This window comes from Lutra lutra, chromosome 8, assembly GCF_902655055.1.
Source record: "Lutra lutra chromosome 8, mLutLut1.2, whole genome shotgun sequence".
In the NCBI taxonomy this organism is placed as follows: domain Eukaryota; kingdom Metazoa; phylum Chordata; class Mammalia; order Carnivora; family Mustelidae; genus Lutra; species Lutra lutra.
This window is the reverse complement of record NC_062285.1, coordinates 22,574,325-23,151,040: the sequence shown is the minus strand read 5'-3', so window position 1 is coordinate 23,151,040 and position 576,716 is coordinate 22,574,325. Positions and strand designations below refer to the sequence as shown.

The following is a 576,716-nucleotide window of genomic DNA, read 5'->3' as shown; positions in this document are numbered from 1 at the left end:
AGCCACAAAATTAAAAATACATAAATGGAATTACATCCAACTAAAACACTTCTGCACAGCATAGGAGGTGATCAACAAAATTAAAAGACAACCTACATAATAGGAAAAAATATTTGCAAATTCTGTATGTTAATATCCAAAATATATAAATATTCCATTCAACTCAAGAGGAAAAAATAATACAAAATGGGCAAAGAACCTGAATAGACATTTTTCTGAAGAAGTTACACAAATGGCCAACAAATGAAAAATGCTCAACATCACTACCCAGTAGAGAAATACAAATCAAAACCACAATATCATCTCACACCTGTTAGAATAGCTATCCCCAAAAAGGTAAGAGATAACAAACACTGGCAAGGATACAGAGGAAAGGAACCATTGTGCACCGCTGGTGGGAATATAAATGGGTACAGCTACTATGGAAAACAGTATGGAGGTTCCTCAGAAAATTAAAAATAGAACTACCATATATCCATCAATTCTCCTTCCAGGAATATATCCAAAGAAAATGAAAACACTATGTTGAAGAGCTATCTGCATCCCCTTGTTCACAGCAGCATTACTTACAAGAGCCAAGACGTGAAAGTAACCTAAATGTCCGCTGATAGATAAATGGATAGAGAAGACCTGACACACACAGACACACACATATATATATATACACGGCAATACTACTATATTGGAAGTACTCAGCCATAAAAAAGAACCTTGCCATTTGTGACAACATGGGTGGATCTTGCGGGCATTATGCTAGGTGAAATTAGAGAAAACAGAAACACTCTATAATCTCATTTACTTGTGAAATCTAAAAAACAGAACCAAACCAAACTCATAGGAAAGCAGATCAGATCTGAGGTTGCCAGGGGCGGGCATGGGGGTGGGAAATGGATGAGATGGTCAAAAGGTACAAACTTCCAGTGATAAGATCACTAAGTCCTGAGCATGTAAGGTACAACATCACGGCTCTGGTTAACACTGCTCTATGCTATATTTGAAAGTTAAGAGTAAATCCTGAGTTCTCATCACAAAGAGAAAACTTTTTTTTATCGATATGAAATGATGGATGTTGAATTACTGCGGTAATCTTTTCACAATATACGAGTCAAATCACGATGCTGTATACTTGAAAATTACACAGTGCTGTATGTCAATTATATCTCAGTAAAACTTGGTAATAATGAACTGTGGATAAAACATTAGTCAGGGTACCAAGCAACCAAAAAGTGTATGAGAACACGCAAAAAACCCACTTTAATGACAAAGAAAAAAAAAATACCCCAAGATTTTATATTATGCTTGAATTCAAATATACATTATTTTCTGAATTGCAAAGTATACCCATTTCATTTTGAAAACAAGTATTTAATATTTTCTGATTACAAAAGTACACATGATCAGTACAGAAAATTTAGAGAAAAAGTATTTAAAATTAAAAACAATTGGTGAAGGGGATTAAGAGTACATCCAGATGAGCACTGAGTAATGTACAGAATTGTTGAATCACTACATTTTAACACTTTAAACTAATACAACACTCTATGTTAACCATACCGGAATTAAAATAAAAAAATTAATAATTAAAAAATAACAAAAATTAGAAAATTAAAAAAAAAAATCTTAACCCAACCTCAGAGAGATAATTTATCAGCCAAAAAATCCTGGTCCATTTAATTTTTCTGCATATACATATTATAAACATCATTTCCTTTTTACGCTGCTAGGACCATATAGTTCTTTAAATTTTACTTTCTTACTTGAGGATAGCATTATCTCCCTTTGCCCTTAGATACTGTTCTGTAAGTTTTAACGTCTTCATAAAAGTTTGTCATGGGAACACACTACTGTTAATCCTTCTTCCATGAGTGGGCATTTACTTTTGCCCGTGTTTCCACTGTGTAAAAAGCAGTAAGGGTAATTTTCATTTTTTTTTTTTAAGATTTTATTTATTTATTTGACAGACAGAGATCACAAGTAGTCAGAGAGGCACGCAGAGAGAGAGGAGGAAGCAGGCTCCCCACTGAGCAGAGAGCCCTATGCGGGGCTTGATCCCAGGACCCTGGGATCATGACCTGAGCCGAAGGCAGAGGCTTTAACCCACTGAGCCACCCAGGCGCCCCAGTAAGGGTAATTTTCAAATATACCTCTTTGTGTGCATCTCTGATAATGTCCTCAGGATAAATTCCTAGAAATAAAACTTCTGGGTCGGAGTAAACAATTTTAAGGTTTTGCTACGTATGTCAAATTGCTACCACCTTCCTGGAGAGAAATGTATATTCCCAATAGCAGCATATAAGAACGTTTATCTCATGTTCCTTCCCACCACTAACTATGCCTTAAAAAAATATTTGCACATATCTCATTATTACACATTTATTTTTAGTCTGATTTGTATTTTTTTTTTTTATTACTGGTGAGTTTGGATGTTTTTCCATGTTTCTTAGAGATTGCACGAATCTCATTGTTACACATTACTTATTTTTGGTCTGATTTATATATTTTTTGATTACTGGTGAGTTTGGATGTTTTTTCATGTTCCTTAGAGATATTTCCTCTGCAAATTTAAGTGTATTGCCCATATTTCTATCAAGAGGGTTCATGTTTTAAAGAAATGATTCCTAGGAGTTATCATGATATTTTTACTAATGCTTTGTTGCTCGCTCAGTTTTAGACAAGATCTTTCCAATCAACAATAGCAGAGGCATTGATCTTCCTCCTGCAATTTTATGAGCTAAAAAAAACAATTGAAAAAATTCAGGCTGAGGGAAAGACTGCCCCTAGAAAACTTAAGTCGACCCTAACCCCAAACAGGAGATGTCACCGGGGAATCCCTTAGCCCACAGGAATGGTGTACCAGGAAGTTTTCCAGAAACAGTCAGCATAGATCCTGATCTTGATCAGTGGTCTCTCTGATTCAAATGCAAAATCCGTCTACCACGTAAATCCAGATTTTTTTTTTCTGGTTGTGTTTTGATTCTGTTTTTTTCCATGTCTCAGGGGATCCTGGTTCTTGGGGGTTACACTGTGAAACGGAAGGGAGGGGAGACGGGGTAGACATGCCACAATCTGAGAGGGTTACATCTTCACACTCCTTTTGTTTCGAGACGCTGGGTGTTGGCAGCCCTCTTAGCGCAAGGATGCTGCTTGGGTTTATTTTCACTCACATCCATATTACTGTTGGTAAGAACAAAGCTGCCTATCACAGATGCTACACAATTGCTTGTTTAATGACTCTGCAGCTGCAGTTTCTTCCCTGGGAGTGGGGCTGGGTGTGCACGTTCACACAACCCCGTTGGCATCACCAGAGTCACGCGGGAGGGTGCTCTGCTCTGAGCAGATCTGCTGCAGTGACAAGAAACATCCTTGAGTTTTTCTCTCTCCGTTTCACAACTTTTGTCTACCAGCCGCTGGCAGAAGTCACCATTTCTTCAGCTAAGAAGCTGCTTTCCAAAATCCTTTGGCAGAGTCTCCTAGAGATTTGTTTTTCTGCTCCTTCCTAATTTAGAAACAGTCTTCAAAGGGGGGGGGGGGAATCCAACCTGACAAATCAATGCGAGAAGAAACCAACTCTGATGTAATTTTGCATTTCTTTCCCAGAACGTTCTAGAGTTTACCATCTACAGCCAATACAGTTCAGATGGGATCGTTTAGGGGGGAAGAAAATAAACGAGGATGTGCACACCCTAAGATCAGGCCGATCTTTATTCAAGAGGCAACATGTAATACAAATTTAAGATTTTATTAAAAATTATTTGTTATTTAACATAATATCTCGATGGTTACGGAAAGCTTTTAACAGAGCAAAATAATGACTTCTGTGAATAAACAGAAGAGTGAATGGTGTTAACTGTGACATTTAAGCGATCACATGGTTTTAATTATTCTTTTGATAATACACAACTTTGTGAACGTCTATTCAAGGGACTGAACTCTGTGCCTACTATGGAATTTGCAGTTGAATTAGAGCTTTGTTTCCTGCCTTTGGCATTTTTAAGCAAACAAATGGAAATGGTTTTAAGAATTTATAAAAAATCTACCACCTACCAAAAGCATTTAAAAGGTAAAGTGAGGAGTGCTAGAAAGAGGGAAAAACAACAACACCACACACACACGGTATTTATTTGTGGAATACAGTAACAGAAAATAGAAGTCATAATGAGAGAAGCAACCAGAAGTTCAGCCCATGCCAACACTTTATTTGTTCTTGGCTGTCAGGGGTTTCCGGCTGATCTTTTTCGATTTGTCATTATTTTTCTTCGGTGGTTCTGGGTTTGCTTGCATGTGTCTGCCGTAGAGGCTGAAAAGAGAGAGGGAGAAATGGTGAGATCCACCTTGCTAACACAGGACCAGCTTTTACTGGGAGGGCTTTAGAGAACAGATTAATCTCCAGGAATGTTCAGGAAGCCAAAGAAAACTAAAAGATCACTTCTGCTTGGTCCAGGTCATTTTATTTCAGAATGTAAAATTGTCTTACGCACAAGTGTGCACACACACAGAGAACACTATGAGGTCAGTTCTGGACAAGTGTCCTGCAATTTCACACTCACTGGGCTGAGGGTGGAAACACCAAAGGAAGAGGGACCCGGGGCTGTGAGAACCGGTGCTGCTGAGCCCAGCTGCTCCGGACTGAAGCTCGAACGGCTGTGAGTGTTGAAGTCGACAGTGACAAAAACTGGGTCGAACTGAGGAGACAGAGTGTCCATTTAGTGAAAAGTGAACATCGTGCCTGGCCGGCAGGGCCCTGGGGCTGGATAATGTGACAGAGAGCAATGGTGTCCGAGCCTGCTTTGGCTGCTCACTCATGATTGATAGCGCTGGGACGGCGGCCACACATCAATGCCACGTTAATAAGGACCGTTGATTAAATGTTGACAAAGTACCCTAGAATTACAGTGGATGGCATTCGTCGCAGAACGTAGCTCGCTTGTGGCTGAGAGGATTGAACCCAACAGCAGATAGTAATTAACTGATAATTTATGAGTAATTCTGATTAAAGAAAATTAAAAGCCACTCTCAAATAAATACAGTTCAACCTTAACTCCCCTTATGGATAGAAATGTGTCCCAGAGAGAGCCCGGGGCGTGCCTCCGCTCCTCCAGAGGACGGGCGGCGCGTGATCTGCTTATGGCCACTGCCTTGTGCTGTGTAAATGGGGGAGGACACCGAGGCTGACCTCCCAGTGCAAGGTGTCCCAGGAGATGCTCTTGAGGACATGGACACGGCGGTTGCCGGGCCCAAGGATGGACCTCACACACATAGCTGGCCAACTGACCGAGTAATGAGGGGGCAGTGATAGGTCATAGTGTGGTCTGTCTTCTGCAGAGGTTTCCAGGTGTCTCCCCAGAAGGGCTACGAGTGGCCATGAAGTTGGGTCTCTGCCCCTCGGAGCTCAGAATGCAGGGTCTGGGGCTGGGAATGTCTCCAGGTAAAGGGGGGGACGGTCTCCCCATTTAAGAGGCTCTTTAAATCCACCTAAAGCCCCTCTCCTCTCCACTTAAAAAAGGGCCACTGAGCCCCCTGCTGTCTATGTCATGGACACCCAGGGGCCCTGGATCCCAGGAAAGGAACCACTGGTTTCGGCACAGGGGTCATTTCAGCCAGCCCAGCTGTCCTCCTCTTGCTTCCCCAACCCCACTAATGTCCCTGTCCCAATCCCAGGAACTTGGGACAATCTCCTTAAACAGCAAAAGGGCCTCTGCAGAGGTGATTAAGGATCTTACGATGGCAAGTCTGTCCTCTATTATCTGGGGGACCCCCCACCCTCCCCCTGCAGCATCTCTCCCAGAGGCATCAAACAGGTTAAAGAAGTAGCAAAAGTAGAATCCTCCGCCACATTCCTCAGCTTTAGCAACACATATCCAGAAACATACTTCTTCCTCTAGGAGCCCCGACCCCTCCCCTCCTCCTAGGACACAGCTTTCTTCACGCTCACAGAGCAGGGTGCTGTCCCCAGAGGCCTCAGCGCTCCAAGCTCCTCTGGCCCCGCACCCAGCAAAGGCCTGACTCTGGGCTGTGCACTCCTGGCTCCCTTCCGGCCTCATGTACCTCTCCTCTCTGCTCCAAACCCTTATCCCCGGAAGGGAAAAAAAAAAAATCCCTGTTCTTACTCAGACAGCATTCAACTTTTTTTTTTTTTTTTAAAGATTTTATTTATTTATTTGACAGAGAGATCACAAGTAGGCAGAGAGGCAGGCAGAGAGAGAGGAGGAAGCAGGCTCCCTGCCGAGCAGAGAGCCCAATGCGGGGCTCGATCCCAGGACTCTGAGATCATGACCTGAGCCGAAGGCAGTGGCTTAACCACTGAGCCACCCAGGTGCCCCAGCATTCAACTTTTAAGGGTCACAGAAACCTGCAGAAGTACAGCTCCGTAGTGCGTGAGCTGGCGAATCGGGCAAGAGTGACAACAAAGAAGGTGTCCAGAGGAGGGAAAAGGAGATCTGACAAGGGCCCACGTGTCATGTCCTGAAGGAGTTAGAACCGAGGTGGGCACGGAGGGCTTCCAGGAAGAGGTGGGGGTTTTGTTGGACCTGACCGTGGTGATCCAGCAAAATCACCTCAGAAGGGGGTACAAAAGCGGTTTGCAACTCAGCAAGGCTCCTTTTGTTAGGCAGAAACTAGAATGTTCCAATGTTCCAAAAATCTGCCTTTTTTATAGTCAGACCCCACTGCGCCTGGACCTCCTGGGGTTATAGAGCAAGTCACTACGTGGGGCCAGATCAGACAGAGCATCCCTGAGCTTGATGTTTAAATCCTCCTTTCACAATTGAATAGCTGTGGACTCTGGGCAAAGGAATGGCATCCCCCACATCTCTTGCTTGCCGTGCCTCAGTTTCTCCCTCTGTAAAAAAAAATGATGCTGTGTTCTGAGTATGGTGGCTTCAGTGGTTAAACAGCCCAGTACCTGGTTCATCTACTGGAAGTGGTTGGCAAATGCTTGCTGAAAAACACGACTGACGTGGGATGTAGCTGGCGGGATTTAATAAAGACAATTACGTGATTCCTTCTTTAGGGCTTTTTCCTTTGAAAAAAAAAAAAATAACACGGTATTTCCTATCAATGCCAAATGTCCAAGCATCTCTGGGAGAAAGGTTTTAATCCTCTTTGAAGAAAGCAACTAAGGCAGAGCTAAATGCATGTCCCCACTTCCTCGGTGAGTCACTGGTGACACAGGGGTGCTGCTGTGTCCTCCGCCTGGCCCCCGACTCCTCCGGCTATGCTGGTGGCCGCGCCCACAGGGAGACTTCACTGGGGCAGAGCAGTAATGACAAGTATCTGAGGGTCCGAAGTCCGGGGTTCCATTCCTGGCTCCACCACGGATTAGGCATGGCCTTTCCATTTGGTAAGTCAGTGTGGTAGGCAGAATAATGGTTCCCCCAAATACTGCCACTCTGACCCCTAAAACCTGTGAACATCTTGTATCATACAGGGACTCTGTGGAGGTGATTAACTAAGGATCTGGGGCTGGGAAGACTAGCCTGCATTTTCTGGGTGGGCTCAATGTAATCACAAGAGTCTTCTGACCTTCACAAGGAAGGTCAGAGTCAGAGAGATCTGAACACGTTACACTGCTGGCCTTGAAGATGGAGGAAAGGGGCTCCCAGCAAGAAATGCAGGCAGCCTCTGGGAACTGGAAGGGCAAGGAAGGGCATTCTCCCCCAGAGCTTCCAGAAGGACACAACCCTGCAGACACCTTGATTTCAGACTTCTGACCTCCAGAACTGTAAGAGGACCTATCTGCTTTGTTTGCAGGCATCAAGCTCATGGTACTTTGTTATAACAACAGGAAACTAATGCAGTTAAATGGACCTTTCTGGGCCTGATAGGGCAGCCTAGAAGTGAAGTGTGTGCTTACTTTCAGTGGAAGAAAAAATGGGAGACTTTCTGGGGGTAGCAGGTCATTGGATAGAAGGAAAAGTTAAAAAACTAAGTTTCAAAAAGGACAAAGTGTGCCCCAAAGGAAAAATGGGTGCTGTTTCTATGAGAAGAAGAGGAAACAGGTGAGCAAAGTGTCTCCTCTCTACTCCAGCTGGACTGGATGGTCCCCGATCCCCCCCATTCTCTGAAGCTCACACCCTGGCCTGTGTTTTGAATGTACCCAGGATTTAACTTCTAGAGGCGACCTAAGTGAGACATGGAGAGGCCAATGCCATTGAAAGAAGTTTTCCAAGAGGACGGGGCATGCCATACCACACATGGTCACTGGGGAAGTGCCAGGGTCAGTGAGGAGGCAGAAGGAACGAAGCAGGGAGCAGGACCCTGGTCCTTTATGGTGGTTTCATGGGAAGAAATGGGTGGGTTTGGGTGAATTTCGAGTTGGACAGTTGGAATAATTTCCAGGTGCTCAAGGTATCAGGGTGATCTCCAGTTGTATGGGACATGGCCCTGGGGTGGTTTAGGGTAGGGGAAATACCGGCTTCTTCTGTGTGAGTTCCATGAAGGAGGTGGTCCAGGGGTTGGCTTTGGATTGTTTGGTTTACGTGTCAAAGACAACCTGGCAGCTAAGTTGGTTGCTCTCTCTAAGAATTGAGCTCGGCCTGGAAAGGGCAGTCTCTCCCCAGCCAGCAAGACCTCCAAGATGTCAATACAGCAAAAAAAGACTGAAAATAAGAAACATGACTAATTAGCACAGGCACAGCCTTTAGGATGGCTTCTGCCCTCCTGACCCCACATCCCTTTCTGCACGACATACCTTCCCATCGGCCTTAGCAAAGGCAGCTTCTCCGGCCCCACCTGCCCCTTCTACCTCCTCCTCCTGGGAAAATCCTAGCCATCCCTCGGACCCTGGCACAAGGCACTGCCCAGACCAGCATGTCTCCTTAGCGCCCTGCCCAGGTGGCACCTGTCCTGCCCTCCCGGAGCCCACAGCACCCTGCCCCGGGGATCCCCGACAACAGTCCTGGGACTTTGCTCCCCTCTGCCTTCCGGCACCCTGCTCGCCCTCAATGACGTGTGACTTCTTCGGGCAAGCGGCTCACTAGCCACAGTTGAAACCCGCATCTGCAACCTGAGGATGAACACTCGGGTTCATACATCACGGGGCCTGGGCGAAGATCAACCCAGACACAGGAAAGGTCTTGTCTGTGCAGGGACAGAGCAGGCATTCCAGAATGGCAGCGGACATCTCTGAGCTCTCACAAAGGTCCAAGACTCAGGCTAAGCTGACCAGCTCCTTCCACCTGATGTGTTGCCTTTGAGCACACAAGAGAGCCAGGAGTATGACCTTGCCTTATGCACCTTCGGAGGGAGGAGGCTTCCCGTGGCACTGAAACTGGGCCACCAGCTTGAGAGTGGCGACAAAGGAAGCCAAGCTCAAGGTCACCAACAGGGCAGCAGCCGCTGGGGGACAAAATGTTCAATCCCTAGAGTCTTAGGAACACTCCTCTCCCCCACCATCGGGGGTGGACAGAGAGTAATTGAAAGATGATTAAGGAGTGGAAAAAACCACCAAAGAATGATCCAAAGTGACAGGAAAGGTTCCATTACACACAGAAGGCTGAAGAGCGAGCTGGCGCCACTCAGCCCCCTCCCGGGGCTCTCTGTTCTCACCTGCATGGGAGCGGGCCCTGCCTGGAGCAGCCGCCCGCTGAATTTCTGCTGACGACCACCCCTGGAGGACTCCCTGTGAACCGGGTCCATGGGCAGCCGGGGTCATCTGACCGAACACTTCAGACGCATCCGGTTAAAGCAGCCTGCACACAGGCCACCTGAAGTAATGGAACAGTCGTGCCCGCCGACAGCTGGGACCGCAGCAACAAAGGCCAGCCCACCGGAATCAGAACGCAGTCTGCAACTCATCTTAAGGAGTGTGCTCTGCACGCTCTTCTATTACTGACATCTAAACTGTACTGAATACCGGCATTTTCATTGTGGGGGAAAAGAGCCCATTGGAGTCTTCTTGTTTCTTTTGGATCCCAGGCTCTCCTACGGACCCTCAAACCCTTCGGGGCTGCAGCAGATGAACACAGTGGGTGCCCCCATGACAATTCCCTCTCATGGCTACAGTGCACCATTTTGGTTCTTGGACACTTCTTCAGCCCTTATGTTTGTTTTTATCCTTGTTTTCTCTTCCCTAGAGAAGATGTCAACTGCAGCTTCAGTGACTACCCCCAGAAGCACCTCCCCAAGCCACCGCCATTGTCAGCCCCTACTGGTGCCTTATTCCTACCTGGCCACTGAGCTATTAAACCCAATCAAAGCACAGAACAGTTTCCTACCCTGACTTCTGCAGGTCTGTCCCTCCAGGTCTCCAGACCTCGAGGATCGAAACACAGAAGTCATTTGGACATCTGCCACTTTTTTGGGTGATCACGTAAATCAGCCTTGGTGTTTTCTCTGAAATTTCTTAGCTTGGGACCAAGTATCTGGAACCCCAAGCAGAGCTCTAGGTGTTTTTTTTTTTTTTTTTTTTTTTTTTTTGGCAGGAGGAGAACACAGCTTTCAATAGCTTCTCAAAAGGGTCATAACTCAATGGACTCATTCATTTTATGGTGATTATTCTGATTTTCATCAACCTATGATTTAACTACTCTTTTTCTCCACCCTAACACAGACCCTATCGCATGATCATTAGATTATTGTAACGGGTCCCTTCCCTCCTCCAATACATCCCACAACTGGCAGAATCATCTCTCCCTGGTCTATGCAGGGAAAGCAGCATCTACTGCTCACCTGGTCAGGAACCTAGCCTGGTAGATGACATGAAGTGGCCACAGAACATGCCATATGATGCTGAACTCAGCCACATCCTCTCTCTGATCTCTAGCAGACCTGAGCGCAGGAAGGTTGGTCTGGAGGAAGGCAGTGCGATGGACAGTCAAGATCACCTGAGGGTGAGCTCTGCCACCTAGCACCTGACGAACCTCAGAGTCCTCTCTCTTTCCAGAAGATCTGTTACTGTCACTGGAACATGGGAATATGTATGGGCACACTGTCTACCTCGCTCTGGCAGTCAGACTGGCTTGGGCTCCTCCATGCGTCTGGAAAATGATATGGTGCTAAATCGATCTGAGCCCTGGAATTAGCCCTTCCTGCCAGACAGCACTCCTTTCGGTCTGTTTCTTGCTGATCTGTGTTAACTACTGTCTGGGATGCCCGCCTGGGTCCGGTTCCGCAATTCGGATCCCATGCGTATTTTTAGGCTTTTCAGGGCTTTCGGCCCCCTGCCCCAATTTCTGTCTTCACAAAACACTGTGGGATTTATCAGGATTTCACCAGTAAGTCCTTGAAGATACACGGGTTCCTGCTCTCAGTTTGGTATTCTGAAGGCCCGGCAGAGGGCCGTGATAATGACACATCACGGTGACGGCCACCAGACATTCGGCCTTCATGCACAACAATCCAGGGAAGACGGGCTCTTCTCAAAGTTTAGACCCAGATCAAACCCAGGCAATTACCCCCAAGTTCAAACTCTTTTTATTTTATTTATTTATTTGACACAGAGAGGCAGAGCACAGGCTTGGGAGGGGCAGAGAGAGAGGAAGCAGCAGGCTCCCTGCCAAGCAGGGTGTCAGATGCAGGACTTGATCTCAGGACCCCGGGATCACAACCTGAGCCAAAGGCAGACACTTAACCGACTGAGCCACCCAGGTGCCCCCCAAGTTTGAACTCTTAATGCACTAAATTATCTTGTCTCCCATCTAATTTAGATCTCTCAGATTTATCTTCTCAATAAGCCTACCATTTTCTTGAGGGTGGGACTGCAGAGTTCACATATTTTGTAGCCTATATACTCAAAGCACAGCAAGAAGCATGTGGTGTGCTGTATAAATATTGTGTTTCAGAACGCCAGGTATGTGAGAGGAACAATATGCTGTTCTTAAGTCATTTGCTCATGTCATATGCCTCCCTCCTGTTGTTTTGGGTGTTTCCATGGAAAGTTCTTATAAAGACCAAGAAAAGCACCAATCTGAAAATCCAAGTTATATGGCCGGTGACATTAATGGAGGGAAATAATTCTGTTTATAATCTGTAATCTTATGGTGGGACGCTAAATTTAAAATCTCCACAAATAAATCTGTAGACAAAGTGTGAAGCCTAGATTATTAATAAGCATTTTGCAGTATCTTTATTTATCCTATCTAGCAGCTATGAGGGGCTGGTGACAGAACCTTAGGCACAGAAACTGCTGACTCTTAAAGAAGAAAAAAAAAATTAATAGTTACCATATTCCCGGGAGAAATCTCATTAATTCAATAGGCAATGATTTTTTGAGACCAAACCTCCAAGAGATGGTTCTGTGCGGCTCACTAACAGCGGTCTGTGTCCTTCCCGTTTTTTCTCCATTACAACCCTGGTCCCTCTGCAACCCCAACACACAGCATAGCGCAAAGTATAAGCACCCATTTTGAAATCCATGGAGATAGCCAAAAGGAATTTGCAGATGGCCTAAGACAGATATTAAGCTCTAAAAAAATGTGAAATATAAAGCAGATTTTAAGATACCCCATACATTCTAGGCTCACTATCCCATTGGAGGGGAAAAAAATGAGGATTCTGGCAGAGCAAAACTAACCATCTCATGCACAAAAGATGCTCATTAAACTTCATCATCCTGTCTACTCTAATGACGCTTTCACTTAATAAAAATTCCCCGAGTAGTTGCAAGGATATTAGGCAAGGTCTTTGGTTATGTATCAGAGGTCTGAGCTGTCACCGGCAAGCATGCAGTTCAGGGGGTAGGTTCCCTGGGGAAGGAGCAAATCCAGCTTTCACCGAATACATGCAGAGAAAAATCAATAACTGCAACTTGCTTCCCTGCTTAAGCATTTAAGAAAATGGGTAATCCTTTTAAATTAAACTGTGAAGTGCTAAATGTTGCAATTTCCAGAATAAAGTAGAAGGCAAGAGGAAACAAGTCGAAGGGCCTTTGTAAGTTTCCCAAACAAGTTTCCTTAATAGACTTCATACCTGGCCTGAATATTTTTTATGAAAAGAATTATTTTTTGATCTAGTACTTAACATTCGCAGAGATTAAAAAAAGAGACATCCGGCCATACACACGTGTGTTGCTAAAATATACTCGGACAAACTTCAACATAAATACAAGGGAGTGAGGGATTCTTTTTATCTGTGCAACGTGCCCCCTTCAAAAATTATTCTTACAAAACATTACTATTAAAATTCACTAAATTGAATCTGGCTCTCGAAAGTTACATAATAAAGTAATTCTCTAACAGATCCCTTAACACGGACAGCTGGATATTAATACCATGTAACCATAAATTACTTGTTGAGATTATATAACCTACTTTAAATTTCACATCCTGCCAAACAGCCTTGACTGGAGAGATTATTAGTTCAGTTGAGGCAAGAGTGAGGCACCACCCAAAACCGTGACTTGAAAGGCAGTGAGACCTTCCTGCTTACAACACCACCAACACAAAATGGATCAAAGCACCAACATGAAATGTCACCCCGAGTAATACCAGCTCAACCCCGAGACCAGTGGGTCTGGGCAGTAAGCTGACTGAAGGAATTAACAAAGCCGGAGAGAGATTCTATCCCTCACAAGTGTGGTCCTGGTCAATGGTACAAACAATGGGGTAAATGCTGGCAGCGGGCATCGAAACACCACTCCCCCAACCACCCTGAAGGTGGTGAGGACCCAGGCTGGGAGTCCTGCGTGTCTGTGCATGCCCAGCCAGTGTCACGTCTCTAAGAGGAAGCAGAGAACACAAACATGGTTGGCTGCCCCAACCCTTCCAACTCTGGGCTGCACCTGCCAGCTCTCTCCCCTTTCCACCTTTCCCCTCCGTATTCCAGGCCCCCACCGCAGGGGCAAACACGTCAGGCCCCTGCCCACTTCTGAGGTTTATGCTTGCCATCTGCTTTGCCTGGAGTGCTCTTCTCGTGGTGTCCCAGAGACAAGCACGATCACCATCTCCATCTTACAGATGAGGGTATGGACGCCCATAGAGATTCCAAAGAGATTCCATGCCTCAGAGTGAATGGCTACACTGCCTTGGCTTTAGTGTCTAAACCCGGCTCAGTCTGAAACCGTTCCCTTTGCCCAGGGGGGCCCAGTGACCAGTTCATACATGTCTGTGGTCAATTTGAGCCAACTAAAGAAAGACCTATGATCTCTGCTCAAACCACTGGGAAGAGAAATTCTTTGTTTTCCATTTTTTTCGGTGAGGAGCCTAGGTGTGCGGTCAGCCATGTTGACATCTTGTGAAGAGAGCCTGCCTGGGAGAGAAACCAGCCCAGAAAGAGGAAAACTGAACGATGAAGAGGGATGGGGTCCAATGACACTGAGCCCTTACCTTACACCATGCCTGAAGTCTATTGTATTGCTGGATTATTTTTAGCATAAAATAACCAAATAATCCCCGGTCAGTGTTTCGTTTCTTGCAACCCAATGGATACTGTGTCCTGAGTGACACATCACTCTTATCTACTTCTGTGAAAGCCTGAGAGAAGTCCTTTTGCTGACATTACCCATCTTTAACCACATTCATTTCCTTCACACCAACAGTCACAATATCATTATTTTATTTACTTGAATCCTTGTTCTTTCCTGCCTCCCTTAACAGCAGGCTAACTCCAAGAGGGCAGGAACCTTGTCTGTCTTGCTGGGTATCCTGTGTGACTGGTTCGCCATGGGCATGGTATGAATATCTGTTGACTGAATAAAAGCGAACACCCCTGCACTTACTGGGATACACTGAACGTATCTAGCTCTGTGGACAGCTTCCCAACTGGACCATTAGTGCCTCTAAAACAGGGACTGTCTTAATCATTGTGTTTCTCCAGTGTCTGCCACCCCCTGGTCACCCAATAAATATTTACTGGTAGACTGCAAGACTATCTTGGCCAAAGCATCTATTTCCTACTGTCCTCAGTTCCCTGCTCTTCCGAATGATGATCAAACAGCTTCCCATTTTGAGCTGTGGGAAGACCGTGTGTCATGCAGGCCAAAGCAAATGTTCTAGTCTTTGGGGGCAATTATCCTCTCACAAAATCTTCATTTGTACATCAGTTTCCTTTGTGTTCTCCTCTGTTTCTGCAGGATTTCTCAGGCTGGAAGGCTGTCAGTGAGGCTAGAAGGGCAGTAAATGCACCATGGCGCCATTTTGTGAGGCATCTTGGGGGCCCAGTCTGTCATCCTCTTGTGGAGACTCTCTTTCACAGCACTGTGACCAGGACTTTCCATAAACTCTTTTAAAGTACAGGGGGTTTTTAGTGAGTATTAATCCTATCCAATATAAGTAAGATCTAGCTGAAGACAGTAATCATTTTTAAAGGGGAATTAAGTTAAAATGAACATTATAAAACCAGTAGAGATTTTTTCCCTTTTCTTTTAGACAAATGAAGAGCAAATGTCACAGAACTAGGAACATTAGTGTCTAAACACAGAAGCTTTGCTTTTTCTTTCTTCTGTTTTTCAGGTAAGGACAAATAGTAAAAGCATAATTAGAGGTTATTATTCCTCCTACCCCTCCTCCTCTTCCTCTTTGTGGCTAACAACTGGGACTCTCTGTTCCTGGGATTGCTCCTTCCTCTTCCCAGTTTCTCTCTGCCCAGGAGGCTTGGTGATTTGACCATGGCAGGAGACTCATGGCCAGGTCAAGGGAAAGCTGGCCATCTCTTTAAGTACAAGCCTCTAGGTTCCAGAGGCAGGGCAAAAAACACTTGAACTGGATTCAGAAGGCTTTGGAATTAATCTGGTATCTGGATAATCTGCTTCCCTAGACAAAGATGGGGTGTTTGGGCCTACCCAGGGGCGATAACCATCCAGCTCGCACGCTTTCACACCCCTCACACGATAATTGGGTACTGCAAGAGATGGCACCCAAACCCTGCCCAGCTGGAACATTCCAGGCAACGGCTTCAACCCTGTCTGAGTCGGACATCTGAATGGAACTGGCCAACTTTACACATGACGCTTGAGTAAGCACTTGGCTTTTATTAACTTGTCTAAGCCTCAAGGAAAGTCACATTAAATGAAACATTACAGGGCTCACATTTCTAAGGTCCCTCTTATATTCGGGTCAGATTAAGATACGATGCTTATGATCTTATATAGCATTGTATCATGTGCCCCTCTTTTCTGTGAGGCTAGTCTTGTTCCAGTTACAACCAGATTTTAAAAACAAACAAAAAAACAACTTAAAAATAAAAACCAGAAAGCAAACCATCTACATACAGGCAGACTTAAGAACACAGTGCTTTCTCTAGGAGGCTCTCTCTCAGCGAGGGGACTTCAGGAAGCAGCAGCTACAGACAGTAAGCTCTATCTGTGACTCCAGGCTGTTTCCCTGGCAAAGCAGAATCTCCCCTCCTATAAACTGAGCTCTCTCTGAAGTGGGGAACCCTACCCCTGCAACACGGCCTACCAAGTTGAACTGTGCTTTTCATCCATTCCTGATACCAATCTTTGAACTACTGACCAAGAGTAAGCAAAGGCCAGCAGGAGGGGAGAAGGCTAACTTTTGGTGGCTAGGAAACAAAGTGGTATTTGGGAACAAGCCACCAACTGTCCAAAGAACACTGGAGAAGGCATGGTTGGGAGCTGAACAGGAGATAAGCCTTTAAATGCCACCCTTCTTTGGTTATACATTCATGTTTCTGAGTTTTGTGGAGAAAACATACTCTACAAAGGAATGGGACATTTAAAAACTACTTTCAGCCTGATATATTCAGCAGATTAAATATATGTCATCCACTTCCTCCTAGATTTTGTAAATCAGATTTTTAAGCGTCTCGGGGAGATTTATGGTCTTTGAGTGCAAAAAGGTTAAAAATGAAGGTGTTTGTGAGTTTGTGCTTGACGTTAAGAAGCATCTCCTGGAGGACTGATGCATTACCAGTAAATCTGAGTGGGGATGCTGGGAACGCATCAAGAAGAGGTTAGGACTCTCCCTCGGGGCTCAAGCTTTTGTTCTTTGATGCCCCCAGTGGGCCTTGTCGACTCACAGGAAAACTGTGGTTGTGCGTGGGGAGGGAAGAGCTCACGCTTGTCACAAGAGACCTCATCCAAGAACCTCGAGTGTTTCATCTAGGAATCTCACCCACAACACACTCCTGGAAGGTGCGAGCGCATTCTAAATACAGACGGTGAAAGTCAAAGCAGGACGTGGAGAAGCCAGAGGACCAGGATATCTGTGGAACACCGCCCCGGGGCTGCTCTTTTCTTCTGGTTTCTAGGGCAGGATATTGTGGTCATGATGTGGCCAACAGGATGGCAGGTGGGTGAAAAACGACACAGAAACGCGCTCCCGATAGTTATTTCAAATACTAACAAACCGTGCCCTGCATCAATTGATTCAAATGGACCTATGTTCTCGGGGAAAAATATTCATCCCCAAACAACTGCTCATCAAGATTCCTGCCCAGTATATTTCCCCCGGAATGGCCAAAGCCTCTCTTGGTCAGCAGTACCTCCTACACGATATAACCACAGGCAGTTAATTTTTCCCCTCATCAATATTTCGGAAAGCTACTTTTAAAATCTTATTTTTAAACAGATGTTAGTACTTCTAATTTGTAGAGGCAAACTCCATACTTCCATAGATCTACAGAATAGCTCTGTCCAAAACACAAAATCCAACTTCCAATTTTCTAGTAGCCACATCAGGAAAGTAAAAGTTAACAAATGAAATCAACCTTCATATATTTTATTTAACCCAATATATCTAAAATATAATCATTTCAATGTGTAATCCATATAAGCATGATTAATGATCTACTTCATCCTTAATTTAAGGACAAATGACTCGGGAAATACATCATGTAAGTTTAATGAGGTATTTTTTTGTTTTGTTTTGTTTTCTTGTATTGTCTTCGAAATCCGGTGAGTGTTTTTCAGCACATCCCAATCAGACACGCTGTAATTCAAGAGCTTGAGGGCCGCATGCGTTTGTGGTTACCCTGATGTATACCACGTGACTATGGGGGACTCAGCCACTTCCCGTACTAGATCAAAGTCATTCTGAAAGTGGAAAGACTCTTTCTTGGCACTTGGTTTTAGCGCTTTAGAAGAGGAAGGATGGACGGACACATGGACACAAACATATGCACAGAATGTTTGTTTTAAAGAGTAATCCTACTTAGCTAGACGTTCTTCCACAGTCTTTAATTATTTATAACAGTTCTCAGGATGAGTCTGTAAAAGTTTTCAGGCCAATACAAGTAACTCCCAAAGCCCACGAACACTAGTTGGTTGGAGAAAAGGGTAGCCAGTCCTTCTCCTTCCCAGAAGCGAGGGGGGGGGGAAATAACCTCACTGTAAGAGCCGAAGGTCCTCAGCTCACAGCCAACCAGGCTGCACACTGCACAAGGCCTCCACTAGGAGGGGCTTGAGAAGAAGCAGCGGCAGGCCACGTGTGCTCACGGGGTTTGGGGTTTGGCCATTTCCCAGCCAGCTGGACTTCCTCACTCGGCTGTGCTCCTTGTGAAGTGGCAAATACCAATTCTAGACACGGGCACATCATCCTGCTCATCTCTGACCTCAGGGCCAGGGAGTCTGGGGGGTGAGCCACAGGGAAGTGTACAGAAGCTCACCGCGGATGGTCACGAGGCAGGGCATCCCACTAGTGCCTGTTATAAAGGAGAAAACTGGATGCTTAGAAGAGATTCGGGACAAATAGTAAATCTGCTGGCTATCCCAAGGCTAACAGTATTTTTACATTCTCCATTCCTCACAAAACTATTTCTTCCATAAAACTCAGCAATAAGAAACTGAAAACTACAGGAAGGGTGGGATCCAAAGATTTTTCTCCTGAGCTCCCAGAGATGCCTTCACTATTCTTTTGACAATTACTGACTTGTTCCCAAATGCCACTTTGCTTCTTTTCTTGCCAATGACACAGCCCCTCAGTCACTAGCCACTTCAGGCTCCCTTGCTCTGCTTCTGCCTCCCGTTAGCCTTTGACTAACACTGCTGGTGACCCTCTCTTATGGGTGACACCTTACAGGGCTGACTTTGAAACTGGCCACGATAAGCCACATAATACTGGCTGAACATGAAGGTTCTGGACAGACTTCACAGCTGTGCAGCTTGGACCACTCCAAGCCTCAGTTCTGCAATCTGTAAAACAGACGTACGCTGACTACAGTTTTGAGGAATGAATGAGGAAATCATGAAAAAAAGCTTATCACTGTGTCTCGCCACACATTCAACGTGAATGCTTTTTGTACTGCAACCACTCTGAGGAGATGGTCAGTTCTGCAGGATTTCTCACAAGTGCAAAAGGAAGGGTCCAAGCCCTGATCTGTCTGCTTTTCAAATCTAGCCAACCTGTCTAGAGATTGAGAGACTGAGAGAGAGAGAGAAAGGGTATCTTTCTCTGCACTCAGCATCAGTGTGGGAGTTAAAATGAATGGCTGACTGTTAGACCTGGCTTTGAAGTTCATCTCCAACAGAAGGCAGCTGGATAACCTTAGCAAACTTACCTAACCTCTCTTTTCTATCTGGAAATGTGGGAATGAGAGGAATAGTACCTCCCTCACAGGGTCACTAGGAGGATGAAATAACAAAATGTTTAGCAGGTACCACACAGGTGCTCAATAAACCAAGGCTGTTACATGCACTGTGCTCTGTCCCTTCTAACCTTGTTTGAAGCCAGAGTTGGAAAATGGCTCTTGGGTTGTGTGCTTAAAGTTTTACACAACACAGTTTCTTTCCAAAGAGATGCTTTTTAAAGTGCTGTAACATGTATGCTTGAGGAAAACAGCCAATGGCAAAGAATATCAGGTGATGATCTTAGATATAAAACTACTGACAAGCTGGGCTCAGGATCAGTCAGTTAAGCGTCCAACTCTTGGTTTCGGCTCAGGTCATGATCTCCGGGTTGTGGGACCAAGCCCCATGTCCAGCTCCACGCTCACCCCAGAAGTCTAGCTGGCATTCTCTCTCTCCCTTTGCCCCTTTCTCCCCCCCACCACTCTCTCTCTCTCACTCTCTCTCTCTCTCAAATAAATAAGTAAATCATTTACACACACACACACACACACAAAAGCTTAGTCACTTTCTAAGCCCAGTCTTCACTGAATATAACATATAACCCTTCTAGTCAAGGAGAATCATGGGAAACCTCCCTTTGAGAAGCTTCACCGGCTTTTGCTCTGTCCAGGGTACTGAATGGGCGGCTCTCCGGAACTAAGGGAAGAAATGAATAAGGGTATGGAGTACAGCAGTGTCCTCCTCTTGCTCCAGCCCTCTCATTCGGGGGCTGAGCTGTTCTCAGATCTATTCAGATGGGAACCACGTTACGTAAGAGTCAATAATCTTTATGGTAACTCTGCAGTGAAAGTGTCATTTGTTGTAATGAACACTGATCATAAGTTAAGCCCCTAGCTACTCTCTCTGTTATTTTTCATTATACTGTTCCTTGCTCTATTTCAGGAGTACTGAGGGAATTCATCCAACTATGTTCGCTAGTCAGCTCTTCGTTACTCAGATTAGATTCTGCTAAGATGCAACGAAGCAATTTGCAAACACTGATTCTTAAGGAAATGCATCAGACACCGGTTATATGTTCTCGCTGATGCCAGTGGGCGCCTGCCCCTCCCTGGTTATTTGTCCCACTTAATTTGCTACTTTCCTCTCTATTTATCTTCCACTCAATTCACAGTATGGTTCTCTGGGCCCAAATCCGAGAGACTATTAAAGTGTTTCTGGGTATTTTTTTTTTTTCCCTCCAGTAATGACTCTTTGTTCAATTCAACACCCAGAATAATGTTTCCAAAATCATCATTGCCTTTCACATAGCTCTCACTTGCAAACACCACTCTGCTTACATTACAGTCATACCCCCTCCGGCTGCTTTAAAGGGCACTAACTCCAAAAGGCACAGCAGCAAGGGAAAGCTGAAAGTTTTCCATTTCTTCAAAACCCAGTATGAAAAATTCATTTCGCATGTTGGTATATTAAGCTCGACAGTGGAATTTCCATATGCCTCTGTGCTTCATGCTCTTGGACTTCCTGGCTTACAAGCAGGGTGGGAGTCCTCAGAGAGCACATGTCACTGCCAGGCTGCAGAGGTCACCAGCACAAAGGCGTGGAGACCACGTGGCCTGGATTTTTGGCCACCGACACTCGTGGGCTTTACCGCACTTCCAGAGTCTGAGGCTTCAGTCCATTCTCCTCTGAGCCTGGGCATTAGGTTCATTAGGTTCATTAGGGCCGTTAGGTTTCCTCGTGTTGGCCATAGTGCCTGAGAATAATTTAAAACATTAAGGATAAAAAAAAAATGGCACCTGCAGGCACCAAAGTTCTGGGTTTGCCACCCTGGATATCTTTTTAGGGCATATTTGGCTGGAAATGTTCCCTTTTCAGAGAAATCTAGCTCAATGAGCTGAAATGTATTCAGACAGGCAGGCTAGAGTAATGCTATGTTCTCTGTTACTGTGCTGTTCTCCTGATACACATCAGACAAAAGCTGAGAAGCAGCTTTGATTAAAATGTCTACAGCTCTTTAAAAATATTAAAACCTTTTTTTTTTTCTTCCCCAGACATGAGCCAGGGCTGCTGGTGAGTGCAGAAGGCTAGCTACTGATGCATGGAAAGATCACGTGTACTGTAAACACGCGTCAAGCAATCCCACGCCAGGTCATACCCTATAGGAATTCTGTAGTTGTGGGGAGGGTGAGCAGAGAATCAAGGCCAAAAAACAAGAGTTCAAGATACGGGCTCAGAGGTTAATTCCTTTAAAGTTGAGATGAGCCACAGGTACTCTAATGTTATCAATAAGAAGGACAAAATCGGCAAAGGAAGCCCCCCATACTTGAGGGAAATAATCATACTGAGTAGTTAATTAACCCAAATCTCAGTTTCACATTAGGTGTAACACATGGAAACAGTAAACAAGCAAAAGCATCAGAAAATTTTAGCAGCTATTAAATTAGGGACCAGCTAGCATTTGACAAGTACAACTATACACACCAGAAGCTAAAAAAAAAGGCTCACTTACGACGGTTCAATAGATTTACTCCCCACCCCCTCGTTCAAGAGGGAACACTAAGGAAATACGGCCATACAGAACCTGTCTGAGCCTCACTTCACTCCCGTTTGGAACAGGCAATCTCCAGGCCACCTAAGAGGGTTAGTTATGAGGACTGAGTGTCAGTCACTTAGCACCTGAACATGGTTCCCCTTGAACATGCAGGGAACAACCACTACCCAAAAAACCCATTCAAAGACCAGCTATCTGTTATCACATACTAAGACATGAAGAATGAAAGGAAGCAGATAGATGGAAGGGTACTTCAAGAAAAATAACATGTGGGACAACACTCATGTCGTTTAAAACATGTTCTACGTGTGCTGCCGGCAAGCCAGTATCAACCCGGCTTATGTAACTGGGCCAGCCACATCTTTCCTTCACGGTCTTGCCGATCTGGTCCCGGTTACAAGTCCTCCCTGATGAAAAAGTTGATGGTGACATGGTCCATAATGAATTACCCTTCCGGGACGGCACTGTGAGGAGCCGCTGAGAGCGAACCCCTCCAGGCCTGCGGCAAGTCCCCTGCCCTTTCATTTTGCAGAGAAGGCTTCAACTCATCCCAGCCTCATTCGTGTTAAGAAATAGTAACGACTGGGGCGCCTCTGCCTTAGGCTCAGGTCATGGTCTCGAGGTCCTGGGATCGAGCCCCACATTAGGCTCTCTGCTCAGCGGTGAGCCTGCTTCCTCCTCTCTCTGCCTGCCTCTCTGCCTACTTGTGATCTCTCTCTCTCTCTGTCAAATAAATAAATAAATAAAATTTAAAAAAAAAAGAAACAGTAACGACAAACACAGGGAGCAGCCCCCCTGCCTGTTTCCGTCAGTACGTACTTTGGCTGGGGACCCCATGGCAGTACCCTGTGTGTTCCCTTCAACTAAAGGTGGCAGGCCAGCCCTCCACCCCAAGGTACAGCAAATCACCTCTGAAAGATCGCTGTCCCCAGACACAGGCACACGAACATTTATTCGTAATGTGCCAAATACAGACCCTCCCTGGCTAGAATTGTAGAGAAAAAGTTAACTCTGACAGTAATCCCAACTACATCTGTCTTCATTTTTAGCTTCCAAATTTCATTTTTTTTTTAAAGAAAAAAAAAATACATTACAACCCATTTAGAAATCAGAACTGGGTTAAAAAGAAAACTGCCAGAAGTCTCCTATTTCAACATAATTCCTACTAGCATTTTTGTAAGTTTAAGTTTTCATCCAAAGTATTTTTTAAATAGTAATCATATTTTAGGTTATAATTAGGTTTATATTTTTATTTTTTTAAAAATATTTTTTACTTTTGAGTAATCTGTACACCCAACGTGGGGCTCGAACTCAAAACCCCGCGATCCAGAGTCACGTGCCCTAGGACTGAGCCAACGGGGCGTCCCTAAGTTTATAGTTTTAAACAGATATTACTGCATCAGGATTTGCCACGTAATCATAAACGCAATCCCTAACAGGCTACCTGTGAAGCCATACTGCATCTCAACATTAAGAAAAATATCTCTTTGTCTTGGGGACAGACTGCTTCCAATCTTGTGGTTTAACAGAAGAGCACCTTTAGCAGTGTGGTTGGGGGCAAGCCACTTGACCTAGCTAAGCCTCAGTCTTTCCCAATGAAAAACAAAAACCAGGGGTAAATGATATTAATTAACCAGCATCATCACAGACTTTTTTTTAAAGTTAAAGAGATCATACATTTAAAACAGCATCTCACAAAAATGTAGGCCTCCACGGATGGGGTAACACATGAAGCCATGTCCCACAACGGAGTATATCTGCACGTAGGTGACAAACACACGAGGAGGGGAGGGAAGATCTAGTCTTCCGTTCACCAAGGAGAGCCCCTGAGGAAGTAACAACCACTGGGTAGAGCCTACCTGCCCTCACAGTGAAGGGATGAGGGGTGTCCCGAGCAGGTGTGAGGAGAGGCCAGGGCCACTTCCACTTTGGGGCTAACAGAGTTATGCACACAGTCACAGAACTGCTAAAACATGGTCTCAAAAATTGCAGTATCTTTTATACAGGCACACCTAACAAAGTGACAATTTAAGACGATGACGACAAGGACAGTAAAAGCAACGTGATGGCTTACATGTAAACACAGTGGTATTCAACCAGGCACGGTTTCCTCCTCCACCAAAGGCCTTTCTGGAAACGTCTAGAAACATCTTTGGTTGTCCCAGCTTGGGGGTGGGGTGGGGTGGGGTGGGGCTGGCATCTAGCAGCTAGAGGCCAGGGTTGCTGCTAACCATCCTACGATGCATAGGACAATCTCTAATAACAAAGAATTATCTAGCCCAAAAGTCAATTATTGAGGTTGAGAATTCCTGGTGTAAACAAAACTTATAAGTAAAATTAAACCAGAAACGCTTACTGAATATGAAAGCCTGGGAGAAGTGGGTCTTTTCCTGATCCCACCTCAGCCCCCCCACCCCGAGACACAACATCCCCCCACCCAAGTTATGTCTCTCAAAGGTCTCCTGAGAGAGAATGGTACACATACAGATGCAAGCTTCAGATTTTATTCACTATGTATGCTTTTTTTTTGTTAATTTTAAGTGATGCCAATGTACCATTAGGAATACTGCCAAACCCTTTCATTTAAAAATAAATTCAAGAATGAATTAAGGAAATGGGGCGCCTGGGTGGCTCAGTGGGTTAAAGCCTCTGCCTTCGGCTCAGGACATGATCTCAGGGTCCTGGGATCAAGCCCCGCATCGGGCTCTCTGCTCAGCGGGGAGCCTGCTTCCCCCTCTCTCTCCACCTGCCTCTCTGCCTACTTGTGATCTCTGTCAAATAAATAAATAAAATCTTTTTTTTTTTTTTTTGAAGAATGAATTAAGAAAACTTTTAAACCTTACAATCTAGGTGCTATCTGGATATGGTGAGAGTCATTCTCCTAGAGAATAGTGTTTCCTTACACATTTTATTTCTTTGTACGGATACCATTCTTACGTAGCTCTTTAACAGATTCCATTTGAGGCTGACGCTGACATGAGGTTAGTAAAATTCCCCAAGTTACGTAATAGAAAGAAAAGCACAGACCTACTATTTCCAAAGTTTCTTTTTCTCTGAAGGGAACTGAGCTTTTAGTAATAATCAGAGATTTCGGAACCACGCCATAAGGGTAGCATTCCAAAGACAAAGTGATTAGGACTTAACAAAAGCAGCAAGCAGAAGTCTGGAAAATGCTCATAGTTTCTTCGTTGGGAAGAGGTTTATTCTGGACACCTGGATGTAGAGGAAAAGGCCGTTTATAAACTAGGGCTAGAGAGGGTTCTCTCTCTTTCTCTCTCTGACACACACACACACACACACACACACACACACACAAACTCAGGTGCGATCTGGATGGAAATTAGCACTCAGAGGAGATGTTAAACCTCCAAATTCAATGGCACAGTGTGAGGAGACAGAAGGTACTGTCCTCAGCCCACTACAGAAGAGGCTACATCAGTAGAGAATAAGCCCTCGCCAGTGACCATGTCTCAGGCTCCGAGTTAAGGCTTCTAGCCCGAGAGCTCTCCGTGATCCTGTGAAGGAAGGGCTCCCCAAGAAAGTCAGTGAAGCGGGGTGGAGACTTGCAGATTTCTGCATCGGAAGGGTCGCACCGCCACCCCACGAGGTCAGGTGCCTTCACGAAGGTGTCAGTTTAACTGCAGATTCAACTCAGCAATCTACATTTCTAGGTATGAAACTAAGAGAGAATTGCAAAGTGGACTACAATTCGAGCTTGGAAGGAAAAAAAAAAAGCAATACCACAAAAATTAACACTCTGTCAGGCAAAGTCAAAAGAAAGCCCATTACAACTTAATCTTCCTAAAATCCTCCCTCAATTGCTAGCGACTGAAGGAACTGGAATCCGATGGATATTAACACATCAGTGTCAAAAGAGACTTAGAACGCAGACACAGGAATGGAGATTTTGAGGTACTTCCCTTTAAGCCCCTTGTTCCAGGCACCATTTTATGAAGGGGCTGAGTGGTCACGTCGGGAATACACAGCATCCCTTGTGCTCTCGCTCAAGGTACCTGGAAGCCACCGGAGGCCACGCTTGAGTGCGCGTGCCGGTGGGAGCAGCGCCAAGGGCATCACTCTCGCAATAGCTGGAGGCCAGGCGAGGCACTGAGGAGCTGACGTGCACGTGCCAGGGCGATGCCTGTGACTCCCCTTTCTGGTCCAGCCGGCCCGCTCCCTTTCCTTCCTCCTCTGGGGTCGCCCCCAGCGTGGTAGCCATTGGAAATCATCTACTCCTCTTCAGAGCCCAGCTGTAGCCATCTGATTTCAACCCAGGACTGCTGCCTGCCCGCTGGTCCTCAACCTTTTGGCCTACGCTACTGTAAGTGGGGACATGATGCTCTCCCAGAGCTTACACGGATGGGCTTGCTGCTGAGACCACAGCAGAGGTGGGGCACCATGTGGTTTGAAAAATCTCCCTCCCACTGCGCTGCAGCCAGGGTGTTCTACCTGGATACCACCCGGAGCATCTGACTTCCCCGTCCTGACACTGGCTCTATCCTGGTGCAGATTCCTCAGGCCAGGAGAGACCTAAAAGGCCAAGACAGTCTCTTATAAATCTTCGTCCACATAGCTTGGCCCTGTACCCACAAAGTATACTTACTACATAATTGCTCGTGTGCTGACTGATTAAAAGAGGCTCAGATTTACTCCCTTCCCAGGTTCCTAAGAAGAAATATACCATGAAACTGAAGGATACAGCTGGCTTCCTAATTAATATTAGTCACTTGGCAGTTCTTAATTAAGAACTCTAAAATGAAGACCCACCTTTCTACCATGCCAACTAGATACCGCCTTCATTAGTATTGAAGAGCCGTAACCACGGCTTCATTTTTATGCTCTTTTCTTTGCCCTGCCAGATGGGAACATTAGCTGCATAGTATTTATTAATATAATAAACAAGGACAAGTGCAAAAGCTTGGGGGGAAATTCAGGCAGAATTCGTCACTGTACTCCTGGAGCACAAGCTCTATGGGTAAGCGGAAAGAAGCCTTCCCTTGTCCTACTTCCGAGAAGGAGACAACGAGGATCCCTGCAAGCAGCTCTCTGCCCCAGTCACCACCTACAAAGACCTTCTGTCCCCTGCAGGTCCAGTGTGGGGTCCCCAGGCCTGCTCCCCACCTATTTTCGTGACGCTCTCAGGGGCAATCTTCAAGGCTCGCCTGTCCAGACCTCCTGTGCTCTTGGAAAGGCTGGGATGTGGACTTTTTAAACTGGAAAAGATCTCAAAAGAGAAAAGGTACTGTCCCTTTCAAGATGGTCACACGGTCCCTGTGGGCAGCCAGGTGGTGTTCCGGAGAGAAAAGAGCCCCCAGGGTGCTCTGACTGGGAAGCGCACAGCACTGTCTGGCTCCGTGTGAGCTCATCAGGGGTGAGCTGGTGAGCGTTCCTTTCTTCAAGCCCCTGCAGGGGGGAACCACTGAGTGACCCACATCCGTGTCCTAGTATAACAATGTCTGCTTCCACTCCCAACAGTGTCCTCTTCTGGCCAATAAACTATTTGGTCATCTTACTTATCAGGTAACGAGAAAGTAAAAGGACGTCAAGAAAAGATGGTGAATGGTTAGCAACAGGTTATATGTGTTCCGTCCTCCTGCTGGTCCAGCTCCAAGGAGGGAGGGCAGGAGCCTGCTCATTGACGTCAAAAAGAATGTGAAACCCAGTTTCTGACAGGCGAAGCAACCTCAGGAGAAGAGGCTCAGACTGAAGCTTCCCAATGGAAAAGACAGAATCACATGGCAGTTGTGTTGTGAACATTCGATCATGCGTCAAAACACCTGGACACAGGAGATGGTTAGCAGGGGTTTTCACTAAACCTCATGTTGTGTTTCAACATGGGCTAAACGCAAGGACTCTGGAGTCAAGGGGGACAGTCTAGATTCCAACTCTACTATTTCCTGGCTATGTGCCTTGGGGAAAAGTGAGTTTCAGTTGCCCCTTGTGAAAGACAGAGATGAAAGCAGGGTATCCTTCACTCCTGCGGTGGCCATGACCCCTTGGAGACGTTCTAGAAATTGGCAGTGCTGTCTGTGGTTGTCCTGATGACTGGAGGGCTATCCTGGCACTTACTGGATGAAGACTCAGGATGCCGTGTCTTTCGATAAAGCCAGACCTGCTCCATTTATAGAACGATCTCCAGCATTACAGGAGTTCTCAGCATCCATGGGACATTTGTGTGGGTGGAAAACCTAGCACCAAAATTTATCTTATGGAGGAAAGTGAAGTATTTTCTGTCCAGTATCAATGTATACTTGACATTCCAGCCATGCAATTTTTGTGCAAATCTAGATGAGGCTGTATTTTGCTATGTTTCTGGAGCTTTGCTAAGAAATGTTCACCATCTTGGAACGTTTCTCAAGCATCTGAGTAGCTAGTTTGTCGTGACTCTTACTAGCCTGCCATCAGAGCTGCCATAGTCACAGAGAGGGCTTCGACACAAAGATGCAAACATCTGACTGCTAGTCCCTGTCCTCCGGTATAGCCAGGAGTGAGCATTTATATACTGAATGTATTCAGTAATAAACCACACTCCTTTTATTTCTCCATTATGTGACGATGGAAAATGAGAATGACGTCTTAAAAAAACTACACGTGTAGGTTATGTTACCTCCGAATCTGTTTCAGGACTGAAGTGGCAGGACCAAAACGAGGGTCACGAGAGGATCTGAGAGGTTTGAGAAACAGTGCTCTTTCTCATAGGCCTGCTGTGAAGTTCAATGCGGTAATGGAAGCAGAGCCTAGCATGGAGTAATTGCTCAAGAAACGTTAGCTACTTTTAATAACCATTAATGCTACCAAAAGCCACCCTTTCCACCTAAGGCTGCTTGACTAACTGCTCCTAGGAAATGACGCTCACTTCCCTCTGCTCCCGCTACTCCATCTAGAGGTGAGACGGGCACTGGTGAAGGGCATCCTTCCCCGCATCACAGGGAGACTATAACATATGGCAAGATGCCCAGGAGGGAGAGAGACTTTCCCCAATAACTCTGACACTCGCAGAGGGTACTTCATTAGCCTGTCTATTACAAACCGCTTAAGACACATATTTATTGACAGCAATCTGCCAATTGATTAAACATCTCAATATATGAAGCTGACTTTACATTAATTAGCAATTTGGAGAACATGATCCTAGAAGTTACGATGGATACTTCTGGAAATCTTTGCCACACTTCATTTACTTTAACCTTCTGTAAAATATCAACACACTATAAAAACAAGGAGTTAGTAATAATCTTCCTCCCCATCAGAACACATTATGTACATACAGGATTAACACACTCACATCTCCCATTTCACAGTGGATTCAATTTATAGTATGATCTGTTCATGTTCTGTACATAATACTTATTTTTTAAATATAAATATTAAAACCCTCACCAAACACATTATATAACTGCCTCTAAATGAGTTAAGCTTCAATTTTCACTTGTTAGGTAGAATCCACTGATTGTAAGAAATTTTACATTTTTCTTGCATGTTCTATAAAATTTACGAAAATTTACGGAACAGCCACATGAGACAGGCAAGGAAAGGCATTCATTGCTGCCTACTGTCTATTTGTTCTTAATGATAAATACGACTAATTATTGTATAGGACACATATGATTTTTCACTTTGGAGCTGTTTTATAAGAAATATGAACTTTTAGGGGAAACACAAAGAGGCAGGGAGTAATGCAATTAGCTCAAAATAATAACCTTGAGAAGTCTGGTTTGTAACTTAAGTTTTAGCCTTCTCTCTTTATTAACTCTCACTTCCGTCGAGCTGGAATTTACTGTTTGAACTTCCAAGAAACTGGGGATTACCCCCCACCGCCCCAGTAAAAACAAAAAAGACAAAACCCTTTCTTCCTCTACCACATAAAAAGCAAGGTCCACAGAAAAAGGTTTTCCTTTTTACAGCTTCTCTTGCCTTCGGGTCAGGTTCATTCCTCCTGAGCGCCATGTTCTTCAGGACCTCACACATATTCCCCAGATGCTTCGCGCCTGGCCACAATACCACTAGCGTGGTCACTGTGATGTGCTACTCAACTGGGTTCCTCTGCTGAGCAGCCCAGGGTTCGCCAGGGGTCCTGCCAGATGTGCAAAGTTTCCAAACTTCAGTGTGCCCAGAAGTCACCCAGGGAACCTGTGCTTGTGCCGATTCTGAGTCAGTGGGTCTGGGGTGGGGCCCAAGATCCTGCCTTTCAGATCAATTACCAATGCCAGTGCCACTGCCCAGGAGACTCCACTTGAGTATCAAGAGGCCAGGGATGAGGTCATTATTCTAATTAGCGAGGTTTCAGGACCCACTGGCAACGCTGATCCAGGAGCTCTGCAGCCTCTGTGCCTAGTGACATTAAAATACTCAACAACGGGAAATAGGGCTGCCTGAGTACAGGTCTTCAAAGTGATCCCATGAAAAGGTTCCATCCTATTCTACCCACCATGCCGCCACCGATTACTGGACCCCTCCTTTGTGACAGATGGGGTGGCCAGAAAGCTGATCAGAACATTATACAAGTCATACAGAAGCTTGATTCAAACCCCATCTTCACACTCACTGATGTGGACCCCAGACAAGCTACCTCGTCTCCCTGGGTCTCTATCTCAGTATCTGCACACAGGGACAGTACATACATCATAAGAGTACAAGGAAACTAACAGAATCTCCCTCTTAAGGTTGTGAAGAATGAATGAGATCATGTCTGGTTAGGCTGGACACATTTAATTACTCACCAGATGACAGGTGTACTTAGAAATACTGCTTCTAACCTCAGGCAGCACATATGATGGTATTTTTGAAATTCAACTTGTCCCAAAGGGGGAAAAAAAAAGACAATTTTGTTTGGTTTCCCTTTCCATTGTAGAAATGCAATTATTAGACTAATTAAACTTTAAAAACTTTTTTTTACCCATTAAGATAATAGAGATAGATTAAAAAATTAGTATGGTTTTTGGTTAAACATGTTGTTTCACAGATGGGAAACTGGGGTGTGGTTGGGGCAAATGAGCTGGCCAACGTGACAGGTGGTCGGTAGCAGAAATGCGCTCGGAGCCTCCCTGAAGCTGGGGGGCTGGGCTCCTGTCAGTCCAACTGCCTCATCATACCCAAAGTCACCCACAAGGTCTCAAACAAGTTGACAGAAGCCAGGGATACCCACCTGATTAAACCTTTGATGTATGTGATTTTCTAGTATTTGAAAACTAGGGTGTGCAAAGTTCTAATTCTTGTGTCCATTTAAAAAAAGAACACGCCCAGCTGGAAATGCAGCTCCCAGGCTGTATGAACTTGGCTTCTGCACTCCCTGGTAACGACCCACAGTTGCCAGAATGCATAGCTGGGAACTGAGCCCCTGGGAGGGGTCCATGCTTTCTGCACAAGGATGGGCGTGGTTCCCAGCATTCGGACACACCCCACAGGTTTCTGTGAACCAGTAAGTGAACGAGCACGTGAAAAAAAGAAGAAACTCCTGACCCAATCCAGGTGTTCATGCTGTTGGCTTGGCCCCTGCTGTCTTCCCCCTCCAGCAGAGCCAAAACGCTGATCTCTACCCTTGTCGGGTGGAGCTCTGCACAGCACGGCTACCCGTGAGCCCAACTGGGACAGAGGGGAGGCCGTGAGTCTCTTTAAACACAGAGAGAGGACTTTCCTCTCTGTCTCCTGAGAAGGAGAACTGAGGTCACTGAATTGTTGCATGGTAAGAATTAAAATCACCAAGAGAAAGGTGAAAAAGGCAAAGAGAAATGAGATTCATTTATTTATTTATTTTTTAAGATTTTTATTTATTTGACAGAGAGAGATCACAAGTAGGCAGAGAGACAGGCAGAGAGAGAGAGAGGAGGAGGAAGCAGGCTCTCTACTGAGCAGAGAGCCCGATGTGGGGCTTGATCCCAGGACCCTGGGATCGTAACCCAAGCCAAAGGCAGAGGCTTTAACCCACTGAACCACCCAGGTGCCCCGAGAAATGAGATTTAATGAGTATAATTCCCTTAGACTTCCCGTTCATCTTAACGTAGCATTTATACCTTGGAAGATAAAGTCTCAGGGACTTCGACGGAGAGTATTATATGTGGAGGAAAATTTCAGGAACTTCAAAACAACCACTTCCGACCCAGTCACATCCTCCAGCACACCCTGTTCTGCCAGGAACAAAGCAGTTTATTTGTATGCACCTGTCTTTGCCTCCGTGTGTATTTTCTGTGCGAAGAGTGGTTCCTGAGTGGGACTCCCTCTACTGTTGCTCCCCCAAGTAAAACCTAAAGGAAAGTTTATGTTTCTGCCAGACAACCTTATCGGCTGATTACCGACCAAGATACAACATTAATTAGACATCTATTTTTTATATTGTCATTAGAGATCAGCTACCGAATTTAGCCAGAAATTATGAGTTACTTAACTGTCCTTGAGGAAAAGACCCCATTATAATTGATGGGACCCCTAAAAGAGCATTCAGGTGTGTTCTTTGTTTACTTATTAGAGAGCATTCAGGAATGCATGCCAAGACACTACCAATGTCATATCAGGAGCCTTGCTAAAGAAAGCCAGCCCATTCACATACCTACATGAAATGATTAAAAAGTTTCCTGTTCTTATTTTCTCTACTTTCCCCACTAATCCTTGATTGCCCTTTTACAGTCTCCCAGTAGGTTATCATCCCCTTCCAGTGATCAAGGGTCTGTTGGCCTTCTCCTTGCTTGTCCCCAATGAGAGCCGGTGACAGCATCCACTATGCGTCACATAGCTCCATGAAGTATGCACCTGCCTTCATGTCTACACCTCATTAACGTTAACTGATGATGAGAGAGAATGAAAGCCCGTTTTGGCACAGGCCGACCCCCAAAACATCCCTTTGTGAGCCGGGCGGCTTTGTTCCCAACATGACCCCACGCCATAGGTGCGTTTCATGATTCTTTCTCCAGTGGTCATGATCCATTTAATTGAAAATAATTCTTCCCAGGTGGAATCTGCTAGAAAAATTTCACAAACCTGGGACACAGCATGAACTCAAATTGGATAATCAAACTTAGACATTCTGAGAACACCTCCCCAAATGTCACCTCAAATTTAATCAATGCCAGTTTTTGGCTCCACGTTGAAATTCCAATCTCCAATCCCCCTTTTGACCAGAAAGTAACAATTAATTAACCACTTCTTCAACTTCTTCCTCACAACCACAGGGTGAGTAGCAGTAGCTCAGATCCCAGTTAGATCAAGCAAAGCTGCTTGGCCTGATCGGCCTTGCTTTGAGTTGTTCCCTGCACCCCGCCCCCCAAAAAGAAGTCCCTTCGTATTTTATGGTTTTTCATTTTTACCACCAACAAGAAACATCAACAGATTTGGGTGGAAGGGTCCAGAGGCTCCAATCATAATTAGCATCCAACTGTCTGCCAACAAAGAATTTCTGATAATTAATTCGGCCATGACAGAGAAAACTGTCATGTTCCATGGGAGAGGATCAGAAGACAAGCTTTTGTATGAGCGCGGCAATGCAATGACGGGCGGGGGACAGTTCAGACCACGTCTCTGGAGGGAAGAAGTCAGGGCCCTGAGATGAGTTAAACCGCAAACAAGCCCAGGGTGCACCAGTGCTGGGTCCTGCCTGCACAGCGGGGAGCAGTCACTCTTCAGAGAGCACGCTGGTCCAGCGGTGTGTGCCACTGGGCCTCAGCCGGCCCCATGTTTTCATGAGCCTCACAATAAAAGGAAACACAGGAGGGTGATTTTTTTTTTGTTTTAACCGTAACTAAATAGCAATACCAAAGGAGGATTTCTAGAACACCTTCCAATTCCAAAGGGCCCACCACTCCTTCAACAACAGCTCACTAATTTTAGTCTTCCTTTAAAAGTGAAAAGTCATTCAAAGATCATGCTCACTGGCCAGAAGACAAAGAGAACTTCACCGGGGTGGGGGTGGGGGCGGGGGTAACTCAGAATCCCACCGTCCTCAGTTTATCCCCCTAGTATGCTACCACCCCATTATTTCCCTGAGTTATGGGCCTGGGGAACCCCTCCTTGACCCTACTTTTATGCCCCTAAAGAATGTATGCTTCCTGCTTCCATCCCGCTACCCCATTCCTCGCACAGATAGTCCAGAGCACACCCCAGAAATGTCCAGCCCATCCAATTTCAAGTTTGGTTTGCATAGCATCAAAGGACTGGGGGACGAGGGAGCCTGAACTGACACTCATGCCAAGTGTGACAGGGCGTGTACTTCTGGAAGTCATCCAGAGAGGCACTGGAGCTCATCTAATTAGCTGCTGCCTTGACTGACACACTCCTCTGCGTCCTCTCTCAGCATGGGTTCTACCCCAAAAAGGGTGGGGGGAATTTATTCAACACTTAAGCCTATTCTACTACTACTACACATTTAAAACCCACAGTGATGTTGGTTTTGCCTTCTCATGACAACGTGAAACACACAATCACATGATTTCCTTCCAAAACACTTTCCCTTCTGTGTCCCCTACCACACAAACAAAACCAACCAAAAAAGAGAAACAAAACAAAAAAACCCACCACTGAATAATAAACGATATACCAAATTGAGAAAACCAGGTAAACTACGGCGAACAAATTGCTTTCTAGAACGTATGAATAAACTCCTGAAAATATAAAGCCTTTTAAACCTGTCTGATCCTGACTGCTCACTTCTCTCTTAATTGGAGGTAACCTAGATCTCCTTGGTTTATTAGTGATAAGCTGGATGTATCTTAAAAACAGACAAACAAACAAATCTGAGCCACCTTTTAAAATAAAGTTACGATTTTTAAAATTATTATTATTATTACGATTTATTTTTTAAATTGTTTACGATCCCAAGGTATCTGCCACTCTCAGATGAAACCCAGCAAAGGCCAACACCACCAGCATCATGTTACAACCACACCCCCAATGACCAGCTCTTAGTGAATTCTTTCTATGCCCCGCTGCTTGATTTTCTCCCCTAACTCTTCTGTAAGAACCGTAAAAAGGCTATAAATAAATGCAGAAGCTCTTCTGCTCATGAAATTAAAACCCTTGAGTCTCCCTAGGCACTAATAGTGCTGGGTGTCCCAGCACAGAATGGTCAACCGTGCTGCCTGCCCTCGGGTGGTTGGAACCGCCGGCTCCTCTAGACCAGTTTCTCAATCCTCCTGCCAAGATGCTCTGGACCAGATAATGCTTTGTTGTGCGGGACTGTCCCCCCCACCCCCGTGGGAGGTTTACGAGCAATTCTGGCCTCTACTCAGGAGACACCGGTAATAACACCCATAATGGATGTGGCAACAGCCATGTCTCTGGTAAGTGTCAAATGTCCCCTGGGGAACAGAAACCGCCCTGGTTGAAAATCCCTGCTTCAGCATTACAAATACGTGGGCTTTTCAATAGCTATGAAGAATGTAAGCCCAGTGTGAAAAAAGAGACATCTCTATAGATCAATGTAAAGAAAAATCAGGGCCACTGAAGGTGTGATGGTCCCTGACTCGGGAAAAGAAAGCTTGCTTGTGCCTCTTCAGACCACCAAGAAAGAACAGAAGATGGCTATCGTGCCCCCGATCCATCCCCACATAGGAAGAGAAATACAACCAGCCAGAGCTGCCGCCCCATGTTAGCTGTGCATGTGCTTTTTTTTGGGTAAGATTTTATTTATCTGAGAGAGAGTGAGAGAGAGAGAAAGCACGAGAGCGGGGAGGGGCAGAGGGAGAAGCAGACTCCCTGCTGAGCAGGGAGCCTGATGTGGGGCTCATATCCTGGGACTCTGGAATCATGACCTGAGCCGAAGGCAGATGCTTAACGACTGGGCCACCCGGGTGCCCTGTTTTTGTTTTTAGATTCTTTCACCATGTCCTGGAAGAAAGGTCCCATGGCATTGGCTCAGTAAGGTGGTACCCTACGGGAATGGCCTGAAAAGCACATATATTCCCCAGTAAATGTGCAGAAGTAGTGAGTTCCAGGTCACTTCAGGTATTCAAGCAGAGGCTAGAATGCCAATCCGGCCAGGGATGCCGTGGAAGGTTCTCCGCATGCAACAAGAGTTTGGCCTGACCTCTAACGTTCAAATCCAAGATCCTGTATGAACGCCTTTTGATACTCAAGACCCTTCAGAATCCCTTCTCAGAAAGCTGAGACAAACAGGGGGCATTCGTCCTGCCCTGAGTGGCTAAGGATCTCACAACCTCAGGACCCCGAGAGGGGATGGGCACCAACTGGTCATTTGTCTCTACAGCCAATCACAGCTTAGTCAAGATTCCCCACTGGCTTGGGGCTGTCTCCAACTGGTTTTCCCTCCCCGCCACTAATTCTCATTAACCTGAAAGACAAATTACAGAAGTATGGGATCTCACACTGATGTCCAATCTGTCTTTTCTAGCATCCTCTATTTATCAGACAGCTTCAACCACGTGAACCGTGACTCCTCAGTCTTTGCCGAGGCGTCCCCTTCACTGTGCAGAGCTGCAGGACAGGGACGGACAGTCAAGATGGCTCAGACACGGGTAGCCGGGGACATGCAGATCCATCTAGGGACAAGACGGCAGTGGGGTTCCCTCTTCTGTTGCTGGCAGGAAACAGAAAAACGTTCTCTGCTCTTGGCTGGAGAGCGCCCAGGTGAGCAGAACCCCTGCCCAGCAGTCCCGCAGGAGGAACAGGGGCCAGTGTTGTGTTGCTCCCATGTCAAGGCAAGCCGCCGTGCTCTACACAGTGACCGTGTAAGTGGTATGTTCTTCAGCCCCCCAACCACATCTCCCAATATATACATCCCAAGAGAAACAAAATGGGAGCTACCCATAGGGACACAACTTTTTAACACAAAATTTTGAGTTGAATTCGCTATCGCCTTACAATGTGTTCTTTTCAAGACTATGTCATTTTCACAGGCTACTTGTGGGCTTCAAAGAAGCCTAATCCTTCTGCCTCTGCCCCTTATGGCCATGGTTTTCTCACCGTATCCAGCACATGAAATGCAGCTCCACTCCCACAGAATAAAAATGTGCAGGTATGTGGCTTTCTGTCTGTTTACAACTAATGTGGTTGAATTCCAGCAAAAACCACAGAATGTGGGCTCTGAAAGGGACCCTGGAGATGACCTACTTTTTATCTTCCACGTATTGGGGGAACGGAGCCTGTGATAGTTCAGTGACTCTGCTAAGATTCAGTAATGACTAAGCCAAGACAATGAATTTCTACCACCTTGCATTTTCCATTTACTCTAAGCTTATCTTCCACCCAACAGGGTGAAGCCTGTGCCTGCTTACCTTTGCAGAACAGCCACTTCAGAAAACTGGCAGTTTCTTACCAAGTTAAATATATGTCTATTCCACGACCCAGTGATTCTGCTTCTAGGAACCTACCCAGGGGAAATGAAAACATATGTCCCTATAAAGACTTGTACAAAAAATGTTCACAGCAGCTGTATTCATAACAGCCCCACACTGGAAACAATAGTAACGTGCAATAATAGGTCAGTGGATAAACAAATTGAGATGTGTTTGTACAATGGAATATTGGTCACTTGTGCAGGTATTCTGGGCAAATCGTCCTCACAGAGCGAGCTGAAAGGAAGGCTCGGTTCTCTTGGATGATGCCCAGTTCCCTCTGCACTCCTGGCCATCACGGCTCATGTCTTCAATACCTTCAATACCTTCTTTCTCCCTCTGCTAGCCCATTTTATATCCTCTTCTCTCAAACCTTACATACTATAATACTTCCTCATCCATCAGCAAGCTGAACACCTTGCTCCCTGTTTCCGGTGAGAACATGGCAACATTCCAAAGAGAAGTTCCACCCAGTCCCAACACCCGTTCCCCAACCTGCTGCTGCGGGTACCACACCTCGTGGTCCCTGCCCTTCCTCTCCGCATGAACTACCCAGACCCTGAGCCAAGGCCAACTCCTCCACTTGCATTCCAGAGCCCTAACCCTTCTACCTACACAATGACACTGCTCTAGCAACTGTCCCCTCTCCTACATCATCAATTCCCCATGCTCTGCCAGCCAGTCACATTAAAACGAAACACACTTTACTCCTGACTTGACCCAACATCCTTTGCCAGAGATGGCCCATCCCTGCCTTCACTAAGAGCAAACTCTGGGAAGATTTATCCGTGTTTAACCCATTCCAACTCCAAATCCTTTGTTACCAAAACAAGCTCCTAGCTTTGATAAGACCTCTGTATCATTACCTCAAAAGGGCAATCTCCATCTTATCTTACTCCAATTACCAATGCCAATGGGCAAAATGATCAAATTCTGCCTCCCTGAGACCATTAGTTCGTGGGGTTTCTGGGACACTATGCTCCGTTAGCTTGCTTTATGACTGAGGGCTTCCTCTCAGTTCCCTGTACTGGTTTCTCCCCTCTCTTGCTGCCTCTTAAACACCGGGGGAGGCGGGGCGTGAGGGGGACTGGGGCTCAGGCTCTGGACCTCTTCTTTTTGTTCTCCCTAGATGATTTCCTCCAGACTCTCAACTATCAGTCAGACCATACACCCTGGACATGCTTGTCCTGGTCATGCTTGGATCTCCGGACAGATCACAGTCCTGTCTCTGGACTATGAGAACCACCTGCCAACTACCCCTTAACCCCTGTCAAGCTGCCCCTCTCTCAAACCCACTCCACTCCCACGATTCCATTTGGCCAACGCCAACTTTATTCTTCCCATCCCACATCTGATTCACCAGCAAAATCTGCCAGCCTCTCCCCTTCAAATAAACATCTAACATGTTCCTCCTCAGTCCCGTCTCAGCCAACCCCCCCCTCCCACCAACCACCTCCAGCTCAGGTTCCCACAACTGTCTCCAAACTGTTTTCTCTGTTCCCCTCTCCCTTCTCAACCAGTGATCCTTCTAAAAGATTAACCAGATCTTGTCACTCTTCTCCTCAAAACACACTCCCCGCTACCTGTCTGATTGAGAACAAAGGCCAAACTCTTACCCCTGTTATCTTCTTGACCTCACAATGGCCTGCCGTTTCTTCCTGGGTGGGGGCACCCATGCCACCCACCCCCCAGGCCTGGACCACTGCTCTCCTCAATGTCCGCACATCCTTCTGGTCTCTGAGGCTTTCTGTGACACTTTCCACCCTTGGCCTCTTGTCCCCATCTAACATTTGGCTCACTGCTTGTCTCTCCCCACTAGAATGCAAACTTCACCAGTACAGGGGATCGTATTTTATTCCCTGTTGGACCCAGGGCCAGTAATAGGCACCATAAATCTTGGTTGAGGGAATAAATGAATAAAAGAATACTAAGCTCTGTATTGAGTGGAACATGTTCCTTCTACTTCCTGCAACTAAAGCATTATAAATAAATTACAATATCAACAAATTAGCTCGCTGAGACCATCAGAGCTCTGTTCTCCAAATCGCCATAAGAGAATCAATAGCATGGGATCAAACCATGAAGAAATTCAATCTTGCCTCCACATGCAATCAAAACAGCATTTATGGTACCCAAAGTTACTTATTAATTCAATAAACAACTGCAAACATGCAACCGTGAGCATAAACTAGTTAAAGAGAAAAAATCGGGCAGCTGGAACCAGAAGCAGGTTTCCTGTAGTACAGGCTGTCTACCTATCTGTGCAGCAAGGAATTTGCTGTGACTTTCACTCCCTTTCTTCCCCTCCCTCACTTCATTTGAAGTTTAGACCAATCTGGAAAAGCTGAGTGTGGAAACATACAGAGAATTACAGGGCTGCATTAATATAAAGAAAAGCCATCTAAGGCATTATTAAAAACTGATAATGAAGACACTACAAACTCAACTAGAAAAAAACACTTAAAATTAACACTCAGATCATCAACCACACAGTAAAGGTCATTTTCTGCAGTAAGTGATGTGGACCCTCAAAGAAGAGATTTTCCCAGCACAGACCAAGAGTTGGACAGGAAGAATAAAAGACACAAAGAAGAGTATCCAGATGACTAGAATCTGAACAGTTAAAGACTTTGGCACATCATTTCTCTGACATTCTATTTCCAAAAAGATCAAAGGAGAAAAATGAGCATGATCGGTTATAACTCTTATGGTACTTCACAGCTTAAAAATCACATGAACGTGTATTATTTCTTTCACCCTGACAAAATGTGTGTCATGGAAACAACAGTGTGACTAATGTTAAAACGAACACAAAAACAAAAACAGGCCTAATAATGGCACCACTTAGGTTAAGGCCCCCAAGTCAGCAAATCAAGACTTAATGCCTAACCTAACTGCAACCTCAACCTTCCAGGTATATAACCTTTCCAAATCAATATGGAATGTCCCGCTCAATATCTGGAAATTGACGGACATATCCCTGCTGCTCCCCTGAGGAGGGTCACTTTGCCTCAACAATGCATTCCTTGCTAAGAAATTCCTTCCTCCTCCTCCTGGCCCTCCTCCAGCTTCTTCTTTATTCTCTCTCTGTGCCTTTAAAAGCCTTCCCCCCCCCCCCCCCCCCCCCGCAAAAGCTCAGAGGAGCTCCTCCCCTCTACTTGCTAGATGGGATGCCTGATTTCACAAATGGTTTAAGAAACCAATTCGATCTTGAAATTTACTTGGTTGAATTTTGTTTAACTCTATACACTTTTATATGTTTCATATACTTTTATTTATACACTTCATAGAGAAAGGAACTGAGGGTAAGACACTCTTCCAAAACCACTTTCTACGGTCAATAAAGTTTGGAGAATGCTGCACTCTCCAAGCCTTCCCTGGACATCAAAGACGAGCACCTGTGCATGGGCCAACGGTTTTCCCCAAAGTTTTCCAAGCTTATGTGAACTTGACACCCTTTTGTGGGCCTATTAACATCCCTGCCACGTACACAGAGCACCCTAGCCTGAAGATTCTCCAATAACCATTTTGTGGCCTCAAAAGACCTTCCATCACTGAGGCCCCCAGTGGGTCTGTGATTTAAAATAAAATCTTGATGAAAATGACAAGCATGAACCAGCCCCTGCCTGCTGTTGTCAATCACGGAAGTGTGAGTTTCCCGGCTTCTGTGCAAGGACAGGGGCCGGAGGTGTTCTCACAGGGGCTCTCTGAGAGGCGGCTTTGGGTGGGAGGAGAGTGTACGTTCCCTGAGATGACAGTGGGTGCCCAGAGGCCAGGATGCAGGGAGGCTCTGCAAAGCCCAAGCTCCAGCGTGACACGCGTGCCGTTAAGATGCACGCAGCTCAACGCAGTCCAGTGAATAGCTTCTGACGTGCACGAAAGCCAGGGGGAACCGGGGTGGGGGGGCAGTGCTGGACAAGAGAATTCGACAACAGAGCACGAACGCAATCCCTTATGGTTCTCCCAACTGCAAGAATGGATACGGACCTCACGGCATCCTCACGCTTACTGAATACGTGTGAAACGGTTGCGATTCATCTTCCCTCTTGTTTCTTCAATCACTTTGTGAAAGCCAGAATGGGCATCCCCAGAAATGACACGATGCCGTACAAAATGATCTCGTTATTAGAAGTACCCCTTTAATGTAAAATGATCTTGGACGGTTACTCGGCTGCAACCCGGCAGGACTCTGCCGCTATTTATGAGTGCTAACGTATGGGGTAAATTATTTCTCTGGTATCACACAAATGGAACTTCTGAACTCATTATGAATAAATTATTAAGTTATAAAACAAGACTGCTAATAAGACTGTGGTTACAAGAAGTGTGATTAAAGTCGCACGTGACTGTGACCTATTAAACAATAATGTATTAATTCATAAAGCTGTACGCAGCTTATCCAGTTCCTATAATTAAAATATGCTTCATCACTAATTGTCTTACCGACCCTTAAATCTCCCCGAAACTATTCGCGAATGATGGCAAAACGGCAGGTCTTGCTATTAGACTTTTTCTGGTATTGGTAACTAAGAAAACCCTTGTAATAAACAACTTACCTCTGTTCTAGTGCAATCCTACTGATTAGTCATAGATTTATGGCTGGAAAACATTTTGATAAAAATAATGCGCCTTTAAAGGTAGGGGAGAGGACAAAAACAAAAAAAACCAGGCACAGAAATTGAGGGGAGTAACAATGTTTCACATATTTCTGCCAACCTATTAACTAATACAGCAAAAAAGATCCTTGATATGTCATTTGCTGACTGATGCGTGCACAGAGCTTAGGCTCAAGCACGGAATTTTATTGCTGAAGACATTTTCATCTGCAGCCAAATCACCAGGGAAACACTTTGTCAAACAACTTCATTCTGCATGGAGACTTTGTGACAATATTGGCATCCTAAGAATTTGCTCGGGTTTTTCCTATTGCATTGACCTGCCTGTGCCTGGAAATATTTACAGCGACACCGCAATTCATGCAGACGTTTGGTTTTAGCACCCAGAAACAACCCAGCTAGCTCATGTTTTATATCGCCAGAGAGTTTAAAGTAAGTGCTCGGAAGTTGTATGTTTCTAACATAAACGAGACGATATATTTTAGCAAAAATTCGTATCAAACCTCCATTTCACATTAACAGGAATGGATCTGGTATTGGGCAGCTGTAAAGTCAGAAACCAAAGCTGCCTTCCAAGCAGCTGATCTTTGTGCCTGAGTTACACGGGAAAGTTAAAAAATCAGGAGAGGGAGGGGAGAAGGAAAGGAAGGGAGGGGGAAGAACACAACATGTTGCTTGTTGGATTCCGGTTATACTGAATTGTACTTTTAATTTTAGATCCTGAATTTATCTGGCCTGCAGTGAGAACACAACTCCTCAAAACAGCCTGGACACTTCACCCTTCCTCTTACCCAGTCATCACATACATGCTCCCAAGTTCTTCCCCTAAGTAACTTTCTCAACTTCTCCTTCACCCCCTGGTCCAAGCTACCATCCATGTCTCATCCCTAGGCCCTGAGATGGCCCAGCAAGTGGTCCACTTCCACTGGCCCCTTCACTTGTAGTCTAAAGTGACCTTTTACAAAGCAAAGTGGATCCCACTCCCACCCATTCACACTAGCCATTCCCCTTCACTCTGGGATAAAACTCCTCAACCAGAACTACCAGCTAACATGGGGTGGTTCCTGCCCAGCACTGACCTCATCTGGAACCACTCTCTTTGCTACAAACATAGTCAATTCCTCAAAGGAACCTTGTCTTCTGCTGCCACAGGGCCTTTGCATGTGCAGCTTTTGCTGCCACGAATGCCCTTCCATGCTCTCTGCTAGCTTCCACATACCCTTCTCATTCCTTCATTTGTTAGCTCCTTCCACTTTTCAATTTTGTTGGGCTATCAAGTTCCCTGGTACAAGGTCTTACAGGGCAGTGTACTCTTCCTCTTTCGTACTTCCCACGTTTCATGAAACATACGTATTTATGAGACTGTTTGCTTAGGGAGTGACTCCCCTACTGCACTGTACAGTTCATATGGGCAGGGGACACATCTATCTTCACACATGAGCCCCTCAGCAGAGGGCCTGTTGTAAATATCAAACAGGTGCTCCATCCATGCCACCGAAGCAAGGGAGCTGAACAACGGGTCCCCCTGCTGCATCCATACCAAGCAAGAAGCCTTCAACTATCCTTCCCACCATTAAAGTCAGGCCTCTGTAGAGCCACACAGGGCCATCACCTGACAGGATGACCTGCTGCCAGCAGATTGTTTATGGTATAACTTTTTTTTTCCTCCAGGTGGAGGGAAGAATTAAACAAGGCTACTTACACACACACACACACACACACACACACACTCCTATATATGGTATGGGCTGTTGCGAACACATTCTTATTAAGACAGTCACAGGGCGAGGCCTTGGGCCTTAACGGAGCTGCCCGTGGGTATCAGTGTGATTTTCTCTAACTTTTGCTTTCTTGAATATCTCACGTATTACATGGTGACAGAGAAGTCGGCTGACACCCACTCTTTAATAAAGGTACAGAAAAGCAGACCGATGTGCAAAGGCAGACATGGAGGGAAAGGGAAAGAAGCAAAGGACATGGTAACAGGCGGTTTGGAAAACCAGCGAATATCCCAGAAGAGCCACAGGACAATCAGATGCTGCTGCTCTGTGGAGATCCAGAGATCAGGAAGAAGGTGGTAGAAAAGGTAGAAACAGCAACAACACCATGAACCATGAACTCTGGCTGAGGTGAGAAATCTAGGACCAGCTACAATATCTGGGTCTGTAACTTTTTTCATCAGTGATTCTCCACAGACTGTCTGTCTGCTGTCTGCAGAGCAGAGGAAGCGCTACTTTCTTTTGTTTCAAATTTTCTGGCCATTACTTACATCCAGGAAGGCATGTTTTCATATAGTAATAAACAAAGAAACCAAGCCTGGCTTTGGAGGGATATCATTGTTATGTAAAATTAGATTATTCTTAAAACCCACTCCGAAACATTCTTTTCCATTCATATAGATAATCTCGCCAGGAACCCAGAAATAGCAATTGATTATGTAAAAGCCCTAACCTTAAGCCTACTACCAAAAGACTAACCACCACATAGCACAAAATCCTGGTAAATGCTCCCTTTGGAATTTACATAGTAAATCTTTGCTAGTCTCAAGATTTCCATTATTTATGCTTTTCTTTCCTTTCTAAAAGTCCAATTTCTGGAATATAATAAATGCACAGAAAAATCTCCTGCTCACTCTTGAAGTAACAAGCCAAAACAAAAAATTCACCAGTGTTCTAAAAGGTGAAAAGGTAGAAAGTTCTTTTTGGTCAACACATGTGTTTACTGCTTAATTTACACAGGAGACAAAACAAAGGGGGGGGGGAAGCCTGAACAATATTTTCATAATGAAGGGTTTTCCAAAAACAGGCTGGTAGGGGCGCCTGAGTGGCTCAGTGGGTTATGCCTCTGCCTTCGGCTTAGGTCATGATCTCAGGGTTCTGGGATCGAGCCCCACATTGGGCTCTCTGCTGAGTGGGGAGCCTGCTTCCTCCTCTCTCTCTCTGCCTGCCTCTCTGCCTACTTGTGATCTCTGTCTGTCAAATAAATAAATAAAATCTTTTAAAAAAATAATAAAAAAAATAAATAAAAACAGGCTAGTTATTCAGAGATACTACCATGAAGGATAGTTAAGGGTCTATGCAGAGCCACAGAGTACCGTACGAGAAGCAAGTCCTGGAATGTCCTGCCATGAGAATCATACAGAGTTGTCTGGACAACATCAAACAGGTTAACGATGATTTGTGGAAAAGGGTAACAGATGGGATCTGTTACCGAGAAGAGAAAAAGCATGATTGCCTTAAAAATGATGGCCACCCTGTACTTCAAAGGGGCTTTAGTGTGGAACCTAAAGATGCAAAAATTACGTTCATCATATGAAAAGTGGTAAATTCTTGTTACCTTCCTTATTCCACCTCCTTCCACGAATTAAAGTGACAACTTCTGCATCGTCATTCACTCCCACCAAATAACACAGACGTGATCAATATGTAACATGATGTGTTTCGCTACCAACCCTGGCGGCCTAGGGTTAACAGTGCAAATGTTGGGCAAGTGGCCTACCATCTCTGTGCCCCGATTTTGAAATCTACATCACGGGAGGTAACTTAGCTGTTTAGCTTGATTAGAAAACACAAGGGCAGCGCATCACCTCCCACCTCCTGCCCCCAAGCTGGGCCTGGCTGAGCCCCGCGGGCCCTCACTAAATAAAAGCAGTGGCAATTACCAACCAGGGACCCGCTAGGCTACACATCCAGGGGGTAAGACAACTTCCAAATTACATCGGATGTTCATGTTTTCAAGGTGAGTTACCGCCACAACAAAAATGTTTCTGGATGGTCTCATGGATCGGAATGTAAACACTGGCCTTTTCCACTAAGGAGATTTTCACCACAGTGACAACAATTGTAGGTTACATAATTGGGGTGCCACAGCTGCCAGCTGCTCTGTACGGGCTTGCCATGCGCGATCTTATTTATTCCCTTTGGCATTCCTAGGATGCAGGTACTATTTCTGGTTTTACATGATGCAACAAAGGCAGGGGATGTAGGAGAAGTTAAAGGACTTGCTCAAACAGTGACGCTGGGTCTGAACCCGACTCTGTGGGGCCTCAGGTCCCCAAGGCCTTGGGGCGAGGCACCCTGTGGGGTGCAGAGTTCCAAACTGTGCATGTTAACTGGGCCTGCAGAAAGAAGAAAAGGAGAAGGAATATTTATGGTGAACTATAGAGTCATAGTCACAGCACAAGGCACCAGGAATATAAGTTTTCTCATCGTTAATAATAGTGATTTTAAGCAAAAATATGTAACATATGCTTAATTATACTAAAGAAAACACTAGTACAAATAACTGAGCTTCAACTGTCTCATGGCATTTTTGTGATAGCTTATTTTTCCCTGAAAGCATTCCAGAAAATTCCCTGTTCCTGATCTCATTTTATCTACAGGAAAATAAAATCAAGGAAATTGTATGTCAATATTTAATAGCGCTGATTTCTCAGCACCCGCTTTCAGGGGAGAATCAAGCAATGTTGGAAAGGTTCCAGAAGTTTCAGGACTCTAATCTATTTCTCCTTAAGCCATCAAATGTCAGAACCAATCGGCTAAAACATGTTATATGGCTTTCTAAAATATTGTGTCAGAGTTGCAAATTTAGTAAACATAAATGAGGATCTGAGCTCGTCAGGGATGCTGAGAGTCACTTCTGTACATCTTTCGGAGACAATTTTGAGAGTATCTGTAAGAGGCAGAAGTGTTTTGGGTTACATTTAGTACAGTAGCTGATCTTGTTCTCCAGAACCATTATAAATGCTATTAGAAAGAGAGTGAAAAACAAAACAAACCCTGAAAATATACATTTCATCAGGGAAAATAGAAAATTATTTTATACATCCAAGAAAGACCTAGGGAGGTCATTTTGCATTTCCTAAATTTAAGATTACAAATCACATTGTTTTCTAAAAGGCCTCCCCCCTGCCTGGCCCCATATAGCAATCAGGCACGAAAAGGGACTCTCATGTGACTTCAAAAACAACAACAATGGCCAAAGCAGCTTCTGGAACGAACGGACACAGCTCTTGTTCAGCTGAATCGTGATATCTTGGCCCGTCTTAAGTGACACGAGGAAACACATTCCCCAGTCACGAGGACCCTAGTTAAGGAGAAGGACCCCAGTTCCGCAGGGCTTTATGAAACTGTGCCCTGCAACATTCTGAAGAATCCAGATCCACAACGGTCACTGCTGGCTCTGAATGTGGTCAGGAGCTGGGTCTTCCATCCTTAGGGGCCCCTCCTTGGTCCAGTGCCTGAGACAGAACTGTTCAGCATGACCAATACCACCTCTGCCATGTTTTTTTCCCTCTTGATCAAACCCCTTCTCCCCAGAAGCAAACTCTTCCACGCCTGAGGTTCCCCCTGTTCTCTGCCCATACCTCCTTCCAGCACAGCTCCCCAAAGACTTCATTTCATCTATTTGTTAAGTTTTGTCCCTCCTTCTAGCCTGCATCCACCGCGGCAGGGTCCAAGGCTCTGCTCAGCTTTGGGGGTTAAGGCAGACATGGCACACGTTCGTAGACACTTAGGGGAGCAGTTTCGTCAGGTACGGTGGTCGTGAGCACCAGTTTGTGAGATCATGTAACTCCCAACATGAAAGCCTATGAATGAGCACAGGAAAACACACTCGACGCCACAGCCATCATGGAAATCCAACTTAAGCCTACGGTCCCATGTCACATCCCCTGGGATGGCTCTCCTCAACAGGACACCTAACAACATGTGATGGCCAGGACATGGAGACCCTGGAGCCCTCGCATGGTGATGGTGGGAACGTAAAATGGTACACACCCTTTGGAGAACAGTCTGGGCGCAAAATGGACAAATACACCAGAAGTCCCTGAATTGAACACTCTGAATGGGTGAGTTGTGTGGTTGGTGAATTATCTCTCAGTAAAGCCAGGAAAGAAACAATAGCGCGTGAGCTCTTTGGCATCTGACTAGTCTGTGACCTGGTCATAAGCAGGAACTGGAATGGCCACTCGCTTCTGACTGAGGTCTTCTCCAAATCGCTCTTTTCTTCAGTCTCTCAAAGGCTGATCATTTGGGGGAGACTAAGGTTAGAGACAGTTAAAACTCTCAAGGTCAGCTCAACTGATTTCTCAGATGCTCGACCAATTTGCTGACTCTCTGGATAGACTGCTTATTGCTTTTCTCCTTCATGCTGCCTCTGAGGAGATGCCAAAGCTTGTTACGAGCCTCTGACCGGAGCTACTTGGAGGAGTAGGAGCTGCAATCTCAATTAGTCAAGAACTTGAGGAAGCGAGGAGGGGACAACGGGGAGGGAGGCAAGTATGCAGATGGCCAAAATAAACAACAAACATTCTTCTTTTTTTTTTTTTTCCCCTGAAATTAAATAGGAAATTCAGTGATTCAATCTTAGAGTTAAAAGCAATGGCTTACAGGGGCGCCTGGGTGGCTCAGTGGGTTAAAGCCTCTGCCTTCAGCTCAGGTCATGATCCCAGGGTTCTGGGATCGAGCCCCATATGGGGCTCTCTGCTCCACGGGGAGCCTGCTTCCTCCTCTCTCTCTGCCTGCCTCTCTGCACACTTGTGATTTCTATCTGTCAAATAAATAAATAAAATCTTAAAGAAAAAAAAAAGCAATGGCTTACAGAGAACTAACTGTACCTGGATTCAATATAGGAGATTTATAACAAGAGTTTCCATAATCACTATTGAAAAGCAAGACACTGTTTTCTAATTACTAGCTTTGTTTAACTTAACTAGTAAAAAAACAAAACAGGGAACAATGGGGTAAAAAGTGTTGAGTCTGTCCAAGTCACAGAGTATAAAAGCATTAATGATGTCAAAGGACTCTTAGATTCCACATTATTTATGAGGAGGTGGTACATTCCTCTTCTTCTTCCCATTAAGTGTCCTATAAAATGAGACTCTGTCCTGAGACTTTTAAATAGTTAAGGGAAATCCATTTAAATATTTCTTAAAAAAAAATAAAAGAACCTTATGAACCTCCTAAATCAAAGACTTAATCTCATTTTTATTTTTAATTTATTTTTTGAACCATCAATGCAGCTTTAACTTAAAAAGCCTTTTCACTCAAATTTATTCATAAGCAAGACAATCACCCTAACAGAACAGAGATTAGAAGGGGTCCTTGTGAATCACGAAGGCACAATATTCAGCATGTGTGAAAATTGAGAATTAAATCACTTTCCTTCTCTGAGATATGCATCTTATGCCTTTGGTATCCAAACAACTGGGATAACTTATTTATCAAAAATCAATTAACAAAATTAAAAAGAAAAAGCACCTTCAAAGGGAAGAATCTTATCAGTATTTAAAAAGAGGTACCGTGTCTGACAGAACCCAAGACAGAGCTTTGTAAATCCTAAGAGGTGCTTAAAATCAGAGCCAATAAAAGGAGACAAAAACAAAAATTCTAACTTTGCTACACGGGAGAGGCACAAGAAGAAAGAAAACTAAATCACAAGGCTTTGTTACCACTATCTGGCAAATCAGGACAGAAAAAATGCCAAGGAGGAGAATTATCCTCTTCTCTCTTCTCTACCAAGTTCTTCATAGGCAAGTGACTTTTGTAGGGGGTTGGAGAGACCACAACCGAATTCTTCGCTGAATTTTCAGTATGAAATTCCTCGGCAGGTGAAAAACACAACTCTCTTCACAAATCATTAATGTTTGACTAGCAGCCCAATTTTACTGGGAATTACTCCTCAATCTTGGTTGAAGTGAAAATCTTTTAAGACATCAGGACATTTATTGGAAACAAACAAATAAACCCATTCACACACAGGGAAAAAATAAATTCCCAACTTGACACCATCCAAAACTTTTATAGTATTTAACACTATTTTAGGACTTCTGTTTAAAAAACAAACCACATTCTGCTCTCTGAAACTCTCTTCCAACTCCACTCCCTAGAACGGATGAAGTAAGAGTAGGCATTTCTCATCACCGAGTAACACACCTATAGAATGCTTTGTCAAATTACATGTAGGCAATTATCTCATTACATGTGACAATAATTAACTTGCTCTTTCCCTCAGGCTCAATCTGTAATAGTGGAATAACACTAATACCAAACTAAAACATGCAGGCATGTCCACTCTGTAAAAGCAGAGACCAGAGTCTTCGCTCATTATGGTTATTTTAAAGATGCTCTGTATTCGCAGGCCCATCACAAGGTTGACAGGATAATAAGCAGGCGCATAGTGTCTCATTAATCACCTTTCTATTCCAATAGAGGTTTAAATAAAGACTGTACAGTAGCACAATGAAGCACGATTTTAACAATGCTTTTCTTCCTACTCAAAATACTGACCTACTGGCCATGCTTTATCAAACATGGCACACAGTAGGTGCTTCATAAATGTTCACTGCTGTTGATAATAATGATAAAGGTCTCCTTCGGTAAGACATTTAAAAATGGACAGGTACAGAAAAGAAAGAGGCACACGGCAAGAACTGAATTTAAATTTAACTGAAAATCAGCAACAAGAAGTCCTGAAAGATTTTATGTTTTTATCTAAAAGGGGGAAAGCAGTGAACTTTTCATAATATATATTTTATTCATGTTTTTAACATTTATAACTGACACACATGATTTACGAACAAAAAATGTGAACTATGGAATTTATTTAGATTTGATTTACTTGAATCATCTTTATTAGATAAATTAATTTTTTATTGTCACATATCCAAGACGATCCTCCACACATGAATTTTTACTACAAAATAGTTTAAAAATTTAAATGCTATATGCATCGAAGTTTTTACTACTGCACTATCCTGTTTCTTTTGATGTACTGACAAAATTTATTTTTCAAGCTTATGTCAAACAAATATATGATTGAATCAGTGATCTGAAATAGCCTCTTTATTCTTCTCTTCCTAGGTTAAAAAGGTGCTCTATTCTTTCTAGGTTAAAAAGGTGCTCTGTGTTTAGTGATGAAACTTATTCATTTATTTTGCTGACTTTTCATCTAAAATTTATTCGAGGAAGAGCCAGTTCAAATTTACATCATTTGAAGGAAAAATGCCAAATGCTCACCCTTCAAGATTATTATTTTTTTTTTTACCTTCCTTTAGCATAAGCAGATAAATTCTCCGTGTCACGGCTGCTGAGTTTCCCTGCTATTTTTATTTTCTACTGACAGAATATTCAAAGCTGACAAATGTGGTAGGAACAGACATAGTTATTAAAAGCTTCAATTTACAGCAAATAGTGACAGTTTGCTTTTGCTACTCATAAAGCAAAATTGAAGAGGTGTAAATACACAGGGAAGGTGGAACAAACATGCTTTAGATCTTTTTAAAATAGTTCCAATAAGCAATGTTCATTTGACATATTATTCCAAAAGTATTAGTCATTGATTCAAAAAATAAAGACAGAATTATGGCCAATAATACTTTAAATACTTTACTTATGGTTATCCTTTGTGTATCTAAGGGAGGCTTTTTAAAAAGTCACAGATAATTGACTTAAAACACAAGATGGAAAGTTCTGTACTAATTAAGGAAACATCATGTATTTGTAGGCGGAAACAAAAATAAGGCCAATAAGCAAAGTATCTGTACTGCACAGAACGGCTGGTTAGCCACTGAGTTGAATTTCCTATAACTGACAATTACCCAGACTTCTAGTACATTTTACTGATTGTTAAGGGGTGGAGGAGACTTACATCCACAAGAACTATGTAAATTCTGAGTAACGGCAGGGGTCAGATAATGTCAGAGGCAACACTGAAACGTTCGACATGGGATACTTCATAACCCTTACGTTTGGAGGCTGAATCACAGCAGTGTTAGACCGTAAAATATATTGCCAGCGGAGTTTAGTAAAGGCAAGAGAGACATCGGGGGGCTGGGGGGAGACCAGGAAAATTCATATAGAAAAAGCAAATAAACTGTCCCCTATTCAAAAACCGTGTCATGGGCAAAGGGGCTCATTTAGAAAGTCTGTTCTAAGGGCGTAAAAGAGGCAGAGACAACATGGGGAGGTGCTGTCCTTGCCCCAAAGCAAGAAAACCAAGTCAGAATCTGGAAAAATAAACCATATCCGGAGACAAGATTTTGCCAAATTTCCCAAGGTGATGGGAATGTTCTTTTTCTTTCTTTCTTTTTTTTTTTAAAGACTTTATTTATTTATTTGACAGAGAGAGATCACAAGTAGACGGAGAGGCAGGCAGAGAGAGAGAGAGGGAAGCAGGCTTCTTGCTGAGCAGAGAGCCCGATGTGGGACTCGATCCCAGGACCCTGAGATCATGACCTGAGCCGAAGGCAGCGGCTTAACCCACTGAGCCACCCAGGCGCCCGGGAATGTTCTTTTTCTTGACTGGGGTGCTGGATACGTGGATATAGTCATTTCTCAAAAGTCAGGAAACTACACGCTTACAGTCTGCATGTTATAAGTTCGCAATTCCAACTAAAAAGAAACATGTCTTCCAGACATGTATTCATTCTACTGCACTAGATGCCAAACGAAGAGTCTTCTGTTTAATTTTCAAAAAACTCTTTCTTAAAAAGTAGAAAAACACCAAAGGGAGAAGTGAGATAATCTAGGGAACAGAGTAGAGCAGAGACACAAACCATGAAACTTTGAGTCACCATTGGGGGGAAAAAAAAAATCTTTCCAAAGACTCAAAGAGTGCTCACTCATGGGGCAAGTGAAAAAAGAGAAGGAAGGGTGCCTCAAAGTGGTATCACTTGACATATTATCTATATTCAATAAATAAGCACTTGTTCAATAAACGAGGTTATGAATGGCATCTCCATTTTAAAGCCAATGAGATATACAGAATAGTTCACTGACGTGCCTAAGGATAAAACAACTAGGACAGAGCCAGGATGCAAATAGATCTCTCAGACTCCTACACATAACTCATCTCACAAAACAATACTCTGTGTGCATATTGTGTGTGTGGTGTGTAAAACATAAAAATAAGAACCTCTGTTAGCTTCATATAGTAGTGATGCGGCTTTCCGCCTCGCCTCCACACACGATGGGCAAGTATAAATGTGCTGGAAACTATGCGCAGGAACTAAAACAATCACAAGTTCTTTTCTTAAATATTCATTCATTCAATGGTTTAAAAATCTGCAACATTATACTCGGGTATGCAAATGTGTATCAGTTAAACGCTTAACAGCCTAGGAGCTCTCTGACTAGATGTGTGGAGTGTGATTTTATTCTCTTAGCACAATTTTTATTATGATCTGATGGAAGTTAGTTGTACTTGATTTCAGGAGAGCAGGCAGAAGATAATGCCAGACAAGACTGCATTTTCTGTGGATTAGTTACTGAGATGTAATTCTGGAAGTCGTGGAGTGGGAAAGAACGGTGCTCTCAAAGGGATGTCACAGAAGTTCACCGAGGCACAAATGTGACAGCGGAGCTGATGGGTGCCTTGGCTGGTCCTAGAAACAGTTTTCTCATGTACACGCCGTCCTGGGTTCCTAAACACATGAGATTCTGCACCAGCAATGAATGCCCTTCCTTCCATACGCCCTCCGGTAACGTCAGCTGTCCAGTCTCAGAGGGTCACAGCACGACCTTGTAGCACAAATGGTTTGCCCTATGTGGCTCACTGTGCTTATCCCAAACTTCAAACACTCACACATACACATACCCCGAAATGAGGGAAATCTGTCAGTGTATATTTCAAAATCACAATCATTGATACGACCCACATACAACTTTTCCTTCCTAAAAAGAAGCATACATTTTGCATCATTCCATAAAATGTGCAAAATACAATCTAATCATTAGTCAATGGATATTCGAGAATATAATATAGGGGTGAACCACCCAATTCAATTGTGACAGTCCTTGAGAGAAATTTTCTCTCAAATGAAATTTGCATTTTCTTCCACCGTGAGACATGGAGGACCAGTCACGGGATGATGAAGGCAAAAGCTTAAGAACATGGACTTGGGTCTCAGACTGTTTCAAAGCTGGACTCTGTCACTCAGCAGCTGCATTACTGAGGGCAAAAAACTAAATTGGTCAAAGCCTCAGTTTGCTGATCTAGAAAGTGGGGATAATTATATTTTCCTTCAATTTCATAAATTATCCTGAGAAATCAGTAAGAAAACTTACATGAAGGGCTTAGCAGATTATGCGGCATACATGCTCAATAATCCTATAATTATATGTACTTTTGTACATATATACATAACGTATATGTAACAACTCTATAATAACCATTTTGAATTGTGCTATAATAACAAAAATACAGGAAGTATGTTTCCTTTTTTCTTCGATCCTTCTTAGGAAATTTTATTAGAACATTTACATGTTGTTACTTAAGACGATAAATTAAGTTGAATGTGGTTAAGAGAAAAATCAGGAAGGAACAGAAAGCACAAAGAATGAGCAATCCTACCACTTGACAAAACTACTGATGTTTAAAGCGTACCCTTCAAAACTTTATTTTATATACACATTTGCATGTAAGTACAGGTCCAGAATCTGCTTTTTAAATTTGTAATATATTACGAAAATTCTCCAAAGCCATTAGTCTTACACAGCATTCAATGGCTGTCTAGCATTCAATCATACCACTGCATCACAGCTTCCCCAATCACAGGCTGTGGGGCACTCTGGTATTCCCAGTCACCCCTCTTGTAAATGAGGCTAAGTTGTCATTTCCTCGGTTATTTAAGAGGATTATAATCACGTACAACATAAAGCAAATAAGGCGAGCTAAAGAATCCCATTTCTTTCAAGGCTCTGGCCGGGAGCTGTCGGAGGGGGTGGTTATGAAATTGGTGTGTTTCAACAAGTGATTTCCAGGTAACTCCAGAAATCGTTTCCATCATGCACCCTTGACCAACCAAGCATGCACAGCATATGCCCAATCATGTTCTTGAATTAGCAGAGCTAAAACTGCAATGGCTTACCTGACCTCACAGAACTGGCTTACGGTGTCCTTCCATAAACACATCATGTAATGCAAAAAGAAAAGTGGCTTTGACAAAGCGACACATCTTACTCAGGGTTTTTACAGAAAAAATTCTTGGAAAGAGGTCATTTAATTAAAAAAGAAAAAGCCTCATTTCTTATACTATTTAATCAACAAAATCAGAATCAGCACAAACAAAATGAGAGCTAGACATGTTCAGAGCAACCAATGATATTCTTCAGGACCATAAAAATGGAAGAAACAAACAGATAAATAATGTTTCAAGGAAAAACACCCTTTGCTTAAAATCCTGGAAATATGCAAATACAACAGAACTTCATACACTCAGGCAACTGGCTCTTTATTCCGCAGAGATTTTTCTGTCAGTGTTACAAGCGAAAAACAAAATATGAATGACAAGTCCACATACTTAGCTGATGGAGAATACAGAGTCCAACACTAACCACATTAATCTCTCATAGAGGTTATGTGACTTCCAGGCAGAAATATTGATTCAGACCTAGTCTCCTGCCACCAAATCTGACAAGTATTCTAATCTGAGCTGAGAAATTTCTCCCCAAAATGTAACTTTCAGTACTTCCCAGGGCTCACCCGGCTAACCTACCTGGTAACTGCCTTGATTATTTAGTTTAATTCATGCACTAAGAACTTTTTAATAAACAGGCTGCTGGATAACAGGAGTATCTACGCACAGACCTCACTGGATACCGAAAGTTCCTCAAAAGCTAACAAATGAAAGAACCAGGCTACATTCTCCATGTAGTTATCCTAGCTTAGATTTTTAGCTTTATGGGGGTTTTGGGGGGGTCATTTTTTAATACTGCCACACTTTAATCATACTCAACAGTAAGAACAAGTCAGTAAATAATTCTAGAACTTACTCTTCTCAATTAGATTTTTGTGTATGCACGCATAACTGAGACTTTGGAAAATTCTTGTTCTTCCTCTCCCACCACTTCCTCCAGCCGCCTCAGGGTCACCCCCATGGACAGCTCCCGGATCCGTGGTCATCAGAGTCGGCAGGCCTCCCTGGCCCGCGCCCAGGCACAGCGTGATCGTCCACTGGATTCCTTGTCCAGCAGATAATCGGGTACGGTGCGATCATTTCTCTTCATCTCGAACACATCTCCTCTTCCTTCCCTCTCCTCACCGTGCATCTTGGGTTTGGATTTTACATTTTGTAGGCCAATTCATCAACTTCAATGGGAACAGAAATAAAACCACAATATACGTGAGAAGACTATTCCTTGAGGTTCTCTTTTAAATTATCTCAACTTGGGGGGTGAGTTTTAAAAACAGAAAGAGAAACAAAACTGGTGTCGTCTGGTATGTTGTGGATCTTTCCCAGCAGATCTTCTTTCCCCTTGAAAATATAAACCAAGTCTGTCCCCATGTTCAAGGTTTGACCAGAGAAAATTCTGGCATCAAAGATACCTTGCTGTTTATTAAGAAAGCAGAGTAACTTTTCAGTTAAGTTACTTTTCTCCTCACATGTGAGACAAGGCAAGGGATGTCAGACTTTATTTGGCTGCCTGGGTCTTTGAAGGGACTGAGATGGTAAGTCTGTGAGAGTCCCTGCTATTCTCATCCTTCCCCACAAACAGCGCTCGTCCAGATTTTAATCTTGCCAAACGTGTAGATACAAAATGGACTCACTGTGGGGTTTTTTTTTTTTTTTAAAGATTTTATTTATTTATTTGACAGAGAGAAATCACAAGTAGGCAGAGAAGCAGGCAGAGAGAGAGAGAGGAGGAAGCAGGCTCCCTGCTGAGCAGAAAGCCCGATGTGGGGCTCGAACCCAGGACCTGGGATCATGACCTGAGCCGAAGGCAGCGGCTTAACCCACTGAGCCACCCAGGCGCCCCATCACTGTGGTTTTAATTTGCAGTTCTTGGATTACTAATGAGGCTGACTGTGTTTCCTCTTTCTCCACCATTAATGTTTCCTTTTCATTGAAATGTTTATTCATACCTCTGACCTAGTGCTCTTTTATTCATATAATTTCTTTATCTGTTTTAGATACTAATCCATCCTCAGCGATATGTCCTGCAGATTACTTCTCCCCACTGTGGCTTCTCTTTTCAATTTGTTCGACATACCCTTTTGATAAAGTGAACATTCATTTTGATATAGTTGAATTTATTAAATTTTTCTTCCTTTGCACAGTTTGTGTTTTTTTTGCGTCTGGTGTTAAGAAATCCGCCCTCCCTTTTATTGCATTCTGTATTTATTTTATGAAAAAGTTAATTTCAAATCTACATGAAATGAAGCTGACTAGAAAGTCTGCACCAGCCTGGTGGTCTCGTTTACAAAAACCTGTGACTGCTGTCCTTAGGTCTTAAAGTTCAGGAAGGATCCTTTGGAGGCTTTGCACCTGTGTGTTTCAATGCCAGAGTGCAGGGACAGACCCTGTGTTCGCTGTAAGGCCTTGGTCAGTCCCCAGAGTACCAAGTCACCTCCACGGTCACCCTTAGTTGAAGAAATTACATCCACAAGTTTCCCATTTCCTGGTTTTGCCTTAGGTCTTCAATTTGCAGCCTCATCTTTATCAAGAGTTTCCATCACGATGTGTGGGATACAGTCTGATACACACACGTCCACACGTATAGCCAGAGAGGTTCAATATCACCTCCGTTGTCAGTTTCTTCCTTCAACTTCCAGAGATGGCATCTCTCTTGCTCATTCGCTTTTTTTTTTTTTTCCAGGTTCACTGAAAATTCCATAATTTTACTTTCCTTTTAAAAGTGGGTTTCATGATTCAAAGATTCAAACATTTAACTGACCTGGAACTGATTTTCTTTATATGTCACAATCTGGTTTCTTTTTCCTTCCTCCACGTGCATAATCCTGTAACTGTATGGTTAATGGGACCGTTCCGTGTCTTCCCACCGATCTGCAGCACGCATGCCTATACTGCGTATGGGCTTTCTATACAGTTCCAGTGGTTTCCCTGTCTACACTACTCCTAATTCCACAGCCTTAACTACTCTAGGTTTATAACAGACCTTGGTCTCCATAAAGCAAGACATCTCACCTCTCTTCTTCTGGTTCTTCCTCAGGAAGGTCTTGGTATTTTGGACCCTTTGCTTTTCTAAGAAATAAGAAACCAGAAATAGCCTGTTGATTTGAACTATCTTTTCTCTCTGGTTGCTTTTAATGTCTCTTTTGTCTTTAATGTCCTGCTATTCCACCATGATATGTCTAAATATGTATTTGTGTTGTCTGGTATACAGTGTATTCCCTCTATACGAGCATGCCAAACTTTCAACATTTCTAGAAAATTCTGTCTTTGCACCTTAAACAAATGACCTCTCCGCTACTGGGAAATAACAGGACTCACACTTGTGTGTGATTTGTAAGCACGCGTGCTGACCGCTTTATTCCTTGGGTAACTTTCCAAGGATGCCGGTACAGCAAACAGCCTTAGAACAGAGTCTCCCCATCTGGCACAGAGAGATTTGTTTACCTTCCTGCAGATAAAATAACATCTCTCCTTGTTGGCCAAAGAACAGATTTGCTTACAGTCCATTTTGAAAGACTGGCGTCTCTGGATAGGACTCAGACTTCCTGCATGACCCACTCTGCAACATCCACATGTAACTTGGGGAGCAGGGGGGAACAGGCTTGAACATGTAGCTCAGGCTGCTTAAAGCACTGTGAGTAATAAAGTCCTTTGTATTTGGCCCAGAAGTCTGCATCTTCAAAGAGCATCTGTGAAACTGTAGCACCCTTATTAAAATAAAAACAAAATTTTCATTATTTATTTATTAAATGTTCTTATGGATGAAGTTTCCAGACCCTTCCAATTCTTCCAAAACCACTCCTCCCATTTTCAATATTTTAGCATTTGGAATTCCAAATTGACCCTGTGTTTCCTCTTTCCCTTCTCTCATCCCTACATCTTACTCTCAAGGACTTCTCACATCCTTTGTCTCTCTGGGCTTCATGTGGTGTGATGTCCTTCCTGATCTTCTAATCCATTCATTCTCTCTTCAGCTGTGTGTAATTCTCTACTTAACCAGCCCACCAAGTTTTTTATTTCTGATGATTTTATTTTTTTTTCTTGTAATTCTATTTGCTTCCTTTTCAAATCTTCCTGAACATTTTTAACGGTCTCTTATTCCCACCCCAATTTTTTTTTTCTTTATGTACTTCCCACACATTTGTTTTCTATTCAAAATCAGTATTCAAGTGTCCTTACTGCATTGGGGACCTAATCTGTTTACTGCTTTTGTTGTCTTTGGTGACCTATGGGTTATGGTAGTCCCCATTTGGTAATTCCTGGATTGCTGTGTTGAGTGTTTGGTATTTTTTATGGTAACCCTGTATACGATAAATCTGGAGGAATTCTGAGGGAACTGGACTGTTAATGCTTCCCTCCGGAAGGACTTAATGCTTATTTCTAACAGGTGCCAGAGGGTTCTGCCAACCTGGACACTTGTTATTTAAGTTTTTTAGGTTAGGGTTCCCATGACCCTGCAAGAATTATAAATTTATACCCCAGATTCACCCCAAAATAAGCTTGTCGCAACAAGCTATCAGGGGATGATGATTACAATAATTATTATTTTTCCTCCACTTAGAGCAATAACAAAAACAGTTTTCCTCATCTGCTCCCTTTCCTGGTGTGCTTTTTTTTTTTCAGCTCTCACTTTCACTGAGGGTATACCTTCTGTGAACGTTCTAGTTCTGTGAGAGTGTTTTACGTTTGGGCTTCCAACATGACCCAGATCTCAGACCTCTTGATCTCTTTTTGCCCAAGGCAGTTAAGCTGTGAATTCCTTATACAGCTATTGCCAGGAGGGCAGTCCTGGCCTTTTTACCACACCCCTTTGGTTCTGATCACCATATAAACTTTTGTCCCTTTGGAGATTTCCCTTACTTTCTTCCAAGTTGAACAAAACGTCTAAAAAGTCAGTTTCTCTGATTTATTCTGCATCTCGCCTTTCATGGTGAAAGGGCTTTCAGCATACTTGATTCCTGTACACCATCATTTCCATGCTCTCTTTTTTTGTCCACACAGCCAAAAAATGGGCATCTTTTCCATTTTGCCAGTGCCTTTTACAGATGCTTAAAATTAGCTGACCAAACAAGGAGGCAAGGGAGATTCTGAAAGAACAGCTTTTCTGTCAAATACAAAATTTAGACCAAAAGCATTCTGCAGCACTCAGACAGCTGGAATAATCTGATATTGCATTTATCAGACTGACATTTGTTTGTTCACACGGTTAAAAGGCAAACCATTTTCACTGACCATTTTACCACACATACCCACAGGTAGCACGTTTCTGATTTTTTGAATGAATTTCTGATGGAACAAAAGACTAGAAATCCTTATTTTCCAATATTTAAGAGATATCATGAACTACTACTACAAACCTGAAAGAGAAGTTACCTTACATTTTTGTTGAATAATATAATATAGCTTAGCTTCTTACTGATTCCACAAAGACTTCTCCATGTTCACTTTCCTATTAAAATTACACTGCCACATTTTAAACCATCCTTCGTGTATGCATTCCAACCTGTCTTTTTTTTTTTTTTTAAAGATTTTATTTATTTATTTGACAGAAAGCAGGAGAGTGAGAGAAAGCACAAGCAGGGGGAACAGTAGGAGAGGGAGAAGCAGGCTTCCTGCTGAGGAGGGAGCCCAATGAGGGGCTAGATCCCAGGACGAGGGGATCATGACCTGAGCCGAAGGCAGACGCTTAACCTACTGAGCAACCCAGGTTCCGCTAACCTGTCTTAACTTTTAAAAGACTCGGGCATTTTAATTTTGGCCATTTTTTTAGTCACAGTATATTTAGAAGTATATTTCTGGTTACTTGACAACATTAAAAAAAATTGGAGAATAGAGAGAAGAATCAATAAATGAAAATCCTGTTGAAATTCTATGTCTGTTTAAAGCAAAGAGGCTTCCAGACTTCAATTAGTTAGACATTCTCTGATAGTTTGTATGCTAATTCCTACTTATTTTAATTAAAGAAAAAACCAGAACCACTTTTTCTTGCCATTTTGAAATTAAAAGACAAAATAATCAAAGAAATCAAGCCGAATACCATTCTGTGGAGTTAAAGATAAGATTAAATTTGACGACAATCCACGACTAAGATGCCAGCTGTAGTGATAATTTGGGGGACATCTCTCATCAATCCTTCAAAAACCCCTCGAAGTTCGAAAGGATGAAAGCATATTTACTCAGTATAAAAAAAGAAAGGAGCCAGAAATCATGATATGATGAAAGGCCCATTCATGTTCCTCAGATTGTGGCTCGCACTTCACGTGGCCTGGGCACCTCGAAGTATCCGCCGGCCACCATGCTCCATGCCACGACATGTTCATTATCCTTCTGACCAACCTAGTCAGGACGGTCCACTCAAAGTCACCCTGTTCTAAACAAGGAGCACTATGTGTTCGCCTCCACTGGGTGGAGAGAACCATTTGTAACAGTCTAGCTAGTTCTGCCCTTTTTCATGCCCTCAGAGAGAAGAGATTTTATCTTGGGAAGATGAAGGAATTGAAGATAAAGATAGATTACTAGTTCAGGTTATAATTTGCTTATTTGGGGATCTGCTTTCTTAAATGGAAAGAGCCGCAAGCTGCATCAAGACTCTTTGAACATTTTCCTCCTAATGCTTTTGATAATGGGTTAAAAATATTCTTCAATTAAGCCTCCACACGGCTCTGCAGGACCAGCACGGACCATTAGCTCTCCCACGGTGCAGCCTGGGAGGCTGGCCGGCCGGGAGCTGAGCTGACAACCAGAAAGATCACAGGAATCACCACTCACAGAGCAGAACAACGACCTGTGTCGTCAGCGTGCAAAGGTCATCCATTGGTCTTTCTTAGTCTTACGCGTGGTCTCTGTGAAAATACAGAAGGAGGAGGATCCCACAGACCGGTGGGCTGATAGTCTTTTTATGTTAAGCACACATAAAAAAGTGCAGCTGAGCCCGAAGGTGTGAAGGAGGCGAAATCAACTCTTTTCATTTTTGCCTGTCATGAAGGGCTGGTCCCAGAGCCAGGGCGGTTAGGACCTCCAAGAAAAAGAACGCCCGGGTGGTCAGTGGGGTCATTCTGGGAGGTGGTGGGCAGTGGGGCACTTTGGAAGAAGAACAAGTCTGAGTACTATACACTCCAGAAATCCCAAAAGGGATGGGGTGGGGCGGGGGTTAAATGTGCCTTCATGAACACTGTTTATGGTACAAACACTGACCTTTCCTTTATTGAGAATTTTATAGAATCCACTAAAATGTAACAGCTCAGAAGCATCTAATACATTTCCTTTAACACACGACTCAGATTTATAAGGAAGAAAGGATTCATTTTCATGTTAGAACTTTATGAGATCTCCAGGGAAATTCTCCACAACTTCACAGCAATTCCCTTTTCCCAGTGCTATAGCGACTGTCCCATGGAGGCATTCAAATAGAGCTACTCACACTCGCTGAACACGGTGTTAGCTCCACGATGGGCAATGGTTTTTCTCCATGGCTCTATGTATGGAAAGCTATTTCTGGAGGATTAGCCACCACTAGGATGCCAAACCAAGAGAAGCAAGGGGATGGTATATACTGGAAAAGAAGTCACATATAGAAATCAATGACATCTAAGACAGGTTCAATGAATGCTCCTCTGGGTAAGCCAGTGTTTTGAAACAGATGGAGCACTCAACTTGGAGCCAGAAGACTTGGGTTAGAGTCTCCTATCCTAGCTGGGTGATCCTGGAGAGGTCACTTAACCTTTTGTAGCTGTGCTTTGCACTCACACAGAGAGAGGGCACTAAACTAGATTGAGGCTTCTCTGAACTCTAGTATAATTAATATTCTAGTTTAAAAAGGTTTTATTTTTCTTTCCTAACATCACCTTCTAAGTTTTTACCAACTTAGAGACGTGTTATTGAAGATTAATATCTCTTTATGCATCTTCTTGCTAAAACCGTAGCCCACACTTTATGGCATTCCATGATACGGTATTATCATTAACACCATTCATTCGTTGATATTTATTGAGTGTTTACTATGTGTCCAACACAGTTCTCAGTACTCTATATGCATTATCTCATAGAATCTTCTTTAATAACCCTATCAGGTAGACACTATTATTTAATTTTACAGATGAGATGATCATTGCTCCGAAAGTTAAATAAAATAAATACTAAGTGGTAGACATAGGATATGAAGCGAAGACAGTCTGACTCCAGAACTCACCATCCCAACTACACTGTCACATTGACTGACCACAGCAACACACTACTGAGCAAGTAATACCTAAATGAAACACAGTTCTCCATGAAATCTACATAATGATTATGAACTACTACTATTTCTCTACTACCTCAAAGAATTCACATCTTGTCCAAATTTTTAGGTAACTGGAATATTTTGATACCTAAAGATTGATGACACAGTACCTTATCAACCTTTCACATTAAATAAAGATTTCTGTCTGAAATATATTCCCTAAAGAAAAAAAAAAAAAACTTGTATTTTTCCTATGGAGATAGATGATTTCTTCTAAAGCTATGTAAAAGATCACATTAGGCAAAACAGGAATGATAAAATATGTATTTGGGAGATGCTGATACTGAAAATATTCCATGGATCATTCTAAAATTTAGACAAATTTCTATTACCGTACCATGATAAAATGGACAAGATAATATATTGAATCAAGGAACAAGAACTCCACAGTTCATCTGGGCAGCTACGCAGTTATGAATAATTTTAATAAATATGCAAAGCTGGTATTCTGCCACATAAAATAGCTAGTCAATTGTGAATCTGAAATATATTTTTAGACTATAATGTGTCTGTCCTTGGAATTAAATAATTGATTGCCACTTTCATGAATACTACTATTTTTGATTTTAGGATATCTGCATTTTGTCTTGTGCTTTCTTAAGATTAATTCTGGTCTCTTCACCATTTTATCTGTGACTATTTTATAGATTAATTTTATAACTCGATTTTTATTCCACAGCTAGGTTCTTGCATACCAAACTACATTGCTGATCACTTGCCAAATGCATCTCTATACCCTAGAGATAACACTGCTGAACTAAGTTCAAGGATATGATTTGAAATAATAAATCCTATCTGCACCACACAAAATATTCACAAGAAGACATGGAATACACGTAGAAACAAATGCATCTTAAAGACCAACTCACCTTCTGCTATAATTGAATGACTACATTAACAATGACACCTTCAAACTACATGTTAATTTGAAAATATTTACCTTAGCCTTTCCTAATGGCCCATGCCCAAGAGACTGGTTCAGACAGTTCTGTTAACTACCACAGCATCAGAAAGACTATGGATCTGTCTTGGTCTCAAGGATGAAAACAACATTTAGCAAGGATGAAGCTTATACTTTAGCTGTTGATCTAATTAAGAAATCAGCTCTGGAAAGCAATAAATTTTCCCAGATTCACTTCTCTAACAAGATTCAGTATAGGTAACAAAAAGGAGTTAGGAATAAAAGTTAAGAGCCTTGAATACAGATGAGACTCTGCCTTGTGTTCTTAAACTAAGTCCTCTCTAAGCTTGTTTATTATAATTCAAGCCACTCTGTCACTGAGTACTTACCAGTGGACATGAGGTAGTGGGCACCAAGTGTGCATTCTCTCACAGTTCATACAGCAGTGCAACTGCACTCTAGTGCAGTGCAATTAGAACAAACAGTATAAAAATCCAGTACCATTAATTCCATTTTACACATGAGAAAATACATGCAATGAGCCTGCTAGATGTTAGGCACTTAGAAGCTAAGCAAAAATGATGAACCAAAAGACGCAGGATCTCAGCCCTCCTGGAGGTTACCAATATGGTGGGAGGAAAATGTACTACATAATCCCACAAATAAACATAATATTAAAGAGCAGTAAGTGCCAAGACGGCACAAGGTATCCTGATAATAAGTAAGTGTGGTCAGGTGAGCTCAGATTTGGAATAAGAATGTGTTCGAATTCTGGCTCTAGCATATACAATTATATCCCTGGGCAAGTTAGCCAGTCCCCCCAATTTCAGTTTCTCTCTCTGTAAAATGCAGATTATAGCACATTCCTTATAGAGTTATAGTGATTAAATAGCAAGCGTCCAATGAACAGTTGTAGTTGCTTTCTGCTATTGTAATTATTTGACCTTATTGAGGGGTGAGGGCAGTGGGGGAGGTAGATTCCTCAGATAAAGGAATCAATGCACGGAATTAACCAGTAAGTGGGGGAGGATGGGTGCTGGGTAGGAGAACTGTTGCAGGCACTTGAAAACATTCAATAACCACACTGATATGAACTAGCTAGGCTATGCTAGATTATTTAATCACCTGGGATTCAATTTCATCATTTGAAAAATAAGGAGGGTAAGTTAGATAATCACTATGACTTCATGATCTTTATGCTTCTATAAAACCTGAAAACAGTAAAACAAAACATTGGATACAGGCATCAACTGAGCACATTTTACTGTTTTTCCTAGTTCTAAATGCAGCCAAAAAGGCCTTGGATATAAATTTTAAGAACAGTCCCACTTTATCTCCTTTCTGCTCCCCTTGCTCTGATCTCCCTCATTATTAACTTCTGTACATCTGTAAATAAAAGGAATCATAGGGCAGTAACCTTGTTTTGCATCTGTGAAGGTGGTTTACATTTCTCTAACCGTAATGTCAATTTTCTCTTTCTGGAAGATCATCCACTGACATGATTCCAGGCAGCTCTCTTATCAAAATGACTGTGGTATATAAATATGGCTGGATGTTTGGGTTTATGTTTACATTTACCAAACTGCTGGTATAACATACATTTATGACCAAATTTACCTCCTTAGTTGGCAGGCTAGTGTCTAATTAAAGGAAGGGTCCTGGGAAGGCTCAGCCAAAAGAAAGATGAACTGTAGCTCCAGCCCATATTGGATTCCTAAATTCTAGGACCATAAAACCCCCTCCCCAATAGAGCTCCCTCCAGCTAGGATTATACAGAAACCTTAAATTCAGGATATATAAGACCAAATTCATCTTTCATTCTCTCCTGCCTTGACTCCTCCCTTTACTCCCATGTCCCCTTTGCCAGCACTGGTCAGCACCATGGATAGCTCCACAGGGACCTCAGCTCCAAATTGTGGACTGAAATGAAAGAATCTTTTACCCCTTGATCAGAAAAACTGGGGGTGGAGGGCATGACATCTGAGCTATTTTTATTTTCTTTTTTAAGGTAAGTAATGTAATATGGAGCTTACCAGGCACTACCTCCACAACAAAACTATGATACAGGCACTCATAATTCTTTATTCTATTTAAAGTATTTTCAACTGTATTTGGAAAAATTTCATCCATACTCACAAGTCGAGAGAATAATGTTTCCCATATACCCACTCATCCAGCTTCAAAAACAATCTACTCAGGGCCTGTTCTATTTCATTCATTTTCACTTCTACTTCCCCTCTTCCAACTCCACCACATTATTCTGAGGCAAATGTGAGAAATTATTTTAGTTCATTCATAAACATTTAAGTATGCATATAACATATTAAGTATACCAAACCTAAGAATTCCTTAATATCATGAAATATCCAGTATTCAAATTTCTTGATTTAAAAAAATCTTCTTACATTTTGTATGAATGAGATTTTCTAAAAACATGCAAATGTCTTAATAAATCTAGTTATTCTTACTGATATCCAAATTGTCCCAGACTTGAGACTCACATCTTCAACCTGGCATCTTGAGTTCTTCTGACACATCTTTGATAGCTTCCTTGCTTTCTAGACTGACAGGATATTACAGCTCAGTTGTATATCCCCTGATAAAGAGCTGGAATTGCCTTTTTATTTTTTTAAAATCCCAGAGTTCTTATAGTGGGAAATGGTGCTTAAAGATAATAATCCAGAGCCAAAAGTGGTATTGTTAACTGTGTTGGCCATTTTTTTTCCCAGGTCTCTCTGGTGGACAGAACAAAGAAACATTTATTTTTAAAGGACTAATTTCTTTTTTTAAAAAAAGATTTTATTTTATTTATTTGTCAGAGAGATAGAGAGAGAGCGAGAGCAGAGGAAGCAGCAGGCAGAGGGAGAAGCAGCCTCCCCAGTGAGCAAGGAACCTGATGTGGGACTGAATCCCAGGATCCTGGGATCATGACCTGAGCCGAAGGCAGACACTTAACCAACTGAGCCACCCAAGCATCCCTGAAGAAACATTTTTTTTTTTAAAGGAAAAAAATACCATGAGATTTTACTGTTAATTTCCAATTCTAAATTATGATTGTGGGATTTAACTTCTCTAATTTTTTAATCTCCTTTCTCTCTTGCTGAAAATCATATTCCCTGATGATATTAACATAATCATTCATTGCTATATACTATAATAAAGAATTATGTCAAAAACAATGAAAATTTTATAACAAAGAATATATCTGAAAAGTATCATTTTTTCCAGTTGTCATTGGTTTTTTGTTTTTGTTTTTTGTTTTGTTATTGGTTTTTAATCCAATAGAATGTAAAACCAAATCACTGTATTTTCAAGTCATTTTAGAACTAGCACCAAAAAGTCCATAAAATATAAGTTCATTTAACTATGTAAGTTCATTTAAGAATAATTTAAAAATGAACAATCATGTACCTATCACCCAGGATGAGAATGAAAACAAGGTAGAGCCACTTTCCCTGAAATCCCCTCCTTTTCTACTAATCAGTATTCTGACTTTGTTAAGATATAAAAAAAGATCCAAATAATCATGAGATGTAAACTATCATGTATGAGATAATTATGGATTTTAATTCAAAATAATAAAAAAAGATCTAAAATGACACTCAGAGAGAAAACAGGATTAAACAAATGAAGAGAGTATAAGTAAGTTGTGGAACAACTCTGAGACTAAAATATGCATAAACAGAGTCCTGAAAAGAGAGGAAAGGCTTGGGGGACAAGGACAAGGAGGGACAATGCTTAATAAAAATATGTGTAAAAATAATGGCTGAAAATGTTTAGGTTTGATAAAAACTATAAACCCACAGATCCAATAAGCTCAGCAAACCCCAAGCATAAAAAAAGGTGAGGAAAGCCACACTAAAGCACATTAAAATCAAACTGCTGAAAACCAGTGATAAAACGACAGTCTTAAAAGTAGCCAAGGTGGTGGTGGGGGCGGGGGAGGGTTATATACACAAGAACATGAGACATACAGCAGATTTCTTGTCAGGAGCAATGCAAGTGAGAGACAGTGGAACAAAAACAAAAACCTGAGACAAAAACTGTCTATTCAAGACTCTACACCAGTGAAACTATCATTCAAAGAATAATGGAGAATAAAGAATTTTCAAGATATATGCAATGTAAAAGAATACATACATGGCAGGTCCACATGGTAAGAAAAGCTAAAGGAAGCCCTTCCAAAAAAAGGAAAATCATACTAGATAGAAATAGGGACCTATACAAAGGAATGGAGGGCACTAAAAGTGGTAAATATGTAACAAAATGTAGAAGATGCTTTATTTCTATTTAGATTGCTGCAAAAGATATTTCACTGATAAAAATAAAAAAAGTGTAATGTGGAGCTCATAACACTAGAAGTAAAATGAATGGCAACAGAAGCATAAAGCCTAAGAAATGAGAAGTCAAAGTCTATTACAGTAAAGTTTTCACACTCTATGTGAAGTGATATAATGTCACTGTGAAATATCAAAGATGTAAATTACAAACACTAAAACACACCCTAAAATTAAACACAAGATTACAGCTAATAAGGCAACAAAAGAGACAAAATGATGTCCTAAAAAATATATACAATGCAAAGGCACAAAAAAATAAAAGTGGGGAAAAAAAACAGATGGAATAAGAAAATGTACGTATATTAAGAAAAGAGATTCAAACCTACCTATATCACTAATCACATTAAGTGTAAATGACTAATGTACCCCAATTAAAAGACAGATTGACAAATGGATGAAAAAATGGATCCAAACTGCATGCTGCCCCTAAGAAACCCATTTTAAAGATAAAGATATAAATAAGTTTAAAAAAATGGAAAATGATATACCATGCTAACATTAATCAAAATAAAGATGGAGTAGCTACATTATTATTCAACAAAGTCAATTTCTGGCCAAAGAATACTAGTATGACTAAAGAATTTCACTCCATAATGAAAAAGGAGTCAATTAATCAAGAGGAACAAACAATCCTAAATATTTATAAATCTAATTACAGAACCTAAAAATACACAAAGCAAAACTGATAGGATTAAAAAGAAAAATAGACAAATTTGTAATTATGTCTGAGACTTATACCCCTCTCTTCATAATTGACAGAACAAGGAGACAAGGATATGGAAAACTTAACAATCAACCAATCTGTACCCAAGTGGTGCAGAAAATATTGGATATCTATATGCAAAACTATACACATTCATCCACACCTCACACCATATATAAAATTAATTCAAAATGCATCATAGACCTAAATGCAAACCCTAAAATTATAAATCTTCTGGACTAAAACAAAGGAGTAAATCTTATTAACTTCGGTTAGGCAAAGAATACTTAGATATGACACCAAAAGCACAATCCATAAAAGAACAAATTGCTAAACCAGACTGCACAAAATTACAAGGTTTTATTCTTCAAAACACACTGCTAAGAGAATAAGAATAAAAAGATCATAGAAAGGTAGAAACACTTTGCAACATACACAACCGATAAAGGATTTGTATCTAGAACATATGAAGAATCTCAAAGCAATAAATGAACTATTCAAAATGGATAGATTTGAACAAAAATTTCACTAAAGAAGATAGAGGGATAACTAAAGCTCAACATCGTTATTCATCACCCACGTGGGAACCTACTAGATGGGATAAAAGTGAAAATGAAACTGGCCACAGCAAGGGTTGACAAGGATATGGAGCCACTGGAACACTCAGACACAGCTGGCTGGTATATAATGTGACATCACCACTTTGTAAACAGTTTGGCAGTTACTTAAGAAGGCAAATCCATGCTTAACATATGATCCACCCATTCCACTCCATATGAAAAAGGACAGCAGGTGTCCAATCAAAGACTTGCACAAAAAGTTCGTGAAAACTATTTGAAATAACTCCAAACCGGAAACCACCCAAATACCCACCAATAGGCAGCTGGATAAGTGAATTGTGGAATGCCCACTTAACGGACTACTAAGCAGTAAAAAGAAATGAACTACTACTCCATGCAACAACTTGACTCTCAAAGTCATGTTGCTGAATGAAAGGAGCCAGCTTAAAACAAAACGGTACGCACTCCATGTCTAAATGTAATACTTTATAAAACATAACCGTACATTTAGGAAGAAGATCATTGGTTGCCTAGAGATGGGGTAAAAGGAATGAGGTCATGAGGGAGAGGTTCAGACAAGGGCACAAGCAAACTTCTGGGTATGACAAGTAGGTTCACTGTCCCGATTCCAGTGCCTAATTTAGAAGTGTATACCCACATCAAAACGCAAACAATGAATCATGGAACGCTCCATCAAAAACTCATGATGTACTACTGTACAGTGACTAAAGCAACATAATAAAAAAACTATTTAAAATTGTATTAAATTATACGCCTTACATATGTCGTTTATTGTATAACAACTGCTCTTCAATAGAGACATTGAATTAAAAAAAAATCCAACTGGCCCAATGTCACACAAGTAGCGGAAGGGGTGACAGTGGGATTTGAACCCAGGGAGCCTGCCTACAGAGCCTGTGTTTGCACGCACTGTCTCCTGCACATGCCTCCTGGAGCTAGCTTACTCTCCAGAGCTACGCCTGCTTCATGTTGTGACTAAACTCTCCTCCTCCTGGGTTCCCTCCTAGGTAGTACCAAGAGACATTTCACCATTTATCGACATTTCCTTTGGTGGGTATTTAGAAGCCCTTGGGGTTCGTGGAAATCCTTCTCCAAGGGTCCCCAAGTTCCACTGGCACAAGTGTGCACTTCCAGACGCTGGCAAGGCTCTGAGCCCAGAGGCTGGGGGAACCTGGCTGCAGTTCCGCCAGCTGCTCTGAAGTTCTCTTCTGTAACGGAGGTGTCAACATTTATTTTCAAAACTGGGAATATGGGCATGATATACAGAGAGTGGTTATGATTCTTTCATTCATTCATGTACTCTTTTTTTTTTTTCTGGTGATGCACATAATTAAAACAAAGTCACACTATTGCCATATCTTAGGGTGAACCCATAAAATGCCATCTTCTTGTCTTCGACACATTGTTTACAATAAAAATTTGATCAGGAGAATTTTGTTTGAAATACGCAAAATTAATGCAACCTATGAGAAAATTTAATATCATACTTGGAAGCAGTGGATTGATGGATCCTTCTGTGTGCAGACAAGCCAAATATTTCTTTAAGCACACCACCACTCCTCATCTTTGCTGGGCAGCCCCCGAGGTCATCGGATCGGTGACACAGGTGAGGGAGATGAGCTACAGCAGGCAACCCCCTGCCTGATACGGTTGCTTCTCGTATAAGTACCGCGCGCTAACCGATTGCGCCACTGGAGCTCCTACGGTTGCTTCTCAATACAGCTCATGAGTCCTCTGGTTGTTCCCCCAAAGCTGAGTGCCCAGTGAGGAATTCCCTAGTCCCTTCCACATCTGGGTTTTTAGATTCAGACACTGAGCTCTAAGTGGTTTTCCTGACTTGTCAACAAACCTTATTTTGAGGGCTGGGGCAGGGGGGATAGGGAGGAAGAACTAACTACCTCCCATCCCTCCCCTCTGCTTTGCTGTTTATTTCTAAGCAACAACTCTAGTTCCAAACCTGCCAGTTCACCTTCTACAGATTCTCTCATGCCATCATGATGGCAGATGAGTCCCACCTGCATCGTGGGCTGCTGCTCAGTGGCCAAAAGCAAGGTTCCCGCCCCAATCCTCACAGAGGTATCTGTTAAGAGGATGGAGGCTGGCTGATTCATAAACAGGAAGAAAAACAGGCTAACAGGCTGAGTCTAGGTCAATTACCCCCTCAAAGGCTCTGGTATTTTTTTTTTTTATATTACCTTCTAAAATTCCATGTGTGGGGGTTTCTTTCAAAGCCTGGCTAAAAAGAGCTACTAGATTTGATGGGGAAGAGTTGGCTAGGGAAGGCTGCAGCCTTGGAAACATCACAGAAACATTTATGGTGATGGAGGCGACACTAATAATACCACGAAATCTTAGCAACTCAGACGCGAGAAGAAAAAGGGAAACACTTAAAAATGTAAAATGGATGTGCGACAGAAGGTTTTTAAAAACGTTCCTCAAGCAAAAACGTTGAACCTGCAGGCTACAGCGTACACTTGGAAGAACAACAACTCTCATTCATCAAGTATTTTGAGAGCTGAGCAGGGCCAGGCACAGTCTGAGGCTCCCGGCGACACGGTCTTGCGCAAAACCAAGTCCCAGCTCTGGGGGGAACCTCCATTTTGGAAGGGGGCGGGGGTGGGTCTGTTTCTGATAGAACGGTGTTAAGTGTTGTGTGGCGATGACATCTGAGCAAAAACTCGAATGGGATGGAGGACAAGCCAAATGTCATCTGGAAATCGAATATAAGAGTAAAACTATTTGTGTTAAAAGAGAAATAAACAAAGAAGGAACACAGAGAACTCCAAAAGGTTGTATCGGTACATTTTCCCTGCTTAGCATTATGGTCTTCTAACAAAAAGGGATTCTATCTAGAAACGAGGTGATCTATACCTTTGTTTTCTTTAGTATAAAACCTAGAAGGAAGTTATAATTTGTTTTTCTTTTTCAGTGCTCTGGGGACAGTGACAAGATTTCCAAAACTTACGCACTTAGCAGTTCATTCCAGAACACGTGAGACCAGGTCCAGGAAGAAATGAAAATGAAGGCATGCCAACTTGGGATCACCAGTCACGTAAACACACGCATGCTTTAGTATGCATAACTTGCCAAGGGGGAAAGTGGATTAATAAATTTTAATTATAGAGTAAAGCCAAAACAAACCTAATGTTTCAGGTAAACCGTAACCATCAACAAGAATGCATGCTCCTTTGAATACAGCTTATTTTTCTGTTTTGTCACTCCAGTGGCTGGAGTGACAAGTCACTCTACTCTTGACCCTTGTTTGGAAAATATTTACTTCTGGACCCTTGGTTTTGCATGCTAATGTTATTTTCCACTTAAAAGAACCAAGACTTCTTGGAGAAAAGTTAGTTCTGGGCTGAGAATTATAACCTGGGACCGGAGATAATAAGGAAACTAAGACACAAAGAAGAGATCATGGGGAAAACTTGGGAGGGGTTGTACTCACCAATCTGATTTCAGCTGAGAAAGGCAGGAGGCCACACTGATGCCCAAAGAGATAAAGGATATGAAGTGTGGTGGAGAGGCGCCTTTGACTAGGTAATAACCGACTGAAGTCCAACTATGACACAATGTTAACGTGCAGCCCACGGCAGATGAACACATACCCACTGAAGCAGAGCGGGAGGCTGGTGAGAAGATGGGTTTGTGTTTGCTGGGCCAGAACCATGCACAGAGGCGGATGTTAGATCAGAATTAGGGTTAGAGGGAGGAAGACAGGCTTTTGGGAATGCCCTCTCGGGACACCAGAATGTGGCTGCCTGTGCCTTCACCACAGGACGGGGATGTGGCCCTAAAGGGGGCTGGGCTTGTTTTAAGAACCAGAGAAGCCAGATAATTATGACCATACCACGAAGCATCAAACATTAACGCCCCTAAGAGAAAGTCAACCATAATCTCAGCGCTGCTTCTTTTTGTTCCTACATAGGACTCAAAAGCAGCAAGGGGAATACAAGGTTAGTGAGTCTCTGAATAAGATGGATGGAGTTTGATTTCTGGCTCTACCAGTCGGGTAAAACCTTGGCCATTTTACTTCATCTGAGACTCTCTGTCTTCTCATCTGAAGGCCAGGTGAATGCCTATGTCTCATGGAGTCATGAAATTTTAGGAGATAAATAAAGCCTATACGGAACCCCCCGCAGGGCTTCAACCGCGGCAGGAAGTCAGTGAATGTCAATTCTTCCTCCTCCGTGTAATGGAGGCAACTTCTCTCATTCACGGATCCACCTGGATGCTAGTCCATGAATAAAAGAAATGGAAGGAAGGGGAAGGGTACTGGACTTAATCATGTTCTGAATTTTTCTAGCAGAAGCTGCTCAAGATTCTTAGTATTTCAACCACAGTAAAATCAAAGTCGTTTTGTGTAATGCATTCATGTGGTGGTTTTGAAGGAGCATTCCCCCATATGCCATTATTTCTTTTTCTAACCATGTTTCAGTATAAATTATAGAGAATATTTTCATTCAATCAACTTAATGACCAGCAGTCTCCCTGCGGAGCTTTCTTAGTATTTCCACTTATTCAAAATAAAGCAAAAGTCTACTTCAGAAAACTCAAAAGAAATACAGTTCTAACGTTTTAAGTATTCCAAAACAAAAATTGTTATTAACAAAATTTACATTCCTTAGGAATTATCTAGAATTTAGTTCCAAAATAAATTCGCTAGTTGCAAGACATAGTCTATTAAAAGATCACCACTCACGCAGTTTCTATTGAGGATGCACAAGAACAGATTAAAAATGCTCATAATCTCACACAAACAGTCTGAAACACACACGTCATCTTAGCTCACAGCCAAAAAAATTAGATGAGAGAGAAGAATTAAGACAAAAAAATCCATGTCTCTTGTGTGGGAACCTGAAGCCCAACCTCATCCTCTCATACACAGTGAACTCCTCCAATGTCCATTCTTTCTCCCTTCGAACCCTCACGACCTTTCAAATACAGAAAACCTTACTTTCAATCACTTCAACTCTTAGGTAGGAAAATATCCTTCTTTAAAGATATTCAACACAAAAGTACATTTGGTTGTTTTTTTCTTCCTTATTCTACTCTGTGACCTCTTTGTGAATGACACCTTTTCCCATCTCACATTAGATTAGAAAGGGAAAATGGACTGCTACAGATTCTTCCAAGGATACAGGAGAAACTGACGCTATCTGAGGAATATTATAAAAAAAAAAAAAGTAAGATTTCACAATACTTAAGCCAAGAATAAGCATGATCACTGCACTGAGTGAGAAACCTTCTTTCAAGGTCTCATCTAGAGTCCCTTTCTAAGACTCAGGACACTTTGAAAAGGTTTTGATTTTTTTTTTAATTTATTTATTTGCTTGACACAGAGAGAGAGCACGCGCGTGCAAGCAAGCACACAAGCAGGGGGAGTGTGTGCGGAAGAAGCAGGCTTCCTGCCAAGCAGAGAGCCCAACGTGGGGCTCAATCCCAGGATCCTGGGATCATGACCTGAGCCGAAGGCAGAGGCTTAACCCACTGAGCCACCCAGGCGCCCCAAAAATGTTTTGGCTATACTTGGTTCAACAGCGTACCTGGTAAGAAGGCTTCCACTCCATCTCGGCAAATGAGCAGAAAAGAGCCAGCACAGGAGAGAAAACTGATTAGAGGTATACATTTCTCAGACAGACTGAAGATGTGGGGTCCAGACCTCCACCATAAAGCAAGTTATTTCCTTATTTCAGTAAAGTGGGTCACATGAAGGTTTTGGTTTCCCAGCACATATAAAAGTTATGTTGACATCATACTGTAGTGTATTAAGTGGGCCACAGTATTCTGTCTAAATAAATACATATTTTGGCTAGAAAAGGCTGACCACCATGTGAGCCTCCGGCGAGTCCTCGTCCTTTGGCTGGGGGAGGGTCTTGCTCCAAAGTTGATGGCTGCTGACTGGTCAATCAGGGTGACTTAAAATAAGACAGCACTGGGGGCGCCTGGAGGGCTCAGTCAGCTAAGCAACTGACTCATGATTTCGGCTCTGGTCACGATCTCGGTCGTGAGATCAAGTCCTGTGTTAGGCTCCGTGCTCAGCAGTGAGTCTGCTTAGGAGTCTTTCTCTCCTTCCCCTTCTGCCCCTCCCCCTCCTCTATGTCAAATAAATAAATAAAATCTTAAAAAAAAAAAAGAGCAATGAAATCTGCCACCTCACCCTACTCCTCCTTTCCCAAACAACTTCTCTGGATCATGGGATGCTGTTTCAGCACTGTACCCAAAGGAGAACTTTTTTCCAAAGTTATGCCAATCCTTTCAAACTCCGCAGCGTACATAATACTCTAAATCCTTTTCTGTCGTTTCAACCATCTTTAGGGCATCTTCACTAGATTCCCACTTTCTTTGCACATCCCTACGAAGCAACTCTTCATCCATTCAAGTTTTCTCATGAGATCGCAGCCATTCAGCACCATCTTTAGGCTCCACTTCTAATTTTAGTTCTCCTGCGATTCCCCCCGCCACTGGGAGCTGTGTCTCAGGGAGGGGAGGCCTGAGCAGCAGGAGAGACAGGGCAGGCACCGGCCAGTCCAGGGAGCAGCCAGAACACACAACGTCCACCCATGAAGTCTGTTGTCTTACCGAAGCACAACCTGTGGGGCCCTAAAGCAATGACACTAGTAACATCAAAGATCACTGATCACAGGTCACCATCAGAAATATACCAAGGGGCGCCTGGGTGGCTCAGTGGGTTAAAGCCGCTGCCTTCGGCTCAGGTCATGATCCCAAGTCCTGGGTTCAAGCCCCGCATCGGGCTTTCTGCTCAGCAGGGAGCCTGCTTCCTCCTCTCTCTCTGCCTGCCTCTCTGCCTGCTTGTGATTTCTCTCTGTCAAATAAATAAATAAAATCTTTAGAAAAAAAAAAAAAAAAAGAAATATACCAACAGGGGGATGGAGAGGATGGCTGGGTTATGGACATGGGGGAGGGTATGCACTGTGGTGAGTGCTGTGAAGTGTGTAAGCCTGACGATTCACAGACCTGTACCCCGGGGCAAATAATACATTGTATGTTAATAAAAATAAAAAAAAAAAAAGAAATATACCAACAATGCAAGAGCTTGAAATATGGGGAGAATTACCAAAACGTGACACAGACACAAGAAATGAGCAAACACTACTTGAAAGATGACACCAACAGACCAGCTTGACACGGGCCTGCCAGAAGCCTTCAATGTTTAAAAACCATGCACCATCTGAGAAGCACAATAAAGCAAAGTGCAATAAAACGAGGTATGCCTATATACCGCTACAATCTTTGTGGTTTCTTAACTTCAAGGGCCCTACAGGTTCTTCTGTGGTTTGTAAACACTCCATTAAGTAGTGAGTACGTGTACAAAACAGAACATTCAACAGGTACCGAAGGGTAAACAGCAAGGACAGTATGGCCTGCCCTCCAAGCCTCTAGCCACCCAGTTTCCTTCCCTAGAGATAACCACCCACACCAGTATCCCAAGTCTCTCTCACAAAGAGAGACAACATCTGTAACACATACACACTCCCTTACAAAGAGAAGGTGACAAGACCAGCACGGAGTCTGTGGATTTCTGAGAGGAAGGGCTCACTTTCAAACACAGATCACTGATTTGCCGTTAAAAAACAATTCATTTCTAATCTGAGAGAAGTACGGTAAAAAAGCGGAGATCTATGCAGTGAAAGACTAATGTGAAGACGTCATCTTCACTTAATACCGTATTTTGAGAATGCATTTTAATGTTCTGGCTGTTGTTTACTGGGCACGGCAACACACACACACACAGAAAATATAACTTGGTCCATTCTAGAGGCCGGAATGGTTTCTGTTTTTTCTTTTGTGATTTCTTTTAGAAATCAGGGCAACCTGTCAGTGGCTCCTCTGCGTGAGACAGGTCATTTATATAAGACATCAGGGGCATGCCACAGGCGAAGCCCAGGCTTGTAGGAATCTTGAGTATTGCTCTCAAAAAGATTACAGCCTCTTAAGGGAGAGAAAACATGTACTCAGCTCCCTTTCCTCCGCCCCACTAAATAAAGGCCAGTATTCACAGAAATAAATACTATGTTATAAAATGATAAACAGCATTTGTAATGAGTTGACCACAATGTCTATCACATGGTCAATGTTCAGTAACTGGTGACTATTATTATTAAAAGGAAAAGTAAAGGTTCTGAAGAAAAAATGATAAAAGGGACTTGGAAAACATAGGCGATAGGGAAATATTCAGAAAAAAGGTCTGAGGAAGCAGTATTTGGTACTTGAAGAACATGTGGGCTTTCAATAGGTAAATAAGGGAAAACGGAACATTCCAGGCAGAGAAAAGAGCACTTAAGGAGATGGGAGGTGGGCAGGCACATTTTGTATGTTTGATGGGAAATAACCCAGCTTTGTCTTTCGGTTCCATTCCCAAAGGATCTGTCTACAAGCTCCACAGTGGAAGCTCAGCCCTTCCTTGGACCTCTGCCACGATCCTTCCATCCTAGAAACTAGTGAGGGTCTGGTACACTCAGGACAGGGCTTGGGTGATGGAAAATCTCCCCTCCAAACAGCTCAGCCCACAGGATGGAGATCCAAGTCTTCTGTGACTCCTTCAGAATGGTGTCAGGAGCAGTGCCAAGAACACAAGAGACCTAAGCCTGAGTCTCAGTTCTCAGAAGGCACACACGGAGCCCATCCACAAGGGAGGCAGTCTGCCGACTGCTGTTCCCCCATGCCACTTCCAAGAGCTCAAATTCAGCAATCTCATCCCAAAGGGAAGGACAGAGCTTGCGAATTCTTAACTCTGGAGCACAACTATAATAGAATTCCAAAGGAAATGCAGATCCTAGGTTAAAACGGATGCTATACACTTCACATTCCAACATGAGGTGTCCTACCTTCTGTCTATATGGCATCCTCTGTCTTCCAGTTAGACCCAACAAAATATTCTACTGGAGAAAAACAAAGGGAAGAGGTTCCACCTAAGAAACTAACGATCACCCTGACCCTTTGCATGAAATTATGAGTAAGTTTTCTGATACGGGTTGTAAATATAACACACGACCGACAAAACGAACAGTCTTAAACGATCCTTTACATGCCACTTTCTCTACCCTATTAAGATGCTCGTTGTTTCTTTGATTTATCTGATAATAAATTTTTGATGACTGGTAAGTCTCATAAAATTGCTCTGGTGCTGGCTACACTGATTAATAAGTCTGAAGAATCGAAAGTGTCAGGAATTCATGTGTACGAATAAGTTACTGCCAAACATATATTAGGTATTCCATAAAATATAGAATAAAAAGGTTGATCTGGTAATTTTATCTTGTATCCATTCTCCTGTAACAATTTATATTCAGGGTCATCATCATCCTTCGTTGCCTTAAAAAAAGAAATCAATGAAGTAAGTCCATATGGGGGCAAATTCAGGAATTAAACTAAATTTTTTAAAAAAGGAATGGACTAATATAAGATAATAAAACATGTTTCCCAGAAGAAAAAAAAAATCGGAATTCGAAATCATTGCTGGGGCAACTTGGAGATGATCTAGTTTGAATCAGTGTCTTTGAGATGGGGAAGCTGAGCGTGGCTATGAAGAGGCTGTTTGCCACGGAGGGAACTGAGACCAGAGGCCCACCTCAAGGACCAGGACATACACTAAGAACAGAGCGTCAGAGCACAGTATGCCTGTGTCTTTATGCCATGGGGCATCACATGAAAATATGCATTCCATATCTGATGCCCCTCTCTCTGCTGGAAAAGCAAACCACCTTAATTACATGAGAATAGAATTCCCTGCCCTGTCATTAGTAGTCTCAGTCTTGCCTGTTAAGACTACAGAGATAAGGTACGAAAAATGCAACAAAGTTGTAAGGGCTCCAGATGTGGTAACTGGAACTCTAACATGAGACAGGAAATCTCTCACCCCTTACTGAGTAACATGCCAGTAGCTACCACTGAGGACCACAAAGTCCCAGGGAGAAGATCCCATACCTGCTAGCGTGGGTCCCATGGCATACGAAGCAGACAGGAGGCACAACGGCCTTCTGTACAACATCTTCCTTCTAGAAGATTCTTGTGGGAGAAACAGCGGGGAGTCCAACAGTTGATGCTCAATGTAACCCTCACTTCTTGAAGTCTCTAGCCAAATACGACAGAACAGAGGGCTTTCTTTGGCGCCCTTCAGTCCCATGGGACCCTTAAATCCTAACCAGTTTCTGTTTTAATATGGTCTACTGCGAAAAGATCAGAAATAAAAACACTGACTCCTCTACCAGGCACAAGAGCCTATCCCGTGTCCAAACAGGAGTGAATCTGCATGCTTTGGAGGAACATCGAACTCCAGAAGCCAAGCATATTAGGAAAGGCATGGGGGAGGGAAGTGGACCAAGTCTCAGAGAGTTATTCAAACATATTTGCTAATAGAGAAAATATGCCTACCGTGAAGTTATGGGGGCTGTGGAGGAAAAGCGTAAAGAGGCGGAACACGTGGATAGAGGACTGAATGCTATTTCTGGGCATCCGAGTAACAGTAGTGTTATGGGTTGAACTGCACCCCTCTCTACTCCCAAACTCACTTGTTGAAGCCTTAGCCCCAGGCACCTTGGAATGTGACCATATTTGTGTCCCTATAAAAATGGGAAATTTGGATGCAGGCAGCAATGCACAAGCAACAAAGATGATGTGAAGAGACACAGGGAAAAAGTGACCATCTACAGGCCAAGCAGAAAGGCCTGAAACAGATGCTTCTGTCAGAAAAAAAAACCAACCCCACCCACTTCTTGATCTTAGATTTCCAGCCTCTAGAACCCTGAGACAATGAATTTCTGCTGGGTGGCTTTGACAGCCAAACTTGGACAAAACTAGCTATCAGCAGGAAGAAAAAGAAAAAGCCATGTGCTTACTCAGAAACCTGACATAAAACAACCAATACCGGAACGATTATTTATTCTCTGAATATATGTTATCAAATTGGATGGAGAATCAAAACTATGTATAATCTAAAGGTAATGGAATAGCATATGTTCCAGATGAAACTACTTAAAAATTAACTATCAGAATGGAATCAGTATTTCTTGACGGGAATCTTTTTATACCATGAGTCTTGAAAATACATATAAGATAATACACGAACACAACAGGGTAAAATATGTAAAGTTGTTTCCTTAATGGTTGGCAAATAAACTGTAACATCAACAGATACCTATGAATGTAACTCACAGCTGAGCTTTTTATCTGATAAAGCTGAGTGAAAGTCCTTTCATAGAATACATTCTAAGTCAGAATATCTGATAGCACAGAAGAACCCTGAACTGCTAAAAATTACCAAAACCACCCCCTCGAAACCCTCTACTAATTCTTGACCATAATGAGAGACCTGATCTCAATAAAAAGCCAGCATGTAATAAAATATTACTGTGTAGAGAATAGAAATCGCAGGGTTTTTTTTTTTATTATAAAAGTGCCACTTATTAATTTATCTCTCAAATAAAAACTGTAAATACATCCAATAACTCATTTTAGCAGGATAGAAAGCATCGAGCACTGAACTTTAAGATGACAGGGAGTTTAAAAAAAAAGTTGTCAATATGCAGGGCTGATCAATTTCATTTCATTGAGGAGGTCAATACTCAATAGCTCAATATAATTATATCAAGTAAGTCTCATCTAAAAATGGAACTCTTAATAGCCCCTGTAGAGGAAGTAATATGACACATTTCCTTTTTAGAGCACAGGCTGAGGCTAGCCTATGCTGATTTTCTTCCATCAAGTGAGCAAATTATATTCTATTTACTTTAAACTGATACCATGGCCAATCACGCTGTACATCACACTCTAGCGATACAAGAGAGGCTCGAGAGGCTCAATGCAAACCTGACAGTCAACATATAAGTCGATACCAGGTGGGGAGGGAGGACAGGATTGTTCTGCTCTTCAAAATCATAGTATGTAAAAGTAGGAGGTTCAGGATAAACATCACTCTTCTCCTTTTCTTGTGGAAGTTGTGTTTTGTGTGTGTGTGTGTTTTTTTTCTCATTTATACTAAATGTATTCTCAACTTTTTAATGGTAAGTACACTAGTCGCTGGATAAAAAGCAGAAGCACTGACAGAGCTTCTGCTCAATGGTCAAACCTGACCGACCCTGTTCCCACAGAGTTGGCAGGCCAGCAGCATGTGGCTGGGCTGTGACCACACTGGAGGACCATGGTGAACGTGGACAGGTGAGGGAAGCTTCTCCAATCTGCATTATGTATCCAAGTCCGAGGGAAAAAAAAAATCTCAGAATATGTGTAAGATGGGGCTTCCTGGATGCCTTCAGAAATACCGGGTAGCCCCCTGAAGCTGGTTTTTAAACCCTGGCAGGGTTTCACCTTAGACTTTTATAGGTTTAGGGGGTGGAGGTTCCCTACCGTGATGGGGGAGGGGGAGGTTCCCTACTGCGACTCTTCTGGAACCCAGGTGCACCGGCCACGTTGAATGGGATGCACCTTCCATTTAAAAAATGGCACTATTTTGCATGAGCTACAAAATTATAGAAAAATAAGGCTTCAAAGGGCATATAAAAACTTGATGTATCAAGAAAATGGTGAACATGCACCAAGACAACAGAAAAATACTAATTACGTCTGAAGCACGCCCGAATGACTGTGTTCAACAACTTAGCAGAAAAGCAAAGATCTTTCAAATGTAAATTACATGAAGCAATCTATCCAGAAAACTTGGGAGAGAGACTAAATTGTTATGTACTCTTCTTCACACAATCTGTTTTCGTCCTCTTCCTTTAAGAGGGAGGTAATAATTTACCAAGGGAACGAACAGCTCAAGGTGAATGTCGAAGATCCACAGCTGATATTCCTTGTCCTGAATGAGGTCTGTTCAGTGGAATAAACATGTCTCAACTCCTTGTGCTGGTAACACACTATCTGGAGAAAAAGGAACGCTGTGCCATTTTACCAATGAAAACAAGCATCAGATAAGGGATATGACACAGTTCCATCCAAAATATACCTTATGGGTTTCCTACTCCTCTTTGCTATTTCTTAGCGATGTTAGGTCAATGCAACATATTTGCATGCAAATGGATCCAGGGCCATCAGAAGTTTGAATCTTAAATTTTGTCTTATGGAGGAAATGTGATAATACATTTATTAACTTAGGAAAGGGTGGAAATATACATATGGAACACCTATAAGGGAAATATAAATTACCAGGAACCCAATACACAGTCAACTTTTAAAAATAAAAACAATATTTTATGTTCAAAGCTTTAGGGGGAAAAAAAAAAAACGCTGGATCTTCATTTTCATGTCTACTCTAAAGAAATATTGTTTTTCTCTGGCATAATTTGAGCTATTTTCAGATATAGTAATGAATGAGAAGTCTACATTTTTCCTGCCTTCCTGTGTCACTAAGTAAAATTCACTAACTGCTAGAAAGGTCCTGGAAGTTTAACCCTCTCCTTCATCCTTCTGTGATATTTATAAAACCATCTGCTAGTTCTGTGCATCCATTTATACTTCAGCAGAAAATAATAAGATTTGGAGAGCTTTGTTAGACAGGATTTCCTTCCAGAAAGAATGGTCTCAAAATGAAGGGATCACCTACTCGGTTTTAAATGCTGCAGCCTTTTGGTAGACCAGATAGATTGGTTATTCGAGGGTCTTCTAGGTCACTGACGCGGCAGCCATTAGAGGATATGCTAGCTGTTTAAGAAAGGCCCATTTACATCCGCCATAGCCTGTACACAGGTTTGCACGCAGCGCAGAAAAAAGAAAACATTTCTTAGTTTGAACTGTGCCAGGGAAATAAGTTCAGAGACAATCACCAGCAAACAAAAGTCGTGCTTCTTACAAATCAAACAGGATGACTTATTTTGCTAGATTTCTAGCAAAAAGAAATTGCCGGCATTTTTCTCATCATGGCCCACCCCTCGCCAAGTGTTGCTTTGTGAAAATGCTTCCACTAACTGGCGTGAATAATCGTAAGGCTGGTCTTCACTCAAGATTAAAGAAGAAAATAAAAATTGAGTGACTGTGGCGCCTATCCCTAGAGACAAAAGCAAGTCACAGGGCGGGAAGAATGACGGGGAAGCATTCTCTGAGTGATATCGCTCTGGAAATAAGGCTTTAGGACCACCATACTTCGCAAATTGCAGCCTTCATGAGGATGCCTGCTTTCCAAATGCCTCTTTCAACCAGCACATTTTCAGCCAAACATTTGTCAAACCTCGCCTTTTGTTAAGAGTTAACATGTCAGCTTTTAAAATGGCTTGTAGTTCCTATCCACCTTCCTTGATGGAAATGTGAAAAGTGTGAGTTACTCCCTTTCACAAAGCATCTTGTCAAGGATCCTGACTCTAATCTGACTTCTCCTTCTGGGGAGGGGGGAAAAAAAAAATCTACCTTCTGGAAACTTAACAAGTGGTGACTATTCAATCCCAATACTGCTTCACAGAGATAAGGGTGGTCACGCAAGGAGAAAACCAGCGCCAAATACAGAGTTAAGGGGTGACCGGATATAGCTCGACCACAGCCGGAAAATGCTAACGCCCTCGTAGGGTTTGCTCTTCAACAACCTGACCGAGCCAATGACCGTACTCGAATAGAGGGAGTAACATAATGAATGGGCAACGCGGTGACACCAGCCAATATGTTCCCTTTGCTGAATGTATGATAAATGGACAAAGAGCAGTCCCCACCTAAGAAATGATGAGGAGGATGTGATGGATGCCCCAAGTGTACTCAACGGAACCAGCTCTTGAAAAATGACACCTCGACACCCTCCCAGCCACACCTAGCCACCGCTCCTCCCAGCTCAAGTGCACAAGTTCCTGTCTTCGCCACATTAGATCATCTCAGAGCGTTTTAATTCTTCCTGCACCCTGATTTCACTGTTTTGGTTCAAATGTCCACATCCCCTCTTGGAAGTCGGACCATCCATCTTCTCTGCCTGTCGCTGCTCTAGACTCAAAGGCCTCCAAGGATGTGCTTGGAACATGAAGGTCGCTGTGAAAGTCAACCACGGACGTGGATGAAAAGGAAGCAAGCCAGTAAGTTCTTTACTGACCTCGCTTAGGTAAGGAGGCAACTGGTTAGAAAAAAATGGCAAAAAAGGAAGGCAATTCATCAGCTACTTAAGGGCCAAAGCAAAATTAAAACATGCTTTCTTGGTATTCTGAAGATCAATATGTAAAAAAAGGATTTGTTATTGGAAGGGGTATACATGGCTTATAGAAAGTTGTAAGGAAGCGAAGAGTAGAAACCGCAGCTTTTAGAACAACATACCTAAGACAAAGGAACTGAATGTGAAGTTGGCTTTTCTGGAAAAATGGGAGTGTAATGAATAAAATGCCTCCTTAAAAGTCATCACGTGCACAGCTTTATGCTACAAGTCCTCTGATTAGGAAGGAGCTACTTAAAAAAAAAATTAAAGAATTAAGTTGGGTTCTAGTTACAGGAGGTTATGGCAATACACAGCTATTCACATAAGAGAGAACTTTACATGTTAAAATTCAGTGAACATAAAGGTGGCATTTTTGTGTAAGTATTTTTTATAAAAAAGCCCAAGATTAAGAGTCTTAGTGTCTTACCTAGTTAATAGTCCAGGTGTTTGGCTAGTTATATTTGGTAACGATGGAGTGAGCACAGCTACCACGGGGGGATGGGTGAAGGGTGGAAAGTTGAAACAGGGAACAGCGAATACCTCTCTTTCCCGAGGAGGAGAGAAGAGGAGAACCCCGAGGGAATTTGCCGAGGGGCCCTGCCCTTGAGGAGGTCAGAGCAAGTGTATCCTCCCCACGGAGGCTCACGAAGACTCCTCTAAATACAGTGAATGGAGTACTAACCTGTCCCCCTAAAAGGGGTCAACAACTCTCCTATGCTTACTTAAGCTTCTGAATGTTCATGTCACTGTTTAGAAGATAATACCAGTCTCCAGGAGGAAATCAAAAAGTAAGCTGGTGGGCAAATTGCTTAAATTACTCTGATCCTCAAAATTAGAGAGAGAGGGCTACAGCCAACAGACACGTTACTGATAAAAATGTCATGCCATATACTCCCTTTCGAATAACCGAACAATTAACCCAGTGAAGTCAAGAACCTCATTCATCCGAAATCCTAACCACATTCAAACAACCAGAAATAGTTTATAATATATAAGAAATAGTGTATAATGGTGATTAGTTGTAATAATGACTAATAATGACTCCGAGGTAATACAATATCCATAAATTCACAACTGAATATTTTAAAATGAAATTAAAATTAGAAGTGCTTTTATATGCCACATATTCTAATATGTTATACATTATAAATTAATGGATGATAAAACAAAAGATCATTAGCCAGAATAAAAAAGAGTGTTTTGCCCAGTTCTCAGTCAAAAACAGCCTGCTTGTAGATTTTTCTGCATGTTAAAATGTATGCAGAGATTTTCTAAAAAGATAACCTACAAACCAAGATCTATGGAGATTGCCATTTACTAACAAAAAATTAGACAGCCATCTAAAATGGATGATAGCAATGATTAACAAGAGGAACAAAATGAACAATAAGCTGCTAATTTGCAATGATATTTTCACACATTTTCATAACGAACTAAATTTCCAAGGCTGAGCTATATTCATGTTTAAAGAAACTATGTATATAATTGCACGTAACTCTGTGGTTCATGAAACAATAAAACACATCTTATACTTCTCTCATTTTACTCTTACAGGTAAGGTTTAAGATATATTGCAAATGTCATGGTATTATCTTAAAAGAAAACTAAACCACGTTTTAAGCCACTTTCATAGATGAGGATACACTATCATGTCAGCAATTCTAGTCTGTTTGGTTTTAACGCCATTGTTCCTCACAGCTCATCTTCTCTGGGATTCTGCCCGATGGAAAGAGGACCATAACAAGCTCCGTATACAAGAGTACACGGAAGGGGGCTCCAGAACCACAGCCCGCCATGTATAGGCAGGGATTCTGCCCTGTTGGTTAATCCTGAGCCACTGACCCAGCACAGATTCAGCAAGGCCGTTGAGTGGGGGGCACTGTTCTGATCCCCCAAGTGCAAGCTCCTGACTGCACGTGACCCTTAAAGTTCCTCTAGCTCTTCTCAAAGGTTGGGGCTGCACACAAAATCAGATTAAAGCAGACTGTGGGTTTTTCTTTTTCAAGTCTCTTCTGTATTTGCTTAGAACTAGCAGAGACCAGATTTGAGCATCAAGGATCATGGAAGCATAGGAAAGAATGATCCCTTCAGTTGAGGGTGGGGTAGGACGAGGGGAAAATAATGCCAGAAGATACAACAACAGAGCAAGGAGATGTGCAACAATTCCTGTCCACCTGGACACAATGAGGAAGAACCAGATGCAGACGGTAAGGTTTGGGGGCCTGGCTCCCAACAAGCTGCCCTTGACCCAGGGCAAGGACTTGAGGGATTCTGATGCTATGGCGTAAGCGAGCGGATTCCTCTTCCTCTTCTTCTGCCCCTTCTTTTTCTCTTAGAGAGATTACCATCTTGCTAGAGTAAGAGCTTCTGAAGAATAGAATGATGCTCCCCTAGTAGTTTCTCCTGATTCTATAAATAAACTGCTTAACAATTTTGTTCATAACATTTGTTATTCTTTGCGTTCAAAGGAGAAAAAAAAACATGCTGATCTTACCGTGTCTGGTGAATTTCGTTAGTGCCTTGAATATTCAACTAATACCTTATACCTGGAATACTCAACTAATACCTTTTTTAACAAATTTGGTATAAATTCCCTTTGAAAATGTCAATTAAAAATCATCCATTAAAAAAAAGAGAAAATTACATGTGGTTATTAATAAAACATTTAAAAATACGGTAAGCTAACTGCTACCAATACGATAACATCATATGTTAATTTTTTAAAATGGTGTAATTAGAAATACTATAAAACGACAACCTATTATTTTCAAGAATCACAGTCTACTTACTACTTGTACGTCTCAGAACGGATATATTCAAAAACATGGGACACGCCAAGCTGGAACTGGTCAGCAATTGGGGTCACCCAGGGATTGTTCTCTGCTTTGAACACTTGCTTCTGACCAGTTAAATCCAAGTTTCCTGCAATGATGGAAGGAAAGAGGAAAAGGTGAAGTTCATTTCATCCAACACAAATCAGATCTAAGAAGTACTGCCTAATAACCAGGGCACAACACCAAATATCTCTTGGATCATTTGATTTTATTTTTAAAAAATGTGTTATTTCAAGTCCTCAGTGGTATGAAAGCAATGTTAGTCCTAGTACGCTGCCCCAAGAAATTAGGAAGGGAGAGAGGGAGGAAGAAAGGGAGTGGGGGGGTCAAGGTAGAAAGGAAGTAAACCTGGAAGTTCTTGTAAATGCAGCACATGCTTTATTTTCTAGGTATTTGTTACAGAGGAAAAGAAAACCAAAAAACAGCCCATACACAACTGAAAGAAACAGTCACATCAGAACTTTCTGAAATCTTGACACTGCGCATCACCATTTGTCCAACGTGATCTAAACCCAATCCAATCAACACCACTATTCATCAAAGTAGAATATGAGGGAAGGAAGAATGCTGTCCAGGTAAAATTATTATTGCATTCTTAGGTACCATAAGCACATCAAAGAATCAGCGCTAAACAAATCTCATTGACATGGTCATGCTAGAAATTCACATCTGTACTGTCCTTATTAGTTGACCTATTACCTTTAAAAAGCATGTGCACCTGAATGTTTATAGCAGCAATGTCCACAACAGCCAAACTATGGAAAGAGCCCAGATGCCCATCAACAGATGAATGGATAAAGAAGATGTGGTGTATATATATATGATGGAATACCATGCAGCCATCAAAAACATGAAATCTTGCCATTTGTGACGACGTGGATGGAACTAGAGGGTATTATACTAAGCGAAATAAGTCAATCAGAGAAAGATAATTATCATATGATCTCCCTAATATGAGGAATCTGAGAAGCAGAGTTGGGGGCTTGGGGGGTAAGGAAAGAAAAAAATGAAACAACATGGGATTGGGAGGGAGACAAACCATAAGAGACTCTTAATCTCACAAAAAAACTGAGGGTTGCTAGCGGATAGGGGAAGAGGGATAGGGTGGCTGGGTTGTGGGCATAGGGGAGGGTATGTGCTATGGTGAGTGCTGTGAAATGTATATGCCTGACGATTCACAGACATGTACCCCTGGGACTAATAATACATTATATGTTAATAAATAAATAAATAAGAAACTTAAAGGCTGACCAATTGTGTGTGGGGGGGAGCATTTCTTCATTTGATTCTCCAGCAATCCCTAAGCTCAGTCACTGACAGCACTTTATAGATGAAGAAATGGAATGGAAACATGACAAAATTAAACAACATGTTTCTAAGATCTGAAAACTTAAGAGTGGGGATTTGAACCCAAGGCTTTGACTCTAAATCTCGTATTCTTTCTAGAATGTCTGGGGAAACTATTAGGTTACATCTCCTAGATCAACCAAGGATGGGTTAAGTAAGGCAGCATAAAAAACCCAGTAAGCGCCACCCAACTGAATATCATCTGTTAGTAATTGGTTGCCTTTTTTGTTTGCTTGGTATACTAAAAAATGGAAAAGGCTACATGTGAAAGAGCGTCTCATCACACACTTGCCTACACAAGAGACAGGAACAGGGCGGTTATGGACCAGAGATGTATGCAGTTTATCCGGCGGGGGGTGGGGGGGCTCACCAAAGGCCTTTCCCTATAAGCCCTACTGAGGAAGTTCATTTTCAGACTCCCAGTCTGCAGGCCAAGGCTATATAAACATAGACATCCAGCAACCATTCTTCCCAAGACACATCCAAAGTATCATGTTTGTCCTGTTTTGAAACTCTACTTGCCAATTTTGTCTTAACTGATAACTCAAGATAAGGAGGACACACTCCGGGAGCAGGTATGCCTTGAAGCACATAATTTCTCAGCTGATCTAGGCTTTAGAAAGGAACGAACATTTTTACTGGGAAGATAATGTAATATTTCTTCCTAAAAGAATGCAGAGTTTCAATCCGTCTTCTTTGTTAGATGAACTTGTACTATTCAGGAAAAAAAAAAGACCAATATAAAAGTGATTACAATTTAATAAAACGCTTTTAAAGAAAATTAATACTATCAAATATTACCAGTGAGTAATTCATCATGATCTTTCCAAAGCTACTTAGAATCTGTCCGTGTTAAGTACAAAAATTAGCAGATAAATTTCTCTCCAAGATTATCAATATTGTCAATTTCCTTATCTTAATGGTTAAACATCATTAGTCAGATACTAAATCATTTGGTAAATTAATGGGTTTTATTCTCTAAACCATGAGTCAGAAAACAGCCTAGGGCAAATGAAAATCCCAGAGCTGCAGAAATTCTCTGCTGAGCTGGGTATCTTACTTCAGTTGTGACCTTATAGGCAATGGGCTATTTGTTTGTTTTTATCTTCATTTGGGGAGGGCTTTCAGCTTTTCAAGAATAAGAATGATCTCTCATTTCAATTCCTCTGTAATTCTTATCTTCTTTTAGGTTCTCTTTTGCTATACTCTATGCCCTCGTCCTTTTCTGTAGCATTCTATTTTTTTTCCCAGCTTCCACTTTTCCTAAAAATGAATACAATGTCTGAAAAAAATTTTCCATGTAAAAATTACTCTAAAAAAAAAAATCTGTATTTCTTAAGTGTCCTGTGTTAAATGCACACAGAATAGGTTTCCTGCGGTTCTTAGCAAGCGCGGTCATTGAGGGAAAGGGTCACAAGCCAGACATCAGTAACCATGGTATAGCAAATCACTAAGTTGGGGGTAAAGGCACTAGAAGATGAACACCTCTCTTAAAACACTGACCTAATAAACAACATGTGCTTACGTATTTTCCCGCCTCTAAGGTGTGCCCACTGACATCAGCATGAAATCGACTATGAAAAAAAAAATAACAGAGACATTTGGAAAAAATATATGTACTCCAAAGTGGCTAAGCAAAGAAGAGAAGTCATGAAAAGCACGAACTGCATAAGGAAGCAAAGCAATTCCTGAGCAAAGGGATGTACTTGTTAGCGTCTACTCTGACCTAAAGATCTTTCCTCCCTGTTCCCCAAAATTGTTAACCCTACTGAGGAACAGAGTCTGAATTTCTCAAGGGTATAATTTGATCCGATGAACATCCAGGACTCCCCATCGTTCATACACTACCACGAATTAACTCAACTGGATTGCTTTCCTCTTAACCTTTGGTTCAGACTGGGATCACAGCGACTCTATAGTTTGTGGAAGAAGAGTTGGGGGAGGAGGGAAGGGAAATAGGAGCACTGAGCACTTCTCACCATGCTGTATTTTCAGGGCCCCGGGTCAGTGTGAGAGCACCATGGACCAGGGAAAGGCTCAAGGAAGGACCCCACCACCCCCTACACCCCTACCAGGCAATGCTGTTATTCTAAATTTGCTCAGGGACGATGTCCATGGGACAGCAAGAGAAAGGGGACTCTCTTCCTTCCTGGGCTGTATCACAAGCTCCCTTCCACCAAGGTCCAAGGGTTGTCCCAAGAATGCAAAAATACAGGTAGAGATAAGCAAAGCAAATGTAATGGATCAGCTTTGAATGTGAGGTCCAAGTGCATATTTCTATGGGAAAGCCGCACCTGCTTTCTACCACCTACAACCTACATACCCACAAGGGAATGTACACGGCCTCTTGTTAACTTATTAACAGCCTCTTGTGAAGCCTGCAGCCTTTTTAGTGGTAATCCTCTGAAAATCACGTACTGAAGTTCCATGCTCCCTGACTGCCACACATGGAAGACAGAGCTCGGGGAATAATGCCAAAAAAGGTCAGCCGTGTTCTCTGGGCCCTTTTGTCTGAAGCCTCTGACCCCCCCGGAGATCCGTCAATCCCTAGCAATGTCTCTATTTAAGTGCTGTCAAAGGAGACAGAAGAGGCAGAGAGGACTGCTAACGACGTCGGCTAAGCAGAGCATGCAGGAGACACTGGATGTGGGCTAGACACATACCCTTTGGGGAAAAGGAGTGTGAGAGCCGGGGTACACAAAGGACCATGGGATGGATCTTCAGGAGCACTTCTGTTTCTCTCCCTTCACACTCGTCTGGCGCTCCAGCTGGAGGGGGTGGGGGCCTGGGTTACCTTCCCCCACCCCCACTGGGTATGGAATGACGCTACTGAATCAGATGCCCGGGTCTTCCCCGGGGTTCCGGGGACTGGGAGGTCACTAGAGAAGAGAGATTCAGGTTCCCTGGGGCAGAAACCCCCCAAAGGACAGCTTTGCAGTCAAAGCTGTGTTTTTGTAACAGAGACCCCTGAAAACCCTGTTTGGCATCCACGGCCAATCTTACGGCAGGTAACTCTTGCAGGTGACAGAGATGCACGTGGCACGCGCCGGGCCGGGCACGGACCGACTCTTCAGAGCAATAACCGGGCTCCGCCTAACAGGACGTGCTTACTTTGCCTTTCAACTTCAGGTCATCTGAGGCGAGTTCGGTACTTGCCTCCGAGCAGCCCTAATCCCCCCGGCCAGCCAGCTCTGTGTCTCCGGACTCCTTACCTGGCGGCGCGCCGGGACAGGATGCAGCCATTTCAGAAGGGGGTTTGTATAATCAGAGTAAAGCCAGGCCTTGATACTGTGTGAAAAGATGACACCCGCCTCATATAAGTCCGGCAACAAGTTAACCCTGGCCGCGGCAGAGCTCATCTGTCAGCTGTCGGAGGTAGGTTCCCTTTTAAGTAATAACATGCGGGAAGCATCCTGGCCCGCTGTCAGTCAGGGTACAGTCCCCCCTCACTGCCGCACGCTTCAGTGCGTCTAGTTAGGCGCCCTCACCCAGCTCCTTGATTAGAAGCCCGAGCGGCGCGCTGGTGGTGTTCTAACAAGGATCAGGCAGCAGGATTAAGCACTGTGACAAAGAGGATCTAATAAGCTAGAAAGTGGTGCATCTACAGACACGCTGGCTGGCTCCCAGACACAGATTCACTCTGCTCCGTCTTCAGTGGGGAGGCCCAGGCCACAGGGGAAGGCAGCTGGCACCGTGATTAGCGGTGACCCCCTGACCGTCGCTGCTATGAAGATCATATATCACTCAGAGCCGTATTCTGCGATTGCAAATTGGATTTTCCATTTTATTACCTGCAAAAGGACCACATATGCTTCCTTCCAGAGCCTCTAGTATTGTAAGCTTTGTGGTGTGACCGTAATTTTGTAAACACTAAATCATGCAAAACAATCGTTCGTTCTCCTTGCTGGTTATAAATGGGATTGAATGCAATAGGCAATGGCGGCCCCATTAATAAACATGGTCATTTTCACTTATGGAAATTGGTTATTTTCATAATCACCCTGTTTAAGAATTCTTCCCGAGTACTCCAAATCCTGAACCATGTGGCCAGTAAACATTAGTTGTCATATACTAAGCAATCCAGAGGATCTGGGCAAATTTCTCACATCATCAGAGCAGCATTCCCTCCCTTCCTAATTCCAAAATAGAGTTCTTTCTAAATTAAGGCACTCTCAAAGCCAGGGGCTCGCTCACAGAAATCTAAGGCCATGGTCTAACAAGGTAAAACTAGCAAACCATGGCTGATTGGGTAGTCTATCATTAGTGTACTGGATTTGCCCAAACGCAGGTAATTGATTTTCTGTGGAAGGGGTCTAGATGGGATACTATGACAGCTGAAAGATCACCTCTGTTCCTCAGCGAGTGCACACACAGAAGCAACCACAAATGACTCCAGCACAGAATAAAGGCTGTGTTTATGGCTGCTCCATACATAAAAAAGAGAGCCTATACATAGATCTCTATAATTCTTTTTACTACATATATGCCGCTAATTATGGAAGTACATGATTACAGCTAAGAAGGGAAGATGGGAGGTTCCTACCTTCTCACTTCACTGGGTGGAAAAGGATCGTAAGGATCATAAAATAATGCTGACATTGTAAGAGTAAATGTTTGTAGTAATAACAAACTGTGAACAAACAGAATGTTCACCCACAGGTAAAAAGGAGAATAATATTCCAGCCCTACAGTTATCAACATGAACAGAACAGATTTTTTTTGCATACATTGACCTAGAGAGAGGTCTACAGTGTAATAAAAAAAAAAAGGCATATTCTAAGTTTGTTATGATTTAATTTTTGAAAAAGAAATAACATATATATGCATGAGTAAATGTTTATGTGAGAAAGAAAACGAAGAAGACACATCAAATCATTAATGTGGGTTTCCTCAAAGAGGGAAGTTAAGGCAGGACAGGGATTTGGACCAGCAGAACAAAGGGTTAAACACTTCATTTTGTCTTTTGAGAATTCCATGTGCTTGCAAGTAGGGATAATTTTTATAATTAAAAAAGAATAAAGTGGGCTGCAAGGAAAGGCCAAAACAAATTCAAAATACATGAGGCCCATTGGGACGCCTGGGTGGCTCAGTGGGTTAAGAGTCTGCCCTTGGCTCAAGTCATGATCCCAGGGTCCTGGGATCGAGCCCTGCATCAGGCTCTCTGCTCGGCAGGAAGCCTGCTTCCCCCCTCTCTCTGCCTGCCTCTCTGCCTACTGTGATCTCTCTCTCTCTCTGTGAAATAAACAAAATCTTTTTAAAAAACTAAACACATGAGGCCCATTAATTAGCACCAAGGAGGGTATCTTATTTTAAAAACAGCATCATCCTACTGCAGTGAACACCAAGCTTTAGAGAGGATGGTCTGGGAAGCCTGAGCCGGACTGAGCATCTAGGTCTGGAGCGGTTTCCCCTTCCGCACATCATCAATGCAATCACAGTAAGCTGGGACGTCTCAGGACAGCTCTCAAGGATTCCGAGGGGAAACTGAGACCACCCTGTCATCCTGGCGATTGTGTGCTTAGCCTTTCCAGCAACACATTCTTAGAATAGGCTTTCTGGTCATTCAATACACCCAAAGCACTGCTGCTTTAGGATACTTACTTAAACTAACAGTTGCCCTTCCGATCTAGTCAGGGGGGAGAGTACAATTTAAATTAAAACAAGAATAAAAATAATACCCTGCCAAGTGGCTCCAAAGAAAGCAGCATCGGATTTATGTGTATGCCTGTGGAAAAGGGTTCAGAAGCCCTTTTTGCAATGAAGAAAAATAGCATTTTACACACGTTTCCCTCTGATGTTCTTCTTGGCCATTTGACGTCTGTGCTCCAGGGTCCCACAGAAACAAGGGGCCCTCAGTCACATGTAAACAGACGTACCCACCAGCAGAGCAGAGGCAACTCCCATGTGCGCCCCCATAGTTGCTCCCATCTTGCGTGTCTCCTTCAATGGATGTTAAATAGATAATTCACGTTTTTTTTTTTTAAAGATTTTATTTATTTATTTGACAGGAAGAGATCACAAGTAGGCAGAGAGGCAGGCAGAGAGAGAGGAAGGGAAGCAGGCTCCCTGCTGAGCAGAGAGCCCGATGCGGGACTCGATCCCAGGACCCTGAGATCATGACCTGAGCCAAAGTCAGCGGCTTAACCCACTGAGCCACCCAGGCGCCCCGATAATTCACATTTTAAACCTGCTGTTCACACAGCATTTCCCAATCATTCTTTCAAATGGGGGAGGTAACATCATTTTTGCTTGCCAGCAAAATTGTATTATATAATGCTATCAAGTGTAGACAAAAGCTCAGGAAATCTGGCCAGAAGACCTGGCCCCTGATCCTAACATTCAAAAACTTTGACCCAGATCCTTTGAGTAAATCTTTGTGTTTTTGATTTTTTTGTTTGTTTGTTTTTCTTTTTTCCTGAGCTTTGGTTTCCTTGGCTGCCCTGTGGGGATAATAGTACCGACTGACAGGACTCTGTACAGCAGTCAAAAAGTTTATAAAATGGTTCTGTAAACTGGAAGTCATTATATAAACATAAAATACTCTTCTCATTACCAGTTTTTTTTTTTTAAGATTTTTATTTATTTATTTATTTGACAGAGAGAGATCACAAGTAGGCAGAGAGGCAGGCATAGAGAGAGGAAGGGAAGCAGGCTCCCCGGGGCTCTATCCCAGAACCCCGGGATTAAGTCCTGAGCCGAAGGCAGAGGCTTTAACCCACTGAGCCACCCAGGCGCCCCTCTCATTATTAGTATTTTAAGTGGAGTCTGCAAAGGACTGAAAATGTACACTTCAAAGCAATTTGCCTAAAACAGGTTTGCTCAAGGAATTGATAACCTCCCAAAACCGAATGCACAGTGAGTATCATGTACACGGTAACCCTCTTATGAAGAAGGGGCCCTGTTCATAAGCTTCTCAAAGGTCTGGGATCAGAAAAAGGGTTAAGTTCAACTTTAGGGACACTGATTTCACTTCCTGGAAGACTGAAAGATCCCTACATGGCTGCAGCCTGGGGCACCCTCCTGGCATCAGTTCCCAGAGTGTCCTGGGACATTCACTGTCCTCCCCACCCTCAGCCTCTCAAGTTCCCTGGTTCAGGACATCCTTCTGACCACCTGGGAAGCTGGAAATGTCAACACCCAAGGGAGCTTAAGTCCCCCTGAAGACTCCAGGAGAAATTACTGATTAATGCAACAAACCAAAATAAACGTATGTTCAAAGATTAAGTTTCAATATCAAAACTTTTCATAGGATTGAGAAAGGTATCACAAAGCAGCCTTCACCAGAGCTGTGTAAAAGACACCTATACAGAATGGCCACTGTTCTGATTTTAAAATATTTTTTTTCAGCCAGTTTAGCATTTACTTAACATTCTATCTCAGGTTCCTTCAACAACAAGCTTTAATAATATCATTATGTAACTGATTTGTGCTGCTACAGATGGAAACAATTTGTTGTTCTCTTCCTGGAAGGCCCTCTAGCCCTTAGCCCCTCCCTAAAGCCCAAGGTACACGGGACTCACCATCACAACCACGGTGCCCATTTCCTTTTGCTGCCCAGCACACCTTCAGAAGAGCTGCAACTCCCTTTCAATGAAACATATGGAGGCTTAAGAAGTAAGGGGTAGGCGTTTAAGCAAAGTAAACTTTCTAAATGAACATCCTCAACATGTAAGAGACAAAATCCAAGACAGTATCTCCCATCCATGCTTTTGAACACAGAAGTGTAAGTGAATGCAAAGACTAGATAGAAGACATCAGATTATATCCTGTTCACTTGCAGTTCGTAAACAACCTCTTATCAAATTGGTACATATTCAAAAGGACTGTAATTCTCAGGATGGCCGAGGTTTGAGGATTAGACACTTCCCGACATGGCTGGTCTGAGAACAAAATGGCACCTCTTTACAGAAAAGTAATTTGGCAATATATATTAAGAGCTATAAAAACGTTCATCCTGTTTGACCCGGTGATTCCGTCCTGGTAATAAATTTATGTTAAGGAAATGATCACAGTTATCCCAATGATTTATGAATACAAATTTTCAATTCAGTGTTGCTTTTGTTCCTCCTCAACATCTGCAAACAACTCAAATGTCTACGGGGTTGGTTAATAAATTATAAGCACTCACATTATGTAGCCGAATGATTAAAAATATTTTCAAATAAAATTTAATGACACAGGGTAACGGTCATGACTTCATATTGAGCTGAACACAACAGGTTATAAAACTCATACTATGGCATGTTTTTTTAAAAAAGCATAAGTATTCACATGTATACATAGGAAAAAGAATAGACAAAAAAAAAAAAAAATACAGCTAAGTAGGTACACACAAGAATGGAGCCAAGACAGGAAGGAAATACACTCAGAATCCTAACCGTGGTCATTTCTGAATGGGGGTGGGATCAAGAAAGTTACCCCTTTTGTGTGTTTCTCAGATTTTCTAAAGCAGTAGTTCTCAAACTTGAGTGTGCATCAAACTTTCCTGGAGGCCTTGTTAAAACTTGCGGAATTTTAGATTTAGTAAGAGTTGGGAGACACAGGGAATGACAGGTTGTTGGCAGGGACGTGCAGAAAAAGGAACCCTAATGCATTGTTGTTGGGGATGCAAACTGGTGTGCCATTGAGGAAAACAGTATGGAGGTTCCTCAAAACGTTAAAAATAGAACTACGCTATGATCCCCTAATCACGGTACTGGGTATTTACCCAAAGAATACTAAAACACTGAGTCAAAAAATGTATGCACCCTTATGTTTATATCAGCATTATTTTTAACAGTCAAGATATAAAAGCAGCCCAAGAGCCCTCCAACAGAGTGGAGTGGATAAAAAAGATGTGGCGTATATGTATGTGTGTGTATGTATAAAAAAATGAATACATATAAACACATAAAAAAGAATGAAATCTTGACATTTAAACTAACATGGATGGAGCCAGACAGTATAATGCTAAGTGAAATAAGAGGACAAATACCATATGATTCACTCACATGTGGAATTTAAGAAACAAAAGAAAAGAAAACAAACAAAAAGAACAAAGAAAAACAGAGGCCAACCAAAAAGCCAACTTTTTTTTTTTTTTTTTAATTTGATAGACAGAGATCACAAGTAGGCAGAGAGGCAGGCAGGGAGAGAGAGGAGGAAGCAGGTTCCCCGCTGAGCAGAGAGCCTGATGCGGGGCACGATCCCAGGACTCTGGGATCATGACCTGAGCCGAAGGCAGAGGCTTTAACTCACTGAGCCACCCAGGCGCCCCCAAAATGCCAACTTTTAACCATAGGGAAGGAATGAATGGTTACTGGAGGGGAGGTGGGTGGGGGATGGGTGAAACAGGTGACGAGGATTAAGATTACACGCATCAAGGAGAGCCCTGAGTAAGGTACAGAAGTAGTGAATGACTATGTTGATAGAAGGTTTTTCAAATTTTAAAGAAAGCAAAAAAAGCTGAACTGAGTATTGAAATCTGTTGAACTTTTAGATATTATTACTAGTTTTACTGAAGATGTCAAAAAAAAAAAGCCCCACAAATCAATGAATGCTTACCACTACCATCCTCTTTGCCATTGTAATTATAATTGCTATTATTTGCCAAGCATGTACCACATACCAGGCGCATCAGATGTCACTCCAGGAGCTTTGAGCTTTGCACACATTACTCTAAGCAGTCACTACAATCCTGCATGGAAAGTATTATCAACTCATTTTAAAAAAGCGACCACTGGGGTGGCTGGGTGGCTCAGTCAGTTAAGCATCTGCCTTCAGCTCAGATCATGAGCCTAGGATCCTGGCATCAAGTCCTGTAGTGGGTTCCCAGCTCAGCGGGGAGTCTGCTTCTCTCCCTACCCTTCCCCCTGCTCATGATCTCTCTCTCTGAAAAATGAAATATTTAAACAAAAAAACAACCACTAACACTCAGGGAGGTTAAGGTCATCCGACTGGTATAAGGCAGAGCTGGGATTCAAAGGCCAATTTATCTGGTTCTTGCAAAGTCCTTGGTCTTTCCACGACAGGACACGCATCTCCTCCTACTGTGAAAAGGTACTGAGTGAGGCAGTGTTGGAACAGTCAGTAACTTGACAAAGTTTAAAGAGCCCTGGGAAGGCACATGCAGAAATACACCCCTTTACCTCCCTCGTGAGTCCAGAATTCTATCATCAGAAACATTATCTTAAGGGCTGAAAGCCTAGTTGCCGCCAGGTATTTTCTTTTCCTATGAAAACACCCTGGCAGAGTAATACAACAGGCTGATAGACTTTCATTAACAGGACAGACTGAGGACTTTTATTTATTATTTTTTAAAAGATTTTATTTATTTATTTGACAGAGACCACAAGTAGGCAGAGAGAGAGGGGGAAGCAGGCTCCCTGCTGAGCAGAGAGCCAGATGCGGGGCTCGGTCCCAGGACCCTGAGATCATGACCTGAGATGAAGGCAAGAGGCTTAACCCACTGAGCCACCCAGGGGCCCCAGAGAGAGTACTTTTAACAGGCAGCATTCACAGAGACACGTATGTCCCTATTCACCGTTGTCAAGCAACATCTGAAATGGTACTTTGATTGCATGTGTTACAAATGTTCTAACATTACTTAGATAGAAGCAGATCAAATCAAGATGTATGTACAACTCCAGAGCCCATTAAGGGAAGTTTGGATGGTGTGAGGGGTTTGTGAAATGGAGTCTTAAGCTTATCTAGACTTCTATCGAATTTTATTTTCCAAGTCATATGAAAAGAGGAAATGACTTCTTAGATAACTTTCTAGGAGATAAAAGGCCAAACAAATACAGACTGATTCAATCAGTGTGAATATGAACCCATCTTCTTAATAATAATCTTAATGACCCTCTCAAAATGGCAACAACTTGTCTTTTGAAGGCTAACCTCAAAAAGTTGCTTTAAAAAAAAAAAAAAGTATGGCGATTTTTCAGCCAAAAGGACTAGTACTGAAGTTTAAATGTCATTGTAATATATTACCAGGTACTTGCTCATATGGAAGTATGAAATGAAATTAATTTTATTTTTTATTTATATATAAATACCCTTGAATCCAACTTTATTAAAGGTTAAGTAAGGGATCAACGTACTACACAGAACCTAAACTTAAGTTATATGTAAAAATGGCTTGTTTCAGCTTTGCTCCTCACTCTAGAGCTTACATTTTTATTACTTCGGTGCCATGCGTTACGCTCTCTGCAGAGGCTGTGGATGGTAAGAGTGCAGATATTATGTCATATAAAATATGTACTAAGATAATTAAGAATTGTGAGTGACACAAATGCTAAATCTACGTGAAAAACTGCAACAACTGTAACTTAATTTCAGAATTTCAGAATTCAAACTTACACTAAAAGAAACGCCAACTGTTTTTTAGGTAGTGTACTAACCACCCATTTTAATGAGTTGTGATGAACTTACTTCTGCTTATTTTCAAGTTTAACAATAATGGCTCAGAACCAAGATGCAATGGAAAGAAAACCACACTATCTTAAAACAGGGTTTCCATGAGTGTAAATACACACATACACGTGGACACCCACCTACACGCTCACCTTACCCCAGGACCTGAGAAATAAAACAAAAGCAAACACCACATCCTACAGCAGGAAAACCAGAGTTGGGGGAAAAAAATACAAAAACAAGTAAATTTCTACTTTTACACGTAACTACATACTTTTTTTCAGTATAAGTGATATAAGGCAAATAATATCCCAAACTAATATAAACAAGAGGACCTTAGTGTCTGGTGCTAATCTAGAGTCAAACAGAGGCCAAAGATACAAGCAAATGAGTATGTTTTAAAAAAAAATTTAACAATATGGCTTAAGAAAGATGAAAGCAAAATAACCACAAGTCAAGTTAAAAAAAAAAAAAAAAGCCTACCCCACTTCCCCAGGGCCTACTTAGACAATTTACCATTCCTAACATACGAAGAAAGTATTGACTATAAATAACCTAGAAAAAACGGAGATCCACCACAACTTGGGATTTGGGTGAGGATGACTGCATCATGAATTTGTTTCCAGTATTTTTGGAAAGCCAACTGTCTTGGGTTAAAAATATGAAATACTGCCACCAGTTAACAAACAATAAAAAAGGAAAGTACTATGATACTCTCTACTCAAGAGAAAAAACAATCAACAAACACAAATATAAAATCGTTTTCAATGTGTGAAGGTGCTTCAGAGATTCAATTTATTTACCAAAAAATAGAGTTCACATTAGCCAAGTCCTGGCTTGTCTCCAGGCACTGGCACTTTTGAGTCTTCTGACTGCTACTGGTTTACACAGCGTGGTCAAACTCAAAACTCCAGCTTGCTACCATCAAATGTCAAGGCTATTCTGATCCTCCTTAACCATTATCATCATAAAAACGGTTACCAGAAAAAAAAGAGAAATAGAATTCATGTGTTCTCAATGACAAGAGTTGTTTAAAACACAAAATGACAACCTTAAGTAGTAAATAATATGTGACCTCTTGTATACTATTTGCAATTATTTTATTTTTATCTTCATAACCTGAAGATCTAAAAGAGAGGTTCACAAGAGAAAAATTTTTGCTTGGTAGTGAATTTGACATCCACAGATATAAACAAAGGGTGTCCTATGGCTTTACCAAGAGCCATATTCAAGAGTGCAAATTTAAAATAGGACAGGACATAAATAGTAAATGCTCAAGTCTAGGATACACAAAGTAGGCTCCACACAGCAGTCAGAATGGTGCCTGCCATTTTTAAACACCTGTTCTTTAAAAACATTATTGTGCAAAATCCTTCAGAGGATGTCCACAATCACCTTGTGTCAACATGTGACTTACTTGGGATGACCCCGGCCAAACGTGGCATGGCCTTTCTTGTTTCTAAACCTACCTGCGTGCCTTGTCCTGTGTCTCCTGACAGAACGCAACCCATTCAACATCACCTCATCACACAAACCTACCTGCACCTCTCCACAGAAATGTGATCCCTGTGATCTCTGTCTACCACAGAGCCTATTTCTTTTATAGTACTTACTACATTTTATGATTTTGTTTGCTTGGTGTTTTCCCTTTGGTCTGTTTCTCCATCTCTACTGTACATTCATGGACTCAGAAGGGGATACGAACAGTCTTGCTCTGTGTGGCGCCAGGATCTGCTCATAGCAATGGCGGCTATGTCTGTTCTCCCACCAGGTAACCACACTGGAATTGTAACCAGAATGTTCCTGTTTCCACGTCCCTCCCTATTAAAGAGGATGGGAATTTTATCTTACGCATTTTTCTCCTCCTGGTGTCTTAAGCTGGATGGTGACGTACTTCTCAAATGGGATGAGAGGTGGCGTCCCTGGAAGGGTGCCTTTCTCATGACTTGGGACAAAGTTTTAAAGGCAACTACACATTTGTTTATCTACACCTCATCCCAGCCCCACCACAGATTCTGACGCGTCCCCTCTGCTGCCCTGTCTGACGGAAGTGACGGACCCTGGCAATGTTAGTGAGCTGGGCATGGGAAGACAGAAGGGAAGCAGAAGAGAAGACTTAGAGCATGGCAGCAAGCTCTTAAAGGTGTGTCTGACTGGTGGGCTATCATCAGTGTCTCCTCGTCAGCATGTAAAATTCCATCTCACCCCAACACAGAGAGAAAACAAACTATACAGCGTGAGTGATAAATAATCTGAAAACGAGGAAAATGCTTTGTTTATTTATGTACCACTGACTAGCCCAGATGCCTTCTGTACATGATCTCAAAGGCCCCTAAAAATGGAGCAGGGCCTCCCAGTTAAGGACAATAAGGTGTGGAGAAGATTCTGTCATTTCCACAGAGTCAGCAAATGTCAGCGATGAGATTCACGCCAAGGTCTGCTCCTTACGTGTCACACTAGGTTGTCAGAAAGGACCAGTTTGTTTGCTTATTCTTACCCATTTTTCCCCCTTCCTCTCTCTTGCCCTTTCAAGAAAAAAATGATAGTGACAATGGTAAACACACTCTGAAGGGTGCTGGGGTTCATGCAAAATGGCCTACTACACCTAAAACAGCACATAACCTTGGCTATGATATAAAACAGATATAAAATATTCCAGACGGCAAATAAATACATATATTTTAGGAATATATCTACAAATATAAATACTAAATAAAAATCAAGTAGAAAACAGGGGTGCCTGGGTGGCTCAGTGGGTTAAAGCCTCTGCCTTCGGCTCGGGTCATGATCCAAGGGTCCTCGGATTGAGCCCCGCATCAGGCTCTCTGCTCATCGTGGAGACTGCCTCCTCCTCTCTCTCTGCCTGCCTCTCTGCCTACTTGTGATCTCTGTCTGTCAAATAAATAAATAAAATTTAAAAAAAAAAATCAGGTAGAAAACAGATACACAGATGCGCCGAGCACAGACAGTAGCGGAACTGCACAGATGATCTTGATTTCACAATACAGAACAGTATGTATGACACCAACAAGGACGTGTAGGGAATTCAAAAGTCCTGTGAATTTTACAGTTAATTCAGGTTCAACAGCAAACCTTCTTTGCTTCTGGCTAAACATTTTGTCCTGTACTGGAGTTTTTCCTATTATTGTCTGCTACTCCAAAAATAAATTACTCCAAAGAGCACAATTCTCTTTCTTGTGCGTACGTGTGCAGACACATGACTTGAGGTATCACGTAGGTCTTTGGAAGTTATTTTACATGGCACCGTGGTGGTGTGCTAGGGCTGCCATCTAAAACACCACAGACTGGCTGCCTTATGCAACAGAAGGTTATTTTCTAACCTTTCTGGAGGCTGGGAGTCTAAGATTAAGGTGCCGGCAGATTTCGTTTTTCCTGAGGCCTTGTTCTGAGGTGTGCCACCTTCTCACTGTGAGCTCATGTGGTCTTTATTCTATGGGGCTGCAACTCTGGTGTCCATGTGTACAAATTTCCTCTTCTTACAGACACCAGTCAAACTGGATTAGAGGTCATCCTCTGGTCCTGGGGGTCAGGGCTTTGCACGTAAATCTTGGTGGGGCAATGGGGAGTGGGGACCAGTTCTGCTATTGGCTATTCTCCTGATAGTCAAGTAACTGGAGTTGCACCAAGTCCACCCTACGGATCTGCTTGTGATGAATCAAGGTACTTATCCACTCACGAACACTCGTTTAGTACAGTTTGTATCACCAAGATAAAGAAGAAACTGTCCCCAAACGGCTTGTGGTCTTGTGGCTCAAATGGATACACCCAACAGAGATCGTGAGAACACAACAGGCACTCGGTCCAGAGTGGAGATGAAGGAGCGACTCTGAGGGGTGGTTCTTCCCTGGATCTTAGTGGAGTTTCCAGAATCGGGGGGAAATCACCAGGCACAAAAAGCAAATACCACGACAAGGACAGGGAAGACAGGGAGCTTTGGAGAGACAGGCAGGAGGTGCCAGATCTCAGGAGCCCTAACGGTCATGCTGAGGAGCTCGGGCTTTATCCACGGGGAGGTGGGAGGGTGTTAAACAATGGAAGGCTTAAAGTGGGAGAGTCACAGCTCCGACCTCCATGGACCGTCCAAGTCAGTCGTTTTGTGCAAAACAATCAACAGTCTCTGCCACAGAGGCACTCTGGTATGTTGCAGTGAGTCCCTAGCAGCCTCCCAAGCCATGTCCCCAGGGAATTTGTCCCCACTACTAAGAGCCGAATGATTTACGGATATTCTTTATTAATTAGGCTACATCCAAGACTAACTCTTTAATGTCAACATGTCCACACATATGGGAGAGAAATAGGAGGAAAACAATCAGTTTACCAATAACGCCGAAAGAAGAACAAGGCTCTGGCAATCCTCATCCCTCCCCATACATTTCCATTCCAACCCCAGATACATTTAGACTCTGGGTAAGTCACATACGTTCGCTGTATCTCAGATGCATCCTCCGCAAGATGAGGAAAATAAGCGTTTCCCTCACAGGGTTACAAAGGGATCAGAACGGTTAATAAATGTAAGGCTCTCGGAACCGTGGCCGGCACACAGCAAATACAACAGGAATGTACTCTGTTACTACCACACTGAATGCTACTACTCTACCACTAAAGGAGAAAGAAGATGAGCACTTATGATCTAGAAAATGGATCTGAGGAAGCATAAGAACGGATACCCAGGCTTTTCCGTGGCAAACACATGAACAGTGGTCGTCACCAACTTCATCACGGTTCAGGAAGAGAAGAGCGCAATTTCAAGTGTGGCCGATGTGATAGACCCATGGGACAGCAAAGTGCAAATGGCCCCTGGGCATAGGGGATATAGTCTGGATTCTCAGGGGAGACAATGAGCCAGGCTGACATCATGAAGGTGGAACTCGTAAGTAAAACAATTCACAATTAAATTTAAGTGTCTTTGGGATGCCTGGGTGGCTCAGTCGTTAAGTGTCTGTCTTCAGCTCAGGTCATGATCCCAGGGCCCTGGGGATCCAGCCCCACATCGGGCTCCCTGCTCAGCAGGAAGCCTGCTTCTCCCTTTGCCCTGCTTGTGCTCTTTCTTGCTCTCTCTGACAAATAAATAAAATCTTAAAAATAAATAAATAAATAAAGTGAAGCATCTTCAAGACACAGGCCCATCTAACATTTACAGAAGGGCCAAACAGATGATATTCCAGAAGACAGAGGTTAGGGGGTTAAAAAAAAAAATCAAGCTTTCTGAAGAGCACACTACTTGCATATAATTCAAACCACTATATATTTATGTAAAATACTATAGAGCTTATTCTATTAATTGACACAACTTGAGCTGGGGAAGTCAAGTGCGTGGCGGCAATCTGATTTCATTACTCTTACTGGCATTTTTAACTCTGGGTTACCGTTCGGTGGTAAAGAGAAGGATACAATCGCACCTGAGGGTTAAATTTTTTTTTAAATTATACAATATCCAGCATTTTTTTCACCCTTTAGAGAAAACACTTCCTCAAAGATATTGCTGCCGTGTTAAATCTTTACACTACGCACATTTTTCAAAGAAGGGCCGCTCCTTTGGGCAAGTTACGGCTCTATCTTCAGGGGGCTGCCATGTTGGTGACAAAGGACACAGAGCAGAAAAAAGAGCACCTCACTACAGCTCAGCAACGCCCAGAAGCAGGAGCTCCAACGGCACGTTCCAGATGCTATTTGATGATGAATGATAACATTAAGCTCTTATTTGAAGGCAGCCTACAGTAAGTCTCCATTCCCTGATATTAAAAACTTGTAAAGGAACATAAAGCTGGCCTCCTACTATAATTTACCTCCACTGGTTAAAGCATCCTTCTGAGATAACCAGCCTCAACTAGAGCAGGACAGGCTAGAGACAGGCTGGTAGGAGGCTGGACACAGAGGGGTGGAGGCCCCGTGCCTGTGAGGACAGAAGAATGCCAGCACGGAGAGAGCCACAGGAGCACCGTTTTCCCGGACTGGTCAAGCTGCACGATCAGCCTTAGATTTGAAACGTGCTAATTCAAATCTGTGGTAAGTTAGGAGCCATCCGGTTAACTGGAATGGTGTGAAAGCATTTCTCTGTATTCAGCTTCCTTAAAATTCATCAGGGAGGGAAAGAGAGAATGAGCTCTTAAGTGCAACCAGTAAAATGTGACCACTTCATATCACGAATTGTGATGAACAGTAGCTGAATTCTGGGAAATTTCAACCAAAAAGAGGGGAACATTGGTAGCGGACATATAGCTCCTCAGAATTCAAGCATGGTAGAGATTTTTGTAACAGTCCTAAAAGCCCCAACAAATGATCCTTTTGTTTGAAGTGCTGATACTTCAGTGGGCAGGTCTTCCAGAAGACACGGGGAGCAGGGAATAACCCCAGAGACACCCTGTTCCACAGACAGCAGCCCAGGAGCTGATGGGTGACATGCAAACAAGCATCTTCACCCCTTGAGGAAGGACGGAGAGGAGCAGCACTGTGAGAGCCTCTGATTCCACTGCTGGCCCCCAAGGAGCAAGGTCTACACAGGGAGAGAGCCTCTGCTTTAAGCAAATACGTAGCTCAAACGAGAAATGGGACTGATGGCTGGATAACGTGCATCCTGGGAGCAGTGAAAACGAATAAAATCCAGCAATCTGCAACAATACAGATGAATCTCAAAACAATGTCAAGTGAATGAAGCCAGAATACATATTGAGTGGTTCCCGTTATATAAAATTCAAAACCAGCAACACTAAGTAACAGTACCGGAAGTTAAGACAGTGGTTACCTTGGGGCAGAAAGGAAGGCCTTGCACTTGATCAGAAGGAGGTCTGAGGGGGACTTCTGAGATGCTGTGGGTTTTCCATTTCTTTTTTTTTTTTTTTTTAATTTATTTGACAGACAGATTACAAGTAGGCAGAGAGAGACAGGAGGAGGAGGCAGACTCCCTGCTGAGCAGAGAGCCCGATGTGGGACTCGATCCCAGGACCCTGAGATCATGACCTGAGCCGAAGGCAGAGGCTTTAACCACTGAGCCACCCAGGCGCCCAGGTTTTCCATTTCTTGACCCCTATAGGTGCTGCTTGAGTTTATACAGGGTGATAATCTACTAAGCTACAAGCTTACCATATAGAGTTTTACCTATGTATGTTATGCTTTAATAAATATAGTGGAGAAAGAAGGAGAGAAAATAAATAAGTAATCTTACAGCTATTCTAAAAGAAAACTCAGTCACTCAGTAAGTGAAAAAAATCAGACTGCCCTCTGATGTCTCCGTAGCACCATTCAATGTCAAAGGACAATGCCTACAAAGTTCTAGGAAAAGAAAAATTTACTCAAAATTTTTATACCCAAATTATTTATCAAATAAGAAAGGGCAGGGCGCCTGGGTGGCTCAGTGGGTTAAGCCGCTGCCTTCGGCTCAGGTCATGATCTCAGGGTCCTGGGATCGAGTCCCGCATCGGGCTCTCTGCTCAGCGAGAAGCCTGCTTCCCTCTCTCTCTCTGCCTGCCTCTCCGTCTACTTGTGATCTCTCTCTGTCAAATAAATAAATAAAATCTTTAAAAAAAAAAAAAAAAAGAAAGGGCAGATATTCTCAAGTATGCAAGAACTCAGACATAAAACAGTCTCTCTGAAAAACAACTACCTTTATGATGTACTACAGGCTGGCTTGCTGAACATACTTAAAAAAGGGAAAGGAAAGGAAAAAGGAAAGGAAAGGAAAAAGGAAAGGAAAGGAAAGGAAAGGAAAGGAAAAAGGAAAGGAAAGGAAAGGAAAGGAAAGGAAAGGAAAGGAAAGGAAAGGAAAGGAAAGGAAAGGAAAGGAAAGAAAGAAAGAAAGAAAGAAAGAAAGAAAGAAAGAAAGAAAGAAAGAAAGAGAAAGAAAGAAAGAAACTACTTAACAATTAAATCTAGCCAATTAAGCAACAAATCAAAAAGCCATCAACCCATTTTGAAAAAGTTTAACAAGGGGCACCTGGGTGGCTCAGTGGGTTAAGCCTCTGCCTTCGGTTCAGGTCATGATCCCAGGGTCCTGGGATCGAGCCCCGAATCGGGCTCTCTGCTCAGCGGGGAGCCTGCTTCCTCCTCTCTCTCTGCCTGCCTCTCTGCCTACTTGTGATCACTGTCTGTCAAATAAATAAATAAAATCTTTAAAAAAAAAATAAATAAAAATAAAATAAAATAATACACATAAATTGCTGATAATAGCAATACTGTGTATTATTTTCCAAACTGAATTAGTTGGTACCAAAAAGTGGTGTCCCTTCATTTTGTCCACTACCATCCCTACCCCCCCCCACACAAATAGCCCCCAATTTAATGAACCTAACAACACAGACCTCATTGTCTATGATCCATATCTAGTGGACCAAGTGAGCCATGAGGTTGAAGGAAGATCCACTTATCTTAATGACAAAATAGGGAAGGAACTGTGCAGGGTTTGACTGTTTTATAAACAGAGGACATATTCTGATGGCTAAACCTGCTTTCTTGTTGTTCAAAACCAATACTCTGAACTCCAGAACATCTTCTCTAATAACTTACCTGGAGTTAACGAGGGGAGAGTTTCGAGCCACTAATTACTGCATATCCCAACGCAGGCTGCCAGTTGGCGGTGTCCTCGGGGACGCCCACCAGTGAAGGAGCACTCGCCACCCTCACCCCTGCAGTGACAGCAGCCGCTGACTTGAGAGCCAACTCATCTGGGAAGCGAGAGCGAGGACGTTGCGCCTGGCTGCATCTTTTGTAATAATTATGTGGAGGAGGTAAGTGGAATGGAGACAAACAGATACCAATCCTCCCCAAGCACCCAATTCAGTTTTTACATGCAACAAAAACAAAGTCTACCTTTTCTGAGATAAGTCAGTGTTTCGGATAAATTCACAATCACTGTGAAGGCCAATTAAAGTTCAAACATAAGCTAGCAAGAATCCTAGAAATCCTTTTCCTTGAACGCAGCGGACGGCTCTTACCTGCAGATTACAGCTTCAGACATCTAAGTATCACTGACAGTGCACAGCAATGAGAGAGCTAGACTCTCAAACTTCTCATCTCAAAAGACTCCGTACATATAACTCGAGCCACTGTTTTTGGCACAAGTTCCAAGACTCTTCGAGACTCTTTGGGAGAACGTTTTTGCAATTTTCACTCCAGAACCATACTGTGAACCAGGCTCTGAAATTTCCAGTGGTGAAATGAGTAAACATTAACAGTCAAGTGATAAAATAAGAAAAAATTAAAAACAGTATCGAAGACACCTCTAGCCAAACGGCATCGTGCTAATGACTTCTACTTTTAGATGACAAGTCGTGCTATTTCAACAACCAAATCTCACTGCAGACATCCTTCAGGAACAGGTACCAAGGCAACCACGCCGATGCCAGGCTGTGGGGAGCCGTGGGGGGCTGTGGGGAACCGGGGGAAGACGAGCGCTTTGATATACAGATAACGATCCAAAACACCACCACAAACGAAAAATTATCTGAGGAAAAACGAAAAACTGGACCTAATTCAACATCCATCTGGCATCTCTGAGAAAGAAATAACTTAGGACTCCCTGTCTTTAAAAACTTTGATATTTCAAAACTGCAAGTAAGGAAGATTCAAGTCTTCTGAATGAGACTGTTTTAAAGACATTTTGTGGCTGACATTTGAGTGATATTTCTGGACACGCCATCTCTGGTTGATTACTCAGGTATGGAATATTAAGCTGGTATCCTGTAACTTGCTCCTCTCAGAGCAGCTAAAAGCAGGACAGACTGCTGTCGAAATACATCATAAAACACTTCGATTTCAAAATAGTTCTGCGTTAAAAAACTATTAGTCATAATACGAACATGCAGAATGAGAGAAGCAAGCAATACAAACTTCATTTCTCCTCAATATGAGTAATGAAAATCAAGTCAGACACACACCTACACCCAGCATCAAACGCAGACTCAAATCCCAGTGGAATTAGGATCCTGAAGTCAACAGATCCCATGCAGACCAGCCAGGTTATATGATTCTGGAGGATGGGAGGTAGGATCACCAAGAAGTGGGGTAAAAAGAAATGATGTGCACAAACGTAGTTGTATCAGGAAGCTCGTGTGTCCATCACTGTGTGTGATACAGAACAAGGGGACCCCAAATATCTTCATGTCCCAATCCCCAGAACTTCACATGTCAGCTTCTGTGGCAAAAAGGACTCTGCAGCTGTGATTAAGTTAAGGACTGTAAAATGGGAAGATTACCTGGGTGGGCCTGATGTCACTGCAGTGGTCCTGCGAGGAGGGATGGCGAGCAGTCAGTGGGAGGACCATAGACCAAAGAATGCAGCAAACACTAGAGGCTGAGAAAGGCAAGGAATCTGGATTCTCCCACTGAGCCTTTTGAAGGAACCAGCTCTGCTGACATGGTGATTTTGGGTCCGTGACATCGATTTCAGATGTCTGACCTCTAGAACCATAAAAGAATACACCGGTATTGTTTCAAGCCACTAAATTTGTGGCCATCTGCTATAGGGCCAACAGGAAACGAATACTCTGTGAAAAAATATCCCGGGTGCTTAACCACATTAGCTCTTACAGCTGTGCCTAACATCACCTTTTTCAAAACGCCTCAACAGACGAGTCATAAGAGGTCTACGAAAATAGTTGCCTCCCTGTCACACAAAGTGAGAGTAACAGAATACATTTTTACCTTGACACAGAAAATTTGCCAATTAAATATGCCTTCATTCTTACAGAGGCTATAAAACAATATGAGCAACAGTATAAAAACAATACGCTCTTCCTATCAAACCCGAGAAACAGGCATTCTTCCCTTAAACCTATCAACCTCCATGGTGCTCCCATTCTATCGGTGGTCTTCTGTGTGTGGTAGGAACCTTCCGTCAAAAAGAAAGAAAAACTATTGGCCAGTCCCAAGTTCCTGGCTACTCCAGCTGGGGAAGGCGTGGAAGGGGGACAGGAAGGCTGAAAAACCAGCAGAAAACTGTCTGTCAGTAAAGCACTCACTGCTCTTTCCTACTCATCATGGCCAGGAAGGAATCAGAAGGAGACGGTGAGGTCATCAATACAAAGATACTACGACTCTCAGAAGCGGTCAAGTCGGGACTTCAGGATAGGTAGGGGTTTCTCAGACTTTTTCTACAATGGCATCTGTTTCCCTGTAGATGTCAAAGACGGCTTGCAAAAACAGCTTCGCAATAATCCCCTCCGTGACCCTGCCCTTACTTCCTTTGTAGGGTGATCCCGGGCTCAGTCTCGCGACCTGCTTTGTGCAGTGGGACATGAGCAAAAGTGAACCAAGCAGACACTTGGCAAGTGCTTGAATGCCAGCCTCGCAGCCCCCACACCTGTGAGTGACACCATCCTCAACCACCAACCCCCGCTGACCCCGGATCCATGAGAAAGCCAAGTAAATACCAGCTGAGCCAGTCTGGACCAAGAGAAGTGGGAGAAGATAAAATGGCTGTTATATCCCACTAGGTTTGGGGACAGTTTGTTGTGCAGTGAAAGCTAACTTGATACAGTTAATAAAGCTAACACAAAAACACTGTAGAAATTTTGAAGAATTAAGAAAAAGAAACGAGTAGAAAAATAGAAATAACCCAGAGTCCCAATACACAAAGACATTAGTCAAAAACTTTTTGATTAACTCATGTTAATGGAGCTATGTAAACATATTCTATAAGCAGAATCACACTGTAAATTCACCTTACAGTGTGCTGTCAGCATTCCCCATGTCATTTTATATTCCATGTTCTACCATAGTTCATTTAACCCTTCTTTTATTGGACTTTATAGTGGTTTCAAAATTTTCACTTTAAACACTGCTGCAAAATATATATATTCTTGTATAAACTTTTGACTGAATTCTGGATTATTTCTTGAGGACAGAACCCCAGAAAGAAACATATGACAACAAAACGTGCAGAGCTTCTACAGGGCCTGATACATACAGCTAAAATGCAAGTCTGGGAGACCCCCCAAATTACCCAACAGCAATGTATGAAAGCAGTCATTTCACCAAACCATCAAACTCTCACCATCACTCTGATGATTCTATTTTAAAGTCTCCGTTAACTGATAAACTAAAAAATGGCAATACAATTTAACTTGCATTTCTCTGACTGCTAATAAGGCTGACTAGTTTTTCATATGGTTTTTTGTGAAATATGCGTTCTTCTGATAATTTTTCTTACTGAGAGATGAAAAGTACGTGCCCTTCAATAGCAGTTAAGTTGATAAGGTGAGTTCAGGGCAGAGATTTTTAAATGATTTATTTATTTGAGAGAGACAGAGAGAGAGAGAGAGAGAGAGGAAGAGCTCATGCAAACAGGGGGAGGGGCAGAGGGAGAGAGCGAGTCTCCAGCAGATTCCCTGCTAAGCGCAGAGCCTAACGGGGGCTCAATCTCAGGACCCTGAGTATGACCTGAGCCAAAATCAAGAGTCAGATGCCTAACTAACTGAGGCACTCAGGTGTGCCCTTTCTCTTTTTTTAAAGATTTACTTACTTTAGAGCAAGAGAGAGCAAACAAGTGCAGGGCAGAGATTTTTTTAACCCCAGGTCCAATGGTCATGTACACACATTTTTTTTCGTAGACAGAAACTACAGCCTTCATCAGCTTCCTTAAGTAGCGCATGATCTCACAAACCCTGAGAACCAGCTGACTTAAATGGTGGGGAACAGCATAGGCAGGTTCCACTATTGGGATGCTCAGAGCTGTCGAACCAGACACAGAATACATAACCGAATGAAAGGCAAGAGAGGAGTTGTGATTAGTGATGAAGGAAGATACAGGAGGAGGTAAGAATGATGGCAACATAATATATTAAATGTGCATTTAAGTCAAGAAATTTAATAATTTAATAGATACCACTGTGTTCTTTTTTTTTTTTTTTTTTTTTTTTTAAGGCTCATCTCCACTTGCTACAGGCTGACCGACTGTCCTGTTATTATTGAAGCCCTAAGCAGCAATGGGATGGTATTTGGAAGTGAGGTCTTTGTCGTAATTAGGTCACCCGGGCAGATCCCTCATGAAGGAGGTTAGTGCCCTTATCAGAAGAGACATGAGAGGGGCGCCTGGGTGGCGCAGTGGGTTGAGGCCTCTGCCTTTGGCTCAGGTCATGATCTCAGGGTCGTGGGATCGAGCCCCGCATCGGACTCTCTGCTCGGCAGGGACCCTGCTTTCCCCTCTCTCTCTGCCTCCCTCTCTGCCTACTTGTGATCTCTGTCAAATAAATAAAATCTTAAAAAAAAAAAAAAAAAAGGAAGAGACACAAGACAGAGATGACCTCTCTCTCTGCCATGTGAAGTCATGACAAAGAGGTGTCTTTCTACAAACCAGAAGAAGGGCCTCACTGGAAACCAAATCTTCCAGCACCTTGACTGTGGACTTCTCAGCCTCCAGAACAGTGAGAAATTTCTCTTGTTTAAGCCCCTTAGTCTATGACATTTTTTTTTTAGACCACGTGAAGCCACAGTGATGTCAGTCTGGGCTGCAGTCCTACTGCAGTTACACTCTGTGTCCCAATCTAACAGGTCCTTAACTGTTTTTCAGGTTTCATTAGGTTACTGGCTCCAATAAAAGGGAAGCCTGGGGGCACTCTGGTGGCTCAGTGGGTTAAGCATCTGCTTTCTGCTCAGGTCATGATTCCAGGGTCCTGGGATTGAGCCCTGTATCCGGCTCCCTCCTCCTGCTCAGTGGGGAGCCTGCTTCTCCCTCTGCCTGCCTCTCCCCCTGTTTGAGCTCGTTGGTTCTGACAAATAAAGAAAAGTTTTTAAAAAAAGGGAACTGTATCTTTCACAAGGTTTGGAAAGATATTAGAGAATATGTACTTGATAATTTTGATTCTTAAAAAAAGTATACCGAGTGAGTAAAAATTCTGTATTATCTATTAAAAGCATCAATGAAAAGAATAAACTTGATCTTCTGGTCCCTGTGCTAGGAACACAGTCAGCTGAAAAATAATCTCCACATTGTTGTAAAGTTGGGCAACTCACTTCTCTGCATTCTTTTCCAGCAAATTATAGCTAGTGAAGTGCTTTGGATAGCAATTGCTTATCCTCTGGTCAACCGAAATGACCAAACAATGAACCTTTAGCACCAACCATTGATCTTGCTAATTGCATCTGCCACTATATTTGCTTCTTTTGTTTCTAGTCAGTCCTCTTTTCCAACACCATTCCAACTGTTAAATGGTCAGAACACACAAAGTGACAGATTTAGTGCTTGACTGGCAATTTATATAACTGACTGCAACGCTGCTGTTGTGGTGAACCATGATTTATTTGTCTCCCATTGCGGCACATAACCTTTAAATGCAAGGGGAAAAAGCCAACACCTCCTTAAAGTTTATATATGACCATCTACCTCTATATCCTATGAACTGCATTTGAAAGAGAGCTGACCGCATGAGTGATGGGTTTCTTTCCTTTCTCTGCAGCTATAACTTTACACACAATCCACTCATGGATCCTGGGCTCAGTCAATGTTCTTCATTTGCATGTGACTCAGAGCAAGATCTGGGATATATGGAAATGATGCCAAGAGTTAGCTAACAGAACCTACAGTTGAAGGGTTAAAACAAGGAACACTTGGTGTGAGAATGCTACATTTAAGGGTCCATGGATGGATGTGGGGCATCTTAAAATTCCCCGAGTTACATGTAAAATTTCCTACATGAAAATACACATTTTGGGGAGAGTAGCTCTATAGGTTTCACTGGTTTCTCAAAGGGGTCAGTGATTCTTGAAAAGATTAAAAATGATGGCTTAAGGGAACTTGACCTAACCTTGCAAAATAAAAGGCATTAAAGGCAGGGTGCCTGGGTGGCTCAGCTGGTTAAGCTCTGGACTCTTGATTGCAGCTCGGGTCATGATCTCAGGGTCATGAGATCAAGCCCGGCACTGGGCTCTGTACTGGGCATGGGGCCTGCTTAGAGTCTCTCTTCCTTTCTCCCGCGGCCCCTCTTCCCCTCCCTGGAAAAAAACAGAAAAACAAACAAACAAAAAAACCTCTGAAGAAATAATATAAAAAAATAAAAATAAAGAGGGATTAAAGGCATGTCAACAATGAAACGTCAAAGGACATCAAGTTTTACACCAAGGTGATAAATAAAGAGATGAGAGAAATGATTGGTGCTATGGGCCAAACGGTTTCTTCTCCCCTAAAATGCATGAAGTCTTAACTCCTTGTCCTCAGAATGATACTGTATTTCAAGACAAGGTCTTTACAGATGTGATCTGGCTAAAATGAGGTCATTAGGGTGGGCCCTACTCCAATGTGGCATCTTTACAGGAAGGGGAAATCTGAACATAGAGAGGAACCACCATGAGGACACAGAGAGAAGGCAGCCATCTATCAGCTGAGGAGAGGGGTGTGGAACAGATCCTTCCCATACAGCCCTCAGAAGGAACCAGTTTGGCTGATAACATGATCCAGAACCTCCAGCCTCCACAAGTGGGAGAAAATAAATTTGTGTTGTTGAAGCTAGTGCCACACCGTGGCACTTTTTATGGCAGCCTTCACAAATTTAACGCTCTTAACTCTAACACTGGGTTAAGAGATGATTCAAAAAGCAGCTAGGACCAGGGCACCTGGCTGGCTCCATAGAGCATATGACTCTTGATCCCAGGGTCATGAGTCTAAGCCCCATGTTGGGCACAGAGTGTACTTAATAATAATAAATAAGTAAATACATAAATAAGCAAGCAGTTAAGACCGAGAGATTATTCTGGGGGTTAAAAACAGGGTGATACCAGAAATGAAAGGGGAAATGGTCTTGACATTTGTACATACTATGGAAGATGATAACTGCAATGGTTCCTTGCCTGCTACAGCACCCAGCCAACGACTGCAACGTTGAGAGGATAAACTGAGTAAAAATAACTTCTTGAGACTGTGTAAACAGGCAAGGAAGAGGCAGAAAAACAATTATATTCCATCTGTTCACACTGAAAATTATCAAAAATTAATCCAGACTTCTGCTGCTAGCCATGATAAAGTAACCGGAAAAAAATGTGTAATGTAACTGCTTCTAGACATTGGGCAAGAAGAAGTACCAGACTCCTCCCTGAGGAAAGGGAAATAAGTGTGCGGAACCATATGATCACCCCTGGAAGCATTTCCAGACTGTCATGCAGGAAGTGGGAGATCAAACAATATGGTGGCACTGCTGACTGAAAGGAGATCAGAGTTTGAGGCTACTAAGGTAGGAGCAATTGGTAGGGCAGAACAGTAGAAACAGAGAAGCCATAAGAAAAAGAGCTCCAGATGACTGCACAGGGGTTCCTGTAAGTCCTTTGGCTGAATACTAAGTGCAATGTCCAGGGCAAAGCTCCTCAAGGCTAAGAAAGAAAAAAGAAAAAAAAAAAAAAAAAAAAAAGGGAAAAACTACAAAGGAGATAAAGCCAAACAATTACTGGAGTGTGCACAGAGCTAGGGAATATTCATTTCCAGATCAGCTAAGGAAGAGGAACCTCACTGAACACCCTGGTCATTCAACAGAGATCCCAAAAGTCTTAGGAAAGGACTAATCAAGCCCACAAATAACATCTAGTCTGGACCAACCCTAACCAAGGTTGAAAGGAGGACTGGGAAAAAAATCAAGTTGGTCACAAAGAAATTAACTGCTTCCCTAAATGAAACTCAACAACCTACAAAAGGAGACAATAATAGCTACACATTCGAAAATATATATTCGTATCTACTATGACATTATAATAGAAAAATACTAGACATGCAGAGATATAGGAAAAGGTGATCTATAAATAAAAGAAGAATCAGTCAACAGAAACAGATTAAGAAATTACATCAGTAGATGAAAAAATGTTAGAACAATTAGTTACAATGTGTTCAAGAATTTAAAGGAAAATGTGAACATAATAAGGAAATAAACAGGAACTGTTTAACAGAGAAGTGGAATGAAAAGAAAAACTATATGAATATACTTGAACTGAAAGTTGTAAGATCTGAAATGAAAATTTCACTGACAGACTTATTGAAGATCAGACAATGCAGAAGGATCAGTTAAGGTGAAGACATAGTAAAAACAAAAACAAGCAAAAAAACCAAGAAACAAAAAACAACTCACAAAAACAAACAAACAAACAAAAAAACCAAAAAAAACCAAACTGAAGCACAAAGAGGTGGACAGGGTTTACACAGAAACAAAGTTTTATGCAGTGGACTTGTGGAAGACATCAGGCAGTCTAATGTAAGTGTAATCTGGCTTCCAGAAGAGGAAAGAGAAATGAGAGCTGCCTACTTAATAGGTAGTAAGTAGATAAGTATATACAGAAATGGATAAAATTGTTCTAATTTGATAATTAAACCCATATATCAAAAAATTTCCAAAAAACCCTCAAAAAGTAGAAACAAAGGAAACCACAGGAAGGTAAATAATTAAACTGCTTAAAACCAATGATGAAGAGAAAATTTTAAGAGCAGTCAGAGAAAAATAAGACACATTACACAGAACAATGGTAAAAATGGCACCAAAAGAATGCAAAATAGAAAACAACAGAACACTACCCTTAGAGTGCTGAATGGAAAAAACAGCACTGTCAATCTTAAATTTTATATTTAGAAAAAGATTCTTTAAAATGAAGGCAAAATAGAGATAATTCAGAAGAAGAAAGCTGAGAAAATTTGTGGCCAAGTGATACAACAAGAAATATAAAAGGAAATTCTTCAGGATGAAAGGAGCACCAGATGGAAGCTCAGATCTATATCAAGGGGCAAAAAGCACTAGAAATGGTTATGTCTGTCAGTAAATATTAAAGACTTTTTTTCTTTTTTGTTAACTTATTTAAAAGATAGCTTACTTACAAAAAATTATAACACTGTCACTTGAGGTTTTAACATATCAACCAATTTGACCAGACATTTACAGAACACTACAAGATACATAACATTTTCATGTGTATATGAAAAATTCATCAATTCAGACAATATGCCAGGCCATAAATCAAGTCTATAAACTTCTAAAGAAGGGAAATCATACAGATTATGATTTGTGATCATAATTAAATTATACATCAATAACAGAATGATTGCAAAATCTTCAAAAACAAATCATCTTTAAATGACCCACATGCCAGGGTACCTGGGTGGCACAGTTGGTTAAGCATCCGACTCTTGGTTTTGGCTCAGGTCATGATCTCAGGGTCCTGAGACAGAGCCCTGCATCAAACTCCATGCTCACTGTGGAGTCTGCTTGAAATTCTGTCCCTCTCCGTGCCCCTCTTTCTGCTCATGCACATGCTCTCTTTCTCTAAAATAAAAATAAATAAACGAACTCCTTTCAATAACCCACATGCCAAAGAAGAAATTACAAGGGAACTGGAAAATATTTTTAAATGAATGACAGTTAAAACATAAAAATGTGTGGGATGTAGCTCAAACAACAATTAGAGAGAAATACATTTCTATAGCCCTAAAAATGCTAACATTAGGAAATGAGAAAGATTGAAAATCAACGATCTAAGCTTTCTCCTAAAGAAATTAGAAAAATCAGAGCAAATTATTCTCAAAGTGAGCAGAAGAAAAGCAAATCAATGAAATACAAAACAAGGAATAAAGGAATTCAATCAGCAACACCACCAGTTTTTTAAAAAGGGAAATAAAATTGATAAAGCCTAGGCAGACCAATTAAAAGCAAAGGGGAGAAACACAAATTACTAGTATCATAAATAAAAATGGGGATATCATCATAGATGCTACAGACCAACTTAAAGGAAACACAAAATTACCAATGCTTAAAGAAACAGAAAAACCTGATGAGCCTTCTATCTATGGGAATGCTGAATTCATAATTCAAAACTTTTTCCACAAAGAAAACTCAAGACCCACAGGGGTTTACTAATGAATTCTTTCAAACATTTAAAAATATCAGTTTTACAAACTGTATCAGAACAGGATATTTCTAATACAAAAACTGTACAAAGATACTATAAGAAAGGTAGAGACCGGGCGCCTGGGTGGCTCAGTGGGTTAAGCCGCTGCCTTCGGCTCAGGTCATGATCTCAGGGTCCTGGGATCGAGTCCCGCATCGGGCTCTCTGCTCAGCAGGGAGCCTGCTCCCTCCTCTCCCTCCGCCTGCCTCTCTCTCTACTTGTGATCTCTCTCTGTCAAATAAATAAATAAAATCTTTAAAAAAAAAAAAAAAAAAAAAAAAAAAAAAGAAAGGTAGAGACCAATATCCCTCATGAGCTAAAGTAGAAAAATTTTCCAAGAAAATATTAGCAAATCAAAACTAGAAATACATAAAAACATAAAAAACAAAAACCATGATTATCTCAATAGATGCAGAGAGAACATTAAACAAAATCCAACACCCTTTCATGATAAAATCATCCTACAAACAAGGAACAGAGGGCACCTCCGACACCTGACAAAGGTCATCTAAAGTAACTCACAGAAAACATACTTAATGGGGAAAGATTGGAAGCTTTCCAAGATCAGAAATATGATAAAGATGTCTGCTCTTGTCACTTCTATTCAACACTGTTCTAGAGGTTGCAGTCAAAGCAATTAGGCAAGAAAATGAAATAAAAGGCATCTACATAGAAGGGAGGAAGTTTAACTGTTTGTAATTGCAGATGACATGACTTTGTATAGAGAAAATTCTGAAGAATCCACTAAAAATTAAACCTAATAAACGAGTTCACCATCATTAGAGGACACAAGGTCAATATAAAAATCAATTGTATTTTATATACTAGCAATGAACAACCTGAAAATAAGTTAAGAAAATAATTTTATTTACAATAGCACCAAAAAGAATAAAATGTTTAGGGAATTTAACAAAGGCAGTGTAAAGCATATACTCTGTAACTGACAAAATACTGTTGAAAGAAATTAAAGAGATCTAAGTAAACGAAAAGACATTTTGTGTTCATGGATCTCAAATTTGGTATAAGACAGCAAGACTCTCCAAAATAATCTACAGATTCAATGCAAGCCCCATCAGAAGACCAATTGGCTTCTTTGTAGTAACTAATAAGCTGCTCATAGAATTCATATGGAAGGTCAAGGGACTCAAAATAGCCAAAATAATCTTGTAAAAGAACAACAAAGTTAGAACTAATATGCCCAATTTCAGAACTTAATAAAAAGCAACAGTATTAAAGACAGTGTAGAACTTAACATTGGATAGATGTATAGATCAATGAGACAGACTTGAGAATCCAGAAATAAAATCATTTATCTATGGCCACATAATTGTTAACAAGGGTGTCAAGACCATTCGATAAGGAAAATACAATCTTTTCAACAAATGGTGCTAGGACAACTGGACAGCCACGTACAAAACAATGAAATTGAACCTTTATTGTACCACATACAAAAATTAAAAAGGGATCAAAATTCTAAACATAAGAGCCAAATATGTGGGAGAGAGGAGTACTGTGGAATGATAGCTAATGAGTACAAAGCTTCTTTTTAAGCTAATAAAAATGTTCGAAAACTATGGTGATGGTTGTACATCCCTGAACATACTAAAAAAGCTGAATTGTGTACTTCAAATGTGTGTATTATATGATATGTAAATTTTATTTCAATAAAGCTTTCACTTAAAAAAAAAGATAATACAGTAATACCAAGTGGGCTTTAGTATAAAAATACGACGCTGATTAAACATGTGAACAATCAACGTAATCTGCCACACTGGCAAATAAAGGATATGTAATAGTTAACTACTGCTGTACAACACAGTACTCCAAACTTGGAACTTAACATAAATAACATTTGTTATCTTAACACTTTCCCAGGGTAGGAATCTGAGAGTGGCTTATCTGGGTAGTTTTGGATCAGGGTCTCTCAGGAAACAGTCAAGCTGCCAGTTTAGGGCTAGTCAATGACTGAGGCTGGATGATCCACTTCCAAGTTCACTCAATAAGGTTGATTGCAATATGACAGCTGGCTTTCCCTAAGAGCAAGTGACTACAGAGAGAGTGAAAGACAGCAAGGGCCCTAAGGGAGCATACCCAAGATGGAAGCTGCAGTGTCTTTCATAATTTAGTCTCACAAGCGACATGTTGTTATTTCTGCTGTATTCTATTGGTCACAGAGACCAACAGGAGCAGACTGCATAAGGGTATGAATACCAGGATACAGAGATCATTAGGAGATACCCTGGAGGATGGCTACCAGAAGAGAAAAATCATGAGTATTTCAAGAGAGGCAAAACAAAAACAAAAACAAAAACAAAAAACCTTTTTGGCAATATTTAACACCCTTTCATAAAAACCTAAAGGAGCTAGGATTAAAAGGAAACTTCCTCAACCTGATAAAAAGGTGTTTTCTAAAGACATATAACTAGTATCCATTTACAAATGAACAATAATACTTTCCTCCTAAAATCAAGATAAGGCAAGGATATTCCTTCTCACTGCTTCTATTCCACATTGTAGTGGAGGGCCTAGCCAGTGTAATAAGATAAGAAAAACAATAAAGAATAGTAATTGGAAAAAAAGAAATAGAATGGTCTTTTGGGGGAGACAAGATGATTATGTATATAAAAAATCTTAGGAAATATGCCACAAAGGGGGGGGGGGAATAAAAGCCAACAAACCCTACCAGACCCAGACTTATAAGAAAATTAAGAAAAATCATAGGGACCAAGATCGATTTACACAAAGCTGTTGTATTTTTAAGTGCTAGCAATAATGAAAAATGAAATTTTAAAAATTTCCACTTACAATAGCATCAAAAACCTAAAATACTTAAGGATAAATTTAACAAAATATATGCAAGTAAAAACTATAACACTGCCAAGAGAAATTTTAAAAACCTAAACAAACGGAAAAATATATCATGTTCACAGATTGGAAGGCTCTATATTGTTAGATGCAAATTCTCTCCAAATTGATCTGTCACTTCAAATTCCAATCAAAACCCCAACAGGCTGATTCTAAAATGTATCTACATGTACAAAGGACACAGACTAGCCAAAACAATTTTGAAAAAAAATAATTTACACTATGTGATTTCAAGACTTCTTCCATAGCTACAGTCATCAAAACAACATGGTACTGCTCTTAGAGGTACAACGAGGGAACACAGTATACCTACATTTATTGAGTAAATCAGCATTTAACTAAGCACCAAAGCAATTCTTTAGGAAAAAATTCTTTTCTACTCATGGTGCTAGAAAGATTACTTGTACAGAAAAAAATTATACACAAAATTTAATTTGAGCTGATCATAGATCCAAGCCTACACAAAAGCAGGGTTTTTCTTTCCTCCCCTCACCACACTGACACCTCCCCTAAGGGACTCAGTACTGCACAGGACACAACGTTGGTGCTCAATAACTATTTGGTGAATCACAGAACTATGCATGAGAAAAACTACCTGCCATTGTAAAAAATATCAGGAAGGGACAAGTGAGTGGGGCAGTGAATGGTCAGGAAAGGGCTGAGAAAAAATGTCACATGAAAGGATGGCTGAAGGAACCATCTCTCCATCTAGTCGGGAAATGACAATTCCAAGCGGAGAGCAAAGATCATGAAGACCTAAGAAGCAGACAATGAGAGTAGACAGCGAGCGAGTGAGGGGCCGGAGCAGCACAAAAACATGGAGGCCAGATCATCTGGGGTCTAAGGGCTCAACAGGGTAGGTTAAAGAATTCTAATCCCAGAAGTGATATAGCTCACTGTGGGATTTCATGAAAGCACCTTGAGTGTTACGTCAACAATGAGACTGGATGGAGCGAGGTAGGAAGCGGAGATACCAGTTAGGACGCTCCTGCAGCAACCCAGGTGAGAGGAGGAGGCGGTACACTCCTCGCAGAACGGAAGTTCAAGTGTAACACTAGAACTGTGGCATTCTAGCAGATTTGGGTATGAGTTGTAATTTCAGTTGGCCATTTTCAACTACCAGTTTCACTGTTTCCTTCAAAGATTCTGTTTAAGAGGGGAGGGATCCTGTCTACTGCATGTAGTACTGTGCCCCAAACTCAAAAGCTTACAGAAATATGCTGTAATGAGCCGGAGGTCAGAATCTGACATGGTCTGGTAGATAGGAGCTGTCCAAGGAAAAGAGCCATTCTTTGGGATGCCTGGGTGGCTCAGTTGGTTAAGCAGCTGCCTTTGGCTCAGGTCATGATCCCAGCGTCCTGGGATCGAGTCCCACATTGGGCTCCTTGCTTGGCGGGGAGCCTGCTTCTCCCTCTGCCTCTGCCTGCCATTCTGTCTGCCTGTGCTCGCTCTCTCTCCCTCTCTCTCTGACAAAATAAATAAAATCTTAAAAAAAAAAAAAAAGAGCCATTCTTCTTAGAACAACAAACACCAAAGGCAACAGGGAGGGTACTGGGCTCTATTCAAATCACAAAACATTTGATAATGAGCACGGGGAAGTTTGCTAATATTAGACACCCTCTCATGCAGCAGGCGGGTAACTCACAGAATTCCTCAGTGGAAAATGCGAACAACTCAGAAAGGTCTAGATAAACATAAATATGCAAAGCTGATCCATGATGAGTTGTGTTAAGGCACAGTTTCGGGGTCCACCACTCAATTTCTGGTGCTGCCAGCATTAAGGACACCATCCTCCACTTCACCCCTATCGAGCCCTGGCCCCTCAAAACGCACTCACGTACGATACCCTTCAGGTCTAAGTTAGTATAACATGGCTTTTTTTTTTTTTTTTTTTAGTATAGGAATAATATAATACCTAGCAGATGGCTTGGAGGGGAAACACTATATAAACATAAGATATTATATATGTATTCAGGTGATAAGAACTATAGTTACAGATATGCCTCGAATAAAAAAAAATGAAATCTGGAATCTCTGTACCACCGCCCCCTCCCCCAGGGCAAGAATACATTTAGTGTCCTATTAAATCAAAGAATGGCCCACTGCAAACAGTGGCCTGCCTCACCAGCTGGAGTTAACACAGATTGATGTACATGTTCAATCACACTGAACCTGACAGTGGGCTTCCTGAAATTTATAATACAGAATGGAAACGTTTTATGTGTTGTAACTCCCCACCCCTTTTAAGGCAATAACTCACCAGGCAGAAATATAATTCGCTGAGGATTTTTAAAATCCACACTTAGAGCATTTTCTGGGGTTAAAAATTCACTGGAATAAAATATATAAAATGGAACTTGTTAAAAAATATCATGTAGGAGACTGACTGGAATCATTTTTGATTATCAACTAAGACCATGGGAATCAAAGAATAGGAAATATTTCTTGCGGAGTATGTCGAAAGAATATTAACACAGAAATAAAATGTAAGAGCATGTAATAGAATTCTAGCCCAAACTGAAAGTTTGGTAATGATTTTTCTAGTCCTGGCATTTTATTTTTCACAGAATAAAAATTAAAGTGTCCGGACTCACTCTAATCTGTCATCTAACAATAAATGATTTAACTGTTTCAGTACTGATATATTTAAGGATAGATATTTAGAGGAATACTTTTTGGGGGGGGTTCTTTAAGTTTCTTTAAAAAAAATTTTTTTTTTATTTGAGTAGAGTTGACACACAATGTGTCATGAAATTTCAGGTGCACAGTATCGCCACTGGTGTGGCGGCCATCTGTCCCCAAAAGACACTACTATAGTACCATCAACTGTATTCCCTCTCATCCCCATGACTAGAGGTCCCCTAACTGGAAGCCTGTATCTCCCACTCCCCTTCCCCCATTTTGCCCATCTCCACCCACCCGTCCCCTCTGGTAAACATCAGTCTATTCTGTGTAAATGATTCTGCGCTTTATTTGTTTTGTTTTTTAGATTCCACACATGAGTGAAATCATATGGTGTGTGTCTTTCTCAGTCTGACTTACTTCCCGTAGCATAATACTCCCAAGCTCTATCCCTCTTGTCACAAATGGCAAGATTTCATCCTTTTTATGGCTACAGGATACTCCCCCCCACCCCGTACATACACGCCACATCTTCTTTAGACAAATGCTTATTTTTTTTTAAAGATTTTATTTATTTATTTGACAGAGAGAAATCACAAGTAGGCAGAGAGGCAGGTAGAGAGAGAGGAGGAAGCAGGCTCCCTGCTGAGCAGAAAGCCCGATGTGGGGCTTGAACCCAGGACCTGGGATCATGACCTGAGCCAAAGGCAGCGGCTTAACCCACTGAGCCACCCAGGCGCCCCTAGACAAATGCTTATTTTTGAAGTCAAAAGATCTGAACTAAAAATCTGATTTTGTCAGGATCAAGCCACGTCAGTAATATAGCTTTAATCAAGTCACAATCTCCCTAGACACCCTGGTTTTGCCACCTTTAAAATGTGGCCCAAGAACCTTCCTTGCCTGCATTACAGAACCGAGATTAAAGTCTATGAAGCTATTTTGTAAGTTACATTTCATGTAAAAGCTGAGGTATTTATGTAATTCTACCTGGCCTAGAAGTCACTTTGAAAACATGTTTATGATCAACTACCCAATTCAATTTTACAAGCAGCATACTTTGTAACTCCATAAAGTAAGGACTCACCAGTCACTGCTCTACTAAACTGCCGTATCAAGACACATGGCAACCATGTCACAGATGAACGATTATGTCTTTAGAGGTATGTGTCTTTGTGAGGATTTCATCCAGAGAGCCTTTCCCCCCTTATAAAATGCTGTATTTTTATATTTTACTTCGTCCTAGAATGGACGTGAAGCAAAGGCAGCCAAGGGTTGAGTGGGTGGCGTGGCCAACTGAGCAACCGGCTCTTGGTTTCACCTCAGGTTGTGATCTCAGGGTCATGAGACCAAACCCTGCATCAGGCTCCACGCGCAGCGTGGAGTCTGCTTGAAATTCTCTCCCTCTCCCTAAAATAAATAAATCTTAACAACAACTACAAAAAGCAGCCAGTGGTCCTACCCTGGGTTAGCCTGGTGTAGTTATCACGGACTGTGGCAGGAGTTCGTCCCACCTTGCAGTGTAATTTGTGTAAGTACAAGTTTATTGTTAAAATGGTGACCCTTCAACTAAATGGACGGCGGAGAAACCCTAACTTCCTGCCAGGCCTCTCACGCACCCGAGTGTCTGCCATGCGGACCTGCTCCCCTGGGCCTTCAGTCTCCGCTCCCCACTCTGCCCCTGCATGTGACCCCCCTCCCCACACAGACCTCCTGTGCTGCTTCTCGCCATCCACACAGGAAGCTGGAGCACAGCCTTTCTTCTACCCACAGGATAAACCAACCCATCAATGTGCCTTGGAGACCTTGGCTTTCTGATCTTCTGTCATTCTTCCTCTCTGGGTGCTTCTCCCTGTCAAAGAGGTGGGGCGTGGGCAACCGCCATGCTTCAGAAAACTGTCCCCTAGGTAGTCAAAGCTTTATATAGGATAAAATTCACCGTGTGTGTGTGTGTGTGTGTGTGTGTGTGTAACACACACACACACCTGTGTACCTATGCTCACTGACCTAGGACTTACTGAGCAGCTGTACTTACTCTTGGCACAGGGCTAAGTTCTAGATGTGGACTGCTCTTATCCTCAGAACACTAGGCCAAGGGACTACTCCGAGCCTCACTCCACATGAGGTGCAGAAGGCAGAATAAGTTGTCCAAAGCCACAAAGCACTGAACCCTTGCCTGGCGATGAAGACCCAAGCCTCTACATTCTACAGGACACGTTAAAACAGGTGCCATTGGGACGCCTGGGTGACTCAGTTGGTTAAGCAGCTGCCTTCAGCTCAGGTCATGATCCCAGGGTCCTGGGATCGAGTCCCACATTGGGCTCCTTGCTCGGCAGGGAGCCTGCTTCTCCCTCTGCCTCTGCCTGACACTCTGTCTGCCTGTGCTCCCATGTGCTCTTTCTAACAAATATATTAAAAAAAAAAAAACTAAAAACAAACAAAAAAAACCACGTTTGTAAACCTCTGGTTGTTTGTAAACCTCTGGTTAAGATAACTGGGAAGCAACTAAATAAAAATAACACAAAACATAATCAACAAAACACTTAAAATCTGGGCCTTGACTGACCCAAAAGAATACTGCATATTTCCTTCTTCCCTGTCTCCCTAAAGAAAACATTTTTCTTTTGCTCCTCAACTCCCATAAATAAAAGGATTAAGAGGTATAACACAAAGGATTTTTAGACTGGTATCGCCCCCTCTTTCTTAATTCTGTTCATTGTACAGAATTACAATTGTAGGAAAATTCTCAGTTCCTGACATCACTTACTCTTTGATCAGAATGAGTATTTGTTTCCACTCTCCACAAATAGGCTAGAAAGAATACATATGCTTCTCATATTTCTGAAATAAAAAATACCATTGATTCCTGGCATACAAAGCAGGATGCTATGCCAGCTAGCCCCAGGTGTATGCAGCCCTGCACACATCCCTCTCACGGGCTGCTTACATCCTGTAGATCGGTTCCAACATCTAAACCACTTTGCTTTGCTGCATGCCTAGCTGACCAAGGTCCTTCCCTTCTCTAAAGGCAATTACCTGGGTGACAAATGCAGGGGGAAAAGTTCCCAGGTCTGTCTAGAAGCCAAGAAACCAGAAATGATTCCAGCAAGAGCAAGTCACTGAACCCTGGACAATTTAGCAGAGACCATGCAAAGACACAGAACTCACATCTTCAGCTCATAAGGCAACAGCTGTCTTGTGCAGGAGAGCGAACGCAAAAGAGGGAGCGAGGACAGCTCAGGGAGCCGCGAGCTCCGACGTCAGCACGAAGCTGTCATCCACTCCAGCACTCCGTCTGTTCAGAGGCCTGGTCCGGCCACGTGCCCTTCCGTCCTCCCTAGCAATGCAGGCCTTTTCTCCACTCCACTCACTAATTCTGCCACTAAATACAACTGGGTGGAACTTCACTTAGTCACATTGATGTTCCTTTGAAGAGAGTGAACTACTCGCTGCAAATATGGGTCCCAAAGAGACCTTGGGATTCAGACAGGCTCAGGAGAGGATTTCAGCTGTATGTGTCTCCCTCTTCCAACTCCACACCCCACTGTCCAGGTGCCTTTCTCAATGAGACATCCGAAAGGCATCTCAAATTCAGGATATCCACAACTCGACTCATGACCAGCCCCTCTCCTCCCCACGTGATTACACTGGGCTCACGGTGGTCATCTAAGATAATCTCTGCACCCTGAGATTCTAAATCGCATCGGTAAAGTCCTTTTGCTATGCGAGATCACAAATGCCCAGGTTCTGGTGGTTGGGACGAGGGCACCTTTGGGGGCCATTATTCAGACTGCCACACCACCTCACTCAGAGCAAAAGCCCAAGTCCTTAACAATGCCCACAAGTTCCCATGTGATCTAGTCCCACTTCCTAACTGAGCTCATCTCTTCCAACGACCCCCCCTCCTCACTGTGTTCCAGCCACGTGATTCATGCTGTTACTCTACACCCCACCATCTCAGGACCTTTGCACTTGCTGTTCCCTCAGCCAGGAAAGCTCTCTCCCTCATTTAAGACTCTACTCAAATGACACCAGCTTATGAGTGAGGCTTTTTCTGGGACTCTGTATAACAAAGTAGTATCACCCGCCCCCACTGGGACACTCCCTTCCATGCTAATGTTTTTCAAAGAGCATTTATCATCTGATATGCTCTCCATCCGTCCACGCATCCATCCTCCCCCATGGCAGGATCACAGGGGTGTCTCCCTTCTCATATCTCCAAGAAATAAGCATGAAACTGGGACCCGATAAACAGTTGACTGAATAAGTGAATTTTACTTTACTGGAAAGTAAGTTCCTTGGAGACAAGACCTGGCCTAACACAGAACTTAACAAATGTCTGAATGAATGAAAAAAAAATGAATGGGAGAATGACAGACCCAGTTTGCATCTAATTTGCTATAGGTATATGGACCAACATCAAATCAAGGGCATTAATGTCTAGGAATCAGACACAACAGATAAAGTAACTTATTCAGAGAGTCACAACAAAAGTAATATAATTACATAGAAAAAATTCCAGCCAAGCCTCTGACTTTATTGTGCTGTGTCCCTGAACATTTTAGACCCGACACATTTAAGCCATCTGGATTCCTGTGCTTGGTTCAAATAGTCTTACCAATAAGGCTTCAAGTTGTTAAATTCCAAATTTATTTTTTTATTTTTTATTTTTTTTTTAAAAGATTTTATTTATCTATTCGACAGACAAGAGATCACAAGTAGGCAGAGAGGCAGGCAGAGAGAGAGAGAGGAGGAAGCAGGCTCCCCACCAAGGAGAGCCCGATGTGGGCCCAGGACCCTGGGATCATGAGCTGAGCCAAAGGCAGAGCTTTAACCCTCTGAGCCACCCAGGTGCCCCTCCAAATTTATTTTTAAAGGAAATTTCGCAGAAATCCCAGAAGCACTGACTTCGCTTACTTCCGCTACATAAAATACGAACATATAGGGGAGAGCTTCATTATCCGCACCTGAAGACGCACCCAGGAGCCAACCTGCAGCCCAGGATGCTGTAGGGACAGAGAGAAGCCACTTCAGGTTCATCAGTCTCTAGTCAGTCATCAGCCAGCCAGGGCAGCTCTGGAGGCTCACCATAGCCGTGGAGGACAAGTCAAAACAAAACATTCCCGCTGTGGCTGGACGGCCACGGGAGGAGGCAGTGCCTGGGCAGCGGGGTAGGGGGGCGGGGTGGGAGGGAGAACTGCAGGGACACCACACCTGGGAACGGCCTAGCTGGAGAGCACCTGTGTCACCCAGAGCATCTCTTCTGCACCTTGCAGTGTGATTACGGCCCCACTGCTGACACACCAGCCCAGCTGGCCACACGACGGCCATGCTGGAGCAGCTCTTCTCCTGCTCGCCTGGGGAGGCCGGCCAGCACGGGCTTTAGTCACACTTGGAAACCGCTTTCTGGGAATCATTCTGTGGGCACGAATGGAGATGAGAATACCACAGTGGCTAGGAATCCTGGCCCGGAGAACAGGCCCACAGGGTTCAAATCAAGCCTCTGTGACTTATTAGCTGTGCCCCGATGGGTGCCCCTCAGCTCGTCTTCTTACCTCTAAAAAGTCAGCTTATGATTACGGGAGATAGAGCAAGAAAAGCACTCATCACAGACGCCTTCATCTGTGCTGGCAATTACAATAGCTATTATTATATTCCGGCGCCATATATATTATTCTTGATTATTAAAAAAAAAAAAAATCACCATTCAAAACTAAAGAATACATCTGCCTTCATCTTTAGTTTAGATTTGTAACAGCAACTCCCGGGGGCTTATCATTTACTTCCAGCGAAGTATTTGCCTGTAATTAGGGAAAGTTGCCACCAGACAGATGTGGAGATTAAGCCCGCCTACATGTGGTTTAAAAAAAAAAAGTCATTTAGTAACTTTCTCCTCAATTCTATTCTTGAATAAAAAAATATATATACATGTATATGTGTGTGTGTGTATATATATATATATATACACACACACTTATTATTGGAGTGCTCAACAGAAATGATAACCATGAGTAGAAGCCATATTTAAATAAGATAAGCAATGTGAGTTAAGATTTCAAAATATGTAAGTACATAGGTAGGTGGTCACCCAGGATTATTTTTCTAACAAACTATCATCTGATAGAAATCCCTGATTAATGCCCTACATTGCCTCTTTGCTTGCAAAATGGAACAGAACAATGACAAAATACACTTAAAAAAAAAAAAGAACAATTTCTCCTAGTCATAATAACCAAGGATGCACACCAGAAGCATGGAGTGAGCTTCTCCAAATTATGTAAGAATTAGTCTTGAGGCATCTGAGTGGCTCAGTCGGTCCAGCTCTTGATTTTGGCTGAGGTTGTGATCTCAGGGTCGTGAGATCAAGCCCCACGTCGGGCCCAGTGCTCGGCACTCAGTCTGTTTGGGATTCTCTCTCCTTCTCCCCCTACCCTTCTTGTACATGTGCTCTCCTTCTCAAATAAATAAAATAAAATAAAATCTTTACGAAAAAAAAAGTCAGTCTCAGCATGGAGATTTTGATTCAGTAGTTCAGGGAAGAAGCAAAAGTCCTCCAGGCATTATTAATGTTATCCCCTCGGGTTAGGAATCACTGTACAAACTCTTTCTTTTGACAAGGAGTTTTTTGCTTTAAAAACTTTCGCAGAGAACTTTTCTTGATCCCTTAGCCTGCTCCTAAAGTAAGATGTGTCCACTTGTAACTCTGTGAAGAGAAGTTGCTGAGCTACTTCTCAGCTCTTGAACTCAGTACAAATTCCTTTAGACAATTCACAACAACAGAGCAGCTGGAGGAGATGGAGGAACAGGGGCTGAAACTTTACGTCGGTCTTAAGAAATCATGTGAATGCTTTTCCTCTAGACCAGCGCTGCCCCACGGAACATGCCAGCTGGCAGAAACGTTGTGTACCTGCATTTTCCCACAGGGCAGCCATGAGCCACACGTGGTACTGAGCACCTAGAAGTGTGGCTTGTGGCTTCCCTCACTGGAAGCACTGCACCAGAGAGATGTCAAACTCTGGCTGTGCATGGCCATCCCAGTGCCTCACTGTCAGAGGCCCTTGTTTCATTAACCTGTCCAGTACTCGTTCCTCAAGCACCCACCTGCAGCATGGCACGGGGCAGGCACGGGGACAGAGCGTGGAGCAGATACTAAACCCCACCCTCCCTTCATGGAGCTTGCATTCCAATTTTTAATAACTGGCTTCTTTCGTACCATCAGACTCATGTAAGGTACTTGCTCCAAGAACTCTGGGTTAAATGTGTTCTTTAAAATTAGGCTCTTTTAGGGGCGCCTGGGGGGGCTCAGTGGGTTAAGCCTCTGCCTTCGGCTCAGGTGATGATCTCAGGGTGCTGGGATCGAGTCCCGCATTAGGCTCTCTGCTCAGCAGGGAGCCTGCTTCCCCCCCTCTCTCTCTGCCTGCCTCTCTGCCTACTTGTGATCTCTGTCAAATAAATAAATAAATAAATAAATCTTAAACAAATAATAAATTAAATTAAGCTCTTTTGAAGCAGAAACACAAATATTCATAGTCTGAGGGACAATATAGTTCAGGGGACTGAAGAAGTCAGAGGACACAGAGTGTCTGCACGAGCACACAAGACCTTTCCAGAAGGGCAGAACAGCCTCAGCCATGGGCTAACCCGTCTGAATGTTTTTTTCCGAGGGAGGTCCTAAGCCCACCCTGGCCCGGGTGACTGGGTAGACAGTGCTAAGAATCACCCACCCCAGGAGTAGGACCAGGGGATTCCCAGCTGGAACATATTTAACAATTTCCACTGGAGACGGAGTCAGTGGAGAACCACGACACGACGAGCAAAGGTATTTCCACGCAGCTGTAACAAATACTTGAACTAGGCGGTACACGTTTTCAAGGGATTGAAATTAAAAATTAAGAGATGAAGAAAAGTAAGAACAGCAGTTTGATTAGAAAATTTTTAAAGATCATCAGCTAGCAAAGGAGGGACCCCAGGCAAGACCATTACTGCTAACCTTGGGCTCTTCCCCCTCCCACCCCCCAACACCACACAGGGGCTGAGTTGGAAGACCGCCCCCCCCAGCAGTTTCTCAGGCCCTGAATGGAGCAGCGGGACACTTCAACCTGTAATGGCTGCACCCTGGTCAAGGACAAGTGCTACTAGAAATGACCAGAAAGGGGCCCCTCGGTGGAAGGTGCCTGCCAGGAGGAGCAAGGGTTGTCCAGAATGGCCGCATTCGGATCACTATAATCAATTAAACCCCGGAACTAAGATCATTCACCAGCAACCTTACCTAGTTCTGGGGGCAGAACGGTCAGGCGATTCCCCTGAATGTGGAGTTCCTTAAGCTGAGTAAGCTCCCCGATTTCTTTAGGCAGCGAGATCAGGTCGTTATCCCTAAGGCTGAGCTAAATACAAGAAAACAAGGAGTTGTCAAAACAGTGTTCACGTACAGACGCGCTCAACACAACTCTTGTCCTTTCCCGTGCCCCCTCTCCTCTGAAGGCTCAGTCCCTTCAATTTATTTACTAGTGCTTGCAGATGGATCAGACACAGCAGCAGGAGGAGTGGTTGATTCCCGCAAAACAAACTGTACTCCTGCTCAAATTGACTTGATTCCACTCCTACAAGGGCTGCAGAAGTGAATTGATTTTCTAAGAATTTAGATAAATTACTTACTATCTGCAACTTTGTGAGCTTCCCAATATCTGGCGGCAGGATTTCAAAATCGTTGTCACTTAGATAGAGTGCACGCAGGGTGGCTGCAAATTAAACAGCAATGTATAAACAGGGTGGCACGGAATCCAACCATTTGAGGTCTGATCAATACGAGGGAGTCAGCTTTGATTAATAACCCTGGCTCGGTGAAAAGCCTGTGACACACCTAGGGCTCACAATAATAAGAAGCAGGTCAAACTTAGATTTACTGGCTTATTGTGGGGCTGGTGTGTTTAGGAAAACATCTATATCCAAGAGGACTGACGCAATTAACAACTCTGGGCACCAGCAGTGTTTGGCACAGGGTTTCAAGACACTTTCAAAAAAGATCGCGGTTTTTCTTATTTCTGATTCATATTTACGCTTTGCATCCGAAGGGTAACCAAAAAAGCCAGTGACACTTGTATCGATGCTGAGGGCAAAGGGGTTCTATCACTGAAATGCACCTCTGTTAAAAATAAATAACTAAAAGGCTTTCGGGTGAGGAAGACCATAACACAGGTCACTGTTTCTGTAATCAGACTAAGTATTATTAACTATTTCTCTAGCCTTAACAACAAAAATAAATGAAGAAAAAAGAGCAAACATGATGACATGGAGTTTAAAACTACAGAAACCCTAACTCAGGCAGAATATTGGCGATCAGAAATTTGCTCACAATATTACACAGCGATAACATGACCCCCAAACTATGGAAGGAGAACATTCTAAGGCATCTTTTTGATCCCTAACCAAAAAGGAGACGATGATCCGATGTCTGTTGTGTTTGCTTACAGGTATTCAATTACATTCTAATGTTTTAAAATTCAACAGAACTCTGTGTCAATATACACAACAACATTTCCTTTATGGCCCAAGAAAATATTTTAGAATTGGCTTCATGTGCTTGAGAAAGTCTGGGAATGAGAATATGCATAAGGTTATAAATGAAATTTTGGAGATGAGCTCAGAAAATTCAGAATTGCTGGATGCCATACGTGTCACTATTTGGAGAAGCAGAACACTCATTTAAGGAAAGCAAATCTTTCCTAAATATTTTGTGAGTTCTCAGAAAAAAATCAGTTTTTCCTCATTTTTTATGAGTATCTGCAGCTAGCAATTTGTTTGCATAGAATACAGGTGAAAAGATAAAGTGTGTTTATCTGTGACAAATGATTTCTCCATGTTTGATTGCCTACTACACACAAAAGAGACCACCTCTTTTTAAAACACAACAAGAATCCTGCTTGGAAATGTCAAAAAAATTCTGTTACTGGTTTATTAAAGGATATTTTTAATAAATAATCGGTTGGAATATCTTTGAGGAAATGGCTTACAAAGAGTTAACAGCAACAAGGGAGGACACAGGCATTATCGTATTTTCTTGGCATGCTCTTTAAAAAGAAAGTCAAGTTCTTTAGCTAAATGTGAGACTTGATCTCATTTAGGTACATAATCTCCATCCGGAAGTTAATATGACATTACTAAGTCCACTTGAGCGCAATGGTGTCAGATAACTATATATCAAATATACATACTGCTGAGCTATGAAGGAATATTCAAAAGAAATGTGTGAAAAAAAAAATATATACGTCCAATAATTTCTCTTGGAGTTGGGGCCCTGGCAAATAAATTTCACTTTCAGAACGCAAAGTACCATTTTAAGGAGATTTATAGAATTAAAAGTTTCTTACTAAGGTAGAAGAAGTTTCCGGGAAGAGAATGTTCATTCAAGTTGTTGTAAGTCAAATCAAGGACCTCAAGAGCTGGGAGAGAGCCAAATCCTCGAGGCAAAGTGTTTAGTCTATTCATGCTGTGATGGGGGGAAAAAAAAATCCAAGACGTCACACACAAAACATGTTCAGACAATACTCACATCATCTCTGTGTCACAGGCCTAAGAACTGAATGTGAGAGACGGAAAGCTCTTAGAAGAGGCCGTGATTCCACCATCACTTAATGTTCTTTTAACCAACACAGGAATTGCAGTCAGATGAAACATCTGAAAATGGTTACGAAACATCTGAAAATGGCTCCTCGTTTTCTGCAATGGTGACGCTCACTGTGTTACAGAGAAACTTCAATCATCTCAAAGTATCTGCCCTTCCAGAGAACTTCCTCAGGTATGTGGCAACAATAATTCCTCAAAAGATGCAGAGTAAGCTTTGTAGTTTTTAGATGGTTGGCTTTATTTCATTTATTCCCCCGCAATGGGAGGGGAGAAAATCACTCTGTTGTTCTGCAACTACTAATGTTCCAAATGATCTCTAGTCAGGAGGGTGGCTGTCAGGAGCTGGGAGGGATGGGGAGGTGAGGGGGTGGAGGGCAGAAACAGGGAGTTGTTGTTTAATGGATATAGAGTCCGTTCTGCATGATAAGAAACTTCTGGAGACTGGCTGCCCAGTGATGTAGGGCAACTTAATGCTATAATACTACAATGTAGCAACTCAATGCTACAGGATCCTAGACTTAACAGCGGCTAAGATGGTAAATTTCACATCATGTGTATTTCACCCTAACTGAAAATCAAAAATATATATATGTACCTTCAGTGAAATCTAAAGAAAATATATTTCCTGTTATTCTCTTATTTTCTTTAAGACCCTTATTTTTTTATTTTATTTACGTATATGAGAGAGACACACAAGCAGGGGGAACAGCAGAGGAAGAGGGAGAAGCAGGCTTTCCACTGAGCAGAAAGTCCAATGTGGGCTCAGTCCCAGGACCCTGAGATCGTGACCTGAGCCAAAGGCAGATGCTTAACCAACTGAGCCACCCAGGTGCCCCAGACCCTTATTTTTCTTAATGTGGTTCCTTTGGGGCATACTTAAGAGGATTAAAAAAAAATTTTTTTTAATCTAATATAAGCTCACAGATACTGAAAGGGCAGAGGGACTGTGATGCTAAACTAACTCTAGGTCTCAAGCCTTCTCATACTAGATACAATCCTGACCATACCTGCTAACCACGCACCAGCCCTGTCACACAAGAAAGAGCTGACGGCACAAGAGGAAACCAAGAGAAAAGTAATTTCTACCTCTCGGGTAGAAAAGTCATTGGTTAAATTTGTACTTAATAAAATGGGATGCCTGGGTGGCTCAGTCGGTTAAGCATCTGCCTTTAACTCAGGTCATGATCCCAGGGTCCTGGGACGGAGCCCCACATCGGGCTCCCTGCTCAATGAGGAGCCTGCTTCCCCCTCTGCCTGCCACTCCCCCAGGCTTGTGCTCTATCTCTTTCTCTATCAAATAAATAAATAAGAATCTTTAAAAAAAGTAAAAAAATAACCTCCATGACCATTTGTGGCCATGACAACAACTGGTATTTTCTACCAATTTACAATCTGCGAAGCATATCTGTATCAAGTATTCATCTGAGTCACCAAAACTTTCATGTAACACAGGCAGGTCAGTGCTTGTAAGTATATTTAATTCTGCCGTGAATATAGTAACAAGGACTTCTGACTCGCCTGGTGGGGGTGACAGGTTATCTGAGAGCACCCAGCCCCTCACGGAGGCAAAGGCACCCTGATCCTGAGATTCCAACGCAAGGAGCTGAGTAAGTTGCAAGAAAAAAATAGTGGAAAAAGGTCAGAAGTATGTTTCTTTCTTTCAATACTGTTCTAAGCTTCCCATTCTCGAAAATCACCAATCAAGGTTTTCCTTCCAAACACAGGAGGAGACGTCTGGAAGGTAACGTGCAGGAAAGCCTGGGTTAGCCTTCCTCAGGGGAAGCAGGCATCTCGGGCGCTTCCAGCCACTCTCCAGCCTACAGCGAGCCTTACACTGGCCACCTCCTGGCGGCAAGAACCTACTGAACTCAAAGTTCTTCTCCTTGAGGGACACACCAATCCCCTCCATGTGTCAGGAACACCCGTGCTGCCAGCAGCAGCGACAGCAGGCAGCTCACTAAACCGGCAGGCAGAAAGGAAGCTTTCCCTTTAACAAACGCAGACGAGGGTCCAGAAGTACCACTGGCTGCGAACAAAGCAAGGAGCTGCGGGGCCAACTGGCGGCTTCCCTGGGCACTAGCACATTCGGGGGCTCCAACCACCTCCATGTGCACGCAGGGGACCACTGCTCCCGGGGTCCCCCGGAGAGGTCAGAGCAGAGGCGGGGGCAGAACAGAGCGAGGTGAGAGGAGCAGTCCGGCTCCAGCATGGCTAGCTGGGTGACCTCGGAGAAGTGAGTCAGCGTCTCTGAGACCCAGTTTCTTCAACTGCAAAATGAGGACAGCCGTACCTTCCCAGCAGGATCGGCAGGAGGAAGAGAGCTGAAAAATCTGAAGCCTGGTAGAAAGATCTGTGGCTTGCAAATGGCTCTTAAGAACCAAGAGCTGGAACTACAATCAGTTTTCAGGAAGTCACTGAGAAACATTGTGCCTCAGCCTCCAACAGGTAAGCTCACCCTAGCAGAAGACCGCTGTGGGCCGCCTGAACTATCCAGCGTGGTTTTCCTGTTTGTGTGCTGCCAGAGGACTCTCACATCATTCCAGTGCTCACAAAGTTGCTGAGGGCACACTCGTACCATAATAGTATAAATTCTCCACTGCCTCTGGATATTTTCCCAGTGTGTTCTAGAATGGGAAAGTGCCTGTCTGTAATGTAGAAATTTGTAAAAATATATAAAACCGGATAGTTGAAGCCTGGTCAGCATCTTTTTTCTTTCTCTTTTACACAAGCCAGAAGGGCCTTACTTAACGCTTCCCTTTCTGGAACGTTCCGACTGCTGGAGGTCCTCTCATGCTCTTCTTGCGTCAATAAAACCTTCTTAGCTAAAGGTAGTAATTTTTCTCACGGCCACAGTGACCTGTTCCTACACTTAGCCAAAAAAGAAAAAAAAAATCCAAATCTGTGAACATTCAGCCCCATACTTGGTGAAAACTTTTAAATTTCACGAGATGAGCTCCAGCATCTCACTGGGTCAAAAATTATTCCAGAAGAGTTGGGCACGGTGCTTCGGCAGTCAGATTATCTCAGAGACATTTCACCAACAAACAGCTGACGAGGCTTTATATTTTGGGGAAATTAACTCTGTAAAATGAGCCACGTTTCAAGAATTAACAACATAAAGCAGCTTGACTTATTCAGAGGGCCTAAAACTCCTCTCGCGTCTGGCCATCATCAGAATAAACACATAATACTAGAGAAAATTTTAAAAACAACTTCTAGTTGAGCACGTTATTCAAAATCTGCATATGTGTGGCCCAAATGCTCTGCTGTAGGGTACCCTGTGTGTATATACGTAATTTTTACTCTGATTCCAGTAGCATTAACATTCAGTGTTACGTCAGTTTCAGGTGTGCAATACGGGGATTCAACACGTCATGCATCACTCATCGCCACAGATACCCTCCTAGTCCCCTTCACCCATTTTACCCAACCCCCACCCCCCATTCCGCTCCCCTCTGGTAACCATCAGTTTGTTCTCTCTAGTTAAGAGTCTGTTTTTTCAGTTGGTTTCTGTCTTTGTTCATTTGTTGTGCTTCTTAAATTCTCCATGAGTGAGATCAGATGGTACTGGTCTTTCTTGGACTTATTTCACTTAGCATCACACTCCCTAGGTCCATCCATGCTGTTGCAAATGGCAAGAGTCCATTCTTCTTTTTTTTTTTTTTAAAGATTTTATTTATTTATTTGACAGAGAGAGATCACAAGCAGGCAGAGAGGCAGGCAGAGAGAGAGGAGGAAGCAGGCTCCCCGCTGAGCAGAGAGCCCGATGCAGGGCTCGATCCCAGGACCCTGAGATCATGACCTGAGCCGAAGGCAGCGGCTTAACCCACTGAGCCACCCAGGCGCCCAAGAGTCCATTCTTCTTTATGGCTGAGCAGTACTCTATCGTGTGTATATACACCTCTTACTCCTCACTCATTTATCAACTGAAGGTCACTTGGGTTACTTTCGTAATTTGGCTATGGTAAATAATGACGCAATAAACATAGGGCTGTATAAAACTTTTCAAATTAGTGTTTTAGTTTTCTTTAGGAAAATACCCAGGAGTGGGATTACTGGATCACAGGGTAGTTCTATTTTTAATTTTTTGAGGCACCTCCATACTGTCTTCCAGGGAGGCTGCATCAGTCTGCATTTCCACCAACAGCGCACGAGGGAGGGTTCCTTTTTCTTCACATCCTCACCAACACCAGTTGTTTCTTGACTTTTTGGATTTGGGCTGCTCTGAAAGGTGTGAGATGGTATCTCACTGTGGTTTTGATTTGTGTTTCCCTGAGATGAGTGACGCTAAACATGTGTCTGTTGGCTATTGTGGACGTTTTCTTTGGAGAAATGTCTGTTCAGGTTTTCTGCCCATTTTTTAATTGGATTATTTACTTTTTTGGTGTTGAGTTTTTTGGTGTGTATATTTTTATTTGGGCCACTTAGTCTAAGGACTCCTCTGTCTATGACTTGCCTTACACAGGGTTATGTAGGTATAATTCTTTATGCCATTTGAGGACAGAAATATCTTTTATTGAAACTCATGTTAACTCCTCTCCCATTCTCCCAGAGAACGAAGAATTTTTGTTCAAACTTTGACAACCCCATCTATACAGCTATGTAATTAAATACAGAAAGCTTTACACAATCAATACAATACTGAGAGCCAAAAATGCAAACAGCTCTGAAGATAAGAGGGAACTAAAATATGTTTGGTTTAAAAAAAAGAAGAAACAGAAAACTTTGTAACTCTGTCCTAAGGTGCCTCCAACCCAACCCAACAACACCTGAGCTCGTGATGTTCTTTCCACAACCATCCCTGTCTTTATTTCCATTTCGGCTGCCCAGGATACACCCCTAGGCATCACCCCATGCCATCAGCTACCATCCTGTCAATTTTACCTCCTAAGCATTTTTCACATAAAACCCCTCCCCCACCTTCACTGTCACTGCCCTCGTTCACCTAGAACACTCATCTCCAGCACATTGATAGGTCGGTCTCCTGACCTTGAGCCCTACCTACCTCAAGCTCCCCTCCACATGACCTTCTGTACAAAAATCCAACCTCTTCTCACAGCTGCTTGTCTGCTGGGAAAACTCCTCCACGGTCAGCAGGACACAATCAAAACCCCTTTCCTCGGCACACAGGGCCCTTCACTAGCCTCTGTGTCCCTGCCGTTCCAGACGTGTGTTTACCGTCTGTCTCCCAGCTGTGATGTACACTCCCTAAAGGCTGGCTGGCTGGTACCCAGGACGGTGACTGACCCACCGCTGGGCGCGCAGGTAGTACTCAGTAACTAAACAGCAGACATTCATGCTTCTTCAGTGGGCCTCCCCCTTCCCTTCCCACTCCCTGCCTCACACTTTACACTCAGGAACACTCAACGGCCCGCAGTTCCTGGAATGTGTGATACTCTCAGCTTTTCATCCGGTCTTTCCTGCAGGCTGAAGATGCCTTCCCTCTGCTTCTGCATCTGACAAATTTGTTTTTCTGAATCAAGTTTCAGCTCAAAGACTGCCCCCTGTAGGAACCCCTCACCTGTGGAGGAACACCCAACCCCTCTCCACAGCCCTGAGACAACCTCGGGCATGTCAGCGGCCCCTCACAGACTCTGGCTCCTCCACAGCCCACTCCGCGCCAGACTTAAGGCCAAGGACTGTGATTTTCGCCACTGAGCCCCAACACGAGCAAGGTCCCTGACACAGGTTGCAGTGAAATAGTAAATAAAATGATGACGATGACGGTGCTGGGGATAACAGCTAGCATTTACATGCTGTTTACTACCCACCAGGTACTACTCCTAACGCCTTACAGATAAATAACTCGTTAAATACATGAATCCACAAATTAACAATGAGAATGTAATGAGTTATTTTTTAAGATTTTATTTATTTATTTGAGAGAGAGAAGAAAGAGAGCCAGCATGAGTGGGGGGAGGGGGGAGGAGCAGAGAAAGAGGGATGAGCAGGGAGCCCAATGCGGGGCTCGATCCCAGGACCCTGGGATCACGACCTGAGCTGAAGGCAGATGCTTAGCCAACTGAGCCATCCCGGCACCCTAGGAATATATCTAATCTATATGTCCAGCAAATACATCTAGTTTTAGCTTCTGGGCTTACACACAAATTAAAACACAGGACTTAATAATTTTCAAAACAAGGTGTAAGCGAAGGATCCTTTCTTCTCTGCTTTGCAAGATGGGTGTACAATCTCCGTACTTGGAGGGGGGAAAGCCATCTGATTTAAGTGACGCCCCCCCCCTCTTTTAAGCTCTACTTCCCCTCAGACATCAGGAAAAAGAATGCTCATGGATTTTTCCAAGATTATCTCTTAACCTGAGTGAACATGATGAGTGTCTCATCAAATTCCCTGTGGAAGGAAGGAGCTGGACTAAAAAATCATTCCATGAATAACAGAATTTTGTTTTGCTTTTGTGACTGCTTCCTATTAAATTGATAGACACGTGGCCGGCTTGTATCGTCACTGCATGTAAATCACTAACCAGACCAGAGCACGTAATGGCTACCGGTTGACAGATATCCTGCTTCACACGGCAGATGAAGCATGCGTGGGCAACTGCATCTACGAGCTACAACAGGGAAGCTGGAATTCGGGAGCCCAAGTTCTGGGGACGTCTGTGGTGTTCGATGGAGGGCCGCGGACCCTGGATAACGGGGTTCTCTACCTAGTTCGGTCACGAAGCGCAGGGGCACCAGGAGGGAGTCACTGAACCTCCCACACAGGGCTTGACTTCCTCTCCTGGAAACGAAAGCAGTATGCCTGCCCTCCCTCCCTCATAATCGTTCGGAGGGTCAAACACTGGCATGAGGACTTTGAAAAGTGTAAAGCGATAGACGGTATTATTATTATTCACTGCTGCCTGGTTCGGCCACCTCGGCTGAGTCAAACCTCCTCTGTTCACCTTCGCATACAGACAGACAGAGGATTATAACCTCTGCGCTATATAAGAGAACTGTAAGAATCAATGAGGCATGTTCGGAAGCGGATCCTCCCTGCCTCCAGAGAAGGAAGGCACTTTTGTAAACGACTTCTACTTAACACAGAGAGAAAGATCAACCACGTTACAACCGCGCTGAACAGTTAATGCTACACAAATGAGTCCCTTCCTGGTCCATGTTAACTGAAATAAAATTTTGTTGGAAACAAACTATGATTAAAAACAAAACAAAACAAAACTCCCTTATGATACCAACAATTTGGTTTTCAATGACTTCTCTGATATGCACTAATGCAGGCCACTGAAAAGAAGTATTAAAATAATAAAACTTTTCTTAAAAACCTGCCACACAGAAAAAAGCTGGAGGTCAGCTCCCACCTCGTGACAGTACACGCGCTCCCACCTGCCCCCACAGCCTGTACCCCACCTTTCCTTCCTCCTTTCCTTCCCTTCCTTCCCCATCCACCCATACTCACCCCAAGTTCAGGTGTTTCAGCTTCTGAAGGCTGCTGATCTGTGTGGGCAGCTCCTCAATCTGGTTATTAAAAAAGTTGAGCACTTCCAAATTCTTCAGCTCTGCTATGTTTGGTGGCACCACTACGGAAACAAAGTTGCTGAGTGTGAATACAGGGCCCCGTGCCTCGCAAGGAGTGCCAGCAACACATTTTGTTTTTCTTTCTCAGGAAAGAGAGATGAAACTTGAATATGACCATCTGATTCACATATACAAGTCTTATTTTTTTGTGGGTTTTTCTTAGGTTAGTAACTCAGTAGAGTAGAAATGGAAATGTTCCCTCAAAGGGCAAAAGAGAATTTGAGAGTGCCATAAACCGCCCGTAAGGGAGTGTTCCCAAGCACAAATGCTTGTATTATTGTCATACAATGTCTCATAAGCACAACTGCTTCCTTTGGTTTTTTTTGTTAAGTTGGTTGTTTTTTTGTTGGTTTTTTTTCTTCTCTTTTTTTTTTTTTTGCACGTCCACCAGAAGAAAGACTGCAAATTCCAGATCCTTCCTGGGTGATGATACATTCGTCAAGCTGTTTCAATAGTCGGATATCTGAAGAGCTGTTCTCTTAACACTGCACTAAATCACAATGTAAGTTCAACATTAAAGGATAAAATATTCAACCTGTCTCGTTTATGATTTTGGCTTCTGGCCTTTACACCTTGATCAATACACACACACACACACACATACACAGTTTACATCAGATTAGCAACAGATCAATGCACTGTTATTACACAGAAATATGAAAAACCAACTCAGAAGCATGATATGAATACTAGCATACAGATCAAAGTTTAAAATAAACCAGTGAGGGACTAAGAGTCTTCTTTCCCTGGAGTATATACATGCAAATACCGAAGTAAAAGCCAAAGGCATCTTTACCTCAAAAGTACAAACTCTCCATTGATAGCAGAAAGACTCCCAACAGATGATACTTTATGTATCCCAGTCTCTGAGTCAGTCTTCTACAAACATGTGTCATGGGCCATCAGCTTGTCCATGATTCATGTAAAGTCTCCCACTGAGACGACCCAGGCTACCCACACCACTGACATGGGCCCTGGGTCCAGCACAAGAAAGTGTCACGTCTTATGTAATTTATTTCCCATGCCAACGGCACCCTCGGGGGCAGGAAAGGGTGCTCCAGAAGACTGGGAAAAACTGGGAGCCCCGTTGCTTCGAGCCACTACACAGGTATGCATCAGATTCCAAAGAGACATCAAAACTATTTCAGGAGGTAGCCACTGCCAGAACTCCAGTGGGTAAGTCCCAGCAGAACAAAAGTAAAGAGGACAGGAGCACTGTTCATTACAGTTCCGAGTCCTCAATTTTAGCTCATAAAATGTCTAAGGCATCGGTGACCTGACTTCTTTTAGAGGAAAGAAGGCTTGGTAAAAAGGCAAGAGAAATGCTTTCGCCGGGGGAAGGGACTGTGAAGAATATGAATCAGTCTGGATGCAGACACTTGGGAGGTGGCAGTGGTCCAGATGGAAAATGAGCAAGGCGTGGATTAGTTACTGAAGAGGCTGGTTGGGGGCTGGAGATAAAAGGACAGGTTTTAATGGGAAAATTGAGGCAGCTGGAAATCACCTCCAGAAACTCTACTCTTAGACACCATCCGGAATGCATATGAGCCCTATCTGTACAATTTGGCCTTAAAAGCACACTCCTAGGTGTGTAGTCAGTAACACGCTCTCCGGCGAATGAACAGTATTCACTATGAGTAAATGAACACCGATTCCTCGTGCCTGCTGAGTCTCTGGATGTTACCTGTTCTCTCCTTAGAACGCGAAGTGTGTGAGACACAGCTTGACGATGACCACCGGCCCGCTCCAGGGGCCTCACCCTCTCCCCCACTTCACCCTCCAGCTGCCAATAAGCTTCTCTCACAGCATTCATCTGATTACTTTGAAGAGCAATAAGGAAAGTTAGTGTAACCAGGAGAAAATGATGATCTCAATCTAGCCACAAACCAAGAATAATGCAGCGAGAATTACTGCCTGCCTTCCCAAAGTTACTTTGCCAATGCAATTAAATGCTGGTCTGAAGGTATCGCCTTTTTGACAGGATGAGAGATTATTTCACTCTCTTTGCTAAATCAGTCCAATTTAAGACCACAAATTATGCTAAATGTGATTTAGGGCTTTGTTTTGTGGAGACAAACAATAACCCTACATTCAATTTACTCAACCTCTCCCGGCCTTTTGTATGCATGTGAATTTTGTGTTTAAGACACCATTCAAGCTACAGGGGGAAAATATTACACAGCTCCTACTCTCTCTCCACTACGAACTCCCCCTACCTGACCACAGTAAATATCAGGGGAAATTAACATTCAGACCTTCGATGGGACAGCGTTTACTCTCTCAACCAGTACTGAGAAAATGCTTGTGACGTCTACACGATCCCACTTTTAACACCTAGCATTTCAAGACTTCTGAGATAAGGTAAGAAAGGCAAGCTATTTAAACAAAGTAAGTTACCAAAGAAGGAGTATCAGAGTCAATAAATGGAAACAGGTCTAGTGTCTGAAAAACAAACTAATTCTAATAAAACTGTCCACCAAAACAAACAAATAAATAAATAACCAGTTAGCAAGATGAGGTGTTCAAGAACGGAATTATGTACACACGTGACTTGAACAAATTCAGCTGTTACGGAAAAAATCGGAAGTAGCATGTCCCCAGTCAGAACACTCCGGTGAAAATTTTTCAAAGATCTCCACGTGACGCATTTGTATGAAGTATTTTAAAACATAAGTGAACAGTCAGCCTCAAGATATTCCTTGTTACGCCTTGGCAACATTCCTTTTCATCAATCTGTCCTGTTTGTAACCGTGACCCCAGCCGTACACACCCACACAGTCTGCACACCACCAGCAGCTGAGCTCCTGAGGAAAACGGAGGTGGCGTCACGTGTGACCCCAGGAGTCCGGGCTGCACGACGCCCCTTTCGAAGTCCTCTCCCACCTGGCTTTAGCAGTCTCTGATTCTCAAAAAGAGCTGGGTGACAAAAATCAATGATATGGATTTAAATAATGCAACAAATGGGGCCCTCAATTAGGAAGCTCAGTCATGTAGAACTTGGCTTATGACAGAGAATTTAGGATCATTTTCTGTCAAAAACGACCGCTTTAATTTTGAGACCCCAGTTGCTGCAGCTGAGAAAAAGGTCCCCAGTCACTCTCAGGTGTCCCCTGGCTCCTAAATGCCTCCTTCTATGTCCATCGCAGGATCACATGACCGCTGGAAGCCCTCTGGGTCAAGAGCAGAGGGACAGAGACGGGGTCCTGCAACCCCAGGAGCTATGGCCACAGACCAGTCTCATGTTATCTTCTGGAGTTACAATGATTCAGATCCTCCTTCCCTTCAAGGCTCCTCAGTGGAGAGCTTAAACGTTATTCCAGTTTCGTGGGAGAAGCATGTACCACCCAGACTCTGGTCAGTCCTTGCGGTCTGGGGACAGCCCCACAACAAGCAGCCCAAGTCCCTGGGGGGGCTCACGAGTCTGGGCCAGAAGGGGACTCGGCTAACCTCCTATACTGACACCTGCTGGAAAGCAGCTCTGTCTGGCGGGAAGCCTCAGCACGTACTCGAGGGACATGCCGGAGAGACCAGAGCCTCCGACCCTGAGAGATAGCAGACCCCGTAACCAGCAACATTGCCTGCCTCCCCCAGAAGGAAAACCTCAATAAATTATTGTTTCAGCAATGGCACCCTCCCTTTAGAAGCATCTGGTTCTGGGATATAAAATTCGCAACTCCACAATCAAGGACTTATTTTTTTTTTTTAAGATTTTATTTATTTATTTGACAGAGAGATCACAAGTAGACAGAGGCAGGCAGAGAGAGAGAGGGAAGCAGGCTCCCTGCTGAGCACAGAGCCCGATGCGGGACTCGATCCCAGGACCCTGAGATCATGACCTGAGCGGAAGGCAGCGGCTTAACCCACTGAGCCACCCAGGCGCCCCCAAGGACTTATTTTTAAAAACCTTAGTTTATGCACACAACGGTAAGTAGCAGTGTATGCTCTGGGGCTGCGCTGTCCGACGTGCAGTCACCATGGAAAACCGCACGGGGGCTCCTCAAAAAATTAAAACTAGAACTACCGTATGTCCCAGCAATTCCGCCTCTGGGTACGTATCCAAAGGAAATGAAATCACTGTCTCCAAGAAGTACCTGCACCCATGTTCACTGCAGCATTAGTCACAACAGGCGAGACACAGAAGCAGTGTTAAGAGTCCCCCAAAAGACGGACAAGGAGAATGTGGTCTATGTACCCACAGTGGACTACTACTCAGCCATAAAAAGGAAACCCTATTTGCAACAACACAGATGGGGCTTGAAGGCAATATGCTAAATGAAGTCAGACAAAAAAAGACAAAACCTGTATAATCTTATTTATGTGGAAGCTTAAAACACACATACACACGCACACACACACAAACTCACAGGAAAAGAGATCAGATTTATGATTACCAGAGGGAGAGGATGAGGGGGTGAAGGAACTAGGTGAAACAGTTAAGACAGGAAAACAAAAGAAAAAGAAAAAGAAAAAGGAAGTAAATTTAAATCTAAATTAGTTGAAATTAAGTAGAATTCGTAATTCAGTTTCTTGGTCACATAAGCCACATTTCAAGTGGTTAGTGGCTACCACACTGGACGGCACAGATATAGATCATTCTCTTCACTGCAGAAAGTTCTAGATAGTGCTGCTTTATCACTAACAGCACAAACTTTCGAGTATATCCGAATTATTGGAAGGCTTATTAAAACACAACTGGCAGGGGAGGGGGCACATACCTCAGAGTTTCTGATTCAGGAGGTTTGGGATGGGGCCTGAGCTTCTGCATTTCCAAGTTCTCAGGGGACACTGACACTGCTGGTCCAGAGAATACTCTGGTGCAGAAAACTTAATTTATTGGTGACATCAAAATCATTAATCCAGTATATATGTCCCATACCCCCACACAATAATGCTGAATAAGACTATCCAAATTAAGACTTCTCTATCACCTCAGTAAGTTGAGGCTTGGGGTTCATGAAAAGTGGCAAAAAAAAAGGAACTCTAAATGGCTGATCCACTCAGCCTGGAGGCTGCAATCCAACCATTTCCAGTCACCTTCTGCTTCCCCACGCAGCTGGCATCCATCTTTTTAGTTCAGATGAATGAACAAACACTATAGGTCACACTGTCCCCGGGCACAGGTGGACTGGCCAGAGACACACAGACCCAGGCCCAAGAGGTGGGAATTCTTGGTTATCGTTCAAACTAACATGGTCAGTTTGAGCTCCTTCAGGCAGCTGATCAGTACATAAGCTCCCTTGACACATAAATCATAAACGCTAATGAAATCTCTAACGTGGAGAAAGAGAGATTTTTCAGATTCCAGTTTCAAGATGGAACAGCCCTCCATGGGACCAGATGAAGCGGCACCAGGAGTAACTAAGCATATCTGCTCACGAGACCTCACAAGAACAGCAAAGAGCCTACTTACCTGTACTGCAAAAGCCCGGTGTCAGCTTTTACTGGTAGGCTGTGCATTGGATGGACAATGGTTCAACATTTGGTTCCGTTATACTCACCCAGATCTTTCCTTTTTTTTTTTTTTTTTAAAAGATTTTATTTATTTATTTGACAGAGAGAAAGACACAGTGAGAGAGGGAACACAAGCAGGGGGAGTGGGAGGGGGGAAAACAGGCTTCCTGCCAAGCAGGGAGCCCAATGTGGGGCTGGATCCCAGGAACCCGATATCATGCCCCGAGAGCGGAAAGCAGCTGCTTAACCGACTGAGCCACCCAGGCACCCCCACCCACCCAGATCTTTACCGTGAAATCACTGCAGAATAGTACGAGAAAGGTTCAAGGAGAAAAAAAATCCTGAATTCCCTAGTTCATCAGAATTGAGTCACTTAGCAACAACCTCATCAGACCAAGTGTGGTTCCACGAAGAGATGCCCCTTGCTAAGTAACCTTCTAGCTGTCACAACACCGAGAAGTGAACGGAGAATGCTGGGGGGCCTTGACAGCACAGAGAGACCAGCTGGGGTGCAGCCAATCCGGGGACTTCTCAAGCACAAGCATCTCATGGCCCTGGAGGCCAAGAAAAAAAATCGCGAAGAGTGACAGGCTCTGGGAGCAGCAGGCACCCTGCAGAACATACGGACTGGCGCTCGGCTGCGCGCGGCCTACGGAAAGGCCGGCGGGTCACCCGTTGGTCTTTGGAGCCATATGGTTAGCACCGACAGCAGGGTCCTCTACAACTACAAAAGGGCAGTAAGAGACCAGGCACCACGTTCCACCCACGGCTGCCGGGAAGCCAGAAGCTGCTCGGAACACATGTAGGTTTTCCTCATAAGCACAGGCATGAAATCCGGAGTTGGGAACCCTACCCACCACCTCCACCAAACTTCTGAGTAGTCAGAACTACGTTGTGCCTGTCTTTGCAGAAGCTCCCAGACTGGTTTTTGGTTTTTTTTTCTTTGCTTTTTTTTCTTTTAATCTGAAGATTACTGCGAAGGAGAGGTGCCAGGCTAGGACAGGAACGCCAAGGGGATGCTGCCTGCAGGCCTCTTTGGAAAACTGAATTCATGGTTCAGCCACTGCCTCCATCATGGGAAACCTGAGAGGGACTGAAAACAGCCCCAAGTGTCCAAAGAAGAAGACTCAGAGAGAGTACCTAACAGGAACCACTGCCCACGAGGGTGAAGAACAGCACGTGGCCCAGCGGTGGGCACGCTCCCCGCCCCACAATGGGTGAAAAGCTCCAATCTCGTGCCCATTGGCAGACACACCTCAGTGCTACTGACCCATGGTACAAGACACACGAAGACACCGCCACATGGGATAAGGTAAAGCAAAAACATCAGATAGCACTGCCTCCCCAAACCTGGCGTACTTGTATTAAGAACAGGAGGCTTGATTGCTGTACCAAATGAAAACGCCCAGTCAGATTTCTGCATGCTTCTGCTGCTTTCTAAGATTTCTTAAACAGGAAAGGATAAGAGTTGGTAGATCGTTCAATGAGGCCAGTTACTAGATCCCTAAGATACAGTGCTACAATAAAGTTACTAGGAAAAGTATGAAAACCACGAGAATACATCAAATAGTGGTGAAAGCAAACATTTCTTTGCCCCAGCACTGGATGAGTACGATACTGGATAACAACTGTCCCCCTGTGCCCTGAATGAGGCAAGGTGGGAAGAAGCCAAAAGAATAGAAATGAAATATGAATTTGGGGCATTCCTGGTCAAAGTAGAAGGGCAGCCCCTTTACTACTCAATTAGACTAGCCGGAGACACTAGTGCATTCCTACCACAGAGGTGATGTCTAGACTCATTATACAGAAGTCAATTCTTTCAGCAAATTAGGAGTCATAGTCTTGAATGCCAGTTTAACGATTACCTGTAAAGGATCCTCTCTTTAGTCTCGCACACAAATAATTATGCGCTTCAGAATTTTATATGCAAAAAAGGTCATTTGTATTTATAGTGATTAATGACTTTTGTTTTCTGGCCCCAAAACGCAAGGTGGGTAATGAACTAATTATATCTTAGCCCAGGAATGTGAAGTTCACAAGTATACTAATAATAACTAGGCTTTACAGATTTTATGGGATTTTCCCCCAAAGCAGCCATTAAAACAGTGAATTACAGTAGTTACGGGTTATTTAAAAACATAAAGTTTATGAAACAGTAAAGCAGATTCTCATTTTAAAAGGATCTGTATGTTCCTCAGGGTAAAAATTAAATACCAAAATATCTAAACATCTACCCAACTCATTATTAGCTTTATAAATGACAACAGTAATGCTACATTCAGTTAAACAACAGTATTTACTAAGCACCCACACCTCAAGGTACATACTTCTTGTATCTCATGTATCTCATCATGGGCCTCCTTAAGAGTCCGCAGCTAAAGTAATTTTACTAACCCAAAATATCCTGACTTAATCACTGAAAAAGTAGCAAAGGGAAGAAAAAAAAAAAAAAAGTAAAGATCCTACTCTTTCAGCAACAATGAGAATAATCAATTCCACAAAAAATCAGGGAAAAAAAGTTTCAAGCAAGCATTAAGGCAGATTTTACAGTATAAAGTCAAACATGCAAAAATATATGTCCCTGGGCTATAAAAAATGGGTATACAAGGCCAAATAAATCTCCTAAAAAGCTGACAAGCATGGATTTCTGCCCCTCTGAGGATGCAGAATTTACCTGATTTCTGCATCTTTTATTAACAGCCCAGAGACAACCAAAGAATGGGCCATGCAATCTTGAACCCTGAATTTTTGCAGGAAAGTACCTGTGAAACCATACTCCAGCGCCAACGCTCAACGTGGGCAGCCCAGCAGTATGTCAGTAACCAGCCTTACCCAGGGAGCTGGGTCAGAGAAGCAGCAATAAGAGGAAAGGCAGTAGCATTTCCTCCCACATCTGGGAGTAAGTGACATTGAGTGAAGGGCAAGCAAAGGGCAGAGGCTTCTCTGGGAAAAATGCCTAAGAAGTTTCGAGACACAGCAAGAAGGAAGAGGAGAACATGAAAAACAAAAACCACTTCACTCATCCCAGAATGCAGACTCAGTGTTCTAGAAAGTCCTATCCGGGCTCTTAAATATCATTATAATGTATTAAACACACATACACTCAATTATGAACATGAAGAGGGAGACAGCAGACAAGTCAAATTCACACACACACACACACAAAACATGCTTTGCCCAGAGTTCACATCTTCTTCTACAATTAAGAATGACTTCAGCAAAAGGCCACAATGGGTTACTTCTCTACCTTCCTCATGTATTTTAATGCTGAGGACGGGAGTAATTATATGAGGAAGAAAGGGAGCAGGGGTAAATGCCCAGGGCCAGAAAAATCCACAGGATCCACACAGGGCTTTGTAAACGCTCCCCTCTCTGATAATCTGCCTTTTAACCTTTGGAATTCTCCCTGCCTTTTTTTTTTTTTTTTTTTTTTGGAGCACATAAAGAGCCACGGCCATGCTTCCCCCACTGAGCTCCTAGATTTATGTGGGTGGGATATGTAAACTGTACACGTACATCCTTGGCAAGGCAGATGGGCGATGGTGAGCACAGACACTTGGGACGCCGTGTAAAGCCCCCAGCTTCCAGCTCTAGTTACTTGACCACTTCAGGCCTGTTGCTTCTACCGGATATAGAGGACGGCATCCATAAATGCCCTTCCTTTCACGGTGAAGTCATCACATATGTGAAGGTGGCCCTTCAGAGGCTAATAAACTCTGAACAACCTTAATACTTTATTTTCCACATAGTGCAGGTGGTAGGACAGGCGGGCTTTGTGGGGGAAAGAGGAGAATCCATCTCAACTTTTTGAAGGATGAGCAAGATCTGAAGAGGGGCAGGGACTGCAGGTAAGAATCAGGTGTACTGGGGCGCCTGGCTGGCTCAGTCCGTTAAGTACCTGCCTTTGGCTCAGGTCATGATCCCAGGGTTGAGCCCCACATTGGGCTCCCCGCTCTGCAGGCAGTCGGCTTCTCTCTCTGCCTCTGCCTGCTGCTCTCTCTACTTGTGCTCTCTCTGTATCTGTCAAGTGAATAAATAAAAACCTTTAAAAAAAAAGGAATCAGGTGATCAGAGAAGGGTATATATGGACAGGAGGAAAAGGTTAAAAGAAGAGCAAAAAATTAGACAAGAGGGTTCTGACTGAAAACATCTGAAAAGGAAGGGGATGAGTTTGTTAACTAGTGGTAGGCCAATCGCAGAGTGTTTTATTCTATTGAGCTGTCTGGCAAACAGAAGAAAAACTGAAATGGGAAAAAGACTCCTCATAGATGTTATGGAAATTGAAATATGTATATACTATTAATTGAGATATGTATATACTGAGAGACCTCACGCAAACGATTTGGGAGGCCAGCAGGGGGAGCTCTTATGCTCGACCCCTGGTGGTCAATTGCTGACCCAACAGGAAGAGATGAACCTTGCACAGGGGTACTTTACTATTCCTGCAGGAGGAAGAAAGGCTTACCTCCTGGCAACAGCACAGCCAATCAGAGACAGTCAAACTTAGCCAATGAAAAGCCACCATACTTCCAGCTCCCAGTTTAATCCAAAGGGCTTTTTGTTTATAACAGCATACTTCCCCCCCCTCCTCCATAGACCAGCTCTCCCTCTCCTTTGTTCCCTGGACTCACCTGTGGTTTGGCCATAGCTTGCTTTGTCCCATACTGCAATTCTCTGCTATTCCCAAATAAACCCATTTTTTGCTGGTAAAATAATGAGCAGTTTTATATTTAAGGCTAGCAATACAAATGCATTCCATTCAAGATCCACATTCTTATTTAATGAAATGTTAATTTCAGCAGCTAAAGTAGGTGGAGCTTTTGAACATTTTTTTAAAAAGCTATCAAGAGTGAATTTCACATTGCATCGACAGTCACCTTTTTGAAGTTTCATACAAATTTCCAGCTGACATCTCTAAGAAATAGCACCAGTTTATTCATACCGCAAATATACTGCTATCTTTCCCCTACTCCGGGGTTTCTGAGTTATATGCACCCCTAAAGAACTCAAAGATAGTTTTCTATAGGATCCACAAAACCTATGTGCATTTTTCTAGGGATAAATGACATAGTTTCATATGTCACCCCATTGACTTAATGGGGTGACATAGTTTCACCCCATTAAGAAAGGTTGGTGAGTTAGGAAATGTTAAGAACTTCTCTAAAAATATGTATGTCCCAAGGAACTGCACCTCTTAGAATACCCTCTCCCACCCTCTTCCACAGTACACCCACGTAGGTACGTATGTACACACACACACACACACACACACACCACATTATTTAGGAGTAAGAGTCAACAAATGATTTACATATCCATTTCTGCTACTAAATCAATTCTGAGACTTGTATAGTAAACAGTAAAAGAAACACTTTTCAAGATCAGCCTTCCTAGAGAGGCTAGTTATGACTTGGAAAGGGACAGGTTCAAACTGGCTACATGTCATTTTCTCCACAGCCTGCCACCATTCTGAAATTCTCATAACTAAAGTCATTCCATTTAAAAATATACTATGGCAGCACCTGTGTGGCTCAGTGGGTTAAGCGCCGGACTCTTGATTTTCAGCTCAGGTCATGATCTCAGAGTCGTGGGATGGAGCCCTGCATCTGACTCCATACTGGGCAAGGCGTCTGCTTAAGATTCTCCCTCTCTCTCTTTCCCTATCTCTCCCTCCCCCACCTCTCCCAGTCTCTAAATAAAAACAGTGATGATAATAATGAATAAAAAAAATACTGTGGAAGAATTAATACACTACAGTTTAGCTTCCACTTAGCACAGACTCCAAGAATAGAGATCCTAGAATAGGTACATTTTGGTTAGTAGCGCTGGACCCGTGGGCTAGAGTCTCAGCTAAGGACACAATACCATCAAGAGAGAGCTTCTGGGGCTCCTGGGTGGCTCAGTGGGTTAAAACCTCTGCCTTCAGCTCAGGTCATGATCCCAGGGTCCTGGGATCAAAACCATAAAATCGGGCTCTCTGCTCAGCAGGGAGCCTGCTTCCCTTCCTCTCTCTGACTGCCTCTCTGCCTACTTGCGATCTCTGTCTGTCAAATAAATAAATAAATAAATAATCTTTAAAAAAAAAAAGAGAGAGAGAGAGAGACACGGCTTCTCCAACTTCACCCATTGACCGTGGACTCAGTTCCGGACTATGGGGTCAACAGATTCTTCCACAAGATGACAACTTTCCCAACTGCGGGTAAATTTTGTTTACGGTAACCTAACCACTGGTATCATCTGATAGATGCTGTGGAATTAACAGCTGCCAGACTCAAAAATACTCTGTATATAGTTTTTCAAATCCAATCTTTCAAATGGTGGCATAGCAACAAACTGATAAATGTGCACTAATTAAAAAAATAAGCTATTGATCAAAGCCTCTGTATTATAAATACATTTACGCTCTTTTAAAATGCAAACAGCAAGTTGTTTTGACATTGTCACAAGATAAATTCATGACACAGAGACGATTTATTTTGCATATTTCCCCTCAGTTTAATTTCATACAAGCCATGCACAGGAACTTTTGCATAAGGCATGACAAATAATCTATGAAAGAAGAACTAGAGACTTTAGAACACAAAGGTGTTGAACACTGGTGAAGGTCATTCTCATGAGTTGGAACAGTTTATTTTTCTCACACATCTCAGCAATCTGTGAGCTCTGCAGAAACGGGTTTAATTTGTCATGCTTTTTAAAAAACTGCTTAATTTTCTTTTTTTTTTTTAAGATTTTATTTATTTATTTGACAGAGAGAGATCACAAGCAGGCAGAGAGGCAGGTAGAGAGAGAGGAGGAAGCAGGCTCCCTGCTGAGCAGAGAGCCCGATGCGGGGCTCGATCCCAGGACCCTGAGATCATGACCTGAGCCGAAGGCAGCGGCTTAACCCACTGAGCCACCCAGGCGCCCCAATTTTCTTCATTATAATTGGATCTGCATATTTGGGGGATATCATATTCCATGTGCAACATGCTCCTTAACTCATTTATAATAACATTTATGGTAAATATCCTATGGATATATATACATCTACATAAAACTTTAAAACCTTGTATTAATTTCTATACATTTAGAACATTATCTTTGATAAATTATTGAAATCACCAATAAAGAAAATCCTAGCATTTCTTGTTCCCTGTAATTTCGAATTCATACATGAGCTATAACTAATGAGAAATAGTCTGTTAAAAAAAAAAACACGTTTTGCCATAAACCTTGGGTTTACTGCCTTACTAGCCATTTCCGATGCATTAAATGACAAGATACGGTCACATTAAGGCCTCAAACTGCAGGCAAAACTCCTAAAACCTCAAGAAAAGGTTTTATGGAACAGTTCAAAGTATAAAACTGAACAATGACACCCAGACACCCACACTTATGAAAGGTTTACACAGAGCAGGCTGTGCAACGTTCACACAGAGCGTGATGATATCCTTCATATTTTTTGCACAAAATGATGAATGCTTAATCCTAAAATGCATGGGTCACAAAATGAAAAACATGACTATCATCTTCAAGGTGCTAGCAATCTCTGTATGTGGGTTTGGCTGTAAAAATAAAATTGTTTTTAAAATTAAGAAAAGCTTCACATTAAAAAATTATGCTCAGAAACTGTTTTGCCCACCAACTCAGAGTGTAATTCATTTCATAAGGCAGAGCATCCTTCCCCCAACATTTAGGTGACATTTAGGAGAAGAATCCATATAAGTCCTCACACAATTTCCCTGAGTTTTACATGGTTATTTTTTAATTAAGATCTGGTTACACGCATACTTATTTTTAGCTTTCTTCCACAGGAATAAAATCTTACATATCCCCGATACAAAATACTACAGAGGGCAATAAAATTCTTCCAGTGTAAAGAAGTAAACTTCCTAATTTGAGAAAGAAGTAGTAATACACTAAAAACTGGCATGTGAGACAGAACAATAATTATAGGGGCAAAAGAGAAAAACAATATATACCCTTATAGAGGGATATACCTTCATCATGGCAAACTACACAACGTAAATAGCAACAGCAACATATCCTACTGGACAGAGCAGAATAGCCTGCAAAAAATTTAATCTGATAACACAAATTTGGTTTTTCATCTCTTAGCCAAAAGACCCAGGGAAAAAAATACGTATCTCAACAGTGACCTCTAGTGGACAAGCCTTAAAATGACAGTCTTAAAATGAAAGTCTCAAAGACTGAAAACAAGTAAGAAAACATTTACAAAGCCTAACACTCCCAAACCACCATAAAAACCAGGTATGAACTTATGGGGCCAACTGAAAAGACTCAGCAAACACTGGCTTAAAAGGCAGAGTAATCAAAGACAAGCACTGGAGCAGGGGGCAGACACACAGGAAAAGAGTCTTTGAAATCGCTGTTACGTTCCCGTCTTTCAAAACACTGAAGGCCCTGGGCAGGTCATCTCTGTCTGGCTCTGACTTATCCCAACTCATCACCCGCCAATCCATTAATCAACCTGTATTAACTGAGGGCCAAGGTGATGTTCAACATGCTCTTTGTACTTTCAGAGGTGTGGGATACAGAAGCGCTTCAGCCAGGGCTCCTGAGCTCCAGGACATTATAATACAATTAATTGCATGAAGTAAACAGTAAATAATTGGGATCTTAAATATATAAATCTGGCTTGAAGTAGAGTAACAGGCGCAGAAGCTGTCACAGCTCTAAGAACAAAAGAAGGGTTTATGGAGAAATGACACTCGGCCGAGCCATCAGGGTCTCTGGGAGGAAGGAGCATCCATGGGTCATCCTGACACGAGCTGTCCCCATCTGTGGATGCTGAGTTGTACCCGAGGGGTGCCGTCCCAGTACATCACCCTCACTATGAAAGGGTCTCTGTGATGAAGAACAAGACATGGACATCCATTCCCAGGACACAGGGTATGAGCACTCGGTCCGGCATGTGTGACATGAGACCCTGAGTAGGAAACAGAAGTGTGTTGTGGCCGCATCTACTCAGGCCGCTATACCAGTTAATCCCAAGAAAGTAAGTCCAGTTTCTACAAAGATGGCTTCATCTCAGGCCAGCTGTTTCCTCCCACGACCTCCCTGCCATCTACTGCTCCCTTCTATCAATCATTACTGCTTTCTGTAGACATTTCCAGGGAAACCACTAGGTGCTCAGTGATAGGTGTTAAGGAAAAAGAATAAAAGGTTCCCACTTTCAAGAAAGCTTAAGATCTGGAGAGAGTGAGTAAACAAAGCAGCAGGAGGACAAGGATGTGCTGCACTGGTCTTAAGGGTCTATGAACAATAGGAGTTTGGGGGAAGAACCATTTCCCATTGGCCAGGGCAGCCAGGGGAGCCTGGAGCACAGGAGAAGGGGGCGAGGTGGTGTGGGTGGAAGGGAGGAGGCAAGGGAGCACAGGTGCAGAGGCAGGGCTGGCCATGAGGAGAGGGACTGACCAATCCGTCCGCAGCATCTGGGGAGGGGGTGCTGGAGGAGCGGGGGGCAGATGGGGCAGGTTCTGCTGGTCAGTCAAACCGCAGGGCGAATGGTGTTTCGGAGGGGACAGCCTGGTGGAAGAACCCCATCTTTACTTCGAAAACACTCCTCCTGGGCCAGAGAACACCTCGGCTAGCTTGCCGGCTAGCACCTGCCCGGTTGGAGCAAAAGGGAAAAAGGAAAAGACTGGCCTGCTGCTCTGCCTTCCTTCTAAATACATCCGGGAGAGGCACACGTCCATGCATCCAGGAAAGCTGTTCCAGGCTGAGCGATCCCCCACCAGACTCCCAACCAAGCCCATGCACACAGCCCCCATCCCCACCCCACCCCCGTTTAAATGTAAATAGTGCTGCTGTATTAACGATGAACCCCTAATTTAAGCAACTGGCTTGACGAACTGGAAACATTTTTCATTAACTCAAATATAGAAAGCTTTAAGGATTTCTGTTCACAGAATCTTGGGGGAATTGAAGGATTGCCGGGCCACGTCCGGCTTTGTGTGGCTTCCCTCATACTACGGTGAGAGGACCGGTCCACGTCCAAACCACCCGCAGGGAAAAGAAGCCCACTCGCTGCCCCCAGGACCTGGATGGCTCAGCAGATCCCAACTCCGTTGTCCCCAAATCAAGGTCCCAGTCTGAGCAGGCTAGCCATTCATTTCGTGAGCACACCAGCGGAAATGTCAAATAACAGTGTAATTGACAGACTAAGAGAAAACACAAGTACTTTCTGCAAGAGAAAAGAAGGGCTGAGGGGTTTAACTTCTGAGTGCCACTGGTTTTAATGCAGCATTGTCAGCCAGGCCCTATTAAAAACCACAGAAAGTGAAAGACACTGATTACCATACAAAGTGACAGGAGGGTGTGCTCAGCCACTTGCATTTAATGCATATTTATATTTCCATCAAATGGACATATTTACTATAAATACTTGAAAAACCATAGCGAAGTCATTCATTTAAATGCCAGAAAAATAGAAAAGGATGCTAATTTGACCTTAGTGGAACAGATCGAGTGTCACTGACACGACTCACAATGGCTTGAAACAGAATTTACCAAGACGATTAATTAGAGTTTACTGGATTAGGTCAAGAATGTCTCAAATGGAAAAAGAAAAAAGGAAAAAAAAAAACAAAACAGGGAAGGAAGAAATTTGAAGTTTGAATCCATTCACAGCCAACCTCTTTAATAGCAGACATAATTTAACTCCGTTTTCGTGCCTCTCTAAATTCATCTTGTACTCTTTGCCTGCAGAAAGAATCGGATCCACTGAGCCCTGAGATTTCTATCCTTGTGGTCATGTAAAGAAAAATAAACGACTACTGAAAAATGTGGAAGGTTTTGTTTTTTTAAAAAGAACAGATCAATTAATGATATAATAGAACGGAGCATGTCTTGCTTCTTGTTTAAATGTACACTTTTTTCGCTCTGCTGATGATGCAAATCTAACCACAGGAAGCTTGGCAATTAAATATTTGTATTAACTGTGCAACAGCTTCGGGGACTTCTGCTCCCAAAATCTTGAGGAATTCAGGAATCTTGCTGTCCCCCTTTCAGGACAAACTGCAAACCCCCTGTGAGCTGGGATAAGGTATCAGTGGACAAAAGGATCCTTTGCTGTGAAAACCAGGAAACCGGCAGCATATTACCTGTTACAAAAATGATGTCATGTGACGCGGAGCCCTCACTCTCAGCTTCTGTGACCATCATTACTCAAACACGAGGAGCATGCCACTCTGCCTTGGCTTTACCAATAGGTGCTATTTGCTAAAAATGAACTAAATCTGCCTGTTTTCGGCACACGAGGGGCCCTAACCACCCTCTTAATTCTCAGTAATCAGCAGCTCTGTGACATAGCCTCGAGCTGTATATAATGCACATATACACATAAATTCACACAACAAATCCCTCAACGTGACGTTCAGCTCCGTTTCAATGGACTCAGCCCTAACAAATTCTTGCCACATGATTAGAAAATCATTCAAGTCTGCAGGAAATATGGCAAGCACAAAGAAGTGACAGTCAATTAGGAATGAGAAAGGAGAGTGGCTCCCTGACATTAAAATCTTTAAAGTCACCACTCTAAGGATAAAATGGCCCATTATCACTCAGATGAGATATTTTCACAAAAATAACTATCTGTCTCCTGTAGGTGAACCAAGCCATGACACCACCCAGGCCCCAGAGAATTCTTCTTGGGAACCAGACTCAAAAATGTGAAAAATGCCGATGCCAATTTACATAACTTACACAATTTTGTTGGTGGCGGGGGGAATCCCCCCATCCATCAGAGAAAAGGAGCAACAGTTAAATATTCTCCTTTTAGGGAGGAAGTACGGAGAAAGCCAAGAACTCTAATATTTTTAATAAGTTTGTTTTTTTTTTTTTTCCCCACAAAACACTCATCAATCGCCTGGCAGCTGAGGTCACTTACCAGCCCTGAAAGGAACCATTTCCTGAGAAGTAATGTCATGTTCTTCCTTCAGTTTACACAAGAATCCTCAAAACAGGGCAAAGTTTAAAAAAAAAAGTAACAGAGCAAAAGTACATAATACAGGAGAAGATGCCTGTGTATCGCACTTGTCACCAAAAAAGATTTTAGGTTTTCCCCAAGTAACATCTGTCCTGAGCGTTTTTAAAGGAAACAAAAGAATCAGCAGTATCACAGTTATCACCTAGGAGTCAGAAACCGTGTAACCAACGGTAAAGTTAACTCACTTGTTAGCTTGTTGTGGCTGAGGACCAGCTGTGTGATGTGGGATAAGGAGACTGCAAAAGAAAAAAAAAAGAAATCAGACAGTCAGTACATGTATCCAAATTACCCCCACTCTCCTACAAGGTAAAGCGTTAAATGATTTCCATAAGGTCAAGTGTTAGCACTCACAAAAACAGAAGCAAGGTTTCATGCAACACTGTCTGAGAAATGTTACTCCAAATTAAGAAAAGTTATGCAATTAGCACAGCGAGTTAGGGCCAATGAGATTAATGTCACCGGATCAAACACGACAAGGGCCAGTTTGCTCTGCGCCCGCCTGAGCGAGCCATTTCCACAGCCCCGGGCGTGGAGAAGCAGGGAACCTCGCCTGTTCCAAAGGGAACATCCTGCGTGGACGGAAGGCTCGTGTCCCGGTGAGCAGGGAGCACGTCCCTTCCCCTGCGTGCACGGGCCGCCCAGAAACTCTTCTACACGCTCCCAGGGACGAAGAGGAAAAAACTCTCCCCTCAGATTATTTTGGTTGGTGTTTCTTTCAAAGCACCGGCAGCTTGCTCACCGGTTCCAGACAATCTCGGGGAGCTTTAAACTGAACAAGATCAGACTTGCCGGAAATACAGTTTTTCCCACTATAAAGAAAGAGATAAAAAAGTCCAAGAGAAAAGCGACCTGCCTTCCATTTTGGGCTCTAAAACTGTGCAGGATGATCAGCCTATGCTTTAAACACTATGTTTTAAATATACATTTTATCTAGTAAACAGCTTTAGACATTTTTCCAATATTCTTTCTCTCAGAACGTTCTCTTATTAATGCAGCGGACATTTTTCCCTGAGAAGACGACAAAAAATCTTCACAAGAAGGGCCTTCATGTTGGACCCCAGCACACTGGGAAGAAAATGAGTGTTATCACTCCTGATCACAGCTTCTGAATGTGTTTCTTTCCCTTTTTAGCCCCCAACCACCACAAAGTTAGAGAAAATTCAAAATGCAGTAGAGACCTGTCTTCCTGCCCCGAACCCTTTGAGAGCGCGTGGCCGGCCTGATGCCCACAAAGTCAGGGTATGCGGAGGACAGCCTCCTGCCACCCAAGCCAGGCACTTCCCGTCACAGGTCATCACCACCTAGTCCTCGGCCCTCACCCCAGTGTCACCGGACGCCCCAATCACTTCTCTTGGGAAGTGAACAACCCGGTTCCCAGTCCCGTCGCATGCAGCTGCGGGTTCTCTCAGACCACCTCTTGCCCACGTTTCTCTCTCCCGCTGCCTTCCGTGACCTTGGCCATCGTGAAGCCTGCCTGCAGGCCAAATTACTCCAGATGTGGACCTCCACGCAGATTTGTCAACTCCTTTGTTCCTGGGTAGACTGAGGGGAAGCCTCGTTGGCAGGAAGGTCAAGGAAACACGGGGTTCTCCTCGATGTGTCCTATCGAGCGGCACAACCTTGATGACCATCCTCCCTTGACTGCTGACGTCTGCCAGGCTTCTCCACCGAAGTGCTTTCTTTTCCCCTTTGTAATCAACAAGCATTTGGGGGGCGCCTGGGCGGCTCAGTGGGTTAAGCCTCTGCCTTCAGCTCAGGTCATGATCTCAGGGTCCTGGGATTGAGTCCCACATCGGGCTCTCTGCTCAGCAGGTTGTCTGTTTCCCACTCTCTCTCTGCCTGCCTCTCTGCCTACTTGTGATCTCTCTCTGTCAAATAAATAAATAAATAAATCTTAAAAAAAAAAAAAGCATTTGGAAAGAAGGGGGCTGAGGAAGGGAGGTACTGCAGAACCCTATTAATACCCCATGTCACATGCAGCTCATGACCTCCGACCAGGGCCATCTCCACCCTCATGCTACCATTTGGCAATGTCTGGCAACATTTTTGACTCTAACACCCACGGCCACTAAAACCCCAACTTTCCTCAGGGGCTCCCGCTGTGTCTGTAGGAGACAGCGCGGGTCCAAAGCTGAGGTGTCCTGAGGGGAGGGGGCCTGGGATGCCCCCAAGGCACGAGGCGGCCCCCTCACTCCTCTGCAGGAATCTCCAGAACGAGAAACAGCCCGGTGCTTCTGGAAGGAGAGTCTGGCAGAGCAGAGTTTCGGCTCCGCAGGACCATCCAGTCCAAAATGTCAAGACTGTTGCTGTTGAGAAACTGCAGTTTCTCTCTTTCTGTCTGCATGGCCCGTGGTGTCCTACAGCGGTCAGTGCATTACAGTCTCCTTGTCACTTATGCTGGGGTTCCAACTGCCCGATGGGGCCGGAGGGAGCCCACCCGAGCTGGCTGCGAGCCTTTTGACCGGTCCCCCTGCTCCCTGGGCACTTCGCCGCTTCCTGGCACTGGATATTCAGGCTCATCTTGTCCTTTTTCTGCCACAGCCCTGAAACCACCATTTCTCTAATGAGCTCTGGTTCCTTTTTGTGGAAACTGGTATTTATAAGACAAAATCTGGGCACCAGATGTGCTCACTGCTATTTGGGGCTCGGTATTCTCAGCTCCTCTCAGTGGACAGAGCTTGAGCACACACACTCTATACTGATATTACCAAAAACCCCGAGTTCACAACAGCATCTCCAGCTCCAATACAATATCACCCCGCTCACTCCAGTTTCTTCCCTCTCTGTATTCGTGATTCTCTTCTCCAACAGTGAGAACTCCGGCTTCCGTCACCTCTGCCCCACTTACTGTGTATCAATAATCCTACATATAAACCGCATGAAGGAGTCCTCCTACAGCCAGACCCACACCTCTCTATGCTTGTTCGCAGGGGCCCCTGGAAGGTGGGTACGGATTCTTGGTCAAGATCAGAGGAAGGCTGGCCAGCGACATGTGGATGTCAGCTTAAAGTCGAAGACACCCAGGAAACCCCCAGGAAACTGTTTAGCGATGTGTAGATTGATGGCTGTCACCTGGCTATGGGGCCCGTGATCAGTGCGGCATGCGAGCCACTGCTGGACATGTCTGCCCAGGCTAACCTGAAACTCAGATTCCTCACACATGTCTTGATGGTTCCTCATGTGGAGAGCCAACATGTCCCAAGCAATAAAGAAACGGCTCTGGGGAATAGCCTCACTGAGCTTCTGAGGCCCCCTGAGGCTCACCCAGGCTTCCTTACGCCTGCTAAGCCAGATCCTGTGCCTTTAATAACCCTGCGAGTAGGCTTTGTGGAAGCGGAGTCCTTTCAACTCTCCAACTTCAGAATCAATGCAGTAACCAATCTCCCCCACACTCCTCCCTCCTGCGGACCCCTTCACGCTCTGCTCAGACTCCCCTGCTCACCCGCCCATCCACGGCAACACCCTCCTTGCCCTGCTTGGGCTGGAACCTTGCAGGTCCGGCTCCCCAACCTGCACAGATGCTCAACTCACCCCACTCGGGTCCTCACCCCCCCATTCTAGGCCACCAGTGCTCCTGACCCTGACCACCTCTCTCTTTCTGTCTTACTCACTGGCCTTGGGACTGAACAATTAGGGAAGGGGAAGCACAAGTCAATAGGGAAAGAGAAAAGAATTTTTGTGGTTTTCAAAAATCAAAAATGGCCTCTTCTCATAGGACATTTAAGATTTTAAACACTGCAGAAGATCTTGCATGTTTTTATTTTAAGAGTTAAGATTCCTTGTCCACCGATTAAGCGTTTCTCTCTCTCTGAAGTTCACAGTCTGAGATGGGGGAAAAAAATATCTCAAAGAGCTACCCTCCTACCACAGCAGATAAAAAAGACTCACAGATGCACTGGTTAAGATTACGGTCACCATCATGTAAGTACAAGCCACAAGCTAACCAGGGTGCACACATGGGGATCCGTCTCTCACTTACACACAGGTGATCCAGAGGTTCCTGGTATCTTGCTGCTCAACCATCCCCAACACGTGGCTCCCACCTCATGCCACAGAATGGCTGCCTGAGCTTTGCCATCGTGTCTGCATTCCCCCTCAGAAGACAGAAAAAAGAACACTTCCTCCTTTGGGATACTTCCAAGAAACTACATGTGGTATTTCCACTTGCAATCAATTAATCACCATCTTACAATCCAGTGAGGCCTCGTTGTAAGGGAGGCAAGGAAATGGAGTCTATATTCCAGGTGACCAGGGGCCAGCTAAAAAGGAGGGTTTTACTACCAACACAGATGGGACAAGCTAAAAGTGGCAGACAACTAGCAGCCTCATACACTAGCACACCACTCCCTCTGACTGTCAGAGAAATCAGTTCTGATCACAAAAGAAAATGAAGAAGCCTCCCATCTCTGCCCTAAGTTTTCCTAAAATATCACAACTAACTCATTAGAAGAAAAAATTTTTTGTTCTTTCTCCCAGTTACCATTCACAATGGAAGACTTAATTAGGGAAAAGCTGCTTCTTTTCCACCATTTCCACGTGTCCCTTCTCCAAGCATCTGGCAGGAGAGAAAGTGACCAAGTTTCAAAGTTCTTTTTCTGTGTTAATAAAGGGAAATGCAGTTGTTGCCTCACCCGATAAGACCATGAGAATGCATTTTTCTTCCTCACTATTGTTACGGAGCTACATGTTAAAGTAGATGAGAGGGAGAAAAAAATTGGAGCAGTAAAGAAAAAGTTAATAAAAGAGCTCTGAGAAAATATTTAGGGCAACAAAGGATTCCGGGCTGGGTCTGAGGGGAGGGCAGTTAAGTTGGACAGAATCAAAATCACAGAGTCAATCACAAAGCCTGGTACAGGGGAAGACGGAGTTGGGACAAATGTATTTATACAACACGCCACTCCCCTCCACTTGGCAATGGTGAGTTCATTGTGAGTCTTGTATGGAAACCGTGCTGTTAAAAAAAGAAGGGAGAAAGTGTCTACCAAAATAGAATGGATTATTTGAAAGCACAGAAGCTGCCATGGTCAAACATGTTGGGAAAATGGAAGCAGGCTGTACCCACTGACCTGCCTTGCGGACCTGAATCGCACACTGGGAGATCATCCACCATGTGAATAACATATTTTCAAGAATGAGCAGCACCAGAAACTCTCAGGAATGAGCATCAGAACAGTGAGAACAAACTGTTGTTAAAATTCCTCAAGCAATATTAAACTGTGCTTTGCGTAGGCATTTTCGAAGGAGAATACATTTCAGAAATCGACCAAGTAACTAAGAAGTGTGTTGACATACACAGTTAAAGGTTACAGCGCCTTGGCTATCCTTCTGCCTCCAGCCTTTAGAAACGGTCTTCGGGTGAACACGGTTTCAGGCCAAAATGATCAGTGGGAAACCACATTGCTGGGAAGGAGGTGTTCGTGAAGGAAGGAGGGAGAGGGTGAGATGGTCTGGCACCGTAACACGTAATTTCTGACTGACTGTTCTCTAGCCAAGAAGGGAATCAGCAGGAAAATCCTCAGGAACTGGCCCGTTCAATAATTTCATGGGCACTCACCACACTCAGAATGCCAAGAGGCTCTACCTTGGAAATTCTCTAAGAAGGACATCCTGGGGAGCCTGGGAAAGTCTCAGATTGTGCAGACTGTCCTCAAAACTGTCCTGGTTTGGATGAAAACAACACAGTCATTCAATTTAGGCAACAGAGAACATAGACCCAAAAGCTCAAACACAAGATATGAAAGGAATGTGGACACAGGAGTAGTCTACCAGAACGGACAGTGGGTAGCTCAGGAGATGTTACTTATTATGGGATGACACATCCAAAAATGCCTTAGCACAGAGGGCTCGCCAAGCACGGTTGCTGGACCTACACAGGACGTGGAAACAGGAGGTTATGGAAAAAATCCCAGGCTTCCCTGAGAAACAGATGGAAAACACACAAAGTACAGGACTGGAAGGGGCGGCCAGTATTCTAATGGAATAAATCCAGAAAACTCAAAGGACTAACTAAATATTCCTACAAAAGGAATCATAATTTCTAGATAACACATGGAAGTAGATATTATTTAAAATCAGCTTGGTCTCTTCCTTCTTTTCGGCATAAAATGGGCAGCATAAGAAAAAAAAAAAAAAGGCATGATGAGATCCATGGCACCTAAGATGACATTATAGACTTGTTTTCAAAATAACCTAACATATCACAATGATGGGGCACACTGGAAATTGGCCCTACCATCCCCTGTTTGGCAAATGAGAGAGCAAATGATTCCCGTGGTAGCACTCAGAGGAGGTTAAAAAAAAAAAAAAAAAAAAAAGGTACTAGCTTTGCAGAATGACATTTCCATCCAGAGGGGGAAAAACACAGCCAGAGTGAATGAGGAATGAGGCCTGAAAACATGTCACATGGAGTGGGACTTGAAGGTGTCTTTGATCTTGCCAAGGGTTGGAACTGGCCATCTCTAAGACCAAAGGAAAGATGAGGTAACTGGTCACAGAAACTGGACTGTAACTTCCAGCTCATCTCACAGATGGAGAGTCAAAGGGAAGCAGACAAAAACACTGCTATCAGCCGAAGGCAAATGGTTTGCCCCTTATGGACAGTTCTTATGGTAGCAAAGATTGCCGTGTTAGAAGAACCACCATACTTCTGGATGTTCAAAGAGGGCTGCCTGGTTTGGTAACTCCAGGGGCATGATTCAAATTCTGGGCAATGACAGATTCTATCACAAACAGTACCCTCTACAATTCAGTTCCTCCCAAACTTGTAGGCCAGAAAGAAGAATTGATTTGAATTTGAAATATAGGATGGTTCAAATGGTTCTTCCACTCTGCCTTCCCCAGTAGGCTAGCAACAGCCACCGCCCTAAATAACCCTGATTTGGAGACTCCACAGGGATGTGGAAGCCGGCCAGATGTCAGCATCTGAAGGCAAAGCTGACCAATTTGGGTTCTGCGTCTCCACGATACATGATTAAAATGCCTGCCTGTGTCGCACGGCTGAAATTATTTCACCCGTGGTAGTAAGACACAGATTCAGATCTTCTTAAATATGCAGCTTTTGCCAATATATCAAAGTGAAGACAGAAAATAAAATGTTCGATACCAAGATATAATACAAATATCATATTCATCAACACACCCAGAATCATAAAAACATTTTTCTTTTGAATATTGTTCATAACTTAAAACTTAAAAAAAAAAACATGATATGAAAGCTTTCCTTTACTTCCCAACTAATTATTGCAGTGAGTTGAAAACTCTGTAGCAGTGAGTTTTCTAAATCAGTTAAATGACCGAATTATACTATTTACAGATAAAGGTTCTAACAACAGAAAGTGATTTAATATGTGGGACAGCAAAAAAAACCTGGGATACCTCTTTTGATACCTGCTCTTTTGAGCAGAGAAGTCGTGTGTGCTGAGAAGCCCCAGGAGCTGGTCCCTGACGAGGTGCCTTGTGCTCCCCAGGAGGTTAAGTCCACAGATACCAGACCCAAGCCACTGTGTTATGAAAAACGTGGAGCCTGCATTACTCCTGTTCAAACACGTCACTTCACAGTCTCTCCCTCAGGAAAAAAGACAAAGAAAAATTGTATTTCTGAAGATGCCTGGAGAATCAGAGAGAAAAACGCAGCAAGCCCCGGACGGTACGCAGTCATTAATTGCTCCCGAGGTGTGAGCGGGACGCTATTAACAAATGCTTCATCCCCATTAAGTCTGTTTTGCGAGACAGAACGTGGGCATTGTGACAGGGATGGAATATGAGTGAGACACAGCTCCTGTCCTCAGCGAGATTACTCTGAAATAATAAGGGGATGCAATTCAACACTGTGACACGTTGTGGACTGTAAGTGCCACAAAGGAGAGACAATGACTTCAAACTCCTGTGAAAGGGGAGATGCCTGAAAGGTTTTTCAGGCCCCATCAAATCTTCAAGGTCCAGACTCAATTTTATTCTGTATCCACCTACCTATCCATCTTCCTTCGTTTTGCTTATCTGTACTAGTTTTTCTAGCATAAACTATGTTATTTGTGTAACACAACAAAGGGTATTTTTAGAAGTCAGAGAATCCGAGCAATCAAAACACGTGAGCCCCCTCACGTTATAGACAAGGAAACTATGGCCCAGAGCAGTGAAGTGGTTGCTCTAAAGTTCCAGGGAGGACCAGAATCAGAACTGAGACCACAACAGAGTTTTCCAGATTCCAACCTGAGCTGCTTCTTTCTGAACTAGGAAAATAACACCCACCCCTGGACAGGGCATGCTTTTCACCATCTTGCAAGATGGTGGAAATTCTCATGATAACACAAAGTACAGAAAACTCCATTCTATCTTGAAGAAAATATGACAGTTACATAAAGTGACTCAAAACAAGTAATGCCCAGATTCAAGAAGTGTAAGATCCAGATCCTAATCCCATGAGATCCTGAGAAAATCACCGGAATTTTCTAGCACACACAATTTCTCATCTTGATAATGAAAGGCTGAATTAAATTATTTGATTCTGTGAAACAAAAGAGAAAAGGTAAGAATGAACTAGTATTTATGTAATGCCTACTACATAAATGTGCTATGTGCAGCACTTTATAGCCACTCACTAGAAGCAAACCTGTTAAAATAATGGAACAACAACAAAAACTAATGTTTACCAAGTGCTTAGGACGTGGCTGGCACGATACTAGGAACTTTGCCACTTCATCCATTCCTCACAGTGATCCTACATAGTAGTACTATCATCTACCACCTCCCCCTCAATTCCAGATCAGAAAAAAGGGCACAGATGGGTTAAGTTGGTACAGACAAGCCTTTAAAAGTTGTTTCCAGACTAAAATCTGATTAATTCTCGCTCTGGTTTTTATTGGCCAAATAAAGCAAACACATGTCAACAAACAGCCAAACTGTACAATATTTTCAGACATCCAAAAGATAAAAAAAAGGCTTAGTCCATAGGTTCATTTTTTACCAAAATGAAGAAGGCTAAAATCAACAACACAAGAAACAACAGCTGTTGGCAAGGGTGTGGAAAAACAGGACCCCTCGTACACTGTTGGTAGTGCTTTTAGACTGTGTTCGAACTTAAATTACCATCAACTTAAAACACAGGAGTGTATACACAAGGGTGTTACATAGAGATCTCATGGTAGCCACAAACCAAAACCTCTACAAGGTACACAAATAAACAGAAAAGAATACAAACATAGCACTAAAGAAAGTCAACAACTCACAAAGGAGAAGAGTAAGGAAATAAAGGAACAGACCTACAAAACCAACCAGGAAACAATGAAACAAAATGGCATTAAGTACATACCTATCAGAAAGTACTTTAAATATAAAAAGACTAAATGCTCCAGTCAAAAGACAAAGAGACTGCATGGATTAAAAAAAAAAAGAAAAATGACCCATTGATATGCTGCCTACAAAAGACTCATTTACGACCTAAAGACATGCAGAGATTGAAAGGGATAGAAAAAGATATTCCATTCAAATGGAAATGCAAAGAAAAGCATGGGTAGTAATACTTAAACAAAACAGACTCTAAAACAAAGACTGCAACAAGACACAAAGTAGGGCATTACATAATAAGAAAGGGATGAATCCAACAAGAGAATATAACAACCTTATATAGCTAGGCCCCCAACATGGGAGCTTCTACTACATAAAGCAAATATTGACAGACATAAAGGGGGAAACTGACAGCAATAATAGTAGGGGACTTTAACACCCTACTTACATCAGTGGATAGAACACCCAGACAGAAATCAGCAAGGACACAATGGCCTTCCACAACACATTGGATCAAGATAGACTTACCAGATATGTACGGAATAATCCATCCAAAAACAGAAGAATACATGTTCAAGTGCACATGGCACAGTCTCCAGGACAGATCACATGTCAGGCCACAAAACAAGTCTCAATAAATATAAGAAAAGTGAAATTGTATCAAGCATCCTTTCAAACCACAACAGTGGTTTGAAAACTAGAAATCAATTATAAGAAAAGTGGAAAAAGCCAAACACATGGAGCCAAACACACACACTTTCAAACAAGTTATGAAACAAACAACTGGTCAACAAAGATATCAAAAAGGAAATCCACAAAGTACCTTGACACAAATGAAAATGGAAACATTCCAAAATCTATGGAACATAGCAAAAGCATTTCTAACAGGGAAGCTTGCAGTAACACAGATGTATCTCAAAAAAAAAAACAAGAAAAATATCAAACAATCCAACCTTACACTGAAAAGAAAGAAAAACAAGCAAAGCCCAAAGTTAATGGAAGGAAGAAAATAAGGATCAGAGTGGGAAAAAAGGAAATAGGAACCAAAAAAATAGAAAAGATGAGTAAAACAAAAACCTGGCTTTTTGAAAAGATTAAAAGAACTGATAAGCCTTTAGCCAGAGTCACCAAGAAAAAAGAGAGGGCCCAAATAAAATCTGAAGTGACAGAGAAGTTAGAACCAACACCACAGAAATACAAAGGATTATAAAAGTCTATTAACTAATATACGCCAACAAGTAGTCAACCTAGAAGAAATGGATAAATTCCTAGAAATATACAATCTTCAAAGACCAAATTAAAAAGAAATAGAAAATCTGAACAGACCAATAACTAGTAACAAAATCGTACCAGTAATCAAAAACTCCCAAAAACAAAAGTCCAGGATCAAACAGCTTCACAGGTAAATTCTACCAAACATTTAAAGAGTTAGTACCTATCCTTCTCAAACTATTTCAAAAAACTGAAATAAAGAAATGCTAGCAAATTCATTTTACAAAGCTAGTATTACTGAAACCAAACCAAAGATGCTACGGAAAAAGAAAAACACTAGCCAATAACCTTGATGAACACAGATGTAAAACCTCAATCACGTGTTACCAAACCAAATTCAAAATACAATAAGTGGATCATACACCATGATCAAGTGAGATTTATTCCAGGCATGCAAGGATGGTTCAGTATTTGCAAATTAATTGATACACATTAACAAAACAAAGGATAAAATCCTATCATCTCGATAGACAAAGAAAAACCATTTACCAAACTTCAACATCCATTCATGATAAAGACTCAACAAAATGGAAACAGAGGCAACATATTTCAACATAATAAAGACTATATATGACAAACCCACAGATAACATCATACTCAATGGTGACAATCTGAAAGCTTTTCATCTAAGATCTGGAGCAAGACAAAAATGCCCACTCCTACCACTTCTATTTAACATAGTATGGATCGCTTCTCGGCCTTTTGGCTAAGATCAAGTGTAACATAGTATGGAGGTCCCAGCCACAGAAATCGCGCAACAAAAAAAATAAAAGGCACACAAATTTGGTGAAGAAAAAGTAAAACTGTCGCTACTTGCAGATGACATAACATAAACAGAGAGCTGTAAAGACCACCAAAAAAACTATCAGAATAAATTCAGTAATTTTTCAGGATACAAATTTAATATACACAAATCTGTTGCATTTCTATATACCAATAATGATTAGAAGATTAGAGATTTTAAAAACAATTCCATTTATAAAATTGCATCAAATAGAATACCTAGAAATACATTTAACCAAGAAGCTGAACGATCTGTACTCTGAATGCTGTAAGCAGTGGTGAAATAAATGGAAAGATATACCACGCTCATGCACTGGAAGAATATTGTTAAAACGCCCATTCTAGGGACGCCTGGGTGGCTCAGTTGGTTGGACGACTGTCTTTGGCTCAGGTCATGATCCCGGAGTTCCAGGATTGAGTCCCACATCGGGCTCCCAGCTCTATGGGGAGTCTGCTTCTCCCTCTGACCTTCTCCTTGCTCATGCTCTCTCTCACTGTCTCTCTCTCAAATAAATAAATAAAATCTTAAAAAAAAACAAACAAAAAAAAAACGCCCATTCTACCCACAGTAACCTATGGATTCAATGCACTCCTAATGAAAGCAGAATGGCACTTAAAAAGAACTAAAACAAAGAATCCAAAAATGTGTATGGAGCCACAGAAGACTCCAAAAAGCCAAAGCCATCATGAAGAGGAGGAACAATGCTGGCGCCATCATCCTCCCAGATCTCACACTATACACAAGCCTTAGTGATCAATACAGAATGGTACTGGCACAAAAAGAGACACAAAGGGCAACAGAACAGAATAGGAAAGCTGAGAAATAAACCTATGCTTATATGGTCAAGTAATTTACAATGAAGTAGACAAGAATATACAATATCTCAATAAATGGTGTTGGGAAAAACTGAAAAACTCCAAGTAATAAACAAACAAACAAACTGAACCACTTTCTTACACCACATAAAGAATAGACTCAAAATGGATTAAAGACCTAAATGTAAGACATGAAAGCATAAAACCCTTCAAATAAAATACAGTCAACTTTTGGATCTGTCTCCTCAGGCAAGGGCAACAAAAGCAAAAATAAACTGTTGGGACTACATCAGACTAAAAGGCTTTTGCAAAAAGAAGGAAGCCATCAATAAAACAAAAAGGCAAGCTACTGAATGGGAGAAGATAGCTGCAAATGATAAAGCCAATAAGGAGTTAATATCCAAAATATATAAAGAACTCATAAAACTCAACACTAAAAACAAATTCTCTGTGAGGCACCTGGGTAGCTTAGCGGGTTGAGCTTCTGCCTTCAGCTCAGGTCATGATCCCAGGGTCCTGAGATTGAGCCCCACGGCAGGCTCCATGCCCAGTAGGGAGTCTGCTTCTTCTCTGTCCCTCTCCCCAACTTGTGTTCTCTCACTCAAATAAATAAAATCTTAAAACAAAACAAAACAAAACAAAAAAACCTCCAAGCAAGAAACTGTGAGTCCGTATATCCAATAAAACTGACCTTTAAATAAGAATGGTCCAAACACTTATCTATCAGGAACACGTGAATACCCTGGAAATACTCATTTTTTGGCCCTTCCTACAAAAATCTATCAAGTATGAAGCTCAAGGAATCAAAATAACAAGAGACTGACTTGAGGATCGATGTAAATGTAAACAGGTATAAAATATTCAGATATAACTAAGGGTAGATGACAGAGAGAGACTTTAATAATGGATCTATGCACTAAAAGTTTAGATATGGCCCATGTATTAAAAAATAGGGAACCAGGGGTGCCTGGGTGGCTCAGTGGGTTAAAGCCTCTGCCTTCGGCTCAGGTCATGATCCCAGGGTCCTGGGATCATGCCCTGCATCGGGCTCTCTGCTCAGCAGGGAGCCTGCTTCTCTTCCTCTCTCTCTGCCTGCCTCTGCCTACTTGTGATCTCTGTCAAATAAATAAATAAAATCTTAAAAAAAAAATTAAGATTAAAAAAAAAGAAAAAAATAGGGAACCATATAATGAGAGTTTTGATAGCTGTATTTGCTTTCCAGCTAGCATATAAAGAACTTGGAAGTCATCACTCCCATCCTCACCACAAGAAAAGCGTTGATTAAACACACAAGCAACCCTTCTTGGATCCATTAGAGAACTGAGGGCACAGGGTAAACCACCATACTAGAAAACTGTAGAGACAGGTGGTGGAGAATCACAGCTTCCCAGCAGCAGGAACTAGAGCCAGCAACTGGTAGGAATGCTTACGGGGGAGCTGATTCATTTCTGGGGACTGAGCTATCAAATAGCTTGAGAGAGAAAACTCCTGGGGACCCAGGCTCTAGGAGCCCCACCAGGTTCTCAGGGTGAAAAATCAATGAGAAAAATCCCTGGTTGCTTCTTTCAGAGGAAAGGAATACATAACAACCCTGAAGTGAGACCAAAGCATTTTGTTCTCCTAAAAAAAAGAAGAAATGGTCTACTGGACCCCAACCAACATGGGAGAAGAAAATATCTAACTCTAGTGTCCTCTCACCTTCCTATTTCACCTAAGGAAAGAAAGGTGCTGAAAAGCACTTTGGAAGGTCACGGCCCAGGAGCCCAAGCTTACTAACAGAATTTTAGAAAATTTCTCCCCTCCCCACAGCTCTTTAATAGGGTTCCCACGTGGTAACAAGATTATAACTGCAAATATAAACTGATCAGACACTACTAAGAAGGAGTCTCTAGGAAACCCAAAGACTATAGGAAAGACAAAAAGAAGAAGAATGGAGGAAGGGGTGCCTGGGTGGCTCAGTGGGTTAAGCCTCTGCCTTCAGCTCAGGTCATGATCTCAGGGTCCTAGGATCAAGCCCTCTGCTCAGCAGTGAGCCTGCTTCCCCCTTCCACTCTGCCTGCCTCTCTGCCTACTTGTTATCTCTCTCTCTCTGTCAAATAAATAATAAATAAAATCTTAAAAAAAAAAAAGAATTATGGAGGAAATTCTAGCCTATGAATTCTATACATACAGCAAGCAAACCTCACAGTAATGACCTTTTTACCTCAGTTTCTTTTCCTTAAGGCATCATGTCTGTCTTTCAACAAAATCACAAGGCATGCTAAAAGGCAAAAACATAGTCTAAAGAGACAAGGTGAGCAACAGAGTCAGACTCAGGACAAAGAGTTGGAGTTATCAGAATGGGGATAGAAGAGAACTCTGACTGATATCTGAAGGCTTTAGTGGAAAAGTAGCCAACATGCAAGAACACAACATATAATGTAAGGAGAAAGAAGGCAACTCTAAGAATCAAAAGGAAATGTCAGAAATCAAAACAGATCTGAAAAAGGTCTTTGATGAGCTTGTCACCAGACTGGACAGTCATGTGAGCTTGAAGATAAGTCAACATAAACTTGACAAATTGAAAAACAAAGAGAAAAAAAGAAATAAAATAATGGAATAGAATATCCAAAAACTATGGGACAACTACTAAAGGTGTAATATACACATAATGGGAATACCAGAGGCAAAAAAAAGAGGGAGAGAAAGGAACAGAAGAAATAATCTCAAGCTCTAATGGCTGAGAATTTTCCAAATTTAGATAGACCCAAACCACCAAACCAACAGACCCATCCCGAATATTTACCAGAAATTAAGGACAAGATAACTACCTATGGATAATTACCAAAAAATCTACACCTAGGTGTATCATATTCAAACCGAAGAAAACCAAAGACAAGGAGTAAATATTTAAAGACTCCAGAGAGGAAAAAAAAGACAAAACACTACCCATATATGAACAGAACAAAAACTTCTCTTCAGAAACCATGCATGGAAGAAGAGAATAGAGTGAAACACTTAAGTGTTGAAGAAATGAACCCACCAACCACCAAGTCTATATTCAGCAAAATTATCCCTGATTCTCTCATACTAAGAAAAATTGAGGGAAACTACTGCCAATGGACTTGCCGTGAGAAAAAATATTAAAAGTTCTTCAGGGGACAACTTAGTGACTCAGTCAGTTAAGCGTTCTACTCTCGGTTCTGACTCATGTAATGATCTTGTGGTCATAAGTTCAAGCCCGGCATCATGCTGAGTGTAGAGCCTGCTTAAGATTCTCTCTCTCTCCCTCTGTCCCTTCCTCCCTCCCACTCACACAGGCATGTGGGCATGCTCTAGCTTAAAAAAAAAACCTTCTCAGAGGCAAATGGTAAATATCAGATAAAAGTCTAAAACTCAGAACTTCATAAACAAAGGAAGAGAATTAGAAAAGGAATAAAAGTTATATAAAGTTATTATTAACTAGTCACATAGATAACAGTTTGTTTATAATTATAGCAAACAATGTATTGGTTGATTATTGCTTATGGATATGTAAAATGAATGACAGCAATGTACTAAGTGACAAGGGGTAGGAATGAGGATATTGTTCACTAATTCAGAAAGGTATATGCACTCCTATGTTTACTGCAGCATTATTAAAAATAGTCAAGATTGGGGTGCCTGGGTGGCTCAGTGGGTTAAAGCCTCTGCCTTTGGCTCAGGTCATGATCCCAGGGTCCTGGGATCGAGCCCCACATCGGGCTCTCTGCTCAGCAGGGAGCCTGCTTCCTCCTCTCTCTCTGCCTGCCTCTCTGCCTACTTGTGATCTCTGTCTGCCAAATAAATAAATAAAATCTTAAAAAAAAAAAATAGTCAAGATATGGAAGCAGTCTGTCCATCAATGGATGCATGGACAAGGAAGACACGGTGTACATATATATATAACATATATATATATACATACCCACAGCCACAAATTATTACACAGCCATAAAAAAGGATGATGTTATAGCATTTGAGACAACATGAATGAACCTAAAGTGTATTATGCTAAGTGAAATAAGTCAGACTGGGAAAGACAAGTTTTATATGATTCCACTCATAAGTGGAATCTAAAAAATAATAATAAATCAATGAACAAACAAAAAAAGATAAACAGACCTATCGATACAGAGAACAAACTGATGGTTGCCAGAGGGTAAGCCAGGCGGGGAACAGGGAGGTTGGACAAAATGGGTGAAGTGGCCATACAGGCTTCCAGTTATGGAATGAATGACTCCTGGGAATAAAAGGCACATTGACTATAAGGAATATAGTCAATGACACTCTAACAGTGATGTATCAGGACAGATAGCATCTACCCTGTGGTGAACAAAGCATCATGTATAACTCTATCAAATCACTACACTGTTACTTCAAACACTGTGTGTCAATGACACTCAAATCAATCATTCATTCATTCATTCATTAAATAACATTCACTAAATGGTGCCTGTACAATGAAGCAGTATAGTTGAAACTAGATTTAAATTAGCTGTAAAGTACATTGCAGACTCTTGGGAAACCACTAAAAAATTAAAAAGGAATACTACTGATATGCTAAAGAGAAGTTAAAAAAAAAAAAAGATCTAATTCTCTACAAAAAAAGAAGAAAAAGCAGAAAAAAACAAAACAAAACAAAAGAACCATGGTATTAAATAGAAAAGCTATAAATAAGATCAAAATTAAGCCAAGTATATTCATAATCACTTTAAATGTGAATGGTCTAAATATACCAATTAAAAGATAGAGACTATCAAAGTAAATTTAAAAAAAAGATCTGATTATATGTTGTCTGAAATAAACCCACTTGCAGAAGAGAGAACGATATACCATGCTAACACTTAAAAACAGAAAGGAAAAGACAGACAGGCATATTAATTCCAGATAGACTTTAGAGCAAAGAACATTATTATCAAGGATAAACAGGGGATTACATAAAGATAAAGAGGTCACTTATCCAAGGACACTTAACAAACAGGTGCACTGCTCATGCACCTAACAATGGAGCATCCAAACACATAACGTAAAAGCTAACAGAACTGCAAGGAGGAACAGGCAAATCGACTACAGTCGTCGGACACTTCAACACCCCTCTGTATATAAATAAATAAAATAAATAAAATAAATAAATAAATAAATAAAATCTTTAACAAAAAGAAAAGAAGAAAAATATCCAGAAAAATCTAAATATATGTGAAGATTTTTTTTTTTTTAGATTTTTATTTATTTATTTGACAGAGATCACAAGTAGGCAGAGAGAGAGAGAGGGGGAAGCAGGCTCCCCGCTGAGCAGAGAACCTCATGTGGGGCTCGATCCCAGGACCCTGGGATCATGACCTGAGCCGAAGGCAGAGGCTTTAACCCACTGAGCCACCCAGGCGCCCCTAAATATATGTGAAGATTAACAGCATACTTCTAAATAATACATGGGTCAAAGAAGAAATCTCAAGAGAAATTTAAAATATTTTGAACAAGTGAAAATGAACTACTACTTAGTAAAATGTGTGGAATCCATGAAAAGCAGTGCTTATTAGGAAGCAGACGGCATCCATGCATACCTCAGGAAAGAACAAACATGTAAAATGAGTAATCTAAGCTTCCATTTTAGAAAACCAGAAAAATAAGAACAAATTAAATCCAAAGCAAACAAAAGAAAAGAGATAACAGATACTACAGCAGGAACCAAGAAACTGAAAACAGGGACTCAATAGAGAAAACCAAGTTGGTTCTTTGAACAATCAATAAAATTGATAAACTTGCAGTCAAGTTAGCCGGGAAAAGGGGGAAAAAAAGAAGACCAAAGCACAAATTACTAATATCAGAGACAAAAGGAAGGTCATCACTACCGATCCCGTCAATGTTAAAAAGAATAATTAAGGATTATGAAGAACTCTATATCCACAATCTGCAGATGCACTGTAATCCCAATTAAATCACAGCAAGTTTATTCTGTAGATGTCAACAGATTACAGTTTATATGGAAAGGCAAAAGACTCAGAATAGCCAATAAAATACTGAAGAAGAAAAACAAACTGAGGAAACGGACACTCCCCAAGTTCAAGATTTCCCATTAGTCACTATAATAAAGACGGTGTGGTACTGGTCAAAGAACAGATTGACCAATGGAGCAGAAGAGTGCGCAGAAACGACCCCTGCAAACACAGTCAACTAACTGAACTTTCACAAAGGAGCGAAGGTCATTCAGTAGAAAAAAGGCATTTTTTCAACAAGTGGAGATTGAAGAACCAGAAAGCCACAATCAAAAAAAAACAAACAAAAACAATCTAGACACAGAACTTACACCTTTCACAAAAAATCAACTCAAAATCTATCAGAGATTGCATGTAAAATGCAAAACCTTAAGACTTCTAGAATACAGCACAGGAGAAAATCAAGGTGGCCCCGGCTTTCGAAGTGACTTTTTAGATACAGCACTAAACATACTACCCAAAAACAAAAAGGTAATAAAACTTCACTAAAATTTAGAACTTCTCCTTTGGGAAAGATAATGGTAAAAAAAATGAAAAGAAAAACCACAGACCAGGACAAAACTTTTGCAAAACAAGTACCTAACTGACATAGGACTCCTGTCTAATATATACAAATAACTTTTAAACAATAAGAAAACCCAATTTTAAAAAGGGCCAAAGAACTTAACCTCATCAAAGAAGATATGCAAATGGCAAATAAGCATGTGAAAATATGGTCTACATCATATACCATTAAGGAATCAGAAATGAAAACCATGATACCACTAAACACACACCTATTAGAATGGTTAAAATCCAGAACACCAGGGGTGCCTGGATGGCTCAGTGGGTTAAGCCTCTGCCTTCAGCTCAGGTCATGATCCCAGGGTCCTGGGATCGAGCCCCACATCGGGCTCTCTGCTCTGTGGGGAGCCTGCTTCCTCCTCTCTCTCTGCCTCTGTGCCTACTTGTGATCTCTGTCAAATAAATAAATAAAATATTGTTTAAAAAAAAAAAAAAGTCCAGAACACTGATGCCACCAAATTCTGGCGAAGAGGAACAGAAAGAACTCTCCTACATCACTTGAGGGAAAACAAAATGGTAGAGCCACTTCAGGAGACACTGTGTCCATTTCTTAAATGACGGAACTATATTCTTACCACGTGATCAAACAATTGTGTCCCTTGGTATTTATTCAAGCAAGTTAAAAACTACAACCACACGAAAATCTGCACAGGGATGTTTACAGCAGCTTTGTGCAGAACTGCCCCAATGTGGAAGCCACTCTGAGATGCCCTGCAGCGGGAGAACGGTCTGTTAACTGTGGCGTATCCACACAATGGGGCATTATTCAAGAATACAAAGATCTTTGAAAAACAAGTGAATAAAAAAACAAAAGGCAGACCAGACCTGTAAATACAGAAAACAAACTGATGGTTGCCAGAGGGAAGGAAGAAAGTAGCAGATACCGGCTTTCAGGTATGGAACAAGTCACGGGAATAAAAGGTAGAGCACAGGGGTACCTGGGTGGCTCAGATGGTTAAGCATCTGCCTTCAGCTCTGGTCATGATCTCCAGGCCCTGGTATCAAGCCCCACCATCAAGATCCCTGCTCAGTGGAGAGTCTGCTTCTCCCGCTCCCTCTGCCTCTGCCTCTCCCCTCCACTTGTGCATACATGCGTGCTCTCTCCCCCAAAGGGATAAATAAAATCTTAACAAAAAAAAAAAAAAGGTACAGCACAAGGGGGTCCCTGGGCGGTTCAGTCAGTTAAGTGCACGACTCTCGATTTGGCTCAGGTCATGATCTAGGGTTGGGATATCGAGTCCCACATTGAGGTCTGCGCTGATGGTAGAGCCTGCTTAAGATTCGCTCTCCCTCTGCCCCTCCCCCCATCCACTCCCTCTCTCTCCAAAAAGAGAGAGGAGGGGCATCTGGGTGGCTCAGTCGGTTGGGCATCTGCCTTCAGTTCAGGTCATGGTCCCAGGGTCCTGGGATCAAGCCCTGCATCAGGCTCCCTGTTCAGTGGGGAGTTTCTCCCTCTCCCTCTGCCTGCCGCTGTGCCTACTTGAGCTCTCTGTATCTCTGTCAAATAAATCAATAAAATCTTAAAAAAAAAAAGAAAGGAAGGAAGTAAGGGAGTGAGGTCAAAGAACATTAAAGGGGAGGGGAGGGAGAGAGGAAAAAGCTACAGCATAGGGAATATAGTAGGTGATACCGTAATAGTGGTATAGTCTGGTGACAGATGATGGCCACATTCATGGTGAGCCCAGCGTAAGGAATATAGAAGTTGCATCACGATGTCATACACCTGAAGCTACTATAACACTGTGTGTCAACTATACTCCAAAAAAAAAAAAAAATCTAAAATAAAAAGATATGAGCCGTCAAGCCAAAAAAAGACACAGAAGACCCTTAAATGCACATCTCAAAGTGGAAGACGACTTTCTGTGAAGATTACACACTATAGGATTTCAACTGCATGGCATTCTGGAAAAAACAAAACTAGAAACATAAAATTTCAGTGGTTGCCTGGGGTTTGCAGGGAGGTGATGAGGGGCAGAGAGAAAAGTAAGTGGAGGGCAGGGCCTATTTAGGGCAGTAAAGCCATCCTGTATGACGTTACGCATTGGTTAAAACCTATGGAATGTCAATGTGAAGGAAACCACGGACTACAGTTAATAATAATTTCTGGACACTGGTCCATCCATTTTAATAGATCACCACACTTATGTGAGATGTTAATGACAGGGGAAACTGCTTTAAAAAATAAAGTCCAATAAAAACAAAAATGGGAGGGGAGAGTATAAACATAAAACAACGCTTTTCAGTGAGGGTCTTAGTACAGACAATTGTGTGTAACAGACCAAATCAGAACTCCGAGTCATTCTAGTTCTCTTGTCATTTGTGTCCTTGAGAATCAGGATTCTCAGCACGGGAGACAGGCAACAGACATGTAACGTGGAAGAAGGAAAAGCCCTGCAGTCCTATATCTGACTGGGAACTCTTTAGGTATTTTATCTTTAAAAACAAGGTATTCTTGGGGCGTCTGGGTGGCTCAGTGGGTTAAAGGCTCTGCCTTCGGCTCAGGTCATGATCCCAGGTTCCTGGGATCGAGCCCTGCATTGGGCTCCCCGCTCATTGGGAAGTCTGTTTTTCCCTCTCCCTCTCCCCCTGCTTATGTTCCTTCTCTGTCTCTCTCTCTCTCTCTCTCAAATAAAATCTTTAAAAAAATAAAAATAAAAACAAGGTATTCTTAGCCCTGTCCATTTAAAAAGTCCTAAAAAACACGAACGGCCCAGCAGTGAGGAGTGCCCCTGGAGCCCAGATGGGGGCTAAGATCCTTCCCACTAAGACAGACAAATAGAAACAGGTTTTTAGAGGACTGGCCGACTCTACGTCTGGGGCTGGAACTTAGACCCATCAGGAACAGCATGGTACTACAGACAGCAAGGATGCTGTCAGAGACCGTCTTTCAAATGGAAAGACCACATCAAGTGGACGGGAGAACCAACTAGAAGGGGCTCCCACAGGCCAAAAATGAACAAGAGGAGTCTGAACAGTGACGGCACAGCTATGGTGCACAAGGAGGCAAACTCAGTGGTTTACGCAAAACTGCTGGCACCTGTTTCCACACTCAGAGCTTCTTTACTCAGTCAGGTGTGGCCTAAGTATTAGGAAGTTCAGAAGTTCCGTAGGTGGGTTCGACTTGCTGCCAAGTTGGCAGGCCAGTGGTAGAGAAGGTACTGACCAACCACAAGGTACTTCTCAGAGACGGGCCTGAGGTACAAACAAGCCTTCTGGGAAGAGGCAACATACACAACAAGCACCTGGCCTGCCAGCACGGGCCGTGAGAGCTCATCGTGCATTCACAACATTCACCCTCTGCCTGTAGCAGAAGTTTCCAGAGTCTGGCCCGTTTGGATGATTCTTGTCCTCCATTTTTACACGTCTGTGAGAGCACATTCCAGACCCAACAATTCCATTCCTGGGTCCATAACCTACAGGAATGTGTGTTCACCCAAAGACCTGGGTTTGGAGGTTCAAAGCAGCACCGTTCGTAACCGCCCTCAAGTGGAATGACCCCCAGGTCCAGCAAGAACGGAGGGAAGGAATGATCTGAATGAGAAGCCAACTTAACAGCACGAAGGAACCTCACGTGACGCTAAGCTAGAGAATGGACACTCAAGGGTGTGCGCAAATAACCCGCTTTTATTTAATGATGTACAAAAAAGAGGCAAAACTATACTTTCCAGAGTCAGGACAGTGTTCATCCCTGGGGGGGATAATGAAGGGGAGGGGCAAGGCTTCCTGGGCTGCCGATCATGTTGTTTCTTGGTTTAAAAATTTGTCACGCTGTATCGCATGACACAGGCACTGATCCAAATGAATGCTTCCATAAAGTGTTTCTGAACTGGATTTTTTTTTAAGTATGTGTAAGTGTTTGAGGAAGAAGGTTCCTGTTTCCCTGGCCCAATCAACATGAGCATGGGCAAGTCAGCATTCCCGAAAGCATTCGTATGTCAATACAGAATTATCAGCCTACAGAGAGCAGGTACCATGGCTTCTAGAACAAGACTGGACCGTCAGTAGTCACTCGGTATACACTTGCTAAATTAGCAGTTTCATCTTTGTATGTACACGTGCCTGTCAAAAATGGTGGTGACGTGAGGCTACACAGCATAACCTAAGAACACAGTTTCTAAGGTCTGACTGCCTGGGTTCAAACACTGGGTCCACTTCTTCTTAGCTGTGTGACTGGAAGCAAGTTAACTTTAGTTCCGCTATAAACCAGACGATGAGGATGACAATCATAACAAAACTGTGGTTTTAAAAGAATCCATAAAAGGGGCAGCTGGATGGCTCAATTAAGCATCTGACTCTGGCTCAGGTCACAATCCCAGAGTCCTGGGATCGAGCCTGGTGCTGGGATCCACGCTCAGCGGGAAGTCGGCTTGAGATTCTCTCCCTTTCCTGCCGCCCTTATCCTGTGTGCACATCTTGCTCGCACTCTCTCACAAAAATAAATAAATCTTAAAAAGAAAAAAAAAAAATCCGTAAGGAGAGCTTAGTACAATAACCTGGAACATGATATGCAATGTGTCTGTGTGTATCTGCATATTAATATACTATGTATATACAGCACATTTTAATTATATTATCAATTATTTTTAAAGCGTCTAGGAAAGAATGCACAATTGAAAGGATACCGATATATAATAGGTTAAATAGGTATCTTTCTCATAACCTCAGGGCTTAAATACTTACAGCTCTGAAAAAAAATCACATTACAAGCATTTGCAAAACAATCATCTGTATGCTGTGGCTGCAGAGCATGTTACCAGTCTCTGGTATGAAAGGCCAAGATGCCTTCCCAGTCACCCGGTGTGACGTGTGCCTTTCATTGGCCTCAGTTTAGCTGTAAAACTGTAAACTATTCTCAGTCCAGAGAAATAATTAACAGATATGAAGAGAAATATAGTAAATGAACAGGTTCTTCATGAAGTACAGGTAGATGACTAAAGTTAACACTTCACGCAATTCAGGTTTATTCCAAGAACCAGTATTTTCCCAACAGAATCTCTCCAGCACTGTACTTCACAGTGTTTTTTTAAGCTAAAGTTTTGGCTGAGGACAGAAAAAACAAATTCCTACACAGTATAAAAAGATCTCACATCTTTTATTAAATTCAGTTAAAATTAATGGTTTTTCAGAAAACCATAAGGAAAGGGGGAGGGTCACACTGACAGATAAAAGAGTAAGTTGCTTCTAGTGTTTTCTTCAACCATTAAAGTTCTGCGGCAGCCTGATAAACCTGTTTCCAAGCTGACAGGACTGGCCGCGTGACGCATTTTATCTGCCTAGTACAGTGTTTTTAAAGAATTCTCAAACTGAAGGCCTTGAGGTCAGGCCTGTGGCCCCAGTCAGGCCCCCAACCACCAGTCTTTCACATCCGAGCCAGCCCCTGTCCCACTTCCGGGGTGCAAACAACACGGCACGGTGTATGGAACAGAAGTGTCCGCCACAGTTCAGGGTGAACTCCCGACTCCGCCGCTACCCGTGCGATGCTAGGGCTCTAGAAAGCTTTCTGCTCCCCACCCTGTTAACCAGGGACAACACGCATGCGCCCCGAAGGGTGATGTTATAAATGCCTAAGCAGGACTCACCAAGCCCCCAAGCACTCACACAGAGATCATCCAGAACCCCCCATGTAGATGCTATGAGCTGACCCATGGCCCCCTAAACTCTGTAGGCTGAACCCCAACCCCCAGTGTCTCGTAATGCGACCCAATGTGGAGACAAGACTTGTAATGAGGTGATACGGTTAAAATGACCCCATTGGCTGTAATCCAAGCGATGGGTGTCCTTCTGTGAAGGCAGGCAGAGAAAGGCCACGGCTGTGGGTCCACAGGGGAAAGACCACGTGAGGACACTGGGAGAGCCGAGGGGAGGGGCCTTGGGAGAAGGCAGCCCTGCCAACGCTGTGGTCCTGGGCGTCCCAGCCTCCAGCACTGGGAAGTAAATGCCAGTTCTTTAAGGACCACGGCCCACCACCCTCCCGTCTGCGGTGTTTTGTATGGAAGCCCCCAGCAGACTAACAAAGTAGAGAATGATACACCCCCGTGTCTTCTTGGCTTACCAACACCTCAAATCCAAAATACTGGTTCAGAGATCTCGTTCACAAGCCTCCCACTCTGGAGACATCTGCCCAAGGGGGGCCCTGCAGATTCCATTTCTCCCTCCTGTTTCCCGGGGCAAACCCACTGACGGGTCAGCCCTCTCTATCCAGAAGCCCCTGGGCCTCCAGCAGGCCTCAGGCGGCAAGGCCCTTATGAAACCCGCCTGCACTGAAGATACGCCGGGTCGCATGGAACCTAACAGAGATGAGGTTTCCTTGACTGTGAGCTTCATGAGTTAAGTGCCGTAAAAGGGGGGAGCACCGCCCAAAGGAGGAGGCATGAGAAGGGAAGCAAGTGCCCAGGTCCAGCGGACTAGGGGCAGGAGACCCAAGTGGAGGCTCCCGAGGAAGCTCAGAGCAAAACAGGGGCTCAACACTGACCCCTGCCGGCCAGGTCCTTGCCCTCCCCAGACTGCTCCTTGGCCACACCTTTTAGGCTCTTTTGCTTTGAAAGATAAAAATGAACCTGCGCAAACTTGCTATTCGAGGAAGTGAAGGCGATGGCAAAGAAATCATCTCTAGTTTTTGCTTGGGAATGGGGGATCTCATATATCGAGATCAAATTTCTTTGAAGCGGGTTTATGTAAATTTATGGAAAGAGGAGGCAGGATGTGACTGTTATCCATACCAACTCTAGCATGGATTGTCACAATGAAGGGCTGGCGATAACGGCAAAGCAGGGGGTGTTACAGCTTCTGACGACAGAAATCTAACTACATCGGATTCATTAGACAGCTTACAGTTTTCTTAATGTAGCAAATATTAACTTATCAACGGACAATGTAAAGATTCAGTATGTAGGAAACTCCCAGAAAAGACTTGGCTTGGATAGCACCCATCCTGAAAAAAAAAAGATTTAAATAAATTCAAAAAAACGGCTATTGGAGTATATATGGTATTGCACTTACTAGTTGAAAAAATGGCTAACATTTTTTAAGGCCTGTCGTTCTCAAAAGCCACAAGGGCATCACAACGGAAATCCTGTGAAATGCCCTCTGCTGCCTCTCCAGCCACCACCCACATTGTCCAGGGCTCAGAATTTGCCACGTGAGGCCACCGTTTTCCTGCTGGCCCTGTCACATGAGACATGTGCATCTAACCTCCTGGGAACTCTCAACTAGGTGAGGAGTGAGGCACTGGGTGCCCAGATATAATCAGAGAGAAAAGGCCATTGGAAAAAGCACCATTACTGAGAATTCTAAAGATTTTTAAAATACCCATAATAGTGCATATTAAGACTAATATGTGCCATGCTGCTGAATGAATGTTTGTCATATACTGAAACCTAACTCCTAACTGTGATGGGATTAGGAGGTGGGGCCTTGGGAGGTAACTAGGTCCTAAGGGGAACCCTTAGGAATAGGATTAGTGTCCTTATAAAAGACACCTGAGGGGAGCCTGGGTGGCTCAGTCCTTAAAGGTCTGCCTTCCGCTGAAGTCATGATCCCAGGGTTCTGGGACAGTGAGATGAGCCCACATCAGCTCCCTACCTAGTGGGGTGTCTGCTTTTCCCACTCCTACTGGCCCTGCTTGTATTTCCTCTCTGTGTCTTTGTCAAATAAATAAATAAGATCTTAAAAAAAAAAAAAAAAAAAAAAAAAAACCTGAGAGAGGTCCCTTACCCTTTTCACCCTATGAGCCAGGAAGTAAATCCCCACTGAATACTGAACCTGCCTGTGCCTTGATCTTGGACTTCTAGCCTCCAGAACTGTAAAAAATAAACTTCTGTTGCTTGGACCAGTCTGTGGTCCTGTTACAGGAGCCCCAGTGGACGGAGACAGGCCAGGTGCCATCCCAGGTACCTGACAGAGGACAACGCACAGCAATTCTCTGAGGGAGCTAATTTTATTAGTCCGGTTTTATAGATGAGAAACCTGAGAAGTTACGTGACTTGCCCAAGGTTACACGGCGAGAAAGAAAAAACAGCTGCTTACCAAAAAAAAGGCCATGGCTGAAATGTCAAGTGACTGAAAAATAGCGAAAGCTCGTTATTAGTTCAGTCACACCAAAGGGGTCACAATCGTTCGTAGTTTATTTCCTATCTGGGGGGAGGCCTTTTCAGTGCTTACACTGTCGTGAAGTCAAAACTAGAACTTGGAGCAGTTGGTATCCTGTTCCTGCTGGTTGTAAGGGGCTCTCCCTCTGGAGAGTTGGGAAGAGAGGGATCTGCAAAGGGGAACCTGTGGCTACGTCCCCTCTCCGCTTCACTTTCTAGCCTAGTTCACCCCAACTCTTACCTGAGAACAGTCAGTCCTCCTTCGGAGAACTTTCTCGAGAAGCACAGAGGTAAACAGGTATGCACGGCAGGCCCGGAAGAGCTACTTACACCAGGCTGACCGGACGGTGGGTTAAAATTAGCACCAGGGGAGCTTCTTGGAGGAGGTGACCCAAGACTGGAGCCATGCGGAAGGGCAGGTCGTTCCTTCCTTCAACAAGCGCTAACTGACAAGGGATGGAGGACGCTGTCTGGGGAGAAAAGGGAAAAGGGCCTCCCCTGCCAAGATACCACAGGTTCAAAACCATAAGGGTGGCCATATCCAAGCAACTTAGAAAAATAAAAAAAGAAACGTCTTACTAAAGATTACAGCTAACAGGATGCGGTCCTCCCAGCTCCTTCACCTTTCCTCAGAGACAGCCTGCATGGACAGAAACTCCTAATAGGCGGACCACTTCCAGGTTTAACAGCGCTTTTGAAACAGCCCTTCCAGAACACCCGTGATTATGGCTGTTGATTACTTTACGTGGTCCTTTAGCAAGAACATGCCTGGGCCTCGAAGGCAGGTTATTTTTCTTTTCTATAATTTATCTGAAAGATATTTTAGTCTCACCTGAAAAAAAGACAAAAAAAAAAAAAAAAACATACACAACCAAAACCTGATAAAGGTTTGACCATCCAGAGGGCAATAAACTTGAAGAGATTAAAAAAAAAAACCTCACAAAAGACTTAAATAAAAGAAATAAAAAAAGTCTCCCTGGCTGCTAATGGGATTCTCTGCGGCCCAGAAGCGGATTACAGGAGCCTTGGAAGGCAGCTTCATCATGCGGGTGAGGACAGCCGCAGCCGGCAGAGCTCCTCTGTGAGATCTCGTCAATAAGGAGAACAAAATTGCCACCATTACTCTTGGAAGTGCTAAGGAGAAGGCGAGTGCGGATTTCATGCCGTGTTGTCGGGGAGGGGGGATAGGAAGGAAAACCAAATCAGGGGGTAATTTCAAAGAAAATAGCAATCTAAATCTTTAAGAATCCTAGGCAAAAGCGCCCAGCGCTCCAGGATGGATTAAGCCACCAGAGAAAACATCAACATAGGACACAAAGACCAGACCCGGTCCCATTCGCCATGCTCTCCTAGGTCCTGTCCACCGACGACGTGGGAACCAGTTCCACCCGAGGCTTCCCGGGCTCTGCCTGGTTGTTCCTGTCAGAGCTAACATTCAGCAGTGCCCACTCAGTACCAGGCTCAGTGCTAAGCACTCGACAGCATCAGCTGCCCTTAGCGCTGATCCAGTCCTAACACGTGGGAACTTAACATTTCCATGTGCTGAAGAGGACTCGAGGCTCAGAAAGGTTAAGCAGGTTCTCTGAAGTTACACAGCACTACTCAGAAGATGGAGAGTTTGAGTCCGGCCTATGCAATTCCAAGGCCCCACAGGTAAGCACTGCCTCCTGGGGGAGGGGGTGGGTGGCAGAGTCTGACCACCTCCAGAATCTGGCTCAACGGAAAACTCTAGAATCTGCCTGCTATTTGTCTCCAGCCTATGAAGTTTTCCCCATCAGAAGGCTTATGGTACCTGAGCTCCTGAAAACATTTTTGCAAAGCCATTTACTGTCTCCGAGGAAGTGCTGCACATATATGACACAATGCTCCCAAGCAGAAAGACGGACAGTTCACGTGCTTAGCCTAAGAACAAAACTCCCATTCTTATTTTCAAAACTTAATTCTCGTCTTTTGAGAAACTCAACAAAGTAAGGATATCGAAGGAAGGGCTTAAGACACAATAACCATTCTCTGTCCATGTGAACGAATTGTCCCCTGTGTTTAATCTTCATGCTAAGACACAAAACCTCGCCATTACAGTTAAAACTTTACTAGTAAAGAAACAAGGGAAGTCTAACGCCACAGTTTATGCAACCATGTCAAATACTTTAACATATAAGATATTAAAATAGATCCAGGAAGCATTATGTGCACCACCAATAAACGAGCCCCAGCTTAGGAATCGGCTTCTGAAGGCATCCCGGAACCTTCCAGGCCCCACGAGTCCAGAGGTCAGGGAGGCAAGGGAGAAAGCAGCCACTCTTTGGGTCTACACACACCACAGAGGCTGGAGGAGGTCGAGTCTCCAAATTCACTTCCAGCAAACTCCCCAAGAGTCAGCCTTGTTCTTCCTCACGCTACTTCTCTGGGAGAACAGAAGAAAGATCTTGCTTTTCACCACTTAATACAACACCGGAAACCTCTTTTTCAGGAAGCAAGTGGCTATCTTTTCTTCTTTGGTACAAGGCAAGGCTTCAAACAGATAATGCAAGTGAACCAAAATAGCTGTGTCGCCCTCCCCACTTGCAAATATCACATACAGAATCCTCTTCACGGCCGAAGGCTATGAAGTTCCTCTGCAGGGCAGAGCAGGAGAGAGCCATGGGGCCAAAGGTACAGCGGAGCCGGGCCCCCTGCTTGCACTCCCCAGCCTTGGTAACAGGAGGCCCCCAAGACTCACCATGACCTAGGCAGAGCCAGGAAGGGGCAACACAAGCACAGATGCAGATCGACAATGGCCAGTTCGGTCCCAGACATGGTGGCTCTGTCGCCACTCGCAAGAAGCCATCACCACCAACTCAGCTCAAGAGGCTGAGATGCTCATGAGCACAAAAGCTAAAGCCCAGTGGCAGGAATCGTCCAAAGAGTTACCGAATACAGACTGCCTAGGACTTCTCATCCCCTGTCCTTTAGCAGAGACGTATCAAGAGCACCCACCCCACTCTGTCCTGGGCACAAACCATGGGTTCACAGTAAATGTGACTCCGCTCTCTCCATGCCTAACGAGCAAAGCATCATCTTTTAGGGTCTCCCGGACATCTCCCCTCCTTCTCTAATGTCACGTCCTGGTCTGGATCTCCTTAAACCTCAGGCCTAATCCATCAGGCTCTCCTTCATCCATCCAACATTTCGGAGCACTTACTGTGTTACAGACACTAGAAAGAAGGCAAATATGAGGGATGCACAGTAATATTCCCCCCATTCTCCAATGCGGATGAGCGACATCTAGATTAAGAACACATCACAATCATCGCAATCCCATGTAACAAGAGCCATGCAGCAAGACAAATCCAACTTCACAGCGGAGAGAATGACTATCACTTGACACTGACAGAGAAGGCTTCAAACAGGCCACGGCTTCTGGGCTGACTTCTGACAGGTAAGTAAGAGGATCTGGGGGGGAAGAGGAGAGGAAGCAAACAATACTGCTACGGTACAAGGACCTAAAACAGTATGTCCTGGTTCAAGGAGGGCAGTCCGTTCAGTATGGCGGGGACCACAGAGGCATGGAAGGGATAGGAACTAAGGTAGGTTTTGGTCAGATTCCGAAAGGCTCTGCATGTCACACCAAAGAACTTGGGGTGCTACTGTTGGTAATGAACAACCAGAAGGGCTTAAGGGAGAAGGTCCAAACTAAAGCCACATTCGGCCTGAAGAAGTGTTTTATTTCTCCTATAAAGTATGTTTCAATAATTGGAATTAGTTGCCAATGTCTAAACCTTAGGAAATTTCATATCAAAATCTGGATTCCTGGCTTCTTAACAACAATAACTATGGCAACAAGAGGCCAACCCCAGGTGGTAACAATTGTTTGGATGTGAGAAGCAGGAGTAGCAGCTGTCCCTGTTCTGACAGGATACCTATTGTGAAGTTCATGACCATCCTCACCTGGCCCCAAAAAACATCTAAGCGCAATTTCTGCTTTAAAGGAGAGAGTTACATGGTAAGACATGTTGCAGAAAAGTAACACTAGAAAGCAATGCAGTGAATAAACCACAGGATCAGCAATACCAGAGGTAAGAAGCCAAGTTAGGGAGACATCACAGTAGTACAAGGAGGAGGTAAACGACTCAACTAAGGGGAAAAAGAGATAGAAAAGGGTAAGGAGTCAAGAAAGGTTTAACATACTCCAGGCATTAAGTTATCACAGAACTTTTGTGTGACAATTGTTCAAGGGTCGAAGACTGTATTAGGAGAAAGGAAGCATGATTCAAAAGTGATTTTCAGTTTCAAATAAAGTGGGTATTCAGTAAACTATGTGGGAAAGCCACCCAAATGCCAACAACTTGCACAGACAACAATGAGGTCCAGTAACAACTGTCTGTGTGATTCTTACCCTGGACACTCAGGTTCGTCTTCCAGTCGGGACCGAACATACCCTAAATGCAAACTTTCTGAGCTAAGCGCAGCGCTCTCTCTCTCTCTCTCTCTCTCTCTCTAGACAGGCGATGCTTACAAGCCGGGCGTGGGATGTAAATCATTATAACCTCTCATAGCACAGCCGGCAGCTACTCGGAAAACTTATAAACCCTCCAGGTGCTGCAAGCGGAAGGCCCAGCCCCAGAACTTACACAAGCCGTTGACATCCAGCATGTTGGAGATGCCCCGGTCACTCATGTCCACTTCCGGCTGGTTCTTCTCCCGGCTCTCCTCCACCAACTTTTTCAAAGACTTGGACATGTTCTGTACCAAACGACAACAACAAAGCACGTGGGCGACGGCCAGGGGTTGCAGGGATAGAAAGGGGAGACGCCCCGGGCTAGCAGTGTCCAGTTTTCCCCCAGCCTTGGAGGGTGGGCATCAGCGGGCAGGGTCTGGAGGCAGGGAAAGGGGGAGGGACGGCGGGGCGTGGGTGGCGCCCGACACCACAACGGTGGCGCGCAGAGAGGGGAACCCAAGTGCGATGCCACACACACTCACCGCGGAGGGCAGCACCTAACAGGTTGGGCGAGGGAAGCACGGGCTTCCGCAGGGCACACTTCAGTGGCAGGAGGTGCACTCGGTCAGTGCAAAACGCGGACCGGAACGAGGAACACGCCCTAGCCCGTAGCTCGGCGCAGGCGCACACCCTGCGGCTCTCAGCTCCACGCCCTGCCGGCGCCTGACCCTTCCCAAATTAGGAGAACAGTTCGCTAGACGTGGCTCTACGGTGAAGCTCCGCCCACAAAGTAATGTGTACCCGTAGCCGACCAATCAGGTCCGTCATGTGCCTTCGAGACTCCGCCCCCCCCGAGGTTTGGGCGTCCCCCTGAAATGCGCTCGCGTTTGCCATTGGGAGAGGACTGGGTTTGGCGCAAGCGCACTACTGTTCGCGCAGGCTCAGTTCATGGGCCGTAGCGCGGAGAGTTGTGGGCGGAAGCGGGAAAGTTTGGGACGGGGCAGCGGTGTGAAAGGGTTGGAGCTGAACTTGGGAGCTGGGAAAGGGAGAAGTTTCCTCTGTGCGCTGCTTCTTTAATTGTGGTTCAGTGTTCAGAAGTCGCTATCCTGAGTCCGGTCCCTACAGTCGTGCCTCTCGCTGCATCATAAGCTTCTCGAATACAAGAACTGCATAGTCTGTATTCCCGGCACCCAGCTGGGGAGTCGTGGACCTCTGTGTCCCAAGAAGGGGAATACCCACAGATAAACGACTTCTCTTTTCTCATACTGCACTCAAAATTATGCCACATTTTAGTTTGCTTTCTATTGAGTGATGACTTTTTTGTACAATTCTCATTGTTGTTGTTGTTTTTCACTAGACTTTCTAACTTTCCTTTTTCTTCCTGTACCTTCTTTACCTTATCTCTAAGAACGTACAGCTTTTCATTCCTCTCTGTTGCTTGAAATTCAATGAATTCCTCTTTTTAAAGATTTTATTGATTTATTTGAGAGAGCATGCACAAGCATGGGGGAGAAGCAAAGGAAACCGACTCCCCACTGAGTAGGGAGCCAGCCTGGAGGCTGGATCCCAGGACCCTGAGATCGTGACCGGAGCTGAAGGCATCTGCTTAGCCCACCGAGTTCCCTAGGCGCCCCATCAATGAATTCTTCTTGAAGACTTAAAGAACCTACTAATTTTCTGCTCTTACACTAATTATTTCTGTTCTTCCAGCTGAGAGGTGATGTGTGGTTTCTTTCATTGGTTCCTTAGTTTAAACCAACCTTTCTTGTATACGTCTTGTTGGACTATCGCTCAAGTAAACCTCTCTAAAACGGGGTACAGGAGGCACAAATTTTGAGTAGCTGTATATTTAACAATGTCCTTATTTTGCCCACACCTTTAGAATTTGCCTAGCATGGAATTTTAGGTTCGATATCAGTTTCTTTTCCATCTCAAAGGCATAGTTCCACTGACCTATACTTCCAATGTTGATGCCCAGAAATGTGTCAATCTCCTCAGGTCTTTGCAGAGAATTGTTGTTTTCCCTTGTGAAGCATTTGTGATCTTTTAATTATTTACCATGTTCTGAAATATCACCATAATATCTCCAGTTGGGGGTCTTTTTAAATTTAATCTGTTTAGCACCAATTTGGCCCTTTTTCAGTGGAAGATTCATTTCTCACTTCCTCTCTGGAAATTGTTTCTGGTATTTCTTTGAAGTTTCTTTATTGCCATTTTCTCTGATTTAGCATGTTCAGGAAATCTGTTAGGCAGATGGCAGCCTCCTAGGACAATTTTTTATAGTTATCATTTTCCCCCTCACGTATTTATCTTCTGAATGTTTTGGGAGATATATCGATGTTATCTTCCAAAACTTCTATTAAATTTTAATAGCATTAATAGCATTAATTTTCCTTGGGCTATTGGTTAAATTTCTTTGGAGATGAGATCCCAGTTTTATGCCTGCTTGGAGTTGCTAGGCTACTTTTGCCATTCACCAATTGCAAGCACCAACTAATACAGTTCTTGGACTTTGGGTCTCATCTCCTCACACTGCACCTGCCAGCCCCAGATCCAGATAATGCCTGGAAAGTCCATTTCCAATTCTGTTGCATATCTTTCTTGAAATTGCGTTGGGCTGCAATTTCTCCCCTCCCCCAACCCCCACTCCTGTTTTATTTGTCAGCATGCTTTTATTCACTTCCTGTTTTCCAGAAATTTATTTTCATTTCTTTATCATTCTCCTCTTGATCTCTTCACTGTTGCCAGTACAATTCTTAATAAAACGTGTCCTTAAGTTCCAGACTTTTATAACATAGAAACGGGGCCAGCTTCCTGGGTATGTGACCTGTGCAGTAACACAAATTCCATGCTTAACAGGGCTGAGTGCTTGACTTAATACTCTGCTGTCACCATCTTGAAATGTTTAATAAATTTGGAACAAGGGGCCGTGAATTTTCCTTTTGCTCTGGGCCCTGCAAATTATGCAGCCAGTCCTGCATGCAAAAGTTAATATTTATTAGAGCTTAAATCGCTTCCACAGCTTCACTGCCAAGGGCTCTGTGCTTATGTACAGTCTCTGCTGTAATGCTTCCCATTAGAAGAAATGTACTATTCCCAGCCCCAGCCCACAGAGAGGGCCAAAGAGTGTGGAAGAGGCCTGGTCCACACAAGACATACCAGATTATGAAAAAGTAAGTTAAGTAAGTTTACATAAATTGCATGTATTATTAATTTTAAAAATGCCTTCTTATTCCCCAAGCTGTATATAAATTTACAGTTAGTTACTGAATTGAAATTTGAAAAGCAAATTTTTCATCAAATATACAATAGTTATATCATTTTTCTTCCAATAATTTCCCTCTTTAAATTGATAGTCATGGGATGATCTGTGGTAATACCAATAATAAAAAGTCTTTTCCCATTAACATTATTTTTGATGCTGTTGTTTTATCTCTAAGTTTTTACTAAACTGAAAGCAATTATATTAAAACATTTTTCTAGGTCTTATGGCAGGTGTCAGTCTTTTTAAATAACTTTGATAGGTCTATGAAAATAGTTTACAATAATAAGTTGGCATATTTGAAAAGTCATATTTCATAAGTTCATACCTAGTTCTTCAGGCTGAATGGAAGGCATACTCTTGGGTGGTTGTCAAGGTTAGAATCAGAGCTCTGTCACTCAAGTTTTATATAAGTTTCCATACCTTGTGGGGGTGATGGTTCTTAGTATTCTATTTTAGTGAGTGATATTTGAGAATGACACCTGACATAGGATAAATCTTAAAAAGATATTAGTTCTAACTTTTCTTAATACAATTAATATCATTAGTATTCCCTTGGTAACTAGGTGGCAGATTTTTTAAAAAAAAATTCTGTCCATTAAATGGAGTTGGAATGAAATAGAAAATTATGACAACTAGAACCTATATCCCCAGCATCTCCTAGGCCCAAACTGTCATTGGCCCCAACCAAGGCCTAGGACATTCTTCAGAAGAATGTCTAGAGTACCTAATAATCCATGGGTTCAGAGAGAGCCTGTGGTGGCCTCTGGCTGAGCTATCTGAAGGGTATATCCCAAGGCCATTACTCTGGCCAGTAATGGGTATATTAACCCTTCAAGACTAAAAGGATGAGATTTGTTGTTCCTGCTAAGGTCCAGTTGTTTAGGGAGACAGAATAAGAGGAGAGAGAGGTCAGGTAGATGGATACCTGGATTCATCCCAGTCCTGGATTCCAAGACTATGAGCAGCTGGGGATAGGTACTCCCAAGAGAACTGAACTAGGTAGCAAGCATTAGCTCTTTGGTTGCTAGATCATGCAGAGGCTGGAGGAACAAGATGGTGTTGGAGTTTGTCTCTTGTCCCCACCCTACTCTTCTTGAATCAATGTCTAAAGTTCCCATGTCACCTGGAATGGGATGGGCTTAGAAGGTGACCATGAGACTTTCTCAGCTCAGAATGTGATCAGCGGTGAAAGGGAGTAACTTCCCTTCCTTTACATTTGTGCTTCTTTGTATTCCTTCAGACCCATGTGGAATATCATTTTCCATTACTTCCAAGTAAGACTTCCCCTCACCCACCCCTCAAACACATTCATTTCACATTATAGCTTTCTGGATTCCACTTATGGCCTGAAAGCAGCATTTTGGCGTATGTCAATATTGAATGACCAGGACATCTGTACTGATGTGAACTAGCTGATCATTAGCCCTGCACAGGGGTGATCACTCAGAACAGAGTTCCTGATGATGCTGTTTGGGAGCAAGGACATTATCACTTAGCCATTAGATTGGAGAAGCTAGCTTAATATAAATTTCATCAGATAAGGAAATTGAGAATTTTGCCTTGGAAACCAGACAAGATGGCCCTAGGAAATGGATTTTTTTTTAAAGAGGAAGACATCGGTTGATATATGGCTATCACGTCCACCACTTTATCCTTGGTGCGCTTACCACATGCCACATTGGAAATATTCAATTCACGTATATAAATGAGTGAATTAAACTAAAGCAGAACCAGAGGAAATGAATTGGGTCTTATTAGTGAGAGATGACATGACCTTATATGTAAAAAACTCTAAAGATTCCACTAAGAAAGAAAGAAAAAAAAAACTGTTAGAACTAATAAATGAATTCGGTAAAGTAGCAGGATACAAAATCAACGTATAGAAATCAGTTGCATTTCTATTCACTAACCATGAAGTATCTGAAAGAGAAATTAAAAAGTAATCCCCATTATAATTGTATCAAAAACAATAAAAATACCTAGGAATACATCTAACCAACTGAAAACTGTAAGACACTGATAAAAAAGATTGATGAAGACACAAATAGATGGAAGGACATCACAGGTTCTTGGATTGGAAGAATTCGTATTGTGAAAATGGATATGCTACCTGAAGCAATCTACAGATTCAAAGCAATCCCAATAAAAAGTCCAATGGCATTTTTCTTAAAAATACAAAAACAATCCCCAAATTAGTTTGAAACCAGAAAAGATTCTGCATAGCCAAAGCAATTTTGATAAAAAAGAGCAAAGCTAGGGGCATCACACTTCCGGAGTTGAAGCTATATTACAGAACCACTAGAATCAAAACAGCATGGTATTGGCATAAAAATAGGCACATAGATAGTTGAACAGAACACATAGTCCAGATATAAACCCACATATATGGGCAACTAATTTTTGACAAGCGTACCAAAAACACACAGTAAGGAAAGGACAGTCTTTTCAATGAATGGTACTAAGAAAACTGGATAGCCACATGCAAAATAATGAAATTAACCTCTATCCTATACTACTCAGAAACATTAACTCAAACTGGATCAAAGATTTAAATGTAAGAACTGAAACTGTAAAAACACCAGAAGAAAATACAAGGGAAAAGACCCTTAACATCAGCCTTAACAATGATTTCTTGGATAAGTTGCCAAAAGCACAGGCAACGAAAACTAAAATAAACAAGTAAGACCACATTACACTAAAGAGCTTCTACACAGCAAAGGAAAACACCCACAAATTGAAAAGACAACCTCCAGAGTGGGAAAAATTACTTTTTTTTTTCCTGTTTTAAGTTTTCCAATTCCAAAAATATACTATAATATTGACGGCTTTCTTAAATTGGTATATATACCTGGGTATTCTAATACGCCTTCTAGGAAAGTACATCTCTCTGACTGAAATTGACTCTTGTTGATACCATTATGCTAATAATACAATCTGAGATCAAATCTTCTTTTACTGTTTGACAGCTGCATACGTTAATCTTGCCTTCAGAGAAAATTCCTGTAATTTCATATGTTATTGTCAAATTGTCTCCATTTTCTGTACCTTTGTGATTCATTTTCAGGCAAAAGAGCAAAATATTGTATCTCCGCCTATGAAATTTCATCCTGAGTTTGTGTTCATTGCTCTGGCTTGTCAGGCCCCTGTGGGTTGGATGGGACTTATCATCACATTCACCATTCTTTCCAAGAGGGAGTCAGCTACAAAGTTGATATATCTACCCATAACACAGAATTAAAGAAGGCAGGAATTTTATTCTTTTAAGATTTTATTTATTTATTTGAGAGAGAGAAAGAGAGAGAGCAAGCATGATTGGGGGGAAGGGACAGAAAGAGAGGGAGAAGCAGACTCCCACTGAGTGTGGAGCCTGACAGGGGGCTTGATCCCTGGACCCTGGGATCATGACCTGAGCTTAATGACTGAGCCACCCAAGTGCCCTAAGGAGGCAGGACTTTTAAAGGTGGGAATATTTTATTTATGTGGCTCTGTACTCTGCGCAGAAATAATTTTTCTGGCACTTGAGTATTCAAGTAAGATGAAATAACACATCACACAGTTTCTTTCTTTCACTTTGTCCCATGTTGTTGTTAAGACAACTTTGCATATTTAATATAGGTGCTCTTGCTTTGTTAAAGGCCTCAGAAAACTTTATAAAAGCTTGGCTAAGCTATTGTGACTCTACAAACTGTGTTAGGAAACTAGGAGTGGACAGTGGTGGGACTTGTGGAAACGAAAGCACAGAGAAGTTAAGGCAGCCCTGAATGACAAGCTTGAGAATGCAGATTCAGGCAGCACGGCCCCGGAGTTCGTGGTCTGCAGGATTTGTATTGTTCATCCAAACGTAAAAATTCAACTTGAAAACTTACATAGACCTGCTAGTGAAAGACGAAACTTTGATGAGTTAAAAATTAATGCAGCATCACTGCGTACCATTCAAGAATGTTCATTACCTCTGATTTGACATTCACAGGGAAAAGCATCCTATCTTGTCATTAACTTTTGACAACTGACATCACATATGTCATCACTATTTCCAATTCTTTAAGGGATTTTAAGAAAATCTTCAGCTCAAAGAGTTAGAAGTGAGGATGACATGCACAGCCAAGACTAAAGAAGCTACAGTCTATATTTTTTTCAATAAACAGACATTGATTCCACACATACTTTGGTGAAAAGAAAAAGTTCAGGTTATTTCCAGTGGGCCAGGCAGAATGCTGTATGAAGATTCTGTCGTGACGTCTGTCCAGTGTCATGTCCGATGGGCCCAACAAACCGCATCACCCCATTAGCTGTCCCAAGTTAATCGGAAAGCTGATGGCTGTACCGCATACTCTGCATGAAATTTTATGAAGATCCGATGTGAAGAGGCCATAAAGGGAGCTATGTTGGTGTCCTAAAATTGAAAAAAAAAAAAGTAACAAATTATCTATTTCACAAATTTGAACATTTTGCTGGAAACGTTAGCCTAGTAAGAAAGTACTACACAGAGAAACTTTATAGAATTTACAGTAAACCTGCTTAAACCTGCTTATTTTTCTAGAAGGAACCTGCTAAGAATTAATAGAGATATCTTACAAAAGAATATTGGTGGTGGGGAGGACGACAGAGGGGAAATGGGGATTCACCACTAGTGGTTACAGAGTGTCTTTTGGGGGTAATGAAATGTTCTAGAATTGATTGTGGTGTGAACTACATAACTCTGAATCTACTAGAAACTACTGAATGTACACTTAAAGAAGATGAATCATTTGTGAATATTATATTTCAGTGAAATTATCATTAAAAATTCAATTTCCAGTTCAACTTCTTACTGAAACTTTAATTTTCCTGATGGGAACACATACCTATTTTTGCAACTAAAACAGTCATATCAGTAAAGTATACAACTTCCCGCTGTCAACATCTGTAGTCTCCTTTTAGGATTTATTTTCGTATTCTTTCTGTCTTTAATAAATGACACTATGAAAAATGGATATCCACATACAAAGGAATGAAACTACAGCACACACAAAAATCAATTCAAAATGAGTAAAGACCTGAAACCATGAAACTCCTAGAAGAACACACAGGCAGTAAGCTCCTTGATGTTGGTTTTGGCAATGACTTTTTGGACTTGATACCAAAAGCAAAGGCAACAAAAGCAAATATAAACAAGAGGAACTCAATCACACTAAAAAGCTCCTGTACAGCAAAGGAAATCATAGACAAAATGGAAAGGCAACCTACTGAATGGGAGAAAATATTTGCAATATATTTATCCAATAAGGTGTTAACATCCAAAATATATAAAGAACTCACACAACTCAGTAGCAATAACAAACAGTCCAATTAAGAAATGGGCAAAGGACCTGACTGGGTGTTTTTCCAAGGAAGATGTACAGACGGCCAACAAGTACATGAGAAGATGTTCAACATTACTAACCGTCAGAAAATCCAAATCAAAACCACAATGAAATATCCCTTCATACCTGTCAGAATGGCTATTACAAAAAATACAAGAAAATAACAAGTGTTGGTGAGGATGTGGAGAAAAGGGAACCCTCATGCTTTGTTGGCGGGAATGTAAATTGGTGCAGCCACAAGTGGAAAACATTAGGGAGGTTCCTGAAAAAGTTAAACACGGGACTTCCATATGGCCCAGAAATTCTACTTCTGGGAATTTATCCAAAGAAAACAAAGATGCCAACTTGAAAAGATATCTGCATCACTATGTTCACTACAGCATTATTTATGATAGCCAAGATATAGAAGCTATCTATCCAAATGGATAGATATATGATATATAAAATATTATAATAATAAAGGAGTATTATCCAGCCATCCATAAGGAAATCCTGCTGGTTGTGTCAACATGGAAGGTCCTTGAAGTCATTATGCTAAATGAAATAAGATAGGAAGATAAATACTACATGATCTCAAGCAAAGCCAAACTCTCAGATACAGAAAACAGGCTGGTGGCTGCTAGGGGCCAGAGGAGGGAGTGGCTGAAATGGATAAAGGGTGTCTGCCAAAAGGTACAAACTTCCAGTTATAACTAAGTCCTAGGGATGTGCTGTATAGCAAGGAGAATGTATTTAGTAACACTACAGTGTATATTTGAAAGTTGCTCAGCAAGTAGATTCCTTAAAGTTCTCATCATCACAAATGTAGGGATCCAAAGGGGCACATACACCCCAATGTCTATAGCAGCGATGTCCCCAATAGCCAAACTGTGGAAAGAACCCAGGGGTCCATCGAAAGACGAATGGATAAAGAAGATGTGGTATATATAAACCATGAAATATTATTATGATAATATGAAATATTATCAAAAAATGAAATCTTGCCATTTGCAATGACGTGGATGGAACTATTATGCTAAATGAAATAAGTGAATCAGAGAAAGACAATTATCGTATGACCTCACTGATATGAGGAATTTGAGAAACAAGGCAGAGGATCATAGGGGAAGGAAGGGAAAAATGAAACAAGATGAAACCAGAGAGGGAAACAAACCATAAGAGACCCTTAATCTCAAGAAACAAACTGAGGGTTGCTAGTGGGGGTGGTGGGAGAGATGGAGTGGCGGGTGATGGACATTGGGAGGGGTGTGTGCTATGGTGAGTGTTATAAATCATGTAAGACTGATGAATCACAGACCTATTCCCCTGGGGCAAATAATACATTTTATGTTAATAAAATTTTTTTTTAAGTTCTCCTCACAAAAAATTCCCCAAATTTATGTTATACACCTGAAACTATTATGTTATATGTCAATTTTATCTCAATTAAAACAAACAACTCTTTAGATTTCTGTCCAGTTAATTAGCAAGCCTAAGTAAAGAGCAGAACAGCAGGAAGCAGATACGTATGCTCTCAGCAGTAGTCCCATTTCCCTTCCTGGAAAACCCTGTAGCTGCTTTCATACAAAATGAGCGGACGATGAGGGCAGACACAAGAAATACTGAGTCACTGTCAGAATCCTCACTTGATAATTTAGGGAAGATCCAGGACATCAGCACTTTACAAAAACAAACTAAGTCACTAGACCCACCTTCAACCTCCCTTCTCATTTTTTCCAAAAATTCCTGCAATTTTCAACAAGAAGTAGATGAAATGGAGCCAGGTGCCCAAATTGTCCATAGTTGGCTTCATAGTATAGGCATTCAACACTGGGTATCGCATTGAAATCACATATGGAGCTTTTAAACGACAATGTCCAGCAGCTCCTATGCCAGAAATTCTGAGTCAGCAGGTGTGAGTGGGCACCAGAAGTCTGTGAGGGGAGTAGGGGGGAAACGTGCACAAGCCCTTCTGATGGGGGGGGTCTGAGACCTAGTACTATTAATTTCATGCACTGCCCACTAGGTGGCACTCGTGCTCCCCAAATAGAAAGGAAAATCCGGAAGCTGCTGAAATTTGTAAAAGGTTTGTGCTATGTGCTTCGCATGTGTCTGCCTTTAAAAGTGTACACTGCTATTGTTTAAAAATAATAAATGGAAATTTTAAAATGTTTGTTTTACTCACTGCTCCACAATATGGTCCAGAGGATGGGGAATTAGCATCTGGTCCATCGTAGAGGATGAGGTAGTTCTGGATACAGTCTCCGGGATCATCAATGCTAATAAAGTAAAAGCTGACAGTGACAGGTCTTCCAGCAGGTGCAGTGATGGCCCATTCACAGTGTGTGTTGTTTGGGTAAGTGTCCGGATAGCCAGGGCTGGTGAAGGAGCCGTTGTCCCCATAGAGCGTTCCACCACAGCCTGCAAGGAAACCAAGGCAGGATGTTTGATTGAACAAAAAGTGGATACCATACCCTTGTGAGGCAATAAGATGGTGACTATTTTCCCAAAATGCTGAGACCCTTGGGAAGAATAGAGAAGGCAGAAAAGCCTTTCCTTGTCGTTTTGTGGGCTACATCCCTCCCACGCCCTCACCACCACCTCCTCCCTCCCTTCCCCCTCCCTCCACCATAGGTTCTGTTCCTCGTTTCTCAGGGCATTGGGACCACTCCTTCCAGGACCTTTCTTTGAAAACAGTGGGTTGAGAACACAATGGGAAAACAAGGAACCTGATAAAGTAGCTGAAGGAGAGAGTAATTAATGTCGTTGTGTACTTTTGACTGTGTAGGGCTCTCCCTATACCCTCAGTTGATGATGATGATGGGAGTGAAGTAAAGTTAAAAGTGAAATTCCAGGGCACCTGGGTGGCTCAGTGGGTTAAGCCTCTGCCTTTGGCTCATGTCCTGGGGTCCTGGGATCGAGCCCCACATCGGGCTCTCTGCTTGGTGGGGAGACTGCTTAGCCCCTCTCTCTCTCTGCCTGCCTCTCTCTGCCTACTTGTGATCTCTATCTGTCATATAAATAAATAAAATCTTTTTTTTTTAAGTTAAATTCCAGGGCTGAACCCAAAGAGTGTGGCATTGTAGGTTTTGACAAGAATTATTTTGTAAGTGGCTTTCCCGACCTTGTAGCAGACAGTACCAAGACTGACATGCTCAGAGCCAGAGCTCTGTGAGTATTAGCGTTAACTTGTGCACGAACACTGTCATAGTTTAGACCAGAGACCCTGGGGACCCAGATATACTGCTGTGCAGGAAGAAACTGCACAGAACGGTAGGATTAAAAGGCGCTGAGCTGGGTGTCTGACCCCTGGAGGTGTGGTCCTGCTTCTACCACAATCTAGCCATGCTTTCTGGAAAACCCATTAACCTCGTGTTTTATTTCCTCCTCTGCAAAATGAGGGCATTGGAGATCATCTGCAAGCATCTTTAGCTGCCAAGATTTAAATTATTTCTTGTCCCTTAGTCTACTGAAAGCACGTCATTTTTGTCATTCTTATTTGGAAAGTTTCTACATATTTCTAAACACCTAAGTGGGACATCTCATAAAGATATTCCTCCTCTCTTGAGTTAAATATATGGACATGACTTAAATTTCCTTCAGTTATTTGATAAACTACCAACCAAGCATGCAGGAAGTTACTTACTGCCCTGAAAAAAGCAATTAACCTCCAGGACTGCCAAGAAATGACAGGTGCTGCAAGGGGAGAAGCTGCTTGTTTATACCCAAGTATGCATTAGTAACTTGGCTTTTGGTACACATGTGGGCTTTTCTGAATTCTCAGAGAATTACCTTGATGATCAAATCAAAACTTAAAAATACGACAAAATCAGAAATTACAAAAAATTTTAAAATCTGTATCTAATCTATGTTCTATGTGTATATATACATGCACGCCAATATGTCTACATATTACTAGATATGTTCATCTATATGTGTCCGTAGATACATATAGAAACATGTGTCCTACATATGTATATGTAGAAATGAGGAGTGAGAATAGAATTAAAAAGGATATCTATACTCTCATTGTTAAAAATCTCTATATTTGTTGGAAAAAAATCAAGTATACAGATGGCTTAGAAGGTAAGATCGCTTTTTAAAAAAATTTGTCAGAGAGAGAGAGCACACAAGCAGGGGGAGCATCAGGCAGAGGGAGAAGCAGGCTCCCCGCTGAGGAGGGAGCCTGATGCAGGGCTCAGTGGCAGGACCCTGGGATCATGACCTGAGCTGAAGGCAGACGTTTAACCACCCAGGTGTCCTGGTATGGTCACTTTTAATTATCTTTTCTTATTAGACCCCCTATGTTTTTCTCACCTACATCAATTTCCTTTACAAAGTGCAAGTGTCTTACCAGAGGGTGACGAGGTCCAGAGAATTTCATACCCGCGGCTGGAAGTTGCACTGTCACTCTTAAACCGTAGATAGAGTTCATGGTTCTGAGAGAAGATGGGGTTTGGCAGCAGAGCTCCACAGTACGTGCCAAGTAATGGTGAACTGCTATCACTTCCATTTCTTACCTGGAAAAGTGAGCCATTAATGACTATACCTAAGCATATTATCCTTTCTTCTCTATTTTTTCATTGTTCCCCATTGACATATGAGACAATGTGAATGACAACCACTTTTGGAAAAATCTTTGTCTTCTTAAGAATGAAAACACACCCAGAAGTCATGTTCTCTTGCAAAGGAGAGAAACATCCAGTATGTAGATCAAAAACCATTTGCGTTTGAATTCAGAAATATCTGTGAATTTCAAAAAGATTGGAGAGGGATATCGCCTGCTCCATTTCCAGTCACTTCTGTTATGCTTTATTCATTATACTGTGTGTCTGTCTTTTTCCCTCTGAAAATTGCTTGGCTATGAAGGGGTTATGAAAGAAAAAGAGCAATGTACAAAGTATAATAAAGCTCAAAACCAAAGGAATTTTAGGATGGAAAAAAGACACAATTCAATAAATCTATAAAATCTGACTGTTAGGTAATTTTAAAAACACAGCCTGAAGCTGAATAGATTTTTTTTTTTTAATTCACTGCTTAGAGTAGATGCATGTGAAAACAGGAAATGAGTCAGTGGGTAAGTACAGGTAACCGCAGGGAACTCAACCACCTACTGTCCTCAGAGCTCCTTCTGCGCTTCTCAGCTGTCCGACTCTGAGGAGGACTCCTGAGGAGTACTGAAGAAATGTTATCCAGGCATCACAGACCTAGAACCAGCTCAACATGTATGAATGGTGGTTTCAATGACACATGTATTCAAATTCTTGGAAGTTCCTCCATTCCTCTATAATTTCATCATCTAACATTTTGTTAAGTGCTGTTGTCTTCAGTCATGGAGGTTCTTCAGAAGTGCCATGGCTGGTCTTACTGGATGGTGTTGACAGAGAGTGAGATCTTTTTAGCTGATGGAGCGGCATTGGGAGACGATAGTGTCTTTCTGGTGCATTTTGGATTATTCTTCTAAGTGGCCTTGCGGTGCATGGAGCAGCCAGTGAACCACCCGCAGACAGACATGGCCGCCATATTCAGGAAGGCTAGAGAGCCAGACCCGTTCCCACTCTATCTTAACCTTGGGTCTCTTTCCTCTGCATCCCATTTCAGAAAGCTCTGCTCTGAGAGAAGTGGGGTGTCATTTCCAACTAGCATCCTCTCCATTTTCCTCTGCACAGGAAGAATGGGACAATGAGAGCAATAAACATCTCTGACCCATTAGAGGGCTCTGAAGAGGGAGGTGAAGGCACTAAAAACACATGCAGATTCCAGGTGGGATCCAGAGCTTTGCTTTTGTGTGGTCATAATCCAGTCACAGTCCTCATCAAGAAATTTCTGTTCTGGGCACAATTAATGTGAATGAAATGGTGAGTGTGGCGCATAAGGCTGCCAATAAACCATCCCAACCATCTCTTTCCACCAAAAGAGGCTGTACTTTACCGGCCCGACTTATGGTTTCCTTTCTTTGCTTATAGGGTTTTCAAAACCAACGTCTGTGGAATAGGAAGGACAGCTGGGAGGTGGGGCTCCCACCTCCAGCGCTGGAGTGCTAGCCTACGCGTGCCAGCATCCAGAGGAAAATAACTCCTGTCACCAATGCTCAGCCCAGGCTGGAACCAAGGGTGGCTGTGATGTGATTCCGAACGGGTGGGATTGTTCTGTCCTTTCTCTGTATCTCCTCCTCTGGCTTCTGCTTTCCATTTCACATAAGGGTGAGGCACGAAGGTCTGAGTTCCATGCCCTGACTGACACAAAGAGTCTCATCTTCATCTCCTCCTTTCCTCCCTGCTACATCCCTCCCTCCCCACTCCCTACCATGGCATGGGTCTGCCATGATAAAAGACTCAAGCTTCCTTCAAGCACTCATTACACTATGGATTAAGGATACTCGTTAACAAAGGATTTCTGTAGGGGCGAGCTCCCCAGGATATTAAGACAAGCGAACAGACGTAGAGGAGGAAACTGTGTGGAAACTGTACTGAAGACTCTTGTGTACATGAGACAAAGCCCATTCAGAGCACCTCTGGGAAGGTTTACATTCAAATTCCATCCACAGAGGAATTCAGCGTCTTTGGCTATCCAAGTCTTCGGGGACATCGCAGTTTACTGCCTAAGAATGAATACATCCAAAAGAGTTTGCAAAGGACATGCAAGTGAGCTCCGGGGTTTTCATGGTAAAATGTAGGCACTGCGCTCCACACAGTGACTACCTCAGTTACAGGCTCATTCAGAACAGCCTCCTCCTGCGAACAACAATATAAGGGTTCTCACTTCAACACTGTAGGTTGTGCAGAGTGGGAAGGACGCAGGGGACCCTCTTGTGGTGGCGCTGGGGACTTACAGAGGGGCAAGCGCTCCTGGAGCTTGGTTCTGCTTCCGGACACCGGATGGTTCCCTCTGAACCCACACATCACCTCCTTCAGGAAACTTCTCTGTCCCCAGACTGAATTAGGTGCTCCTAACCATGCTGACTCTGTTGTATGTGACCTATTTCCTGTCTTTCCTAGGGACTGTGAGCCTCCTGGGGGCCCTATGTCTTGCTCCCTATTCCATTTCTGGTGCCTGGACCCAGAAGATGCTTGGTACATATTCATGGCATGAAAGAATAATGATCAAATTATGAACAAATAAGGGATCCATGATTAGAAGTAGCAGAGACAAAGGTGAAAAATCTTCAGCAATCCATATGTTAAATAGTTCATTTACTGGGGCACCTGAGTGACTCAGTCAGTTAAGTGTCTGCCTTCAGCTCAGGTCATGATCCCAGGGTCTTGGGATCGAGTCCCATATCAGGCTCCTTGCTCATCAGGGAGCCTGCTTCTCCCTCTTTCTCTGCCTGCTGCTCCCTGTGCTTGTGCTCTCCCTCTTTCTCGAGTAAATGAATTATTTATTTTTTAAGATTTTATTTATTTATTTGAGAGAAAGAAACAGTTAGCAAGAGAGAGCACAAGCTGGGGGAAGAGGCAGAGGGAGAGGGAGAAACAGACTCCCCACTCAGCAGGGAGCCCAATGCCAGGATCAATCCCAGGATCCTGGGACCATGACCTGAGCCAAAGGCAGGTGCTCAGACTGAACCACCCAGGCACCCCTTAAATAGTTCACTTATATGATAACCAAATGTATGTTACCTCCAAGAAATCATGTGTGCATTCACTGGAGTCCTCAATACCAAACGAATGAAAAAAGAGGGAAATGGTGTGGTTCTGAGGGGCTGTGAGGGTAACCGTGCAATCCAAGTTATTGTCATAATTATCTGGCCATCCAGGGCTCTTCAGATGGCCGAAAGCCTTGTTATAGTCTCTGTTGCAACCTTGGAGAAAAAAAAATTCACAATTAATGTATGCCTCCCAATATTTCGTGCTCTTTCAACCTGACGGGAAGAATTCAGAAAGATGATTAAATTTGAACAAACTTCAGAAAAAAGCTAATCCAGCCCTTTCACTTCCCTTCAAGAAAAGTGAGGTCAGAGGAAGCAAGGTCAGAGAGCAAATGTAATGCAGCGTCTCCCTCCCCTAACATAACATCCCCACAGAAATCTGAAACGTGAGCCTCCTCCTTTGAAGAAGGATGTTCCAGCATTCTCTGTACTGTTCCAGTCACACTGAAGTGAAGTGGGCTGACGTCCAGTCTTTTGCAGGCAAAAGTCTCTGCATCCAAGACAGATTTTTGTCTGAGGATTTCCATTTACATCCTCAGAGGAATTGCTTGTTCTGATAAAATCGGTAAGTTGCTGTTCTTTATCATTTTGGGTAAAAATAGGCAAAAACCACCCAAAATACTTCTATTCATCTGTTTTAATCAACAGCAGCTTTGGTTTCAATCAAGCTGGAAATGAATATCAAATAACGTCCTCTGGAAATAAACTTCTTAGCCATGATCATAATCAAATTACCCTTTCAGGGGCGCCTGGGTGGCTCAGTGGGTTAAGCGTCTGCCTTTGGCTCAGGTCATGGTCTCAGGGTCCTGAGATCTAGCCCCGCACCGAGCTCTCTGCTCAGTGGAGCACCGGCTTCCCCTCTCTCTCTCTGACTGCCTCTCTGCCTACTTGTAATCTGTCTGTCAAATAAATAAATAATCTTAAAAAAATATATATATATATAATTTGAGATATGAGATATATACATATATCTCATATCTCAAATTACCCTTTTGGAACTTCTTGGCTTTTACAAAATAACTTCCTACAGGGAGTTCCATAAGCAGTCAGGTGGATAATTAGTAAAACAACGGGTATAAACTTAAATTAACTCCATGAACTTCGAAGAATATGCCGGCACTCTGATCACTGCAGTTAGCATCATTCGCTTTACCTCAGAAACCAGCTTGAGGAACCGGCTGAAGGGGGCCCCACTTCTAGTTAAAATTCTCGCTGCGGGTGTGGTTCACGTCACTGGACCCCCATGCACGCACGGGAGCGGGTTCTAGCGGGAATGGCGGCCGTGGGGGCTTCCGCGCTCACCTGCAATCTGATAGGTGAAACGCACGCCGGAGTCTGCGCTGAGGACCTCGGCCTTGAAGACGACGACTGCCGTGCTCCCGGAAGAATAGAACGTTGGCGCCGCCGAAGCATTTCCGCCACAGACCGGAAGTCCTGGATTTACGTGCCCCTGAAACGAAATGGAAGCCACGTCACCCTAGATTTGGTTTCAAAAGAGAATAGGTCGTAGTGGAAACTAAACTCCATATAAAATATGGCTTAAATCCGCAGCCATGAGGGGGTGGTGCCAGGGTCGCTCCGTGGGTTAAGTGCCCGCCTTTGGCTCTCAGGTCGTGATCTGGGGGTCCTGGGATGGAGCCCTGTGTTGGGCTCCCTGCTCAGCCAGGAGTCTGCTTCTCCCTCTTCTTCTGCCCCTCCTCTGAGCCTGTGCTCACTCTCTTTCCTTCCTCTCTCAAATAAATAAATAAAATCATTAAAAAAAATTCAGACATGGAAACCAGTTACAGTGTTCAAAGCCCTGGGCAACCAGGCTCATGGTGGCCTTAGAATCCAAATGTCTCACGTTCCCTGAGGGACAGGAGGGCGAGGCCAAGTTTCTGCTGAAACCAGGAGACAGACACTGTGTGGGACAAGACCCTTTCCCCCTCATGCAGCTTCACAGCCAAAGGCCTGTGAGGTTGCTCTAAGCACATCTAGGCTGACCGAGCTCCACACAGCCCCCCTGGGTCCCCATTTTCCTGAACCCCAGAAGCCTAACCCAGCACAGCTCCCAGCCCTCCCCACCCCTGAGCTCATCTAACCGTACTTGGCAACACTGGGACTCCCTACAAGGCAGCCCCTCCCTGCAATGAGGTCCCTGTTTCCCCTTCCTGTAACCTGGGCCTCCCTCCTCACCTCTCAAGAGAGCAGGCTAATGGGCTCCAGTGCCTACCCATCCTTGCATGAAGACCACTGACACCAAAGTTAAGACATTTGCTGCCTCTCACTCTTGCGTGCCCACTGACAGGTCCGCTTCCCACTTGTGTTTGCAAGCTCCCCTTGCTGATGCCTGTTTTTACCCACCATCCCCCTGCCCCCAGTCTCCTGCTGCTGGTCCTTTCCTAACCTTGCCTGTGGCCTCCTCTGAACTTTCATGGCAATGTTAACTGCCACTGTATACATCCACACGTAGCCTTTCCACTTTGTAGCCTTGAGTGAAGCTTGGGTCCTCTGCAGCCCACTGGTGGAAGCCATTCTTTTCCCACAGTCCACAATCCTTGAGGAGGAAGAGCAATGGAGTTCTGGGGGGAGGGTGTCTCCAGGTCCCTCCCTGCAGTCCCTACCCTTGCATCAATGTCAGTTCTCCTCTGAGGGTCTCTACATCTGGCCTAAGATTCTTCTCACCCTTCTCACCATTCTCGCTTTCCCTCTGGTGACTTTCCTTCATTAAAGACTGATGTCTCAGCTCATTGTTGTCCCCTGCACCCCGCTTCCTTTCTCAACCCTCAGAGGTTTCAGTGTCTTTATAGGGGATCCGCCAACACCCTAATCTGCATTCCTCACTTCCAGGGACTTTCACCTCCGCTCCCTATGGTTGCCTATGCCAGCTCTGCGCCATCTGTCACGCCTCTGTCACACGATCCTGCCATGAACTTCCAACTGTATCTTCTCCTCCTACTCTCAGACACCAGGAGCGTTCCAGTTTCTCCCAGTTATCCGTCACTTTCCTATCTTTCCTCCCAACCTACCCAGGCTGAAACCCTTTGTTCTTTCCTTTAGTCATAATGTCAAAGGACATTATTCATTCATGAGAAATGCTGGGTCTTCTTTGGGGCCCATCCAGCTGCTGTTACAATCCAGAGCTGTTTTGTGCCCTGTACATAGCCTTTCCCTACTCAGGGGGGAGTCTGGCCTGATTCCCATCACCTCAGCTTTGGGAAGCAATGGGAAATTGAAATAGCTTTAACCAAAGGACCTTGTTCTGCTTGGCGTGAAGACCTTGTAGGAAGGCTACCGCCAGGGAATCTGAAAACCACTGCCGACCGAATGGTGATCACCTCACACCTTGGCCACAGTGGGAGCCTGGGATATGTCTCAGTGCCTGTATTTCTGGAGATCGAATAAATACATTGTCTGCTCAGCAGCCAGCTCCTCTCAGCCCTCTCCAACTGGAGTCAGCCAAACTGGATTTTTCTACCGCCACCAAGATCCATGTGTAAACTAGGGGAGTCTGGGTTAATAGTAAGGAGGACCCCCAAAACTCAGGAAGGGATAGATCAGACCCTCTGCTATTGCCAGCCTGTGGGGGGTTGACAATGACACTGTGGGAATGACCTGAGGCAGATTAGTTGCTCCTCAAACTGCTCAAAGACAATGCAGGAACTCCTGGGGGGTTCTCCCAGGGGCCCATCCCCGGTCATGACTCCACACTTTACACAGCCTCCGTGGATAAACTCATGACTTGTGTGATTTCAGCTACTGACCCATGCATGGAATGATGACACCCAACTCTTTAGGCCTTCTGTTACTATTATGTCTCTTCATCCAACTGTCTTCTCAACATCCTAGCCCATGGACAATTCTCTCTCTCTTCTTTTTTTTTTTTTTTTTTTAAACAAAAACAATTTTTTCTTTTGTTCTCTCTTACATGACCATGAATATAGTCCCATCGGACTGGTGTCAAACAGCCTTGTAACTGATCTCCCTGTGTTCCACACTGATCCCCTCAGTTCATCCTAGCCACAGCTGCACAGGTGTTTCTCTGAGTATGGTCCTTGGAGCGCCAGCAGCAGAACACTGAAGATGTTCATCAGAAATTTCGATGACTAGGCGCTATGTGGGGAACTCAGTATTGGAGGGCAGGGCCCTGGTGTATGCATTTTATCTAGACACCCAGATGTTTCTTATGCACAAGGAAGTTTGAGAGCTCCTCCCCTACAAGACCAAGTACAAGTTTCTTAATCCCTTTAATATATGGCTGTATATGCATGGTTTGGATTCATTAAGCTGGAGGTAGGTTTGAGAATTTATTCAATTATGCCCTCATTATTTCCAGTGTTTTGCAAATACTGGTGAAAAAAAAAAACAGATGGGACTGTCCTGTGTCTTCTGATCATTACCTCAGGTGAGTCCTGAAACTCTAGATAATTCCGGTCGCAGTCCTCGGAGTGCAGCCGCAGGGCCAACACTGTTATCTTGACCTGCTGATGCGGAGGGGCTTCGAGGACCCAAGTACACATGGAAAGCGGGATTTCTGGGTTTGATGAATTGGGTGATGAAAAACTTTGCGGCACCCAAGTTGCATTATACGTTCCACCACAAGGCACTGAGAGAAGAGAACAGCTTATAAGACAAATTTTACTCATGGGTCCACACACACACACACACAATATTTAAAATTTAGCCTTCCCTACCCTTCTAGCCCAAAGAATTGTAGTTACATCATTCTATAAAGAAGGTAGAGTAATTTTCACTAAGAATCATGACAAATTTAGGGGCATCTGGGTGGTTCAGTCAGTTAAGTGTTTGCTTTTGGCACAGGTCATGATCCTGGGGTCCTGGGATCGAGCCCCCATTGGGAATCCCTGCTCAGCGGGAAGCCTGCTTCTCCTTTTCCTCTGACCCTCCCCCCAACACCTGCTCGTGCCCTCTCTCTCTCTCTCTTAAATACGATCTTTAAAACAACAACAACAAAAAGAGAATCATACCTAATTTGTATCACCGATTAACCAGAGTAATTAACATGGTATTCAGAAACTGACATTGAGTTTAGATAGGAATTAACTCTGGATTTATTAATTAACATTGAGTTTAGTAATTAACATTGCATTTGTAGAAGCATAGCGTTATTTTTAGTGCATAAGTACATGTTTCATAAAACATAAAAATGTCTCCATTTACTCACTGTCCATGATGGTATACGTAGCATTAAATCCTTCCCTTTCTAAAGTTGCGTCACTGACAAACTGAAGCGTCAGGAAGTTACCAGAAGAGATAAAGGGAGCAGGTATAGTGGAACCGCAAAATGTTCCAGCTAAGTTGGCATTTTCACTATCTCCATCGTACAACTGAAAAGAAACATAGTTCATCCGCTTTCCATTACTCACAAAGAAGTTGCATATTTTACACTGAAATGGACATGGAGTCACACCAGGTCATGATGAAGAAACTTAGACTGATGTCGTTAGAGCGAGTTTTAACCTAGGAACAGCTGCTATTGAATTGATGCTATTTAATGATTTTCAGTAAAAACCTGGTATGATGCCTACAAATCCTTTCTCACTAGGAAAGTCCTATCTGACTTAAAACTACTGTGTCATTAGAGTCAGCAGAAGCATCACTGTCCCCGCCCTGTGTGGCCCTCACCGTCATGTAGCTGCAAGCCCCTGAGATCTCGTGCCTGGGTTCTCACTGCTGACTCCCTGGTTCCATTCTTGTCCCCTTTTAGCTTCTCCTCAAGAGGTGAGTCACAGGATACAGTTAAAATGTAACTCAGACCAGGTCACTGCTCAGAACCTTCCTAGCTGCTTACCAGCCACTCAATAGGAAAGCTAAAGCCATTACAGTGGCCATCAAGGCCTGAGAGTCCCTGCTCTCCATGCCACCCCTGACTGTCCCCAACTGATACCTAACTGTCTCCACATCATTCTCTCTGCTCCTTGAGTACACCAGGCTTGCTGCTGCTTTACGGCTGTGGCATTTGCAGAACATTCCTCTGCTAGAACATTCCTCTTCTATACAACTATATCATTCACTTCTCTTTGTTGCTGCAGGACTTTACTCAAACATCACTGACTCACTAAAGCTGCCCTGACCGCCCTCCTTAAAGTGTGAACTTGCTCCCAATTCCTTTTCTCCCTTCCTGCTTTGTTCTTTCTTTAGAGCATGCTTTATCTTCACATAGTACATATATTATTTATGTTATTGTCTTTTCTCTGAAGACGACACTAGTTCCATGGAAACACAGGTTGCTGTCCAATCTGTGCCCTGCAGAGTCCCCAGTTTTTAGAAAGCACACAAAAGGCACCCAGCACATGTCTAATAAATGAAGAGTGCTTTGGTCCCTTTCTCCCACCACCCACCCGTCCTGGACCTATCTCCCCCTACATTAGCTGCTCCTAGCATGGGGAACAATTCCTCTCTCCCCAGCTCTGGAAGGGGCCACTCCGTCTTGTCATGTGGTCTCAGCTCAAATGTCACCTCCTCAGAGAACTGAACCCTATGGTACATGGCTGGAACTCCAACATCTCTTTTCTTATTACAATCAAAACACATCTTATTTGTTGCTTATTTACTTTTTCTCGTCTCTCTCCCAATAAAAATGTGATTCCCCTGGGTGGGAAGACTGATTATTCACTATGGCGTCACCAGCATACAGAAAAACTCCCAGCCATAGGAACCTTCAACAGACACCTGTCAAAACAGTGGACACCTAAATTTCTTTCAAGCCTATGACCCGAAATTCAGTTTCTCCAGGTGAGTCAGCTTCATGGTATTTCTAAAATAAGTATGTGTGTGTAGATCCAAACACTGAATTTATAACAGCACTACGGTGTGTTATAAACTCCAAAATACTCATGATCACTGACATTATTCTAAAATGGTAGGAATGTATAGAGTCATTTAAAAATAAACAGAAAAGTCAATTGACCACTAGGTGGCACTGTCTCTCCTGTTTACATGGGAATTTAGTAAATTTAGAAGAGACTGGAGAGTTGGATAATCTTATCCCCCTCATTTTATAGAAGAGGAGATGTGCCAAATTTTAGGTAATGTCCGTTTTCTGGTAAACACGTTAAAACACTGCGATAATGGCTGCCACCTGTATCATCAAATTCATACTCACAATCATTTTTATTTTTTATTTTTATTTATTTTTATTTATTTTTATTCTCTTCCTCTGTGCTAGGTCCTATGTGTACAAGGATGTATAAGGCACTTTCCATACATTCAATACAGTCGTTGACACTAACTGGTAAGAGAGATCCATACACTGAAAAAAAAAAAATATATATATATATGTATATATGTCAATTCTAAAGGTGAATACTACAATGAAGGATTTAAATGTAATAAGAGAACCCAGATGATGGAGTCAGGAAAGATCTCAGGCATTTGAAGAGGCATCTAAAATTAGGTGGAAACCTCCCATACCTAAAGAGGAAGAAGGGCATCCCAACCTACAGAACGTGGTGTGGACGGCCTCAGAAGCGTGCAAGAGGCCTGTAAGAGACCACAACTCACTCGGGCTGCCTGGCATTTGGGTGAGAGGATGCAGGACTGAGCCAGCACCCTGGGACACAGCCTCGGAGTTCCTTAGGTCTCGCGATAAAGACACTGCGTCTTCTGGGACCTGATTTGGGTTCTGAATAGAAAACTGCTAAATGTGACAGAAATTGCATAGTACCTGGCCTCCCGCTGCTGTGTGCATCAGTTCACTACAGGACGATTTCTTGTAATTGAGCTGAACTGGACAGCCGGTGGCCTCTGGACCACTGACACCAGCTTCCAGACTCCTGTGCAGCCGGAGCCAGTATTCCTCCACCTGCGCTCCCAGCCCCTGATGACGCGTAGACCTCCACGAAGGAAGGTAGCTCCAGGGTGTGTGGCAGGAGGCGCACCGTGCAATGAAGGTGGGGAATCACATGGACTAGGATGTAAACGGTGCCCTGAGGACCAGGCCCTTAAGACCCGCACAATCTCACACGGCTATACCTTTCATTCTGGGGGGACCCGCCACCCGTCATAACTCCATCAGGCTTGGAGCCTGGATTATGTTCTAAGGTGGGTGCATAAGTGCTAAGAAGGATTGTGTGTTTTCTCAGCTGTAAAAACTCAGATAATGGAGCATTTAAGAATCTACTTAAGATCCTGAAGGAATTGCTCACAGAGATAGCCTCTGACTACAACTACTACCAGATCCTGTTATTTATCTGGCTGTTAATTTGAACCGAAGGAGAAAGTGGGGAAAGCCATGCTGGGATTTTACTTTCTCTGAACTTTTAATGCAAAAGGGCAATAATACAATAAGGGCAACATTGGACTTTAATTGATTTCAAATTTAACTTAATCATTTTGGACACTAATTTTCTTAGGACTTTATCTTTTAATATTTCCTTGGGGATGGGACAACAACAGGATTTTTATATTCTTATCTGGAGCGTCCCTATGCTGCATTTTAGAGTATCGCCATGAATTTTTTTTATTTTACTGGGGAGTTTTGGTTAGGGTCTGCCAGACATGCCTGGGGGTAATTTGGGACGGGAAAGAGAACAGAGAGTGGTTTTTCAGATTTGGGGTTGAACTCTGACCCATTTCAGAATCTTATGGGGAAAAATGTCCTGTTGGTCCTGGTGGTCTCAGGAGGGCCACAAGAAGCAGTGATTAGAATCAGTTCTGTAAACACAGGAGGTTTTATATTATTTTTTTAATTTTTATTTATTTATTTTATCTTGATGTTCTTTTCCAGTGCCTAGTGTCTAGAATATAGTAGGTATTCAAAAAGACATTTACTGAATGAATGAATGAATGAATGAAGAAATGAATGAATGGTAGGGACTAGCTCAGGGAACCCAATGCCTTGATAGAATGCAGATGTCCTAACGCTGACTGCCCACAGACTGAATGGTTAAGACTTCACCAGTGGGTGAAGACAGAGGTACTCATGGGAGTAGGGTTGCAAGCATGTCATGTTTTCTGGGTCATCACGATAATTTGGGGCTATGACTGACATTTAGTGTGTAGAAGCCACACTGCAGGTCCCATCCTGCAATTCAGAGGACAGTTCTGCAAACTGAAGATTTACTATGTCCCTTGTAACTTTTCAACGTCCGGCCAGACATTTGTATAATAAAACTGTTCACTGATTTTTTTTTTTTTTTGTGAAATCCCAGAACCTAAATCCATACTCTACAGAATGTAAAAACATTTCACATAGTTTTAATAGGCACCAAATTTCCAAGAATGCAGTTACTGTGTCTGTGGAAGGAAGACTGGACTTTGTTTTGTTTAGAAAAAATTTTTTGAGTTTTTCCACTATTTTGGAAATTCCTATGGCAGACGGTGAGGATACTGGCATTTAAGTTGCAACTACAGCCTGTCACTATTCGTTTAAATGGATACTTTTGCATTTGCCGTGATCCCACCTAGAAGAATTGGACTACTTTATCATGAGGCATAATACAGCTGAAGCAGAGCATTTATGTATTTAGGTCTGCACTATTTTACATACTCTCCTCTTAGTCCTCCTTCTCCCTGCATTTAGTACATTATATTACGCTTTTGAAGCTATGTATATGGGTAGGTTATAGCATAGATGACCTTCCCTTCAGAGAGTCAAGGAAGCACCATGAAATAGCCACCACTTGGCTATTCAAGTGGGCATGGATTAGATTGGGAAGACGCTGGGAAGTGATAGGAAGGAGCTATTTCCTTTGCATTAGCTCCATACTTCCTGGCAGAGGAACATCAGTTAGGGTCACAGCCCTGAGCCCTTCCTGCCATTTCTCTCCCTGCTCACCATAAGAGAAATGACTTCACTGCTGGCAGATTGGTGGGTCATACACTACAGAGCTGCAAGTCCATCCTTCCCTCTTTCTCTCTGGCGGCCCCCCAACAACAAGTGTGCTTCTCTGACATTCCTCCGAAATCCAGCTCAGCCATCGCAGGGAGACAACCTCTCCTGAATCCCCAAATGACTCAATTATACCTACTCTACTTTTGTTCATTGCTTATATTTATTGCTTTTGTCTTGTTGTGTGATAATTTATATGCTTACGTGACAACCTCCTCCACTTTCCTGACAGCAACTTGGGGAATCCTATCTTTAACCTTTCTGTACCTCTGCCGTGGGGTGCCTGACACATCGCTGTGCCACATGACCCTTTATGGAATGGACGTGATGTTAATTTCAACAGAAATGCTTGGTGAAACACATAGTCACGATGTACTGCAGTTACCATAGTAATTTTTCAAATCAACCCTTCCGAAAATAAGAGATATAATTATGAATGGATGATGGAATTGCCATGTTTTCATCTGCATATCGACCTACAGAACTGAATTAAGTTAGCTTTCCTAAAAAGCGATTTGATTATAGTATCTAAGAAACACTCTACAAGGAATCAAACGTCCCATTTACCGCAGAGAATCGCTTTAATATATCTGTCTCCAGGCTTCACATGCCAAGGGCTGTACTTTGATCTGCCAGTTTGGTAAAAGCTGGAAAAGTTGCCAGTATAGGGAAACTGCTTTCCCAGGAGGGAAAACAAGAGTAGATCTGAACAGAATTTCTTTAGAAAAGGGGTGGGGGGGACACATTTTATATTTAAGCTAGATGATAACTCCTTGTTTTTGATATTGCTATTTTTGTCTCAAATGACTTAAAGAAATTCAGAACATTGCTAGTTGCTTTAATAACAGTATCAAATCACACTCAGAAAAGGATGAGAATATCAATCAACCTTCCTCCCAGCAGGACCACACCCAAAACATCCTGCATAAATTTACTTTTACTGTCATTTATGTGTAAATGACACATAAATGTGTAAAAAAATTGATGTTTTAAGAAAAAGTGATTCCACAGCCAGCCTGCCTATCTGGCATTATACCAGGGTTGGGGTGGGGAAATGAATTTACCTTTTTTTTTAAGATTTTATTTATTTACTTGATAGAGAGAGAGAGTGAGAGAGAGAGCATGAGAGGGGAGTGGGACAGGGAGAGGCAGGCTCCCCACTGAGCATGGAGCCCAATGCAGGACTGGATCCCAGGACCCCAGGATCATGACCTGAGCCGAAGGCAGTTGCTTAACCAACTGAGCCACCCAGGTGCCCCAGAATTTGTTTTTAAATGCATTTCAAGCCCAGTGCCAAACAGTCTAGCATGCATGATCTTTGTCTGCAAAATAACCTTGCAAAGTAGGTCTGATTGTGATTTTTGTAAATTTGTTTCTTAATAGATGAAGTGAGAAAGTATTGGGGCAGTGAGGGGATCTGCCTGGTGATGACACTGGGTTAAGAGTCCACACTACCTGCCTCTAGGACTTATGACCCCACCCCCACTCCGCCCCTGTAAGACCAAGGCAGCTCTCAAAGTGTCTGGAATACCAGCTTTGCTGCTGCTTTGGCCATTTGGGGTCATTTTAGAAAAGAATTCAACTTAAACTGAAATCCCTTGTTATCTCCAGTCTTTCAGGAACTCCTTCTGATCTGGCTTCTGTGCCCATACTTTAGTTAAAAATGGTTGTCATCCAATCTGACAAGTTTTTCCTTCTTCTTCCCTTCTTGGCCTCTACTTTATAATTTGAAAATACTGACCACCCATCTTTGGTGAGCGACTCTTCTCCCTTGACCTTCATGACTCCTCACTATTCATGGCTTTTATCTTTTTTTTCCTTGACTTGTCTGTTTCTTGTCCTGCCTCTTTAGTCCTCTCTGACTGCCCCACTGCGTCAGAGGTGGAGCAGAAGCCTGGCTTTCCAGCTCCAAGCTGCCTTCCTGAAAGAAAACAGTGATTGTTCTGACTGCAGAAGTGTTCCTTTGCTGTCTCCTGTCTGTTTGTGCTGCTGTCTTCTCTCTGGAGCCCCGACCCATCCTCTGCCCACCTGTCTGCCCTGCTGTCCCCCAAACCGAACCCCGACCTTATAAAGCATGGTCTCCTCCTAATAGTACTGAAATTCTCCTGCTCTCCTGGGCTTGGAGCTTATGACAGTATGTAATTAAGTGTTCGACACATATTCTACAAGTTTTCTTCCCCTTTTATTAAAAACAATAATTTCTTTAAAATATAAGACAATTTTCCAACTTAAAAGTTCATCTTAAACTAGGCTTGATAGCTCCATCTCTGTACCATCCTTATCTAAAAGTAACCTCTTCCTAGGGTCCTCCCTCCAGACTCTCTGCTCACCACACACCTGAAATGCTGACTCGGTATTAGTCTTCCTTAAACACTGCCCTCATCATACCGCTCATTGGAAAACCTCCAATTCCTCCTTATTTTCAACTGCACAAAATTTGAATTGCATTAATTTGATTCCATTTTCTCTCTTTCTCTCCTCTCCTTCTCTCTTTCTCTCCTTCCTTCCTTCCTTCCTAGTTTGACTTTTCAAGATTCTTTGGGATCTGGGTATTTCTCCAGCAATAAGATTAGGCCATCGCATTTCTTGCTACTTTTTGGAATACGATGCTCCAGTAAAATCAGTCCCTTCACCCTTTTAAGAACCTTCATATGCCAACTTCTTTACTTCCCTTCTTTTGATGCGCAGCTTGCCTGGAATGCCTCCTCTCCCGACTTGAATAACCTCTCCCTCACTCTCCGAAGCCTTTCTTCTTCATTCCAGATCATCATGAATGTTCCTCCCTTTTAAATTTGGATGTTGCTTTGAGCCTCTCTCTGTGCATTACTTGGCACTTCAATATTGACTACCCTGAACAGTGTATTGTTGACTTGCATGCATCGCCCATCACTTTTACAATCAAATTTAAGCTCCGCATGGGCACAAATCTTGCCATGCTGGTTCTTACCCCCCACAAAGTGGAGTAGTATACATACCCCAGCTGATACTACTTAGAAGGTTTAATCTGAACTCAGGGGTGCCTGGCTGGCTCAGTTGGAGGAGCACACAACTCTTGATCTCCGGGTCATGGGTTCAAGCCCCACACTGGGTAGAGTGTGGGGTAGAGAAAAAGAAGGGGGGGGTTGAATTCATATGTCCTTATAGGTACAATAATTTAATGTTAATGAATCACTAAAACTTGAACAGATTTCCTTTTAATGGGACTTCAGAACCAAGTTATTTTCTACATCTACAGGTAATATGGAAAGTAAATATATAAACTTCGTTTTAGGATTTGCCGAAGGTCTTTCAAGTATCTCTTTCCATACAACCCATCCTTCCATAGATCCTCTCTTGCCAAAGCATGGATGAACAGGAAATCTTAAAGCTAGTGTCAGTAGCTACAAGACGTTTCTGAGCCATCCATATTAAAGATTAACTTGATATGAAGATAGTGCTTCTGTAATAATAAATGTTATATCCGTGTAGAATATGTTATTTTAAAAATTAGTGGAACTCAAAATTTTCATGACTCCCTGAATGGTATAAACTGACACATACCACGTTAAAGTCTTGGGTAGAAGACTCGGTTAGGAAATAGAATAGCCTTACCTTTACATAATCATATATGCATCTTTGCAAAATACTTTGCGCCTCCAGAGAAAATGTGTTGAAGGTAAGTTTAATTAGTTTGTTTACAGGTGCAGTGATGACCCAGATGCAGTTTAAATTCTTGTCGTATCTTCCATTGGAGTCAGAATCAGGAGAGGCGAGGGTATTATTTGAACCCGTCAGATAACCACCACATCCTTGCCGAGGCCCTGCATTAAAACAAAGACACGTCACTGTGCAAACCAAAGAGAACAGATCTTAAATTTTATATGGAGAATTTAAAAAAAAAATCACATAGTTTCTATTCTGCGGACACTTGCATGAATGTTATCAGATGGTGCTCTGGGCTTCAGGGGGCTTATGTGAGTGTTGCTCAAGCTTGCATTAGCTCTTTTGTTACTTATTTCCTTTCTGCTCCTGTGAGTCCCCCGTCTAGTCATCTAGAAAAGTGGGGAGCCATATTTAGTTTTTTTTTTTTTTTAAAGATTTTATTTATTTATTTGACAGAGAGAGATCACAAGTAGGCAGAGAGGCAGGCAGAGAGAGAGGAAGGGAAGCGGGCTTCCCGCTGAGCAGCGAGCCCGATGCGGGACTCGATCCCAGGACCCTGGATCATGACCTGAGCCGAAGGCAGTGGCTTAACCCACTGAGCCACCCAGGTGCCCCATATTTAGTTTTATATGCATTTTTAGAAATGTTGATGGGATTTATTGAAGCTTTTTCTATTCTTGAAAAATCCAGTTTTTTAGAAAATATGGTGTTTTCCATAACAAAATGTGTAAAGAAACCATGAACATATTTTATTTCTATGTTCTGCTTTTATGAACACTATCAGATTGAAAACTGAATTTATGAAGAATTTACCCAACATTCCAAGATAATTGGCTCCCAATAAACCTTTTATGTAAATTATCTGTTAGAAAGAGGCTGGGGGCCATTTAACACTACATACATTTAAAACTATAGTCCAGGGGCACCTGGGTGGCTCAGAGGGTTAAGCCTCTGCCTTTGGCTCAGGTCATGATCTCAGGGTCTTGGGATCGAGCCCCGCATCGGGCTCTCTGCTCAGCAGGGAGCCTGCTTCTTCCTCTCTCTCTGCTTGCCTCTCTGCCTACCTGTGATCTCTGTCTGTCAAATAAATAAATAAAATCTTTAAAAAAATAAAAAATAAATAAAAAACTACAGTTCAGTCTATATTAAAACATACTCTATATTTGATTTTTTTTCCCCAAAAAGGCAAACTGAAAAAGAGCTTTAAGGGCAAAAATAAAATTAAAAAAAAAATAAATTCTACTTTGAAATAAAAACCTTAAGATTCATAATAAAAATAGAAAAGAGAGATAAAAAAAATCCTGTCAAGAAGGCAGAATGGTCAACTATGAAAAAATATGGAACAAAATCCTCAGAATATAGGACATAGTTTTGTTCATTTCACAGTCCAAGGCAATACTTCTGAAATGATGTGAAAAGAGCACAAAAGGAAGACGAACTTACTGATGATTTTTGAAACCATGAGCATGAACCAAATTCAAAATAACCCTAGTAGGAAGAGGGGTTAAGTAGGTGCTCAAAGTAGTGTTCATAAAGCTTACATTCTGCACAAATATAGATTATTAGTTCCAAAATTAAATCTCACTGACATTGGCCTTTCATTTATTTGTCTCCTATTTATCTGTTAACGGTGAAAAGATTGCTTGCAACATTAGGGGGCGCTAAGATTTTGACCTTGGAGCTTGGCAGGAAATGGAAACAATGGCAGCCCTTCTCACAGGCAAAGTATGAAATTTGTGGCGAGTTTTTCAGGATAGGCACATTACTTAGTAGGTCAAACTGCCCTGTCCATAGCTTCAAAGTCAGATAAAATGATAGATTATTAGCATGATCAGACGTTTCCTGGAGTTGAAAAGCTTCCAAAGGCCCAGTCCTTGATAAATCCGTAGACGGTATATAGCACAAAATTATTCTGAAACCAAAGCAATGCCCAATGCTGAACCACATCCTGCTAATGACTCTGCTCACATGAAATAAGCCTGCAGCCAAAAGAAAGAACTGGAGTTTGCATTGCTTTTATACCCAGTGTGGACTGATTGTTACTTAAGAAAACCACTTAACCTGATATACAGAGCTGGGAAGAATAATGACTCAGGGTATTAATGAATTGACACACTCCCATGCTCCATCCACCAAAAAAAATATTTGTTTTTTTTTTCCCTCAAAAAAAAGGGTTTTTTAAGGATTTACTTATTTATTTTAGAGAAAGATGGAGAGAGCCCACGGCGGTTGAGGGAGGGAGCAAGGGGCAGAGGGAGAGAGAGAATCACAAGCAGAATCCCCACTGAGTGCAGAGCCTGATGCAGGGCTCTATCTCACAACTCTGAGATCATGACCTGAGCTGAAACCAAGAGTCAGACATTTGACTGAGCTATCCAGGCACCCCATTAAATACTGTTTTAATAGTGAAAGAAATACATTTAGTATTGAGATGGGAAAAGATAAGTGGTAGTCCAACAGCAGTGATAAGACATACATAAATAATGATAATACAATTCAGAAAAAAAACAAAACAAAACACAAAAACAGTTACCGTAAAAGAGGCAGGGAAGTCTTGTGAGTTTTGCAGGAAGGGACAGACTACTTTAGGCTATGACGATGTAGAATGTCCAAGGAAGAGGTGACATCTGATTTGGGTCTTGAAGGATAAACAGGACAAGACTATGTAGAACTGGGATTGATACTGCCAATTCCAGGCAGATGGAACCTCATAACCAAAGATGCAGTGGACAAGAATTTACATTATAGGCAGAGGAAAGCATAATTCTCTTAGTGAGTACTCCTGAGTCCGCTGAGGACAAGAAGATTGGGAAACAGGATGGGCTGTTCTGCAGAGGGCCTCAACTGCGGGATGATAGAACTTGACCTTGAGACTTGATTCTGTGGATAACAGGGATCTACCTGAAAGGTTTTTGATTAAAAGAGTGGTAAGGTCAGAATGTCCTTTCTAAACAATTATGATGTAAATATATTTCTGGTAGCAGCATTACATGGAAGGGGGTAGGACTGGAGGAGATGAGACCAGGAGAGAAGACATGGCTACAGTCTGGGCTGGAGGCAGCAAGGGCACGCGGTAAAGAGTTGGAGGTTTGTATACCGGAAATTGGTATTGTTGGGCTTTACTCTATGAATGCATCAGTTTTAAAAATTAAATGTTATTTTTAAAAATTTAGACTATATTATCACCCCTTTTTTATTAACTGTTACTAATAATAAGGGCAAGATGACGATTGTATCTGGGTACAGTGGCACCATTATACACACTACTACGGTACTGATGTCATAAGGCAGACACACCCTCCCTCCCTCCAGGGAGCCCAAAAGCCAGAACACAAAAGTCATTGGTGTGTGCTGCCACGGACTGACGGGTAGCTTGGATGATTCTTAATTCTTTAGCCCCTCTCTTTGCAGTACATTAGAATGGACACAGCATGCTTTTCTGTCCGCTTGATGTTAGGCTTGGCCAAGGGACTGGTGGTAGGCCTCAGAATATTAATGGTCTTGAAGCAGGAATAGGTCTTAAAGGGGCTTTGTGTTTTTTGGTTCGTGCTCCCATGCTCCATCCACCAAGAGCTCATGTCTGAGGTGGCTGCTGTGGATTCACACAGTGCAGACTTAGAGCCAGCCAGAACTGTGAAACCAAGTGCAATCAACCCGTGGCCCGGAACAGGCAGACAAACCAGTCTGCCAACCCATCAGTGATAAAAATAAATTCTAGAGGGATAAGCCACGGAATTTGGGCTGGTTTGTTGCACAACATTACTGTGGCCATAGCCGATCAATACCCAAATAGCTTGTTTGAGTTGTTAAACTATAATAGAGCATGTTGCTTAATTCATAGAATATATACACCGAACTTAAAAAAAGGAGAATTAACATTACCATCAGACAATCCTGGCCAAAATATTCAAATATTTGAGGTAAGCATAACATTATGTGAATGAATTATATAATTCATACTATATTTGAATAATATTATAGGAGTAATAGGCTATATGAGGGCATAGTCAAATAATTGATGTAAGTGTAACATTATATGAGTAAAATCCTTTCAGTGTTTGTTTGGTGCAGTAAATGGTTATAAATGCTCTAATTTCCCCCATTTTAATATTTAAACATAGTGCAACTGCTCTTTGCTTCTCCTCCTCCTGTAGCAAATATAACCATAAATGTATGTCTTTGGGGAAATATAGAGACAAATATTAACAAAAGAAGGATCTTTACCAAAAAGTGCTTTGCCCCATTACTAGTTCTACATTTCTATATTTCAACAATAAGAGGACATATCAGAAAGAACTCTGTGATCATGAAATAGTTTCATACATAAGACACTAATATTCGTTTACTATACTGATATTTTTAAATTTCCCTCATGATCTGTTTCATCAGTATCAGCCTTTAACCTTGACATACTTAGCTTTATAAATCCATCACGTTTCTTGTCATTACACACATTCTTCCATCCAGCAAACTCCCATCCATCAGCACCTTCGTCAGTCATGCTCAGTCATGACATTCCCCGTGTCCAAGAACAAATGTCACTCTAACCGTCTTCCCTAAAATTGGAAATACTTCCTACAAAAGAGGTACTTCTTTAGAGAAAGACAATGTTTGGCTAAAGAAATACTGGAAATAAAAGCCCGTAGTAAGGAGTGAAATGTGGATCGAGATCTACTGAATTAAAAATCAGTAACTAAATCCTAAATTCTTTCCCTCCGACAACTCAGCTTCAGAGTGAAGCACAAGCCAACATAAATCTGACAAAGAAAATTAGTTCTTTTACCCAAGAGAAAACATCTTGAAGCCTTTAGTGGAGACAGGTTCATTTCTAAATAGTTATCGTGAGAATGGACATTTTTGTGGCTGACGTTTTATTGACGTCTTCTGGATAGGATCTCTATCTGTCTCTGGACCATCACTACTTGGACACATGGTGAATGGCAAGTCATCCTTACAGATAAAGACTGGCCTGACTTTGGGCACTTCCCTGTTTCTCAGTGAGCCAGCCGGAGCTTCGAGTCTGTAGTTAAAGGAAGCTGACCAAAGCACAGGAAAGAGAACATAAACATATGCAAAGATGGTGCTTTAGGGAAATGGGGGTGCGCCAGGATAGCTTCCCTTCAACCACACAGGACACAGGGTTAGAGCTCCATAATCTTTTCTTTGAATAGATCTTGCTGTGATTTTCAAAGCTGCATTATTCAATTGCCCTACAGCAGAGAATTCATTTTTAAAAATTCACCTAGATTCGAGACAAACATGCTTTGTCTTTTTATCTAAAAGCAAACTGGATTTATTTTTCAACTCTCTAACCTCAAACATGTATAACCTTTTAGGTATTATATACATAAGTTATGCTAGAAAAACAACATAATAGGTTTTGTAACATGAATTGCATATTTTGATCTTACTTCTTTGTTTTTAGTAACATCACTCAATTTGACTCATTTAAAAAAATCCTAATTTGAGAGCCAGCCTAATATAATTTAGATTGTGTACTTAGTCTAGTAATATTTGGGAAGCCTAAAACTAAAATACTACAAAAAAAGGTAATTCCAAAGACCAATCAGTAGCTACAGTCACTAGAAAAAGAGCATATAGTGTACAACAAATTTAAGAGAAGTTTATCATTATCTTTTTACTAATTTTGCATTATTCAGGTATACTTTATGTATGTATCATCAGTCCCAAGGCATTTCATTTGAAACTTTGAAATTTTGAAAATGATCTGCTAGGCAAAATAATATGATCATATCAATACATGTAGCAAAGGATTTAACAAGATCCAACGTGCATTCATGACAAAAATTCTCAGCAAACTAGGAATAGAAAGGAATTTTCTCAACTTGATACAGAACATCTATGAAAACCTACAGCTAACATGATAATGGTGAAAAACTAAATGTGTTCATCTTAAGATCAGGAAAAAGGCAAGGATATTTTTTTCTCACCACTCTTATTCAACACAGTATTGAAATTCTTAAGTGTAAGAGGTGAGAAAAAATATATATATAGACTGGGGAGAAAGAAATAAAATTGCCATTATTTTCAGAGGTAGAAAATCTCAAGAAGTGAGAAAAAAAAACATATATTATAGACTGGAGAGAAAGAAATAAAATTGCCATTATTTTCAGATGTAGAAAATCCCAAAGAATCTACATAAAAATTCCTAAAACTAGTAAATAAGTTCAGTAGAACTCAAAATATAAGGACAATACACAAAAATCAGGCACATTTCTATATACTAATAATGTACATGTGGAAACTGAAATTAAAAATACAACTTCTACCCCTGAAATCAATATCACACTGTATTTTAACTAACTAGAATTTAAATAAAAAGTTAAAAAAAGTAAAAGTAAAAATGCAATTGCTCTAAAGAAAATGAAATCCTTAGGTATGCACTTCATGAAACATATACAGGATCTGTGTGCTGAAAAATCACAAAATGATGAAAGAAGTCAAAGAAGACCTAACTAAATGGGGAGACAGACATATTCATGTACTGGAAGACTTGACATAGTAAAGACGTCAATTATTCCTAAATCGATGCATAGGTTTAATGCAATTCTTATCAAAGCCCCAGCAAGATCTTTCTGTTTATATTAAAAAAAATTATTTTAAATTGTGTATGGAAAAGTATAGGCCCTAGAATATTTAAAACAATCTTGACAAAGAAGAATAAAGTTAGAGAATCATTCCACCTGATATTATGGCTTCCTATATAGCTAATCAAGACAGTATGATGTCTTGGTGGAGAGTTAGACACATAGATTAATGGAATAGAAGAGAAAACACAGAAATAGGGGCACCTGGGTGGCTTAGTTGCTTAAGCGTCTGCCTTCAGCTCAGGTCATGATCTTGGTGTCCTGGGATCCAGATCTGCCACCTTCAGGTTTCCTGCTCAAAGGGGAATCTGCTTCTAGCCTCTCCCTCTGCCCCTCCCCCTCTACTCATGCTCATGCTCTCCCTAGCTCTCAAATGAATAAATAAAAAAACTTTAAAAAACTCCACAAAAATAGACCCACACAAATAGGCTCAACTGATTTTATTTACAAAGCTGCAAACATAATTCAGTGGAGAAAGGATAGTCTTTTCAACAAATATTGCTAGAGAAATTGGACATTGAGAGGCAAAAAAACCAAAAAAACAAAAACTAACTTCAATCTAAACGTCAGACCTTAAACAAAAATTAGCTCTAACTGGATGATAGACATGAATGAAAAATGTAAACCACAAAACCATAAAACTTTCAGAAGAAACCATAGCAGAAAATCTTTAGGACCTCGGGATAGGCAAAGAGTTCTTAGCCCTGATACCAAAAGCATGATATATAAGAAGAAAAATTGATAAACTAGATTTTATTTATTTTTTTTAAAGATTTTATTTATTTATTTGACAGAGAGAGAGAGAGATCATAAGTAGACAGAGAGGCAGGCAGAGAGAGGGGAAGGGAAGCAGGCTCCCTGCTGAGCAGAGAGCCCGATGAGGGACTCGATCCCAGGACCCTGAGATCATGACCTGAGCCGAAGGCAGCGGCTTAACCCACTGAGCCACCCAGGCGCCTGATAAACTAGATTTTATAAAAGTTAAACATTTTACTCTAAGAAAGGTCTTGTTCAGAGGATGAAAAGATAAGTTATGAACTGGGAGAAAACATTTGCAAACCACATACTCTAGAAAGACTACCGAGAATATATATAGAATGGTCAAATTCCAACAGTAGAAAAACAAATAGTCCAATTAGAAAATGGACAAAAGATATGAATAGATATTTCACCAAAAAAGACATAGACTTGACCAAAAAAAGCACATGAAAATTTTTCACCATTAAGGAAATGTCAGTTGAAACCACAGTGAGATATTAATATACGCCTATATAATGGTGAAAATTAACCCACACATACATACACAGAGAGAAAGCTCACTGTAGAGTACAGTACTCTACAATGGGATGATGGGGGATAGGGAGTGCCCCAAAAATACGGCCAGAAAAAGTGCTCTACAATGACTTTCTAGCCAAAATGTTAGAAATCAGATGAAAGGGGCACCTGGGTGGCTCAGTGGGTTAAGCCTCTGCCTTCAGCTTAGGTCATGGTCTCGGGGTCCTGGCCCCCAGCCCTGCATTGGGCTCTCTGCTCAGCAGGGAGCCTGCTTCCCCCCACCTCTCTGCCTGGTTCTCTGCCTACTTGTGATCTCTCTCTGTCAAATAAATAAATAAAATCTTAACCAAAAAAAAAAAAAAAAAAAAAAAATCAGATGAAAATGGAGGAATAGCATCTTAAAGTGCTGAAAGAAAATAAATACCACACTAGAATTCTATATTCAGAGAAACTATAAGACAAACTAACACCATTTTTAGAAAAACAAAAACCAAAAAAAAAAAAAAAGCTTTTACCAGAAGAATTGCCACAAATTTAAAAAAAAAAAATCACTAAAAAAAATTCTTCAAAAAGAAAGAAATTGGTCCCGTAAGGAGGAAGGGAAATTCAGGAAGGGAAAAAAAAAAAAAACCAAAAAACAAAAAACAGCAATGTTGATACACATAAGTACTACTTGCATAAAGCAATAAAAATGTTTTATGTTTAAAATATAAGTAGAGTTAAAATAATTGACATTAAATAGCAAAAAGACAGGAAGGAGATAAATGGATTTAAAATGTTCTAAGGTCCTTACACTTATTATGAAGTGGTGAAAGGAATAATTTTAAATTAGACTCTAATGAGTCAAGGATGAATGTTGTAATCTCTAAGGTAATCACTTAAAGAAGAGGAACAGAATGTATAAGCAATGACTTAAAAAGGAGAGTGACAGAAACCAATTTTAAAAAGCCCAAGAAAGGATAAAGGAATGTAAGAACAGGCAGGACCAAGAGAAAACAAAATACAATGGGTCCATTTAAGTCCAATAATGTTGGTGATTTCATTTGTTGAAAAGATATGAAATTCTCAAATGAAAGACAAAGTAAAACAGAACCTAAATAAAATCTTCAGGATAGGAAAAGTTTGAAAGTGGCAAGATTGAAAACTATACCAAGCAAACACAAACAAAAGAAAGTTAGGGAAGTGATACTAACTTAGAAAAAAGTAGACTTTAAGACAAGAAGCGTTTAAAAAAATTGCATAATGATACAAGTCAGTTCACCAGGCATATATAATAATTTTAAACGTGTATGTGTCACACTGCATCGCCTCAAGGTAAAAACAAGCAAAACTCTATCCCAGATCCTTCTACTAAGCTTCTAATTCTTATATCTGATGAACTATGGGACTTGAGCTGGATGTCTTAAATGCACCAAAATCTCCATACCCAAACACAAAATTATTTTCTCCTACAAAACCTGATCTTTTCCTGGTAATTTTGCATTTGGATGGCTGTATCACCAGAAAGCATCACTACCCTGTTCAAAGACCTCTGTGTCCCATTGATTCTACATCTTTCTATGTCTTTTATTTTTACACTTCACTCATCATCTCCTGCCAAAACAACTCTCCTAATTTTTCCCTGCATAAAATGCCACCCCTACTGCAAAACACCATCCATACAGGTACTAGAATGTGCTCTTTAAAACAAACCTATTAGATCATTAGATCTCCAGCTCAAAACCATTCATGGTTCCCCTCTGCCTGTGATACAGGGCCTTCTGCGGGCAGCTTCTGTCTATTTCTGCTCTCACAGCTCCCATTGTTCTCCACCTCATGCCCCAGAGCATTACCAAATGACCCGAGGGTCAGTCTGTAGCCTCTGAAAGGAGATGCACCTGCAACTTTGTACATGCTTTTCCTTCTCTGTAGAATGCTTTCCCAAGGAATGCCTTCCCCTCCTTCCAAGTTGCTACAATCTATGGCTAAAATGTATGCCGTTCTTAATGAGTGCCAGAGAATGTTTTAGTTTAATCTCACCACAGCCCTGTCAGGTAGTCACTACTAGTGTACCCATTTCACAGAGGAGATCATCAAGATTTAGAGAGGAAAAGTGTCCAGGGTCAGACTTGTTGGGATGGACAAGAACTGGGTTTTTTCCTAACAAGTCTTCCTCCAGAGCTTACACACACACACACACACACACACACTCTCTCTCTCTCTCTCTCTCTCTCTCTCTCTCTCTCTCTTTAAAGACTCCATTTATTTATTTGGCAGAGGAAGAGAGAGAGCACAAGCAGAGGGAGAAGCCGGCAGAGGGGGAAGAAGTACCATAAGTCCCTGGCTTTTCTGCCTCCACTGTCCTTTGCACATACTTCTGTCAAAAAGCATTTATTACACCAAATTTACAATTACTTACTAACTCATCTACTTGAATGAACCTCTCAAGAATGAGGACCTTGTTAATTTTATCTTTGTATTCCCAAGGAGAAGTTCATCGCCTGCACAGCAAGTAGCTGGTGAATATTGTTGAATAGACAATAAAGGAATGAATAGAACATGTAAATCGTTCTTATATGGATCTTTGCATCTAACATACGTTTACAAGGGGAATTCTTGGAGTTAAATATGCTTCTTGATTTGTAAAGTTGTTGTTACATTATGCACACATTTTGTCTATATACATGTATCTACATGCTTATGTATTTTTTTATACAAAATGGCATGTTTGTCCTATGGATTAACCTGTTTTTAAAGCTAAGTTAGTTCATTTTTAGCACACATTTAATTGCCAAGAAGCAACTCACAGGATAACAATAAAAATATCACTGAAAGATTTAAAACATTGCCTAAGAGATAGTATTTTCATAGAAAAATGCATCTTTAGCTAAAAATTTGCAGTGATAAATGATGTTCGGTCTATTACTTAAGTAAATTTAATTTATGAGTATTAAATCCTAGCAAGCAGAGCAAATTTAATCATTTGTAAAATACGGGATACATTAATGTGCTGACTCTACTACCCAAAAGAAGTATGACTTAGACTTCATACCTATCAGAATGGTTATTATCAAATAGACAAGAAATGTTAAGTGTTGACAAGAATATGGAGAAAAGGCAACCTTCTTGCACTGTTGGTGCAGATAGAAGCTGGTACAGCCACTGTGGAAACAGTAAATTTCTCCAAAAGTTAAAAACAGAACTACCACATGATCCGCCAATCCCATTTCTAGGTATTTATCTGAAAAAAAGAAATATACCAATTCGAAAATATATGGGCATTCCCATATGCATTGCAACATTATTTACAATAGCCAAGATACAGAATCCATGTAAATGTCCATAAGTGGATGAATGGATCAAGATGATGTTATCTACATCCATCCATCCATCCATCCATCCATACATACATACATACATACAATGGAATATTATTCAGTCATAAAAAAATGAAATCTTGCCATTTGCAACAACATGGATGGACCTAGAAGGTATTACGCTAGGTGAAATAAATCAGGCAGAGAAAGACAAATACATATGACTTCACTGACATGTAGAAATTAAAAATAAACGAACGAATGAAACCAAACAAACAGACTCAGAGATACAGAGAGCAAATGAATGTTTGCAGGAGTTGGGGAACTGGATGAAATAGGTAAAGGGGATGAAGAGGTACCATCTTTCATTTATAAAACAGGTAAGACTTGGGGATGTAATGCACAGCATAGGGAGTATAATCAATAATATTGTAATAACTTTGTATTGTGACAGATGGTAGCTAGACTTACTGTGGTAACCACTTTGTAATGTATATAAATATCAAAGCACTATGTTGTGCACCTGAAACTAATACAATATTTGTATGTCAATTATTCTTCAATAAAAAATAAAAGTATGACCTTACTTAACATTGACAATTACAAAATCGAAAGTTATGAAATTTTTAAAAATTTTCCATTTAGAGAAAGAAGCCTTAACAGCAACATGCTCAGTCATAAAATAGATTTTGATACCGAAGAGGTGGAATTCATAAGACCAGAACCAGATTCCCATAGCTTTTAAATAACAATTTAAACAGGGACACAGAACTACTCTTTTGTTCTTGCTGATATATTAGCTTATGCATCGTGCTATGGATATTTCCACTTTTTTAGCTTTACCCTGGGACTTTGTGATGTCTTCATTTGGGAGTGAGCAGAACATACAGCTACCACAAAATTAATAGATTTTTTTTCATATCATGACAAGAAGAAGAACGTAGTCCTATGGCCCTAATGATGTTTCATTTCTTTTTTTTTTTTTTAAGATTTTATTTATTTATTTGACAGACAGAGATTACAAGTAGACAGAGAGGCAGGCAGAGAGAGAGGAAGGGAAGCAAGCTCCCTGTTGAGCAGAGAGCCCGATGCGGGGCTCAATCCCAGGACCCTGGGATCATGACCCGAGCTGAAGGCAGAGGCTTTAACCCACTGAGCCACCCAGGCGCCCCTGATGTTTCATTTCTAAACAACTGATTTACAACCAAAGAATTTTTTTTAATGTTTACTGCTGACTAGAGATAGTTTGCACTTATGCTCCTGCAAACACTACATCAAAGTCAAGCTGATTGGAGTAAGGGTAATAATTATATATTTATAATTATTATTATCATAATAATTATAATAATTATTATACAAATTATACAAATTTGTTATGTTATAACATATGTTTAAATATGTTATGTTATTATACAAATAACATATTATTATACAAATAATTTAACTCAAAACACCAAGTTTTGAGAACATCTTAGACAAGACTGAATGCCATTTCAAGGAGGGCTGGTGCGGCTTAGGTTAATGCAGGATAATTACTTCCCAGCTCTTATTCACTCAAATGTTTTCCAGTGTTATCTTATGATTTACCACTAACTCAATTTTATCATTCAGTTTGGTTTCCACAATACCATCTGGTTTTATTTTTCCTCAACAGCAGCCCTACTCTTTAAACCAGGCACAGGTCATTCCAGGGGGAGGGGGGCATAGACTCTGATGTTGGAATATATCCTACTAAAAATCTTTCCTTTCCTTTTGCTGATCTGGAGTTTTACTCCTGTCTACCTGAACGAGGCATTGCTGTTTTCCTTACTGTGGCCCCGCATTCTCTGCTCAGCAAAGAACCCTTTTCAATAAAACCCACGAAGAAGAAACTGCAGATACCCTTGTCTTTGGCATCATCTCTCAAGGGAAATCCAATCACCAGTGAAAAATTACAAGGCTTAAGAAGGGCGGAAGTAAGCTCAGTCTAGTTTTCTGCAAATGGGTGTACAATTTCAGCTCATCTCATTCTCTGACTTCATCAGAGGGAGCAAACGACATTAAGAGAACAGACAAACACCATTGCTTTCGAGTAATACCCCTGTTACTGCTAAGCTGAGAATTACTTGGGCAGTGATTTATAAAATTTTTCAAGTTATAACTCAACCCTCTTACTGCACTTATACTTTTAAAAGTAATTAAGTTTGGCAGGTTTTATCACGCTTTAAGAAGCACGTGGAAACATACATATATCAATATTTAGAGCCACCAAATGTTCTTTCTTTTTTTTTTTTTTAAAGAGAGAGATCACAAGTAGGCAGAGAGGCAGGCAGAGAAAGAGGGGGCAAGCAGGCTCCCTGCTGAGCAGAGAGCCCGATGTGGGGCTCGAACCCAGGACCCTGAGATCATGACCTGAGCTGAAGGCAGAGGCTTAAACTTACTGGGCAACCCAGGCGCCCCACAGCCACTGAATGTTCTTAAGTTTATTCTTTTACCATCTAGCTACAGAATTTTAGAACGCCTCTCAAAGTCCAAACCTAACACCAAAACTGAAACTGAAAAAAAATTAACTAGAAGCCAGAGTCTGGTTTTAACATGTTGTTATATTTTTTTCCATCCGTTTTGACCATATTTTCCATCTTTGGGGCCGCAGACTCCCACTGCATTTGTCAGTCTCCCCTTTCCTTCTCTTGTCCCCTCTTATCAACAAACTCAGGCTCAACTCCCTCAGCTTCCTCCCACTGCTCCCAGTGCCTTCCTTTAGCATGTTAGAAAGACATTTTCCAGATGTTATGGCAGAGGGCAAAAATCCAGAGGCCAGACACACATGACCCAGAGGTTGAGTCTGATCTCGTACTCCCAATTCTCTGAAGATGAAACTGATCCAATTTGCTACCCTGAGTTTTAGCTGAACTATATGAACCATGATGGAGAAGGAGGCACATCTAGATTACAATACGATGTATAGTATATCGTTTATATTAATATGAGGGAATTAATTTTTAAGTAGGTGCACGTGTCTACTTTTTCTTTAATGCATTCACAGCCTATTAATATCGATGGAGTATCCGTTACATGCTAGGCCTCTGTAAGGTGTTAGAATGTAATTAAAATTTAGCTTTTGATTTCAGATTTAAGTTATAAAACATACTTTAGGGTTTGCTAGTTAGATTTTAGTGCAATGTGAGTAAGAATGAATAAAACAATCATTGCTCCAGGGAGGGTCCCATTGATGATCATGACCCCGGCTGTACCCAGGCCTCCTCCCCAACCTCAGATATAGGGTGGGACCAGTCATGGAGCCTTACAGAAGCCCAAGACCACAGCATTACTTTCTGATAGCATAACAGTCTTTCTTTTGGACATCTAAGGAACTTCATAGGAATTAGCTACTTCATCCCCAACATATTCTTAAAAGAAAGAAAGTGGTAATTTTTCAAAGTGATCTCTTTTTAGCAGATAAAAAATTGAAAAAATGCTAAAGGACTCTTCTAAAACATCTTACTAGGCAATGATGTAATGGGATGATTAGGTGGTGGCCATGGGATTTCTGGTATACAGCTCCTCCCATCTAGGCACATTTCTGCCTTTGGGGAGTATGGTTCATTTTGTTCTTGTTAAATATGTGCTCAGGTGTTTTAAAACCTTTGTCCCACCTTTGCCTGTGAGTCTGACCATATTGCCATCTGACTCATTCTCTATATGGCACTTACACAGGGAAGGGACAGGCAGTGGCCCTCATCCTCCTCACATGGACTGTGGATGACAGGGAGCTGGGAGCTTTAGTCACATGTCCAGTGTTTACAGCCTCTAGTCACTGACACCCCCTTGTCCCTGATGTTACCATCTTCTTTAGGGTGATGTCACATCCTTGCCCTTCTAAGACATGTAATCCCAAAGGGTCACTCTTTACTCTCTCCTCGGCTACTCACTGATCCAAATGCCTACCAATCTCACACCTCATCAGACTAGGGTCAGTTTCTGACCCTGACATTTTGCTGAAGTGTTATGAACACATTACTTTAAAAAACAAATGGAACCACCACAGTGTACTACACAAATAACGTACTTCAAATCCCCAATCTAATCAAATATCTAGAAGTTTGGTGTCTAATGTGATGACTGTGGCATGACTAAGACTGACTGAGCAGAACTCTCACATGAGACCAGGGCAGTGAGAAGCAGCAGGGGTTCTGAAAGTTTAAAAACATGTTTGCAAGTCTGAAATGCTTCACAGGACACACATGTAAGACCAGTCATGGCCAAAGCAGTCCCTGGGGGTCAAGGAGGGACAAAAGCTCAACTAGCAGAAATTTAATAAAATAAAGGTTATTTATAAACGTCAATTATGCACTAGATAGCATTCCTATTTCAGCCAAATCCACAGGATTGATGGCTTCTTAAACTTTATAAGACCCTTGATACTACTGACAATCAGACAAAAGCTCACTCTTTTAAGAAAAACACTCAGATAAATTCAGTTTCACAGATCCCTAATGCCCAGCACAATGGCTTTGCTGGTCATTTTCTCTCAGGATCAATTAATTATTCATGGAATGCTGGAGTGCAGGGGGAAAGAAAGATTCGCTTTATATTAGATATTAGCCCTTGTGAAGGGTCTGCCCTGCTTTCTGTGTACCTTATATCCCATCCATTAGGGGCCGTTAATACAGAAGTTCCACGAAAGGATGAAACTCAATTTCCCTACATATTTAGTAATTAACACAAACCATGGGATATTTGCCCCAAATCTTTCTGACCCATTAGCAATACAAATGAAGAAGGAGCTGACCTCATAATCACATAGTTACATGAGTGGGGCTCTCCATTGACTTCCGAAAAATCGAAGCAGGTGTCTATAAAGTATTGTCAACTGTACCATCTAAATGGCAAATTTGCAAAACTCGAGTGTGTTAGTCAAGATGAACCAAACTGGAATGTCACAGACTAAAATGGTCTCTTCACAGAAATTATTTACACTGGGAAAATACTGTTTTCCAGGCTGAACTGACAGTTTTGGACACCCTGTCGAAAATTCATGTGACTGTTGAAAACTCACTGTCAACTCCATACAGGCATTCTCACCTTTCTATTGGAAAATGGGGTGGTTTTAAATGCATAAGACAGATGTGAAAGGTGCATCCTAGTGGCCAAGTCCAAGTTTTTGTTTTTTAATCCAGATCTATAACTAGAAGAATTCAATCTACTCTTAATTGCTCTTTCCCCTACTCCCTTACCACAAACAAACAAAAAATGAAACAAAACAAAATTGAGAAGTTATGCAGAATAATCAGTAAACTGATACGTGCGCTCTTGAAGGCTTTGTGAAACCAAAGCAATTCAAGGCAACACTTAGCTTTTCAGTAAAAAAAAAAAAAAATTACTGTTAGTGATTACTCAAAAGCACTTCTTCGATATTTCCAAGTGTCCAAGAACATTTATAAAGATGAAAAAGAGGTAAAAGTCATCATCATGAAGTGCAGTGATCACACCACTCTGACAACTAATGACATTCCATTTCTATTCCCTACACTTGAACCCTTCCGAGAACGGTGACCAGAAGAAAACAGTAACTGACCGAAAGAGCCCATGGTCGTACGTGAACAATGCCTCTGACAATGTAAGATTTTTCCTTCTGTGCCACTTTAGTTCAGTAAAATCACAGTAAGTCCAAATGCCCTCCTTGTAGCTCAGAAAAACAGCAATTAATGAGACTAGTGAACGCTGGACTGACTCACTTGGGAAGCTTCGTGCCGGGGACAACAGCGGAGAGCACTTTCAGACTATTTCAATGGTCAAGTGAGAATATATTAGGAAAAGGAAAAACAACTCGAAAGCAGGTATCAAGAGCAAATGCAAATATATGTCATTTGATTTTAAGTCTGTGCTAAAGGCAAGAATGTACGGGTTCTTTTGTGCAAAAATCTCCAAAGGAAAATGAATTTTTCTTTCAAAATAGCTTCTGTTTTTTTTGTACGCCACTTCACTTAGACAAATTCTATTGAGGCAATACTCCCTGTCTGCCCATGAGACTTGCTTTCAAGTGACTGTTGATATAGCTAAGTAGGAGAGGTGGCGAAGTGGTTTTCTGATACAATCTGTCATGATGTCTATGTTCTATTGGGAAGCCTTCGCAACACAAGTGTCTAATTGCTTCCCTCAGGAAATGCACAGAAAAGTAACACATCAAATGTAAAGAAAGCCTAAGGTAAACTTGGCTTTGGAGCAGAGGGATGAGGGTTATCTACAGCATTCTCCCTTCTCAGTTTCTCTGAGATTCTTACCTTTCCATTCCCACTGCATCAGTTTGAACCTTCAACCTTTGCCATCCGGAATTCTGTAATGAGCGTCTTCTCAAGTCATAGGGTCCTCCTGCCCCAACCTCCCTCCAGCCTGCTACCACTATCATCTTTCCAGAAGTCAAGTCCGGTCATGCAGTTCTCACTTAAAATTCACCCAAGGCTGTTCATCATTTTAAAGATAAAGTCAACACAGGTCATGGGGCCTTTTTCTTGATGGAGCCCTTGCCTGCTTTTAGGCTAAACTTCTGCCATTTCCATCAGTGATAAAATGAGGTTCAGGTCTCATTCCAGATGGTTGTGTAGAAAGACTTTACCCTTGTACACCAGAGAGGTATATTAGTTGAGCGGTTTTTTTTTTTAATCAAAATATATCATATATTACTTTTAAAACCAAAACTTCATGTGACATATTCCTCAAAATTTAAATGAAAAGAAACTTTAGTCAGGTGAAAAAAAAAATTAAGTAAAGCAGAAAAGCAACAGTCATGAAAAATAGATTTACATATCCCAAATTCTTACCCAGCGTCTGCCAGAAAGATATTTTCCAACCTCTTGCTGTTTGAAATGAATCTGTCTTGAATACCAGAAGCAAACTATGATTGCTGCTCTTAATATTGGGTGGAAGCTCGGAACCGCAGAATTTTCCAAGAAGGGGATCACTGATGTTAGAACCATCATAAATTGCCAGGTAGTCTTGGGAGCAGAAGGTGGAGGGAACCACATCAAAATCACTAAACCTGTGGAATGAACCTTGTTAAAACTGAAGTTCTCCATCCGGATTTCCATTACACTATTAACTCTCCTTCTTGTAAAAACAAAAGCAAAAACAAAACAAACAAACAAACAAAGAAGACAAAGGCTAGAAGCGGAACATCCATGCTTTACTTGACAGAAAGTACTAGAAACAATATGCTATTCTAATGATTGGATGGCTATACGCAAATATTTACACTTAGGATCATTATAGTTGTTATAGGAACTTTACACCACATATCCCCAGCTCTCTGCATTCCTGACATTTGGGAGAATTGCCCTTCTGAGTACACTGTGAGGTTCTACATGGCCCTAAGACTTTCTTTGCCCAAAGAAATATAAGCAGGAGTGATACGTATTACTTTTGGAAGGCGTTTTTAAAAAATTACTATTCAGTTTGCCTTCCCACCGCAGTGATGGGTCATGGATTCAAATGTAGAAATGAAGCGTCCATCAGCCTGGCTGCTGAGTGACCAGACCACACTGGACATCCTCATACAGGTGAGAAATGAACTTGTTAAGCTACTGAGCCGTGGGTGTGTTTGTTACCACTTACAACTATCCTGACAGATACGCCCTTAATTTCATTTAATGGCCTCAGATACTACTTTAATTTCAGGCCTATGCTCTGTCATTTCAAGTAACTATTCCCAGAGTTTCCTAAACAAGCAAGGCTTTCTACATGGTTTATCTTTAGGGCTTTAGAATGGGTTTATTATAACTTATTTTTTTCTTAAATTTGTTTAAATTATTTGATATCCTGCCCTCATTTCTGTAGGTTCTCCTGCTTTCTCAGTTTTTTTTTTTCTTTTTGCTAGCAGCTATAATAAATAACATATAACACAGAATAATTTGTGGAGCTCCTGGGTGGCTCTGTCAGTTAAGTGTCTGACTCCTGATTCCAGCTCAGGTCCTGATCTCAGGGTCAGGAGATTGGGCTCTGTGCTTAGCAAGGAGTCTGCTTGTCCCTCTCCTTCTGCTCCTCCTTGGACTCTCTACCTCTGTCTCTCTCTCTCTCAAATAAAACAAATAAATAAATAAATAGTCTTTAATACAGAAGAATTTGAAGATATTTAATTTGAAAATTCCTTCTAAGAGCCTTAAGAAAAAAAGGATCTGTAAAATTTTTAAAAAGCCTTAATTAGTTCAATTTTTTCAAACTGATGATTAAGAACAAGACAAAAAATTCTTTATTTTCTTCAACCGCATGTAATAGTTAATGCTCTTGTAAAAGAAGATGAAGGCAGAACAAAAGCTAGATAATTTCCAAATACACTACATCTATTTTTATTCTCCTTAGATAACACATTTATTTTCTACAACATGAATCCATAAAGAAAGATAAAGATTTGAGTTTCCAAGAGGACTCAAAGCTGTTTTGAATTTTTATTTTTTATCATTTTTCCAGAGAACAGACGATATCTGGAAAAGCCCACTGATAGAAAAGCTTATGTCGCCAGGGTACTTTGAGAGCCCTGGTGGAAGAATTCATGTTTTACTAATATCTATAGCTTCTGCAAAGACTGGGATAATATCTGTTTCATAGAATATAGGTTCTTAGAGTATAAAAAATTTTCCAACCGTGCTAAAAGAATTTTGACTATGATAAGCCAGAGCCCACACAGGAAATAGATATATGTTATCAACATATACAGTATATATATCACCTACACATGTAGAAGCACATACTGGGCCACCAAGGCACATGGCAAGAAAGACCCCTATTCTGCCATTCTAGGCAGATGATCCTTCCATAGGACCTCCTTTTTTGGATCATCCGTCATTTTTTGTTTATTCTTTTGTCCCTTAGACTTAAAGGACTTTTTGGCCCTCGGGGCACAGCTTCCTTACAAATAGTACTGGGGGCGGGGGGTGGGGGATCTGCAGATTTCTTCAAGGTACAGCCTCTAGACCACTTACTGTCTGGTATAGGAACCCAATCAGACTGGATAAGACTTTTTTATAAAGACCCATTTGACATAGGTTCCTGGAGGCGAACTGCAGAGTATGTGATTTTGGGGATGAAAGTGATCACAGCCACTTGGTGGGGAGGTAGGTAAGAAAGATTCCAGCCCATCGACCTTCTATACAAAACTCTAGGTTGCTATGAAGTACACGAACTTTCAGAGCCCTCTGCCATATGCTGTATATCACTGAAACACAAGAATTAAAAATACATCATCTCAGATGAATGTGGTTTTGAACTTTATCACTGATAACTGGAGGTTATGGTCCTTAATCAGTGCTGTGGGGAGTAGATAGGATTAGGGGAGAGTTTTACTGATGATGTAAGCAATATCATAGGGCACCAGTGTAGAGGTGTTCTGATACATGGATAAAAATACATTTCTCAAGTAGTCAGGAAATATTTTCCCTTCAAGAAATAGCATAGGGAAATATTAACAGCATGGCTTTGGGAGAAAATATGAGGTGAATTCAGATTCTGACTCTTCAATTAGTAGCATATCACATTGAGAAAATAATTTGATCTGTCTGAGCTTCAATTTTCTCATCAGTAAAATGGGTTTAATAATTTATGCCTCATATAACTGTTTTAAGAATGAAAGAAGAAAAAAACCATAAAAACAAACACCAAACAGGAGCACCTGGGTGGCTCAGTTGGTTAAGTGGCTGCCTTCAGCTCGGGTCATGATCCCAGTGTTCTGGGATGGAGCCCTGCATCGGGCTCCCTGCTCAGCGGGGAGTCTGCTTCCCCCTCTCCCTCTGCTGCTCTGCCTACTTGTACTCTCTATCTCTGTCAAATAAGTAAATAAATAAATCTTTAAAAACAAAACAAAACAAACAAAAAGAATGAAAGAAGAGAATTATGGAAAGTATCAAAGTTCCAACAAATGAAAATTACTTTCTCTTGCTGCTTCTAAGACAGGCTTAAATTTTTACAGTCCATTATACAAAGGCTACACCCACTCCTTTGAAACCTGCTGGAAAATGACAACACTCATTTTCACTGGTGGAGTGCCTGTTTTTCCCCTTAATCCCTATTGGCTTGCATGGAAGGCGGGACACCCATTTTCCAGATTTATACTAACAAACAAGAACTTCACTCTCCCTTCTTCGAGGTTCTCTTATATACCTCCTGTAAAAATCAGTGTTCTTTATTGTAAGGGAATATCTTTTCTGCAAGTAGAGCTGACCCAACTGTAGAGAAGGTACATTTGTCTTACATACTTCAGCTGAAGCACTCTGTCATCTCTACCGATGATGGTGTACGAACAGTGTATGTCGTTAGGGTAGTCCGAATACGAATAGGCAGGGCTCTTGATGACCCCGGTGGAGAAGTTGAACACTCCCCCACAGGCTGCAGAAGAAGACAGAGAAAGATTATTGCTCAGAGCGTGAAAGAGTAATTTTGAGATATTCTTTACAATTGTACCTTTTTCCCTTAAGAGAGATGCCAACCACTTGCCTTAAAGAACTTAAATCTCCCTTCATTGTTGTTTACAAACAATATTGATGTTTTTCACTAAGGTCAGGCGAAGAGACAATAAGGGAGTAGAAGCGGGGAGAATATTTTAAGACACACCTTGGAATGGAATTCGTCAATTCAATGACCAGAGTAAAAATAATAAGAATGAACATTTCATGTGTTGGGGTCCATTCCCTATATTTAACGAACAGATTGAGAGGGATGACAGAGATAACTGGAAGCTGAGAAAAGGCACGCAGAATCCAAGGCATGTTGTGAGCATCTGGGCCCAGGAAGGACTGTGCTCTGGAGATCTATAATTTAAATTAAATATCTTAAATATAGAGTTTCCTCTGTCAAGACAGAGTATTATAATGTGAAGTACTAGAAACAGTTTTTAGAACTTTCAAGTTTAGTTCTCTTTGGGGGCTCAAGTGGGGTCCTTTGCATTTCCCATTTAGTTGTGAGCCTGGTGAGGGCTCTATTTGCCCAAATTTGTATTACTGCTCCTCAGCAGGTGCAAGGCTAGACCCACTCCCTGCCCTGACTCCAGCAATCAACAGCCCAGAACTGTTAGTTGTTTCTATTAGTCAATAAAACCACAGCCATAAAACGACCATAAAAACCCCATTATAAAAAACATTAAATTAGTATTATTTCTGTTTGGCCTTACATATAAGGAGGATGAGACCATGCTGCACAATGATGGAAACTGCCCCACTCATTGAAGTGAGAAATGCTTCTGTTTTATTTTATGATTCTAAAATTATAATGTTAGTAGTATATTTTGATGATATTTCTCTGGTTTATATACTGTCAGCAGATATATTCCATTTACATCTCTTAGAAATGATAAATAAATCATAGCTGCCATTTAAGGTTGTTTGTTTGTTTGTTTATATTCCTTCTGGTAAGCCCACATTTCGAGGAAGGCTATTCTCTACACATACCCATAAGTATACACAGTCTGAGAACCCGGGGGACAACTGTAGTGAATTAAAAGTTAGATTCATGGGGACCCTGGGTAGCTCAGTGGGTTAAAGCCTCTGCTTTCGGCTCAGGTCATGATCTCAGGGTCCTGGGATCGAGCCCTGCGTCGGGCTCTCTGCTCAGCAGGGAGCCTGCTTCTCCCCCTCTCTCTCCGCCTGCCTTTCTGCCTACTTGTGATCTCTGTCTGTCAAATAAATAAATAAAATCTTTTTAAAAAAGTTAGATTTGTGTAGCCATTATTCTATTTCAGCTTACAGACAATTATGTGGTTTCTGAAAGCTTATGAATGTCCAAGTAACTCCCAAATTTGTACCTGTCAGGATTTGAAATCTTAATGCCAACACTTTTTAAAAGGCACTCTCACAGTAGATATGGTAAACTTTACATATGGTATTTTGGGAAAATGAGAGATTAAAGAGTAGAAGATCATAAAGCAGCCTGTAAGCCTCCAACATACCAGTGGTACCAAAAGAATAAACAAACCGATGCTCTTCTTTATTCAACAAGAAAACCAGGGGAAGGGACCCTCACTGTGCCCAAATCTGTTTTGTGACTACGAAGTCACACACAATCACACTTTCCAAATGGGGTCAGGACTCAGGTAACAGCTAATATGAATGACTTGTAAAGGTTTTTTTCATGAGTAGAGAGTTTCAAGACTTCTCTGTGGATGGGAATAGTAATTTATTTGAAAGAAAATGATTTAACTTTAGTAATGATCTTGGTCACATAAAGAAAAAACAAAACAAGCTTTTGCCAGATGTGTGTGCCCATTTCACTGAAACTAGGATGATGTAGTAAAAATGGTCAGTAAGCTAACCACACTTATTGCAGGAGAGGAAAAGATAACTGAAAATAGGGAAAAAGAATCTTATGATTTTGAAACATAGGATTAAATTGTCTACAGACAATGAAAAATGAAAAGATCCTAGTAACTACAAAGGTTTTTGCTCAATCTATGACTTGTCTTCTCACTTTGCCTTTGAAATGGAAAACTTGCAAATTACAATATAGCTGAATACATTAATCTTTGCTTTTCCTTAAGACCTTATGCTTTTGTATTATCAAAAAGTCCTTTCCTACCTGAAGATTATAAAGATATTTTCTTCTATTTTTTTCTAAATTTATAAAATACTGCTTTTCACATTAGCAGAGTGACTTGGAGAAATGAGACAGGCATCTGGATAGTCCAGGCCAAAAAGACACCTTTACATAACTTACTACCAACTAAAGACAGCAGGAACACTCATTTTAACTTTAATTATCAACATAAATCTCAATCTTCCATTTGATTTTCAAAGAGTAGTTCTAGCTAAATTTCCTGAAGAAGGTCCTCCCCATTTTTTTTTTTTTAAAGGAAATGCCTGAGGATTTTTGGACCAGGCATTTCTTTGATCATTTTTCCCCTTAAAGTGCCCAAGTCTTCAAGCTGGTGATGTATGAATCACAATTAAAAGTCCTTATGGGAATTACTTAAGAAAAGAAGTAAATTCCAGACTCTATCATTATGGCTACTCACGGGTGATCTTATAGTTAAACTTGAATCCGAGGTCTGTGATGTGCGCATTAGAGTAGAAGTTGAGCATCACCGGGCCTACTAGGGTGACAGGAGACAGGATTTCATCGCCACACACGGTGGCAAAAGGCGTGGAAGAGAAGTTGGAAGCCCTGATGATGTGGACGCCATCACTGGCACAGCTTCTGGTTACGGCCGAGCGGGCTGTAGGGAATGACCAGCGTTATAATCAGAAGCAATGCAAGGGATTGGTGCTATAAACACTCAGACCAAAAAAAAAGAAAAGAAAAGAAATGTAATGAAGATTCATGCAGTTTACATAGAAATTAAAATGAGAGTCAAGAGCTCTTTTGCTAAGTCACTGTTTAACTTGGCGTCCTGATGAAACAGTGCCTACCCAAGTTACAAATCAAGCACAGGTCTGAGGAAAGAGGTAGAACGTCACAACAGATAAATCCCGCTTTCAAACAATCCAGAATTTTCTTCCTTTATAAAGTGGCTCCTCTAAGTCCGTGACATATAAATGTCCTGCCAGGGACACTTGGCGCTATGAGAAGACAGGATTTGGCTGTAACATTGGGATGTACTAGTGGCATGGAGTGGGGAGGAGAGGGGAGGAATGTCGTTGAACACCGTCCTCTGCTCAGGGCAAGCCCACACCTCCCCGACCTCCCACCACCACCAAATCACCGGGCCCAAAATGTCAACAGCACTGCTTTGGCAAAACCTTGCTTTAACTTCACTCTTATATACAGATTAGGGACTCCAACCATGAGAGAGAATTAGAAATTCCTTAGCGTTTACTGAACAGCATTTTTAAATATTCACACAAACAACATGAGCTTGAGTTTAGTGACCGTTAAATATCCAACATTGTTTTGTCTTCTGAATATATATGCACAGAAATACATACTCTGACCCATTCCAAAGAGAAATGCAAAACCCAATAAACAAAAAATTAAAAAGGCTTATCACTGCTCCTTAGGCAGCCATTTTTACAGGTAATTGTACTGTGAAAACATTAATTGGGGTCATACCGTGCATGATCTTTTGCAAATTATTTTTTTATTAACATAAAATAACATAACCATATATTTTATGTGATTTTTCCTTTTTTTTAAGGTTTATTTATTCCTAAAGGTTTTATTTATTCACTTGAGAGAGAGACAGAGATCACAAGTAGGCAGAGAGGAAGGCAGAGAGAGAGAGAGAGGAAGAGAAGCAGGCTCCCCGCTGAGCAGAGAGCCCGAGGTGGGGCTCAATCCCAGGACCCTGAGATCATGACCTGAGCCGAGGGCAGAGGCTTTAACCCACTGAACCACCCAGGCACCCGTGATTTTTCTTTTGAAAACATTGAATTAAATGCATACATAAGATTCTTATATAGAGATGCACCATGTTAAGTTCAATTAATCCCCTCTTGTTTGCTAATTCTATCTTTTCCATCTTATTTTGATGAAAAATACTATTGACACATTCTTGTACGTAGATATTTGCTGAAGTTTCTCATTATTTCTTTAGGATACATCTTTAGAAGCTGGGTTATTGGTACTTAGGTAAGATTCTTTTTCAAGTTTATCAAATGGCCCTTTGGAAAGGTGTTACCAGTTCACAGTGCCAGGATACTTGGGGTATCTGACATTTTCTCCAATCCTAGATTTTCAGCCCCCTGGGGACAAACCTTACCTCATTAACAATCACACCCCATTTAGCCTTCCCTCTTTACTGCTCTCCCCAACCCTTGGCAACCACTAACCTACTTTCAGTCTTTATGGATTTGTCCATTCTGCACAACTCTCATAAAAAGAATCATGTAATATGCAGTCTTTTGTGACTGGCTGCTTTTACTTAACATGATGTGTTCAAGGTTCACCCATGTTGAAGCAGCCATCAGTACCCCATTCCTTCCAAGGTGGAATGGTATTCCATTGTAGGGACAGACCACAGTTTGTTTATCCATTTAGCAATTAATGGGCATTTGGTTCGCTTCTACCTTTTGGCTATCATGAATAATGCTGCCGTGTTCATGTACAAGGTTTTGTGTAGATATATGCCTTCAATTCTCTTGGGTACCTAAGCAGGAGTGGAATTGATGACTCATACGGTAACTCTCTCTTTCACATTTTGAGGACCTATGTGACTATTTTCCAAAAGAGACTGCACTACTTTACCACCCCACCAGCACCACATGAGGGTTCCAATTTCCCACATCCTCACCAACACTTGTTATTGTCTGTCTGCCTTTATTTAGCTATCTTAGTGGGTAGGAAGTGATACTCATTATGGTTTTAATCTGCATTTCCCTATGAATAATGATGCTAAACAGCCTTTCATGTGCTTATTAGTCATTTGCATATCCTCTTTGAAGAAAGGTCTATTCAGATCTTTTGCCATTTTAAAATTAGGTTTTACATTTTTATTATTGAGTTTTAAGAGTTCTTTTATATTCTGGATACTAGCATGGGCATTTCTATTTCTCTTGGGTAAATACCTAAAAGTGGAATTTCTGGGCCAGAAATTATAGTTCTATGGATGACCATAATCATAATCATGATTAAACAGCAAAATCACAGAAAGAAAGGAAATATGCTGATGCTAGATTAAAAACTTGGTTCCACTTTGATCAAATGGCTTGCTATACAGCTATTCATTAAGTATCAGAGCATTAGTTTTTAAGTTGTTGACCTAATGACATAGACTATCACAGTGGTGACTGTCTTAGGAAATTAAGGAAACGTTGTGAACTGTAAGGTAAAATGTGTCATATATTTGATCATGTTTCCAAAATATTAAAGGAACTAGTCCAGTTCTAGAAAGTTCATGAAATAGCAGTGGTATATCTATATCAACACAACCAAAACTCATTAAGTGCTTATAAAAGATCCATACTCAACAATAAGGAAGTTGGGCAGGGGAGAGGCAGAGGAAGTTGAGAGGGGATTTTTATCTTTTTATCTTTTTTCTTTTCTTTTTTTTCCTTTCTTTCTTTTCTTTCTTTTTTTTTTTTTTTAGTAGATGGCAAGAGAGTATCAAATCATTACACCAATCAAAATGATCGTCTCATTCACACAGCCTGACTCAAAAAAATTGAAAAAGTTATGATATTTGGCAAGTTGCTTGATGAAGATATTATATCTTTTCCAACAGTCATTTCGTTAAGGTAGGATGTCCTTCCAAATTTTACCCATAAAAAGTCATGTATTACATAATATCAGAATTTGTAAAATTATCTGAAGTCTAAGAGCATATCAAGGTTTAGCATAAGCAAGGTAGTATATAAGAAAATGAGATGTAACTATGTCAATGGGCATAAAGTAATTCACACATATACATCTTTTTCTCAAGCTCTATTTTTCACATCACTGCATTAGAGCAAAGAGATCAACCCCAATTCTTCAATGACAAGATACTTGGTGACAAAGACCACAGTCATCAGAAAATAATGATATTAAACATTTTTCCATAATCATAGGGGGAACCAATTGAATATGTGATCAAAATATACACAAAACGCTCAAGTAGAATATAGATAAAGACAACTAGTATGATTGCCTTCCAGGGAGAAAAAGGAACTTAGTCAAGATTTGAAAAAGTTCTTCAAGGACAAAGATAAATATTAAAGTTGAATTTATGGCAGAGAAGTAATAGTTATTAGACATATGAGAACCCATGTCATGGGAAAAGGAACTCCAGACATTCTTAATTCTATCCTCAGTAAGTAATTTGATGTGAAATCTCTGAGGTATTGAGGTATGAAGCTATCCTCCAGGATTTGTTTTTATGATTATTTTCCAACCTTCTAAAAAACTTTTAAGAGATGTTTATTGTTTGAAATGGGTAAGGCTCTATCCAGTGTATTGGAATATAATTTTTATCATAGTCTTCGAGACTTTATTACAGAGGAACATTCAATTCTGAATTCCATCACAGTTCCAAGAACTTGGAGAGAATTGAAAGGAAACCAGGAAGGAGTAAGTCAGCAAATAATATAAACTGGTGAAATTTAGGTTCAGAGTGCAATTTTTCTCTAGAACCATAGACAGAGAGGCAGAGATATCAAAGAGGACTAAGAAACAGGAGGAGATCATTTGGGTTGGATTATTTTAATAGTGTGGCTAAGATAAAGTCTTTTCAGTAAACAGCAAAGGGCTCTAGGGAGAGGTACAGGAATTAGGGGGCGGCAAATCCCAATTAAACAGTAGCTTGGAGACTGGATTGCTCAATGGAGGAATGATCGAGTGGGACAGAGAAGCATGTGCCAGCGTAGAACTAAGTTCCACAGGGTGTGCAGACCAAAGTCTTATTACACGGGAAAGCAAGGAATCCCACATAACTACACTGTCTGCTCTAAGGTCTGGCCAAGTTTAATAAATCAACAGTAGGAACTATTTCAAAAGAAGCACTGGCCGATGGTTTCTAAAATAATAAATTGTGAATTGTGCCTACATTCTGATTTCTTTAGAAATAGTTAAGTAAAGCAAAGAGAAGAAATGATAAGTAGCTAGGTAATGCCATTTAAAAAAAAAAAGCAACTTAAATTACATGGTGGGGGAAATGGGAACTAAGACAACCGACAAAACCTAATTTTTGGTGGGAAAAAGGGCAAAAGGAAAAATCTAAAGCTAAATTTTCTTTTCTTTTCCATTTTAGCTTTATATTAGGTGTAAACTGTAAAGTAGGACTTCTAAGTTAAGTTTTTAAAAGTCAGGCAAATATTACTAAAGACTTCCCATCTGGCTGCTCTGTTAATCTAGACTTATTTTTCTTCGGAGCTTCTGAGGCCATCTCCAGAGGACAGCAAGCAAAAACAGCTGTCCTTCTGTTTCTCTCCACTGTCTGTGCTAAGGTACTACTCTACTATTCAATTCTTATTAAGAGATGAGAGACTGTGGACTCTGAGAAACAAACTGAGGGTTTTGGAGGGTGGGGGGTTGGTTGAGCCTGGTGGTGGATATTAAGGAGGGCACGTACTGCATGGAGCACTGGCTGTGGTACATGAACAATGAATGCTGGAACACTGAAAAGGAATAAATTAGAATAAAATGCACATAAAATATATTAAATCCACAGCAGCTAAACTAAGAACTCTGACTTGTGTTGGGAGAACAGATATTTATTAAAGCGTCTGGAGATTCTGTAATCTCATTATAAATCAAGTCTTAGATGAAAGAGGATTCATGAAACGATGGATAAAACCACCAAGATAGTCATATGGCCCTTGAAAGGATGACAAATTCAATTAATAGGGACTGTGAATTTCACATTTCTGTAAGAAAGTAACTTTTACAAAAGCAATTAAAACTCCTTTTTACTATGACATGCTAAAAGGAAAAAAAGAGTTACTCTGGATCTGAGAGAAACTGAGCTTAGAATTTGCCTAAATGTAGGATTTTTTAGTTAAGAATTTCTAAGCTTTTCATTGTCACCAAGGTGAATCAGTGTTTTTACTGAATTTTAATGACAAAAGAATCAAGATACAGAAGGCAATCACTTGCCACAGAGCACCTCATCTGCTAAGTGCTTTATCTATACAGTAAACAGTAAAAATAAATGGTCTATAATCTTCCCTTCAACTTCAAGGCATCTACTTGGGCATATGAATAATGAAAACACAAAAATACACTTTTTGACTGTTCAGTATTCGGGAAAATAATTTTTAATAAAATTAATAAAATAAAATTTAATAATCTCAGATTCAAAATAAGTACAAACAGTGACAATTTCTCTCATGCTTTGTAGTTAGCTTTTGTCTGTTTCTGTTGTTTCATTTTTGACCAAAAGAAACATTTTAAATTTGTCATTTCTCTACCATATTTTAGAAATTGTGAAGCCACTTTTAAGACTACCAAGAGCCATTTCAATCTGGAGATGACATTCAGAAAAAAAAAAAAAGTTGCTTTGTAAATGGTCAAATGGAAATTTCTTCCATGACTTTTAATTGATTTCACTGGAATTTTTATACTTCATAAGTGATTATATAGAAAAGATGAGAAGTCCATAGTTCATACAATGACTATTATTGGAATAATCATGATGAGAAACTTAGGCCAACATAACATAACATAACATACACTTTCTGAGCAACTTACTTTAGTGGAATGTAGATCACTAAACCTTTGTAATCTCCCCATGGTGAAAACACCAGCGTGGGCTTGAATAATCAGAATGATGGCCTGACTAGTAAAACCTTTCTTAACAAGTTGTTAGTATTTGGGAGACAAAACATATGAACAAGTCTATGTTCCCATTGTATTCTGCAGTCTGGGATAGCCCATCTTTTTCTTGCTAGATCTACCTTTTGTGTTAATGGCCCACCAAAAGAACAGATCTAGAACCCTCATCTCTGCTGAGGTCAACATTGGCTCTGTTGGCATGCTGGGCTCAGAAATACTTAGACATGTGGACAGACTCTTTTAGAAATATTTCCTTTGGCCTAGAGCAGCAAGAAAGACCAAGGCTCCTGCGAAAAACTGAGTTTTTCTTGGGAACAATTTTCAGTCTTATTACAACATCCTGAAGATCAATTCCTCAGGCTCACTTTAGAAGAGGCAGAAGGTTATTCTCACTGTAGCAAATAAATCTCTAGTTTGTTAATAGTATTCAGTGAACATCAGCGTTGGTCTGATTAGTGATAAGAATCTAATTATAAGATAAATCTGATTAATGTTGTCTTTTTTGAGAATCATCATAATCCAATTACTCTATAGCCAGAAATTACTCACTTAAACATGCTGAGTACCTTTAACACTGGAATTGTCACAAGACATTATCAGAAAGTTATCATCTTATTAAAAATATCAGCTCTTCAACTGAGTTAGGGTTAGCCAATCTGGAATACCTCAATCTGGAGAAACTAAGCACCTGTTTGCAGGCAACATAAGTAAGGGCGTGTCTGGAGATCCTGACTGGTGGTAGCAAAAATAACAAAACAGTGGGCATTCATGAATGACAGTTCACAAAATAGGCTTCTACAAGCATGATCTGACTTTTATAAATACTGTAACTACTATTCTGTATTTTTAAAAATTCAAGTGATTGTGAAAGATTAATTTGCACAAAGTCACATGACTAGCACATGGCTGACCTGGCAGCAAGATCCATCCTAAAATATTGTGCTCTCTCCCACCACTCCCCACACCCGGTGTTCCAGCAGAGTATGCTTGCCCCTTAATCCCACCTGGTCAACTTAACTCAGGAGCTACTGTTTCGGTCAGTGTAGGTTCCTTTGTAATAATACGTACACCATTGGTATTGGCAATGTTTTCTTTGGCTATGTTATGTAGTGTATTTACCAACGTCTCCTTTTTTAGCCTAAATGATATTGACATATGACATTCTTGTGTTTATGTAATTTAATGAGAACAAATGCACAGTCCAAGTCACATCCTTTCTTCCTATCATTAAGATAACTTTTCCCTGATTAAAAAGATAATAGAAGAGGTATAAAGAAAATACATATCACCTATAAATCTATGTATGGGGTAACAATTTTTACAGTAATGCTTAATAGCCTTATGCATGTATTTTTCTTAAATATAACATTGGATCATTTTAGATAAACTGTTTTACCTTCCCCTAAAACTTTATATATTGTGAATGCATTTTTATATTACTTGGATTTTGTACAAGCAAAAGCTGAAAAGATGTATTTTACTTCATGTTCCATTTTTATAGTGACATACATCGGTTCATACTTGGCATTTTAGCTAACACATGTGCCAAAATTTCAACTTGTAGAGATGTAGGAAAAGGAGGTCACAGAAAAAGGAAAAGGTGAGAGAGACTTTGTATGATTTATCAGTGTATGAGTACTGACATGTCATTCCTATTTTCATGAAACATAAATTTTCTAAATGCTGAATACTGTAGGAAATTTTGTTAACTGTAACTTTTCACTGGCAAGGGAGACCCAACCCAAAGAGAAATAAATTTTGATTATGCAGAGGTAGCTTGACAAATTTAGAAACTAAGCATAATTTAGAAATGGAAAATTAATTTGTAAAAAATATTAATATGACTGAATGGTTAAAAATACCCATCTACTTGCAGAGATGTTTTTTCTAAACTGTGTCCCAGCAGCTACAAAACATCAAGTTTTGTCTATTGCGGTCAGAACCAGCCCAAACAAACAGGCTTACCATCCCCTTTGACAATATCCCATTTCCTGGAGCTATGGGATGAACCCAAAGAGACACTTGTGGTTAGGGGGTTCACAATCCCTATGGGATTGTTGAAGATCAAAGACCGAAAGGAGGTGAAAGGGGTCCCATGGTAATATTGAATCAAACTAGAGTGTATTTATTAATTATATTCATTTATTCATTCTTTCAACATTTATTGAGCACCTACTTTGACTGAGTAAGATAGTTTCTCTTGTTAGTGTTTGGTGTTTACACATGCATGTGGGTGTGTGTATGCACAAAGCACAAATGAATACATTGAAAACAATTATTAACATGTAATACCTTCCAGACTTTTTTTCTTTAAGCAATTTACACGATGCTTGTGTTCTTAAAGCTCTTACATTACTTTCTCATTTCTGGATGGAATATGTAGAATGGTATACATGTTTTTTAAAACAGTGGATGGAATTTTAATCAAGTGTACATCAAAAATACTCTGTGACATTTTAAATATTTTCTTCAAATGGCGATTTTACAATACCTCTGTCTCACTTATCACTCATTCATTTATTAAGAATCAATTTATTATTCAATTTATTATTCAATTATTAAGAATCATTTATTAAGTTGTTGGGGCGCCTGGATTGTGCAGTCCATTGGCGCTCGACTCTTGATTTCAGCTTGGGCCATGATCTCCAGCATGAGACTGAGACCCACATCAGGATGTGGTTCAGAATCTGTTTGAGATTCTCTCTCCCCTCTCCCTCTTCCCCTCCCGGTCCTGCTCTCTCTGTCTCTCTGAAACAAACAAATAAATCTTAAAAAGAGAGAATCAATTGTAATTTACCTAAGAATAAACTTACCTTCCAAATGGAAAGACTCAAAAGTCAGGAGGACCAGGGACAAAGGACCAGCTTCTATGAAGTAGGTGCAATTCATGTTGTTGTCATATTGCTTTGGGTAGTTTGGAGAAAGGATGTAACCTGAAGGGTTCGTGAAATTACCTCCACATCCTACATGGGAAGAAAAGGGCATTATCAGAACAATTGTTCTCATGTGTAGTATCTTCTTCTTATCAGTGAGGAAAAAACTCACTCAAATTCTCTAGAGACATACTCCCTGAGCTACTCCAACAGGAAGAAACAGTAACTAAGGGGATGGAGCTCTGATTTTAAAATAAACATACACACAAAATGAGAACATTCTTTATGTTTTAGAATATTTTGCAGAGTTTTGGGCTAAGTAGTAGAAACTTTACCACAAACTCATTGCCATTTATTCTGAAGATAATATGGAAAGGAAAACTGAGCAAAGACTGAATATGGTTCATGTAGATAAAGAGATAAAACAGATGAAATCATTTGTTTCTGGTGAGTACCACTTAATGGGTTTTCGTTTTTGTTTTTATCTAGGCTCCATGCCCAATGTGGGGCCTGAACTCATGACCCTAAGATCAAGAGATGCATGCTGTACTGACTTTGAACCACCCAGATGCCTGCCACTTAACGACTTTAAACTGTCTTATATTAATATTAGAAAACTATGTATTCTCATTAGTATTATAATCTGGCCAAAAAAACAAACTGTTTTTAAAAATGTTGAATTTACTCATGTCAGTTCTTATCAAATTCTCACATGAATGATTCCCTGGTGTCAGAAATAGAGAATCATCCTCTTACTGATGTGGAGAATAAAGGCAAAAGAAATGTAGGAAAAAAATGAAACTTCCTTCGAACTTGCAGCCCACTGACAAGTACTTGAGACAGAGTGACCTTCCTCCAGGAACTCAGCTGCCTCAATGTTAATACTTTGCTAGAGGCAAAAAAACAACTTGGCTTGACATTAGCTGGCCCTCCGGGATCCTGTAAGTCTTCCTTAATATATGAAAATCCATTTGGGAACATCCCTTTATCTCTCCCCATCCCCAAGATATATGTTAGCAATCACTCTCCAAACATATGGCCCACTGATAGACAGCTGAAGGGTTTCATGACTAAGGTTTTACACCAGACAGTAATAAATGACTCCTCAAGGTCCTAGAAACCTTGCTTCCAAATTCCTTAGAGACCTCTGCTATCCCTAACTCCCTTCCACCTTGAAATTACATAACCTGTCACCCCTTACCTTACAACCTCAATGCAGCTCCTTCTGCCCACGGGTCCTGTCCCCGTGCTTTAATAAAATACCTTTTTTTCCACCGAAGACATCTCAAGAATTCTCTCTTGACCGTTAGCTCCCAAGCCCCAACATTTCACATCATTACCACTAAAATAACATTTGTTTTCATATAACCGCTAACTAGTTAATCCATATCATTCCCTGACCTATCACAGAGGAAAATATCAATATCTTTCTAAACTGATATCAGAACACACAATTATGAACACATATACACGCACAGGAACCCAGTGATGGAGGACCTGGCATTAGGTCTGGGCTGGCCTTTCCTTCTTCCCTTTCTGCCACCCCATCCTTCATTCGAGTCTGGAACACCTATTCATCGCATTACTCTCTCTAATTCCTTTCATGAGACTTTTTCATAAACAGCAGTTTGCAAATGAGTGGCTACTTGACCGAACTCAGCGAACAGGCACGCATCATTGCTTCTCAGACCTAAAACCCGCTCCATTCCCCACAAATCTAGTCTGTGAGCAGTAACTGGAGAAGGAAGAGAAAATCCTGGAGAAAGTGGCTCCTGAAGTCGACTCCCTTGCAGAATCATCTGGATGAGCGCAAACACATGGAAGGCGTCACCTGTGGAAACTGAGTGAGTTTCAGGGGAGTGGAGTGAGGCCTGACAATGCTCAGTGGGCTCTGATTTCTATGGGGAAGGTCAAGGTGCTGCTCACCCGCCACTCTGATCACCTACTACTTACCAGCCTCTTGGGCTTCTGCCTACTTCCTGCCCACTCTGGGTTTTAGGCTCAGTTTTGGATGTTCACCAGGGGCACTCAGGCCTTCTATGTCATCTCTCAATTGGCCTGTCATTGAATTCGGTTCCACTCTCACTGCTTTTTGAAGGAAGGGTGTACTCTGGGGATCAGGTGACTGGCCCACGCTCTCCCCCTAGGGCCCCCAGTTCCAACCAACCCTGGCACCGCACCCCCACCCCCACCCTCACCCGGCAAGCCGTCCTGTGGCAGCCCAACCCTCTCAAGGACCTCCCGCTGTGGTTTTGGGGGCTACTTACGGCTCACAAAGGATGCAGAGAAGCCCTGAGCCGGGGTTTCCTGAGACTGGAACACAGCCGTGAACGCATTTCTTGGTGTGAGGATGGACGCGGGAGCCCTGCTCCCACAGCTGGTGGCTAACAAGGCGTCGTCGACTTCCTCAGTCCCCGCCCACACCTAGCAGAGCCACAAACATGACTTAATGCTTGAGATGTTCCCCTGTCCACACTTAAATGTGCTTAGGCTGGAAAATAATGGAACTCAGATGTATATGGACCTAAACACAATAGCAAATAAAACGCATGCAAATAGGTGATATTTTCTTTTGAGAATAGTGTTTTTAAGCTGCTTTTTAACAGCATCTTCCATTCCCGACTCTTCCAAGGAGACTATGCTCATTTTTGTATAGCTAGGCAGTGACTGCTAAGAGAAATCAACCACCACTCATTTTCCTCCTACTTTCTCCTCCTTGGCCCGATCTGACTAACTCAGATTATGAGGCATGAAGGGAGGCTGAGCAGAGATGTGGGCTCCTGTGAGGCTCACATTTCGTCCAGGGGGGGATGGCACACGGTGGGTCGCCACTGGATAAAATTTACCAAGAAGAAACCCATGGAAGTCAAAGTATTTGCAGAGCATGAGGAAAATGGACATGAATTCCCAGAAGACATGTACTTAGCATGAATTGGAATAAATCGCAGAAGACCTCTGGCAGTGTTCATTTTGAAGAAAGGATGAGATTCAGCCACAGTGTGCTATTTACTGAAAACTGGGTTGGCAACTCCCAGGCTGTCATTTAATTGGTCCGGCCACTCTAAAAGAATTAACTCATATACCCATTTGAAAAGTAGTTGCTGAGGAATGAACTGTGGGCATTAGAATTCCACATCAAGCCGATCCTCAGGGAAAAATGTTACTCATAAAATCACAAATTTAAATGCAGAGTTCCAACTAGGAAAGGAGCAGTATCCGAGCTATCTATGGAGAGAGCATAACAAGGGGCTTTCCCTGGTCTGGGCAGGGATGGCTGCCTGAGGAAGCTCCTGTGGCAGGAAGAGGCGGGGCTACTGCAAAGGGTGGAGTTGGAACTGAGTCCGTTGCTAGGGAGGTTGCAGAGTCCCTGCCAGCCTGGAGCCTCAGGGCATTTTAGAAATCTGAGAACCATCCTGAAATGGTGAGGGGCCACCGGAAAACTTCGGGCTCTGGGGTACTTGGTTTTGGAAATCAGTGCAATGGGGACAATAGGAAGAAATGGGAGGCGGCTGGGAGATCAGCCAGGAGAATTTTGCAGCCGTTCAGGTATGAGATCACGGCGTCTACAGCGTGGAATCACTTGAGGAAAATATGGGTAGGAAGGGAATACATACACATGACTGGGTCGAAGAGACCACTCAACAGATTTCACCAGGGAAGACCCAGGCATTTGAGTGAGTCTCCACAAGGAGCAATCGTGCCTTCCCTAGGGGACATTTGGCAGTGTCTGGAGGCATTTTGATGGCAATATTTGGTATGCGGGGCGGCATGTAGTGGGTAGGGGCCAGAGAAACTCTAAACATCCTTTGATGCACAGATCGAGCCCCATCCTCACCCCTGACTTCTTCACTAGCCTAAGAAGATTAAATGGGTTTGGACTAGTCTTACTTGCCTATTCAACATTTTCTTCACATCAAATTCTGTGAAATTTCTCATTTGACCATATCACTTTTAAGACTATTCCTCAAAGAAAGTAATAAAATAACAAGCCATTAAAAACATTTCTGTGGGCAGATCAGTCTATAAGAAGAGGTATGAAATGGCACTGATTCCTAGATAGTGCTGATTTACTATTTCTCAGTCTTTCAAGCCCTGTCATTTCCAGTGATTTTCAAACACTGGGCATCCAGCTGTTAGTTATATTACTGAAGTCGAATGATGTTTGTCATTTATTAGATATAGGAGGGCTCTGTCACGGGAGCTACTAAGAACAAAGGCATGGACATCCAGTCAAAATAGCTAAAATCAAAAAGGTCTTAGGAAAGAAACACATACTTCCAAATTTCAGTACTATCTCCTTTAAGTCGTCCCTCCCCTCCTCCATCGTCTTAACTATCCAGGAAAGTACTTTACAGAAATTTTCTATTCAGATTTTTAAAAATTATACATTTGCCTTACTGAGAGATAGATGTCTGCATACAATGTTACTGTAAAGATGAAGTGACAGCTAGAACTTTTAATAAAGAATCTCAAGTGCTTTAATTAAGAACTTCAAGAACTTCCTGAAGTCATTAATTATGGATCTGATATCTTACCTTTTGGCCCAGGAACATAAGTGTTGTAATGATAATAATGGTGAAGGGTTAGTCAATATTTCCTGCTGCCTTGTCACTCAAGAGCTCGTTTCATTGCCTATATAACCCAGGACTCATCAAAACCATATTGGACCAAAGAATGCCATGAAGTTGTCATTAAGTCAAAAACTTTCTGGCTTTTCTTAAGGTTTTGTGTAATTCAGCCTGGCTGCACATGATGTTTTATCATTCAATTTAAAAATATATATATATTGCTTATTAAGATACCTACAGATTCACAGGCAGCTATAAGGTATCATCTAGAGAAATCCCTTGCACACATTCCCCAGTGTCCCCCAAGATTGACATCTTGCCAAATTATAGTATGATAACATGACCAAGATGTTGGCACTACTGCAGTCCACTGATCTTACTCGATTGCTCAGTTTTACTTGTACTCATGTGTGTGGGTGTGTGTGTATTTAGTTATCTGCCACCATGTTCAAGATGAGGAAGAGTCCCAACACCATAAGGGTCCATAGAGTTGCCCTTTTTATAATCATACACAATTCATTCCCATACCCCCATCTTTGTAAACTATGGCTGTCCTCCATTTCTAACTATTGTGATTTCAAAAATGTTACATAAGTGGAACAAGAGACTAGGTAACCTTTGGGTATCAGTTGTTTTCACTCGGTGTGATTCCCTGGTGATTTATCCAAATGGTTGGTCTGTTAAGGGTTGGTTTGATTTTACTGAGGACTTGCATTCCTTGGTAGGTGTGTGCTAGTTAGTTTAACCATTCACCTGTTCAAGGACATGTGCCCTGAATTCAGTTTTGGGCTACCAACAAATAAAGCTGCTATCAACATTTGTATATGGGTTTTTATGACAACATAATTTTCTTTACTCTGGGATAAGTGTCTAAGAGGGCAATTGCTGGATCTTATGGAAAGTGCATATTTAGTTTTATAAGAAACTGCTGAACCATTTTCAGAGTGGCTGTACCCATTCCCACTAGCAATGAGTAAGTGATACAGCTTCTGCACAACCTTGCCAGGATTTGGTCTTATGATAGGTGTGTAGTGATCTCTGATTGTGGTTTTTTTAATTCTCAGTTTTCCTAATGGCTAGTGATGTTGAACGTCTTTTCATTGTCTATTTACCATGCTATATATCCTCTTTGGTGAAATATCTGTTCAAATCTCTTCCCCATATTACAGTTGGAGTCTTTGTATTTTTACTGTTGGTTTTGACTATTCTGTATGTATTCTAGATCGTAGCCTATTGTCAGAGAGGTGGTTTGTACATCTTTTCTCCCGGTCTGTGGCTTGTCTTTCCATCCTCTTCACATAGGCTTTCACGATTAACAGATTTTTAATTTTGATGAAGTAAGATTTATCAATTTTTCTTTTTATGGATCATTCTTTAGATGTTTAGTCTGAGAAATACTCATCCGTCTCTAGGTTTTAACAATTTGGAGCTATTTATTTTCCCCTAAAAGTGCATACCTTACATTTTAGGGTGTGATCTATTTTGAGTTAAGTTTTGTATAAGGTGTGAGCTTGAGGGTTGCTTGCTGGAGCTGGACCTTCTTGCTGTTCTGCCCTCTTCAGTGTCTCCTGGCAGAATCAGGAGGCTCAGGCCTGGCAGGGGAAGACGCTTCCTAGGCCATTTAGTTTGGGCTCCAAATGGACCTCATCTGCCAGTGGTGTTGGCTTGGCGAGATGTTAGAGGGATCCCTACTCGATCGATAGGAGAAATGGGCCTCAATAACTTTTCAGATTCCATTTGTACAACTGATGAACTTGCCAGGTTTTGCATACATCTATATGTTTGACGTTTCCTCAGTCTATGAGAGAGAGTACGTGAGAGAGTTCATTTGCTTCATGAAAAAAAAAGCCATTAGGAAGAGTTGTATTAGATGTGTCCCATTAGACACATATTTTATAAAAGTATGGGATTTCTATTCACCTAGTAAGCATGGATCCATTAGATATAAAACATAATCTCAAAGATGATATACAATAATAACATCAACGGTAAAATGCCGCTACTATTCATTAGGTGGTTTTATATTCCAAGTACTGAGCACTATTTGTGTTATTATATCATATTACCTCTAATGCTTAAAACAGTCTTACTAGTGGACAAATTGTTCTCTTTGTTTTATGGTTAAGAAGTTAAGTCCAAATGTTTAATTAGCTCACAGAGGAAAATGCAGGTGGTAAGTGCAAGAGATATGGATGGAGTCCAGGCTAATGTGAACTTAAGGCCAATGTCTTTTCCACTTAAAGGTGGAAAGAGCTCTTGGAGATATATTACATATGAGATCCAAATAGCAGAGTCAGAATGAATTATCATACAGCCATCACAGTCAGAAGTCAGAGAAGTGAGGTCGGTGTCACATAAGCAGTATTTGCCATTTTAGAGAAAGAAAGCCTTACTGACTGCCCCACTGCCATAATTTTACACGAGTAAAACGTTCTTTTCAGCTTGTGGGCTCTTGAGGCCTGCTGTGGAGGCTGGCACTAACCACCCCTCTAGCCTTCTGTAATTTTCATAGCATACTTGAAGTGTTGCTGGTAACGGGACCTTACATTTCTTTTGTCTTTGAGGATCTACTAGAAAAGAAATAAAGAAAGAAAGAAAGAAAGAAAGAAAGAAAGAAAGAAAGAAAGAAAGAATACAACAAAAAAATCTGGCCTTCCCTCTTCAGTTTCCACAGAAAGGAAGAACCCTAAGTATGCATGACAATTTAATAAGGCCAGAAAACAATCTCCTTAATTAGGTTACTTTGCCTACATACCAGCAAATGAAAAGTCACAGGGCAGTATGTGTGTTGTGGTTCAAGTTTTAACTCCTAATAGTTGAGATTTCTCACATTTTTATTCAAGAAATCCAAGCAAGAAAATTGCCCTTTACTTACTTGGAGAAGCAATGAGTCATTTCTGGTCTAAATGTTTATGTTCACAAAACCAGCTCGGCTCCAATTAAAGGAACAAGCACGCTCACCTTCACGAAGCTGGTCTGACATTGTCCATCACCACTGGGGATTAGGAAGTTGTTGTCGAAGCTGATCTCCAACTGTTTGCTTTCATGAGTAATAACGGTCCAGGAGCATCTGCTGTTCTCAGGAAAATTCTGAGGCCAGTGAGGGGATCTGATTGTACCATTATCTGAATGAAGTATTCCCCCACAACCTGAGAAGTTGTCATAGAAAAGTCATTAATTTGAGAGGAAAATAACTACTTTCGTAGCCCAAGATTTCCAAAGGAGACACGTTTCTAATGTGAGATTTCAGGTTCTCTTTCCTTACACAGGAGTCACTGGCCTCCGGGGCAGGCTACCACAAGAACTCTGAACAAATGTGAGGTGAACTGAATCCAGAGAAAGTTTGGCTGTTTATGTTTTGTTGCATTTATGCTGAACTCACCCGAGGACACTAATTCATGCTGTAAAGAGGACAGACTTCTATTCTATTTTCAAACAATGACAATATTTTTTACTCCCCTTGAAGCTATATAGTATTTGTGAACCAGCAATCCCAAGTTCTGTATTTTATTTTACTGTGAATACATGAGAATATAAGTCTACACTCATTGGTAATTTTACTCTAACATACAGGACTAGAGAAAATGATTTTGAGGAGGAGAAAATTCTTCCATTACACAATCTGATTCATTCATATTGACACTCTGACAGATGAAAATAAATGGCATAAATTGAAAGAAAGAAAATATCAAATTATTTTATACTATTAAAATATGTACTTAAGAAGGACACCTGGGTGGCTCAGTTGGTTCAGCATCTGCCTTCAGCTCAGGTCATGATCCCCAGGTCCTGGGACTGAGTTCCACAGAGGGCTCCCTGCTCAGAGGGAAGTCTGCTTCTCCCTCTGCCTGCCATTCCCTCTACCTGGACTCATTCTCTCTCTCTCTCTGACAAATAAATAAAATCTTTTAAAAAATGTACTTAAGAGATGACAAAAGGAAAACTATGAACTCAAAACAAAATGAAGTTAAATCAAAGAGTATTCCTGTATCTTTTGCTTCTAAACCCTTGAAAAACTAATGGTTCACCTAAAACTACCCTCCATTCAACAGCAACCAGTGGTTTAATGAGAGAAAGCTTGACTCCTTCCACAAAAACCTTCATAATAAACTTGGACTCTCCTAGAAAGAATTACCCTGTGTGATACTGCAAGGCTTTAAAGAAATCCTGACTATAGTATGCAGTGCAATTTTTTTTTTTTTAAGATTTTATTTATTTGTGAGAGAGAGAGCAAGCATGCACACACAAGCAGGGGGAAGGGATAGAGAGAGAGAGAATCAGGCTCCCTGCTGAGCAAGGAGCCTGATGCAGGGCTTGATCCCAAGATCCTAGGATCATGACCTGAGCCAAAGGCAGATGCTGAACCAACTGAGCCACCTGGCACCCGTCCAGTGCAACTTCTTTTATTTTCTGGGAATTTCCATGAGGTTCATATTTTATATGCACAAAATACTAACCTTTTGAAATCAAATCTATTATACTTTGCCACCTACAGGGCACTCACTCTAAGTCACAAATCTTGCCACTTTGCTGCTCAAAACTCTTCAATGGCTCTGCATTACCCAAGGGACAATATAGAAGACAGGGCTCTCATGATATGCACCACTTAACTTCTTGCTTTCAGCTTACCACTCAGCATTCTGCCCCCAAGATCCAAATATTCTGAACTACTTATGATTCTATTAATTTTGATTCTCTGGTTATGCCAAGCCCTTCTGCCTATGTAGGCAACATAGTGAAGTGTAAAGATCAGAGTTTCCGGGCCCCACTATCTTTATTCAAATCCTGACTCTACCAATGACTAGCTCCATGACTGGGAAAACTATCAACCCATTTGTCTCCAGTTTCCATTCACATAAAATGGAGAAAACATGTATGATATTGCATCTTCCTTATGAAGTTGCTACATGAGATGACATGTGTAAACAGCCCGAGTTGAGTCTAACAGAGAGTAGATATAAAATGCATACTTATTAAATTATTAATAAATTTTTAAAAACACATCAATTTAAAAAGTACACAGAATGTTTCTTTTACCTAAAGTCTGTGTGTTCCATGTGGCATAAAATCCACCATTTTGCACTGAATGGTCCGAGTTAAAAATCACCACCAGCTGGTTGGAACCAGATTGGATTGTCCTGGGATTTGAACTTCCACAGTATTGTCCTATTATGGGTGATCCAGGAGAACCACCGTTCCTGACAGTGACAGAGTCCCAAACACAGGTTGCATGGGCTTCAATATCAAAGTCACTAAATGTTAGCTGCAGGAGAGAAAAGAGACAATGAGATACCCTGAGTGGTAAGTGAGATGAGCTACCAAAAGTTAGATAAGGTCCTCACAAACCCTTTTACTTTGTTTTAATTTATATAATTTTATATATATGTTTCTTATTTACCTTTCCTCTGCCCTCCTCTCTTTTTCCTTATTGGGGATTCTATTGGAAATTTTGAGAGGAGAAAATTTTCCTGGAACTGGAGTCACTAGGAGGAACCTCTTCGGTCCAGTGGGATGGGATGGCAACTCATATCGAGAATGTGATTACAATTCTCTCCTGGATAAGAATATCTCATAACTATATCTATATCTATATCTATATCTATATCTATATCTATATCTATATCTATATCTATATCTATATCATCTTCTCCTATGCTTGTAAAAGAGATTTCTTCAGTTGTTGGATACCTGTAGATGTCTGTACTCTAATGAGATTTTGGGGAGAAAATGAAATGATCACAGGGTCAAAGCCTATTCTAATCACTTGCTTATTAGAAGAACTCTGTTTCCACAGAGGACATGGTATTTTTGTTCTAGAACAAAATCAGAACTCACAGTGATGGTATGGCCTTGTGGGGCTTCCAACAACCAGGAACAATGGGTCAAGCTATCATAAGAGGCTGGATAGTTGGGGCTTGTGATCACTCCGCTCTCACCCAGCTGTATTCCACCACAGTCTAAAATAAGATTTTAACCTTATTTAAGATATAAAATATAGGAAAACAAAACAAACAAACCAAAAAAAAAAAAAAAAAAAAAAAAACCTCTGCAAGGCCAAAGGAAGTAGATCTTACAGCCATCATACTTTATGATTTTAAAAAAAGCAGTCAATGAATAAATAGATTAAAGTGTTAAATGCAAAGTAAAACTGGGTAGAAGATTAGAAATAAACAGAATCTCATATAGTGTGGATTAAAAAGAATCACGCAGGGAAGACAGGATCATGTTTAGGACAAAGAAGGAAGATGATCTGTACCACAAATGGAGAATAATTAGATGTGCATATAACTGACACTCTGATTAGGGACAAAGTAAATAATGCTGCCTTTCTTGAAAACAAAACAAAACAAAACAAAAAAATGGGCCAATAAAAATAAATACAAGCTTGAAGAATATGGTCCATACCATAACTAAAGAATTTGTCATGTGATGAGAAGCACTTGTGTCTGTAGTCAGCTATCAAAGTACACATCACCATAGCAAGTTGAAGAACAGATATATCTTTAAAGTGTAAGATTGTCTGATTTTCCACGTGAATAATACTGCTTCCTGAAGCCTGACTCTCTTCTTTCAATCCAATAAAGAAAAATCAACCAGCAAGATGGTTGATCAATCTTACTCCCTCTCCCAATCAACCATTTGATTATAACACAAAGAAATATTTGATAGAACCATAACCAAAATATATATTGATTCATAGCCAAACTTCATAGAAAAAAAAAAAAAAAGGATTTCCAAAATCTAAAAAAAAAAAATAAGGATACTCAAATTCTGAGGGGTAATCTCAAACTGAGACTATGTCAGTCTGAAAGGATGTAGAACCAAGATGTGGGCCCCAGAGGTCAGCATCTGAGGTCTTGATGACCATGTGGGAGAACATATGGTCTTGGACCCACACATAAGGAAGGGCTGGAGTTGAGACTTCTACATGATATCGCGGGTCTAAAAGAACTGCCATATTAGTGAGAGGGACTAGAAAAATTCTGATGGTCCAGAGAAGCAGCAAAGAGCAGTGCTGTCTTGGAGTGAATTTTCAGATACAAACTGAATGTCACAGATGCAAATCCAAAATGAAACATTAGCAAATAATATCTAGTAATATGTTCAAAACACACAAGTAGGGTTTATCTTGGAAATTAAAAGATGGCTTAACAAGAGAAAAGTCTTTCAATATATAGTTTATCATATTAATATATTAAAGGAAGAGAACAGAATCATTGCAATAGGTGGAGAGAAATCATTTGATAAAATCTTACATCCATTCAGAATAAAAAAAACCTGTACACTAACAATTGAAGGGACTTTCTTTAATCTGATAAGAAGTATTTATTGAAAACCCTAAGAGAAATCAATCTATTTAACAATGAAGAGTCACAGGCAGTCACATGAAGGTCATCCCTTCCATTTGACATGAAGGTGACCTAGCCACTGAAATAAGACAAGAAAAAGAGAATTTTGAGGCTGAGAGAACAAAAATATTATCATTTGCAGAAGATATGATTGTTTATACAGAAAAACCAAAGACAAAATGCCAAAACTAATTAAGAGTATAGAAAAATCTCTGGGTTAGAGATCAATGTATAAAAATTTTAGAATTCCTGGATTTCGGCAACAACCAATTAGAAGATGTAATTTAGAACATCTCCTTGACATCAGCAACAAAACTTACAGCTACCTAGAAGTGAATCTAACACAATACATGTGAGATCTTTATGGGAAAGATTATTATCTATTATATTGACAGAGTTTGAGAGTTTAATCACAAGTCTTACCTGTAAAAGAATACTCCGCATGGAATCCAACATGTTCTATGCGTTCATTGGTGACAAAGTGTATCCATACCTGAGAATAAGGTGTAACCAGGGGCACTGTAGGTTTTGAAGATCCACAAAGCCTCCACATCAGAGGCCCATCAGCATTACCTGAAACAAATAGCACACCAAATGCCATTACTTATATAGCTTTTGGGAAATATATTCAATGAATTTAGTAGGCACAAATCATAAAGAACATTTCAAGGTATTTATTAAGGCACATTGGAATTCTGATTTAGTAGCAGATGTTTCACAAGGTTCCTTTTTGTCTTTGTCAATGGCAAAAGAAAGAGTCCCTCTAACAGGGTAAAAACAAAAAAAAAAAACAAACAAAAAAACCCCATTTTTTTTTAGTATAGACATCTTTCTCTATTGTGGGGCCATTTTGTTCCAATTTGTGTTTTCATAATTATTTTGGCATACCTAAACAGAGATACGGTTAATTAAAAAAAAATTTGGATGTGCCTTTTTTAGGGAGTAAAAAATGTAATGCCAACAGTGACAAAATATATCATCAAGATAAAAGTGATAATTATCTAAAATTTTAATGATTTCTTTACTCCCTTTAATCAACTGTAATGAATAGGATATTCAGTACTTATGCTAAGAACTATCAGATTTGGAGCTGAGTATTTTTATGAAGATTACTTTTCACAGTAATTTGATTAACCTTTATAGAACACCTACAGAGCTCACAATTAACCTGCTCTTTATTTATTCTGTCAGACGAATATCATTGATTTTATAAGTTAACAAAATATAGTACTTTAACTCTCTCTGAAATGAGGGAATAGGGAGAAGATTGCATTTAACTGACTGAAATTGGATATACAACTGCTCTGCTTAATTCAATAAGCCAGTATTTTGTTTTCTTTTTATTGAAATTCAAGTTAATTAACATATAGTGTAGTATTGGTTTTAGGAGTAGAATTTAGAGATTCAGCAGTTGCATATAATACCCAGTGCTCTTTATATCAAGTGCCCTCCTTAATGTCTGTCACCCATTTAGAAAATCTCCCCATTCATTAGCCCCTCCAGTAACCCTCGGTTTATTTTCTATTGTTGAGAGTCTCTTATGGTTTGCCTCCCTCTCTGTTTTTATTTTCTTTTCTTTTTCCTTCCCTTCGCCCATGTTCATCTGTTTTGTTTCTTATATTCCGCATATGAGTGAAATCATGACATTTGTCTTTCTCTGACTGACTTATTTCACTTAGCATAATACACTCCAGTTTTATCCACATTTTGCAAATGGCAAGATTTCATTCTTTTCGGTGGCTGAGTAATCTTCCATGGATGTCTACACTACATCTTCTTTATCCATTCATCAGTCAATGGACATTTTAAGCCAGTGGTTTTGAACACTGGTGGCAGTGGGGAGGGTTTATCAGAATCATATGGAGAACACTCTCAAACTACAACTTCCATTTCCTTCATAAGTCTTCTTTAGATACACCTACTTAGGAGGGCCCGGATAATTCTCCTGCTGTGTCCCTTGGTCTGTGACCACAGACTTTACCAAATTCTCCTTGAAAAGTCTGTCCACCATGTTCTCAAAGTCACCATCAATTTCAATAGCCACCCTAGAACATTGCTACCAGCTCACTGTGTTAGTGTCTGCTGCTTTCAGCCTCCTTTAAAATAAGGTTTTGCAGTGACATGGAACTCAGTGAACCTTAAATAGCACAGATGCTCTACAACATTACCTTACTTCTCTTTTTCAAACCAGGAAAAGAGTGCCACTGTAACAATGGAGGAAATTTGATAGATTGCCCATGACTCCAGACTCAACTACAAGAAAGAACTAAAATGGATTCGTCTTTTATGAAGGGAGATTTTTTTAAAAATTCTTAAGAGAACTATGGCTTACTGAACACATATCAGTCCACTTCCATCATGAAAATAAAGACAAACTTGATTCTTTTGGGGATAATTCCCCAAATAGCTTCTACCTGCTTCTCCATCTGGTACATTGCAAAGCTGCTTTTGATTTCTAAGTAAAATTCCTATAAATTCAGGAAATCACTGATACAGTCTGACCATGCTAATTTTCAGTCTGTGAGGAAAGAAGCCTTGAGTAGTAGAAGATCCATCGAAAGGACCACCTGAACTCATCAAGAGAACACAGACGAGGGGCGCCTGGGTGGCACAGTCGGGTAAGCATCTGACTCTTGAGTTCAGCTCAGGTCATGATCTCAGCGTCATGGAATCAAGCCCCATGGGTTCTCTCTCTCTCTCCCCGCCTCTGCACCTCCCCTCCACGTGCTCTCTCACTCTCTCAAGTAAATAAATAAATCTTTCAAAAAGAGAGAGAGAGAACACAGATAAGCTAAATCTCTCCTCAGTAAGCCTCTCATTACATTGAGTGAAACATTGAGTTTACTTGCAAACTCTGCTCCATCTTGCTCACCATTCACAGGGCATGTCACCTCAGCTGGGTGCACACAGAAATACAGCTTTTTCTGAGCAGTGATCTTTTGAATTCTATGCAGAATTTTATAGCCACTTAAGTCCCTTCATTGTTGGTGGTCTCCAGGTATAAGAGCACTATGGATAAATAGGAAAACATGTTCTTTGATTGAACTCACCCACTCGGAACTCAAGGACATCCAACTGACAGTCTTGGTGACTTTCCAGGTAAAAATCCTCAAAGTGAATGTAAATGGATGAATTTCCCTGACTTGGATTGCTGAGAGTCCATTCACAGTTTAAGTTTCTTGAGTAATTACTGATTCCGTTATAGCCGGGAGAAGTAAAGTTTCCTTTAGTGGAATGTGTAAGGGACCCACCACACACTAAGAAAACAAAAAGGCAACAGGGAATGTAACAGTGAAATTCACACCATAACAGAACATACAGGTAATGCATTAACAACTAAAATAACAGTAGCGAGATTTTTATTGCTTTGATTTGTTTTTCTAGATGAAGTTAAGATTACGTAAAGGGCTGGCTCATGCATGCAGAGACTATGGAGGAAGTTTCTGTGAGTTTGGAAATACCTACAAAAATAAACAGCTTCTTTATTTTCCTGTAGGGTAGATTAGGTGGATTTAGGAGTTTGGCTATGCATCAGTTTTTCCTAACTTGAGCCTATTGTTCATTAATATTTAATTTAGAGAAATAGCTAACCTCCAGTAGTGGTCTCAGTGGCTTCTCATTAGCAATTCTCTTGACCCCACAATTTAATTGGATCAAACAGATAACACAACACGGGACTGGCAATGAACTTGCCCCTTTTCACATGGCAATGAATGCTCTTTGTATCAGTGAAAGAACGTAAAGGTTTTTTACATATTCAGTTCTACTCTTTCTAAAATTTAAAAGTCTTAGGTAATAGCACCAACCTAGAAAATAGGAGAATATTTAGACCAGAAAGCCATATATTGCTTAATTTTTAAGTACTCTGTATCAAACGTGAACATTCATTCATTTACACTCGAAAAATATGTATATGAATGGGTGACTAGGAAACAATAAAATCTGGCTATCTTCAATTAAATGAATCACTTTCAAGGAGTCAGTTACTTTCTAAGCAGAAGGTCTCATTCAGCACGAAGGAATTGATCAAGAGCTGTAGGGTCCTGGGATCGAGCCCCACATCGGGCTCTCTGCTCCGCGGGGAGCCTGCTTCCTCCTCTCTCTTTCTCTGCCTGCCTCTCTGCCTACTTGTGATCTCTGTCTGTCAAATAAATAAATAAAATCTTTAAAAAAAAAAAAAGAGCTGTAGAATGGGCAACAAATATAATGGCACCATGGCATGGAATGGAGCTGAAAGCTCTCCCAACAGCATTTTTTAAAGTTCTAACTCACAATAGCAGCTTTCTGAACCGGAACATTTGGGTTTTTTTGATCCTGACTGGGACGGGCTTTCTACCTGGTTATGTATGTTTGCCCTGGTTCCATATCTAATCTCTGAAGGGACATAAAATCGATGGCTCCTCCGCTATTGGGAGTAGCTGTGGGTCACCTGCAGGGCCCACAATGACAACGTCTGCCATTATTACCTGCATCTTCGGTGGACGTGTAGGAAGCACTGAAGCCTCCATAGGGCCTGGATCCATCAGTGAAAAACACGACTTTCATTGTATTTCCTGAAGATTTGATCGCATCGCTCATGTTCGCACTACTACACAGTGTCTCTAGTTGGGGTGAGTTACTTCTAATGCCATTGAAGACCTGTTGGAAAAATAGTTTAACCTTCAGTCAGGCGGGCCATCTGACGGAGTATTTCCTAGAAGATTATATTCACAGGCCCGATATGCATCCTCAGAAGGGAACTCTGTGCTAAAATGAATTACTTAGCAGTATGGGCTCCTCGCCCGGTGCCACAAGTCACTGTGTCACCCGGAGCACATTCTACTGAGTTGTGGCCTCTGGGTCATTTCACTAAAATGAAAGTATTACAGTAATGCCCCCCTGCCATGTGGTGACAAATGAAAAGCTGCTGTACTGTCTGCAACTAGAAACCGTGCTTGAAATGTAAATTAGGCCAACATGCTTACATCTTAGTTCACAGAGCTCACTGCTGGACCATTTTTCTTACCGATGTGTGGGGACCTTTGGTATTTGGAATGAAGGCTTAAATGTTAGTCTCTGAGGGCTTGAAGCATATAGTAACTCAAATAGTTTAAAATGCCTTGAAAAGTAACTTAAAAAAAAAAAAAAACAACCCAATCAATATAATAGTTCTTAGGACCCAAAGCCTCAATTTTCTTATTAATTTGAATTTTTTAAAAAATGGATGAGAGTAGAGCTGGCTCCAAAATATTAAACAATAATTCTAGTTATGTCCATAGTGATAATAGATGCAAAGTATTATTCAACTTCTGTGCAAAACCAGAGGAGTTTCAGCGTGGCTGATTGTCACAGTTCAGGAAAGATCTAGAAGTAACTAAACAATAATTGACTAATTGAGTAATTGATATTCCTCTTTTTTAAAAAAGGATTTGAATCACTCATGATTAGAAATAATGATTCAGAATCTGACACTAAGAGATATGAAAGAGAAGCATGCACTCCGCAACAAAAATGTGAGCTTTTTAATTTACTGTAACTGATCATTAAATTGAGCTCTGTGTCTTCTAACTCACAGGACCAGACATAGCATCTCCTATCACTTACTGAGCACAGCAAAATGCCAGGCTCTGCTAATAGCCTACTTGTATTACTTTATTCAATTAGCACAATACCCTCTCAGATACATAATATCATCCCTGTTTTCCAGATTAAGACTATAGAATTCAGAAAGGTTATGCAATTTGCTTCAGGTCAAAGACCTAGTGATAATAAAACTGGACTTAAAGCATCCCTCTGATTCCAAACCATGAAGTAATGTATACGGAAACAGAAGATGACAAAATTTCAATAATACTGAGAGCAGTACTATTCTGGCAACATATTGCCAGAATCAAAAGGGATTATCAGCAACTGCAGGCTAATGGAATATGTCAGAAACCCTGATCGATGGCGATTATCCTTGCACAATGTCTGCCCTGATCTAAGCATCACAGTGACTAACAGTTGTTCAGACAGCCGTTTATCACATGACTCCTGCTTTTTCCAGGCAACCAAAGTGCTGCTTCCACTTTCCTCCTCCACTTATGTTTGTAGTCAGAAACTACAACTCCCAGAAAACAATGGGATAGGAAGTAGGCATTTGAGATTCAGGACTGGCACATATTTCAGTGTAATGCATGCTGGGTGCCTCTTCTCCTTCTGGACAGAATCAGATAAGCAGCAGGTTTGGAGGAATTGTATGCTCAGGCGGCTGGATAAGGTATTAATCTAGAGGGAGTGCACTTAAAGCTGCCTTCACTCAACCTATAGATCTCAGGAAGTTGCCCTCCTCCCTCCCTCCCTTCCTCTTTTCTTCTTTCTTTTTACCTCTCTCGTCTCTCTCTTTCTATCTCTTTTCCTTCTTCCTTCTTTCTTTTTCTCTTTCTCTGCTCCCCCTACCTGCTTTTTTGTGAGACTTTCTTAAAATGATAAAGTGTGGGCAAAGGGCAAGCCACATCCCCTTATTTACAGCAGAGTGGAGAAAAAACAAAACAAACATTGAACCTATAAAAATATATTTCAAAGAAAAAGAACGTGATATGGAAAATTCATGAAAGAAATTTATTGTTGGAGTTTTAGCCTCCCCAGGAGAAAAGACCTGTAGATAGGACATTTGTAGTTTCTCCTAATTAAATGGTCAAGTCCCCTCAACCCAACAAAGACCATAAGTTGACAATCCCATGAACACAGAGTTTCCAAGCAGCATTTTAGTACTTCATTCTTAAATATGAATAAACAGCCAAGGGTCATTAGGCATTTAAGGAAGTTTCCTTAGATGTCTAATGCAAAAGGCAGAGACCAATCAATATACATAAATGGGAAACAGGAAACTGAAGGAAATGGACCTCAAAAGAAGAAACATAAAACTTCAAAATTATGATTAATATATTTAATCATAATTTTATTTTAATATATTTTATAAATATTAAATTTTATTTTAATATAATAAATTAATTCATACATATCAAATACATATGATATTTTAATATATATATAGTATATTCAAAGAACAATGGTAAAATAAGGATAATTCCAGGTATACACCTTCTCAAAAACCTTATCGTCCATACCCCTTTCCTTATGGAAATACAAGAACATATGCCTCACCAAAAAAAGGGAAATGAGCCAAGACAGGATAATGCACATGTCATGGAGTCAGGTGTCCACTCCAGGAGAGGAATGAAGGAGTGTGCAAAGTTGCTGGGGAAGGGAAGGCACCAGCTGACAGCTGGCACCAAGCTTGCAGCTGATGGAAAAGGGCTCAAGGAAGGCTACTGCTAAGGAAAATGAATGAAAGAGTGGGTGTGCTATACTGCACAAGGTGGGAATGTAACCCTGGAGTGAAAGCGTGGGGAGGAATGAGTGGTATGTGCATAAAAAACTCCGTGTGGAAAAGGACATTAATCAGAAAAACAAAAGCAAACACTACCAGAGTATACTATGTGGCTAGGTGGGGAATGACAGCAGTATAGTCATAGCAGTGTAAAAACTGAAGAGCAATTTAAACAAAATCTGTGATGTAGGTATTTTATGTGGAAGCTGGGGGAGGTCTGAACTGCATGTAGCCCTGTGAGCATCTGTGGTGCGTGTGTGGTGGGGGTGGATTGTGAAGAGAGCTAACCCTCATCTCCCTTAGTTGCATGTGGATATATGATGTCTAAGACCAAAAAAATAAAGAAGTAGCAGTAGGAATATTTTTTTTAAGATTTTATTTATTTATTTGACAGAGGGAGAGAGATCACAAGTAGGCAGAGCAGCAGGCAGAGAGAGAGGGGGAAGCAGGCTCCCTGCTGAGCAGAGAGCCCAATGTGGGGTTCGATCCCAGGACCCGGAGATCATGACCTGAGCTGAAGAGCAGAGGCTTAACCCACTGAGCCACCCAGGTGCCCCAGTAGGAATATTATTTTGAAATAATGACAGACACACCACAAGAAGCGCTAAAATAGTTGAAAGTAGATGCCTTTGGCATCTATGATTCAGAGACGGGAAAATGACAAGATGTGATTCAAAATGTGTGGTTGTCGCTGTAAATTTTATTTTGTTATTTGAGTTCTGAAACTATGACTGTTCATGTTATCTTTCCTGCAGGGCATGTGAAAATTCTACTGGTAAGATTCCTCATAATCATTATATTCAATATGATGTTAATTATGGAAAGAATTTCAAAGGGAAATAAACAGTTGTATACATCAAAGCTTTAGCAAGGGGTGGGTACAATTTCAAGTATTTTCATATTTTTAATTTTTGAACTCTCTAAAATCTGTTCAATAGGCATTCATTATGTTTATAATCAGAAAAATAGATTAAAACTAGTATGCAAATGAATTTATGCCACATTATTACAACTACATAATATATTCATTGCCAAGGAAAGATAAGAAAATGTACCAAAATATGGTATACTGGGAGTGGTTAATTTTTTTCTACTATATCCTTGTCTCTACGTATTCAGTGGAGGGGCACCTGAGTGGCTTGGTCAGTTATGTCTGACTCTTGATTTCAGCTCAGGTCATGATCTCAGATATATATCTATAGATATAGCTATATATGATACCTTTAGGTATTAGAACTTGGGAGCAAAATGGTCATTTTAGGGCAATACAAAGTATTATACTAACATACAAAGAGGTTTTGTATTTCTGAAATCACTACCCAACAGGAGACAATTAAATTGAAAACATAAGTGTCTTGTTTTTTTGTTTAAGATTTTATTTGTTTACTTGACGCAGAGAGAAAGAGAGAGGGCACACAAGCAAGGGGAGTGGTGGGCAGAGGGAGAGGGAGAAGGAGGCTTCCTGCTGAGTAGGGAGCCCTATATGGGGCTCCATCCCAGGACCCTGGGATCATGACCTGAGCTGGAGGCAGACACTTAACTGACTGAGACACCCAGGCACCCCAAAAGTGTCTTGTTTTTAAAAAAGGATAATGAGGGGGCACCTGGGTGGCTCAGACATTAAGTGTGTGCCTTCAGCTCAGGTTGTGGTCCCAGAGTCCTGGGATCGAGCCCCACGTCTGCTTCTCCCTCCCCGTTTGCCCAGCCCCTGCTCGTGCTCTCTCTTGCTCACTCTCTCTCAAAGAGATAAATACAAATCTTTAAAGAAAAAAAAAGTATGATGTTAGTACTTCTAGTATTCATTCACTCAATAATTACTGTTTCTATTACGTGCCAGGTACTGGGGACTCAGCAGTGAATGAAACGCAGAGCAGGTACTAGTGGAGCTTACATGCTGGTGGTGGGAGCACACAATACACAGACGAGCAAATAAATACATAGGATGTTAGGTGATGTGAAGTGCTGTGAAAGCAATAATGCAGGGAACAGGATGAGTCAGGGTGGAAGCTATGCAACGTAGGGATCAGGTCCTTGAAGAGCCAGGACTGAAGAGACGGAGTGAAACAGGAAGCCATTGGGGAGCTGCCAACCAGAGGCCACAAGACGGGTGAAGTGGGCTGCTGAACACCTTAGCAGATTCAAAGACCCGAAAGGAAGCCAGTGAGCAAAAGATCAGGGGAGTTTGAGATAAGATGCAGACACCGTGGGGCCATTTGGGCCTCTGTAAAGATTCGGGATTTCCCTCTGAGTGAGAAGAGAGGCCAAGAGGGGATTTTCCAGGAGAGCAGCCTGATGTGACTGACATTTAAACCCATCACACAGGTGGCTGCGCTGAGAATGCAGGGAGACAAGGGTGGGAGACCAGCCTGAAGTTAATAAACTAAGTCTAAGTGAGCAGTGGTGGCGGTGGCAGTGGATATGGTGAGAAGTAGTTAGGTTCTGGATCTCTTTAAATATACAGCCGGTGGGTCTTGACATAAGGTGGGAGAGAAAGGACTCCAAAACAGACATCAAAGTTTTTGACCTGAGCCTCCTGAAGTTTGGAATCATTATTGACTGAGGTAACAAGGATGGAGGAAAGGCTGAGTTGGGTAGAGAAATACATTAATATTAATGTGTAATTAATCCAGTATATATACATATAGAGCTGTCATTTCAGTTAACAATCTTCTTTCGCACTCATGGATCTCCTTTGCTTTCCTTCGCTAAATGAAGCTAAGAATGCTGACAGCATCTCCCAAAGCATTTGACCTTGGCAACACTGAGGCAGGCAGCCCAGGCTCTTCCAGAGGAGGGGCTTGGCCCCTCTGGCTGAGAGCAGGAACTATGCAGGACCCCTCAACTGCTTAAAACTTTTGGTGGTGACTGTTCTGTGCCTCCTGTCCGATTCAACTCTGGGCTACCCAAGGGCTTATCCATTGACCCACTTTGGCCGTGTGCAATGATCATCTGCTCTTAAAATGTACCCCATCCATGACACTGATGTACACTGTGACAACAAATAGGCTCTTAAGACGGGTCTTACAGACAACGTGGCCATTCACTGTGCTTCTGTTCTATCGAATACTTTGAGTTTGCTTGAGGTAGAGTTAAATGGATGGGAATATTCCCGACCTAGTTTTCTGACTGTGAATTATAGGTCCATCAGCTCCTTCAGCAATGGAATGTAATATCCCTAACTGCACGGGATACTTACTGTCACACGCTTGCTGCGGCAGGATGGATGAGCTTCCAGACTCAGGTCGTTGAAAGTCAGGGTGATCCGCCTTCCTTCCTGCACTGTGATCCTCCACTCACAGACGCGGCCATGAGGATTCGGGTGCGGGTAGTTGGGAGAGGTAAATGTTCCCGTAGGGCCTTGTAGATCCCCCCCACACTCTGAAGGGGAGGAAACCCAAGAAAACTGCCAATCCAGTCCAAGTGAGCCCTTCTACAAGATGTGTCCTCTAAAGTGTTTTCTTTGCTATCCCCCTGGACAAACTTATTGCTGTTATTTGACACTGGGTGTACATGAGGACTGACAGACAATGTCTGCATCCCCTTCCTGTCTCTAATATTTAATATTTAATCCATGTTCCCATGGATTAACATGTTTCCATGTTTCCATGCATGACAGTTCGCTGTATCATCATGGCCCAAGAAACATGGGGCACCAATAGAGGGAGTAATCTCCAGAATCGGAAGATTCAGAAGATGAGAGTCATTATCCAGTTTCTTCAGATAAAATCTGTATTTCACCAATGTCGGGGTATTTGGAATGCTGATTCTGACAGCTGTGGGGCTAACGCACTGGTTTTCTTAAGATGAGGAATGTGTGCAGCTCTCATCCCATAACATCTTCCAAAGCACCACCTCCTCTCTGTGGTAGCCTGTTTCACAGCTGTGGTGCGACTATTTGATTGAGGTCTGCCTCTCCACTAAAGTGTAAGGTCCAAGAAGACACGGCTCATTTTGGTTCAACAACCACTGTAACACCAGTGCCTCAAATAGTGTCTAGCCAATGTAGGTGCTCAAAATATGTAAATAGTTACCACATCAGTGAACTTACCTTCCATGCTGGATTCAAACCGCAATCTGAATCCTGAGGCAGTAAGAGAGCCATCTGTGACAAACTTCACCAGAGCAACATTGCTAGAAGTGTCTATGCTGTCTGGAATGGTGTTTCCACAGTATCTGCCCAATAAACTTCCTGTGAGAGGAAAATAATTAAGTATGTCTATGTCCAGGTGATTGAATTCATTTCTCCTCTACTTGAGGTATTCTACAAGTACAAAGAAAATAATAAAAGACAAGACCCTGCCCATGAAGAAATGCTAACCTCTGTTAAGAGAAGCAGATCAAACATGAATAAAATCAACATCTACGTAGATGAAGACACGTAACAAAGGCTGCAACCAGTTAGGGCAAGGACATCTCAGCACAATGAGGGAGCTCATTTGGGTAAAGACATGGTTGCAGGCAACAGAGTGATGAGTGTCCAATCATATGATTGCTAGTTACCTTACCCTCTCTCTCCTTACTTGACAGGAGACTCCTCAAATAACCAACCACATATGGCCCTGGAAGGTCTCAATAGGAAGAAGATGCCTTCTTTAGTGCTCTCTCAGTGTGACCTATTAAAGACAAGCTATATAATGACACCTGGGGCTTTGGACACCCTCCATTTATGAATAGGACTCCGGGGAGAGAAAAGTCAGCACTGCTCGGAGTTGACCGCACATCTGTGCAAAGACTAGACATCGTTTTACCTTTCTTGAAGTGAGGACACTTCAGAGGCTGAATGAGTACATGAGAAAATAAACACCACCGCCCCCCCCCCCCAAAAGACAGGAGACATACTGCACTGACCAGAGGTATGGTTTTCCCAGATCTCCACAAAGTCTTTATCACAGCCAGAGGAATTCTGAAGGTTAAAGTCTTCAAAGTGGATGGTGAGATAGTGTCCTGAGGGACCCTCGAGATGCCACTCACAGAATAAATTGTCTCCATACGGAAGGGTTGGATATCCATTGCTTTCAATGACGCCACTTTGCCCTGTCACTCTTCCCCCACAGTGAGCTGCAGAGAAGAGCAATATTCTGTTACAAGATTTTTCTTTTCTTTTCTTTTTAAATTGCACCAGCCCATTCGAAAACTTTTATGTGCCAAATTAATATTAATTAATGTTTTAAAAATTCTTGAAATGTTTATTTAGTTAATGGTCCCCTTAATATTTGAAATCTTCTACTGCTGTAAAGAGAAATGATACCCCAAGTCCAGTCCAATAATGGGAAATGGAAACTGAATGGCATATTCTGTAACATCACATTAGTCCTCTTGGGACACCATGTTAGAGCTATTAGTTGCAGGGAAGTTTCCTTTCAAGAACCAACTGATTGGTAGGGCCTGCCTACTACCCTGTGTCTGTGATTTTGAAGATGGAGGGCCTGTTCAGCTGGAAGGGGTGCGGTGGTGATTCATGATGCCTGGCCTTCCTGGCTTAACTATCAAATGGACGTTTCACTGCAGTAACTGGTATCTGGGGGCCTGGCAAATTACCACTCAATTCTTTCTTATCAGCTGGATGTGATAGTTAGATTGAATTATATACAACTTGCCTCGGGCTATAAAACAACCTATGGTGTATGTTTAAGGTTGTTACTAGTAGGCTTTCCAACTTTTGACTGTATTAAATATGTTTGGTTAGTGTTCAGACCCCACCAGATACTAAATTCCATGTAATTGTGACCACAATACAATAAATCTTCAGGATGCCTGTGTACTACTCATTTTTTAAAGTAAGGAAATCAAAACACAGAGGAGATACACTTGTTTTTGTCTAGTGACTGATTCGACACTAGAGACATAAGGGAAAAAACATTATCCATTAATGATGAGTTCAAAGTTACTGTTCTATATATAGTGATTCGATTATATTTGAATAGTAAACAGTTTTACTAGTTAAGGTGATACTATAGAGATAACATGGTAAGAGAAAGAAACAAAGATTTGATTTAACCAAATATGTTTTCACAAACAAGTTAGGAAAAAATACAAAATATTCAAGTTTACTAAAAAGAGTGATTTAAAATGGAAAGTAAAATAAAATTTTAAATCAACAAATGACTTTGGTTTTAAACATTTACATTCATTCCTTATTTATTTCTATCACTAAAACAATCATTACAATTAGGCAGATAGAAAGATTTCTCTAAAAATGGTATGATTTTTTAAAGTTTTATTATAATTAGTCTGTCATAATTTTCTTTTTTTTAAATTTTATTTATTTATTTATCAGAGAGAGTGCACAAGCAGGCAGAGGCAGAGAGAGAAGCAGGCTCCCTGCTGAGCAAGGAGCTCGATGTGGGACTCGATCCCAGGACCCTGGGATCATGACCTGAGCCGAAGGCAGTGGCTTAACCAACTGAGCCACCCAGGCATCCCATAACTTTCTTATTAAATACAAAAAAAAAAAAAATGTTGTTACCTATAGCATACTTGATCTTGAACCCCACATGAGTGGGGCTGTTGTCTGATCGGAATCTCAAATACATCACATCTCCTGAGGACAGCTGGCTGCTGGGCAAAGATCTCCCACAAACCCTGGAAATTACTGGTGCATTTGAATCAGCCCCATCTCGCAACTCGAGGTAATTAGATGTGCAGCTAACGAGGAAAGAAAATTCCGTTTAATATATAAAAGTCTGCCTCTTTGATGTATTTTCAAAATAAAGACTTCACCAACTTTCTCCAAGAGCAATATTAAATCATCATTTTTGTAGCAGAAGACACTCCAACCATCATTTTAAGCGGTGTGTCCTCTGAGAATGCTACATAATATTTTTCTAATCATATCACATTGTTTCTTTAGTAGCTCCAAAGGCAGGTGTTACATGTGCCACATCGAAGAATGTTTACTTGTCTTCCCTCCATATTCTGTATTTGTTTTATACATTTACAAGTCATTCTCAAAACACCTAGGAATTAAAAAAAACAAAAACAAAAAACAAGTACTTTGTGTCACGTGATGCCAGGGCACATTTCACGTGACAAAGACAAACTCTCTTGACAGCCCTGCCACCCAGACTAGTGAAGAGTCTCAGATGGAACATTCTATGTCCATAAAAGTGAGCAAGTATTTACCCAATATTTCTTAAGAAAGGCAATCAGCCAGTTAACCCTCACTGAGTGGGACTGTGGCATTATATCAGGTGCCCGTAAATAGAAAGCAAACCTCTGTACCTAAGTTTTGGACCATACACATATTCGTGCAAATGTCTACATACTTTCATTAAATGAAGAGAAAAATTCAGGGTTTAGTTGGGTTTTTTTGTTTTTGTTTTTGTTTTTGTTTTTGTTTCAGTCAGTATGGTTATCCTCTTTGTGTTCAACACAGTAAGGAGGCTTACTCCTTGGTTTGTAATCCCCTTAAGAATTCTCATTAAAGAGAGATTGGGAAATTAGACAGTACTTCAATCTTTTCTCTGACACTGGTGACCCCTAGTGTCATGTAACACAAATTTCCATTTGTTAAATAGGTATTTTATTATTTATGACATTGAGCATGAGGCTGGGAAAATAAATATTCATCTACCAGAGACACTGTATTTTTCCTGTGGGAGGAAGAACGGATAACATAAATCTCCAGCAGCCAGTCTCGGTGTCTCTTGCAGGACGCGCATGGTATCAGGAGAGACAATATCCGTGTACATAACCCGCTCAGTTAACATGAGAGTAGCAGGCAGCCTATGTTTTCAGGCTCAAGGTGTAATGTGTGTCCCTTCCCCATTTTTTAGGTTTCCTATGCTGAGAAAAGAAATTATTCTCAACCATGACAGCTGGAGAATACAAGTCTGAGTAGGAGAAAAGGAAATGGAAGTGACCTACTTGGGTGTTTCTTCAATATTGAATTGATCTTCAAACTGCAGCCTTATGAGTTTCCCAGGAGGAGCTGCTAGGAGCCAAGTACAATCAGCATGCTGGGGGTAATTGTCAGGGTGGCCAGGGGAGGTCACATACCCCGAAGAATCCACATCATGGATGTAGATGTTGCCCCCACAGGCTGGTGAAAAACACAGTGAAATCAATCAACGGTCTGGGAAAGAGGATACAATGCCACTATCCTTTTTTATTTTTTGTTTTTTTTTGCACTGAGTACATCATTTTTTAAAAAATTGAAATAGAGTCGAAACTCAATGCCACATTAGTTTCAGAAATACAACATGGTGATTTGACAAGTTTACATGATTTCACATATATGTGAAAACTAAAAAACACAAACACACAAAAAGCAAAACCAGACTCATAAATACAGAGTACACATTAGGGGTTGCCAAAGGGGAGGGGAGTGGGGAGATGGGCCAGATGGGTGATGGGCTTCCAGTTAGGGAAGGAATGAGTCATAGGGATAAAACGTAGGGCATGGGGAGTACAGACAACTGTATTATAAGAGCCCCGTATGGAGCAGATGGCAGTAACACCTGTGGTGAGCACAGCATCATGTCTAGACTTCCCACTGGCGTTTTTTTAAAAGTGATTTTATCTGTATTTCCAACCTCCGTGTCCTTTCATCTGGATTTATCCTCATTCTCTTTTTAAGAAACAGATTCTGAATTTGCTATCGGGGGAGCTACCAAGTGTGTCACTTTTTAACTTGCCCAACTGTAAATTCTCTTAGAAAATTTCTCTCTTCCTTAAAGCCAACAAAATACTTGTGCCCAGTGCATACGGTGGAACATCCTGGAAGAATTAGTGTACATCCGCCATGCAGAAAAGCACATGAATGCAGAGAAGCCCTTATAACTTCCCACTGACTGGGCAGTTCGATAGAAAGATTCGGAGCTGGGATCTTGATATGTAAAAGACGAAGCAGATAGATTTCCGCACAACTCTGTGGGTATCTGCTCATTATGCTTCTTCAGGATTTAGATGCATTTGAGGGACAAGAGATGGCTGGCATGAGACAATTTATTAGCCAGTTCTGGAATAAGATCAATGGGCTTTTTATACTTCTTTTCTAAAAAACCAAAGTACGTAAAAAGACTTTCCTTTTATCAATAAACATTTTTTTTTTTTTTTTTTTTTGCGATCTCACCCACCATCCAGGCTGGGGTAAACCGGGTACTTATAACACGGATGAAATGAACCTAGTAAGTTAGCCTCACAGACATATGGGTCTGCTAAACGCTCTTGATATTTATTTCTGCTATCATTCAGCCACTTATTGTCTTATCCTGAATTTTGCCATTACCCAGAATTCTTCTCGTCTCTGAACCTCGAACCTGCAGACTATACGTGATTCGAACCATTTGCGGAAATCAATGTCTCCAAATGCACACTCTCCACTCTCAACACGGCAAGCAACCCTGCTTTCTCACAGAAACATAACAGCTATGTGAGACCTGACTCTCTGCCCTCGACCCTTATTCTCCCCACTCTCTCTGGAGCCTCAGCATGCCGCTTGTTGTTTTCCTATAGAACGTGATGGAAGAAATCAGATGAGGACACTGCCCCCATTTGCTACCACCCTTAAGAAATTTATCTGCCTCTCTGCCTCCTTTATCTTCCCCTGCTACACCATCTTCCTGTACAATGGGTGGACCTCCCACTCCACTGTCTCCTCAGGGGCCGTGCTCTGGAGAGGTCCTCCCCTTATCCTGTGCTCTCACTCTCTCTCCCTCCCTGTCCTCTCCCTTCCCCCACCCTCCTCTTTGCCCCTCACATCTTCCCCCGCCATCACATGCTCAAGTCAGTTACAGTCCTGTTATCTGCTCTTACTCACTGTCCTCTTTCCTCCTGCCCCTTCCGCTTTTCAACCCTATCAAAGTACTCTGGTTTGGCTCACAGTTGTGTACCCAAGCATCTTTTTCTTCTTTATTTTATATCCCCAGCATTTAACCTGGTTGATCACATGTCTCTTTTTTCCATTTTTGTCCCCCAGCTGCTTGGACACTAAGCTCCTCCTCCTTTTATCTCACGCCATTCCTCCTTTGGTCCCTGGGTGCCTCTTTCCAGGTGTTTCCCAGAAACTGGAAGTTTGTACCTCTTCATCCCGGTCATCTATTTCATACATCCCCCCACCTCCTCTCAGGCAACCACCAGTTGGTTCTCTATATTTAAGAGTCTGTTAGTTTGCTGTTTAGATTCCACATATAAGTGAAATTGAATGGTATTTTTCTTTCTACCGCAGGCTTATTTCCCTTAGCAGAATAATCTCTAGGTCCATCCATGTTGTCCCAAATGGCAAGAGTTCACTCTGTTTTCAAGGCTGACTCGTACTCCATTGTGTATATCTATAACACATCTTCTTTATCTACTCATCTATGAATGGACAATAGGTTTTGAAATCAAAAGATCTTTAAGTCTAATAGTAAAGGCAGAAAGATGGGGAGGAAGTAGTGGCCATACCATTCTTATATAAAAAGAGGGTCTGCAAAGGAATAAAAGAATTGAAGCATTTATAAATAAACCCTTAGTGTATCTGAATTACCACAAATATTGACTTTATGTAATTTAAGACTGTAACTCAAGACTCTATCATGGGAAAGTAGAGTTCTGTGGGATCAGCTGATGTCTACTCACTAGACACAAGGCACTGCTACTCTGAGAAGCCTCAGTGGCCAGTGACATTCTGCCCACGCAGGATTCAGCAGCTGAGCTCAGCAGAGACAGAGGGATAACAAACTCTCAGCCTATAAAGTAATGGGGCTGGTATTCACAGGGCTGTCTTTCAAGTCTCCTTCCAAGTGCATGTAGGGGGAAGTAACAGAAGTACATTCCCTCTAATCATGGAACCTACTCAAGCTATTAGATGATTTTCTGTGTCATTTGGTAGATGCTTATTTCTTCTCCTTTTCTTTTTTTCTTTTTTTTTTTTTTTAAGATTTTATTTATTTATTTGTCAGAGAGAGAGAGGGAGAGAGAGCAAGCACAGGCAGACAGAATGGCAGGCAGAGGCAGAGGGAGAAGCAGGCTCCCTGATGAGCAAGGAGCCCGATGTGGAACTTGATCCCAGGACGCTGGGATCATGACCTGAGCCGAAGTCAGCTGCTTAACCAACTGAGCCACCCAGACGTCCCTCTTCTCCTTTTCCAGAATAAAGAAATTATGCTGACATTTTAAAATCTCATATTTTAGAGAATATGCAGTAAAATATATGGTTTTATTTAGATTAGTATGTTTTTTAAAATATGCTCAGGAATTTGGGATTGAGGTCATATGATTATCCTGAAATCTGTATTATCTAATTTGGGGAGGAAGCAAAGACTTATTCTCTGCTAACATTACTCTCTCTTTTGAAACTATGCTTATTTACTTATTTATTCAATTAAACATTATATAAATTTAAATGTCACAAAATTAAGTCATTACAGTAGAATTAAATATAATTTTAATCAAGCATAATTAAGTAAAGGTAATTAAGTAAAGATCACCACTATAATATATAATTAAATGGGTAATAACAGAATCAGAGGAATATGTGTTCACTCTAAAAGAAAGCATACAAATGATTATAAAACAATGTAATTATCATTCTTACAATGCTTCCATAACTGAATGTAACATATAATTAGACATTTTATAGTAGAAAGGACTAAGAAATTTCAGGGTATCCATAAGATCGGTTTAATTTATACTCATGGAGAGTATTTTACTTTGTTCATTCTCTCAATAAGTAGGCTTGGAAAGAATCTAAGCCTCATTTTACTTATCTGTAGAATGGGAATGATACCTTCCTTTAAAAGCAGCCATGATGAGATACTGAATGTATCAAGAATACAGTAAGTACCTGAAAACAGGTAGCTATTCTTGTTAAATTATTATTCTTACTTTAGAAAAGAAAACTTTACATATTTTTCCTCAAATCTTTTTTTTTTTAAAGATTTTTGTTTATTTATTTGACAGAGATCACAGGTAGGCAGCGAGACAGGCAGAGAGAGAGGAGGAAGCAGGTTCCCTGCTGAGCAGAGAGCCGGATGCGGGGCTCGATCCCAGGACCCTGGGATCATGGCCTGAGCCGAAGGCAGAGGCTTTAACCCACTGAGCCACCCAGGTGCCCCACCATGAGAGAGGTCAGTGGGAGAAGCAGACTCCCTGTGGAGCACAGAGCCCAATGCGGGGCTCAATCCCAGGACTCCAGGATCATGACCTGAGCCGAAGGCAGAGGCTTCAACCCACTGAGCCACCCAGGCGCCCCATCCTCAAATCTATTTAAACAAGAACGACAAAGCAACTGCAGGAAAAATACAGGCATTATGTTCGGTGAAAATACTTACCTAAACTCTTTGCCTCGTATTTGATCTTAAATCCTTGCCCTCCATTACTGGCATCAGAAATAAACTGAACAAACATTTGATTATCTGAGGTGAACAGAGTGGATGAAGGACGACTGCCACAAAAATGACCATTTCCTCCATGGAGTCCCAGGGGTGGAGAATAGACGTCAGGTCCATTTTTCAGCTAGGAACACAAATTAAAATCACATCAATTCCTTCAGATTGAGAGAGATGGAGCGCCCAACTCCTACCAATTTATGTCCCCAGAGAGAAGAATTGCTATTTTGCTTTTTGAATGAAGACTGCAAAGTTAATCATTAGGAAAGGTGGCAAGCATGACCTACCACCAAGTAGTCCCCCCGGCTGCAAGATGCATCTCCATTTGGAATCTGGAAGGGCCGTTCAAAATGGACAGCAATGGTCAGACCACTCTGAACCAGGACGTGCCAAGAGCAGTTGAGGTTGGGACCATAGGTCTCTGGATACTGAGGGGATGTGATTATGCCTCGGTCTGCGTGCAAATATCCACCACAACCTTTACAGAGAAGCAACAAAGGTAATTTACTTAAGTGACATTTACAGCAGGATTTTTAGGCTTCCTTGTTTTTCATGAGGATTTTTAAAGTGTAGGCAATAGAAATGTAGTTTGAAACGAACCGGGACCAAAGTATAAGACATGATGGGCCCAATAAGCTTGTGTTCAGCACAGATGACAGGGTATTCATTTTGTGGTTTTTTCCTACGTCCGGAAACAGAAATAAGCAACAGAGACAAATTACTTTCAGAAGCTTACTTTATAGATGAGTAAGACATACAATAAACACATATATAAGATGTGGGGTGGGGATAAATTCTACAAAGAAAAGTGAATAGGGGCAGAGAAAATGGTATAGTATTGTCTGGAGAAGTTAGAGAAGGCCTCGTTGTTATGGTACCACCTAAACAGAGACCTGCAGAAATGAGGGATCAAGCCATATGGCTTTGTGAGAGAAGAGCTTTCCAGTTCTGAAAACACTTGGTGTAAGGGCTTGAGTGGTACATCATGTAAGTCAAAATTAATGAGGCACAGTGAGTGATCCCAAAGGAAGCAGCGCTAGGTCATGCAGGAAACTGAAAGGACTTAAGTAAGAGAGGAAGACATTCAAGGGTTTTGAGCATCAGAATGGCATGAGCTGGCTTATATTTTAAAAGCATTGCTCTGTCTGTGATACCTAGACTGTAAGGGGGTTGGCAGGGAAATGCACGGTCAGGGTGTCCAATAAGGAGGTGACTGCCTGAGTCCAAGGAGAGATGATAGGGTCTGGACTAGGGTGGTAGAAGGAAAAAGGTGGGAAGTGGTTGGGTATAAATATATAAATATATTTAATATACTTAAATATATTGGGAAGGTAGAATCATTGTGATTTGTTGATGGTTAGGACACAGGGTGTAAGACAAAGAGAAGGATCAAGAATTATGTCAAGATTTTTGGCTTAAGCAACTGGAAAGAATGTACTTTCCATTTATCAATATTGTAAAGAGCATGGAGTGAGCAGGTTTGGAGGGTGGAAGAGGGTGGGCAGCAGAGTTTAGGTTTTGCTTGTTAAATTGGAGATACCTTCTAGACATGTAGCCATCCAGCATGTACATGTGTGTGTGCACACACATGTACATACATTTATACATGCACAGGTACATCTCTCATACACATGTACAGGAGAGAGAGACTGGGAGCAGAAGAAGACAGTGGATGGAGTGAGCAGGCATTAATTTGCCTGTTGTCAGGGGCTGAGCTGCTTAGCAAGGGAGCGCAGCGAGTTCACACAACTACTTAAATCACAGATGGAAATTTATCTTAGGTCTGTCTAATTTCAAAGTCCATTCTCTTAAACCACTATGCAGCCTGCCTCCCTGAGTGTGAAGGAGATAATTTATCTTCCATTGCTCCCTACTCTCTAAAAGACATCTATAACAGTGCAGGAAATATTAGATGGATTTTTAATGTCTATATCAAGAGTCTACTTTAAAATTATGCTTTTTTGTTAAAAGCATGACTGTCTTTCATAGGTCCATATTTCATGGACTACTTCTTTAATTTTAATCTTGTTTGGCTTTAAACTTACTATTGGACTTCCCATTTTATCAAGTTTTGGAAGTCTTTTTTTTTTTTTCATTTTTCATTTTTAATTTTTTCAGCATAACAGTATTCATTATTTTTGCACCACACCCAGTGCTCCATGCAATCCGTGCCTTCTACAATACCCACCACTTGGTGCCCCCAACCTCCCACCCCCCACCCCTTCAAAATTCTCAGATCGTTTTTCAGAGTCCATAGTCTCTCATGGTTCACCTCCCCTTCCAATTTCCCTCAACTCCCTTCTCCTCTCCATCTCCCCTTGTCCTCCATGCTATTTGTTATGCTCCACAATAAGTGAAACCATATGATAATTGACTCTCTCTGCTTGACTTATTTCACTCAGCATCATCTCTTCCAGTCCCGTCCATGTTGCTACAAAACTTGGGTATTCATCCTTTCTTTTTTCTTTTTTTTTTTTTACAGCTTTATAAACATATATTTTTATCCCCAGGGGTACAGGTCTGCGAATCGCCAGGTTTACACACTTCACAGCACTCACCATAGCACATGCCCTCCCCAATATCCATAACCCCACCTCCCTCACCCAACCCCCTCCCCGCTCAACCCTCAGTTTGTTTTGTGAGATTAAGAGTCACTTATGGTTTGTCTCCCTCCCAATCCCATCTTGTTTCCTTTACTCTTCTCCTACCCCCTCAACCCCCCATGTTGCATCTCCTCTCCCTCATATCAGGGAGATCATATGATAGTTGTCTTTCTCCGATTGACTGATTTCGCTAAGCATGATACCCTCTACTTCCATCCACGTCGTCGCAAATGGCAAGATTTCATTTCTTTTGATGGCTGCATAGTATTCCATTGTGTATATATACCACATCTTCTTTATCCATTCGTCTGTTGATGGACATCTAGGTTCTTTCCATAGTTTGGCTATTGTAGACATTGCTGCTATAAACATTCGGGTGCACGTGCCCCTTTGGATCACTACGTTTGTATCTTTAGGGTAAATACCCAGCAGTGCAATTGCTGGGTCATAGGGTAGTTCTATTTTCAACATTTTGAGGAACCTCCATACTGTTTTCCAGAGTGGTTGCACCAGCTTGCATTCCCACCAACAGTGTAGGAGGGTTCCCCTTTCTCCGCATCCTCGCCAGCATCTGTCATTTCCTGACTTGTTAATTTTAGCCATTCTGACTGGTGTGAGGTGATATCTCATGGTGGTTTTGATTTGTATTTCCCTGATGCCGAGTGATATGGAGCACTTTTTCATGTGTCTGTTGGCCATCTGGATGTCTTCTTTGCAGAAATGTCTGTTCATGTCCTCTGCCCATTTCTTGATTGGATTATTTGTTCTTTGGGGGTTGAGTTTGCTAAGTTCTTTATAGATTTTGGACACTAGCCCTTTATCTGATATGTCATTTGCAAATATCTTCTCCCATTCTGTCAGTTGTCTTTTGGTTTTGTTCACTGTTTCCTTTGCTGTGCAAAAGCTTTTGATCTTGATGAAATCCCAAAAGTTCATTTTTGCCCTTGCTTCCCTTGCCTTTGGGGATGTTCCTAGGAAGATGTTGCTGCGGCTGACGTCAAAGAGGTTGCTACCTGTGTTCTCCTCAAGGATTTTGATGGATTCCTTTCTCACATTGAGATCCTTCATCCATTTTGAGTCTATTTTTGTGTGTGGTGTAAGGAAATGATCCAATTTCATTTTTCTGCATGTGGCTGTCCAATTTTCCCAACACCATTTATTGAAGAGGCTGTCTTTTTTCCATTGGACATTCTTTCCTGCTTTGTCGAAGATGAGTTGACCATACAGTTGAGGGTCCATTTCTGGGCTCTCTATTCTGTTCCATTGATCTATGTGTCTGTTTTTGTGCCAGTACCATGCTGTCTTGATGATGACAGCTTTGTAATAGAGCTTGAGGTCCGGAATTGTGATGCCACCAACTTTGGCTTTCTTTTTCAATATTCCTTTGGCTATTCGAGGTCTTTTCTGTTCCATATAAATTTTAGGATTATCTGTTCCATTTCTTTGAAAAAAATGGATGGTACTTTGATAGGAATTGCATTAAATGTGTAGATTGCTTTAGGTAGCATAGACATTTTCACAATATTTATTCTTCCAATCCAGGAGCATGGAACATTTTTCCATTTCTTTGTGTCTTCCTCAATTTCTTTCATGAGTACTTTATAGTTTTCTGTGTATAGATTCTTAGTCTCTTTGGTTAGGTTTATTCCCAGGTATCTTATAGTTTTGGGTGCAATTGTAAATGGGATGGACTCCTTAATTTCTCTTTCTTCTGTCTTGTTGTTGGTGTAGAGAAATGCAACTGATTTCTGTGCATTGATTTTATATCCTGACACTTTACTGAATTCCTGTACAAGTTCTAGCAGTTTTGGAGTGGAGTCTTTTGGGTTTTCCACATAGAGTATCATATCATCTGCGAAGAGTGATAGTTTGACTTCTTCTTTGCCGATTTGGATGCCTTTAATTTCCTTTTGTTGTCTGATTGCTGAGGCTAGGACTTCTAGTACTATGTTGAATAGCAGTGGTGATAACGGACATCCCTGCCGTGTTCCTGACCTTAGCGGAAAAGCTTTCAGTTTTTCTCCATTGAGAATGATATTTGCGGTGGGTTTTTCATAGATGGCTTTGATAATATTGAGGTATGTGCCCTCTATCCCTACACTTTGACGAGTTTTGATCAGGAAGGGATGCTGTACTTTGTCAAATGCTTTTTCAGCATCTATGGAGAGTATCATATGGTTCTTGTTCTTTCTTTTATTAACGTGTTGTATCACATGGATTGATTTGCGGATGTTGAACCAACCTTGCAGCCCTGGAATAAATCCCACTTGGTCGTGGTGAATAATCCTTTTAATGTACTGTTGAATCCTATTGGCTAGTATTTTGGCAAGAATTTTTGCATCTGTGTTCATCAAGGATATTGGTCTGTAGTTCTCTTTTTTGTTGGGATCCTTGTCTGGTTTGGGGATCAAGGTGATGCTGGCCTCATAAAATGAGTTTGGAAGTTTTCCTTCTATTGCTATTTTTTGGAACAGTTTCAGGAGAATAGGAATTAGTTCTTCTTTAAATGTTTGGTAGAATTCCCCCGGGAAGCCGTCTGGCCCTGGGCTTTTGTTTGTTTGGAGATTTTTGATGACTGTTTCAATCTCCTTACTGGTTATGGGTCTGTTCAGGCTTTCTATTTCTTCCTGGTTCAGTTGTGGTAGTTTATATGTCTCTAGGAATGCATCCATTTCTTCCAGATTGTCAAAGTTGTTGGTGTAGAGTTGATCATAGTATGTTCTTATAATTGTCTGTATTTCTTTGGTGTTCGTTGTGATCTCTCCTCCTTCATTCATGATTTTATTTATTTGAGTCCTTTCTCTTTTCTTTTTGATAAGTCTGGCCAGGGGTTTATCAATCTTATTAATTCTTTCAAAGAACCAGCTCCTAGTTTCGTTGATTTGTTCTATTGTTTTTTTGGTTTCTATTTCATTGATTTCTGCTCTGATCTTTATGATTTCTCTTCTCCTGCTGGGTTTAGGGTTTCTTTCTTGTTCTTTCTCTAGCTCCTTTAGGTGTAGGGTTAGGTTGTGTACCTGAGACCTTTCTTGTTTCTTGAGAAAGGCTTGTACCGCTATATATTTTCTTCTCAGGACTGCCTTTGTTGTGTCCCACAGATTCTGAACCGTTGTGTTTTCATTATCATTTGTTTCCATAAATTTTTTCAATTCTTCTTTAATTTCCTGATTGACCCATTCATTCTTTAGAAGGATGCTGTTTAGTCTCCATGTATTTGGGTTCTTTCCAAATTTCCTCTTGTGATTGAGTTCTAGCTTTAGAGCATTGTGGTCTGAAAATATGCAGGGAATGATCCCAATCTTTTGATACCGGTTGAGACTTGATTTAGGACCAAGAATGTGATCTATTCTGGAGAATGTTCCATGTGCACTAGAGAAGAATGCGTATTCTGTTGCTTTGGGATGAAATGTTCTGAATATATCTGTGATGTCCATCTGGTCCAGTGTGTCATTTAAGGCCTTGATTTCCTTGTTGATCTTTTGCTTGGATGATCTGTCCATTTCAGTGAGGGGAGTGTTAAAGTCCCCTACTATTATTGTATTCTTGTCGATGTGTTTCTTTGATTTTGTTATTAATTGGTTTATAAAGTTGGCTGCTCCCACGTTAGGGGCATAGATATTTAAAATTGTTAGATCTTCTTGTTGGACAGTTCCTTTGAGGATGATATAGTGTCCTTCCTCATCTCTTTTATAGTCTTTGGCTTAAAATCTAATTGATCTGCTCTAAGGATTGCCACTCCTGCTTTCTTCTGATGTCCATTAGCATGGTAAATTCTTTTCCACTGCCTCACTTTAAACCTGGAGGTGTCTTCGGGTTTAAGATGAGTTTCTTGTAGGCAACATATAGATGGGTTTTGTTTTTTTATCCATTCTGATACCCTGTGTCTTTTGATTGGGGCATTTAGCCCATTAACATTCAGGGTAAGTATTGAGAGATATGAATTTAGTGCCATTGTATTGCCTGTAAGGTGACTGTTATTGTATATTGTCTCTGTTTCTTTCTGATCTACTACTTTTAGGGTCTCTCTTTGCTTAGAGGACCCCTTTCAATATTTCCTGTAGAGCTGGTTTGGTATTTGCAAATTCTTTCAGTTTTTGTTTGTCCTGGAAGCTTTTAATCTCTCCTTCTATTTTCAATGATAGCCTAGCTGGATATAGTATTCTTGGCTGCATGTTTTTCTCATTTAGTACTCTGAATATATCATGCCAGCTCTTTCTGGCCTGCCAGGTCTCTGTGGATAAGTCTGCTGCCAATCTAATATTTTTACCATTGTACGTTATAGGCTTCTTTTCCCGGGCTGCTTTCAGGATCTTTTCTTTGTCACTAAGACTTGTAAATTTTACTATTAGGTGACGGGGTGTGGACCTATTCTTATTGATTTTGAGGGGGGTTCTCTGAACCTCCTGAATTTTGATGCTTGTTCCCTTTGCCATATTGGGGAAATTCTCTCCAATAATTCTCTCCAATATACCTTCTGCTCCCCTCTCTGTTTCCTCTTCTTCTGGAATCCCAATTATTCTAATGTTGTTTTGTCTTATGGTGTCACTTATCTCTCGAATTCTCCCCTCGTGGTCCAGTAGGTGTTTGTCCCTCTTTTGCTCAGCTTCTTTATTCTCTGTCATTTGGTCTTCTATATCGCTAATTCTTTCTTCTGCCTCATTTATCCTAGCAGTGAGAGCCTCCATTTTTTATTGCACCTCATTAATAGCTTTTTTTATTTCAACTTTGTTAGATTTTAGTTCTTTTATTTCTCCAGAAAGGGCTTTTATATCTCCCGAGAGGGTTGCTTTAATATCTTCCATGCCTTTTTCAAGCCCGGCTAGAACCTTGAGAATCGTCATTCTGAACTCTATACCTGACATATTACTAATGTCTGTATTGATTAGGTCCCTAGCCTTTGGTACTGCCTCTTGTTTTTTTTTTTGTTGTGAATTTTTCAGCCTTGTCATTTTGTCCAGATAAGAGTTTATGAAGGAGCAAGTAAAATACTAAAAGGGTGGCAACAACCCCAGGAAAATATGCTTTAGCCAAATCAGAAGAGATCCCGAATTGTGAGGGGGGAGAAAGGGGATAAAAAGGGTTTCAGAAAGAAAGAAAAAGAAAAAAAAAAAAAAGAAACTATTAAAAAAAAGAAAGCCAATAAAGAAAAAATATAAAAAGAGGAAAAAAATATATATATATTAGATAAACTATTTAAAAAACGTTAAAAAAGAAAACGGTAAAAGTTAAAAAAATTTAGCAGAAGAAGAGAAAAAGAAAAAAAAATTGAAAAAGAAAAAAAAATTAAATTAACTGCAAGGCTAAAAAATCATGGGGAGAAAGTCATGATTTCCGTGCTTTGCTTTCTTCTCCTCTGGAATTCCGCCGCTCTCCTTGGTATTGAAACTGCACTCCTTGGTAGGCGAACTTGGTCCTGGCTGGGTTTCCCATTGATCTTCTGGGGGAGGGGCCTGTTGTAGTGATTCTCAAGCGTCTTTGCCCCAGGGGGAGTTGCACCGCCCTTACCCGGGGCCGTGCTGAGTAAGCCGCTTGGCTTTGCTGGGTTTGCTTTCGGGAGCTTTTGTTCCCTGAGCGCTTTCCGTAGAGTTCCGGAGGACGGGAATGAAGATGGCGGCCTCCCGGTCTCCGGCCCGGAGGAGCCGAGAGCCCGGGGCCCCACTCCTCAGTGCGCCCTCAGAGAACAGCGCCCAATGACTCCCGTCACCCTGGCCTCCGGCCGCGCTCTGAGCTGACCGAGCCTGCGACCGGTTCAAGGCAACCCCGAGCTGAGAGTCACTCCTCGGCTCTGTCTCTGTAGCCGGCTTCCCCGTTCTAATACCGGTAAGCTCTGCGACACTCAGACACCCCCGATCCTTCTGCGACCCTGCGGGACCTGATCCCGTGCTGACCCCGCCTGGGCTTCACGCCAGTTAAGCCTCTGGAGCGATGTCCCTCAGTGGAACAGACTTTTAAAGTCCTGATTTTGCTCCGTTGCTCCGCCGGGAGCCGGGAGTCGGCCCCTCCCCCCTCGGTCTATCTTCCCGTCGCTTTGGATTCACTTTTCCACCAGTCCTTTTCTGTTTCTAGAATTGCTGTTCTTCTTCTCTTCAATCTCCCGTTGGATTTGTAGGTGTTTGCAATCTTTAGATAAGCTATTTAGCTGATCTCCCGCTACCCGAAGTAGTCTCAGCCTGCTACTTCTCTGCCATCTTGACTCCTCCAAGTTTTGGAAGTCTTGATCATACTACACATGATCGCCACCCACGTATGGTGCACATTCTCTGAGTCATCAAACTCATATTTCAAGAGAAGCAAACTCTTCCGGCCAACCCTCCCATGAGTGATTGAAACCAAGAGCTTTCAAGATATCTTCTATTTTCCTTTTTCTATTTCTTAGATTGAAGATTACTCTGACTTACCGTTCCTTCGATGTGTTATGGATAAGTGCTGTCTGGTTCTGTTCTATTTGAAGCCCTTAGCTAGGCTGGAGAATTGTTTTAAAGATCTCATTCTTGGGGTGCCTGGGTGGCTCAGTCACTAAGCATTTGCCTTTGGCTCAGGTCATGATCCTGGGGTCCTGGGATCAAGCCCCACATTGGGCTTCCTGCTTGGTGGAGAGCCTGCTTCTCCCTCTCCCACTCCTCCTGCTTGTGTTCCCTCTCTTGCTGTGTCTCTCTCTGTCAAATAAATAAATAAAATCTTAAAAAAAAAAAAAAGTAAAGTAAAGATCTCATTCTTGGGATGCCTTGGTGGCTCAGTTGGTTAAAGCCTCTGCCTTTGGATCAGGTCATGATCCCAGGATCCTGGGATTGAGCCCTGCATTGGGCTCTCTGCTCAGTGGGGAACCTGCTTTCTCCTCTCTCTCTTCCTGTCTCTCTGCCTACTTGTGATCTCTGTCTGTCAAATAAATAAATAAAATCTTAAAAAAATAAATTTCATCCTTGGGCTACCAGGAACACACCTCATTGCAGAGGTAGGGGGAGATGTCCCCCTGCCCAGAGACCTGAAGGCAGGGAATCCCTATGTTTCACTCAGCCACAGTTTTTGGATCAGACTTAGTAGCTGACAAAGGATAGCCATCCAGAGGCTGGGTGAGACCCATGTGAAAAATAAGCAGAAGGTATTAGGGAAAGAGAGAGAGAAAGGATGAGGTGAGAGGACATGACGTGACATAAAAACACCTGAACATATTACTTTTGTGAAAGGATGCATTAAAGCCCGCTGCAGTTACACTGGAGTCCGAGGTGAGCTGGAGGAACATGTACTCGCCGGTGGACCGGATGGGTCCCGGGAGCTCTCTGCCACAGAGAACGGCCAGCTGCGGGGCCAGGTTACTGTCTCCTACGCCAAAGAAAGGAAATGTCAGTGGCAAAATATGATGTCTTCAGAATCTTCTCCACCTTCCTTTGCAACGCAAAGTAGCTCATACATTTTTCTCAGAACATCAACCTTCCTAGGAGATCACGAGATTCTCAAATACAAGGACCTCCTCCAGGGGTCACATCATTCTGGTTCCAGCTCCCAATCGTGCTGCCTATCTTTTGCTTTACACTTTATGTTAAAGTCTCCTGACAGTTCCCACTGTCCTTCTAAAAACTGGGTTACAGTTCTGCCCTGCACTAAAACTCAAAATCAGGGTATGTGGGGGCTGGGAAATGATGGAGGAGCAGTGCCAACGTGTATGTTAGAGACTCAGCTAAATTAGTCAGATCACTGAAGGTCAAGTATCTAAAGGAGAGAAAAGATTGGTTCTTGAGCCTCAGATTCTATAGTAATGTTGTAAGGTTGTTTGCCAAGAGGTGTGCAACGTTTCTATGACCCTCTGTTCAGCCCCAGAGGGTTTCTTAGTTGTGACTGTGATTTTGTGTTTTTTTTTTTAACTTTTCATTTGTTTGATGTTGTTTATCCTTTTTTTTAATTAAAAGAACACACTTATGTCCACTTATGTGGAGGATGAGAAAAGACAGTTTCATCAAGTGTGCCCTCCAGGGAGAGAATCAGATGACAACTGGGTCACTTCATAGTTCTTTTTACTACTCTTGGATATAAGCAACTTGGAAAAAAGCCACAATCAAAATCAGAGTGGAACAAAGGAAATTATAAAATATTTGGATTCCTGGCTGGGAAAATACATGGTTTTCTTCTCTAAGAAAAATAATTAATAGACTTCAAGCTTATAAAAACCAAAAATAGAACATGAGACATGAGGAAATTTGCCCCTTTAATGCAACCAGCGAAATGAATCCCTCTGACATTGATCACTGCCTAAAATTCACTCATTATTAACTACTTCAGAAAGCAAGGTATTGTCTGGGATGACAACTGCCATGGCATAGCTGTAGGAGGAGATGCTTGAAAGGCATTCTTCACAGGGTTTCTGACCTCTGGACAGTTTTGTGTTTTTCACAATTCAAAAGTTTCTCTCTGTAACTTGCTATCTCATCTTATCTTATCTCATCTTATCTGCACTTGCTATCTTTGCTGTGATATTTTACTACACATTTCACCTCAAATTGTTTTTGTTGACTTATTCTTTGTCTATATCACATTTTGAAGTTTATTGTATGTTGTTTTTTAATCATAGGTGCGTAGTTTCTCTCTCAGTGAGACAGTGTAGGGTCTATTGATGTTTATTTCTTTTCTAAACTTCACCTCAGACTGTCTGATGAAACAATGCTCATCTCTAAATAATTATGTATAAGTTACTTAACTAATGAGTTGGTAGATAACCCATTAACCACATGATCATTTGTTTCTCCCCCCAGTATCTGTAATAAATACTGAGGTATTTCTAGAACATTCTTCAACTTTACCATATGGGTTGTAGCAGGGATGAACGTGATCTTTAAGAAGAGGAGAAAATCAAAGGTAAAGGCTATAAGGTGGTCTGGTGATTCTCTTGCTGATCGAGACTCCTCATTTTAGAGATGTAGAAACAGAAGCCAAGATTACCAATAGCTGACATTTATCAAGCAATTATTATTATCACTTTGAGCGCTTTACATGTGCTATCAGACTGTATATTCACAATAACACTATTAGGTAGGTATTTTTATTATCCCAGTTTTGTAAACAGGAAATAGTCCTGGGAAGATATATAATTCGCCCGAGGGCACAGAGTATAGAAGTCAACAAGGATTTAAAACCCTAGCTAAATAACTCCAAATGCTCAAACTATGCTATTAAATGATATCTCTAGGATAAGAAAGAAACTACATTTTATATCTATAAATAATAGGATTATTGATTTTTAACAACATTATTTTTTTTTTCTTCCTCCTCTTTTTTCTGTTTGTTTTTGTTGTTGTTTTTTTAACTTTTTCTAGAGCCAGTGTAGCAGACAGAACCTCAATTTGGGGAATCTTAGGTATGTAAAATTTGTTGGTATGTGGTCTGGGAAAAATGGATTCAGGGCTGAACCATCACAGTCCTATAAAATGAATAAGCAGGTGGGAGAGTGACTCAGGTCTCCTAGGAAGGCTGCAGAGCCCTCTCTGGGGTGGCTCAGACATGGGGCGCCTGGGTGGCTCAGTGGGTTGAGCCTCTGCCTTAGGCTCAGGTCATGATCCCAGGGTCCTGGGATCCAGCCGCATCCTGCTCCCTGCTCAGCAGGGAGCCTGCTTCCTGCTCTCTCTCTGCCTGCCTCTCTGCCTACTCGTGATCTCTCTCTGTCAAATAAATAAATGAAATCTTAAAAAAAAAAAAAAGAGAAGAAAAAGAAATGTCCACAGCCAGCCTGGGACCACGGACCACAGGCTGAAGGTCTGTGATCACTGGCCAATGGCACAAATGGCCTGTAAATATTATTGCTTGAGGTCAATGGCTTTAGATATTTGCTTCAGAATGTGATTGATATGCCTCTGCTCCTCAGAAACAAAAAAAACCTGTCTGAACAAAGAACAAACAATTGGAGTGGGACTTGAAATTTCATGCTAAATGTAGACTACACACTGTGCAAATGAACAAAATACCCACCAACTGCTACAGTCGGCACTCAAAAGCTACTTCTTGAATGCGTAAAGAAACATAGGGGCAACTAATAATCCTATTCAGTACCTACTCATGTTGTGAATAAAAATCTCTTTGGATAGGTCACACTCCATTTTAAAACATTGTCATTGTTTTGGCGTATAAGTCAATTTGCTGAGCTCCCAAGCTCTATGTCTCAGTAAGGACACTTTCCAGTCTATAAACAGTTTATGATGAAAACTATTTTAGAAATGTCTCTAGGAAAGTAAATTGAAATCCAAATTAAATAATTCTGAATTCCAAATATAAAATGCCAGGACTTTTGCTAGGGAATGTATCATGCTCCCGGATATAACAACTTCAAGAGGTAGATACTGCTCTCTCTTTCACAGACAATAAAACAGACTTGGAGACATTTAGCATTCTGTGCAAGGTCACACAGAAGAAGAAAACAACTCTCAGGGTTCAGCCTTCTAAGAAAAATTATTGGTGAAACAAAAAGCAACTCAATAGAAAGTGCATGTTAAAAGAGTAACCATAATTTACTTCATTACCGGAGCTACCTACTGAAGACATTTTGTTAAAGATCCTACTAGATTCTGAACACTCAGAATATGTGTGCAAGGACACACTCATTTCATTACATGGAAAGTTATATCCACAGGAATGCCTCCACGTGAGAAAAGATGATAACTTCTCTGGGCAATGTGCTAACAGTTGATGGTTGATGGGAAAAGTTAAGATTTATCATCTCATCTGATTTGTATGATTGATTTGAGTCTTGGGGCCCAGCCTCAACAAAAGGAAAATAAAACCCTCGGCCATTTCCTAACCGTACTTCGTGGAAGTCTAGGGTAACGGATAAGGGAGACAAGAGCTTGCATCCGAGTAAACTATGGGCGAAAAGCAAACACGTTTGGTCCACAAAATACTCGGAAGCATTTTTCATTAATTTTTAAAACCTAACAATTGGGAAATTCATAGAATATTCTATATCTTTCACATATCTTAAAAGACAGGAAGCTAAAAAATACTGAGCCTGCCTTCTTAGCAACGGCTCCTTTAATTCTGTTCTCCAGTATTACACCTCCCTAGTGATGTTCCCCTCTAGGTAGGCATGTGAGGTCTTAAAGTATCATGGCGGGTAGTGGTTCTCAAACTTTAAAGACCATCAGTACCCTCTTGGAGGCAGGGACAAAGGGCAGGCAAGAGAAGTATCTGCATCATGGGCAACATTCAAGGAGGGGCCAGAGACCTTAGAAATCAAGATAAATAATATTTTAGTGCAGTATTTTAAAGATTAAAATTTAATGTAAAATGGTCAAAATATCAAAATTTTAAACCAAAGTAGAATCTGACTCTGCAGTTTGCACAATCCTGCCTTACTTTCCCACCTGGAAGGTTTTTTTAAAATCACAGATCTAGGACCCATCCTGAGAGTTTCTATTTTAGTGGGTCTGGGGTGTGGCCGAAATGTGAACCGTGAAGCATAATTTTGTACATGTTGCATATTAGCCTTATGCTTATCCCTCACTGCATAGCAACACCACACCTGCACAGAAAAAAGATGAAAAATGTTAGCCTTCATTCCGCCTACTCTATCCAGAGATTCAGCAGACAAAGAGAATTGAATATATTGCAATTATACATACTTTTCCACACTTGGATCTTAAAGCTATAGGTATAAAATATCAAAATTTATCTCCAAGGCCTTTCAACAGCATCACCTGGAAACTCAGACCATTACTTCCTAATTAAGCCAAAGGAAGTGTTTTCTTTTTTGTTTTTTGTTTGTTTGTTTGTTTTTAGGAATGTAAGGCTGTCCCTGACATAGTATGTGCATTCATTTGTGACAGACTATTTAATACTTTCCTTACATTCTTTAGAATGTGGCCAACTCAGGTATTGGGTGCCCTCATAGACCATAGTATCTGGGAACTTCCATACAAAATGGATGGAAGCAGCAAAAAGGTATTATCATAATTGAACATTAACTAAATATGTGTTAGGGCTGACACTTGTTTAAATGTTTCTCACCATCTCTTATCACAAGTTTGTCATAGTCACAGGTTCTGTGAGCTTCGATGTCCAGGGAAAGGATGTTGAGTTCCACAGTTGAATCTGGAGCATGAATAAGCCACATGCAATCAATGTTGTTACTGTAGCTTTCGGGCCAGCCTGGGGAGAAGAGAAAGACAGGCGCATCTCCTGTCCTCAGGAAGCCACCACAAGCACCTGTCGAAGGAAAAAAATGACATCTGTCAAATACCTCTGATGGGAGAGAATCTAGCACATTGGTTTTCAAGTGGCAGCCGTGAACTGAGAGAAAACAACCAATTAAAACAGAGTTCTCAAAGAAATCTAGAAATATTTTTTTAAAGATTTTATTTATTTGACAGAGAGAGATCACAAGTAGGCAGAGAGGCAGGCAGAGAGAGAGAGAGAGAGGGAAGCAGGCTTCCTGCTGAGCAGAGAGCCCAATGCGGGGCTCGATCCCAGGACCCTGAGATCATGACCTGAGCCGAAGGCAGAGGCTTCACCCACTGAGCCACCCAGATGCCCCTAGAAATATTTTCTTAAATCTGCTGACTCACACAGCTATTATTTCCCTTAATTTATTTTTTGGGTAAGAAAAACACACTTTATTCTGCCTTTTCACCACAGTTTTGCCACACAGCCCATTTACTGGCTAGTGTCCGTTATTGAGCATGAAGTTAGTCCATGTAGATGAACTGTATTATTGCTATTATTTCTGCTTCTTCTGGATTTCAATCTTCACTTTTTCAACATAGCTATTCACCATGTAATTTATATCTGGGCAACCTTGAAATACTTTTCAATTTGGTAAAATGTATAAAACAGCCATTATTTCTGACTGTTTAAAAGCAGCTTTATTGAACTATTCTGTAGATCTCATAAAACTTACCCTTTTAAATTATACAAATCAGTGGTTTGTAATATATTCAAAAAGTTCTGTAACCATCAGTGATCATTTTAGAACATTTTCACCATTTCCAAAGACACTTTATACCCATTACCACTGATCACTTGCCTGTTTTCCATTCTACCTGTCCATGGGAACCACTAATCAACTTTCGGTCTCTGTCTATGGATTTGTCTGTTCTTCACATTTCATGTAAATATAGTCATACAGTATGTGATTAGCTTTTGTAGCGAGCTTCATTCACTTAGCATCGTGTTTTAAGGTTCATCTGTATTGCATCAGGCATCACATCAATATTTCCTTCATTTCCCTTCATTCACTCATTTCCTTGTTTTCAGGCTGACTAGCACTCCACTGTGTGGATATACTGCATTAAATTTTATCGACCTGTTTGACGTTTGGGTTGTTTGTGCTTTTTCACTATTACGGATCATTCTTCTATAGACATTTGTGATGACATAAATAGTCAGTTAACACATATTTTGTATGTTATGTGCATTATATGCTGTATTCTTACAATGCTAAAGTAAGCTAGACAAAAGAAAATGCTAAGAAAATCACAAGGAAGAGAAAACACATTTACAGCACTGGACTGTGTTTTTTGAAAAAAATCCTCATATAAGTGGATATTTTAAATCCCATGTAGTTTTAAACCTGTGTTGTTCAGGGTTCAACTTATACCAAGGACTGACAATATCCTCCAAGAGATGTCTGTCAAACTTCCACGTCACCCCATAAAAGCCATTCAAAGCTATTTAAACAAGTTATTAAGGAAAAATCAGTCCCCCCAAACACTGCTTACTGAGGGGATTAAAGAGGTTTTAAACATAGCAAAATAAAAGTTTAACAATTGGGCTAATTTTACCATGAAACATGAAGGTTTGCAACCAACTAAAGAGAAAGTGAAGCATTTCTGAAAGAACATTTAAAATGAAATAGAGAGGAAATACAATTAATTCTGTCTACTAGTTGATCCATAATGTTGTATGTGTGCATTTGTGTGTGTGAGCCCACATAGTACCTACAAATCATATTTTCAGAGATATCTGAAGGGATTTCTAGAAATTATAAGTAGAACCATCTGGGTGGCTGAGTCAGTTAAGTGTCTAACTCTTGATTTCGGTTCAGGTCATGATCTCAGGGTCATGAGATCCAGCCCTCATCTGACTTTATGCTGAGTATGTTGGCTCAGCACTGATTGTGGAGCCTGCTTAAGATTCTCCCTCTGCTTCTGCCTCTCCACCCCTCTTGCGTGGCCTCTCTCACTAAAAAACAAAAAACAAAAAAGAAAGAAAGAAAAAGAAAGAAGAAAGAAAGAAAGGAAGGAAGGAAGGAAGGAAGGAAGGAAGGAAGAAATTATAACAAGAATGCCTCATGGATATCAAATCTCTAATTAAAATTTAAAAATATGATGGGAAACAAGCATTTTTAAAAAGCAAACGTACAGTTTTTAGAAAATGTAGTTTTTAAGAAATTAAAAGAACACCTGAACAGAGGAAGGGCTTTAGAGCTGTACTTATTCTTCTTAGTCATTTATGTATTTGGCTTTTGTTATGGTAGACGGTTTGAATGACTAACCCACACATATCAGCCCCTAAGCAAAATTTCATTTATCACCAAACACACCTGTAGCAATAGTAGGTAAAGGTCCAACAGAGGCATTCACTGCAAACCACTCCAGAAGGAATCCTTTCCCCGTGATTGAAGAGTCAGAAGAAAACTGAAATGTCAAAGAATTTCTAGAGGAGCTAAAAGTTGTGGTCTGGGTACCACAATAAGTTCCAATTAGGCGGGAATGAACGCCAAGGCCATCATAAATCTGCATGTAAAAAAGAGAAAAAAAAGGAAAACTGATAATAGAGCACTGAATTTAGGCAATTACTTCTATTTTTCTTCATAAAAAAGAAAACTGAAAGGTTGCCTTATGTTATCATAATTTCATCACGATGGGAAAAAATAAATAAACATTATATATCAGTCTAAATAGAAACCACCATTAAATATAAAATATGATTGCAAAAAATTTAAGGTGTTTTAAAATAGTTTTATCTTTGCTACAGAATTGTGTTAATGCACAAGCTCTATGTGATATAGCCCATTATTTGATTTACAGAATAATTTGGGGGTGGAAAAGTAGGAATCAAGATGGTTGCACAACAATAGATCTTATTGAATGCTTTGGAGCTTCAGAAGAAGGACTTAGAAAGAAAGGAATAAGACAAGAAGAAAGACGAAAGGTTTAATGAAAGTGGACAGGTAACGGAAAGCAGAATTTATGACAACAAAAGAATCACAGCTTGCAAAGGATCAGTATACATTCAAAGCACTCAATAATTTTTTAGTTGGCTTAAAATATTAAATCACCTATTTAGAGACATATTTTGATCATTACAAACAAATGGCATGGAGCACATTTTTTTTCTTCAACACATCCTTTCCTTCATCTTCTAAATAATTTGGAATAAGTTCATTGCAATTGTTGTAAATTTCTCTACTGAAGCTACTTTATTAGCTAAGTTTGTCAGACTGTAATGATGATTTCCACACATACTGAACATCTGTTAGGTACTGAATTCTATGTGAGGCACTGTAGACCCAAGATGAATACAATGGAATCCTGACCTTTGAGGATCTGATACGATAGTTAAACTCATAGAAGGAGAAAGGAGAATGATGGCTGCAGGGGATGGGGAGAGAGGGAAATAGGGAGATGTTGGTCAAAGGTTACAAAGTTTCAGCTATGAAAGATGAATAATTCCGGAGATCTAATGTGCAGCAATGTGACTATAGCTAATACCGTAATATATAATACTGTCTGTATTATATACTTGAAATTTGCTAAGAGGGTAAATCTTAAATATTCTCAATACACACACACACACACACACACAAAATCCAAATGACAACCATGCAAGATGGTAGATTCATTAATTAGCTTGATTGTGGTGATTATTCTACAATGGATACATATATTGAAACATCAAGATGTACATCATATATATATATGTATATATATATATGCGTACAATATTTATTTGCCAAACGTACCTGAATAAAGCTAAAATAAAGAATGTATAGCATTCAATGTCTTGATGGCAATAACCACCACAATTATTTATTTATTTTAAAATGATTCTTCAAACTTTTAACATAAGAATACACAAGAAAATGGGATATGAGGTATAATAAATACTTAACTAAGATACACAAATATGCATAGACAAAGCCTAACAGGTAAATTACAATGATGCTAAAACAAACTTGTTTACAGAATCCAAAGATAATAAATATAATACCAGAATTACCTTTTCATCATTAACCTAGAAAGGGTAATCATGATTTAGGGAAGACTATTTCATATGATTTACAAATGCTTGAATAGACAGTAACTTGGGTTTATTTTTGCAAATAGAAATTCATCAAAATTTATAAACATTGATTGTACTTAGAAACTCACCCTTAATTTGTCATAATAGCAGCTATGTGCTGCTTCAACGTCTATCTCCAAGATTCTACCATGTATAACTTGAGATGCATTCACATTTACTATCCATTGGTAATTGGAGTTGTGGGGGTAACGTCCAGGCCATAAGGGAGAGGCAATTTTCCCATGAGTTCCCATGATATTATCATTGCCAAATACTAGGAGGGAAAACAGAGTAGTAAATCAGACGTACTTAGAACAGCTCTTTAATCAAATGAAAGAAACAAAAGGCAAGGGGTGTTGAAAAGGATGGGCTTTTAATTGATTGTGATTTCTATTCCGAACACTGAAAGAAATATTGCTTCCCTTTTGGTTTCTGTACTATCTATTAATTCCTTGAGAACAGTGATTTTGTGACTGGAATTCCATCTCCTAAGAAGGTTGCATGGTGTGAAAAGAGGAGATAACTTCCCAAGTGAAAAGGGGTTCCCAGGCCCCAGGGGACTTAAGGACATATGAAGGGGTGTTACCAGGCTCCTTCTCTAATTTTTGTTTACCTATTTTACTTCGTTTTACAAAAGAATGGGATGTGTTTTTTAAAATAATTGGTAAGGGGAAATTGACATATTGGAACCACATGAGGAATAGCTAAATGTGGAAAAGGCAAATTAGAAAATAAAAATATTTAACATTTTATTCTATTAGAATAAATTCCTGTTGTTATATCTGAGCACTTACTTCAATCCTAAAATAATAGTAAATGCTTTGAATTTAAAGAATATAGAGTTGATGAGAACAAAGGAAATACAGTTGCTATCAATATATTAAACCTGAGCTACAATGCACTAGAAGGTTCTAAAAAGTATCATACAAGAAGTTTAACATAATATTAGGTAGAAACTAGAGCTTAAAAAGAATACTAGAGCCATTGAGAATGCTTTCCCTTGCTCCCAGTGGGCCAATCATATATAATTTAGTTTTTAAAATACATTTCAAAATCAAGTAATTCTTCAAATACAATAAATCTAGGAGAATAGAGTACAGGATTCTTCTTAATCTTGTGGGTTACTAAGAAATTTGTTATCCTTCCCAGTTCACAGGATGTTTTCTGGAAGACAGCAATAAAAAAGAAGCAACTTACTTTTAGTAAATGTGGCTTGGAAGCCTGTGCCGCTGCCTGAGCCATCAGAGACAAATCTGATCCACAGGATATGCCCAACAATGGTTGAATAATTGAGGGGGAGGACATTTCCACAGTATCGCCCCACCAAGTGACCGGTGGCATTTCCTTCGCGGACCTCCACAAAATCTCTACTACAGTCCTGAGAATCCTCCAACTGGAAAGTTCTAATTTGGAGGAAAAAAAAAATAAAGAAGCATTTAGGAAGATTAAATTGATAGAATAAACTTTGGGATTATCCTGAAACATCTGCTGGGTTAAACTGTTCCTTATAAAACTTTCTTTAACTTTCACTACAATATCTTTGAGCAAAATCAAAAATTTTCTTTCAGCCAAATTAATTGACATATCTTGTATTCAAGAGCTACAAAGACAATTAACACATTGCCTTTGAGGGGTTTTCTTCCTAGGGGGAAAGATTGGGCATTCTTGAATACAGGAAAAAATACATCTTATAAGGCAGAATATCTTAAGTGTCCTCAGATTTAAAAGTGTTATAAGATTTTGAAGCAGAGGTATCACATCTCATTTTGAGGCTCAGTACTAGCTTGATGGAGAGATTTTTTTTTTTTTGAGATGGAAATGTAAACATCAGCTGGATTTAGACAGAAATGGTGAGCAGAAAATGCATGTCAATGAAAGCACACACACACACACACACACGGAGACAGGTGGGGCATATTTAGAAATTTGTGAGAGGCCTGGTATAGTTAGAACATTAAGCATTTTTAGGAAAACATTAGAAGACCTAGCTGAGGCACTATGATGGGCTAATTCTGCCAGACCTTAAGTGCCAATCAAAGGTATCTGTACTTGATTTCTGAAAAGGCAGAATAAATATGGGATTTGTAATTATACAGGTTAGTGTCCAAAAATGTGGCCTATTCAACTTGCATTATATTCTGTAGTTATGATGACATGAGGGAATGAAAGATAGGAAATAATATCTATTCCATGATTGTCACTAATAACATATAGAGTCTGAAACATGTAGGTGCTAAATGAATGACTTCAGTACTTGACCTTAATGTTTTATAAACTTGGATATTTAAATATATATGGTCAATACAACCCAATCCACACTGCTAACATAATTCAATGGGGAAAAGAAAAGTCATTCTAACAGGTGGTATTTTAGTAACTGAGTATCACTATGGAGGAAAAAAAAACCTTCAACATCTGCCTCTCTCCATAAATAGAAAATAATTTAATATTCCTTACAGATAGATATAAACCTAAGAGCTAGAAACATAAAGCTCTTAGAAGAAAGCAGAATCTTTACAACCTTGGGGAAGGCAAATATTTCTTAGATTGAATGCAAAAGGCATTAACCGTAAGATTTAAAAAATTAATAAATTCGACTTCATCAAAAATTAAAATTTCTCCTCATTAAAGACATGACTAAGAAAATGAAGAGGCAGTTTCAGACTGTGCAGGGGGAGAAGAGGAGATAATTACAAAGCATATATCTAACAAGGGACTCATATCTGGAATATAAAAGGAATTCTTATAAATAAACTATGAAAAAACAAATAACCAAGTTAATAATGACAAAAGGTGTGAAGAGACCCTTTAAAGAAGTTCAGTAAATAGCCAATGAGGATGTCCAAAGTACTCTGTGTCATTATGCATCAGAACAATGTATATTAAATACCACTGTAAGTTAACATTTCATACCCATCAGAATGGCTAAAATAAAAAAGACTGACAAGATCAAATGTTGGCAAGCACGCACAACAACTAGAAGTCTCATATATTTCTGGTGGGAATGTATACTCATGAGACCATTTTGAACAGTTATTTGGTAGTTTCTTAAGAAATTAAATACACATCCAATTAATGGCCCAGAAGTTATTTGAGGTAATTACCTAAGAGAAATAAAGAAAAGGACAGTAATGATGTTGCACAGCATTGTAAATGTATATAGTGCTACTGAATTGTGTACATAAAAATAAGTGAAATGCTATTTTTATATGGTAAAAGATACATAACATAAAAAATAGCATTTTACCTATTTTTTACCGTATTAAAAAAAAACTTGAGTTTTGTGTGGTAAATTAGATCACCACAGATCTGCTTGAGAAAATTATCCTGCAATAACATAGAATGGCAATATATCATAACAGTATAATAACTGGGAAGAGCATAAAAATATATTTTTGTTTTTACATATACTGAATCTAACATAATGGTATATAACCAAAGTGGAGCTATCTGTTAGAGCTAATATGTAGTTTGGATTTCAAAAGAGATTCTGGGGCTGAACATGGAAATCACCTGTGTGTATATTATAAGAGCTGAAAGCATGGCTAGACTGGTTTAGAAATGAATATGTGGGAGGTAATTAATAGAGAGAAAGAATGAGAGAACAGAGATGACAGCAGAAGCTTAGGGGAACACCTACATTTTGAGTATATTAAGAGGAAGAGGAAACAGTAAACACAGGAGTAAGTGTGAAAAAGAGGAAAAAAACAAGTTCAATGTCATGTCATAAAAGCCAAGAGAGAAAATGAAAGAGGGTGATACAGAGTGATGATGACTATCAAATGATACACGGGTTTGAGACTAAAAACGGGCCATAGGATTTGGTAGTTAAAAATAAATTAGTCACTTTTGAATGAGCAGTTTCTGAGATTCCACTATAGAATACTTTTTCAAACATACTAAGGAATAAAACAGATGATTTTTGTGATTTCCAGAAGATGGTGAATTACAATAATAGCAAAAACAAAACAATAACAAGCTTTCTGTAACACAAAGTAATTTGAATTTACAAATTTTCTACAATTATTCTGAAATTTTCATGTTCCCATTTAACACGTATAAAAATGTACCAATGTTGCTGACCAAAAATTAAGTCTCAGAAAATATTAAAAGTATCAAAAACCATGTTCTCTGACCACTACAGAATAAAACTAGAATATAGTAACAAAGAGATTACAAAAGGAGTCATAATACTGAAACAAAATGTCTTTCCATATAAACCATGTGTTAAATAAGAAATCATAATGGAAATTAGAATATATTTAGGACTGAATGAGAGTGAAAGCACTTTATAGAGTGGTATGCCTGGGTGGCTCAGTCAGTTAAGTGTCTGCCTTCGATTCAGATGATGATCCCAGGACCTGGGATGGAGTGCTGCACAGGGCTCCTTGTTCAGCAGGGAGACTGCTCCTCCCGCCACCTGACACTTCCCCTACTTGTGCTCTCTCATGTTCTCTCTCTCTTTATCATAAATAAATAAATAACTTCCTTAAAAATATATTTAAAAATGTAAAAGTGCAGTCAAAGCACTATTTAGAGGGAAATTAATAGCTTTAAATGCTTAGAAAAGAACAAATATTAAGAAAAATGAGCTAGGTGTCTAACCCCAAAAGTTAGAAAAACAAAGCAGGAAAAAAAACAGAAAGAAAGTGAAGAAACAACAAGACAATATCTGAAATTAATGAAATAGAAATGTAGAATGTACTAGAAAAGATAAAAAATATCAAAATCTATTACTTTGACAAGACTAATAAAGTATAAACTGCTGATAAAACTGATCAGTAGTAAAATAAAGCTTAACTGAGCAATATAATAAGAAAATGACTTAATTTCAGATTCATTAACAAATTTTAAATTTTAATCATGTCCATTAAAAACTGTATGCTAACAAATTTGAACTCTTAGTTTTCTATAAAAATATAATACAATGAGCTGAAGAAAAAAATGAAAAACCTAAGAATTTCCATTAAATCAAACAAAAATCAGTACTTAAAGCTGTGCACAGATAACATAAAACCAAAATATGAGCCCCGATGATTTCATAGGGGAACTCTACCAAAGCTTTAATGAACCGATGACCCAAGCTCAATCTAATGCAAAGAGTAATAAAGAATAAAAAAGAGGATGAGTCTGAGTCTCCAGCCTCTTGAGGTTAGTATAATCTTGAGAGCAAAGCCAGTAAAAGGAAGTCAAAGAAAGAAAAGTGCTGATCAACCTAACTTAACAATATAGATGAGAAATCCCAAATAAAATTTAAGCAAGATGGATCCATCAATTTGTAAAATATATAAGTCTAATCAGGTTGTACTAACAAAGCTTTAAGGATAGAAGATCAAAAAGAAAATTCAAAACACACACGCACATGCACACGTACCTAACAAAGATAGATGCAAAATATACTGAGAGAATCAATGACAACTGCAGAAAAGGCATTTGATAAGACTCAACATCCCCTCATCATAGATATTCTTAGAAAATTAGTAATAGAAGGAAATTTTCTTAATGGGATGAGAAATGCCTACCAAACACCAACAGCAGACGGAAGTAAAAATTTTAAAGCATTTCCTTTGAATCAGAAACAAATACAGGGAGCTGTTCTCATCACTTGGTTCCACATTACACTGAAGCATTTTCCAGGGAAACAAGACAAGAAAAAGAGGAAAGTTTGTAAGGACTGGAAAAGAAGAGCTGTAAATTAATATTCAGGAAGGTTCATTCATTGATAAATATTTATTGCGCACTTTAATGTGTCAGGTCCTCTTCTAGGCACTAAAGATACAGCAGTAGAAAAGGGAAAAAAAATCTTTGTCATTCTAGAGAATACAATGGCTGCTGGATAAGATATACAAAAATCAATAAGGTTTCCTTTTACCTGCAAATAAAAATTTAGAAACTGCAACTTAGTCAACATTTACTCAACAATTTTTCCTCTCTTCCATATTGCCCTACACTATCATGGGGTTTGGGGGTAGGACAATGAAGAACACAGGGAATGTTCCTCCCTTTTGGGGCCTTCTATTCAAGAATGAAAGATAGATAATAAATAAGCAGTTATGTAATGAGGTAGTGATCAGAGGAAAAAATGATTTAAGGAATGTGTTATTTTTGGTAAAGTGGCCAGGTTATATCTATAAGTTTAAAATGGATGCCATTTTCAATAGCAGCAATCAAAAAAAGGTGTCTAGCTATAAGACCTATATTTTTAAAATGTGAAAGTTTAACAAATGGCATAAAAGAAGACAAAAGGGAATGCAGAGATATTCCAAATTCAAGAATATGAAGAGCCAATAAAGATCCTTCTAAAAATGAATGTATAGTTTGTCTCCCCTTCTGATTTACCCCATCACTTCTCCTGAGGGTTTTGGAGGGGAAGGGGGCGGGGGTTGGGTGAGGCTGGTGGTAGGTATTATGGAGGGCATGTATTACATGGAGCACTGGGTGTGGTACATAAACAATGAATTTTGGAAAACTGAAAAGAAATAAAATAAAATGGAAAAAAATGAATGTATAAATTCAATGTAATTCCTGCCCAATCCATAAGTATGACTCCATTTACAGAAAGCAATACTATGTAGTGTGTATGGAGATATATAGATATACAGATATATAGTTCCTACACATATTATACACATATAATATAGCATATATAGTAAAATTATAAAAACATGTATAGAAGAGATACACATACAATTCAAGATACAAGTTAATTCCGTGATGAACAAGTAAGGGGGGCTTTCACTGCCCTGTAACATTTTATTAATTTAAAATTAATTTTTAAAGAAAAAGGTAATGTAATGGTTAAAAAAATGTAGAGAAAGTATATACAAATTATTCTTTTTTCAGAAGTAATTGGAGGGAGTTTTTGCTGAGAAGAGGCAAGACAAGATAAAAAGAAGAAAGAATGACCTAGAAAGACTATAGAGAAGAAACTGTCAGAAAGGGGGGTAAAATGTTTCAAGAATAGAAAATGTTTCAGTCAATGTTCAATATTGTGTTTTGCGAGATTTCACATGATAGTAAGTAGAGTGCTCTCCTGGGGCTCCATCTCAGCTAACGGATTAGGATGACAGACCACCAACTTGGAGGTTCTGGTACCTCTAAGCCTTTTATGGGACGAACATATCAGGCACACCTCCAAGCATTCACTACCAATTAGAGGGCTGGAACAAACAGGTCAGACTTTCTCCACCCTTGCTTCTCAGGCCAGATAGTAGCACTGGTAGGTCTCTAGCCAGACAGTGAGTCTGTGGCTCTCATGATTCCATCAAGCTGAGTTACTACAATATAGATCATCTGTATCGATATTTTAGACACAGGTTTAGCAGCAAGCTATGATCAGAAACTGAGTCGCAGAAGAAATCAGGAAAAAATCCACGTCAAGCTAAGCAGACTATCCATTTGTCCTTACCCCCATTGTCTTCCTTAACAATTTACTCTTTATAAGACAAAGTTTCTGTCAACAACCATTTCTTTTCTAAGATTTTATTTATTTATTTGTCAGAGAGAGAGAGTACACAAGCAGGCAGAGTGGCAAGCAGAGGCAAAAAGAGAAGCAGACTCCCCACTGAACAAGAAGCCCGATGTGGGACTCAATCCCAGGACCCAAGGATCATGACCTGAGCCAAAGGCAGCGGCTGAACCCACTGAGCCACTCAGGCGTCCCTGAACAACCATTTCTGACAAGCAATTGTTCTGAATCCATCTTTAGGATGACTGCCACGTTTAGCACTTAAATTCAGGATGTTTCATTATCCATAACATTATCAATAAAGTGAAATATGCTAAAATTGCTTTGCTTTGTTTTTTGCTGTTTCTCAGAAAGTAGGAAGGGAAGAAAAAGAGATCATTTGCCTCTGCAAGTGATTTACAGGAAATCAAATCTAAACTTTTTTCTCAAAGTATAATACATGGTCCTGCAGAACTTGTTTAAATGAAGAATCAGGACCCACCAAACAACTAAATCGGAATGTAGGGTTTAGCAAGATCCTACATGATCTATATGTACATTTAAGTTTGGTCCAATGGTCCAGAATATTACTAAGTGAAGGTCTTTTCTGTTTGAGTACCACACTGGTATAATCCAGTGACAAATCACAGAAAAGACATTTTATTAGAAATGAGGGTAGGATGATATTTACAAGAATCAAATTAAACTTTTAAAAAAGCTTATCGTTTTCTTGGAAGTCTTTGTTTTAGGCCAGTACATTTTATAAGCAAATCTACCCTCTTTCCAAATACTTTGGCTGAGATCTGTTAGTAAAAATACGATGTGGAATAAAAATAGTACAATCACTGTTTCTCATTATCTCATTTTGATTCTTGAACCAAGATCAATCACTTTTGAAAAGCACTCTGCAAGCATAAAATATATTTTCTGTTAATCCCTTTAAATATCTATTTTACAAAAAACTCCTTTTTAGATTCTATTTCTCTCCCCCTCCTTTTTGTTACAGATTCAACCATAATTTTTCCAGTTTTTCTCCTTATTCAATTTCACCACAGTGTCCACGGTCCAAGCCCCGTGGTTTTGAACTTGACGTGTTCCATATGCTTCTCATACAACACAGGGGATTGTTTCCAAGCACCCATCTGGATACAGTTTAGACCAGGGCAGAAATAACTCAGAGACCTTGTCATAAAGCCCTTCTCATTATCCTCTACATAAAGAGCAACATCTTGCTTTCTACAAAATTTATTTTAAAAATAAAAGTCAAGCAAGTAACACAAAATAATCAAAGTTAACTTCTTATGGACAAGAAAGGAAAAAGCTGAGTTGTTAAGATTTGTCTATATAATAATTAGGACTTAGGGTCCATGAAGCAGTAAAATGAACGAAACTAACTTTTTGTGGTTATCTCCTATCTTCTAGAAAGAGCTCAGCATCACCCATTGGATTTAACCGTGAACTTCCACACAAGATATTTTAGAAACAGCAGAGTGAGATAATTTACCATTCACTGACCATCTGGTATGCATCAACCTTGTGCTGTATGTTTTACATCTGATATCCTAAACTCTAATGTTGGCCCTTAAATGTATATGATCATCTCCTATAGATGGAATGAATCTCTTTAGGTTTCAAATAAACAGCTTCTTGGCACTAACTTATCCATAACTCGTCAAGAAATGGGATGTCTGCCTTAAACCTTCCCTGTACCTGTTCCCGTTCCTGTCACCCACTGAACATCAGATTCATCAACAATGTGAATGTGGTAGAGACTAAAAGGAAAAAGACCAAGACAGAAGCCTTGTTATTTGGCAGTTGTGAGGCCCAGTAAGCCACGTGAAGGACTTTGAACTTTATCATAAGAACAATAATCCTGTTTTATTCATCTTTTTTTTTTTTTAAAGTTTTTATTTATTTATTTATTTGACAGAGAGAGATCACAAGTAGACAGAGAGGCAGGCAGAGAGAGAGAGAGAGGGAAGCAGGCTCCCTGCTGAGCAGAGAGCCTGATGCGGGACTCGATCCCAGGACCCTGAGATCATGACCTGAGCCGAAGGCAGCGGCTTAACCCACTGAGCCACCCAGGCGCCCTGTTTTATTCATCTTTATATATAAAGCATCTGGCCTGGGAGTGTCATGTGCTGACTATGCGAGCACACATAGTCTGTCAGTCTGTCGGTACCGTTGTGCTGACTGTGTGAGTAAAAATATTTGTTGGATAAAGGAAGACATTTATATCAGGTAAAACTTACATGCACAGATTTCTTCCCATATAGAACTTTGAGCTTTTAGTAAAGACAAAGGCAAACAGAAACTTTTCCCATGTGGCAGCTTAACCTCTCCTTGCCTCTCAGGCACTCAGAGAGTGTCTTTGTGTTCACACAATGCCACTTGTACCCTGAAGAGGCACCGTCTGATTGATAGACTGAAAGAAATCAACTTCACATGTTTGAGCGGGGTCCACGAATGGGACTATTCTTTCATTTGTAAAATCCTTTCTTAGGTAAATAAATAAAAATAAAATCCTTTCTTGATGCACAGAATGGCATGTCTAGGAGAAGGAGCAAGACGTTTTTTTGAATAAACAGGCCAGTGTCCTCAAAATAATCCTCTTCTCTCAGTGGTTATAAGTTATTTATCCTATTCCTTCAAAAATGAAAATGGAATCCAAAATGAAGCCCAACAATATGTGATTTGCTATAATAAGTAACTTTTATCTTAAAATGGCAACTTAAATACCAAAATCATTTCACTCCATATTTGTTAAGTGTCTCCTACCAGCACAGCATGTCACAGGCAACCTTTCTACTGATTGATCAGAAAGGCTCATGTCACTTACCACGTGCTTTTCACTACCTACTTTTCAAAAAACACATTATTGTTGTTAATATTTATTCTAGACCACTCTGAACATGTCAGGTTTCTACTATTGCTTCCATATCCAGAGACCATATTCAAAAAGTCTTACAGTTCAATTAGGAACAGACCAGTGATTTTACAAACCAACCATTAAGCTCCTATAAACTTCCAAGATCATTGTTATGGAAGTAGAGCAGACAGTAAGGTGGATTGGGGTTAGGGATATGATGGGGATTTTTGCTGGAAGAAAGAATGTTAGTATTTCTCTGGAAGACTCTAAATGTGTATAATTCAAAAAAAAAGACACAATTCCTGTTCTCTGAAAATAAACGTGCCACAAATTAATGTACCAATAGCATAGGCATATCTTTCTCATAATGTTAGGCAGGGATCTAGAACCATTCTCAAGAGAATTTTAATGCCATTTATAACCCAAACTATGACTAAACAGAGGAAATTTGGAAACAGACTTCCTAAGGTTCCCACCATGTTCTCTAACAGTTGCTTGGACACACATGCTGTTAGCTGTCTCTTCTATTAGTAACCATGCTTCCTTCCTGCAGACTCATTCACACTGAAACAATACACCATTAAAAAAAAAAAAAAAGGATTTACATAAAAGACAGCTGGAGCCGGTTGCCAGGAGAACTGACAATGTTCCAGACACATTCCAAATTAGAGGGATAAACTTCCGGGTAGCCAGGGCTGTTGAAGATGCCTTCAGCCATGTGGAAGGTTCCACCACAAGCTGGAAGAAAAGAGAGACAAAGTGAGTGCCAGAGCAAAGATCAAATGCAAGATACCGTAAGATGAAGGAGAAAGAACACAATTGGAGCTGTTAGCAGCATCAAGGGTATCCTATTTCCTTTTCCAATTAAGGAAAAAAAAAAGCCCTGTCATATATCATCAGGAAAAGATTCTGAAGACTGAAAACTGTAAGCCATAGGATCAGAAGGAACCTCTTTAGTTTCTCTTCTAAAAGCTTTTTCTCGCCGTGAACTATAACTCCATATAATAAAATGCATATTTTAATTCCACAACCATTCAGTATTTCTCCCCAAGATAATTTTCAGTGCTGGCCTCAAGCAGAAGGCAGTATTCCAGCTTTTCCCTCTCAAGAGAACACTGATATGCACACACAAATCTTCTAGATGTCCTGTGCTTTTAATTGCTAATAACAAGGAAGCCAGCAGTGGACCAAGAGCACACCCCTGGCTGGCAGAGCCAGCACTGGGTGGCTCCTCTTTCCCTTCCTGCCTACATGCCACCATCACTATCCATCCTGTCATCGGTGACAGCACCGAGCAAGGGAGGTGGGAGGCCAGGGAGATGGGAGAGTATCAACTATCCACTCATAAGAGATGTCAATAGACACTATTGGTCAGGGGCTGTCTTAACAGACACATCATCAAAGAGACCACCGTCATTCCATGATCATCTGAACCAGTGCTCCCTCCTTCCAGAGCTCAACTACTAGCAGCATGAGTCACCAATAGCCAAGGTGTGTACATACCCCAAGCCTCCATCAGTGGATGAAGGGAAAAGGAAGATGAGGTACAGTTTACTACTGTTAGAATTCACAATGAGTAGGTGAATCTAAATTGGAAGACACTAAAGTTGGTCATGGAGGTGATCTCAGGAGACTAGCTCCCAATTCTGAAGGTGTAACAGTCCCAAGCGACAAACCAAGGATGTCTACCATGTTTCCCTTAACCTGGTAGCACCATCTGCTACCTGCTCTTACCTGATGAGGATGCAGTGTATGTAGCATGGAAACCTTCGGAATTCAGTGTAGAGTCAGAGACAAATCTCAGCGTCAGAGCACTGCTGAAGGAAGTGATGGGATGGGGCATGGACGTGCCACAGTAGCGGCCTAAATGAGATCATGACAAGGAGAATGGACATGACATGGCACAGGCTGTTATTTCTTATAACCATGAGAGAACAAAGCAAGAAGAAGAAATCACTATTCTGAGAATTTAAATCAGGGTGAGTGTTTAAGACAATGCCTGAGAATTACACTATAAATACAAGCATAGGAGAGATGATTTATAACCATGATAAAGAGCATTAGAGGGAGATAAGAAAAATGTAGATACCAGGCTCCGAAGGCAACTATTGCTAAAGTCTCCAGCACAGTAGGTCCTGCACAAAGAAATGCACTACTACTTAAAGCAGAGTATTATAGCACCCCCCAAAAAGTGTGGATGCTGGAGCCAGAATACAGGGGTTCAACTCCTAGCTCAGCCATTTGCTAGCTGCAGGACCTGGAACAAGTCACCTAAGTTCTCTGTGCCTCAGTTTCCCCCATTGAGAAAAGAGACTATCAATAATAACGAGACCTCTACCATAAGGGTATGAGGGTTAATGGGGTTACTATTTATAAAGTTCTTAGAATAGCACCCAGCACAGGTTAAGTGCCTAAGGAAGTGTTTGTTAAATAATAAACCCTCATTCTTGGTCAAGTGCTCACAGATAAGTATGTCAAGCCATACAACCAGAAGTGCATAGACCAGAAAGTATTCAAGTGCCCACTATTGTCTCAGGCACTGTTCTGGGCTTTGGGAATAAAACAAAGAGCAAAACAAAAGTCCCTCCTCTGGCAGAGCTTGTGCAGGATAAGAAACTTGTATGAGGAAGTTCAAATATGAGTCACTCATGAGGAAGTCTAAATAATCTGAGAGCGTTTTACTTAAAGGTATTTCAGAAACTAGATAGCGGTGATCTTTAATTTTACGGGGATGCCCCACGATCAGAATTCCAGTGCATGGGCTTGCTGCTTTATTTTTTGTTTTGTTTATTTATTGCTCCATCCAGCCATTCATTCATTCACACAGGCATTCATTCCCTGAGTCCTCTATTGCTTCTACTGAGGACAAAACCAGAAGAAACACTCAATCTGAATATAAAAACTGGTCATATAGTAAAAGAAATTTCTCACAGAAGGCTACTGAATGCCAGAATGGATGGCGTTTCACTGCTATCTGAAGCAGCTGCAACTTTTAAATTAAATTAAAAGACAAATATATAAACCATTCATGTCCTTGAAGATGGACAAGCTGTGTTTCTCGAACCCCACATTAAATCCTGCTTTCCTACCCTCTGATTATTTTTACTTGGCTTATTACGGACCTGGGTATCTACTGGACACGCTCTAACTTTGAACAACAGCCTATGCACATGTCAGTCTACAAATGAAACCCAGCCAGGGCCACAGATGCCAAGGAGTGAGCACCGCATACCTCGGAGGGGTGCGTCATCGTGATCGCCGTCCAAAATTTCTATAAAGTCTTGTGAACACGTTGTGCTGCTTTCAAGTCGAAAGTGGTCAAAGGAGAGCGTAATGTGGTTGACTGTAGGAAAAGGAGAGGAGACTAGTAAAGTACAGGCAAACAAAACATCCAGGAAGAGAGATTTTACCTCAAATCATTCATGGTGCGCGTTCTCCGGCAGGGAAGCATCATTGCCTTTGGTTCCTCTGAAGAGTCAAGTTTTTTGAAAATGCCTGTGGAGTTTGAAAAGCTGATAGTGGTAAATAAGAGGGTCCTTGGGGATGTTGCTTCCACGGAGACCCACGGGGAGTGTCTTGTTGGAATAGGTGGTCTTAACACCTTTTCTAAAATCAGTCATTGCTGGGTTCCTCTAGGAAGCATTTTTCTCAATAGATTCGTTTGCTGACTTGCAAATGAGGCCCTCCTGACTCCCAGGCATGCAGTGCCTGGATCTCTTCATTTCATTTGAAGGCCAAAGCCAGGGGCCCTAGAGGTTTGGAGTCATTTATAAAGAAAGCTTTGAATTCCTTGCAGAATGGTAAGTGCCTGGGTGCGTTTTTTTCCTTTTGCTATTCTTCCAGGATCCCTAATCTTCCGAATAGGATCTTTCCCTAGTAATGTCTTTGAACCAGTGAGATCTTTCATCTCAATGCTTTACAACTCATTAGAAATTATCCTTACATGCAAAACTGCTCAGCTCAAGGTGGGGGACTTCTTTATTGAAGGCTTAGTTTCTGGCAACTTTCTTAGGCTGAGGATTATTTCACCGACCCCCCAGATCATATGCATGTCAATAAAGACATTCTTTTGTTAACTCTTAACATCCCCAGAAGAACTGGTAAAGAATATTTCAGTCAAATTCTTCATTTTTTAGATGAGCTAATGGGGTCTCATTAGCTTAAGTGATTTGCTTATTGTCACAAAGGTCACTGTAATTAGAGAGCAAAGGAATGCCTTTCCTACATGATGTCTGAAATCATAAATTTTTCCTGAACAACTCAAGGAAAGGCAGGTCTCCTCTGAAACAGGATTCATGAGACCCCAGGGTCACCCTCTGGGCAAGGCATTTTGCTCTGAGTCCTTCGGGGTCCCCTCATTTTCCCTGTCTTGAAAGTGTGGACAGTAACACTTTCTACCAGGTTATTACCAGGCCAAAAAATAAGATTCTATAACTTTTTAAAAGAAAATAATGTAAGCACTTATGAAATGTTTCTTCCAGGCCCGTACTAGAATTGTTTTTTATACTTGCATACACCAGAGACCAGATTTTACAATGAGCTTCCACTTTGACGGACGTTCAGTAATGCTCATGGCACTGCATTCCCAAACCCTGAGTTAACAATTTTTCAGTCTGTGGTTCTTAGTATTCATTTGGCCATTTCACAACTGTCTCGAGAGTCCACTACACTGAAGTCACAGAGGTCAAAAATAATTTATCAATTATTTCTGCTTACCCCCAATTTCTCATGCCTGTCAATACAGCAAGGGCATAGGGGATGTTTTCCCCCCCTTTGTTAGGCCTTGAACCCTAACTTTTTTTGATTAAGAATAGACAGTAAAAATTACTTTGCGATCCAATTAGGAAATGCTTGTTCTCGCGCACATCAGGAATGGGGACTTCCGTAAAATGAAGAGGAAGACCACCAATTGTTACCACGGAGGTGATAAGAACATTAGTCAGAGACAGACTTTCCCACAGACACCATCCATCCCGGATCTCTTTTCTTTTTTATTTTTGTTACTTACACGGAGACTGAGCTTGAATTATCCAGCTGCAGTTCTGATTGTTTGGATACTTGGCGGGGAACAATGGAGAGGATATGGTATCAAAGGAGCTGGTGAGGATGTAGCTTCCACAGGCTGAGAAATGCACAAACACACAGGTCAGGTACTTTTGATTTCTACAGACTGTACAAAACAATGATTTAATGAGGAACACACAAATGGTTTTCTCCCATTTCTGAAATGCACACCAAGGAAGTACTCTGCACATGGACCATGATAAAGTAGAAATGCACTGTACGTTTATAACAATATTCTTCAATTACAGGAAGTGGGGAGTGGCAGAGAACAAGATTAAATGGCTATGAATTGCCTGAATCATTCCAACAAAACCCTATTATTGATTCACTTACTCTGCCCACTCATAAATTACTGGTATAGGGATAACCTCTTTATGAACAACTTCTTTTTTTTTTTTTAAGGAAAATAAATAGTCAATTGAACAAGACTGCATAAGGATGCCTATGTGTTATCCGAGAAGCACAAAGCTTTGCGGCAGTGCAGAAAGGAGGGTCCTTGGCCAGCTGAAGAGAATAAGGGGTGTCTCATGGATGACACGGTAGGAGAGAGGAATTGGGGCTGGGGAAGACTAGTCCAGAGAGCCAGAGGCCTGAGCTAAGACACAGAGTCAGGCCTGCAACTATACAGACTTGGCTGAAGGGTGGCGCTCTTGAGGGCTGTTGGAAGTGATGCTGGAAAAAAGACTGGGGCAGGTTCCAGGGCCCTCAGGTAACATCTGAAGGAACTGGGGCTGGTTCCCTAGGCAGTGCGGAGGCAGGACAGATCAATGGAGCACTCAAGGGCATGACCACAACGGGGCTTTTGTGAGCTGATTTCGGAGGAAGATGGGGAAAGGGTGGGTGAGTTGGAGGAAGCTTTATAATAATCCGTAGAGACCTACTGGGGACATTGTTTACTATGAAGCAAACCATAAGTCATTAATTAAATGAAAAAAGGAAATGTGTTCCGAAACTATTGTTTGCTTCAGGGAGTGATTAATTTATGCATTCAGTCTTGCTCCAAAGTCTACAATGAATCTTTGGGACACCTCGATCCAGAAACCATCCCTAGGCAGGACTCTTTGTTATAGGATACAAGCAAGCCCCAAATAGACTAAGTAACAAAATGAACCAACTTATTTGAAATGCCAAGGGCCAGCTGAGTAAAACTTAAGAGGCACACTGAGGCAGACTAACAACTCCTCCCACTCTGGGTTCCATCTCTGACAGTGGGATGAAGGGTCCGTCTCCAAGAACAGCCAGATGAAAGGCAATGGGTAAAAAGGTGGATGGGTGAAAAGGATGAGCTGAGAGGCAGTGATTTAAAAATGAGACCAATGGAAAACAACACTGATTCCTCAGGTGGACGAGGGCAGGGTTCAGAAATGAGGGCACCTCAACCTCAAGGGATAGAATCTGACTCTACATTACAAGCAAGTCTTGCTCTTTATGATGGAGTATCTCCTCCCAGCATAAAATGTTGGATAAATGCAGCATAGTTTATCTGCTCCTGAATGAATCTGGACACTTGATTTATAGCGGCTCTAGTATTAAAAATACTTTGAAGTATTATTCTGAAAGCTTGCTTGAGAGATACACAGACACAAAGGAGGTTAGCATCATCTGTTAGACAAGAGTAAATATAAAGGATGAACAGTTGGAATAATTGCAAATGATAGTTCCTTTGTTCTATCTAAATTATCACTTGTCAAGTAGAAAGCTGGGACCAGTTTCTGAGGCCTGGCCTCCTTTCACTGTGGCACCCAAAGGATACCCCAGAGCAGATGGCCGAGGCCTCAAGGAGACACAGATACACAAGGCACTTGCCTTGCCTGAAGTGGGCTCGGAAGCCCCTGCTCTGTCTGGAAGGGCCAGACTGAAATCGCAGAAAGAGGCTGTTTCCTGAAGAGGTGATGGGATTAGCCAGCTGCTGTCTTCCACACACACGGGCAAGGCAGGTAGTCATGGCGCTTAAACCATCATAGGCCTACAAAGAAAGACAACAGGGAAAATAGTGATTCAGAACTTCAGATTTATATCTCTGAGACCCATATTCCACGGGCTATCTATACATGTGTGAGCTAGGGGAAAACAACACATGCACTGGATCTTCATGCATTGTCTCCTCACGGACCAGGAGAGTACCTGAGTCATTGGTCATGTCCAGGGAACCTATATGGATTCCAGTGGAAGTTCCTGAGCTGGAGTCACCATTACATCCCTGCATATTTTCATTTATTTATTTATTTACTTAAGATTTTATTTATTTATGTTTTGAGAGAGAGAGAGAGAGAGGATGTGCATGTGAATGAGCAGGGAGGGAGGGGTAGAGGGAGAGAATCTTCAAGCAGGCTCCCCTCGGAGCACAGAGCCCAGCTTAGGGGCTCCATCTCAGGATCCTGAGATCACCACCTGAGCCAAAGCCAAGAGCTGGATGCTTAACTGACTGAGCCACCCAGCGGCCCCATCTCTGGATATTTTTATAAATGCCATCACTTTCCCAGCCCTCCTTCCCCTGACCCCACTGACTCCCATCAAGGGCCATGCCCACAACATGAAATGTTTGATGCAAGAATGAATATAGGAACACATAGATGAGAAATAAGGGGGAGTAACTGTTTGTTTTCAGTAACCCAACATTTGCTGGAACTTTTTGCTTTCCATAGAGTAGTGGTCAAAAGGGAAGAGGAATGACAGAATTCTTTCAAATGATACAATGATGCAAGCCTAACTTAGAAAATTATCTAAATAATAATAATAATAAAAAAGTATTCATCTCTATGTCCGCCCAGTGCTACGTTGGGACTTAGCTGACCCTTCACAGGTGTTAATGGAATAGAGTTGACATTACAGGTACCCAAATCACTGTACTGGTTTGTGAAATTGAAGCTTGCTGATGTCCTCAGAGCTCAGTTTGTGTGCTGTGAAGTTTCTGACAGTCTTATGTGTAAATGTAGGGGGAGTGAATTCCTTTTCTTTGGATGATAACAATAACGTCAACCATTCATTCATTAATGGCTTACTATCTGCCAGAAACTGGTTCAGCCCTTCATAGACACGATCCCATTTTCTCCTCCCCAAATCCCTTCTATTTCTAAGATGAAGACAACTGCTACATAAAGAGCAAATTGTGTGGCCGACGTACACAATTCTTAAGAGGGAGCAGGTCATGTTGAACCAGACAGTAGATTCTAAAGTCCAGAACTGAAACTTTCATATTGTCTACTGCAAGGTATCAGTTAAGCAGGTAGATGGATCAGCTGGTAACCACCGGAGTGGAATTAAAATACGAAGTTAGGACGTGGTTGTTTCATTCGAGATAAATTGTCATCTATATTTCATAAGAAAGTCTTGGGAATAAATAGAAAGTTCGTTCAGGGATTTGATATGAGGATGTTTCACACAAATTACTTTAAAATATCTAGTGATGATTATAATCAGTGTTCTCTTTAGCACATAAGTATGATCGGAAGGCAATGCTCAGTGTAGTTCATGTAAGAACATGAACCAAACATCATTAAGCTGTTTCACTGTCTACTGAGGGTTTAAAACTGTTACAATAATGAATTCTAAATAAATATGGTTCTGAAACATCACTTCTCTCTTTTTTCTTTTTCTCTGTTTTATTTAACGTTCAAACTTTAAACCAATAAATAAAACTTTAAAACTGATTTTTATTCAAATTTAAAAAATTGATTCAAAACTCAGGGACACATCGGTAGCTCAGTCGGTTAAGTGTCTGACTCTTGATCTCAGCTCAGGTCTTGACCTCAGGGTGTGAGTTCAAGCCCCACACTGGTGTCTGGGTGTGGAGCTTACTTAAAAACAACAACAACAACAAAAACCTGATTTAAAATTCACTTATGCTTTCATAACCAAGTGAAATTATAGTTTCCAACCTGGTATGACTGTTTCTTTTGAACACGTTGAACACCATCAATAGTACTCAAGACAACATTTAAGTCACCCTTACAAAACCTCTCACTACATTTATACTTCAACCTACTCCCAGATGTTACTACTCGGTTTAATCCATCTTTACTCTTGGCTTTATACTCTCCTAAGGTTATACAGATATAACAGCTTAGATTTCAGTAATGTTATGTCAATACTGTCTTGCTTTAAAGAATACCTTCTAGCATGCCTTAGGAGGCTGGAGAATATACTGACTGACCATTGGTCAGGACAACCTGAATAAATCTATTTGCATCTCTCGTGGTGATTTGTTTGTTGAGTATAGCATGTCTTATACTTGAGTGGAACACTGGGGTTCTCTGAGGTTTATAGACTCCGCCACCAAAAAAGCACCACCAACAGAAACGACACACACCCTGAGGATTTTTACACGTCCATATGCTCACAAAAGCAAGGCTCTTCTAGTCTCCTTTACTCCCCAAATTCAGAGGCCTAGTGAGTAAGTAGGTATTGCTCCTTCCTTTTCTAAATGGCTGCAATCCGTCTACGGCCATACCTCCCTGAACACGCCTGATCTCGTCTGATCTTGGAAGCTAAGCAGGGTCAGGCCTGGTTAGTACTTGGATGGGAGATCATAAATGGCCGCAGTCCTCTTAAGGCCAAACAGTCAGGGAGAAATGCAAGGCTAGAAGGTTCAGAGGGTCATATGAATGAGACACTTCCTTCGGGATTCTTCAAACGGGTCCATCTTCCAGGGGGGTCTCCATGTTTCCCCAGCTTCCCCCTGCCCCAACCCCAGCCCTGGAATCAAAGGGCTTTGGCTGTACTCCATATGCCTGAGGCATTACTTTTCAGGAAACAAATGTGAGGCAGAAGGTTTCCAAATGTCCCTCCATCAAAATTATATACCAGTGACACCCTACATTTGATTAGCATGTTGTAATTTTATAAGCATCATCACAAACATCCTAACCTCATTCTCAACACCATATGATTTTTTTTTTTTAATGAAGAAAGTGAGACTTAACAAGTGTGCTAGCTATTAAAGTGTCGTCTCATCCAATATAAGTTAGTCACTCATCCAAGATCATACAGATAGTGAGGAATAGAGTCAGGAACTTGTTTCTTCTCTACCCAAATTCTATGTTATATTAGTGTCACTTCTCTTTAAAATGCTTGTGATAGTTATTCAGTTAGATATACCAATCGTCACTTAATGAATGTACAAGACCTCGGATTTTCAAAGAAAGAATTGAGTTTTTAGACAGTTTAGAATAGCAATTCTTTTCTTTGAGGCTGTTCCTAACACTTGTAATATCAAATAAATTTAAGTTTTAATTAACAAAATTATAAGAAAAAACTACAAGGGAAAAAATATGAGAAACCTTGCTCCCATTTATTTAAAATTCTGAAGTCATAAAAATTATCAATATGCAATTACTTCCATTTAGTTCCCAAGGCAGAACTAGAAAATTACATTACTACTGGCTACATATATAACACAGTCGCATAATTTATAGATATGTAATTCTTACTGAAGTCTACTGCTAAAAGTTTTCTAGGCCTAAAAATTGGCTTTCTGATCTGTTGCTCCAGTGGTAAAAGTCAGAGAAATATACAAAAACAAACCCCCCCAAATTGTACATTTCTATTAACTCTTTTCTACATGACAAGAGTAAAATTTTGAAGCTGAATCCACAAAAGAAAAAGTGATCGCCACCCCCAAAAGTTATAATCACAGGAGCTCTAAAAACAAAGGCATATCTGGTTAAGTGGTAATTCCTACGAGAAGTTAATCAGCGTCTTTGCAAAGTATCCAGAGTTTTGTCAAAATTCCAGATTACCAACACACACATTCAAAACACCTAAACTTGGGGCACCCGAGTGGCACAGTCAGTTAAGTGACCAACTGTTGATTTTGGCTCAGTCTTGATCTCAGGGTGATTATAAGAAATGCGTTGGGCTCTGTGCTCAGTGGGGAGTCTGCTTGAATAGTCTCTCCCTCTGCTCAGGCCCCCTTCCTCTCTTGAAAATAAAAGAATAAATAAATCTTAAAAAAAAACAAAAAACCAAACATATTTATCACATGAAAATAGGAGACTTGTTAAAAGAGTAGATAGAACCTGGCCCATAACAGAAAATAAATGTTTAATGTACAAATGAGTAAATGAATTGCATATAGAAGAGTATATGAGCCTCTAAGAATAGAGGACTAAGAATGAGGGAAAGCCCAGAGTTAAGAAATCACTCTGCTCTCTCATGGGTCGGAATGTATAAATGCATAGCAGGCATGACAGTGGGTAAAAGAGGCTATTCACAGTGGGAAAGAGGTCAATTGGGGTTGCTTTCTGGGAAGGCTTTTTTACATTCTGGGCCCAAATGGCAGTGGAGGAGGGTCTATCATAGGGCATGGGCCACACCACACGCACAGCCCCCAGGTGCCCTTCTCGCTGGCTGGGCCAGCTTTTTGCCAGCACAGCGAGGGAACACAGAAGATGGAAGGTGGGCAGAGGACATCAGACCTGTCCCCAAAGCCCAGAGTATACAGGACACATGACATGATGGTGCTATAGGGAAACCTCCATACTCCATACTCTAAGCTCCACCCAGAAGTTAGAACCAAGCCGAACGTTTATGAATTTTAATAGTTGACACTTTACTATCTTAAGGAGATTTGGGGAATATCAACCCTTTTTCAAAGGTAACATGTATCAACTCCAGCATAAGGTGACACTGGGGTGGGGAGCCATTCAGGTATGAGACTAGCATCCCTTTAAGATGCCATGTAGAGAGTTCCGGGGTCAGAGTCCGAAGCACTGGTAATCTGAAAAAATAGAGGGAACTTTTGCCTTCCCGGATACTTACTGGTGATAGAAATACGTGTGACTGACATGACTAGATAACTCATATTGTCCATCAGAATTAAGTGAGTGCAAAGATACAAAGTACTGACAATGCTTCCTGGCTCATAGTAAGTACTCGAGAGATATCAGTCTCTGTTATGAAAGTGAGGCAAAGAGAAAGTTGTTTAAGAAATGAATAAAAGTAGGAAGCTATGGGAGCACAAACAAAAAGAGGTCCGAGTGTGGGGATTTGTCCAGCACTATGGATGAGGTTGGAGCCCGGGCAGGACACATAACCCAAGGATATTACCCAATGGGGACTGCGGGGGTGAGAGGTGGAGAATTAAGAAATTACTCTCCTCTCTCTCGTGGATCGGAATGTAAAATGAATAGCGGGCATGACAGTGAGTATATTCTGATCTGGCTGCAAGTGATTCATGTCCTTGTGTAATTGCCTCCCTTTCCCCAAATGTGGGCTAATGACTTGCTTCTAATAAACCAATAAGGGTCAAAGAGATGGGATGTCACTTCCACGATTAGGTTGAGTGGTTACTCCATCTTGTCAGCTCTCTTGCTTGCTGGCCCTCTCTAGAATAAGCTATTGTGCCATGAGACACCCAGCAGAGAGGCTTGCCCTGCAAGGAGCTGAGGGAGGCCTCCAGCTCATTGTCTGCCCTGAACCAAATCCACTGAGTCCTGCCAACAACCTTGTGAGTGAGCTAGGAAAGAGCCAGGTGAGCAGCACTGGCGTTCCTAACTCAAAGAAAGTATCAGTGCTGTTGTTCTAAGGCATTCGGTCTTGAAGAAATTTGTTATGTAGCAATAGTTAACTAATGCAGGAGGTGTGAAATGAAGGAGTGAGGAAGGAATGGACAATGGAATCTTCAGGATAAGGATGTCTAAGGTCACATTAGAACTTTGCTGCTAGGCTGTTCTTTGCAGTAATGGCCTGCCAGTCTTGAAATATTTAGTCAAAATCTACTACACAAAAGAACCTCAGGTTTGTGGTATCTTGTAGAAATAAAGGAAAAAAATTATAAATTCCAACATTCTCTTAACATGGGAGAGAAAGAAAGCAAAGGGCTATAAGAAGCAAGAGATGGCCATCAGGGTGACCACCTCCCTTCTCTACTCACTTCTCTATGCAGAAATTCCAGAAAATGTTATGGAGAATAATGGGTTTCCTAAATCTCTGAGTCTCCTTTTCCACACCTGGACTGATCAACTACTGAAAACTCTACTGAAAGGAGCAAAAATTACTCATGAACTTAGTGACTTGGAGGTCACGGGGGGTCTCATGAGTTGTTAGGGCGTGATGATGGGCAGACACTAACTGAGTGGGCTGGGCTGTGTGTGCAAAGAGGAGAAATGAAGACAGGGTGACACCTTCACTTCCCTTTAAAGAACTGGTTCTCCCCGGGATGGAGGGAGGAGTCACTGGCACATGAGAAACACTCATGGGATCCAGTTATCTTAGGGGGAGTCCCACCCCTTTCTTTCTTTGTTTCTGCCTTAGTTCTTTGGAAAGTAAGACTATTACAAATTGTTCAAGAATTTATAATGTACCAGTTGAGTTGGGGGTAACAAAAAGCATCCAGCCAAGTTCGGGAAAGGCAGTGCTTTCAAATCTAGGTTCCTCCCCAAGGTCCCCAGGTCATGATCTCAGGGTCATGGGGTAGAGCTTTGCATGAGGCTCTGTGCTCAGTGCAGAATCTGCTTGGGACTCCCTCTGCCCCTCCCCCGCTAAAACAAATAAATAAATCTTTTTAAAAAATGGGTGTTGATATCCATGGTTAGCTCAGACCACACTGTTCCTGTCCCTTCAGTTGCATAACCTTTGCTGAACTATGCATAGATTCTGGCCCCTGTGACATTTTCCACCGAAACAAGTAAGGCCCAGAGGACAGCACGCTGCTCTTAGATTCAGAACATGTGGGTAGCACAGAGACCTTATGGTCAGGACACATGGAAGCATTCTGTTCTTAGAGTCTGGACACCTAGACTTGAGACCTGGGTCGGCCTCTGGTATTTGTTTTCTTGCCAAGACGCTTGAGAAGCTTCTAGTTATCATTTCATCTCTTAAAAATGGAAGTAGAGAATCCCTCCCTGCCTCGCCATTGTAAAGGTCAAATAGGACAATGTACTGAAAGTTTAGTGGAAATTATATAGTATGAATGCGAAGATGAGTTTCTCCAATTCATTATAGGAAATCTCATACATATGTTTTTAGTAGAATTTGGCAATGTAGGGTAAATAAAATCTAGCACTTTGACTTCAACGTGTTTCCCCTAGGGAAACTCTTGCATTCCTGCATTCAGAAATTTGTATAAGAATGTCCATAGTTGTGAGAATTGCAACAGCCAAATATTGGAAACAATTTGAATGTACCCCAATGGCAGAATCGGTATGTGATTCATGGTATACTCATGAAATGGAATATTGTATGGCGGCAAAAGAATGCCTTAGGTCTGCATTACAACATAGACAAAGTATTAAAAAACAGAAAAAGTATTAAAAAACGGAAAAAGTATAAAAATAGCTGTAGGAATAATAAACCCAAATTCTCATTTGTGGTATCCTTCAAGATAAGAATAGGGAATAGTATCAGTGTGGGCTACACATAGGATTTCACTGTCTCCTGAGTAATTCATTTCTTTTGGGAAAAAAAAAAAAGAACTTGAAGTAGATATGGCAAAATATTACAACTTGGCAAGTCTGGACAGTGAAATGGTTTTGTTCACGTATACTCCACATGCATTATGAGCTTATACTTTTCGATATACTTAACATATTTCAAAACAGAGTGTTCGGTAAAGAGAATTAATGTCAAGGAAATAAATAGGATATGTAGAACAAGATTCACATACAAATATGTTCTTCATAGCATTATTATAATAAAAAAAAGAAGTAATCAAAGTCATCAATAATAAGCTAGTGGTTAGATGAGTTCCAGTATGTCCATATAATTGATTATCTGCCCAAAGAAATTATTTTTAAGGAGAAAATGTTAAATAATGATAAGTGAAAAAAGTAGGATTCAAAATGATGTGTGGTAGTACCTTAACTATCTATGTCTACATGTGGTAAGTATGCATGTGTGTGTTTGGATTGGTATGTTTGTGTAGGAAATCAGCCAAATGTTTAACAGTCTGTCCTTAATATTGCAATATTATGGGTGGCATTGTTTCTTTTTTCTTCCTTTCTGTATTTCAGAAATTTAATATGAGGAACACGTAGAACTTTTAAATACCGTATATATTTAAAATATTTAAGGGTGTACCAGTCAGACATGTAAATGAACGATTCCATACAAGGACAAGAAGAAACTATGCTATTCCTCAGACAGTACCGCAGTAGCTAAGCCAGATGGCTACTAATGCCACTTAATCTGGCCTTTTGCTGCCTCACAGGAATGTCGTTAAACAGATATGGGTTCTGCTTTAAGAGCTCCAACACATTTGTTAGTTGGCTAATATCTCCAAATGTACTGCAGACCTCTCTCCAGGCTCTAGGCTTACCCATCCCATGGCATTCCAGACATCACTGCTTGGATGGCGCCACAAATCTCGAGTGTCAATGTCTCAGACTGAAGTCATCTTCCCTCCCCTAATTCCTCCTTCTCCCATATCCCCCAATACAGGGGATCTTTATGTTCTGTCAATTCTCTCTCCAAGGTCTTTCCTAGTCCCTCCCACCACCCCCTCCACGGGGCCTTCTCTGGGTGAGGGACCTCATCACCTCTCACGTTGGTCACCACAGCAGCCTGAAGTTTTCCCTGCCTAAATGGGTGTCTCCTTTAACTCGGGATCCTGACAAACCACAACCGCAGTGCACTCTATAAAATGTAACATGTGATACAAGAAAGCCGAGGATCCCCATCCTATAAAATGACGCAATCACTGACGCTTTGCTTAGAGAGGAAGAGCAAGTGTGTGATTCCCATGAAGCATCCAGCAATGAGCCCAAAGACCCCTGCCCTGCCTGCCGATCTGATCCACGCTCCTGCTGAAGGACTGACTCGTGATCACCTCCCAGAAATCGTCAGCACTCACAGCCCGAAGCATATGACTGAGGGGGTAAAATGAACATTAGCTTCCTCGTAATGTTTGCATTTTCCTTTCCAGAAACTGGAATCTGTTCCCTCAGATCATGCTAGAGAGTAAGTGAGTAGGAAAACATTTCGACTGCCTCTCCTATTTTCTGGCTTTACAAAGTTGCATTTAGCTCAGGGAGGAAATAAACCAATTGAATGTGTGGGTTAAAATTTATGACAAACTGGAGTAAAAGGAAACTATTTTAATTCAAAAGCAAAACACACAGCATGTTTTATAATCCCCCCAAAGTTTGGGCTGAGCAACAGAGGTGAGCTTTCCCGGCAAACAAATTGTGAATGTATACGCATAGATATGTGTGTAAGACTATGCTCTTGTTTTCATTTTCTGCTCTACTACTTTTTTCCTTGTCAACTCATTTGTGAATCTTCTGGAAGGTGTTAAAATAGCACATTTATGAGGTGATACAATTCAGTGAGATGAAGGAGTGGAGAATGTGTGAAAAAAATTATAATAGGTATTTTAAGATTTTTAAGAGTATTAAAGTAAGATAAAATGAATATGTTCATAACTAATGAAGACAGTTAGAAATGAACTTTGGGGGGGCGCCTGGGTGGCTCAGTGGGTTAGGGCCTCTGCCTTCGGCTTGGGTCATGGTCCCGGAGTCCTGAGATCGAGCCCCGCATCAGGCTCACTGCTCAGCGGGGAGCCTGCTTCTTCCTCTCTCTCTGCCTGCCTCTCTGCCTACTTGGGATGTCTGCCTGTCAAATAAATAAATAAAATCTTAAAAAAAAAAAAAAAGAAATGAACTTAGGATTACGGATCTGGTTCTGTGTACCTACGGTTCATAGTTTTTAAAAAGATAAGACCTTCAACAGAGTATTAGTAGACAGTAATAGAAGCAGTAGACATAGTCACAGAAAAATGTGGAGTAGCAATGAACATTTATCTGTACCAGAGACTGTGCTAAATACTTTACATTTTAAAAAAATTCAATTCTTCTTCCAATTCTACTTTACAGTTGGTTAAATTGAGACTCAGAAAACAGAACTTGCTCACAGTCACACGCTAAGCTGTGTAGAGCCAGTATATGAATCCCATCCATGGGACATCTGAGCAATTATCATAAAGCCAACTGAAAAGATAAAACACAGTTTTATTCATTGAGAATAGAATATTGAGAGATTGTGATTTTCTGAAGCTAAGTGATAGGTCCATGATCTCCAAGAAAGATAATCATGGGAGCTCAGGAAATAGAATGGAAATGTCCCTCATTTATTTAGACCTGCAATAATGCATCCTCAGTGGCATTTGAGAAAGTCTTGTCTGGGGCCCCCATGGATTTCAGGGCAGTTGGCACCTGTCATGCATTCCATCCCACTGAACATGCATGGGATTCTCCGCGTGGCTAATTCAGCAGACTGTGTGACAAAGGGCACAGTGTCCACGACCAATAAGCAAACCTAAAACTTGTATCCCTGATTCCTAAACTTGGTTTTCTTCTTTGATTCAGATGTAAATCCACTTCTTGTCCTTTCCTGGCCTAAAAAAACTACAACCTACTGGTCAAGCATGGCCTCTCTCACCTGAGCCTGGCCTAATTTGGTTTTCAACCCAGTCTTTACCTTTTATTTCATTTTTAACTCCTTGCAACACATGTCTACTGCTTTGGATTGCCTTAAAGATGATCAGGGGAAGGAGGAGATATTTGGGGTACAGAAGAGATCATTCACATCGGGGTAGAAAGTCAGTTTGGTGCATGAGAGTCTCCAAAATAGTTTTATGTGCTACACGTGGTGGTGTAGCTGTTAACGGAATTCCCATCTTGGAATGGGAACGGCTCCAAGACAGAGGAAATATTAAGTGATAGGGAGGGGGATCCCTTAGGAAAATATCCAAGCTGTTAAAGTCATAAGTATATGTGAGGAAGGAAATGAAAATATTACTCATTATAGCAGCTTTCCTTGGGGGTGGGGGGAGGGGGAGGAAGTGTGGGGTTCCCTGGTCGGTGACGTTTGCCAGCTCAGCGCCTCTGAGATGAAACACCAGGTTAAATACACAGCCATGCATCTCACCGCGGGACTTTGTCATCCCTATTCCTTTGCTGTTAAGTTATTGCACTCAGTCTTCCATTTTTACAGATTATAACCTCTAGTAATTTGGCATTGTTGCAAGCAGTAACTCAAAGATTACTGGAAATGTTGATAGGAAAATACATCCAAGAAGCTCCTTTAGTTCTCACAAATAAACAAGCATTTAGGGAGACCATGAGCTGAAATGCAAACGAAACCAAGCAAAGGCCCCACCCGCAGATTGAGAATTGTGGCTTCAAACTCAGTAATGCTTTGCTTTGGGGACTGGCACAGCTCTGGGTGACTAATGTGGTACTGGAAGGCAAAACGGCGAGGCAGCTTATCAAAAGAAAGTCACAGAATAAAACGTTTTAAGGAAATCGTCAGACATCGTCCTCAAGCAGCAAATGAAAACTAAACTTTCTGTGGGAAAAAGTGAGGGAGAAAGGGAAGAAATGGAAGTGGGGAGAGACTGATTTTTGGCCTGGATCTATTTGTAAAACAATAAATATTTAAAGAATCACTTTCATTGTCTCTTTGAAGCTCTGAGTTCTATTATTCCTGTGTCTATTTGCTCTGTTTTGAAAAGATCAATGTTTTGAAAGAAAACACATCATGGGCAGTTTCTTAAAAAAAATAAAATAAATAAAACAAAATATGGATTCCGTGTTCTGTGTTTGCCCTGGTCCACCCTGTGCCTTACTGTCAAATTGTGTGAACGATAGCAGACTCCCCGGCTATGGGTGGGGGTCGGGGGTCTGGTCTTCCTCACTTCAAATCACACACTTTGTTTTCTTTCTCCTCCACTGGCACACAAAGCTTCAGAAAGAAAAACAGTTGCTCACCATGTGCCTCCCCCACCCCCGCCCCGGCTTTTTTGTACTAGGCTCTGTTAGCCCTAATGTATGTTTTCTCCTAAAGAGAGGCTGGACCGGGGCTGTGCTCTGCTTGCTTTTATCTGCTTCTGACTGATTCTCACAAGGCAGACATTCCATTGTGCTGAGCAAAGAGGATGCTGAAACCAGGGGGCGGGAGTCTCCAGGGCCCCAGAGGAAGCGGCAGAAATGACCTCTCCCGCTCCCACACTCCCCTATTGCCAGCATTGCTCAGAGATCGATAAGAGCTTGCAGAGCTACATGGATTTAAGGCTCGGAAGAGAGACTCTAATTAAGCAATTAAACCGTCAGTCAGAGGTCACGTTAATACTCAGCCTTCATGAAAGGCAACATAATGGAGCCATTTTCGTGCTGACCATACAGAGTCAGGCCCAACCAGTGGGTCCCACTGCTGCCTTAGCAAAAAATACTCACAATGTGTCATTCTGGAGAGCCGGAGGTTAATTGCACTAGCCACTCAAAAGGGACGGAGTAGAAAGTGCAAACATATTACCAAATTCGTTGAAACCTGACCGTCAGTTGAGCTTTCTGATTAGCTCCCCACGATGCCATCACCATTTCATTAGAGGTCAGAAAATTCCGTTTCTCTTTCTTTTTTCATTATAGCAGCATGAAATTCTAGCAGCATGATGTTATCTGAGTTCTCATGTGGCTCAAAAGAGTGAGACTGTATCCCAATAATGAACTCAGCACAGCACATTCCCAAATGTGTCATCTACAGTTTTCCACTGAAGCATTGACTATTGCAGGAGTAGAGACTACAAAATCTATCTACTCACGGGTTCAGCCATGCAGCTGTTAGCAATTCATGCACCAGAGCGCTGCCTTTCGGGTACCAAGACTATTGCTGGTGGTTATGTGAAAGGGGATGGAGGCCGGGCATTACTGTTCCATTTTAAAATTGTTATCCATTTCTTCTTCTTGCTAAATGCTGCCTATAGTTCCACAAGGCCAAGAGAGATGGGGGTCCCTGTGGGCTTACCCTGCCTCTACTTAGGACCACTGGGGACCAGACTTGCTATAGGAAGAGCTCTCTTCTGCACAGCAAGTGGAGTGTGGAGATGACCTCCTAGCCAAGGCCGATCCTGTGTCCCAGAGCGGAAACTGAAGCTTAGCAAGTCGGTGCGGGTCTGGCTGTGATCTCTGGAGTGAACCCCCACACCGACGTCACTAGACACTCAGTGTCTGTTTCTTCACGTCCCACCTCATGCTTCTCCTCTGACCCATAGATGCAACTCCTAACTGGATCCTCTCTATCTGTGGGTTCACCAGGCACTCGATTTTATAAATGAGCAAACTCGGATCCCCCAGCCATGACAAGAGGGAGTGCTGGAGCCGTGCCCGGACACTAGTGGTGCCGTACGGTCTGGTGCAAAGTTGACACCAAAGATTGAATGGGTGCATGGAGCCCAGACCACCCAATGTCAAGGCAAAGACACCTTCTACCTCATATCTGGAATCCTAACACTCTTCCTTATATTGATAAATTAAGTCCTGGCCATCCAAAAGAGAATTCAAAATGATTCCAAAGGAACCCTAGCTTTATTTTCTCCTCCTATTTTTTCAGTTGTCTTCTATTCTGCTATTCAGTTCCTCGCATGTCCACTGTAATTCTTATATTTTCTCAGAATACTTACCGTTACTTTAGGCATGCTTATGTTTTAGTGCTGGTCCTGTTATTAATTTTTACCAGGTCTCGATCCTGACCATATGGATTTCAATGTTCTTATTTTTAAAATAAGAATACTACCCTAAAATCAGCATATGACAGTAAATTACCTCTAATCTCTCCTCTTGTAAACTTAATATTCCATGTATCTATGTGTTTGCAACTATTAGCCATAATGTCTGTTAAAATTAATATTTCCACTTCTGACAATCCGAACTGTTACAGGAGTTTTAAGAAACATGATTGCTGGTCCCATCCAGCCATACTTTACTTTGATATTTCAGAGTACAATTGAGCTCTATTAAAAATCCCATGAACACAAATGTTATCTGACAGTATCACTGGCAGCTGAATATTTTTCTCTTTGCTAATGACTCTAAGCAAAAGGACCAAGAAATTAACTTGAATGTCTCCAGAATGAATGATTGGCTTTGTCTGAACTTAAACTGCAGAGATGTTATGTAAGATATTGGACTGTAGGCTATGTTTCACATCTAGTGTCCATATAGCTGTAAAGGATAGATGGTTGGTGCCTCAATGAACCCCTGGACAGCTAACTGTAACTTGGAGCCAAGCTTCCAGCCTCACCAGGACACTGACTGCCTGCTTCCAAGCTCTGCCGGCCTCCCATCCAATAACTGGGTCCACTTGGCAACCACACATAGCAGATCTCTACCCTAGTTTACCAGAATAGTCCTTCTTCACATTACTTTAACCGTTTGTTAAGGTAATTTGTAAACTGCACAGAAAAAAAATGGCTTGGCTTATGTGTGATTTCTGTAATTTTCAATATAAATACATCTGCAAATCAAAGAAAACTCTATGTCTTGGGGTTAGCCATGTGTTTTAATTTCTTATCCTGAAAATATGAAGTTTATAGGACCAGTCTATCTCCAGATCTCTGGCTTGAACATGACTTCATCAATTACTCTATGTATCCCTTATGTTCAGTTGCTCCTTTTCAACAGCACCATGCCTTCCCCACATGCTCGAGCTTCTCCATCATTAAAACAAATCAAAACAAAAGCAAAAAAACAACTTTCCATTGGTCTTGCCTTACCTGTAGATTATAGCCTTTTATCTCCTTATAACATTCACTGTCATAACTCCAGGAAAAAGCTGAGAAGCTCCTGCCTCTCCTAACCCATTGTGATCTTCCACTATTACCCACACCCATCCTGCTCCTTACAAGGTCATCAAAGTCATCAAAGACTTAATCCAGTGGCCTGGCTTCAATCCCCTTCCTAGTTGACCTCTGCTGTATTTGATACCTTTGATTCCTGTGATCACTTATTCTTAAAATTCACTTCACTCCTCATTTCTATACTACCACTCTCTCTGGTTCTCCACCTACTTCTGAATGCCTTTTCTTAGTCTTCTCTTCCTCTGTTCCTCCATTTGCCCCTTAAATGGTGATATTTCTTTTTTTTTTAAGATTTTATTTATTTATTTCTTTAACAGACAGAGATCACAAGTAAGCAAAGAGGCAGGCAGAGAAAGAGGAGGAAGCAGGCTCCCTGCTGAGCAGAGAGCCTGATGTGGGGCTCGATCCCAGGACCCTGAGATCATGACCTGAGCCAAAGGCAGAGGCTTTAACCCACTGAGCCACCCAGGCACCCCGGTGATATTTCCTAAAGAGTTTACTTGGCGCTTTTCTCTTTAGAAAATGCTATTATAGGTGATCATACCTACTTCCGCAGCTTTAACAACTACCCAGATAAACAGAAATATTCCTAAATGTATATGTCTGGTCCAGATGCCATCGTGAGCCCTAAACTCCTATGTCAAACTTTATAAGGGCCATAGTGTAGACGGCTAAACTAAAAAGTTTCTTAATCAAACTCATGGTATCTACCCCTTTACTCACTTCATAGTGTCATCTCTCACTCATTCTTCAAGTGAATAGATTTGATTCCCTCATCTCTATCGCCTACCTCACCTTCTACCACGTAATTAGTCTCTAAATCTTGGTGACGGTACAACCACATGAGTTCTCCAATACATCTCTTCTTTTCCACACCCAAGGCCACTGCTCAAGGCTTTTCCATAGCTTCCCAAACAGCCTTCATGCTACCTTTCTCTTTCTCTGCCAACCCAGTCCTCACACGGCCACCTGCTATCATTGTAAAATACAGTTTTGAGTTATAATTCTTCTGTTTCACAGAAAACTTCTATTAACTTCATACAATCTATAAAATAATTACAGATTCAGAAAGCATGAGAGAGTTTGTCCAATCCTAAGGCTACTGAGAATGTCTTCTATAGACTCTTGGTCTCTACATGCTCACCCATGGGTAGCTAGCTACACTCCAGTACAACATCTTTTCTATCCTCACAGGTCTGTGTGTAGACATCCCTCTGTGCATAATTTTCCCAATTCTTTTTCCAAAGCCTCCTCTCCTGGCCTCGCTCCCACATTTCTACTGGTGAAATTCTGCCACGAAAATGTCATCTCCAGTGTGAAAACTTCCCTGGCTTCCAGATCCAAATGAATTGCTCCCTCTGTTTTCTCATGATGATTATTATGATTATGGAGTCCTAGGGACATGAGATGGTAAGCCCTATGCTATGAGAAAGTTTCCTAAGCAGGCTCTTTTTTCACTGATGTCCTTGAGGCCCATGGTCACAGATGGGGAGCCCTGAATCTTCAGCCCATTGCTCCTTTTAGTATTCCATGCCACCCCCTCTCCCAGGGCTCATTGCACATGCCTCTCAGAGGGCACTCACCATCAGCACCATTCTGATTATGGCTAGCACAAATCAATACCTTTCTACATGAAAAGCAGGTCACTTACAGCATCCCAAATATCCCAACAACAAATCTGACACCGGTACTCTTATTTTGCCCATTTCACAGTTAAAGAAACTAAAGCTGAAAAGTTAACTTTCTTCAAGGCAACACCACATCTGAAAATGGCAAAATTCAGGCTCTGCCCCAGGTCTTCCTCACCACAGGGCTAGACTTCTTAACCATGGCACCATGCTATTGAGGTAATTCTTTTTTATTTTATTTATTTTTAAAATTTTTCCCCAAGATTTTATTATTTGTCAGAGAGAGAGAGAGAGAGAGAGTGAGCACAAGCAGAGGAGTGGCAGGCAGAGAGAGAAGCAGGTGTCCCACTGAGCAAGGAACCCAATGCAGGACTTGATCCCAGGACCCTAGGATCATGACCCACGCCAAAGGCAGACGGTTAACTGACCGAGCCACCCAGGTTTCCCAAGATGTAATTCACTTTTTATATCGAAGTTTTGCTCAAGTGCTTAGTGGCAACTGTTTCTGAAAGCCCCATCGGCCCAATGGCAGGGATAGTCCAACTACCTCATATAGGATTCCCTTTTCCCGACAACTTGTTTGGACTATTACATTTTATATTTTACCTCATTTGCTAGACTGAACTCCTCCCAGCACCTGTCTTTGGGTTTATTTTCCTGTCTCCATGCCTATGACCAGTTCATACTTGAGGCTTCACTTCCTCCTATCTGTTGCCTCCTGCTAAGTTTGTTAAGTCAAGGCCGGCTGCAGGCTGAGATATGGCTGTGGTTAATAGCAAACCCTATCTGTATATTTATATCCCATGTAGGTGGAAAGCTCTACTCATGAACACAGGAGGGGAAAAATGTAGCCATGCTGGGTGTGCCTTTGACCCATTTGACCTAGGCTTTGTTTTGTTCACACACTTTTGTACGTTGAATTTTATGGGTTATGGACTTTACCAAAGAGAAGAGAAGATACTGTACCTGGCACCATACCAACTGGGAGAGGAAACAAATGGTGGAGAATTGCCCACTGCAGGCACATCTAGAAAGTAAACAATTTGTTTCTGGACCATTTTAACTTCTCTTGAAGACCCTTTTCTGTTGCAATGCTTTATTTCACCTTCATTTTTAAAGACTATTTTAGGAGAGGACAGAGTCCCTGGTTGGTAGTTATTTTCTTTCTTTAGACTGAAGATACCATGCCATTGTCTTTTGTCTTCTAATTATCACTGTTGAAAAGTCAGGGTCCACTCTGCCACTTCCTAAAAGGCAATCTGCTCTCTTACCTACTCCCCTGGCTGATTGTAACATTTTCCCTTTATCTTCAGTTTTTTTTAGATTAGTATATCTTTCTATTTATTTCTCTTTCTATTTCTACTTGCTTAGTTGTTTGGGTTCCTTGGGATTCTTGTTTTTCTAAATGTGATGTCTTTCATCAGATTTAGAAAAGTCTTGGTCATTAGTTTTTCTTTTTTATAATAAAGATTTTATTTATTTATTTGACAGAAAGAGAGAGAGAGCATTGGCAGGCAGAGGGGCAGATGGAGATGTAGAAGTAGGCTTCCTGCTGAGCAGAGAGCCCGATGTGGGGCTCCATCCCAGGCCCCTGGGATCATAACCTGAACTGAAGGCAGACACTTAACCAACTGAGCCACTCAGGCACCCCAGTCATTAGCTTTTCAAATCTTGCTTCTGTTCCATTTAACTCTCACTTTTCCTTCCGAGATTACAATTAAATGTATACCTTTTATAAGCCTCTTCTATGTGTCTTAACCTCTCTTCTATATTTTCCATATTCTTGCCTATCCATGCTTTTTCCCCAGATAGATTCTTCTGACTTATTTTCCAGTTCACTTTTTCTCTCTTCATCTGTCTAATCTGTCTAAAATATTTAAAAAAAATCTTTGACTAGATCTTAATTTCAGCTATTATATTTCATCCAGTTTTAAAAATTTTAATTGGTTCTCATTCATATTTGCAACATCACTTTTCATAGTTTGCAGTTACTTGCTGAGAGTTTAAAGTTTGACTTTTATCTCCATGAGCCTAGTAATCATAATTGTTCACCAATCTGCCACGTTAGTATGTTTGTTTCCATTGTCTGTTATTCATATTGTATCTCATTTATGTTGTTATCTCCTCAGGTACATGCATATCTTTGATAGTGTGCTGGCTATTGTCCATGAAAACTTATTAGTAGAAATGAGATCTAGGATGACTTTATGTCCCTTTGAAGAAAATTCTAAATTGCTTTTGTCAGATGTCCAAAGATATATTAACAGTACAGGGTATCCTCTCATTCAGATTTTGGGTCCAATCAGCTGACTCAAAGCTAGGATGCAGTCTGTAGGCTGTTTTACTCTTCTTTTTTTTTTTTTTTTAAAGATTTTATTTATTTATTTGACAGACAGAGATCACAAGTAGGCAGAGAGGCAGGTAGAGAGAGAGAGAGGGGAAAGTAGGCTCCCTGTTGAGCAGAGAGCTGGATGTGGGGCTCGATCCCAGGACCCTGGGATCATGACCTGAGCCGAATGCAGAGGCTTTAACCCACTGAGCCACCCAGGCGCCCCGTGTTTTACTGTTCTTTACCTTGATATGAGATGGCTTGCCAGGACTTCCACTCTATTCCATCTCTAAACTCACACTTTGCTCCTCTTTGCCCTGAGAGGCTCACAGAGGTGCTGCTATCCCCATCTGGATCAGTAAATGCCCTATAGGTAAAAGCTATCTCAAATACTAGGCTCACACCTCTTCAGTATTTACTCAGAGATTTCACACTATCTGGTGAGTTCTTTGCTACATTTAGGAAGGTGTTTTTTAATATCACTTAAAATGTTTAAATTATCTTTGTCAGGAGAGATGGTCTGAGTCATCATTATGGCAAGTGTATACTTTGCTCTATACCTTAAGTTTGTACAATGCTTTGCCAACTTAGACTCTGAAGATTCATTTAGAAGACTAATACTTAGTCATAAATCAACTGATCTTTTAAGTAGTTTGCTAATTTTACCTTGTAAAATAGTATTTGAAATCATACCATTTGACTGGACTATTTTGAAAGATGTGAAACAACTCTTGAGTTTTCCTGAGGTAAATCTGAAAGCTAGCCAGTTGGAGTTTGTGTAAGAAACTGTCAGAAAACTAAAATAGAAAGATCCATTAGCCAAGAGAATCTGGTTTATATTTGAATGAAACGTTTCTAAATACAAATGAAAGATGGAAAATTTTTAGTTAAAAAAATCAGGTGACCAAAAAAAAAAAAAAAAAAAAAAAAACAAAAAGAAAATCTCAAAATACATCCTCATTCACTCTTACATTAAGGATAAATCATTAGTTTCAAGTGAGAATGTACTAAAGTTGAAGGTAATAACAGAAACTTTGGTCATCTAGCCAACTAATAGGAATCTCAACCTCAATCTCCCAATTTATTCTGTCCTATCAGACATTGATTTGTTCTAGTAGCAGACTGAGATACCCTGATCTCAAGAAAAAAAGAACCCATGAAAACCCCCAGGAGGCTTAATAATAATTGATTTGAAGTAGTTTGATAAATTTCTTCCATTAAAAGTTCCCTATTCTCTCTTGCAGCTAACTCTGACTAATGATATATGGAAGGAGAGTTGCATTAAAATTTTGTTTCCTTGATTAAAAAACCACAAAACAGAAAAAACAGCATAATTCCTTCTCCCTTTCTCTGCATCTATACTCAGGAAGGATGTTCAGAGCTACTGCCACCATTTTCTGACAATGAGGAAACAAACACAAAATGACAAATCAACATACTACGGATGGTAGACCACACTACAGATGGTAGAACAGAAATGGAGTTGCTAAAAAACCCTGAAATCAGCTACCTCCTGATTTGTATTTAGATAAAAAAGTAAATGTCCTTATATTTTAGGTTGCCAATAGTTGGGTTTCCCATGATTTACTATTGAAAACATTCATAATTAATGCATTTACTAAATATTCTCACAAGGCAGTATTCTGACCCTGGTTTGACTATAGACGGTGCTTGAAATCATGTCACCTACCGTAATACAAGAGTCCTGAGGTTCAAGGTCAAAATCAGTGAAGTTCAAGAGAACACGGTGATTTCTTTCCACCCGAATGACCCAGGAGCAGTCAGTGTTACGCCTGTAAGGACTGGGGTAATTTGGAGAATGAATCTCTCCAGCAGGAGCCTGGAAAATCCCACCACAACCTGTAAGTAGGAAACCCAATTCAGGAATGAGAAGAGTCTATGATGCATAAAACTTTGCCCCATGACCTGATAGCTTAGAACAATATGTTGCCTTGTTCAACCACCTGTTTTATGTTGGTGCTGAACATTGTGCAGAACTGAATATCCACCATTAATTTCATTCATCCCAACAAAATGAAGAAGGATGACTAAGAAAATCCCTAAAATTTAATACTGATGACAAAAGTAATTTTAAAAAAATTTTTAAATACTGAAAAATAAGTGCAAATAAAATCATATTCTCATAAAGCCATAAAATGCCTCTTATTTGTTCTCTAAAAATATACTGTAAGAATAACACATCTCCTAAGAATTTGGTAACTTAGTAGTGTATGCTTTTAATAATTTAATATCTATCTTTTAAAATGTAATATTCTGGGCCTGGTACAGTTATTCAGTCTTTTTATTCCTATGATATTATCAAACACCTATCACTGTGTGTCTCTATGCCTTACATATCTTAGAGTTATAATAATATAAACTTATAATAAAAAAAGTAGTATTATTTTCTAATAGCTGACAATCATTTGGGGTAATCTAAACACTATGTCTACATAATCTCATATATATATATTCCTCTTTAAATTCACACATCATTAACTTTAGGAAAGATCCAACACATTTACTATACCACCTTCGAGTTCCCTAAGTGGGGCCGCGAGGTAGCCTGGAGTCACATCTATGCTTTGGCATTTCCTAGCTATGTGACTTCGGACAACTACTAACATCTCTGAGTTTCAATTTCCTCATTAGTAAGGTGATGATTAGAAATTACCTTCCCTCATAGGCTGATTGTGAGGGATGAAATGAGATCGTGCTCACGGAACAGAATAGATCTTTGGCACCTAGTAAGCTGTCAGGTAACACGGCTTTATTAGTAGCTGAATAGGTTAACTTCTGCTCAAATATTTTGTGCATTCATTTTTTATTAAAAAAATATTCACAACAGGTAAATATTATTAGACTGCCTAAGATGCTAGGCAGAACACCACTGTATAATACACAGTAATTCTTAGATTTCACAAATCTAACTTTTACAGTTTGGGCATCTGCCAAGCATCCAAAGGTCTGTACCATGGCATGAAGTAATTTTACCCTTTGCTGATGCCCATATCTGAGGCCAGAGAACAGCCCAAAGCCCTTGGAGAGTAAGTTAGTCTAACCAATTACCCTGCTTCTACTTTCACCATGGATTTAAATACTTTCTCATATTTTAACTCTGGAAGTTAAATTCTATCCCATGGTTTTTAGGGAAGAATAAATGCCAAAGCAGCATTTGCCATTTGAGGAGTCACCAAGTTGTCACTGTGTTAGGGCTTCATACCTCTCTCTCCAATCATTTCATGACATTTATAAGGGTTCAGTCCAAGTATTTGGAGATACCTCCTCGGTTCACTCACCTCCAGGGACTGCTTGCCATGAGGCATTGAAGCCTCTGCCATTTATAGAGCTGTCGGTCTTGAAGCGGATGGCTAGCTCATTTCCAGTGCTGGAGACCTGCATGGGATTCTCAGATGATCTTTGGGCACACAGCTGGGCTATTCGGGGAGAGTGGAAATCAGGGCCTCCATAGACCTAAGACAGGATGCAGAAAAAAGGACTGAAATTAAGAGATATATCTAAGCAATGACAGCCCTTCCCCTGACCTTGTTGTACCACCAGCTCTTGAATTCTATTATCATGAGAGACTGAAATCTCAGCCTTCCTGGGTGGGGTGAACTATAAACTTGAGCTGGGTTTTCAAAGGCACTCCCTCAGCCCTAGGAACACACAAATTCTGCCACCCACAAAACGCCTGCTTATTCTATCAGTCATAATTGTACAGCTGAACTGAACAGATTATTCCAGAATCTTCCCTGTCTCCCTCCTTTCTCTTTCCACGTCTTCATAGGATTTCCTGCTTTCTTTGGCAGAGGCATTGCCGATAAAACTCGGCATTGCCGAGTCTGGCTATCTAACTCTTCTAGGCACATGGGAATAGAGTTAGCATAAAGCCACTTTGTTTGTGACAGTTCGCTGAACCTATTGATCTCCCTGTTGGATTTTTAAAGGATCTTCCACTTAGCAATTTGAATACTTTATAAAATTAAGCATGTAATATAATATTTTGTTTTTCCAGAGAGAGTGAAAATATAACCTCTGTATCAGTGTGTTCTGTGGTATTCTTAAGAGGGACTCCCCCCGATTCTCTCCAAATCTACTCCCAGAATCCCACTGGTGAGAACATGACCAAGAGCAGCTGGATTCCTCTGGGGAATGGCCCTGGACACAGCCCAGTATCTGGACGTCTCCCTCTAGATCCATCTCAAGTATCCTCAGGTCTCCTGGGTTCCTCCAACTGGCAACCATCTACCTAACTAGGACCCAGTGCCCCAGGGACACATTCCTCCCAGGAAGTGCCCCCACCTTCACCCTGGGGTCTCAGAGTCACATCTTTCAGGCAGATGTACCCAGCCCAGGGCAGGTCTCTAACTCCTCATACACAGATTTCTCACTGGGGGTGGGGAGGAAGGGGACAGGAAGATAAGAATCAAACAAAAGGTACTGAACCCCTGCCTCCAGACCTTGCCAACTCAAATTTGTAGCAGAAAGGCCATTTTTGGTGACAGCTTTTAGGCATAATGGTATCTGGGTCCTTCCCCAACCCCCACATGGCATATGGTCATTATTCAGTGCTCCAGGGAGAAAGCGGAAGAGGGAAAGCATCGCTGGGGAGATCTGTGTGCAGGGCCCTCCCACTCCTGGCCACTGTATGGCTCTCCCACCTCCGAGCGCTCTCCCCCCATTCCTCTGGCCCCAGGCCCTCGCCCACCCTCAGGGCAGCATTTAACTGATAGGGGGAATCCCTCAAGGGTTCTCTGAGGGGAGAGAGTGAGAACAAGAAGCCTACTTTTGGTGAGGCTGTGTGATTTGAATCTATAATGATGTCTTTGTCTGATTCATTCCCCCCAGCCATGCAGGAAAAGCCAAAATGAATGAAACTGCTGTTCACAGAGGGCTGAGCGCAAGGACTTTAATTGCAAAGGAATGAAGCAGGCGGATGGCTTCAAGTTTATTTTCATAGGAGGAGCTATGTTTGTGTGGCCCCCTAAGTCCCACCAAAAGCAGGACTTTTGGAGGAGCCCCGTGTGGCCCTTTATACGTACACATATGCAAATGACAGGAGCAGATTGCTTCAGGCTTATGGTGTCCTTTCCCGATTTGCCTGCGTCCCCCCCTTCGCCCCAACACAGTCCTCAGAGCATGAAACTGACGGCATGTGTTCCCAATCATCCGAGCCCAATAAACAGCACATATTTGGAGAGAACACTGAGCACAAGGCTTTAGTTCTGACAAAGAAAACTTGCACGTCGGCAAAATATTCTCTGTTTTCCCTGCTCGGGGTCCCCTTAAGATCACAAACATAACGGGTCTGAGGGTATGAGTCCGCTGGGCCTTAGAAGCTTCCAGAAGAAACAACACTGCCGCTTCTGATATTCTTTGCTTCCCCTCTTACGGGGCTGGATTCACAACAGACCATCCCAGAGAGACCAGAGGGAGTAAACTGCCCACACCAAGCAATTGTCTTGATTTATTGCCCCAAGGAGTGGATTTCCTTTTCTGTTTTATGCGGGAGCAGGCTCCTTTCTCAAGAGACTGAAGCAAAATCAGCCAGTATTTCCATGACCCAAACAATAGAACGGTACTTTCGGCTTCCACAAATAACACCAACAGTTAACGCATGACTCTTCAAAAGAGGAAAAAGATGGAAAGAATTTCAGGGTGTGGTTCATTCGACTACAGCATATGACTAAACTTGCGGGGTGGGGGGGAAGCGGGTCTGATGATCAGAGATTTAAAAATGTGTTTTTATAAAATGCTCGGGATATAGAACATTTCAAAGCCTATGGTTTTAATCTGTTTTGAACATTTCTTTCTGCTCTGTTAGCTCCATTGATTGTTACGATCAAGTCAGCATTCCAGGGTTATGAGTAACCAAACGGCTGTTGCTTAATGCAAGCGGCCACTTTCTGGACACTGAGTTTTGAGGGGAAAAAATATTGGCTCCTGGTAAAATCTGGTGAAACCCAGGTAAGCCTCATACTTGGTGATAGAGAGGTCCCACCTGGCAAGGCTTGGAGCAGGCGGATCTAGAAAAGTCAGCCGTGTCTCCAGGCCATGTGACCACCCCAGGGAACATTTTGAAACCTATTGCTAGCATGTTATCAGCAGCTATGGCATGAGGGATGGAAAACTTCCTTTTATCATCATTAGTGCAGATTTATTACAGCACTTTCCACCTGACAGAAGCATTTGCCAAGATGTCAAACAAGGTTTTTGAACAAAATGTAAGGGGGTTACTCATTTCAGCCATAAGAAGTAAGCTTTCCCAAAATACTTAAGGGCTCGAAATAGTCCCCTCAAACCCTGATTTTGATGCAACATGGGAGACCACATTGTTCTCACAAAAATAAGCCCCAAGCTGATGGGAGCCTCACCTCAGAGCTCTTTCTGCGCAGGGTTCGGACCTGCCTAAATGCAGCTGCCTGGAGACCATGCCTTGTCCCCCTGTCCCCCCAGTTGAGTCTTGCAGGGAACAGCCCTAGTCTGCTTTCTCATGTAATGGGTATGACAAAAGCCTCAGCACAATGAATCCATTTACATTTTGCCAAGTGGGCAACAATCACATGTGCTTTGGAATATGAAAATGAAGGGTTAGGAACATTTCACATTACTGTGGAAAAGTCTGCTGCCAACCCTTTGTAAGTGTTAAGGGGTTTTATGCCACTGAAAAATATCCTTGCTGGCAAGAAAGACCATTTGAACCTTCCACATGTGAGTGTTAGTCCCACTCACACTGTGAGTGTGAATTTCAGGAGTCACCTTGTTCTCTCTTCCCAAAAACCTTTCCTCTTCTGAGATGGAGTCATGACTTGGCAACACCCAGGACCAACATGAAGACAAGGGTAAAAGGTTTTAACACAAAGACTTAACCAGCTCCGTCTCTGATTTCACTTATTGCAGCATTATCCTCCTTTAGAGAGCCCAGAGCTGCTCAGTGCAATTCTGTGATTCCACATCCACTCAGTGAGGGCATGATTTGAGAACCCCATTTCTTTTCAAAGAAAGAACTTGTTGGGACGCCTTCATGGCTCAGTGGGTTCAGCATCTGCCTTGGGCTCAGGTCTTGATCCCAGGGTCTGGGATCAAGTCCTGCATCGGGCTCCTTGCTCAGTGGGGAACCTACTTCTCCCTCTGCCTATAGCTCCCCCTGCTTGTTCTCTATCTCTAACAAATAAATATAATCTTAAAAAAAAAAAAAGAACTTGTTTTGTAATTAAATGATGTTTTAAGTGCTAAAGTTTCCTCTAAAGCCCATGCCGCTCATTTCAACATCTTGTACACTGCCCACCTCTCTCTCTCTTTTTATACTGGTTTATGCGGAGCATGGAGTAGGGGATGGATTCTGTTCCAAGCTCATCCACTCACTGTCCCTGTGGTCATGGAAAAACCCATCAATATTTTTGAGCCTCTGTTTTGACGACGGTAAAATGGGGATAAAATTCCCTTTTTACCTCGCAGGATTATTTAACATTCAAATGGGAAAATGGATGTCAAAATCCCTTCGCAAACCACCAGCCATGTGCATTAGTTAGTTTGTGTCAATCAGAGATATATATGCTTTCATCCATTCCACAAATATATATCATGTGTTTTTCTGTTTGCCAAACACTCAGCTGCAGGTATAGCAGTAAAGCAAAACCAAAACAAAGAAATACCCAGCCCTTCATGGAGCTGAAGTCCTGGTAGATACGGAACACTTGTCATGAAGCACGATAGCCATTTTTAGAGCTGAGGTGATAGGAGCTTTGTGTGTTGGAAGCCATTAAATTTAGCAGACAGTTTCTGTTCCTAATGACTAGATCCCTGATTATAATAGATTCTCAAAGGCCATTTTCATCACCTGAGGGAAATGTCATGCAGTGTTGCCGCATTCTGCCCCCTGCACCATGTGGATCCCCCAGTGGCAGCTGCCATCTCACCAAGGCTACCCCTTCTCTACACTCTGCATACCCCCCACTGTCTTTCCTAAGGGAGACTGACATGTGGGGCCATAACAATCCTGAGTGCAGTCTGTCAGTGGGGACAGGAGTCTGGGGACAGTGCCTCAGACTCACACCCTTAGAGGGATGGTCTGACAAGCAGTCCTCATGGCACCTCAGAGGGACCCAGTGGGACCTGAGTCCCCCTGAGTGGCCCTCAGGGGCTCCCTCACTGGCTCTTCCCCCTTCACCCCACCTCCTGCTGTCCCCTCATGCCTGCTTCCTGGTACCATCTCCAAGTTGAATTGCCTGCCACCAAGTCCTTCAGACCCGGCTTTTAGGGAAACCCCAACTGAGATTATTAATCCCATTTGTTCGTCAACATCACTCACAAAGAATGGATACTTGTCGAAATGTCTGGACGTAGAACACAGCTGGCCACTGAAAATAATTTAGGAAGTTTTGCAGGGTGATCTCTAGTTCCACCCCGAATTCTGGGGTAGAGTGAATATGCTGACAAGCGATCTGAATTCCTACCTCCAGGACGTCAAAGTTGCACCGTGCATGATACTCCACATCAAAGTCGTGGATGGTAAGCTGAATGCTACTCCCAGGGGCTGTGGTAATGTACCAGAGGCACTCCTTGTTGGGGGGATACGTGTTAGGGTATCCAGGGCTGCTGAAGGAGCCCATGGGCCCAGACAACTCCCCGCCACAACCTGTTAAAACAGCAAGACTCAGTCAGCCCTGGGAAAAATTCAAAAATACAACCAACCAAAAGATAATTGAAAAATGTACAGTGAAAAAAATCATGGCTACAACTTGTTAAATTTATTTTTGAAAAACACTGATCATATCATTTGGTATAATAATTCTCAGTCCTTATTCTCAGCACATCAAATCCTTGGTAGTATTCTTTAAATGGCATTCTAATTTTTAGATTTTCTTCATTTTATTTAGGAAAGAATTTCATAGTAGGAAGAACAATGAACTAAACAAGAAGTGTTAGTGAATACCATGTCTCTCAGTCTTCAGTTTCCTTGTATGTAATACATTATTTTTGATTCCTTATCATATCGAAGATCTAGAATGCTAAGAGCTAAAAATCATTACCTTTCTTTGTATGTGAGACTATAGGAAATAAAAAAAAAATATGATATGTCTGTAGCAGCTTTATTCATAATTGCCAGAACTTGGAAACAACCAAGATGTCCTTCAGTAGCTAAAAGCATAAATAAATTGTGCTACATCCAGACAATGGAATATTATTCAATGCTAACAATAAATGAGCTATCAAGCCAGAGAAAGATACGGAGGAAAGGTATATACATATTCATAAATGAAAGAAACCAGTCTGAAAAGGCTCCACTACCAAATGATTCCAAGTGCATGACGTTCTTGAAATGGCAAAATTATGGAGACAGTAAAAAAGATTAGTGTTTGCTGGGGCTAGAGCAGAGGAGGGATAGAAAGGCTGAGCACAGATTTTGAAGGCAGTAAAACTATTTTGTATGATACTACAATGGTGGATATATGTCACTAGACATCTGTCAATCACAGAATGTACAATGCCAAGAGGGAACCATAAAGTAAATTATGGGCTCTGGGTGATAATGAAATGTGACTGTACGTTTAGCAGTTGTAACAAATGCCCCACTGTGGTTGGGGTTGGGTGGGGCAGGGGATGTTGATAATAGGAGAGGCTGTACATGTGTGGGGACAGGGGTAAATCAATGGGAACTCTGCCTCCCACTCAATTTTGCTGTAAATTTAAAACTCTTCTAAAAAAATCAAGTCTGTTACAAACAAAAATAGTAAATGATACAGGTCCTAACCCAAAAATCTTATACCTAAACACTAACTAAACAAATTAAAACTGGATATATAAGACCCAAGCATGGAAAACCCAAACATGAAGCTTATATTTTATGTGTATATATTATGCCCTAGAAAGTAATTAAGGCAAATCATTACAAGAAACAATCAGATATTGCATCATATGGTATATACAAAAAGGAAAGGCCACGAAGTACTTAGATATGTTTCTAGGTTTTTTTTTCCTTTTTGAATACTCATAATAACCACATAAAGCATGTACGATTATTATCTATATTTCTCAAGTGAGCAAATCAATGCACACAAAGGTCAAGTGGCTTGGTCAAGGTTATCTTGCTTGTCAGTGGTAGAGCAGGACACCAATCCAAGCAATCTGATTGCACCCAAGTACTGAATTCTACAGACTTGTGTAGTTTGTACGAATTTGGGGATTTGAGAAGGGAGAGGCAGAGAAAACTTTGTGAGAGAAGCAAAATTTGAGCAAGGCTCAGATTTTAAAGACAAAATTACAAAAAAAAAAAAAAAAGATAAAATTCGGGGAAAAAAGATAGATCCCCTTTTTTCCAATAGCAATTTTTGGTGATTAAAAAACATTGCTTGGGGCGCTTGGGTGGCTCAGTTGGTTAAATGTCTAACTCCTGCTTTCTGCTCAGGTCATGATCTCAGGGTCCTGAGATCAAGTCCTGTCAGGGCTCCATGCTCAGTGGGGAACCCACTTGAGATTCTCTCTCACCCACTCCCTACTCACACATGTGCATTCAATCGCTCAAATGAGTAATAAATAAAATCTTAAAAAAAAAAAGAAAAAACATTGCTTGCTCTGCCAACAAATCCAAGCCACCTTTTCTATTTGTTCAGAATATTCTATATTAGTTGCCAAAGTCTTCCAAATATCTCTCTCAAACTGCATCAAGACTTTTTGGATTTAAAAAATGAATGTACGTGCATTGTCACATGAGGGCAATTAAACTGCTGTGACTTCAAGCAACCTGTAAAGCTGAGGTCATGTCTCCTGTCCACACTCTACAAATGTACAGTGAATTAGGAAAAAGGTTTTATAAGGGTTAAGAAGAACTATTCCCCATACAGAATCACCACATAACTGAAAATGGCTGAGAAGAATTCTAAGAAGAATCTTTTTTTTTTCTTTAAAGATTTTATTTATTTATTTGACAGAGAGAGATCATAAGTAGGCAAAGAGGCAGGCAGAGAGGTGGGGGGAAGCAGGCTTCCCGCTGAGCAGAGAGCCCGACTGGGGCTCGATCCCAGGACCCCGGGATCATGACCTGAGCCAAGGGCTTTAACCCACTTTGTGGGTTAAACCCACTTTAACCCCAGGGCTTTAACCCACTGAGCCACCCAGGCACACCAGAAGAATCTTGATTCGGTAAAGAAACCTGATTCTAGTACAATATGTCACTATCTTCTTGAGTTGCCAGTTTCCTCCTTCCCTTTGAAAACCCATATTTTCAGACTTAAATATGTGTCACACAGAGCAGTACCTTTCCTATGGCCTATAAAGCTCCTACCTTCATTTCTGCTTAAAGCCCCATGAAAAAGCGGTTTAAAATTAGCTGTGCTGATATTGTTTATAGACTGTGGTGGATGTTGAAAAAGCATGAATGCCATGAAAGATTATAAAATAGTTTTCCTCCTAGAACAACACATGGAAAACATTCCTGAAGCCAAAATCAGCACAGTTTACGCAGCCCCACTGCACAAAATCAGGGAGCGCCGGTCACAGAATATGCCACCAAATGATGCCCCCTGGAGTCTTGTAACATAGTGACCCCCATACAAATTATCTGAAGATGTAGCACCTTCTACTAAAATACATCATAGGGAAGTGAAAGCATCCTGTTACCCTGCCCACATTTTTCCAACCCACATTTTCAGCTCCTATGGATCTTGTATCAGTTGTATCAGATTTTAAAAATCCAGTGGGAAAAAAGTCTTTGGAGGAGAACAACTTCATGGCCACATCATATAAAAGAGAATAAGGAGGTGGAAGCTTGGATAGCTCATCTCTGCATTTTTTATTTCACTCCGTTCACCAGACAAGCTAACTCAATTTTTTTTATCATAGTTGATTCATCTAAAAATCTGCATGACATTTTCCATTGTCTCTTCCAGTGGTTTTAGGTTTCCTTGTAAATTCTTCTGCGAATAATGATACGAATACCTTAAACTGGTCAGTGTAAGCTGGAATGATAATATCAGATTCTTGGCATTCAGTGATGCTTTGAAAAATCATAGCTTTTATTTTATTTACCCACTTACAGCTTTGGAGGACCACAGTGTATTTTTCCCTAAGATTTAGAGCAAACATAAACAAAGTTTACAAAACACAAAGCCAAACTGTACTTTTAGGTATGTCATGTTCTCCTCTCCTCAATAGCACTTAAGTGTGTGTTTTTTAAGGAGAAATTCCAATATTATTAAAAGTACCCTCTTGGGGTGAAAAGACTGAGCGGCAAGAAGGAAAAGATCACAAGTGTGGGCACTTAAAAACTCTGAACCTCTCTCTCCTTTTCTCCTTCGTGTACTCACTATGTCCAAAGCTTAACGTATCAAAAGGGAACAAGTTTGGTTTACAAGTTCAAGTCAAATGTAAAGTAGAATACATTAATTTAGTGGTATTTTATGGTAAAACTATGAAGTACTGGAAAATGAAGTTAATTCTGATCATTATGGTAGAAATTTCACTCTTTGTATTTCTATATTCTCAAAGAGATAGAAATAACTTTCCAGTTCCCATCCATTCATTCAGAAAGTATTTATTTAGCATATATGATACTATAAGTAGTGTTATAGAAGCCAGGGTTATTTAATGCCTCTGGAAAAAATCCATTTATAGATCTAAAAAGTGCTATCCCCACCTGCCCTTCTGTAAGTCATTAAACTCCCTTTGCTTTTCCTTCAGTTACAAAGAGTAACTTCAATACGCTTTGATTTGGAAAAACCAGTGAATTTTGTTTTATCCTTTACATGTTAATTGGTGGTAAGTTATAAAAAATAAGAATAAATAAATGGTCCTGTTGAGTTGCTACAAGATATTTTAAAAGTTATAAGTTTTGATAGTACTGTGTTAGCATAATTCTCTTTCGATACTTATTTCCAGTCCACAGATGAGAGATTTTAATGAGCATTTAGCTAGTTATCCTTCACTCTCTTGGGTGAAGACTTTGGTATTCTTTGACACATGTGTAGATGGTATCAGGCAAAAAAAAAAAATATGTCAAAATATACATTTTAAAACTGAAAAAAAATGAATGATGTCTTTTTTTTTCCCCCTATGCTCTCCTTTAGTGATAGGAAAAACATTCACAAAAACTATGAAAATTTCTATTAACCAAAAAATTAAATACCAAGAAATTAAATATGTAATGAATTTATTTGATACTTTGTTTCATAAATCTAAGCTATCATTTGGTTAACAGTGAGACATGAAAACAGCAATTTGGAATGGTATAATTATGGATGAAAATGAAAAATTATAAAGTCACACCAAGAGCTGAACTTTTAAATTATAAATGGAAGCAAATGACAACTATAATTCACAATACATAGTGGAGTTTTTAAAGAATGTATAATATGGGTCTTCCAAATTTTATTTATGCATCATTTTCCACTTAATTAGCTCTGTAAAAGGGAGTCTGTTCTAATACCAGAAATGTGATTTAGAACCTATATCAACACATACTAGCCCATCATCAGTCAAAAGAAATATGAAGATAATCTAAAAGCCCCATTGCGTATAATTCTGAGAAAGAGAGAATGTGTTCCAAATGCTGAAATGAATCGAAAGCTAAGTTTAATTCTGCCTCATCAATAACGTCTTATTCATATTGGGTAGCAGGCCTGTTTGTTTTATTTGATTTACTATTTCTGCACCTCCTGGGGTAGAAACCAGGTGTATTTTGTTTTCTTTTTAATAAAGATTGTGGAATTTTAAAATATAGCTATTTGAGAAATTTACCTCTGTAGTTGCTATCAGTGTTGCTGATGTCCAAACACTAAGAACTTTCTACATAAACAGGTATCATCATTTTACTTTCCCGCTAAATTTAAATTTGGGGAGGGGAAAAATTGCAAAACATTAAAAATAAATAAATAAATAAATAAATAAATAAATAAATAAATAAAATGGATGAATAAATGAATGAGTAATAAATCAGGTGACTCAGTCGTTAAGGATATGACTTTGATTTGGGCTCAGGTCATGATCTCCAGTCATGGGACTGACCCTGCGCTGGGCTGTGTGGGGCTTGGAGTCTGCTTAATGTTCTCTTTCTCTTTCCATCTGCTCCTCCCCTCCCCACGCTGCTCTCTCTCTCTCACTCTCTCTCTCAAATAAATAAAATCTTTAAAATAGAGGAAAGTGATTTAGGAAAGCATTTTAGGGGTCGCCATTAGGAAAATGATTAAGTGAGGAAAAGACAAACCAAGAAGCATAGAATGGAGTGAATTAAAGGTTTTGAGCGAGACATTTTTAGAAGAAATAGAGTTAGAGAAAGTAGCTCTTTATAGCCAGTTGGTAAGAGATTTTCATGGAGGAGACAACATAATTTCAGAGTTGCCTAATTTGCATGTTAGGTTGCAAAACTTTTGAAAATATAATAATATTCCAAGTAAAGTACAGGCCATGACACTAGACTGAGTTCCAACCTTGGCTGTGTTACCACTTGCATAACTAATTGAACATTTCTCATCCAATTTCTTCATCTGTAACAGCATTAACCCTTATCCTCATAGGGTTGTTGTACAGATTAAATGAAATAACCAAAGTAAGGTTTTTCATTAAGTTGTTCATTAAGCTACGGTAAAGAGAGTTCATATTTGCATGGTAGCTCATAGTTTTTCAAACAGCTTTTAATAAACACATTATCTTATTTGAAATTCCTAACAACTCTTGGCAAAAGCCAGGAATGATCATATCAGATCGTATCAGCTATCCTATTTCAAGACAAGCAAAATGAGGCTCCAGAGGGTTGCTGGACTTGCAGCTCAGATTGTGAATGCACATCTGGGGCCGCCGGCCATCTCTGCCTGGCCCCTCCACCCCTAAACCCAGTTCTGTGTTTTCTTCACTATGCCTCGTTGGGCACTGGAGCCCAAAAGCACTGGAAGGGCAGTGTTGAACACTGTCGTCATTACTGTTCTATCCATTACTGAGGGGAAAATCACCACAGCAACCTGAAAAAAATAAAGCAAAACCCTTTTTCATTTAATGTGAGGCAAATCTGACAAAATCTAATATATTAATATCATTAGACAGCAGCTGAGCTGGAATAGAATAAGGTCCTACAGAGAATCACATGTTTTTCAATTTTCATTAGTTAATCTTTATAAAACTTTAGTCGTGGTGACTGATAATCTATTTGATTTCTTTTCCTCCAAACTCCCAGTCATCAGCTGAAAGGAAGTGCTTACCTTATCAGCAGGAAGCACCTTGATCTACTAAACTCATAACAAGGAAGAGTTAAAAGCTGTTGCTAAATTTGCTTACTTGTGAAGATAGTTTAAATCTTTTTCATAAAAGGACTTTGTTAATGGTGATTTTGTTTTGTTTTGCTGTTTTGGTCTAAAACAAGCAAGGTATAAAATTTCAGAATGCACACACAAAAATTAAGCATAATCTATGTATGTTCTCTCTTCAAGGTTTTGGGTTGTTGGTGTCATTTTTAAATAAAAGAGTTCTAATAAAAGCAAACCAGCAAGGAAACAGCTAAATGGAACCACAGGCTCAAAGTTTTAGAAGTGCTTTCTGTGTTTCTCTACAGTTGCTCAAATGCAGTCTCTTGGTATTTTCTTGAAACTACCAAGTCTCTCTCTTGGCATTTTCTTGAAACTATGATCTGTAAACCAATAGTACTTGGAGGGCTGCCAGCATGGAACAGGCATGGCCAAAGCCCACTGAGGCTGGAAGAAAAGGAACAGAGACCCAAACAGGACATCTTCACATCCTCATCCTTCAACTTCCAAAGGAAACACCTGAGAAATCAGTGGTCAGTGTTAAAAGGAGGTGAAAAGTCAAAATACAGTAAAAGAATAAATTTTAAACACAATAAATCATGATGCTCATGCACTTCATTAAAATGACTGATGTGGATTTTGTTTTTCTATTATTTAAAATTAAAAATGTTCTCTCCTATAATGCCTTGAGAAACTGCTTAGTGCAGTTTCCCTCTGACATGCTACAGGGCAGCCTATGGTGGCAGTGGGCTTGCTGGAAGACATTGCCAATAAGGATTCTTCCGGTGGGGCAGGTATGATACAAAATGGCAACTAAGAGCTCAGAAGTGGGGGATGGTCCAACCCAAGGCAAGGTTGAACTATTTCCTGGCATACACAGGCCTCACTTCTGTTTCATCTATGAGATATGCAAATAATATAGGTAAAGCAATTTTGAACTGAGAAATTTAAGGAAAGGGGTAGAAAGTGGAAGTAGAAAGCTCTCTAAAATGGCCAAAGCTGTCCAAAGGTGACTGTTGCATGGAGAAGAGCCACAACAAGTCAGGAATTTTACCTGTTAATTCTGATTTTAACAGTTAATTTCCCAACAGTACTGCTCTCCTGGGATGCAGGAGAAAGGCAAATGATAGGTATCTATCCTACTAAGAGGAAATACAAAAATCAGATCACTAGACTCTTTATAGACAAGGCCAAGTGTAGAGCCCTCAGGATCCACCTGATTTCAAGGATATGATCTGATCTTAAGGATTTGCAGATTAATTTTTTGGGACATTTTGTGGGTTGGCACAAACTAGAGCAATCACAGATGAAACCAGAGAAGAAGATCAGATAATAAAAGACCAAGGAATGTGAAATCCTCCTGAGAATAAAGGAAGAAGAAAGAAGACAAAGCATGGTGACCCCAAGAGAGGAGAAAGTTGTCAAAAGTTGCAGACACTCCCATCTTAGGGTGAATAGTGTCCCCCAGAAATCAAATCCACATGGGATCTGTGAATGTGACCATATTTGGATACAGGGTCTTTGTAGATGTTACCAAGTTAAGATGAGGTCACCGTGGATCAGAGTGGGGCTGAAATCTAATATAATAGGCGTTCTCATGGGAAGAGGGAAATCTGGATACAGACACACAGAAGGAAGAAAGCCACTGAGGATGGAGACAGAGATTGGAATTATGCTTCTAGAAGCCAAAGAAAGCCAAGGATTGCCAGCAACCTGCAGGAGCTAGAAGAGGATTCTTCCCTAGAGTCCCTGGAGGAATGGCCCTCCTAACACCAGGATTTTGGACTTCTAGACTTTGAAACTTTGAAAATAAATTTCTGTTGTTTGAAGACACCCAGTTTTTGGTATTTTGTTACAGCAGCCCTAGGGAAGTTAATGTACCCTCATTCTTTTGATAGACAGGACAGCCAAACTTGAAGACTGACACAAAACTATAGCAACTATGAGTATAATACCTGAAGGAGTAGGGGTGTGTAAGCTCTCCTGACTCCTTCTTCTGTTAATTACTTCCTATTTATCAGACTGAAGTTGAGATAATGGTTGGTTAAGGATAAGGTTAGAAGATAAAGTTGGTTTCAGTCTCTTTGGGCTGCTATAACAAAATACCACAGACTGAGTAGCTTATACACACCAGGAATTTATTTCACAAAGTTCTGGAGGCTGGAGGACCAAGCTCAGGGTGTGCACATGGTTGGGTGAACACCTTCTTCTGGGTCACAGATGCCATATAGCAGAGGGATCTCTCGTGGGCCTCTCTTATAAGGGCCTAATCCCAGAGCCCTCATCACCTACCTTATCACCTCACAAATGCCCTACCTCCTAATATCATCACCTTCAGGGTTAGGTTCAACACATGAGTTTTGGTGGTAGGGGGAGGGTGGGGGTGGCCACAAACATTCAGATCCAGCAAAGTCTACCCTCGAGAAAGCTACAGACAGACTTAGGGCTCAGTAGCACAATAGGAGAAACACAAACCCAAGAACTAAGGATAATGATTTTTAGCACTGAGTAACCAGTAAGGGTTTTAAAAGTTTCCTCTTTCATAAAGAGCTCATCCCAGGCCCAGATTTTCAGAAAATCACTTGTCTGACTGATTTCCATACAGCAATGGATATGGAGTAGAGTCGTCTGTTTTCAATGATAGGGACAAAAAAAGAAAGAATGAGGCCATACTATGAAGTTAATGACTTGGAAAACAGAGGTGAGGAGCTTGAAATGGATTCTGCCCATAGTTACAAAATGACTTTTAAATGACTATAGAAGATGCCATAGAATTTCAAAATTAAGATTATCGTATCTATCTGACTCTCTCAGACATCCTGGAGCCGACTACTGCAGTATTTTACCTTAGTACATCATCAAAGAGAAATGAACCCAATGGAGCCATATTTGGGAACTTTTCACATAGTATAAATTTTAATTTCCTGTACACGAAAGGATAACAATCTTTCATTTTGACCCAGAGAAGTATAGCCAATTGTGTCGTCTCTTCATTTTGATTAACTGTGTCCTTTCTCTTCCTCATCTACGCATTCTGGCCAAATCAAACAAAGGTTCCTCAGTAGCAGTTCTTTGCTTACAATTCAGAAATCAATCGAGCACTCAATCTCTCTCTTAAGCATTTTTTAAATTATCTGAGTTCTGAACAAAACATATAAAAATGGCATAAAAATATCTTCCAAGGAAATGAAATGAGACCAAGGCAACTAGACTAATTTCTCCCCTCAAAAACACATGCCTAGTCCAGCCTAAGGCTACTTATAGCTCCTTTATGAAATCCCCCAAATAGGCAAAGACTGAAGAAATGGGTTCTCTTGATGGGACTTGCAAGTTCAACCCTCATACTTCTATTTAAAAGTATGCATTCCAATCCTGCTTTCTTCTGATTTAATTGTTTTGGCCCACAGTAGGCTTCCAGGGAAAGGCTCATGGACTTCCCCGCATGGCTTTGCAGAATGCCCCACCATCATTTACTCCCAACCTTTCCTCCACAGCCAGGGTGCTCCCTCTCAACACATGCACAGATATGAGAGGGGGCACCTTGCCAACAGTTGTATCCTCTAGCCATCTAAGCTCTGTCCAAACCTGAGACACAGGATCATTTTCTGGGATGATACCGGGGTGCAGGGCGCTCAGAGGGCAAAGGCTGCAGGCATCGAGCCCTCGAGGTCACTTCCTTGGAGAGGGGCAAAACTTTCTCAGGTGGGGCTCCTAAATTTACCCCATCTAGAGCTATACCATGTCCCTATTGTTGACCTCTGGTCAAGCCAAACTATTTGGGGGACAGCTATCCTTTCACTCCTCACTGTAATAAAACTCCTGTAAACTAGTTTGGGAAACTAGAGCATGGTAACAGATTAGATCATCTCTGTGGTCCAGCCCAGCTCAGAAGTTTACGATTCTGTCAACCCTATGTAGCAATGCCCAAAGAGGAGCACTTTATAAATGAATAACAGAGCACATACTGTGTTGAAGGACAAACAACATCAGCTATTTTGAACTAGTCATTTGCTAAGTAATGTGCTTCCCCTCCATTATTGCTACTTGAACCCAAAGAAAGGAGGAATTGTGTAATTCAGTGGGGAGACCTTGGAACCAGAATATTATTTACTTGGGAAAGACTGCGTATGTTCATTTTTAAACATTCATAATCCTCAGTGGGAATTTAGTTACAAAATCTCTTGCTATAAACTCTGACCATCTCTGCACTGCAATATGGCTTAAGCTCTTTTGCAATGAAAAGTTGTGGGAAAAACACACTTGCCCTTAGGCAGAGTGTAGCTCTTTAAGACAAAGGCTTTGGAGTTCTACACTACTATGGTTTTGTGTCCTGATTCTATCACTCACTGGATTTGTATGTTTGGGGAGGTTCTTTAACTTCTCCAGGACTCCTTCCTCAGTGTTCTTATCTGTAATGTGGGGATGATAATGCTAACTTCAGCACATTTTTGGACAAAACCTGAGACAATATTTAAAGCACTAACCAAAGGGCTCCACACATGGTTAGTATCACTTTTTAAAGATGATAATATCAACATTTTCAAAATAACATCACATGTTTTTAAAATAATTCCTTGGTCCAGTGATAAAAAGTGAGACGTCAATTAATAATGCACCAAGCATTTAAATTGTATTTTCACTCACTTTCATTTTCATTTTCATTTCATTTCATTCACTCTTTATATGGCAGTTTATTTTCATCACAATTAATATCTTAAACATTTAAGTACTAAAATCTCTATCGTGTAGCTTCTAAACAGTCTGTAGGTATAACTAGGAGGAAAAAAAAAAAAATCAGGGACATGAGCGCCTGGGTGGCTCAGTGCGTTAAGCCTCTACCTTCGGCTCAGGTCATGATCTCAGGGTCCTGCCTCTCTCTGCCTGCCTCTCTGCCTACTTGTGATCACTGTCTGTCAAATAAATAAATAAAATTTAAAAAAATCAGGGACAAATGTATTAATGTCATTACTTATATAGAGAATATGAAATTTTATTTAATCTTCTAGAATGTAGTTGCTATCCTACCTCAGAGATTCCTTCTTTGTCGTGTGAGTTAACACCATGGAAGGTGGGTATTAGTTCCTTGAATACACAGGGGCACATAAAGAAATCAAGTCCTTGGATAAATAATGCCATAGAAAATATGGCAATATAGAAGTGAATGTTCAAAAAGAGAAACTTCTGGAACAAAAATTAATGTTCTAACCTGAACTTTGTGTTTGTTCTACATTGGTTTAGTCATTTTTGGCTGCCAAAAAATTTGAAACTGTGAAAAAAAAAAATAAGTGTGGTTTCTTTTTTTCGTGTTGAATGAAAGAGTGTGGAATCCCCTGGAAAGTATGTGCAGTATCTATCAGGGATGTTGTTGCTAGGGAACACAAACAGAAGATTCAAGAAAGCCCTTCATTTGGCCCAAATTTTAAGGACTATTACAAATTGTGCAATATATGATTTGGGAAGGTCATGGTTGTTTGGGAGTTACTTTTTTTTTTTTTTCTTTTTATAACTGTTTCAAAGAGGAGCAATGGAAACAGAACTCAAACTTTTTCAAACAGTAGCAACATGGGAATTGGGTTGCAAGACTCCTAAACAGTCCTCACTGGTTGCCAGACTTAGAGCCAACGTTAAATGAAGGTCAACTGTGTGTATGTGTATTTTCTGTTGTCAAGGAGGCAAATAATGTCAGGATTTAGCTTTCCCACTCATTCTGAAAGGTCTGCCTATGTTTAATGCTGCCTCTGATTACTAGGATCTCGCTGAAAAGGTTCTGAAGCCAAAGCAAAAAGAGGTGCATGATTTTCTTAGTAAATTATTATCCCAATCTTATAAATGTCAGTTAATTTATAAACAACATCACCCATTAAGAGCTTCTTGGCAAAAAGACATAAGTGAGAATTTGCCATCAGTAAAAATCAGACAGAGTATCACAGTGCAGAAATCTATGCTTTGGTTCTACATGAAGACTGTGTTCAGTCAGTCTCCATGCTTAAACATTTGCTGTATCACAAAGAAAAAGTTCAAAATATCAAACAGATAGAAGAGGCCAGGATAGGAGGATGGGATATAACAAGTACAAATGTGAGAGAAAGGCTAGTCAGTGTTTAGGGAAATAACTGTTAACTTAAACACAACTAATGTTTCTTGAAAACTTCTCTTTTACTTAAATTTCTGTCCAAGCGGGACAGGATTTCTTTACCTTGTATCACACTAAAGAATAAAACAGTCACAGGAGTCCATGTTTTTTTACTCATTTGTCTTTACCAAGAGAGTGCTTACCAACTGACTGAATAGAAGACTCCTTCTCAATTGGCAAAGAGGCTACTTCAAAGGCTGACTGTGACAGGTGTTTTAACATTATCTCTCGGGGGTGGGGCCTGGGTGGCTCAGTGGGTTAAAGCCTCTGCCTTCGGCTCAGGTCATGATCCCAGGGTCTTGGGATCAAGCCCCACATCGGGCTCTCTGCTCAGCGGGGAGCCTGCTTCCTCCTCTCTCTCTCTGCCTGCCTCTCTGCCTACTTGTGATCTCTGTCAAATAAATGAATAAAATCTTAGGGGAAAAAAAAAACATTCTCTCTCTGCGACATTGTATCTATCACTGCCCAGCAGGAAGTGACTATGAAAGCAATTCGTCACCAACAAGAGAAGGGCCTCTGTCTGCCATGAGGACCAAAAGGTGTGATTCACATCCCGGCCTGGTGAGCGTGCCCTGGATCTTTGCTGACCACAATTCACAAAATCACTTTCACTGTGAACATCATCCCTCCAGATTGTTGTGAATTTTTGCGTTATGCAGAGGCAAGGCTCAGGACAGACAACGGGAAATAAAATCCAAGTTCTTGCAATGGCTCTGACCAATTGATCTCTGACAACCTGTCCTGCCGCAGCTCCCTCATTCCCTGGAGCTCAGTGTTTCCCAACTGTTTGGTCAGTATTGCCCTTCTAGGGAAACTTCCTAGATACATTTTCCTAAGTTCTCGTCCATGGGATGTTAACATTACACATAAACACATGCTATGTATGATACATATCTGTGCTTTACCCATTAAATACAAGAATTTTCTTTCACTCTCCCAAGAACCAATTTTCATACACTTGGGGTTGGCACTGAGAACATGTGCTCCAGCTGAAATCCTTGCCCATTACAAAATTTGGGTGCTATATCCCAAGCCCCCTGCTTCTATTTAGAAATACCTTCCTCTCCCAGATATTAGTCCGACTGATCAATTCTTGTTCACTCTTCAAAAACTCAGCTCAAGCATGACAGCTGTCTGGAGAGACTCTCAAGGTCCCTCAAGCTATCCTCCATCTCCTCTGCTCCCACAGCATCATGGACTTATCCTGGACTTATTTCTACAGTTGGTTTATTTGTCTATCTCCCCTAGTAGATGACTAACTCCCTAAAGTCAAGGATGCTATCTCCTTCTTCTCTGTTGTGGGCTGAGTTCTCTCTGCTAAAATTCATATACTGATGCCCTAAGCCCCAGTACCTAGAATATGACCATCTTTGGACATAGGGCCACTATAGAGGTGATTACATCAAAATGAGGCCCCTAGAGTGGGCCCGAATCCAATCTGACTGGTGTCCTTTTATGAAGAGGAAATTGGGATATGTGAAGGGACACCAGGGTGTGTGCTCACAGAGAAAAGGTCCTGTGAGGACATACATAGGGAGGCCACTGTCAGCAAGCAATCAGAGAGGCCTCAGGAGAAACTAAATCTGCCAACACCTTGATCTTGGACTTCAGGCCTTCAGAACAGTGAGAAATAAATTTCTGCTGTTTAAGCCACCCAGTCTGCTGCATGTTCTTATGGCTACCTGAGCAAACTAAAACACTCTCTACATTCTCAACACCAAGCCCAGAACCTGGTAATGGAAAAATAAACATGCTGGTTGGTTGGTTGGTTGGTTGGTTGATTGGTTGGTAGGTTGAACGAAGGAAAAACAGGTTCTTGATAAATTCCTGCTTCCAGAGGCTACAGGCAGTCACTATAAGCTGATGCACAATAGCAAACGATCTGTCCTGTGGAGAACAGGCCCAGACTGCCCCAAAGACCCAAGTTTATTCACCCTCACACCCGAAGAGAGATGAGCCATCATTTGCATATAAGGCAAATGGATAATGTTATTACAAAGATAAGACCTTTGTCCTCAAAGGGTGAACCTCTCAGAAACCCAAGTTCATATATTCTAAGTCACAGAAAGAATAAAAATTACCAATGAGAAGGAATTCCCCTGAAAGACCAGAACTGAACAAAGACTATTGAGAAGGCCATGTGAGGTAAAGAAAAGTAGAGGGAAGTTCTAAGAGAAACACTGCTGACCTCATGGAGGTTCTTTGCCAAGCCTCTAAAATTATATTTTTTAAAAGCCCTTTCATATGGTACTACATGTCCATAAGAACTCAAGAAGGGACTGGCTCATGTTCCAAGCAAGCCAGCCATGGAGGAGGGGAGCCATGTTCTTCCCAGCCCATTCCCCTCAAGGCTTGAGAAATCTCATTAACAGCTAAAAAGAAGGCAAAATGGAACCAGCCCCCATTCAAGAGGCTGATGTCATCTATCTCCCCAAAGAAAAGGCCACACTTTTCTTTGTGAAAACCCAGGGTGACATCACCTCCCGATCACATGCCACTTAGCCCTTTTCCTGCTATTCCCAGCTGAGGGGTGCTCTCCCTTTGCAAATGTCACTCTTTCGCTCACAAAGCTCCTTGACCTTGTTTGTATGCTGGATCCCACTGCCTGTGAAAGAGGGCCTCTGGGAGGGACGGCCAGGAGAGGCGAGGGGTGTGCACAGCCAACTGGGAGGGAGGCCGCTATTCACACAGCTTGCAGAGAGCTCTATATTCCCTTCAGCAGCCCCAACGGAGGCCCCCGAGGCCGAATTCAACCCCTGGACAATGCTGTCAACACTGAATACTGTGAACCTTTGAGCCAGGCAGGGCAACTGTGGCCATTTCTTTCTTTCCAGAGTGGGATTCTCTTTGATGGTCTGCATAAAGGCCAGGCAGCACGGTTTAATCTCACATCTACAGAGCCTCTTTAAAAATGGGCCCCACAAATAAAGCCTGATTGTGCATCCATGTTCTCAAAGCAAATAGAAGATCTGTACAGTTGACAAAGAAGCACATTTTGAAAACAGGCTTATTTATTAATGGGCAAAATAGATGAAGTGTGGGGCAGGGAGGGGGTTGGTGTGGATTCTCCCTCAGTAGCAATACTCAGGAAATGATGCCAGTATAGATTCTGAATTCTCAGTGAAGAGCTTTTTGGAGTTCTTACTGCACAGTTTGGAAAAGAGCTAGGGGGTGGGGGGATGAGAGCCTGAAATGAGATATCTCGAATGAAAAGAGGGCTACAGGTTTGAAGGAGTTTCCTTCCGGCAGGGAAAGCAAAGCAGCATGCGTGCTAGAGTCAGGCGGGGTGTGCTGGGCACTGGCCTGCCATCCCCACTCTGAGACCGAGGTGTGGAAGGTCTGTGCAGAGATGAGCTTCTAGAAATACCTTCACCTACAACCACGCCTACTCAACAACATGCCTCTTATACTGTCACATGGAGACCAGTTTTTTTAACGTGTTTTGGATTTTGTCTTTGCTTGTTTTGTATTTATTTGTATTTTGTGCTTTAGTTTATATTTCAAATCCTGCCACAGGGCATGTGCCTTCAGTGCTTCAAGGTCCTACTAGAACTGCGCTCTCTGAAATCCCAAGGATTTATGTGAAAGAGAGGGTGCAGAGCCTAGCCCTGCCTGAGCCACTAACTGGAAGTGACCTGGGTGACCAGAACACTCTGGCTGCAGCTCAGCTCCCCAGCCCCTCCAGCACTCCTCCCTCTGACCTTGGACCCTAGCCACGCTGGATTTTGGGTGCCTCATACTTACCCTGCTGCCTCCCACCCACAGGGACTTCTTCTACTGGGAATACTCTCCTTCTCCTATTTGCCTATGTCATTCCCACTTATTCATACATTTAATTAATTAATTAATTAATTTTAAGATTTATTTATCCATTTGACAGGACAGAGATCACAAGTATACAGAGAGACAGGCAGAGCGAGAAGGAGGAAGCAGGCTCCCAGCAGAGCAGAGAGCCTAATATGGGGCTCGATTCCAGGACCCTGGGATCATGACCTGAGCCAAAGGCAGAGGCTTTAACCCACTGAGCCACCCAGGCACCCTTATTCCTAGATTTTAGTTTAAAGGTCCTATTCTCATGTGGGACTTCTCCGACCTCCTGTCTAGATCAAATCCCCCCTTATGTGCTCCCATGGCCCTTCTCACACTTTTAACTTTATGTCGACTCGTGAACCATATACGTGGTGGCTACTTCTCACAGACACCTGGCGGAGCTCTATAAAACCAAGAACCAGGCCTGTGGTTGGGTCACACCCTGGCCCCCAACCATAGCACAGTACCTGGCCCAAAACAGCTCTTCGGTATCTGTGGAATGAACACATGGGTAAATGTGAAAAAAGATGTATGTCTTCAGTCCATGTCTGCTGGGTAAGAAGTGGAAGAACCTCTCCTACAAAAACCTCTTCCCTGACCCTAGTTTTTCTGTTGTGGCCCCACTCCCAGGCTACCTCAAGTCAAAGACCAAGTCAAATATATAGTAGAAACTCTGTGTAAATGAAGCATTGCCTATAGTATATGATAGTTAATTTTGCACCAATCTAGATGACTAATAATCCTCTTCCGAGAGGTTCTTCCCAAGTATAATTTATATATGTGGACAGCACAGAGTTAAGGAAAAAAGGTTCAGTTCTGGTCCCATTTGGCAAAATTTTGTTGTGCAACTCTGATTCCAAGCTTAGCAAGTTTTCAACAATTGAGAGAAAGTTGTGACATAGTAAATAGGAAAAGAGAATAGACAAAGAGGTCTTTGACCCTCCCAAAGAAAGATTTCAAACAGAACTCGTAGAAAAAAATTTCCCCCAAAACTCAGAGCTTTCAGGAGAGGATTCAACCATGTCGAGCATGTTGGCTGGGAGAATCTAGTGATATATAATACAGTGTAGCCAGTAAGGACCCATTAATCATACTCCTTAGTGTGGCCCCTGCAGGTAGGATAGCTAGAACAGCCAGAAGGGACAGGAAGCAACCCACCAAGAGGAAAGCTATAACCAGCAACAGCAAAATCACTGCTCCTAAACCCTCCATCCTAATGCATGGCAGAATTACTTAGGGAGATTTTTTTAATTAGCCATTGTTAAGGTCCCACCGAGGATGAACTGAATCCTATCTGAAGGTTGAACCCAGTACACTGGTTCTCTTTACAGCTCCCACACAATTCCAACGTGTATCTGGAGTAGGGACCTCTTCCCTAGGCCCTGAATCTCTACCTGGTTAGTGTTTCTTCCTTTCCACTCTTCTGTCTCGTGGGAAAGCTTTCCTCCCCTTGGATCTCTGAAGCAATAAGGTTCTTTCTTACAGAAGCCCCAGCTCATATCCTCCTGACCTCGAAAGGTTGAGGATATTATTTTGCTGTTGGTACAATGAGCCCTTGGAGCACCTTAGAAGTTTCTCTAGTCTCTATAGATGCTGTCTTTCTACCATTTTATATCTCCAGCCTTAACATCTGCTCTCGCCTTGGTCCTCAAAGAGTGGTCTACAGAGTAGCGCCATCAGCATTCCCTGGGAGCATTTTAGAAGCTCATTTAGGATTCATGGACCTTACTCTGCATTTTAACATGCAGTGATTCACCTGCATGTGAAAGTCTGAGGAAAACTGTTCTGGGAAATGTCTGGAGCCTTTGAAAATCTGGGTCATTTCTCAAGATGTTACCCTGTCTTCTAGGTTTTTTTCACTCTCTTCTCCGGTTGCCTTAGAATCACGCCATTTCTGAATCACAGAATACTAGAGATGGACTGTATTACACAGATAAATCAATCCAGTCCCTTCACTTAACAAGTCAATCAATTTACATTTCAAGGTTAAATCTACCCCTTCGGTGAAGAGAACAGGCCAGAACTCCCACAGGCTTAATTATCATAGCTCATTTACTTTAGGAATTCCTAATCTGTATTTCAAGCTATAAGTAGCTCTGTGCTTACACCAAGTATTTTTAAATACTGAAAGCCCCATACTTGTATTTTCACAGAAATACACCAGTCTCCAGTTCATATTAACAGGCCCATCTAACACTCTTCAGTGTATAACAAGGGTATCATTTCTGTAGAGTGCTACGATTCATACAGTAAACAGACTATGATTTTAACAACCTTGAGAGTCCCACAATCCACATGCGTGTGTCCCTGCCTTGGGCTCACCCTGATTCTGACAGTAGGGGCCACCGTTTCCGTGTCTGTGTGTGGTTCCCAGTATAACATTCCGATTCCACCTTTCTTTCAAATTGACTGAACTAGACCAGCCAGCCCTAAGCCTTGGTTGAGGACTGCTACTAAAATAGTCACCAAGGACTGTATTTTTAGGTGTGGATCCCTCTAGGAGGAGCAGTTCTCAAACCTGGATCACCAGGGAGAGCAGTGAAGACATGGATTATCAGGCTTCCATAGGTCTGGGAGGGAGCCCCAGAATTTGCACTTTTAACCAGAGTCAGATGGTGTTGATGCTGTTCTTTGGGGACCCTATTTTGGGGATCACTGCTCTGGGGTCTACTCTCATTAGACTGGGCCACGTGAGGTCAATCTACACGGTTCGGAAAGCTCATTAAATGTGAATGTCCATCCTTGGAGGAATGATCATCCCTACGTGCTTTCTTTTTTTTTTTTTTTTTAAGATTTTATTTATTTATTTGACAGAGAGAGATCACAAGTAGACGGAGAGGCAGGCAGAGAGAGAGGGAAGCAGGCTCACTGCTGAGCAGAGAGCCCGACGCGGGACTCGATCCCAGGACCCTGAGATCATGACCTGAGCCGAAGGCAGCGGCCCAACCCACTGAGCCACCCAGGCGCCCCCCTACGTGCTTTCTGAACTACGAGTTCCTAGGTGGGTGCTGACATGCCCCGACTCCGGCAGGTACAACACATGCGCTGGCTGAGTGAGTTCTCTACTCCCACTCTCCTCTCGGCCCAGTGCCTCCCCTTCTCTCTCTGAGTGGCTCTCATCCTTGCCCTTTAATCCCCACCCCCACCATTCCTTCACAGCTAGGTCAGAATAAGCCTTGAATGTCATTCCATTCCACGCCCCCTTCGAGACTCTAATGCCACCTCGCCATGTCTCACCACACCCAGCTCGAGGTTTTCCCCCAACTAGAAACTTCACTCTGTTCCCCTCCTTTCTCTTCGGCAATTTATAGTTGCAAAGACTTCAGCAGGTCTCCAAGCCCTGTCCTCTCTTAACCCTGCCAGGATTAACTCTCCCAGAGCCACCAACATCTGAGGAAACGGACCAAGGTCTAGCATCAGCTTACTGGTTACCAGGTCCCAATATTTGTGGGTGTGATTGTTTCCGAAGAGAGAATTGGGAAAGGAATAATTCTTAGTCATACAGCAGGTATCAAATACAAGGAAGATCTGCACAGGGCTTACCATGAATGAACCACTGCATCTGGAATCCTTTCTCACCATGACTGACCCCGTCGGTGTAGAACAGCACCTGAAGCTGGGAGCCTGTGGTGCTCCCTGCGGGCGGCGTCTCTTCTCCACAGTAGCGCCCAATCCGCTGGGAGCCATCATAGAGCTGAAATCAAGCAGAAACTTCCCAATGTGAGAAACTTCACATGGCTGGACAGATGGAAAAAAAAAAAGTCTGCTCGTGTGGCCAAAGCTGCTTCTTGGCTAAAAGGTTAAGGGTAAATCTGCTGAGATGGTTTGAGCATGGGAGGCATCACATAAGCATTAAAAATAGATGATTATATATAGAGAGTTTTATGGATGATTCCTAAGCCCAATAAAGCTGGAAATCCAAATACTAACGTTTGACTTTAGGTCAGCCTAGCAAGTTCCCTTGAAAGTGTAAATCCAGGCACAGAATAAGGAAATGGTGGCCTGAATGAGATGTGTTCACAGATTAATGACACACGAGAGACGCTCAATGAATAGTCTTGTAATTGTAAGATCCACATATTTTTAAATAAAGACTGACTATAAAAATTGAGACATTTTAGAAAGCTATGTGAAAGAAAGGTAAATACAAAAATTAATCCCACTGTAGATAACCACGCTTAATATTTTGTTAATACCAGAAGTTTCTCTTGCCAACGCTTTTTTGTTGTTGACTTACATATGTACATATACACACGTGTCCAGGTGTATATGCGTGTGTATAAATTTAGGCTACACATTTAATTGTGTTCCCAGTTTTTCTCTAAGCATGTCACTCAACAGTCTAGGTAAACATTTTTGATGGTGGCATAAAATGTTACTAATACTCTGTTGTAGTTTATTGAAGACATTTCCAATTTTTTTTTTTGCCAATGTGAGTATTTGATATTTTAAATGTCCCTCAGGAAAGATTCCTGTAAGGGGAATGAATCAGAGAGTATCACCTTTTATGGCTCTTGATATATATCATTAAATCTCTTATCAGAAATTTCTATCAGCGTATCCCCCACTAGCACTTTACTGAAATGGTTCTTATAGGGGACCTTGGCAATTATGACTGCTATTATTTTTATAGCTGGTGCTAATAGGGAAAATTTGGGGGGTTTATAATTGTCTTAATTTAGGTTACTTTGAGGTTGAAGGTTTTTCATCTTTGTTAGGCATTTATATTTCTTCCCCTGGAGCATTTCTGCTGAGGTCTTTGCCCACTTGCCCACTAAGCTGTTTTGTACATCCTGTCATGCATCCTTTATCTGCCTCATTAATTTCATCAGATACATACCTCTAAACTAAAAAAAAAAAAAAAAAATTTAAGCTTCTCTGCCATTTCTCCTCAATCAAAAAAGATAATGATAATCTAAAAAGATTGGCTCCTCGTGACTCAAGCCATTGTATTTTCTTTGACTCCACTAATGTCTACATTGCTGTCTATTTTGTTCTAGTTACCCGTGGTATATTTATTAGCATGTGTGGGTCTAGATAGTTGACAGAAGCCATGATGACGGAACAAAAATGAGGGAAAGAATAAAGTAACACAAAAAGAAAATGGGACAACAAAACAATCCTTCGCTTCTGATGGCAGGGGGTGGAGGTGGGGAGGAGGGACAGGCTGCACTCTGTTTACTCTTAAATTACTGCTTCACTGTAAGGTATTTATTCCAGCTTCAGAGTTTTTTTGTTTTGTTTTGTTTTTTCACTAAATCCAGTCTACCAACTCCAATTCAAAACTAATTAATACAAAAGTAAACATACTGTTCCCAAGCAGAGGTATAATAAGTAAGAAACACTCTACTATTTTCCACTCCAAAAGGCTCATTCTTAACTTTGGGCTGTAGTTCAGTGACCAAAACTTTAATTATTTCAACTTTATGAAACAAAACATGAGGTAAGACTTCTCTATAACCATAATCCCTTTAAGCCTGATGGGTCTTCTGAAATGGTTGTAGTGACATTTTGAGGAACTGTCTTCTAGACTCTATACAAGGTCATAAGCAGCCCAGTATTTTTGCCTCCCCAGCCCAGCAAGGTTAAGAAACCTGACATTTTCACATGACTCGGAAGGTATTTTTTTTTTCTTCCTTCTGGAGAGGATTACTTCATTGAAGGAGCGCCCCTGAATCCCAGTTGTTCTTAAATAACACATTGTCCATGGGATGGGGGGTAGGGCAGGGGCAAAGAGAGCGGGTTTGGGGGGGAACAATGATGAATGACAATTAGTTTCCTTTTGCCTTTGGAGGGGAGAGAGTGATGCATTGAAATAAACATCAAATAGACATTGATGAAAATGCTTGAATACGTCAAATAAACGAATGACTTAATTAGTATAGAACAAAACCTCTACACAAAAACACCCCAACCCCCAATTTTATGTCCTTCTAAAGTTTACACTTAATTAAATCAGGTTTTTTTGTTGTTGTTTATATTCACAGATGGCTAACGTCACCTCTATAATTCGTTCCCGCGTAAATTTACCACACAAAAAGGAACAGTCATTTTTCAAAGTACACAAATACTGGTTGCCATGGAAACCAGTAGGTGCCTGCTGCTCCTGATTCTGTTTTCAGAGCAGAATGCTAACCACAGGACGTTCCAGCTGTGACTCATGCAACTACTGGCAAGCATGCTGGCTTGGTCCTGCTAAGGAAGGGTATGATTTCCACTGCTTTTAGAAAGCCTAAAGATCCACTCGGTGTGAACAATACTCAAGCTTGAAAAACAGTCCACAAAAGGAAACTAGCAGAACTTAAGAAAAGAAAGATGGAGATTCTCAGTTTAAATATGCGGATCCAATTTGTATAACTGTATTGAGAAGTTGTTCTACCTTTTAGAGTATCTGAAATGCTGCATCCACTTTCTGGCTGGCCTTTAAATGTATCTTTGAAGGTAAATATGTTGTATACATACAACCTCCTCTGTAGAATCTTTTCAGTTATTCTCTGAAGGAGGCTATTCATTTAGGATCGATGAGGTTTAGGTCTCCCTACCCCCCACTCTACCCTGAAATAGCTCAACCACTCTTAGGACACCCAAAGAGGAAGGAAATCTCTTGCCTAAAGCCACATTTACCAATTTCTATCTACTTCCTTTGCATGGGTTTGATAATTTGGCACACATACAGTGTATGAGGCCATACTGACTTCGGACTCCAGCTGCAACATGAAAGGATCTGTGGACCCCTTCCAGCTATTAAGAACCATACTTACAAGGCAGAAGATATAAAACTGAGGCTACATCACTGACAGAGAGAGTTGAATTTTTCTAAGAGTAAGGGTTCTATAGGTACTTTTAGGAATCACTGAAACGCAAGTCTGGAGGAACCCAGAGTCAGCTAATATGTACTTCAACTTGTTCCCTCTATGGGAATCAACTTTATGAACTGCAAGAACTCTCAGAACAGAAATGTGCTTTTCAAGTGCTTCTTTGCTGCTAAATAGTTTTACGATTTTGAAAATTTATTACTTTAATGAATGAAGTTATAATTAATTGTTTCATGTATATGAGCATGGGATGTCTAAATGGCTTCTACACCGCTTTCAAATTACAGTGAGTAACAACTAAAACAGCCATTTCTATTTTAGATGGGCATCTAATTCATACTTTTTCTAATTCATACTTTTTCTTATTTCCTTGAAATTTTTCTGCAATAAAACTTTTTTATAGTAGATATAACTAATTTTAAGAATTAAACATAGTCCAAATAGAGAAATAAAATCAAGAGTCTGTTTGGGATGATATTATTAAAATAAGGAGAAACTCTGGGGAAAATGTTTGGTCCATCTTCTATTACACATCTTTAAAAACTTAAAAACTTTAAAAACTTTAGAGTTTAACATGTATTGAAATAATTTGCCTGCCATGAGGGAGAATTCTAGGTGTAGCAGAGAATTTCCTAATATTTATAGAGAACTAAAATTCTAGTCAGTGTAAGAACATAGTTAAAATTTCTGGGAACTATACTCGGTGAGTTTACAGATTAGCTTTGCAAAGTCAGTGTCAATAACAGATTATATTCAACGGCAAGCTGGAAAGTAATTTCCCTATAAGAGCATACTAGAGTATATTAATTTTGATCAGGTTGTAGGTATACAGTCCAGTCCGGCTCTGAACTTTTTTATAGAAAATAATCTTGTGAGAATTACTTTCTTTTCCTAGCAAATTTTTTTTTCATAAATTTGGCATCATGATAGTACTTATCTTATAAGTACTGTTGTAAACAGCAAATGAGACAGACCACGTAATAGTTTGAGTGTGAGACACATAGGGAATGTGCTTAAATTGTTATTTTAACTCTTGGTCAGAGGCAAAGGGAACCAACATTTTTTTCCAAAGAAATCATTTTAGAAATAGCTTTGAGAGAAAAATATGATGGGTATAGAGAACTTGAGATGACTCACGTAAAATATTTCTCAGAAATCATCCCTGGCAGACCAGACAGGGAAGTACTGAATCAATGAATCACTTGTACGGAGATGGACGGCCATTGCTTTCAGCATGTTGCCATGACAATGTGGTTCTGTGAGGCCATTCCCCATGCATGGGGCGCATAGCCCAGAGCAAACCATACTGTGGGGGAGAGTGTAAGTATAATGTGCATGTTGGGGTGGAGGAAGATGGTGGATCATAACGGGATGGTGGCAAAGAGAGCATTAGGAAATCAGTCAAGGCTGCCCTGGGGAGATGGAGAAGGGAGGGATAAATGGTAGGGAAAGTGGCTCTGCACGCATTTCTTTTTGCTGCTGCCTCCTCTCCCCTGGCTGTCCAGCCAGCCTGCAGCCCTAACAGCGTTGCCACTGGCCCTCCAAAGGGGTGGGAACTGGTGAATTCTTGGGGCATTTCTTCAGATTTTCCCCCACCTCCCAAAAAAACAACTGTAACAGGTCCTATGAGAACTGCCTCATGAGAGTAATTATTAGAAATGTTGTTGCCAAAGTTTACACAAAAATCTGAATAAACCTGAAAACTTCAGCATTTATTTTAAATTTGAAAGTCTTTGAAATGTTCCTGTAACAACAGTAGAAATTACCAAACAAGATTCACAGAGTAGGGTAAAAGGCTCCCATTGTGGATGAGAAAAGCCTACGGGGGTAAAAACGTAATCGAATTGGGGAGAGTAAATTAGGCAGATGATAAAGATGAAAGCTAACAGAGCGTGGTAGGCTCTGGTTGGCTCCGTGATGGGCCCAGGAGTCAGGGTCCTCCATCAGACACGTGCCCCTGCACAGTGCTCCCTGATACACAGGCACATATCCTCCCGACGGCTGCCATGTGCTGACAGGGTGGGGCAGGAAATATGAAATAACCATCTAAAATTAAACAATTACTCATAATGCTGGGCCTTGCATGACAGCAAGAAACCCATTGAAGACCACATTCTGAGTTCTTCTGTGTCACTCTGAATTCGATGTCTGTCTCACACACAGAGGAGATGGTAGCCTTAGCACGTGGCAGCTCACTGCTGGTCCCTCTTAATAGCACATTGACATTTTTGTTTCTGCTTTCTGTACCTTACTCATATTAGAAGCCACAAAGGCTGATTTTTTTTCACTTTTTAAACCATTGTCTAATCACAGATCTGTGCAAAGATTTAACTACAAGAATGTTTATCTCAGCATTGTTTATAATAGTGGAAATTTGACAAAGATTCTAAATGTTCCACAGGAAGAAATGGCCGTACTGGGATGATGGAATGCGTCATGTTGTAAGTGATGTGGTATTATGAATAACACAGAAAGATACTCACAAGCTATTGTTACCTGGAAAAAAAATCATTATAGGATAATATGTACAGAATGATCCCCTTTGAATATTAAAACAAAATATATAAAGAGCAACTACAGGAAATAAATACCACCAAAAATTATTAGTAGAAATGTAATTTAAGTTGTTTTATTTTGTTTTTATTTTATCTAGGTTTTTCTACATTTTCCAAATGTCCTGCAATGACTATATATCCCCATGTAATCATGTAAGTTTATTTTTTCAAGAAAGCATTATCTTTGGGGACCTATTTATATAGCAGTGTAGATATGCATTGGTAATGTCTTTCCATTCCAAAATTCCATACACTTCTGGGTTCTCAGCTATCCACCTGGTCTACTAAAAATACTATACTGTCTAACTCCATAGTCTTTTAGACAAATCTCAAGATTAGACATGAAAATTGGTCCATTAAAATGTTATTATATAAGGTAATCTCCTTCTGCATTAATTTAAAACTATATTTTGTCCCTAATGCTTACTTTTTTATCATAAGTAGGTTTTTATTATTAATTAGACTAATTCTTTCTTTCTTTATTTATTTTATTAACATATAATGTATTATTAGCCCCAGGGGTACAGGTCTGTGAATCGCCAGGTTTATACACTTCACAACACTCGCCATAGCACATACCCTCCTAGACTAATTCTTTTTTTTTTTTTTAAGATTTTTTTTATTTATTTTATTTGACAGAGAGAGATCACAAGCAGGCAGAGAGGCAGGCAGAGAGAGAGGAGGAAGCAGGCTCCCTGCCGAGCAGAGAGCCCGATGCGGGGCTCGATCCAGGACCCTGAGATCATGACCTGAGCCGAAGGCAGCGGCTTAACCCACTGAGCCACCCAGGCGCCCCCTAGACTAATTCTTTATTTAAAAAGAATTCCTTCAGATGTTCAGGGACTAAAGACTTCTCACAAACATAAGTTCTGAGAGTTGCTGATGGAGCCCTACCCGCCTAATTCCCTCCCTAGTGATAAGTGAGATGCATTGAAAGCCAAGCCTACTCTCCCATGGGAACATGAACATTTAATTCCAAGAACCGCAGTGTTCCCTTGGCCAATTATACCACCACAGCAAAAGACTAAACATCTTTAAAAAATTATTCTGCCTCCTAAAAGCCTCAGCATCTGCTAAAGGTGGACTCAGAAACGGGGACAGATCTGCTTCACAGAACGACAGGAAATCATAGAACGCGGAGCTGGAAAGACCTAGGGTACTGCAATGTGTTCTTCCCCAGTTGAGGGAAGAAGTGGGGGAAAGACCATTAAACACATAGTAAATGTAAGCACTCAAGGGTCAACACAGTATTTTTTCAAAGAAAATTCTGAAATGTTGCAGTTGGAAATCTTTCCTAATTTAAAAATAAGACAATCAAGATAGTTAACCCAAGTCCATGATTCCTAATTTTAAAACTTGGCATTCTGAGCCCTGCGTTCTTATTCAAGCCACATGCCTGTTAGATACTGGAAGGGACCCTCCAGGTGCTTACTGCCTGTGGCCGGAGGAGAGAGCACGAGATTCAGGAGTACCAGGAAAGGAAGTGTGGATGGAGAGCAATTTCAAGTTTTGAGCCTCGGATGTGATTTCTACTGTCTCCTGGGTAGGGCGGAAGCTATCTATAGGTCTGATTATCATTCATCCTGATTCTGTCCTTCATGTTTGAGACCATCGAGAGGGGAAACACACAAGAATTTCTTTTGAATCCAAGAGCAAAGGCTATCTTTTGAAGGCTGCTGTGTCTGCCTCATTAACTGCAGCAAATTAATGCAATCACATGAAATTCTTCATTGTGAGGGATGGTCAGGAAAGATCAGCATTTCCTTTTAAGGAAAGGGATTTTGATTACATGGAGATCAATATCTCTCCTTTTAATTTTTTATGATTAAAAAAACCCCACACTTTTCTTGGGCAACGCTGCAGTATTAAATTTCTTATAAAATGCTTCTTGTTACTTTTAATGCCAATATGAAATATTTGGTGTAATTAATCAACAGATACACTTCATTCTAAACTTTTGAATCCAGATCACAATTAAGTACAATGCTAGGCTCATTTCTGGCATAGAGACATAAACTGAATTGATTGGTGTATTGTTGTCACTTTTTATGAGTGTTTTTGGATAGCAGTTGTCCTCAGAATTAAAATAGCTTATCTCTGAATTCTAAGCAAAATGCCAAGCAGTCTAGAAGCAAACTTCCTCGGACAGACAGTCGCAGGAAGCATGACTTATCTGCCCGGGAAGTGTTTAAGGAGATGCCATGATGATGAAAGTCAGCTCAGACCCTTTGCTCCTAAGACATAAAATCTCATCAGCTTTTCTCCAACCGGCAAATGGGATTTTAACCACCATGCCTCTTACATTCAGATATAGAATCCCTGCAGCTTTTGTTGCTTTTGTTGCAAGAGAACTGAGATGCCAGGGACAGAAGCCCTGCTCTCCTTACATGGGACCAATCTATGTTCATCACAACTAGAAAGACTGCTTTGGAAACTAAAGTTCTGCACTGACTGCAAAATGTTTTTGAAAGCAAAATTAATCCATCAAATTTTGCTTATGTTTAAATAATCATAAATAATGTTTATTAGCATTTAATAAATAATATTTACTAGCTGAATATTACTTTAAGCCCTTCGTCTGTGTGACCGAATTTAAAAATTCCTAGAATCTCCATATAGCAGGTACCACTGTTATCCCCATTTTAGAGTTCTGGAAACTGAGGAATGCAGAAGTTCTGTAATTAAGCCCCTCAAGAATAATTTATTGTTCCCTTCATTGATAATCATATTTTTAAAATAGTAACTGTCAAATCCAAGGATACAATAAAGTCTTCATTCTCTGTAATAATGGAGAAAAAATAACTTCTAAATTGTAATAAACATATGCAAAACTCCTGTTAGTCAATCGAATCAATATATTCTTCATTATATTTAACAGAGATTCAAGGGAAGTAAGTGGAGTAATATGGTAGCTTTATCACTTATCCTTTGTGAAAGTGTCAAATGCATCAGTAAAGTAGGCTGTGGAGAGAAAGCAAGAGGGAAATTAAGTGTCTTAAGAAATGAACCATTAGGGACACCTGAATGGTCCAGTTGGTTGGGTGTCCCGACTCTTGGTTTTGGCTCAGCTTGTGACCCCTGGGTCATGGGATTGAGTCCCGTGTCAAGCTCTGGGAGTGGCGCCTGCTTGAGATTCTCTCCCTCCCTTTCCCTTTGCCCCTCCTGCTACTCCCTCTCAAAAAAAAAAAGAAAAAAAGAACGATTAATACATCTCAGCCTTTTCTTCACCATGCGACCCCTTTACCCCCATCTAATCCTCAGTCCACTTCTGCTGATTTTACCTCCTAAGGACTTTCAAATCCTATTGCATTCTCCCTCCTCAGCATGCGAGGAACTGACATCTCTCTCACCTGGACCACAACAGCCCCCTTGCTGGATCTCCTCCATTACTTTCCCCTCCCTTCAATTTTCTCTTGAAGCCAGAGTTTTTAAAGGTGCCAATCTGGGTGTGCCATTTCCCCCGTTCACTCCTGGAAGATCTCTTGCCGCACTAAGGGTGCTCCCTGACACTCCTCACACAGCGCCAGTGCCTGCAAGACTCACAGACTCCTTCGGGCCTGGCAGCCCCCCGATGGGCCTTGCCCCCCCCCCAGACTCCCTGCGGTTCTGACAAGGATTTTCTCCTCCAGTGGACCCCAGCCAGGCTCCTCTGAACCTTTTTCCTGACTACACCTTGACCTTGGCCAATAAGAAAACACAGACTCCTGGCATACATGACTTCACCCTCTCGTCCCTACTTACCTAAATTAAAAGACTTCAACAAACACTAATATAGTTTCTAACAAGGTCATACCGCTAGGAAGACCCTACCCCCGTTAAAGGGCCTGCTTGAGAAAGCTCAACGCTGTCAAGAGAATATATGATTTGTTCCAGCCAATACCTGAGGATAAGCCCCTGACCACCCTTTCCCAGAGCACTAAGAAGGGCTTACAATCCTGAATTCTTCCTCTGTCCCTTTGAGATGTGTGTGTGTCTCCCATGACTCAACTCGGGAGTGCCTTTCTCAAGGATCCGAGAAGCATACCTTTGAAACAGAATCATCAGGAGGGATAGGACACTGGTCTCCCTGTCCCTGTGGAAGGGCAGAATCCTGGCTTCCATCACTGCTTGCCGGCACACACAACTGGCCTCACCACACTGACCCTGATTAACCTTTTGCCGTTGCTCACTTCCCTGACTCCTCCAGCTGCTGGTCCCCTCCTGACACCCTCGTTCTCCCTTCACAGTGTCCCGTCACCTCTGTACAAACTGAAATGGAGGGCAGTTCATGCTTGATCCCCCTGCAGGAGTGTGTTACTGATTAAAATCTATCTCTGTCACTTTAACTAGTGTCCAGCTTTATCTGTGACAGTTCCTCGACCACAGCTTCCCTTGGTGAAACTTTCCTCTTCCTTTGAACTTGCTAAGTTACTCTTCCTCGGGAAAGCCTTCTCTGACCCACAGATGAGCTCTGTCCTCCCTCTTCGAGTCTTTGGAGAACCCGATAACATTCCCTGATACCACTTAACACAGCTTGTAATTAAATTTGTATTGTGTGCTAAATTGATTACCATCTGTCTCCTCAGTGAAGACAAGGAAAACAGATGGGAAAACAGTTGTATTTCCACAGTCTACGTGTCTAAGATGTATTTGGATGACGAAATGAATGGATACATGAATGAACAACACTTACTTAGGGTAGTAACAGCTTGAGGAAATACCACAGCAAAAACCGAAAAGAACACCAAACTCTGTTTAACTGTGTTTAATTCAGCATTTCTCAAAACTTACTAGAATTTAGTTCCCTTTATTTGTGAAACATCAATGTTTGTGGCAGAGAGAGTTATGTGGTTTCCCCAAATCGACTTCCCCTTTGTCTGGGTTCCTGAATCACTATGTGGAAGGCAAGGAACACCTGCATGGGTCTCTAACAAGATTGAGAAATAAACTTGCATTATGTTAAGCATCTGAGAATTTATGAGTCCTTCATAACAACAACAGCTCGAGTTACCTTAACTAATCACAGTATCACAAGGGCCTGATGGAAAACGTTGCTCAGGCTGCAGACTTGGAAAACAAGAGTGCAGGACCGGAAGCCTCCTTTTTGGTACATTCTTCCATTTGAAATGTGTGATTTTGTAACTGGAAGAGGACAGGGGAGTATAATAAATAATGATATAAACATCTGGTGGACAAGATGACATCAGAAGGAGGATTTGGCAAGAGATAAAATGAATCTGACAAAGACTGGAGGGAAATGCATTTGACAGAAGTCACTGGCGTCATAAAGAGGAAGGCTTGCAAAGTGGAAGGCCTGGAAGGGTATAGAGAATGGACTGGAAGACGGTAGTGGTTAAGGTGCCAGCTAAAGATGGGGCAAGAAAGTTGAGAATCCCGACATGAAAATCGCAAAGTAAATCTGATATTTTTACATAATGACACAAACATCATGACCGTATCACCAGGCCTTGGTGAGACAAAGATGTGATTCACCTGCAGCAACGGAAAAATGAGATTTAACCCAAAAGGCAATCTTTACTAGCACTCAAAGGTACGTGTTAAGAAAACACGTCTTAAAGTAGTTATGACTTCCCAGGAGAGAGCTTTGAAGAGGGGGTAAAACGTGCTGCTAGAGGGGCGCCTGGGTGGCTCATTGGGTTAAGCCTCTGCCTTCAGCTCAAGTCATGATCCCAGGGTCCTGGGATCAAGCCCCGCATCAGGCTCTCTGCTCTGCAGGGAGCCTGCCTCCACCTCTCTCTCTGCCTGCCTCTCTGCCTGCTTGTGATCTCTGTCTGTCAAATAAATAAATAAAATCTTTAAAAAAAAAACAAAAAACAAAAAACGTGCTGCTGGAGTACAAGTGGGCTGCAGACAGTGGTCTCAAGTGCGGCCCGAGGGCTTGGGGGGACTCTCTCTACTAAGATTCCCAGAGACTTTGATTGAGTAGGTCTGGGCTGACGTCTAGAAACGTTTTTCTAACAAGATCTCCAGGCGACTCTGGAATGCAGCCAGTTATAGGGGCTTCATCCTCCCTCACTGGCTTCTTCCTCAGCTGAGACTACAATTTTTTACAAAGGAAATATGTCAACACGAGTGCAACACAAAGAGACACATGGGGGTGGCAAAGGGGAGATAACTTCAACCATCTGAACGTCTCTCCAATGTTTAGTATATGTGCTGCCGAAGCGAGCACCGTCTCTCCAATGTTTAAATGGGAAAAAAAAATGGCATTTGATAAATTCTTTAAATGCTCTCCTGTCTCAAAAAGTAAAGAAAATAGTGGAAAGAAGTACTTGTCTAGACTTATTCTGGACAGCAAAGAAGTGGTTGTTATTGTAGAACAAAACATTAGGAAACAGCGATCAATGTCCCTTGAGCCTACGATATTGAACATACCAGTCATGGGCCTAAGGTTTTAGGAAGTCAGACCTCAAAAGGAGATATGAGATTAAGAGTCACTTATGGTTTGTCTCCCTCCCAATCCCATCTTGTTTCATTTACGAGGGTTGATGGGGGGAGGGGTTTGGGAGAGGGGGGGGGGGGTTATGGATATTAGGGAGGGTATGTGCTATGGTGAGTGCTGTGAAGTGTGTAAACCTGGCGATTCGCAGACCTGTACCCCTGGGGATAAAAATATATGTTTATAAAGCTGTAAAAAAAAAAAAAAAGAAAAAAAGAAAAAAGAAAGGATGAATACCCAAGTTTTGTAGCAACATGGACGGGACTGGAAGAGATGATGCTGAGTGAAATGAGTCAAGCAGAGAGAGTCAATTATCATATGGTTTCACTTATTTGTGGAGCATAACAAATAGCATGGAGGACAAGGGGAGATGGAGAGGAGAAGGGAGTTGAGGGAAATTGGAAGGGGAGGTGAACCATGAGAGACTATGGACTCTGAAAAACGATCTGAGAATTTTGAAGGGGTGGGGGGTGGGAGGTTGGGGGCACCAGGTGGTGGGTATTGTAGAGGGCACGGATTGCATGGAGCACTGGGTGTGGTGCAAAAATAATGAATACTGTTATGCTGAAAATAGAAAAAAATTAAAAAAAAAAAGGAGATATGAGCCCACGACCAAAACATTAGCAATTAAAGAAAAAAGAAAAGCAATAGAGATAAAAAAGAAAATTCAAGAAACATGATAAATTCTAATAAAATTAAATTCTGTCCAGAAAAGTTAGAAATAACTTTGGGGGCAATAAAAGGGAAACCTCTGAAGAAATCAAGTAAGAAGGAACCATGGGGCTATATAAAAGCTTTTTGACCATTTTATGAGCACACAGACAAATGAGCTACACTCTGGGAAACAACACATTTAGAAAAAAAAATGTCTATTTTTTAAGCTATGATTAGGGCAAAAGAAAGATCAAAATATGGATGGATCAACACTTGCAGAAGAGAGCATAATGTGATAAAGGGGAAAACTGAAACATGCCTAGTAGAATTTTGAAACTAGAAGACACACTGAAATCCAATTTATAAGATCAAGACAGGCAATTCCTTTAAATGCATTTCTGGGGCTTAAGTGAATTACCTCCTGCAGTACTGAAAGGTACAGTCCCTACAGAACAAATTGTGTAATCTTGTTGACTTCATGAATGTTTAAGAATGTTTTAACATGTCATTAGAGCCGTACTCAAAGATTCTGCCTCTGCCCCCCACATACCATCTATGAGCAACGCTGGCCAGAGGACTGGCCTTCACTGCTCCTGGCCAGAGCCGCCTACTGCCCGAGGAGTAGCTATCCATAGGGTGGGCGAGATCCATGCCTTGCTGTCAGGCTCAAAACGACGAACTCCCTGTGCTGGAATTTTTGCCACAGGAGGCCCATTTGTTGCAAGAGCTTGGGCAATGGTCATGTGGAGTCATTGTTGGTGGGCCATACCGAAGCTAAAACGGTGAGGTTGCAGACATGCAGAGGAGAGAGATGAGAATGGCGTATACTCCTGCAGGGAGATGACACTAAGCTGCCTTTGTTCCTGCCCTTTCCCACTTTTTAGTTAATCGCCTGTGTCATGACGCTTCTACTTTCCTCAGGACCAGAGCCCTTTCACAAAGCTAGTAGGGTAGTTTGAGCGTATATCTGCAACCAAGAGTATAAAGCACAACACTAAAAAGTAGAGGACCGTCAGAAAACGCAAGGGAAGATATTTCAATTTCCAAACTCTAGGAAAGATGTAATTCTGGCATCTCATAGGCAAAAAGACTGACAGTAATTTTTGGGAAAATTCGAAGTTGGACACTAAAAATAATTTGTCATAATGTAGCAAAGAAAACCGTGATTATAATAATAAATGGCCAGTACTTATCTATGAAGTAGACTATAATAACACAGACTTTTCTCTGTGACAGTATCAGTAGGATGGTAGGTCCAAGGGCTCACGGACACTCCCTCATGTCACCTCTGAGGATGACAGAGAATTTTGAGTATATACATAGGGGATATGTGGTGTCATGGCTAAAAGCACTGGCCCGGCATTATAGGGCCTGGTAGAAAGCCTGGCTTTGACACCTCTAATGTTTGTGACTGTGGACAATCTGTATTTGCCTCAACTGTCTTGCCTGCCAAATGGGTAATATTTCTTACATTACATTGTTGCTATAATAATTACCTAGCAAATAATAAGTGTTCAATAAAGATCATCAATTATTATTGCCAAGTTTTTGAACAATGCTATACCTAAAGTGTTTAATAATAGATCATTTTAGGGATGTCCGGGTGACTTAGTCAGTTAGCCATCTGACTCTTGATTTTGGCTCGGGTCATGATCTCAGGGTCCTGGGATGGAGCCCTGTGTCAGGCTCCACGCTCACAAGGTAATCTGCTTGAGGATTTTCTCTCTCCTTCTCCCTCTGCCCCTCCTGTTGCTTACACACACACTCTCTCTAAAATAAATAAGTAAATGTTTAAAAAAAAAAAATAGACCATTTTAACCAAAGAAACACACCACCCAGGCACCATCTTGTCTGACATTTTTATCAATTATTTTTGAAGAAGTAGTAGGCCAATGCCAGTAAGTCTATATACAAATGAATAATGTTCTACAGACCAAAGAATCGGGGCTTACAAGGCTTATGATGTGTTTCTATTCTCAGGCAAAACAGTCAAATATAACTTACTAGGAATAATTTCCCATGTATGGCTATATGAAGCTATTATAGTTCCTGTAAATGTGACCTGGAGAATACAAGTATTAATATAGTCCAATGTTATAACTTGATGAACAATAAGCCCATATAACCTCAGCCTATGAAACCAGAAGTATCTGAGCCAGATGATAGAGTTCCAGCATGCCTGGCCCTAGTTGGCTTCATTGAAGTGTCGAATCCAAACCTGAGCCACATTTTAAGACACACTGACAGTGGCGCCTGGGTGGCTCAGTGGGTTAAAGCCTCTGCCTTTGGCTCAGTCATGATCTCAGGGTCCTGAGATCGAGCCCCACATCGGGCTCTCTGCTCAGCGGGAAGCCTGCTTCTCCCTCTCTCTCTGTCTGCCTCTCTGCCTGCCTGTGATCTCTGTCTGTCAAATAAATAAATAAAATCTTTTAAAAAGAGAGAGAGAGACGCTGACATACAAGAGAACATGCAGGGAGGGTGTCCCCTGAGAGCTTGCCTCATGAGGACCAGTGAGGGAAATGCAGCACAAGGACTGGAGAAAAGAAGCTCTGACTTCATGCTATTTCCTTGGGAAAACTCGGCGAATTTGTGGGCTTAAACTCCCATCTACACTCACTGTGCTTCTTGACACTGTGGTCTCTCGCTCCTGCTCCTACCACCCTTCAAATACTGGTCTGCCCAGAGTCACACTGATCACCCAGAGATCCCATCTTGATCCCCTGAGAGCCTCTCACCTTGTCCATCACAGTCACCTTCTGCGATGCTCTCTGCCCTCAGTATCCATGACACAACAACCTCAGGGTTTTCCTCCTTCCTCTTCCCACCACACTCGTGCTCCAGGCTGACCTCACATATGCTCGGGATTCCCTGTACATCTCTGTGCTGATTTCTCCCAAATCCACCACTTTCATGTGTATATTCAATCACTTATTAGAAGTCCCTTCTATGCAGAGACCCAGACTCAAAATAAAAATTAAAAAATTGAAATGCAGTTGTAGTATACGCAAAGAATCCTTAAGGTTGACTTCCCATAATTGCATGGGCAATCTGGTCTTATTCCTTCAGGCAAGTGACCCTTGCTCTCATTGAATTTAATTTCCAAATCTTCCTCTCATTGAATTTAATTTCCAAATCTGAATCATTTTGTTTTGCCCAGAGGACAAATAATAAAGGATTTTCTTCCCAGTGGGATCTCTACCAACCCACACCCCTCAGCAAGGTTGGGCATAATGTCTGACCAACACCTAATCAAGTCCTTTCGTAATTTCGGCTTTATTAATTCAAAATAACTCAATTCTGGCTGCCATAAAGTCACTCAACTAGGATCTGGCTCAGTTACTTGAAAAACCCTTCAACTAGAAGTTATTAAAATAATGGAAACTAGATTTTGTGTTTCTGGCTTTTCTCTTCTTAAGTAGTTATTTGTGCTTTTAAAATTTTCATCATAGACCAGCCATTGTAGGAACTGCTCTGGCCTTGCCCCTTGGCTTACAGAAATGGAAAAAATCTCCTCCCTCTGGCAACAGTGTCATTCTTTGGAAGGCTTTGCTGAACTTTTGGTTCTCATTCTGTGTTTTTGCTGCTTTCACCATCAGTGTTGCACAAGATACACGGCATGCCTCTAATGTCATCTACGAAGGGGCTCCACTGAGCTGCTCTGTGGTTGCTGGAGTAAGTATCTTCATTTGACAGTTTTTGGACACCTCCAAAAAATTATCTGATGGGCCTTTTTGTTACCCTTCCTTCCTCAAGTAAGTCCAAAGAGGTGGAAACCAGTCCCTGGAAAAGTTCCATCTCATTTCCTCCCCCACTCTTTCTTCCAAAGCCTCCTGAAAGTCCAGGTCGAAGTTTCCTCCCTCTGCAGCTTCTGCTGTTGTCTTCTCATCAAATCGCTCTCACGGTGCCTGGCATCTCACTACACACACAAGGCCATGAGTTCTCTTTTGGTTTGTGTTCAAAACTATGCAGTGTATGCATAGGAAAGATATAAAATGGTCTGTCTGGAATTCAGTTCTTTCTTGCTAATTAACATCTCTCATTAGGCTGATGCTAAAATATGGCTGTGAGAGTCAATTCATCCTGAACTTAACGACTTCCTATTAAGATCCCAACTGTATAACCAATGCTGGGTCAGAAACTCAGCGGGAGACAGCTCACACCTTCAAAAGGGCATGTGGGCGCAATCACAGTTGGCAAAAATGCAGTAAGATAAGTGGCTCTGTTTGTAGTAGGAACAAGGGGCTTTGAAAGCAACTCTTCCATTTCCTCTAAAGAATGAACAAGATCATATCATGTGAAGAAAAGAAAAGGATATCTACTCCGGGTAAATGCAATGGGACAAGCGTGCCATGAAGCTTGTGAAGACCGTAGGAACACTAGATCAAGAAAAATGGACTTTAAAACCATTGTCAAGTTCATGCTTGTAATGTTTGATGTGTCGTATTTTCTTTGAATACTAGTAAACATCACTTTCTAGTGGGGAAACCCTATGGCTATAATTCTCTAATATTGAACTTTTCTAAATACAAAGCAAGATTTCACCCCAAAAAACTATCCCTCAGAAACAAGAGACTCCCTCTATTTAGAACTCCCAAGTCTCTCACAGTACAGGCAGCTTTCTCTTTGTTTCCCCTTGTTTTTCTTTTTCTTTGATTTGAAAAACGAATGGACTCTTTGGAAAAGATATGTTAACCTCAAACAGCCTCAATCAATGCTCAGTTTCCTAAAGAACTGGTCAAAAAAAAAAAAAGTAAGAAAATTTTGCAAAGATAAAGGACTTTTTCTGAAGAATTGGTCCTTAAAGTTACAAGGGCTGGATGTTCGAAGTCTTTGTAAGCAAGACTTCAAAAAATCACTGATCACCCTAAGAAGAAACCCGCTAAGTAACTGTGTTGTAGATAGGTAGCATGGGTTGGGGGAGATGTCCTAATGCTATCAGAGCGGGTACTTGTCACTTTAGAAAAGATTTTAGTGAAATATCATATGTGGATTCAAAAGTATTGTTCATATTATATATGAACAACATAGAAAAATACGAAAATGGTATGTTAAGTGGACTTAAAAAGTGATTTTATTAATGATGAGAACTTGATGTCAAAATACTGTTAGTGGTTTCAGTAAAATTATCTTGCAGAGTGCGAAAGTGGATGCCATAATTTCTAACTAATATAATCGCTTATAATTTTACATATGAATGCATAATTACACTCACAAATTAAGCAAAATAAGTAGGTGCCTAACTTTTCAAGCTATAGCCCTAAAAAGTCACACATGGAAGTTAGCAAAAAAGCTTTTAAGAATAAAGTATCTTTTTGTAAAAATAGGAGATTATCTGATATTTTGGGCTACCTAGTTCTCAAGCAGTTTTCATTGAATAGCATTGTATACTAAGAGTTGAATAAATGCTACAGGTGGTCATTATCAGAACAAATAGAAATTTCCATTTTACTGAAGGAAAATTAACTGAAATGCACTTAAATTTAAAAATAAAAACAAGGCTCAAAATCATGATTTCTAGTATCAGGCAAATTAGGTATTAGATAAATCCAGGTACCCAAACATTTTCTGATATCCTGTTTATAGACAATAAACATAAAAACAAGTTAACACAAAATTAACACAAATTAGAAGTTATTCCTTTACTCCTGGATTATTGAAATAATAGGAGGTCAGTCAGCCCAGAAATCATATTGAAACCTAAAAACATAGACAATTCTCTGTGTATTTAATTTAGTAAATTAGATATCCTTAATATAACATGATGCAGTGAAAGAGACACGAGATATACCTGTTGAAATACCATGGGTAGCTGGAGGAGTGTGGATGCATAGAGCCACACAGACTCAGTTCTACAGAGCACGATGATTTCTAGTTTGGCTTGCCTAACTTGATCTGAAAATGCAGTGGTTTATTTAGCTTTAGAATACATACCTCTAAATAGTCTGTCAAGCAGTTTACATGATTTTCCAATTCAAATGCCAAAAATGTGTAATTCACCGTGTTGCCGGTAGTTGCCTGGATGGTCCAGTTGCAACGCTGATTGTCAGAATAGGGACCTGGATAATGTATACTCTCTAAGAGGCCGTAGGTTCGGTTCACAATCACCACGTTCCTACATGCTGAAAAAAGTAACCAGGATTATTGAGAACCACCATCATGTATTTCATTGTTGCTCCCAGATGGGTGAGATTTTCCTTTAAGAAAACATCTAGGGGGTATGGAGAGGGTAGTTGGGTTATGGACACTAGGGAGGGTATGTGATATAGTGAGTGCTATGAAATGTGTAAGCCTGACGATTCATAGACCTATACATATGTTAATTAAAATAATTAATAAAAAAGAAAACTAGATTAAAATATATACATAGTTTATATATTATATGTTTGTATATATTATGTATATACATATATATAGTATATATGTTTATGTGTGTGTATATGTGTATATAGTACATTTTTATAGTGAAAGGGTCTCCACTTAGAATAAACATAAAATAATACTTCAGTGAACTCATAAATTTTAAAGTGTCATGAAAATTGCCTATTAGGCATCAAATTCCCGTGAACTGGTAGAGAGCAGACTAACTCAGCACTACTCAGAGAGCAGTCTGATTTGTTTATTTACAAAAGTGCATTAAATATTCTATGCTTCTGTTTTTCTAACTTCAATGTTTGGAAGGAACAGAAATCCTGACCTTTAAATTCAACAGCTTAAAAACACGAAGTTCTATGTGAATGCTAAAAATGAGTAACAGCATGGCTTTGTTGAACATTCAAAAGTCAGCATGAAATTCACAATAAAGGCTCCATTATTCCTCTAGTTAGTCATCAGGAAGTACCAAATGAATGGAGGGAATGTAAAGGATGTGAAGAAGAAACGAAAATCTTAAATTTTGAAAAAAGTCTTCCATCTACGGGTGGCATTTTCCTCGGCTGAGTCTACAACAACACTATACCAGGTGCCTCAAGGTGTGGCTAGTCCCGGGGAGTCAGTGCCAAACACAACCCAAACTAAGGACTTGAACAAGGCATATACATCCCTTTTCTCAAACCTTGTCCACATTGTCTGTATGATGTGTGATAAAAGAGAATGAGAAAAATAAACATTATACTGAAAAAATGGTCTCTGAAAAATGTGGTTCATATATGCATTTCTACTACTATACTCTTCCTGACAGATGACTAGAATATATATTTCATATATATATGAAATCTTTGGTATGGAAAAGTATACCTTTGTAGCTCTTCAGAATCTTTCTTTGCTAGATCAGGGGAATACTCAAACTATTTCTCATTAGAGAAATTTCTCTATTCTCATTTCTCTATTCTCTATTCTCATTTCTCATTTTGTCCACAAAGGAATTCTAAAGGACAATGTCATGGTCTTAAATGCCTGTGAGAAGTTACAGCAATCAGGCAAAGAGGCAGCGTGTGCTACAATGCCTACAAGTCTGGGCAGAGGAAAATATATTCCATGAAACCATATGGGCTGCTCTCAGTGCTCAGAAATTTTACTATCTGCAAACCTCCAATTTCATATGGCAAATTTTACAGAAAATCTCACAGGTTAGCTCTGATTTTGCCTTTAAGGACCTATATTCCATGTACGCTATTACTCTTTCAGTATTCCGAAATTACAAGAGAAAAATAAAATAATCACAGGAATAAAAGGGAAGAATCTTTAATAAACAATCAGTCTATAACCAAGAAGCAAATTACCACAGCAATAATAAAATTAGAGACATGATTACATGTTTGACCAAAAAGATCTATCCCTGAGAGAATTTAGGAGAGCTTTTCATACACTATGCTGAACTTCTGAAGAATAAAGCATTTTATCATTAAAACTCAGTATTCAAAACTATCTAGAATTCAGCCTAACCCTCAACTGTAAGTGAATGTGAATATTTGCAAATTCACACATAGTCAAGATCAAACATTAATATGCTTTCAAAGAATTCCAAGGGATTTTGTGTGTTCAGTTTATGATCTTGTGACTTTCAGTTCTATTTTTATGTAACTGTGTCAAAATATAGATAAATTTAGGTGTAGTGGACAAGGAATGTACTTTCAAAACCACAAGTGTTTATTAAGTAACATAAATTCAAGGAAGCCTTGTTTTCTTTAAATGTCCATCTTGAGACTAACATAAGAAAGTATTTAGTTCTAGGGGCGCCTGGGTGACTCCATTGGCTGGGCGACCAACTCCTGATGTCAGCTCAGGCCATGAACTCAGGGTGATGAGATGGAGCCCTGCTTCTGCTCTGTGCTGAGCATGGAGCCTGCTTGGGACTCTCTCCCTCGGTCCTTCCTCCTTCCCCCTGCCACTTGCTTGTGTACATGGGCATGCACACACTCACACTCTCTCAACTCTCAAAAAAAAAAAAATTAATTCTAAACCTTGAAGGCACTTTCATAATGGCGTTGTTTAATCTCCTTTTAAGAAATCATGGAACCTCAGAGAAGAAAAGTGATCCTCTCAGAGATTAGGAGCCAGGAAAAACCTCTGGGCTCCTTGACCCTTCATACAATATTCTTTTCATTCTACCATGGGGCCTCATAGGAAAGTAGATTTTAAAATGACATCTCTATAATGACCAGCTTTTTCCACAATAAAGACTGTACTAGGAGCACCTGGGTGGCTCAGTCAGTTGAGCCTCCACTCTTGGTTTCAGCTCAGATCATGATCTCAGGGTCCTGGGATCAGCTCTCCATGGGGCTCTGTGCTCAGCAGGAAGTCTGCTTCAGATTCTAATTCTCCCTCTGCCCCTCCCCCAACTTGCTCATTCTCTCTCTCTCTCTAAAATAAATAAATAAATCTTAAAAAAAAAAGAATGTGCACTTTACATCTGATTTATAAGAATATAGTTTTCCTTAATAAAAATTAAGGTACCATTTGGGGCTCCTGGGTGGCTCAGTGGGTTAAGCCTCTGCCTTCAGCTCAGGTCATGATCCTAGGGTCCTGGGATTGAACCCTGCATCGGGCTCTCTGCTCAGCAGGGAGCCTGCTTCTCTCTCTCTCTATGATGCCTACTTGTGATCTCTCTCTCTCTCTGTCAAATAAATAAAATCTTTAAAAAAAAATAAAAATTAAGGTACCATTTGAAGTACAAGACCAAAAAACCCCCCAAAAAACAGTGTGGGAGATACTATGTACAATGGAATAATGTCTAACTAGAAGATTGTAATGTTTGATACAAATGAAAACCCGTTTGCCGTTAACCTGCTATGCTGATCTTTAGCCAAATAGCAACTATCTCAGCATATTAAATACTCCATTTTGCATAGCTTACCACATGCTTTAGTTATATGGCATTAAATTTAATGCTAAGCAGTTTTCTGTCAAATCGAATTAAATTTTCTCATAGAGAGCAAAGATTTATTTCAATTGCTCAAACCAATGGGTTATACTCATTTCCATTTGTTTCACTATCAGGAGATTGAAGACCCACCAAAGGCACGGATGGAGCAGCCAGAATGCGTACTTACTCTGCCGGTATTCGGCTAGGAAGCCACCTCCTTGTTGACCTTCATCTGTCCTGAATTTTAAAAACATGCTGTCTCCACTAGAACGGATGAGAGGCGGTTTTTCATTCCCACAAAGCTGACTTAGCAAATGAGAGCTGGTACTTGGGCCGTCGTACACCTTTAATAAAACATTTTAAAATGTCAGATGATTGTGGCCATAGACATTATCTAAAAGACTCCAATTCTTAACAAGTGGGAAAATACATGAAATGCACGACATAACAAAAGAAGAGCCCTGAATCAAAATATCAAAATATCAAAAATTATATTTAAATGTCTATAAACGTAGGTAGTGAACTTGGGCCGTTTAGCCATGGCTGTGTATAATGATAAGGGTGTAAACCCAGGCTGAAATTTGAGGGTTAAAAATGAAAGACTAATATGCATTTTTGAGACCATAGTTGTTTTCAGCAGTTCTCCTTGTTTTTAATTTCACAGTTTATAATTTATGACATTGTAATACATTTTCATTTAGTTTTTTTTTAAATGGTCAAGGATGGATTGCTGCTACTTATGAAATCCTACCTGATGACTTCAATTATCCTCTCTAATTCACCAATATAGTCCTCTACATTGTTATTTTTTTAAAAGAATATGTAGAAATGACTCATTTTGGGAGATTTTAATCATATTTTCACAGCCCATATTCAATATATTTTAAATACTTAGTATACCAATGCCGTACTTAGAAGGCTGTCATTTTCATCACATTTTCTTTTTTCTCTTTTCTTTTATTTGAACTTTCTATGTGGATATTTTAAGTGTTCCCATTTCCTGAATTTCAAAGAAGGAAAAAATGCTTCTATGTGTGTGTGGGCAAGATGGGAGCAGTGAAATAAACCACTGAGCTCCATACATACCGCCAGATAATCTGACGTGCAGTTTGGGTGATGCTCCAAGTGAAAGTCTTCAAATTCCAGTTCGAATGGGCTGCCGTGGCTGGATTTCAACCTCCAATAGCATTCAGAGCTGTGGTAGTAGGGCATCGGGTAGTTGGGAGAAGTGAACACGCCAGTGGGAGTCGTGAGATTGCCCCCACATCCTACAGGAGAAAGAGATGAGATGACCCAGATGTTTTTCTTCTTGGTAAAATGGAGTTCTCCTATCTATATTAAACTGGGGTTACTGTTACTCTCTTTTGTGGCAGAACACAACTGCATCTCCAAAGAGTAACTAGCCTAGGTCAACATTCTTTCTTTCTCCTAATCAAGATGACCAGCTGAAGGAAAGATACCATGGAATCAGGATATTTCCCCTTGTTCCATCCTCGAAAACAAAACCAAAACAGCGGCTGTTAACTCAGAAATATTTGTAATGTTGAAGTTTAGTACAGACAGTAATGACAAAATACAGCTGAAAAAAAAAAAAAAAACTGGATGAGAGCATCGAAGTCTATGAATCAAGAAACCAATCAGACCAGATTCTCCAAGGAAAGACAGCTCTTTCCCATTTACCTGTCAATGATCCATCCCAGTTAACTGAGAATCCAGGCCCTGAGCCAAGGAAGTCACTCTTAAATTGTAACCATAGTTTGTTGCTGTGAGAGATGATTCTTGGAGGTGGATTTGAGCCACAGTATGTTCCCAGGGATGGTGAACTTTCATAGCCTCCATCTCTGTGGCAAAACACAGATGAGATCATTTATTGGTTATTGATAATATTACTGTATAAACATTTAATATTATTTGAACTTTGAGATTGCAAACAGATCAATTTATGTCAGTCAACCTTTCTTCAGAATACTCCAAGTCACAATTTCAAGTTTTCAATTTTTCACTTTATTATATAGCATTTGAATTCCTTAATAAGGAACATCATTTTTGGTTCATGCGACATTTTATATAACCAATTTCAAGCTGAGAAAAGCATCTGGCAAATGTGTCAGAGAACACAGAGAGAATGAACATGTAGAAATTACATACATAATATGTAATGGGATAAAGAAACCATAATTATTAACAGTATAAACAAATGTTACTTAATTTTACAGAGAAAACTGGAAATTTTTTCTTTCTATTTTGAATTTTTCAAAATTTAATCTTATATTTGACATATTTAGCAAAATTTTGAAAATAATTTTTCCCCAAGAACTTTTCAGAGTCTTATACCTACTTTGTAATATGGAGCTTTTCAAGCTTAAAAAAACGGGGGGGGGAGTGACTCAACATTAAAATCTAATGATTAATTATTGCAAATTTAGAATTTATGTTATTTTGGCATGATATGATACAATTGTGGTTTATTATTTTAGTACCTCACTTTACATAATAGAATAAAATGTATTATAAAAAAGTATAATATTCTAGGCTTTCAAAAAGCCAAATAAAAAATTTAACCAAATATACACCAAGTTGATTAGCCTGATTAATTCAATGTAATGATCTGAGTAGAGAGCAATATATAGGTTAACTTACTTTTACTGCAAATATAACTTTTTAAACTCATTCTCTCTAAATACCAAAGAAGTAAAGAAGAAAGGGTCTCACACTAAAATTCACAAGCCTAGACTTTTATTAGTTGAACACAAAAACTTTCTAAAAACTTTAAGGTTGTTATCTTACCATCATTTTTGTGATATAATTAGACCAAATGTACAATGAACAGCCTAAAATTTAAATTTATTTTCCTATAAAGAAAGTAGGTTTTTAATAATTGCAAGGACCTAATTTCACAGTAGTAGTACATCTGTTTAATCTGTCCAAATAAAATCTGGAGTTTATTTTCAAATATTCTCAATAAAATAATCACTTCAAAATAACCACTGAAACTTATGCAATTTCCTGGTTTTCTTCTGTTAAATCAGGGTCCACATGGAAAACTTTACATCTTGCAAGAAAGGGCACAACAGTCTGCTTTAGAGAGAATTTCCATGTGTTTTCTTTACCCTTTCCAGGAAAGATTATGAATTAAAACCAGTAACAGAAAAGGTGATGAAATAAAGGCGCTTACCTGATTTCCACAAAATCTATACAGTGCCCACCAATGGCCTCCTCCAAAGAGAAATTTGTGAAGTGTAATGCAATCTGTTGGCTGGTTTCCACCGTGATCCTATAAACGCATTTCCAATTGTTGGGATAATTACCAGGGAAGTTTGGAGAAGTGAAAGTCCCAGATTCTTCTGTATAGTTTTCCATGCATGCTGTGGAAAGAAATACAGCATAATGGAGAAAAGAGAAAATAACAGGCTATATCTATAAGACATTCAGTGATAGACATTTCATCAATTTATGCCAATGTACTTGATTTTCAACAGGCCATTGAATGTTAAATAATGATTTCCTTTCAAAATAAAGATTTTTTTTTAAATCTCAAAGGCAAAAGTAATTATTAATAGTAAGCCTAAGAGGGGCGCCTGGGTGGCTCAGTCGTTAGACGTCTGCCTTTGGCTCAGGTCATGATCTCAGAGTCCTAGAATCGAGTCCTGCATCCGGTTCCCTGCTCTGCGGGAGGCCTGCTTCTCCCTCTCCCACTCCCTCCGCTGTGTTCCCTCTCTCACTGTGTCTCTCTCTGTCAAATAAATAAATAAAATCTTTAAAAAATAATAGTAAGCCTAAGTAAGCTACGTAGTACAAATCGTTACATATATCCAAACTTTTTAGACCTTGGAAGTGTTATAATGTTTTAATTTATGCACATTAACCTAAACATTAAACATTAGGCTCAACCATGGAAATCATAGAGGGGCGCTAGAAATAATTCAGTTCTGTCCTCGTTTTCATAACCTTCCTTTAAAATGGTTTTCATCGGGACGCCTGGGTGGCTCCGTCGGTTAACCAGCTGCCTTCTGTTCAGGTCATGATCCCGGCGTCTTGGGATGGAGCCCCACATCCGGCTCCTTGCTCATCAGGGAGCCTGCTTCTCCCTCTGCCTCTGCCTGCCACTCTGCCTGCCTGTGCTCTCTCTCGCTCTCTCTCTGACAAATAAATAAATAAAATCTTAAAATAAATAAATAAATAAATAAAATGGTTTTCATCAAAGCATGCATTTATGAAAAATGACAAAGCAGGTATCTCAGCCACGTGAAGAATAGAAGGTAAGTATTGGGAATCGGGCTGAGCTTGAATCAATGCCTCCCTCAAACACGGACAAGCTATGTGACCTTGGGCAGATTACTTCACCTCTCTGAGCCTCATATCCCAAATGGGGATGACAACTATATTTGACTCTACATATATGTGTTAGAGAATTGCATAATTAAATGGCTTGGCACATGGTACATGCTCAATAAATGGTAGTAATCGTCATTATGTTTCAAAATAGTTCAGAAAAGTGTAGAAAAAGTAGAACATAAACGATAAGGAATAAATCAGATATTCACATTAAACATTACGATACTTGGAGGGCTCCCTCAGTGGCTCTCTTGGTTAAACATCCTGCTCCTGATTTCAGTTCAGGTCATGATTTCAGGGCCATGGGATGGAATCCCACATCTTGGCTGCTGGAGAGTCTCCCCCTCTCTCTCTCTGTCTCTCAAATAAATCCTCAAAAAAATAATACTTGGACAATTTTATGCTGTAATTCAGTATTAACTGTTCTACTTTTAAGAATTTTAACTTCACCTATTCAGTCCATCAGGCTCTCTATTTACCAACCAACCCATTCAATCTCCTATGCCCTTCAAATCTGAGATATTTTCCAAAGAAAATCCAGTTTCAAGCATTTTTAATGTAGTTGCAATTGTATCTAGTAATAACATAAATCTAGGGTCCAGGAGTAGACACAGGCCTCCTACTAAAAGGTTCTGAGGGAGAATAAGCTATTATACTTTCTTATGGGTGAAAAAAGAAAATGAGGATGTTTGGATGTCAAATTTCCCATTTGTTGCTGAATAATCATAGTCAGAAGAGAGGACCCACTGATATTGAGAGTACAAAGATGCAAAGAGAATATTACAAGTCCTTGGGGCACCTGGGTGGTTCAGTTGTTAAGCAGCTGCTTTTGGCTCAGGTCATGATCCCAGGGTCCTGGGATCGAACCCCACATCTGGCTCTCTGCTTAGCGGGAGGCCTGCTTCTCCTGCTCCCACCACTTCCCCTACTTGTTTTCTGTCTCTCTCTCTCTCTCTCTCTTTCTCTCTCTCTCTTTCTGTGTCAAATAAATAAAATCTTAAGAAAAAAAAAGAAAATATTACAAGTTCTACTACCTATGTATAACCCTCAGAGGAATGGTACTCATCAAATATTTGACTTCCTCTATTTTAAACAGCAAGCCAGCAAGGTTTTACTTTATTGAAAAAAATTGAAAGGTTATTTAACTTCAATTATGAATACTGCATAGTTTTCTGCAGTCTGCCAAGAAATAGTCCTTCAAGGAGGAAGGATGGAAGGAAAAGAAGGAAGGGGAAAGGCAGGAGGAAGGCAGGGTGGGGGGAGAGAGGGGCAGACAGAAGGGGGTGTAGAAGTGGTCTATTAAGTATTTCACAGCAATAATGAGTATTACTGCAGTAACAATTCATGGATCAAATGTACATTAAATGAAGGTTATGACGTAGTCTCCCTGAGCTGATAGAACTGGCAGAGTCATTGACCATCCCACATTCAGATAGTTTTAGCCAGTCAGTCAAATATCTAGAGCAAATCTGTATGTCATATGTTCTTAGAGATAATATTTCATGCCTACCCACTCTACTTCCAGAAGGGAAATACAACTGTACTGGATATTTCTTTTTTTTTTTTTAAGATTTATTTATTTATTTGACAGAGAGAGAGAGAGAGAGATCACAAGTAGGCAGAGAGGCAGGCAGAGAGAGAGGAGGAAGCAGGCTCCCCACTGAGCAGAGAACCCGATGTGGGGCTCGATCCCAGGATCCCGGGATCATGACCTGACCAGAAGGCAGAGGCCTTAACCCCCTGAGCCACTGTACTGGATATTTCTAACACAACTTGCAATTAGTCTGCAGGTGGATGGTTTGTATGAGCAGGATCTCATGTAAAAGAACCAATTCAACAAATATTTGAGAAGTAATGATGATTTATTTTCCTGTACCTTGTCTATATGCAGGGGACTACTGTGCCACAATTGGTGTTTGTTTTTTAACCCCTACTGAGATTTTGACTTACTCATTAAGCTTCTTTTCTGGCACAAAGTCCCTTATGTATTCAAATGGTCCTCACACTGTTCACTTTGAAATGTTTTATCTAACAACTTCCCTTCTACCCCAACACACCATTAAACAAATAAACTCAGACATCATTTAAAGTCAAAGTCAAATATCACTTCTTCTGTGAAACTCCTCCAAATCAAGCCAGAATTAATTTTCTTGTGCTCAATTAAAATTTATGCAAATAGCAATTTAAGCTCCCAAAATACAGAATTGTGATTGTCTTTATGGGAGTACATTTCCTCTACTATGTCTGAAAATATAAACAGGACCTTATTAACAATTATTAACTGTCACTTACCATATTATCTGGACCAGAATACATCTAATAAATATTTGTTAACATTTTATTACATAACTATGTATTGAAAATTGAGAGGGTGGGACAAGTATCTATTTTCTTCCCACTTTCTCTATCCCCATCCTATTACCCCCTCCACTTTTCTTATCTCATGTTCCTGCTCTCTCTCCTTCCTATCTCCTTTACTGAGTAGGTTAAGATTCTTTAATATTTTATCATGTTTATTCAATCTAAAGTATAGAAATCTTTGCTTCCAGCCATGACAAATAACTAGTGCTAAACTAGCCCCCATCCATAACAACTATGAAACTGGACAAAATATATGAGGCACCAGGCAATGGACAGTTCAAGATTGTGATCCTTGACAGACAGAAAATTCATGAGGTGGAATTTTATTTCCTTGGCTCTTTATGCAGAATTTTCTGATCACAGCAGATTGCTCAAGTCCAAGTAGTAAATACTAGACAGTACTGTTCAGCTGAGGAAGCAGGAATCTGAGTTTAGGGCTGTCAAAAGAGCTGGGACTACAGGGAAATGCTCTAATAGGGAAGAATTATACAGAGAGGAGGACCAGCCATCTGTGTAAAGTTCCCTATGTATTCTTGCCTGAGCCTGGGCTGGGCATACATGAGGTGAGTTCAAAAGGCATACCAGAGAGTAGCTGCTACTAGGCTGGAAGCCAGAGGCCAGGCAATACTGGGAGAGTATGGAGTTCTCCCCGCATCAGAATCCCCTCTTTTACATGTCAAACACCCATCTGAGAACTGGAAAGGCCACCCCTTAGAAATGAGGACCATGACCAAGAGTAAGCTTTCCTTGAATTTCCCTACTAAAGTATAAGTCTTGACAAGGCCTGCCTACCTAGTTAGAAGGATTTAGGAAACACCTGGGGATTTTCACAAATATGCCTTAACAAATACAAAATACAAACCTATACAAGTATATAAAATAATCAGCTAAATATTGAACTGCCATAAAACTTCAGAGAAAGAGAAAGCAGAGTTTTTACACAAATCATTTACCATATCCAGTATAAAACTCAAAAACTGCTATTTTTTAGAGAAAAATTAACTATTTTAGAGAAATATAAATCATAGTCAAGAAAAAATGTGACCTTGTGACTCAAAGATGGCCAGATATTAGATTAGCAGACAAAAACTTTAATACAACTACTAGAAATATGCTCAAAGATTTAAAGAAAAATACAGTCTCAATGGTAAATACATAGAAAATCTTGGCAATACAAAGGAAATTATTAAAAGAATCATATGGAAATTCTATAATTTAAAAGTACATCAACTGACCTGAAACTAATAATAATACTGTATGTTAACTCAACTGAAATTTTTTTTAAAAAGTATACTAATTGAGATTTAAAAATTCATAGATAGGCCTAATAGAAACTTTGAGGTAGAAGAAAAAGGATCATTGAACTTGAAGGTGTATGAATAGAAATGGTTTAATCTGAAGGAAAAAAAGGGGAAATGTGCAGAAAAATGAACAGATTCTCAAAACCTAGAAAAAAAATTACCAAATAGTTTAGCACACATATAATTGGAGACCCAGAAGGAGAAGATAATGAAAATAGGTAAAAAAGAAAAAATATAGTGACTAAAATTCTCCTAAATTGACTTGAAAAATCAAATTAGCTTCAAGGACTTGAGTTAATCCTAAGCAAGAAAAATAAAAGAAAATCACACTTGGGTACCTCAAACCATTGAAAAACAAATACAAGAAAAATAAAGGAGCCAGAGGAAAAATGACACATTATATACAGGAAAACCATGATATGCATAGTAGCTGGATTCTAATTAGATACAATGGAGGCAAGAAGAAAATGGAATATATTTTTAAGGTGTTGACAGAAAAAAAGTTTAATTACCCAGAAAAAGTCTTTTTTTAAAAACTTTTTTAAAAGATTTATTTATTTGAGAGAGAGAGAGCATGAGTAGAAGTGGCAGCAGGAAAGGGAGAGAGAATCTCAAGCAGACCCAATGCTGAGCATGAAACCCAACTAGGGGCTCCATCCCACAACCCTGATATCATGACCTGAGCTGAAACCAAGAGTCGGAAGTTTAACCAACTGTGCCATTCAGGTAATCCCTGATAAAGTTTTTCAAAATGAGAGTGCAAAAAGGACATTTTTAGACAAACAGAAGCTGAGAGAATTCATCACTAAAAGTGATGATACTACATGAAAAACTAACAATGTCATTATGCCAAAGACAAATTATACCAGAGGGAAACATGTATGTATAAGAAGGACTGAAGAAAGCCAGAAATGGTAAGCAACTAGATAAATATAAAGATTGCTCTTCTTTATAGTAAGGTGGAGTTTATAATATAAGTAGAATTAAAAGATACAATTAAAGTAGCATTAAGAAGAGGCAGACAGAATTACATACTGTTGTGGGGTTATTACATTTGTAATGTGAGAAGTGTGTGAAATACAGTATCAGGTATAAAATATAAGGTGTGAAGTGAAGTAGCAGCATATTAACTCTAAGCAGACTTACTGATAAGCTAAGAAAGCATTTTGTTAGCCCTTGAGCAAATACACAAAAAAGAGGTATAATTAAAAAGTTAATGAGTAGGGCACCTGGGTGGCTCAGTCGGTTAAGGTCAGTCACCTCAGGTAATGATCTCAGGGTCATGACCTGGAGATTCACATCAGGCTCCAAGCTCAGAGAGGAGTCTGCTTGAGATTCTCTCTCCCTCTCCCTCTGCCCCTCCCCCTGCTCATGCTCTAAATAAATAAATAAATAAATAAAATCTTTTTTATAAAAAAGTCCATGTAGGCAATAAAATGGAGTATTAAAAACTTCTGTAAGCTGAAAAGAAAAGAGAATAGTAGCAAAAGAAGGACATCTATGAAAAACCCAAAGCTAACATGACACTTAGTAATAAAGGATTAAATGCTTTTCTGTTAAGATTAAGAACAAGGCCAATATGTTTGATTTCATCTTGTCTATTCAACATAATACAGAAGTCACTCACCATTGTAATAAGGTGAGAGGGAGAGATTGGAAAAGAAAAAATATAGCTGTTATTATTCACAGATATGATCATCTATGTTGAATATACTAAGTAATCTATTAAAAAGTTACTAGAATAACTGAGTTTAACAAAATTACAGAATACAAGGTAAATATACAAAAATCAATTTAACTTGCAAATATGAGCCAAACAATTAAAAAATGAAAGTTAAAATATCATTTATTTGTTTTTTATTTTTTTTAAAGATTTTATTTATTTATTTACTTGTCAGAGAGAGAGAGAGAGAGGGTGCGAGCGCACATGGACCATGAGCGGAGGGTGGGGGGGTGCAGAGGGAGAGGCAGGCTCTTACTGACTCTTACTGAGTCCGATGCAGGACTCAATCCCAGGACCCTGGGATCATGACCTGAGCCAAAGGCAGATGCTTAACCAACTGAGCCACCCAGGTGTCCCTAAAATATCATTTATAAAAATATAAAAACATAAAGCACTTGATAATAAGTTCAATGGGAATGTGCAAAAACTCTATAGTGAAAAATTTAAAACATTGCTGAAAGAAATTTAAAATATTTGAATAAATGGAGAAGTAAAATATGTTTATGGATTGGAAGACTCAATTTAAGATGCCCTTTGATCCTGTACTGATTTATAATTCAATATATTCTCCATCAAATTCCCAATAAGTTTTGTTTTGATTTGGTTTGATGTAGTTTTTTTTAAGTTAAACTTGAAAAGCTGATTCTAAAGACCTATAGAAATGTAAAGGATCTAGAATAACCAAAAAAACAACTTTGAAAAACCTGGAGGACTTAACTTTCTGATTTTAAGATACACTATACAATTACATAATATTGAGTCCTATAGAATAGAATAGAGATTCCATAAGCACACCCAAACATGCATGGGCAATTGATTTGCAACAAGAATGTAAAAGCAATTCAGTGAAAAAAGGAGAATCTTTACAAAAAATAGTGTTCGAACATTAAATACCATTTGTTAACTTGGACACATAATTCATATCTGATATAGAAAAATTAGCTCAAATGGATCATAAACATAAATGTGAAACTTCGAACTCTAAGACTTAGTAGAAGAATGTACAAGAAAAAAATTCCTCATAACTTTAGCAGGCACAGAGATTTCCTTAGACAACAATACAAAGAACACTAAGCAGAAAAGAAAAAAGGGACTATTATACTTCTGTTCTTCAAACAACACTGTTAAGGTGGGGTAGGCTAGTTTCACACAAAGAAAATATTTGCAATGCATTTATCTGAAAAGGGACATAATTGTTTCCAGAATATATCACGTAAGACAATAATAAGACAAATAACGCAAATAAAAATGAACCAGTGATTTAATGGACAGCTCATAAGAAAAGATGTATAAACTGTCAATAAGCATGTGAGAACGTTCTCAGCACTATTAGTCATCAGGGACATGCAAATTTAAACAGTGAGGCAGTACTTCACAACTACTAGAGGCTAAACATGAAATATTGACAGTACCAAGTGTTGACAAAGACATAGAAAAAGGGTAATTCTCATTCATTGCAGGGGAAAATATAAAATGGTATAATCACTTTGGGGGAAAAAGCCTGGCAGTTTTTCATAAAATGAAAAATAGAATTGGGGCGCCTGGATGGCTCAGTGGGTTAAAGCCTCTGCCTTCGGTTCAGTTCATGATCCCAGAGTCCTGGGATCAAGCCCCGCATCGGGCTCTCTGCTCAGCGGGGAGCCTGTTTCCTCCTCTCTCTCTCTGCCTGCCTCTCTGCCAACCTGTGGTCTCTGTCTGTCAAGTAAATGGGTAAAATCTTTAAAAAAAAAAAAATAGAATTACCATGTGACCCAGATTCTATTTTAGGTATTTATTTATCTAAGAGAACTGATGACCCAAGTCCACGAAAAAAATAGTACACCAATGTTCACAGCCCCTTTTTTCATAATAGCTAAAAATGAAACAATCTAACTATCCAAAAATAGGTGAATGAATAACCAAATTATGATACATCTGTACAATGGAAGGCAATTCAGCAATTAAACAAAAAGAACTACTTATAAGTAGAACAACATGAACAAATTTCAGAAGCATTATGATAAAAGAAAGAAGCCAGATATAGGAGGGTATATACTACTCATATTTGCTTTCTGAACAGAAAAAAAACTAATTCATAGTGATAAGAACCAGGTTTGCGTTTGTTGAGATGGATGATGTAGAAGGATCGATCAAAAGGACATGAGGATTCTTTCTGGGATGATAAAATTACTCTATATCTTGAATGTGATTACATGCATATAGGTATTTGTTGAAACTACAGGTGAACTTTATGAAATTATGAAATAAAAATCTCTGTTATATTAAAAGTCTGAAGGTTCCATGCAAAGACATGTGATTACATGCATATAGGTATTTGTTGAAACTACAGGTGAACTTACTTTATGAAATTATGAAATAAAATCTCTGGTTATATAAAAGTCTGAAGGTTCCATGCAAAGACAGGTGAGTTCTCTAAAGTCAAGTCACTAAATAATTCAGCTATCCACTAAATAATAAATAAAACTAAAATTAGAGAAATAAAAATTATTTTTGAAGGGTACATCTGCTATAAATATTAAATAGGATATTTAATATTAAAATTTGATTGCAGTCTTATGAGAGTCACATGTCTGATTTTGTGGAGAGATAAACAGTAGTATTCTGAACTTACTGCATCTATTTCTGGAGAGGTTAGTAATTCCTCTTAGCTAACACTGGAGTCTGTAGAAAGTTTATGCTTTCTTCTCTTCACAGTATAAATGACTCTTTTGAGAATAATATTAATACTGAGATATATTAATGCTAGGTTTTTGATTTTCTCTTCTGCTTTGCAATAAAGCACAAATAATTAAAATTGGATATAGTCCACAAAAGGAAATTCACATGTTGCTTGATATTTGTTATATACATACAAAATGTAAACATAAAAATGCTTTTTCTTTCTTTCTTTCTTCCTTCCTTCCTTCCTTCCTTCCTTTCACTTGAGAGAGCACTGTGCACGCATGAGTTCTTGTGTGCAGGGTAGGAGGCTTGGAGGGGAGAGGAATGACAGAGAGGGAGAGAGAATTGTAAGCAGGCTCCACATTCAGCACAGAGCCCAATGTGGGGCTCAACCTCACGACCCTGAGATCATGACCTAAACTAAAATCAAGAGTCAGACGCTTAACTAACTGAGCCAACCAGAGCCCCTAAAAATGCCTTTTCTTTATATCTCATCTTGCTAAAGGAAAACTCCTATCCAATGGCAGTTTGCTTTTTATGATGGTCTAATATTTACAAAGATGAAGGAGAAAAATACATTTCTTCTATCCATTATATTCAACCGAACTAGCAATGGAAAAGCACCCCTCTGAAGATCAAAAACAACTGTTAGTAGGCCTCACATATCTCTCTTTCTGATCAACCCCAACAACAACCAAAAAAAAAAAAAAAAAAAGGAAAGGGAGAATATACAAAAGTTCTCTATGAACCCTTACAAAGGCACAAAACTGTATTTTTCTAAAAATGTATCTCTCCCTCCACTTAGTATTTTCAAATAAGTTTAAAGAATGTAACATTCAGTTCATTATCAAAAAGGAAAATCCAAAACATAGATATCCTTAATCCACAAAGCAGTGATGACATCAGTCCCATATGATCTGGGAGACAGGAAGAGTGCACAGAAGAATGCATCACCTTGGGAGACCCAAGATCACGGATAACTGCTCCATCATCTCCCCACTTTGCCATTTGCGATAACCTATGTGATTGTCCAATTACATTAGGGATCAATCCATAGGTGGTGCTTTCTGATCTCATTTATGAAACTTCCATGTCTGTATGAATCCATATGACCTCAGACTTTTTGTAAATGTACAGAATAGTCAACCCAGGAACCATCACCTGCTTCAGCTGGCATATTTGGTTAGCATTCTTCAAAGTGAAGACTTCAGAGAAGATAAAATTTCAGCTTCAGTTTCTCTTTCAGGAAAACAGAATCTTCCTTAACCAAAATCTAACATTTTGCCACAATATGCTGCTAGGGGGTCATGGCCATGGCTTTTTCTTTCCCCTCACAGGTGACTAACTGAATATGAATGTAAGCTAACTCACCAACACAGCTATTGTGAAATTGTACTTGGACCTCAGTAATTCATTTTAAACCGGGAATAGTCATGGTGGTTCACAGCGATTGTGTAATTTTCACACAGAATGTCTCATTTAATCTTCCCCAACTGTATAAAACAGCCACGTGTCACAATGTCCACGTTGTAGAGGGGTATAGATGAGGGATCTCAGACTCCCAGAGGTTAAGTTCTGAATATTACTTAGTTCAGACATGACAAAGCTAAAATTCAAACCCAAGTCTTCCCTTTCAAATCCTGTACTCTTTAACAATCCCTGGTTTCTCCATGCAGGAAATGTCAATTTAGAAATGAAGGTGAGAAGAAGGACTAGGAATATCACAAATGTTCATTTAGCACCTCATCCTAAGGATGAAGAAATGTAATAAATTAAATAAGACCAACCTACCAAGCTGTGAAGTGTTGGGAATACCCACATATACAAAATAGGAGATATTCTGACCGATGCAAAAGTAAATCTTTAAAAGAGCAATAGACTAACTAAAAACCTTTCCCAGAAGGAAAATATCTGAATATCTCATAGCAGAAAATTCAGAGTTCAAGGTGAATGAAAAGAATGAGGGAGCTTGGTACTTTTCCAAGGTAGTGTCAAGGCTGGCCTACAGCCCAAAACTTGTGACTTAGCCATCAGCCTTTCAGTAGCACGGAAAGTACTTTCCAGCATGACTGGTGGAAGTCTAATTCCCCATTACACCTCAGTTGTAATTCTATAGCAATTTATGCACTAAGACTTAATGTCCAGAATCTCTGAAGAACTGTGAGATTTTATTAGAACCATTTGAATTGGTGATAACCCACCCTAGACATATTTGAATCCAAATTTCTGGATGGGGACCTGATACCTGAATTTGTAACAAGAAAATCCCACCCCAAGTTTCTTATAAACACTAGAGTTTGAGAACACCACTCTCCTGGACCAAAGTTTGAAAATAGAAACAGTATCCCCTATTCATTTCTTCTAAAGAAACTCACTTTTGTCCTTTTGGTCATCACTTAACTTCTCAGTCTTAAATGCCTCTTCTGGGCTCATTTCAGGGTAACTGATGAAATATAAACTATAAGGAGGGCACCTGGGTGGCTCAGTGGGTTAAGCCTCTGCCTTCGGCTCAAGTCATGATCTCAGGGTCCTAGGATCGAGCCCCACATTGGGCTCTCTGCTCAGCAGGGAGCCTGCTCCCCCACCCCCCCCACCTACTTGTGATCTCTCTCTCTCTCTGTCAAAAAAAATAAATAAAATCTTTAAAAAAATAAGAAAGAAATATAGACTATAGGGTGGGTGGGAACTCTGAACTGGGAATGTGGGAGTTCGGAAAGCCCACTACTACCCACTTTTAACCCTATACTGATGTGGGTCTGACACTTCCTGACCATTTTTTCAGACAACTATAAAGCCCCCCCCCCTTTTTTGCAGAAAATAAGAAGTTCACTACAGTCCTTCCATACTCTGAGTTGAATATTACCAGCCACACCAAGTACATTTAATCTGGAGCATTTCCAAGAGCTCACCTGGACAGGATGAAACAAATGGATTAAATGTTGGGACTGAACTGTTTTGGTTTGGCTTCTAAACCGACTAGCTGTGCATTCTTGAGAGGAAAATTCAATAGTGGGTCCTCACTTTCCTTCATTAAAAAAAAAAAATAAGTAATTAAACTGGATTTGGTTTTGAACTTTCTGACACACCATAAAAACACATTTACATCAATCATGCACACACATGGATATTGCAAACAGTTTCAGGAGGTGACACCAAATTTGTATGATAAACTGATACTTTCTATTCTATTCTTTTCTATCTGTTCCATACTTTGAACAAATACAGATAGTAACATAGTAAGTTAACGTCATGGCCCACTAATGAGGCATGAATGTTGCAATGTTTTGAAAACATTGGACTAAGTGTTACATGGGTTTTGTCTAATATTAAAATAGAAAAGTCATCAAGTACATTTCTCTATTCTTTCTTATACCTTAAAAGTCTCCTTGTGGGTAAGATTATTTTAATTCATATGTAGGAGATGCTAATAGAATATAAAATTACAATTGAAATTAGTAAAGTTAGCTGGATAATCAAACTATATTCTTTCAAAATTCAAATATTTTATACTTTAAATAAGCAAACATGTAAAACCTATTCTAATAATGCTACTAAAAAAATTCTTCAGAATTTCTACCCAGAAACATTTTACTGGTTCGTTCTTGTTTCTATTTCCCCAGGCACATCTGGATGCCAGGGAGAAACTGTGATGAGGGAGGGAGTCAAAGTAATGAGCAGAAACTGATCTCTTTCCTCCCAAACACATATTTAGGAGCTGACATCATAGCCCCATGGCATGAAATAAAGATGGAATTCAAGTCAGGAAATTGAACCTTCACTAGATAAAGACAGGAAAGATTTCAGCTGAGAAACTCACACCTGCTGTGAACTAGAAATCACAAGCCGAATATTGTCATTATTGCTCTGAAAGTAACTTCTGCTAGAGCAGAAGGATGAGGGCCAATGACTAAGCTTCCATCGGGGCTCTTTCCTGAGATTGTATTTTGTAGAGAATACAAAAAAATCAGGTGACAACTGAAAAGAACACATCCCTACACCTACATCCCTACACCTCCTATTTCCTGGGCAGCCCCCAGGACTCAGGTTGCCTACAGGGTTAGCCCATGGGCTGGTAGTTGCCAGCACAACCCCCACATCAGTCCCTCCCTGAACAGTCCCGTGGGGCCACCAGTAACAATCACGACAGCCAGTCAGTCACGTCCTGCCCAATAGGAAACTGAGACAGGCTCCAAAATGGTTAAGTTGAATGTGCCATATGGCTTCCTGGGTCTGTCATCTGATTGCTGTTTAGAATACTTGACTATTAGTCAGGCCGAGTGAGTTCACCAGCAAAAGGAAGGAGCATAGTGATCAGCCAGACTTGGCCAAGGATGGGAAGGCGAACACTCCTTGTCTGTGATTTCGACGCTGTCTGGACCAGGCAGAAGTCAAAGTAATGATTATCACCCAGAGAGGCAGATAGAAGAGTCTTTTGAGTTTCCGATATCAGGGCTCCCTTCTCTTTTTGTCAAATATCTTTTCTTGTATTGTCTTTCTTTTTATTTATTTATTTGAGTGAGAGAAAGAGAGAGAGTGTGCACGAGCAGTGGGAGGGACAGAGGGAGAAGCAGACTTCCCGCCAAGCAAGGAGCCCAGTGTGGGGCTCCATCTCAGGACCCCAAAATCATGACCTGAGCCAAAGGCAGATGCTTAACTGACTGAGCCACCCAGCCTCTCTGTGTTTTCTTTATCAGCTTCTTTTTCTCCTCTGTTTGTTTCTTCCCTTTTTCTCACCTTTCTTTTACTTTACCTGTATCTTATCTTTCTGAAAACCTTTTTTTTAAGATTAAAATTTAACTTTAATATCCTTCCTGCCAGATTATTGTGGTTGCTCTTAGTTCCTACTGCACTTGCTACTGCCTTATAAGTCAGTGTGGTATTAGTGAGGTTGCTTTCATCATTACAGAGCTATGTCTTACTTTGCACACCATAACAAAGAGTTCCATATTTTCAGCAGGTCCCACCAGCACGTATGTTATCTAAGACACAGCCAGTTTATTCAGGCAACAAATTAAACTTGTGTTCATAGCTGATTAGAGCCAGACACCATCTCAGAGATTATCAAATCCAATTCCTTAATTTTACAGATGAGAAAACTGTGGCCCAAAGAGTCCAAGTGACTGACTCCAAATCTTAATCTAATATTCAGTGTGGTTTGGGCCAAATATATGAGGCACATAAAACTACAGAAGTATGGAAAATTGTGTGCACACTGTAATTTCTTAAAAAGCCAATTTTGGTCATTGGATGTTAAACACCTGGACAAAGTCCAGTGAATGCGTCAGTCATTTAACATAAACTATGGTAATTGCTGGGGATTCAATTTCCTATGTGCTTGAGCTGGATAATAAACTGTCTCCTGGAATGGGGCCCTCAGGAGAGAAAAGTGCATGAATCACTCACACTCACGATTCTGGAGAAATCTAAAGCCACACTACCTAAACACAGAACTTAAACTACCAGAAAACAGCAATTTTGCATGAAATAAAGTATGGTGGTCAGGTACTCTGAGAAGAAATACATGAGAAATTGGGAAGGGATTCTGAGTGGAAGTTTTTAAAAATAAATACATACATTTTTATTTATTTATCTATTTATTTATGGGGTGGGTTTTAAAAGATAATCATCTAGGAATTTTCTCTAATTTCTTAAAATTAGTATTCAGTCTCATAAGTAACATTTTATTTTGATAGAATTTTAAACTTAAAAAGTTTTAAGAACTAGCTCACAAATTCTTTTTACCTAGATTTACTATTTGTATATTGCCCTCATTGCTTTATCTCTGTCCCTTTTTCTAACTTACTCATTTACTTACCATCTGAGCCAACTGAGAATATTTTAGAGATATGGCATGTCTTTACCCCTAAAAACATTAATATATCATTCCTAAGAATAAAAACATTCTCTTACAGAATACTTACAATTATGTTAATTAGAAAATTTAACACTGATACAATATTGCGGTCTAATTGCTATTTTTAATAAGCAAGGCACTGAAGTCACTATACTCTTTTCTAAATTAGCTTTCATTATGTGCCACAGGTTTGGGGATGAAGCATTCTCATAGTATGTTTTTGCAATGGAGTGAGCAAAACCAAGTATACAATTTTGTTCTGTTACCTGTTGATGCATTGGTTGCTTCATAGCTTATTAAAAAGCCTTCATAAGCAAGGTCAGAGTCAGCCACAAATTTAAGAATTAATGAGTTGGTACTACTGGTAAGAGACGGTGGGATTGATTTTCCACAGTATCTGTTTGAAACCAAGAACAGATTTGAAAACTTTTAGTATACTTGAAATCATGCACCAAAAATTAGGACATGTAAAAATAAAAAATAATAACCCCCCACTAACCTTGAAAAACAAATATATTTCAAACCCAAAACATTTATAAAGTTGCTGAAGATCGTCCTATTCATGATTACTTCCCTGAAATGGTTATATGTGTATACCTAGCTGTGTGGCTTGCCATGCATAAGAAGTTTAAGGAAATGAGAAGTTGCAAGGTATACAAAGTCACTGTATAGCATATTAATGAACTTATTAATAAAAATGTAATAAAGTTACACAATAAAGAGAAAGCATAGACCATAAACTCATAGAGCACAGACTCTAGTGTCAGCTCCATCATTTGGAGGCATTATGACTTTAAGCAGATCACTCAACCCCAATGCTTCAGTTTTCTCATCTCTAAAATGGAGATTATGATAGCATTTACTTCATAGAGTTGTTTTTAGAATTTTATGAGTTAATATACTACATTTAAGAGGGTTAGAACAATGCCTAGAAAAGTGAGCCCTATAGAGTGAGTCCTATATAGGTTCCTATATAGGAGCCCTATAGTACCTAAAGAGGTATTATCTTTAAACAGCTGGCCTATGTGGAGGTAAAAGTTTGGTTACCGAGCCATGTTAAATTTTTGCTAAGTAGAACCAATTGTACTCAGAAGAAGAAAGTTTTTTTTTTTTTTTAAGATTTTTTATTTATTTATTTGTCAGAGAGAGAGGGAGAGAGAGCGAGCACAGGCAGACAGAAAGGCAGGCAGAGGCAGAGGGAGAAGCAGGCTCCCTGACGAGCAAGGAGCCCGATGCGGGACTCGATCCCAGAATGCTGGGATCGTGACCTGAGCTGAAGGCAGCTGCTTAACCAACTGAGCCACCCAGGCGTCCCAGAAGAAGAAAGTTTTAAAAGAAAAAATAAAGAGGGAGAATAACACTAGGAGATTAAATAAAACACTAGGATATGAAAATAAAAATGTACTATGAGAATACCTCATTCCCAAACCCATGGCACATAATGAAAGCTAATTTAGAAAATAAATAAGAAAATAATAAATAAAGGGAAAATGTTTAAAATGGGTAAGAAAAAAGAAAACAAAATTAAGAAGAAATAAAAAAGTAATCAAGAGATTTCTATTTCCAAAAAAGATGTAGTAATAGGGGCTGGATATAAAATCTGTCATCTGAAACAACTGAAAATCTGATCTGGACAAAAATATACAAAGCAGTGGATCTCAAGATACTGGATATCAAGCAATGAAGGACAATAATTCTTCAGAGACAATAAATAAGTGAATTTGAAAGGAGAACCAGAAATGATCAAGCTGTTTCCGAGAACCTTAATACATTTCTAAAACAAAGTTCAACAGATATGGAATTTAAGAAACAAATGAGCAAAGGAAAAAAGAGAGAGAGTGAGAGAAATGGAGAGAGACAAACCAAGAAACAGACTCTTAATTATAACAAACTGATGATTATGAGAAGGGAGGGGGAGAAGCAGGATGGATTAAACAGGTGATGGGAATTGAGGAGTATACTTGTGATATGCACCGGGTGTTCTATGGAAGGGTTAAATCATATTGTACACCTGCAACTAATATTACACTGTATGTTCACAAACTGGAATTAAATTTAAAAAAAAAAAAACCACAAAGCTCAAAAACACATACAGAAATGCAATAATGTTCACTGCACAAAAACACAAAATTGGAAATGTCTGGCATCCTATCGAATATTACTAGACATGAAAAGGAGGAGAGAGGAACACATAATGAGAAGAAAAATTGATCAATCAGAACACCAAGAAATGACACAGATGACTGAATTAGCAGAAAAAACATAAAATAGTCATAACTGTATCCCAGAGATTTAAGAAGCTAAAGGAAAAAAATTATTGTGTAAAGTAAAGTAGAGACAGGGAAGATATAAAAGATGATCCAAGTTAAACTTCTAGAAATGAAAACTATAATGTCTAAGATGAAAAATACACTTGGTAGGATTTATAGCAGAAGAGATATTTCAGAAGAAAAGATGGTGCACTCAAATACGCAGCAATAGAAACTTTCCAAAATGAAACACACAGAGAACAAGAACTCAAAGTCAAATGAGCAGAGTTCATCAGTAAGCTGGGGGACAATATCAAATGGCCTAAGATACTTGTAATCAGTGTCCCCAAAGGGAAGAAGAGACAGAAAAATTATTTCAAGAAATAACGACCAAAAATTTTTCAATTTGATGAAACTATAAACCCTCAGATCCAAGAAGCTCAACAACAACAACAAAATTACGCTAAGAAAATCCAGACAAGAAAAGAGTACATACAGTTTAATTCCATTTTTATATAATTTTAGAATTTGCAAACTAATTTATAGTTATCAAAAGGTTGGTTGTTTCCTGGGGATGGGGATGAGAGACAGAGGTGAGGAATTATCTTGATTTTGGTAATGCTTTCATGGATATATACTATGTCAAAACTTAATTACTGAGGACCAAGATTACAGAGTAGTCAGTAGCAATACAGAAATGGTCATTGAGGAGCAAACATGTTGCTCTCAACTGGTTTTTATAACACAACATGGTCAATTTTAACATTCTTCACTGCAGTAGGAAAGCAAGTAAGCAGGAGGTTCTTTGTGTGTTAAAAGAAAATAAAAACAGAGGGCGCCTGGGTGGCTCAGTGGGTTAAGCCGCTGCCTTCGGCTCAGGTCATGATCTCAGGGTCCTGGGATCGAGTCCCGCATCGGGCTCTCTGCTCAGCAGGGAGCCTGCTTCCCTCTCTCTCTCTCTCTGCCTGCCTCTCTGTCTACTTGTGATCTCTCTCTGTCAAATAAATAAATAAAAAAATCTTAAAAAAAAGAAAAGAAAAGAAAAACAGAATATTTTTACCTCCCAAGAGATGTCTCAGAACCAGTGTCATAAACTTCCAAATAGTCATTTGTGCAATTGTAATGAAACTGCAGATGAAACACCCTGAAGAGCAAATGAATCAGGTGGCCGGGTTGGACTAATATATGCCAGGTACAGTTGATGCCATGAGGGTAGATATTTGGATGGCCAGGACTTTGAATGATTCCTGTTGACTCTGTCAGAATTTTTCCACATGCTGTCGAAATAAAAATAATAATCATTATTAGAATAACTAACCAACAAGCTACCCGGAATTCAAAATAAAATAATCTGATCATAACCTCTTAAAAGCTGAAAAAGAAATATGTTCCTCATATGCCACGTAAGATAACCTAGTTTTTCTCTTTTATTAGTAGATATCTGTTAACTATTGATATGTACTGATTAGGAAATATATTTTTTTCTTTGCCTCTTGAGTGTACTTTAAAATTTTTACAATATTGATGACTACACATCTACATAGCAGATGAATTTTCTATAATAATTTATTACTGCTGCTAACTTTTTCTGTCCAAAGGCAAAGTAGGAGAAAGTGTCAGTATCTTACCCAAATCTGCAGAACTGAATTTGGCCATGAAACCACGATTTTCAGTAGAAGAACTTTTCACAAATATGACATAAAGAAAATTGTACACAGATGTTAAAAATGAAGGTATGTCTGTGCCACAATATTTTTTATTTTCAGGAGAACCCAAAATTGGACTGCTACCAATCTGAGTAAACAACAAGAACAAAAAAAGGTATATTCAAATTTATTTTGTTAGATATTATTTTGGAAAACTGCTTTTTAAATTTAAATTCAATTATCTAACATATAACATATTGTTTGTTTCAGGGATACAGTTCTGTGATTCATCTGTCTTATATAATATCCAGTACAACTGTTTTTAAGAATAATTATTTCCGAAAGATAGTATTAATGTCATAAAATAAAATTTTAGTCACCCCTAAAGAAACTTCATACGTTTTAGTGATCATTCCCCATTTCCCTCAAACCCCAGGCTCAGAAAGTCCACACTGGACATTTCAAATAAATAAAATTACACACTACTTGGTCTCATATGACTAGCTTCTTTAACTTATTTTCAAGATTTATCCATGTAAAATGTGTCCTTTCTTCATTCCTTTTTATATCCCACTGTATGGAAACGCCATATTTTAATAATCCATTCATTAGTTGATGGATATTTATATTGTTTCTTCTTTTTGGCTACCAAGAATAACAATTGTAGTCATTTATGTATAAATTTTCATGTGGACATATATTTTCGTTTCCTCTAGATATACAGGTAGGAGTGGAATTGCTGGCTCAAATGTATAACTTCCTGTGGAACTTGCAACTGTGTTCTGAAGTGGCTGTACATTTTATATGCTCACTAGCAGTGTGTAAGTGTAAGAAGTTTCCAGTTTCTCTCGATCCTTGCCCATATGCTCTATGTTGTGGCTTCTGGATTATAGCCACCCTCCTACTTGTGAAGCATTATCTCGCTATGGTTTGATTTGTATTTCTCTGAAGATGAATGATAGTCAGCAACTTTTTATGTGCTTGTTGGCTATTTGTGTATATTCTTTGAAGAAATATGCATTTAGATTCTTTGCCCACTTTAAAAATTAGATTGTTTTTAATTTTGATGAAGCCCAATTTTCTATTTTTTTCTTTTGTTGTTCTTTGTGTCATATCTAGAAGCCTTGGCCTAACCTAGATCATAAATACCCCTCTGTTGTCTTCTAAAAGTTTCACTGTTTTAGCTCCCACACTTAGGTCTATGATCCATTTTTAATTAATTTCTGTGTTTAGTGTAAGGAAAGGGTCTACTTTCACAATTTTGCATGTGGTTATTCAACACCATTTGCTGAAAACACTATTTTTTTCCCCATTGAAATGTCTTGGTGACCCTTTCAAGAATCAGCTGGCCATACAGGAATGGATTTTTTTCTGTATTTTTCAATGCTGTCCCATTTTTCCAATTTTGGTCCTTACTCAACATACTATTATTACTGTAGCTTTTTTCTAAGTTTTAAAATTGGTTAAGTGTGAGTCTTCTAACTTGGTTCTTCTTTTTCAAAAATGCTTTAGTTATTCTGTCATTTCTAGATGAACTTTGCAATCAGCTTGTGAATTTCTGCAGAACATGCCAGCTGGGATTTTGATAGGGATTAAATGGAATCTTCAGATATGTTTGGGGAGTACTGCCAACCGAACAACATTAAGTCTTCTAATCCATAAACATGGGATGTCTTTCCACTTATTTAGCTCCTTAATCTCCTTCAACAATGCTTTAAGACTATACATTTTATACATCTTTTTAAAGATGCATTTCTCAATATTTATTCCTTTTTATGCTATTGTAAAGGGCATTGCCTCCCTGGTTTCATTTTCAAATTTTTCACTGCTAATGTATAGAAAAAGAAATGGCTTTCATATTTTAATCTCGTATCATGCAATTTGCTGAATATGTTGGTGTGTGTGTATTCCTTCTAATTGTATGTATGTATGTATGTGTGGGTTCCTTATGATTTTCTATGTATAAGATCATGTTATCTGTGAAGAGAGATAGTTTTACTTCTTCCTTTTCATTCTGAATGCATTTTTTTTCCTCTCCTCACTTAATTGCCCTAGCTAAAATCTCCAATATAATGTTGAATAGAAGTGGTAAGAACAGACATCTTTTTCCTGATGATAAGGGCAAAAGATTTGGTATTTCATCAGTAAATACATTAGTTGTGGACTTTTTATAGATGCCCATTTTCAAATTAAGGAAGTTCCCTTCTATTTCTAGTTTGTTGAGCGTTTTTATCATGAAAAGACACTGGATTTTGGCAACATGTTTATTCTGCATCTACTGAGATAATCATGTGGAAGGTTTTTTCCTTTATTTTATTTTATATTAGCTGATTTTGTAATATATACCAACATTGCATCTCTGGGGATAAATCCCACTTAGTCATGGGGTATATTCCTCTTTACAAACGGTTTTGTTTCCTGTAGCTGATCCGAGGATACTGTGACATCATATTTTCAATAACATTCAACCAAATACAAGTATTCAAATATGTTTTACTCTTACCTCAATATAATCTCTATCACAGTAGGCAGAACTTCCAATTTCAAAGGCAGTGAAATTGAAAATAACTACTCGGCTTTGGGGCTGGAGGATGGTCCACCTGCAGATCCTTTCTCCCGGATACACATTAGGATGAAAAGGTGAGCGAATGAACCCTTCTCCGGTTAATTCTCCTCCACATGCTGCAAATATGAAAATGATAGTAGCGTTTGTTTAGATAAATGATTCTTGCCTTCACTTTTATTGCAAGGTTTAGTTCTGCATAGGAATATAAAGGAATGTGATATTACTCTTAGAATTTTTTCCTCACCATTAAAAGACATAAAATTACTAAGTTATTTCAAGAAATTAAAATGTTACAGACAAATTAGAAACTTAAAAACTGAGGCATAAATTTTCTTACCAACTTGATAAACAGCTCTGAAACTAGCTCTTACAACAGAAGTATCTATTTTAAGCCTGATCCAGATACTATTAGTAATGGATTTAATGTGAGAGAGGGTTTCACTGCCACACACTTTTCCAAGTAAGGTTTGATCATCTCGAACCTAAAGAGAAAAACAAAATAGATCATCAACAAAATTACTTTGGCAATGTTGGATTATTTGGAGATGAAAAAATGGCAGATTCAGAATAAGTTTTAATCTAATTTGGGTTACATATGGGTTACATAATATTGGGTTACATATTCAGCACAATAAAATAACACTAAATATTGATAACAAAATCTTAAGCTAAATAAAATCCAAAAGCATAAGAATATTTAACACTTTCTCCTAATAACTTCTACAATGTGAACAGGGAGATAAATTTACAATTTTGGATTATTTAGAAAACAGCATAATATGAGAACATGATATATCAAAATAAGCAAGTTTTAGTCAAATCTGTAATCAAAGAAAGTCATAGACTAAACTGCTTTTATTATTGAAAGAGACAGAACAGTAGATAACAAAGAGAATTTAAAGAGTCAACTTAAAAAATTGGAAAAACATTAAAATGAGGGATAATAAAGTAAAACTAAAAGTAAAACCTAAAAAATAAAATACAAAATAATGTTTTTTGGGACTAAGTTGGGGGATAGGGATATTTAAGATATATCTTTGTCAGAGTGCGGAGTCAAGATGGCGGAGAAGTAGCAGGCTGAGACTACTTCAGGTAGCGGGAGATCAGCTAAATAGCTTATCTAAAGATTGCAAACACCTATAAATCCAACGGGAGATTGAAGAGAAGAAGAACAGCAATTCCAGAAACAGAAAATCAACCACTTTCTGCAAGGTAGGACTGGCAGAGAAGTGAATCCAAAGCGACGGGAAGATAGACCGCGGGGGGAGGGGCCAGCTCCCAGCAAGCGGCTGAGCAACGGAGCACAAAATCAGGACTTTTAAAAGTCTGTTCCACTGAGGGACATCGCTCCAGAAGCTTAACTGGGGTGAAGCCCAGGTGGGGTCAGCGCGGCCTCAGGTCCCACAAGGTCACAGAAGGATCGGGCGTGTCTGAGTGTCGCAGAGCTTACAGGTATTAGAACAGGGAAGCCGGCTGCAGAGACAGAGCCGAGGAGTGAGCTCTAAATTCGGGGTTACCTTGAACCGGTCGCAGGCTCGGTCAGCTCGGAGCGCGGCCGGAGGCCAGGATGACGGGAGTCATTGGGCACTGTTCTCTGAGGGCGCACTGAGGAGTGGGGCCCCGGGCTCTCGGCTCCTCTGGGCCGGACACCGGGAGGCCGCCATCTTCACTCCCGTCCTCCGGAACTCTACGGAAAGCGCTCAGGGAACAAAAGCTCCCGAAAGCAAACCCAGCAAACCCTAGCGGATTACTCAGCCCGGCCCGGGTAAGGGCGGTGCAACTCCGCCTGGGGCAAAGACGCTTGAGAATCACTACAACAGGCCCCTCCCCCAGAAGATCAACGAGAAACCCAGCCAGGACCAAGTTCACCTACCAAGGAGTGCAGTTTCCATACCAAGGAGAGTGGCGGAATTCCAGAGGAGAAGAAAGCAAAGCATGGAACTCATGGCTTTCTCCCCATGATTCTTTAGCCTTGCAGTTAATTTAACTTTTTTTTTCAATTTTTTTTCTCTTCTTCTGCTAAATTTTTAAAACTTTTACCATTTTCTTTTTTTAACGTTTTTTAAATAGTTTATCTACTATATATATATACATATTTTTCTTTTTATATTTTTTATCGGCTTTCTTTTTTTTAATAGTTTCTTTTTTTTTCTTTTTTTTTTTTCTTCTGAACCCCTTTTTCTCCCCTTTCTCCCCCCTCACGATTTGGGATATCTTCTGATTTGGCTAAAGCATATTTTCCTGGGGTTGTTGCCACCCTTTTAGTATTTTACTTGCTCCTTCATATACTCTTATCTGGACAAAATGACAAGGCGGAAAAATTCACAACAAAAAAAAGAACAAGAAGAAGTACCAAAGGCTAGGGACCTAATCAATACAGACATTGGTAATATGTCAGATATAGAGTTCAGAATGATGATTCTCAAGGTTCTAGCCGGGCTTGAAAAAGGCATGGAAGATATTAAAGCAACCCTCTCGGGAGATATAAAAGCCCTTTCTGGAGAAATAAAAGAACTAAAATCTAACCAAGTTGAAATAAAAAAAGCTATTAATGAGGTGCAATAAAAAATGGAGGCTCTCACTGCTAGGATAAATGAGGCAGAAGAAAGAATTAGCGATATAGAAGACCAAATGACAGAATAAAGAAGCTGAGCAAAAGAGGGACAAACAGCTACTGGACCACGAGGGGAGAATTCGAGAGAGAAGTGACACCATAAGACAAAACAACATTAGAATAATTGGGATTCCAGAAGAAGAGGAAACAGAGAGGCGAGCAGAAGGTATATTGGAGAGAATTATTGGAGAGAATTTCCCCAATATGGCAAAGGGAACAAGCATCAAAATCCAGGAGGTTCAGAGAAACCCCCTCAAAATCAATAAGAATAGGTCCACACCCCGTCACCTAATAGTAAAATTTACAAGTCTTAGTGACAAAGAAAAGATCCTGAAAGCAGCCCGGGAAAAGAAGTCTGTAACATACAATGGTAAAAATATTAGATTGGCAGCAGACTTATCCACAGAGACCTGGCAGGCCAGAAAGAGCTGGCATGATATATTCAGAGTACTAAATGAGAAAAACATGCAGCCAAGGATACTATATCCAGCTAGGCTATCATTGAAAATAGAAGGAGAGATTAAAAGCTTCCAGGACAAACAAAAACTGAAAGAATTTGCAAATACCAAACCAGCTCTACAGGAAATATTGAAAGGGGTCCTCTAAGCAAAGAGAGACCCTAAAAGTAGTAGATCAGAAAGAAACAGAGACAATATACAATAACAGTCACCTTATAGGCAATACAATGGCACTAAATTCATATCTCTCAATACTTATCCTGAATGTTAATGGGCTAAATGCCCCAATCAAAAGACACAGGGTATCAGAATGGATAAAAAAACAAAACCCATCTATATGTTGCCTACAAGAAACTCATCTTAAACCCGAAGACACCTCCAGGTTTAAAGTGAGGGAGTGGAAAAGAATTTACCATGCTAATGGACATCAGAAGAAAGCAGGAGTGGCAATCCTTATAGCAGATCAATTAGATTTTAAGCCAAAGACTATAATAAGAGATGAGGAAGGACACTATATCATACTCAAAGGAACTGTCCAACAAGAAGATCTAACAATTTTAAATATCTATGCCCCTAACGTGGGAGCAGCCAACTATATAAACCAATTAATAACAAAATCAAAGAAACACATCGACAATAATACAATAATAGTAGGGGACTTTAACACTCCCCTCACTGAAATGGACATATCATCCAAGCAAAAGATCAACAAGGAAATCAAGGCCTTAAATGACACACTGGACCAGATGGACATCACAGATATATTCAGAACATTTCATCCCAAAGCAACAGAATACACATTCTTCTCTAGTGCACATGGAACATTCTCCAGAATAGATCACATTCTTGGTCCTAAATAAAGTCTCAATCGGTATCAAAAGATTGGGATCATTCCCTGCATATTTTCAGACCACAATGCTCTAAAGCTAGAACTCAATCACAAGAGGAAATTTGGAAAGAACCCAAATACATGGAGACTAAACAGCATCCTTCTAAAGAATGAATGGGTCAACCAGGAAATTAAAGAAGAATTGAAAAAATTTATGGAAACAAATGATAATGAAAACACAACGGTTCATATCTGTGGGACACAACAAAAGCAGTCCTGAGAGGAAAATATATAGTGGTACAAGCCTTTCTCAAAACAAGAAAGGTCTCAGGTACACAACCTAACCCTACACCTAAAGGAGCTGGAGAAAGAACAAGAGAGAAACCCTAAACCCAGCAGGAGAAGAGAAATCATAAAGATCAGAGCAGAAATCAATGAAATAGAAACCAAAAAACAATAGAACAAATCAATGAAACTAGGAGCTGGTTCTTTGAAAGAATTAATAAGATTGATAAACCCGTGGCCAGACTTATCAAAAAGAAAAGAGAAAGGACCCAAATAAATAAAATCATGAATGAAAGAGGAGAGATCACAACGAACACCAAAGAAATACAGACAATTATAAGAACATACTATGAGCAACTCTACGCCAACAAATTTGAAAATCTGGAAGAAATGGATGCATTCCTAGAGACATATAAACTACCACAACTGAATCAGGAAGAAATAGAAAGCCTGAACAGACCCATAACCAGTAAGGAGATTGAAACAGTCATCAAAAATCTCCAAACAAACAAAAGCCCAGGGCCAGATGGCTTCCCGGGGGAATTCTACCAAACATTTAAAGAAGAACTAATTCCTATTCTCCTGAAACTGTTCCAAAAAATAGAAATAGAAGGAAAACTTCCAAATTCATTTTATGAGGCCAGCATCACCTTGATCCCAAAACCAGACAAAGATCCCATCAAAAAAGAGAACTACAGACCAATATCCTTGATGAACACAGATGCAAAAATTCTCGCCAAAATACTAGCCAATAGGATTCAACAGTACATTAAAAGGATTATTCACCACGACCAAGTGGGATTTATTCCAGGGCTGCAAGGTTGGATCAACATCCGCAAATCAATCAATGTGATACAACACATTAATAAAAGAAAGAACAAGAACCATATGATACTCTCCACAGATGCTGAAAAAGCATTTGACAAAGTACAGCATCCCTTCCTGATCAAAACTCTTCAAAGTGTAGGGATAGATGGCACATACCTCAGTATTATCAAAGCCATCTATGAAAAACCCACCGCAAATATCATTCTCAATGGAGAAAAACTGAAAGCTTTTCCGCTAAGGTCAGGAACACAGCAGGGATGTCCGTTATCACCACTGCTATTCAACATAGTACTAGAAGTCCTAGCCTCAGCAATCAGACAACAAAAGGAAATTAAAGGCATCCAAATCGGCAAAGAAGAAGTCAAACTATCACTCTTCCCAGATGATATGATACTATATGTGGAAAACCCAAAAGACTCCACTCCAAAACTGCTAGAACTTGTACAGGAATTCAGTAAAGTGTCAGGATATAAAATCAATGCACAGAAATCAGTTGCATTTCTCTACACCAACAACAAGACAGAAGAAAGAGAAATTAAGGAGTCCATCCCATTTACAATTGCACCCAAAACTATAAGATACCTAGGAATAAACCTAACCAAAGAGACTAAGAATCTATACTCAGAAATCTATAAAGTACACATGAAAGAAATTGAGGAAGAGACAAAGAAATGGAAAAATGTTCCATGCTCCTGGATTGGAAGAATAAATATTGTGAAAATGTCTATGCTACCTAAAGCAATCTACACATTTAATGCAATTCCTATCAAAGTACCATCCATTTTTTTCAAGGAAATGGAACAAATAATCCTAAAATTCATATGGAACCAGAAAAGACCTCGAAAAGCCAAAGGAATATTGAAAAAGAAAGCCAAAGTTGGTGGCATCACAATTCCGGACTTCAAGCTCTATTACAAAGCTGTCTTCATCAAGACAGCATGGTATTGGTACAAAAACAGACACATAGATCAATGGAACAGAATAGAGAGCCCAGAAATGGACCCTCAACTCTATGGTCAACTCATCTTCGACAAAGCAGGAAAGAATGTCCAATGGAAAAAAGACAGCATCTTCAATAAATGGTGTTGGGAAAATTGGACAGCCACATGCAGAAAAATGAAATTGGATCATTTCCTTACACCACACACGAAAATAGACTCAAAATGGATGAAGGATCTCAATGTGAGAAAGGAATCCATCAAAATCCTTGAGGAGAACACAGGCAGCAACCTCTTCGACCTCAGCCGCAGCAACATCTTCCTAGGAACATCACCAAAGGCAAGGGAAGCAAGGGCAAAAATGAACTATTGGGATTTTATCAAGATCAAAAGCTTTTGCACAGCAAAGGAAACAGTTAACAAAACCAAAAGACAACTGACAGAATGGGAGAAGATATTTGCAAATGACATACCAGATAAAGGGCTAGTGTCCAAAATCTATAAAGAACTTAGCAAACTCAACCCCCAAAGAACAAATAATCCAATCAAGAAATGGGCAGAGGACATGAACAGACATTTCTGCAAAGAAGACATCCAGATGGCCAACAGACACATGAAAAAGTGCTCCATAGCACTCGGCATTAGGGAAATACAAATCAAAACCACCATGAGATATCACCTCACACCAGTCAGAATGGCTAAAATTAACAAGTCAGGAAATGACAGATGCTGGCGAGGATGCGGAGAAAGGGGAACCCTCCTACACTGTTGGTGGGAATGCAAGCTGGTGCAACCACTCTGGAAAACAGTATGGAGGTTCCTCAAAATGTTGAAAATAGAACTACCCTATGACCCAGCAATTGCACTGCTGGGTATTTACCCTAAAGATACAAACGTAGTGATCCGAAGGGGCACGTGCACCCGAATGTTTATAGCAGCAATGTCTACAATAGCCAAACTATGGAAAGAACCTAGATGTCCATCTACAGACGAATGGATAAAGAAGATGTGGTATATATACACAATGGAATACTATGCAGCCATCAAAAGAAATGAAATCTTGCCATTTGCGACGACGTGGATGGAACTAGAGGGTATCATGCTTAGCGAAATAAGTCAATCGGAGAAAGACAACTATCATATGATCTCCCTGATATGAGGGAGAGGAGATGCAACATGGGGGGTTGAGGGGGTAGGAGAAGAGTAAAGGAAACAAGATGGGATTGGGAGGGAGACAAACCATAAGTGACTCTTAATCTCACAAAACAAACTGAGGGTTGAGCGTGGAGGGGGTTGGGTGAGGGGGGTGGGGTTTTGGATATTGGGGAGGGCATGTGCTATGGTGAGTGCTGTGAAGTGTGTAAACCTGGCGATTCGCAGACCTGTACCCCTGGGGATAAAAATATTTGTTTATAAAAAATAAAATTAAAAAAAAAACAAATATCAAAAAAATATATATATCTTTGTCAATAAAGATAAAAGAAAATAAAGAGAAAACTTAAAAAAAAAAGATAACACAGATATATAAACCAAAAACGAGAAACATGCTACAAATACACAATACTGATACATTCATTTCATATGAATGATAATTCTTTGTACAATGCTATGCTAATACAGCTGAAAGTTTGAAATGGTTATTTCCAGAAAAAATATAAATTACTAAAATTATCTCAAAGAGAAGGAAAATAAAACCTGAATAGATAATAAACCATGCATAAAATTGAAAACATTATCAAATTACTCCCTACCCCTCCAAAACTCCCAGAAAATGCTCTATCTCATCAATTGTTTCAAACTTTCTTTTAAGATTTTACTTAGAGAGAAAGAGAGAGAGAGAGACTCATGCACAAGTAGGAAGAGGGGCAGAGGGAAAATAAGAGAGTCTCAAGCAGACTCCGTGTTGAGCATGGAGCCTGACACAGAGCTCAGTCTCATGACCCTGAGATCAAGACCTGAGCAGACATCAAGAGTCTGACACCTAACCAACTCTGCCACCCAGGTGTCCCAATTATCTCAAAATTTTATGGAACAAGTGATTGCCATAGATAATTTGTTCTAAGGGACCCTGAAACATGGAAGAATCTCCAACAAATTTTTCTCAGAACTATCTTACTAAATTCCAACATAGTTAATACAAATGAAACTATGGATTGTTTTCACCTATTTGGATAGATACAAAAATCTTAAACACAGTTCTAGAAGAACAAATTTACTTCAACATTAGGCTTATGAACCAATCAAATATGAGAATTTAAATAATGCAAATTTATTTAAAATTATGAATTATAAATTAACCCATCAATGGATCCAGTAAGATAAACCATGCATTTCTGTAGATATTAAAAAAAAAATGTCAGCATTCCTTTTTATTAAAAGCAAAAACTCTTAGAAAGTTAGAAGCAAAAGAAAATTTCCTCCATACAATAAGGACCACCTTCTTTAAATCAATAGTCAATGTCTTATAAGGGCCATGAGCACAGTCCATGGAGTCACACAGACCTGCCAGAGCCCCTGCACTTCTGAGCAATTATTAAATCTAAGCCTGGCTCATGGGGTTGTTAAGCAAATAGATGAAACAATACTGTGAATTCCTCAGCAAAATGCCTAATAATAAAAAAATGTGAACTAAAGAATAGCTATTGAAATTCTTGACACTTTGAAAGGTGAAACGCTAGAGGTTTCTCACAAAATCAGGAATGATTCCATGAATACAGTATATTATTACTTAAGACAATGGTTCTCAATAAGTGTCACAACTACACATTTGTTTTTAAAGATTTTATTTATTTATTTGAGAGAGAGAGCACACAAGCTGGGGGAGCAGCAGAGGGCGAGGAAGAAGCCGGCTCCTGGCACGGCAGGGAGTCCAACACAGGGCTTGATCCCAGGACCCAGAGATCATGACCTGAGCTGAAGGCAGACACTTAACTGACTGAGTCACCTAGGCACCCCACAACTAGACATTTTGGAAATCTCTGAAAATATTTTTTGTTTTTGTTTTAATCAACTAACGCAGTAGTGGTTAGGCACTATTGGCATTAGTGCCTGGGGACCAGAGACACCAAACACCCTGAACTGTGAGATAGTCACACACAAAATTCCTCTTATATCCTGTGTGAGACTCATATAAGGGACAGTTCTATTACTAAGTGTAAAAACTTGCTCTATTTTATAGACCGAACCTAAAAATATTTTTGGCCCAATTTTAATACACACTGGATTTTCCAAGATTATAAGTAGGTATAAATCAAAGGAAGTTTGTATTTTTTTTTTCCTGGAAATCTGACAAGTGTTCGTAACCATTTCAGAAAATTTGTCACCAACCTACACAGCCCCCTCAGCCTGGGTTTGTACTGTGGCATTCACAGTGACTCAAAGAGAAAATAGACTAAGCCCTCATTTTTTTCTTCAAGTCTAGCTTGCCTGGGCTTATAACATAATGCAATAAGTAAATATGTACATTTTTACTTTATTTCTCTTAAATCTTATATTCCTCAACTATATTTTTTATATTATATGTGCATTGAGGTATATCATCTTATGAATTTCATTTCAGAATAGAGAAACGGTGATAAAAAGAAGGCCTTAAAGGAAACTGACTTCACCCCAAAACCCTCAACTCAAACAGGGGATTATGGATATTTGTCAGTGGAAATAACCTTTAAGTTGAGCCTTGAAGGATTATCCATCCAGGCTAAGGGAAATGGGCAATAAAGGGAAGATTTTTAAAGTTCTGATACTCAAAGCCAGCACGGATGCAGTAACACAGTTGTTCCAATCCACAACTGGTAGAAGCATATATAAATTTCTGGGAAATAATTTGACCGTGTGCATCAGGAATCTTTAAAATGTTCAGTTTTGGACCCAGTATCTTCACTCCTAACACTCTATCATAGGGAAATCATTCGAGATACAGGCAGAGAGACACACAAGGATTCACATCAAAGTTGATCTATAATTACAAGAACTGAAAAACATTCCAAGTGTCTAATAATAGGAGAGTGATTAAATAAATTAGGGTGCAGCCATATGATTGCATCTTACACAGACCTCAAAAATCACATGCCTCCCCACTGACTCATACCAAACTGGTTTCTTCTAAGCGCTGTAACACGAATTTCACATATTGCCTTAAAGTTATGCTGAATAATCTCTCTAACCAAACAGTGAATCTTTGAAGGAAAACATCTGCCGTGACTTCAGCATCTAACATGGAACTTTGCAAATAGGTATTTGACAAACGCTTGTTGATTCATTAATTTTAAGGCCTGGGAAGCAGGAAACACCCCGCTCTCTCATCCTCCAGGGCTCCACTCTCCTCTGCTAAGACTGTAGTCTCTCGTATTTTGTCCATTAGAAGATGACAAGAAGGAAGAAAAACAGCCAAATAACATCAGAGCAAGCTAAAGTGGGCCATTCCCTAGGGCCTCACTAATGAAATTCAAGGATTTTAGCAAGGAGAAAGGCAGCTGCAGTCCAAATGTTTTAAGAGGAACTTATAGGGCTCGAGGGCCCTAAACCTAGAAGGTACAATTGATTTTGGCTGTGTTTCTCTGTCTCTGTGGAAATGAAAGCTTATTAAATCGGAAAGCCTGTATTCTCTCTGGATCCTGGACATGACAATACCTTAACCACAGATCCTCTGAAAGAGACAAATAAAGTTCATCAAATGCTCTAAAGTGTCTCAGATATTGTTTTAGCCCATTCTACATTCAATATGTAGGACTTGTGAATTTGTACCTCCCCCACAACAACAGCAATAACAACAACAACAACGACAACCCCTTTTTCTTTTGTGTGTAGGCACTAGGATAGACTGTATTATTTTTCCTAATTATTTACGTCCTTCCCTGTCATGGGATCTAACATCTCAGCTCATTGCCATGTGACTTATAATGCCACCCCATGAAGAATTAAAACTTATTCTTCCCATTGACTAGGCTTGGCCATATGGTTTGCTTTCCCCAACATAATGGAGTGAAGTGATATGCCTCTCCAGGATGAGTCACTGAAGGAGTCAACTATCTTCTCCTTTCTTTTCTTACAAGGTCAAGAGCCTGGGTCCCAGGGACAGATGGGATAGGGTGAGCAGATCAGCAGAACTGCCAGCGACCCCAAACCAACATGTTGACATGTTTACATGAGCAAAGAATAAATGTATACTGTTGTAAGCCACAGACATTTTTTTGTTTGTTATTGTTTTTGATTTGTTGTGTTGCTGTTGACTGTTTGTTATTATAGTATAACCTACTCTATGAGATGATTTGTATTTAAACCTGGTTTATATTAACAAGGAGTTTTTCTTAACAAGGCAGGTGAAGCCATGAAGTCACTTACAGAGGCATGACATCAAGTTCGTTCTTTATACTGGATCACATTTGCAAAGAAATGACCAGGGCCACTTCAAAATTCCAGTGTCTCTATCCATCTAACACTGGTTGTCTCAGGCCCAGAGATGCAACAGATAGCCTGTTGCCCCCCCCCATTAGCCTGTGGAACAGCCCAGATGGCTTCTGATTTTTGCATTAATCAGACTGAACTAGTTCTTGAAGATATACTATTCATTAAAACAACAATAAAAACAGAGTTCTTACAAAGGAACGATTTCCTGTAGAGAAAGTTAAAATAAACAAGGCCAAAAAAACACAGTTCATATGAAATTTAAGTGTGAGCTCTAGAGCCTAGTCAGCAGTAAGCTTTAACATCTGGAATGGATCAGGTCCCAAAGCCCCATCTTAATGCATGTGCTCATTTGTTTGTATCTGCTATGTATCCAGATTTGTTTTTATATAACAATTCCAAAAATCTATTTAAAGTATTAAACTTTAATTCAAAGCAAACCAAATATGCTAGAGATGGGTCTGGTCCAACCAAGAGCTGAAGACAGAACCCTCCGACACAGCAATGTTTAACGTGTAGCTTCCTGTGAAGTGACCTTCAGGTGGAAATGCCCCTGAGCAAAATAAAGACTTGATCCTGGTGGCAGACTAGTCTTGGGTTAATTTGGGTACACAGGAGGGGGATGTGGCCCCACTTCAATTAAGACAATAAACAGTGAGGGTAAGAAATGAGAGAAGCCACACAGGGATTAAAAACTACTTCCTTGGGGCTCCTGGGTGGCTCAGTTGGTTGAGCACCCAACTCCTGATTTCAGCTCAGGTCATGATCTCAGGGTTGTGAGATGGAGCCCCTCTCGGGCTCCTCACTGAGCCAGAGTCTGCTTGAGATTCTTTCTCTCCCTTTCCCTTTGCCCTTCCCTCTGGTTAGGCACGCACTCTCTCTCTTTCTCTCTCTCAATAAACAAATAAATAAAATCTTCTAAACTTTTTATATTATTTCCTTTATGTTATTGTCATTATGTTTCATGATTTCAGAGTTAAAATGTTAAAGCGTTTTATGCCTCACGAAACAGTGCCTCCACTGATATCTCTACCGTAAACTTATAATTTATCCAATACTTTAAAAAATCTGCTTTTCCAAAATCAGGAATCCTTGTCTAGTTTTACCTAGAAGTGTGAACTACATGATTGCAAACTCCATCATGCTACCCTCTCCTCCCTTTCTCTTCTCCCTAGCATCACTCACTGTCAGAATCAACCTCAAGTTAACCTTTAGTAACCAATGACTGGTGCTCTGGGCTCTGTGCTAAGAATATTCTAATTGTTCCCCTTTGCACTGAGTATGTCTGGGTTCTTCATCTCCATCTACAGACTTTACAAGTCTAGCTCCTGCCTAAATCTTGTTTCTCTTTCTTTCTCTCCTTTGTGATTCCAGGCCACACTAGGCTCTTCACAATTCTTTGAGTTTGTCGAGATTTTTTTTTCTCAATTCATCTCCTACATTAGCACTTCCGTTGCAATCCTCCTTCTCTTGACTCTTTGCATTGCTAACTCCTTCTAATTCTCAGACCCCAAATATGCTGTCGTTGGGGGAGCTACCTCTGACCATTCAACTAACGTCATTAGCGCTGTTATTTTCTTCCACAGGACTCTTTCTTTCCTTCAAAATGCATTTCCCAACACAGTTGCATGCTTGTTTGTTTAATATCTGTCTATTTTACACACCCAACCCCCAACATAGTGCCTGGCATCTAAGTTGTTCAATAAATACTTAGAGAATGAATAGACAAATAAATGGATGACCCTTTTAATTCTTTTGAGAAGTCTAATACTACTATTCCTATTACAGATTAGGGAAACTGACACCCAGTGGTGTAAAGTATCTTGCCCTTGATACAAGAGAGAGTTGAAGTCCTTCAATGTTTCCCTGCAGTATTGTGTTTATAGCAGAGAGAACTGGCCATCCTCTTGATTCCTCTGAATAGCTTGTGGCACTCTTGATAGATGCCCTTCCTTATAGACTCTGCATCTCACTTGTCCCATTGGGTTTGTAGGCTCCCCCATGAGCACGCAGCTCCTCTACACAGAGCAAGGATCTGTTCTGTAAATCTCTCACACCTCCATAACGAGGTGGGGCTACCATCTCAGTCTTTTCCCTGGCTTCCACTACACCAACCAATAGAATTATTTCACCTGAGCAATGGCATATTTTGCCACTCCATTACAAAAGATCAGGATGGCCAAGGAATTGTGGAAAGACTATGTTGACAACAGAGCTAAGAAACTAACCGAATGTTTCTAACCTCTGCCAAAACTCCAGATCCAATATGCTGAAGAATGCAAACTATTGAACATCACTCCATTGCCCCCTTTTCTGGTCATTTCTGAAAGATATTTCTCTGAACTAAAATTAATTTCAACATGTGCCTAACTGGAAATAATCCTCAGCCTCCACTGGTTTGTTTGTTTGTTGCAGTTAACATTCCAGTTTCAGTTGTCAGAGGTCTTATTCTTTCTCTGCCATTTGAGTTTTATTCTTAAGAACTATTCAGTGAGTCCCAGCCATGAGACTTTAACTAGCACGTCCCTTTGAGGATAACAAATATATTCAAGCAGACCAAAAGTCATAGCCCTCCCTCAACCATCCCAAGGCTGGAGCTGAATAGCATCAATGCCTAACAAAAGCAAAAGGAAATCTTTTGTGAATTTGATTCTATCGAAAGATGTGTGGAGATGAGGGAATGCTGTGCAAGGCCAGCAGGGAGGGCTGGGGTAAGGAGTACCAGGAAGGGGAGAGGGAGGTGATAAAAGGTTCAGAGGGAAGATAGATCTCCAGTGTTTCACCTTGTCATCCTCTCCTATGTTTCCAATTTTTAGTTCCTTCTTTAAAATTTTGAAGATTTTACCTGGAAGTTGAGTTTCATCATGTCTCACAGATTTTGATATCTATCTAGCATTTCCTCTTTGTTATTTTCTACATTGTCTTTCATTTCATTTTCTATTTCCTTCCTGAACACAGTAACTATTTAGGAGAGAGTTTATAAATTTCCAAGTATTTGGATTTAAAAAAAATTTTATTAATAACTTCTAGTTTCCTTACATTGTAAAGAGATAGGTGTGTAATTTCTGCTCTGTGAATTTGCTTGGATTAGCAAGAAGTCATTTGTCATTCAATGACACAGAGTAGTACACATTCCCCATATTTCAGACACCAAATTTAACGTAGCTTATTTTTCTATGCCATTTATTTTTGTTTGCTTTCTACTTCTAAGAAGGAACAACTTCCCCAGAAGCTCTCCTATTTCCCCAGAAGGCACTTCTCCTTGCCCTTCCCTTATTAGTCTCTCTTATGAGGTTCCCTTTCCACTTACCAAAAGACTTAGCAGGAAGAGGTCAGATGATTCAGGATTGGTCAAGGAGATTCTATTCATTTATTTCTACATCTCATTTCAAGCCCTGGCCTTAGCATCATATAGACTTCTAAAATTATTATTCAGCCTATTACTTGGATTCTTTGGGATTAAAAATTAAACTTTCATTACTTCTTTATGTGTCCTTCGCTTAGAGTTCTGAGGGCTTAAATCACTTATGAAATATTAATGAGAGGTGCTGCTTTTTATTCTGGAAAGATGCTTCTGCACCATTCATTGATTTGTTCTATACAATTTAAAAGCTTTCTTAGACAAAAACAGATGAACTAACAGTTGATCTGTTCTTGCTATACTCATTCTTTTGTTACTGGCCACATTACATCACCCATGGGCAATGTGTGTTTCTAGAAGCAGAAGTTTAGTTGAAAGAGATACATAAATCCAAGAATTAATGCATAAATGTGTGCTTCTTAATATAAAAAGAAAAATATAGATATGCTACACTGGATCTGGGCAATGCCACATTTATTATCTTCTGTAGTTAAATTTTATTCTCAAATAAAATACAGAGCTCTCTTACTGAGCAAAAAATCTTTCAAAAACATACTATACATGAAAAAGATACAGTAGGCAATAGTATCTTTATTTAAATATCTCCATTTAAAGGATAGATTTGCATGGGAACAAGACAACTGGAACCACATAATTAGAAGATGTGGGATTTTTAGAAATGCATATATTCATTCAAAAGAAAATTTCTTGTTATTATTCTCCCAGATCTCTCTAGAATTCCCTCTCTCACTTTTCACTCTTTCTAAAATTTTGGGTGGTCTTTTCTCTCTTATAAATAGAGTTAATAAATGGCAAAGCCATCTGCTTTCTAAACCACCAGTGTATCTGAAATACCATTACTCTTTTTTTTATTCCTTTACTTAAATATTCACTTTTTAGGTATACCTTTTAAAAATGAAATCACCATTTCAGAGAGCAATATTTTGAGTCATAATAATTCCATTTGAATTTGGTTCCAGAATCTTTCTTTCTTCCATGCCCACTGTCTGAAGAAAATGAAAAGAAGTAGATATACTTTAAAAAAAAAAATGGCTCAGTTCACAGATTATCCCAATAGATAGATGTGAGGTATTGGCAAGAAATTGGTAGAAGTCAGCATAAGTCTATCTAGCATCCCACGTAGGTACATCTAAATCCTATTCTGACAATAACTAGAGTTTGGTCTTTGTGACCTCAATTTCCTCATTTGTAAAATTAAGGATTTAAATTAGATGACCTTTCAGACCCTTGCTGTGCTAAAATTCTACAAATCGATTGTATTCCTTTAGGATGGTCAAGGACATAATAGAAAATCTTTTCAATTATTCAAATCACTATACATGTCCTGTCCTTCTAATAGTGCTCTTATATTGTCTCCATCAACAACCTCTGAGGGAAATTTAATCAAGACTTTATGGGTGTGTGTGCACATCAGAATGTCAATACTTCAATGGCCAACCATGAAAGAAAGGGTCTTACCAGCTCTATCTGAACTGATAAGTTCAAGGCAGGAGCTGGAAATGTGGCCTAGGAAAACCTTGCATTTTTATAATATGTTAATACTTTAAGCTTCTTTTATCATTCACTGTCTTGATTTATATTCACAAAGTTTGAAGGAATAAGTAGGGTATCTTGTAGAAGAAGGCACTGAAGCATCCAGATAAAAAATTGCTCAAGGTTATGCAGTCATCAAATGACTGGGCAAAAATAAGCACTTAGAAAAATTAACTCTAATCCCATTCTGGCCACATAATATTCTCCTATTCTGTTCTACAAAATTAAATGTTTCAGTGCTTTATTTTTTTAAATAACTTTTCACAATGATTTGGAGTTCATATAACTTCTTACTGAAATTCAATTAGAACATAGTACAAGGCCAGAGAGGGTAAATCATTCCAGATGCTTTGGTAACACCTTAGAGTCATAAGAACCCCACATAGCACCTAATACAAAGGTACGCAGATTTCCCTAAAAATTAGAGTTACAGTGTTACCTGTCTCAGAAAAGCATTGTGCATGGTTCCATGTTAATGTCCGGTAACCAGGGAGCCAGATATGGAATTGGGAAACTTACAAGGGCTTCTTTCCTATGGAAGGTGAGCCACCTTTTGCAGTCATAGCTACACAACTGTGTCTCTGTTCTTATCAGAGAACAGTACAACTGGAACTAATTCAATTTCCAGCTCTCCCACTCCCCAAACATGTAACCATGAGCAAGAGACAATTTCTCTGGGCCTCAGTTTCCTCATTTCAAATAGGAATAATAATGGTTTTTGTGAGGATTCAATGAATTAACTCATGTCAAAGATGTACCACATCCAACAGATAGTAGAAAGACAATAATCGTTATCTACTTAATTATAGTACTTTAAAGTCTTAGAATAGCACCTGGTGCATAGTAAGTACTCTCTAAGTGTGAGCTATTTTTTTCTATCCTTAAAGTTAAAAAACAGATGGTGGAGATTTAATTTTTATTTACATAAAAATATCTGAAATTGCTCCATAGTGTAAAACTTTAATGTATTTTATGGAATATTCTGGAAAACATAAACTGAATGAATATACACATTTACCTTACCCTCTGAGACAACAATCTCTGGATTAAAAAAATATATTGCTAAATCCAGAGAGGCAGTTCAAGATGGCAGTAGAGCAAGATCCCGAACTTACCTCTTCCTATGAACACAACAAATCTCCAGCTACATGTAGAAAAATTCCCTCTGATAAAGAACTGAAAACTACCTGAATAAGCTTCTCCACAACAAAGGATAAAAGCGCCACACCAAAATGGGAAGGAGAGGCATAGATTCATCTATAGGGACTCCCTCTGGGGATGGAGACACTGGCAGGTACCAGTACCATCTCCAGTACCATTTTTGGCATTCTCCCTCTAACCTGCTAGTGTTGGTAGGCATACCCAGCCTTTATATTCTGTACTCCATGACCGCATCTAAGCCAGCCAAGCAAGTGCCCCTCTCCATGTACCACTACACTGCAGCCCACCAGCTGGGAGAGCACCCCACTCCCCATGTGCCACTCCACCTTAACCTTGCCAGTGACAACCTAGTGAATGCCCCACCCCTACATGCTGCTTTACAGTGGCACCACCAAAGCCAGCCAGCCAACACAGTTCACACAAAGAATGCCCTGTGAGCATCTGGTTCTGGTGGCCAAGGGGGATTAGACCTGCATCCTATGGGTCTGAAACAAATGGAAAGAACATTCTTGGCAGGCTACCACTCCCAGGGTACTGCACAGACAGCAGATTGTAACACATTTCCAGTTTTGCTGTGAAAAAGTCCTATCTATCTGACATGGAGTTTTGGCCTGGGGAGACAGACTTCAGGATTATCACATATGTAGAGGCTATAGAAGTGCTCTCAGGAAGCATAGGTTGGGGGATACCATCTTTTTTATTTGATCTCACTACAGCCCACCAATACCTCCTAGAAAATAGTTCATACACTTGTCTCAAGCCTTGACATTTGCAACTGTTGCTAAGCAGATACATTTAGATCATTTGGACTAGAGCCAGCAGTGTCTATAATTGAGGTCCCACAGGACTATATATATTTGTATATCTTAAAAGCTGCTGCCTGTGGGTCTAGCTTCTAAATAGCCTGAACCTAGGTGCTGACCAAAATCCACCCCCTCTGGAACATTCACAGGTCTTGGCACACCCTCAACACCTGGGACCTACCAAGAAAAAAATCAGGCTGCTTAGCCAGTCATAAAGATTTAAGAGACAACAATGGCTTAGGGCAAAGTTAAATGATAGGGTTTATCTCCTACACAAGATCACCCAACCAAGACTGGGAAAATAGCTGTTATACCTTATACATACATAGAAACACAGATAGATAAGCAAAACGAGGAGACAGAGGGATATGTTCCAAATGAAAGAACAGGATAAAATCCCGGGTGGAGGGGGGGGCACCTTAATAAAACAAAGATAAAGAATTTACCCGATAAAGAGTTCAAAGTATGGTCCTCTGAAGAAGAATGAATGAACATAGTGCAAACTTCAACTAAAGTATAGAAAATATGAGAAAGTACCAAATTGAAGCCACAGAAATGAAGAATGCAATAACTGCTCTGAAACATATGCTAGGAGGGTTCAACAACAGAGAGAGATCAAGTAGAAGAGAGAATCAGTGAGCCGGAAGACATGGCAGTGGAACTCTTCCAAACAGAGCAGCAAAAGGAAAAAAATAATAGTAATAACTTTAGCTTAAGGAACATACAGGATATCATCAAGCAGAATAATATTCACATTACAGGGGTTCCACAGGAAAAAAGGAGAGAGAGAAAGAAGCAGAAAACTTACTTTGATTGATGAAAGAAATTAAAGGATACACAAATAAATAGAAAGATACTCTGTGCTCATAGGATGGAAGAATTAATACTGTTAGATTGTCCAGGTTACCCAAAGCAATCTACAGAGTCAATGATACACCTATCAAAATTCCAGTGGCATTTTTCACAGAAAGAGAACAATGATCCTATGATTTGTAGGGAACCACAAAAGATTCTGTATAGCCAAAGCCATCCTGTGAAAAAAGAATAAAGCTGTAGGCATCACTCTCCTTTATTTCAAGCTATACTACAAAGCTAGAGTAATTAAAACAGTATAGTATTACAATAGAATCAGACATAGAGATCAATGGAAAAGAACAGAAAACCCAGAGATAAACCCAACTACATATGGTCAGTTAATTTACAATGAAAGAGGCAAGAATATACAATGGGGAAAGGAAAGCTCTTCAATAAATGGTGTTGAGAAAACATGCAAAAGAATGGAACTAGATCGCTGTCTTATACCATACATAAAATTAACTCAAAATGGATTAAAAACTTGGTGTAAGACCAGAAATCATACAGACTAGAAAAAAACATAGGAAGAAAGCTCTTTGACATTGGTCTTAGTAGTAACTTTTTGGATCTGACTCCAGAAGCAATGGCAACAAAAGCAAAAATGAACAAATGCGACTATATCAAACTAAAATGTTTCTACAAACTGAAGTAAGCCATCAACACAACAAAAAGGCAACCTGATGAATGGGAGAAGTATTTGTAAATCAAACATCAAATAAATAGTTAACATCCAAAACATATAAAGAAATCATACAACTCAATAGCAACAAAAGACAATCCAATTAAAAAATGGGCAGAGGATCTGAGTAGACATTTTTCTAAAGAAAATATACAGATGGCCAACAGGCACTCAGCATCTCTAATATGAGGGTGACGCAAATTAAAACCAGGATAAGATATCACCTCACACCTGTGGGAACAACTATTACCAAAAAGACAAAAAATAACAATGTTGGCAAAGATGTGGTTAAAAGGGAACCCTTGTGCACTTTTGGTGGGGGTGTAACCACTATTGAAAACTACATGAAACTTCCTCAAAAAATGAAAATAAAACTACACTATGATCCAGCAATTCCACTTCCTACTCTTTAATGAAAGAAAAGAAAACCACTAATTTAAAAAGATGTATGCACCTCTATGTTCATTGCAGCATTATTACAATACCCAACATATGGAAACAACCTATGTATCCATTGATCAATGAATGGATAAAGAAGATGTGGTATTTGTGTATCTATAACGGAATATTACTCAGCTATGAAAAAAAACAATGAAATCTTATCATTTGTGATAATATGGACGGACCTCATCAGCATTATGCTACAGACTTTCAGTCATAAAATAAATAATATCATGGGGATGTAATACATGGCCTATAATCACAGGGCCTATAATCAATCATTCTGTATTGCAAGTTTAAAAGTTGCTATAAAAGTAAATCTTAGAAGTTCTCATCACAAGAAAAAAATTGTTACTTGGTATGGCTACAAATAGGTAATACACTTAATGTGGTGATCATTTTGCAATGTATACAAATGTTGAATCACAATGTTGTACACTTGAAACCAAGGTAATGTGTATCTGAACTAAGCTAAATATCAATAAATACTACTGTGGCACCATGCTCAATGTACTTCATTTTTCACCTAAGTCCAACTCTTACACTGAAATTCTTTGTTTCTCTACTATACGTATCAAGGAGGGAAGAGGGCAAGAGGTTACATAGGTTTTTCCTGGAAAAATAAATTGGGTCTAACACATGAGCAAACAAAATCGCCAATGCCTCTCTGAGTTTATATAAAATGATTGCACCCAACAAACACTGTTTTGTCTCTTTTTCTCAATACTCTAATTTGTGGCTTGACCAATAATTAAGCAAAAGAAATACCAGGCCAGGCAAACCAAAGTGCCTCTTTGTTTCAGATATTCTTCACATTACAATCATTACACACACTTAAATCAGAGTTAAAGTTATTTGAAAGAGAGCATGCAGGCCTAAGGAAAGGAAAAAACCTGAAACAAGGGTCACCCAATGCTTTACCTTAATTCTTTGCCACCGAATAGCTAGTTCACCTGGGCAAATCCTTTTACTTTTCTGGGATGAGTTTCCTGGACAGTCTATGAAAATTATGTCTTATTAGTAAATCTCATTAGTCTTTCCTATTTGCATTCACCTCAGTTATTAAGGATCAGTTTCATAGCTTGTAATCGGGCATTATTATGAGTTCCTAGTCCCAGCTTTCTTTTTTGACCTTTGCTATTTCATTACCAATCTCCTGTTTCACGATCTATAGATCGATTTTTGGCAGATTCTTTCATACTCTCTAGAACAGTTGTTCTCAGACTCTAGCCTGAGTCAGAATGACCCGGGAGAGGCCAAGAGCTTGTTAAAACACAGATTGCTAAGCATGCCCCTACAGGTTCTGATGCAGTAGGTCTGGGATAGGGGACAGAACTGGATTTCTAACATCCAGATCGTCCAGGGGATCCACACGCTGCTGGCCGTACAACCACTACACTATAGAATACAAAAATGTTGATTAACGTCATGAAAGGGCCATGGACTAGTCAAAGTTACCTCCATGTAACTCAGGGAACAGACACTCTGGCCTTCCAGCTCTACATGGGTGAAGTTGATCTGTATTTGTTCTCCCACGGGCTGCGTTATAATATAGATGCACTGTCTGCTGTGAGTGAAAGGTCCAGACAAGTCAGAAGACAGAAGACCCTCTGGGTCTGTGTAGTTTCCTCCACAATGCAGATCCGCTAAAGAGAACAGGGAAGACAAGGGAAAGGTCCTGTGAGTGGCCATTCCTGTGACCGTCAGGCATTAGATATAATCCTTAAAAATTGACACACATGCACACAAAATCATATATCCATTTTATTCACCCTGTGAATAAAGACATTAGGCCTATGTCTCTGATCATATTTTCAGTTTGACGCGTGTTTGTGGGACATCCATATAGTGCCTAAAGAAATAGATCCAGACATATGTGATCTAACTTCCCATCTAACATCCTCTTCTACATTTAGAATGTATCCTAAATACATTTAGGCTCTCCTTCATTCCAAAACGATTTGGGGTAGCTTATAAAATACATGTTATAAAATAAAATATTGGACTAGAAAAAGGAATCTAATTAAAGGAATAATGAACATAGAACAGCGGGGTGTGGGACGCCTGGGTGGCTCAGTTGGTTAAGCCGCTGCCTTTGGCTCAGGTCATGATCCCAGCGTCCTGGGATTGAGTCCCACATCGGGCTCCTTGTTCTATGGGGAGCCTGCTTCTCCCTCTGCCTCTACCTGCCACTCTGTCTGCCTGTGCTCACTCTCTCTCTCTCTCTCTCTCTCTGACAAATAAATAAATAAAATCTTTAAAAAAAAAAAAAAAGAACAGCGGGGTGTGCTCAAGGGAAAGTTGACACGCACAAAAGTGGGTAGAGACTCCATAGTCTACAGAAGGTTGGCTCTAGATTCAGACTGAAGCCAGGGCAAATGAAGAAAGGGGACCTGTGAAAAGATGTTCATGGTTACTTTTCCTGATATTGAGACCTGAAAGGTGTTTTTTCTGTGAATTCTCATCAGGGCCCAATGAGGTATTTAAGGATAAAAGCCCTAAAGTAAAAATCATAGAGTATTTTATTGTTTGTCATTGGTTTGTTGGTTTGTTTTAAGGTGTCAATATAAGCTCTAAGCATAAAAAGATGGCACTGTCCTTCACATTCATACGCTTTCCCAATGATCAGGTTACTTACAGGGTGATGTTAAGTAGGTGACATGGAAGCCTTGGTCATTAATCTGGTTGTCAGAATGAAAATGAATTCTGGCAAAGGGACCTGTAGTCTGGAGTGGTGGGACAGAGTAAGTGGTACAGAATTTCCCAAGAACAGGGTCCTGATACAAAGGACCATCTCGAATCTAAAAACAAAACAAAAAAATAATTAAGCACAAAATGGTCAGATTTTGAAAAACCCCAGTCATTTTGTACATTAACTTCAAAAAAGCTGTGATTGCAAACTGATGGCTCTCAGAGGTTCTCCCATCACATATATATCCAATACTCAGTTGGGGTTCACTAAAGGGAAGTCTCCTCCTCCCACCATTCTTAATACCTTATCTCTGTCTAAATTTTAATTCCAAGGCTAGATGTATAATTTTGAAATTTTCTCATGAACCTTTCTCAATGTTTTCTTTCCTTAGTTTTTTCCCCCTAGATGTTGTTTTTGTAATGATAAATTCCTAGTAATTAAGAAGGAGGAAATGAATATATGCAAAGAAGATGGAAGAAAGAATACCAACAGTGCTGACTGATTCACAACTTGGTCTAGGTATTCAGAAGGGTCAGAGGTAGAAAGAAGTGAAGTCAGGTTGACGCAACATAGAGACAGTTTAATGTGTTTTAGAAGTGCAATCCTAATAGTAACTGAGTACCGTGATAATGACAATATGACCTGAGAAATCCTTTTTAATTGTTGGTTTTTAATCTCTTAAATAATCATGTTAACCCCTCTGTAATTCTGTTGTAACTAAAAGTTCTGTACTACCTAGAACACCAAACATCAGTGCTATTTTAACATGGCCAATTTGGTCCACTCAAATTACTTTTTCTTTTGGCAGCAAAGTTCTGGGACAGCGGTATTTTATTTCTATATTTAACTACTTCCTCTAAATATCATTGAGAAAGGAGAAGCATTTCAATATTATCAGAATGATTGATATTTTCTAGTACACGTATATCCAGGAATTAATGTGGGGATAAAAAAAAAGCCTCTAATTTTAATTTGATGGAAAATCCATGCTACTGTTAACATTTAAAAGATTATGTTGTTGAAATTTTTCAGGGAGAGGTAGATTTTCCCAGTCACTCCCAAGGGTTTCGAATCCATTACAACTGCTAAATTACTAATGAATTTAACTTGTGGAGATCCCGGTTTGACAGCCACACCTTTCTATCCTTTATGAATAATTCCATAGCACTCCATTCTTCTCTAATGGACTTAGAAAAGCATATTGTCTTTTATCACTACGGCAAGGACTACTAAGATTTATGGAGACAAATAAGACAGGAGCAACATAGGAACTCAATCTTCTCAATGATCTTTTCAGTCTACAAATGCAGAGCAGCATTTCTGATATACCCATAAGCTCATGGCCTTTTTTTTTTCTTCTTCTTCTGTATTTTAATCTTTTACTAATGTTAAGCAGGAGGGGCACAGACTGACTTCTCTTCTCCCAATGACAGTTATCAATATATTCTAAGCTCACCCACTAACAATCAATTTCAACACAATTGCTATCATTTTTCTTCACAGAGCACTATAGTTAGCTTGTGAAATAATGCGTCAGTTACCCTAGACAACTGAAGTCTTGATTCTGCATTGGAAAAGATAACCATTACTGTTTCTTTTGTTAATTCTTCCATTCCCTCCTTAGGGGACTGGGCTTCCAGGAAATGACATAGAACAGTAAGGCAGTCTGTTTCCCAGATTCAAACGAAACCCAGAAGAACCAACAAGCTGACACAATTAAGAATAAGGAATTAGCAAGACTTAAGACATCAGCTGCCTATTGAATATATCTAACTACTGCTAGAAAATTATAGTCATCCACAGGTATCACCAAACCATACTTCTCCTGAGTTCCAATCAGGTCATGATATGTTCTATCCAAATATGATTGTTTACCTCAAGATAATCTTTGCTGCAATCATCATGGTGCTCCAGACTCAAGGTCCCAAAAGTAAATGTTATCAAGAGCCCAGGACTGGTTATTACTTTCCAGACACAATCTCTTCCTGGAGGATAGTTTCCAGGATATCCCGGAGATTTAATCGAACCATAAGTACCCGTCAGTATATCTCCACACTCTAAAATAAGAGGAAAAATAACTTTACATTGTATACAAATTATAATTTATGTAGAGTTATCATAGTCCTTACTGCAAGAAGACAAGCTTTGTTGAAACAACTGTGTGCCATTTGGGATGCCCTCATAAATTAAACAAGGCTTTCATTATTCCAGTTTGATACAGTTATAAATCTAGGAATATTAGCTGATAAATGAATGAGTCACTCCTGCATTGCGCTCTGTGCTTATCAGCTATCACATGGTGATACGATTTTAAAATACAGTGCTGAACTGTCTGAGGGATGAGATGATAGACACTTCTTTTCACTTTGAAAGAGATTAACTTCTGTATAACTTTTTAAAAGTTCTGGTTCTTGAAAAGTTCTTCTTAACTCTTAAAAAGTTCTGGAACTTCTATTACCCCATGTCTTTCAACAAACCAGATTATTTTATACATTAGAATAGTTAAGTGCTATGTAATTTTCATATGAGAAGATTTTTTTAACACTATGATATAATTAAACTCTTCATTTTATAAGTGAATAAAATCAAATGTCTATGGGTGGTTGAGCCACTTGCCTTGACCAGGAATGGAGTGAGGTAGAGGCGGGGCAAGGCTTTGTGACACCCACACCACTACCACTTCATTAATTACCCCCCACCAACCCCCTAAAGTTGTATATCAGTGACTGAAGGAATCTTTTCTTTATTAATATTCACACTTATTTAACAAAGACTCTGATGGCTTATACAAAATACTATCCAACATCACTCATCATCAGGGAAATACTATTCAAAACCACAATGAGATACCACTTCACACCTGTCCCAATGGCTAAAATTAACTACACAAGAAACAACAGGTGCTGGTAAGGATTCAGAGAAAGTGGAATCCTCTTGCACTGCTGGTGGGAGTGCAAACTGGTGCAGCCACTCTGGAGAATAATGTGGAGGTTCCACAGAAATTTAAACATAGAACTATCCTACGATCCAGCAATTGCATTACTAGTTATTTATCCAAAGGGTAGAAAAATACAGATTCAGAGGGGCACATGCCCCGATGTTTACAGCACCATTATCAACAACAGCCAAACTATGGAGAGAGCCCAAATGTCCATCAACTGCTGAATGGATAAAGAAAATGTGGTATATATAAACAATGGAATATTACTCAGCCATCCAAAAGAATGAAATCTTGCCATTTGTGACGATGTGGCTAGAACTAAGTGTATTATGCTAACTAAAATAAGTCAGCCAGAAAAAGACAAATACCTAATGATTTCACTCATGTAGAATTTAAGAAAGAAAACTAATGAACATATTGGAAAGGGGAAAAAAGGAAGAAAAAAAAAGGAGAGAGAGGGAAAATAACCATAAGACTCCTAACAACAGAGAGTGGACTAAGGGTTGATGGAGGGAGGTAGGCGGGGGATGGGATAGATGGTGATGGGGATTAAGGAGAGCACTTGTGATGAGCACTGGGTGTTGTATGTAAGTGATGAATTACTAAATTCTACTCCAGAAATCAATACTGCACTGCATGTTCACCAACTAGAATTTAAATTAAAAAATTGAAAAAGAAATACTACTGTAAAGTTGAAAAACAGAGATGATAAATAAAGAGTCTAGGCTGCAGTGAAAAAAATTAGAAAAAAATAAAATAGATGACATTTCTGATATGCATGATATACGATTTACACAGCTATGCAGGTTACTTAGACAAGTCTTGCTGCCAAGGCAAAAAGTGAAACAAATTAATTACATGATTCTCACTGTTCCTAATAAGAAAACACCTGAGTTGCTCAGAGGAAGAGGAATTGCCTAAAATTTAGTAGTTAAATTATTATATGGATAAAAAATTACAATATCATAAGCAAAGTAAAATGTTAATGGTGCTCCGTGAAAAAAATTCAATACATAATACAAAGAATTAACATCTCTGATATATGAAGAGCTTCCAAAAAATAGAGACATCAAGAGCTCACTGGCAAGAATTCAAAAGTCCTCTATACTTGGGAAAGATGTTCTCTCACTCAGAGCAAGGGACATACAAATAAAAACTTTGCTGAGATACCATTTCTTGCCTCTCAGAATGATACATATCCAGAATACCGAAAACAAATGATCAGCATGATCCGTGGTACATGGAGAAGTAGGCACTCTCGTATATTGCTGATGGGAATACAAGGTAGTACAGCTCTTACAGAAGAGATTATGGCAATGTCTAGCAAAAATACAGACATTTATTTTTAGACCAAGTAATCACACTTTTAGAAATCTATTCCAAAGAGACACTGGCAAAAATGCAGTAAGACAACTTCCCAAGGACTCTGTTGCAATACAGTTTGGAATTCCAAAAGACTGGGAACTTTAAGCTAAATGTTCATCAAGGGAGGGCTGACTGAATAGACAGTGAGTGAGATATCCATGCAATGCACACTATGATCTCATTATGGAGCAGTCTCTAGGATATATCAAGTGAAAAAGCAAACTAGCAACAGTGCCTATTATATGCTACCATTTTTTTTTAAATGGGGGAAACTTGATCGTATGTGATTATCTGCTTATATTTTTTAAATGGAAGGGTAAATCAAAAACTAATAAAAATTGTTTCCTTTGGGAGAAGAAAGGAACAAGACAGAAGGGATAGGGATGAAGGTTAGACTTCTCTAAATTTATTAATGAATTTTGATTTGGCTTTGGAAATATGAATATGTTTTACATAATTATAAAGTAAAATTCAGTAAAAATGAAAAAGTGAAATCTTTAAAATCACAAACAAAATGAAATAACTGTTGAACTAACAGTTTAAAGATAGAGAAGAGAAATATTCCAAGACGCTTTAAAACACTGTAAAGTTCGAATACAGAGCTTGAGTGCAACACATATTAAGTACAAAAAGAATAGCCAAGGAATACTAAATGGCTTTCAGTTATCATATTATTAGTAATAATATTGATATTGTTATTTTGAAAATTCATACAGTAGGATTAAGTACACAGGTAATATGTTGATGTCACTAGGAACCAGGATTTTTCGAAGTGAGAAGAGGTATAAATATAAAATTAAAAACCTTTAATTTCAATATGCAAGTATATTGGAAGATCATGAAGAATACATGATATGCTTTTTCCTTAAAACTAATAAAAATAGGGGCACCTGGGTGGCTTAGTTGGTTGAATGTCTGACTCTTGATTTTAGCTCAGGTCTTGATTTCCGGGTTGTGAGTTTGAACCCCACACTGGGCACCATTCTGGGTATGGAGTCTACTTAAAAAATAGTAATATTTAGGGGCACCTGGGTGGCTCACTGGGTTGGGCCTCTCCTTTCAGCTCAAGTCATGATCTCGGGGTCCTAGGATCGAGCCCCGCATCAGGCTCTCTGCTCGGTGGGAAGCCTGCTTCCCCCTCTCTCTCTTTCCCTGCCTTTCTGCCTACTTGTGATCTCTGTTTGTCAAGTAAATAAATAAAATCTTTTAAAAAATAGTATTTTTTTTAAAAAGTAGCATTTTTTAAAGATTTCTAATTCCTTCTATTGAAAGATGTATAGACTTTGTTCAACCTAGGAGCAATAGCCACTCCTACTACCCAGATTATAGAATCTAAATACCATTACCCATTAGAGGAGTACAACTCTTCAGAGAAATAATTGGTTCCAGTCCTAACACAATAAACATATAGGAAGAACCTAGAACATCTTTCAGAGCAGAAAGCAAGGAAGTTTCCAAAGGTAACTAGAATTGGGTCAAAGAGGCTTAGAAACTAACTTGAAAGTTTTCCCACTAGCCAAATATGGAACATTTTAACATAGGAAAATCTAGACTGGATTATAATACATCAAATATGATAAAATATGAGTTCATATTTGGTACTAAAACCAAAACGAAATAAAAAGAATAACAAGTAATTGTTCATTCTGGAGAAAGCTAGGAAATCAGGTAATTAATTTGAATACTGGAGAAAAATAGGGGGAAGAATCAAGCATTTATCCTACCTTTCTTGACTGATCTGTATGTGAGAGTAACCAAATAGTTGACATGGGAAAGGCCTACTCCACTGAAGAACTCCAGATAATAAATGAAGAATAAAAGATAAAATTCAACTGCCATCATTTTGAAAACCCCAATTAATCTAAACAATGAGCCTATGGGTTGCTAAGGCCATTAGAGAAAGGGCAAAAGGGAAGCTTTCTAATAGAAAGAGCAACCTGAGAAAATCAAAACACTCTAATCAATGAGGCAGTCATGACAGGGAAGCAAATAGACATTGAGTACCTCCAAATGTGATCCTTTTTGTCCCCCTAAACATTAAATTCAATTTGATCAAACCATTCCAGCGAAGTCTAGAATATGGGAAAATATGCAAGACAAACAACAGTTTCTGTAACACATCAATATAAGCAATGGTTACTATTTGGTAATAATAAAGAATTATGGTTTGTTTTAGTTTTTATTGTCTTCAGACATTGAGAAGCAAGCAGTGAAGGACTGTGATCCTTCAGAGGAAGAAAGCACAAGCGGTGAGTCCCATATATTCTCTCTGTGTGCCTTTCCCAAACTGCAGTGCCAGACAGTGGAGTCCAAGTAGCAGTAATACTCCTACTGGGTGAAATAAACAAAACTTGGGATTTGGGGCCCCTAGAGTAGCTGGGATTTTGGAATAAGGTACTATAGTGAAGACAGCTGCATAGCCATAACACCCCCAAAATTCATGAGTTTTCCTTGAGCCCTTAGCTGTCTTCAGCTGCATGTACACAGGCGAAGACTACATTAAAAAGTATGAGAGCGAGAGAAGTCCCACCTCTGGGACACTTATTAGCAATGGGAAGTATCTCTAAGCGGGGGGGGGGGGGGGGGGGGGGGGAGGGGGGGATAGCCTTTCCTGATTGATAACATTTCATTTTTAAGTTTGGAGATGACATTTTTAAAAAGTGTTGTGTTTGTATACATACATCCACACACTTCTGATTAAAGAATTAAAAAAAAAAAAAAAAAGTATGAGAGCTATGAGACATAGTCAGAATCTCCAGCATACGTATAATCTGAGTTCCAGAAGGAGAGAGGAAAAATGACAGAAGCAGAGGAGAACCACCATGCAATCATCTCAATAGATTTAGGAAAAGTATTTAATATATTTCAATATCCATTCATGATAAAAATTCTTGACAAGCTAGGAATAAAAGGTGAGATGGCTTAAAAACATTCATAAAATCTTTGACACTTTTTTTCTTAAATCTTTGACACTTCTTCCACTGAGGTGGGGTCTGTGTCTCCTCCCCTTGAATCTGGGTGGGCTTATGAGTGCTTTAACCAAATAAAAGTATGGCAGAAATAACATAGTATGACTTCCAAAGATGGGTCCAAAAAACCCATGCAGCATCTGCCTGGGTCTGTTGTAAGGCTTGCTCTAAGACAGACCAAGTGCCATGAAAGAAGATCCATTACCCTAAGACCACCATCAGAGAGGGGCTACATGGAGGCATTCAAGTCAACAGCCTGGTTCAACTCTTATCCAAAAGCCAGCATCAACTGAGTGAGTTATCTTGGGTTTCCAGCCTAGTTGAGCCTGTAGATGACTACAGTTTCAGCCAACATCTAATTGTAACTGCTTGACAGATCAAATGATAATTGGGCCCTTTCCAAATTCCTGGTCCACAAGATCAGAAACATAATAAAATGATTAATGCTCTACAAAACTAAATTTGTGGGTAATACAGAAACAGTAATTTGGAGTGAACTTCCTTTATCTGGTAAGAGTTATCTACAAAAACTTACATCTAAAACATTATATTCAACTGTTAAATACTGAACAAAATTTCCCCATGAGGCTGGGAACAAGAAAATAATGCCTACTCTACCACTTTTGTTCAGTATGGTTCTGGATGTCCTAGCCAGGCAACAAATAAGTTAAGGAAAAGAAAGAAATGATAGTTACAAAGATTGGAAAGGAAGATGTTAAAAGGAAAACCACAGACCCCAAACAGTATCACTTAGGCCAAGTCCCCCAGCATGGGCTTCATACCTAATCTAATTGCACTTTCAGCCTCCCCTAGAAATGTAATCTTAATCTGTCAGTCAGGAATTTTCCACTTAGGGCCAATGAGTCTGCCACATGGGCTCTCTCCATCCCCCAAAGGAAGATGAGGTAATCTGTATGATTAGACCCCCTCACCCTTTGCATTAAGGGAAGACCTTGTCTGGAACAATCTTTTTCTTTTGCTAATAGTTACTTGCCCTATTCTTCTTCCTATAAAAACTTCTCATTTCATACAACTCCTCAGGGCTCCCCTCTGTTTGCTAGATGGGATGATGCCCCATTCATGTACTGTTTAATAAACCCAATTAGATCTTCAAATTTACTCCATTAAATTTTGTTTCTTAGCAAAGAAAAACACTCTTTACTCACAGATAACATAACTGTGTATGTAAAGAAATCCAAAAGAATCCACCAAAAAAGCTGTTAGAATTGATTAATGATTTTAGCAATGTGACTGTATTCAAAATCAAATATTTTTAAAAATATCTTGTATTTCTATATATGACAACACATAACCCATAAAATTGACATTTTTGTAAAACAATATCATTTTATATAGTATAAAATATTAAATATCTAGAAAAAACAACTAAATATGTGGAGTAAACACTGGAATCTATAAATCACTGCTAAGATAAATTAAAAGGAGCTAAATAAATACAGAGATAGTCCATGTTCATAAATTGACAGGGCTAATATTTTTAAGAAGTCATTTCCTCCCTAGTTAATTATAGATTCAAGGCAATGCCAACAAAATCCCAGCAGATTTTAGGGGAAAATTAACAAATTGATTCTAAAACTTATAGGAAAATGTAAACGATCTAGCATATTTTAAAAGAACCAAGTTATAGGACTTACACATCAGATTTCAAGCTTCAATATTTAGTTAAGCCAATGTCGCACAAGGACAGATAAATAGGCCAATAGAAAAGCTGAGAAATTCCAGAAATAGATGCACAGATTTATTTATGAATGAATTGGAAGTTCAGTGGTGTTCTATCTGCTTTTTTACCTGTTTAAAAATTGCACAGTAAAATGCTAAAAAAAAAAAAAAAAAAAAAAACAAGTAGAGCCCCAAAAGACAAAATAACAACAGAAAGAACAAATTATCAAGTGGTCATTAAAATAAGGAATACTAAGGAAGGAACAACAATGTCTTCAAAACATCGCTGCAATGAGCTATTAGTAGAGTTTGTAAGAATGCTGTTTGGTCATTTCATAAGGGACCCATTAAGACTCATGGTTTTTAATCTTTCTTATTCATCCAAATTTTGTTATCTCCAAACACAAAATGAAATTCCAATTCATTTTAGATTTATTTGATTTTAAAAGAATTATAAAAGTATGATATAATCCCTAGATCTCAAAACATTTAATGTTATCGACAAGTCTAACACTAATGAAGAAAACTTAATAATTTCAAGATTTTGCTTGATTTTTCTTCACGTTTACACATACCTGGTTTCTGCGTTTCCCATCTTATTGTAAAGCCTCTCTCACTTCTGAAATGTTCAGAATGCAGATGAAAATAGAGGGCATTGTCACTACTGAGGAAGTCATGAGGGAGATCAGAGCCACAGAATCTTCCAAGCTGGAGTGCCGCAGAGGACTCTCCATCGTGAATCTGAAGAAACTCATGTGGACAATTGCTCACTGATTCTAACCGGAAAAAAGTGAAAGTGATACGCAGCACCTGAAAATGTAAAGGTCACAATGTATTGTTTTTCATTTCCATATTAATTCTAAAGCATTTCTCCCACTAATTAGGAAGCATTCTTATTAAGTCACCTTTCAAGAGACATACCTGCAATTTCCCAATTATCCACAAATACATATGAAAATCTACAAATTCAATAACTTGTGTTAAAAATTGCTTAGGCTCCAGCTAATATAAAAATATATCAAAAATCTTAATGAAATAGATTTTTAACAACTTTATTGAGGTGTAATTGGTATACAAAGAACTGTACATACTAAACGTATATGATTTGATGAGTTCTTGGACATACTGCCAACACCTGTGATGCCTTCACCACCATCAATAGGCATATCCAACACCTCCTAGAGTTTCCTTGTGTCTCTTTTTTTTTTTTTAGTGGTAAGAGCACAACATGAGCTCCATTGTCTTAACAACTGTTGAAGTACACCATAACATATTGCTAACCACACGTACAGTGTTACACATCAGATCTCTAGAGCTTACACATCTTGTGTATCTGAAACTTTATATCCATTGAGTTGTTACTGAATAGATTAATGAAATACATTTACCAAGATCTCATTAAACTGTGAAGTCCACTAAATATAGGCCCTTCAAATGTATAGCTGACAATGCTCCCACATCAGTAAAACACATTGGACATTTGAAAAATCTACCTTGAGTTAAATGTAATTGACTAATATTACCATTCACAAGAATTTATATCCTGGCCTCCTCAATACCCTGTATGTATAGCATACCCACAAATGTTTACTGACTGCCTCCCCCCGACCAGGGATGCTGATTCCTGAGGGTTCTCTGTACTTCTCAACAAGATACTAACAGACTGACAACCTTAGGTATAGACTGAGTAGCTGTGTGTGTGTGTATAAGGTCAGTAAGACCTCAGTGGTTGGATGTCATTAAGAGATGAGTAACACCAAGAGTGGAAGATAGGGAAAAAGTAATCTGAAAGATTCTGAGCATACAGGTAGAAGAGAATAAACACAAAAATACATTTCCAAGTTAAAAATGTTAAATGTACAAACTTAAATATAATTATATAATTAATAAAATAAAAAAGATTTTGTATGGATAACATCACTTAAAAGAGCCAAACTACTAAAAGGAGGCTGTTGGATTTGATTCTCATTATGATCTAAAAACCACAACAGCATTTAGCTAATGAGAAAGGATATCAGGATATTTTTGAAATTCTATATGAGGATAGTTTTAAGATTTGTTATCTAACATTGCATCATTTTTGTCCTTGAAGTAATTTCAATAAAAATCAAATAAGTGTTCATGAATAGAACTACCCTGATTTCTGTAAAATTCCTATAAAATACTATATTATGTAAATGGTGGAAATAAGAAGATGCAAAATCACAATAATCAAGAAAAATGTCATTTTTTTTACAAATCAATAATAAAAGTATTAAAATTTTTCCACAAATGACTTTTCTTGAAAGAAAAATGTTTTCAATGCCAGGAAATAGAATTCATGAACACTTAATGGGAGGAAGGAAATTCACATAACATACCCACTGGGAAATCGATTTTGGAGTTGATGCTATTGTGGGGCCACCAGGCCCCAAAGAATCCTCCCATCTCAAGGGAAAAACTGTGTGGTGATCATTGTACAATGACCTCAGTAACATTAGTTTGCTGGAAAAAGTTTACAGAATTTCAAGGGAAAACCTTATCTATTCAGACATACAAACTTCATTTTAATGAGTCTAGGAGTTGGCTGAGAAATAAATATTTGGAAAAGTCTGAGTAATGAATGCTGGGGATAAAAGCACTAAAAACCTCAGGGTCAGATCTTGTGTTCATGCAGCCATTCAGAGTCACTGGATTCAGTCAAAAGGCCTGGGCTTGGGTCAGGGGCTTACCACTTACAAACCATGTGACCTTGGACAAATTCCTCAGCTGCTCCAGGCTCCCTTTCCACAAACTTAAAATGATAATAATAATTCTTATCTTTCAGGGTAGGGTTACAAGAGTTAAAATACAATGACACTATGTATGTAAAGCAATTAACAGCACAATGGCACAGAGAAGGCTCTCACAAGAAAACCATCTTCATAGTTGTCCCCATTTTGCATAATAATTAACAAAACACTGAGGGGTCATCTTCAAACAGGACTCTCTCAGGAACAATATGACTTTACAAATTCCAGGCTTGCAGCAGGCCAATCCCTACAGAGAATTATCCCTACTGAACAAAACGTGGAGTTTGCAATCAGACAAAACTTGACTTTGAAATCCAACTGGTCTAATTACCAGTTAAAAAGTGTTTTTTAAAAAAGACTTGGCTTCTCTTCATTTCCATTATCTTAACTATAACATGAGGACACTATCACCTATTTCAAAGAGTTAGTATAACGTTTGAGAAAAGTGCACAAAATACCTAGCCCAAAGCTTGACACCTAGCAGGCCCTCAATATATAATGGTTGGATTAGCACCATATGTATTTTATGTAATATGTACTCATATTGCATGTTCATGTATACAGATCCACGTTTGGGCAGGAGATACCGCATTTACCTTTCCCTCTTCAGTTCGGATAACCCAGAAGCAGTTGACATCATGTACGTAACCAACGTCAGGACCCGTATAGCTGAAACTTCCATTCATCCCTGAGAGGGACCCTCCACAAACTGCCAAGGGAAAGAAGATGATTTCTGCTTTACAGCAACTCTGCAAAGGAAGAGTCTAGGCAGCTTTAACACTGCTGCTGAAATATTGGAGAAGTCTGAGTGATTAACGCCGGAGACAAATGCCCTGCCATTCTTTCTTCTCCCCGTCCCCCTTCTCCTTGGACACCCTCCTAAGTCCCACCGGTTGTTGGAAGTCCACTTGGTATCTCCTTATAACCACCATAAGCCTTCCCTGCCTCTTTTTGTTCTCCCTGACTCCCATTCTCTCTGCCTCCATGTCTTGGCCCCCACACAACTTAGTTCCAATCTTTAGTTCTTATCTCCTCTCTGTCATTTTGTGTTAGACTCGTCTCCTCAACCAGAAGATAAACAGATAATATGTGGAGATAGTATTTTATGCTTATGTCTTCACAGCATCTACCAGTATCCTCAACATATAGTATAGTCTCAATAAATGTGCTGATTCCGAATCAAGAGTTATACGAGGGGGCTGGAGTAGTCAGAAGAGGCTTGATGAAGGAGATTGAGGCTTGAAGGTGAAGTACTCCTGAGGGACAGATACATTCGGATGTGAGGCAAAGGAGGTTTAGAGATGTCTGAGGAGAAAAATATCCCAAATAAAGGAACACAGCAAGGTAGTACATGGGATTAGGTGATAAGAAAAGACGTCTGGCTTGGAAAGGGAATATTATTAGGGAACTAGTGAAAAACAAGGTTAATTGGATGGGGTAAGTCCTGGTTGTAGAGAATAATTGAAAAACAGTCCCAATCTTTATTTAACTGGTGGCCAATGGGGAATGACTGTGTTTTCTAGAGCAGGAGACTGACATGATTTAGTGCAATGTTATAGGGAAATGAAACGGCTGCTGTAGAGAAAACTCTCCCTAAAGAACTATACTACCTTAGCACATTTTGTTTTCAGGACAGACATAATAAAAATGGCAAATACTAATTTAATTCTTCCTTTGAAGGAAGGTTCTTCTGGCTACAACTGAGATAAATATTTACCTTGTAAATTCTAGACTACCGCAGCAAGGGAAGGCTTAGTTGTAAGCACTTGAACCACATGACAACAAAGTAGAAGAATCTGAAGTGGGACTCATTAAGGGATGATCCTTCCATGCTGTGAGCATCTGTGAGCAAAGGAATGCTGAGTGTACCTTGCTGGGGAATCTGACAGAGGAGTCCAGTCCAGGAACGTGTGCATTCACAGCTGAAAGCATTAATGCCATCCACACAAGTTCCCCCATTCAAACAGGGGTTGCTCAGACACTCGTTTATATTTTCTGTACAGTTGATGCCAGCCCAACCTGATTCACACTTACAAAGATAACTGGAGACTGTTTCCTAAGGAAAGAAAAACATAGCGCCATAAAACAAATGAATAGACAATAAACATGAATCAACTCAAATAACAAAGAAAATTAGTGTTAAATGATGTACGTAGCAGGTGTTGAGGCATGAACATCTGGTAGCCTAACTTGCAATTCATTGAAATGGTAATTGCTAAGAAAGGAAGAATAAAGGACTCACAATGCACTGTCCATTTAAACAGGGGTGGCTCTGGCAAATGTTACTGAGTTGCACACATCCATTTGGCCCATAACCATTTCCGGTATACCCCGGGAGACAAGTGCAGAGAGGTAAGGAACCTGTTTAGAAATCAAAATGGAAGGATAAATAGAGAGCTTCTCGATTCAAACCCAGTAACAAAACTCAGGCTCTGTTGTCTAGATAAGAAAATGCCCAAGTCAAGTCTGCCTATCTCTCGGGGCAGAAACACCAGGCATGAAGAGAAAAATAATAGAATATTTTTCTAATTTTTATCTTAAAAAATAAGAAAGACATTATGCATTTCCAATACTTTATATACAAATTGGCACTGGTATTGTCAGTCCATTTGTCATAGTTCTGAGTTGTGGACAAGTGTGAGGTACACCAAGGGAAAGGGGAGATTCTCATGGAGGGGTTGACAGCAGAAAAGAGTATTCTCATGAAGATGGTATCTGTTGCAAACACTGTACCGATATTGACTACAATTTGGTACTATTTTAATCCCCATTTATAGGTGAGGATAAAGCACAGAAAGATTAAATGCCTTGACAAAGGATACGCAGTTAGAATATGGTGGAACCAAGGAGAAAATCAAAATCCAAGCAGTATTTTTCTAGAATCCATGCTCTTAACTACTTTGGTATGCTGTTAATTATTTAAAAAACATTTAATAGACACAGTACATACATACATACATATATATGTATATATATATAAATTATCTCTATATATTATACATATACATATATACATGTATGTTTTTTTACATATGTGTATAGATATATTACATCAGTAAAAATAAAAGTGGCATTTGGAAATAGCAAGAGATACGATATGTTATTCAATAAATGAAGTTGGAGCCATGCATTTGAGCAAAAATTTCAAGCAATATTTGATGCCAAAAGATCAAAGATCTTAATGTTAAAAATAAATGAAAGTACAAAAAGAGCAAGCAGTTGAGTTCTATAGGAAAGGCCTAATTCCAAGAGGAGAAAATCCTATAAGAAAAGATTTATCTTTTTGACTACATAGAAATTTTAAACTTCTAAATAGAAAATACCACCACAAAACTAAAATAAAAACAATGTGCCAGGGGAAATACATGTAAAACATTACACAGGTAATGAGTTAATATCCTTAATACATAGTGAAATTTTATAAAACTGAGAAAGCAGATGAACAAAGGATATGAACAAATAGAAAAAATAATAAAGCCAATAAATATGTAAAAAGTATTAATTACTGAGGTGTCTGGGTGGCTCAGGCGGTTAAGCATCTGCCTTCAGCTCAGGTCATGATCCCAGCATCCTGGGATCCAGCCTCACCCACACTGGGCTCTCTGCTCAGTGGGGAGTCTACTCCTCCCTCTCCCTCTGCCTCTCTCCCTTTGTCTGTTGTGCTCTCTCTCTGTGTCAAATAAATAAAATCCTTAAAAATAAAATAAAGTATTGACTATTAGTGTTCAAAAGTGAATTTTGATATGGTCAAAATTAAAATAATGGGAAGGCAATTTTTGCCTATAAAATTGACCAAAATGAAAAATAACAATAGTATCCATTATTGTGAAGGGTGGGATACATGTATACTTTCATGCACTGTTGGTTAGTATAAATTGATACATTTCTGGGAGAAAATTTAGCAATACATATTTTTTAAATTATAGGAGGTGAAACTTCTCTTACACAGCATTGCAGACACTGTTGGCTATCGCCTTAAATCTAGTTTTCCATTCTTTAGTAGTGAATTGTTTATTTTAACTGGGGGCATAAGCACCTGAAATAAACTACATTTCCCAGCCTCCCTTGCAGACAAGGTTAGCAACAGGTCTCAATCCTGGCCAATGGCATAGAAAAGAAAGCGTTTTTAAAGGGAGTTGACAGATGGTCCTTCCTCCTTTTCTCCTTGCCATTTTCTCAAATACAGTCATAAATTAATTAGCTTGCTCAATTATCTTGGTAAATAACTGCTGGGTTAGGCCATACCAGAGACCATAGTCTATCACATTAAAAAATCCAATGTACAGCTTTAAAACAAGGCTTACTTTTTGGTTTGAAAATCAAAATAGGAATTTTGAAGGTAGGGGATTTTGTTTTTAAAATGTTGATTTGTTTTAGAGGGTCCTATTAAGATACCCCAAACCAGAGGGAGAGTCATCACCGAGAACCGAGGAGCATGACGCGTCCGGGTGGCAGCCTCCATTATTGATGGAGCAGATGTCAATGGGTGTGCACACTCTTCCATCGCCTTGATACCCTGATGACAGCAAGAGCAGGGCATAACACACAACATTAAGAATATTGAAGTATCCCAATCTGAGAACCAAGGATCATGAACCAGGACAACCAGAAATCTTCTATCATCAGAACAAAAAAGCTAAATACGAAGCCACATACACATGGGAAACAACAAACCTTTACAAATTGCGAAACAGCCTGTGGAGATAATGCAGAATACATCACACATGTACACCATAGACAAATTTCTATCATTAAGAGGAAAGGACAAATAAGAATTGGGAACCTGATTGCAGAAACAATGTTCTGGGTTGTTTCTCCCAACTAAAATAAAAAATAAAAATAAAAAGATCCATGAATCTACTGGTAGACTTAGAAAGTGCTGATACTAAGCAATTTGACATTTTCTAAATGCAGTGACTTTAATGATCTGAAAGTTAAATTATTGTAGAAGTCCTAAGTACTATTGTTTCACATTAATAAAACATACAGGGTTTCAATATATCCCCTAGAACTCCCCAAACTTCTTGGGTAGTCACTCGCTCAGTTTAGATCACAGGATAGCTGTAATGACTTCTTTCCAGAAGAGAAAGGAAAATAACATGTATCATATGCTTACTGGTCAACCTGTTATTTAGCGAACTTTGTACGTAAAACATCTCATGACTTCACTGTATCAATAAATTATTTGTGGGAACAATGGGGCTGCAGGTCTGTGATCCACAGAGAAAATGTTTCAAATTCTGCATTATCTCCACAGGCTGTTTCACAATTTGTAAAGGTTTGTTGTTTCCCAGTGATATTAAAAAAATTTTTATTGCTTTTCATAATGTAGCTTGAACTAACATGCCCTGAATCCACATGTTAAATAAAACTTTCCGCACTACTCAGTATATCTCCTTAGACAGAGTCGTATTTAAAATGGAACATAAGCGGGGCACACGGGTGGCTCAGTCAGTTAAGCGCCCGACTCTTGGTTTCAGCTCAGGCTAAGATCTCAGGGTTGTGAGACTGAGCCCCACATTGTGTTCAGCACTGGGTGTGGAGCTGCTGAAGAGTCTCTCTGTCCCTCTTCCTCTACCCCTCACTCCTCCTCCCTCCTTCTTTCTCTCTCCCTCTCTAAAAAATATATATAAAATAATAAAATAAAATAATAAAATAAAAAATATGGAGCACAAGACCCTGTTCCCAAATGTATATTTTGCCTATAATGGTGTAGCACCTGGTGGACAGGCTTGACAGTGGTAAGACCCCAATGTATTCACACAGGTGACAGGTGGAACCACAGAACAGCCGCCATTATTGATCTCACATTCATTGATATCTTGGCAACTGTATCCATTTCCTTGCCAGCCTAGAAAGATTAGAAGATTTGCAAAGTTAGCTCTATAGACAAGTTATCAACAAAGAAATGCAAATCGTCAAAGATACACAAAGACCCGCTTTGCTTGAAGAAACTACAGATTAAAATGAGGTAGGCTCTACCTCTCAGGTTGGCAAAAATGGTTTTACATTCTTAAAAACAAATTCTGGCAAAGGGGTGGGCAAATGAGGTAGTCTTAGATGCTTTTAGTCAGAAGTTAAATTAATAAAATCTGTTTGGAAATAGATCTAGAGGTATTCATTAAAATTTTAAAAATATATACCTTTGGCTAACAATTCCACTTCTTAAAACTTTTCTGCAGTGATAAAACTGCCAGTATCTATAGATGTAGATAAGCAGATGCCTGTGGCAGAGTTGTTTAATGGGGGGGGGGGACCCTCAATGATCACTAGCGGCACAGCTGAATTTATTGTGACTCATCTGTACCACCGAATACAAAAAGCTACTTTTAATGACACACACATATTTAAAAATTTTCCCAAATACACTTACTAATATATAATAATAACTATATAATAATAATAATAACTAATAATATAAACTTTTAGAATAATATGCAGAGTCTGACCCCAATTTGGGAAAATAATTTTTTTAAACCTGCCTATGTTCTATGTGTTTGTATGAGAGAAGGAAAAGGAAGAAGAGGAGAGAGAACAACTGTTAACAGTATTCTCATTGGGAGAACAAGATTGAAGGTGAAGAAAGAATGTCCTTTTTCTCTAGATATTTCTGTTTAAATCAACTGTTACAGTGAGTATTATTACTCTTATAATTCAAATGACTAAAATTATAGAGTGTTTAAAACCTTCTATATTTTAAAAAATATTTCTTTTCTTTCATCTAAGTGGAGTCCCCTTCTAAAAATCTGTTTGTGGGGTGCCTGGGTGGCTCAGTCGTTAAGCGTCTGCCTTCAGCTCAGGTCATGAACCCAGGGTCCAGGGATCAAGCCCGCATCAGGCTCCCTGCTCAGTGCGAAGCCTGCTTCTCCCTCTCCCACTCCCCCTGCTTGTATTCTCTCTCTCACTATCTCTGTCAAATAAATAAATTTAAAATAATAATAATAATAAAAAATAAATAAAAATCTACTTGTGAAAATTATCGTATTTACAGGTGAAGAATGCACAGAAGAGAGTTGGAAGAAAACATGCCCCAATGTCAAAGGTGGTCCTCTGAGTGATAAGACTACGGGCATTTCTCTGTCATTTTATTTTCATATTTTTATACTTTCTTTATATTTTATAAGCAGCATGTATTATTTTGACATGCAGGAAAAAAATAACATGATTAATAGGAAAACACAAAGTTTTGTTTCTCTTTTTTTTCCTCCAACAATTAGTAAAAGAATCCTATAGTTCTTATAATTTATTTTTCTGATTTCTAGTTTTTAAAGACTGTCACTGGCAAAATGCTTTCAAGAATGTGGTTATTTGCAAATTTTATTTGCCCCTGAGAACTGAGAGGGGAAAAAAGTCTTTACATGTTTTTTCAATTTCTTCCTCATTATACAAGATCTAAGCAGGTAACACAAAGAAAGTCACTAAAGGAAAAGTCACTAGATGAAGCAACAAGTGTGTGGGTTCCTTGATGAGACAGATCAATGAAGAATTCAGCAGCCCTGCTCAGATCCACAGTCAGGCAGACCTAGGTTTGACTCCTGACTGCTTATAAGCTATGTGATCTTGAACAAGTTATTTACCTTCTTCAATCCTCATGGTCTTCTATTTTAAAGTGGGAATAAAACTAATTCCTAATATTTCTTGATTTGGTCATATTTGCAAGAATTAAAAATTGCCTGGCACAGTGTCTCAATGAAGTTTCCATAAAATAATTATATTCTTATATGCTCCACCTTCTGACAACACACAAGGAGTGCCACGGGGCCTTGTAGACTATCTGAGGTCTGGTGAATTGCTCACCAGTGCACCCAGCACAGTGCTTTGCTCACACTGTGTGCTCTACAGATACGCATTGATTGGATGATAACAATCTCCTATAGTGAGACACGAAGCATAGACTCAAACCCAGGCAGCCTCGGAGCCCAGAGTCTACATTTTCAGTGACTCCATACGTGACCTGACCTGGAGATTCAGTCTCTGTGGGTCTGAGATGAAACCAGACATCCTTATTTATAGCCAAGACCATAGGGTCTCCCAGTGACACACACCGGTGAGGACTACTGGACTCTAGCAGTGACACTAAGAGGTGAAGTCATCTACCCAAGTTTGCAAACATCTGGCTAGTAAGGGAGGTGGGGTAGAACGGGTCCCAGTCAGCTGCCACCACAGCAAGCAGGTGTTTGACCCAGCCCCCCACATTTGGCTCAGGTCCTCTGATTTCTACGGCTGAATTATTACCACAGAAAGATGGGCCCATGGTGGGAGTTAGTGAAACAGGACATGCTTCCTGAGAATGGTCTTCTTAGCTTTCAGCAGTGGAAGACAAGTTGTTCTGGCACCTTGCCTGGCAGGGCGTGGACAAGTCCCCATACCTGTTGGGCAGGCCCCGCAGTAGAAAGAGCCTGGTGTGTTGAAGCACGGTGCGAGGGCTGAGCACGGCGCCTGTGGGAGGCTGCACTCGTCTATGTCCAGCACACAGGCCAAGCTGTTCAGCGGGGACGTCCACCCTGCATCGCAAATGCAGCTGTATTTGGGCTGGCAGAATGACAAGAGTCAAGGCAATCAAGAAAATGAGCACGGAAATCCTTTGAAAATCTCACCAAGTCCCCAACTGTTGATCCTCTAGCATTCGTTTCCATAACTGATGGAGTGGCTTCTCTTTTTCTTCCCGTATGATTAAGCATTTAGACCCAACCACGCAAAAAGAGAAACATCTTTACTTCAGAGTAAGGAAAACCTATAATTTGCCCCAAAGATTCCAGGGAAAGTGCAACCACAATCAAGAACTGTAAGTCAATATAATTAAAGTCAATGCACTCAGCCTGCTGTGTTTTTAGAGGGGAAAAACACCCATGGAGGCACAGACCTTGGAAAATCCATTCTGTTTGTTTCCTTTTTGAAAGTCTCTCCTTCCCTTCCCACCCACTCCCTCCTCCCACCATCACTGGAAGAGAACCATTTTCCATCACATGGGTAGAAAAAAAAATTCAAACCAGAACTAAAAATAAAGACCCAAAGGTCTCATACAAGGCAAAGCGGGCCAGTGCTGGGTGATCATGAAGGTCAGAGTCAAGGTTGCCAGGAAAATGGACCAGATCCAGAGCACAGGGAGGTGGCTCGGGGTCTGCAGGGCCAGAAACAATCCAGACGCCTTAGAAGGGCATGTTGCCAGCAAGAGTGGACCTTTGGTGTTCCCATGTCTCGTCACTGTTACAACTCACAAGGCCACGAGGTCACGTCTCATGGACAGATTTATGAATAAATTACTACCATAATAAAAATGGTAGTAATTTCTATAATGCTATCACCTCTGGGCCCAGTTTTCTGTTTATTTATGGACAACTCCCATCTCTTTCCTCACCTGTGCCCCGCTTTAGAGCAGGAAGTTGACTTCCTCTTTGCAGCTCTGCCAGAGCTGGGCTCATACACAGACATGCGGGAGGAGGAACGAATAAACAGGACTCCCTCTGAGGAGTCCCACTTTCTGGGAGGGACTCACCTGGCCAACCTGTACACGGATTCGATCCTCACAGATGCCGTGGCCACAGAGCTCCTTGGAGCCCCCTTCACAGTCATCGTATTTGGACGCACACTGGGGGCCTTGTGTCTCAGGTGAGCAGAGACAGCTGTTGGTTATGCAAGAGCATAAGGTCAGGGCAAGTGCCTGTTTCTTAGCATCAGTTAAGAAAATAATAATTCCAACTGTATGTCAATGACGTTCATGTGGAATCATAAATCAGAAAACCAGATTTATTGGCTGCAGTCTTGGAAGAAAATCGCTCAAGCAGTGGACTGAGTAAATGTGTTACCTCTCAAATGCAGTCTGAGAGGGGCACAGCTTACTATCTGGGCACAACTACCACCATAAATTCTTCTGGTATCAGGTCATCACACAGCACTTTCAAAGGTCAGACATCCATAAACTAAAGGGGATGGAGTTCATTCGGGATGGTAACAGGAGAGATCAAGTCCATTCATCGTCCCTCTGAATGGGCCCACCGGTAAGCACCGGTGACCTTGACTGAGCTGGCACATTCCCAAATGTTCCCTGGAATTGTATAACCCATAGGCAATGGTATAGCCACATCTCAGGAAATACAATAATTATTATCATATTACAAAGGGCACTACTTCTATCCATAAGAGATGCAGTTAACATAGTAACATTTCTTTCATAGCCACATTTTCACTGACAAATGCCATTTTACATAATACCCAAGCTCGTGGTGAGTATTTTGTTATGAGAAAATTTCAGTTCCATAATAACCATATGAACAAAGTTGTTTTAAACTATTGCAATCCTTGGAACTGCTGAGTTCATATTCTATTTGTGCTGCAGCTTCCGAGGGGATGGGGAAGGTATGAGAAGAGCAAACTGGGGCAGGAAAGGAGGTGGAGGGGTCACAGAGCCTAAGCTTGTTCATTTTCACATGTTTGAGCACTTCTGCTGGAGGGGAGAGCCAGTCCCAGAGGTCACCATTTGCCTGCCTTGAGCTGCACTAGCCCTCACGAAGCATCTGTCCACCGGGATCAAGGGTCAGAGACAGGAACAAGGAGGATCTGCATAGCTAGGAACTACTTTCTGAGTGTCACGGAAAGAAAGGGCCCATTCTATAAGGTAAAGGAGCTCAGCTCATGTCAGAAGAGGAATATCTCTCATGATAGCATGGGAGAAGAGTCTGGCTTGTCTGAAAAGGAGCAAGAGCCATGATCCAGGCATGGAACTGGGTGTACCCACGGAGGGCCCTGGAAACAACAGCCAGGGTGGCACCTTTCTGTGGGTTCTAAGGAAGAAGAGATCACTGAGTGTGGCCAAAGATGTAGGAAGACTAAATGAGTATCATTCAGGCACTTACACATAGAGCTGCCAGACATGGCAAATGAAGACACAAGATACCCAGTTACATTGGAATTTCAGATAAACAAATACTTTTTTGATTTAATTATGTCCTGGTGCAATTTTTAACACCAGTATATAATTGTGTAAAATCTGTTTGTTCATAAATTACATACATGATCATTCTAAGGTTGCCTTTCTCATGAAGACAAGGTCATAGACTAATGGCAATAGATGATTAAACTTTAACAAAATTTTCAATTATTCATTCCCTACCCATAATTATTTATCTTCTTCTCATCTCTCTCTTTCCATACTTTCCCTCTCATACCCTTGTCCCTTTCCTCTTTACTCTCCCATCCTGATGCAGAATATCCTTTTAGGATATTTCATTAAACTCTTGGAGACTATAGAACTCTATACTGTTTCATATACATATTTGAGCATTTGACCCAGGTGGCTTCCTTGCAACAAGTGTATCTTTTTTCTACCACTTCCCCCACGAAAAAGAATTTTTTCGAATCTTTAAGCCAACTTCACCAGGTTTCTGAACCTATAAAAGAGATCTGAGTATTCAAGACCCAATGGGACAAGCTTCCTGGGTTTAAATCCTGATATTACCTAGTAACTGTTCACCTCAGACAATGTAATAACTCCCTCTGCCTCCATTTCTGTAAAATAATAGTGCCAATCCATGAGCACTATTTTCACCTTGGGGTCTTAAGACGTTTTCCAGTAGGAAGTGGTCAGGAAATTGTGTTTAATCTTAGCATTAAGTGCTTTACTTAGTGATTTATCGGAAAAGCACTTGAGATTTGAGAGGAGACTCTGGTTCCTGGACCTGCAGTTAAATCCTATCTAACTCTCTCCTCCTTCTCCCTCTGAGATGAGTGAATTTTCTTCCTACACTTTTCTCTAAAGAACTACAAAGTATACTTCTTTTGTTTAAATGTAGCTTAATGTGAGAAACAGAGGGAAGAAGGCAGCCAAGTATACCACTAGCTTCCTTGCTATGATCCTCAAAGACAAGTATTAATCCCATTTTACTGGCAAGGCTCACATTACCCAAGGCCACAGGATTAAGAATTGGCAGAAGATGAATTAAAACCTAGGTCTATGTTACTTTTGCATCAATGTTCTTCTACGTCACATCCCCATATTCTGAAAGGTAGTTAGTTGAAGACTTCCCTCTCTCTCCTCTCTCTTTTTTAAATTTATCTCAGTAATCTCTACACCGAATGAGGGACTCGAGGTCACCACCCCAAGATGAAGAGCCACACATTCCTCCAACTGAGCCAACCAGGTGCCCTGAAGACTTCTCGGTTTAAAGCATCTTCTTAACCTAACAGTGTTTGCATGCAAAATATATTCTCAAGTCATCTGGATAGGTCCTTTAAAGAAAAAGAGTGATGGATTATATATCTCCCTGCAAAAGTCACCTTTGTAATGATTTCTTATTACTGGTTTGGTTCTGGCAGAACAAAGCTGGGCTTTCTAGTGTTCAAAAACACTGCAAGTGCATTTGGCAATTGAAAAGAGGTCAAATACACTTTCACAGTCATAATTTAACTTATGTTAGAGTCCATGGTTCAATATTAACATAACTGACTAACTGAAACAGGTAATAAGCTTAATACCTAACTACCAGTGAGCCAAAACCAGACTATCCTCGTCGCTTAACCTCTGCATGTTTTAAAACCCATCAGTGATGACAGTGGAAAGAAAGAAAATAAAATAGGCGAACCCACATTGTGCTCTTGGAGAAAAAAAAACAAACAACAAACTCAATTTTTTTTCCTAGAAAGCCTTCTAGATCTGAGCCCAAAGTATATGATATATGCCATCTATATGGCAAATTTGCATTCCAAGGTCTGTCTTAAATCCAAAGTAAGCAGGAGAACAATATACATCAATTCTTCAGAATAAAGAGGCAACAACAGCATCAGGAAGTGGCAAAATCTTCCTGTGTGAAGCAGTTAGGGACAAGACCTCCAGGCACAGGAATCAGAGGAAACAGACAATGGTCTCCTTGCTCTAGTTTCATTACTCAAAAAAAAAAAAAAAAAAAAAAAGTTTTTACCACAAAGTTTCCTATGAAATAGTACTCCAATTAATTAGTATCTGCAGAGTGCTTTATCTCTCAAAGGTCTTTATTAATTAGGAATTATTAATCCCTTTAAATAAAGACTCCTTTGTCTTCCTAAGTAAACAGGTTCCAAGAGTTAGAGGCTAAAGGAGGCCCCAAACCCAGAGCAAACCCTTTGTTGTGACCACATTTCTGCAGATCCAGATTATTCAACAGTGGCTCATTTTCCTTTAGCAGATGTCCGTAGAAGTTTCCTGAAGGGGTTTCGAGCCTCAGGAAAGCTACTGATTAATGGGCATTTAATCTCACATAATTAATAGAACACAGAGTGTCTAAATGGTCTGTGTTTCATTACCCTGATTCCACAGGGCAAGCCTGTAGCCTTATTCTTATGTATCTTTTTCTATTTTCTGTTATTCCTCCAAAAAGTCTCCATCAAATGCCTGGATTTGAGTATTTAGTTCATTGGTATCAATTGGAATTCATGGGGTTTCATAAACTATCCTTGTATCAAGAGGAAAAAAAAAAAACCCACAGATTTAAACGTTCCTTCTTAACTGTCCTCTAGCAAATCTAGGAAGGACACAGACTAGAAATCAAAACCATTTCCAGAGTCAGCACAATGAGTCCTTGGGGTGTGTGTGTGTGTGTGTGTGTGTGTGTGTGTGTGTGTGTGTGTTTACAGGAAGGTACAAAAGAGAATTCAATATTGCTCATACAAAGTTGAATCTGCCTTTTAGGCAGCTCCTGACAAATAAAAATAAGTTCTCTCTTTCTCTTTCTCTCTCATGATTATACCTGGAAAAAAAGAACTCTAATCTCTGACATGCAGCAAAGAGTTACATTATTTTTTTTTTCTTTTCCATTTTGCAGGACTAAAAGTAATGTGTTGGGGGGTGGGTGGAGAAAAATCAATTTTGGCTGGATCTTTGGGTCCTATCCCACTTGCTGCACATCTTTGTTATTTGGTTGGCCTGCAAGACCCCAGAGGACAGTGATGATAAAAGAAGACCAGGAGTGAAATGTAATCTGCAGGATATTCCTCGATATCAGGAAGGCAGGAAAGTGTTGGCGCTAGGAGTCATTTTCCTCCAGTATCTCAGAGCAGCAATTCCCATTGATAAGTGCCCATAAACAGAGATCAGGAGATAATGCTTTCAAGGGAATTAAAGATTAGACCAGCATTTTGAATCTAGCCCAAGCTTGAATGCTTATAAAAGCAGGCAGGGATCAGGGAGTTCATTAAAATTAGAAATAAAGTCCTGGAAGCAAACGTCTCTTCAATAACATAATACTTAATTTAAGTCAGGGGTGATTGATTTGGGTTCGCAAAATGATGAAGCTTGTGAAAATATCTATCAGAAGTTTGAATGAATTCACTTTGTGACTTGGAGTGAGCAAAACTTTTTAAGATCAGATCAAAAGAATAAAAGGATCAATTATATGAAAAAGAGAAGGATTGTGACTGCTTTCTGAGAAAACAGTGTGTTAACAGATGACAAGGAAATGACAAAATTACTGCACTCAGTTTTGTGGGAAAGGATAGAATAGATACTGTTACAAGGGAATGGGAGAACAATATAGCAGAGACATGAGTTAGAAAGCAAGTAGTTGCTCTCTACTCCAGTGAGATTATATCCCTGTGTGTTGAAAGAAATTGTTCATGTTATAACAGAAACAACTTTCTTACTTTTTAATAATCACAGAAAATAGGAGACAAACCAAAAAATGGGGAAAGACAATGTCTAGAGCGGATTTTTTTAATGATTTTAAGGAACTATACAAAAGTAGGTTTGATGTTGATCTGCCATAAATTTCCGGACTTGATTTTTTTTTTAAGATTTATTTATTTAAGAAAGAGAGAGCAGGAGTGGATGAAGGAGCAAAGGGAGAGAGAGAAGGTCAAGCAGACTCCATGCTGAGCGTGAAGCCTGACAAAGAGGGCTGTCTCATGACCCTGAGATCATGACCTGAGTGAAAACCAAGAGTCTGAGGCTTAACAGACTGAGCCACCCAGGCACCCCCGACTTGATTATTTTAAAAGCTGATGTGTCAGCCACTATAGCTTTAATTACCAGCACTCTTACAGTTTGATTGCAACACGTAGGTGTTGGGATGCCTAAGTCAGCTTCGTAAGGGAAGGGAAGTTTTCCTGGAGAGGGTGGGTCCTAAGCTGAGCAGGAGGACGTGGGACGTGCCATCTGACCCAGCAAGTCAGGAGGGGACAGGAGCTGCATGATGATTGGAGTAAGGGGCCTCACCGCAAGTTGAGGAAAGGCAGGGAGTGCTCACTATGTGGAGAAAACCTCCGTTTAGCTTCTCGTCTTGTTCTGGTTAACATTTCCATAGCGCTTGAGTGAAGCCATCCATACTAAAGCTGTGAGCCCACTTCTCTCATGAGTGGGTGCGGCAGCCGTCTTCTGCTGGAGGCGCTTCAACAGCAGCCCCTTCAGGGGTCTGACTCCCACTAATGCTACAGTCCCATGCCCTCCCTACTCCCTGTGGCGGCCACCGGGGCCTACTTCCTGGTCCTCAGGGACTCCAGAGAAAGACTTTCTTCATGGGGTAAGAATTGAGGATGCACAAGCTTTTCTTCCTCTAAACAAATAGCTACATGTCATTAAATAAGAGCCATATATTTCTCCAGGGAGAGCCGATTGCTGGTAATACTGATAATTAATCATGGATGCTCCTAACTACGGGATGTGTTAGTCCTTCAAAAACTTCAAGAAGGGAAGGAGGAGGAGAAGAAGAAAAGAAAAGAAAAGAAGAGAAGCTAGGAAGGAAGGAAAGAAAGAAAAAAAGAGGAGAGGAGAGAAAAGGAAAGAAAAGAGACACATTACCTGTAACTCCCTGCTGTATTTTCACATGTAGCTCCATTCTGGCAGCCCAGGGGTGTTCCCGAGTAAAGCTCACATTCATTCACATCAACTGAGCACAGAGGACCCTGCATTCATGTCAAGAACAAAGTCAGGTGCCACAGGTCACAGATGGATCTAGGGCCTATATTCCTATGATATCCTTAAGGATTTATATATGCACGGTAAAGCAGTCTTCACTCAGGCGAGATACGATCATGCTAATAGTAACGCTAATATCTGGTTATCCTTCCTCTTGAACTCAGATTTGGCCTACAGGAGCCAAAGAGCTCTTGGTAAAAGCACGACAATCATACAAGAAGAATCCTTCCACTAACTAATCCTCATGTTACTATCAGGCTATGCCTGGGAATAGTCGCTTAATTTTTTTTTTCTTTAATGCACATGTCAGGAACATTTTCACCATTAAGAGAAAAGGGCAAGAAAATTTACATGGCTACGTCAAGTTGCATTTAGGACTTTTAGTGCTGAACAACTGAAACAGACACTGGCCTAAATATCATGCCCTTCCATGTAGTTACGCAATCAAGTGAACCCCTCCTTAAGATGGCTTGGTGTTCAGTGGGTTATGCAGTCATGTGTGGCACTGTTTGGATTTTGGGACACATTGTGTAATTCATCCTGATTTGGGAGACCACAGAATCCTAGAAACTTTGGATGGAGAATTAAATATGTCTGAACTATTCCAGAGGAACCACTGATGCTGACTCACTGTCATTTTTAACCAAAGACCAAGTGACTTACCTTCCACTGGGAAGGACAGATACAATAAAAGGAATCATGGAGATTGAGGCAGGTCCCTCCATTTTGGCAGGGATTGCTGCTACACACCTTTCTGTCAACTGTCTGAAACAAAGACAGGCCAGTCAGCAAGACCATCATACTTTCAGAAGGCAGCACAGACAGGCATGGTTCAGGGAGGTGCACCTGTGAAACTACATTTTACTCCCAGTCAAGGGCAGGTCCTCCTCCAGACATTAAGTCTCTTACTGAAGTTCTTCAAATCAACTCCCTCGTGGAAGAAACAGGGTTTCACACGATCATTCCTACGTATTTTCCTTCACTATGGGATGAGACGCAAGGGGAGGAGATGGTCATGCTATTCTTTGGAAAGCACTGTTCACCTGAGAGATGGATGCTGATGGACAAGAGTGAAGATGTCAGGTTGGGAATAATAATGGACATTCCCATGGTACTGAGAAAACAAAATGGGAAACTCCAGTTCTTTTGGTGTTCTTCTCTTCGGTACCTCCAGATAAGCATTTGAAATCTGATCATCTTCCCGTGGGTTAAGATGACGGAACTCTTTTCGCTCCAAGTGAGTCCCTTTGTTTGAGATGTGGGCTTAGATGACAACCTCCACTCCTGTGCTCCCGTGACTGCTTTCAGACCAGAGTCGCGAACAGACCTGCCTTTGTCTACACAACCTAGGGAATCTCACTATATGTCAGCTATTAGTTCCAATCTCATAAGATTCCTAATGCCTTTGGGGGCAGAAAACTTCTTTAGAGAAGACAAGCGATTATGCAAGAAAAGCTATTTTATTAACCTCACCTAATTGTAGTCTGTTTTAAAAATTAAAATAGAGCTAAAAAATAAAATTTTTAAAAAATTAAAATTAAAAGAGAGGTGAATTATTCATTACATTCTTTCTTTTCTTCTCTCTCTTTTTTTTTTATATCCAATGACTCACAGAGAAAGTCATGTCCCCTTCATTTTACAGATGAAACAGAGTCCGAGGATAGTCAACTAACTGACTAAGCACCATTTATTGCCAAACCCATCTCTCTCCTCCTTTATCAAAAACATGGTGAACACTCCTGTGGGGGTCTATTTCTGGACTCTGTTTTCTTCTATGATCCCATCCATCTTTGTGCCCTAGTACCACAAATAGTCCTGTTCATCAGATGACACAATTACAGAAATTGACCACAAACCCATTAGAAAGTTTTCTGGCACACAAAAGCAACATTGTCTGGTGCTTTAAAACTTGAAAGCCTATGGAGACCCAGTAGGAAACGGAATCAGTAAGCAATCAGAAGGAAGACGTTGGGGAATGGACCATGGCTATAGTATCAGAGAGCCCTTGGAATTCATAAAAGATACTTATATCCAGGGGTGCCTGGGTGGCTCAGTGGGTTAAGCCGCTGCCTTCAGCTCAGGTCATGATCTCAGAGTCCTGGGATCGAGCCCTGCATGGGGCTCTCTGCTCAGCAGGGAGCCTGCTTCCTCCTCTCTCTCTGCCTGCCTCTCTGCCTGCTTGTGATCTCTCTGTCAAATAAATAAATAAAATCTTAAAAAAAAAAAAAAGATACTTATATCCAAAATCATTAAAAAATTCTTCCTGAGGGATGGGGGGTGGGGGTGTCTGGGGTCATCTGACCATGGCCTCCAGCTTTTGACCTTCGGTAGCAATAATGAAGTACTCTAGGAGACTGGAAGCTACAGTACTGTGCCTTGCTCCAAAGGTATGAAGCCTTGCTCATTCTCATTCATTCAAATACTCCCTAAAAAAGATACAGGCTGAGGAGCAATTTATTATCAAAGTCAGGAAAAGGCCTACCTAGATGAACTTGCTCACCAAGTTTAAAACACCAAAATAGAGGACCACACTTGAAGCATAATCACAACAGATCCAGAATTTGAGAACAGGGGTTCTTAACCTGGAATCCCCTAACTTTTATTTGAAAATTTTAATATGGGGACATTCTGTGCATTTCTTTGGATAAAAGGTTATAGCTTCCATGAAAATTGCAAAAACATTGGCCAACCTCAAAACAGATGAGAAGTCTAACATTACAAGGACAAGTTTACAAGCATGTACTTACAAAGTGATGGAAGGTCTAAGATCTAAGAAACTGCTCAAATTTAATTACCAACAAATGTACTCTTAAGGAATTTTGAAATATTATGTAGTTATGTGTCTGTCTTCAGCTCAGGTCATGATCCCAGGGTCCCGGGATCCAGCCCACATCAGGCTCCTTGCTCAAGGAGAAGCCTGCTTCTCTCTCTCCCTCTGCCAGCTGCTCCCCCTGCTCGTGCTCTCTCTGTCTCTGTCTCTCTCTCTCTCTCTCTGTTGCATGTCAGTAAATAAATAAATAAATATATTTTTTAAAAAGAAATATTTTATGACTACCCCAAGCCTCTGAGTTTAATGTCATAGAAGATACATGATTTTTCTTTTTTCTTTTCTTTTTTTTTTTTTAAGATTTAGTGTTTTATTTTAGAAATGGGAGGGGAGGGGCAGAGGGAAAGGGAAATAATCCTCAAGCAGACTCCCCACTGAGCACAGAGTCCCACATGGGGCTCAATCCCAGCATCCTGAGATTTTGACCTGAACCAAAATCAAGTCAGCTTTACTGACTGAGCCACCCAGGCACCCTGATGCATGGCCTTTCAATACTGAGTCCTAGATGCCAGATACTCAGTCACTAGCTGACAGATTTAGTCCACATACTTCACATGCCCAGTGACCTGGGGTTGGTTTACTTTATCTGACACTCAGGTTCCTCAACTGTATCCGGGGAAGCATAAACTGTGCTGAGAATTAAATTATGGGAAAAAGCAAAGTCCTTGATACGGATCATCCATCTACCTGAAGATAAGAATGCCAGCCCCATCGATGACTCTATTGTATTCTCAGTGAAAGATGTCAGACAGGAAGTAGCTATGGGACCTACCTGCTGTAAGCTTTGAAATTTTCTCTCCAGATCCACAAGCTAAGTTGTAGGGAAGAGAAAGCATCAGTTAGCATTTCACATGTGATATTGTCCCTTGGCATATTTTCCTAACCCCCTCTGCTGCGGACTCACATTGTCTGTTGATTGCTTTTTTATTGCTTTTTCCTTCCTCCATTTCTCCTCCCTCCAGGCTTCCCTTCCTTCCTACTCTCTTCCATCATATAGATTTTTTTTTTTTTGAGGCATTTTTTAAAAAAAGGAAGTACAACCCATTGACAAGTTGACTCATTGCTTCTCTGCAGACAGTGACTCTGGGAATTTTCATAAATGACAGCCAGTCATCCACTTTGCCGATAAGAAGGTTCAGTCAGAATGTGGGCAAGAGCGTTGGTGGTATAGTGGTGAGCATAGCTGCCTTCCAGAATGTGGGCAAGACCTACTTAGGCAATAAACTCTTGTTACAGAATCACAACCTTCTGCTCATCACTACCTCTGCGTCCCCTATTGGACTTATGTCATCTCACTGAAAAGTCCGTAATGACAATGCTGAATTTTAACGCAGACAAAAAGCTAGTGTGTCTTCTGCAAACGGTTACTTACAAAGTTGAATTAAGAAAACCCGTCTGTGCTAATGATGAGGATGTCAGTCTTACCTTAGAATTAAGTTGATGTATTTGATTGGAAATATTTTGAGGCAGACCGACTGAGGTCCTTTTTAAATCTGTTATATCATTTTTGTTTTTCTGTATCTAATATCAAAAGGAAAAAGGAGGAGGTGAAGGCTAGTGGAAAAGTCATATGTATGATATAGATAAAAAAATTTTAGAAAGTCGAGTACTGTTCTATTTTAAGCACCAATATCTTGCTCATTATTGTAAAAATCAACACATTACCATGTATAATAAACATCTAAAACAGCCATGGAATAATTCTATTTGCCATTTTCAGTAACAACACATCAAGGAACTTTCTGTTGGCATTTTTTCTCATAACCGTTGGAGTGCTCGTAAAGAGGCCTGGCTTTGAGTGAGACTGCTTGGGTTTCAGGTCCTGCCTTGGCCATTTCCTGGGTGTCCTTGGGTGAGTGGCTGCACTGCTTCACGTTTCCTTTACCTCCCTTACAAACAGGGTGACAATAATGTCAAACTCATAGGACAGTTGTGGGGGTTCGATGGGCGGGGCACACTGGATAGTCCCTGGGAAGCTCTAAGTAATCGTAGCTTCTAACATTACGACTGACACACCAGTGTGATGTAGTTACTAACGGACACTGAAAACACTCAGGGAGGCAAGAGAATAACTAGCCAGTTCTCTTCTCTGGCACAAGTAAACCGGTCTCATCCAAACCTTTCTCTGACCCCTTTCCTTCCTTGCTCCTCTTTGTGGAGGAGTCCCAGGACGACCCTGGGGGCCTCCTCTGGATTAGATGGAGAAGAGGACATAAACCCCCACTACGAACCATATCCCACTAGAATTCCTCCTTCTGCCCATCGTTAGTCCAAGGGCATTGCTCTTCAGAGGACTTATGTCACCTCCAGTTACGCTCCTCAGGCTAAAGATTTAAGATTCATATAGGCCTCTTGAATTAAATGACTATATACAGATATACAAAATTACTTAGATATATTTCCATTGTATTACCTGATGTAAACATTCGCCAAGATCTTCCCCATTTAATTTGATCTTTCCCAGGGATCCAGTTCTGAATTCAATGTTTTGAGCAGACCCAGCAAGAAACACTAAATTTCCCCTCTCTGCAGCCATCCGAGGCCTATATAAATCAAACCAAAGGATGCATCAATAATAAGCATGTGTAATTTTTAAACAACGTTTCTCATGAGAGAAACTCATGAGCGTTTCTCTGCGTACACCTTCGCTCTGTGGTCAACTCAACCAGATTCTCCCTGCTTCTCTGCCCCCTTTTCTCTGCAGATTCCCTAGAGATGGCTTCTAGTAATTGCATACTTGCCTGATTTGCAAAATGGCCAGTGAATAATTCAGGTGGAAGAAGATAATCCCATACATCAGTCTACATATTTTTCCCTACTTGTATTTAACATCATCGTTTTCTTTTCTTTTCTTTTTTTTTAAAGATTTTATTTATTTGACAGAGAGAGAGATCACAAGTAGAGAAAGAGAGGAGGAGGCAGGCTCCCTGCCTAGCAGAGAGCCCGATGTGGGACTTGATCCCAGAACCCTGAGATCAGGACCTGAGCTGAAGGTAGAGGCTTAACCCACTGAGCCACCCAGGCAGCCCCCATCATTGTTTTCTTGAAGAAAAACTACACCTTTGCTTCTCCAGCTATTTGTGGAAACTAATGACCACCTGCCCTTGACCGTCAGCAGCAGTAATCCAGGGGTCTACTTACTGTTGGAGCTCAGTACTTCTCTTTGGTCTCTGCAGCTCAGGTTCTCCAGTTTCACCATTTGATTCAGCAAATGTCAACAAAATAACCAAACTCCAAAGAAAAGATGAGGACATATTCCTCAGCAACCCTCCTCCGTTGTCAGGAAGAGGGAAGCACTCCAGCCCAGTGTGGGATTTGAGAGACGGCAAATCAGGCAGATGTACTTTGGCCAGTGAAATATCCTGCAACTTTTCAGTTCTCTCTTCTTTGCCCTAGAAGGCTATGTTATTTTTCCTTCCCAAGGGATGTAAATGATCTTAGATCTTCAGTACTCTTCAACTTGTAAGAGGTCAAAATCTACCTTTAAGTGATGCACAACTTAATCATTATCTGTCTGACCTTTGAAATAGTGACAAACTGCTTTGGAAACATCCACTAAAACAATCCTTGCTTAAGAAGCAGCTACCGTTCAGCAAACGATACTAGAAAAACTGGATACCCACATGCAAAAAAATGAATTTGGACCCTTACTTTACACCATATACAAAGATTAACTCAAAATGCATCAAATACCTAAAAACAGGAGCTAACACTCTTTAGAAGAAAACAAAAGAGGAAAGCTTCATGACAGTGGACTTGGCAATGATTTTTTGGATATGATACCAAAAGCACAGGCAACAACAACAAAATAATGGATACACTGGGCAATTTGAAAATGAAAAAACTTTTATATATCAAAAGACACCATCAACACAGTGAAAAGACAACTTACAGAATGAGAAAAAAAATTTACTAATTATATATGTGTTAAGAGGTTAATTTCCAGAATACATAACGAACTCTCATAACTCAACAACAACAACAAAAAAATAGCCTCCTTTTTAGTGGGCAGAGAAAATAGGCATTTTTCCAAAGAAGATGTACAAATTGCCAAAAAGCACATGAAAAGATGCTCAGGTTCACTATTCATTAGGGAAACACAAATCAGAACCACAATAAGATAACACTTCATACCCATTAGGATGGCTACTATCAAAACAAGCAAACAAAACCCAGAAAATAGCAAGTGTTGGTGAGGATGCAGAGAAACTGGAGCCCTCGTGCACTCCCAGTGAGAAAATAAAATGGTGCAGCCGCTACAAAACAGTCTGGTAGTTCCTTAAAAAATTAAATGGAATTACCATGGGATCCAGTAATTCCACATCTGGGTATATACCCAAAAGACCTGAAAAAAGGAGACTTAAAGAGATATTTGTACAACCACATTCACAGCAGCATCATTCACAACCTCCAAAATATGTAAGCAATCCAGTGTCCGCTGACAGATACGAATGGATCAACAAAGGCATTACATGCATACAGTGGAATATTGTTCAGCCTTAACATTGAAGGAAATTCTGGCACCTTCTACAACATGGATAAACCTCAAAGACATTATGTTGAATGAATCAAGTCAGACACAGAAGAACAAATACTGTACGCTTCCACTTACATGAAGAACCTAAGGTAGTCAAACTCACAGAGACGGAATGTAGCATGCTGGTTTCCTGGCTAGAGGAAGGGAGGGTGGGGAGCTCTTGTTTAATGGGTACAGAAGTTCACTTTGGAAAGATGAAAAAGTTCTGGAGATGGATGATGGTCACGGTTGCACAACAAGAAAGGATGTAATCCCACTGAATGGGACGAAATAGGATGGGGTAGCATCTTCTAACACCAAGGACAATTCTACCCCTCTGAGCTATGACTGTAACTATTTTCATAAAGTATATATAGGTACTCAGCCAATCTTTTCGTTCAATAGAAAAGGTCTCCAGTGTGATCTCAGTAAGAACTTTGTTTTATAGGATTTTCCTATTTTACTAATGTGATTATTATTAAACAAACTAAAGATAATTTCTTTGTTCCTAATCTACACATACAATTCTTAATTGTCCCTCACATTAGGAAAAAACAAGAAAGTAGTATCCTTTCAAGGTCCAACTGACTTTTGGTAAGTTGGGAAATTTTACCTCCGGCTCACCTACTCAACTCCAGCTGAGATCAATAGACAAGTTAGACCATCTGCTTATGATGACTTGGTGAAAGCAATATAAAAATCAAATCTGTTTCCTTGGCATTATCATGAATTCTGTTTACCTGCCTTATTTGGAATTTCTTCAGCAAAGAGAAATTTTAAAAGTCCTAGAATCCATGACCTTCAGACTTAGAAGGCGAATAATCAGCCTTCTTCCCTCCCCCAAGGTAAACTTTCTAAGGACCCAAAACCCTGTCTTTCATTGACTAGCAAATCTCCCATTTCCTCCTTAATCCAGAATACATTCCACAAATATCTTGTTGCGCTGCTCTTTATGTATTAGTCCTTTACCCTACAAAATGACAGGAATACAAGTGAAATACAGTGTAGATCTTTTTCCTTTGAAGTCTTGTCTAGGGGACACCACATGATTGAATATGGGGTCTCAAGCTCATTCACCTGGTTTCAAACTCCAGCTCCATCACTTCCTAACCCTGTAGCCCTATTTCTTCATCAGCAGAAAGATTGTTATCTTTCTATACAACTGAAGGTGTATACAATGTTTAACACATTTGGTCTCTGGCACATAAGTGTCCACTAAATAGAAACTTATTATCATGTGAATAAATATCATTAATACCTCTCCTTCTTTTCCCACCACTTAGGTTTGGGTTCATTAAATGGAACTGATAGAAGAATTCTCAGTTGATTTTAAAATCTTGGGTACAAAGAAAATCAGTGAAGTCTCACCTCTCCTCTTTTGCAAGAGGATTCCAGAACAGAGACATGCACTGGGGACTATGAATGAGCTAGATGGAATTAGGGTTGTATCAGTGTCTCCAGATCTGTAGGTCAGTGAGTGGCTAATCAACAACTCATGACTTCTGCTCCCAGTCCTGCCTCATAGTCTCACTTCCCTACCTGTTGTCCTGGCTCCACAGCAATGTTATAGAAATCTCAGCTCCCTTCTCTCCCTCCTTCACCCCTTACAAAAGCACTAGAACACAGTTGTAAGAACCAGAATTATCTTTTCCTTTCTTCTTCCTTTAACTTCTCCAGGATGTCTTTGTACAGCCTCTGCTCCTTCTGTGCCATCCACTTTACCTCCTTTTTTTTATTCTGAATCCTGAGTTGCCACCCTTCTTAATAACTCCCAATAGAATGCACAAAAGAAAATCCTGTAGTCATCAAAAATGTACATGGAAGGGAATTCCGATATACTAGAATTTCACATGAGTAAAATTGCTGGTTAAGGAGGGATCACTATAGTCAAAACAATGGTAAGGACAAAAGAGAAGAAAGAAAACAAAGAAAAAAGGGAAAACACCGATAGGGAATAGAATTAACTCCGCCTAGGAAGAGCAAAGCAGGCTTCCCTGGAGACCAGCTGAGTTGTGCAGAATGAAGACTTCTCCAGGCAAAGTAGTGGGATTGGGAATTTCAGATGGAGAAAATGACACACCTGAAGCTTTCTGGTTAGAAAAGAAGTCAACATGGCCAGAGCAGTGTCTGTCTGTGGAAGATGAGATTTCTAAAATAGATAAGAAGTCAGATCAAGAAGGACCTTGAAATTGTAATGAACTTAGATTTTATTATAAATAATGGAGAATTATGAGAATACTGTAGGCAGGAGATTAATATGGTCATGTTTGTGTTTGACAAGCATTTCTGCAGAGCCCAGTCTCAGACCCAGAGTTGGTGAGGAGGTTGGAGTACAGTGAAAGAGATGTGAACAGGAAAGCACCCCCACCCCGACAAGGCAGTGGCAGAGAGAGAGCTGGTGAGAAATATTCAAGAAATAGGACCTACCAAAGTATTTGTGCAGTTAAGGAGGGAAGGGTTGATGTTCAGTTTCCTTGTTTGAGAAATTGGAAGGACAGAGGTGTTGATAACTGAATAAATGAGAATAATCAGGGGGATGAGGTTTGGGGGAGAAGACCCTGAGTTTAGATTTGGCTGCACAGAGATCTGAGGGACACTGGCCACCCACTGCTGCCTCAGAGTGTCACTCTCAAGTGGTTTAGTCATCAATGATGGGTGCAGGGAGGATCTGAAATGGCCCAAACTATAGCCAGGGGCTGCATCCCTACTTCCATTTCTCTATTTTTCTGAGATTGATCTAATTTTTCACAACTTTCTTTTCTGTTTTCTATGTCTTTATCTTCTTTGGTTCTACTTTGTGGAAAGTTCTTTGTATTTAACTTTTAAATTTTTTATTTAAAAAACTTTCTTAAGTTCAAAATCCTTTCTTGTTCTCGATTCATTGTTGTAACCTCCCCTGTTATTTGAAAAATATCATAGTTGCTTTTTTCTGTTTACTGCATGGTCTCTGGTTTCCCTAAGCTCTTTTTCTCCTATTTGGTTATTGGGTCTTTCTATTCCATGGTGGAGGCTTTCTTGAATACCTATGGATCTTTATGTATCCATTTACATTTAAGAATAAAACATTAATGAGTGGATGATAAGCTCTGTGTGCATGGATGCTGCTCATGACTAGTAAGTTTTATCATGGGGTGACAGAATGGCAACCTGGCAATTTCATTGGGGAACCCCAAATGTTCATTTTGGAAGGTATTTCTCCCCTGGGGATATTCACTTTCTTCAGAAAACAAGTCCTCTAGTTTTCTACCTGGCTGAGAAAAGTTTGTTGGAAATCTTTCTGCTAAATGTATAGACTTTATTTAGGCCCTTGTTTTCCATCTTTTCTCCAAATTCTTGGAATGTGCCTCAGTACTAAACTAATATAATTCTGATAACTGTTACTTTACCAAGACTCATTTTTCATTCCTACTAGCTTCCTCCAAATTCCATTGTTTTATAGTCTTAATAAGAACTTATTGCAGATATTATGACATGCTTAACATTGAGGAAAATTCAAAAGCTGCAAAAGCCATGACCTACTGTGGTTTGCAATAAAGGTATAGGTACTTCTAGAGAGTTGTAATTGCACAACATTATGAAGATGGAGAGGACAACATATGACAAAATATATACCCATACGCTGTTAGGAAGACAGCATGTACCAAACTGAAGAAGGGGTCCTCAACCCAGTCTGTGCAGACTCTAGACACAGTGGCTCTTTAAGTCCAGAAGACTCATTTTGAAGAAAGGTGAGGGCATTGGAGGCATTGACTGAGGGCCTTACGTGGCAGGTTGAAGAATTTTGATTGGGCCTGCTCTTTTATCTTGAGTGAAATAAAGCTGGTGTTAGTGTGTCTGGTGGGCCAGCTGAACTTACCTGGCAGAGGACTGGATGGGTGTGGGAGTGAGGAGAGGGTGGAAAAGCGGAAGTGCTTTGGAGGAAGAATGTCAAGATTCTCACACCCTGTATCTAGCTCCCATCTCATTTTTATAGCTCCAGTCTGGCTTTGGTACTTTCCTTGGTCCCTTTTAATTTTCATATCAGTTTAAAAGAAAGCACTGTAGAACTAATCTGCATTTTTAGCCGTTAATGGAAACATCAGTGAATATAATGATCTCTTATAACCTTTATGACACTGAGCTCATTCTCTTTTTCAGGGACATAACATTGCTTAAAAGGTACATTTACATATGCTAGTTTTGTGACTTCCCGCAAAATTTCAAGGCAATACAATACTGTTCCAATTGTCTATTCAATTTTCATGAAGGATTACATAAAATAATTATGGAAATTGGTGTAAGTTTAAAACCACTCATTTGCTCATTTTACGGGAAATGCATTACCTCCTAGGAAATTAGCACACCCACTACTGCGATGAACCGATCTCTGAATGCAGTGTGGTCCTGACTCGGGGAACATGATCCAGGCATTTGTTCTCCATGCTCATTAAAGCAATGATGGCAATTATCCTTGAGCAGAATGGAAAAGAATTATGAGTTGATCGTTACCATTTGAATAATTCAGGTTTGGCAGAGATTTTCCTGAGAAGGTAGATTTATACATTATTGAGAGTTTGGAGGACCTTTCTGGGATATTTTTTCATATTTTTTTTCAAGTATGATAATCCCTACATAAATAGGGAGAACATAATCAGAAAATTCATATTCAGGGGAAGGAATGTAATGTAGGACTAGGACTGCAGATAAGGAGCACAGGGTTGCCAAGGGCACATATAGACACACACACAACACCTATATGTTAAGCTCAAGTCACAGATTCTAGGAAACACAAAATATGGACTGTGTCATTATGGGACAGGGACTGGTCAAGGATAGAGCAGGGACCAGAGGAAACATAAATTGCTAGGATTAATGGCTCCCAAAGCTCGTGAAGAAACACAGTACAGCTTTCTCTACCTCCAAAAGCTCTTGATACCAGGATTTCAGCACTTCCACTCCATTCATCTGAGCTTAATTTTCATGAAGCTGTGAAATACAAAGTGCAGGTTGTCTTTGGGGAGTGCCATGGGTAAACCCTCCTGACATTGCTGTCCAAGGTAACCTAAAAAGAACAAAATAAGTTTTCGACCTGGTGACTCTTGGAATTCCCTGAACAAGGCAGTGAAGTATAAGATTCAGATACCATGACTCAACATAAAGAAAAACTCCAGACTGCGCGAACATTCACTGTGAGAAGCTGAGAAGTGGACATGGCAAAAAAGTGCAATGCGCATTCGATCCGATCTTTTGAAAAGGGAGAAATCCACTTCTATAACCATGTTTTGTGTACGATAGAGGAGAGCAAGTGAGGTGAGCCTATCCCCACCGAGCAGGGGCAGGGGGTAGAAAAGAAGATTTTAGGGACATTTGGCACAGTCCAGAACTCTGCCTCTTGTATTTTTAATTGGGAAGCTGCAAACAGGGGCAGCACACAGAAGCATCTTTATCTGGCAGTGGGAGGCTTTGCTCCACTGATGTGATTTATGATGGGAGGAGTGTTTTCACAAGGCTGATGCCTTACAAAGCACCATCATTCCCAGGGGATTCGTTAATTGAAGTGCCACACAGATCTGTGGGAAGATAGAAGGTGTTGTCATCGGGGCAGGAAGAAGGATGAGATGATCTCACCTCTCTGTATTTTTCAGTGCCCTTATTTCAAGATCTGTAAAAACCGAAGCCTTTGTCCCTTTGTATTTTTTTTTTTTATATAGGAACTTGGGCTATATTTACTACAGAAGTCCTGCTAAATCAAGCTTTGTCAACAACTCCCAGACTATGTTTATAGGAGGCATAAACAATCCCCTAGGAGTTACATACAATTCTGGTATTAAATACCTTTCCTATAAAAACTGAATGTATTTTTCTTATTTAAGTTGACTGATAGAATTATTTCAGCAATTCCCCAAGTCGTTAAAGACCATAATGATTCTGCTGTAAAACTCAGCATGCTCATATTCAAGTCAGATTAACCGGACAATTATTTATGAGGTACCTACCATTCATCAGCATCTGAGAGAGGTGCTGAGCAGACAAAACAGGGCAAGATGCAGCCTCTGTCCTGTGGGGAAAGCATCTGGGGAAGAGACTGTATTTGTGCTATCAGAATGCAAAAGAAGCAGTGACTTCAAAGCTAGTTTAAAATGATCAGGCTCCATGGTTGAGACTTGGAATAAAATATTGGTATTGAATGAAAGAATGTTTTAATGATAAAAGAAATGTAACTATACTATATTCAATTCTCAGAGTATAAACAAGAAAACTTAGAATTCAATTCCTCTAATGTAACCCTAATCTATTATTTTATTCCAATTTACAAATGAATAATTTCATGGTTATAATCTGGAGGCACGTGGATAAAATTGTCTCCTCCTCTCCTCTTTTTTCACATAAACCTAATTCAATGTCACCACCCAGTCTCTTTGAGAATAACTGTATTATTATATACAATAAAGTTATGTATATTCATATATTATTCATACACTAAATTTATATTTATATACCACAAAGTTCACCCTACTTAAGTATAAAATTAAATGCTTTTTAGTATTTTCAGAGGTATACCACCATCACCACTAATCCCAGAACATTTCCATCACCTCAAAAAGAAATTCTGTGCCTCTCAATTCCCCTCTTCTCCCTTCCCCTAGAAATCACTAATCTACCTTGCCTATTCTGGACATTTCATATAAAATGAAATTATGTAATATGTGCTCTTTTGGATCTGGCTTCTCTCGCTCAGCATCCTGTTTCCAAGGTCCAACCATGCTTTAGCATGTGTTGGGACTTCCTTTTTATGGCTGAATCCAGTGTACAGATACACACATTTTACTTGTTCATCAATAAGTAAACATAATAGTCCTTTCCACTCTTCAGCCACTATGAATAATGTTGCTGTGAACATTCGTGTACAAGTCTGTGTGTGAAAATGTTTTCATTTCTCTTGGGCACACACCTAAGAGAAGAGTTGCTGGATCATATGGTAACTCAAGTTTTTGAGGAACTGCCACACTGTTTCCCAAAGGGGCTGCGTCGTTGCGTAGCATTTTGATAGGTTTCCTAATCACTTATTTCACTACTGTCTCACTGAAGGACATTTCATATGCTTCCAGTTTTTCTATATTTTGTATTTTCATTTCTATAGCCTTTTGTCCTTCTGAATTATATCATTATGGTAAATTTCCCTCGTGGTTCTTGTTTGTACCATCATGTTTACTTTCAACCCACCTGCATTATTTAATTTGAATTGAGTTTCTTATAAATACATGTAATTAATAATGTTTTTTCATTCACTCTGCCAATATCTGTATTTTAATTAGTGTATTTTCACCAATTATATTTAATGTAATTATTGATGTGGTAGAGCTTGTGTGTGCGCCATTTAATCATTTGTTTTCTGCTTGTTTCCTCTGCTCCCCAGCCTTGTTTCCCTTTTCTTGCCTTCCAACTTGATTTATTTATAGTGTTTTGAGTGCATTTCTTTGTTAGTTTTTGCAGTGGCTGCTCTGGGTATTAAGATATACATTTATGACTTACCACAGTCTCCTGGGATCAGCATTTTATCACTTCACAGGAAACGAAATCTCACTTCCATTTAGGGCCTTTACTCTCCCTACTTTTAAGTATCATTGTCTTTGAGCATGAGATGAAATTACAATTTTGGTCTCAATCATCAAATGTGATTCATAAAAATTCACGAGGACCATATTTATTGTATGCATCCCTAATTATTTCCATTGTTCTTCCTTTCTGATGCCCCAGGATGCCTTTTATCATTTCATTTATGTTTGAGGAACTTCCATTAGGCATTCTTTGGCAGTAGGTTTGCTAGCAACAAATACTTTCTATCTTTCATTCCCGCAGGATGGTTTGGAGAATAGGATTTGCAGCTGATAGGTCCTTTCCTTCAGCACTTGAAACTGTTGAGCCACTTTCTGGCTCCCATGGTTTCTGATGAAAATCAGCTGTCATTCAAATTGTGTAGTGTAATGTCATGTGTCACTTCTCCAGCTGCTTTTGATATCTTTCTGTTTTTAGTTTTCATGTTTATGATGCAACTTTTGGAGTTAAGTTTATCCTATTTATGGCTCACTCAACTTTTTGAACCTGCATAACTGTATCTTTTGCTGAATGTGAGATGTATCCATCTGTTCTTTGCATATTCTCCTGGCTCTATTCTTTTTTCCTCCTCTACTTCTGGAACTTCAGATACATGAATGTTGGCACTGTTGTTATTGTCCCACAGATCACTGAGGCTCAATTTTCTCCAATCTTACTTCTGTTATTCAGATTCATAAACTCTATTGGTTTATTTTCAAGTTATTAATTTAATCTTCTGTCATTTCTACTGTACCATTGTTTACTTTGATTATTGTATTTTTCAGTTATATAATCACCATTATTTATTTTTCTAAAAATTGGGATATAATGCATACACCATGGTGATTTTTTTGTTAACTTTTTAAAACTCTTTATGTTACCTATTTCTTTGCTGAGGCTTTCCATTTTTTTGTTTCAAGAGAATTTGCAATTATTTGTAGAGGCATTTTTATGATGACTGCTTTAAAATCCTTGTCAGATAATTCCAATATCTGGTTCATTTTGGTGGCATCACCAGTTGACTATTTCTTCTCATTCAAGTTGTGATTTTCTTGGTTCTTGGTATGACAAGTAGTTTTAGATTGTATCCTGGATATTTTGCCTATTATGTTAGGAGGCTCTGGGTCTTATTTTAATCTTTTATTTTAGCAAGTAGTCACTCTCTTTATGGTTTATCATGCTGGCCTACTTTTTGGTTTGTGAGTCCAGTGGCAGTTTAATTTTCAGTGCCTTTGGTCTGATCGGTTTATCTGGTACTGCTGTGGTTCCATATGGTCCTTGATGGTGCTGCTTTGGGGGAAGAAGTTTTGCCCTGTCATCTATAGATTGGGGTAAGGAGCCTCCTGTCTATGGTGATAAAAAGCTTCCTAGATCAGGCCTTTTGTCTTAGGATCCCCTTGCCAGTGCCCTTTGGCTGTCCAGTATTCTCAGCAAGCGAGAGGCATCTCAGGTCTTACAATAAAGTAGAGTGTTTCCCCTGGCCACTTGTCAGTGGGGAGCTGTATATATTGCCCTTGCTGGTGGTATCAGACTCATCTCATGTTGGTCAGCAGGACTCCAGTTTCATCTGGGATAGGAATGAGCCACACTAGGCTCCCTTATCTCATGAGGCTGGGAGTCAGGAGACACCAAACATGGGTCGCCTTCCTCTGTTGGGTGGGAGGTTGTAAGACATTCTGCAACCATGTTCCCCTTCCAGTCTTGGGATTACCTAGCTGGTTTGTTTTCCTCTTCCCACCTTACAGAGCTCTCTTTCAGGATGCCTCTTCCATTATTTTATAATCATAGTATCCAGAATTGATAATTGTACTTAGAAGGAGCAAAGAGAAATGAGCCTGCCCTCTTGCCCACGCAGTAAGTCGGAACGCAGTATTTTAAAAAAATTTCTATCCGCACAACTTCCTCAAAAGCCAAAAGATCAAGCCCTATCCTAGAATTGTTTTTCAAACCATGCATTCCAAATCTGAGTAAATTTGGCAATTCCTCTGGGTATGGAGGAAGTGGCAATAACATAAACAGTTCTCAGGAGAGTGACTCAGAGATACTGTTTACAGTGTAATAGCCTTCAGGCAGCTTCTATATTGATCCAGTATGGGGACTATAGTCAGTCATTTAACAAATATTTATTAAGGGCTCAATAGAGGCCATGTACTGTTTTAATCCCTGGGAAGGTAGCAGTGAGGAAAAAAAAATCCCTGCCTTCTTGGAAGCTCACATTCTCCAAAATACGGGATGTTTCTCACTTAAAACGAGTTCAAATCATAGCAACTATCTAGCTCATCATCTAATCATCCATAGCATTATCTTTTCAAACAGCAAAATTCAAATCTACTACACAAGGACTATCACATTCCATTAGGTGTTTTCAATCATTTGTGTAATGTTCACCTGTACTTGTGTAAGGAAATAGCTGAGTAAAGTAACAGCTACCTGAGTATAAATGATATTCATTCTAGATTAAATTCAGAAGGCTAAAATTTGTTCAATGTCCACATGTTTAGCTAAGCATACGAATCTAGTTGCAAATGGGCATGTGTGTCTTGAGGTTTCAAAGTGACATTTTCTGTTTTCCTAAAGCCAATCACTGCTCAGGGAAGGACTTCTTGGGAAGGTCACTTTACTAACAGAAGCTGATAAAAGGAAATAGAGTGAGAAAGAAGATGGTGATGACCGTGGGTGATGGAGTTTGAACATGGGAGACTGGAAGAGAAGCAGTACCATGAAGATAAATACCGAAGTTAATCAGGAGTGGGATCAATTTTTAAAAATTTTTTTAAAGATTGTATTTATTCATTCATTTACTTATTTATTTGAGAGAGGGAAAAAGAGAGAAAGAGAGAGCAGGGGGAGGAGCAGAGGAAGAGGGATAAACAGACTCCATGCTAAGGGAGGAAAGTGACACAGGGCTCAGTTCTATGACCTTGAGATCATGACCTGAGCTGAAACCGACAGAGCCACCCAGAGTGGGACTGATTTTTAAATGGAGAATGATTTGTTTTCAAATATGCTAAGTTTGATGTGATGGGAAGATACTCAAGTTAAAAATGTCCCACCATACAAATTCTAGAATAGGGCTTAGGAGAAATGTTGGCTCTTGAATTATCTGGGTATCCTGAGCAAAAGAAGTAGGAAAGGGTGAGACCTTAGAAAAATGGCTTGGAGGGGTAAGGATAGAGAGGACTGGGGACTGAATTTTCAGTAATGGATGAGTTCAGCTCCAGATCTCTACTCTCTGCTCTCTCTCTTTAAGACTCTTCAGGTGATCTCATCTGATTATAGAGCCAACTTGGCCAAATGAACATGTTCCCTACTTACACTCTTATAATTTAAATCTGCACTGATAGGAATAGGCATAAAGGCACAAACAAAATAAAATACAGAGCAAATCCTTGAGATAAACAATGGAACCGTGGTATGTACAAGCAAAGAAATGAGAACATTCAGAGCTATGAAGAAGAGTTCTATGGGAAAATAAACTTCCTATCTTCCAGTTTGGGAAAATTTCTATCTAGATGCATATTTACAGGAGAAATAAGTTTTTGAAAGATTTAAGAATCAGGTATAGTGTACTTGAGGGAGAGCTGTAAGTGTTGGATGTAGTTGAAAATAAGACTCAGAAAACAAATTTATTTGGGTACTTCAGGAACCAGAAGCCAAAAAAGTTCTCTGCACATGTTCATATTTATCAGAACAAATAAATTTTAAAAGGAATAAACTCATGAGTCAGAACAAAAATAGTGAAATAGTTTGGGTCATGGTTGCAAAAGATTTTGAAGAGCATGAGTATCTTAGTGTAAAATATTCTTAGAAGTCCTAAAGAGAGAAATAGACATAGAGGCTACGAAAATAGGGTTAAAAAAAAAAACAAAACAAAAACTGAAGGTTTAAAATTTTAGTAGCAAAGTAAAGGAATGACAAGAGAGGAAAAATGGGTGCTGACAGGTTGGCTGCTATAAACTAAAGTTGAGGAACATGTCTAGGATTCTTACTGCCTTTAATAAAATGTGCAAAGGGGCATTCCTAAGTGAAGTATTATAGGCATACTGAGATATCCTGATATGATGGATGGAAGAAGAAGAGGCTGGATTGGATGTGGATCAAAAAAATAAATGGGGGCGCCTGGGTGGCTCAGTGGGTTAAAGCTGCTGCCTTCGGCTCAGGTCATGATCCCAGGGTCCTGGGATCGAGCCCCACATCGGGCTCTCTGCTCAGCGGGGGGCCTGCTTCCCTTCCTTTCTCTCTGCCTGCCTCTCTGCCTACTTGTGATCTGTCAAATAAATAAATAAAATCTTTAAAAAAAATAAATAAATGAACGTCAGGAAGTTGATAGGATAGTTGTATGCAGCAAACTCTGACACTGGAATCTGAGAGGAAGAGTTCTAGCACAGGCAGGTTCAAAGGCTGTCTTGAAAAACTGCATAATGAGTTCTAGCACAGGCAGTTTCAAAGGCTGTCTTGAAAAATTACATAATGAGTTCAACCACAGGCTATGAGAAAACTGCTGAGACCATATGACCTTCACTCAAGTTCAAAATCCAAAGCTATTTGTAAACCAGTCTATAACTTGTGACCTAAAATTGTCATAGTTCTAAGCTGAGGACCAAATAACAAAAAATTAGCCTTCTTTTCAATAACATAAGTACCCGAGGAAAACACGCTTTAACTACTTTGTCTATGTGGGCTTAAAGTTAGAACCTTCTTATGTAATCTTGGCTTATTTGGGAATCTCTTGATTCTAAATTCTAATTTTTTTTTTAAGATTTTATTTATTCATCTGAAAGAGAGGGAGAGAGCAAGACGTGGGGAGGAGCAGACAGGGAGAAGCAGAGGACTCCCTGCTTAGCAAGGAGCCAGATGCCAGGCTGGATCCCAAGACCCGGAGATCACGCCCTGAGCTGAAGGCAGACGTGTAACTATCTGAGGCACCCAGAGCCACCTCAGTTTGGATGCACCCATCAGTATGCACTTGAGGTTGGGCTGACATGGCAGTTGCTTCTTCATTCAGCGCTGGTGTCACTGGAATTAATGAGTTTTATGTGTCCTTAGCTTCATTTCTCCATCCTCAGAAGCCTCTAGTTCTTACCCAAACCATGTTGAGGTTGAACCAGAAGACAGATTTGGATTTTTGTTACAGAATTCTACTGACTACCCACAATTTTTTTAAAAAGTGTTTCATAATCCTGACTTTCACAATTTCTACTCCTGGTTTTGTCCCTTGAAAAGGCTCTACTCTTGAGAAAGGGAGCAAGTGGGCTGGTCGTCAGAGGTATTTTCTCACTTTTTATGGGCACTGCCCACGGTGCAGGTCTGATTAAAGAGCCAAAACGAAATACGCAGGTTGCTCTGAAGGTCAACTGATCCCTTAGTAACAGGGTGGTTCACGCCCTCCCTTCTGTCACTTGGCTCTACCACCTCTTAAGACTGTCAAGCTCCAGATCTTTCTCGTATGATGACTACCCAGCTGCTCCTCAGAAGAATTTTCCAGTATGATTCATCTTGTTTGTATTAATTCATTTGGTTATCTCTTGTTCATTACCTTTGGATCCAAAAAAGTTACTAAAAGTATGAGGCAGGGTAATAACTTAAAATTATTTGGCAAGCAATTTGAAAGAGCATCAAAAGAACTGATAGAAAAAGGAGGATAAAAAATCAGTTTACTGTTAGAAATGGCAAAGATTTCATTTCAGTTCTAAAAAGAAGTTCTTTTTAGAAGAAGAGGCTATATTTTCCAAAATACTGCATAAGTTAACAGTAAGTCCAAACATCAGAAAATATGATTTCTAGAACAAATGTTAGGCATATTTATTACTGATAACATAGAGTAGGCATTCAATAAAATACCGTTTTTAAGACTAATTTTGCACGTACATATAAACTAAGTATATTACACAGTTAAATGTCTTTGTTAAGGTATGAGTTTTATGCTTGCTACTTTTTTCTTTTCAAGGGCAAGAATCATCAGACGCCCGTGAATATATTTCAATAATTTAAAAAAATTCACAAAGCAATGTTATTTTAGTTAGGAGGAAAACATTCGATGGAGCTTTTCTAGGTTTACAGTTGGTGCACTGTTCTCAACAGTTATTTTGTGTGACATTGCTCAATGGGGCATAGGACACTGTAATTATAGCTTAATCACAGTAAAACTCTGAACCTTTTTATTAGTGAGATTCTTTCAACAGTGAAGAGGACCTAATGAAAGTGTGTCAAAGGAATTTCAGACTGTTCTATACTAAAACTTATGAGACTTGTAATAAGGTTTGTCTTTAAACATCATATACAAAATGTAGATGTGATAATTGATACATGTATGCATTGTCCTACAGCTTCCCTATATCCATACTTCTCTATGAGCTCCTCTGAAAAAAATGTTGGTGGGGGGACAATTATGTTTTTTATTAAATTGTGGTAAAATGTATATAACATAAAACTTGCCTTTCTAAGGACTGGTAAGTATGCAGTTCAGTGGCATTAAGTACATTTACACCTCTGTGCAACCATCACCACCATCTATCCCCAGAATGTTTCCACCATCCCAAACAGAAACTCTGAACCCATTAAACATGAACTCCCATTCCCCAGGTGCCCCAAGCCACGGTAAAGCCTAGTCTACTGTTTGTCTCTATGAACTTGATGCTTTCACATACCCCATATAAGTGGAATTATAGAAAATTTGTCCTTTTGTGTCTGGCTTATTTCACTGACCATAATATCTTTAAGGGTCATCCATGTTGTTGCACGTGTCAGAATTTCTTTTCATGGTTGAGTAATATTCCACATAAGTATACATCGCATTTTGTTTATGCATTCATCCACTGATGGACACTTTGATCATTTCCACCTTTTGGCTACTGTGAATAATGCTTCTATAAACATTAGTGTACAAATATCTGTTCAAGTCCTTACTTTCAATCCTTTTGGGTAAATACCCAGAAGTGGAATTGCTGGATCACATGGTAATTATATGTTCAATTTTTTTTTTAAGGAATCATCATCTATTTTCTGCAGTGGTTGCACCATTTAATATTTCCACCAGCAGGGCACAGGGTTCCAATTTCTCCCCAACAAAATGATTATCTTTTAAGAATAAAAATATCATTTTTATTTGGTGATACAATTTCTGATCTTACTTCAATTTTCTTCTCTTTGTCCCTTGCTTTTATCACTGAAATCAAAACCACAGGATTTATGGTATAAGACAGTCTGATTAGAAACCCAAATTCCAAGAAGTCTACTGAAAGAGAAAGCAAAAGTTTAAAAAGCTAATTCATAGAACAGTCATATGAATTGGGGTCAGAGGGCAGAGTCTCCTCCCTAAAATCTGAATGTCATGCTACATCCTTAGAATATGATGGAAAATTTAACTTACAAGAAGCAGCAGAGAAGGAAGACAAGAGCAAGCTCTGATGATAGCAAACTGAAGGGAAGGTATTTACAAATAACAAAAGAAGAGACAATGAAGTTTCGAGGTTCAGATGGAGGTAGAATAAAAGATAATCAGATAATGTGTATCTACATTTTCTGTAGCTTCCAATGGACAGGTAATCAAGAATTTAGGTAATCAAGAATTTATTTTTCTGACATTTCCTTCAGACTATTGTAAGAATGCTGAATGATGATAATTCATTTTAAAATATTATATGCATTTGTTTAGCTACAATTAAGAAATGTTTAAAGGATTGGAATTAAGTAAAACATTCAATGTTTGAAATAGGCCAAAATTAGAATCATCATTTTAGAATGAGGAATTAATCATCTAACAAAAAAATGATAGGATCCATAATTTGTTTAATTAACATATAAAAATATAATATCTCAAGTTCACTATACTATGCCTGTCATGACACTTCATAAAATACTAAGACATTCAAACTCCAATGTTCCTGAATTTGTCAATACCATAATATCAAAAAGAATATTTTTGGGGCGCCTGGGTGGCTCAGTGGGTTAAAGCCTCTGCCTCCGGCTCAGGTCATGATCCCAGGGTCCTGGGATAGAGCCTCGCATCAGGCTCTCTGCTCGGCAGGGAGCCTGCTTCCCTTCCTCTCTCTCTGCCTGCCTCTCTGCCTACTTGTGATCTCTGTCTGTCAAATAAATAAGTAAAAAAAAAAAAATCTTAAAAAAAAAGAATATTTTACAGATATAGTTAGCAATTTCATATGAAAATATATTCTTTTAAAGCATAATAATAATTTCTGCTTTACAAAATACAGTAATACAAATTTAGGGAAAAAACTGGCCTTTTTATGATAAATCCAAGCTTCTTTTTAAAGAAATAAAGATAGTTTAGTTGAATTTCATCAAAATCAATTCAGAATAGAATTTTAGAATTACCATCTGGATATGAAGAAATAATGTGACCATCTTTCACAGTCATTTTTAAATTATTCACACAGGATTTTGATTAGTTTAGCTACTACATGCACATTGAGACTATTTCCAAGTAGACGATAACGCTGTTTCACTGTTATCTTCTCAGGAAATCCTAGAAAAGAGAGACAATAATTTACAATACAATCATTTAAAATATTAACTTCCAAAGATAAAAGGATGATGTATCTTTTTGTAAGAACACAGTGGTCATTCACATAAATAAGTCCCTAAAATCTCCATGAAATTAAACTAACAAGTGAGAATTTGAAGCCAAAAATATAAGGTTACATTGCATACACAATGTGATATTATCATGTCACATAACATACTATACTCAGTGTACACATAAGTATACCATAACATCCATGAAACTCATCAAAATCTGTATTTTAAAGCACGTCAGGAAAAGTAGCGGCTACCACTATTTCACAGTTGTTTTCCTTTACTTAATAACAGCTTTACGGGGGCACCTGGGTGGCTCAGTTGGTTAAGCCACTGCCTTCAGCTCAGGTCGTGATCCCGGAGTTCCAGGATCGAGTCCCGCATCGGGCTCCCAGCTCCACAGGGAGTCTGCTTCTCCCTCTGACCTTCTCCCCTCTCATACTCTCTCTCTCTCAAATAAATAAATAAAATCTTTTAAAAAAATTAACAGCTTTATCGACATAAAATTCATCCTTTTAAAATATAAAATTCAGTGGTTTTTAGAACAGTCAGAGTTTTGCAAACATCTCCACTATTTAATTCTAGAACATTTTTATTACCTCAAAAAGAAAGCTGGCCCACAGCTAACATCATACTCAAAAGTAAAAAGCTAAAAATTTTCCTCTAAGATCAGGAACAAGACAGGGATGCCAACTCTTGCCACTTTTACTCAACATAGTATTGGAAGTCATAGTATTGGAAGCCAGAGCAATTAGGCAAAGAAAGAGACAACAGGCATCCAAAATGGAAAGGAAAAAGCAAAACTGTCACAATTTGCTGATGACATGATATTATATATATAAAAACCCAAAGACTCCACCAAAAAGAGCTGTCAGAACTGATAAATAAAATCAGTGAAGTTTCAGGATACAAAATTAATATACAAAGATCTCTTGTGTTTCTATATACTGATAACAAACTATCAGAAAGAGAAATTAACAATCCCATTTACAATTCCATCAAAAAGAATAAAATACCTAAGAATAAATTTAATCAAGGATGTAAAAGATCTGTACACATACAAGATTATAAGAAACAGATGAAAGAAATGAAAGAAGACACAAATGGAAAGATAGTATGTGCTCATGGACTGGAAGAAGTATTAGTAAAATGTCCACTATCCAAAGTCTACATATTCAAGGCAATACCTATCATCATTCCAATGGCATTTTTCGCACAAGTGGAATACACAATCTTAAATTCATACAGAATTACAAAGGACCCTAAATAGCAAAGCCATCTTGTGAAAGAATAAGGCTGGAAACTCTGCTCTGATACACAAAAATTAACTCAAAATGGATTAAAGACTAGAATGTAAGACCTGAAACCATCAACTCCTAAAAGAAAACACAGGCAGTAAAATAAGCTCCTTGACATTGTGGCAACAATTTTTTGGATCTGACAAAGGAAAGGCAAAAAAAGTAAAAATAAATAAGAGGGACTACAACAAATTAAAAAGCTTTCACACAACAAAGCAGAGAAAATCATCAACAAAAGGAAAACGTAATCTTCTGAATGGGAGAAAATATTTGCAAATCATATACCTAATAAAGGGTTAATATGCAAAATATATTGAGGGAAGGTATATTGGTACGGCCACTATGGAAAACAGTATGAAGTTTCCCCCAACAAATTAAAAATAGAACTACCATATGATCTAGTAATTTTACTTCTGGGTATTTATAGGGTAAAAATGAAAACACTAATTTTAAAAGATATATACACCCCATGTCCGTTGCAGTTTTATTTACAATATCCAAGATATGAAAACAACCCACCCCCCACACACAGGAATACTATTCAGTCATAAAAAAAAAGAATGAAATCTGGCCATTTCCAACAATACAGATGGACCTTGAGGGCACTATACTATATGAAGTCAATCAGAGAAAAAAGGACAAATACTCTATGATCTCACTTATATGTGGAATCTAAGAAACAAAGCAACATGGTGGACCAATACTCCCTCCTCTTTATAACTAAACAGTATTCTACTGCATGGGTATAATACATTTTATTTATCCATTTATCCACTGATAGACACTGGGCTGTTTCCACTTTTTGATTATGAATAATGCTGTTATAAATATTGTATACATTTTTGCATGGACATGTTTTCAGCTCTCTTGGGTATATTCCTGGGGGTGAAAATGCTGACTCATGTAGTAACTCCATGTCTAACATTTGAGGAACTCCCAAACTGTTCTCCAAAGTGGCTGCACCATTTTATATTCCCACCAGCAGTGTATAAGGGATCTGATTTCTCCACATCTTTGTCAATACTGTTATTGTTTGTCTTTTTGTCAAATGGTATCTTCTTGTGGCTTTGATTTACATTTCCCTAATAACTAATGATGCAGACATCTTTTCATGTGCTTATTGGTTGTTTGTCTGTCTTCTTTGTTAAATACCTATTCAAATCCTTCACCCAATTTTAATTGAATTATTTTTCTTTTTATTGTTGAGAGGTTTTTGTTTTTTTTTAAGATTTTATTTATTTATTTGACAAAGAGACAAGCAGGCAGAGTGGCAAAGGGAGAGGGAGAAGCAGACTCCCCACTGAGCAGGAAGCCCTATGTGGGGCTCGATCCCAGAACTCTGGGATCATGACCTGAGCCAAAGGCAGTCACTTAACCTACTAAGCCACCCAGGTGCCCTGAGAGTTCTTTATATATTCTGGACACAAATCTCTCACGGTTGTTTTTTATATTCTGTTTCCACAAATGTGCTTTCTCATATTGGACTTCCATTTGCTATATTCTTTTTTAAAACAAATTGGCCCACAGTTACAAAATTTGCTAGAACAAGGCCTTGCAAACAGCAACATAAAAGACTGTCCATGAAATATACACTATAATGTTAGTTACAATTTTCTTATTCAGTATCCTTTGGCATAGCAATTAAATAGAGGAAAAGCAATTTATATAATAAAATGGAAGAAATAATTTAAAAGTATTAAGAAAATTAAATCATATATTTTGTGCAGACCAGAAGGAAGAATTAATTATGATAAAGTTGCTTCATCAACACTTGACATTATAGTTATTGCAGTAAAATAAGTGATTACATAATAAAATTATATTTGCAATTGAACAAGATCATAAAACTGCTATTATAAAGATAACATGTCTTAGGTAAGCACATTAGTCATCTAAAAAAATTATTTCATTCAACTTAGCCAGAGACACAAATAGATCACAGCCTTAGAATATTCCAGGGATGACCTTTTGTAATATTAAGATTATACCACAAGGTAAGAAAGGTTTAAAAGCAAACAAGTCAGATTTATAAAAATTATATATATGTGAGGGACGTAGTTTATATACAGGTATAACTTTTTTATTTTTATTTTTTTTTTTTTTAATTATTTTATTTTTTTCAGCATAACAGTATTCATTATTTTTTGCACCACAACCAGTGCTCCATGCAATCCGTGCCCTCTACAATACCCACCACCTGGTGCCCCCAACCTCCCACCCCCCACCCCTTCAAAATTCTCAGATCGTTTTTCAGAGTCCATAGTCTCTCATGGTTCACCTCCCCTTCCAATTTCCCTCAACTCCCTTCTCCTCTCCATCTCCCCTTGTCCTCCATGCTATTTGTTATGCTCCACAAATAAGTGAAACCATATGATAATTGACTCTCTCTGCTTGACTTATTTCACTCAGCATAATCTCTTCCAGTCCCGTCCATGTTGCTACAAAACTTGGGGATTCATCCTTTCTTTTTTTTTTTTTTTTTTTTTTTTTTTTTTTTACAGCTTTATAAACATATATTTTTATCCCCAAGGGTACAGATCTGCGAATCGCCAGGTTTACACACTTCACAACACTCACCATAGCACATACCCTCCCCAATATCCATAACCCCACCCCCTCTCCCAACCCCCTCCCCCCATCAACCCTCAGTTTGTTTTGTGAGATTAAGAGTCACTTATGGTTTGTCTCCCTCCCAATCCCATCTTGTTTCATTTACTCTTCTAAAAGGTGACTTTTAAAAAACTGGCACATTAAAAATAAAAATAATCTTCAAAAACAAAGAAACATAGCATTAACAAGGTCAAGATAGCAGCTTTCATTCTGTAAGTGTAGGTTAGGTGGCCTCTTCCAAAGCTTGCTATCTCACGAATACATGCCACTAGCCATAAAAAGAACCAGCACAAAATGTATGAAAGGATCAATGCAAATCCATCATTGACCACAGACAAACAACTCAAACAATGCCCGTTCCAGATTCAGAGTCAATCATGTTGGAAGCAAACATGAAGGACAGTCTGTCACAGTGCTGCTCAGTGGTGGCTGAATCAATCAAGCCTGATTATACAAATATATCACACATTTTAAAAGAAGGTCAAGCAATTAAAAAGCCTTTCTTGGGGGCGCCTGGGTGGCTCAGTGGGTTAAGCCTCTGCCTTCGGCTCAGGTCATGATCTCAGGGTCCTGGGATCGAGCCCCGCATCGGGCTCTCTGCTCAGCAGGGAGCCTGCTTCCCCCTCTCTCTGTGCCTGCCTCTCTGCCTACCTGTGATCTCTCTCTCTCTCTGTCAAATAAATCTTTAAAAAAAAAAAAAAAGCCTTTCTTGTATGTATTATACATATATTTTCAGAGAGCTGTGAAAACCCCTAATTTACCTATGTAAAATTTTTAAATGATGAAAAAAAAAAACTGTGAGGCTATAAAAGCAAATACGTCCATCATTCTAAAAATAAAAGCTGACATTTAAATTTTATAATGTGTTACAGATAGCATGTAAACATTTTATATATGTTAACTCACTTATGAAGACCCTATGAAGTTGGTTGTGATTACCCCCATTCTACAGAGGTGTAAACTAAAGCGGAGGGGTTAAGGTGCTGCTAGGATTCAAACTCAGTCAGTCTGACTCTAGGGTCCATGCTAAGTGTCAGTATTTCTGCAGTGATTACCACTGCTTAAAGATATATGCACTCAAAACACAGGAATTAGTTATTAGATAATAAATCACTTCATTCTTTAGTGCTATGGAAAGTAGCTTTGATTGTTTATCTTAAAAAAAGAAAAAAAAAATGGGCGCCTGGGTGGCTCAGTGGGTTAAGCTGCTGCCTTCGGCTCAGGTCATGATCTCAGGGTCCTGGGATCAAGTCCCGCATCGGGTTCTCTGCTCAGCAAGAAGCCTGCTTCCCTCTCTCTCTCTCTCTCTGCCTGCCTCTCCGTCTACTTGTGATCTCTCTCTGTCAAATAAATAAATAAAATCTTTAAAAAAAAAAAAAAAAACCAGTAAGCAAAAAGACAGACTGGGAATAAAATTCCTGAGTCCAATTCTCAGCTCTTTATTTGTTTTATGATGTTCTAACTCATTCTGTGACATAGACTAAGACAAGAAAAGTTTGTGTTTTTCTTAAATAACACTCCCCAGGATATTTGTGACTGAATGAGATCACCGAGAGAAAGGCAGAGAGTTACAAAACAAACCTGGTTGCTGTGACTACACCCCAAGAACCAAATACCAAGAGGACAAATTATACAGTCAGTTTACCCCCCATGTACAGAAGGACATGTTCCAAAACTTCATCTGTAAATCCATTATTTAGAATTTAAAACACGCTCTATTTAACCCATTATCTGCTTCAAAAATAGTACTGTATTAATATTGTAACAATACTGGATTTAGAAAAGTTTGGCTTTTCTGCATTCAAACCCCCAGAGCTATTTTTGATAACTCTTTTCCTCTTTGTGCAGTCCTGAAAGCATGTTAGAGAAGTCTGTCTTTCCTTGGTCACCACGAGCCACGTACTGGCCACACACCCACCCCAGCCTATAAAACTGATGGCATCAGTACCGTGGAGAGCATAGGCGCTGGGAAGGAGAGATCAGGGATGGGGCAGGCACTCTACAAGGCCAGGGCCATGTGTCCAGTCTCCTAAATGCAACAACACCTGGATTTCCTGGATGGCAAAGGAGTTAGGACTACATCTTTCTCATTCTGCTACTGTATCTTCCTTTCTGTTTTTGAGACTCCCTACTTCAGACTCCACAATCATTTTGTCCATTCTGGCATCTGTGCTCCCGAGTCACCCTTTCTTTCCATTAGGAACACTATTTCCCAGACTCCTTCTCTTTTCTCCACTCATAGGGAAGAGAAAAGGTGCATAACTGACAGCACGTGTCTCTGAAGAGAATACAAATATACTTACCACCAAAAAAATAAATTAATTCCTCAACAAACTTTTAATTTCTTCATAAAAAGGACAATTCTGGCATTCTCTCACAAGATCTAGTGTGGGGTTATTACAACATGACTTCTGGAATCAAGAAAATAAAGCCGGAGACGGACATGCTATTAACGACCATCTGTGGGGAGAGGTGAGAAAAATTGCAGTTTGGGCTCACCTTTCCCAAAACCACTCGGGACCAGTACTAGAGTAAAGGGAGGCAGCATAGAGGCTGAAGGGAATGGACTTCAGCAGGTTAAGAACAAAAGCAGAAAGAGGAAGGAAGGAAAATGTCAAAAATGGCATGATCAGGAAAGGAAGGTTCCTTACATCCATCTGTCTGGGCAAGGGTTTATTCATAAAATACACCTATGAGTCCTTATTGAACTCTAGCACCTTTAATAAACAAAAGCTTGGGTCTGCGTGTATCCCACATACCGAACTCTGAAGGAAATCCAAGGAGATTTGCTATTTCTTTAGGAGTGAAATACCGAAGTTTAAGCATTAACAATTTTGTTATCTTTTCTTCTTGTGGCAAATTGGTAAGGGATTTGTAGATATCCTCAATCTGTAAGAAAACAGCCAAGATAACTGATAAAGTAGAGTGCAAGTAGATTTGTGAAGATAAGATCATCTCTTGTGAGAAGCCTCAAAAAGGATGAACACACGGCAGAATGTCTCTTGCAATGAATTCTATAACTGGCTCACCAATGGCAATAGAAACTTTGAAAATGAAATGTCTGAAAAGGAAAAGCTTAATGTTGAACAAATCAAGAAACTTTCAGTTTCCCTGTCATTTTTGATCCCTCAAAAATTAAATCATAAGAAAAAAACAATGGCAATATGACATAAAAGAAATACACTGAAAGATATGAAAAAGAAATCTGATCAACAAATGAAATCAACTTCATAATGCTAACAAGTAGATCACTAAAATGTTTGCTATTTATGATCAATTTCATCAAATTATTTTCTTAAAATGATAAAATACCTTTGGTAAAAATAAATTCTCACATCCATTTGCCTCTAATAGGAATTTTACCATGGGTAAATTTTACAAATGGTAAGAGTTTAATTCAGTATAAAAGAAGATAACATGATTTCTCTTCAAAATTATTCAAAAGGATAAAATATTTTTGCAGCATATCAAGCTTATTTTCAATTATTTTATAACTGAAGTATTAATAAAGAGTCTTGCTAAGATGTAGATTTCTTTCCCTAAAAGATAATTTTATAGTGTGTGATCCAAGGGAATATTAAGATATTAGTGCATAATTTTAGAGAACATTAACTCTTGTATGCTGCATCTCAATTTACTCATTTCAGAGTAAAAAGAATACCAAAAGTGAAAATAAGAAAAGAGAAAGTGAAACATAAAATATCTTTTGTACAGAAAGTAATCTAGCAACAACAAATAAAAAGATTTACTATAAAGAATTATAGAGATTATGTATAATATATGAGTAATATGTATATCCATTCCCAATTAAACATGTAAAATTATTTTAATATTTCCAAATTTTAAGTATTAAATAGGTTTATTTAAAATAATTTTCAAATATTTTAGTTCTAAAGCATATACAATACCTGCACATCCTCTGTGGTCTGTAATACAGATCCTGTCCCTTCTATGTAGCTTCCATAACTGAAAGATTAACACATGTATTATGCAGCATCTAATGTATTAGTTAATGTCAAATTTCTTAAATATTTCTTGAATGAATTAATCAATCTACATAGTTATATCCTTCTGAAATAGTATGAAACACATAAATATGCTCTGTAAGTAAAAAATTCCTGGGTGGAAGACATAAGATCATTCTATTTAAACTTCTAGACACTAAAGTTGGCATAGTGTTTTGAGTTGTGTGAAAACCACTTTGAATTATGCATTATTAATTATCATTTCTCTGTATTGCCAGTTTCTTAATGTTCATCACTAGAAAGCATGCACTTGTTAAGACTTTATATCCAAACGCTATTCAATACTGGCATCCCTGCCACATTAAACCAAATGTTAAGTAGGTGAAAATAAATTGCTACTATTTTTTTATAATGCCTGAACCATCACTTCTCCTCATGAACTGAGAAGCCCACTCTCCAGTGCCATGACAAACACAGGCCCCCTGAACATGCGTCTGCCTCCTACCGTGATACATTGTTTTCACTCTTCTTCATACAACAAAGAGACTATTGTATAAAAAACTGTATTAAAAGTTTAAGAAGCTAGCAAGATATTAGTAATATTTCTTCCCCTAGGATCACTGCCAAGCTAGCTGTTCAATATATTATCATAAATTTTTTTCCCAAATGGATCAATTTAAAATACAAAGGCACACCGCAGAAAAATACCTTTGCAAGTCTGTTTTCTCATATGCATGGGTGTGTATGTGTATATGCCTGTTTATATTATCTACACTAAAATAGACTTTTATAGTAAGGCTTCCTTTATACCATCTTTATAATTACAAACGAATTTCAAGGTTGTTTTTTATTACCAAACTGATAAGTCTTGTCTTATCATCCTTGGAAACAGACAACAGCTGAGTAAAGTCTTTTAAGGCAATGCAAAGCAATAAACCAGTTGCCCTGGAAGTACAAGGGCAGAACATGATAAAATCAGAATAAATCTGGTGTGCTTGCACTGGGACATAGCATGCATGAAAGCTAACTAGTGGGTGAAAAGAGAAAGTTTGAAGTTTCAAATCATACAATTATTCATCAAATGAGGTTGAGTGACATTAACAAAGCGGAGCTAGGGATCTTTTATAAAATTTTCTGGAAAGGCCTAACTTGTAGGTTTGTAAAAAATTGATGAAAAACATATTCACATTCAAAAAATAACCCAAAGGTAGCCAATAAAAGGCATTATGATATGCCATGAGAATGGAAAAGTTCTTTACGTATTCATATGTTATAATATCCAGTTTATACTGTATATGAAGAAAGTACATAATAACAGATACAGTATATTACCATTTACTTAAAAAGGGGGGGCAAAATACACATGTGTATTCAAATACACCCTCACACACCATACCCTTGGAAGATTAGACAGTAAACTGAAATCTCTGGTTGCATGTAAGAAGGAAAATTGAATGAGCAAGAGATAGGGAAAGGAGCCTCACAATCTTTGTACCTTTGAATTTTGAACCATAAAAATATATTACTTATTTTTTAAAAAATCTGAATAAAATTTAAACATGCTTTAATATGCACCAGATGATTTAACTTTATTTCTAGATATTAAAATTTAATTTCTTCTTATATACTGATCATGAGAGTAGACATAAATTTTTGAGGTGTGATGTGCCATGAAAAGAAAGGTGCTAAAAAGTAGCAATTCAATATCTACAGAAACCATGTTTCCACCACGGGTAATTAAGCTCTTATGAAGGTCACCAAACAAACGGCATTGTGTTTTATGAGCACTTTTGTGGGTTGTGCACATAATGTACTGCCAGAAGGAATTTTCGCTCGTGCATTCTATTGGAACACGAAAGCAGGCAATTAAGGGCAAAAAGGGAAAAAAAAATCATTCCAGCAGAAACATTTTGTAAAACGCTCCTTGTTTTGAGAAGAACTGAAAGAAACGATAGCCATAAAAACCTGGTTATTTTGAATAACCCATTTTCAGAGTCTCTTTAAAACCTACCCTTTGGTAAAGCATGTGGACCTTCTGCACGTGGGCTTCACAATGTCAAACAAAAGAGAATATCGCAGCAATGACTTTGGCGGTAAAAAATACTGATTCATGTCAACATCATCTTCCAGAAAATCTTTTAGCATTTGCACAGAGAGATCACTGTCCTGGTGATGTTTCCGGTCAATTTCTTCTACAGTTTCGAGCTTAAAAAGAATGGCCTCTTTTCCAGAACACTGTCTGCTCTTATCAGAGCAAATATTTGGTTCAATTTTCTTTCTTTCCATTTTATTTTCTGCATCTATTGTATTTCTTTCTGGATGTTCAGATTCAATTTTGGGAAACTCCATCAGTACCTGGCATTAAGTGAAAATACACAGCCCGTTAAAAGCTTTCTTAAAAATGAATGACAAAGGAGTATCTGGGGGGCGCCTGGGTGGCTCAGTGGGTTAAAGCATCTGCCGTCAGCTTAGGTCATTATCCCAGGGTCCTAGGATCCAGACCCACATCAGGCTCTCTGCTCAGCAGGGAGCCTGCTCCCCCCACCCCCGCCCCCCGCTCTGCCTGCCTCTCTGCCTACTTGCGAGCTCTGTCTGTCAAATAAATAAAATCTTTTAAAAAAGGGAGGGGCACCTGGGTGGTTCAGTGGGTTAAAGCCTCTGCCTTCAGCTCAGGTCATGGTCCCGGGGTCCTGGGATCGAGCCCCACATCAGGCTCTCTGCTCAGGAGGGAGCCAGTTTCCCCCTCTCTCTCTCTCTGCCTGTGTCTCTGCCTACTTGTGATCTCTGTCAAGTAAATAAATAAAATCTTAAAAAAAAAAAAGACTGGCAAGAACATCCCTCCAACACGTTTGACCTGATCGATGAGAACTGGGGTTAAAAAAAAAATGACAAATAATGTCTAGCCAACATTATGTAAAAAATGTCTTTAGCCTTTATAGAGTTGTCATTAAAAACATAGGAATTGTGATTTACTTGTATGTGCACAAGTTATTGTAAGTTTTTCATCATATAGTTATAGTGTCATCAGGTTAGAACTGATTTATTCCATGGAGTTACTGCTTGCTGTATTTATTAATAAAAACATTCAACAAAGCAATAGGAAGTTCAAATATGATGCTGTATCTATATTCAGTATACTTTCTATTTCTTTGTTGAATTACTAATATACAGTATCATATTTAAAAAAGAAGTTTAGAAAGTAACATTAGCTATAAATAAGTCATGGGATAACAAGCACAGCATTAAAAAAAAAAAAAGAAAGTAACATTAACATTTCCAAAAAATGTGCATTGGTTCAAACTTTGCCATACTCCTTCACTAAAAAAGAAAAACTGGAATATACCCATGATCTAGAGGAAAACTAGTAATTCAAAAAAGGAAAGCCCTTTTTACCCTGAAAGGTTATTTCTACTCATGAACCCCATAGGAAAACCTTGTCCTGTAAAATAGGTAACTATGCATAATGAATGTCCTATTTTGTAAAAGAAAAATAGTTCCAGGAATTTTTAATGCTAATGTCTTTGTTAATATAGTTTATATATTGTTTTTGGAATAGACCACCATGGAAGGGGAGATTTTTGGTACCGTATGGCAAGGAATCCAAATGATACTGACCCCCTAATAGTAGGCCATGACTTAGGAGAGCTTCACTGAATCACTGAAATTCTGTCTTCCATAGCAATTTTGACGAAAAGATGTACAGGTGCTTGCATAATTAGAGATCCTATCTAGCAACTGAGTATTTTATTCTAGCTTGTACTAATCACTATATTTTAATCAATGAAGGCTAAATAGCACTGACTTCAAAGAAAATGCAACCAATGTGTTAAAATACTGTTAAGCCATTGTTAGGACAGTGTAATGAATTTTATCAAAAATAATCAATGGGGGGTGCCTGAGTGGCTCAGTCAGTTCAGCATCTTGCCTTCAGCTCAGGTCATGAACCCAGAGTCCTGGGATCAAGCCCCTTATAGGGTTCCCTGCTGGGCGGAGAGCCTGCTTTTCCCTCTCCCTCTGCCTGACACTCTGCCTACTTGTGCTCTCTCTCTCTCTCTGTCAAACAAATAAATAAAAACTTAAAAAAAAAAATCAGTGGCTTGTATTGGGGGGAAAATGACAGATACAAAATAGCCAATGGTCAAAGGGGAAATGATAGGGGAAAAGGAGGATAACAGCGCTGATGACAGTTTTTTTTTTTTTTTAACTTTTAACTTACCTTTTTTTCTAGTAATGAAAGAAAGGTGTTTTTTATCTTGTTTAAAACAATAAAAACATCATCAGGAGAGGAAAAAGCTCTAGGAAATAGACCTAAGCCATGGTGTATATTATAGGCTCAATAGGAGACATGTAAGCTTCCACTAATTAGTTCTCGAAAAAATTAGCAGACTGAGATACACTTATAATAGATTAATAATAATAATAATAATAATAATAATACCACCTGACCAGGGGCTTGAAAAGGTAATGATTCTGACTGAAGCTTTGCAACAAGGAAATACCGGAGCCTTGAATTTGGAATGCCAAGCTGGAGTAAAGCAGAGCAGTTAGTTACTATAGAGATCTGCATCAACTGTTGCACCTATCAAAAAAACTCATACAGGTATGCACTTAGTTTCTGCCAGAAAAAATTCTGTTATTGAAATGTAGAAGACTCTTTTGTAGCAAATTCTTAAACCTTTTAAATTGGTGCTTTGTACCTTTATTTGAATGAACAGAGATTGAATCTGATGAGTCATATGCCTTTGAGTCACTTTCATTTTCTATTTCCCAGATAATAAGTTATATAGACATTCTCACACTCATTATTAATAATAATCATAAAAAATAAAATTCAAATATAGCTACTAGCTATTTATTGCCTCACTTTATTAAAAAAGGAGGATGCACTAAATTTTAAACGTTAGAAGGCAATAAATATGAAATAAAGTTAATGAGATCACACATAATGTCAATTTCCATACTTCATGTACATCTAATTTTTGAAATGGGTTTTCTTTTCATTTCAGGGCAAATAACTGCATAACAGGCTAAAGATAATAAAAGGCTAACAAACACAAGAACAAAAGAAAAAATAAATGGTGATACTCAAAATATAAGAGATCTACCAAATGTCATAACCACTTCAATTTCATATTCATGAAATAAAAGCAATGTTTGCATTTTATTTTTTATTTTATTCTATTTTATTTTAATTCCAGTATAGTTAACATACAGTGTTATATTAGTTTCAGGTGTAGAATTTAGTTATTTGTCACTTACATACAATACCCAGTGCTCATCACAATGGAACACCTTAATCCCCATTCCCTGTTTAACCCATCCCTCCACCACTCGCCCTATCCCTGGCAACTATCAGTTTGTTCTCTACGGTTAAAAGTCTGTTTCTTGGTTTGTCTTTTTTTCCTTTGTTCATTTGTTTTCTTTCTTAAATTCCACATATAAGTAAAACCATATGATATTTGTCTTTCTCTGACTGACCTAGTTTGCTTAGCATTTATAACCTCTAGCTCCATCACATCATTGCATATGGCAAGATTTCATGGTGTTTGCATTTTTAATGGTATGTCCCCCCAAAAAAACTAATTAGAAAACTGTCATATGTTCATTTGTTTTTTATTTTGGATGATTCTGAATTATTATCAAACTACAGAACACCTGATTTGGAACTACCAAATGTCACAGATTTTGAAAACAAACTATCCTTTATTTTCTGTGTGAAAAGTAATTTATATTCTCGGGACCCCTGGGTGGCACAGTCCGATAAGTGTCTGCCTCTGGCTCAGGTCAGGATCCCAAGGACCCAGCCCCATGTCAGGCTCCTTGCTCAGCAGGGAGCCTGCTTGTCCCTCTGCCTTCCCTTCCCCCTGCTTGTGCTCTCTCTCTCTCTGTCAAATAAAGAAATAAAATCTTTTAAAAGATGTATATTCTTTCTTCAAGCTATATAATATTTTCCATAAAATATGTATAAATAAATCTATATGCCTGTACAATATTCTTTAGAAAGTAAGACCCATGCCTGAACAATTTCAAGCTTTAAGTATAATATCATTCAAAACAGATCTATTTTCTTTATTGAGTCAAATTCACTTTAGGAAAATGTATAGGGAGGCACGTGGGTGGTTCAGTTGTTAAGAGACTAGACTGCCTTCAGCTCAGGTCATGATCCCAGGGGCCTGGGATAGAGCCCTGTGTGGGGCTGCCTGCTCTGCAGAAAGCCTGCTTCTGCCTCTCCAAGTCTCCCTGCTTATGTTCCCTCTCTAACTCTCTTTCTGTCAAATAAATAAATGAAATCTTAAAAAAAAAAAAAAAGGAAAGGAAAATGTATAGGAAAATTAATAATTGTGATACCTACAGATGTTGGAGATAACAGAAATTCCTGATACTGAAAACCACAATTTTCTAATGTTTGTATTAACAGGTCTCTGAAAAGAAAAAATAAGAGAAGAAAGAAAAGTTTTCACCCGAGAGTTGGAAATGGGGTTCTCATATAAAAAATTATACGTAACTTCATTTTATGTGAAAACTGTATCTCCACCCAACTTGTTTAGAAACTGAACAACCCTAGGTCATAATTACTAGGTCCAGTACTTGAGAAATTATATTTCTCAAAAAAAATATAGGGATGATTTCTATTATAAATAAGTAAAGCTGCCAGATACTTTATCCCACGTGGGGCTATATTCTATCCAGAGTTAGAATCACTAGCCTACTGATGTTAAATTTGCTACTGGGATGGACCTCTATCTGTAGCAAATCAGATGGGGAAGCAATGATCAGACAGTAGCCAGTTCAAGGACACGGATACTTTCTGGCTGGGCTACCATCTGAAAGCGCCCTGACCCAGGGCTTACTTCTCCTAACTGCAGGACAGAAAATGCCTATCAACAGGAACATTTCTTACTAAGAATATTTCTACATCCAAAGAAACAGGCAGCACATTAGCAGTTAAAGCTGAGTGCTTATTCTGCAAAAATTCAAACACATCAGGATGGGAATCAGATGAATCTAACTTTTTTTGAAACTTTATATTTATTAGTCAAAATCAGTATTAATGACTAAAATATATAATATATGTAAAATGTCAGAATATATGGCTTATTTTTAAGATCTTTATTTCACAATGGCTCTTACAATATGCCAAGTTTAAGATGAACACAATGCAAATAATAAATACATTTTTACCTTGTAGAGGATACTTCAAAGCCTTTAACATTTTCTAAAAGAATATATTTCGGTAATTTTTGTAATCTGAAACAAACAAAAAAAAACAAATACAATTCTAATCATGTCATTACTAAGAAGTAAGAAGTAAAGAAAATCCTTACTTGGGGGAGATATGAGGTAAGTAATTTTCTGCACTCTCTTTTTTATAAAGGATTTTACAGAGGAGAGAGACAACTTATATTTTTATTCATTTTCCCCATAACAATGGCAGAGCTACTGAAGTTAACATTTGAAATGTTAATTTCCACTGAAATTTATCAGAAAACACGGGTTCATACAGAGGCTCTGAACTGCACAACTCAAAGGGCTGCTGTTTATATAGAACGGCAGCTTCTAGGGTTAGCACAAGTTTCCAGGCCTTGGGCAACAGCATTCACCAACATTCGCATCACTTGCATCAATACTGTGAGGAGAGGCAACAGAGTTTAGCTATTAGACTGTAATTCCCTGTCACTCACTCCAGTGACAGCCACGGAATTGGCAAACACTTGCAGTTACTCTATCAGCCATGGCAGAAGAAGATAAATGATGTGCGCAGTATCTTAAGGCTGTATTATAAGCTGCTAATCTCTATAAAATGACAAGTATCACATTCTTCCAGATCCAAAGTTTTAAATTTAAGGTAAGCTTGTACAAAATTTTTACCTTGGTAGAATATCTAGGATATATAAGAGGCTATTTGTCCTTGGGTCAGTCACATCACCTTGCAGGCCAATTCTAAAGGATAAAGAAGGTACAAATAAAATAAAATTCATCAAGAATCTTCCTTACAGAAAGATACCTAATCACTTTTAAAACATCAAAACTGAGAGAACTGAAATTAGTTGGTCTCCACAAAAAATATGATCATCTTTGTTGCTATAGAGAACAAAATGCATTTATTCACTTAATTAAAATGAAAAAAGCCTTGCCTATCTAATAAATATGCTTATTATAAAACAATATGCCAAATGACTTATATGAGGCAAAGAAGAACAAAATAATCAATAGAGAATAAAATCAATTACCCTCTTAAAATCACTTTGTTTAGAAAAGACCCACACATACCACACACATACAATTGGTTGATGACACCTTTTGCTCTGTCCCACATGAGAAAACAAAAGTTCAGATGAATGAGCTGGTTGGGGAGGGTGGCAACATAGAGTAATGGCATTGATAACTAATCACCACCTAAGCAGACCATAGTAGGTAAAACCAAGACAATTTCGTCCAATGCAAAAGGTAAGGACATAACCTGAATGCTTGATTCTACAAGCAGGAGTTACAACTTGGTTAGACTAACTAGGTCAGAACAGGACATGTAAACAGCCGGTGTCTAGACTAGTAATTAGATCTTACAAGTAAGATTCAGTGTGATCAAGAATCAAGCAGAAATGAAGACTTGGATTGGGCCTGGGTAGTAGAAACAGAGGACAGGGTTTAAGACTTGGGTACTTCCTAGCTTTGTTGCCTTAGATGAGTTACTTGATATCACTTGTCAGTTCCCTCATACTTTCCAGCAGGGCCAGAATCATCTGCAGATCTGAGGCTCAGAGGGACACTTAGAGTGGACTTGAATAGATACCTCAGAAATCTTGGGTTCATCTCACCATGTCCCTTTCCTCTCAGCATTGCAATGACGGCGGTATTACAGAACCAGTTACTGCTGCCATCAGCAGCTGCAGTTGGAGTTGGAAGACACAGGAGGCCCAGTGCAGCAGTGATGAGGCTACACAGTGCTGGGGCTGCCTTCTGCTCTGTACATCCTACTTACTATAGTTAAACAGGCCATATGCTCACATATGTTCGGAGGCATCTTTACATGGAATGCTCTCTGTATTCTCTGATGAATTCCCAATCTACTTTCAGGCACAGATACTGCCTCTCAAAGAACTCCTGTCTCTTGGTATGTAGCAAGCCATTTTCTCCTCTGTGCTCTCACGGCACTTCTAGTGTTCATTTATTATATATTATATATCACATTATGATAATTATTTCTCAGTCATTCCCTTAAACTGTAAGCTCCTTGAGGACAGGAACTACAATATCAAAAGCAATGCCTGGCTTATAAGTGCACAATAATCCTTGGGGAATTAATTTCCTAGAGTTGTTCATATAAAGCAAAACTTAGATGGAAATTAAGCATGAGAATATTCATAACATGTGATATCCCACTTAAAATCATCTTATACATTTACATAGGAACATATAAAATAACTGATAAATCCTGGCTCTGATATTTTCTAATTGTATGGCCTTAAAAAAGTTACTTAATCTTTCTGTGCCTCAGATTCTCACCTCTAAAATGTTGATAACATTAACACCTAACCCATAGGCTCATTAAATTAAATGGCATACTCTATGTAAGACAGAGGATTGTTACTATTATTTAAAATAATTAAAAATATCTAAATGAAGATGGATTAGTCAAGATTTCATCTAAGATATAATTCTCTGTAACACAGAAATAAATACTAGATAATAAAAAAATGAACTACAAAATACCTATAAAAAGTCAGAACTACTCACTGTACATATGAATTCTGAGAAACATAAAATTCACAAATGAATTCTTGATTAGCTTTTAAATTTTACAGTTAAGTAATTTAGGAATTGAATATTATGAAAACTTACTTTATTAATCAGTTAAAAAGATATTCCTGAATACTCATTAGTTTGATTAATTTAAGCTAACTTAGGTCAGAAATAAATACTGTATCTTGGGTAGGTATTAAAGAGGTCCATAAGGTCTCTGCCTATCTTCTATCGACCAGACTGCTTTGTTTTATTTGGTAGTAATTGTTATTTCCTTTATGATTAATGCTGAATTATAAAAATGAGTAGATAAAAGGAATTATTTATGAAAATTGTCAAAATTATGAAATGCAGCTAATAGTCTTCAAAGTGTCCATGTTTGAAACTATGGTATAATTTGATTTAATGAATCCCTCGTAAGTACCCTTCCTCAACAGAGACATATTTATTATACATACCTGGTGAATGGTTGACAGGGAGGGCTCATTAAAATCATATTGAAAGACAGTTTGTCAAACTCTTCTAGTGTTATGCCCTAAGGAACAAACATTTGGGGGAACAACATTTAAAAAGATGCATAGAAGAGGGAAGAAGGAAAAATGTTAACTAATTATAACTGAATATATCAGAAATTATAACCCTTAATAGTTTTATTTTTAATACTCAAAAGTTTATATAACACTTAACACTTTTCAAATTAACTTCAGTTAAACTCACTTTCCAAAGCAATCTTATGAAGGAAGTTGGAGAAGTAAATCGAAGCTATAAAAAACTAAGTGACTTCCTCTAAGACTCAGAACTGGCCAAAGCAGAGCTGGAATGTTAATTTCCTGAATCCTAAGTATTTTTGCACCTCTGTGACACCTCAAGTCTAACACCACTATGTTTTCTGGAGTCAAACATTGAGAACTTCATTTTATAATTAATAAATTTTTAGCATAAGGCCTAAGAAGATTTTTAACACTTCTCTAGTGATAATATTTATTTAGGAAATGTGATATACTGACCAGTCACCATCCCTTCCATTTAGGTCTCTGTTAAAATATCACCAAATGAAAAAGGGTCCTATTTTCAGATATCCACAATGATTATACTGTTCTACAGTTGTGTATATCAAAAAACTTCAAAAGTTAACAGATAAGATTAATCAGTATAATCCCTACTGGGCTTAGCAGTTGAAAAATATGCTATTTTGCTTCTATTTTATATATCAGAAGATAAATACAGTATAGTGGTGCCTCCCTTATCTGTGGTTTCGCCTTCTAATTTCAGTCAAACCCAGTCAATCAGGGTCCAGAAACAGATGATTCTCCTTCTGACTTATGGTCAGGTCATCAGTAGTCTAACCCCCATGTCACAATGCCTACGTTATTCACCCCACTTCACCTCATCATGTAGGCATTTTGTCATACACTATCACAAGAAGGGTGAGTACAATATGGTATTTTGAGAGAAAGACTGCAATCACAGAACTGTTATAAGGCATATTGCTATAGCTGTTCTATTTTATCATTATTGTTAATCCCTTACTGTGCCTAATTTATAAATTACCTTTATCATAGGTATGTATATATAGGAAAAACATGACATATATACAGAATTTGGTACTATGTGAGGGTTTAGGCATCCAGTGGGGGTCCTGGAATGTATTCCCACATGGATAAGGGGGTCTGCTGCACACAGAAACAAGTCATGGGTTTTCCAATTCTCATTCAGCACTCTTAGTATATAAGCTTAGCTAGAAACAAGCAACCAGACTAGAATCACAACTTTCTTAATTATGACACACTTCTAAGAAACTCAAGGACATGAATAAGGCAGGACAAGCTCTATTCTGAGTTCTGTAAAGAGTGAATTAACCTGGGGAACACATTGGTTGTCTCTACTGTATTAAAAGTTTGAATGTAGGGGCGCCTGGGTGGCTCAGTGGGTTAAAGCCTCTGCCTTCGGCTCAGGTCATGATCCCAGCGTCCTGGGATAGAGCCCCGAGTCGGGCTCTCTGCTCAGCGGGGAGCCTGCTTCTCCCCTCTCTCTCTCTGCCTGCCTTTCTGCCTACTTGTGATCTCTGTCTGTCAAATAAATAAATAAAATCTTTAAAAAAATAAAAAAATAATAAAAGTTTGAATGTATGTGTCTATCATTTTTAAATCACAGGCTTTGAAATAATTTTAGATGTATATGTAACATAAAAACAAAATTAAATATTGAAAAGTTCCTGCAGCACCTCTGAATCCCTGGGTCCTCGGGAAAACAATGTGCAAATCATACACTGACTAGTCTGTCAGAAAACATGGGGCAGAGCAGTTCAGTCAGACAGCACATCATCCTCAAGGCAGAGAGCCTGTCAGCACAGGGCTATTGTGATCAGCAACTTACTGATGTCTTAACAGAATATGGATGGATTAAAGCTACATTTCTAAAACTAAAGTAAAGATAAAACAACAATCTTTTACATCAGGAACATCGTTTGTCTAGAATCTGGAGGGAGTAAACAGAGTTACTGCCTCCAATACAGGTTGGCATAAAAAATTACAATTTTAAAGGATTCTGCAAAATAGTGATTTTTTTTTAAATTCAAATGATAGGGCAGGTATACAAGAAATAATTACTCAAACCATTCACAACTTTATTTAACCTGGCATTCAAAGGCATTAAATGTGTTGAAATTCAAGAAAGTAGTTATAGAGATATACAAATTATCTTTAATAAGTTGATATTTGAAACCTAATGGAAATCTATTCTTTTTCTATATCGTGGCCATACAAGTCATAAAAACCCCTTTGCTTTCAGAGGACATGAGGTCAACTCAGTGTGGTAGCACTGTTTATCACATGTTGATGAGCAGTTTTACTGGTCTTGTTACTAGCTTTATTACTTCTTTTTGCACAAAGTCTCCTGGCTGTGCTTATATTTAATTGTCATAAACACTTTAGGAAAAACTTGGTAGGTTAGAAAACAACATTTGACAATTTTAATAAATTTTAGTTTATCTAAAGGGAACTAAAATTTGTACAATATTCAGTCATACTTCCAATTTTTCAAATATCTTTTATTCCCACGTGGGTCATGCAGATTTTTTTGTTACGTATTTGTCAGTGCTTGTAAGTTTCCTATCTGTGCGAGAAATAGTAACTTTATTATATTTTCTAACATGTCTTTGTTTGTATATATAGGAAGCTACTGGCTATCGTATTTTTGTAAACAACCCCCTTCTCAAATGCACTAATTGTTCCTCATACTCTTTTTAAGGATAGTATTTTTTTTGTTTTCCAGGCCTATACAATTATTCTTTAGAATCCTCCTTAATATTTATATGCTATTTCTCCCACATGAGTACATTACCTAACAATCCACAACAACATTAAATAACAGTCCCAGAGGTAGACATCCTTGTTTTGTTCATTATTTTGGTGAGAATGCTTTTAAAGTTTACCATGTAGCATGCTACTGGATTTGGAGATACATGTGCATGTTTGTGTTTAAACAGAAATATAAACACACATACACACAAAGCTAGTAAATGACATAAACATCTGCAACAGAATGCATTTGTCCTAATTTTATTGAGAGATTAAAACCAACTGGAAAAGTGCATTTTGTCAAATATTTTCTAATAAGAAGTTTTGCTCTTTCCAATTATTAACATGTTGAATAATAGTAATAGAATTCCTATGTACTAAATTACTATTATACTTTCCAAAACAAAATCTATTTTAATTATGCTACATTATTCTTTTGATGTACTTCTGATTATTTGATCATATTTTACTTAGAATTACTGAGTTTATATTCATAAGATAATGATTTTCTATTTTGTGGCTCACAGTATATATCCAATAAAACCTGAGTAGATATTTCCTACCATTTCCTGCTCTATGAACTCTGATGTTATCTTGTGCATAAATACGACAATCAGATCTTTCTTGAGGACTGTGTTAATCATCACTATAAAGTAACTTTCTATGACTCTTAAATGCTCTTGCTTTGAAACCCATTCTAACAAATACCTATTTTGAAACTGTTATCCTTTGTGACCTTTTGCCTGGTATTTGTCGGTGTTCTTAGCCACAATATGTTGTTCATTCAACAACGTTCATAAAGTAATCCACCAACATTTCAGAGCATCTACTATATATGCCAGGCACTGTGCTGAGTCTGTGACAACAATGAACCACCAGAAAAAGTTTCTGCTCAAGTGTAGTTTATATAGTAGTGACTAGTAATTCCTCATTTTCTACCTAGATGAATTACAGACTTAAGTTCAATTTTACTAGTTATTTTATACCCAAGGAGTCCTGCTCCTGGTTATAACGCTCTCTGTGATTTCTCGGGCCTGACTGTGGGCAGTTACAAAGGCTTCTCCCCGCAGGCCTTGAGGGGAGCTACCCTTCACACTCCAGAGTTGGAACACGGTCCACACATTGAGTTTCTGAGGGCCGCTGCGGTCAAGGATTCAGGCGCCCTAGCCAGCACATTCTTCATATATTTGCATGTCTAGTTCTCTTTATCTGAGGCCTTGGGCAGAGGTCCGCTGCACACAGCTCTCCCAAGCCCTCCTTATGGGAGAAGGCGGTGGAACTCTGGAAGACACTTCTCCCCATTCTGGCTGATACTCAGCACTTTCCCTTCCTAGCCCTCCTCCTTTACAACTCCCCTCAAGGCCAGGACTGCCCCAGATGGTAAGCTGATCCCCACATCTGTACTGACATACCGGCTCTCCCCCAGTGCACTGTGGCTTGGGGAAATGGAGCAGGGGGCCCAGGCGTTTTCTCTTACTTTACAGATGTGCTTATATCACCACAGTAAGTAATAAAGGCTTTCTCTCTCATTTTTGTCTTGCGTGCCTTAATTAGCTACTCTTTCTCAGCTCAGACAAGCTTCTAACAGTAACATCGAATAATGTCCTAAAATTCCATAGCTTCATTTATCTTTCAAACAGACATATTTTTTGAGTCTCACTTTCTTCTCCTATGTCAATCATATTACTATATCTACACTGCAAAAATTCACAACATTTTTAGCCAGATTCTAAACATAATTTCTTTCCTAACATGGCAGCTTTATTCCTGGGTTCTCAACTTGGATTCATTTCTTGCTTAGATTAAGTGAATGAGTCACTTTTTCAATACAGGCCCACGAATACTACAGTTCATGAATCGTTGTAGATTTTATTTTAGGAATCTCTTCCCTCTGTTTCTGTTAACATTTTTATTCCATTTATTTTATTGTCTTCCCCAGAGGTACTAATTATTTTTATTATAGATCATTTTTGTCTCCAGTAGTTATCATTTATTTTGCAACATTAGCTCTGTACTTCTTTTCTATTTTATTTTGCTTTCTTTTTCTCAAGCTCTGTCCTTCATGATTGTTTGCAGAACAGTTCATTTTACATTTTGCTGCTCTGACATGACTTTCATTTCTATAATGGTTTTGTTTTTCTCCACTTTTTTTTTTCCCTGACTACTGACACTTTTCCAGTCCAATTACGGTCTTACCATTGCTTGTGAGCTGTTGTATGTATTTATTCGAGCTCTTGTTTTGAAGATACCATGTTTGATTTAATGCCTAGTTCATGGAGGCATGTATGTGTGAAATTTTCTTCTGCTTCTTAACATAATTTTCTGTTATATATTCTGCTTTTTGTTTACATTTCATACATTATCTTAAAAGTACAATATTAGTATAGCCTCAAACTGGTTCCTTTCTCATTATTATTCATTTTTTAATGGAGGCCACCTGAATCGAGGAGTTTGCTGGAAGATGAGGTGAAATAGGTACTTTGTGGCCACTCTGTTTCTGGGAAGGACCTGCACTAGCCTTTATCGTAAGAGCACGCCTCTGTCCCTAACCCATGGTCTTACATTCAGGGCAAGCAGGTAGTCTGTCAAGGTTTGAGAGCACGTTCAGCACAGTGATTTGGGTTTTTCAAATCTCTCTTCTCTTGACTTGGAACAAACTGCATTTGGTCTTCTCCCTTGCCATTCTCTCCTTCTGGATTCTGCACAAGATACGTGGAGGCTTGCCTGTGATTTTGCCATCCTCATTCAGTTGTCTCATTTCCACTGCATTAGACACTATTCTTCATAGTTTTCTTTCTTATTTTGGCTTATTCTCAATCCTATTTTTATTATTGATGGCTTTCCATCCCCCTTTCCCTTCTTTTCTTATTTCTATTAGGAAAAGGGATAGAGTTTTAGATTAGAATTATCTTTTTATGCCACATTCAATCAGAAATCCCAAAGAAAACTGTTTACAAGCATATTGTAAACCCTAGAGTAGCCACTAAGAAAATAAAATAGATATAAATAATAAGGTATACCTAATAAGCCATTAGTAGAGAATAATAAAATATTAATATATCAAAAGGCAGAAAAAGAGGGATAAACAAAAAACAGATTGGCAAAGTAGAAAACAAATAGCAAGGTAGTAGAATTAAATATAAAAATATTAATAACAAGATTAAATGTAAATGGTACAAACACTCCAATTAAAAGGTAGACACTGTCAGTCTGAATAAAAAAGCAAGACCCAACTATACATGTCCACTGTAAATTTAACTTAAATATAAAGATACAAAGAGGATAAACTTTAAAGGATGAAAAAACATAAACATGTAAATATTAATCATAAGAAAGCAGACTAGCTATACTAATATCAGGAAAAGCAGACTTCAGAACAAGAAATACTTCTTGGGGTTAAAAAGGGACATTTCGAGAAGCATTATCAGCAATAGCCAAACTATGGAAAGAGCCCAAGTGCCCATCAACTGATGAATGCATAAGAAGATCACACACAAACACACAAACATACACACACAATGGAATATTACTCAGCCAAGAAGAATGTAGTTTGCAATGATGTGGACGGAGCTAGAGTGTATTATACTAAGTGAAATAAGTCAATCAAAGAAAGATAAATAACATATGATTTCCCTCATATGTAGAATTTAAGGAAACAGATGAACATATGGGAGGGAGGAAAAAGAGAGAGAGGACAACAAACCATAAAAGGCTCTTAATGACAGAGAACAAACCAAGGATTGATGAAGGGAGGTGAGCAAGAAATGGGCTAGATGGGTGAAGGGTATTAAGGAGGGCACTTGTTATGATGAGCAATGGGTGTTGTGATGAACCACTGAATTCTACTCCTGACACCAATATTGCAATGTATATTAACTAATTAGAATTTAAATAAAGTCTGGAAAAAAAGGGGACATTTCATAATGATAAAGGGGTCATTCAATTAAAAAAATTATAAAGTGTAAACAATAAGAGCTTCAAGATAAAATGAAGCAAAAACTGACAGTTCTGAAGGAAAAGGCACATTCACAGCTGTGGTGGGAAATTACAGCACCCTTCTCTCAGCAACTGATAGAAAAAATCAGTAAGGTTACAGAAAAATTGAACATTATCAACCAACTTGATCTGACATTTACAGAGCATTCTATCCCACAAAAAAAAAAAAAAAAGAATATATTCTTTTCAATACCATATAGAACATTCACTAGATAAATTGAATTCTGGGCCATAACACAAGTCTCAACAATTTAAAATAACTGAAATTATACAAAGTATGACCAAAATAAAACAGAAATAAGAAATCAATAACAGAAATAACAGAAAGATACCTGAAAATATTATGACTATTTGGAAATTTAAATCCATACTTATAAATAACACATGGGCTAAAGAAGAAATCAGAAGGGAAATTGGAAAATATTTTGAACTATAGAAAATCAATAAAACATACGAAAATTTGTGGAATGTATCCAAAATTTAGGAAAATTTATAGCATTAAATATTTATATAAAAAAGGAAAACAAGCAAGTCAGTCATCTAAAGTCCCACTGTAAGAAGTATTTAAAAAATAAATTAAATGCAAAGTAAGTAGAAAGAAATAATAAAGATGAGCAGAAATTAGTGAAATAGTAAACAAAAGGACAATAGATAGTATCAATTGCATCCAAAGTTATTTACTTGAAAAGGCCAATAAAATTGGTAAGCTTCCACCTTCACTGGCATTTTATAAATTACTAACATCAGGAATGACCTATAGTATGCCACCAAAGAGTTCACATATAGAAAAAGGGTATAAGGAAATATGAAAAAATCCAGTGAGTGCACATGACAAATCAGATAAAATGGATAATTTCTTCAAAGATCACAAATTTCTAAAACTAAATAAAAATATAAATAGGAAGCCTCACTAGCCTTATAGCAATTAAATAATTAAATTCATAGTTAAAACCTTCTCATAAAGAAAACTTCAGGCCAGATGACTTCATTAACTAAATTCTATCAAACATTCATAAAGGAACTAATACTTGTTTTTCAAACTCTTCCAAAAAATACAAGTCTAAAATAACCCTAATACTGAAACCATACTGAAACATTGAGTAGCAATAACAAATCACCTATGAAGCTAAATGTAAAATACTTAACAAAATATTAGCAAACTGAAACCAGCATTACCTAAAATAGGTGACAGATAATGACCAAGTAGGATTTATCCCAGAAATGTGATACTGAGTTAACATTCAAAAAAAGAAATTAATACAATCACCATATTAAGAGAACAAAGGGGCAAATGATACAATCATGTCAAAAGATGTGATACAGACAGCATCTGACAGAATTCAAAACCCATTCATTATAAAAATTCTCAGAAAATGTAATAAAAGGACACTTCTTCAACTTGGTAAAATACATCTATAAAAAATCTACAACTAACATCATCCCAAATGGTAAATGACCGAATGCTCTGCCTCTAGGTTCTGAAAGAAGGCAAGGATATCCAATATAATCCTATTTAATCAACACTGTACAGAAGGTCCTAGACAATGCAATAAGACAAGAAAAAAAGTCACACTGATTGGAAGGGAAAAGTAAAACTCTTATTCTCAGACAATATGATTGTGTATGTAGAAAAAAATCCCCCAAAAAGCAAAGCTATCAGAACAAGTCAATATAACAAAGCCACAAGATACAAGGTCAAGGTTGATAAACAAAAATAAGTGTATTCCTATATGTTAGCAATAGGAAACAGTTGTAAAATAGTGGTATTTAAAAAATACCATTTACAATAGCATCAAAACCCACAAATATTTAGGGATAAATTAATTAACATAGTGCAAGATTTGTATAACAAATATTATCAAATAGTGCTCTTATAAATTAAAGAATACCTAAATAATTGAAGAGAAATACTATGTTCATGGCCTGGAAGACTCCACTTTATTAAGATACCAATTCTTCTAAAACCAATCAGTGCAATTCCAATAAAAATAGATACATTTTTTAAGAAATTGGCAAGGTTATTCTGAAATTTACATTGAAATGTAAATGACAAGGCAGCCAAAATAATCTTGAAAGAAAAAACAACAGCAATTTGAGAATTTATGCTACCTGAATTCAATACATATTATAAAGCTATAATAATTAAAATAATGTGCTACTGGTATAAGGAAAAACATATACAACTACTGAAGAGAGGGTCCAGAAACAGACACACATTTATGACCTAATTTTTTTTTATAAAGGTGTCAAGAAAATTGATGAAAGTATAGTCATTTCAGAAAATAGTAAAAGAAAAAGAAAGAAAGAAAATGGTGCCAGGATAATGTTATATGCACTTGGAAAAAAAAATGACTTACTTCAAAATACACACAAAAAAATAATTTTAAATGGGTCATAAACCTAAATGGAAAAGCTAAAACTATAAAATTTCTGGAAGAAATGAGGGGAAGATGGGGAAAACAAAAAAATTTTAGAACACTCAGAAATGTGATCAAAAAACAAAGAAAGATAAATAACCTCTGCATTTTGAGGAAATGAAAAGTGAAGGAAATGAAAAGACAAATTACTAAACTGGAGAAAATCTGTTATACAGATTTCTGACAGACAACCTGAATCCAGAACACTTAACTCTTACAATGAAATAATGATATTACAAACACACCAAATAATAAAAATTGGGCCAGAGATTTCATTACAGAAGAAAACACAGAAATAGCCAATAAGCACAAGAAAAGATATACAACGTTATTAGCCATTGGGGAAATGCAAATTAAAAACTATCATACACAAAAGAATCCCAATAGCACAATAGGCTCACTAGAATGGCTAACTTTTTTTTTAATATTTTATTTATTTATTTGACAGAGAGAGATCACAAGTAGTCAGAGAGGCAGGCGGCGGGTGGGGAAGCAGGCTCCCTGCTGAGCAGAGAGCCTGATGCGGGGCTTGATTCCAGGACCCTGAGATCATGACCTGAGCTGAAGGCAGAGGCTTAACCCACTGAGCCACCCAGGTGCCCTAGAATGGCTAACATTTTAAAAATTAACAATATCAAGTGCTTGTAAGGATGTGAAACAACTGAAACACTTAAAACATTGATTATGGGAATGTGAAATGGTACAAACATGCTGGTAAACAGCATTTTCTCATAAAATTAAAGAAACCTACTATAGGACCCAGCAATTCCAATTCTAGGTATTCATCTCCAAGAAATGAAAACAAAGGTCCATACAAAAACCTGTACATGAATGTTCACAGCAACATTTTTATATAGCCAAAAACTGGAAATAACCTAAATGTCAAACATCATATGAATGGATATATACACTATAGTACATAATATTCCACTGTATAGAATATTACTCAGCAATAATAACAAAAAAAACAGACTACTTACTGATGTGCAAAACAACATTTGTGAATTTAAAAAAAAAACATGCTAAATAAAAAAGTTACACCCAGAAAAATTACACTCGTGATTTTATTTGTGATATACTGGAAATGGAAAATTTAATCTGTAATGACAGAAAGCAGTCATTGCCTGGGGTTGGGACACTGAGAAACACTATAGGGAATGAATGTTCTAAGTCTTGATTGTGGTGGTTACACCCTTGAATATATTAGTCAAAACTCAACTACACACAAATGAGTGCAGTTTACTGTATATAAATTATAGCTTCATGAGAAGTCTGTTATAAAATTTTTCACAAGAAAATGGGAGAAAAACACAACTTCAAATTATTTTTAAAATAATGTACATCAGTGTTAAATACTTCTACAGAGTTGATCAATGTACTTTGAACCATTAATTTTGACAGGCTTGCTAAAGTAAGTAGCATTCAGGGGCACCTGGGTGGCTCAGTGGGTTAAACCTCTGCCTTCGGCTCAGGTCATGAACCCAGGGTCCTGGGATTGAGCCCCGAATCGGGCTCTCTGCTCAGTGGGGAGCCTGCTTCCTCCTCTCCCTCTGCCTGCCTCTCTGCCTACTTGTGATCTCTATCTGTCAAATAAATAAATAAATAATCTTTAAAAAAAAAAAAGATATTAAAATAAGTAGCATTCAATAAGTAATAGCCAGTGACTGCCTCTCTTGTTTTTATTCCTGTTATGTATATATATTGCATGACTATTGCTTGAAAGTAAAGAATTCAACAAAGTTTAATATCATTAAGGAACCATGCATTTAGAAGTCAGGCGTATTCTTATATTTCAATCCTTTTTCTCAGAGACCAAAATACTAACCTCTCTCATTCTCACTCTCTCAAACTGAAAATTAAAAATAAATAAGGGCAAAAAAAAAGCATGCCATCTTCTCACAGAATATAAAATGTTGATTCCCTTCTCCTAAACTTTTTCATTTATATATATGACTTACCCTCCAATGAAGACACCAGAAACCAGTATCTTACAGTGTTTTTCAATCACATTTTCCTTGCCATATATTTATTAAAACAATAAGCAACAGTACTTACTTCGATTGTCTTGGCCAGTAACTGTGTGTGAGGAAAATTGTACTTGTATACTTCGTTAGCAACAGTGTTTACATCAATGGCAGCCACCACTTGTGCAGGTATACAGCTTTCTGCAATGATAAATGGAATATCTTAAGATGTAACATCCTTAATACCAACTTGGTCATTTTACAGAGAAGTCAAAATCCAGAATTTTGGAGTACACGTCCTCACTTCCTCAATGGTCTAGCTAGATCTCAGATTTCTAATGGACAACCAGGCCGGGGAGTTAGGTATGAAGTGGAATATTTGCAACTTCTGGTTCATCTCTCCAAATAGATTTCTAAAGCTATAAATAAGATCTAAATGTTTTAGTCATTACCTCTTACATTTGCCTTCCTCACTCCATTAAGATATACACTTAATGAGTTAAATAGAAAGTTTTCCTAAGTTATAACAAACCAAAAATAGAAAAGGGAAGTATATTTTTAAAAACCGTTATCAGTTGGAACTCTATATAAATAAATTACCTACTGTTTGCACCTCACCTTTTAACATTAATATAAAGCTGCTTCCCAATATCACTAAAAATGCTTTTATGTAAGTTTTGGAAGTTTTTTAAACAACAGTTTTATTGGGATAACAACAGTTTTATGGGATTCACATACCATAAAATTCAACTGTTTAAGATTTAGGTAAGTTTTAACTACAATGAGCAATTAATTGGTGTCCAAAATAAAAAATACATAGACTAAAAATTTAAAACCTAACAGATCAGGACAGAATGTGAAAAGAGTAATGGAAACAATTTCAAGAGATGCCTTCACTGCCCTTCCCTCTCGCTGTTAAAAAAAGTAATTTCAGGGTGCTTGGGTGGCTCTGTGGGTTAAGCCTCCAACTATTGATTTCTTCTTAGTTCATGATCTGGGTTAAGAGATCGAGCCTCATGTTGAGCTCTGCACTGGGCATGGAGTCTGCTTAAGATTCTCTTTCCTCCTCTCTCTCTCTCCCGCTCCCCCACTCTTTCTCTCTTAAAAAAATAATAATTTTCAAAGTGATGTCGAAGAGTTTTACGGCAGTCAAAACATGAATTATATAACATGTATAGCTGTATTACATTCTGCAATTACCACCCCCCTTCTTACCCAAACACATACAAAAGAAATGCTGTTATTTCCCTGTCCCAAATCAGGAGAAGATATGACGTTTTAAAAATAAAAGTATTTGAGACTTCTTAGGAAAACCACCAGAAAAAAAATTACAAAATTGCACAGTACCTCAAAATAGCTATTTCTTTAATAACCATTTGCTGTTAAGAGTTAGCATAGGTAGACCAGATATCAAAAAATGACCAAAGACTTTAGATGTGAGGAGCTAGGGCTCTGGTAGCAGGCACCAAAAATCAAACTCAGTTCTCAAAAAATGGGTAAATAGGAAGATTCACAGACACTCAGAAAATAATCACAACCATATACTGAGGCCTAAAAGAGATGATGTCCAAGACAAAACAAGGGCATAAATATCTCTAAGTATTTGCTGAATGTCTACTAGCCTCAAGACACTCAGCTAGGACCAGTTAGTTATCTCCTAGTACTCTGCTGCCTTGTATGTAGGTCACTGGAAACTCTGAGGTCCAGTTGGTAATACCATAGGGTAGCCGCCTCCAACTGAGTTTAGAAATCAATAACTAGTTATTTGCCTTAGTATAAAGTTATAAATAATATCTTTGTCAAAGGCATCACAGAAATCTTGAAACATAAATCAAGAAGGCTTTTAAACAAATTAAAAATCAGTGTATAAGGATTATTTTGTAAAATCACAAACCTGTTATATTTCAGATCAAGAATTAAGTGACTTCTAAGCATTGTAAGAGAATTCAGAATTACATAAACTTCACTGAATTATTTTATTGTTCTGTTAAATATGATTATCTTGTTATTAACATGATGAAGCCTGCTTGCATTTCCACGATATACTCTGCAATCGGGGATTGCCTGGAGTTGGTTAATACAACTTTTCTCTTTTTTCAGGCTGACTGACAGTACACAGCGATATGCTGAATCTATACCACAATCAATAATTAACTTTATGTTCTTGTATTGTGTGCCTAAAAGACATAAAACCTTACAAAAAGCAACTGCCAAATGAATGTTTCATGTGGCTATCCAAGAGCTGATGAACCAAAAATTTTTTCTTGGAAAACAACAGATTTTAAAAAGTCAGTAAGTAAAAACCCTGTTGTTTATGCATTATTTTAGATTATTATAAAATCAGGATCCAAGGAATGCCCTAAAAAGTTATTTCCACAATGAGAAATGAATGTACTAAGATATTACTCACAATGATTCAACTTGCCTTTTTAAAGCAGAATCGTTCTGGTATTTGGATGTGCTTCTAAGGAAAAAGTTATATTTATAAATAACCATTTTAAAAAGCAAACTTGGTTGTATGTAAGTGACAAATCACCGAATTCTATTCCAGAAACCAATATTGCTCTATATGTTAACTGACTAAAATTTAAATTAAATGAATAAATAAATAGCAAAACTGTCAATTCTATTGAAACCTGAAAATTGAGATCCAAAGAGAAGTTGTCTTGCCATTTTCTACTGTGTACTTCAGATCTATAGTCTCCAATAATCTTTGTCAAACCACGTACACGTATTTTTTAAATGTTTGACTAAAAATATCAAAGTGAATATAACTCAGTAGAACTTTACATAAGTGAGCTCTATTACTTAAATCACGCAGCAGATGTAATTCTTACAGGGAAGAGAGAATTGGGAAAAGGGAACCCATCCGGATATTTTAGTCATGTGGAGGGTAGGAGTGTGTTTTCAGCACTGTGATCTACTGTTCTACCTGGATATTATTCATGATATTTCAGTTATTACTCTGATGGCATATTTATCAACAGGAAGCATGGGTATAAGAGGTAAGACATTCTAGTTAAAGAAATGCATATAGATGATGTTAAAAGATTGTCAGATTGGATCTATAAGAAAAGGACAAAGGGTATCATGCTCCTCTTCACGTGAGGACTGAATTTAAAAAGGCAGGTTTAGTTATATCAAGAGAGACCTTCTAGGGAGATGTAAGAAATGTCACTGACAATACATGCGTAATTCCTGCTCTCGTGTATGTCTCTCACTGAAGTAGGCAGGAATCGGACACACGCACACTATATTTGAGTCGCAATAATTTGCTTCTTTTTCTGATCACTCTTTCTGGAAAAGTTGTAGGGAAGAACCTCTGGTTGGTAGTAGTGATGAAAGGGTGCAAGTTTATACTCTACCTGCCTTTCCTAACCAAATAAATCAGAAAGTTTAAGTATGCATAGTTATTAAGGTGGGGGAAAATTCAATTTTTAAAAATGTGAATAAAAAATTAACCAACCCATTTTGAAATAAGGAAAGCAGCCTATTTTTTTCCTTTATTACTTATTTTCTGATTGTGTCTCGGATAGGTGAGTAAATACTTGAATGAGCTCATTATGATCACACCTGAGACACTTAATCAGGTATGTTAACACTGACATCTAGTTGTGAAATGGAAGATCAGTGGAACATATCCCATGTCTGTTTCCTTTCATTCAAAGTGACAGCATTAAGAATAAAAGTACTAAGCAAAAACATCTGAAAGGATTCTGATTTTAAAATGATTGCTAAATGTTTTATCCCTATTGGCAAAGCGTATTTCTTATTTCTTTTTAAAGATTCTTGCTTTTCAAAACTTGCAAATAAATTATTTCTCTGAATTGAATAAAATTTAAAATAAGTTTCAAATTTTTTTACAAAATTCATTCAATTTCTTTGAAAATCTCTTTAGAAGTTTAGCTAACAGTACAACAACAAAAAACTTACTTTGGGTCAAGACATACACTAGATCATTGTTACTAAGATCTAACTAAATACAAGAGCCCATCAACCAGAGAGTGGACAAGGACTGCTTGAGATCTACATACAGACCAGAGCTGGGGAAGTGGCACAAGAGAAAAAGGTACCAAATTAATGTTTAAAAAGGAGCACAATGAATTTATAGGGAAAGGAAAATAAAGATGATACACCAGATAATACCATGCAATTTGGAGAAGAGGAGGACCCTGAGAAAGAACAAAGGTATAAGAAAGAAGAAGAACAGGATAGTTTGTGCTTTCTGGCCTTTTTACTATTGATTTGTTTCTACTGTTGGTTTCAACTATTAAAAAATAAATGTAATAGCTGGCACTCGAATCACCATGTTAGCCCATGAAGAGAAGGGCCACTTTACAGAACTGGTGAAGCAAAGAATTAGAAGGAGTTGAGGTCCTGAAGGATTCCAGAGTCACTGTAGCAGCCCTGGATTACTATATCTAGACTCTCTCTCTCTTTTTAAGATTATTTATTTATTTGAAAGAGAGAGAAGGAAGGAGAGACTCCCCACTGAGCACAGATTTCCTGACCATCTCACAACCCTGAGATCATGACCTGAACCAAAATCAAGAGTCAGAGCTTAACCGACTGAGCCACCCAGGTGCCCCTAGGCTTACTTTATGTGAGAAAAAAACCAAACTTCTACCTCATTTTAGTCACTATTATTTTGGATGTCTCTATTACTGACAGTTGAACCTAACACTAACAGATGCATGAACCTAAACCTAACATTTCCTCGATTGTTTAGATGGTGTGTGTGTGTGTGTGTGTGTGTGTGTGTGTGTGTGTGTGTCTATGTGTATGTATGTGGTGAGAAGAGAAGTTCAGGTTCAATTCCTGTTTAGACCGAATCAATATAATTCAAAAAAACATTTATTGAGTAATTGTGCCAAGCATTTTGCTAGACCCACAGGGATGGATATATGAAGTTTCTATTTATGGAGGTCAGGGGAGTTTTAAAATTAAAGCAACATTGTTTTTCTCTGAGGTACAAGAATTCCTCTTTTAATATAAAAGATGATTTCTCCCCAGATTTTCCTTTTGAAGTGAATTTCTACCAACCAAATACTTTCTCTGTTATTTTTAAATTTTTATTATCGAAGTATAGTTGACATACAATATTAGCTTCAGAAGTATAACACAGTGATCAACAACTCTATAAATCACTCAGTGCTCACCATGGTAAGCGTCATCACCATTTGTCACCATATAAAGTTATTTCATCATTATTTCTTAAAAGTCACATCTATGTTACTCTGAGGAGAAAACCTCTGGAGCCTTGATTTAAGAGAAAATAAAAAATTTAGAAAACTAAGCAAAATCATATATCCAATAACTCAAAAATCTAATATGAACAATATTAATAGGAATACCAGTACCAATAACACCACCATGGTATACTCAAAATCTCAAAAGCAAAACCGCTGAAACTCTGGAACAATGATAATCAGCCTCAGGTATTTCCTAACCCCAGTAATCTCTTGCTAAATACTTTTGCAGGGCAAGACCTCCTCAGAAATTTATCATAACACTGATTAGAAGGGGACATGAAGTACCGCTAAAGGAAGCTCTGGTTTCCCTTTGGAATGATGGCTGGAGTGTTACCCAACAGCCTCAGTGGTTCCTGACATAAAACAAGGGTCAAATTACAAATATTGGTAACGATTACCAAAGAAAAAACAAAACCCTAACTTCTCAGGTTTTCATGCAAGATCTTCTAATGATTACTAAGTGTTCATAAGTCCCTTTTATAAAAGGTGCTTGGTATTTTTAAGTGATTTATTGTCCTAAGATAAAGAAATGTTTCCTTCCATCAAGTTTTGGTAAGTTTTAAGACTTGGAAAGTGATATTAGATTGCTTATTTTTAACTCTATTTTGTTTGAAGGAAAGATAAACCTTCATTTCTTTTTGTTTCTTATAGAAAAGTCTGTATTTTAGAAACCTTATCAAGAGAGATGGTCAGTGTTCCATGGACATATTCTTTATAAGCTACACATATCAAGGATACAAGTTAGCAGCTACTACACAGCCTTCTTGATGCAGTAAGGGGAGAGTCTATATAAAAATGCACCCACTTGGCACCTGGGTGGCTCAGTTGGTTAAACCTCTGCCTCCAGCTCAGGTCATGATTGTGGAGTTTTAGAATCAAGCCCCACATCGGGCCCCCTGCTCAGTGGGGAGTCAGCTTCTCCCTGTCCTTCTGTCCCCCTCCCCTGCTTGTGCTTGCTCTGTTTCTCTCAAATAAATAAATAAAAACCTCTTTAAAAAAAAAAATGCAGGGGCGCCTGGGTGGCTCAGTGGGTTAAGCCTCTGCCTTCGGCTCAGGTCATGATCTCAGGGTCCTGGGATCGAGCCCCGCATCGGGCTCTCTGCTCAGGAGGGAGCTTGCCTCCCCACCTCTCTCTGCCTGCCTCTCTGCCTACTTGTGATCTCGGTCTGTCAAATAAATAAATAAAAAATCTTAAAAAAAAAAATGCAGCCAATCCAGAAAGAACAAAACTGAGACAGATACACAGAGAAAGAAAACTGATGCCTGGTAACACAATTGAGCCCTTTTAAAGCTGTCCCCAAACCAAGCCTGTATTTGATCTTAGTCATTACATGAGCATTTACAACTTTTATGTAAACCAGTTTGGATTGTCTTCTGTAACTTGGAAATAACAGTTCTAACAAGCATTTAAGAGAACACACACTTAAATATCACTCATCACTATAAGGAAATGCATTTCAAATTCCATCCTGGCAAGCAGAACAACGCGAACACCAAAAGCCTAGTGAATGAGAAATTAATTATGTATCTATATAACAGAAACACTTCTCTTGATCAAACACTCCCCAAGTATCCCAAGTAAATTGAGGCAATATTTGCAGGAGTCCCAATTTGGGAGGCAAGGACTTCATTATAGGTCTACCTAATTACTTTATCCTATACATATATTCTAAATACAACAAATACATAGAGAGCCATCTGTAAGCTGTATCCCCAGTGTCTTCTAAGAAGCACGTATTTTCAGTTGAATGGTCTTAGCAATTCGTCAAAAATTCAAGTTCTAAAAGTAAAAGCAGTCAAAATAGAAATTTCAATTACAGTCAATTCAAAATAAAGAATTTTACATGATCAGTCGACATAAAATGATGCTGCACCTCACCAATCATGACAGAAATCCACATTAGTCAGTTTTGCTTATCAGACTAGGAAAGATTTTATAAGATGAACACTGTCTAGTACAAGCACGTTTGAAAAAAATGTGCCCTTCATCATGCTGGCTGTAGTGTACATGGATTCAACTCTTCTATCATTAGTCCTAGCCATTCCACTTGTGACAATTTATGCTAAGGAGATATTTGAACAATATAAGTGTAAGACTGCCATATTAGAAATGATACCCATATACACTAATGTGGAGTGATACAGATTTTTTAAGTACCAAAAAAAGTTACTAACTATCCTGTTCGGTAATAATAAAAGTTTTGTATAGTGTATATGTATGTACCCATATTAAGAAAAAAAAGATAAAAACAGTAAATGTTGACAGGGGCTATCTGTTGGTGGTAGAGAGAATTTGGAGATAATTTTTATTTCTTCCCTTAAACTTTTTGGATTATTTGGTCTTTTTCTTAACAATAAGAATGGAATGCTTTTACAATCAGTCAAAGTAAACAAACAAAACTATTTTTATCTTGGAACAAAATAATTCCATATTTCTCTTAGTTGTGACCCTGAGAAATCCCATGAAGGGAAAGTATCAAGGTCAGATAAGAAAGGTTTGGACATATTCTCAAAACATGCCCATTAGACTGTAAGGCCACACACACACACATGCACACCAGTATACAGTCATAACTCAATGCGTTATTTTATCCCACTAACTCAGTAACAGCCAAAAGAATAAAAAACAAGAACTAAACTACATTGTCATAGTTCTTTAGAGATCAACAAGTATGGCATATGGCCAAAAATGTAATGAGTTGAAAGCTACCTATTTACATACTTAGAATTCAAAGGATATAAATCTGTCTTCTCCATTTTTCCTATGACATTTAGACCTTCCTTTTAATCTCTTAAAGACAATACCAGTGATTAAAAACATTTATTTAAATTGTTTAAGAAATAAGCAATATAAACACATGTGATCCAGCCTATCACAGGTTTAAAGAACAAAGACTTTGTTTTACATAAGTTTATTTTGAATGATTGAAAATCTATGAATGGTTCACCACCAAAAATATGTCAAAACGTATTTGCTGATATTTTCTTATACCTTAAAAGATGATCACTTATTTTTTTTTAAAGATGATGATTTCTGACATACTCATGGAAGTCAATGAAGAAATGACATACACACCACTACTCTCTATCTAATCAACTATGAATGAAAAAAAGACTTGTAAAAATATAATTACGTTATCAATCATAAAGACCCCAAAAATTAAACTAAAAACTCCTCTCTAAATTTGTCCTGCCATTCTGAGTCCCTTTATGCTTTGTATAGTAGACTTTCCTTAAAGCTTATTATTTTTATCATTATTGACTTCAGAGTTTTAAGCCTATCCTGAATTTCTGCTATAGGCACCTCAAAATAATTATGTTTAGGGGCACCTGGGTGGCTCAGTCAGTTAAGTATCTGCCTGCCTGTGGCTCAGGTCATAATCCCAGGGTCAGGGCCCACATTAGGCTCCCTGCTGAGCTGGGAGTCTGCTTCTCCCTCTCCCTCCACCCCGCCTCCTGTTCATGCACGCTCTCTCGTGCTCGCTCGCTCTCACTCATTCTCCCTCTCAAGTAAATTTAAATTTTAATTAAAAAATAAAAAATGAAAGAATTAAGTTTACGATTTTGCTCTGAACCAGAAAGTAAAATCTGTCCTAAGACCTTAGAGGAAAAAGCACTTCAATTACTTCATTCCTCATTTTCCTTTGAGTCTCCTCACGACTATACATTTCTTTGCAAACCTCTTTCCATTAAGCCACATGGTATTCAACACATATTAGCTATCACTGTTTTTTAAATCAAGATTATCACAGGCACACCCTACAGAGACTTTTTATTCAGTGTGTGTGTGTGTGTGTGTGTTATGTACGTGTGTGTGTGTGTGTGTGTGTGTGTGTGTGTTCACTGGTCCTCAGAAAGATTCAGGATGTGGGTATCTAACTATCCAGCTCTTCCTCTGCCTGTGTTTGAAGTTTAGCTCCACCGTTTCCAGCTGCGTGACTTAGGCAAGTTACTTGACTTCATCAAGCCTCAGTGCCTTTATCCGTAAAAGAGACAATAAAGTACCTATGTCGTACAGTGTTCTGAGGATTAAATTAGCTAATATCTATAAAGCTTACACTTGTGCTGGCCAGATGGTAATTACTCAATAAATTTTTGCTGTGATTATTATCAAAAGTCCAAAGACTTTTTAAAATAAGAAAGTGTGGGGCGCCTGGGTGGCTCAGTGGGTTAAGCTGCTGCCTTCGGCTCAGGTCATGATCTCAGAGTCCTGGGATCGAGCCCCGCATCGGGCTCTCTGCTCAGCGGGGAGCCTGCTTCCTCCTCTCTCTCTGCCTGCCTCTCTGCTTGCTTGTGATCTCTCTGTCAAATAAATAAAAATAAAAAAAAATCTTAAAAAAAAAAATAAAGTGTGACAGGAACCCTCACTGCAGGCGTGGCAAAGGAGGGTTCAGTGTTTGAGAGAGAAGTTTGCAGTTTGTATCTAAAGCCTTCAAAACTGCTAGGACTTAGCAATTTTGTATTTGGGCACATACTAAGGTGTGGTAGGCAGAACAGCGAATGCCCCCGCCCCAAAAAGAATTGTTTCCATCCTAATCCACAAAACCTGCAATAATGTTACCTTAGCTAGCAACAGATATGACTAAAGATCTTAAAAAGAGATTATTTTAGGTTATGCAGGTAAGGCCCAGTGTGATCACAAGGAGGATGGAGGAAGGTTAGAGTCAGAGAAGGAGAAGCGATGAAGGAAGCAGAGGTGAGAAAGACGGGAGATGCCGCGCACTTCTGGTTTTGAAGATGGAGGAAGAAGTCGCAAGCCAAGAAACACAGGTGACCTCTAGAAGCTTGAAAAGGCAGAGAAACACCTGTCCCCTCAAGCTTCCAGAAGGAAACAACTCAGGCAAAACCTTGATTTTAGGATTTCTGATCTCCAGCATTATAAGATAATAAATTTGTATTGCTTTAAGCCGCTAAGTTTGTGGTGATACCTTATGGCAGCAACAGGAAACCAGTATGTAAGGCAATAACAGAGATGTGAAGAAAAGATTTATATGAAGGATAAATGCTATTTTATTTATAATAGTGAGAAATTAGAAGCAACCTACATATCCTAAATAGTTGATTGCTTTGAACAAATGGAACTTTCATAAAATGAAATATCACACAACAATTAAAAACCAAGTTTACAAATATATTTAGTAACAAGGAAAACCTCAAAATTTTCTCACTGAAAAAAGAAAGCTATAAATTATTTTAATGTTAATGAAGACCTGTCAAATAAAGATACAATACAAATTCTCAACAGTGTTTACTATGCATGAACAGCATATGTAAGTTTTATTTTGAAATTTTCTTCATTTGTGTAGCATCAGTACTTTCCAGTAAACCATAATCTCAAGGAAAATAATGCAGCTGTCTTGTTACTGCTGTATCCCCATCGTGCCGCAAAGTAAATGACACATAAACCACTCAAAAATTACATGCTGAATGAATAAATGAGTATCTTTTCAGTATTTCCCAATGTTTTCCACCCTTGGGACTTCTGGGATTCTAGCAGAGTTATGGTTCCCAAGTCCAAATAGTCCCCTTTCTTAATACGGTGAGATATATGTCTTGATTTGTGATCTCCACAAAGTAGCTCTCTTCCCTATTACTCTGTAAAGTAATTACCAGAAGGTTTGTTTACAATGGTATCTAATCCCTATAACTGCAAGGTCATCCCTCTGAAAATTATTTCTAAGTCTTTAAATTCATCTGTATGATTCTTTCATCAATTTCATCAAGTGACTTTAATAAGCACCCAACACTCGTATTGCCTTTTTTCAGGCTAATGTAACTTATTAAAGCAACATTTTATTAGTTTGCTGTTCAAAATATAGTAAATTGAGAAATACGAAGATCCTAAATTAAGACTAAAATATAAGGCTATATTCTCTTTTTGAAGTATAACTTGTTTGGGGAAAATGAATATATTTACTGAAGAATGTATGACAAATATGTCTATAAAGCCATACGTATATATGTTTGTGCTTTGTTTTTCTGTTTTCTTTTAATGGAATCACAAGCGCTTTGACTTTTACAATCACAGGAGAAATGTAAAAGACGATCTCTTTTCAGAAGCAGAACTCTGTATTTTAAGTATGTTTCCCTTGCCAAATCCTAAAAATGCCAACCCACAAAACAATCTAGAAAAATGATGGATTCATATCTTTTCCCCCAAGCCATGGTCACCAACATTCTGACATTTCAAAATCAACAAGAGAAATCACTGGATGGAGAGCAAGGTACAGATAAATGGTCAGTATTACGTCAAATCAATAATGACTGTCATTAAATCTAAATAGTCAAAGAATATAATTTAAACAAATGACTTAGCAACAATAACCACAAAGTAAATGGAAGCCACAGAAATAAAATGCCTCTGAAGAGGCAGAGAAATTACTCTGGTACTTTAATAATCATCTAAATCTCAGGGTTTTCAGGATAAATGTAAGCAAGGCAAAATTATTTACTTAGTATCTCTAATTTGATCTATGAAACTTCATAGCCTAATTAGATTGTGTATCTATAAATCCTTCATAATATGGGTTCTTCCTGGACCCAAATTTTCCTATAATTAAGGCATGTGCCAAAGCCTATGAGGGTCTCGTTTGTGCCACAAGACTCAGGCACTTGTTTTTTACTTGAGTTTCACTCATTAAGTACTAAGGGATTATTAAATTCACTATTGTCTTTGAACAAAAACTCACTAATGGATGCTAAAGAGCTATGATGACTAACTCTGATGGAGTTGTTTTACTTTAGTCCAAGGGGTTTTGTTCAGTTTGTGTTGATTTAAAGTCCTAAAATGGAAAGAATTGGTGGATAACAGTAAAAGCAACTATTGGTCCAGGTAAAGTAATGGTACTTATAGTTGAAATCTCAACTATTTGAGATTTGAGATTTTCCAAAACTGAGATGCAATTTTTTTGCTTTTAGGCAGGGTAAGAACTGATTGGCACTATTCCTACAAAGCACTTTTTAGGGAATATTCCTGATAAACTCATCAGCAAAGCAAAAGGCCAAAATCCTAAAAAGGCTCTAGATACCAACAAATACTGAATTCTACATGCAACCTTAATCTCCCTATTTTATGTAATAATCCTTCTGTAATGACTTACAGATTTGCTATCATATATGAACCTCTTCTTTTCAATTTTCCATACAAAGAGGTAATAGTTCTTGAGAGGAATAAAAGGTAAAAAATAAAACCCTTCAACTTCATTATTTTCACCATAGCTCATTTTAACATACGATTAAAAGTCTACATTGATGGGGTGCCTGGGTGGCTCAGTGGGTTAAAGCCTCTGCTCGGGTCGTGATCCCAGGGTCCTGGGATTGGGCCTGCATCGGGCTCTCTGCTCAGCAGGGAGCCTGCTTCCACCTCTCTCTCTCTGCCTGCCTCTCTGCCTACTTGTGATCTCTGTCTGTCAAATAAATAAATGAAATCTTTAAAAAAAAAAAAAGTCTACATTGTGTTCAAACCAACTTATCTCAAAAAACTTGGTTATTTTGAGAAAATTTCATGTTTTATCATGCAGCACAAAAAAAAAATCTGTTATCTGTTAAAATGCCACATATAATCATGCATACAAAACCCTCAGTGATTCTACTTATTTGGCCACTCTCCAACACACACACATACACACACACAGAGACATGGACACACACACACACACATATGAACACGTTTATCTCCTACATGATACTTATTAACATCCTTCAAAACACTACCCATGCACCACACTTTGGGAAATGCTGACTTAACTCACCACCCCCCAAAGAAAAATGACCTCTGTGATCCAGATTTAATAACTAAGTTTAAACTTGTCACAGTACAATGGTATCTACTTCAAGCTATACATATTTCATAGCAAACATGACTCTAGTTCATTTATTCATTTGTACATTCATCCAACAAGTATGTATAAGCAATGTTCTAGACAAAGTCTATCTTATAATGGAACTTATATCCTTGTGGGGTGGGGGAAAACAAACAATAAATAAATAAGTACATAATACATCTAACAATGAAAAGTATTATGGGAAAAGAAACAATAGAGTAATAAGCTAAATAGTGTAGGAGAAGGGATTAGTTCTATTTTTATACAGGATGGTTAGAGAATATCTCAATAGCAAAAACCTGAAGGAAATGAAGGAGCAGGCAGATATGTGGAAGAACTTTCTAGAACAGAAGGAAAAGACACTGCGAAGGCCCAGAGATTGGGAGCATGCTTATTGTGTAGGAGGATCAGCAAGAAGACTGGTATAGACTGAACGTGCCCCTCCAAATTCTTATGTTGAAACTCTGGCTCCTAATGCTTCAGATGAAGCCATGAAGGTGGTCTGGATGAACAGGATGGTCTAAGAGTCATGGGCGAGCTGACCTCTTCTCTCTGCTCTCAGCCATGTGAAGACAAAGGCGAAGTCGGGACTCTGATACGTGGAGCAGGGCCCTCACCAGAATTCAACCACACTGCCATGCTGATCTCGAACTTCCCAGCCTCCAGAACCATGAGAAATGAATGTCTGTGGTTCACGAGCCACCCAGTCTATGGTACTGTTACAGCAGCACAAACTCACTAACTTACTAAGACAGCCAGCAGGCCTGGAATGGAGAAAGCCAGAAACGTGCTCAGAGAGGGAAAGGGGTTGCTCTAGCCCAACCAGGACTGTGGCCAGAGGACTTGAGCTTTCACTGAGTGATATAAGAAACCTCTCAGAAGTTTTAATCCGAGGAATGACTTAATCTACTGCATTTCTAAAGGGTCACGCTGACATTAGAGGAGTCAAAATAAACTAGAGGAGACAGAGCAGAAGCAAGGAGACCAGTAAAAAGGCTACTGCAATAATCCTTTGCCCAGGTCTCCTAAGAAAGAACCCAAGGCAAAGCTTAGCTGCAGACACTCTTTCTGGGAGGCAAAATCAAAAGAGTAAGGGGTAGTGAGGCAGGGAGGAGGGAAAGCAAACAAAAGGCAGTATAGTACTCAACTGGTCACAGCTTCACAAGAAAACCCAGCCTACCGTGGTAATGCGGTTACATGTCTCACTCCTCAAAGGCAGGAGGAGGGATGAATGGAAGGTGACAGAAGTCCTGATGCTGTTTGATCTAAAGCAACACTTCCCACATCCCCATGTGTACTTGAGCAGGGACCACTGGTAGGGGGAGGAAGAGAGAGGATGTATCTGCTGACTCCTTCCTCATCGTGTCTCCTCCTGATCAGAAGTCACCCCATGAGGCATGTGTAGGAAAACACTCCTGTGGTTCTCCTTTACTCACACACTATTACATACTCACAACACTTCTGACACCAGTTGGATGTCCATGGTTCACTTTAATTCTGATGCTAACCGGAGTTGGCCTTAAGTTAAGAGCTCAGACTCATAAGACTACCCCAAGTCTGACACCAATCGCAAGTACTAACCAACATGCTCCAGGTTACCTACAACTTCGTCCGGCTTGGCTACGAATCCAGGGTTCCCACAACCCCCTCCTTGGGTTCCATCATTTGCTAGAACACCTCACAGAACTCACACAATGCTTATGTTTGACAGTTTATTATATAGTAAAGGACACGACAAACAGCCAGATGAAGAGATACATAGGGTAATGTCTGGAAGAATCCAGAGCACAGGAGCTTCTGTCCCCATGGAGCTGGGGTGCACCATCCCTACGGCATGTGGATGTGTTTACCAACCCAGTTGTTCTCTGAACAACTTTTAGGATTTTTATGGAGGTTTCTTCACATAAGCACGATCAATCAACAACGTAATCTCCAGCCCCTCTCCCTCCCAGAGGTTAGGGGATGAGGCTGAAAGTCCCAAGCTTCTCATTACCCTCAGTCTGTCTAGTGACCAGCCCCCATCCTGAAGCAATCTGGGAGCAGAGCAAGAGTTGCCTCATTAGAACAAAAGACACTCCTGCCACCTAGAAAATTCCAAGGGATTTAGGAGCTCTGTGTCAGGAACCAGGGTCAAAGACTACATCTGAGAACAAAAGGGGCTCCTAGTGCTCTTACCACTGAGGAAGTTATAAGGGTTTTAGGAGCTCTATGCCAGGAACTGGGGGCAGAGACCAATATATGTGTATTTTCGATTATTATACAGGCATGACTCTTTCTCTCCTCTCCACTTAGTGTTCTGTTAGTCAACGCCTCTGGACAGCCTCTGGAGCAACATTTCAGTCCAGACACTGCGGGTGGCTTGAGCATGTCATGAAGTGTGGACTGGCAGTGTTACGGGGTGAGGCCACAACAGCAGAGCTGGAGACTATGCCGAACAAGCAGCTCAGGGCCTGGCAGGCAGGTGGAGTCAAGCGAATCTGGGCTGGCACGTAAATGAAGTCTGACAAAACAGGAGCGAGATTATGGATGAGGTGGTAAAGGTGAGGACAGAGAGGAATGGTTGAATTATAAATTGAGTTTGAAGGGAGATCCCGTGGACTTTGCTAAGTAAGTCAAAGAGAAGAAACACAGATGACTCAAGACTCAGGGGTGGGTCCCCGGAAGAATGGAGACACCCGTTGCTGGGAGGAGGAAGGCTGCGAGAGCATGAAGTTCTGAAGGGGTAAGGAGAACCAGGAGCTCAGTTCTGTACACCTCTAGGGAGAAAAAAAAAATGGAGATAATGAGAACATGAACAAATCTAGCCTTATCGAAATACTACAGAGAAGCTTACATCAGAGCTGGTCAGCACCGTCAGCATCATCAGAGGTGATGCACGCTGGTGCTTGTGCGGAGCCCTGGCACTTCCTCTCACTCACCCACTCACTGGCCCCGGCTCTTCTCCCACAGCTCCCTCAGTGCCCTCCTGTTCCCCAGCAGGCATTTCCCAACACATGCTCTAAGGAACATTATTTTACATGATGCTAGTAAGTGTGATCCTCTTACTAGCATCTAGTAGTCTAGATGCTAAAAAAAAAAAAAAAAAAAAAAAAAAAAAGCATATTCATGGCTCAAATACATATGGGAAGTGCAGATTTAACTTTTGGTATATTAATGTGTCCTGAGACTTTCATGGGACAATATCGTATGAAGAGTTTCCGAAACTTACTTGATCATCAAGGCAAACTTATTAATATCCCTGTGAAGATAATTACACAGGAAACCAGCCAGGAAATGATAACTAACCCAAGAATTCATTTTGGTCCTTAGTTCACCTGGGTTTGTAATATCAAATCACTCCTTGAAATCCTTTACCTTCGTGGCATGGTGTTCTTTTGGTTCTCCTTGCTCTCTAATTTTTCCTGCTCAGTTTCCCTCTGTGAATACTATTTTTCTACCCAGCCCCACAATGTCACTGTTCCTCAGTATTCCATACTGTTGGTCCTCTTCTCTACACTCAACATGTATATAGAAACAAACGTTTATCTCTGATCCCATTGATCCCCGGACCAAAATGCACAAGCAGCCACCTATGTGGCATTTCTGTGGGTCATATGGACAAACTCTGTGACTCTAAAATGGAACCTATTATTTCCCCCCTACCTTGATTTTTAGGACTATTCCATTTGATAAATCACCCACATTAGAAACCTCAGTAACTAACACCCAAATGACTACCAGGTTTTGCTGATTTTTAGATCCTATATATATATAACCTGAGTCATCTTCTCCATTCATTGGCTTTGCCTAAATTCATTATCTCTGAACAATAATTTCCTACCTGTCCACCATGCCTCTATACCCTACTCCCCACCACCACCACCTTCTGGTCACACGGTACAATTTCTAGAACCTAATCAACAGGTTCTTTAACTTTCATTTGCTAACCAGACCTAGGAGATAAAAATCCAAGGACCTTATCAGGTTGTACAGCATGTCATGATTTGGTACCTCATAAACATCTACTTTTTTGGAGCACTTAAACTGCAATATTTTAAAACTTGTAGCTCTCCATGTTTGTATGCTCCATGTTTGCTATTTCATGTCTGTGTGTGCACAGGAAGTTTCTTTCTGTCTGGTATAATCTTTCTCTTCTTAACTATCTGAAAAACTATCATCTTCCAAAATCCTGCAGGGAAAAATATCGTAAGAAAACTGAACAGCAAATCACCAATTATAAAAAAGAATATACCAATGACAACATGAACAAGTCACAAAATAAATACAAATAAGTATATGAAAATGTTCAACTTCTCTTTTTTTTTTTTTTTAAGATTTTATTTATTTGTCAGAGAGAGAGGAGAGCGAGCGAGCACAGGCAGACAGAATGGCAGGCAGAGGCAGAGGGAGAAGCAGGCTCCCCGCCAAGCAAGGAGCCCGATGTGGGACTCGATCCCAGGATGCTGGGATCATGACCTGAGCCGAAGGCAGCTGCTCAACCAACTGAGCCACCCAGGCGTCCCGAAAATGTTCAACTTCTTAAGTAATATCAGCAGTATAACTTATGTACTATACACAGGAATTGTACAAGCTCTATGTATACAGTTTCATTAAATCCTCCTGTCAAGCCTATTAGTAGTAGTATCCTGATTTCAATCAATAAGGACATCCCATACAATTAACTAAGGAAAACTAGTTACAAAACAACGTGGGGAAAAAGAAAAGGAGCTAAGATTTTACCAAGTACCTACACTATATTTCATACATCAACTGTTTCAGTTTACATTCACACACCCTATGAGAAGGTATTACGGTATCCGTCTCACAGGTAGGGTATCGGGGCTCAGAAAGTCTAATAGCTTTCTAGTATTCATGCAGCTAATATATGCCAGTTCTGCCTTACTCCTAAATAATGGTATTAACTTTAGCACTCAGAGAAATAGATGGAGTAATTCCAAAATCATTGAATAGGAGAGCAGGGAAATGGACACAAAGCAGATTCAGGTTAGGAAATCTATTCCCTCGTGGATCAGTAAGCTTTCTAGAGAATCAAGAGGGCAAAATAGAATTTTCTGCTCTCTTCATTGCCCTTCTCTTTTACCTCTTCATACATATTCATTCCATATCATCTTCTGTGGCTATAAATAATTCTTTCCTTCACTGATCTATTCCTGAATAATTCAAATCTAGTCTGAAAGCTCTTTGACAACTTCGAATATTTAACCATGAGTCTCTTCTAAAGCCATTTTTAACATGTAATAACTTTCTATAACTTTAAGATTTTTGTTAATAACTGCTCATATTTGCTGAGCACTTACCACATCCAAGCACTATTGGCACGCTTGATTTTCACTTATTTACAATTTTCACACTTCCCCTTCGAGATACGTACTACTTCAGAAAAGGAAACTGAGGCACAGAAAGTTTAGTTTTTGCCCAAGTTCACAAAGCTAGGATGTACCAGGCTTTCTGACAATAAATCTGTGCTCTTGACAGTCAGTCCTGCATAAACACTGTCTGCTGTTACTATCTCATAGTGCTACGAACATACTGATTTAAGACCAAACTACTATGAAAACAAACCACCGTATTTCAAATGATTCGACAGTACTAAATGATTGTCAGAGGCGGTTTAAATATCAAATATTAAAAGAATGAGACAGCATTTGCAAAATTAAAAAATGGGGACATCTGAATGATTCCTAAAAGCATTTGGCAGGTGAGTGTATGCGTTCCCCTACTGATGTTTCTTCCAAGTGAGTGGTTTCTATTCATTTTAAACCCCTCACCCATCCTATCTCTTCTTCCATGGAAAGCAGATTGACTTCTCTAGTTGGCTAATTTGTGAAAAATAAACTAGGTATGCTTGCTCAGCGCCACCAGTCCTCCTCCTGGGGAATAGCTACCCACTTAAAAGATATGCTGCTTCATTGTCTGGTTGAACACTAGCTGACCCATCTGGTCCTCTCACTACCTACATCCTCCAACTCAGCCTTTATTAGTAATAAAAATCATACAAATTTGTATTTCCTATTTGACTTACTCCTCTGTTTTCTTCCTCTCTTTGTTCCGAATTATGAAGAGGGGTACTATTTACTGAGCCCCCCAAAAGCCCCAACGGATAGCTCATAATACAAATTAAACTGGTCATCAACACATTAGGACAGGGTAAGTAATCTGATCTATGGAAAATAGTAATATTCTGCAGTGAAGTAAGCATTTTCATCAGAGAAAAGATAGGTAATTCTATCATCCAATGGAAAGTGAGGGTTCTCCTTTGTTCAATATACAAAACTCATCCCACCTATTTCACCTTTGTATTTCAAGTTTGGAAAAAAATAATCTAGTAATTCCTATAACTAACAGAGAACAAAAGATACATATTTTCAAACGGGACAAATTTTTACCTCACTTCACTTCAATTCTGGCAACAAGTTATTTAAGAACAACTATGGGAAAAGAGGCATGAAGAGGGCATTTTTACAATCCCAAGGAAAAAATATATATTAAAAAAAAAAATCAAGCAGTTCAAATTCTAGCTCCTTACAACTGATATTTCCAAAACATCCCCAGGTAACATTCAGATCTACATTTAATCATAATATACTTGCCCGATTCAGTTATAAGCACACCTAATTACAAAGTGGTTCAGTAGGTCCTCAAGTTGGCATATAAGTCATTGAGAAATAAAGATAAAAGAAATTCAGAAAATAATGATTGACAAATCATTGACATTTTAAGAGAAAATACTAAGGCTCAGTAATCCCTACTAAATATGACTGTTTATGACTAAAAGTCAAAATTAACACCTTAAAAGACCTTTAGAAATTATTTGGTAGGGTAGGCCTTTTTACTTTTAAGGATGTCTCAGTAGTTGACCATATATATGATAGTAATCAGCTAGAGCTTTCTTTATTCACTACCTTATGCCACATTTTATTCGTTCTCTAATATTATACTTTATAAGAAAAAATCCTATTTGGTACCTATTCATATCTGCAGGTGTCTTGCAGGCCCCACCAATATATAACCCATGAAACTACTTCTACTGCTTTCTGAAAGGAGAGATTTTCACTTGGAAGTCTCATTACCCAAGACTTTATAGACTGCACAGGCATAAATAATATCAAAGAAGTAATAAGTGCTTCCTATACAGGGCAACATGTACTGAAAAATGTGAAAGCTATTTGTTGTACTTGTGGCCATCATGAATCTTGCCTGTTTTCTATATTTGAAAATTTACCATATTTTGAGTCCCCTCTTTCCAAAACAGAAGCCAGAACTCACTTTCCCACCTTCCTCTGCTGGCAGTGGGATCCAATGTTCACCAATCAACTGCATCCATACAGTACTTTAATTCAGAAGTAGTAACATGAGGCAGCAAATAAAAATCCCATCATTTTCGTGACAGAGATGATAGAAGCATCCACCCTTCAGAGAAAAATAGGGATGGCACTTCTCAGATCCAGCCCCCAGCATCACTGGTGAAAGTTGTGATGTCAGCATGTAGCTTTGTAGAGGGGCAGGGCCCAGAGTATGATTTGAGCTGTGCTTCTGTTCACCTAACCTGTTCGTCGGGTGTCCTGTAGATTCTGTGAGCTTCCAAATGTCCTTTAGTATATATGTTTTTTGGTTGTTTTTTTTTTCTGCTTAGGTTAGCTAGAGAATAGATTATGGGTTTGCAACAAAGAGTTCCATGTTACACAAAAATTGGGGCTGGCAAACTATGCTTTTATCAACATAATGGTAGAATGATTACCAACTCAATAATCAACTCAGCAGTCATCTGCAGAAAGTGTATCACAAGTGTGGTACTGTGCTAGAAGCAGTACAAGAACAAAAAGGAAGGGGAGGAGGCAGAGGCCAGATCTCCCAGGCAGAAGAGTAAGAAGATAGGACTGTGACTCAAAACCTCAAAGGGAATCCATGCAAGCAGGGAAGTGAATGACATGATTCAGTTTACTGTGCAAAAGATCATTCTCTTCCTATGTGGAGATAGGGTGGAGCAGGAAAGCAAAGTAGAAACAGGGGAGTAATTGGGAAACTATTCTAAAAAAGTTTAGATTCAGGATGTAGCAGTGGCAACAGAAGTATGTGTACAGATTCAGTTTGCATTGGCTGATAGAAGATACTTAACTGTTTCACTAACCAAAAAAATGTCAGTTAAAATCATACAAATCAGCAAAAGTTAAAAATGGCTAATATAAATCCTGATGAATATGTAGTCGAGGGAGGCATTCATAAACCTCTGAAAAGCAATTTGCTATATTATCTAGCAAGTTTAAAAAAAATTATCCTAACTTTTGACTTAATAACTAGCACATAGTCTCAGATTGTTAAATGAATTAATTCAACTTTTAGAAAACACAGTTAAAGAGAAAATTAGGATTTATGCTCAAGGCTGTAATTGCAGCACATTTATATTGAAAAAAAAATTGGGGTATAATCAAATGTTCAACCCTTAAGGAGTGGTTGAATTATAGCTTATGATAAAGTACTAAGCAAACGTTAAAATCATGTTCATTAAGGGGTTTCAAGATATGGGAAAATATGCTGACATTATAAAATCTTACAAAATTAACAAAGAATAAAGAGTTCCAGAACTTTTTTTTAAGTTTATTTATTTAAGTAATCTCTACACCCAACATGGGATTGAAACCCATGACCCCCAAATCAAGAGTCCCATGCTCTTCTAACTGAGCCAGCCAGGCACCCCCCTTTTGTCTTCCTGTTGGTTCAGTTTTGATAAGAGAACTGAATGTAGAGAGCCAGCAAATAACTGGTAATAAAAATTGGTAATAAAAATCACTACCCTACTCTACACTCAAAACTCAATACATATGCCCAGAAAACTCATGTTCAATTCATTATATATTGTATCTTACACTAAAATTTTTTTGTTGCCCTTGGTACTAAAAAAAGGAAGCAGGCAAGTTTCAATGTTGTGGTTGTCATAGTAATTTAAGAATAAACACGCATGTTCGAAGTCTACTTGTCACTCTGTATCTCCAGCACCTAGACAGTAACTGGAGTTCAAGAACTATTTTTGAGCGAACATCACCGAAAATAAACCTTTCGGTTCCAGCTTATCACCACAGAAATTTAAAACCTCAAAATGAAAAAGGTACATACAAGTCACAGCGATAGTGATAATTTATAATGTTTGGGGTGGCTACAATGCATGAGGCACTATTTAAACATTTTACCCGCCTTATCTTTGATCCTCATAATAATCCTTCTCTGGAAAATTCCCTTTTCCATTTTTAAGGCCAGGAAACAGGTTCAAAGATGTAAAGGAACCAGCCCAAGGTCACAACCAAGTTTCCAGGCCGCTCTTCCGGCGCCTCAATGTAGCCAGACAAGACACGCCGCTGTTTCTTTTCCGCGGTCAGAAAGGAACAGGTTTTTCCTCCATGCTTTCCCTCCACAGTTCATTGACGCTCCCCTAACTTCTACCCTGCACTGCAGCTATCCCTTTGAAGATCCTTCGCTCACCGGCCAAGACCCCCATCGACCTCCCCTCCCCGCCGCGACGTCCTCGGGGGTAAAGAAGCAGGTGTCCACGCCTCTAGGTGGCCCCACACTTGGAACCCGGGCCTGGGCCCAGCCAGGGGCTCGCCCATCCCCCTTCGCCGGTACCCTCTCAGTTTGGCTCTCCAGCCTCGCCTCGCGGGTCAGGACTCACAAACCGAGTCCACACAGACTCCGCGTGGGCCCCTGGGAAAAGCCTCGCGGAGGGAGGAAGGGAGTCTCCGCCCGGAGTAGTCCGACTACGCGCCGGGGCGGTTTCCACGACAACGAGAGCGCCCCTCCCCCGCCCCCCACACACACACCCCGCGCTCCAGACTCCGCCCCCGGCGCCTTGTCGCTTCGCCCCTCCTCCGCACCCGAGCTGGGACCAGCCGCGCGGCGCGAACCGCGAGAGAGATGGGGTGAGCTCTCTCACCTCTCAGCGCCTGGTGCATGCCCCCAATGCCGCTATACAGCTCCAGGACGCGCAGGGGCTCCATGCCCACGCCGCCGCCGCCGCCACCTCGGAGCTAGGCCTGCCGGTCCCTTTCTCGTCCTTTTTCCGCCCGCCCTGCTCCCTCGCCTCTGGTTCCGCGGCGTTTCAGTTCCCCCTTTCCTGCCGCTACCAGCTCGGAGAGCTGCTAGCAGCGCGGGGCCCTGCGGGACTGGCAGGGCTCAGCGGGGAGACAACGGGCACAAAACAGTGGGGCCTCCACAGTGAATAGCAGCCTGATTTACGCCCCATCTACCTTCTAGAGTGCATTCAGGGACCTTGGAAGGAAAAAGGGCGAAATGTCCCTTTGCCCCAAAGTGAATTAACACGGGTTAGACGCCAGAAAAAGTCGTTTTCCAGGCGTCCTGCTTTTCCGTCGCTTGGAGCTCGAGGTGTGCAGACCTTACTAGCGTGTTTTGAGCACGTACCACGTGCCAGGTGTTGTGCCTGTGCCGGGGCTGCCGAGATAAATCCTCCTTCCCTCGCGAGCTGGTCCCGCAGTTACAAGCACAGAAACCAGCACCCCTGCAGCCGGGCCCCAGCGCCGGCCAGGACCGGAGGGGTGGGGGGTTGGTGGGGGCGGCTGCTGTCATTGCTAGTGGGCTTCCCTGCATCTCAGCTTGGAAAATGGCCCCCAGCAGGATCTACTGTTACCATAAGGTAGAAGTACTTATGCCCCTCCCAGTGCCAGGGCCTTGCTGTTCCAAGATGCTCCAGTGACCAAGTTTGTTAGATCAACAAAGTAAAAAATGGCCACGGCCACGAGGGGAAATGATCTCATTTCGCGGCCTCCTATTGTTCCCATTACCATGGCACGTTAACCTGTGTTAGGAAAAAAGGGGCAATACCACTTGTAATAAGTTAATACCTGGTTTGTTAGAAACTTCGCAGATGTGCTAATGAAATACTATAAACAAAGTAGGACGGCCCTGTTTTGATTATGGAACTGATCCATTTCGATCCGTTTCCTCTGACATTTTTTCACTGTAAATGTGTATGGGTGTTTAAACGTTTTGTTTTTATTGGTCACTTACTTCAGGTAAGGAGGGTGCCAGAAAGGGCACCTGGGTGGTTAAGCGTCTTAAGTTGGTTAAGCGTGTGCCTTCAGCTCAGGTCGTGATCCGGGGGTCCTGGATGGAGCTCCACATCGGGCTCCCTGCTCCCCGAGGAGTCCGCTTCTTTCTCTACCCTTCCCCTTGCTTATGTTCCTTCTCTCTCTCTCTCTCTCTCTCTGTCAAATAAATAAATAATCTTAAAAAAAAGAAGAAGAAGAAGAAGGGTGGTAGAAAGATAACAGAGAACAGAATCTTAGCCCGGGCATTGCCAATGACTTTGCACTGAGCCTGATTTCCCCTTCTGTCAAATTAAAGGGAAGGAAAAGGGGGAAATGATTGCTGAGGTCCGGGCAGTTCTAAGATTCTAGAGCTGAATTCATTTCTGCAAAAGTTGAGTCCTGATTTGGCCACATGTTAATTATCTGCTCAAATTGAAATTATCAAGATATTTGTAAAATCTGCTTTAAGCAAATGTACTCTTAAACCAACTCCATTTCTAGAAATCACATGCACACTAACATTACATATATAATGCATGAAACAAACTTTTCTTGTATTTATTACATAATAGCATAATATGTATTATATTTTAAATAATATAATTTATAATGTAAATTATAAATAATATAAATATATATATTATATATATACACATATATAAAGGGGGCTATATAGTCACAGTGATTTATGTACCATTAACAACCAATATACTAAACATACCTAGAATCTGTTTAGCTTTAGTACTGTAAGTCAAAATAAATATAACCAAGGATCTAACCCTATAGGGGAGAGACAGGCCAAAAATATGTGAAAGAGTTCACAGAAAACACCAGTCTTTTGAGAGGAAAGGAGATGGACCGCCATTCCCTCATAAGCCAGTTCCAAACTGTTCATGCTGATACTTAGGTGTCTTCACAGTGTAGCACACACTTTTCTTTATGATCTCTGTTTCCTCCCCTTCTTCAGTTCTGCTGCAGACTGAAATGGTCGGCATTCCCCTCTTTCGTGCCTCAGTTTCCCAACTTACATTCTTTGCTCACGTTCTTTACATTGCCCAGAAATCCTAACCTTCTTCCAGACCTACCTAGTGCAACCTTCCTTCTAGACTCCCAGTCTAGAAATCCAGAGTTGTTTAATTCCCCAAGCAAACTCCATGACCAGCAGTGTTCTGAAACACATATCCCACCTGTTCCCATCACAAAATCCTTTCAGTGCTTCCCAGCCCAGCTTTTACCTTATATACATCATCTCTTTGCCTAGCATTTCCTCTGTAAGGCTTATCCCATGCGACAATCATTTCAAGAATGAGAACTTTCTCCCTAATCATGATGTATGCCCATCTCCATGAGAGCACCTGTAGATGTCAGGCCCACTCGGATTAGGTATACATCCATTTCCAAACCCTGGCGCAAGTTGCGTGGGCTGGGCACGCGGCAACAGGAGGAGTTGAGGAGGAAGGTAGGATGGGCACATACAGGGAACATGAAGATACGCATTAATTACTCTTTCCCGAAGTGAATCCCAAATGTTCTTACAGAAGGAAAACAGCTTTCTAATCTTATAGTTTCCCATAAAGTTATCCTCAGTGACATGTCTAATAGAGCTTACATTTTAATCACAGACACTCATCACACTTTTTGAAAATACAAGTATTTTTAGGATATGCAGTCTCCTTTCCCTCAAAACACAGAAAATGCACTTGTAAAGAAGCCCAAAATGCAAGTTAACACCTGGCACATACAACGCATATCAGGAATAATTAAGGAGCACAATAGAACACTAAGGGTATATTAGAATAATAATAGCATATCTCAATGATTTAAGAGCTCATTGTATAACTTGAAATCTAATGATATTTTATTCTTCCTCTCCTGGCTGTCATGTCACCGATCATTAATATCTAACAGAACTAAACAAAGTCTGCCAAATGTTTAAAATACTTTTGGCAATCATCTTTGAGTTTCCATGATCCGGGCCATTCTTTATTCCCCAGCGAAACGTGATGTGGATCCTTACACAGGTTTGCTGCAAATTTGAGTGATGAATAAATTACATTCTGGTTTCACACAGAAAAAGAAGGGTCTTTATGAATTGCATGGAAAATAAAAAAGTAGTCATATGAGAATAAAATGGCAGTAAATGTCTTCAAGAGAGGAAATTAGATTCAGAAGAAATTTGAATCAGAAAGACCCTGAGAGTTCATCTATCACTCGTGAGCCCCCACTTTTTCTAGGCCTTCTACCACTGCTCTGATGGGCCAGCACGAGGTCTCAGCTGTGAGCTGCTCCTGGGCACAGCAGGCCTCACAGAGTGAGGTGTTTGTGGTGAAGAGCTTGAATTAGTAGAAAATCCTTCTCTGTAGTCCTCCCCCAAATCCAGTTCCTTTTAGATTTGCCCTCTGCACTGATTTTGAAGAACTGTCCCTCTTGAATAATAAATTTCCTTGTGGTTAAAACTGCAAGGCTGAGAGCCAGAGAGTTTAAATAGGAAATTGTAGATCTGCTGCCTCCTAGCTGTGTGACTTTGGGAAAGTCACTTACCCTCTCTGAGCCTACAGACACATCTACAACGTGTAAAAATAGGACATGTGGTTGCTACAAGGATGAAGTGAGAATTCAAAGCACTTCATTCCATGCCTGGCACAATAGAAAAGCATGTTTAATAAACAGTATACATCTAATGACATTCTCAGAGTGATGCATTCTCAGTCCCTTCAACTGTGTCCAATGGCATGATTCTGACCCCTGGAATTGCTCATGCTGCAAGGTGGTGAAGCTGTGTTAGGAACCATAACTGAACATGGGGCCCTAACTGAGGTCAGGTCAGCATGCTACAGGGTGGTGCTTATAGCCATAGACCTCTAAGGGCTGTAGGGAACTTTGTGGGAGGTGTCCAGGAGTAGCCTGGGCTGGGAGCAGAAAGGCTGGATGTCTGTAAGCCAGACGCATGACTGAGGAGGGGTTGCTGAGTCTAGAAGCATTGGCAGTAAGAAAAAAGACAGCAGCACACATAGATAGCGCCTCACTCAGAACTCTCGCAAAGACCAGGGTAGCTTGAAAGTTAAATCTACGGATCTGCCAATCTTAGGGGAAACTTACGAGGGACCTCACCCAGGATGCCTGAGTTGCTGGGACTAGGAGTGGAGTAAGGTGAAACCTATTAAAACCATCCCGTCCCCCCTTGACTCTTATGTGCCAAGCACTGAAGAAATACTTAATTTAAAATGGTTTCATACGTAAAAATCTGTAACCTAAGCCCTTCAAGTGCCAATAATAAAGAACAACTTATTGCCTTCTATCCCCTGAACCTAAGATGATTTTACCAATTCTATTGATTCTCCAGAACTATACTGTCCAATGGGGTCACCAACAACCACATTTGCTGATTTAAGTTTAAACTGGCTTAACACTGAAAACTCAGTTCATCAGTCATACGAGACACCTTTCAATAGCCACATGTGGCTGGTGGCTGCGGTACTGTTCAGCAAAGAGAGGACATTTCCATCCTCATAGAAAGTTCTGTTGGACAGAACTACTTGAAAATCAGCCTCTTGAAGTCATGACCTTGATGGGTAGCCCATTCATGAATGAGCAGTGTTGAAGTATGCAGCAAGTGCTTAAAGATTGTACTTGGATTTTAAATAAGTGCCCCCCAAAGATTTAGAGTAAAAGGAACTCCCACAAAAGCAAACCTTATAGCCCAACACTTCTGTTCTTCCTCTGGTGTCCGGTCACCTTGTTCATAGACTGTCACAAAAGAAAAGACGCAGGAACAGCAGGTTTCTCTTTCTTCCAAGAGAAAAAGAACAGATGGAAAATGATGAACTTCACAATGTCTCGAAGGAATGGTACTTTTCCTTTGCAAAGTATATTCTAGTGACTTCCGATTGTAAATATTATCTTACACTTACCTCAGAAGGAGGAGGAGGAGGAGGAGGAGGGGGAGGAGGAGAAAGAGGAGAAGAAATGCTTTTTTTAAAATTGGAACCTTAAGGAAATTTCATTACAGATTTTTTGGCTGAAAAGCATAGAAATCATGCAGTTTGCCTTATAGCTTACCACCTCAAAGTGCTCAGTCATAGATCTTGACACTGATTTTTCTCTTTCAGATTTTTTCTGAAATTTCTAATTTAAAAATGCTTGGCAGTAAATTTTAAAGGTTAGATTTTAGTCCAATTAAACATAGTGGGATTGTCTATCTTTAAAACGGCTCTCCTAGCCCAAGGAAATTTAGAGCTGGAAGACATATTAAGGACTATTTCCCCGTGTTTTTCCAACTATTTTTAGATACAGAACCTTTTCTTCAAAGAAAATCTCATCCAGAATCGGGGCAGAGGGTGAGGTCGAGTGTGTTTGCGAGTGCACCCACACACACAATTGTTCTGCTGCTGAAGCATGGATAGTAGGGGGCCCAGAAGAACACCAGATCATCGCCCCTGCCCTCACCCACCCCCGTAGCTGCCTCCTAGTGACCCCGGGGGACACTGATTTCACCCAATCTTAGTTTGACTGGTGAAGACATGGAGATTCAGAAACTTGAGGTAACTTGCCCCAGCCCACAACTAGGTGGAGAATGGGGAATTTTTACTCAGGGGTCCTCCAAAGTCTTTCCAGGACTGGCTATACCATAACTTAGTACAGAAGCTATTAGCTGTCCCCTGTCTGCTGGGCCTCTACAACTGGAGGGAAGGCCCAGAGTCCAAACTAGGGCAAGCCCTGGTTGCTAGAATATATTGCTTCCTGAGAACACGTTGGTGTAAAGAACGAAGGCAACGATAGAACTCAAAGAAGGTGGCCTGAACTGCTATAACAATGAGTTTTATAAAGGTTAGACAAAAGGTTAATTCTGCTTCACAAAAGAGAGACAACCTCGAAGACTCACAAACAAACAGAACTTAGAATCTCAGACCAGTTTCTTCCACAAAGACACCTTGATGCTGTTCCAGGGACATACAGAGTCCTTAGAATAAATGAGGCAATGTGAATCCTGCCTCTAATACTTTCTTCATCTATGAAACAAGGGTAATATTTGCTAGCAAGGTAACTGTCTATATTTAATCAATAATTAATGGATACAGAGAGAGAGAGAAAGAGAGAAATTCAGTGATGTGCCTAGAATAATAAATCCTGGTTTCCTTCCTCTATCTCAGCAATTTCCCTATCTGAACAACTCACACTGGAAACTATAGTCCACTCTTTTCTAACAATCACATACAGAGAATTATTTTCCTGGTATGCTTTCAAAAAGCCTATATTACCAATAGACTGATTTGCATATTCTCTAACAAGATGTCTTTCCTTTTTGTTTTCTATTATAGCCTTCATTATTTCAGGTGGGAAAACAATACCCATGATGGGAATAGAGGAGATAAAAATGAAAAAGCGAGCTCTTATTACTTTGCTCCTGTTCTCTGCTAATTCACCAAACATTCAGAACTGTTTGAGATAAACAAATCCCCCTAACCAGATCCAGCAAGGCCAGGAAGAGAGAAACACACGTGTGTGCACACACACACTCACATACACCCTACAGAAACCGCACACATACACGCTCCATAAAACCCCTCATTTTTCTTCATAGCCTTTTTTTTCCTCACTACTACAGTTGTCACCTTACCAACAAACTGAAATGCAGAAAAAAAGTCAAATAAAAGAATTTGGGGGATGGGGGTGCCTGGGTGGCTCTCAGTGGGTTAAGCCTCTGCCTTTGGCTCAGGTCATGATGCCAGGGTCCTGGGATCCAGCCCTGTATTGGGATTTCTGCTCAGCAGGGAGCCTGCTTCCTCCACTCTCTCTGCCTGCCTCTCTGCCTGCTTGTGATCTCTCTCTCTATCAAATAAATAAATAAAATCTAAATAAGTAAATAAATAAAGGATTTTTTTCACCCTACCCTTACTAGTTAGGTACAAGTCTAGATACCAACACTCATATCACTTAAGATCATTCTCATAGGATCCAGTGGTGATAAAAATAACCAAAACACCATAACATTTTTACTAGATCTAGTCACTCCCTAAGAAAACAATGCAACTTTGTATTTACTTAACATTGTTGAAATTGGGCTTACAATCTTTCAAAGTCACTCCAGGAAACATTATATAACACAAGTAACACTGATTCCCCCAAACTTTCTATTCACACTGGGAATACCCCAGAGACCATGAACAGAGTTACCCTGAGTCCTGAAGAGATCAAGACTGACTCTTTCATTCCCATTTAAGGTAATTACTGCAGAGTTAAAATATAGTCTAAGCCTCAAAGGGATTTGTTCTATGTTTAGTCATTCAGAGAATACGGAAGGACCAAAATAGACTAAATTTCAGTGGATGGCAAAGTATGTTTTAATAGTAGGACAGTATCAACCATAAATGATAATGTAAGCCTGTAAGTTTCAAAGAGCTTTATGAATGTTGAAAATGCTCATAAATCCACTTAGGCCCTATCAGTTTTTCTTTTTTAATATTCAGAGTTTTGGGTTTTTTTTTGTTGTTGTTGTTGTTGTTTTTTACAAAGAATCAAAAGGGGAAATTTTCATGCGATTGGCTGACTGTCCCATAAATCAATATTCTCCAGGTGAACAGATTTATTTACAAATCACAGACACTGTTTTTTTTTTTTTTTAAAGAAATCAGGAGAGAGCACCCATTTAAAAAAAAATTTGGAAGGCATCAAAGAATAACTGAAAGACGAGAGATGGTATCTATTTTGAGGGGGGAAAATCACATTAGGGGTTAAAAATCATTCTGGTTAGGAAAGAATGTCAGGAATCTGCGTGGCCTTTTTTTTACTTCTTTTACTGTAGGGCTCACTTCAAGAATAGCGTGGAAAAGAATGCAACCAAGAGCGTTATTTCTGTCTCCTTGCAGTTTGAAAATCCAAAAGCTTAAGACTGCAGTTCCATTGTATTACTTTTTCCCTATAGATGTAAGACATTATCTGAAAAACAATTTTCTGATTATCACCCGAAGGGAAAGAGACCTAATAAACATAACATCAGAAATGCCCAGAATCGAAAGACCAATCCAACTGTAAGAGGACTGTTCTTCCTCTGTGTTCACAGCTAATAAAATATTTATGCCCATTACACATAATGCAGAAAATAGGAAAATATATTTAAAAAGAAAATTTTAAAAAGCCACAAGAGATAACTATAGCTAAATCGTAGTATTTCTCTCTCTAGTCTTTGCACTCATTATATTTTACCAAAATCATCATCTTACTGCATTTGTGTTTTATGCCCTTTTTTTTTCCATCTAACATTTTATCATGATCACTCTTGCATTTGTATCAAAGGGATATATCATTTTTTACATATCATCTTTACTTTTTTTTTTTAAAGATTTTATTTATTTATTTGACAGAGAGAGAGATCACAAGCAGGCAGGGAGGCAGGCAGAGAGAGGAGGAAGCAAGCTCTCTGCAGAACAGAGAGCCCAATGTGGGGCTCGATCCCAGGACGCTGGGACCATGACCTGAGCCGAAGGCAGAGGCTTTAAACCACTGAGCCACCCAGGCGCCCCTCATCTTTACTTTTTTTTTTTTTTTGCAATTTTTTTCCTGAATTTTCTGAATAATGCATGCTAATTTGGAGGAGTAAAGCAAATTACAAAAGGTTAAAAAAAAATCCAGCTTCCAAAAATGCCTTGATTCCACCCTCATCCCTAAAAATCAGCCAATTTCAACTGTTCACTGCGTATCTTTCCCACCTTAGTGGCTTCTGTAATACATAAACATCCATAATTTCTTTTTCTGGTCTCTCAGTATTGAACATTTAAGAGGATTCCGTTTTTTGCTATGTGAACAGAGCAATGAAATTCTTACATATAAATATTCAAATGCTCTGATGTTCTCATCAGCTAGAGTCTAGAAGGGGGGGTTATGAGGTGAAAGACATTAATTACTACCTAAGTTCCTGATGCATTTCCAAAATGATTACGAGCCCAACTTGTCATCATTGGCTGAGGATGCTCACCTGCTTTATTCTCATGAACAAGTGTTGTCATTTTAAACTTCTGTCTATCTTATAGGCCAAAAAATTAGTGTGTTATTTTTATTTTCCCTTTTAAAATTAATATCGAGGATGAACTATCACATGTTTATGGGACATCTGTAATTATTTTCTTCTGTCAGTTATTTGTCATATTTGTTCTTTTGCTACTGGGATAATATGAGTTTCTGACTGCATTACCACAATGTGTTTTTTTTGTGGCTATAAAGCTGTCAGCCATGTGTGTTGTAAAAATGTCTCTCTATTCATCAGTTTCCACTGGATTTGGTTTATAATATTTTATGACACAAACGTATTTAATTTTCTGCAGTCAAATATACACAATTTTCCTGTGTGATTATCCAATGTCTTTTTAAGCCTAGGAAGTCCTATACTTGGGGAAAAAATGAGTTACATTCAGCTGTATGTTCTCTTCTTTTATGCTTCATTTTTTTAATCTATTTTGATTGGTATGCAAGAAGAGGTTTTAAACCCAACTATTCTGCAAATACCTAGATTCGCCTTCCACAGTGGTTTGTAATACTTCCTTGTTCACATACTATATTCTAAGGCAGGTTCGTCCTCATGGGGGCCAGCCCTTCTTGGGGTGTGTCTGCTGCTCCTGTTGGCGAATCACACTGGCAAACAGTGGAACTTGGAAATACATTTTCACACCTACTAGGAACCCCCAGAATTCCTCTTCTTTTGCAAACATTTCATGGCTATTCCTTCCTATTCTAAGCTCATTTTTATATTTGCCCCCCCCCCCCGATTTGGTACCAGTTACCCCTCCCCAACCTTCTTTTACTGGAAGAGTAACAGAACATTCAATGTTCCACACAACCAGCTTTAGAGAGAGTAAGACCAGGGGCAGTCTAGACTCGTTCAGCTTTAGAAGGGAAAATTTTTTAAGCTGCAAGTTCATCCTGATGCTTCCAATTTATTTTTTTGTTATTTTTTTAAGTAAGTCTAGGCCCAAGGTGGGGCTTGAACCCGAGATCAAGAGTTGCAAGCTTTTCTGATGTTGTCACCCTGGTGCCCCCTAAACTGGATGCCTCCAATTTAATAAAACCTTTTTAAACATTGCTAAAACACACAGCACGCGCACACACACACACACACACTCACGCACGCACTTTGCTTTGTCTCAAGTGATGCTCATTGACCATTTCCCTCATTTCCAGGCCTCCTTCCAGTTTACCATCTTTGCATCCACTCTGATACACCAGGCAGCCTGCTGCCACGCTCAATCCTGTTTAAATTACAGAGCTGCACAAAATCCAGAAGAGTCTCTTTCTTTCTTTCCGTTTTGACTCTTTGCCTCCATATCCTCAAATTGGCTCCAGGTTGACAGGTTCGGGTCATCTTTCCACGGGTCATGATCTCCTCTGAGCACAGCCCTGGCTCCCTGGAAAGAAAGAGACCAGGAGAACACGAAAAGACAAAATGAGAGGACAGGAAAGCAAAGAACACTAAGGTATAAGGCACCTGGCCTTGCCAATATTGTTCCCGTGTACTTACTTAAAAAGTCGTCAAAGGGGGCGCCTGGGTGGCTCAGTGGGTTAAGCCGCTGCCTTCGGCTCAGGTCATGATCCCAGGTCCTGGGTTCGAGCCCCACATCGGTCTTTCTGCTCAGCAGGGAGCCTGCTTCCTCCTCTCTCTCTGCCTACTTGTGATTTCTCTCTGTCAAATAAATAAATAAAATCTTTAAAAAAAAAAGTCGTCAAAGTATTTTCAGGGTAAAAAATAAAATATTCCTCTCATTTCTCACAACTAGGAACCAAAATACAGATCTTGCTTTTTTTTTAAATTCAGATTAGTGCCAATGTTTTATGATGATGATGATTTATTTTTAACCATGAGCAACCATCGTACGAAATTCTAATATTTATGTTGGGTTTAATGAAGAGCATGAAATCAGCCATAATACCTGGCTTGCTAAAATGTTAACACAGGGGCCACTTGCAGTGAAGGAAGTTTCCGGAAAAGGGTGTAGGCCATTGGAATGCTGAGGCCCTGTGTGACCACTCTGCCCTTGGAAGGCTGTGGGGAGTTGCCTTCCCTAGAAACTTTCTAAGCCCAAAAACAGCTGCCCCGTGATCTGAGAGATGTATGCATTGTCCCTTAGGGTATGTTTAGCAGAACTCATGGAACAGGCAGACTAGCATACCTTATCTTTCTGTATCTTTCCTATAAACAGATCCTCCTAATTCCTGTAAGACCCCTTGCCACACATCATGTGCTTGAGAAAGGCGATAAGGATTTGTGATGCTCCTGAAGGACCAATACAAGTGGCAGCAAAGATGAGCAAAGGGTCTTTGCCTCAGAGCCTTGACCTCTTTACCTTCTCCTCTCTTTCACAGCAAGGTCTGGAATAATCTTTCATTTGCCGGTACAGGGACTACTGGCCATTCTTGGCAATTTTAGAAGTCCCTTGAGTGGATGGGTGCATAGATGAGCATTTAGTCATTATCTCAAAGTTTGGCTATCCTAACTCCACGTTGCCATTCAAGCATACTTAAAAAAAAGAAAAATAACCAAATTGATATTAAGAGCTACTAGACAAATATACCTAGCATACTCAATTTTCAAATCCCCAGGAATTTTTCAGAGGTCCGTGCAATTTTCACAATAGTACCTAGTATCTACAAAAACATTCCAAGTCCAAGTCCATATTCAGAGTGAACTTAGACACCCACCTCCAGAAATACCACAAGGCAGTCACAGACATTTTGGGCCTGAGTTCAGAGCTGCATTTACTTGTACACATATATCCATGTGTGAACGCTTACATTAGAAAATGTCATGCCTGAAATGCAAACATAATAACAATAATAATAATTGAAAATTTAAACACAATACATGATATATTTAATTTGTCTCAAGACGAGTTTATTTAATACAAGTGGGAATTTAGGATCAGATTAGAACCAGCAAAAGTTAACAGTTTTCCAACTTCATCTGAACACCATTTTTAAACACATTTTAGCTCCTAAAACAATAACATGAGTCAGCCCCAAGATTGATCATGTAAGTCAGGAATAATGTAAGTTAGTCACATTAAAAAACAAAAAGTTGCCTATGAGAAAAAGATTAAATTTGAAGATCTGAAAAAACACTCACACTGAAAGATTTACTTTGGGATTACTTTTGGATTTGGGCACTTATGAGGGTCAAACCATTGACCCTCGTGCATGGCCAAACCATTTTCTCCTTGGCAGCCACAACAACTTGGGGGTGATGGTCTGAGAAGTCAGGGCATTCCCCAAGTCAGGCCATTCCCAAAGTGATCCTTTCCCCTTTCCTTTCATAGGAGTTAAAGTACAAGTTTCAACTGAAGCAGCACACAGCAGAAACCACATTCTGAAGTGAAAGACAACACTATAACGTGAAGTTTTCAAAGGAAGGGTTCTGGAAAGAGTTATATCACTGTCTCTCCATGATGAAGGTATCCAAAATGAAGGTATAAATGAGTTGGAGATTATTTTTTTTAAAGATTTTATTTATTTATTTGACAGACAGAGATCACAAGTAGGCAGAGAGTCAGGCAGAGAGGGGGAAGCAGGCTCCCCGCCGAGCAGAGAGCCAGATGCGGGACTCGATCCCAGGACCCTGAGATCATAACCTGAGGCAAAGGCAGAGGCTTTAACCCACTGAGCCACGCAGGCGCCCTGAGTTGGAGATTACTGAAGCAGAAAGTTTGTTGTTGTTGTTGTTGTTGTTGTTGTTGTTGTTGTTGTTGTTTTTAAGATTCATTTTATTTTAGAGAGGGAGAGAAACAGGGAGAACACACATAAAAATATGGAGTTGGTGGTGTGGCAGGGGAGAGAGAAGTAGATTCTCCCCTGAGTGGGGAGCCCAATGCAGGGCTTGATTTTATGACCCAGCGATCATGACCTGAGCCAAAACCAAGAGTGGATGCTTAACCGACTGAGTCAACCAGGAGCCCAGAAGAGGAAAGTTTTTGGAGAAAATTGCCAGCATGCTGTGTGGATTGACCTTTTTCCCCAGAAGGTCTATGGAGCTGTTTGCTACTCACCTCAGGACCCACACAAAGAGCTTCAAAGGACCACCCTGAGTGTTTACAACTGTACTTATCCTCTATCCCCTAGTTTTAGAAAGTCAAGTATTTCCCTTAGACCAGATCTGAACCATACAAGGGAGAGTTCCCTGTTTTAGATCCTGTGGGAGGATGAGGCCCCGGAAAGAAGTTACCGCAGCTGAAGGAATCAAAGAGTATACTTCTGAATGACTTCTAGTGACTGTGGAAGACCAAATATGAATGCATGTTAAAGACACTTTCAGAGAGCCATCCCAATGATGAGAAGTCCCCAGAGACACACCTGCTAGAGAAAGGGCCAGTTTTAAACACATGCCCAATGGAGACATGTAAACTCTAGATCACCAATGGTACTTGTCAAGAAAGAACTTTCTTATCTCCCTCACCTCTTCTCCATGAGATCTAACCCTGAAGTAGGAGACCTTAGTTAGCAAGCACTTCATAAAGAGAGTTCTAGGACTCCCATTCCCTTGCAACCAGCACACTCAAGCCTGGAGAGGGAGCCTGGAAAGGGAAGATGTGTAACTTTAAATCGAGATTGAAATTTTGACTATTAGGTAGATACGCAGATTATAAATCACTATGATTAATTTTGTCTATTTGAAAGAATTGTTTAATTTAGTAAGAGTCACCAGAAAGTCATGGGACCTACTTGAATTTTCATTTGCAAAATGATCGGGCCCTTGTCTTCTTATTTTCTCCTGCCCCTGATTTTTCAGACTTATCACCCCTTTTCATGCCGTAGTTTAATAACAACCCACATTATTGGGTGCTTACCTTGTGCCCCTCTACCATGCATTTTATCTATATTTCTCACTTCATCTTCATATACCTCTATATTAACACCTCCTTCTTATATACGAGGAAACCAAGGCTTATGCAGGACTTGGGAATTTAAACCACGTAGCCTGGACTCCAGAATCTGTCATCTTTCCCTGAAAGAATGAGTGAAATGCAGTCTCTCTGTTCAAAGGATAAAAATTATCAGGCTGCTTTCTTTAATAAAACATGTGTGGATCTCCCTCATTTCATGAGAAAATGAAAACATTCCACTGGAGGAGAATTAGTAGGAAAGCAAACATAGTTATTTTTTGTAATCATAAAATCTGCTGACGAACACATTTATTCCAAACTCCTGGATGTCATTATGTCAATAATTGCGAAGCTTCCTCAACCCAGACATAAAACAACAACAATCCTAACAACAGTATCTAAAATGTGTAATGTTTGACCTTTGCAAGCTCCATTTTCATATTTTAATCTAATCTTTTTTCTCACAACAATCCTCTGAGTCGATTATCATTGATTTTTTTTTTTTGAGGAAACTAAAGTGAAAAGCTTTGAAAAACTGTGATTTACTTAACATCAAAAAGTACTACAGAACAGAGCCAGGATTAAAGGGGGTATATGTGTCAAAGGGAAATTGAAATATCCACCCATTTTTGGATTGCCTTCTAAACCCCTCTTTCCTGTCCATATTGATAGTAATTATTCTTCATTCTTACGCTTCACGTTTTTCAGTAATCAGATCACTTCACAAATCCTCTTACATATCCCAAATCTCTGACTTCATGCTGATGAGATCATTTGTGGCAAGTAACAACGCATATGGTTTTCAGATGCAGAAACAGGGGCCTCAAGATGCAAATGAGCTGGGCAAGCCAATGGCCCATGAGAGTCTTAAAGGATTTTACAAACCTAAGTTGAATGTATGTCCTCATACAGAAAGGCATGACTTCTCTCATGAGAGATTATTTGAGAATTTCAGAACCATGCCCATAGAGTTAGTTCACAGTCCCCCAGTCATCCGGATTGCCCCTCTCTAAGAAAGCAAAGGTTCTTGCAAGCAATCAGTCTTCCTCATTAAATTCCAGACTTTTTATTTTTTGATTCTCAAGTTAAAACTCTCTCTCCTAACTATTCCTCATTTCCTCATCAACAGACTCATCAATGTCCCCACTCTCCAACCACTGTAGTTTTCATACTCTTCATGGCCACAAATACTAATAATTCACTAGCATGGTAGTTCTCAGACATCAGCACTCCTCAGAATCATCTGGAAGTCTTCTTAAAAACCAGATTGTTGGGGCGCCTGGGTGGCTCAGTGGATTAAGCCGCTGCCTTCGGCTCAGGTCATGATCTCAGGGTCCTGGGATCAAGTCCCGCATCGGGCTCTCTGCTCAGCAGGGTGCCTGCTTCCCTCTCTCTCTCTCTCTCTGCCTGCCTCTCCATCTACTTGTGATCTCTCTCTGTCAAATAAATAAATAAAATCTAAAAAAAAAAAAAAAAAAACCAGATTGTTGGGCCTCTGCTCCAGAGTTCTGACTCGGTCAGCCTAAGGTGGGAAGCAAAAGCATTGCCAACAAACAGCAGACGATGCTGATGTTGCTGGTCTGGGAACCCCACTTTGAGAACCACTGGACCATCCCTTCTCCCATGTTCCCTGAAAGGGGACCCACAGAAGAGGGCGGGGCTGCTAAGGCTCACGAATCGCACAAATGGTGCTCCGTGCCCTGGCCTCACACTGAACGCTTCTATCTGGAAGGAAAAGAAACGGTTGTCATGACTCATTGCCTTCTTCAAGCTTTTCCAGCCACAAAATTAAAAGCAGAAAAGGGCTGAATTAAAAGCAAAATGAAAACAGCTACACTTTTGAGACTTATAGCACGATTTCTGGAGTTAGAACAAAAGATACAAAGACAATCCAGGCGAGCCCTATGCTGACTGCACTGAACACTGATATCGAGAAGGTTACCCGGCAAAGTCAGAGCCTCTGTAACTAAACCCACGAGCCCAATCATCTGGTCTTGGCTCCCACTTTTCTTTGTCAATAGTAAGTTCTTCCATAATTCTCCAAGCACATTATCGGCCCATCACTCTAGGAATTAACTCACTTCTTCTACAACTTCTCTACTATTTTTTAACACAGAAAAATATCAATTGTCAGTAAATACTATTAGAACATCTAGCGGGCAGACAGATAATCTGAAGAGAGAAGCTGGCAGAGGACTTTCCTGCCAGTTCCTCTATTTTTTGTATATAATAATATAGACAATATACCAATAGGTATACAATGTACAGTATATACAATGTATAATATGCAATAATATATACAACACAATATATACTCCAGGCAGCTCTCCATGAACAATTTAATTCCATTTTTCATCTCCTTGGGGGAAAACTGAGGCATCTTAGGTTACGGTATAAAGCCCTTTAGTGAGACCAGTATTTTCAATAGCAGTATTGTTACATCAAATAACAAAAAGTAACGGACAAGAAATGTTGTTCATATAAGACATAACATTTGCTGCTTAGAAGATAAGCTTAGTTCCACATTTAATATACCAATATGGGGCGAGAACTACTGACCTTTTACTCTGATCACCACGGGTCCATTACATTTCAAAACATGGGTCAGCCAGAGAATCATATGCTACTAAGTAATAAACCCGTGCCATCCAAATGTAGCTTTTTTCTGTCCCAGTCCAAAGATAAAGGAAAACAGAAGCCTAATGGTAAAGGCACCAAATAACAGATTTTGAAAGCAGTCCTTCTGTATGAGTGTGAGTCACCAAAACTACTTCCTTAGTGATAAAAGTTGCCTAAGTAACCCAGATGCCTTCCTTTGCTAAGAAGTACATGGGCCGTGTGTTGAGTTTCAAAGTCACTAGTCATTTCCTTTACTTAATTGCTAACTATTCTTCCCGGCTACATTTGGGGCCTGTGTTTTATGCAGTAACCCAGCAACTAGTTATTATGCTATATTTTATCAGAGAGAGCAAAACAGTAAACTTTCACATTTCCATGGCTTTCCGAGTAAAAAGCACTGCGACTTTAGCTGGGTGTGGGGGGAGGGTTGGTGGTGCAGGGAGAAGGGGGCATTATGAAACTACTAGACTAGATCTTGATGTGACAGCATGATCACACAAGACTTAGAGACAAAAAGATTTAGCAGAGAAGAGAGAAGTCATTTAGGGGCCCTTTGAGTGCAAAGAAGGTGCTTATTCAGTTTTGTGTCCTTAGCTCACAACCAGGAGCCTGGCACACATCAGGACTCAAAACACATTGGCTGAAGAGGGTCACTGGTTCTTTCTAGTATAATCCAATCCACTAAGGATTTGGGCCACTACTAAGTGAGGACTTTATCAGGCTTTTTAACACTTTCATGCCTTCTTTTCCTCTTGGATCTACAATGGGACTATGATATTTGTTGCTCTCAGCCTTGTATACGTGTGAAGTGCTTTAAGGAGGCTCTGTTTTATTTTATTTTTTTATTTTAAGATTTTATTTATTTATTTGACAGGGAGAAAGCACAAGTAGGTAGAGAGGCAGGCAGAGAGAGAGAGGAGGAAGCAGGCTCCCCGCCGAGCAGAGAGCCTGCTGCGGGACTCGATCCCAGGACCTTGAGATCATGACCTGAGCCGAAGGCAGAGGCTTAACCCACTGAGCCACCCAGGCGCCCAGGAGGCTCTGTTTTAAAAAGAAACCTGGTGTTGATGAGCATTATCTGGGAAACTCTGATACACAAAAGCAATGAGATGGTGGGTGCTCAGGAAATTTTTTAACTGGGTAGTAAGCTTGCATGTATTTTCAGTAACGTTGTTTAGTTTGGCCTTGAGAATCTTGGTTGACCTGTGATTCACTGTTATTGCTCAGACCACAGAACTCTCCCATTACTTTTGGCCGATGCAATATTAGCACCCTAAACGTTAATAAATCTCCCTAAAACTCCAACTAATAGAGAACGAGTAGAAGATGTTCCTAGTTACAGAGGCTATGCATTCCAAAAACGTTAGTTTCTTTCTTTTCCACTAGTGAATGCGGTTGAGGACTTTCATTCATGTAATTGTGTGGAGTCATACTCCATCACTATCAAATCATTCTGGTGGGTTGAGTCAGAATTCAGAAATGAGATCGAAGAAGAAGAAGAAGAAGAAGAAGGAGGAGGAGGAGGAGGAGGAGGAAGAGGAGGAGGAGGAGGAGGAGGAAAGAAATGAGATCTCTACAGAAAACCCCTGAAATTGTTCACGGACATCTTGATGATTCATTAAGGGCACCATATTCTCTGAATCAAAGAGAGTCCTGTTGCTGCATCAGAACAAGAAAAAAAAAGTCCAAAGAGATAGATATCACAGTAAGAATGCCTAAGAAATGTGGGGATGTCACCAACAGCGGTACAAAAATACCACAACATCTGAGATACTACTGAACAGTGAAGTTTCAAGTGTGGGACCCGGAGCCAGAAGTCCTAGGTTCAAATCCCAGGTCTGCCATGTTCTGGCTGTGTGAGCTTGAGTAACTTACTCAGCTTCTCTGTGTCTCAGTTTCTTCCAATGTATAATAGGGCTGTTGTGAGGATTAAACAAGTTAACACGTGGCAAATAGGCTCACACTTGGCATACAGTAGGCACTCAATACATGCAAGGTCTCATTATGATTACCATTAGCTTTCCTATCTGGGCCAGAGTCCAATTTTAGTCAGGATATCGTGGCATGCCTGGTTACCATTATCATTGCTTAGAGCTCACAAATCACGGACTGTGAAAACCAACCCAGAGTCAGCAAAACGAAAACCCTGATCTTGACACGCGAAATCACACGTGTCTAAACTCAAGTTCTGGAGCTCACAGATGAATGCATTACAGTACTGTATCAGAACAATTTTTCACCATTTATGATATGGAGAAAACATGTTTAACCTATATTAAGCTCAAGTTCCATAATATTTTTGTAGTTACTCCATATGTTCATATGAGTCACATTAGAGGGCATATTTCTAAGACTTAGCTAATTAGAAATACAAAACCTTACTCAGTAGTTTAAGAAATCACTGCAGGAGAATTATGGAGAGGGCTGCCAATCCCTTTATTCTGTTACAGTTAACTCGAAATGGTCTTCGTTATTTCTCATAATTGTGGTAAAGAGTTCCCTTAATCTTTTGCCTTGCATAGTTTTATCATTATCTTATATTTCCTTCCATTTGCATTTAGGGTTACTTTGACTTAATGTGTTTATTACTTTTCTGAGACTTTGTCTTTTGATTTTCATTTCTAACCTCTACAGATCATAACCATCACCATACACAAGACCAAAGTTTGATGGGATATATTTTAAACACATGATAAACATGTGTTTATCAAACATATCCAAAACTAGAGGTAATATCCAAGGTTCTGAAGAAAATAATTTTCACTGGCTAAAGGAACATGAAATGCCAGAGCTAAAATATCTCCACATTTTTGGGGAAGATTGGTTAATTCATCAGTCAGTTGGAAGATAAGTGGGATAGAGTTCTTTTATTTGTCCCAAATATATAGGAAAGACATTATGACTATATATTTAATCAATATATTTCCATTTTAGCTTTATAGGTTACCATAAAGAAAATCAAAAAAATTTTTAAAACTTCTTCAGTTCTTTAAAACTGTGCTATTAAACAATTATTATCATTAGGCCCATTACCAAAATATCTCCTGAAAAAACTTCCACCACTCAGGAACTAGGGGACCTCCTAAAGATAGGCAATTTCCAGGATGTACATGCCCTTGGACAAATTTTCTTGTGGTGGGATGACCTTCTCTATCCTGAAACATGGTAAAAACAACATTAGAGGCCACGAGTAAATACCTTCTTATTTTCTTGTGGTAATCTCACTTGGCCAATAACTAAACTCTGACAGTGTCCTTTAGGCCACTTTCAAATAATGTTTGGTTTTTATAACGGGGCTGGTTTCATTTTAAGTTTTGCATCCAGTAAACCAATACTGAAAATCTAGCTTCACGTCTGTCTGACATCAGCTAGAAATACTTGCACTAGGTTTTCCCTCCATAGATTGATGAACATCTCTTTTTCCCTCCTACATACTGACCACCTTCTCTTTCCTTTGTCATAGAATGTACTTTAGACTTCAATGAAATTACAACTAATAAATAGCTCTATGGAGAACTATGATATGTTTTTAGTTCTCCCAAAAGATTCAAAGAAATTTCCAGGAATTCATCTTTATGCTTTTTCTCTGAACTTTAGAAACTGTTCTAGAAGATACCAAAGAAGTCCCCAATTTTATACCAACTGTGGAAAGCAGACCATCATAAGGCAATGGGTATTAACTCATGTGAACATTCTGGAAGTGCGATAAAAGGCAGAATTGTGGGACCCAGCTTATACCTCAGCCACCTCGTGAGGTTTCACTGTATATAGGCTACGAAAGGACGATACTTCCAGACAAGAGGATTTGAATGAATTCTCTTTCACCCCACATTATTTTCCCACCTCAATATTTTTCTTCTGTGTACACCACATTCACTCTCTCGGTTCCTATCCAGAAAGCTCTAAGGCCTTTGACTTGCTTGTCTCCTCACTTCACAGCTTGAAACAGTCATCTCCCTAGGCCATCACTGGATGCCCCCCATTCAACTGATCTACTGCAAACAGCCTTCCAACCGGTCTCCTCAATTCACCCCCCACAAATATTCTAGAACAGTCTTTCTAAAGCAAGCCACAAATGGCAGTGAATTCCCACTGCCCACCGCATTAATGATAAACTCCTCTCTTTGGCATTTCATCCTCCAACACATGGTCCCATATTAGCATCCGATTCCCTTCCCCACCCCCCACCACTCCTCTACAGTCCAGCCATACTGGGATCCCTGCTCTCCCCTAAATGCTCCCCCTTCCCCCAGAACCCTGCCATCTAGGTGATTTTTGCTCAGACTCTTTTATCGGTTTTGAACCTTCTTTCTCTACAACAAAAAGCCATAAAAAGTGTAGCCATTCTTTGAATACCACCTTTTCTAAATATATTTTCCGGTCTGCCCAAGTGGCTATGGATCATTTTTCTATCTAAACGTGTTAGTATTTCATTCATACCTCCATGAGAGCACTCACCACAGTCCACTATGCAGTACAGTTCTTTCTGTGGTTCCTGGTCCCTCTACAAGGCTGGGAGTTCCCTGGAGGCATGAACACTTTCTAACTTACCTGAACTAAAATGCGTTGCAGGCGGTACAGAAAATGAGGACACCCATCTGCTGAACAGAATATGAGGAAATATGGGAAATACGGAAAAGTGCGGTATATTCGCCCAACAGAGAGAACCTCAGGGTCCTTCTGCAACTGCGGCCTGGTGAGGGGCAGCGGGAAGGATGGGTGGGCACGCTCGGCCTGGCCTTCAAAAGTCACAGCTGAATGTCTGAGCCTTAACCTCCTTTGCAGCAAAACTTCTGTTTCCTTCACCATCTTTATTACAAATTGTAATTTCTTTGCTTGTTCCTTTACCTGAGTATTGTCTCTCTGCATCCCGTTTGCACACGCACAGCTCAAGTCAACATTCCAAGGACACAAGCCTTGTTCACTTCTCCCTCTCCCCCCAGCGTCTAGCCGAGAGCCTGGCCCATGGTCACTATTCAATATTCTGAGTCAGTGAATTTGTGGATCATTATGTCCTGAGGAGATTAAATGCCGTCACATGCAAAGTGCCTGGCATAGGGCTCGAACATAACAGCACTAGAAATATTAGCCTCCTCCCTCCCTTCTTTCCTTTCTTCTTTCTTCTATGAATTACTCATGCATCAATCCAACATTCAACGAATGTGCCAGACTTCTCTAGGCGTGAGACGATAAGATAGTGAACAAAAGAGAAAAAAAATCCCTGCCCTCATGGACCCCACATTCTTTTTGTTTTTATGGAGCTTACTTCCTGATGAAGGAAGGAGTGATTCACTTTGGATCTCTGGGGAGTGTTAAGAACGTAATCATTAGGGGCGTCTGGGTGGCTCAGTGGGTTCAAGCCTCTGCCTTGGGCTCCGGTCATGATCTCAGGATCCTAGGATCGAGCCCCTCGACGGCTTCTCTTCTTGGCGGGGAGCCTGCTTCCCCCCCGCCCTGCCTGCCTCTCTGCCTACTTGTGGTCTCTCTCTCTCTGTGTCAAATAAATAAATAAATGAATCTTAAAAAAAAAAAAAATCTTAAGAAAAAAAAGAATGTAGTCATTAAGAAAAAGAGGTTGCGGCTCAAAGACAGACATGTTGGTGGAGGAAAGGAGATCCTGGAAGAAGGGAATTCCAGGGTTGCAGGGCTGAGGGACCAAATGGCTTGGATGAGTGACAGGAACGAAACAGAGGAGTGGACGCAGGAGACAATGAGCCAGGATGGCTCCTGGGTCTGAGTGACCAAAGAGGAAGGAGTGGCCATGGGGATGAAGGTTTGTCATCTTGGTAGTGTGCTGGTTGCCCTGAACGGACACGGAGGTTGGGAGCGGAAGCCGCTGGGGTTGGTGGGTTTTAGGGGGTGAGATGAGCTACGTCCAATTTTGGAGACGATGTCTCTGAAGAGATGGAAAAAAATCTAGGTGAAAATGTTTAACTCTCCCAGGTATAATTTAGGAAGCAAGTGAAAACCAAATTCCCAGCACCAGGGTGGCTCAGCGTGTTAAGTGTCTGACTTCAGTTCAGGTCATGATCCTGGGGTCCCAGGATGGAGAGCCCCAAGTAGGGCTCCCTGGTCAGCCAGTAGCCTGCTTCTCTCTTTCCCTCTGCCCCTCCCCGTATGAGTGTGCGCGTGTTCTCTCTCTCTCTCTCTCTCAAGTAAATAAAATCTTAAAAAAACAAAAACACAAAAAACTTCATCTCTACTATGAATCACTGTTATGTCCTCTGAATAACAAAAAAATGATAGCCTGGGCATCTGCCAAACTCCATTCAGCGTTCGCTCCTTCACAACATAATCTGATAATGAACCAGCCTCTCCAGCTCCTGGAACACAGTAGGTCCTAAATAATATCTGTGAATGGTTGGTTGACAGGGAGCAAAATTTCATCATCGAGGAAGGCAAAGGGAAAAGTGCCTTTGGAGTCAGAAAGGCCTCCACTGAAAATCTTGCCCCCTTCCTCCCTCCCCTCCTAGTCACGAGACCCTGAGCAAATTGTGAGCCTGCGTCTCAGACCCCTTGGCTGTAAAATGGACGATGGAATGCCCCTTGCAAGAGGCCATGAGGACTTTTAGTAACACGCGTGCGAACTCCCTTGTCATCCAGGAGACACCAAAATGAAAGTACCGGTGATATGAGTGATGATTTTTTTTTTAAGATTTTTTAAAAATTTATTTATTTGACAGAGATCACAAGTAGGCAGCGTGGCAGGCAGAGAGAGAGGAGGAAGCAGGCTCCCTGCTAAGCAGAGAGCCTGATTCGGGGCTTGATCCCAAGACCCTGGAGTCATGACCTGAGCCAAAGGCAGAGGCTTAACCCACTGAGCCACCCAGGTGCCCCTGATTATTTTTTTAATGACCACGTCTTCCAGGTATTTTCCTGCCTCTCGCATCTCACTTTATCCACCTTCTCCTTTCTCTCATTCCATCCAGGCCATCCTGCTAGAAGCTGTCCCCCGGTGTGGCCTCCTGCCAACCAGCCTTCCTAAAGCCCCCACCCGCCGCTAAGCTCCTCTGCACATGGCTGGCCGCTCCGTCAGTTCAAATCACCCCATTCAACTGACATCACCACAGCTTGCAAATTCCCAAATCCCCATTAGGACTTTAGATGCGGTCGTGTTCACGGCTGGCCTACAAGTTGGGTCACCATGTCCTTACGGAGACACACCCCGCACAGTGCAGTGTCTGAAACGGCTTTCTGGTCCAGCATTTAAACACACCTGCAAGCTAGGTTTTCAGGATACTCAGGAAAACCGAGAGAGCAAGGTCTCCATACTGTCGACTCTCAAAGGTCACCAAGAACGTGGGGGCACAGATAGGGCAGGATTAAGAATCCCACTCAAAGACATTAGTGCAGTCATTGTGATTTCCCACGCTGGCGACTGGCCGCCCATTGGCTGAGCCCCATGCTACACACCTGTGTCTCTGAATGAAGTTAATTCTGTCCGAAATATCGTGCCTTCTACACGGAGGAGGTTAAGAGTATTTTTGTAACCTCCAGTTTTCTATGCTGTATAGGCCACTGCTAGCTATGGCCATTTCTAATAGGAAGGGCACCCTGGATACTCTGTACGTGTGTGTACGTTCGCATGCGGGCGCTGTATGGCGAGTGCTATGCATGGAAAGTTTGTGTCCCACCCTACCCTCCCAGAGCTCCAAATTCGTATCTTGGAACCCTAGTCTCCAACACTTCCGTATATGGAGATGGAGCCTTTGGGGGTAGTTAGGTCTAGATGAGGTGTTGAAAGTGGAGACCCCATTAGGAGAACTCAGTGTACTTACAAGAAAAGGAAGAGATTTCAGTTAGCTCTGTCTCCCCCATCTGAGAACACGGCAAGAAGGGGACTGTCTGCACGCCAGAAAGCAGGTCCTTATCAGACACTGAATCTGCCAGCACCTTGATCTTGGACTTCCTGCCTCTAGAACTGTCTGTTGGGTAGCCCACATGGTCCATGGTATTTTGCTACAGCACCTGAGCTAAGACAGCAAATGACCCACAGCCCCGCCTGACAATTCAGATTGCAGTCAGGTTAGAAAGGAGGGATACCCCTGAGAGGATGAGGAAGGCCAGAGTCCATCCCAGAGGAAGTCACCAGGCCCTAGGAATTTGCTGTGGTCACCAACAGGGCACCCTGCCACACCACACCAGAGCCTTGCCCTCATTTTCCATGGTGAGTTAGTCAGCAAGCATCCCCTGACAGCACCACCTCATTGCTCTGGGATCAGCATTTTGGGAGAAGTAGGGTCCATCCTCTCTCCCTCCCTCCCCATGGGGAGATGGCTTTTTTCCCCCCTCATCCTAAAAATTCCAGGCATACTCACAATGGTGGCGATTTGCCGAGCAATGGTTTGAATAAAGAGTTCTAAGGGAGCAAGATGGCAATGAGGAGGACAAGCTAGTCTACCAGGGCACTGAGCCCCAGGCATGCTCCTGGGGAGTGCCCCAAGGTCCCCCCAGCACAGAAGAGAAGAAAGGAAATGCACAGTAGGGGAGCTGTGTCTCAGAGGTCCTACAGCTTGACTTTGCCAGTGCCATTTGCCAGAAATATCTGAAATGAGGTAAACAAAATATTGCCTAGACAAGGCTTGTACCAAGAGGCTAGGATAAACCCTTCATTTGGTTCTACACTATTTTTCTTAAATGCCAGGTAAGGTCCAGTACAAACCCCACACCCCCGACTCGAAAACAAAGCAAAAACAAAAACAGGGAAGGATTTTTACCTTTTTTCGTGTAACTATTCACTCTAGTTTTGAAGTTAATCCATCCGGTACTAGATCTTCTAAATACACAAACAAACAAACAAAAATACCCAGAATTTTTAAATTACTCCTTAATCCCAGTAGGGCTGGCTTGCCTTTCCTCCCTTCATCTCCCCTTTGGGGGTAAACTCTCTCTTCTGTATTTACCAATGTTGCAACAGCCCTTGATTTGAGTGATTTACCCTACATGGGTTTTGGTGATGGAATCTGAGTACTCCCTGATGTCCGAGACCAGAAGTTTCTATTGTTTCTGCGGACAGTTTATCTCCCTCACTGGAAGGCCAATTGCACGAATTTTTCTGGAAAAGAGGCCAAAAGGACCTATGACATTTCCCAGACAAATCAACAGAATCCCGTACTGTGCCTTGCTGAACCAAAATGAACACATAAATCTATTTTCCCCAAACATTCTGTCACTTGCGTTATATAATTGCCTTTCATTCATCAAATCTGGGCTTTAAAGCAACACCTAATTAATTCTATAATTGGCATAGATTCTACCTTTAATGACTTCCACTATAGCAGAAAAACCAGTGATCTCTCGATTTGATTTTGAAACTACCGACGCTGGGTTTCCTCTTTCACCCGAAATTTTCAGATCTTGTTGAAAGTTGGGTGTGGTTTCATGGGGGCGGGTGGGGGGCACTGAGAGGAGCCCAGAGGGAAGGGTGGGAGGGAACTTTGAAAAGAAAACCCCTCCCCGAGTGCGTTCGTGACGCTGGAGACCCGTGTTTGGCAGCTCTCCGGGGTCTGCAGAAATGTCTTGCTGATGGGATGGGAAAGTCCTCACATTTGGAACAAAACCAGGTTTTGGAGAGTCCTTCAGAACGTAGGGGTGCTCCAGTATCCCCGCAGACGAACCGCACAGAAGAAAGCGGAGGCCCGACTCGAAGTTATGTAAAACTCAGAACAGTGTGCGCGCGGCCCGAGGAGACTCGAGTCCATCTCGTGTAGCGGTTCCCGAACCGCTAGGAGCCCTCAACCCCGGAGGACAGCAGGGCTCAGTGACTCACTGCCAGTGACTCAGTGACCCCACCCCTCTCCCCTGGGCTTTCCCCGCCGCCACCTCGAAGTTTGCGCCGTCCAAACCCAGACAGAGCCCGTTAGGTGCTTGAACGGGAACCCCCAAAACGAGAGGTTGAAAAGATTCGTCCGCCAAAGTGGGCGGTGCGCCAGGCTGCGCGGGGCCCCAGCTCTGCGTCCTGGGCGGTGCACGCCCCCACCTCGCGCTCCAATCTCGGGCACTCTTTGTTTCTTTCTCCGCGTCTTCCGACCCTCTGGATCCCTGACTCCCCCCGCTTCCTGCTTCTTGCCGGCGGGTCTCCCCACCCACACGCCCCTAGCAGACCGCAGCCCTGCAGCCGAGCGCCCCTCCCACCAGTCAGCCTCCTCCCAGAACTCTGTGGCGCGGTGCCCGCGACCCCTCTGGTCCAGCTCCGTGCAGGGTCCCCCACCACCGCGCGACCCCGCCTTTTTTAGCACCCAGTGGGGAGCAGAGCTCAGGCCCTCATCAGGAAAGCCCCCGAAAGTCCCAGCCCAACCAAAAAGTAACGGGACGGCGCCCAGTGCCGGGCTTGCAGAAGGGCGGGGAGGAAGGCTCGAGGGCGCCCCCGCCCCAACCCCCGCCCACCCTCCCCTCTCCTCGTCCCGTCCCCATTGGCTGGCGCGGTCTGCGGCTGGGATGGCAGTGGGAGGGGACCCTCTTTCCTAATGGGTTATAAAAACTGCGCCCTCGGAGGGGCCCGGTCCTCTGCCACTCTCGCTCCCGGATCGCCCGCGCCAGAGACGCAGTAGCGCTCTAATCGCCCACACCCACCGCGCCCTCGCTCGCCTGTCCGTGCCGCCGCCGCCGCCCAGCCCACCGCCACCCTTTGCAGCCATGTCCACCAGGTCTGTGTCCTCGTCCTCCTACCGCAGGATGTTCGGCGGCCCCGGCACCGGGAGCCGGCCGAGCTCCACGCGCAGCTACGTGACCACGTCCACCCGCACCTACAGCCTGGGCAGCGCGCTGCGCCCCAGCACCAGCCGAAGCCTCTACACCTCGTCCCCGGGCGGCGCGTATGTCACGCGCTCCTCCGCGGTGCGCCTGCGGAGCAGTGTGCCCGGCGTGCGCCTGCTGCAGGACTCGGTGGACTTCTCGCTGGCGGACGCCATCAACACCGAGTTCAAGAACACCCGCACCAACGAGAAAGTGGAGCTGCAGGAGCTGAATGACCGCTTCGCCAACTACATCGACAAGGTGCGCTTCCTGGAGCAGCAGAACAAGATCCTGCTGGCCGAGCTCGAGCAGCTCAAGGGCCAGGGCAAATCGCGCCTGGGGGACCTCTACGAGGAGGAGATGCGGGAGCTGCGCCGGCAGGTGGACCAGCTCACCAACGACAAGGCCCGTGTCGAAGTGGAGCGCGACAACCTGGCCGAGGACATCATGCGGCTCCGGGAGAAGTAAGTCGGCGTCCTCGCGGAGCTGCGGGAGGGAGGGAGAGGGGAACAGGGTCCCCGCGAGAAGCTGCCACGCCCTTGGGGATGTGGCTGGGGCGGTGGCGGACGGGGGACAGCGGGTGAACGGGGCTGTGGCTGCGGCGGCGCAGCCCCGCCCTGAACCCAGACCTTGCAGTTAGCATTTCCCCTGGACCCCCACTGGTTGCCCAAGAACACCCCGCTTCAGGTTACAGATTTCTTAAAACTACCAGTCTGTGCGCAGCCGAAGGCCTTTGTAAGCGATGAGCGCCATTTCCCCAAACTTTTAGAAAGTTTCCTGGCCCCTTCTGGCAGGCTGCCATCATGGGGCGGGGAGGAGGGAAGAGAGGGGGGATGTGGCGGAAGCGAGACAAAGGGATTGCAGAGGTTCCTCGGGGGCGGGGTGGCGGCGTTCGCGTAACAGGTTAGGGTGGCGACCGTGATTGCTTCTGCACGCCGCCGCCGAGGCCCCGCCAAAACTTGCGGAGCGCAGCCGCTCTAAAAGCCGCAGTCGTGGGCTGTCCGCAGAGGTGGCGCAGCAGCTCCTGTCTCGAGGCACAGCGACGTGGTGGTTGGGTGTGGCCGCCCCCGCCCCGGGCGGTTTCCCAGTTCCTTTTTGGTTAACGTGCGACTGTTTCAGGTTGCAAGAGGAGATGCTGCAGAGAGAGGAAGCCGAGAGCACCCTGCAGTCTTTCAGACAGGTTTGTATTCAGTTCCCGTGTGTAGCCACGGGACCCCACCCGATCAGCCCCGAGCAGCTCGCAGAGTTACTTACCCCACGTCTAGATAGCGCAAAACTTCCCGTCCGTGGGCTAAGCCCCCTAGTGGCAGAAAGAGCACAGATTCGAGCTTCTCCCAATGAAAACCCTTGAATGAGCGAAGCCGTTCCGTAGGACTGGAAGTCTTCAACTCTTTACTTCGTTTCGAGATGTTTTTCCAAAGAAATACTTTTTTTCCGTTTTGTTTCTGCAACATACTGACATTCTTACTCTGAACAGTTACAGTTTGATACAGATACAAGCTTGCTAAAGTCAAGTTCGCTAACTTTTACAAGGCCAGGAAAAGCACAGTGATGCCCTGTAGTTTGAAATGTAAACGTATTGGAGGATAAGAAACTTAGTTCAACTGGACTTAAGCCAGCAAGGTTTTTTTTTTTTTCTTTTTTTTTCTTTTCTGCAAGTTCCATTGTCGCATTAAAGTTATATGGAAGTATCACTAGGCAGAACTATTTGTGATCTAATAAGGGTGAAAAGGAGCCATCTGTCCCCTAGGCTGAAAGGTATTAATGGTTTCTACGGCTTCGCTATGGAATGTAGATACAGACATTCTGGCAAGTGTGGTGGCTTTGGACAGAAATAATAGGAGTCTTTGTGTTCCCAGCGAAGCTTTGCAACAGGCTACATTCTTATTGAATATGTAATGATGTAAGCTCAGCTCCAATTGGACACAAGTATTTGCTAACATCCGTTATCTAATATCTGGCCCAGACTTGTGAAGTATGTGATGGGAAAAGTTCTTAAAGCTACAGTCATACTTCACATTTTGAAAGGCCTTTCTTTATTTGGTTTCTTTATTCTTTAACACTTTCTCCTTAAATGAAGAACGAACCTAAGGCCAGAGAATGGATTTTTAAGTAAAGGAGTTTTTGCTCCAAAGTTAGATAGACTTCAAGGATTTTTAGTTTGAATTGGAATTCAAAAGCAGGAAGAGCTGTTAGTCCTGGACACTTAACTGGGATGGCTATCTAAGCTCTCAGATGAATAGTCTAGAATAACATTTTGAAGCAGAAATATATTTACCAAATTAAGCACTGCAACGTGGGCCCATTTTAGTAACTGAGCATTTATGATCATCATATCTGTAATGTTTTTTGCAGAATAGTGAGTTAATATGAAACGACTGAGTATGAATGATCTCCTCTTTAGGCATTAGGTAAAATCCCTCATATTCTTACAAGGAAGTAGAAATGTCACATGAAAAACTTTTTTGTAGAGGTTAGTAAATTACCTTCTGTGTCCCTTTTTTTAGGGCTTAATAAGCAAAAATGAATTTTTCCCAAGCCAGTTTTTTTTTTGTTTTTTGTTTTGTTTTGTTTTGTTTTTACTGTTACCACTCATTTATTCATGTTCCCATGAAGGTGAGAGAGGTCTCTCAACATTTAAGACTTCAGTGCTATAAACTATACTCCACTCCACATACAATTGCTTACAAAATAAGTATAAAAATTCTATAACATTTCCTTGAAGGGAAATAAAATCTCTGGGACATGGCAGTTTGCAAGTGATGGAAACAGAGGAGTGCCAGAGCAGCGAGAATTCTGCATATAGTTTCATTACATGGATTTTGACCAGTCATTCTGAGACTAAGTAACTGAATTTACAGTGTTAAGTGAAAAGGAGGGACACACCCTTGCAGGGTGAGATGGGAGTTTAAGAGAAAATCTACCAGATTCGGAAGCAAAGAAAATACAGTACAGAATGGTATTTCTTTTCCTTGTGTGCCTGAACTGCATCTTTGCCAGCATACGTCTTGAATTAAGAGTATAAATCTAGAGATAAATCTAGATAAATCTAGAGATATTAGATAACGGATGTTAGCAAATACTTGTGTCCAATTAGAGCTGAGCTTACATCATTACATATTCAATAAGAATGTAGCCTGTTGCAAAGCGTACGTAGATAACTACGTACTAGCTTTGCACTCTAAAGATACGGCTCCACGCCCAGCTCAGATACAAAAGAGCTCAGATACACACTGAAACTTTTGAAGCAAACAAACTTCTGTTTTACGTGTACTTGAGTATACACAAAATGAAATCTGGTCAACCCTATTATGTCATGTTATTTCATGACATTTCTAAAAGAAAGATACCTTAAAAATGGTGACACTGATTTTTCTAGTTTAAAAAAAATAAATCAGGGCAAGACAAATACCTTATGATTTCACTCATGTGGAATTTAAACAGATGCACAAAGAAAAAGACAACCCAAAAAACAGAGTCTTAGCCACAGAGAACAAACTGAGGGTCACCAGAGGGGAGGTGGGTGGGGGATGGGTGAAATAGGAGACGGGGATTAAGAACACATTCACTTTGATGGGCACTGAGTAATGGACAGTGTTGCTGAATCACTATATCGTACACCCGAAACGAATACAACACTTTGTTTTACTGGAATTGAAATTTAAAAAATAATGAAAAACTTCACTAATGTAACAGAGATGTAGTGATGACTGATTGCAGTTTAACATTTATTTATATTTAAATTGCTTATTAGACACCCAAATACAATACAGTGGGTTACAATTCAAATTTATTAATGAAAAGAAGAAAGTATATTATCATACTGGGTGATTTATAGACTTAATTGAACGGTCATAAAAGTTGTCAACAGCCTTTTCCCAGTGAAGAGCCTAAGCTCATATGGTTCATTTAAAATGAATAAATGAGATAAGGCGTTGACTTCGGCATCCTCCCATCTGCCCTTCTCTCCTTTCAAACCAGGATGTTGACAATGCTTCTTTGGCACGACTTGACCTTGAGCGCAAAGTGGAATCCTTGCAGGAAGAGATTGCCTTTTTGAAGAAACTCCATGAGGAGGCAAGTGAAGCCACGTTTCGTGGATGAATGTGGGTGAAGTTGCCTCCATCCTGGGCATGGCTGACCTTCTGTCTGTCCTTTTCTGCAGGAAATCCAGGAGCTGCAGGCCCAGATTCAGGACCAGCATGTCCAGATCGATATGGATGTTTCCAAGCCTGACCTCACGGCTGCCCTGCGAGATGTCCGCCAGCAGTATGAAAGCGTGGCTGCAAAGAACCTTCAGGAGGCTGAGGAATGGTACAAGTCCAAGGTACGAAAGCAGTCCGTGTGACTGGAACAAAAGAAGAGCATTTTGTTCTGGAAACACTTTGTACCTGCTTGTGATCCCTGCATACCCGTAGCTCTAGTCAGAAAGTTGGCTTGAACGTCTTAAACTTGGTGTTCAAGGCTGCTGTTGCTGCAGCCTCCCTGTCACACCTTCTTTCCAATCCCTTCTGAACCCTAGTTCAGAGGAATTCCATCAACACCACGCCTGTGACCCTCAGCCTTCTTGAATGAGAGTAACACATCAAATTTCTACTCAAAAAATATCAACATCCGCATTCCGCCGCTCTCCCTTTGCTGTTAGACCAGAAATGTAGACATAGTCTGGAAGACGTGGAGATTTGAACTTAAAAATACAAAATTTGGTTTAGATTATGTGCTATTTGTTGGTTTGCTTGCCATCTGGAAGTTTTCCCATTTTTCCAGGCAGTGGAGAATGTTAGAGGATCGGTGACCAAGTCACAGGGGTGGTCCACAATTTGTCCTCTCTTTCTCACAGTTTGCTGACCTCTCTGAGGCTGCTAACCGGAACAATGATGCCCTGCGCCAGGCAAAGCAGGAGTCAAATGAGTACAGGAGACAGGTGCAGTCCCTCACCTGCGAAGTGGACGCCCTCAAAGGGACTGTGAGTATGAGACCCCACTGACGGGGGGGACGTAACCCGCTTGCATCATTCACATGACCCAAGCTAATGGTGCTTTGTGAACAAAACTTCTGTTGAAGACAAATTTATGTTTTAATCCCAAGAAAATGAGTTGTCAGGACGGGTTCAGAGAGCCCTCTGAGGTGTGATGGTTTTAGCTGACACCTGTACTCTGGCTTCTAACACTTGATGCTTGGATCCTTCCCCTGAAACTGGAGTGCTCCCCATCTTTGCCACTAGGGGAACGGATCGCAATCGGTCCGTTAAGTGGTTCTGGGAATTGCTGGGGGTTTCCTGGGAAGTAACGTCGGAAACCTCTCTTCCTCCTGCAGAATGAGTCTCTGGAACGCCAGATGCGTGAAATGGAGGATAACTTCGCCGTCGAAGCTGCTAACTACCAAGACACTATTGGCCGCCTGCAGGATGAGATTCAGAACATGAAGGAAGAAATGGCCCGTCACCTTCGGGAATACCAGGACCTGCTGAATGTCAAGATGGCTCTCGACATTGAGATTGCCACCTACAGGAAGCTGCTGGAAGGCGAGGAGAGCAGGTGTGGTACAGGGGCTTCTGCACATGAATTAAGAGCTGCCCTTTGTTAGGAATTACGCCCCTCACTTTACCTACGTGCGTTACCTCTTCATCTTTAGAACATTTCTTCAAGGTAGATGCTGACCACTTTTTATAGCTATGGAATCTTAGGTTTGGGAGTTTTAGTAACTTGTCCTAGTCAGCGTTAATCATGGTGGAGCTGGGATTTGAACTCACAACTCTGGGAGCGGCAACGCTTTTCCCACTCTTAAGCACTCAGAGAAAACGCTCAAGAGATTTTAAATGTGCTAATGAGACCAGTCCTAGATAGATAATTCTGAGGCATATCCCTCCCTTAATGAGCTCCAAGAATACATTCTCTTATTTGATGAAAACAAGAAGTTGAATAAATTCATCCCTTACTGTTCTCGTTTTCCAAAAATTTTACTGTTTTTCTTTATCCCTTTACAGGATTGCTCTGCCTCTTCCAAACTTTTCTTCCCTGAACCTGAGGGGTAAGCATTTGATCTCCCCTTACGAAAAATTATAGCAGCTCATCACCAGTCCATTTATGATGAAGCCCTGATCTGTTAAATGATTTTTGAAAATGCCATACAAGATAAACTCCTCTAAAACATTCATAATTTTTAGACCCATGTACTGTCTTAAAATCTGTGTTCCCAACTAAATTTCAGCTCCATTGGACTTCAGCCTTTGGAGTATACATTGAAATAGTCTATCCAGGAAGCTACTGGGTTACCAGGGCCCAGGCTTTCAAACAGGTCTTGAGTCTTGAGAAATGTTTTGGGAGGAGCACTTTAGGGGTGTGAACAACGATCATAATTCCTTGGACAAAACAGTTAACTTGTCTTTTTAAAATTTCACCTTTGCTAATTTTGGGAATTTTGTTCTCTCTTCAGAAACCAATCTGGATTCCCTCCCTCTGGTCGATACTCACTCAAAAAGGACACTTCTGATCAAGACGGTTGAGACTAGAGATGGACAGGTTGGTATCTTTCAGTCAAAATGCATCCTGTCAGGCAGACATCGATAGCTTCGTGAATCGTTAAGTCTCTGTCTCAGATAACACCTGGCTAATTGGGTGGGTTTCGGTTTCACTCATGACCCCTCAAAAGAGAATAGGCCTCTTCTCCTGGCAGGGCACACAGCCAACTGTTTGGCTCCTGAATTTGAAGGTGAGATAGCGATCTTCCTGTCCAAAATCAGTTTTGTTTTGTTTTTTTTTTCTGTGCTCCTTAATTTTAGATCGAAGCACAGCTTTAAGTTCCTTCCTAGACTCCCTCAGTATCAGGAATGTTTTAG

General features: G+C 40.5%; 4 protein-coding genes and 4 long non-coding RNA genes across 16 annotated transcripts in view; 4 read left to right on the top strand and 4 right to left on the bottom strand.

The window, feature by feature from the left end:
- Positions 1-3,680, top strand: part of LOC125105997 (uncharacterized) — a 35,437-nt gene extending 31,757 nt beyond the window's left edge. The window contains exon 4 of the long non-coding RNA XR_007129191.1: positions 3,598-3,680. This is a non-coding gene — a long non-coding RNA (uncharacterized LOC125105997). The remainder of the gene's footprint in view (positions 1-3,597) is intronic.
- Positions 3,681-3,684: 4 nt separating this feature from the next.
- Positions 3,685-192,154, bottom strand: RSU1 (Ras suppressor protein 1). Of its 2 annotated transcripts, XM_047739403.1 has the most exons (9): positions 191,962-192,151; positions 191,613-191,724; positions 160,391-160,441; positions 142,644-142,764; positions 134,972-135,090; positions 133,260-133,342; positions 132,874-132,988; positions 87,474-87,606; positions 3,685-4,297 (listed from the first exon to the last, which is right to left on the bottom strand). In XM_047739403.1, exons 2-9 carry the CDS (start codon positions 191,719-191,721, stop codon positions 4,195-4,197), a joined length of 834 nt encoding a protein of 277 aa, XP_047595359.1. In that variant the 5' UTR covers positions 191,722-191,724; positions 191,962-192,151; the 3' UTR covers positions 3,685-4,194. The 2 variants fall into 2 exon arrangements, with proteins under 2 accessions (XP_047595359.1, XP_047595360.1); XM_047739404.1 differs by lacking the exon at positions 87,474-87,606 and having other exon boundaries at positions 191,962-192,154.
- A 6,624-nt stretch (positions 192,155-198,778) lies between these two features.
- CUBN (cubilin) lies at positions 198,779-472,967 on the bottom strand. 2 transcript variants are annotated; one of them, XM_047739399.1, is made up of 67 exons: positions 472,780-472,967; positions 472,052-472,181; positions 471,064-471,159; positions 470,411-470,449; positions 467,475-467,576; positions 466,695-466,798; positions 460,428-460,554; positions 459,301-459,463; positions 456,651-456,782; positions 455,352-455,447; positions 453,174-453,292; positions 452,801-452,987; positions 451,528-451,640; positions 448,736-448,970; positions 441,081-441,262; positions 439,152-439,314; positions 437,972-438,159; positions 416,642-416,786; positions 416,242-416,420; positions 413,721-413,886; positions 413,153-413,369; positions 410,110-410,240; positions 394,784-394,973; positions 393,289-393,449; positions 392,695-392,876; positions 391,796-391,952; positions 388,239-388,426; positions 369,388-369,538; positions 349,128-349,309; positions 343,968-344,142; positions 342,359-342,528; positions 321,948-322,107; positions 320,086-320,199; positions 318,310-318,420; positions 316,812-316,940; positions 315,683-315,815; positions 305,959-306,164; positions 304,851-305,035; positions 303,020-303,212; positions 300,487-300,684; positions 295,675-295,821; positions 286,186-286,376; positions 285,842-286,025; positions 281,454-281,628; positions 280,054-280,232; positions 278,436-278,645; positions 277,636-277,776; positions 276,784-276,965; positions 270,703-270,874; positions 269,287-269,493; positions 266,660-266,809; positions 264,723-264,844; positions 263,925-264,150; positions 261,849-262,036; positions 256,587-256,743; positions 254,260-254,409; positions 245,277-245,477; positions 242,530-242,659; positions 239,107-239,324; positions 221,077-221,285; positions 212,818-212,980; positions 212,033-212,238; positions 208,956-209,103; positions 207,625-207,806; positions 204,360-204,525; positions 202,191-202,426; positions 198,779-199,077 (listed from the first exon to the last, which is right to left on the bottom strand). In XM_047739399.1, the coding sequence occupies exons 1-67, from the start codon at positions 472,890-472,892 to the stop codon at positions 198,970-198,972; spliced, it is 10,860 nt and encodes a 3,619-aa protein (XP_047595355.1). In that variant the 5' UTR covers positions 472,893-472,967; the 3' UTR covers positions 198,779-198,969. The 2 variants fall into 2 exon arrangements, with proteins under 2 accessions (XP_047595355.1, XP_047595354.1); XM_047739398.1 differs by having other exon boundaries at positions 300,487-300,627; positions 472,780-472,952.
- On the top strand, positions 414,479-427,432 carry LOC125105996 (uncharacterized). 2 transcript variants are annotated; one of them, XR_007129189.1, is made up of 3 exons: positions 414,479-414,559; positions 416,264-416,378; positions 427,308-427,432. It is a non-coding gene; the product is annotated as an uncharacterized LOC125105996 (long non-coding RNA). The 2 variants fall into 2 exon arrangements; XR_007129190.1 differs by having other exon boundaries at positions 426,566-427,432.
- Positions 472,968-489,810: 16,843 nt separating the features above from the next.
- On the bottom strand, positions 489,811-542,756 carry TRDMT1 (tRNA aspartic acid methyltransferase 1). 3 transcript variants are annotated; one of them, XM_047742231.1, is made up of 11 exons: positions 542,555-542,753; positions 519,646-519,755; positions 508,337-508,413; positions 506,007-506,078; positions 505,320-505,385; positions 504,490-504,559; positions 502,579-502,662; positions 500,149-500,492; positions 498,081-498,138; positions 496,932-497,061; positions 489,813-490,214 (listed from the first exon to the last, which is right to left on the bottom strand). In XM_047742231.1, exons 1-11 carry the CDS (start codon positions 542,616-542,618, stop codon positions 490,114-490,116), a joined length of 1,176 nt encoding a protein of 391 aa, XP_047598187.1. In that variant the 5' UTR covers positions 542,619-542,753; the 3' UTR covers positions 489,813-490,113. The 3 variants fall into 3 exon arrangements, with proteins under 3 accessions (XP_047598188.1, XP_047598189.1, XP_047598187.1); XM_047742232.1 differs by lacking the exon at positions 502,579-502,662 and having other exon boundaries at positions 489,811-490,214; positions 542,555-542,756; XM_047742233.1 differs by lacking the exons at positions 519,646-519,755; positions 542,555-542,753 and adding an exon at positions 508,886-508,981 and having other exon boundaries at positions 489,812-490,214.
- On the top strand, positions 512,324-524,043 carry LOC125107284 (uncharacterized). 2 transcript variants are annotated; one of them, XR_007129502.1, is made up of 3 exons: positions 512,324-512,680; positions 521,655-521,846; positions 524,000-524,043. It is a non-coding gene; the product is annotated as an uncharacterized LOC125107284 (long non-coding RNA). The 2 variants fall into 2 exon arrangements; XR_007129501.1 differs by lacking the exon at positions 524,000-524,043 and adding an exon at positions 523,544-523,901.
- Positions 542,757-551,858: 9,102 nt separating the features above from the next.
- Positions 551,859-564,491, bottom strand: LOC125106657 (uncharacterized). Of its 3 annotated transcripts, none has more exons than XR_007129387.1 (3): positions 563,993-564,491; positions 553,997-554,169; positions 551,859-553,060 (listed from the first exon to the last, which is right to left on the bottom strand). It is a non-coding gene; the product is annotated as an uncharacterized LOC125106657 (long non-coding RNA). The 3 variants fall into 3 exon arrangements; XR_007129389.1 differs by lacking the exon at positions 563,993-564,491 and adding an exon at positions 559,085-559,957; XR_007129388.1 differs by lacking the exons at positions 553,997-554,169; positions 563,993-564,491 and adding an exon at positions 556,099-556,642.
- A 5,145-nt stretch (positions 564,492-569,636) lies between these two features.
- The window catches only part of VIM (vimentin), a 7,942-nt gene continuing 862 nt past the window's right edge, over positions 569,637-576,716 (top strand). Inside the window, exons 1-8 of the mRNA XM_047741030.1 lie at positions 569,637-570,342; positions 570,998-571,058; positions 573,860-573,955; positions 574,044-574,205; positions 574,719-574,844; positions 575,195-575,415; positions 575,865-575,908; positions 576,314-576,399. Of these exons, the coding sequence (XP_047596986.1) occupies positions 569,780-570,342; positions 570,998-571,058; positions 573,860-573,955; positions 574,044-574,205; positions 574,719-574,844; positions 575,195-575,415; positions 575,865-575,908; positions 576,314-576,399 (1,359 nt within the window). The 5' untranslated portion in view covers positions 569,637-569,779. The remainder of the gene's footprint in view (positions 570,343-570,997; positions 571,059-573,859; positions 573,956-574,043; positions 574,206-574,718; positions 574,845-575,194; positions 575,416-575,864; positions 575,909-576,313; positions 576,400-576,716) is intronic.

What these genes read in the sequence shown, in the direction of transcription:
- RSU1 (XM_047739403.1), bottom strand. Translation starts at nt 191,721, where the DNA reads ATGTCCAAGTCTTTGAAAAAGTTGGTGGAGGAGAGCCGGGAGAAGAAC. An exon ending in GCTGGATGTCAACGGCTTGT is followed by an intron (nt 160,442 to 191,612) that starts GTAAGTTCTGGG and finishes TTTCTTTTGCAG; the next exon opens with TCTCCTTATCCCACATCACA. An exon ending in CGTTCTGCCCCCAGAACTAG is followed by an intron (nt 87,607 to 132,873) that starts GTAAGGTTGCTG and finishes CCATCATTGCAG; the next exon opens with GAAACTTGGATTTAACTGGT.
- CUBN (XM_047739399.1), bottom strand. Translation starts at nt 472,892, where the DNA reads ATGTCCTCATCTTTTCTTTGGAGTTTGGTTATTTTGTTGACATTTGCT. An exon ending in TCCGTGTACAGGTTGGCCAG is followed by an intron (nt 459,464 to 460,427) that starts GTGAGTCCCTCC and finishes TCATTCTGCCAG; the next exon opens with CCCAAATACAGCTGCATTTG. An exon ending in AATATTGAAGAAACACCCAA is followed by an intron (nt 280,233 to 281,453) that starts GTAGGTCACTTC and finishes TTTCCTCGTTAG; the next exon opens with CTGCACATCTAATTACCTCG.
- TRDMT1 (XM_047742231.1), bottom strand. Translation starts at nt 542,618, where the DNA reads ATGGAGCCCCTGCGCGTCCTGGAGCTGTATAGCGGCATTGGGGGCATG. An exon ending in TTTGAAGTATCCTCTACAAG is followed by an intron (nt 504,560 to 505,319) that starts GTAAAAATGTAT and finishes TTTTCTTTTCAG; the next exon opens with AGACCTGTTAATACAAACAT. An exon ending in TGGATTTCCTTCAGAGTTCG is followed by an intron (nt 490,215 to 496,931) that starts GTATGTGGGATA and finishes TCTCTTTTCTAG; the next exon opens with GATTTCCTGAGAAGATAACA.